The sequence below is a fragment of the Sphaerodactylus townsendi genome, linkage group LG09 (genome assembly GCF_021028975.2).
Source record: "Sphaerodactylus townsendi isolate TG3544 linkage group LG09, MPM_Stown_v2.3, whole genome shotgun sequence".
Taxonomy (NCBI): Eukaryota; Metazoa; Chordata; class Lepidosauria; order Squamata; family Sphaerodactylidae; genus Sphaerodactylus; species Sphaerodactylus townsendi.
The window spans coordinates 85,984,217-86,471,803 of NC_059433.1; the positions used below are offsets into that span (position 1 = coordinate 85,984,217).

The following is a 487,587-nucleotide window of genomic DNA, read 5'->3' on the forward strand; positions in this document are numbered from 1 at the left end:
CTACTACTATTACTACTACTACTACTACTACAACTGGTGCCTAACTCCAGAGGTTTGATCCAAAGGGCCACACACTGACAAGTAAGCAAGTTTCCCCATTTCCCTTGCTCATGGCCAGGAGCTGCATCAATGATGCCGTTCCCATACCTGAGCCCAGCAGCAGTGTGGTCGAGCAGTGGTAGCAAGAGCTGTGGCCTCCCGCCACTGTGGCCTCCAGCTCACAAAGTGTATGGGAAGTGCTCCAGGAGAGCTGCTTGTGGAGGGCACCAAGTTTTCAGCTCTGCACTCGTCTGAAAGCTTATTCCTTTGCCAGGCTCCCCTCTGGACAGGCCTTTTCTGGGGTGGGTGAGAAGTGAAGCCCCTCCATTCTAAGTCTACAAGGTTGCCACACAACCTTCAAACTCATTCTCTTGCAGGAATAGAGCCATGTGCAGCAGCTGCTATGTCGAAGCAGGTCAGGTGAGTGTGGTTTGGGTGGCTGCTGCCTGTGCCTTGGGGAATTGTGGCAGAGTTCTACCCCACGGGCCACAAAGTGAAGTCCCTGTCGGCCTGTGACATACATGGGTGTGCCTTGCAAGGCACTCCTGGCTTCCTGTTGCCACTACACACATCTCTGTTTTGCTTTCCTGCAGGTGAGAATTCAACAGGGGGACTTCTGAGTGTGGCTAGTTTTGTCACACACAGACATAGACACACCCTGTCAGTCTGCTTTCCCAGCCCGCCTCCTGGAGTGGAGCACTGCACCAGCCAGCCCTTCCAAGTTCCACCTGTAGACAAATGCCAAGGCTAGGGATGGCTCAGTCCCTCTCCCCATGGCCCCAGGGAACTGGCAACTTGAGTCATCAGACTAAGGGGAGATGCTGAACAGTGCAATCCATGGGAGTTCCGCAGGGCCTGTAAGACTGTTGTTCCACCGGGCCTTTGGGAGGGGCTGGCCGCTGATGTGCGCCCCCCCCCCTTCTTGTTCTCCTTAACATCTTGGTTCCCTTGACATCTATGGGGCCCATTGTTCCCCCTCTTGGGAGGGTTTTTATGAGGGTTTTAATGTTGGACGTCGCCAATTTTGTATCACTGTATTTTAATGGGGTTTTAATTTGTGATTAATGGAGCTTATATTATTTATATTTGTAACTGTTTATGTGTTCCACTTGTTTTGTCATTTAAGATGTGCTCCGCCCAGAGCCCTTCGGGGGAGGGGCAGCATATAAATTAAATAATAAATAAATAATAGGGTGAGCAAAGTAAAATACCCGCTGCTCTCTCCATCCCTGACAATTCCAGATGCTCCTTGGAAGCGACTTTCCCTGTTTAAGAAGAGGCCTCAGGGTAACAATGCCTGCATCTGTATGACATGTCTAGTTTGGCTCTTAAACCTGCTTTTTGGGAAGAAGGACACGATGTCATCAATGAGGCATAATAACCAAGTAAATTTATTGAAAACCAGGGAGCAAGTTAATAAAGAATGAAGACACACACGTACACATTGTGTTTCCGTCTTTCCCCCTCTTCACTGGAAATAAAATGCAGAATGTGTGCGTGTAACACCCAATCTATGTTCTGTCTTTCCCTGATCCTGGACCTGTCTTGTTCCTTCTGGGGGGCCTGAGGCTATAAATTACTCCAGGTTTTCCCACTGTCTTGCACAAAAAGGCCCTGTTCTTGGTTAATCCTGAGGCTGCCCCATAATCAGAATAATGAATAATTATTATGTCATGCGAGTCTGGTTTATTGCATGTTTTTATATGTCGTTTATGCTTGTGAAACTAATGTACTGTGTGTTCTCTAGAGTCTGGCTATGATTTCTTTTTTGAAAGCACAACCCAACATTTATTATATTTCCTTCAACCAGTAAGAAGCAAAATAGATGTTGCCCTTCAGAAAGATAGGTTTCAGTGGCGGGGGTGGGGGGAGGAAATTATATTATTTATTTTGAAAGAGTTATACTCAACAAATACCAATATGCTGTTGGGGAAAACTATCTCTGATGCTAAAGGAATGAAAGATTTAGTGCAGGTATAAGGTAGGGTTCCCAGCCTCCTAGGAGGTGGCTGGAGATGTCCAGAGTTCCAACCGACCTCCAGGTAAAACAGATCATCTCACCTGGAGAAAAATGCTGTTTTGGAATGTGGACTCTATGGCATTACACCAGGGGTCTGCAACCTGCGGCTCTCCAGGTGTTCATGGACTACAAATCCCATCAGCCCCTGCCATGCTGGCAGGGGCTGATGGGATTTGTAGTCTATGTACAACTGGAGAGCCGCAGGTTGCAGACCTTTGCATTACACCCACTGAGGCCTCTTGCCTCTTGTCATGGCCTAGCTGAGCTTAGTTATGCCAGGGAACCCTAAGAACTCCTCAAATGAGAAGTTAGACGCTGGCATCACACTCTTTCCTCAGCCAGCAGTAGAGGCACCAGAGGAGAACAAGACAGACAGCGCAGGACCCGACTCAGAACTGCAGCCAGGCACAAGGACAGAAGCCCCTCAGCCCCACAGAACCAGACCAGGTCCAGGGAACCTGACACTGGTGTGCCCCCCCCCCCCCCCCGACTTCTCCTGAGCCCCACAAGCAGCGCATAAGAAGGATGCACAGTGACTTACATAAGAGGAGATGCAGTGCTTGCTTTGCTGCTCAGACCTCAGCTATGACAGAGAGTGCTCACAGAAGCAGGTCCGATGCATGAGATAGGTGCACAGCATTTCTGGCTGTCAGGTGGTTGCCTAGCTTAAAAGAGGCCAAAGGAAGAGCTGCCCTGTGGTCGCAACGTCTCTACTAAGTGCCGGCACTACTGACCTTGCTGTGTTGAATGCTGATTTTCCCAGCCTGGACTCGGTTGGTGCTTTTGCTTTTGCTTGTGGTTTCCTGACTTCAGTTTCTGTATGTTGGCTCACCCCTTTTGGCTGAAAATCTAAAAGTTTGGAGTGTGGGTGCTGACTCTGGCTGTGCTCTGTCCTTGGAGTGTGTGTGCCTCATTCAAATTAAAGAGTTTTCCACTGAAATATCAAGAAGGTTGGTAAGAAAGCTCCTTCAGGCTTTCCTTCTTTCCAGGAGGTATGAGGAGGGAGATATTTCTTTTGACTCTACCTCCTCTGAATGTTCTATTGGGGTGGTCTTCACCACCCTCTCTCAAAGTTCTAAAAGTGCCTGCAGCCCCCAAAAGGTTTAGGATCCCACTGTAAAGAATCAGATGAGGTCTGGATTTCACTGGAGCAACTTCTGTTCTCTCAAGGAGCTCTCCGGGGTGCTGCAAAACCTGACCTGAACCTGCTGCCAGGAAACAACCTATTAGAACTTTTCCTTTGCCTTCCCCCTTGGATCTTTTCCTGTGCTCCACAGACACTTTAGCCTGGCTAGAACAGGACAGAGGTAGGGTTAGTCTGGAAGTCTCCTCAGAAAATACAGTTTCCTGCAAGACATATCTATCCCTCTTTGAAGCTCAGCAGGAAGCTAACTCTAGCTATGAACCCACATTTATTTTTATTCTAGCTTGCTCTTGGAAATGTAAAACCACTGACATATGTACAAAGGAATGAGAAAAAAAACCCTCCCAGTTTGAAGTGGTGTTTTTGTACTTCAGCTGTTAAGAGTGTTAATATGTTTATTGCAATACTTCACTGTCAGATGTTCCAGCTTCAGTAATGTCTTATCTATCCTTTGAGAAAGCCACTTTTTAATGCTGGAGAATGCACAGAATTATTGTCACAGAAGGAGGCATTCGTCGAAATATGATTTGACATTTGTGATTCCATGACTGAAGTCTCCATTCAATACCAGTTGAATACCCGGCCTCTCTTCTTTTTCAGGTCATTAAGGGACTGGTCTCCTTTTCCTTTCATTCTCACACCCACAGGTTGATGCATATAATATTGTGCTTAATGACAATTTGCTCTTTTAATGCGGAATTTAGTCTGTCCCATGTGCCAGAGAGGAATGTTCAAGGCCTGACTAGTCCTACGACTTGTGCCAGTCATAACAAAGGGTGTAACCAGCCGAATATGGGAAAGAGGTTTCCTGCTTGGCACATACCTTCAGAAGAAAGTCAGGAAATTTCATCCCCAGCTAGAGCCAGTGGAAGGTTCCTAAATTTGAGTGGCTTTAGTCTTTTCAGCAAGTTCTCAGATGTGAACAGGCAAGTCTCTAGCATGACAAGATGTTTTAAACCAGGTGTAGACAGACAAAAGGGCTGACAGATCTACTCCCTTTTTTTGCCAGAGCTCTGGGGTTTACCAACTGCAGCCAGCTGCAAATAGAGTCTCTTCCCTAGGAGCCAGAGCCATTCACAACTATCTGCTGTGCCAAGTAAGCTGCACTCATAGGTATCTGCTGTGTGTGGTCTGTACACATGTCAACTTGACACAAGTCTTGCAGGAATTAGCCTGTTGCCCAAAGTGGACTTCCACAAAATAGCCAAGAATGAGAAAACAACTTCTCCATTGCTGTCTCTTTCTCCTGTCCTAGCAAGAGCTGCACACTCAGATTTAACATCCAGATGGAAAGGAATATGCCCCCAAACCTGGACTTCAACTGCTAGGCTCTAATTTAAAGGTATTTTTGGCAAAGTCATGGGGTTCCATTACAGGGTTGGAATGAAGAAGGTGGTATGGGGTTTTCCCACCAGCTAGACCACTGGTGACAAGGGGAGAAGAGGATCTCCTTTGACTTGCCAAAGACTATGCTGGGGATTATGACTTCTACATGGAGGAAAGATATGTGGCACGGGAATATGGTAAGGAAAGGGATTAGGTAAGATTGAGTGAAAATGCTGGCTAGAGCCAGCCCAAGTTAGCAGAATAATTACAGAAAGTTTCTCAAGATAAACCAGGGTGCAAGCAAGCAGAAAGAGAAATATTAAAGTGCACAGCGATAAAAATTATACTAAAGAGCCAGTGGAAACTTGTCCCCAATTCCAGCACTCACACAGTGTTAACCCACTGTGCAATCTATGTCTGGGAAAGTAAAGGATTAAACAATGGAGAAGGAACAATAAAAAGACATGGTGGAAGATATTAACACATTTGTTTCTGCATCTATGATGGAGTTTGGGATAGCTTACAGCATTCCGAGTTCAAATGTTTTGAGTGGACCTCAGATCTATACTAACCTGAAGATTAATGTTTCCAGGAGGGGTAACTTGGTAAGGAGGCTAAGAAAGAATCTAAGCAGAGTTCAGGCCATGTCAAAGAAAAGTCCAGAAAGTAAAGAATGTGTAGCAGGACAGGACAGAAGAAGGAAGAGAATTTTAACTAGCAAGTACACAGAAATGATTCTAAGACTTGAGTGCACATTGGGATAATAGAGGTGGCTCTCGTTTTGAGGGTGGTGAATAATAGCAAGAAATGTTTTATTTTCTTGGAGCTGGAGTTGGAAGGAGGGTTTGAGGTATGTCCCTGAACTGGCTGAGATAGTAGTAAGGGGAAGACTGGTCATTAGGGAGGGATTTTCAAAGTGGGCAGTTTTCCAAATAAGACAGAGTTAGCGCATTGTCACAATCACCTTCTTATTAGTCTCGGAGGTGTTGCATGACTTCAGTTTATTTTGTTGCGACAGACTAACAGGTCTTCCACTTCTGGAATAATATCTGCCTTGGATTCTTTAAATGGTAACCATAACAGCAGAATAATGGACGAAGCAACAGTGAACTTACATAAAGTAGTTAGCACCTTGTTGCCCTGCTCTGCAGTTTGCAGCTATTAGTAGAGGAATCTTACATTGCATTTAGGAGGAAAAGAACCTTCAAGGAGACACTAATCACATTATTAGAACACATTAAGTGAAGGAACATCGATATCTTGTAATGATGAGAGGTGTGATAAACTATTGTGGTACTGAAGAAGAAGACACTAAAAGGGCAACTTAAAAGATGGAATCAGGGCACACTCACAAATGTTGCAGAATTTATTAGTCAAGGGAAAAAACTAAACTAAAGGTAGCGGGATACAGGTTTATCATGATGAATCAGTTTTATGATTAATTTTGTGAAGAACGATACAGAAAAGATTTCTCCATCCGAATACCTCCAGAACCTGCCTCACCCAAATGATGATAAATGCACATTACAGGTTTCCCAGTCCTCCCTTGGTTCATGCCTTCAAATATGTTTTGTGCCAGGTACGCACAAGCCTTGTCGGGCCCATGGCCATGGTGCACAAGGGGCTTAAATCCCTCCTCCCGCATCATATTCTGGAACAGAACGGGCCCTGGGGGTGCTGTTTGCCCTACTGGGCAAACCTAGATGTACCCAACCCAGGTATGTGGAACCCCCGGTGGGGAAAAATAGCAGGCCCCAGGTTGGGCAAACAGTGCAGACATAAGCCTTCTTCCAGCGTGTAATGGTCCAGATTTGAATTGGGCCATGCAGGCCTGGAATTAAATTTCTAGTGCAGAATTCACAATGCATGGTTGATGGCATGGGCCTGGGGGAGACCCAGGGGAAAACATAGTGTGTAGTTAGGCTTCCTGAAGTGGAAACAGTAAGCATTTTCCCCCAGAATTTATATACCAGAATCTGCCAGGAGAAATCAGACTATCTATCAAGGTCAGAATTGTGTACTCTGACAGTGCCTTTCCAGGGCCTCAGGTGGAAATATTCCACATTACCTGCTACTTAAACCATTAAAATGGAGATGTCAGGAATTGAACCTGGGACCTTCTAGATTCAAAGCAGATACTCTGCCACTGAGCCTTCACCCTTTCCCAATTAACTTACAGAAGAGGTGGCAATGGCCACTACCTTGTATGATTTTTAAAAAAAATTAGACATGTTTGGAGGAGAGGTCTATCCATGGATTTTAGCCAAGATACCTAAATGGCACATTCATGTTCAAAGATTCTGCAACTCTGGAAGCAAACATTTTTGGGATAGCTATCACCTTTATTTTGACACCCTGGAACACAGAATGCTGGATTTCAATCTGAGCCAGGAAGACAGGACAGAAATCAAAACACACCAACTTACAACATCACCTGCCGCACACTTTCACTGGAATCCAGTCCTTTACTTCTAGCCAAGCGGTAGATATAGAACAGTTTCATCAGACATAGTAAACTCAGGGGGACTCTGGAGATTTATAATGCTGAAGTGCATACAAAACATGTAAAGTGTGAAATGATCCATGCTTTTGAAAAGGAATGAATGACATTGCTCAGGCTACCAGAAGGCAGAGCAGGAACTTGTGTCTAACATGATGACAGTCGTCGAAAATTTCCAAAAGCTACTATCTTTCGCAGCTAACAGAAGTTCAGCCACAGTAATAGCTGTTGTGTTGTGAGAGCAGAACACACAGTTCAATGCTTAACTAGAAAACGATGCCTAAACCAAAGAAATGCCTACAGTATCCAAGGAAACGGAGGGCCTAACTATGTGTTATACTGATTTTAGGTCTGTTACAGGTCCATTACAGATCTTGTCAAGCAGACATTTGCTGTGAGTTTCTGGTCCAGAGTTGCATTCTTAGGGATATTAGGGCCTAATTGGGATCTGGAATTGTGGGCTGTGGAGAGTTGGAGCTTAAATCTTTCCCTCAACACCTTTTCCCCCTCTCCCAAACTCACTGCACCTCAGGTTAGAAAATCTCCATGGTTTCTGAAATCTCTGAAAGTGTGTCTCTTCCTCTTCCTCTTCCTCCACAGGAAAAGCAAAGGGAAACATCACACATTTTGCTTTCTTTGGGTTTTCTCATTCCTCCCTGCCTTCCCCAGCCCACCCAGCAGCAGCTTCTCCCGCTCTTCCAGTCATCATTTCTGAAGGATCAAAAGGGCTGTTTTGTTTTGTATGATCAGGGTCTGGAGTGATAGACCCTGAAATGGACATAAAAGTGATAGACCCTGAAATGGACATAAAACTTACATGGTCAAGTGAATTAATGCTGGACCAAAGATGGCACAGATGGAGGTCACACAGAGAGAACAAGGAAGCAAGGGGTGGGCAAAATGGCAGATCGGCTTGGCTAGGGACATTTGCAGCAGGGGAGTCTCGGGGGTAAATAAAACAGTGCAGGAAAAACCCTCTGCAAAGCAAACAGTCCCAGGATAAGCAGAGTATGCATAAAGAGCTCTAGTCTGCAAGACACTAGCAATATGTTTGCCTCTTGCCCCTACAGTCATGTTTCCGTTTTGTTTTTTGGTGGAAGCTGTAATCTCTGCCTCTGTTCCCCCTATCCACAGTTAGCAGCATCCACAAAGTCTAGCAAATCGGCTGGCAGGCTAATAAGGATGCAGTGCTGCAGCATGAGAGAGAACAGCAAACAAGTGGGAGTTGAGACTCAAGAAAACCTTCTCTAAATCACAGGGGTAGTGCAGCATTTGGTAGAAAGTGAAACACTGTGCATAGAAGTGCCTATTGGAATTATCTCTGGCAGATACCTAATTCTACTAGCTGGAATAGGCCTCTATCAGATTATTTTCTGATTCACTTCTCTCCCCTTGCCACCCTTTCCCCACACAGCTATGAAACTCAGATAGTGAAGTGCCTCAATGACGGTCACTTGTGAAGGTCATTGGGCATTACCTTATCCTTCTTTCCGGAGATATCTGGGATTGAACCTGGATCTTTCTGTATGCAAAATGGACACTCTGCCCACCAGTGTCCCACCTCAAATGCTCTGCAGTGGATACTTCTCCAAGAAGGATATACTTTTCAATTAACAGATGCAACTGAGCGATGACCCTCCTTTGACACTAGTATTTTGGCTTGACAGGCAGTTTCCATAATCGCCGCTTTGCTTCTGCCAACCCTTTCTCCCATTGGGTCTGATTATTTAGTGGTGACATGTTTGTGATGACCTTTTGGGTTCAAATTGCCTGCAATTAGTCACAGGCGGGCTTTGCTAGCTGGGCCTGCGCCATGCCTGCTGCCAAGACAGTAAATGTTTGAATCCAATTTTACTTTAAAGCTGGCCTAGATTTCAACCCCCTGCTGGGAAATAATTGCATTTCAATAGACCGTGTGATTTCTGCATAGAAGTGTGTGAGCCCATTTCATACCTGGCTTTGGAGTGTATCATCCCGAATCTCAAATTTAAGGCAGTCTCTAGCTGACAAACATGTTGGGCGAATAAACATCTGTTGCTGGTTTAAACATTGTTACATATTTATTTACTTAGAATATTTATTTAGAATACAAGCTGTTCCATTTAAAAAAAACATGGCAGGCTGATAATGCTTTCTAGCCTCTCTTCTCAGGGTGGTTGATAATACTTCTGTAGCAAAATCAAGATTGAGCCTCTTTTCTTATTCTTCTTGTTCTGTCTCTTTTATTGCTTAGTTTTAACTCATAGGTCTGTGGAGTTCTGGCAGAGTTTTAATTTGGATTATCTCTAGAAAGCTCTGAAAAATTGATCCAAAAGGTAGGCGTAGGCAAGTTTTCTGTACATTTCACATCTAACATACTGCAAAGTTTTCTCCCTGGTGTGTGAATACCTGTTCTTAAGGCTTAGGCATATCTTGACCTGTAATTTTAGCTATTGTAATGGTTAGACTATTGCAAACAGGAGAGACTTCATATACATGAACCATTCCATCATTGGCCAGCCACTCTGCAGAAGAGCAGAGGTGTGGTCCTTCCCATTGGTTTACCTGGTCCTGCAGCAACCTACCTGCCTCTCATCACACAGATAAACAGCAAGAGAACACATTCTGAAATACCATTCCCTGGTCAACCTTCCTCCTACTTAAACTTAATACTGGATAGATGGCTTTAACAACTGTGGCCAAAATGGGTATCACTGTAAAACAGAAGGCTACAACTTGACCATCAATGATGGAATGGTGCAGATAAATTTGGAATATTATCCCACCCTCTCATCTTAAAAGCCCTAAAACCAGTACAAAAAAATATCATCAAAACAATTTACAATGATGTAAATATTTTTTAAAAATAGTTAAAACACTGGGGGGAGGGGAGAGAAGGAATACAGAGGGAATACCAAATGAAACAAAAAAGTATTTACCTGCGGGTGAAAGATGGGCATCTGAAGGGCACGCATGCATGCACGCACACACACAGAAGAAATTCGTATATAGGGAGAAGAGAGAAAGAGAGAATAGATATACATTTGTAGATATTTATTTATTTATTTATTTCATTCCATTTTTAAACTGCCCTCCCCCGGTTAATAAAAATAACCTGTTATAAGTGGGAAAGAAAAAATAATCAAGTTTGTAAATATATATTATTCACTGAATACTGAAATATGAAAGGTAAAGACAATGTACAATCTTATGTATTACTTTCCCTGATACAAATAAAATTGTATAATTATATATTGGATAGTTTGTGATGTTTCTGATTTATTGTAATGTCCTGTAGAAGAAGAAGAAGAAGAAGAAGAAGAAGAAGAAGAAGAAGAAGAAGAAGAAGAAGAAGAAGAAGAAGAAGAAGAAGAAGAGTTGTATTTATATCCCCCCTTTCTCTCCTGTAAGGAGACTCAAAGGGGCTTACAAACTCCTTTCCCTTCCCCCCTCACAACAAACACCCTGTGACGTAGGTGGGGCTGAGAGAGCTCCAAAGAACTAGCCCAAGGTCACCCAGCTGGCATGTGTTGGAGTGCACAAGCTGATCTAGTTCACCAGATAAGTTTCCACAGCTTAAGTGGCACAGCTGGGAATCAAACCCGGTTTCTCCAGATTAGAGTGCACCTGTTCTTAACCACTACACCACGCTGGCTTTGTGTAGGTTTTCTAACAGAAAGCAGTAATAAGCTCAGAGCAGTAAGCTGCAGTCCTGCAGTCAAAGTGCTGCTTGTGACCTGAGTTCAATCCTGATGGAGGTCAGGTTCAAGTAGTCAGCTCAAGGTTGACCCTGCCTGCCATCCTTCCAAGGTGGGTAAAATGAGTACCCAGCTTGCTGGGCGTAAAATGTAGATGATTGGGGAAGACAATGGCAAACCACCCTGTAAACAGTCTGCTTAGTAAATGTGGGGATGTGACATCACCCCATGGGTCAGTAATGACCTAGTGTTTACACAAGGGACTACCTTACCTTCACCTTAATAAACTCCCAGAGAAAGACAGGGGAAGTGGTGAAGCCTCTCAAATTACATATCTACAGAAAAAGTAGGAAAGGAACGGTAGTGTAAGTTCAGGCTGTACCAGAAAAAGTAGTTGTGATGACGATCACAAGACAGATCAAAGCACTGTATTGAAGGAGAGAAAAACAGAATGGGGCAAAGAGAAGGATGTGAGGAGGAGACACTACAGCCGGAAAAGGGCCCCTCCACCACCTCGCAGGGCCCCCTGTAAAGCAGAGAGAAGGGTGTTGTTTAAACCCCTTCCTCTTGTCTTCTGTTTTCCTCTACAGTGCGAAATCACCGAATTAGAATTTATCAGTAGGTTTAATTATATCAACTAGGGCACAGAGAGATGATATTTCTCACCCTCTGCAGATGTTTTGTGAGCTTAACATAAGCTATGGAGGCTCTGTTATCGATAGCAGCTGTCGTGAATGATGGCTGTGGCTTATTGGGTATAATGTTCAGTTTTCCAGTGGAATGCCACAAACTGTACCTCTTGCATATCATAGTCTTTTAACTCTGCCATTCATATTCTTTGTTTCATTCCCATCTGTATGTATTAACGTTGGAGGGAATAGGCTCAGGGCAACAAAAGCTTATGCCACAATAAATGTGTCTCAGGATATAAGGCAGGGGTGTCCAACTCTGGCGCTTCAGGTGTTCATGGACTACAATTCCCATCAGCCCCTTCTGGCATGGCCAATTGGACACTCTTTATATAAGGTCCCATTTTGTTTTTGGTCTTGTCAAGCAAGTGAAGGCCATAGAGTAAGCACATGAGCTTCCCAGTTGAACTAGAAAAATGACTCTTTCTTGGGCTCATTCCACACATGCAGAATAATGCACTTTCAAACTGCTTTCAGTGCTCTTTGAAGCTGTGCAGAATAGCAAAATCCCCTTGCAAACAGTTGTGAAAGTGGTTTGAAAACGCATTATTTTGCGTGTGCGGAAGGGGCCTTGCAAGTTGGTCATCATTTGCATATCCAAGAGGTGGGAATGCAGCTTCTTTGCTCAAGGGCTGATTCAGAGTCAATTCATACATGCCAAATGCATTATTCGGTATCACTTTGCTCAATTATGTGTAGCTGAATGTATGAATTGCCTCGAACATGTAAAAAACTGAAGGCAAATGGCTGTCTTTCCTAACCTGACTCTGAAGGGGCCAAAGTTTATTGTGAGGCTGCAGTATCTTAAAACTGCATGAAGAAATGTGTAAGGCTTCCATTGCACACTAAAAGGAAGGCTCTTTGCTGTTTGAACAGACCCTTTTGAAGATCATCAACTATACTGTCAGATCTGTCACAGCCCATTCTTGGACCTTATCAGTTCTGACTGAGCTAGTGCAACAACTCGCCAGTGCCAGTTAGGAACGCCTGCCCGCTCCTGACCTTTCATAGGCTTTATACGACATAACTTTTTAGGAAGGGCCTTTTTGTAAACTGAGGTGCTGCTTTTAATATTATTTTATCTGTGTTTTATTGTTGTCCTTTACTGGTTTAAAATATTTTAATTATAATTAATTGACATCCTAAGAAATCTTTCCTGGTCGACCTAATTGAATTGGCCTGGGGAGGATTCTGAGTAGATCTCCTTAAGATGGTATCGTGAGGGCCAAGCTACATGTTACATGGGTTCAATATGAGGCTGCCAGTGCCATTATTCAGAATAATTTGACCATAAAAAAAAATCTGTGGAGGTCTGATTATGAGTGGACCCATGGCACAGGAGAACTAGGCACGCTTCCCCACCCCCCACCCCCACCCCCCATGCATGCCTTTTCAAGTACCAAAACAATCAAGAGGTGGCTTCACTTGAAAAGCTGCAGGGGGGACAAGATTGCCTCCCTCTCCTGACTGTTTTTATTTATTAATGTATCTATCTATTTATTTATTTCTGTTTACAGGCTGATCGTTCCCTTGCAGGCTCAGGGCAGCTTCCAGCATGACTATACTAAAATAAGATTAAAATAATATATCAGTACAGTTTAAAACTCGCCAGTTATATTGTCCAGACAGCTTTAAAACTAACAAGTTAAAATCCAATAATTTCCCTATCTTACATAATGGAAAAGGGAGGAGACAAGGGAAGAGGGAACCCACTAGATGGGAAACCGCTGTGTGCCTCAACCATAGGCCTGGGGGAACAGCTCCTCTTGCTGATCAGGATCAGGCCCTTGCAGTATTTTTAAATGACTAAATTCTTCTATAAACTGGCATCAGCAGCCACAGGTCAAACCCAGAGGTGGGATCCAGCAGGTTCTCACAGGTTCCCGAGAGTAGGTTACTAATTATTTGTGTGTGCCGAGAGTGGGTTACTAATTGGTGATTTTGCCACATGATTTTTGCCTTAGTTATGCCCCTCCTCTCAGCAGTAGTGCACAGAACTTGAAGCAGTCTAGCAGGAGGTGCATTCATTTCCTGCCCAAGGACCGGCGCAGTGGCTACGTCCTTGCCACAGCCCTGCCCAGGAATGCCCCGCCCCGGAATGCCCGGCCATGCCCCCATCGTGCCCTGCCCAGCCCCATTGGCGCTATGCCACAGTTTGAATCCCACCACCATGGGAACCTGTTACTAAAATTTTTGGATCCCACCACTGGTCAAACCCATGGCCACTGTAATAACTCCAACTCTGAGTCTTTTTGATAAAAGTTGTAAACGAGAGAATGGGCATATTTTTAAAGTGTCAATAGCCTAGCATGAACATGAGGATTAAAAAAAAAACTCCAAACCCTCACCCTTATCAACATTCAGTTGTCATGAGCCTGGCTTATGTTCAGAGCGCTGGAATGTGTAGCCAAGTTCACCTTACCATGGTGCCCACAAATGGCATGGGGCCCACCAATGTGTTTTGTGGTACCCATTTGCTTCTGTGACAAAGCATCTCTACAGCAAAGAACCAGTTCTGGCTCTTCTCCATCACACACTGGAACAGGAGGTGCTTCAGGAGAACACTCGAGACAACACCTTTGTCTCCGCAGGGCACAGCAGCCTGTTCTCCATTATTTTGTGATTACCCCACTACCTCATGGCATTCATTTTGTGACTGCTTCCCATCGGCAGCCATTTTGAAATGGGACCCACTCCCTGTTTTCAACATTCCAAAAGCGCCCAAAGCAGAGGTGGAATCCAGCAGGTTCTCACAGGTTCCTGAGAGTAGGTTACTAATTATTTGTGTGTGCCAAGAGGGGGTTACTAATTGGTGATTTTGCCACGTGATTTTTGCCTTAGTTACGCCCCTCATCTCAGCAGTAGCACGCAGAACTTGAAGCAGTCCAGCAGGAGGTGCACCCTGCGTGGCAGCCTGCGCCTGGGTGCATTCGTTTCCCGCCCAAGGACCGGCACAGCAGCTGCGTCCTTGCCACAGCCCCGCCCAGGAATGCCCATCCCCTGGAATGCCTGGCCATGCCCCCATCATGCCCTGCCCAGCCCCATTGGCGCTACGCCACAGTTTGAATCCCACCACCATGGGAACCTGTTACTAAAATTTTTGGATCCCACCACTGGCCCAAAGGGCTGGGGACCACACGTGAAGCCCAGTGCTGTCTACTCTGGAAGTAGCTTATCCCAACCAGAGGCTTCTCTCTACCCTGTTTCCTGGGATTCTTTCAGCTAGAGACACCAGGGACTCAACCTGGGTCCCTTTGTATGCAAGATATGTGGTCTGTTATTGATTCACAGCCTCTCCCCTTCAAACCTGAAGGTTAACAATGGAACTGGCACAAGAGAGAACTGGATGATAGAAGAAAACGGCATACCTTGTCATGCCGCATTTGCCTGTTGGGCATCTGCCCTGGCAAATTATGTTCCATCCCTGTAAATGCTGTGAAATTACTTCAGTGTGAAAAAGTGATTTATAAGCCATCAAGTTTCATTATATTTTATTGGATTCTAGGATTTTGCCCTGCTTGTCTCAGGCAATCACAAAGTAGGAGGTCTGATTTCAGACCCATGTAGCTGACTGGCGTTGCATACTGAATAGGGAGACAGGGGTCATATGCACAGTATATTAGATTTTAAAAAACAATTTGCTATTCAACCAATTTCCCTCCGTGTTAATGATTTTTAGGCCTCCCCCACACCAACTGTAAATACGTAATTATTGCATGATAAGTAGGAATTTTAATGGATTCTGCAATTCCTTTAGATCCCTGTGGTACTGAATTCCTCTACCAAGCAAGGTACTTACTTACCTATAATAAACATCCAGAAATTTTATGAAAACAGTGTTGGAATTATCCTTAAGGAGTAGTCCATGATGTGAAACACATAGGATTTATTTCAAAAAATACATGATTCTTCATCCACAACCCTTTGGATGTTTTTCTCCTTTCCCCTTTGTGTATTAGTGCAGCGGTCATATCTGAAGGGTTTAGGTTTTCTCCTCAAGGACTTTAGAAAGATGGAGATGTTGCATCATCAGACATACAAACTAGTCTTTCCTTACATAAAAGCAAGGCCTCAGAATCAGAACAATATGAGTGTAAACCTGCAATAGGAACAGAAATTTCCCTGTCCTCCTGCAGCCCTCTGCCTCCTTTCTGACAAGGGTTAGAGGAACTTAGAAATAACATTGTGTGTAAAGTAATGGTCTAGGGCAGGGGTAGGGAACCTGCGGCTCTCCAGATGTTCAGGAACTACAATTCCCATCAGCCCCTACCAGCATGGCCAATTGGCCATGCTGGTAGCTGATGAAATTAATGATTCCTAATTTATCTGACGCGATCCTGGTCTAGGGCAGTGGTTCTCAACCTTCCTAATGCCGCGACCCTTTAATACAGTTCCTCATGTTGTGGTGACCCCCAACCATAAAATTATTTGTGTCTCAGTTCCTAAGACCACCGGAAATATGTGTTTTCCGATGGTGTTAGGTGACCCCTGTGAAAGGGTCGTTCAACCCTCAAAGGGGTCGCGACCCACAGGTTGAGAACCGCTGGTCTAGGGTTTGGGAAATTTCTAGAGATTTGGTGGTGGAGTCTTGGCAGGGTGGGCTTTGGGAAGGAGGTGAGACCTCCTCAGGGTATAATGCCATACAGTCCTGCCCCCAAAAGCAGTCCTTTTCTCTAGGGGAACCTGATCTCTGTAGTCTGGAAATCACTGGCAATTCTGGGAGTTTTCCAGGCCACACCTGGAGACTGGTAACTCCAACAGTGGGAGAGGGTCCCAATAAAAAAACTGCCCCTGTCTTCTGGCAGGAGGTTTAGATCTGGGGTGTCCAGCTCTGGTGCTTCAGATGCTCGTGGACTACAATTTCCATCAGCCCCTGCTGGCATGGCAGCAGGGGCTGATGGGAATTGTAGTCCATGAACATCTGAAGCGCCAGAGCTGGACACTCCTGGTTTAGATCCAAAACAAAATTTGCAGCACTGTCTGAGCTATTATGTATTGTATGAATTACTATCTTATTTCAGTCCTCACTATAAATGACCTTTGTGGGGCTGGAACAAGTGGAGGGGGGAACAATAAAGATCCAGATGCAGTCAGAATCTCCTTTCCTTACAAGGTGAATAACTCTGATATGCACTGGTACAAGCAGACTGCTGTTTTAGCAATTCTGGCCACACAGTCCAGACAAACAGGGTCCACCAGCTGACTCTGGTCTGCTAGTTTGCATGACCAATTGACAGTACAGAAGGTGCAGTCTGTGGAAGGGAGCCAGTTTCCCTTTCTCCAGGGCTGTCTCCCATAGTATGTAATTACATGACATAATGAGTGTTTAATTATCATTAAGTCCAAGTAAGGAAGTATAGGTATTGCAGTTCTCTAAAGGGACCGGGGTGCCTGAAAACGGTTCTTAGTTTCTGGAGGTCTACAGTGACTGTCAAATTGGCTTCAAGTAAGTTTGAACTTGCTTAAACAGTGTTGTGAACATGTGAGTTGCATGCTACAGTATCACAGAGAGAGCTCAGGAAGGCATCTGAACATTTCCACAGGGATCTCTGGCCGCTGCCTGCTACCGGTAACAAGATTGTGAAAAATGATGAACTGTCCATTACAGGCATCAGGTATTGTCTTCTGAACAAAGGTCAGATTTCTACTGGTGACTCTCCTGAGCAAAATGTACTGGAAACACAGGATACATTATCAGAGGTTATAAAGAAAGTAGCTTGAATGCATCTCTGTACATATGAAGGGAATGTTTTACATATTATCCAGGCTCCTTATCCAACCACTTTTTAATTGTGTTGCAGGAGAATGGGCAACTCATTCAGCACCAGAGGCTATGCTGAAGATGTATGAGGGGGCTTGGCCTAATTAGATTGATTTGCATAACATTTACATGTTAGTTTCAAGGGAGGGAAAGGGAATGGAGGTCCATACGCTATGAGTAAGTACCAATATACAGCTATGGCTGAAGTACTATGCAGACTTATTTGTGAACAAGCGCCATTTAATGCAATGGGACTTGCTTTAAATAGGATCAGGATTTTAAAAACGAACAAACCTTTTAACAGAAGTAATTAAGAGCTTACTTTCCACTTATTCAATTGAAACCACAGGAAAGTTTTGCTTACAAATGCGACTAGTACGTTTTAGGAAATAGTTTTTGCATATAAAAAACAGGGCAATTTCCTTCTCATTTAGAAATGTCCAAATTCCTTTCAATTCTTATATTTGTGGTTAGAAAAAAAGAATTCTATAAATGTTATATTATTAAAAAAAATACAAGTCACTACAGTTTCCAAAAATGTGGAAGAGTGTGACTGTCTTCAAAATCCAGTATCTTGATCTAGCTTTCTTGCCCCCCACCCACATTATGTTTCAGAATATATATTTGGAAAGTCTTCATATTACTAGTCAACTAGTCTCAAGTTATTCAAATTGAGGTGGGGGTTTTTGGGGGGAGGGAAGGATAAGCCCAGAGGAGGATAAACCTATTTAAATGTCTGCCAGCCCTCAGCTGATGGGCGGGACTTGAACATTCATCAAAAAGCATTACCATTTGAGTCCAGTTGGGCTCTAACCTTTGCAGGAGCAGCAATGTTCTTCCTTGGAGCTAATATATGCTGATGCTCTTGGCAAACATGGTGAGCATGAAGGCATCCAACCCAAGAAATTGTGGAAAGTCCAGAGTCCACACCTTTTTTGATAAGGGAAGCAAAAAATAATGCCTAGAGGGCACTCACATGATTTACACTCTGTCTCTCTCTCTCTCTGTCTCTCTGTCTCTCAGCCTGTGCCTTCCCAGCCACTTTAAAAGTAAATTATATGTAACCTTAACATAGCAGCAGAAGCAGGAAGTATCCCAAGCTTATTTGCCTTGAGTGGATGACAAAACTACCGGCTCAGTCTCAAAACAACATTAGCCATCTCTTTGCTGCTGTGAAAACAAGCTGTAAGCTAGGAAAACTCTGCAAAACCGAGGATACTTTTGAGTGGATGTCCTCAGAACGACAGGAAAACCAGCGTTTTCAAAGTGAACAGAAGGATAACTGAACCTGCCAGATCAGAATTGGGAGCGCTGTATTTGTTCATGATAATTGGCATGCTGACATTGCAGAAATCCAGAAACAGCAGATTGCTGCATTGTCTTTATAAATGCCAGCGCCTTAAACAACTTGGCTAGCCGTGGTTAAAAAGACAGAATCCTAGATTAAGCAGGCAGATGTAAAATTGGAGAAAAGACCCATTGACTGTGGCTGCCCAGTGGTTTTTGTAAAAGATAACACTTGCTGCAATAGCCAGGTCTATACCAGCCTCCATAGAAAAAAAGATTTCGTTAGATCCACAGCATCATTCATTATTGAACTCTTGACTTGGCAACCCTCAGGCGAGATGCTGAAATGCTGACACTATCGCAAACATTCTCAAGAGCTGGGCTCACACTACTGCAACGGCAACAGCAGCTACCGCTGCTGTGCGAGGGACACTGAAGAGGAACAAGAAAGGCTATAGTGGAGGGAAATGCTTAAAGATCATTCTCTAAGATCTGGAAAATGGCCTAGCATGCTGTTCCATGCTTCAGTAAACAACATAAACATTCTCCCCCAGTGGAGGGAGAGGCAGCAAGTTGCAAAGCAGCATCCACATCTGCAAAAGCCTCTAGGTGACTGTAGCAGTCTAACTAACAGCTGCAGGCATCTGTGAAGACCCCCTGGGCCATCTTGACAGCATCACAGGCCCCTGGCAAAGCACTGTGTGAGATATATACACATATATGCATATATGACTGCAGAGGCGGACGCCAATATCCACTTGATATAAAATTTGACATCAATATTGTTCGTTATCTTTAGTAAAAAATGTGCTAAATATGCATTTTCCAACACCAAATATTTATAGTTTAGTGTGGTATGTACGTATGTACATATGTACGTATGTATGTATGTACTTATTTACTTATTTACTTACTTGTTTACTTGTTTACTTATTGACAGCAAGTGACAACATACATAGATTAGCGTGGCGCCCCTATGCTTGTTGGGGGCCCCGGGCAACTGCCTACCATGCCCTTACGTTAAGATGGCCCTGGATGAACCTCCTCCAGTTCCTTCATTCCCACCCATCTTATCAATGCAGAAAAGAACCATGAAGTCCTGGTGGTTTGCTATGATTCACATGTTTCTCTCTGCTGCCAGAAGAAGCAAAGCACTGGTGAGGGTAGGGAGTGACAGAGCAAGTGAGGCTCTGACCAGTTGATGACAAAGCCACAGGGCTGCTGCCATTCTCTGGTCCTTCTTCCCTCTTCACAATGGCTTGCATCCAGCGATGAGCAAACAGAAACACAAATGAGCTTAATACAATTTTGGTTATGAAAGATCTTGTGCAACAATTAGCGCTTTCCTCCCTACATATTACAGTGCCCCCCAATTGGTCGCACAAGATCTTACACAAATAGAAATGCAAGTGGCGATATAAGTATGACTTAGAGCAGTGGTTCTCAACCTGGGGGTCGGGACCCTTTTGGTGGTCAAACAACCCTTTCACAGGGGTCGCCTAAGACTCTCTGCATCAGTGTTCTCCATCTGTAAAATGGATAAATGTTCGGGTTGGGGGTCACCACAACATGAGGAACTGTATTAAAGGGTTGCGGCATTAGGAAGGTTGAGAACCACTGACTTAGAGTAAGCAGCTAGCGCAGTCTTTTTCTTTCATTTCAATCTGTGTGTTACATGGAACAGGAGGGGAAAGTCAAGGAACAGCCACACTGTCCATGATGGAAGCCACCCAGACTTGCAGACACAACTCATCTTGGTTGAGGTAAGCTGTGCATGACTGGAAGTCGCAGTAGCCTGGCTAGGACATGCCCCACCCAGACTTGCAGACACAACTCATCTTGGTTGAGGTAAGCTGTGCATGACTGGAAGTCGCAGTAGCCTGGCTAGGACATGCCCCAAATGGGCAGGGCAGGACAGCAGACTCTAGGTCAGGGGTCTGCAACCTGCAGCTCTCAAGATGTTCATGGACTACAAATCCCATCAACTCCTGCCAGCATGGCCACTTGGCCATGCTTGGCCATGCTGGCAGGGGCTGATGGGAATTGAAGTCCATGAACATTTGGAGAAACGCAGGTTGCAGACCCCTCACCTAGGTTAAGTAATCAAATTTGGCAGCCTGTTGGAGCCAGCCACATCTTCAAACCCTGCGAAGGAGGAGGGATCAACCCAGGAGGCAGCTGAGACAGGGGCAGAGGCGTAGCTCGGGAAAATGTAGCCCAGTGCAAAATCTGAGTTTTCTGCCACCCTCCCCCACCACGACCAAACAACGTTTTTTTGAAGTCAGTGTATGGACTTGGGGGGAAGGAGGAGGGGTGTGGGGGGCAATTTTCCACCCCCATGTGACTAAATGGCTGCAGCCCAGGGACATTTGACCCCCTATGTCCCCCTGGTAAAGGGGTAGAGGGAAGGAGCCAACTGGGGGGGGGGATTGTAAGAGTGGCCTATTTAAGGAGAATCTGCAGCAGGCCAGGAAGGATGGAGTATCCTTGCTCAGTCAGTATGTCAGGAGGAGAAGGAGAAGCCAGTGGTGTCTCTGCTGAGGTTGTCAAAGACTTCACAAGGAAGGTGGGAAAGGCACAGAGAGAGGAAGATGCATTTTCCAGCAGAAGATGCAGAATAGATGCATCCAGCAGAAAGATGCAGAAGAAGAGAAAGGGCATCGATGTGGTGAGGCGGGGCTGTAGTTCAGCAGCAGGAGACGGTCCTAGATTCAATCCCCAGCATCTTCAGTTAAACAGAGCAGGAAGAAGGTGATTTGAAAGACATTTATCCAAGACCTGTGGGGATTGCTGCAGATCAGAGTAGACAACACAGAGCAGACAGTGTCAACCTTGAGAGATGAATGGTCTGACTCAGTAGAAGGACATTTGATATGTTCAAGTGCTTGAAGCAACAGGACGTCTTCAGGTGGCTGCAAATGGTGGAGCTGGAGAAGCAGAAGTCACAAGAAGAACAGTCTGGAATTCTGCTCCCAGTTATTCAGTTTTTGGATATGCAAGGTCAGAGTTGCCAACTCTGGGCTGGGAAATTCCGGGAGATGAGCGGGTGGAGCCTTGGGAAGGTGAGCTTTGGGAAGGGGAACAACTTCACTGGCATATAATGCCACAGAGTCCATTCTCCAAAGCAGCCATTTTCTCCAGGGAAACTGATCTATAAGATTTGGGGATTAGATGTAAAACTAGCAGTTTTACTGGCATGGTAAAACTGGGCTAGAAAACAGGTGGCAACTGTTTTCTGGCCAGGGTGGCCAGGGTGGGGGAGAGGAGAGAGCAAACTCTGTTGGCTTGATCCTCTGCACTCTGGAAACAAAGGCCCCTTCTGCACAAGCAAAATAATGCGTTTTCAAACCACTTTCACAACTGTTTGCAAGTGGATTTTGCCATTCCGCACAGCTTCAAAGAGCACTGAAAGCAGTTTGAAAGTGCATTATTCTGCATGTACGGAACGAGCCAAAGGTTCCATCTAGCTGTTCCAGAGGTGAAAAAGGAGACCTCTGATTCCACAAAAGAACTATGCTGAGATCACAAAATCTACATGGACAGAAAGCACGTATGCAGGGGCTATTGTAAGGAAGGAAATGAGGTCAGGTGGAGCGAGAAATCTGGCTGGGGCCAACCCGGAGCTCTGATTCCTAGGGCTGGTAGACATTTAGATCATCACTGTGATTACCAGTCACCTTCTGCTAGCACTAGATTGTAGAACCAAAGGCAAAGTTCAGCGCCTCTGCCTCAAATCAATCCTCCATTGATTACGTTTGCTGACATCATTGTAATTGAAAAGGAGACAAACACACTCACTATCAGAAACAAAGGACTAATTGGCTGCAAAGATTAGAGTGGACCCACTTGAGAAATGGAGTAACATTCTAGGGGGGCCCAAGGAAAATATATTCTCATAAGTGTTAGGCGTGGGCTCTGCTGTAAGGAAACTTCTGTTTCAGAAATGTGAGTTTAGGAAGATGCATAACATTTCACATTTTTGGGACATTCCAGTACCGCAGTACTTTGTGGAACATGCAAAACGGGAATGGAACAGAAAATTCTGCGTTTTCTTGAAACCTAACCAACGTAATACCTCTGCACAGCCGGCAAGAAGAGAAGATGCAAAGAGGTTTCTCGAGTGGTTATGTGGCTGCGCTCCCCAACTTGGCATTGTTTTTCCAAGCTGATCAACACAACAAACTTGCTTTTTTTAAAAAAATTAAAGACAGTGTGAAAATTGGCTTTTTCTTAAATGCAGAAGACCATTCTGTTCCTCTACCAGTGCTACCACACAGATCACAAACCTCATCCACCCTTTCCTGGGAAAGATCATTTTGACTGCCTGCAAATGCAAGGCAAACACAGCTCACAAATGGTCTTTAAAAGAAAAGGAAATGAGCACCTCAGTGACTGCTAGGTCAGTGAAGGTGAACCTTTTCGAGACCAAGTGCCCAAATTGCAACCCCAAATCCACTTATTAATCACAAAGTGCTGACACAGCAATTTAACCTGAATACTGAGGTTTTAGTTTAGGAAAAAATGGTTGGCTCCGAGGTGTGCGTTACTTGGGAGTAAGCTTGGTGGTAGTCGGTGGCTTTGCTTTGAAGCAACCATGCAACTCTTCCAACGGGTGAATCACGACCCTAGGAGGGTTTACTCAGAAGCAACCCCCATTGCCAGTAACAGAGGCACCTGTTGGTAATACTTTACTTCTTCGCATGAAAATCAGTGGGGTTTAACAGCGCTTAACAGGGTTACCTACACTGCTTCCCCAAAACTAGATCTTAGGTTTAAAGCTAATAATCGAGCCCAGCGGCCCAGGCCAACCTAGATGTGGGGGAGGGGGCAACTCTGCACATGCCCACAGAGAGGGCTCTGAGTGCCACCTCTGCCACCTGTGCCATAGGTTCGCCACCACTGTGCTAGGTGGTACTACTATCAAAGGAAAGTGGGGAGAGAAGTGGGGCTGAAGAAAGAAAAAACTGAGGGGGCTCTGGAGTCAGCTGCTACTGCTGTACAAGAAGATCTGAGTGCTGGTTCAGCCTTGCTCACTACAGACTGCTGGTTGGCTTACTGGTTTCCTATGCTCCGCCTCCTCCTCCTAAGAGATTCAGTGTGAGTCGGCTGGGCACCAGGGGAAGAGGAATGGCCGCCATAAGTCTACAAGAGCCTGCAACTTATTCCTGCAGGCTTTGCAACTCTCAGGCTGGGAAACACTGTTCTAGGTCCCACAGGGTGTTCCACATCTCAATAGTTCCATCGCACGACAGGTAGCCCAACTGTTTTGAAGCATCCCTAGATCCTGACATTGATCTGGCAACCAGAGCCAGGAGATGAGTTGCTGATGTCTGTATTTGCAGTGCCAGCTTCTCAGGCGAAGCAATATTAGACCGTCCAGCCAGGCAGAATTAACTTCACCATCTTCATTATCCCTGTTGCAAATGCCTCCTCTGACAACAGAAGCGACAGCAACGTCTGCTGGTCAGTTCATGCTAACTTGATTTACATTGGAGAACTCCAGAGTCTACAATGTTCCCTTGGCCCAGGTCGATGCCTTGATGGGTGTGAAAATGGACACCACTGCCACTCGTTCATCATGCGTACTCAATTAGCCTTGGCAAGTTGCTTAATGGGAGCCAGACCTTTTTTCAGCGGCAGAATTCTGCCTTAAATCATGGCAGGAAATATTTAAAGGAGGCAGGGACGTAGGTATAGATTTTTTAGGGGGGGTTCGGGGTGGGGCCACACCCCCACCCGCCCCTAGGGCGTGGCCACGCCTCCCCAAGCCCCGCCCCCAGCCTAGCGCTTATAAAAGCAGCTCTCCAAGGCCAGGGACGGCAGATTCCCCCACCCTGCCCTCCCCTGCCCCCCACCAGCTGGGCTCCCAGCCGGCAGCTGGCAGTTCCTTCTGCCCTCCCCTCTGGGAAGAGGCGTGGAGGGAAAATGGAGCCCGGTGCAAAATCTGAGTCCCCCCCCACCCTGCCCCCCGGGCAACCACTGTGATGCTAGAATCCACCCCCAAACAGCATCACTTTCAATGGTGTTTAAACTAGAGAGCCCAAATTCTCCTTTTAAATCCACCTTAAAGGGAGAATCTGGGGTCCCCAGTTAAATAACATTGAAAGTGATGCTGTTTAAAGAGTGGATTATCCCCCACCGTGAAACAGCATCACTTTCAATGTGGCGTAGTGGTTAAGAGTAGGTGCTTTCTAATTTGGAGGAACTGGGTTTGATTCCCTGCTCTGCTGCCTGAGCTGTGGAGGCTTATCTGGGGAATTCAGATTAGCCTGTGCACTCCCACACATGCCAGTTGGGTGACCTTGAACTAGTCACAGCTTTTTGGAGCTCTCTCAGCCCCACCCACCTCACAGGGTGTTTGTTGTGAGGGGGGAAGGGCAAGGAGATTGTAAGCCCCTTTGAGTCTCCTACAGGAAAGAAAGGGGGGATATAAATCCAAACTCTTCTTCTTCTTCTTCTAAACTGAGGACCTCAGATTCTCCCTTTAAATCCATGCCGAAGGGGTGGATTTAAAAGGAAATTTAGGGGGTGCCTGCTGTCAGGGGTGCAATTGTTAAGCTACCAGCACCAAACTTTTAGGGTATCTTTAGGAGACTCTCCTAATGATACCACCCAGTTTTGGTGAAGTTTGGTTCAGGGAGTCCAAAGTTATGGACCCTCAAAGGTGTAGCCCCATCTCCTATTACCTCCCATTGGAAACAATGGGGGATGGGGCACCCCCTTTGGGAGTCCATAGCTTTGGACCCCCTGGACCAAACTTCACAAAACCTGGATGGTATCAGTAAGGGATACTCCTGATGATACCACCCAGGTTTGGTGAAATTTAGTTCAGGGTGTCCAAAGTTATGGACCCTCAAAGGTGTAGCCCCCATCTTCTATTAGCTCCCATTGGAAACAATGGAGGATGGGGGCACCCCCTTTGAGAGTCCATAACTTTGAACCCCCTGAACCAAACCTCACCAAACCTGGGTAGTATCATCAGAAGAGTCTACCAAACAATCCCTGAAAGTTTGGTGCTGCTAGCCCAAACAATGCGCCACCTACAGGCCAAAAACAAAAAAACACTTAAAATGTTTTAAAAACCCACAAACGGGTGGGCGGAGCTTCGGACATGAATGGGGGGGGGGTTCAAACCTGAGGAAACCCCCCCCCCTTACCTACGTGCTGGAAAGGAGGGTTTTCTGGGCAAAGGGGTCGGGGTCGCTTTAGATATTTGTAGTATTCAGACCACTTGCATTTGAGGCTTTCTACCGAGGAAGTTTCAAGGCAGTGTGCTGTAGCAGTTATAGTGGTAAACTAGAGTTCGAGGGGTCCAGGTTCAGATCTCCCCTCAGCCATGGAAACTTGTGGCATTACTTTGGGCCTGTCACTATAGCAGCCTAATCTACCTCAGAGAGTTGTTTATCATGAGGATAAAACAGAGAAGGGGAGAATGATGTCATAGGCTTCTTCAAAGTCTTCATGGAGGAGAAAAGTGGAGTATGAATATCTGAATGCATAAATAATGCCTAAGAGGTGGAAAGACCTCTGCTGAAGAGTCTGAAGCTTAATTGTCAGGCATCACTTCTTATCAGCCTTTCCTTGCCCTGGAATACAAACTCACCTGAGCCATCTTTAGCCCCAGTCTTGCAGTGTTCCAACAGAAGGATATAGCTTCTGTCAGGCCAGTCAGTTTGTCCTGCTTAGAGCCACTTAACTCAGCCTGGAATTTAGTTTGTCATCCTTCTGGTTTGTGTATCCCGCCACTCCCAGAATCCTGCTCTCCCTTTCATTTTGCAACTCTACCCACATCTTCGGTTATCCTGACATGTTGCCAGTCAGTCTTGCTTGACTTAAGAATATATAAAGCAACTTTTTAAAATAGGTTATCTGGCTCTGTCCTCTGCACTGATCTCTTTCCCCAACATGAATGACCCCATGCTCCCAAGCAAAGTGCATGCCCGAACCTACAGCACAGTGGATCCCTTTACATAATGCGTGTGCCTCCTGATGGTGTTCAAGAGTGGTGGAAATTCACCCATTAGGCCCTGATAATAATAAGAAATATGGGACATCATAAGAGGACTATTCCTTTGTTAGCCTATTGTTATTGAGGAGACAGTGGCAACCTATGGAAATGCATGAACAATAGCAAAGTCTCAGTGACTGTTTGCTCATGTTATACTGTGCCCCACCTTTTGGCAATGTGGGATGGTGTAGTATAGCCTGATCTCATCAGATCTCGGAAGCTGGGCTAGGTCACTACTTGGAAGGGAGATCTCCAAGGAAGATTCTGCAGAGGCAGGCAATGGCAAATCATCTCTGCTTCAGCACTTGCCTTGAAAATCCCACCAGGAGTCACTATAAATCAGCTGTGAGTTGATGGCACTTTTCACACACCCACACATACCCTTTCTCCTCAATAGGGAACCAAAGTAGTTCACATCACTCTCTTCTCCATTTTATCCTCACAACAACACTGTGAGGTAGGTTAGGCTGAGTGAGTGTGATGGGCCCAAGATCACCCAGCAAGCTTCTGTGGCACTAGTGGTGATTCGAACCTGGGTCTCCCAGATACTAGCCTGACACTCTTAACTACCACACCACACCGGTTTATTACGTAATGAGCATTATTTAGGGCATTTGCTAGTTTAATTCTGCAGACCCACTTTTGTTTAAGAAACAAGAAAAGGCTGCAATTCTGTGTAATTCATTCAGAAGTAACCCCTTCTGGGCCAATTTCTGAGCAAACCACCCCGCTTGACAACAGGATATAAATATCTAAACTCCTGCCCACCTGCCCTCCACTACGAAGGCAGCGCTTGGCCATGCCAAATGCCCTATTTATCCTACTTTTTTGTAGATAGAGAAGAATTTGATATGAAAACATGAAGGGCCACAATGAATTGTGATGCAAGAATCACTTTGGTTATGCTCCCACAGGAGAAAGTTTTGCAACAGCAGAAGTTCCTCATGATGTAACCTAATTATAACCGTCCTTTAAGAGTTTCTTTCCCATAAGAACTTAATGTCTGCGGATAAAAATAGCACTTCAAATCTGCAGAATAACTCTGGGATAATATCCATTTTCAGTGTTTAAATTTCTCTCCTTCACAAAGAAAAGTCATTGTTTCTATGCTGCACCTTTTCTGCGGCTCTCCTTCCCACCATTCCCAATGCTCACAGCCTTCTCTTGCCTTCTGTGGGACAAGACAGGCAAAACCCCATTTGCTTCAGACAATGGGGAAGGGGTCAGAGAGGATGCACAGCACTTGCATTATGTGCAGAAGGCCCCATGTTCTATCCCCTTGGATGTAGCCAAGTCTAATGTGCAAAGGAACTGAGATGAAGACCCAGCAGGGGGCGGGCAAGTGGTCAGCTAGAGAGAGCTGTAAAGTTAGTCACCCCTCTGTCCTTTTGTGCCACCTCTCAAGTCTAATATCCTGCTTCTTCTCAGAAGTTAGTTGCAGACGCTCTTCCTAGGTAGCAGCATGCTATTTTCCCCCCTTTCCTATTCTAAATGCAGTTCCTAATACACAGTTACCTTTTATCCTTTTAATTAGTGTATTAGCCACTTCTTTGTGCGGTCATCATTCCCAGCATCTCCCCTTAAGAGAATCTCTAACAGGAATTAGAAAAGGCAGTTTCCCAGCTAAGGTTTTTAGACAATCTGTATCAGTTAAGTCCGTGTAGTTACATTGGCATCTAACAGCAAAATTAAGTGGAAGTCCAGGGACACCTTAAAAAATAACAAATTATTCCAGCTTAAGCTTTCATAAGTATGGAAGTTTATGGAGGAATGCATTTTGTTAGGTGCCAGGGTGCTGCTGGACTCCTGCTTTATTGTACCAGTTAAAAAAGATAGCACTGAGATAGAAGGACCAATAGTTTGACCAGATGTTAGGCAGGTGCATCTGGACGATGGTATGTGATGGTGGGGAGCATAGTCACATCCTCTGCTGTAGTGCAGTTAAAGAGACAGGGCAGTTCTATGATCTGCAGCCTTAGCATAAATAAACTCACCATTGAATCAAGATTAGAGGCTATAAGATTTCATGTATGTAACCACTTTACTTTGACATGTAATATCCTTTCCTAAGGATTCTAGGATAAAGGGGACTAATTTTTTCTCCATTTTCTGTAAGCTTCCTTTTCACTGCTGAGACATGGAATGCAGAGATCTTATTTTTAATCTGGGCTGTGACTGTGGGGAAAGCTCATTTGCTTATCTTGAATGAAATCTCTCACGGCCTCACTTTAAATCCTTCAGAATTGTTCAGCCAGAAGCAAACCCGGGATGTGGGTGAAAACTGGAAGGTTACAGTCTCTCATTCTCTCTGGCTTTAAAATCTACCCAACAAACCAAATTGATAATTGCCCAGCTGTTCTGCTCAGAGGTTCTGAAAGACTTAAATGTCACATTTTCCAAAGGGGACTCGCTCGGAAGAAGAAATCTGTGTAGGATTTCAAGTCAATGAAATTGCAGGTTTTTTGCAGGCTGATAGCAGAATTTCACTAGCTGGCAACACATGCTCCTACCTGGGGCAGTTTGTTACAATAATTCATATTACTGCTGCCTCCAAGGGAAGCTAATGGTTATCATGCATGGGCTGGGGGTTCTTACAGGATGGCCTTTATATGCTTATACCAGAACAAAGCAGGGTGAAAGTAATCCCTGGGAGGCAGGGCCCCAAAGGATGCATTTCTTACATATAGGTAAGATGTAGGAACTTGAGTATGAGGAAATAGATCACCATACTCTAGTCCCACCCTTTCCGAGTCTATGGGCACCTTTGGAATTTGGACATGGAGTAGTAGATGCAGCCACAAAATGGCTGCCCCAGGAGGTGGAGCCACATACACAGAGGAAACCCAAGTGTAGGAGAGTTAAATAAAACAGACAGTATGGTGGCAGCTGCCACTCAAACAATGTTATTTTCATTTGCATAGCCAATCAGCTCTAACCAGAACTCCTGTTGAGTGAAAGTTCCCCCCCACATCCGCCAGTGGCACGTGCACCTTGACAAGAGTGCTCTTGCTGTGAGTGGAAGCCTCCACATGTTACTCTATGTAGATGGAAATATTGGGTTGGACTTATGCAGGCTTTCAGCTGGTGAAAAAAATGACATCCAGAACAGTTATGCTAGTATCCTAGGCAAAAAATGTGTGGAAAGAAGCTGTTCTAAGGAGTGGAATTGAGTGATAGGGAGTGAAAAAGCTGGCTGGATCCAACCCATTAAATGTTCAGAATAGGAACACAATAGAAGGGTGTATTAAGACACAACAACAAACCTCAGTTTGCTATTACAGGTGCCTTGGAAGTTCCCTTTCACTGCATCCTATTGGCTTTGAGCATAAAGGGCCTTGAGTAAAGAGGATCTCCATGTGCAAACAAACCTGAGAATACCAGTTCTAGGAGGAAACCTTGGCAGAAGGCCTCAGCCTTTATACCCTGTTATGAGCCCTTCATGACAACTTTTTTTTTTTTTAGAACAAGCCAGCTGGATCAGACCAAAGTCCATCTAGTCCAGCTCTCTGCTACTCGCAGTGGCCCACCAGGTGCCTTTGGGAGCTCACATGTAGGATGTGAACGCAATGGCCTTCTGCAGCTGTTGCTCCCAATCACCTGGTCTGTTAAGGCATTTGCAATCTCAGATCAAAGAGGATCAAGATTGGTAGCCATAAATCGACTTCTCCTCCATAAATCTGTCCAAGCCCCTTTTAAAGCTATCCAGGTTAGTGGCCATCACCACCTCCTGTGGCAGCATATTCCAAACACCAATCACACGTTGCGTGAAGAAGTGTTTCCTTTATTAGTCCTAATTCCTCCCCAGCATTTTGTACAATGAATGCCCCCTGGTTCTAGTATTGTGAGAAAGAGAGAAAAATTTCTCTCTGTCAACATTTTCTACCCCATGCATAATTTTATAGACTTCAATCATATCCCCTTAGTCCAGCCTCCTCTCCAAACTAAAGAGTCCCCAAACAGCTGCAGCCTTACTCTTCCCTCATAGGGAAGGTGCTCCAGTCCCTCAATCACCCTTGTTGCCCTTCTCTGCACTTTTTCTATCTCCTCAATATCCTTTTTGAGGTGCGGTGACCAGAACTGGACATAGTACTCCAAGTGCGATTCGCATCTGCTGCTTTATATAAAGGCAGGCCGACAATCTTTTGCAGTTTTATTCTCAATTCTCTTTCCCTAATGATCCCCAGCATAGAGTTTGCCTTTTTCACAGCTGCCATGCATTGAGTTGACATTCCCATGGAACTATCAACTAAGACGCCTAAATCCCTTTCCTGGTCTGTGACTAATAGCACTGACCCCTGTAAGCTGATGTATGTGAAGTTTGGATTTTTTTGCCCCTATTGTGCATCACTTTACATTTTGCTACATTGAACTGCATTTGCCATTTCTGAGCCCACTCCCCTAATTTATCAAGGTCCGCTTGGAGCTCTTCGCAATCCTTTGTGGTTCTCACCACCCTACATAATTTGGTATCATCTGCAAACTTGGCCACCACGCTACCCACCCCCCTACTTCCAGGTCATTTTATGAATAAGTTAAAAAGAGCACTGGTCCCAAAACTGGATCCTTTGGGGACAATTCACTCTACATCTCTCCATTGTGAGAACTTCCCATTTTACACCCACTCTTTGTTTCCCTGTTTCTCAACCAGTTTTAATCCATAGGAGGACTTCCCCTCTTATTCCCTCTTCATTGCTGAGTTTTTTCTCAACAGTCTCTTGGTGAGGAACTTTGTCAAAAGCCTTTTGGAAATCCAAGTAGAGACAATGTCCACCGGGTTCACCCCCTGTCCACATGCCTGTTTACGCACCCTCAAAGAACTCTGAAGTAAGAGTTTGTGCAAGACAGGATTTTGCTCCTCTACCAAAAGCCATGCTGACTCCCTTTCTCAGCAGGTCTCTTGCTTTTCTACATGTTTTATAATTTTATCTTTAATGATAGATTCCTATCACTAATTTACCAGGAACAGATGTCCAAAACTGCACTGGCCTGTAATTTCTCGGGTCCCCCCTAGATCCTTTCTTTAAAGATTGGTGTGACATTGGCCATCTTCCAGTCTTCAGGGATGGAGCCTGATTCCAGAGGGATAAGTTGCATATTTAAAGTGAGAAGATCAGCAATTTCATTAGCTTGAGCTCTTTAAGAACTCTTGGGTGAATGCTGAAATCTGGGCCAGGGGATTTGGTAACATTTAGTTTATCAATGGCTGCCAGAACTCTCTTCCTTTTGTCTACCACTATCTTCGCTTAGTTCCTCCAGATTCGGCCTCCCTAAGAAGCTTCTTCTTCTTCTTGGTTCCAGGTGCAGGAATGTTCCTCACCTCCTCTTGGGTGAAGACAGATGCAAAGAATTCGATTCAGCTTCTCTGCAATCTCCCTGCCATCTTTAGCACACCCTTTGTTCGCTTTGTCATCCTAACGGGCCTACCGCTTCCCTTTGCTGGCTTCCCTGCTTTTTTTGATGTACTTGAAGAACTGTTTGTTGCTGGTCTTGATAGTATTACAAAGCGGCTACATGTCGTTCCTCATATAATCCTTTTTGCCTTGCCTCCCTTTACAGCTAACTCTTCTGCTTCTCTTTTGCCACCATTTGTGTTCCCTCTCCATATTCTTCTCATCATCAGTCAAACTGGACTTCCATTTTCTAAAAGACATTTTCTTTTTTTCTGATAATTTCCTCAACCTCTTGTTAACCATGGTGGCATTCTTTTGGACTGGGTGCTGCCTTTTCTAACCTGTGGAACTACCCATTCCCAGCTGAGCTTTTATTACTGTGTTTTTAAAATAAACTCCAAGCATCCTGGACAGTTTTGACTCTCTTGATTTTCTCCTTTCAGCTTCCTGCGCACTATCCATCCCTCATCTTTTGAGAAATTTCCGCTTTCTGAGAAGGCAGATGTAACTACATTAGTAGTTGCCACTTGTTCAAGCATGCTGAGATACTCGAATCTGACAGCATTGTGGTCACTGTTCCCTATCGGCTCACCAACAACACTGACTTCCTGCAATCTTTCAGGTCCTGGGTCCCACATATGAGAATTAGATCTAGGATCACTCCTCTCCCCTAGTTTAGGTTCCACAACCATCTGCCTCTAAACCACAGTCATTTAGCATATCCAGGGAATGCTCTCTCCTCTTACTATGACCTGAACACATGCATTTTTTCCAGTTTATATGGGGATAGATTAAAATCACCCATTACCACTACATTTTTTTTTTGTTTTTGCTTTGTTGGCCTCTCTAATTTTCTTTTTCCATCTCAGAATCCTCTTGTTCACTTTGGTCCAGGGGGACGATAATATATTCCTAATATTAAACTGTCCTTCACCCCTGGTATTGATAATATCCATGGACAGTGATTCTGTAGGGGAACCAGCTCCCTTTGCATTGTCTATTTTATGTGATACTATGCTCTCTTTTGATGTAAAGAGGCAACTCCACCCCCAATAGCTCTTATCCTACCTATAGAGGCCACCTGTAGCCTGGTATAACAGCATCCCACTGGTTCTCCTCATTCCACCATGTCTCTGTAATGCCCACTATATCAAAGTCCTCCTTCAAAACTCTGTACTCTAGTTCCCCCATTTTAGGTCGAATGCTTCTACTATTAGCATAGAGACACCTGTATACCCTGTCTCTGTCCTTAACCTGGGATTTATGTGCTTTACCCTCAAGTCTTTTGTAGACACCTTACATCCCTTGTCATCACATGCACATTGCTATGTTCCTCAGCTTGTATGTGGTTGGATTTAGAAAAACCCTCCCTCTCTTCAATTCGTCTGCATCCCCATAGATACTGTATTCCGAACCGAAGTCACCTCAGCTCCTGTCGGCTTTCCCCCAGTGATCAGTTTAAAAGCTGTTCTGCCACCTTTTTAATGTTGAGCGCCAGCAGCCTGGTTCCTCTTTGGTTAAGATGAAGCCCGTCCTGTTTGTACAGGCCTACCTTGTCCCAAAAGGTTCCCCAGTTCCTGACAAATCTGAAACCCTCTGCCTTACACCACCTTCTCATCCACGCATTGAGACCCTGTATCTCCGCTGGTTGGCCACTGAGTGAAACAAGATGCTGGACTAGAAAAACCCCTGGTCTGGTCCTGCAGGACTCTTCTTATGTCCAACATAAGCCACGGCCCCTCCCAGCTTGAAAACCTATGCCCAAATAAATCTGTGTAGCCTGTAAGGTGCCACAAGACACTGGCATACTCTCTCTCTCTCTCAATATTTATATATATATATATACACACAGACACACACACACACACATTATGCAAGAGAAACATGTTTTGTTTAGCCCCCTGGCCTACACATTGTTGTAGCTTGATCTTCAGTTTTGTATAAGTTGGGTATCAGCTGCAGTCCGTGCTTAATTAGCTCCTGACATCTTTTTCTTCCCTTCTTCACATTCCATTCCACTCTTGCCCCAATATCAGAAACTTTTATGAATGAAATGCACAGGATACTTATTGTAAGAAACATTTTACAGACATTAAATTTCCAGAGACACTGTTTTCTGAGCCTCCGGTGTGTTGTGCTGTGTGGTGTATGAGTGTGTGATTTCTCCCCTCCCCCCCCCCCACCACATCGCATTGTATATTTTTTAGACAAGGAGTTTCTTTGATGACGAAGCACATGGATCGAGCTGGAAAAGTTGCCAGCCTCTCAAACCTCCAACGTGTGAGAAATGCTTCTCAATAGCAGTATTGAGAAGCATCAGCTGGCCAGCAAGTGAACACGTCTGCCAGAACAACCTGCGGCTGTCTGTCTTGATTAGAAACTACTTATGCCATGAAATGGCTTTGTGCAAGCTGCCCAGCCACGTGCCACCACTTGGCAAGCAGGCAGCCCAAACAGTGGCACACAATGTCTGTGGTTCAAGACGGTGCTACTGCCCTCAACACTTCAGCTACTGCAATAGTCACTTCACATTTTAGCAAGTTTGTCATTATTGCTTGGATCTGTTGCTTTTTTAAGTCTATGCAGACAACTCAGTTTTAAAGCAATAGTGGCTCAGCTCTAAATGAAGGAAGGCGGGATGGACAAAATTAAGCTACCTACAGTCCAATCCTATGCAGAGTGTCTCCAGTTTTAAGCTTTCCAGTGTGTTTAGACTGGAATAACTTTGAATTGGTTTTCACTGTTCATCAGCTGTACCTGTTGAATCTACAACATGGCATTTCATATGCTGCAAGAGTTGGTTTCAGAGTGCTTTGTGGGTACTGCTGCTCTGACCCTTGGCATCTTACCTAAGAGGTTCCCCGAGGTTCCATCTTGTCCCCCCTTGAAGACTGCCCTGAAAATACAATTAGTATATAATGCTAAACCTGGAGTGCTGACTGGACTTGGTCACAGGGACCATATCATTCCAGTCTTGCTCCAACTACATCAGCTCTGGATTTGCTACTATTGACCCTTAAAGCCCAATTACACCAGTTGCCTGGAACTTGGGGTGGGTGCCAAGAGCAAAAGGGGACATATCAAAAATCTGCATACAGGTATCTCTGAGTTAGAAGGGGACTTTTTCTTCATTCGCATTGTAGTTTCTCACATAGCCCTTGACAGTGGGATTCACAAACATGGTGGCCATAGCTGGTTGTGCAGGAGCGTAGATCATTCTTCTCCCAATAAATAAAGTATGGAAACACTATTTGCCTTATAAATGTTGTCTATAGTGGTTGAAATACGATATGATGGAACCAGGTATAAATCCCCATTCAACCTTTTCTTTTTGCTATCAACTCACAAATCTGTAGAGTTTTCAGAGCAAGAGTGGTTTCAGAGCGGGTGGTTTCTAATGCCTGCCTCTGCATAGCACCACCAGCATCCCTTGGTGGTCTCCCATCAAAATACTAACCATGGCCAACCTTGCCTAGCTTCCAAAATCTGATGAGACCAGGTCATCCCAGGCTATCTCCAGGTCAGGCCACAGAGTTGCCAAACTGGGCTTTGGAAATTTCTGGAGATTTCGAAGTAGTGCCTGTGGAGGGAGGAGTCTGGGGAGGAAGTTCAGCAGGGATGTGGTATCACAGAACCTGCCCTCTGAAGCTGTCATTTGCTTCAGGGGAGAAAAAGTGGGTTCCTGATAAACAATAAATATATTTCATCAATATTTGTATTGGCATTTAATTGTTGCTAATCTGCTTCAGAAGCCATTTTAAAGCTGAAAAGCAAATTAAAAACCTAACAATATGGATTCCTCTATTTCTGTAAAAACTGACCATCGCTAACTATGGATCTCAACCCTTCACTGAATGTTCTTGTAGCAGTTTTTGAGTGGTTCTCTGAACACCTCATGTCTTCTCCTTATTCAAGAGAGGAACAAAATTCAAGTACTTTACTATCAACTCATTAGGCACAGCCTGAAAACTTAACAGCATGAATATCAAAGGCTACCAAATAGTTTCCAGTCTCTGTATATCCAGGTGAATGTCTGGACCCTGTCATGTTTAAATACAATTCCTGTGAGATGTACTTCATGAAAGAGTACATAGGTAAGTTTTCCCACAAGACTCTTTCAATGCCCCTTAGGGTCGCCGAACTTGAAACAAAAGTAAAGCCTTTTTTGATGCACTCTTCACTCAAACAGGCATTTGATGATTTTTTGGCTGAGAAGTGCTTCTTCTCATTGACTGCTGTTGTTCACACACTCCATGCACAATCCCTCAAGGACTTAGCTAAATTCTGTTAATACACTGCAGCCTCTTTCTGACTGTCTACAGTTTCTGAGTTGTACTTTGTGTACGTCTTAGAAACAAAGCAGAACAAGAAGAGTGACCTGAAAGGCTCTGTCAAGTAGGGGGAAAGGCAGTACGTTAAAAGCTCAGAATGTAGAATTCCTCACCTTCCCTTCCTGGCAGACCCCTTGAGCAGCTTCGCTTTTATTTTATTTTAATTTATATTTGCATTTATACCCTGCCCTCCCCAACAGGGCTCAGGGCGGCAAACAACAACAAAATGTCAGACTTAAGACAATAATAAAACCATTAAAACCATTAAAACAGTGATACATGGCGTCAAAACTCACTTCAACTACTACTACTATCCATGGGAGGCCAATGATGGTACCTGCCAGGCCGGCTGGGCTAGGTGGAAAAGTCTGGCGGAAAAGCTCCGTCTTCCAGGCCCTGTGGAACTCAAATGTTCCGCCAAGTCCCACAGAGCCCTGATCTCAGCAGGGAGCTTATCCCACCAGCTTTGCTGGCAACTATTTCATTTATATGGCTACCCCAGCCCATTTTGCCTCACCAGTTATCTGAACTTCTCCACACGAGGCCCATGAAAAACTAGGAATGCAAAGTCAGGTTACCCCTAAAAACATTTTGGTCTGGCCTTCAGAAAACAGAGCAGATACAATACCTATTGGAAAGATATCAGCCCCTGCAGAAGGCAAATAAGTCTTTTCTCAAAGAGTAACAACTTTCTTTTTGAACCCCTTCAGATGTGGATATTTTAAGGACATAGATAATCTTAAGTGTGCCATATTGTTAATAATTTTTTAAAATTCCGACAAACAGAGCTTGGTCCCAAGGCCAGTTGCACCGGGGATGGACTTCCAAAACCAGGGCACCGCCGCAGAAAAGGCTCTGCCTTTGGATAACTACCAGATGCACTTGCCAAGAGAACTTAAAGAAAGGTCTCAGAAGATCAGAGTTTGTCGGCAAGTCTATGGGAGAGAATACGGTCCAAATAGCTGGGTCTCATATTGTTCAGATAAACGTAATAAGGTAAAATCATCAGTTTGATTCATACAGAAAGGAAGACAATGAAGATCTTTCAGGGTTGAAGTGATGTGGTTACCCATGCAAGCCTCATAAAACAGCCTCAGGATGTTGTATTTTGGACCAAATGAATTTTCCAAATACTTTGGAAGGGAAGCACCACATATAACCAATTGCAGTGATCTAGAATTAGAGTTACAATGGTACAGGTTGCAGATGGGAATAACTGTAGTAACACACATTTCCTTTCACTTCAAGAAACATGTTTATATGCCTGTGGCTAAAATAAAGTACCTCTAAGCTGCTGATTCAGCTTGTTTCCTGAACACTGAGACCCCCAAAACAGCTGGCTAACCAATTCTGAAGAATGCAGAGGAATTCTGATATGAGTGGTTTAATATTTTATCAAGGTACCCTTCTTTGGGGAATGCTATGTGCTTACAGCTCAAACTAACTTCATTTAAAAATCCAATCACGTGGAATGGTCGTTAAGAAGCCAGGCAAAAAATTTACCATTCATAAATACCACATAATAATTCTCCAAAGGTTTCCCCCCAATCCACAGTTCATACAATGGATTGTTCCCTGAATTAAATTTCTGCTAACAAAAGGGAGTGCCTCACTCCTACCTCTCCGCTGCAGTCCAAAATAACTCCTGCGTGTTTCTGGCAAATGGAAGATATCTCCAGGCACAGCCCAGGTGGAAACTGACAAAAATCCCCTCATCCTATTAGCAAACATTTATGGCAAGATCCAGGCCACTGCTACACTTCAACATTTCAACTGCACTATCTAGGTAGGCAATCATTTCTCTCTCAAATTGATTTGATTATTTCAGCAAATTAGATCTTTCACTTGTACAAGAGACTGGGAAAAGAAGAGGAAAATGAGACATTCCTTTTTTTGAGTGAGAGAGGAGGTAACCCACATTTGGTATAGGAGAAGATTGAATTTGCAATTTATCTGTTCAGGATTTAGCCTGTCTTGTTTATTACTGCTATATTTAACAAACCTCTCTCTCTCTCTCTTTCTGTGTGTGGTGTATCCCTTATTTTCACAACATCCTATGAAGTAAACTACACTGTGAGACAGCAACTAGCCAAAGTTCACCCAGTAAGGCTTGAGAGTCGGCAGGGATTTGTATGCAAGTCCAGCACTGTAGCCCAGTGATCCCTTTCCTTTGAAAATAAAATCAAACACAGCAGCCATTGTGGTGGTGCTCACTGATGGAAAGTGACATGAAGTTACAGCTGATTCCTAACAACCTTGTAGGTCTTTCAAGGAAAGAGACAGAGATTGCCTGGACTTCCTACCCAAGTACTAACCAGGGAAAGCTTTCTTAGCTTCCAAGATCTGATGAGATCATGGTAGCTTGGGTCATCCAGGTAAGGGCACTGCCTGAAACAATTCCTCAAAAATTCCAAAAAGCACCCACAGTTGGGGTGGGAAGCTGGGACCTTCTATCATCTATGGTGGACCTGCAAAAAAGCAAAAACATTTTGGTCTGAAATACATGCAAATATAGAAAAAATAATAGGTAGAAAATTTAAGAAACATCCGTTAATTTATTTGTTAAGCCCTACAATGGTAGAAATTGATATTGGAAAAACAAATATGCATTTAATGTTTCATTTGACCATAGCGGCACGTCTAGTATACGCCAAGCACTGGAAAACAGAAGTACTCCCGACAACGGAAGAATGGAAGACGAAAATACAGCATTTATTTGTTATGGACAAACAAGCTCATCAAATTGCACTTTTACCAGCAGAGAAATATAGAACCAACTGGCAGCTTTGGATAAAACATATATCAGAAGTAAATGACATTAAATTGCTTCCGGTTGAATATTAACTGATTGTCATACAAGTTTTTTTTTTATGTTACTGAATGTTATATGACGTAACCAATATACAGGTGAATAATAAGACTAGAAGGAGTATAATATAAGTTGAAATTGGTTAACGGAAAGTTGATATATATAGTTTAGAAGGAATGAAACTTAAGATAGAGTAACATTTAGTATTATTTAGTTAGCTTAATATATATATATAGAAATAGAGGAAAAGGCAGGCTACGACCTGCTCCTGAAGGTGAAGTCACAATGAATTAAGCTAGAAATAGATAAATATAATACCGGTCTTTCCTAACTCTCCAAATATTTCTCTTCCACTTGAGTCTTGGTTTTCATTATATTTTGATATGATAAACATAAAGTAAAGAAATTTAGACTTTACACGTACAAGACAAGAAATCATAAAATTATTTCGATGGTTGTAACTGAGGCTTTTTAAATCTTCTTTTTTGTATCTATTGTATCTATTGATTTTCTGTAACTTTGCCAAAAAATTCTAATAAAGAATATTTTAAAAAAAATATTCCAAAAAGCACCCACAGTTGGGGATCCATGCCCAACCAAAACACCACATGGATCTTTAGGTGGGTTTGGGCCAGAGGGAATTATGAACATCTTATTATGATGTTTGGTCTACTTTTCCCTTACCATCTTTAGCCAATCTATTTAGATCCTGAGCTCTAAGGTTTTTGTTTTGTTTTGCTGCCAAGTTGCAACCAACTTATGCCATCCCGGTAGGGTTTTCAAGGCAACAGATGTTCAGAGGTGGTTTGCCATTGCCTGGCTCTGTAAAGTGATTTGGGTAGTCCTTGGTGGTCTTCCATCCAAATACCAACCAGGGCTGACCCCACTTAGCTTCCAAGATTTGATGAGATTGGGCCAGCCTCAGTTATCTTGGTTCCATTCACTTCTGCCTTCTCTTGTTCTAAGCAGAATATATTTAGGTTTTTAGGTCTGAATTACAGCATTCTGGTGTCCTTCATTTTCATTATATTCATTTATTTAGGATATCTCTTCACCACTTTTTCAGAGTACTGCTTCAGGCAGCTTACAATTATAAACACACTGTAATAATACAAAAACAAGCCATTAAAAACAAACTACTGGACATACACAGTATAAGATTATCTATAAAACAGAAGCAGACCATTTTTAAAAGCTAGTGAGATAAAATCACTGATTAGAATTAATCACTGATTAATTGTCAAGCTGCCAAAACACTGAAATGCTTCGCTAAAATGTTCCAATACAAATTATATTTTTCTATGCATACCATTTTCTCTCCGTGACCTACCTAAGTGCTGCTTCATACGCAACGGCAGTGTGAAAACCTCATGCCCAAGGATCTCAGAACATTTTTGTTTGCTGAGTACATAGACAAATGCATAGGCACCAAAACAGCCACGTGCATTTTAAAAATCAAACATTATATTCCATACACAAATATCATACTCAAATTTATGCTTTGTATTTTGTAACAGGCCAGCATAGCCCTGCACGGGTCACATCAGCCATGAATGGCATTTGTAAATGCCCAACTCCACTGGGTCTTTAAAAGGTTAAAGGAGCAGGAGAACCCAAGGGAATGGTCCACTGAGAAGCGTCTTCTCCCATTCCTAGTGAAAGCTTCTTCCTTGGAGTTATTCTAGGTGGTCCTGAAGTTCATCACAACTGATGCTAGTGGAGAGAAGTCAAATATGAATTCTTGTGTCGATCCGTGAGAGGAAGCACACGGAAATGTGTTGCCAATTTAAAACTGGAAGCCAGACCATCCCCCACCCGACAAATAAAAGACTTTGCTATCACTGATTTAGCTTACAATGGTTTAGCACAAACAACAAATGCTCTTTGAGCTTCCTCGTTCCCTTGGAATCAACTGTCTGATTTGAACCTTGTCCTTTGCCGACTCCTTAACTCTGTCACATTGTTACTTGCATAAATAGCTTACATATGTGAGAACTTATTGGCTATAAAGCATTATGAAATCCCTTTAAACCTGATGGTACAAACACAATGCCACAGACTCCAATCCACACCCATTACTACAGACCCTTCTCAACAGTTCTTTCAAAATACAATTTGTGTAATGGAACAATCCGTAATAGCACAGTATTTTACTGCCCTTTATTTGCTATGTAATAGCATATCAGAAGACAAGCTAACATGTTTATTCATCCTGGGAAATTTATTTTATTCATTTATTTTTGGATTATTTTACCCCACCCATCCCCGATTTTAAAACAATAAAATTAAAAATAAACATTTCACTGAGAAATCAAACTTCAACTGGTTGTGGTGGGTTTTCCAGGCTGTGTGGCCGTGGTCTGGTAGATCTTGTCCCTAACGTTTCGCCTGCATCTGTGGCTGGCATCTTCAGAGTTGTATCATAGATAAAAGTCTGTTTCACACTGTGTCTAGTGAGAAGGGAAAGTTTAGTGGGGTATATTGTCCATGTCCCAGGGCGGGGAACCAATCAGTAACTTCAACTGTTTGACAGATAACATTCATGGCCAATACAGGTCAACATCCAGCACAGACTAAAGCACACTGAACCCCAAATATTTTCAATGGGACCTAAATGTGCAAAAAAGAGCACTGGACTGAGGCCGCTGTCTTTTCTATTGGCTGGTTAATTTCTCTTCCCTGCACAGTTCTGTTTATTTTGAATGGCATAAGGATTTCAAATTCTTCTAAGTTGTGAATAAGTACTGATATCAGGAGGAGGTATTTGAGATGTTTCTGAGGATATTCTTAGACTAATGGACATCAAAATTGGCAAGTGATCATTTTCAGTTCGATCACACAACATCCAAAATATATTTTCCAAGGGCCACTGAAGTCATCATATAGTCCACCACACCACAACTGCGTGGGGAGATATTGGTTAATTGTCCTTGTTGGTCTCGGTGAGTAGATTCATTCAGTATATGTAAGTTGAAGTTGGCACAAAGCTCTGTCAACCCCCACCCCAAGTTTATTAATGACATGATATTTGGATTGCCTAGGGCAGGGAGGTGGTCTTGTTGGCACCAGAGGACAGGACTTGCAATAATGGGTATAAATTACAGGGAGAAAGGTTCCAAGTGGACATCAGGAGGAAAAAATTACAGAAAGAGTTGTGCAGCAGTAGAATCAGTTGCCTAGAGAGGTGGTGAGGTCTCTTTGGCCAACTTCAAACAGTGGTTGGACAAACACTTGTCTGAGATGCGAACCTATGGCACTCCAGATGTTCCAATTGGCCATGCTGGCAGGGGCTGATGGGAATTGTAGTCCATGAACATCTGGAGCACCATAGGTTGGCCACCCCTGTGAGTCTAGGCAGATCCTGCATTGAGCAGCAGGTTGCACTAGATGGCCTGTATGGCCCCTTCCAAATCTTATGATTCTATGATTTTAGACGCAAGGCTATCTTGGAAAATGCAACAATTCCAGCATGAAGCCATGTTAAAAAAAAAATAGCATGGGGCTCTTCAACTTTTTCAGTACAATCCCATGTGCTTCTGATATATTCAACTAGACCTCCTTCCAAGTAAGCATGCACATCCTTAAACTTTTTCACATTATTCATGTGAATGCATGTGGTGCCATTTCTATGCCTTCTGTAGATGATTAATCCACTTGCAAACACTTGAAACATGTCTTTATATTTACATAATTACTTTAAAGTAAAACATATTGTTTCTACATGCACCACAATAAAATAGCCCAACAGGTTACACAATACATGGTCAATGTCGATGTACTGAAATAACATGAAACCCAAAAACATTTATCCACAAAAATAACTTTTGGTTGAAGAAGGATCCTTTGCAGTGGCCTGAGAAGATAAGACGCTGGATATTTGTCAATCTTTATTTAAAAACAGTCACTGGTGAAGGTTAGTCTGAACTGGGAGCAGGAGGACTTAATCCTTTCATATCGCTTCACTGACAGAAATCTAGTCTCTCTCCAAACTGCTGTTAACGCTAGGGGGAAAGGTGTGTCGCTTGGTTATTTTTCCCCCTACGGGGGTTATAACAGTTGCACCTGAAGAACTTTCAAATTTGAGTAAAATGCAACTTCCGTGCTTTTTCTGGTTTGCCTACTTACTGAAATATTTCTACATCATCTTTCTTCACTCAACAAACATAGAGTCATTTTGGAAAAGGGGAACAGGCACACGATTCAAATGTCATCTTTGCATTTTGCCCACATCATGGCAGTCTTAATTGCTTGCCATTACATGCACCAATCTAATCATCTTGCAGCATGAATCTCCATATTTTGAATGGTATGAACTCTTTGGTTGCCATGATTTACCACACCCACTTGGGGAAGAGAAAGGACACACAGACTACATTTATCTGATTGTTTCCAAATATGATTGTTATGCATATGATAATGATGCCCCCTGAATACATTATCACAGCTACTGAGCAAAGTCAGAAAGCATTTATTGCTGACACAAAGTCTGTGTGGGGGTACTTGAACTACTGGCACAGGAGCCTGCTCATAAATCAGCCAAGTTGAATGTGCATATCTACATTACTTGGTCAGACAGGGCTTACCAACCTTTTTTTTAATGAGAGTTACTTCTGAGTAATGAAAAATATCCCAAGCTACTGGCATGCTACCAAGTTTTCTTCTGTCCTAGAAACAGAATATGGATGAGGAAAAGCACCAGAAATGAAGACATCATCTAACAGAACAGAGTAAATTCCTGAATTTGCAGTGGCAACACAGCACCATCCTGCAGCCCCTCCCCAATTTGTTTACCTTAGCCTGCTCAGGCAGTCATTTAATCTCCTCTTTGTCATCAGAGGGGGTTTTCCCCCTTAAAATCAGTAACTGACATACTGCTGCAAATGGAACCTAATGCTACAGAGATATGTCAATTACCTCTTTGTTTTGAAAAGCCCGAGGAAGCTGGGGCAAGGAGAATGGAGGCAATGTGGGCAGACCTGCAAAAATCTGCACCCTCTCATTCACACTGAACACACAGCAATATTGACTTTGATCTTCCCCCCCCCCCCCCCAAAAATCATATCAAACTGTGACTGGCAAAAAGCAAAAAAGGGGTTGACCTGTAAAGTAAACTATTATGAAAATTACATATGTGGATTAAAAAAAAGAAAAAAGCTCCAGTATAATCTTGTAACTTCACTGGACAAACCTGTTTTTCCTTCTGATCTGAAGTTCTGCACATTATAACAGAAAAAGTAGATTTCCAATGTGTGTACATATTTATTTATTTATTCATTCAATCAATTTAATATACCGCCCACCCCCGAAGGACTCTAGGTGGTGTACAATATACATAATAAAAACTTAACAGATAAAATCAATAACCACGTGCTACAACCATAAATAACAAAAACAAATACCAATTTCCAAACTATAAAATTGTCAGATGGCAGAATCGCAGTTCAAACTGCAATCCATATGAGACTGATAAGACTAGGCTCTATAACTTCTCCGCAGCTTCAGAGTTTTCTCCTTTTTCCATATATTGAAAATGTCCAGTTTACAGGTAAAGGAAATTATGTGTTGGTCTGGAATATCACTGTGCTTATGACTTTCTTGGTTGTAAAAAAAAAGCTCATGTTGAAAGAACTGATGAAGTGGCAGTGCCATTAATTTTCAATAAGTGGCCCATAAAGATCAATATTCACTTTAGCAAGCAGTACTTGCAATACACCTTTAATCAGACAACCATTCCAAAACTGCCTATGATGGTACTTCTTTTAGCCATTTCCTGTCAAATCTTTTTCACAATCTGAATTGCAGGTGGTATAAGCTTACCTGACTCTTCTCTGTAGGGTTGTCATACCACCTTGCCAACATCGCTGTCATAAATCAACAGACACTCTCTTTGAAAGGTTTCAACTTAATCGCTAGAAAATGTGATAAAAAATTTTTTTTCATGCAGCCTGCTGTTATTTATACTAACTGGGTCTTGAGTCTTTTCCCCCTACAAGGTGTGAGATCTTTGCTTTCTGTGCTTTAGTCAGAGTCCACCATTTTGACTACTATGAGCAAAGTCCATTTGCTATTTTCATACGACATCCTATATCAGTGGTGGTGAACCTTTGGCACTCCAGATGTTATGGACTACAATTCCCATCAGCCCCTACAATTGGCCATGCTGGCAGGGGCTGATGGGAATTGTAGTCCATAACATCTGGAGTGCCAAAGGTTCGCCACCATGGTCCTATATAAACTATTAATTCAGCAAAAGTTCCCCTTACATATAACTTAACAGTGTCAGTGTTTCAGGCGAAGCCATTTCCTTGAACATGCTGTGAGCATTTTGTGTGATGTTTCATTTCCAGAGGCACTGTGTCTCCAAAACTCATAATTTTGTTAGGAACATTTATATTCCAGCTCTCCAGCCAGGTAACTCCTACCGTGTTTCCCCGAAACTAAGCCCTATCATGATTTTTCAGGCTTTTTGGAGGAGGCTTAAAATATAATGCCTACTCCAAAAATAAGCCCTACCGGTCATTACAGATCAGGATGGTGTGATCCAGCAGGGTGCTCCAGGCCAATGAGGATGCATCACACGTGACAGGGAAGCAACGGGACTGCCAAGAGCCCGCCTTAATGAATTGTGAAGGTATCATATTTCCCCTAAAATAAGCCCTAATGCATCTTTTGGTGCAAAAATTATTATAAGACTCTGTCTTATTTTCATGGAAACACGGTATTGTTTGGATGTACACTGTCTTGTCTATATTGAAAGCTATAGTTTTAACAATCATAAACAGTTATGACCCTTTAAGGCCAGTGAGGTCGTATTTCATCAAATCTGCACCCACAAAAATACATTTCTTATTGAACATAGGTCTGACAATTCCCACAATGGTTTTATTTATTTATTTATTTATTTTTTCGATTTATTATACCGCCCCATCCCCGTAGGGCTCTGGTGTTTGATGGTGTTAACTTCCTCTTCTCCCTCAGTTGGGCTGTACAATACAGTCAAACCTCCATTTTCACTGCTAATCTGTCCGGCGACAGGCAACAAAACCCGAAAATGGCGTACTCCAAGGTACGCCGTTTGCGCATGCACAACACCAATGGTGCACCAGAGATATTCAAAAGTCGCCTCGAAAGCTGAGGCGACCGCCGATCTCCAAGGCAACCAAATGGCCGGGGGCGACCAGTGAAGACCAAAACCGTCGCTCTCCTAGAGCAACAAAGACCGAGGTTTGACTGTATATATTTTTGTATTGTTTCATTTTCTTTGAATAATTGTTAATTCCCTTACCATCGTGGCTTTGTAAAAGTTAATATTTTTTAAATATCTGATTGGCAACACAATGATGCTTTACATTACCTCTCTTAGTATTAATTGAGAGCCTGGACCTTAACACAGGACAAGCGTGTATATACAATTTGTTTCTCACACTGCCATTCCTCAAAGCAGATTCACTGACCAGCTTGACGCCTTTTGGTGCCTTAGCCTTTGGTATCAGAAGATTATAACACCAAAAAAGCAATATAAAAATGAGACATTAACAGCATGTATTTTAAATATTTGCTGAAAGCACTAAAAGACAAAGTAGTAACAATGTTTTAAAAGAATGCTTGAAGTACTATTTAAATATAGATTGGGTCAGTAGAAGTAGCTACAACCTTCAATTTGCAAGGCCTGAGCAAGGCTGTTAATGATAGGACATTTTGGAGATCACTGGGTTACTGTAAGGTGGAAACAACTTGAGGGCATATAACACAGCTTTCGCAGTCATGCTCCTACCGTGTTTCCCCGAATATAAGACAGTGTCTTATATTAATTTTTGCTCCCTAAGATGCGCTATGTCTTATTTTCAGGGATGTCTTATTTTTCTGTGTTCTGTTCGTCGGGCATGCTTCCAATCAAAAACTTTGCTATGTCTTACTTTTGGGGGATGCCTTATATTTCGCACTTCAGCAAAACCTCTACTACGTCTTATTTTTCGGGGATGTCTTATATTAGGGGAAACAGGGTATCCATCCTGCCAACCTTGTAGGGTGGCCTAGGAATGCAGTGCCAAGATGAATGCCATCCTCTGCATTTGCTTAGCAGCCCTTATAAGGACAGGAAAACCTGCCCGGACTTGCCCTCACCAACATGACTTGCCTCACCTCTTCCTAAAGAGATTAGGAAGAGACAATAGCTTTCAGCCTACAAAGCAGTTCCCAACTCTAGCCCTGACTCACATGTCTCCATGAGACAAAGAATATACTAACAAGGACTTCTTCAAGAGTTCCTGCCAAACATCTTCCTAAATACTAATCATCTTGTAGTTTCTGACTCTTCCTAGATACTAATCACATCTTCTAGTTTCTAACTAACCTCTCCCGATCACCTTCATTTACATTGGCTTTGTCAAGAAGTTGTAATTGAAGCAACTTCACTCCAAAAAGCTAACTATCTCCCGGCACTCCCTGATTTAGAACATTAAGCCAAGTGCCAAACCATTAAGTTTAACAATCCACCACTTAAGTTAAGTGTCCCACTCTTGTCTTCCCTCTGGAAGGAGAGAGCCTCCTTCGTCCTGGGAGATTAGGGTCACTTAACATACCCTGAAGGTCCATTTCTCACTATACTTACCCCCCTTCCCAGCATTCAAGGTTCAGTGTTTTGTGGACTGTCTTTGGTCAAGTCATACTTTTCTGTTCGGTATTTCCCCAAACAACTCTTTGTCTGGCTGTCCCCAAAGCATTGCCTTTCTTCCTCTACCGGAGCTCAGCACGAGTCACTAGATTCTGCTCATTGAAACAATCCTCTTCTAGATCAGGTAATTATTGCCTTTATGACCTCAAAATCCCTTGCTTTTCCAAATCTTTACTCTCAACACTATCTATATCCTAGGACTGTGTGGATTCTCTGATTTGTGTGTGTGTACATTTATCATTTTCACCTTTTTAACAAAATTGTTAAACTTTACTCTGTTAACCCTGCAAATTTCTTGCAGAAACCCATCTCCATAAACTTTGGCAACAAAGCTCTCAAGCTTACCAGCCCTTTGCTCAGTTAGATCTGTCCTTGCTAACTCCCCCACTCTAAAAGGGCTAGACCCCATCATTTTGGATAACAATGATCTGGAGAACCACCTGCTCCCCTGTGATCCTTGCAACAAAATAAAAATAGTAAACTGGCTGTTCAGGTTTTTCAGACTGTGTGGTAGTTTTTGCTCCTAATGTTTTGTCTGGATCTATGGCTGGCATCTTCAGAGGCATGTCACAGAGAGATGTATTTCTCTGAGGCATAGTGTGCAGTAAAATATAAAACACTGTAAATTAAAACCCAGCATTAAAAACAAGGAGCATCTTAAAATGAATTTAACGTTTTTTCATGCTAGAAGCACACTATAAAAATGGCCTTAAAAGATTTCCTAATAAAACCCCTAGATAAACAGAACTGTTTTGACCTGGTGCTTGAGAGAGAGAGTAGACAAGGCACCAACAGACCCTCAAACAGAAAGACATCCCACAGGCAACATACCACTACTGAAAAAGCTCTGGGTTAGCCATCTGCCTCATATCTTTAGGCCAGGATCCAGCAGCACCTTCCAGGTGCAATGCAATCCCTGGTTGTTTGGTAAGCCATCTTGGAAACAGAGGAAGAAAAGCCAAGTATAAACCTTAATTCACTGAATCCGGCTGTGAAAGCCTTCAACAATACATTAGTTCATTTATTTACTTAATAATCCATCTTTATTGTTGAGACCTAAGGGGAATTACCGGACTAGAAAACAATCCAATATAGACCAGACATACAATGAAAGTGAATCACACAATGAAACCAGCAGATCAATACAGACCACTCAACTGGATTTCACAATGCCTAACATTCTCACAAGCAAGGAATAATCAGCCCCCTATTTCAATCCTAGTGGGGCTTCCAATCACAAGCTGGGCCCTTTCCTTTAAGAATATTACCTACAACCCCCTCAGCTGAAAGACTTGAAAGGAGCCGGCCTGGGAACTTCCTCCGTGGCCTTGAATGACTGAGACTTGGCTCAAGGCCCTGAAGGGCTGGAACCTGGAGAGGATATTTGAATTGTGCTCCCGGGCGCTTGGGACTGAGGGGCGCCGAGGCGGGTTTTCTTTTGCTTGCTGGTTAAACTTGGGAGGGCGGGGGGGTGCACCTTCACCTACAAGGCGATGCGGAAGGAGAGAACCGTGGACGCCCCTGGCCTTCTGCTGGACCTGGGGCGGAAGCATCGGGGCGGCGCGCAGCCGCTCCCTTCCAACAGCCTCGCAGCCAGCGCGCCTCTCGCGCATGCGCGAGATAACACGCTCTGCAGTAGTGGGCGGGTGGGCGCGCGCTCCCCTAGTCGGAAGGGCGAGAGAAACAGTGGGACTGGGCGTGTCCGGGATACGGCACGAGCGCCAGCGCGCGCCTGCCCTGCCGTGCTTTCCCTGCGGCGGTTGGTGCAGCCTTAGCCTTGGTGGGTCCAGGGGGGATGGGCGGGCGGGGAGAGTGTAGGCGCAAGCGCGTGCCCGCGCGCGGTTGCTATGGTGCCGCTTGACGTCACGGGCTCTGTGTTGCCCGTGCGTTGCGACGCGGTGATTGGCGGAGACCCCGTGTGTGGCGCTGGGGTGAGCCAGAGCGAGGCTGCAGCGGAGTGAGCCGCGATAGAGGCACAGTCCGCGCCGGTCACCCGCCTGGAGACACCCGCACCGTCGACCCTGCAGGTAACGGCCTCCCGCTGGCCCGGGGTCCCTTCCCGGGAGAGCCTCCGCGGGCCGGGGCGCCTTGGAGAGCGGGTGGCGGCGGCAGGCGGAGGTTGGAAGGGGAAGAAGGAGCGGCGGCGGCGGCGTCGAAGCGGTTGCTCGCCGCCCTCCCCCTCCCTTCCGAGGGCAGCAGAAGGGCGGCTCCCGGCCCCGCGCTGGACGAGGCGGCCTGGTGAGAAGCGCCATTCATTCCCCTCGCTGAGGCTCCGTCCTGCTCCTCGCCCCCTCCGACACACACAGGTGCGGCCGGCCCCACCTGCCCACTCCGCTCCCGCGCTCGTGGGGAGGGAGGGAGGGAGGCTGGCTGAGGGGGGAGGAAGGAAGGACGGACGGAAGCGGGGGGAGGGGGCGAGCTGGGCAAGGCGGCGGTGTGTGTGTGTGTGGGGGGGTGTCTTTCTCTCTTTTCCTCTCCGGCAGGTGACGCGCCCTGGTGGCGCCCCTTGTGCCGCGGACGGGGGAGGGTGAGTCGCGGGGGCCGCATCTCGCGCTGAGGGAGGAAGGAAGATGGAGGCGGGGGGGGGAGGTGGAGGAAGAGAGGAAGGTTCCTCTTAAAAAGGCGACGCCGCTACCTGTGCGGCAGACACGGCGGGGGGAGGAAATGCAGCCGCCGACCTTCAACTTCTCCACTAACCCCCTCCTCCCCCGGCCCCATAGAATTCGCCCTCCAAATAGATCTCCGGGGGAAGCAGCAGCAGCAGGAGGAGGAGGAGGGCTTAAAAGGAACGCTGCCATGTGAGAGAGGGAGGGGCGCCATGTTGGGGAGTAGGATGGCTTTTCCGCGCCCCCCCCCCCCGCACCACCACCACCACCACCACCTTCCTCCCCTTCCCCGCTTTCCGTCTCGCCTCGGCGGTGGCCTCGCGGGTCTCCTCCTCCTCCTCGCCCGGTTGCGGGGCCAGCTGGCGCTCAGGGTGTGGCTTCCCGCCAGGGAGCGGCGCATCTGAACCGGGGCGAGCCGCCGCATTGGGGGACCGGAGGGGGCCGCTTTAAAGGGCCGAGGGGGAGGAGAAGGGGGACGGATGAAAAAATGTGGGTCGGGGGGCGCTGCGGCTGAGGCTCCCTCGGGGCGGTGACCGCGCCGCAGCCGCCGCAGGGCAAGGCGCGGGCGGGCGAGGCAGGTGGGCGGGCGGGCGTGCCTTGGCTCTCTCCCCGCAGCGAAGCGCCTCCGCCGCCCGGGCTTCCCCCTTTCCTTCGGGGGCGGGGACGCTGAGATACTGCATCCCCCTCCCGGGGCGGAGGTGAAAGCAGGGGGGGGGGGTATATGAACGCGCACTGAAGTGGGCTGGGCTCTGACACGAATCCGCCATGACAAAGAGCCCAGACGGAGGCGCTTCGTGTCTCGGGAGCCGGGCGGGCAGATGAGGCGGTGGCGGCGCTGGGAGGGGCAAAGGCGAGAGAGAGAGAGAGTCTGGCCTGGCTTGTCCTTTTCTCTTTCTTTCCGCCCTGCTTTGCTTTCGCCCACACGTTATCGGCCTCGGGCTCGTACCCGGGCCCCTCTTTGCCCGGCCGTCTTCATAGCCGTGTGCCAGCTGCGGCAACACACCCGGGGCTGCCCGTGCCAGAGTGCAGCAGCACCATTTTACACCATCAATTTCCTACTGTACAGGAAGACCATTTTCTTGTATTGCACACCAATCGCCTCCACCCAGTCTAAAAAACAAAACCAGGAACACTACCTGCAGACCTTCAAATGTTTTTTTTTCCTTACAAATCTGGTGGCATTAAATTGCTAAGCAATTTTAGTTTCTGCTTTTATTTTTGCAGGGTGAACGCTTCCCAGACATGTGTTGCATTATTGATGAGTGATTTGAAGCTATAGCTGCTTTTTGAAATGTTTCCTGGTATATCGTCAGAATGGAGTGCCTTATAAAGCAGATTTAATGCAAGTGCTTCTAAAATTGCACCTTGGCACTTAACTCGTTCGGCGAATGTCAGTTTCTATTGAAATTGGTGAGACTTACACCATCACCTTTAACACGTGTTCTTGTGGAGTAAGCCTTCTCAGTATAGTTATGAAGAAGTTGAATCGTCAGGTTAGATGAGAGAAATGGAAATTTTTTGAAAGAATAAGGGGTGACTTGTGGTAACACAATACGCTTTTCTGAAACAACATTTTAAAACATTGTGAAATTTCCAAAATACCTTAGTTTCTCAAAATAGTCATGCCCTGATCACTAATCACTTGAAACGAAGGACTCAGAACAGCTCTAAACAACAGCCCAACAACAGCCCAACAAAGTGTGGTTGATTTATTGTGGTCCAAATCCACAACAGATGTAGAAAAGGGTTTCAGTCCTGCACGCATCTTGGGCGGAATTCTACTAAAATTAGTGGTCTTTGCTCCCAAGTAAACGAGTGTGTAGTTCTGCACAGAGGTACCCCTTACCTTGCTAACAGACAGCTAAATTGCAAATTACTTAGGACAGATGCCTGAGTAATATCTTACTATTTTTCATTCTCCAGAGAAATCAGCATGGATAAAAACGAGCTGGTGCAGAAAGCCAAACTGGCTGAGCAGGCTGAAAGATATGATGACATGGCAGCCTGCATGAAGTCTGTGACTGAGCAAGGAGCAGAATTGTCCAACGAGGAGAGGAATCTTCTCTCTGTCGCTTACAAAAATGTTGTAGGAGCACGTAGGTCATCTTGGAGGGTTGTCTCCAGTATTGAACAAAAGACGGAAGGTGCTGAGAAAAAGCAGCAGATGGCTCGAGAATACAGAGAGAAAATTGAGACTGAACTAAGGGACATCTGCAATGATGTGCTGGTGAGAACTGAGTAACCTTTTTCATTATTGTTTAGGGGTACACAAGACTGTGGAATCGTTGGCACATTGCGATAATCAAATAGGTGTCGGTACAGAATACAAGTAACCTGGAAAATGAAATAACAAGCTGACCTCTCAAACTTTTTACTTGTATCTCTCCTTATATAGCAGAGATTTTCTATCCCTGATATATTTTTAACTGTGAGTTCCGTATTTGATCCCATTAATTTGTTGCAAGAGGTCTTTTATGACCAGTTAGTGGTTGGAAGGGACAAAAAACTCCCAGCGTAATTTTCTCGCTATCTGCTTACTCTAGATTCTGGAGGGTGCTGGCACGTACTTTGTGAGGTTGTAGGTTTCACTATAAAAAAAACTGGCCCCTCCCTGGATAAGATGATGTAATGTTAGCTATGACTCACCCATGCAGAACATGCTGGGAGAGAGAGGAGGTAGCATTGCCAGGGGCCAACCTTGAGCAAAAGTTGCTGTGGCTTGAAACTGCTAAAGTAAGCACTCTAGATAGTTATACTGTAACTTTGCTATATATGTTTTTTAATACACCAGATCACACTTAAAAAAGAAAACCTTTTTTTCACGCAGTAACACAGGCTCCTTTTTCTTTCTAAATCGCTTTAACATGTTGCCCTCTGGCTGCACCAGTAAACTTATTGCTAGTGTTTTCTATTCTTGGATGATATAGCCTATTGGTAGTAACAGTTGTCTTCCAACAAGACCTTTCAATACCTGTCCTGTCTAAGGCTTTCGGTCAAATGATATTAGCTTAATTCCCTTGTGATTTTTAGTACAGAACTGTACAAATACATGCTTAAACTCATTTGATTTGAGCATGGAACATGGTTATATAAAGGACTTTAAACAGTGTTAAGCAGATGCTTTAGTTCAGACTAGCAAGCCACCGTGGCCTTGTCATTGAGAGCCAGGAAGCACATTTTAAGAAGTTTGATGCAGACTGTTGCTTCTTTATGCTCTTGTGGCCAGCTCAACTTACTCAGGTTTTGCCCTTGATGCTGTGGTGTTCTTAGGTGGAGCACTCTTTTTCTTCTCGTACAAGTGAAATTCCCTTCATGTTTCACTTAGGTGGGAGAAAATAAGAAGATCAGGGGTATTAAAGGCTTCCCCTAACAGTCTTGGTGATCACAGCTTTGTTACTTGTTCTCTTTGACAATTAAGCCTATTCTTATTTGCAAGGATATGAATGGGAAGTCTTCAACCCACTGCCTACTCTTCCATCCATTGCTGACACCATTACACCATTTACTTTTCCAAGCCTGGCATTTATTCCTGCTTACCTTGCTCTAGGTTTATGCACACACACACCCCCATCACTTTCACTGTAGCAATAATCGGCAAGTGCATCACTTCCTGCATGAGAAAATGACAGCTGTTCACTAATAATTGAAGGAAGTAATCATCTGAAATAAAAGGCACCATTGAAATGCAGAAGAAACTGGACCTGGTGGTTTGATTTATCTGTCTCACTAGAGCTCACAGTAGATTGGATGTTGTTCCCAGCTGGTGTATCTGGCCATTGACCAGAGCCACAGCCTGTTAATTTCAATAGTTGATGGACACTATATGCCTTCAGACTATACTGGTTGACAGGTTCAGTCTCTCCATTCATGCAGATTATAGTAGCTTTAGGCACATAGGCCCTACATAAGGAGCTGATTCATGTTATTTGAGCCTCAGGACAAGTACAGATTTTGCTGAAATCTTCCTGAAGTTGCAGGGTTTGGGAAGTTGGGTGAAGATAGGATGGACTGATCTAAACTATCATGGTAAACGAATAAATTTCCTGGCCATATCCATACTAATAGGTTGCTATAACAACTCACACACATCAGTTAGTAACTAAATAGGAAGAACACATAATCCCAAAACCTGAATTTTACAGTTTCCATATTTCTGTACTACAGGGTGATATCTGCTTAGGTTTACAAAACTCATGAAATGGTTGGTGTTCCTGTTTTTTGTTGTCTACATGCACTTGGAGTATCATTTCAACAAGATGGGCACAGTCCATTGTAGACCTGGTGTGTCTTGGCCTGTTGACAAAGATGCTTAACTGTTTGCTGGATTATGACCTCCATCTAAACTTTCCAAAAGGTGGCGGTTATTATGAAAATAGTCAATTGAATCCAGAGATGGCTTTCCATCTGTGTGTGGGTAAATTTTTGCATTATCATTTTCACTGTATGTTTGCGTTTTGCTGTCTACAGTTGGTGAGTTTGCTCTCAAGTTCAGGTTTCATTTTAAATCATTATTTTTAGAGACATTTAACTTTTAGAATTAAGATTAGATTATCACTTTTTGTTCTGGCATTATGAGAACAAGTCATGTACCATTCAAAACAAGGAGTGTAAAGCCTACCAGGAAATCAAGGCTTTTGGTCTTTCATGTTAGAAGTGTTTCCTTTTGGTAGTTGGATGTTGCAGTCAATCAAAGACTTGATCAAGTATTTGAAAGAATGATCTTTATTAGAACAGAAGAAATACAGAAATGTTGGATGCTTGTTCTAACTCTGAAAAACTTATTTACTGTGAAACAGTGCATTTAAAATGTATTGAATTGTAATGACTGAAAACCGTGGAGAAGTGACTTTAAAGCTGGGTAATAGCAACTTTTTGGGGGGAGGGAGAGAAATTGCAGGGCAGTTCTTTATCAGAGTGTAGTCCCCCATAGAAACTTTACAAAGCAGACAGATCACATGAAGAGATCCGTTCTCAGGTTTCTGCATAAAATAAGGTCGAATCATAGGAAATCCTAGGTGGCTTCTCCTGAGTGCTAGTGTTCCTGTTTGAAGATGTGGGCTCATGCTTGTACTCATTAACTGATAAAATGCAATGGTAAACTGCTACCAATTTCAGTTTTCTTCTTTTGGAAACTGAGGATTAATATCCTATATCAGATACAACATAAAGTTGCCCACCCTTTCCAAATACAGCTGTTAACTTGAATGAATGTAATTTTGTGTGATCTAGTCTTTTGAACCATTCTTAAAATTCGGAGGATTCTGTGGCATTGTACCAGTACTTGGGACTTCTGGGTACCAATTTCAAAAAAATTTTGCTGGTACTATTCATTTTCACTTGTAGTGTTCACTAAAATGTGCTGGAAAGCTTCTAATGTTTCCATTTAGATGGAATCGCAGTAGGGAAGATGAGAAATGTGTTCAGGCAGAATACTGTTCTGCCTATGGCCCAGCTTGGGCTTTTGGCTACTTGAAATCAACTATTTTAAGAGACTTGGTTCCAGACTACCTTTTCCGTTCCCACGCACCACTTCTTTCAGCAGAACCTGGGGAACAACATGAGGATGAAATCAGGGGTCTGCAGCAGGATGTGGGAATTGGGGGAAATTTCCTCATTAATATAATTAATAGAGGAACCGGGTTTGATTCTCCACTCTGCCGCCTGAGCTGTGGAGGCTTATCTGGGGGCTTCACAAGCTCCAGGGATCTGTTGCTCTCCGATAACAGGAATTCCCATCAGCCCCTACCAGCATGGCCAATTGGCCATGCTGGCAGAGGCTGATGGGAATTGTAGTTCCTGAACATCTGGAGAGCCGCAGGTTCCCTACCCCTGGATTAGCCCGTACACTCCCACACACGCCAGCTGGGTGACCTTGGGCTAGTCACAGCTTCTCGGAGGTTCTCCTCCCTCAGCCTCTGGCACTCCAGCACTCTACAGGGTGTTTGTTGTGAGGAGGGAAGGGCAAGGAGATTGTAAGCTCCTTTGAGTATCCTACAGGAGAGAAAGGGGGAATATAAATCCAAACTCTTCTTCTCTTCTTAGATCCAACCTCAAGTTCATGCTTTTTATCAATTGTGAGTCTTAAAGAGACTTATGTTTGGGATTTCTATGTAAAATAGCTCTTGAATTTTATATGCGATTTACTCACGTTAGTTCCATTTTAGTTGTAGACTTATCGATGCAGTTTAAATACCAAAGTATCAAACATATAGCACTCCTTACTTTTAGTATTCGCTGCCTTTGCTTCAAGTCATATTGGTTGTTCTGTGCTATCAAAAGTCAAGGAAATAAAAATGAAGGCCCACTAATTACAAAATTATAATATTTAGTATAAATTAAAGCCATCAATACATGTTAAGGGCCCATAACAGCCTACATTTTTATTGTATTGACCTTTTGTGTATTTAATTCTATTGCTGTCGTTTTATTCTCCTCCTTTGTTTGTGGTTTGTGTTGTCTACATAAGCTAACTTGAAATGTGTAAAATGCTTGGTTTGGGGCAGGGGGTGCCAGTACTCATCTGAGCTTGTACCAATTTCCACTGATTCCCCCTCAGGACTTGGGAGAACCCTGGGAAAAAAGTGCCAGTAGAAGTGAATATCATCACACAAAAAAAGGCTTGCTTAAAATAGCGATCTAGGAAGGACTAGACTACAGGTGTCAGACTCGTGGCCCTCCAGATGTTATGGACTATAGTTCCCATCGGGAACTGTAGTCCATAACATCTGGAGGGCCACGAGTTTGACACCTATGGACTAGAAAACGCAATAGAGAAAATACAGAATGACACAGCATGGATGCTTAACTACTCCGCATACACAATTTTAAAACTTTGGAAATAGATTGCGAGGTCACCATAAGTCAGCTGTGACTTGATAGCCAAAAAAAAAATAGTACTGTTGTAGAAGATAAGAGCCAAGCAAGCCAAATTGCTAGTAAATCTGTGAATTTATCCCCTGTGTGTTCAGGGATGGGGGTAAAGTTCATGACAGGGTTATGTGAAGGGTTTTATTCTGAACCCTGAACTATTTTCCTACCACAGCAGTCTCCCCCTCCATGCACACATTTTAATTTGCCTCTATTGCCTGTTTGTCAAGCAGTATGAGGGTTAAAATCAGCCCATATTGCTCCTTCTTATTGATCAAAACCACTCCAGAGGTCAGTTCACAGATCTCCTGGTGCCTAATTTGTCCATTTGCTGAAAAAATCTTCCATATTGAGACCTTAAATTCATTAGAATGGTAATGTTGCTTTACCATACCAACATATTGGTGTAGATAGTCAGCATTATTTGTTTTATATATGCTTACATTGTTCTGTTCATTTTATTCTCACAACATCCATGTGAAGAAAGTTAGTATGAATTGTGTGTGTATGAATTGGCTTGATGTGCTACTGATGTTTGCTTAAATGGGTAGTCCACAGGACATGTTTGTTCAGATAATAGAATATCACAACTCATTTGAACTAATGAGACATGTTCCTTAAATTAGACACAATTACTTGCTTGAGTGTCCTTTTCTAATACTGAGAGAGAATAGCAAGAATCTAAATTTGTGGTCCACAGAATATTGTTCTATATAGGAAAAGCTTTTGATCAAATCTTAATTTGAAATTCTGCCTTGGTTGCTTTGCAAGATATTCAGTGCTAAAAACAACCACTTTTTAAAAAAATGAATAAATTATTGCAAAGTTACACGTGCACCTGATTAAACTGTTCCAGACTATTCTGCAACACAGCATCTCTTAAAAATTGGAACAATTTCTCACTTGTTCAGTGTTTGTCAGAAAAGCATTGCTATGGCAAGAAATACTGTTCATTGGGTATTGCTGAAAAGCAGTTGTCCAACTGTCCTACTTCCTACTATCTAATCCTCTGAAGATGCCAGCCACAGATGCAGGCGAAACGTCAGGAGAGAATGCTGCCCGGAAGCCACACAGCACCCCAGTTGTCCAACTAGTCAGATTAACTTCTGTCTTGCCATATTTGCACAAATTGGGTCATTTGTGTAACAGCCATTGCCAAAGTTCAAGCAGAGATTGTGCACTGTGCTGGGAGAGGCAGTATAGTATAGCGGTGAGAGGTTACTGCTAGGTTACTATTTAGGTGACCCAGGTTAGAATTCACATTCTGCTGTGAAAGCTTGCTTAGATGACCTGGGGCCAGTCACTTGCAGCATCACAGTTAGTATAAAATGAAGTAAAGAAGAATGATGAAGTCACTTTGTACCCCCATTTTTTTGGAGGGGGGATAAATTGATATCCTTTGGTTTAAAGACATAATTGTTAGTTTTAGCAAAAAACTGGGTTATTTTGATGTCGTTTAGCAGGGGAGATAACCTTTAAAGAACAAGTTCATGCATTTTTATCCTTGGTGTTATTACAGTTAATGAGCAATTTATCTCTTTGGGACAAGTGAAGTGTTCTAATTTGTCAAAAGGGACATACAGAGCATTAACATTGCAGCTCATTTTCAATAGTATAATTACTGAAATCCCTAGATAATGTCTTTTAATGCATTGTTAGCATCTGTATGTGGAAAACTGAATGTTAAAAAGATTGGCTAAAATTTTTAGGCAGATTCTTCCAGTTCCAATCAATTGAAGATGATGAAGAAACCTTATAGGAAGCAGCTTGTTGGGAAAGTCTGCTTCAGTCACCTGCAAAATTGTATCTGTTGTGGGTGTTGGGGGGGGGGTGACCCTCCAGTATCATAGTTACTGGATCCTAGCTGCCTTCGAAAATCAAGGATATAATTTGATAATTATCTAGGTTGTTTTCTAAATTGATCTACACTGGTTCCTATAGCCTGTTTTTTGACACAACTCAGGGTTGACCTTTAAAGCCCTGTATGGTTTGGCGCCAACATTTCTGAAAGACTTCAAGGTTACCTGACCATTGCCATCATATTCCAAGGCCCTGCTTTCAAGTACCCCCACCTTCTGTGATTAGGCAGGTGGTAACTCAGGAAAAGGTCATCTTGATTATGGCAACCAAGCGCTCAATTCTCTATGGCCGTCTTCTGCCCACAAGTGAAGACTTGTTTTTTAAGTTGGATTCCCTCAGTGCTCCTTCCTTCCTGCCCAGTGTTTTAACTGTTTTTGGTGTGTATTTTATCTTTGGTTTTAATCACTTGTGTTTGGCTAAAGACTTTAGCTCTTGTTTATTTTTGCAGAATAAATCAGTATTGATTGAGGGAATAAAATGGTGCTAGGAAGGGGGAAACCATGCTGTCATAAGTAAGCCTGTGATTGAGAAGTTTCCAGAATAGAATGAAAAGGTAGTTTAGGACAAGGCTAAGAGTCCACGTTAGCTAGAAAAGAAGCTGAAGCTGCACATAAGAAAAGATTCTGGATAACTTTTGAATGCCAGCAGAAGAAATGAACGTGCTAATATGAGAGTGCCTCCTTCCACCATTTTGGATAATATACTGCCAGTGGAAATGTGAGAATGGCACGTAGCTCTGTGTCTGTCATTATTAGATCAGTGTGATTTTTAGGATATGACCTGAAGTATGTTTTTGGTCTTAAAGTGTTTCATATTGTGTTCTCTCATAGTGTAGGCATCATTATAAATGGAAAGTGTATTAGTAAAAATATATTGACCTTTATTCATATGCTGAAAGCAGAAGGGAATTGTGTAAATTGGCACATTTATCTCAACAGGAGAAAGCTAGTAAGAATCGAGTCATATTCTTTTATGTTTCATGTTTTCAGTTTGATTTCTGTATCAATAAAGCACATTGTAGAATAGGGGTCAGCAGCTTTTTATAACTATTGAGCCAAATTGTGACAGAGCAAGTGATCAACAAAGAGCCTGTATAAGATGACCTATTTACATATCTGAGAATATGCAGCTTAACCCTGGATATTGAGTGTCCTTTATTAAGAAGTGTCCCACAAGAAGTCTCAATAACTTACTGGAGCACCTTGGGTAGGTATTTTGGCATAGTGGTACGAACCTGCATGTGGCTCACACTTGGATTATTGCGGTTATTCACCTTTATTCTTTTCTTTTCTGTGAGGGAAATCATCTCCTAGAGGCTCTTTAGTCCCACAGTAGTCTTCGCATCCCATTCCTTTCCCATTCGTGTTATTATACTATTCTCCCTCCTCCAATCTGCAGTAACTTCACTTACTTCATTTAAAAAGCCATAGGTTGCAGTCCTCTGTCATTAGGCTTGCCAGCGTGGGAAATTCCTAGAGATTTGAGGATGGCAGTTAGGGGACAGGAGGGAGCTGGGATGAAATGCCGTAGAATCCTCCCTCTAAAGCTGCCCTTTTCTCAATGGGAACTGACCTCTCTTGTCTAGAGATGTCATAATTTCAAGGGGATCTCTGGGCCCCACCTGGAAATTGACAGCCCTGCCTCATTATGGAAATGTCATGTGCTGAAGTCACTGAGATGTTTGGGAGGCAGCGTGGCTTATTGGACAGCTGTGAACAAATTGCTGACAGTTTTTTGATCACAGGAAAGTGACCCATCAATTGAATCCACAGTAAGAGTTCCCATGTTCGTATCTAGACTCAAGAAAAGTCTAACAGGGGTAGTAAGTCTGCTGAGATTTCAATGGGATTTCCAGCATACAGTGAATGGCCCCTTTATTTTAAAATATTTATATTTTTCCCTGCCTTTTAAGGTACAAGAAGAGGTTGATCAAATCTCCATATTTTGTATTTTAATTATTTAACAGCATAAAAATCAAATAGGTTCAAAAATATTTCCACAAACATCTTGTATCAGAATAAAGCAATAAGGTTGGAGCCTGTTGGCTTTTCACTGGCTTTTGCGTTTGTGTGTTTTGTGTCTGTGTTATGACCACTAAGATGCTGGAGATGGATTGTAGGACCTGCATGGAAACAAACCACATGGAACAGAAAATGCAGTGAAGGTAGAAATTTGCTAAGATGAATAGAAAAGTTCATAGGATATTACCCTTTCTGTACATCATCAAATGAATCTTGTCTTCAAAGAAAGGTTTTATACAGTATCTAAATATTTTTGTAGTAATTGTGAAAGTTGGCTCCAGAGAGTGGATGCTGATACAGGGGAGGCTTTGCGTGGTTTGGTAGTTAAAAGCATTGGACTCCAATCTGGAGAACTGGGTTTGATTCTCCCACTCTTCCACAAGAGTATCAGCGCTTATCTGGTGAATTTCTTTTGTTTCCCACCCCTACATATGAACCCTGCTGGGTGACCTTGGGCTAGTCAGTCCTTCAGTCAGTCTCAGCCCCACCTACCTCACCAGTCGTCTGTTGTGGGAAGAAGGGAAGGAGTTTGTAACCTGCTTTGAGACTCCTTACAGGAGAGAAAGGCAGGGTATACGTCGAAATTCTTCTTGTTCTTTGTTCTAGCTTTGTTGACTTCACCTTGACAAGGAGGCATGTCAGTAGCATCTGCTTGGTCCTGTTCCTGGTTCCCCCTCAATCTGCCGGGTATAGGGAGCTCAGTATATGTATGTCTGTAACCACCTCCATGCTTCTTCACTCCTGCAGTTGTCTTCCACGGCTACTTTGGGTGTTGATGGAAGACATACAGGCTAAGGGGTCTCAGTGTGCTCAGTTGTGCAGGTAAATTAGAGTGCTGTCCAGAGGTAGTAAGTGCTGATCTGCCACTGTAGGGCCACACAAGAATTTTCTAAGTTCTGGTTCAGCGGTTATTCAACTTCTACAGAACCCTTTTCAGTGAATAAAGTTTTCACAGGAAAGTCTGTAGAAGCATGTGGGTGTTCTCTGAACTAGATTAGCTTGTCCACTCCCAACACTTGCCAGCTGGGTGACCTTGGGGTAGTCACAGTTCTTTAGAGCTCTCTCAGCCCCACCTACCTCACAGGGTGTTTGTTCTGAGTGGGGAAGGGAAAGGAGTTTGTAAGCCCCTTTGAGTTTCCTTACAGGAGAGAAAGGGGAAATATAAGTCCAACTGTTTTTCTTCTCTCTAATAGATTTTAAAGATACTATGTATAGTTAGACAGAATGTGTGGTACCAGTTAAGTATTCCATCATTCCATCATGACTCTTCGTGTCTTTCATTTTTGTTTTACTGTGTAAATCCGATTGTATCATTTGCTACATTCTCATTCTGCCTAAACACCTCTTTATTGCACTAGACCAGAGTTTCAAAAGATCAGTGTAGCCTAGACCACATCAGTTTATATTTGTATAATTAATAGATATAATGAGCGAAGTTGCCTTCCAAAATCTTTGGGCAGGGGAGTAGGGGCAAACTTGTTATTTGCATAGTATTGAGGATTTGCTGTGTCATCTGCACATTCTACTACTCATCTTCACTTGCTGAAAAATTGTCTTTTTGTGCTGTTGCCTGTAATTATTTGGTGCAGGTTGCTCAATTTGTTTGCTGTTTTCCTGCAAGGTGGGTGGCAGGCAATTAGAGATAGGGCTTTTCTGGTGGTGACAGCTAACATGTGGAATGCCTGTCTCCTTGAGGCTCACCTGGCACCTACATTGTTTTCTTTTAGGGACTAGGCCAGAATGTCTCTGTTCCCCCAGCCTTTTAATTAAGTAGTTGGGTTTTCCCCCCTCAAAAAATGGTTTTCAGCCTAGAAACTATTTTAAGCTATCTGTGGTTGGTTCTAATAATTTATGTTTTTATGCTGGGCTGAGGCATTTTATCACCGGATTGTAATTAATATATTTTCAGTGTTTTTATTTTATTTTGCAAGCTTCACACAGTTCCTGGAGAAGGTGGCATAAAATGTTCTAGACAATCAATCTACAACTACCTGAAAAGAAAAGAAAAGCTATACTAGCTTTGGAAGAGAATGTGATTTGAATAGGATTTGATTTCTTCAACAAAATTTATGATTAGCTCTTTAGTGATGGTTGATCATATCGAAAGGCTTAATTGGAGTTGCTGGCACCAGGTTTCATACAGGAAAATGATCAATTTAGTGTATTTGGTAGCAGTGGTCCTTTTAGCATCTTTTGTGCCAAGCGTTCAAACTGCTTTTTAAATTCTACTCACCAGTTCTTTCCTTCCGAGAAGAGGATTTGAGTTCTGGCAGGCATGCATGTGTGCTTCCAGATTGGCTTATATAAGAATTGTGCATCAGTCCACTTGCAAATGAATAGTGAAAGAATAATAATATTCAAGCTGTCTAACTCTTATTTCAGTGATCAGGGGCTAGATTGAGGTTCCTGGCCTTTTTGAGCCTGTGGGCACCGTTGACATTTTGAGAAACGATGGGGAACATTCCTTCCCCCCCCCCCCCGCAAAAAAAGTCTGCCCCTGGAGGAGGAGCCAAATAAAATATCTCCCTCATGATACATCTTAGGAAGGAGAAAATGCTGAATGGGAGTGGAACCCCACACTGACAAAAGAAAATCCAGGTGTTTATAAGTCCTAATTCCTCAGTGGAAATGCCTTTCATTTGAGAGAGTGCAACCAATAACAAGACCTGTCTTACCATGTCATTCCCCACTTTCTAGAGAACTCAGTGGGCTGGTGGGTGCCACATTAGGGAGGGAACCTTGGGCTTGGTATGAATGCTAAAATTAATGCTGATAGGGGAGAATAGGGGTAGGGAACTCCAGCCTCCAGATAAGCCTGGAACTCCAATTTCCCATCAGTTTTCCGTCAGCATGGCCAATTGGCCATGCTGGTAGGGGCTGATGGGAATTGTAGTTCCTGAACATCTGGAGAGCCGCAGGTTCCCTACCCCTGGGCTAGAAAGTTGGGGAATACATGCTAATAGCCAGATGTTTCTAATAGCCAGATGTTGCATTATAATTGTGCCTCTTTATCGTAAAACTTAAAGTCATTTTGATGGCTTTATGTAATTGACATGATGGAAGCAAGCTGATCATGCTAAAAGTAAATGAATTCTTGAGTGCTTCCATAACTGTATTACCTTGCACAAGGCTTGATCTACCACACCAGGATTTGAAATTAGAAACCCTCAGATGTTTCCAGATGTTCAGAATTGGGGACACTCCCCATCAGCCTCTGTCAGCATGGCCAATTGGCCATGCTGGTAGGGGCTGATGGGAATTGTAGTTCCTGAACATCTGGAGAGCCGCAGGTTCCCTACCCCTGATCTACACTGAATTTTCCGTCAGGATCAGAGCTTTCCAGCCTCTCTCCTCCCATTGATCTTTGTGAAATGCTTCTCCCGGGGGACTGGGGACTCTGAAGAGTAAGATGAGGGCAGTGTCCAACAAGAAAGGAGAAAGTTGGTGTAAATTGCCAGTGTAGTATGGATCCAACCCATGGAGGATGCAAGGGTGCTAGAGGTCCTTCAGACATTGCCTTAGCTACTTGAGAAGCATTATTCTGGGTGAGGTTTCTCTGTAGCTGGAATAATGTGTTCAGCCATCCCAGTTACTTTGAGCCTTATTCATTGCATAAGTCCTAAAAACAGAATTAATACCTCACTGGAAAGGGAGGGGGTGCTGATTCTGTGATCATTTCCAGCCCATGTGATTGTTTAATTTCATCATTACTCAGCGTGTCCAGGAAACAGCTCATGAAAAAGCAGCTGAGTATTTCTTAAAGAGCCCCTGACTAAGTTTTTTTTTAAAAGGATTAGTGCTTAGCTACAACAACAGGAATGGGGGGATTGAATTATCTTCTAAAAGCTAGATAGTCACACTGTGGGCAGCTACTTAAAGTCAGTGGGGTGATGGGATGAAACATCAAGGGGTTCATAATACTTAACCGCCTAATAAATCTGATACTAGAATGACTGGCACCTAAATGGGTGGACTTATAGAAAGACTTCTAAATAGAATAAGCTGGGGAGGAATTTAAGAGGCTAGAATTCAGGAAGTATTCTTGTACATGTCATATTCAATGTTCCTCAAAAGTATCCCCACCCCCCCACCCCAAAAAAACTGTTGTCACTAGTGGAGTGGTTCTGTTCCTTTGATTCTAAGACAATTCTGAACATCACTCTGTAACAAGCCATAGTATTTTAGGACTGTAAAAAGCACATGAAGTTTTATTTCCTGTCCTTGCTTAATGGCTTACTCTACAGCATCTAAAACAGTAGCATAGAATTGGGTTGCAAAAAATAGGCATTCGTTTGCATTTATGCTAAAACACATGTAAAAGAAATATACTTTTGTCTTGGTTGTAAAGGATGTGATTGTGGTTGACCTTAGTGGTGCAATCATGTGTGTAAATAGCTATTTGTACATTAAAAATTATTTGTGAAGAAGCAGGGAAACTACAGAATTTGGTTTTGAGTTCTTCAAGCTACAAATGTTTAGCTTGAACAAGTATGAATGGCAGGCAGCTAGTGTAAAAAATGTAGGATTTTGTTGCAAGGTTTTATTTACAGCTTTCAGAAACAAAAGCCAACCGAAATAACAGCTGCCTCCTTTTTGTCTAAAAAGTTCAAGATACTATAAACTGTAGGAATGATTTCTTAGGGTATTGTTGATTGGAAATTTTCCCTGGAATATAATATACTACATTGACCTTATGCTGACAGGTGTAAATTCTCTATTGTCAACGTATATAGCATACTGACTGCTCTTTATTTTCAATTTTAGTCTCTTTTGGAAAAGTTCTTGATTCTGAATGCTTCGCAAGCAGAAAGCAAAGTTTTCTATTTGAAAATGAAAGGAGATTACTACCGTTACTTGGCTGAGGTTGCTGCTGGCGATGACAAGAAAGGTACAGTGCATTGGTTTCTTATTATCAGACTTGTAGTGAATACATGTAGAATGGAGTAATTAAGTGTGGAGGGAGGGAATGATTCTGGAATGCTGCGTTATGGATCAGTGACAGAAAACTGCTTAAATTTTGTAGCCCTATTTGCTGCTTTAAAAGCACTGTTACCAAGAGTAAGTTCTCATTTGCATATGACTAAGCATAGTCCTCTTTTGAAAACTACTATGCATAACTGAGCTGTAACAATTCAGCAAAACTTTTTGAAATATTTCATACACTATTGTGGTATGTTCCAGCCACATAGGATTATCCTTTATTGCTTGCAAAAAGCTCGTTTTATTGTTGGACAGAATGATGTGTGTTAGCGTTTGAAAAATACCCTTTTATCAGGTAGTATAATTGGTGAAGGGAACCTATGTGGAACTGTGGGGCCCTTATCTCCTTGTGAACTATTGGAGCCTTGTTGGTGCTCCAGTGACAGGAATGTGCTCAGAATATAGATTCCAGCCTTCCCACTGCTTTGGAAGGTGTGTGAATGAGGCTTGTTTTCAGCATGGTCCAGATACACTGCAAGAAATGCTAGTGATAAGATAGAAGCCTCCCTTCTTCCCCATCTCATTTCTTATGCTAAAAGGAATTACTAGCTCAGGGGTCTGCAACCTGCGGCTCTCCAGATGTTCATGGACTACAATTCCCATCAGCCCCTACCAGCATGGCCAATTTGCCATGCTGGCAGGGGCTGATGGGAATTGTAGTCCATGAACATCCGGAGAGCCGCAGATTGCAGACCCCTGTACTAACTTAAAACTTTCACTCAGCTTGATGGGTAACTACACTGACAGTAAGTAAGGAACTGTTCTCTCAACACTGAGTATTTTCGCTCAGAAACCCTAATACAGACCTGGGCATTATACGGCCCGCGGGCCACATCCGGGCCGCCGGATGACCCTGACTGGCCCCCCTGCCGTGCTGGGGAGCAAGGCGCCTTTGAAAGCCCCGCACAAGCCGGTTGCCTTGACTGTCGGCTTCTGCGGGGCTTTCAAAAGCGCCTCACCCCCCTGCCTTTTGGCCCGGCCCTCCACAATATTTTCTGTTTCTTATGCGGCCCCATGGAAAAAATAATTGCCCACCCCTGCCCTAATATGTTCTGCCACGCTCACACAGAGCTTTAACTCTCTCTCTGACACTCCCAGTCCTTTAACTCTGAAATCTTGTCACCTTCTGCCCTCTCTGGCACCTTCTACCAGTCCAGCAAAGTCCTGCCCTCTCTGACACCTCCCACATGCACACTCATCAACCAATCATATCTCTCTCTCATCCCCCTCTCACCCCCCCTTCTCTCTCCTGCTCAGCTCTCAATTTAAAGTCACACACACATATTAAAATCATTACACTGCCATTTCCCTGTACTCCCCTGATCTTCCTACATATGACTACATTGGGAGGTTAAAGTTCTAGAAGAGGATGATGTTAGAATAGTATTAATCAGATAGAATTGTAAGTAGCACCATTTGCAGTTTCTCTTTACTTCTAGCTGATATCCTGCAAAGAATGCTCTTTGCTTTCACTTAGAGATAACACCTGTATATAGGCTGGACTGCTTTCTGCCAATGGTTAAATCTCTTCCATACAAATAATTCTCACCACACAAAAACCTAACATGCCCGTAAGTAGACTTTTTGCCTAGATTAGTCCATAGTTTGTAGCTTTCCTTGCACACCTTTCAGGTGTAAAGGAGCAATCAAAAATGTGAGCCTTTTTGCTCTCTAAAACAGCAGTGAAGCTGTAATCAATATGTTGATCAGCAGAGTGCTATGCTCCCCATAGTCCTGTGAAGTACATAGTGGTTTGGGGAGGGGGGGGGGACGCAACTGGGTCCCTTTTGTAAAAGCAGCTACCCATTTTCTCTAGAGAACACAACTACTAGGTCTTGAGTAAAGGAAGGAGGGTTGTGAAACCATTACAGTCTTTTCCAGGCGGTGGGAGGTGCCCTGTGCCCATGAACTTTGAGATGCTGTGGGTACCCATCTCCTTATGATAAAGCTTGAGCTATGATGCATCTCTCCTCCAGCCCCATCTCCTTTGCCGTTACAAGAATTAAGTTTAGGTTCATAGTGGGGCATGTAACTAGCATCCTGAGGTAGCATCATAAAAGTATTGAGTAGACAAAAGATGTTCTCCCGGCCCGTCCTGTAATTTTCTTTCATTTTTTTGCGGGGGAGGGGAATCGGCAGTGCTGTGCAAATGTAGCCTTTCATTCATGTCATCAGGACAGTGATTTTCTGAGACGTGTTACAACATATTTTACGTTGATGTGCTGGGAACTGAATCAGAATCCTGTTCTCCAGTGTGGGTGTGAAGGACAGACAAGGTGGGGCAGTTTCCTCAACATCTCCGTTCACTCCTGTTTGAGAATGTTTGAAATTATTTACTCATGGGTATGTTGCTGTTGCATGTTTACACTGATGGGATGCATGAAACTTGGCTCTGGTGGATGAAAGAATCCTGGCAGAGCTGGACACACCTAATATTTCCCCATCATGCCCCCAACTCCACCTCTTTTTTTCCCCTGGCAAAACTTCATAATTTATGCTGGTATGGCAGTTGTACAGAATCAACAATAACATAACGGATTACTTGTTCTAGCAACACCCAGCTGTGTAAGGATCACTAGCAAAATCTGTTAAAGCCAAATATGGTTCTTACAGTCACAGCCAATTTTAGCCTTAATGGTGTGTTTGTGTTATGCCTTTAAAGAACATAATTACTGTCTTAGAAAAAGGCTAATGTAAATGGGCCAAGGTTTGACCTTGGCTCCAATAAGGGTAAATCATCCCTTTTCCATCAACTAGTACTTTTGGGTTTCAGTTCTCCAGATGTCCAACTTAATGTTTTAAAAAACAACAACTTAAAAGATTATGCTGTCTAAAGGGATACCCAAATGTATGATCAGAGCCACCTTGTTGTCAGGGTGTAGAAATACAACTCGCTGTCCTGGTTTATCTATCAGTACCAGCTTAGAAAAGGAGTTCTAGGAAGCCAGGCTCAGGAAATATCATTTGCTGATTTACCACAAGTGAGTTGCCAACTGTTCCGAGTACTGTTGCAGTATTCTAATTCTATTTGAAATCAATATGTTTGCTTTTTAAAAACAAAAGGTAGTTGTGACCTCTATTATTCTGTTCACAAACAGAACACTCTCATTTATTGGCTGTGACAGTTGGTAAGCATTATACTATAACAAAACATCATTACTACCACTACTTCCCATCTGTCCCCATTTTGTCACCCTTGGAATACTTATTTAGTACTTTGTGCTCTCTGTGCGTCCCACTGAGCTTTGCCCCTGCACAGAGTTTCAGTTTTGAAAGTTGGTGCTTAGGCACAAAAACACAGAACATTGAAAACAGTAGCATCAAATCATTATCAAAGTCTGCCAGTTCTATAGTTCAGGTAAACTGCACCCTTATTGTACAATTCAAATTGAATTGTATTTTTAAAAGGCCCATTTTAAGCAACAGACAAAAATCTGCTGGGGATGATGCTATGCAAATCACCTGGAGGGAAGATGTTCTAGAACGGGGTCCCCAACATTTTCTTGCCTGTGAAATTCTGACGCGGCAGTGTAGGTGCAGCAACAAACCAGCTCTTGCAGGGAGCAGAGCAGCCACAAAAGGTTGTCATACCTTTACTTCAGTCATACAGTGAAGATTCCTGTGCTGTGCTGGCTCTCCTGGTGCCAAAGCAACATTTTTTGAAGCCTACATAGCCAATCAGATCTCCACTAGCCATTCAGAAATCTTGTTAGGCAAAAACCCTACTTGCCCCCACCCACTTCTAAAAACACTCGGTGGACAACCACAGGCACCACTTGGGGCACCCCGGTTATAGAGACAAGGACCCTTCCTGTGATCTCCCACTATGCCTCTGACAGTGTGGGTACATGGAGATACTGCTTAGTTTTCTCAGGCCAATCTGTATGTAAAGTAATTTTCAGGTCACAATCAGCATGTTGTTGGTTGCAGAAACTTAATTGGCTACCTATATCAAGGGTATAAAATTGCAGTAGCGTGCTCTTTGAGACTGGTATCAACCAACAGCTTGAGCATTATATTTTTCCAGAGGTTTTAGCCTCCAAACACATTTCAAAAGTAGCTCCACATACTGTAGTTTAGTCTGAATATCAACAAGGTATGAATAACCATAGGCAGAACTAATTAAAGAGCGGGTTCAGAATAACGCAAGGGTGGTCCTCATCTTGGTTTGTTGCACTTAGCTCCGACTTCTTCAACCTATATATGCAATTAGGAAATTTTTTTGCTGTGATTTCTTGCTTTGCTCTTTGTTACAGTGAATTCACCGGTTGGGAAAGGTCCCTGTGAGTGATTCACAATCCCCTTGTATTTTTACCATTGTGAACAATTTTAGTGTAGTTGGCGAACTTCAGTACCTCACTAATCACCTTGTTGCTCTGACCATTTATCCTAAAACAGATCCCTTGCGGCCCCCAGTACTCAATTTCCTCCACTGCAGAAAGCACCTGTTTTTCCCATCTTCTGCCTCCTATCCTAACCAGTTAAGTTGGTTGTACTGATGATTTTAACCGTGTGCTCCCTTTTTGGCTTACCATACTACTGTCTTGTGTTTCTTTTGCCAGAATTCACGCTTCCTTAGGTCCCCCTACTTGTGTTAGGTTTCTGTTTGGAAAGGAGGTCATATTGTTTCACCCTTTCCGACCAGCTAGAATGTATTATTATGGTGTGAAGTAATATTAAAGCATCCTGAAGAGATATGAGCTTAACTTTAACAAATCTAATCCCTTCACCTTTGTGGGTACTACTTTTGAAATTTAATGTTACAGCAGACATTCGAGGTACATGTTTCGTGACTTTGATAACCCCATGATTACTGTTGTCTTGTGGTTCAAACACTTTCATCTCCTGTACCAAATTTCAGGTATCACTCAGGGTGATTTCCCCCTGCCACCTGTCAGAACTGCAGTTAAGTGTTCTCAGGCACAGTGTTCGTGTTTAAAAATATCCTCTGTCATGATTTGAGCATTTACACAATCTGTGTAAGGATAACTGGAAGTCTTCCCTGCTGCCCATTATTACAACATGGTCTATTTTAGTAGCCTCTCTGATTTCTTGCTCCACCCTTGGATGACTCTCAGTTTTGGTCATGATTGGTGCAGTCCAAGCACTTAAGGTTTTTTTTTCCGGGCCTGGTGTTTCCACAAATACCAGTTGTGTGTGGGAGTGAGTTCCTCTTAAGTATTCTAGTTTTACTTTGTCCGTTTTTGAAGTAGAGACCACCACTAGCACAGCCTTCCCTATCCTTCTTGTACGGTTAATAACAGTGGGTTAGTGTATCCCACTGACTTTCCCCCATTCTGTCAGGTTTCAGATATGACTACCACAGGTTTCCTTTTTTAAATACCCTTTAATACCCTGTAAATTTCGTTGTGCGTGCACAATGACAATAAATGCTTATGTTATGTTATGTTTCCACCGAAAGACCTAAGTGCACTCAGTAGGGGTTTGACGGAATTTGCTGTTAAAAATAGTCCCTTGTTGTTTGGGACAAGGGAGGTTTGGAGAGGGCTTGGGAGGATTGATGCTGGACCCAGCAAGGTGGCAGCAGCTTGTCAGCACTGTCCCACCAGGCCCGGCTTGGTGTTTGGGACGAGGGAGGGTTGGAGGGGGCTTGGGAGGGCTGGTGCCAGGCCCAGCAGGGCATCGGCTTGTCCCACTGGCCCAGCTTCATGTTTAAGGTGGGGGAGATCACTTAATCTTTTCACTCATCTGATTGCCCTCTGCTAAGATCCCCCTCTCATCAACTCTAACCCCCACTTCCTTTTCCCATCAATTGTTCTACTTGAGTTAATATTTAAATATAAATGGGTAGCACTCACCATCACCTCACTCAGATTCTTAACTCCTCTGACTCCTAATACTTTCTGGCTGGAGCTGACACTTCACTGCTGGGACACTCTTTTGATCATATGCTGCCCCCGGCCCTGCCAGCAGAGCATCTTTTACCTCTGTCTGTTCTTTAAGGGATTCCTGAAAGGCCTGTGGTATAATGCTACTTGAGAAGTATAAGGCCAGGTCCTTTTCAACCCACTGATCTTCAGAGATGGGAATACCAAGAAGCCTATTTAGCTTTTGGTAATCTCTGGTGTCTTCAGGCAGAAGCTACCAAAAGGGTGTGCAGATGAGTGGCAACCTCCCCAGTCCTAATGGTTCATCAAGATACAATTTTAACCCTTCTATTGTTTGAAACATTTCTGCCCCGATGGCATATGTCTTTTGAGCTGTAGAGGTTTCTGGTAGAGGAGGATTTATACTACTCCCATCTTTTTCTGGTAGAGGAGGATTTATACTACTCCCATCTTTTTTTCTGTGAAATGGCTGTACGTTGTTGTCAGTTTTTTGGCAGGGTGTAATTGTTGAACCTTCTTTAAGATGGGCTCTTGTTGGGTTTGAACCTGAAAGCTGGCTATGTACTAGAAATTGGTTGTTCGTGAATACCGTTGATTGTATCTTACCAGTTCAGTTAGCCAAGTGTGGAAGAAGGAGGACCAGCTTCTCTACCCTGAGGAAGGCAGCATGCTTAGCTGAGTGTCAGGTGCAGACCATTAATGATTGTAAAAAAAAAAATTGAAATTGTAATTTACTTATCCAATGAAAGTTTCAGATTTAATGTCAGTGTTCAGTTCAGAATAACTTTTGCTGTCTTAATTTTGCTTTCAGTATTTGTAAGAATGCATATACTCTTGTGTATGTACACATAATATACTCTCGGGGGATGTTTCTTACAGCTTCGAAAACACCTTTTCCCAAAGTTTTGTTGATTTTGTCTCTACGAATTGATCCGTGTTTCACATATTACAGTCCACAATTGCTAATTTACTGTTGCTGTTTCTTGATTTTCAAGGGATAGTGGACCAGTCGCAGCAGGCGTATCAAGAAGCCTTTGAAATCAGCAAAAAAGAGATGCAGCCAACACATCCTATCAGATTAGGCCTGGCTCTAAACTTCTCTGTGTTCTACTACGAGATCCTGAATTCTCCAGAGAAAGCCTGTTCCCTTGCAAAGACTGTAAGTTGCGACTCTGATTATTACATTAATATACAAACAGTGTAAGTTTTTATGAGTCTAAATGTACTGTTTTTAATCATAGGCTTTTGATGAAGCCATTGCTGAACTTGATACGTTAAGCGAAGAGTCATACAAAGACAGCACGCTAATAATGCAGTTACTGAGAGACAATTTGACAGTAAGTATGTGACTGACTCGTGCTTGGGCAAAACAGTGATTATATGAGTGATTCTAGTTGGTGTTCCTTATTGGCTAGGTACTTTGGTCCTAATTTATTGGCCAGCCATGGGTTAAACAAAAAAATTAATGGAATTAAATATGTAAATATTGGATTTGCATCATTCATCTGTGTGGCGGAGGTGGAAAGTGCCACCCAGCTGCATCCAATTTAGGATGACCCCTTAAGGGTTTTCAAGGCTAGATGCATTCAGAGGTGGTTTGCCATTGCCTGCCTCTGCATAGCAATTCTGTGCTTTCTTGGTGGTCTTCCATCCAAGCACTAACCAGGGCTGATCCTGGTTAGTTTCTGAGAACTCACCAGATTGGGCTAGCCTGGGCCATCCAGGTCAGCTGTGTACCCTTTGCAATAACTCCTTATCTCAAAATTGCATAGCTTTCTTGGAGACTGTTGAGATGTATGCTTGATTATTCACATTAGCTCTAAACTTGAAGTTGTAATTGATAACACATGGTGGTTTTTTCTTCAACAGTTGTGGACATCGGATACCCAGGGAGATGAAGCTGAAGCAGGAGAAGGAGGGGAGAATTAACCAGCCTTCCAATTTTGTCTGCCTCATTCTAAAATTTACACAGTAGACCATTTGTCATCCATGCTGTCCCACAAATAGTTTTTTGTTTACGATTTATGACAGGTTTATGTTACTTCTATTTGGATTTCTATATTTCCCATGTGGTTTTATGTTTAATATTAGGGGAATAGAGCCAGTTAACATTTGGGGAATTTTTGTTCATCCAAGGTGGCCAATATAGGGATGTGGAATTTTTATAAAAGTTTTACATGTTTGGCATAGTACTCTTGGTACTTTGTGGCTTCCCACAAAAGCCAACATTAAACAGCTTCCTATGTTGAGCAAAGAGAAAACTGCTTGCCTATTGGTCTGTCACAGTGGATAAAAAGGGATGATTGGTTGCAGCCACTCAGGTGCAATGAATGTGGGTACTTCAAAGCTGGAACACATAGCAGAAGACAATATTGTCCCATGGATATTGCATGTCAATCATGTGAAATCTGTGGAAACTATGGTCCAAGTATACATCTTTGATTGCAGCTGAAAAGTGTTCCTTAAGGTGGTTTGCTAACCCAATGATTTTTCTTTAGGGAAGGGCAGAAACGGTTCACATTCCATTACTTGTAAAGTTACCTGCTGTTGCTTTCATTATTTTTGCTACACAATTTATTTGTATTTAAATGGTTTAGGCAACCTAAGAACAAATGTACAAGTAAAGATGCAGTAAAAATGAAATGCTTGATATCCATAATTTACACTGTATATCGAGCACAGCAGTAAAACAAAAACCCATGTATTTAACTTTTTTAGGGTTTTGCTTTTGTGATTTTTTTTGATACTTTGCCTAACATGCATGTGCTGTAAAAATAGTTAACAGGGAAATAACTTGAGATGATGGCTAGCTTTGTTTAATGTCTCCTGAAAAATTTTCATGAACAATCTAAGCATAACTGTTAAGAACATGTGTATTAAGTTGATGTAAGTGGAATAAAAGTTTTATGAATGGACTTTTCAACTACTTTCTCGGTAGCTTTCATGTACATCTGGAGTTCTCTTCAGGGTACCACAGCTTTTTTTTTTCTTTTTTAAGCCAACTGTGTCAGGCTTTGCGTTCAACTCTCTGCATCTAGGCTTGTATCAGTTTAATTCTGGTGTCTGAAATTGTCTGTATCCTTCTCCTTCTGAAGTTTTTTTGGTAAGAACATTTACCTGGTTTGAGAGTCAGCCTGCTGTCTTCTTAACTGCGATAGCAAGGGCTGGAGAAGTACTGACAAACAGCTGAGAGAAGCAGATATAATTGTTTGCTGAATCTGAAATCCATCCCGTCCCCCGATCTTTCATATTGGCCACCACACTGATTTGTTACTTATTTATATTCCAGCAATCAGCACTAAAAAGGGCATGAACCACCATATTTCCTGTTAAGCCTATATACAAAAAGTTCAAATGAGCCACAGCCAGGCCAGCTGCTCCATGCATACACCCACCGTTTGGTGTACATTTTGGTAGTACACTGCAGATTTGGAGCGCTTCATTCTGAAAAAACAGTGTAAATGTCTCCGTGGTCGCTACAGGGACACATACAAGCTTCAATTCACCATGAATTTCTGCTGACAGAAAGGATCCCTGTCTGAGAAGTACAACATCTTTTCTTTTTCCTCCTACTGCATCCCCAGATGCCCTCCAGTGGTGCTTTTGGGGAGCAGGCAACCAGGAACAGCATGAGGTGGGAACTGACTAGAAATCACTCAACCGCGGCTCGCCCCCCCCCCCCTTTGTCTTTAGAAATCCCATGGTGGATCCTACCCATAGTTGCCTTTGATTATATATCTCCCACTAAAGTGTGTGCTTCAATTCCTTGCCAAAGCCACTGTCAAATTGACCTAAATAGACCACCTACTTCTTGTACTTGCTGGCTTTCAGGAAGATTCTTCCTTGACCTTTCTATTGATTTAAGTATTCGATTATTTCTCTTGTAACTGCAAATTTAGCCTGTAATAAACTTCCAAAACTTCCAATTACACTGCATATTGAGCACAGCAGTTAAACAAAAACCCATGTATTTAACTTTTTTGGGGTTTTGCTTTTGTGGTTTTTTGATACTTTGCCTAACATGCATATTTGATGTAAAAACAGTTAACAGGGAAATAACTTGAGATGATGGCTAGCTTTATTTAATGTTGTTCTTTAGGACTAAAACAATATGGAATTGGGTGATACAGATTTCTTACAGGTACATTTGTCAATCAGCTCAAGTTATCTAGCTTTCATGTGTCTCAAATTATACTTAAAGGTGGGCACGCAAGCAAAATCCAGATTAGATCCATTTTTGGGAAACAGTCACCTTCATAGGAAAAAATAGGCAAAAAATTGATATATTGCAACACTAATATAAACATGACTATGTCTACTGTTATCAAGCAAGAGGATTTAAAAGTGATCTTGCAGAGATTTGTGCCACATTTTCCCAGTTTCTACTTAACCTCACATTCTGAGGATCTAAAATATCAAATAACTGTTCTTATGCACTTATCTGAATTAATCTTTAACTACTGAATTTTGGGCTAGCCACCAGAGGTGCTTTAATCACTGTGCTACTTGTATCACCATTCACAAGTAGTTGGATACTCTACTGGGATTGCTGAAGGTCCAGCTACTTTTGAGTTTTCTGTAAATTTGTCAACAGCTTCTGTTGTTGAGGTTGAGCATCTCCCCAATAGCAAGTTGAAAACTTCACAGAACACAGATCCAAACTATTGAAGAAGATGAAACCTGTGGCCAAAAGTTTTCAAGGGCACAATAACAAACAATGAAGTAGAAGTCACAGCCAGTGAAACCTGGTTATAAGCCAGCAGTAAAGTGTCACTACTATACTGGGTTTCATTAATTTTAAAAAATCACAACCGAGGCATGGAAGATATTTCTTCCCCACTTGACATAGGTGTAAACAACTTTGGAGTACTTTGTTTTGGTTGCTACATGACAGAAGGTGGAAAGAATTTCAAGTCCAGGAACAAAAGTTATTGAAAGTCAGGTGTCAGAATAGTCGCAGACCAGTATAAACCAGCAAAAGGTAAAAGAAAGCAAAATGCACTTTGCTTTCTTTGCACTTAAAAGAAAGCAAAATGCTTAAAGCTAAAAAGAATAGGCACAAGTGGACAATGAAATAGGCTTAGATTTGAAATTTACAGTTACAGCACTTCAACTATAAATTTCAAGTCTAAGCCTATTTTATGGCACGGACTATGCAGCAGTGTATTTCAGATGCTACTGCACAGAACCTAGCAACATTGTAATATTAGAATTAGTATCTGAGCAGCATAGGCGCAGAAGATTGTCCTATGTGCCCAGGCAATCTACCCAGCACCAGTGAGGTAAGACGAGTACATACATTTTTATAGTAAACTGGAGACGCACATGTTCTATTGTTTCTACATGTCCAGATTTACAAAGACATTGTCTACTTCAAGTTTAGTTATGTATGTCATAGGAGAGGTAATATACTTATTGGAATCACTAGAAATAAAAGTTGAAGATACGGCTGCATCCGATTGATGCTCTAAGTCTACCACATGCTGTTTAATGGCCTCTTTGGCCTGTTCATAACCCCTCCTGACATCAGCAGATCATGTTGTCCTGGGTTTAAATGGTATCTGCAATTACTACCTGATAAAAATATTGACAAACCTGAAAGACAATAGTAGGCCTGTGATTCTGGGAAATGAAGTAAACATTCTCCCACTGAGTGGGGGACATTTTGTGTGGGTGTTTCTCACCATCCAATCAGGGAGGCACAAAATTGCTTTTTTCTCTTTCCTGTTCGTGATGACACCACCCGTACTCAGTTCGGAAAAACCCAATGCTGACTTACAATCCACTCATAACGGTGACAAGGATTTCCTCCCTGACACAGAGTCGGGCAAGAAGGTCTTCCCTCTTCCTCAGTTTTTTTGAGTGCCACCTGAAAGCTGAGTGGGAGAAACCTATGTCTAGTGGACAGTTCCCAACTCTGGTTAAGAAATTATACAACTTACCTACTTACGTGATAATATCTTAAAGGTGTCATTAATAGATGCTGTAGTCTGACAGCTCTCCAGTCTTCAGGCCTCCTCTCTGAGGGATGGCAAGGGCAACCTCAGGGACAGTCTGGACCGGAGAGCGGTCTTGACCCTGCACAAGGCTCATGAAGCCATAGCAATGTCAATCCACACCACTGTCACAGATTCTGTGGTGTCCAGAGCAGCCATAGTGTGGCCTTCAAAGTGCTTCAATTGCTTCCTTAAATAAACAATGACAGGGCTGGATTAGTGAAAACAAAAGGATGCTTTTAAAAAAGGGACCAGGAGGGCTCTGGCTTTTCCCTAGTTTTGTGTTGATAAGCTCAGGCTGTGCCTGTTAGATGTCTTAAATCTTACCTGAACATGAAATAACCTAAAGGATGTTGTTTCCTCTAGCAATAAATTTAAGACCTAGCTTAGGAGATGCAATTCTGGACATTAGCCTACTTGTGTTGCCGAGTCCCATGTGATTCTTACAACAGCATCATGCCAGAAGGTCGTATTGCAGTGGAAAAATGGTTGTGACTCCACTTAACAGTGATAACTCAAGCAGCTGCTGCTGCATTTATCCTAGCGATAAATAAGACAAAGCTACTTTGTGTGATCATTCTGTATATATCCTCTGAAATTCCAATCTCCATTTACAAACAAATTTGCAGTGGATCTATTTCAATTTGCCTTTGAAGGTAGAAGTGCAATAGTTAAATGACAGCTGATGTTTTATCCATCCAGGAAAAAGGACTGAAGGCAGGATGTACTGTTTGCGCATCTCATTTCTGAGGTACATGTAAAATCCTGGCTATGACACTTTTTAGGAATGTAGGTACAAAGTGTTCTTCCCAAATGTTTGTATATCTTTAGGAATGAGTTCTGTTCCAATTCATAGAATCTTTCTGTTTATCCATTTAGAATGTCTAGATCAGTGATGGCAAACCTTTTAGAGACTGCATGCCAGGGGCAGAGCGAGGGGAAACTGCGCCCAGGGCACACATACACCCTGCGCCCCTGCCACACCCCCATCCACCCCCATCCTGCCCTGGAATGCCCCAAAACACCCCTGCCATGGCCCCGCAGGGGCGCACACCCAGTGTGTCATACACCCCTCGTCCCCTTGGCACTATGCCACTGCCAAGTGCCCAAACAGGCAACAGCATTCATGCCCACAAAGAGGGCTTTCTTGAGTGCCACCCTCTCTGGCATCACCGCTGCGGTTATATGTGGCTTTGCCACCATCTGGTCTATAGATAGGTACTACCATCTACTCACAGCTACAGCCGTGAGAATATTGTGTTGATGGCCCATATCAGACATATATGGCAGCAACCAGCCAATGCAGCCGGAGAATGTCATCATGGCTCCCTGACTTCACCTCCTCTCCCCTGCCCCCACAGAACACAACCAGGGAAGAACTGAAGAAAGCATAGCACCCTACGCTATAGGGTGTGTGTGTCCTCAAGTCACAGTTGGCAATCCTGTAGGGTTTTCAAGGAAAGAGACTTCAGTGGTGTTTGGCCATTGCCAGTTTCAGCATGGGCTGAGAGTTGAGAGGACTGTGATTGGTCCAAAGTCATCTAACAAGTTTAATGTGGAGGAGGGGAAATTGACCCCAGTTCTCCCAATTAGAGTCCATTGCTCTTATCCTCTACACCAGCGGTTCTCAACCTGTGGATTGCGACTCCTTTGGGGGTCAAACAACTCTTTCACAGGGGTCACCTAAGACTCTCTGCATCAGTGTTCTCCATCTGTAAAATGGATAAATGTTAGGGTTGGGGGTCACCACAACATGAATAACTGTATTAAAGGGTCGCAGCATTAGGAAGGTTGAGAACCACTGCTCTACATAATGCTGCTATAGAGAGGGCTATGGAATACACAGCAGCCTGGTCACTGAATTCCTTGGACCTCTGCCTCTGGGAGTCCAGATGTGCATGGGTTCAAATCTCACCATGGGGAAAGTTAAGAGAAAGGCACACTCATCTTTCAGCCTGCAACAAGCAAATTTGCATATTACAATAGAATGTGGCATTCACAGTTCACACGCTGCAGCGCATTCCTGTTAACAGTTTCCCATAGGTTCACAGGGAAGGAACCTATCAAGGGCATTGGGCAATCTCTATCGGACCTAGCGTTAAACCAGCCATATATGGCTGAACAGGAAGGGCTAGAGAAAGCACGGGTTTAGTATGTGTAGAGTCTCCAGTTCGTCCTGCGTGGATTAGCCACCAAAACCTTAAAGGGAGCACTAGCACGTGTGGTTTTGCACTCTCCAAGCAAATTGTATGGTATCTGCTCTTGACTGGATCTCTTAGTTCTTTCCCCTCTAATAATCTCTGCCGTGTTCACTGGGTTCTTTACTGCTGCCTGCTCAGACATCCCAGCAACCCTGATGTTCAATCTCTTATCCCTTCCCACTGCACTGTGTAATAAACCAGTAGTGATCAAGATGGTAACCCACCCCCTGCATCTCTCAGGCAGAGGGTCTTTCACATCATCCAACCACCTGATCTTTTTAACTAGGGATTGCTAGGGATTGAAGCTGAAACTTTCTGCATATCAAGCAGATGCTCCACCACTGAGCTGTAGCCTCACCCATGATGGGTACAACTGTGCTGCTCAAAAACTTCAGTTTGTAGCAGTGGAGCAAGGGAAGTTGAGGCCCATACCAGAGTTATTAGATGCACATCTTGTCACTGTAGCTATAATATAGTCTCACTGTAATGCCAACACAGCAGGCGGCTGGCATTCCATTGCGAATGGGATCTATCCTTGTCTCTATTCCTGTTGGAGTTCTGCCTGGAAAGAACTACTACTGCCCCATCCTCTGTCTCCTCACCCAAGAGTATCCCCGGGGATCTCTGTTTGTGAGGAGGCAGGTGGGCAAACCCCCACTGTCATCTAGAGTAGGTTATGTACCTACATACGTGTTGTGCTGTCAAAGCTGACTTATGGTTTTCAAGGTGAGGGAGAGGGGTTCGATGCAAGGGAAGAGGGGGGAGGGGGAGGGGTGGCATGCAAGGGAGGGAAGGGGAGGGGCACAGTTTGGTTTGGTCAGTCATAACAATGGCTGTAGTGGTTGGCAATTACTCCAAAATTTCATTGTGCTCCCTTTTTCTTACTCTGCTGTTAAGGGTAACCCTGGTGCAACATGGTATAGACATCACGGGGATGTCCCAACAGAATAGATCCAGAGGATCCACCTTTTGCGCTGAGTGTGCTTACTCTGTACCTTGTAGTAACTTAGTCTGTACCATTTCTAGTAATGAGGCGTGTCTCATTCAGGCTCGGCTGCTCACTACTGTTTAACAGCAGCCATATCACAAAAGCCAGTGTGGTGATTTTAATTTCAGATTTAGAAGACCCAGGTTTGAATCACCGCCTGGCTGTGGAAGCTCTCTGAATGACTTTGGGTCAATTGTACCTCCTCAGCTGAACTTTCCTCACAGGATTATTTTGAGGATAAAATGGAGGAGAGGAGAATGATGTCAGCTTCTTTGGGTCCCCACTGTGGAGAAAGGCAGGGTATAAATGAAATAAATAAAAATAGCTGAAGATGGGTAGCACGTAAAAAGGTCGGTTGGTTGGTCAGTAGGAGAGAAGGAAGCAGGCAAAATTGCTAGTAGGTTGGATAGAGGAAATAGTGTGAGGAAGATGAGTTGCCCCCTGCAAGTTCCCCACTACACAAGTTGTCCTGGTACAGCAACTGGAACTCATCTTAGGTCAAGACTTCGATGAACAACAGTTACAGGTAAGTGAAGCTTTGTTTTTTCATAGGCAGAGGCTGCCTGGAGGGAAAATTTAACATGGGGGGAGGGGCAAAAAAGGTTAAGTTGGTTAGAGTGTTGGAAAGTGAGAAGAAAACAAAAAAAGGGGGAGAGGCTATGGTGTCTTTCAGGGAAAAGAGGGGAAATGAGACATCAGTCCTTGCAGCAGCACCCCCCCTTTAAAATATATATAATCGCTCCTACTGCTTTCTTAGCACATCTGAACAAGTAAGATGGTACAGAATTTGACATGAATGCGCCTTTAAATTTAATGCTAAGGGGTGACTAACCCTGCTAAAAGTCTTATGAGCTATTTGGTCAAAAAAACTAGCAAATGCTCACTTCTGTTCTTGAACTGCAAATAGTAGCTGGTGTTCAGTGCCTTCCAGCAATTAGGATTACATAATTGTTCCTTAGCAGCTCTGAGCAATAGTGAGTTGTGATATTTCCATCAAGCCTAACAGACGTTTCTATTCGGTAACTCGGCAAGACTTGTCCAGTCCCTACATGGGCTTTGGAAACTATTAGCTCCAAGTGAAACAAAGGAAGACGAGAGGCTGCTGCAGATAAGTTTTCCTAAATTCCACACTGTATTGCCCGAGCTGCATTTCATTCATCTTCTTGACTGTACAGGCACTGAGGTTTGTATATCCTTTCATACAAAGAACTAGGCTGCACAAACCACAGGTCATCTGGTAAAGCTATTCCTAGAATGTATCACTTTATCCTGCAGGTACATAAATGAATGTACCTCTGGATTTTTAAAAACATCTACACATGGTCAGAGAGGATTCTAGTCTTATCTTCCTAATGTCAGTTGTCAACATGTGGATTTTTATTACAAGAGAGCAACCAAAACAAAGATTCATGTGTGGTCTGAAATGGTGTAGTCCAAAAACAGCTGCTTCACTGTCTGTTCTTTGCTACCTCTTTCTTTGCCCAGAATAGTTGCATCCCTGTATGACTCCTCACCCACAAACTTTCCAATTTATTTACTTTTCCTCCTGCTTAAGAGCTATGCTGCAACTTGGTTGCTTAGACAGGGAGGGGAAGATGCCTTGTGCTAGCTCCACTCTTATTTAGAAATATGTGATTCCATTTAAGACTTAATTCCTTGATACACTAGTTGGACGGACGGACAGACAGACAGACAGACAGACAGACGACGACAAAGATGGCAGGCAGGCAGGCAGGCAGGCAGGCAACGATGATGATGATGACAGACAGACAGACAGACGACGACGACAGATGGATGGATGTTCCTGAAGAGAATGAATGTTTCCTGAATGGGCAAGTCCTTTGCAAGGCTGGGGTTTCATGCCAGGAGGAAGAAATAGTGCTCAGGGTTTTGTTTTGTTTTAAAGTTCCAGTAGCTGTCCAGGAACCTGTTGCAAGCCTGCAGAAGTTCTTCTTACTTTCCAGAGGAAAAACTGCGGTAGTCTGTGGCAGCAAAAGTATTTTAGAGGGGGAGTTGTGTTAATATGCCACTGCAAAAATGAAACAGAAGTCTAGGGGTACCTTAAAGACTAACAAAATCTATTCCTACACAAGCTTTCTTGAGTCAGACCTTAGTTCTTTAGCTGCATATGGAATGCATAATCATGTTATGTATGTGCATGTGTGTTAAGAGCTGAAAACTTATGGCAACTATATGAATTAAATAAATAATGCTAATATTACAGAGCCACTGTACATCTTCAATGCTCGGTCTTCCAAAGGAAATCCTATCCAATAGAGATGCTGCTTTCTGGGACTTGGTGCTGTTTGAAGAGCTGAGTGTTGAGTAACAATGTGAAAAGGAGTGGAGAATTTCCAGGTGTAGCTGTTACTAGGCATGTCAGCAGAGTGAAAACTAGACCAAGCTAACCTGGGGAGAAGGTGTCCAATTGAATCTGTAATGTTGCTACACACATTAAATGACAATATTCGACAATCATAAGCATAAGCATAAGCATTTTATTGTCATTGTGCACGCACAACGAAATTTACAGCAGCATTCCTCGATGCACACAATTTCAGACTCATACATCATCATCCTCCACCCATCCCTACACAGCCCCAAATACATCAATATGAAGCAGCGGAGTTTAGCATAGCCACAGCTCTAGAGTAGAAGCTGTCTCTAAACCTCTTTGTCCTAGTTCTGAGGGCCCTGTATCGTCTGCCAGATGGTAGCAGTTTAAAAAGAGAGTGTGCTGGATGAGACGGGTCCCTCAGAATATTTTGGGCTTTATTTAGGCTTCGGGCATTATAGATTTCTTCCAAGGAGGGGAGAGGGCAGCCTGAGCAACTTTGTGCAGTGGTGATCACCCTTTGAGCTTCTTTTCCTATTCGGGCCATACTGTGCAACTGGAGAACCATACACAGATGCAGTAGGTTAGGACACTCTCTATAGCACAGCGGTAAAAGGACACCAGGAGTTTTCCATCCAGTTGCTGCTTCCTTAAAAGTCTCAGATAGTACAGTCTTTGCTGGGCTTTCTTAACCACCGCGGCAGTCTGTACTCCCCAGGTCAAATCCTCTTTAATCATAACGCCCAGAAATTTAAAACTAGCCACCCGCTCCACTTGATCTCCATTTATAGTCAAGGGCTGAATTTCTGAGCTATTCCTTCTATAGTCCACTATGAGCTCCTTTGTCTTGTTAGTGTTAAGAACCAGGTTATTTTCCCTGCACCATGAGAGCAGTCGGTCCACTTCATTCCAATAGGCAGACTCATCCCCTCCAGAGATGAGCCCCACCACCGTTGTGTCATCAGCAAATCAAAGAGAATGATAATATTTGAGATTAAAAACAGACTGCATTTAGGTCTGCCTTTGATATTAAGCCATAAACATGAACCTATGTTGCTGGGTTTGTGCCATGTGTAGACCTTGTTCCTCTTCCCTTCTTGTGTGGGTAATCTCCTGTATGCATAAATATAGACCAGGGGTAGGGAACCTGCGGCTCTCCAGATGTTCAGGAACTACAATTCTCATCAGCCCCTACCAGCATGGCCAATTGGCCATGCTGACAGAGGCTGATGGGAATTGTAGTTCCTGAACATCTGGAGAGCCGCAGGTTCCCTACCCCTGATATAGACACACATGCTAACTAGAGATCCAATACAATCCTAAACAGAGTTATACCTCATTAAGCCTATGGATTTGGTGGTGGAAAGTGCCAACAAGTCACAACTGACTTATGGTGACCCCCATAGCGTTTTCAAGGTAAGAGATGTTCAGAGGTGGTTTGTCATTGCCTGCCTCTGCATAGCAACCCTGGAATTCTTTGGCAAATGTCCATCCAAGTTCTAACAAGGGCCGGCCCTACTTAGCTTCCAAGATCTGACAAGATCAAGCTAGCTCAGGCTGTCTAGGACAGGTTGAGCTGCCCATGGATTTAGAAGGGGGTGGCCATCCTATGGCACTCCAGATGTTAATAGACTAAAATTCCCATCAGCCCCTGCCAGCATGGCCAATTGGCCATGCTGGCAGGGGCTGATGGGAATTGTAATCCATGAACATCTGGAGTGCCATAGGTTGGCCACCCCGATATAATTGTTTCCGATTGCACGATTAGCCCCTCCCCTTCTAAATGTTTATTTAGAACTGAGGAGGGGCTAACACCATTTATATTTATACATCTGTATTTATATATCACAAATAACCAGAGTTATAATGCAGTCCCAAAACTTAAGATAAGGAAGGGCCTGTAAGACGGACCTGTTTCACCAGGCATTTGGACAGCCTGGTTAGTATACCGCTATCTTGCCATCTGGCTTCCCGTGGGCTCAAGGATGGGGAAGGAATTGATGCCATCTGATGTTACTTGGTTCCTGGTTTTATTAAGTGGGTATTGAGCTGGTTTTATATTGTGTTTTAACATTATATTTATTTTTGCTGTTGTTCACCGCCCTGAGCCCTCCAAGGAAGGGCAGTCTATAAGCTCAATAAATTATAAAAATAATTTTTTAAAAAGATGTCTTCAGTGGGCTTAGGAGTGAATAAATCTTTTGAGGATCGGGCTGTTTAGGGAAGAAGCAAGTAATTCACAAGAGCCTTGATCATGCATATCCCTGTTTGAATCCTCACTAAGAGTGATGTCTGGATGCAGTGTGTGAGATTAAGACGTTCATTCTCTCCTTTCACCTTTACTCTTCAGTGTGTCTTCATCCCATCTCCCACAATCTGATCTGCTGAAGGAATGTGGTTGCCTTCCCCTTTGTCTTTCTAAACAAAACGGGACCAATGAGTCACACCTGAACTGGATCCAACCAGCACCTTTGAATAAATTCCATCGCTTGGAAGAAACAAGATGTGAATTTAAGTATGTTCTTGACAATCTTGGGTTATTGAAGAACATTATGAATAATTTTCCCAAGGTTTTTGACTCGCGCTCAAGAGTCAATTCGATTAACATCACTTTTTCATGATAGTAAGAAAGCATTTAGAGTTGTCAAGCAAATCGCTCTCTGTTTCTTTTCTCCAGAAATCTTTGCAGCTCTCTACATGTCATTTTGACAAAAGAAGTGTGTGTGTGGTGTTGTTTTTTATACCAACTGGTAAGAAGCCTTCGTTCAAATTTTTATAATTATATTTATTTCCACACATAATGGAGCAGAGAAGCTTTTTGGTTCTGCGTAGCCTTTTAGTATTTCCTGCCCCAAATCCAGTACTAAATTAAAGCCACTCAGATAGAATCTAACACTGTTTTCAGCTTTGCCCCCCTACCGCTGTGGAACTATTAGCATTTCCATTTCTGGGCACTGATGTGTGCGATTCAGCCGCTTGTAACCTTCCCGCTCCCAAATTTTCACAGTTCTGCATAGTTTTAGGCTCATGGCTCCCATTAAAGAAAATCAATAGGAGCAAGAAAATAACAGCACCCACAACCTTCCTTGGATATGGGAAACCCAGCTGGGGCAGGAGCGGGCGGGAAGATAAACAAGAAATTCTCCCTACCCCACTAAAACCAGAGTTGCCCTGACATCTCATTCTTTTATCCCTTAAGTCATCTTTTTTTTTGGTAATTTGTACTTCCTCTACATCATCTTCTGATACAACCATCAGCATAGAGTTGCCAAATTCCAGGTGGGACCTGGAGGTTTCATAGAGTTAGAACTCACATTCAGGCCACAGAGATGTGTGTGTTCCTCTTGAGAAAATGGCAGCTTTGGAGGGTGGACGCTATGGCATTATATCCTACTGAGGTCCAACCTCTTCCCAAACCCAGCCCCTCCGTAGGCTCCAGCTTCAAATCTCCAGGAAGTTCTTAACCTGGGGCAGGCAACCTTACATCACCAAAGGGTATATAGCTCATAGTCATCCAGATCTGGCTGTCCCTTCCTTCTAGCCCATAGGTGTCAAACTCGCGGCCCTCCAGATGTTGTGGACTACAGTTCCCATCATCCCCTGCCAGCATCATGCTGGCATGGGATGATGGGAACTGTAGTTCATAACATCTGGAGGGCTGCGAGTTTGACACCTGTGCAGTCTAGCCCACCCACTTTCCCCTTTCTGAACCAAATGCGGATCTCAAGATCTTTTTTGACCAAAATGTTGAGGACATGTCTCTTATCTTTGAGGTGGACTTCATATTCTCTCTTTCCCTGTGGGATGAGACAAACAATTTGCACAATATGGCTCTCAGGGTTTATTGGGGGGGGGGGGGGCAGATTGTCAAATCTGTCATGAAAAGTCCTCCTTCTCCTCTGTAACTTGGCCATAAACTCAAGACAGCCAGAGGCAGCTTCATTGCTGCCCAAAGTTCTAAAAAGTGAGGCTATACAAACAAGGTGGGAAGAGCAGTATCAATATTATCAGATACTGAATAGCTGCACAAGTTTATGTTGCATCTTTTCCCTTTTAAAAAAAAAATAAGGTCTGGTGTAGTAGTTAAGAGTGGATGAGCTCTAATCTGGAGAACCCAGGTTGATTTCCCATTCCTCCACATGAAGCCTGCTGGGTGTCCTTGGGCTAGTCCCAATTCTCCCTGAACTCTCTCAGTTCCACCTACCTCACAAGGTGTCTGTTGTGGGGAGAGGAAGGGAAAGAGTCTTTTAAGCCGCACTGAGACTCCTGATGGTTGAGAAAAGCAGAGTATGAATCCAAACTCTTCTTCTTCAAAGAAGGGGTGATGCCAAAGGGACAACATGGTCTAAGAGGAAGGGAAAAAATTCCAGAGCAATAATACCTGCAGGTGGGGTTCCCTCCTCCATGTCTGCAGAACCAACCTGTGCAGCTGTTTTAAAGTTATTAGGTCCTTCTTAATAGTCAGACCTGTGGGTTAAGAAGGTGAGCCACAACCTTCTTTTGTGCTGTTTTATCACTGTCCAATCAGCTTCTTCCCCCACCCTCCCCGCTCTTGCAAATGCATCCCTGAAACTGGGTGACCAGTATCTCAGGAAGGAAATTATGGTCCAAGACATCCTGTTTGTGATACAACCCTGCTTTCACTTCCAAACTGTTCTTTTAGAAGCATTACTGTTCCCTCTTTCCCCATCTACTTCAGCCTTGGTCATCATGCCTTTACTACATGTAAACATGTGTTGTGTGTGTGTGTGTGTGTGTGTGTGTGTGTGTGTGTGTGTGTGTGTGTGTGTGTGTGTGTGTGTGTGTGTGTGTGTGTGTGTGTGTGTGTGTGTGTGTGTGTGTGAGAGAGAGAGAGAGAGAGAGAGAGAGAGAGAGAGAGAGAGAGAGAGAGAGAGAGAGAGAGAGAGTAGATTAGGTTGAAGGATGGTAACCTTCGGCAATTGAGTACTTAAACATTTCTCAGTGGATTGAAGATTTGTGCACACATCTCTTTAGGTCCAAGTACTGGATCGCTCTATCCATTAAACAGCACTGCCTCTAAAGAAAGCCATTCAAGAGTCTGGCCTTGTTTGACTGAAAGGAAAGTAGATGTTGGGAGCTGGGGTTGGCAGCTCCAGGTTGGGAAATCCTGGAGATTTTGGGGGTGCAGCCAGGGGAGAGTGGGGAGGGGAGGGATTTCAATGGGGTATAATGCCATCAAGCCCACCCTCCAAATTGGCCATTATCTCCAAGTGAACTGATTTCTGCAACCTGTAGATCAGCGGTAATAGCAGGAGGTCTCCAGCCATCACCTGGCAATTGGCAACTCTTAGGAGATGAGACCCTGCAAACAGCATAGGGTTCAAATTCAGAGGCAGGGGGAGTGCTTTAACTCTTTCCCACTTGACTGATGGAAAGCAAGCCTCCTCCCTCTACTGCCCTGTCTTTTTCCATGCCTTCTCCCGCACCCCCATAACAGAGTGGCCCTATGTTTGTCAGATTGTGGGGAGGTCACTTTGGATCAGTTAAACCATCCGAGGGGACAGAATGACCCCCCTCGTCCTCCTCCCAGGAAAGCCTGAGCAGAATGGCCCTGGTAGCTGGGACAGGCTTATAAAGAACAGCAGCCCAGTGTATCGGGCCTAGGAGGTACCCCTTGGTACAGCTGCCGGTGCCAGTCTCTTCTTCTGGAGCTGGGAAGGGAGCAGACACCAGCCAGGCACTCTGCTGCCCTCGGCTTCTGCTGGGCAGGACAGAGCCTACAGACAGTGCAGCAAGCCGCCAAGCCCAACATTATTTTTCATTATTTTAAATGCATAAATTAAATAGGGTAACAGGATGAAGAAGTCTTCTCTGTCCAGAAGCTACATACTTTAAAAATAAGCATTTTTCATGCAAGAAGAAGAGATTTGTGACTTCAAAGGACTATTATCTAAATCACCTTCACCGCAAACAAACAATTAAGAAGAATACACAGGAATATCCTCTACCACATCAGCATTGTCCAGCCAATATAAAAATAAATATTTTCTTCATTATATTAATCAAGGACCATCAAGTTGCAACCAACTTCTAAGGAGTCAATTATGTGATTTTTTTTTCAAGGCAACAGACTAAAAGGGGTGGTTTTCCATCACCTGCCCCTTCATGGAAACCCCAGTCTTCTTTGGTGGTCTCCCATCCAAGTGCTAACCAGGAATAATCATACTTAGCTTCCAAACTCAGGCTAGTCTGGGTGTTTCAGGTTATCTCTTTCATTAGGGACATAAATATATGCTATAAAAACCCTTCACAACAATAGGAACCTGTTGGCCTTGTTCACCTATCATTATAAGCAATTATTACTATCACTAATATAGTGGAACCTCGGTTTTCATTGGTAATCTGTCCGAAAAGAATTGATGAAAACCAAAACCAATGAAAACCGAGGCAAACTTTTCCATAGGAATCAATGTAAATCCAATTAATCCGTTCTAGGCACTCCAAAAGCATACCAAAAACACATTTTTGGTGAATAAGCATAGTGTTTAATGCTGAAAACAGTAACAAATAATAACACTAGGACCAGCTTCAGAGCTAGTGGACCAATGTCGCACCAGAAAGCTGTCCAAAGAGGTCTGTTTCTGATGCCTCTTTAAGATTTGTCTAAAGACATTGACATTAAACAAGTTGCAGACATGGCCTGCAACAGCTTTGTCTGGGTGATTTTTCTCCACAAACCCATGCACTTTACTGCAAATCAGAGGTGAAATCCAACCAGTTCTCAGTGGTTACTAATTTTTTCTGAGTGCCGAGAAGGGGTTACTAAAGCAACCGTCCTGCCCAATAGGGACTGGAGGTGCGTCTGTGCGGCAGCGCCACTGTTTGAATCCCACCACCATCGGAACCTGTTATTAAAATTTTTGGATCCCACAACTGCTGCAAATTGATGAAAACCAAGGCAAATCGATGAAAACCGAGACAAATTTTTCACTGAAAAAATCGATGAAAGTCGAAACCGATGAAAACCAAAGGCAATGAAAACTGAGGTTCCACTGTATATACCCCCTTCTAATCTGCAAAGTGCTTTATGTTTCTGGCTTTGTTATATAAGAGGATAGGGAAGGCTGGCTGAGTTCTCACTCTGCAGCGCAAAATATTTTCTCTCTCATTCTTCTCTGAAGATGCACACATGAACACACACAACTTCTTTACACCTAGACCCTCCATTTATTGAGGTCAGCATTGTCTGCTCAGATTGGCAGTGGCTCTCCAAGTCTTTCACACCACTTGCTACTTTGCCCGTTAAACTGGAGGTCTGGTGTAGTGGTTTGAACCTGGGAACTTCTGCATGCAAAGCCAAGCCTCTTCCACTGAGCCATAGCCCTTCCCCAAATAATACTCGGCTGAGGAAGAATTTGGAAAGCTGCTTCCAACATTGTAAAAACCACTTGGCCTGAATAAGGTAGCACCTGGTTGTTCCAGGAGAGCGTTAAATTCTGCAATAAGGATGCATACACATCCAGCGTCTTTGTGAGCAGGAGGCTTAAAAGGATCATGGGAGGTTTTTGTGGGCTGAAAGCAAGACAATCCCGTCATGGCTTCTGCCGCTCTTTTGCATTTCATAGATGCAGGTGGCTTTAAAAGGAGCAAGGAGTTACTACAGTGTAGGTCATGGGGTAGACAGTGTCTCTAGACTGCCTGGGGGGCAGAAAAGGACCCAGAAATTGACTACAGATAAACGTTCACAGGATGTCCCAGGACAGGTTCGAAACATTTTCACAAAAAGCTCCTTTTGTGTTGCCTTGTTTTGTAATGTAGCTTTAAATTCTCCACTGGCTAGAATGCACACTTTGATTTTTTAAAAATAGTTTTCTTCCACTCACCATTCCATAGCTATAGTTCACATATGTACAGAAACATTAAGAGAAAAAATCAAAGACACTTAAAGCAGTGTGCATGAACATTTTTAACTTGCAAATACCAAAGGCTTTGGGAGACCTGGGGCTCCACCTTCACATGATGTAACCTACAAGTCTTTCCCAAATCACTTATCTTCTCTTGTTTATTTAAACCGAAGATGATAAAATGCCGGAAACAGTTCTTAGTTTCTTAGCTTTCTAGACATACCGTCTGAGAAAAGAAACTGATAAAAGAACAATTACTGGTGTTAAGAAGAATGGAAATATTACTCACTCAGAAAAGAAGATACAAGAACCTTTTTTCTCAGAGCTGTATAGAATGATGTAAAGATCCAAATGATTATACTGCCAAGATTCCCATTGAGAAATTTACAGAACACAGACATATATAATTTACAGAACACAGAGATGGAAACATAAGGATCTAGGAATTGTCAAGGGCCACTAAGGATTTGAAGAAAAGCAGCAGGACTCGATGGCTTAACTCCAGAATATTATAAATGCTTGGAAGAAAAACTAATTCTACCCTTATAAGAAATGATGAATGAACTTTGTCTTAATGGTAATCCCTCCTGCCCCACCAATCATGGCAAGAAGCACATGTAACATTAATTTGTAAAGAAGGAAATGACCCAGGACGACCACAACCATATAGACCAATATCACTGTTAAATGAAGACATATGCTAATAACCTCTTCTAAAAAAAATTCCTTGCAATCATGAGGAGTCATGAGGACTAGAAACTAAATTACAGGCAGACACTAACATGTTTACTGTTTTATCCAGAGTCCCTTGTGCAGTAATTCCAAAATGTATGCTGCCAAATACTGCTGATGTACCCACAGAAATAAAGTAAGGCTCCCTTGAGCCTCAAATATCAGCTCACTGAGCTTACCTGTTGCCTCTCTGCATGATTTCCTGCTCAGGTTTGTCTTCTTTCCAGTTAGTTTCCTTTTAGGGCAGCTCATTCTATAGCATGTCTCCTATGAGTGTACATTTTTTAAAAATGTATCGCTGAACCATGTCTTCCGTCTGGGAAATCTTACCTCACTGCTTGCTTTATATGTGTATGTGTATGTGTATGTATAGTGAGGTTCTAAAGTCATGTGCTCAGATATTTCTTAAAACTAGTATGGAAAAGAAAGCCATACCAGTGACTTAATGACTCTGAGAAGCAGCTAACTTTGGCAGATAGTCAAGAAAAATATGAGTCCAATAAAAGGGCGGAGGGGAATGCCATCTGTCTAGAGAGCATTTAAAAATGCAACTCAAACTCTTTGGACCTTATAAAAGCCAGCATGAAGAGAAGAAAAGGGGGATGCCTGTGGATAGGTGCTTTGCAGACCTGGCATTAAACAAGGGATGTGCGCCAAATTAATAAAATAAAATGTGCAGAGAAGATCCTCCTTCCCCTGCAAAAAGAAGTCTTTCCCATTCTTGAGCCAAACGTAGGTGAAACTTGATTTCCAGCGTTCATATTGACCTTTTCATGTCCGAAGGATTGCACACTGAACTATGTCGTCCTTGAAGATTCCCCTACGGGACTGGGAACCAGAAAACAGTCTGAGAATTCCAGGAATGACAACATTTTATTTTGCTGATTTTCCTTTGTGTGAATCAGTTCTGAATTAGAGGGCTGCCCTCTGCTGGTGGAGAGGAGGAAGAATGAACTCAGGGGAGGTACCCTACATCTGGCAAGCCTGTCAAGGTGTTTTGTTTTTCAATCCCCCCTCTCCCATCTGCATCCTCACAGAAAATTAGAGTCAAAGACTGGGCTTGCTTTACATAAACTCAGGGACTTCCTCTTAATAGATCTTGGCAATATGCATTTCATCTCTCACAGACTTCTTTCACCCTCCCCTTTCTCTCTCTCTCTCTGTCACTTTTATGGTCAAGTCAGTGGCAGATCTCCCATGGCAACCCCAGAGTTTTCTGCAAGAGATTTCAGAGGTGATTTGGCTACTGTTCGCTCCCTGTATCATAACCCTATATTCTCTGGAGGCCTCTCATCCACACTAGCCAGGACTGACCCTGTTAGCTTCTGAGATCTGAATGGAAAGATTATGGAAGACAGCGACATTTGGGTTTGTGCCTCAAGATGGCCTTCTCCATCACCACTCTGGAAAATGTAAAGTTGAGTCAATGAAAGGCGTTCCTCAATATAGAATGAAAGGCATCACCCAGCAGAGTGACCACAGTTGTAAGAGCTGAGGTTCCGGAAATATTGCATCAGTATATTGTAATTGCAGACACTTGATGCCATGTTGCAGTTTGACACAGAAAACATACATTAGAGCTAGACTACACCCATAGGAACAAATGCAGGTCACCACAATGTGAGTCAGACAAAATGTATTCCACATCACAAATAGAAGTATCATCCCAATGCCTCAGGCAGAGCTCTTTCCCAGCTGGGAGATACTAGGGCATAATTCCATATGTGGTACTTATGGATGCCAGGGCGCCTGCTGATGTGTTTCCTGGTGCCTGCCTGCTTCTTCCCCAAAGCAAGGAGCTTCCATGATGTCCTTCACCTCACTATTGTTCAAAAAGACCTTAGGAGGCATCGCTATTTGGAAATATCTGCCTTCATCATTACAAGAGGCTTGGCTTGGCACCTAACTACTTACAGTTGGGCCCAGCCCCCTTGGAAGCCATTGTGCTGTAACCTCCAATTGTTCTCAATCAGTTCTTGAAATTCCAAAAGTGTCCACAGGTACAACAAGGTTCAGAACCCCTGTACTAAGGACTGACAAAGAAGAATAGATGGCTTTTATACCCTGCTTTTCTCTACCTTCAAGGATTCCCAGAACAGCTTCCAATCCCCTTCCCTTCCCACAACAGATACCTTGTGAGGTAGGTGGGGCTGAGAGAATTTGAAGAGAACTGTGACTGGGCCAAGGTCTCCCAGCAGGCTTCTTGTGGAGGAGTGGGGAATCAACCTCAGTTCTCCAGATTAGAGTCTGCCACTTGTGTGGAGAGGGGAATCAAACCCAGCACTTCAGATTAAAGTCCACCTCTCTTAACCACTTCACCACACTGGCTTTCTTGAATGTAGAATCTCCCACTATCACCCAGTTAATTTGGGAGGACATATGCTGACCCCACAGTAGCTAAGATATTGGCTACATCAAGCCCTCAAGCAACCAAACTCAAGAATGTTGGAGAATATAAGAAGAGCTTTGCTGGACGGGCTGTGACTCCATAGCTGAGCATCTGCTTGGTATGCAGAAGGTCCCAGGTTCAGTTCCCGGCATCGGCAGTTAAAAGAACCAGACAGTAGGTAATGTGAAAGGTCTTTGCCTGAGGCCTTGGAGAGCAATTATCAGTCTGAGTAGACACTACTGACATTGATGGACCATCGGTCTGCCTCAGTATAAGGCAGGTTCATGTGTGGATCAGACAGGGATGGACTGGGATGGGAAAACAGCCCAGAAGTAGGCAGAACCAAGGGGCCCCAGCAGCATCGCATTGGTTGCTCAGCCAACCAAACCTCATTTTAATTTTGTTGTCAGAGTGGCTGTTCCACGCCAAGCAACCTCTGTCAAGCTACCAGCCCCATAAGGGCTACTTGGATCAGCTTGCTGTTGGCTGCCAGTGGCTTTCCCAGGATATTAAAGGGACAGTCCACCCTTGGAAGCAGACCAAGACCCCACACAGTCCAGCATTCAGTTTTAAACAGTGGCCATCCAGATGCTTTTGTGAAGCCTTCAGCGGGTCCGGAAGGCAACAGCCCTTTCCCACTATGCCCCCCACTCTCCAAACTAGTATTTAGAAGTCGATTTTGACTGCAATATTCCATTTAGCTATCATGGGCAATAGTAGACATTGATCAATTGATCAATCTGTGAATCTGTCCAGTCACCTTGGATGGCTCAGGCTAGCCTGATTTTTTTTAATATACAGAAAATATTTATTAAGAAATTAATACAAGGGCCAGGAAAGTTGGTACAGCTACTTTAAAAAAAAGTCCAACCAAAAAATCTATCAGAACCACTAATACCAACATTCCCATTCATACAAACACTGCACAATGAACAAAAAAATTGAACAATTTCTATGACCTAAAGCCTAAAACATTTTCCAGGGTCGCTATACAGAATCAGACAATGGCAAACCACTTCTGATTGTCTCTTGCCTTGAAAACCCTATGGAGTGGCCATGGGTTGGCCATGACTTGATGGCACTTTCCACTAATAATTAGTGGGCATCGTTACAGTTTGAGAGAGGGAATTCTATAAATTAATTATGCATGGCATGACCAAGTGTTTTCTTTTGTGTGTCCTGAATGTATTGCCAGTTGGTTTAGCTGCACAGCCCTGAATTCTAGTCTAATAAACAGTAAACTTAAAAAAACACCTCTCTCCCTACTTTCTCCACAGCAATCGGGCAGTGCAAAGAGACAAAAGAATTACACTTGCCCAGTTTCACTTTCTCTCTCCTTGACAACCTTAATTTCACCCTGAAGTTCAGTCTCCTTTTGTCATGACTTACCGGTAAATAAATGCTTTACCTCTTATACTGGGTGCTTGTGGAATTAGTACATTTCCTCTCCTTTACTCACCATCATGATTTTTTTGCATAACATTTGCTCAAAAAACCAAGTGGGGATTCTCCTATTTCAGTGATGGGCAGCCTTTTGAGCTTGGTGTGTCAAAATTCGCCAAAAGCCTGAGCATAACTTGGGTGGTGTGTCGCTTCGAGAAAAAAACCATAATTTCACGATATTTATAGTTTAAATAACAAAAATGTATAATTGTAATATATAACTGTATTTAATAAACCAAAAACTAATTATTTAACTTACCTGCTTAGTGACTTCTTTGTTCATCTGTCAGTCGGTTTCTTTTGTTGGTCTTGATATTATTTAACAGTTCCAAAAGATTTCCCCTGGCTTCTGATGTGCAGGGTGAGAGATTCTCAACAATGCCCGACACACCTTGCAGTCAAGGAGCATGATGGGGTCTCCTTCTCGTGTATCAATCTGCCTGTCACTTATCATCGTCATCCAAGGCTAGACGGGCCAGGCTTGGAAAGGGATGCTGAGGTTTGGGAACTGCTTCTCCACAAAGGATCTCCTGGCACTTATTTATTTATTTCTTCATTTTTTATACCGCCCTATCCCCGCCTCGTCGCTCTCGCAGCCTCTCTGACCTCTGCCCCCTTCCACCCTTTTATCCCTTCGCCCCTGCACCCTCCCCTGGCCCTGGTGCAGCTGGCGCGCCTGGCCCCCGCAGCCCCAGCTGAGCAACGCCGCGCTAAACAGTGGAGCCGCCAGAGCGCTCCTCGGCCCCCCTGGGGCTTTCCCCGCGCCTTCCGGGTTCACGGGGACTCCTTCCAGCAGGACGTCGGCCCGCACTAGGGCTCTCGTTTCAGGGGGGGAAGCCCTGTCGCCATGGAGAATCCCTGGGGCCACTGGCTGCAGTCCGGCCGCCGGCAGCAGTCTGAGCACCGGCAGCAGTCCGGGCTGGGCCGAGACCGGACAGTATGCGGCCCCATACTTCTCTGCACGAGGCCGCATGCGGCCACGTGTCAGTGAAAATGGCTACGCGTGTCAGTGCTGACACGCGTGTCATAGGTTTGCCATCACTGTCCTATTTCATATTTATTGCAAAAGAACTTCCTTATAACTTGCCACCATTGAGCTGAAGAAACATGTGCTCATATGTTTCAGCATGGAAAGAAAGCATGTTTGCTTTTAGCAAAATTCTTGGAACTGGAAACGCCTCAGAGATCGTCAGAGAACAGGGTGTCCAAGCTCAACAAGCCACGGAGTGCTATCAAGAACGCACGATATCAGTTTCAAGGAGGTGGCACTCCCTTCGGAAAGCCACATGTTCGTCCTTTATCTTGCTGGCACAGATCTCAGGCCTTTGAACTTTCACAATACATTCCAGCATATGGCAGAACACAGAGAATAGTTAAGAAAGCAGGAGAAAAGAGGAAAGGCCCCCCCGGTTGTAGTAATTCTCAAGAGATGACCAATTTACCACAGGAAGTACCCAGATTATTGGAGGAAAGGCCCATTTTGTTCAATCCTTAAGCTCTAGTAATAATATTTGGCATATATACAGCACTTTCAGATGTTCTTATTTATCCTCTTCTTATAACCTGCAAGGTAGGTCACTATGTATTACCTCCATATTTCAGATGGGGATCTGAGGGTTAAAGTGACCTATCCACATATGATACACAGCTCCGTCATCTCCCCAGGAGGATTAGAGGATTTTTTAAGCATTGAAGTCTCTAAACTGTATCTACTAATTTACAGTACCCCCTGTCCTGTACTCCCCCCAGGCCACTGGAAGTCAGTCCAGCCAAAAAGAAATGATGACGCTTCCAAAGCATCAAGTATAGACTTGGGCAAATCTCCAAAATGAGGGCCACCCTTGATTGCAAAAGCACCATATTCCATCAATATTTAGAAAGACAATATGAAGGTGCTTTTATCTAGAAACCCTAGTAAGACACAGAGGAGAAATGAGCATCTTTAGGATCATGGTTGTACTGTTTTAAAGGACTTATTATAACCCACATTTTAGATGTTGCCAGAAAGATACAGTGAATAAGAACAGGCTATGCTTTATTGGTATGATGTGCTACCAGTATGTAGAGAACATCTTGTACTAATTTTAATTTCCACACAGGCATCAAGGATAGTCCAATATTGAACATAGTAGTCTAGCCCAGAAACTACCATCAGAGGCATGTATAATGGCCCTTCAGTCTCCAAGCAAAGACAGCCCAGATTCAACAGGCCGTTTGCTTGCTGAAACAGCTCTACTGAAGAATACTTAATGTTAGCAGATTAGAAGATCAAGCCCTATCATACCTTGAACACCCTCGTAAGGAACTGACAAATCAGGTTAAACTGTCAGATCTATATTTATCCTTTAAAATGACAAATTATTATTTGGGAAGATATACCAAATAAACATTGCATTACTGTGGTGGTTATAAGAGAAGAATTTCTAAAAATATTCGCCAGTTCATAGAATCATAGAGTTGGAAAAGACCATAAGGGCCATCAAGTCCAACCCTCTGCTATGCAAGAATAGTCAAAACACCCTTGACAAATGGCCATCCAGCCTCAGATTAAAAACCTCCAAAGGAGGAGACCCCACTACACTCTGAGGAAGTGTATTCCACTGTTGAACAGCCCTGTCAGGAAGTTCCTCCTAATGTTTAGATGGAATCTCTTTTCCTGTACCTTGAATCTTACTCCTTGTCCTAGTCTCTGGAGCAGCAGAAAACAAGCTTGCTCCCTCTTCAACATGACATCCCTTCAAATATTTAAACATGGCTATCATGTCACCCCTTAACCTTCTCTTTGCCAAATTAAACATGCCCAGCTCCCTAAGTCTCTCCTCATAGGGCATGAATTCCAGACCTTTTACCATTTTGGTGGCCCTCCTCTGGACCTGTTCCAGCTTGTCAATATTCTCCTTGAATTGCAGTGCCCAGAACTGAACACAGTATTACAGGTGAGGTCTGAGAACAGAGAGGTACTATTACGTCCCTTGATCTAGACACTATACTCCTATTGATGCACTCCAGAATTGCATTGGCACATCACATTGCTGACTCATGTTCAACTTGTGGTTTACTAAGACTCCCAGATCCCTTTCACATATAGTGTTGTCAAGCCAGGTGTCACCCATCCTATATCTGTGCATTTCATTTTTTTCTGCCTAAGTGGGGTATCTTACATTTCTCTGTGGAAATCTATCTTGTTAGCTTTGGCCCACCCCTCTAAACTGTTCAAGTCATTTTGAATCCTGACTCTGTCCTCTGGGGTATTAGTTACTCCTCTTAATTTGGTATCATCTGCAAATTTGATTAGCATGCCCTCTTTTTCATCATCCAAATCATTGATAAAAATATTGAATAGCACTGGGCCCAAAACCGAACCCTGTGGCACCCCACTAGTCACTTCTCTCCAGGATGAAGATGAGCCATCAATGAGCACTCTTTGGGTTCGGTCAGTCAACCAATTGCAAATCCATCTAACAGTAGCATTGTCCAGTCCAGTCCAGTGAGTAATATTCCCAACAGCAGTAGTACAGTGGAAAATAAAACAAATACAGCATTTTGGAAACAAACAAAAAATCTGTTATACATTCTGTGTGGTCTGTTTTTCCTCTACCAGACCTTTGCAATGTTTCATTTCTGGCTACTCCCCTCCCTCTACCGCCCATGCCACAGCCTCAATTCAAACTGGAACTCTGAGGCTATTTTTAATAGGAAAAACCATGGAGTCCAGTCCTAAAGGAATGTGAAATTAAGTGAAATCAGATTTATGGAATTATGGCTTACTAATCAGTCACAGCAGATGGTACTGCTATGTTCATCTAGGGGAAAGATATGAAACGGCAGCACTTGGTGCCAATCAGAATACAGCTTTGCTCTATGCTACCATTGCTCTCTTAGTAGGCAAAACAGGTAAAAGCAATCCCATGTGATGCACAGAATAAAGTTATCACATGGCAGCCTGGTCCTTTGAAGCTTTCATCACATGTTAAATCAATATGAGACGGTAATAGTGAACAGTTGACCAATAGCACTCCATTCACCAGTGGGGCTTGCCAAGGGTGTAGATTTAGGCCTTCAAGGTTCTTAATTCCTTATTTCCATCAATGCCAGTCACCCAAAATGGCCCACTAGTACAAGCTTTCTTCTCTACGCAGTGGTGTAGTGGTTAAGAGCAGGTGTACTCTAATCTGGAGGAACCGGGTTTGATTCCTTGCTCTGCCACCTGAGTTACGGAGGCTTATCTGGGGAATTCAGATTAGCCTGTACACTCCAAGACACGCCAGCCAGGTGATCTTGGGCTAGTCACAGTTCTTCTGAGCTCTCTCAGCCCCACCTACCTCACAGGGTGTTTGTTGTGAGGGGAGAAAGGAATGGAGTTTGTAAGCCCCTTTGAGTCTCCTATAGGAGAGAAGAGGGGATATAAATCCAACTCTTCTTCTTCTTCTATCATGAGCCAGCTCTGTAACAAAAAATAAAAACATTGGTTTTGAAGTACAGGCCAAAGAGCTGATCATTAACAGTGCAATCCTAAATAGTTCTAAACCCACTGAATTCTGTGGTCATAGAAGGGCATAACTCTGCTTAGGACTGGGTTGCTACAGGGTAGGAAACCGGATGACTCCAAGAACCTTTTATTCTATGTCTTAATGTTATCTATAAAAGATTGCAGGCTGTTTCTGCCCAAGGCTAAAGAATAAACAGACCCTCAGGCATGCTATTCACAAGGTCCATCTTAGCTGGTGATAGCAGAGAAGGATTGGAGAGAAGATGGGAGGCAGAGTGGAATTGGGGAGGAAATAACAGTGTGCACATCTGTGCGTTTTTATACATGCATATGCAAGGATTATGCGTGGGTGGATTGGCTATTTAATTTACAGGGAAAGTTCCCATTGGGTCACTGTCCTGGTGGAACAAGAGCAGCCAGGAGCAAGCAGAGTCAAAACCCAATAGCTCTGCCAGTGCTGAAGGGTCCGCTGAGTTCACATCTGTGAAGACACCAACTATTGGCAACAGTTTACCTGTTAGCTGTTCAGCAAGGGACCAACCTCAAGCTGGCATTGTAGGGGCTGCTAAGCACGGACCTGGCCAACTCACCACTTTGAGTTGGCCAGGTCCATGCTTAGCAGTTCCTACAATGCCAGCTTGAGGTTGGGGCCTGTTCAGCCTGGCTCACACCTGGCCCACTTTAACCTCCCAGCCTGCCAATGCATGCCCTTCTCTTTACTTGCACATTGGTGGGTGTAGGAGGCAAGGTCATTCATAACCCATGGGTTATTGCAGTTAGATCCTATTATGTAATCTCTGTATTGCTTAATGTGTCACATGCTGTGCTTCAGCTTGTTCTGGTGGTTCTAGACTTCTAAAATCCTAATGCCTTAGTCACTGAACGTCCCATTTTGTTGACTGTGCTGACTCACTACGTGTAATCCTCCCTGAGTCCCGGTGAGAAAGGCTGAGTTTTTTTCACTTCAAGTTATTTTACTTACGGTAATAACTTAAGTAAAAATAAATAATAAAAACAAAACTCTAAGAATTCACTGTTAACAGGCTAAAGATTGCCCATGATAGAACGGTGATGAGTGTTCCCCTAAATCCACTGTGAAGAAAAACTGCTTCATGGCTCAGCAAGTTCCAGGAATATCCAGACATAATTGTTGTTAGTGACAAGAAGCAGCACTGCTTTTTACAAGAAGCAGGACTGCTTTTTTCAAATAATATAACCCAGGGTAAAATGCAGATACCCCTGGCTAGCCTTTGCCTATAAATATTCCATGTTCTAACTTCCCCTGAAGTCTCAACAAGAAATTAGTTGTGCTGCCAAAAAAAAATGTAAATAGACATGATATGATATGATAGCAAGTCTTTATTGGCATAGACAACAATACAGCAATAGTAAAAGACTGATTTAAAAATAAATAAATAAATAAATATACAGTACTGGAAATAAATGTTAAGTGAAAGGAAATCTACTGGCATTCAATAATTTCCAGGAGAAAGTCTGTCATTATCAAACAGAGAGAAGGATCAGGATTGACCAGCAAGAAGTGTAATCTACCGGTAAATAAATCGGGGAGATCTGGTAAGTGTAAAGGAGTAAGATTCACATACTTGGATCTGATTTCCTTTAATTTGGGACAGTATAATAATTGGTGGGCCAGAGATAATTGGTGGGCCAGAGAGCCAGCATTACACGGGCACAATCTTTTAAACTTTTCTTGCTTGTTAAATCTGCCATGCAATAAGACGGAAAGCATAACATTATGGCTCTCCTTTGAGTAGGGTTTATTAAGCCGTACAGGTAGTGTGCCAAGTGGCCCTGTTCAAATGGAATAGAAAAATACAGGAGGGAGCATGTTTTCTTGGCTGCAGTGATTAGGGTAGAGAACTCTCTATCCAATAGTTGACCTTTTAATTTTGCATAAGCTTCTGGCAGATTTAACAAGCAAGAAAAGTCTAAAATATTTTATTGTGCCTGTGTAATGCTGGCTCTGTTGACTCTCTGGCCCACCAACAAGGAGAAATGGATTCAAGGTGTAAAAAAAGAGATTTCACCTAAACATTAGGAAGAACTTCCTGATGGTAAGAGCTTTTGACAGTGGAATACACTGTCTTGGAGTGTGGCCAGAGGGTTGGGCTGGGGGGCAGCACCCCACGCCCCCTCCATGCAGGCAAGCCTGAGCCCCACCCCTGAGCCCCACCCCCTGGTCTGCTTGGAGGTCAGGGGCATGGGGGCACAGTCCTATCCCAAGCCCTGCCCTTTAGCAGGCCCTGTCTTGCCTTGGACTGTCTTTTCCAGTTATGGGGATCATTTCAACAACATACCCATGAGCCTTTGATAAATATGCAAATTACCTAATGATCACCATAACTGGAAAAGATAGTCCAAGGCAGAACTGGGCCTGCTAAAAAAAAGGACCTCCTTGCAGACCAGGGGGCGGGGCTCAGGGGCATGGAGCCGCCCCCAAGCCCCACCCCTTGCCTCCGTGCAGGCAAGCAAGAGCTTTTCAAAGCCGGCTGACACGGGGGCGTTACCACATATGCAAGGGGGGGGCCTGGAAAAGGAGTTGACTCAGGCCGCCATTTCCTACCCATATGCCTCTGCTGTCCACTGACAGGTTTCTTGTGCACACACCCCCAGGATTGTATTGTTAGTTTTTAATTTCATGAACAGAAAATGGGCACTAAAAAAACTATAATGCTAATTAGTTCAAAATAATAGTTGAGCTGGATCCGGTCAGCTTGTTCAGTTGACCTGCCAAAGCTATAGCTAGCTAATTTTGGTTTTATTTAAATGGTAGTTTTGGAGTATTGTGTTCTGATTGTATTTCCTGTAATGTAGTGAGCCACTCTGGGCTTTTTCAGGGGTAAAAGTAGGGAACATTCTAACCCAACTTGAATCCTCCCTGCAGGCCAAACAGCCTTCTGCTAATTAAACCGGTTCTTGTGGAATGTTCCTTGAGCTGAAGGAAAGCACCAGACTTGACTCAGCCACGATGTTACACTAAACTAATCTGATGTAGAGGTTATAGACTTCCTCTGATGCAAGAAGCTCTGTGAGATCTAAAAGATGTTGCCATTAGCAGAATTAATTCTTGAAATCCAACTCATTGTCACTTGTACCTCTTCCCATCATCCTGAGTTGCTGGAGGCATCACCACCAACACAAGGCTTCACCACAGTTTCTACCTGCAACTACTTCCAAGTCAATCTAAGATAATCTCTTTGAACATGACCCAGACTTGGGTATCTGTAGGTTGTCAACTGATACTTGTTAGCATCTTACTTTAACCTTTTGCCCTGGTTTTCTCTCTTCTGAAAAAGCAGCACAACAACCTATTTGAACTGGGATTGGGAGGCACCATTCTGCGGTGGTTCCAGTCCTACCTGGAGGATAGATTTCAGAAGGTGATACTGGGGGACTGCTGGTCAGAGCCCTGGCTTTTGGTCTACAGGGTCCTACAAGGATCCATCCTGTCCCCCATGCTTTTTAGCATCTACAAGGATCTACAGGATGAGATCATCTGGAGATCTGGGATGGACTGTCACCAATATGCGGATGGCACTCAGCTTTATCTTGTACTTCCAGCAGATCCCAGAGAGGCCGTAGAAACCCTGAACCTGTGCCTGGAGGCAATTTTAGACTGGACGTGGGCTAATAAACTAAATTTTAATACCCAGCACGACAGACGTTCTACTGGTGGGTGGAAGGTCTGACTAAACCTTATCTAAGATGTCACCTGGATGGACTCCCCTTAAAAGAAGAGGTTTATAGTCTGGAGGTGCTGTTGAACCCAGGCCTACTGCTAGATAAGCAGGTCCAGCGGTGGTCAGGAACAGTGACGAAGGGAGAGGGAACTGCGCCCGGGTTTACCAGTTTTTACCAGCTTTGACTGGTAAGCAAGCTGCATCCTTTTTGAGGTAAAAAAGATCTGGCCACTGAGGCATACATCCTTGTGACGTCTAGTTTAATGCCCTTGAAAATGTTGGGAACCTTCAACTGGCATTGGAGGATGCTGACCAGAGTGGGTCATAAGTACCATATTACTCCATCTTCACCACCTATGCTGGCTTCCAATTTATTTCCAGGCACAATTTGAGGTGCTGGTCTTGATCTTCAAAGCCCTATATGGTTGGGACCAACATATCTGAGGTAGGTAGGTAGGTAGGTAGGTAGGTAGGTAGGTAGGTAGGTAGGTAGGTAGGTAGGTAGGTAGGTAGGTAGGTAGGTAGGTAGGTAGGTAGGTAGGTAGGTAGGTAGGTAGGTAGGGAAACAAACAAACTTTGACCTGGGTGCTAAGGAGCTAACTGAACCTAGGAAAAGGATCTGTTTTGCTCGCTGCAGGGCACAGCATGGCAAAGTTACAAACCAGGATGAAAAGTCCCTGGTCACTGTTTCTTTTCTATCTTTCTTGGCAGTGTATGCTCCATATCAGAAGGCTGCAGTTCTACAAATAAGCACAACTCTATTAAAACCAGTAGATCCTACTCACTTTTATCATCAACTCACTACTGAGCTTTGGCAATCCACCTTCCCTTCTCAGTTGCAGACCCACACCTGCAATGTAAGGATAATCTTACAGACCTGCCTTAATGTGTTCAACAAATAATTATCGAGGAATCTAACAAGAAGCACTCGAATCCTCAAAAAGTGCTGGAATGACTTTCCAAGTAGGATTATTATCCTATCAACTGAGGGTGATTTTATTTTAGCTTTGCCTCAAGACTGAGATGGTGCTCAGCACTTTAAATCCTGTCCTATACTATATGATGACATTTTTTCCACTTTCCGTACTCTGCAATCCACCTTGAGTCTAAATGAGAAAGGCTTGCTATAAATACGCTAAGTAAATAGATTAAATAAACTTGCAAACTGCAGCAGCGATATATGAACAATTATTAACAGGAAGACATATGCAAGTTGACATGGCTGAGTTATTCAGTGTCTTTGCCATCTTTGAATCTAGACTTAAAAAAAACCCTGACAGACACCAAAAAGGCAAAGGGCACTTTATCTACAGGACAAATATCTTCTTTCCTCTGTCCCGTACTTCACTGGGAAGAAATAGAACTCCTCTCTTGTTTCATCACACAGAAACAGCAGGGATGTTTCCATCTGCTTGGCAAAGGTTTGGATCTAATGAGACCAAATATGGGGGGGAAGGGGATCTCATGGCCAAAATGGTCAGGTGAGGAAAAGTGAGACACCCGAATGAGCGCCCTAGTTTTCAGACATGCTGTGAATTGAAAATGTTTAAGACTACTCAAAATTAGGCCACATTTTCAAGAACCCATTTTAAATAGACTACCATTACAATAGCTTTGAGTAGAAGAAGTGGATATCTCTAAGGCGAAAAAGAAACGGGTACCAAACAGACACTGCTCGGAGCTGTTCACGTTCTGAGATTGAAACCAATTCACGTCTGTTGATTTCTGCAGGACTGATTTATGTGAATCCACAAACTTTGGCTAAATAGGTTTATGAATCAGGTGATTATTATTATTTGGATTTATTCCCCGCCTTAGGTCTTTACTATATCCTTTACTATATATATTCTTTACTATGCCTTGGGTCTTTACTATATTCTTTACTATAGTCTCAGGGCGGGTTACAATAAAACCACAATAAAATTTCATACAATACAAAGAATTCTAAATTCTAAGAGTCCCATCAACCACCCCCAAAACAGGGGGGGAGTGTGCAGGGCACCTTAAGCCCCACCCCCATCCCAGAGGGTGGGATCAGCCAAATGCCCAGATAAACAACTCAGTCTTTGTCAGGTGCCAGAACTCCAGGAGAACACCAGATTCTCCAACAGCTGGTAAGTTATCTTAGCACTGACACTGAAGCCACTCACTTTCCAGTGCAAAATCATGATTGGATTCTGTGGATTCGTGCCACAAGCAGTGACAGTAGGGTTGCTGACCTCCAAGTGAGGCCTGGAGATCTCCCAGAATTACAACTGACCACTAAACTACAGAGATCAGCTCTCACGAATAAAAATGGCCGCTGTGGAAGGTGATCTGTCTGGCATTATACCCCATTAAATTCCCTTCCCTTTCCAAACTTTCCTTGCCAGGCTCTGCCCACCAAATATCCAGGAATTTCCCAACTTGGGGCTGGCAACCACAAGTGGGCCTTTCCTTAGGCACGAGAAGCCTATACTCTGAAGGTAAGAGGCTGCAAACTTCTTGCATCTGAGAAAGGCTCTTTGTGCCCAAGGAGAGCAGAAGAGAACAGACTGGCTGGATCCAATCCTCCATTTTCAGATGTTAATTCTACACCATTTTTCTGAGAAAGCATTGTGCACATGAGGGCAGGGGCGTAACGAGACAAACTGTAGCCCTGGGCAAAACCTGAGTTGGATGTCCCCCCCCCCCCCCAATGGGCGGCCACTCCACCACAACCAAAAAATTTTTTTGCACCATGACATTGGTGCCTGCAGGGGGTGCATTTTTAAACATATCAGCACCAAAATTTCAGCGTATCATCAGGGGACTGCTCTTTTGCTACCTCCCAAGTTTAGTGAGGTTTGGCTCAAGGAGTCCAAAGTTATGGACTCCCAAAGGGGGTGCCCCATCCCCCATTGTTTCCAATGGGAGCTAATAGGACATGGGGGCTACAGTTTTGAGGGACCAATGAGGGCCAGCGAGTGTCACGAGTGGCTTAAAAGAACAGAGAAGCCATCGCTAGCTGCTTGCCTTGTGGAACGGCCTGCCTAAGGAGATCAAGGGAGGCTTCTGCACTGCTGTCATTCTGAAGGATGTGAGAACAGTCAGGTCCAAGAGGCAGGGCTGTTAACCTACAGAAAGTGCCTCAGGATGTCCTGGAACTGCAACCCATCTCCAGATAACAGAGATCAATTTGTCTGGGTGGCCTTTACGATATGACACCCTGCTGAGATCTGTGGTACTTGGAGATCGGTTGCAGTCCCACAAGATCTCCAGCCACCATATGGAGGTTAGCAAAGCTCTTGGGGGTAGCTAGAGATCTCCTGAGACTGCAACTGATCTCCAAATAACAGAGATCCATTCACCCGGAGAAATGGCTGCTTTGGAAGGTGGACCCTATGCATAGCACCACACTCCCTTGAAGTCCCTCCCCTCCTCAGGCTCCACCACCAAAATATCCAAGTATTTCCAGCCTAGAGCTGGCAGCCCTATTGGCAACCTTATTAGCCAGGAATGGACACCATGTGTTTACTTAGTTTTTATGGGAATCCAGATAACACTGTTGCCTTTACAGTACATTCCAGTGACTTCCATATTGGCCTCCCATTGTTTTTCAGGCCTGATTTGTGGAGATTTTTTTTTAAAAGCTTAAAATGCAACAGCAGCTGCAGCCCTTCACTGGAAAGGATCTATTGAGGCTTCCAAGGGCCACTTTCCTTTCAAATTTTCTGACTTCATATTTCTGTATGCACTCAGCCTAATCACTTCCTGTGCACTCACAGGTGCTGCGGCACTTTACTCTTATTGCACAGGAAGAGCCTTTAATTAGTATTTTTGTTGCAATTTTGTAGTAATTCAATTCTAGCTCCTGGCTCACAGTTCTTTAAGTACACTATGGCTGATTCCATTGATTAACCAGCCCATGAGAACAGTGACAGGAGGCTACTGACAACAATAATTTTTGCACCCCCCCCTCCCCCGGTAGTACACCCAGCCTTAGATTATATCCTTGAAGGCCACTGCTGTGGCTGGGACCCAAGGCAAATTCCTCCATCTTTTAGCCATTCCCTCAGCCTGTGCCCATTAAATAGGAGAGGAATAAGAAAGAAGCTGTATAGCAGCTTACTTGTGGTGCTTCCAGATAACTAAAGTTTAGTGCACCTGACAGAAGACATCAGTAATGTAGTTTTAACTCAACATAATTAACTGGTTTGGTTATTGATTGGAACTGCCCTAAGCCACAGGAAGGAAAGACTGCAGTTGTATACTTGTAGTTGATATTAGAGTGGCATTCCTTACATTTTTTTTAATTTGATTTTTGGTATACCTGTTTAAAAGGCTTGGCTACCACTTGCTAAGGCAAAATCTTGTTCCAACCAGCTTTATTTTTTACTTCCCATGCAAGAAAATGAATTGTGTGAATGAAATATGCACACTCATTTCCTGCAAAATAACCAACGTTCAGTTGTACTTCATTGTTCAGCCTCTGTTGAACTTTGGAAATTTAACAGAAATTTTAATCCTGAATCATTGAAGATACATCTTGCTTTCACCATGTAGCAGGAAGCAGGAGAAGGGTGCATGACCGGAAGAATGTTGGGCTCTATTCGTGGTGAAAATGACAACACCATGATCAGGCACCATCTGAATCCTAACCTTAACCCTGGTTTGGTGCCATGATGTTTGGTGCCATGATGTCTCATTGAGGGGTATGGAAGTGCCACTAACAAGCTGTGTTTGGTCAAGCATTAAGCAGTGATAGTTAGTCTCAAAAACATATTTTGGCTTCGGCTTTCAGGCAGATTTTCATCTGACCCAAAATGTCTCCTCTCCAGTCCCAGAGGTCTTGCTTGGGGCAATTCACTAGTGAATCAGTCCCACTTTATTACAAGTTTGCAAAGGGCAGAACCCTAGCATTAAAAACAGGTACTGAGGCCAAAACATGATGAAATTCAAGATGTGTTGAATACAGGGTGCACTCAAGTTCTTCTGTCAGTGAGAAACGTTGTTAGGATCCAAGTAGTTGTTAAGTTAGCCTGAGATTACACAAGGGATAAATCATTGACTAAACTGCATAATGGAGCAACTCTTCTATTCAGGAACTTAGATTCCACCAATACATTTCAGAAATAAAGCATGAATAGAAAATCTCTTCAGGCACTTGAATACATAAAAGCTGGCTTCTGGCAGCTCAGGCCCTCAGCCCATCTATTAGCCTATCCTTTTACTAGCAGGGTGCTCCACTATCTCAATCAGAGGCCTTTCCCAGCCCTGCTATATGAAATCCTTTACCAAAAATGTCAGGGATGAACCTGGGACCTTCCATGTGGAATATGCTCCACAAATGTGCTATGACATCTTCACACTGACGGTAGTATCTTCTCCATGTGTCCCCCTGCTTCTCCTTGACTGTTGGCACTCCATCTTCTTTTCATTGGTGCATTCATATTCCTGTTTAAAACTCCCCTTTTCACTCTGGCATTCTCAAAACTGACCTCCCTCCACTCCATTGTCCCTGTTTCTGGACCTAGAAGAAGAAGAGTTTGGATTTATATCCCCCCCCTTTTCTCTCCTGTTGGAGACTCAAAGGGGCTTACAATCTCCTTGCCCTTCCCCCCCCCACAACAAACACCCTGTGAGGTGGATGGGGCTGAGAGAGCTCCGTGAAGCTGTGACTAGCCCAAGGTCACCCAGCTGGCATGTGTGGGAGTGCGCAGGCTAATCTGAATTCCCCAGATAAGCCTCCACAACTCAAGCAGCAGAGATAGGAATCAAACCCGGTTCCTCCAGATCAGAGTGCACCTGCTCTTAGCCACTGCTCTTAGCCACTACGCCACTGCTGCTCCTAGTCTCTGAAGACTACTTTAGCAGAATGGTTTTAGTGCCTCATAAATGAAGGGGCACTTTTCCCCAGACTTGCAGCTCTGTCAGGAAACTGGGGCAAAAAGTTGTTAGTCAAACTGGGCACCAGGTTCTTGGGCTCCAGCCTGTCAGAATATTGTCCCTCCAGCCAAACAGGTAGAATGTTTTCCCTTCAGGTGATAAATGGCCCTCCCTATCAGGTGAGGTGAAACTTTCCCATGCTCCACCAATCTCTGGGACGGCACTTCAGCCTTCCATTGCCATAAATGTCACAGCATATCTTTTCCATCTTCCCCTCATCTGCAACAGCAAGTTTTATTTGGTTCTTCATACAGAGGCTAGTTACTTTAGGAACTTGAGAATATACCTACTTGAATAATAAATACTGCCGAGGCTATTCAATGCAAGAAGGCAGTTATGCTCATAATGACTTGTAAATCTTTTAACCTACATCTGATTTCTGGCGAGCTGTTGCCTTCATTACAATGACTGCATCTTACTCTATTATCAACCTTTGACTGTACCCTTACTCCTCAGGGTGAAATAACCTCTACAGGCTTCCTTGTTTTATCCAACCCAAGAATTTACCCAGCAGCAAAAGCTGTCAAGTTACCATACCTCAAAGAGGAGAGTTCCCTCTCCCAGCCTTACTTTTTCACCAAAACGCTTCTACAGTTGCCATCACAGGAGGATGCTGGGCAATATTTACATATGTAGTCTGCCTCAAATAATCAAATCATCTCTTTAAGGCACTTAATCGACCACTCACCCCTAAATTATTCTATAAACTCTCCCCTCTTAGACTGAGCATGAGATTAATCCCTAGAAGTCTATCTTGGAAATCTTATATCCAGAAAGAGTTCATCCTTCTTTTGATAATATGATTGGCACATAGCCAAAGGAGGCTTTTGTATGAATTTATTTATTTATTTATATTTCAAACTTATAGGCCGCCTCTTCCCCAAGGGGCTCGAGGCGGCTTCCAACATGGCTGTTCTACGACAGCAACTCCAACAACATGAATCAACACATTTAAAATCCAGCAGCAATCATATACAATTTAAACAATAACAGTAAACCAATAAAACGGTAAAAACGGGCGCCCGATCCCAAGGCTAAAAGGGAGAAATAAGTAATAGAAGAGAGGAAAGGGGAGCGGGCGTGGCCCCAGGTGGGGAATCCCCAACAGTGGAGCCCGACCCGAAATAACAAAGAAGAGGATGGAGAATGGCAGCCCTCAGTTTTGAATTCCCTGATGTTTCAGTGGGGGCAGTAAAACCGACTGGCTGGCCTCTCCAAAGGCCCGGTGGAATAGCTCTATTTTGCAGGCCCTCGCCCGGAACTCCACTCAAAGCAGTCCACGCGAGGGCCCGAATCTGATGGAGGTAGAGCATTCCACCAGGGCAGGGGAGTCAGGAGCCGTAAAGGCCCTGGCCCGAATTGAAGGCCAGCCGCGTAATACGTCAGCGAGGAACTAGGGGTCACCAGCAGTTCTGCCACCGCTGAACGCGTGAGTGGCTCCTGCACGTTGGGACATAAGGGGTGATCGCGGTCCCAGTGGTGCATGAGGGCCCCATGCCGCGTAAAGGCCTTAAAGGTTATTACCAACACCTTGAAGGCGCATCCGGGAACTCCACCTGGGGAGCCAGTGCAGGTGGCATAGCTTACAGTGGGTTATATGATCTAAATAATCACCACCTGCGCCGGAAGCCGTGCGCTGCATTCTGGACCAGCTTCAGCTTCCGGATCAATCGCCGAAGGGAAGGCCAGCGTAAAAAGCGAGTTACAATGCTGAAATCCTAATACCTCGAAGGTGACTGTCGCGCATGGATCCACCGGTGGCCAGGTCGGGCCGGGAGAGATAAGGGAGCCAACCCACCGCCCAGCGCCACAAGCGCGGAGATAGAAAAACGCAACCCTGGGTTTACATGGGCCACCTGGCTCTCCATTTGTCAAAGGCAGAGTCCAGAAGCGGACCCCACAGGCTGCGAGCCAGCAGGGATGTCGGGGCCAGAATGACTCCCTTTACTAGAATAGTGGCGGCTGGAAATCCCTTCGGTCTCTCCCCCCAGCCTAGCCAGAGGGACCTCCGGCTCTTTGTTGCTGGTTAAGCTCTTTAACGCTACTCTGCCTCAATCCAACCAGCCGCACCGACTCCAAGCAATGCTGTAGAGCCGCAGGGGCAGAATTAGGTACGTCCCCCTCTCCATCAACCCAGAATGGAAGCTGGGTGTCATCCGCATATTGGTGACAGACTGCAGCCCAAAGCTCCGCACCAGCCAGAGCAAGGGGTCGCATGTAAGATATTAAAATAAGAGGCCCGGGGGAAAGTTAAGGCTCCTGGGGAACCCCACAGCTAAGTGGAGCCCTTTGGGAAGCCTTAAATCCCACGCACCACACCTGCAAGGACCCCGACCCTGAAGGAACGTAGGCAATCCATTTGAAGCTGACAAGTGCCCCGCGACTCCAGAGAGCTGCCAGGCGGTGTGCTGCTGGATCAAAAGGTGGTCGGTCGACCACATCAAGCACGCTTCGCTGTGAGGGTCAAGTATTAACACCAAGCAGCGCCGACCCGCCTTGGTCTAGCTGCACGCGGAGCATATCTGTGATGGCGATGAGGACGGGAGTCTCCGTCCCATGCCCAGCACTGGAAACCCGGACTGGAAGGGATCGAGCACCGATCGTCCTCCAGGAAACCCTGGAAGCTGCTCCAACACCACTCTCTCAATTACCTTCCTTCCTAGGAATGACAAGTTCGAAACAGGGACGGTAGAATGTGGCCAGATCGCCAGGATCTAAAGATGAGTCTTTTTTAAGAGTGGGCGGACCACTTGCACTCCCTTCAACCCACTCCGGAAACACTCCTTGCTCAAGGGAGCCAGTTGACTATATTCAACAGGTGGGGTCGTAACTCCTCCTCGGCAAGCTTTTGTATCAGCCAGGAGGGGCACGGATCCAGAAGGGACAGGTAAGTAGGTCTAACAGCAGCTAGGGCCCCTGTCAACATCGGACTTGCAGAGTAGGGAAAACCGGTCCAAGGTTTGGACCCAACGACGTGGCGAAGGAGCCTCGAGTTCCTTTACTGCTTATCCAATTGTGGTCGGAAGGTCCCAGCCGGAGGGGACGCGACTTTATCTGGGCGTAAAAGCTCTGGAATGCCTCCTTTACAGCCAATAGCCAATTGAGATTTTTTGTGGAGCCCCTCCACCAAAGAAGGTGAGGGATCCAGAGACAACTGGGGCCGAAATAACTGTGCCGGGCGGAGCTAGCAGATCGCGAGGGAGGACGAGAAATGGAGGCATTTCTTCGCCCTCCGTGGTCAGCTTTAACTCATAGAGCTTTCCTATAAGCGTCCTATAAGTTGTTCGCGCCGCATTACGTGCGTGAGACTTCCTCACTTTTAACACTCGCTCTAGCCGTCCTACGAGTTCCATATTTCATTTGGCGCAGCTCCCTCAGTATACCAAGGAGCCTTCGCCCATTGAAACGCCGAAACAGAGGGCGCCTAGAGCAATTTCCTCGATGCGCATGTCGGCAAAGCCTGGGAATTCCAGTCTGACACCTGCTCATCGAGGGTGCCAGTGGAGAGCTCAGGGTCCCGCCAGAGCAGCATTCCAGGAACCTGTCAGGTTCCATAGAATCTTAAACGGGCATGACAGAAATAAAGTCCGTCGGGCCTGAAGACAGGGTTGGGACGGCGGGTCCACCCGAACCTTCAGGGCAAAATGGTCGGACCATGGCACTCTGCTAACAGAGGATACGACCATATTCACTCCTGCCCCAAAGACCAGATCCAAAGTGTGACCAGCTTCGTGAGTGGCGTCGGTGTTTAGGAGGGAGAGTCCTAGCGTCGCCATGGATGACACCAGGTCCACTGCCGCTGAACAAGAGGCGGCGTCCACATGGACGCTGCTAGAAGTCCCCCCCCAAAACAATAGAAGTCGGGGAATCATAGCACTTGCAGAGTCTACCTCGAAGTAAAATGCACCATATTTGTTTTAGTTATTCAACCAGGAAAGTATTGAGATTGCAGCCAAAGAGTTTAATGTCATTACTATTATTAATTATCCTAAAATTTTACTCAATATTTAACAGCTTCTGAACACACAAAGAAAAATATTGACCAACTAGATATTCAGTTACATGTTAAGCAAAAGAGTAAAAAAATTAAATATCCTTCTCTCCCCCCAACTTCAATCTAGTTTATCCAAAATATGAAATTCTGCTGAGTACATAAACCTGAAATCAACGTTCCTCTCTGGGCAGTGTCCTGCCTTCATGTTCCTTTCACCAGCCCACTTAGCAAATACTTTATGATCCACACATAGTTCTCCAAAGGAAAGCCCTCTTTATTCCTATTCAGATCACTACCCTCTACTTGCTAGAGTCTAATTTCTTCTATCTCCAGACTCTTCCGTGGTTCCACTGAATGTGTGATCATCAATGATGATACAGGTTTTTTGCCTCACCCAAGCCAACCATTAAATATAATTTATCTTGTAAAAGCTAACTATAAACACTCTCTGGAGAGAGAGTTTCAGATTAACCTCTGCACATCAACAGAGTGCAAATTAAAAAATTTCCCTCCTGAAACCTGGAATTTTACATAGGCTACCTCGGCCATGATGCTACTTCATCACACCGTGACATTCAGATTCCATGCTTTTGACTCCTTACTTACTTGTGTCTGTAAGGACTTACGGCATTACTGGTACCCAACATTCTCTTCATTCCCACTTGCTAAATCACTTTAAAAACAGCTAACAGCTTATTATTTCCCTTCTGTTAATTTTCTGAGAACTAAATTGCTAGTTGCCATGGAGAAATGTCATTCCCCCAGTAGCAGAGAAGGGTTGGCTACAGTGTGAAAAATTTGGGGAGCTGTGAGCTACTGTATTGAACAGCATCTTTGTGGATACAAAAAAATTATTTAACCATTCCATTCAACCAACCAGAATAAAAAGGGAAATCCTTGCTTTAAACATGAAGCAGGGGGTCTCAGACAAAAGCTAACAAGTTGCCTTCATGTCCAATGCAGCCTCCCTTTCTCTTGCCTATTGCTGCAGCACCAACTCCAGATGGAGCGAAACAGACATTTGAACACATGAAGCTGCCTTATACAGAATCAAGGTCAGTATCGTCTCCTCAGGCGGGCAGAAGCTTTCCAGGGTCTCAGGCAGAAGTCTTTCATATCATATATTCTTTTATTAGGGCCTTTGGCATGGCAAAGACAACAAGGAGAATCAGGACAGAAGACTCCACGCAATAGGCCAGATCAGCCCCCATTCCTCATAACGATAGGACAATCAACAGATAAGCTCCTGGCACCAAAAAGGACAAAAACAACTTTGGGAAAAACACCAGCATTGCAAAAAAAAAGCTCCATATTAGGTCCAATTAGTTTGAAAGAGAGTAGATGGTACCTTGGTCCCTCAAAAGTGAAGTCCACAGAAGGGCACAAAAATGCATTTACTCAACAAAACCCAACAGATAACCCTTCCTCAGAGGAACTGTGCCAATTTACAGAGCACAGACAAGGAAAGTCAAAATAGAATGTTGTGCGTTGAGCATTTGTGCAAAATAAAGGCCAATGGGTTCCAGCTATATGACTGTAACCAGTGGTGAGGTTAAAATAATTTAACAACCAGTTCCGGTGGTGGGATTAAAATAATTTAACAACTGGTTGTTTATAAGCACCATTTTAACAACCGGTTCTGCCGAAGTGGCGCAAACCTGCTGAATCCCACCACTGACTATAACTGACTCAAAAGCCTTGCTTACACAATATACTCAGGAAAGCAGTGCAGTGTTGGAACTGCACACTCATATGTAATGGCAACTGGAAAGTCACAAGAACTGTCTTTTACCACAATAAGCGGTATCTTGGAGACATGGCAAATAAATGAACATAGTAATTTGCTCCTGGTCAGGACTGCCTATTGAAAATGCAGAAAGGACACCAAGGTGCTGCACTTGGTGACAACAATAAGTTCCCTTATCTTCTGTGCCTTTTCTTTGCCTTTTGGGAGTTTCCATTTTGCTGTTCCACAGAATATGATGTACAAAATAGATCCCAAGGTCCAGCCGTGTGACTGACATTTAAAGAAAATGTGAGCTATATTTTGCTTACTGTTGAACCTCTCCTTACAATCCCTGACACAGCAAGTCGCACACCAGCAAGCCTTTCGTTCTTTGGGTCCCTAAGGAAATCAAGGGCTTCTGATCAGCATCTTCACACACTACAAGCCAGGTCTGTTGTGATGATTTGCCATTTGTTGTTGTACACCGCCCAGAGCCCTTTGGGGGTTGGGCGATCTATAAAATCTAATAAATACATAAAACAAGATCCTGAGAGAAAACTTATCAAATATATATATATATGAAGTGTAAATAAGAGTTCTGCATGAAATCACACATCATATTAAGAAACTGGAAAGTTGTGAGGTAACTCTGAGCCACTGTCGGAGGCAACAGAAATCGCTGAACAAGAGGACAGCCGGGGAGGTATCTGAAAGAAGAGTGCCACAGAAACAGGGAGGAGTTAGGAAGGGTCAGCTGAGGAAGATTAGGGTTCTCCTCAAGGGCAGATAAAGATAAGGATACTCCCCTGGTATCTTTATCCCAGCATCTTCAGTGGGCGTTCCTGACCAGCAGCAAATAAGGAGGTTAATCTGTCTGCCATGTTCGCAAGATACAGGACAAGCCAGTGAAGGAAGTCTCCAGAGCCACACAAGCAAAGCTCTGCAAGTGTTGATTTGGCACAAGGACAGATTACTTTATCTGCATTTTGTTCAGGAAAACTAGCGTAGGAGTTGCCACTTCTCTTAGTCACAGTAACATTAAAGGAAGGTAGACCCATATAACAAACGTCCACATTTGATTCTTGTTCTGCATTGATCTCAGTGGCTGACTATCCTACACCTACCAGAAGTATTAGTTATCCAAGTGTGTGTGTGAATGTGCATGTACAGACACTTATATATATTTAAGGATAAACAGTATGGGAAAACGAGATACTAGATAAGAATACAGAAAATCCTGATGAGGTTGGGAAAATGCCATCACATTGCAGTCAACATGGCAACCCTGCAGAGTTTTCAAGACAAGAAATGTTCAGAGGTGGCTTGCCATTACCTGCTTCAGCGCAATGACCCAGGACATCCTTGGTGGTCTCCCATCTAAATACTAACCAGGGCTGACCCTGGTTAGCTTCTGAGATCTGATGAGATCAGGCTAGCCTAGGCCCATGGTGGCGAACCTTTGGCACTCCAGATGTTATGGACTACAATTCCCATCAGCCCCTGCCAGCATGAGATCCAATTAGCCTGGCAGGAGATGTCAGTCCATAACATCTGAGTCTCAAAGAACTCCGCTCCTATAACTATCCAAGTTAGGGTATGCAAGATCTCCTTTTAATACAGAATAGCTGAGAGCGATTTCCTACATCATTGTTCTGGATATCTGCAGTATGATGATTGTTAGTCATACTAACTAGTTGCCACGTCTCCCTCCTACTTCATTTCACTGAATTGAAAAAAATATTTCTTCCCTCCTGCTTTGAACTGAGGGCTGAAAGTTCCCCACTCCCTCCCCACCAATTCTCTCTCTCTCTTCTTCACATGTCAAGGTTGCGTTCAATCAGAGCTAAGTTTTTTTTACAGTGAAGGTCAGTAAATGGATTATTGCTCCTCAAAATACAATATACTTACAATAAATATGTAAAGCATCAAACACAAAATAATTACATCACTAAAAAACCCTAAACAATATACTCCAAAATGTTAATGCAACAGCAAACAAATCAGTCAATAAATCAGATTAATTTTTGATACTGTGGTTGGTTGCACACACAGTCTTCGCTCCAGTCTGGTATCCAAACTGTATTGGGCATTAGGATTCCCTAACAGTCCTCTTTCTGGGCTTTTCATTGCTTTTGTCAAATCCTGGCCAAAGCTGGTTTGATATGTGTTAAAAGAGAGAGATCACAATCAAAACATTTTTACACAGTATGTGGATGGGAAGCTGTACATTTTTGAAGGCCTCTCCACACTGGCTCAGTTTTCTGGTCTCAGCCCCCCAAAGCCACTGCCCCACCCCCCTGCAGCACCAAGAGCTTTTTTTCAGCCATCATTTCATCAAAGGCTTTCTTGTTACTTCCCAACAGGTGCCACTTTAGGCAGAGATCGAAAGGGACACACTGACAGTATTCAGACAACTATATCACAACTATACAAACAGTGAGCCATAGACAAGCACTATAGAGAAGGCAGAGCTCTGGCCAATTATGAATCTTCAATAAAGAAGGGAATACTGAGCAAGGCCTTATCCCATGATCTCAAAGTGTGAAGCAGAATGACAAATTATCTTTGATAAAGAAGACTGACATACTTTTAGGTATACAACAAGGGTTGGTCAGGGCTTTCCTCTGCACTGCTCACACATACTTCATGAATGAGTAGAATCAATGAATTATAGAGCTGGAAGAAACCATCAGGTATATTCCACTGCTCAATGCAGGATCAGCCTAGAGCATCCCAGACAAGTGTTTCACCAACTGGTACTTAAATACTGTCAGTGAGAGGGACTAGGTCAGGGGTCTGCAATCTGGGGCTCTCCAGATGTTCATGGACTACAATTCCCATCAGTCCCTGCCAGAATCGCCAATTGGTAGTCCATGAATATCTGGAGAGCCGCAGGTTGCAGACCCCTGGACTAGGTAGATGATTCCACAGTTCCACCTATGTAGATGATTCCACAGTTCCACAATACTTACTGTAAAAATTCTTCTCCTAATATCCAGTCAGAACCTTTCTACCCTTAATATAAACCCATTATTGTGAGTCCTATCTTCTGCTGCCAACAAGAACAGCTTCCTGCTCTCCTCTAAGTGACAATTCTGTCCCCCTCAACCTCCTCATCTTCAGACTGAACAGTCCCAAGTCCCTCAGCCTTTCCTCATAAGGTTTCGTCTCCAGGCCCCTGATTGTCCTCATCACTGTGCTTTAGAGTCACTCCATTCTACTTGCATCCTTTTTGAAGTGAGGCCTCCAGAACTGTACACAGTACTCCAGGTGAATGTTTCGCACTTCCATCTTTTTAATCAAACAGGGATAAGTTATAATTAAATCATATACAGGTATCCCTGTGGTCTCTTTCGTGGCTCCTGCTAGACTCTTGAGGATCAAGCAATAAAGTAACTATTTGAGCAATAATCATCTCAAGTTTGTAAAAGAGCTTATCTTTTGGGAAAAAACCTACTCTTATTCTCTCTTTATTAATTTCAATTCATGCTGCAATACTAAGGTATTTTCCTGGGGTAAACTCCATTGAATAACATGGGACTTCCTTCCAAATAGACCTGTTTAGGATTGTTCCTCAGTGACACAGACAAACAGTTGCAGGAAATCAGAAAAGTCCAAACTGCCTTCTGAACCTCTCAATCAATAGTCCTAAGACCACCTTGATCTCTATGCATTCCCCATTACTATACCTACAACAGAGCATCAGCTTAAAAGAGCTTCATGAATATGCTCAGTCTGACATCCTGATCATAAAAACCCACTCACAGAAATAAGTCCTGTTGATTTTTGTGAATTCATTAATAAGCATTCACTTAAGAACTCCCATGAAGGGATCCACCTGCAAAACATGGCACCACATAGACATTCTAGGAGAGTTCTGCAAGGAGACAGTGGACCTCACACATTTGAGCAGTTTTTCTGCTCAATCTCTCAGTTCCCCACCTCTCTGCTGCTCCCACCCTTCACAGCTTTTGTCTATGCAGGTCCCATGATCCCCGGAATAATCCTTTTTGTGGACAAGAGGTGCCCTTATCCTTTTGATAGCAGAAAACCTGACAGAATCCAACTATTACCTTGCAAAATTCACACAACCCTTCTTCTAGGGAGAAAGTTACTTTGCCTTTAGTATACAACCTTAAACTTGGTAAACACAAGTCCTTTTACTTGAAGCAGTGGCATAACCTTGTAAGGCTGCTGGCACACCTCACAGTGCAAAGCCATGTACGCAACAACAGCAGCAATTGTGCAAACAGTGGCACAAAGGGGAACTCTGTATGAGCAAGATTTCAGAACTATTCTCAGCCAGTTAGGAACCCTCCAAACATTATCGTGGAGCAATGAGAACACACAAGTGCATGAAATCTCTCACACTACTGAAATCTGATACTACATGTATGCATATGACAGAGAACTAAAAATATTAAGACTGAGACCGCACAATTAATCCTTTCACAATAGGCAAAGAAGTTAACTGCCAAATGCAATAACTCCCAGGATGCCTAACTTCCTCAAATCCCCTCAATTCAGAAGCATGATCTGGCTGATTTACCAGAGGAACCAGTTATTTCTCTGTTTACCCTGGAATGCCATTTGAGTAGCTTGCCTTGACAATAACTCTTAATTGCATCTGGGCTAAATTGCCCTTGAGCAGTGAAGGAAGCAATCAACCCTCAAAGAACCTCAAGAGACTAGGCCAATGGGAAAAACAAATCAAAGCAACAAGGCAGGATTCTAGCAGCCTCTCCGACGGCTGCGACCACAAGCTGGAATAGTACAAGGCAAAGTTTAAACCACAGGTAAATGAGAAAAGAGTGAAAAACTAAACACATGAAGCCGCTTTATCCTGATTCAGACTTTTTGTCCTGCCAGCTCAGTCAGGCCTCCCACTGGAAGTAGATTTCAAGGTCTGGTCCATGGATCATTCCCAGCCCTGAGAACAGGGATCCATTTACCCAAAGTTGCCAGCATCTGTTCTTGAGAACGTCCTGCATGAAAAGCACATGCCTTGCCACTAAGCTATCCCACTCTCACCTCTGGACAAACAGTGGGCTCTTGCCATTAAAAACATGCCACTTCGAGATGCCCCAGAACTCCTGGTTCTGGGGGAAATTTGTTATGTGCTTGTACTTCTGCAACAAATTCTTTTAGACAGGAATTTACATTAATAACGAAACGTCAGGAGAGAATGCTGCTAGAACACGGCCATACAGCCCGGAAACCACACAGCACCCAAATTTACATTAAGCTTCATTCCGAGATTATCAGAAAATGCAGCATTTCTAACCGGCATGAATATTTTACAATCTGTACATTTTGTGTAACAAAGAAAAGAACAAGAAGTTATAGATTGGCCTTTCCTTCTTCCCCTTCTCAGAATGGCATATTACTTACCAGAAAGTATGCATGGTGCATTATATTTCAGTTTGTTTGGAACATTATGTATTTGCTATGGTGGGGGGGAGATGAAGGGACAAACTCTTCAAATTCCAAAACGAACTACAGTTTAAAAGTAAAATTCTATGCATTTATTTAGATAATGTTAAAGACTGCAAGCACCGAAGACAGCACAATTTTTTAAACTGTAAATTTAAAGAACTGGTTTCCTTTTACAAACACTGCCAGAATAAGGTCAAAGTAGGCTAGGAATCACCCCATTGTTACAGACAACATTGTGGAGGCATTTGATTCTAGATCTGTCATATGAAAACAACAGGTAGCTTAATCTCAGTTGACTTGTTACCCTGTATTCATGTATTGCGAGATGAGACTTGTTTCGCACACAGATAAGATGAATGCTTTTCTGTTGGCTCTGCCCTTGCTTCTTAATCCCAGTTTTGGTGAATGGGCCCTGGGCCAGGGTCCACCTCTGTCCATTGCCAAATTTGTGCAGAAACCCACTCGTCTCCTCTCCTTTCTATGTCTGGCATGTATAGTCCTGCACGCTTCATTTTTATCACAGAGCAAATCTTAGTTTCCACTTTGCTTGTAAGAATTAATGAGAAGGGTAAACAAAACTGGAATACTTAAGTAACCCATATGCTGTGTGTGTGGAATGTGCAGTCAAACTGCTTCCAACTTATGGCAACCCTATGAATTAATGACCTTCAAAATATCCCATCGTTAGCAGCGTTGCTCAGGCCTTGCTAGCTGAAGACTGCGGGTTGCTTTATTATCTCTCCACCTCCTCATCCCCACCCACACCCAAAGCAAGTCACTGATCGTCAGTTAGACATGCTGAATATCCTACCTCTGAGAAAAAGCCTTGACGTACTAACCTTTACCTCTTCTTGTTAGACTGCTAAACAGAAGATTCCAGGATCTTCAGAAAAATACCAATAAAGATATTGTAAAGACTCAGTAACTGAAAATATACCCGTATCTTTCAACAAAAGAAAGATAAAGAGGACAAGCTACCTTCTTAGTGGCCAATACCACTTGAGAGACTAGACTGCCCGAGAATTTGTTGAAGATTTTAAGATTATTGGCCCAAAGAGAAAAACAAACTTATTTGCAGTGACAATTCCCTGGTACCTTGGGGCTCCTACTCAGAACATTACTACCACAGGTTACACCAACACCTCCTCTCCCTCCTCCGTTAGGTGCCTATGGTTTAAAAGGCAACCACTCTGCGCACGCACCCTCAAAAAGCTCATTGTCGTAAATCCCCGCGAATTCCCATCCCCAGCATGGTTTATCGAAAACCCTTGCCCTTAACGGCGGATGCATTTGCGCATGCGCCTATAACAAAGCCCTGGCTTAAAGCACAGCGAGACAGCTAAAAGTTCCCGGGCGTTTTCCTACTCCTCAGTTTCCCCTCCCGCTCGTGACTCTTGTCCTTTAAGCCTTCCACGACGCATGCGCCATCTATTGCCCAACCCTGAGTTTTTGCGTCGCTGCGTAAAGTATAGCGTCAGTGGCTGCCCACGCGCGGGATTGCTCCGCCCCCTTTCTCGTCTGAGGTTGCGCGTGCGCGTCGGGGCTTTCCAGTGCGTGGCGTGCAGTACGGAGGCGGCGGCTGGGGGCGGGGCGGCTATATATAGTGCGCGGCCGGGGCGGTGGCCTCCCCCTTGTCCCCCGGCCGCTGACGGTGCTGTGTGTGCAGTGCGTGTGCTCCGGCCTTCCCGGACGCACCAGCTCCGCCGCACCATTTATTACTAAAAAAAAAACACCTTTAAAAATCCAAAAAAAATCTTAAAACCCGAAAAACAATTATTAAAAAAATCCCTCTCCTTCTTTTCCTCCCCGTCTGAAACCGGCCGGTTTGGTATAAAATAACCCGGTGAAGCGAAGCGAAGTCCCGGACCCGGCGCAGCCAAGAGGAGACCCGCCCGAAGCAGCAGCAGGAACAACCGCAGCAGGAAAAGCCGCCAGCAGCAGCAGCCCCTTCCCACCCTCTCTCCGCCGGCAGCCGCGAGCGCTCGAGCGACCCGGAGCCGCCAACCGTCGCCCAACCGCCGCCGCGGAGCCGTTAAGTTCAGAACCCGCCGCGGCCTCCTTGGCGCTCGCGAGCCTGCCCTGCCGCCTGGACCCCCCTCCCCGCCCCCCGGCCAGCATGAACCCCAGCGCCCCCAGCTACCCGATGGCCTCGCTGTACGTGGGGGACCTGCACCCCGATGTCACCGAGGCCATGCTCTACGAGAAGTTCAGCCCCGCCGGGCCCATCCTCTCCATCCGCGTCTGCAGGGACATGATCACCCGGCGCTCGCTCGGCTACGCCTATGTCAACTTCCAGCAGCCCGCCGACGGTGAGAGGAACCGGGGAGGAAAGGGCGGCCCAGAGGTGTAGGGTGGGGGGGCTGACTGCCCCTCCCCGGCACACGGGGAGGCAGAAACACGTGGAAGGGCTGGGAGAAATGCGGCGGGGGGAGAGAGAAACAATATGGGGGGGAGAGGAAATGTGATGCCTACTTCCAGTGTGTGTAAGCGCGGGCGGGAAGGCAGAAGTGTCTTTTTAACCCCCCCCTCCTCCTCCCGGGTGCCGCTTCCTGTTCCTGGAGCCATGTTCTTGCTCCTCTGCGAGGCCTGCTGCACATCTCCACCCCCACCCCACCCCGCGCGCGTTCCCGAAGCATCCATTTTCTAGAGCCCGTGGCAGTCCCGGGCCTGCTCCTGCCGCCACCGTGTTGCAACCTCTCTCGGCTGCTCCTCCCTCTTCCAGAAATGGACGCTTCACATGCGGGAAATTAGTGGCCGAGGAGAGGCGCGGGGGCGATTCGAGGGAGTTTCGCGGGCGGGGGGAGTGGGGAAACACGCGAGGCCTCGTGGCGGGGAGGTGCCTCCTCCACGCGGTCCAGACGCCACCGCGGGCCTCTTGAGCCGAGAGAGGCCTGCCTTGCTGCCTTCCGTCCCGCGCGGGGCCCAGCTTGTTTTGTCGGGACCGGCGCGGCCTTCCGACGCCCTCGGCCCTTAAGGGCGTGCGGAGGCGCTCTTGTCTGCCGGCTCCCGGTGTCGGGCGCGAGGAGGAACGAGTCGGGCGGAAATGCCAACCTAATAAGCGCCTTAAATGGCAGCGGAGAAGTGGGGCGCCAGCGAGGCTCATGTGCCCTGGGAGCCTAAAGGGAGGGACTAAATAAGGGGGAGTAGTTGTTAAATTGAGGTCCTTGTCCTCAGCGGGTGGGTCATGATTTATAGTGTCCTTGTTGGTAGTGTAAGAACTTTCTAAACAGTTTTAGACAAATAGGGTGGTATGTGATGGGGAAGAGCCAAATAGGACTCCTTTAATCTCTGAGAGTAGCATCATTAGTTTTATAATAAGTGGTTTACAGTTCACTGTAGGGAAACAGGACTTTGGGAGAATTCTCCCAATTCTCCCCTCTACTGACGGAGAGAGCTGTGTGTTGCTGGTCCACATTGCTGTCAGTAGGTACTGATTAAATGGTAGATGAGCACCTGTCAATCAAGAAGCAGAAACTGGAGCGGAAAAGGAGTTTACTTTTTCCCAAACCCTGCAACCCGTCTTTCCTTAAGGAAGCCTGGATGGAATTTTGACCTATAGGAATTTTTTTAAGTAAAAACAGTGTCAGAGTCAATTTAACCAGTCCAGATTGTTTTCATTAAATCATTGCTGTATTTCAGTGGGCACATCATTTCTGTACATTCGCCTGGTGCAAGCAAGACACCATTGTGACTTTAACTCTGAAGCATTGGAAGCAGCTTTTCAGTTTTCACAGAGCTCTTTCCCATTTTGATATCGAAAGGAGAAATATGGAAGAAAGTGGTACTTTGATTGTGCCCTATGTACTTAGCAGGAATAAGCTCATTGAGATACACATTACCCCTGAATAACCATTCAGGATTATGGGTTTAGATTTGAAGTGTATAGCATCTTCTGTGTTAAGCATACTTCTGTTTTTCTTCTACCAAGCTTACCTTTAGTAGTAAATGTTTAGATAGCGGTTAATAACTAAATTACCTTCTTGAAAAGAACCACTCATAAACTAAATATCGTGTCTGAATGTATTTATTTTTACTATGACTGACTTTAACCTGTTTAACCTGGCAACCTTGAAGTTTGGGAGCATATGATAAGCTTTTTTTACTTCTTAGGTACAAAACCATTTATTATACATAGAAATGAAAACACGTGTCATTTTACATTTCCTGGTACAATTCGCCATTAAAAACAACTGTTGGGAATTTTTTAAATAAGGATTACAGGACTCTCAGTGATTGGGATTTCTGAGGTCATAGTAAAATTATATAACCATACTTTGAAGGGAATAACTTTTTGGCACTGTTCCAAAGAGTTCTACATATTATACTTTTTCACAACTTGTTTCATTATTTTGCAATTTAGGAGTTAAATATTCCAGTGGTAAAAGTATGAAACCCATATGTACAGCAGCATTACCAGTAGGAACACAGGAAGAAACTACCCTCATTTTCTTCTTTTTACACGGGCAGTTCCATTTTACCATATTCCTACTTGAATTACCAATTTAGTATGTGTGCTCAGCTCTCTGCCAGTGTTCTTTAAAAGGATAGAAGCTTTTGACAGGTCACTAAAATTGGCAGCATTCTGTCAAGCTTTTTCAGCCTGTACATTCATCTGACAGGGCTTCTTGAGGAGTTTGCTACTCAGACTGTCTTCCAGAAAGTAGTTGATAATGCAAACGTGATTTACAGAATAAAATCTGTTCAGTACACAGTGCTATAGAGTATGTATTTTGGCTGCTTGCTTGAGATAGAGTACAGGTATGGAACAGCAATGTAGATAACTTTGAAAATACCACCAACAGGTCCAATAGAATGTGTTATATTCCCATAAGCTTTCAAGAAGTCCACTTTGCCTTGGGATGGAAGACTCTAATGGCTGTGGCTTATTGTTAGGTTCTCCTCCAGTCTTAATAGAGGCAGCATCTAAGACTGTCCTAGAAACTGCTGCTGTCCGGAGCTGCCCCTAGGTCAAATGGAAAGATGGAGGACCTTGTCCAATTCTGCAGGACCCCCTCTCACAAAGCATTCCCCAAAGAGCCCTGCCAATGGCAAAGAACAGCTTACTGGTGATCCCTGGCCAGAAGGCTGTCTGGTTGTCCTCAACCAGGACCTGAACTGTTTTGGCTCTGGCCCCAGCTCCGTCAAGTGAGACACGGGCTCTGTGGACTTACTACAATTTCTTAGGGCCTGTAAGATGCCGTTGTTCTGCCATGCCTATGGTCAAGGTCTGCATCAGTGTCCAAACAGTTGGCCTCCCTCCCCCACTTTTCTCCCTCATCTTCCCCCTCCATGCATGGTGTATGAGGGATTACTGTTTATTATTCAAATCGTCAACATGGTTTTATCCCCCATGATTTCTCACCCTTTTTTCATGTACTGTCAAAGGTTTTCATAGTCAGAATCATCTGGTTGCTGTGGATTTTATGGGATGTGTGACTGTGGTCTGATAGTTTGCACCTAACATTTTGCTCACATTTACAGCTGGCATCTTCAGAGAGACATCACAGTAAGATGTTTTTCTCTGTGCCATGGAGAGAAACATTTTACCGTGACCTGCCTCTGAAGATGTCAGCCATGCATGCAGGCAAAACATGAGCAAAAGCTACACAGACCACAGCCACACAACCGAGAAAACCCACAGCAGCCAGCCCTTCCTTCAGTCACCACCACCACCCCCCACTCAACCAGCTCAGGGAGCAGGACCCCAGCATTCTAGACCTCCAGAACCTCTTGATGACTGCCTCCTTACTGTGAGCACGAGCTTGCCTAGGAAATCTCTGGCAGAGATGAACAGATGCCCTTTTTCACAGCCAGGGATGGAGGAGTCAGTTTGCCCCTCCCTTACTTTGCCTTTGGTAATGTGGTTGAGAGCAGGACATGGTATTAGTGGAGTACAGAAATTAGTAGGTGTTTAATAAATTACAGGTGTTTAATAAAAGCATTATAGATGTCAAATTATAGGTGTTTAATAAAAGCATCATACACATGGCAGCAAGGCTAAACAAGGTGGAAACTAAAAGTGCAATCCATCTTGTCCTAACTATGCTTGGAATAGGCATAATTCTCAACAGTACAAGCCCTCAGAAGTTTTAACTACCATGGCTGCTTTCAGATGACCATTCTAAACAGGATGTCATCTATTATTGGCCTGTTTTCAGGTAAAACGATACAGAGGCAGGTGTTTCATACAGCTCATTTCACTTCACTTATGAGCCCTCTCTAAAGTGCTCTGGCTATTTCAAACAGTTCCACACACCCTCCCCCTACTTGCTGTATTACCAGTAGTGGAGTGCTTTGGATTGCTATGGGGCTATAGGACTAAAGCACACATCTATGAACATTTTAAAGCGCAGGAAAAAAACTTGCCATGGAAAAGGGAGGGGGGACAGCACTCCAGACATTTAATCAGGGAACTGGAGCAATTCAGAAATACAAGAAAAAACAGAATAAAGCATTTTTAATAATAAAGGCTGAGCTGCAGGTTGTCAGTGGGACACAAGCAGCTTTGTCCGGAAAGGTAAAAATCCATTAATCAGGAGGCAAAATAGTTGTGACTGAAGTGATACAAAAAATCTGTTAGCAACCTGCTGCTAAAATGGATTACAAGGGCAGCTTGAAAGGAACAATTGAGACTAAGGTTCCAACATCTTCCTATTATGTGGCTATATGTGATCAAAATGGAGTTGAGAGGATTCCAGTTGGTATGAGCCCAGAGATGTGAGCAGTACAAGAGAGCCTGTCAGGAGAGAATTTCCCTTTGGGGCTCAGAGAACTTCTATGACCATCCCTTAGTTTTCAGCTCTTTTCAGATTTCTAAAATCCCAACCCTATTGCTTTTTATTGAATGCTGTTGCACCTTGTATCTCGGGGAGAAAGGTAGATTATAAATAATGTAAATAAATGTTTATCTCTTCCTGTTTGAAAGGGAAAGGTGACCTGACTATCCTTTGATTCCCCCTCCCTCTCTAGTATGGGTGCAATCCCCCCCCCCTTTTGATCTTCCATGGGCAGAAACTGGTTGTCTTTATCCGAGAGTCATTTTACATTCTCCTAGTTTGTTCTTATTGTCTTAGCCCTGAATGATTGACTTTGATTTCTTACACTGATCCTCCAAGATTGACTAATTACAGTGAAATTTAAGGGGAGATTGTGCACTGAAGGGCCATTTTTCACATAGTCCCAACATCTAGAATAGCGTTTGAATTTTATGCACTTCAGAAAACCAGAAAAGCTTGAATTCTGTATGGAATGACAAGAAAAATTTTCTTAACTGAGAGGCTATCAAAAGTTACATTTGCTTTGTCTTGAAGTTTTAAGTAATTAACCCTAATTAATTTGGGTTTTTTTTGCAGCTGAGCGAGCTTTAGATACTATGAATTTTGATGTCATTAAAGGCAAGCCAGTGCGTATCATGTGGTCCCAGCGCGATCCATCTCTGCGTAAAAGTGGTGTTGGAAACATCTTCATTAAAAACTTGGACAAATCGATTGATAATAAAGCTTTGTATGACACATTTTCTGCTTTTGGAAATATCCTCTCTTGTAAGGTGAGCTGGGCAAGATGCAAAATGTTGGTGTAGTATCATGGTTAAGATTATTACATTGTGATGGTCTCATGAGTCATAATATTCTTTGTAGGTTGTGTGTGATGAAAATGGATCCAAAGGCTATGGATTTGTACACTTTGAGACGCAAGAAGCTGCAGAAAGAGCAATTGAAAAAATGAATGGAATGTTGCTTAATGATCGCAAAGTGTGAGTACATAAATTTTTTCCTTGGGAGTCTTTAAAACACTGTGCTGAAATTCAACATGGAAATGCATATTAGTAAAATCTGTAAGTTAGTGTAGCTCACTGGAAATATATGGCCAAAATACTTAATTTCGTATGAACCAAATGACAGTGCCATCATTCAAACAGTGATAGCAGAGAAGCTTAGTCCCTTAGAAAGTTTGGCTTGCATGGAATCTGCAAGAACATTCAACTGTTCATTTGTGTTCCAACAGTTTGCGTACACGGCCAGTTGTGTATGAGTTCTCATTCTGCTTTGCCTCACCTTCCGACCCCCTTCTACTCTTCGCTATGTTTCCATACATAAAATTTACATTTCACAGTGAGTGACTTATGGATGTGAGGCTTCTTCCTCTGCCCCTTATAGCTGTTTCGCTTTGTCTGCCCTATTCAAACATTTCTGTGTGTCTGGATTGATAGCAGTTTGGAGATAGCTTAGTACTTTCGTTTTCCTAAATGAAGAAGTACTGCAGTGAGCTGTTGAAGTTCCTTACTTGCCGAGTCAGCCCACATGCAGGCAGCTGGAGCATACTTTGAAAATTTCAGACAGTTCTGCTTTATAAGGTGATTTCTTGAGAAGATTGAAGACATCTAAGCAGCTGTTCATCTTGTTTCTGTAACTAGATTTGTTGGACGGTTTAAATCTCGTAAAGAACGTGAAGCAGAACTTGGAGCTCGTGCTAAGGAGTTCACAAACGTTTACATCAAGAATTTTGGAGAAGACATGGATGATGAGAGACTCAAGGAACTCTTTGGCAAGTTTGGTAATATCATTCTTTTCTTATCATAACTGAATTTTTATTACGCTTATGCGTTTTGTGCTGCCTTTTCAGTGAACATGTCACTAAACATTCTTGCTTTTGCGTCTACATAATGTAGTGCTCTGTTTCCGCTCCACAGAGTTATTGAACTTGTGGCTCATGCATAGGAATAGACAATGTGCCAAGTGCTTGTGGGATATAGTGCTCCCAAACAAAAAAGGACAAGCTAACAAAGCAGTTTTTTAAAATAAATTAAAAGTTCAGATCTGTTATCCTGAAATAGCCAAGGTGGTTTAATGTAGGGCAATATATGTAATGCACCAAGAAGAATGTAGTAAAGCTAATATTAACTGCAAGCATTTTGTTGATGATGTTATACAGTAATAGCCAAAATGTAAATTACTGACTCTTCAGTATGCAGTGTAAGTGGCATTCAGGATGCAAAACAGGCTATGTAATTCACAGAAATGTTCAGTGATGCATACCAGATTCTTACATAAGACATCTTAAATGTCAAGCTAGTATTTATTTGTTTGTTTTATATCTTGCTCTCTCCCCCAACAAAGCAGGGCTCAGAGCGGCTTCCAACAAGGTGAAATATACTTAGTGCATACAAAATAAAAACAATACATCATAACTGAATATAGAATAATAATGAAACCAAATTTAAAATCCAATTTTCGTCAAGCTGCTGTAATACCAGCTGTACAGCCAACCCAGTGTTGCAGGCCAGGGCAGTCTTCAAATAGAGAACATTCCACTTTGAGGAAAAAATTATTGGGGTGGGGGGAGGAGGAGAAAAGCCACAGTTATTAACCGTAGCAAGAGAGGGGAGCAAATGTGCTACATACTAAGGCGGCAGCCACAGTCTCAAGAAGGCAGAAGTTGAGCCACCCAACAAAAAGAGGAAATGTTGCCATAAACCACAGTAATCACTTAATTCTAGAGAAACAGTTTTCTAAATTGGCATTCCCTTAGTTTCACATGACGTTGTCAATCTGTAAGCAATTGTGCTTTGTTGTACAGGGAATATCTTAAATTCATAGGATTGGATCATAAGATCCCTTCTGCCAGCACCAAAGGGCACTTCTGATCATTCTAGAAGTCTTGTTAGTTCTCCCTGCCGGCACCCCACACTCTTCCTGAAAGTCCACCAGACCATCAAGAGTTGGATTATTTTAGGGGCAACTCTAGGAAAAGGCAGGTGGGATGGGTTGTGTCTGTGATTGCTACTTCAGTTCTTTAGGATCCAACCCATGGAAACTGTGTATGTAACAAATCTTGTGTGTTGTTTAGGGCCTGCCTTAAGTGTGAAAGTTATGACTGATGAGAGTGGGAAATCCAAAGGCTTTGGTTTTGTTAGTTTTGAAAGACATGAGGATGCTCAAAAAGTAAGTGCATGCTTTCTGTTAACTTTGAACAGTGTTGTAATGTCACTTTCAGGTTAAGTATTTTGTAAGATTTCTTTATCTTTTGCATGGAACATATGAAAATAGCTTACATGCCTAAATCCGAACTTCACAATTAATACCTTTACTTAGTCATCTAATTACCAGAGTGAATATTTATATATTTTTCAAGTTTCGATGCACATTGGCGGAGGTTTATGTTTTGTATGTGACACCTCTTGTACCTGGAGTGTGGAAGCAGACTGGCTTAGCCTGCAGTACATAAAGTCTGGATTTTTGGTTCTTTCTTTTTTCTTAGTATCTTGAATGCTATGCTTTTCTTGTGAAACATGACAAATGTCGTGAAATTAATGACAGCAAACAGTTTAAATTATCCTTTTTGTTATTAAGGCTGTAGATGAGATGAATGGAAAGGAACTGAATGGAAAACAGATATATGTTGGCCGTGCTCAGAAAAAGGTAGAAAGACAAACAGAGCTGAAGCGTAAATTCGAACAAATGAAGCAGGACAGAATCACCAGATATCAGGTAAAACTTCAACTGAGCAAAATGTTTTAACTGTAGATCTTATGTTCTCCAAGCAGTACATGTACTCTGTTTAATTTTTCAGGGAGTTAACCTTTATGTGAAAAATCTAGATGATGGAATTGATGATGAGCGCCTTCGCAAAGAATTTTCTCCATTTGGCACAATCACTAGCGCAAAGGTAACAGTTTTCAACAGCTCTTGTGATATGAAAGCAGTCATTTTCAGCCCAGAATGACTTTGTAGCACTTCTGAAGAATCAGAATCCTTTAATGGCATTTAAAACCAACAGAAAGATCTAGTTAGACCTTTTTTGCACAAAAACAACATCAAATTAGACAAACGGTCCAATACTGCATTGTTCAGAAGATGTCATTTTACTTTTAAGTTCAGGATATTATATGTGGGATCTTTATGCATCAGAACCATGGTCAAAAAGAGAGATACCAAAGGTGTTATAATCTCATTCTTATCAGCCTAGAGAATTTGGATGAGAGATCTATCTGAACTTCTGAAAACTAGTTTATGCTTTCAAAGAATTGCTAATTTTTGAGCAATGTATATACAAACAATTATTTACACATGGTCACAATTGGTATCTCATCAGCAATCTGCTTGCTCCTTTTGGCCTGCTGCAGCTTGGCTCACTGCCTGAACTAAGTCACAGAAAGAGTCAGTTCTGTGGAGAAAACCTTTAATTGCTTTGGATTGCTTTGGACCATAACAGAATTGGGTAGAATGCCACCAGCAGAGAAGGTCCAGTTTCTGGTTTTTCTCTGTGTGGTACTGGAAGATATGGTCCCTGGTATAGCTGGGTGTGTCTATGTATGTATGAGAAAGAAAGAAAAATGTTGGCTTCTCCTACCTGGCTTGTTGCTTCCCCCTGTCCTTTGATTCCCCCCACCCCCCAAAGGACACAGGATGGAGCTGTCTTGAAGGGCTGCCCCTGTTTGTATAGCTTGATTTGTAGCCATGCATCCCAATTTGGCATGGGACCATTAGTATCCTTGGCAAGCAGGATCTTCCATCAGGGCAAAAGTGGCAGCTAGCAGATACTTCACTTCCTCTTCCCATTGCACTAAAACTGGCATCTCCTGCAGTGCACCTGGGATTTGATTCCCCAATCCAACAAATAAACTTGAGTTACTGTAGAATGGGAGTTACCCCCATTCATAAAACACCCAACTGTCATACTGGATTCTAGATTGTCATTTTTTGAAAAGCTGTTGACTGTCTTTTTTTTCTGAAACTTAGTGAGATTAACACACCAACTCATGGTTGGTAGATATTATAGGTCAGATCCAAAGATCCCTTTGGAATAGAAAGCAGTTCACTCACACAAGGTTCACAGTTTACATAGACTGTACACTTGAGCTATACCCTTCTCTACTTGAAGTCTCCTGTCACTCAAGAGCAGCTTTTTGGGTAGAATAGTTGTGTAAGTGGAATGGAAGTCACAGTTCTTGGAGTCCATTGCCATATTTGGTGCAATAGTTGCCCCACCTAACTGCCCCATGCCATGAAAAAACCCCGGTCAATCTGCTTTGACACCTGGTGGGCAAAATAGCTACATTTTGGGCATTTCCCCACTTTCCACGACCAGCGCGTCATTTCTGGCGCGCGCCCAGGCTTCCCCAAGTCTTCAAAAGGCACCATTTGGAAGAGCACCAGGAATAACGCGTGCTGAGGGGGCTGTGTTGTCGCGCCCCTGTAGTGGGGAGTGCCGGGGGACCCCGCGCTACTTGCCTACAGTAGCGTGCAGCTACTGGTAAGTGGGAAAACACCCATTGATCCCTGCCATCTGGATTGCTTCCAGCAGAGGCAAGACACTGACACTTGACTCCAATACTGTGGAAAGTTTACAGTCTTGCACTGTTCAATAACATTTAAAAAATATTTGGATGTACTTGTTTCTGTGTTTGTTCATCTAAGGCTGTGTTTTCTTTTTGGCAGGTCATGATGGAAGGGGGCCGAAGTAAAGGATTTGGGTTTGTCTGCTTTTCCTCACCAGAAGAAGCAACCAAAGCCGTTACAGAAATGAATGGTAGGATTGTGGCCACCAAACCACTCTACGTAGCCTTAGCCCAACGTAAGGAAGAACGCCAAGCTCATCTTACCAACCAGTACATGCAGAGAATGGCAAGCGTAAGAGCAGTGCCCAATCCTGTCATCAACCCTTACCAGCCAGCACCTCCTTCAGGTTACTTCATGGCAGCTATTCCACAGGTATGGCTGACTTCCTTAGTGTTTTTGAATGGGTAGAATTTAGTACAGCTGGAATGACGAAATAGTTAATGACTTTTGTGTGAAATGTATATTGCCTAAATTTTGGATATGACCAATGTGATCATTTTATCAAACAAGCCTTTTAATGGTTGATTGATGTAAACTAATATTGATTTTCTGCTTTGAATAGACTCAGAATCGTGCTGCATACTATCCTACCAGCCAACTTGCTCAACTCAGACCAAGCCCTCGCTGGACTGCTCAGGGTGCCAGACCTCATCGTAAGTGGCTTTTTTTCTTAAGGGCACCAGGATTTGCATTGTGTCTGTTTGGCTCAGTGAAATTTGCTCTGTTGGTTACCATGATCTATCTTCAATGCAGCTTTCCAGAACATGACAGGTGCCATCCGCCCTGCAGCTCCCAGGCCACCATTCAGTACCATGAGGCCAGCTTCATCACAGGTTCCAAGAGTCATGTCAACACAGCGTGTTGGTAAGTTCGTTGGGAGTTCAATAAATGCATTTATTGCAGGGCAGTTAATGCAGGCTGCTCAAATTGTGTTTATAGATTTGAACTCACAGTGTTTGAACTGAATATATTCCTTAAACTAGAGGATATAATGAAGTCTACAGATGTGCAGTCCCATTTAGCCTAAAATTTATTTTTTCAGCTAACACATCAACACAAACAATGGGTCCACGTCCAGCTGCAGCAGCAGCTGCAGCTACTCCAGCTGTGCGCACCGTTCCACAGTACAAGTATGCTGCAGGTGTTCGCAATCCTCAGCAACACCTTAATACTCAACCTCAGGTTGCTATGCAGCAGGTAAATATAATTACTCCAAAATTTGTTGGGGAAAGTTTCAAAGCCTTAACTGATCCTGTGCAGGGTTAGCTGTGCCTAACCACATTTAAATGAATAGGGTTAAATGTTCCTGACTTGGATCGGTTCAGGCTTCATGTCCAGTTTTGCTGGGGTTTATCCTGTATCTGTTCTGAGCTGCTGCAAGTGCTTGTCTTGTTGGCCATGTGCTTTTGTTAATAAAGAGATCTGTAGAAGATAATGTGGACTAGGGCCAGTTTACTAGATAGATCCCCTGCTCAGAAGAAGCAGCAGCTTACCAAGTGACCTTGGTCCAACCATACTCTCAGCCTAACCTAATTCACAGACTTGTTCAGATAAAGGGGGAGGGAAGGGTGAACGATATATTTAGGCTGTCTTTCAAGTAGCTTATTGGGGGGATTACTAATTATAGTGATCTAACTAATTATAGTAAGATCAGTTGATTGCTTTTTAATGTGCAGGCATTCTTGCTTGCTAGGGTTCAGATTAGCAGACCATGCCAAGATATTCTCTGAGAACTAATTAAATCTTGTTAAATGTTTCATATTGTAGCCTGCTGTCCATGTGCAAGGTCAGGAACCTTTGACTGCTTCCATGTTGGCTGCTGCCCCTCCACAAGAACAAAAGCAGATGCTGGGTAAGTGAAGCCCTCATTTGCGGGGAGTAAGAACTTTGACTGTAGGGCACCCAGACCCTGGAGACGAATTGGATCCCGCAGTGAAACGCTCAAGTATATTGCCAATGCTCCACCTGCTTTATTTTTTTACAAAAATTAGGATGTTTGAAAATGTTGATTGTGGCTACTGCAGATATTGTTGCCCTAAATTGTGAGTGTGCAGATGACAGAGACTGTGTAAAAGCTAGAAAAATTACTGTATGGATATTAGGTAGAAAAAGGAAGGCATATGTGTGTGTGCATCATTAAGTCACAGCTGACCTGGTGACCCTGTAGGGTTTTCAAGGCAAGAGAGATGGTTTGCCATTTTCTGTCTCTGTGTCACAACCTGGTGTCCTTTGGAGGTTACCCATCCAAGTACTAACTGGAACTGACCCTGCTTAGCTTCTGAGATCAGGCTACCTTGGAACTATCTGGGTCTCAGATAAGTGGAAAGCATTTCAGAAGATATATACTCTTAAGTGTATATGCTTTTATATGAGGCCAGTGCCTTGTGTTAGTAGCATCAGCCATATTCAGAAAGCTTCAAAGTATGCAGCATATGTTTATCATACAGTGTTATTAATTTTTTGTAACTTTCCAACTGCTTTCTAGGAGAACGGCTGTTCCCTCTTATTCAAGCCATGCATCCTACTCTGGCGGGTAAAATCACTGGTATGCTGTTAGAGATTGACAACTCCGAGCTCCTCCACATGCTGGAGTCTCCTGAATCTCTTCGGTCGAAAGTAAGTTCAAGTTTGATACCTAGACTTCCATGTTAAGTGCCAGTTGCTTTTGAACTAGCTGACTTCTTACCAAAAATTGTTTTTATAACTAGGTTGATGAAGCTGTGGCCGTACTACCCAAGAGCTCCCATCCAAAGCGTTTTTCAAAGGGGAAAGGTTTCAGAAAGCCAGTTAAACAATCCAGCAAATTAAGTTCCAAGTGTCTAATGTAAGTATCATGGAGAATAGCTTTTGAAAGTGTCTTGGTTGGGGATGGTGGAACCTTACAACATAAGGGTTACAGGCCATGTCAGCTTGATAGTTGAAGTGCCCATACTGGTGGAGCGCGTGTTATCAGCTGGTACTTTTTACTATATTCTGCCTCAGAAAAAAATGTTAGGGTTGCATATTAATCTGCAACATGCCAGACCTTTGTTGTAGAATGCTCTGTGTAGGTGCTAGTGGCCCCATCCATTTGACCATAAAAACACATTTTGGTATACATGCTCTTTTATCTAAATATATTCCAGTAATGCAAAAATAATGGTTTTGACAGGCAGTGTGTAGAAATGAATGATAATACTCATATTCGTTCAGGACTATAATATGGAAACATGCCATTTTTTCAGTCATTGCTCCTCAACTGTACTAATATCTTTTTCTGAGACAGAGTATAGGAATTTATGGGGCATCACAAAGAGCAATAGTCCTACATATATTTAATAGTGGGCAAAGTTAAACTCCCGCTGTTTTTTTACTGAGTTTACTACTAAAAATTCCACACAACTACAAATGACTTCTGTTTAACAATGTAGCATGACATCTTGGCAGACAGTAGAATGATTCTTCACTTTAGATTTGAGATCACACTGAACTCCCCTAGAATTTTTTAAAAATATGCTTCTATCATTTACTCACAGCCGAACCTTTGTCCCTGAGCTGTTTACAATAAAATCTATAAAACACAATCTTATTAAGGACAACCACTGTAATATTTCAAGGAAAAAAATTACCAGTTGGGTTAGTGTCATAGATACACAATGGCATACTTGAGGAATTCTTTTTAAAATATCAAAAACAGGCAGCAAATATCACAAAAAGCAAAATTTTGAATAATGTCATCCTGAAGGTATACAGTGGGTCTAAAAACACACAACAGAGCTATAAAATTACTTCAGGAGAAAACAAAGAATGCCTTAATCTGGTGCTGAAGACTTGGCAGCCTATGGTTAGAAATAGGCATTCCACAATTCGGCACCACATTCTTGTCGCTTTGCAACCCACTTCAGAAAATCAGTGCATATGGAGCTGGACATCTGAAGAGGACCTGTGTTGGTGGACAGGCTCCCAGGAGCAGATGGTCCTTAGGGTATCTTGGTCCTAAGCCATTTACATCTTTAAAGGTGATAATTAGCATTTTGAATTGGGCCCAGAAGCAAATTGGCAGCTAGGGCATCTCTTCCAGGATTGGTGAGATAATTTCTAGTGTCAGTTGCTGTGCATTTTATACTAATTGAAGCTTCCAGACCATCTGCATAACCCTACTCTCCCCCCCCCCCCCAACACCCCCAGAGCACATTACAGTAATCTAACCTAGATGTACTCAGAACTGGCCTAATCCTGCCTCTCAAGAAAGGTGCATTCTGAATCAGTTGCTTCATTTATGCTAAAAATAAGTAACATTTTGGCTTATATCCATGGGGGCCTTACCACAGCTGGGGAGGTTTCTGCCCATTGAGCGCAGCCTTCTGACCTTTCACTTCCTGCTGCTTGAAATGCTGTCCCTGGGGGGCCCTTATCCATCCAGTGAAGTATTTTGGAAGGCATTTTGATCAGCCACAGGGTGGCAGTGGTGAAAAAGTTGTGCTCTACTGGCATACTTCTGCCCACAGAAAACTTCCAGTGACCTCATATCATATTTTGTCAAATCTGGCAAAATGAAATATAGCTCTCTGATGCATGCTTATGTAATAATGTACTTATTGGATGCAAAAATATACCCAGTCCTATTATGGTGCTAAGCCAAAAGAAATTTTACATTGCCCCCAGCCAAGAATTCAACTTCAGGAAAATCTGCAAAATATAATTCAGATGCACCCTTTTTGAAATACAAAAATATATTTCCACATTAACACATGAATTTTTCTTACAGATGATTCGGGACTACGCACTATAACTTCGCTTCACCGAAGAAAAAAATCTAAACATGGAAAAATTATTAAATATTGAGAAAAACATTGCAAAAATATAAAATGAAACAAAAAAAGGAAAGGAAACTTTGAACCTTATGTACACAAAAAGTACCAGGACTGGCAAAACTGTTAGTCCTAGATTACCTATTGATTTAAAATACAAAAAAAATAGCAAAAGTTGAAAAAAACAAATTAATGTTTTATAAACCCGGGGAAAAGAATTTTCCAGCACAGTACAAAAAATTTAAAGCATTCCTTTCTTTAATTTTGTAATTTACTGTGGGGGAAAAAAGCTCAGAATATCACTACTGTTATAGTTGACAGTACAAAATGATAGCTGAACACAGAACCATAATTTGGATTATAAAATTCTTGCTTTAATAAAGGAATTCCTTAAACCTTACTGACTTTTGCATTTTTTTCTTGGTGTGTGTTTTCAGTAAAAGAAATAAAAGAGCTAGAATACCATATACTATAGAAATTCAGTTTCAAGAGCTATTAACCACCACACATTCCACCACCTATTAATGGAGTATTTGTGGGCTTAGCAAAGAAATGAAGTTGGAACATCTGGATTTTATCTTTAAGGCTTAAAATTCTTGTGAGCTCCCATTTGGAGGCTTAAGTGAATCCTACATTATTATCTAGAATGCTGGAAATGCTTAAAGGTTTGCAGACCACCGGAGGAGGGCAATCTAGCCAATTCCTCTCTGTTCCTTGGACTTCCCTTCTGCACGGGCGAGGAATGCTGGTTCCAGCCTGAGTAGAACATTGTTTGGAGGATATATACTTTTGAGGCACAGCCTTCACTGCGAAAACGGTGCAGTGCTGCTCTTCCCCTCCCAATGTATTCAAACCTTGCGCAAGGGGACCCGAGGTTTTTTTGGAATCATAGCCAAGCACATCCAGGAGTGCCGAGTGGAAGGCAGCACCCTGGGTAGAAACCAGCGCATTCCCTCACGCTTCAACCCCAAAGACTCCCTCCTTGCACCTCCTCCCTGGCTTCCCGTTGGTTGCTCTGTGGAGACCAGGGGACATGCTTCCTGGCCTCCGTCCCTGCAGTCGGCACTCTGGCCATGTGGGTGTGTCCCCTGGCCTCCACAGAGTGACGGAAACCAAGAGGAGGTTAAGGAGGCATTTGTGGGACTGCGTGGCCGTGCAGAGCCTACTCCACCAGCTGCGCAGCCAGCGGGGCCATTCGGGGCTTGCATCGGCATGAACCATGCCGATGCTGTTCTGCCCGTGCAGAAGCAGCCTTAGTCTCCTGACTTTGACAGTCTCCAGTCCCCCAAGGTGTCAAAAAGATCAGCTAAGGGAAGGAGTGATCCATTTTGAAATGGAAATAAAATACAAGGTGCTGGTTGATTGGAGTCAATAATGCAAAGCTAGACTTCATTCTATTTCATGGTCACAGTTCTTACCAAAAAGTTTGCTTTAAAAGTGCTGAGCTTGCAACTCAAAACAGATTTTTTGTAAATTCACAGCAGACTTAAAGGCTGCATAAAAATGAGCAGAGGTATTTAACCAGATGGGTTGGCAACAATCAGTAACTGAACAGTATATGTGGGGTTTGTTGCGTGGCGTAGTTGTCATAGAGCTATGGATGGAAAGGAGAGCTGGTAAGGGGACAGCAGCTGAGTACACGAGATCTAAAGCCAGCTTTTTAAAAATAACTGCTTACAGTCTGTTGTTCCTTGGCTCCCACAAGAGCTGATGCCAGCATTCGGCAGTTTAGTCTTCCTTCCTTTTTAGAAAGAATCTGACCAGCTAACATGAGTTTTGCTCTGATTTCTTTGGGCATGTTAAAAACTGACTTCTGTATTTTTAGAATGAAATTCCACATTCCCTTGAACATGGGTCAGTAACATAGTAAAAGTTGAATCCTGTTGATGCACCCAGAAAGTTCACCTTAGGCAGCAACTGTGTCTGCCCTGGCTTCAAGTGCTACCACATTTCTGTATTATTATATAGATTAGCCCTTAGTGCCCAGGCACAAACTATAGCTTTTGGAAGACAAAAAGGCAGGCATTTATGTGGTTTGCCCCAACAGAATGTAAGTTGGATGATAGGCACAGTATGGCAAATTTGTACAGAACTCATTTCAGTAAGGTACGGTTTACAACTGGAAGAAGTACATTATCATTAGGTTTTCAAAGTGGCAGAAATTCACTTTTAATCTCTTAAATATTTTTGACAATCTCATGGAACACAGCTGTAAAGCAACTGGTAGCTAAAGAGCTGCAGCAAGGTTCAGCAGCACGCCACTCATAATTGCAGTTTTGGGGTATCTTCCTTTTGTTTGGGGCTTGGATACATAACCCTTACTACCTTTCTAATCTGTAAGTTTCAAGCTTGAGCCTCGTGGTGGCAAACTTCACTTTCCTTCAAGTTCTTCTCAATACAGAAGCTCCTGGGTGGCTTGTTTTGCCCTCAGTACAATGAAACATTACAGTTCGCCTAGGTCTGGCCAGAGTTGCTTGGTGTGAACACTACTGTCCAGTTGATATTTGGAGTTCTTGGGACATAACCAAAAATCCTGTGGGTGCCTGCATGTGGCCTGCATCTTCCACAGTATCATTCAAAGGAAAGTCGCTTTTTTCTTAGGCCAGTTCTAAATTTGTCTTTGCCTGGCTTCCAGATTACAGCTAAACAATGTACATGGTTTGCCGCCCATCCTACAGTGGATTGGAGATCCCATGGAAATCCATGCAAAGTCTCTTCCTTCCATGACTGAGAAAGACATGTGGCAGAGAGAAGTTCTCTTCCACAAGAGCTGCCAATCCAGCCCTCTAAATAGCTGCTGAACTCTTAGTACATTAACCTTAATTCTTTACATCTGGGATACTCTTGTCTTGTAACCATTGCTGGATAAAATATTTCCACAGAAGAATAGAAGGAATCTCTGTTTTGAGTTTATGGTATCAAGAGTTGATCAAGGCTCCCTTTGCATGGATTGCAGGTGTTGGCATACCACTGAGAGGTCCAGTAATCCCAAAAACAGGTTTCCAAGTGACGGTCGACTTCAATGAAAATGCCAGTGAGAAACACTGCCTTTCTTCAACGTGTTCTGGTTTGACACTTCTGTAGATCTGCTGTTGTGGCTAGTTATGTTCATTGTACAGAACTTTGTGGGGCTTACCAGAATGGGTAGGCTTTTTTCACCCCACACTTGCTTTACTGTACCTATTATATGTGGGGGACTCAGGTCTGATTTAAATGTGATGCAGGTGAAACAAAACGTGTCCTTGTGGACTACACAGGCCTGGAATCTTGTGTTGCTTTGGAACATTAGGCATGCATTGCTATACACGATCAGGTAATTTTACATCAAATGTTCTTCCCCAGTGGGGACCCCAAGCAAATTTATATTGCTCTCTCTTCCATCTTATAGTCACAGCAAACCCGGGAGATCAGTTAAGCCAAAAGAGTGAGTGGTCTGGTGGATCCTGAATGGTAGCTCATTCCTCCATGCTGATTTGTACAGCTAATAGTCCAGTTAAAATTAGATTCTGGACCTACGAACAGTTGCACAGATAAATAATTTATCTTGCTGATGTTACATTTAAATCACATCTCTATCCTGCTGGTTTCCTTCGCTGTAAAAAACTGAGCAGTTTTTAAAAAATCTGAAGTTGAAATGTAATTTGAATTTTGGCCAGCTTTAGTTTCTTTGGTGTTTTGGTGTCTCAGTCCCTGCCCCTCCTCCATATATAGTATTAGGTATGGAGAGTTAACTGGATTTGAAATCACAGTTTTGTGCTATGATTCTGGCTGTTGTCAATTCTGCTGTTGTCAATAAGCAGATGAATGGAGGGGGCAGTAAAGGAGGGAGAATTATCCTATTGAAGGCACAGCAGCCCTGTAGGAAATGGCGGCACTCTTAGATCAGGTGGTATTTCAGTAAATCAAACCTACCTGTTCATACATCAGCCCTAATGCAGTATTCCTCTTCCACTATATTCAAAGAGCATTGTGCAGCAAGAATTCGCTGTGCCAGCCCATCTTCCTTTGTTCCCTTCCCCTGCCAGGGTGCAAGAGAGCAGCAGCAAGCAAAGAATGACGAATCCTGCTTTGCTTCCAGTTCAGCTCTTGCTTTTAAGCCAGCTGATCTGGCTTGGCAGAGAGTTCAAATAAGCGGCTGTTTCAAGAGCAGCGCTTGGACTGGCTGCAATCCACGCATGGCCTGCATGATAGATTTTTGGAAAAGAACCATAGATGAAAGGAAATTAGCAGCTAGCATTTGTGGATGATTTTGTGAAGTGCTTCAAAATAGGCAGACCAGAGGCAAAGCTACAAGGGGGTCAGGGAGTGGGGGGAGGGGGGCAAAAATTCAGGTTTGTGTCTTTTGTATTTTTAGTGGGTTTTTTCAGTTTTTGGCCTGCAGGGAGCGCAGTTTTTAGGCTAGCAGCACCAAAGTCTCAGGATATCTTTAGGAGGCTCTCCTGATGATACCACCCAGGTTTGGTAAGGTTTGGTTCAGGGGGTCCAAAGTTATCGACTCCCAAAGGGGTGCCCCATCCCCCATTGTTTCCAATGGGAGCTAATAGGAGATGGGGGCTACACCTTTGAGGGTCCATAACTTTGGACCCCCTGAACCAAACTTTACCAAACCTGGGTGGTATCATCAGGAGAGTCTCCTAAATATACCCTGAAATTTTGGTGCTGCTAGCCTAAAAGCTGCGCCCCCTGCATGCCAAAAAAGCTTAAAAAATTACAAAAAACACAAACGTACATGGCCCCCCCCACAAAACTCAGGTTTTGCACCTGGCTCCATTTTCCCTAGCTACGCCTCTGAGGCAGGCTCTGGAGCAAATTTCTTGGAAGCAGCGTAGTGATGAAGAAAAGGGTTAACAGGAAAGAAACTTGCTGAGGGGGCACAAAGACAAAAATGAAATTTAGATACGTAAAGGTCTAGCAAATCACAGGCTTGCATTTGGTTAAAGGAAAAACATTTGAGAAAGGCACTTTGTTTTTGTTGAGTCACTCAAAATAGGGAGTGGCTTGTGAACAATCACAAAAGGGAAATTCTGTACCCACCTTTAAGGAGCTCTTTGTGTTGAAATGTTCTTTCTATACATCACTTGCCATTATCAGGAACTTGCTGTATTTTCTTCTGCACATGCCTTCAATAAGGATTTTCAAAGGAGGGTGATGTCACCATCTACTTTGTCACAACACCCCCTCTTTTTTAGAAATGGCACTAATATATTGACATTGCTACAGCATGGTAACAATATGGTTAGCAGGTTCTCTGAACCCCCAGTATTTGTTTTTACAAATATGTCTTTTCTTTGGGGTGGGGGGAGGGAGTGGTTTGATCACTATTAAGGTAAAATGGTTTCAAAAGCAGGGAGGGGGACAAAGTGAAAACTGAAGGCACAAGAATGTGTGTGGCAATCAGGGGCTAAACCAAACCAGAATGTGGCCAGAACCGATGAAAAAATCACACGGAGAAAGGATGTGAGTGGGAAATTGAACTTGAGTCTCCCTGATCTATATCATATAGGCTTTTAGAAATGTTGTGTGGAAATATAAAGACATCCACCTGCCACCACTGAAGAGTTGCTGGGTAGCTGGTAGGTGATAGAAGCCAAAAGAAGAAGACTTTGGATTTATACCCCACCTATCTCTCCAGTAAGGAGACTCAAGGTGACTTACAAACTCCTTTCCCTCCACTCCCCATCCTAGACACCTTGTGAGGTAGATGGGGCTGAGAGAGTTCTGAATGAACTGTGACTAGCCCAAGGTCACCCAGCAGGAATGTCGGAGCGCGGAAACACATCTGGTTGGCCTTGTTACAAGATTTGTGCATAATCCTGATCTGTTTTCGTTTCATTTTACTAATGGCAGCAATTTTTATCCACTCTGTTGGCTCACTTTTGGGTAATAAGCACTGTGGTTAGCGTTTTTTTAAAACAGCTATTCATTGTTCAAGAGCCCTTCCTAAGTGAAATATTTGATGGGTTTGTCAAGAGGCTGGTGTGGCGGAGGTCAGTTGTTTTAAAGAGGGCAAGGCTGGGCTTGAGTCAGAGAGTCTGGGGAACGAGATGTGTTCCTGCCTGCCGACATTACCTTTCTATCCAAATGCAAACAGTGAGATATGCTTGAGAGACAAGAATGAAAATGCTGCTGCAGCTGAAGTTAAGCATAAGCATAAGCATTTTATTGTCATTGTGAACGCACAACGAAATTTACAGCAGCATTCCTCGATGCACACAATTTCAGACTCACACCCCATCCTCACTTTCCCCTTCCTCCACCCATCCCTACACAGCCCCAAACACATCAACACAACCCAGGCTATGGGTGAGAGGCTGTGTCATTAACATCCAGGAAATGGTTAAATCAGGATCATCAACATCTTGTAGTTCAAACCAGAAAAGTATCAAGAAAAAATTCTCTTTTTTGTTCATTATCCTATTTCTTTCTGTAGAGAAACACCATATTTTTCCATAATCTCACATTATATGGTTATTTTATATCTCAAAGAGGACCTGCCACCAGGGCCGAATTAAGTCCCACTGATGTCATAAAGACAGTCCAACCTTGGTGACCCAGCCCTTCCATTTGCAAGATCCATAATTCAGCTTATGTGCAGGCCAGTCTGGCCAGATTTCACAATTTATATTCATAATATTGCCAGTTTCTTAATTCATTTATTTAACGCTTTATAACAAAAAGCAATTTATTTGCTTATATACCAGTAACTAGGGCTGGGCAGTAGAAAAATGCAATTTTCCAATAATTCATATTTTAAACGGCGCAAGGGAACAAATGTAAATAAAAATGTTAAAACTCATAATTTCCAGAGTTTCAAGTTAGAACATTTTTCTGAACCTTGTGAAAGAAAAATTGTGCTACAATGTATTTTTTTTTGCTGACATGGCACAAATATCTGTAAGATATACATTTATACAACAGAGGCCTTTATTGTGGGACCCTTGTTCATCTGAAATTGAACTGACTTTTTTTTTGTGGTGGTGGTGCCACTTTTTCACATCCCCTGTTTTAGCCACAGTAAATTTTTATTGTAATGGTGGTGCCCCCTTTCCCCTTGGCACCCTAAGCATGTGCTTAACGGTTAATCCAGGGCTGCCTGCCACATGAGTCTATCATTATTACAATCTGTCTCATCCTTCCTCCGAGAAGTTCACGGAGGGGCTTTTATGGTTCTTCCTTCCTTCATGTTATCCTAAAAACCTTGTGAGTTAGGTTACACTGAGACTTTGACTGGTCCAGGGGCGGAGGGAGAGGAAACTGTGCCCAGGGCACGACCTGCGTGCACCCCGCCTCCAGCCCGCCCCTGCCCTGATCCGATCTGCCCATGCCAGCTGGATCTGGGGGTGATTTTCCAGCCCCAGGTGATACCAATGGCACATGCCCAGGGCACGGTGCCCCCACCCCCACCCCGCTGCAGCTTCGCCACTGGACTGGCCAAAGATACCCACTAAACTTTTTCAACAGATGTGTGGAGATTTTAACATAGGTTCCTTCACCCAGTACATTACTCAAACCGTTATACCACATGGGCTTTCTGATGAAGTGGATTTACCTTGTGCTAGAATAAACTTTATTTTCCAGATGCTCCTCTTTATATTCACTTGGAAGACTATACCAGTGGATTCGGAGCTGGAATAAAAGCCCATTGCCAAGAATAATGTTTGCCCATGGAAAATTTACTTAGTGAGGACAGAGATGAATATTACAAACCCCTAAAGATAAAATTATAAAATGATCAACGAAAAAGCCAGAGCCTTCTTGTGCTGTGTGTGGGGAGAGATTACATCCTGCATTGTCAAATCATAGCATCTCCTGTTCAACATAAATAGATCAAAAACACTTGTAGGGGACCTGGGAAAAGCCCAGAAAATGTAGAACGCATTGGAGTACTCTCCAAGGCCATTTGAGGCTGTTTTTTGAAACTCTTGTATGTGGGTGTGATATGTAAATACTAGAGCTCTCCCAAAGATGCCACCTTCACTGTAAAGTTGCTAATTGTCTCAATCAAAACATATAGCAATTGGGTCTATGAAGAAATAGGAGCCTCTGACAAACTATAATTGTATCTTTGGAAGAAAACTTGAATGTCTTTTGATGTTCATCTATTAGATTTTTTTTTCTTGAAGGGATTGTTAAAAGGTAAATGTAGTACTTTATGAGGGTGATTTTTCAGGAACCAAAAAAAAAGGGCAAATGCAAAAACAAGAAATGAAAAAGAAACCAATTAAAATGTTGGAGAGGGGGATAAGGATTTGTAGGGCTCTCCATGTCAACCTGGGACACTTGACATCCTATACTTGAGAGCGAAAGAGCAGCGATGCCAGATCAGATTAATGGTCCATCTACTCCAGAAGTGCCCAATCAGATGGCAAAGGTAAGCCTACTAGCAGAGGACAGCCCTCACCTGCTGAATGTTCTCTGCCCTCTCATCCTCTGCCCTCTCACCATCAAAGGCCATCATAGTTCACAGTCAACCTATCCTCCATGAATCTCTTTTAAAACTATTTAAGCAGTGGTCACCTCTTATTTACCTGGAAGTAAGTTTGAGTTGAAAGCAAGTAAACATAGACTCTAGTTGCATATGAGATTTCCTAACTCTAGCTGATGTTTGCCAAGCCCACCTTCTGGAGACACAGGAAGCAATCCCAAACCCATCTGCTTTAAAGCTAGTCCCATCTTATTCAGTAGGGCTTACTCCTAAGAAAGTATTCTTAGGACTGCAGCTCAGATTCTGTTCTCTCCCATTAGAAGGATGCCCCACTCATTCCAGTGAGGAGTGCGCTTGGCCAAAAGTCACTTCCTGCGAGCAAACATTTTATTTCGACACTTATACCCCACCCCAAAGCAGTTTACATCACAGTTATCCCAATTTCTATTTAAAAAACACAACAGCGGATTAAGTTGAGAGTGAGGCCCCTGATCCATGTGAGACCCCTTACCATGGAGTACAGGTGATGGCGAACTCATGGTACGCTGGTGCCCGAGTAGTGGCACTTCAAGAGCTCCTCTCTCCTGGAGGGGCACGCACACACAGAGTTTGTCTTGAAATCACCCCCCCCCCACACACACACACACACATCTAGGCTGGCCTGGGCCGCTGGACTTGATGTGCTTGCACCTCAGCGAGCAGAGTGGACTCGGCTGGTGGGCCTGTGCCTGTGCTCCAGGTGGCTGCTACCCGGGGGGTGGGGGGTGCAAGGCAGCAGAGATGCTAGAGAGGCACAGAGTGGCAGATGTGGGACTTGCTGGAGGCTACAGCAGGCTGGCCCCGCTCGAGGGGGTTATTCAGGTTAAATTGCCGTGTTGGCACTTTGCAATAAATAAGTGGGTTTTGGGTTGCAATTTGGGCACTCGGTCTCGAAAAGGTTCGCCATCACTGCCATAGTATAATAATGATGATTGGAATTCAGGTCTCCCTGAAACACTAGATCCCAGGAGTTTTCAGGCAATAGCAGCTGAAATGTCTTATGTCCGCTTTGTATTATTATGTGCTAGCTAGTCGCTTCTGACTTACAGCAACCCTATAAATTAATGACCTCCAAAATGTCCTGTCCTTAACAGTCCATGTACAGTGGACACCCTAAAAAAATAAAGCACCAAAGGGGGTGGGGATAAAGCAGGGATTTTTACTGACTGTTTGAATGCTGAAGAAATGTTTTGTATTTCCCTCGGATAGCTGTTACAGCATCCCTTGCAAACAAGGGGGGAAAGGTGGCATCTTTCCCCCCTTGTTTGCTAGGCTGCTATGCCTGTAACAGCTACCCGAGGGAAATACAAAACATTTCGTCAGCATTCAACAGTCTGTAAAAAGGATAGGTCATTTTGGAGGTCATTAATTTATAGGGTTGGCATGTCTGGATAGTGAGGTTGCTAAGTAAGAAACACCATATTTTATCCCTACAAGACATTGCTAAGTGTATTATTAAATATATGTGTATTAGAAAAACAATAACAAACGGCTGATACACCCTTCGCAACGAAACCACTTAGGTTTAGGGGAGTAGGAGGAAGTGCCAGCCCAGGACTTATTTTTCAACGTTCTTAAATGGGGTGTGCCAGTGAGGAACCACAAAGACCTGGGGATTTCCCCTACTAGGGCCCCTCCCGCACACACAGAATAACGCACTTTCAATCCACTTTGCAGCTGGATTTAACTGTGCGGAAGAGTAAAATCCACTTGCCAACAATGGTGAAAGTGGGGTGAACGTGCATTATTCTGCATGTGCAGAAGGGACCTAGGAGCAGCTCCTGCCTGACCTTTTATCCAAAGCATGTGGCCGCTTGCTTGAAGAATGCTGGAAAAAGACCCTTCCGCACATGCAGAATAATGCACTTTCAATCCACTTTCACAATTGTTTGCAAATGGATTTTACTATTCCGCACTGTAAAATCCAGCCGCCAAGTGCATTGGAAGTGGATTGGAAGTGCATTATTCTGCATGTGCGGAAGGGGCTCTTGACCGGCTAGAGCCGTAGCCTTCCCCTCCCCATGCTGATGGGATGGCTTGTGATAGCCAGCAATCAGGTCTACTCAGAAGTAAATCCCGCTAAGTTTACTTCCCTGGCAAGCCGCATGCATAGGGTTGTGGCTTTATGTCGGCTGTAGCGAGGACTTATTCGGCCACCTCAAGATCCAAGGTCTGCTCCTTTCCGGCGAAGGCACTTCCAAGCAAAAGGGCGGAGACAGCCGCGTCTCGCCCTTTCCATCACGTGCGGAAAGCAAATCCTCCCGCGGCAGCCGCGCTCCATTTGCACGAGCCGAGCGGCGGGGCTGGGGCTGCTTCTCCCCACTCCAGGCACCATGAAGATGCATTTCAGCATCCCCCTTTCAGAAGACCTGCTGGAGAAGTTTGGGGGCCGCTACGTGGTGAAGTAGCTTCCTCTTACATAGCGGTGCTGGAGGCGCTTCCCGGCCGTGGCTGTGGGGCTGGCGGGGATAACTCACAGAGCGAGAAATGTCCGGCTGGGTGGGGGGAACTCCGTGGGGGGGGGGGGGGCGCTGTGCTTATCTTCAACAAGAGACTGACCGGGTTGAGGAGCGAAGACTTTAATGCAGCAAGTTTGGCATTACCCCGTTTGGTTGAGAGAGTGCTAAAAATGTGACGGGGTAATTTAATTATGCCCTTAATGCGCATTAAGAACTGGATGGCATCCTCCTTGAGGGGTTGTTTGTGTGGCGGAGCGAGGGTCCAAAGTGGGTTTGTGAGGGAAGAATGGTGAGGTGGGCATCTGATGTCGCCCCAGAGTCGCCACAGGCAGGGTCAAGAGTTTGGATGTGTTCATACGGGGGGGGGGGGGGGAATCAGTGTGACCGGAGAGCTCTGAGCTTTTTGACAGACATGGAGAGGCTCAAGGGTGACCTCTGTATGGCTGCAGCCTCTATGCCACGGGTCTGCAACCTTCGGCTCTCCAGATGTTCATGGACTGGTGGCAGGGGCTGATGGGATTTGCAGTCCATGAACATCTGGAGAGCCACAGGTTGCAGACTCCTGCTCTATGCAGTTGTTGGCTCTCCAGAATAACTGGGGTGTGGGACGGGGTGCTGGACTAGCTGGACCACTGGTCTGATCCAGCTGGACTCTTCTTGTGACTTGTGGGAGAGAAAGCTGAGGAAGGCGAGGAAAGGCTGAGTGTCAGTGGAACTGTGTACTGGTGGACTGGGGGTTATTTTCTGTGAGGGGGGGAGAAAATGAGTTGTGTTTAAGTATGGAGAAAGGGCTGAAACTTAAGGCGGGATATGGGAGAAAGGAACCTGGGGCTGTTGTCTGGCTGGAGAGAAGAAAATGTATGTATGGAGAGAATGCTGCTAGAACACGGCCATACAGCCCAGAAACCACACAACCCCACCCCGTGATTCCGGCTGTGAAAGCCTTCAACAATACACAGAAAATGTATGTGTCTGTCAAAAAGCAGATGTGGGAATTAGATGCTATTGAGCTGCACTTTTAGGAGTATTTTCATGTAGCTGGGAAAACTCAAGGCTCTTTTCGTAGAAGAAAGAGTGATTTTATATATATATATTAAGTGGCCCGTTACAATGGTGGAAATAATTGGCATGTGTTCTGGAGGTGCGTGAATTTGAAATAATAGAATAGGGGGTGGAAAGTACTGTCAAATCCCCACCAATTTATGGCAATCCCAGAAGGTTTTCAAGGCAACAGACATTCAGAGGCGATCTGCCGTTGGTTGCATCTGTGGAGTGATCCTGAAATTTTTCGGTGGTCTCCCATCCAAATACAGACCGGGGCTGACCCTGCGTACTGACCTGATACTTGAGGAGATCCAACTAGGCTACGTCATCCATTTGTTTTACAAAAAAGAAGTAATAGGTATCATTTACAATAAGAGTTATTTGCTGTTTTGGGGTGACACAGAAGGGATGAGCATACTGGGAAATACATACTGGGAAATACAGGAAATGTTTGATGGGGACTCAGGCTTGGACAAAGAGAGTGGGAGATTCTACAACGCGTGTGTGTGTGTTGTGTTAGGAGTTTTTGTCAAGGAGTAGGGTCCCCCGGTATTAGGATTTGCCTGACCTGTAGAAAACAGTTAAAGAATCTATAGTAGGGAAGGGCTGAATATAAGTGGAAGAAAGTCACAAGTTTCTACAAGTCTCATGAGAGGAATTAACTCAGAGACTTATGTATTTTCAGCTGTACTCTGTGTATTTGGAAGGATTTCTTTTCTGCAAAGTACGTTACAGTCAGTTACACCACTGGAATGAGCAGGTAAGATGTTCCAGTTCATTACTGTGTTTTCCCTTTTGCTTATTATTCCTCCCCCTTGTCAGTTTCTGCCACAGACCCTTTTGGGGGATATGTATTTTATGTGGAAAGAGCATATTCTGTAATACTCATTGGTTACATATGGAGTCCCCTTAAATATTTTGAAGACAAATACGGATGCCTCTTCCCAGTTTAAGTTAAAAGGCTGACTGTGTATTTTGGAGCAGTTGACTTTCTTCCAAGTTTTGCATATGAGTAATGAATTGGCTACATTTACTATTGTGTAAACTTTCTGCATGTAAGAAGAAACTGATAAAAATTATGTTCACACTTTGTATCTTTATGGAAGGTTTCCTTGAGAACATTTTTTCTGAATTGGAGAGTTCTCTGTGTGTTCTTTCTGTTTGTGAAGGTCAAGAACAGTTTGTGTCAGGCTGGGCACATGGAAACTTAAGAACAAAACGGGCACTATATCTAACATCAGTGGAGATTCTGTCTGACGAGGAACATCTATTGACGTCCCTGTAGCCATGTCTGTTTGAGCTGGTGTGATGTAGTGAATGGAATCTGGGAAGTAAAGATAAGTTGTGCTGTCACGTCATAGCCAACTTATGATTAGGTTTGCCATTAGTTTCCTAGGTTCAAATCGCTACTCTGCTAGGGAAGCTGACTGAGTCATGTGGTTACAGGTTAACCAACTTCACAGGATTGTTGTGAGAATAAAACGGAGGAGAGGAGAACAATCTAAACTGCTTTGGCAGAGTATACATGAAATAACCTTCTTTGGAAAAAAAACCTTCTTTGGAGGTTTTTAAACAGAGGCTGGATGAGCAAATTTCGGGAGTGCTTTGATTGTGTGTTCCTGCATTGCAGGGGGTTGGACTTGATGATCCTTGGGGTCTCTTCCAACTTAGTGATTCTATGATTCTAAATAAGTCTGCATTATTGCCTACTTACGTTGCATCCTTAAATTGTTCAACAGTCATTCCCTCTAGTTTGAATAGGCAGGGAGAGAGCAAAGAATTTCTATCTGAGGATCCTCAAGATCTAAAGTTTGACAATAAATCAAGGGGGGGGGAAGAGGAAGAAATACATTTCATAGTTGAAGAAGATTCATGATGATACATGGGGAATAACGCTAACTACTCAGAAGTGATTTTAGTAATTTGGGATTGGAGCCAGCTGCCTTCCCACTGGTGAAAAAGTGGAGGAAGTCATTCCCTTTAATCACCAAAAGGACAGTACTGAGAATTATGAAATGTGTGTTGGTAAAAGACATGTGGGATGGGAGTGTGCTGTAGCAAGGAGAATGATAGGAAAAGCTGTCTGGATCCAACCCATACTGTATTCATCAGAATAGTTCTCCTGTATCAGATCAGTTCTTGAGTCCCAGCAGTTGGGCAGTAGTTGTCCCTGGGAAGGGCAATAATAATACAATGATGACAGGTGTTGTCATTTAATCTGTGGAAATGCAGATGAATGGAACAGTTTGTTCATCCTTGATGCTGCTTCCATTTCCACAAACTCCTGTTGATCTAATGTCTGTTAGCTGAAGTGATTACATTGTTGACTCTGTGTTCACACCACTTCTATGTTTTTGACCAAATGAAATCCATAGGCTCTTGTGCATTCTGGATAGTGCTAATGTCTTTGGAGGTAATTTTCCTCAGGGTTGCAAAGAATAAATGTCTTCCTATCTGTTTATATTATTTGGTGTCTTAGTGATGCTTACACCAACACCAAAATACATTGTTACCAGTCTAGATTTATTAAACTGTCTTTTCAGTTAAGACAGGTCTTTGGGAGAGGTATTCCTTCATTTCCTCCAAAGTTTTACCTTGCAATGACGCAATCAATGGCGGATGAAAGGAGAGCTCAGCTGGAACAGTATCTACAGAATGGTACAGCAAATCTGTTTTGTTTTTCTAAGAAATAAACAATAACTTATAATGACACATAATGCAACTGTTAACTTCCAAAGTTTCGGACCTTTGGAATGCCTAAAAATGTCTCCTTCATTCCCTTGAGCAGAATAAGTCAGTCCCCAAACTGATACTTCCTTACACTAGAGTGCTGACTTATAGAAGTTATGTTCCTAATATAGTAGATGTCTTCACTGAATGAGGATTCCACAATACATTTCTACAGACAATGGGGGCCATGCCAACGAAGTGGCTTTCCAAAAGATCAGTGTAACAAATTACAATCAAATTTACTTATTCCATATCTGGATTATCCAGAAATATCAATTTCCCTGCTCCGCAAATATTACCTGTTGCTATTTGAAGCATGTTTTCCTTTATTATATAGAAAGCCTTACATGTTTCTTCATAGGAGTATTTATCACAGATTTTATAAGAACATAATTTTACTTAGTCTTTTTGGGAGACTCCCTCAAAAAAGAACTAATATTATCTTCTGCACTTTTCATGGAGATATAGTGGATTATCTTTTAAAAAAGAGAGAGACAGAAAGAGATTCCTTTCTGTTGATAGTCAGACTTGACTTTTGTATTTTTGCTTTTCAGTGTCTAGTGATTCAAGTGTTACGAACAGTGATGTCTTCATTAGTTTCTTTAGGAAATTACAGTTGGTGAGTGTAATTGTTTTTATGGTAACTTGCTTTGTAAAAGCCGTTGTCTTTGGCTCTTGAAGGTGTTCTGCATCTTGATTTATATAGTACTGTAGTAGCTTTGCACCTCTAAGCAGAATATGAAATGCTAGCTCTTTCCCTGCAAGATTCAGAATCAGCTTATTATTATAAAGCAAGGGATTCACTGGACTAATTTGTCCACTGTACTGCATAAGTTGCCAAAGTCCAGTGCTGAAAAAACTTGTTTTTGATTTGACTCTTGATCCCATATGGTGATGGGAAGTGCCATGAAATCCCAGCCAACTTATGACAAACCTGTATGGTTTTCAAGGCAAGATGCCTTGGATCAGTTCATTCATTCTCTGTCCATCTACATCTATCCACCCACAGTGGCCAGGCTCTGGTACACTACTGCAGCCATCTTGCTCAGAGAACACTTTTTAATTTTTTTAACTTTTAATTTTATTTGAGAGGAAATTTAAACATTTCAGATTTTTCAGCAAACCTTAGGAGTCCCCCAAGTTGGCCAAAAAGTCTGTTTAGCATCTGTGGCCCTGATCCACATATTTAGTTATTCACAAATGAGGGCCACACGTCATTAATAAATATATAAAGCACCTCCCATACAGGTGCTATACAAAACAGAAAAGCTCAGAGAGGATCTGCCCTGAGAGGGCCCAGTAATTATCCTCATTCTAGGCATCAGCTTTCCTGAACGTTTCTGTTTTTGAGCCACCTTGGCATAAGGTGTATTATTTACTTACACAATAACAAAAGGTCCTTTTGTTTCCTGTGATCCGTAAGTGATTCCCTGAGAACATTCTAATAACTTGTCTTAAAAGATTGTATGATTATTGGACTCTGGCATGAAGTAAACAGCTTTGACTTATGTCAGGACATGGAACAGCAAAGTGCGTTGACGTGAAAAAGTCAGCATCTCTTTTGCTTGTAATGGTGGTGACAGCTGTAGTCTGGGTTGTATCTCTAGAGTGTTGCAACTTGAATGTTCAAACTCCATTTCTTTATCTTCTGTCACAGATAGCTTTGTGAGTTGGGAGTGGTAAGAGGGTGGGCATGTCAAAGCTATGCACGGCTGGGAACACAACTGCAAAGTGTAAATGTGATTACTGTCTTGATACTCAGTGCAGTGAATTAAAATGATACCCTTGTTTGCTTGTGAACTTTTAACTCTAGCCTTTTGTCAAAATGGCACCCAAGACAAGACTTATAAATTACAAACTTTACAGCAAACAAATCATGATACAAACAAAACAGGGATACCAAGGACATTGAAATTAACTCAGTTTTACAATGTTAATTTCCTCATGTGACCAGTGTAGCAGTTAATTAGCCTGCTGAATAGCTGTCTCCCCAAAGTCTTTCCCCATATTTTTGGCTCTGAAATTTCAGTTGACCTCCAGTTCTGTTATGTGCACAATTAGCATGCCTTACATCACATGTCTCAGGACCAGCTGATGTGCCAACATGAAACACAGTACCAATAAGGTAGTATAAATCTCTGCAAATCTTTCTTTCAGTAAAAGTTGGTTTCTGCAAAAACTATAAGATCTATATAAACATCAAGTTCCCACTTGATTTCATTTGTGATAAGCTTTCTCTTTGAGTTATTGTGAAGGCTAGGAAACACACTAAAAATTAAACTTCTATATTAGATGTAGGAAATTGGTCAGTTGTAATATACCAAGATTATAACTGGCATGTGTAATATATTTATATTTTGCTTATCTTACTGAATCAGGAGTTTATGGATTGTTATGTGAAGTGCTTATATTACTGACCTCTATGACTGAGATATATCATAGGCATAAGAGCTTGATATTGGGTTTACTGTAAGCAAAATAATACATCTTTATCAATATACCATAAAACCAGCAGTATTACATTATCAGTATACATTATAAATAGTACAAACAAGCCAGAGATGTAACAGCAATATAAAACAAACATTAAGTAACCTAGGCCGTTTCTGACGGCCCCCTCGCGCCCCCACGCCGGCAGGAGTTCCGTCGGCGTGGGGGCTCGCTATCGCATGCAAGCGCAACGCAGCAGGCAACGGGGAGGCTCCATGGAGCAGCTTACTCTCGCCTCCCACCGGGCAGCCGCAGTCTCGCTTCACGCTGCCCTCCGATCCCTGGAGGTCGGAGGACAGTGTGGGCGGGGCTGCGACGCCCCGCAGGCGACGAGGAAGACACAGTAAGTGGGGCGGGGGAGGGAGAAAGCGTCTTCCCGGCGGCGCGGTTCGCACCGCGCCGCAGGGAAGACAATCCCTCCCCAACAACAACCCTTTAAAGGGTTGTTGTTTAGGGCGGCTTGACGCCGCCCTGGGGGGAGGGAAGAGGCGTCAGGTCTGTGCGAACGGCAGCCTGGGGGCGCCTGGGGGCGCCTGTGCGAACGGCGGCCTGGGGGCGCCTTTTTTGGCGCCCCCAGGCTGTCGTAAACGGGCCGTGCAGATACGGCCCTAAAGAAAACTGTAAACCATAAATCAGAAAAAAATCAAAACTGCTTAGTTATTCTGGGTTAAAATAAATGTTTTGGCCTGTTGCATAAAATACAGACATTTGGTGCGCCTCACAGAAAATGGCATTTCTCAGGAAGGTTTCCCCACTGAATAAGTCTGTCTCTGGTTCCATCTTACTTGTTTATTATCACCACCGTAGCTCTGAAGTGGTTTTTACTTTCAGCTGTAAGGACAACAAAAATATGTGTTCCTGTCTTGGTTTCCCCCCCCTCCCCATTTCTTGCAGGATACATTTAAAATCCAACCTGAACAAGCCTTTCTAGATGTTTACCTTGCTGATGGGAGACATCTGAGAATGGATATTCAAACATCAGATACTGCTGAAAGAGTGCTAGAGGTAGGTAGCTATTCAAATAGATACAAGAGTATTTCCTATGAAATGTTTATCATTTTCGCTGAATGGCCCTACTGACCTGTGAGTGCTATTCTGCTTTGGGTCCTCTGAGAGGTCAGGGCATTCAGTGGCTGTCCTGGGTATCTGTCCAGTGGACTTCCAAGTGGACCTCCTGACTTCAAAAGGGGTTTTTCACTTATCTCTGGGTATCTGCTTTGTCACCAGCCTGGTTATTTAGAGTATCTAGAGGGCCGACATTCCTATCAATGTCTGTGTTGCTGTTTAGAGGCTATACCTCACACCCACATCTCTTGCTGCACTTCAGTTAAGTACTTTAAGGACAATATATCTCTGGGGTTCTGGCAGTCCACTGACTGACCATTTCCCTTTCCTGGTGCCCTTTTAGTTACATGTTTGAGAGGGGAGTATCACAGTTACAAAGAACAAATTCCCAGCATTCAGAGTAATAACAAATGTGTGTTTTTTTAATGTGCACACAATAATCTGCACGGCAATGGATTGAGCAAGAATATAACATAAAGGTGAATACCGACTGTCAAGGTTCCTGCTGGTGCGTGGGCTCTCTTTCTGAACCAGACACTTCACACAGATTATGTAGTAAAAATGTTTTTAAGTAAGGAACAGTTCAAAGGCACTGATATTGGCAGGTGCAGATAGTATAAAATAGAAACTGAAAAACCACTGTTGCTAGCGTAGCAAAAAAGAGTCCCAGTATAATCCAGTTAGAAAAGTCCATTCTTGCGTAGCCTTGGTTTCATGAAGCAAGTGGTTTTAAGTCAGGAACTAAGTTCAAGAAGTGCTAAGGCAAAAGTCAAAGCAAGGACTCATGTAACAGCATAACAGGATAGCCGGAAAAGGATACCTCTAATACACCATATTAAAACTATGTAGAAAAGGACTCTACCCCATGTGGTACTTGCTGAACCAGTGGGGTTACTGCACTAATTAAACCATAGCAAAAGCTATTATCTCAAAGGTTCCCAGGTGGAAACAGTTACAGAAACCAAAAGGAATGCTATTCCAGTTAACTTGTTTAACCGTTTTTGTGACCTTGATAGGTGAAAGCCAGTTTCTTTCACAGCTATGTTTGGTTAAAAAAAAAATGAAACAGACAGACAAGACATTTAAGGTTCAAAATGCATACAAAATGGCTACCCTTATGTCAGCTCAATAATATAATAAATTAAAACACACTTTCTTTACACAGACAGTTCTCTGATTCTCTTCTAAGCATACCCTGACTGTTGTTATTCTAGTAATCTGTTTACTCTTAAAGTTGCATCATTCTATCCATTACCTTGAATCTTTGGACCATCCTTACATCTCTATCTTCTCTTAGTTGTCAGATTCCTGCTAGGGTGTGAAATGGCACCTTGAGGGTTCTCTGTGACCTAAATGAATTTGCATAACCGAATTTCATGTATTGAATGTCTCTGAGGATCCTTGCCAGGATGGGGGATGCTTCAGAGCAATTAATCTCTCTGTGTTTCCTGTCCTTGTGCCAACAGAGAAACTTCTTGGAATGAATGTCGGAAGTTGGCAGATCCAAAACTCCTAAAAGTGTGGTGTAACCCAAAGGGGAGAACATTTCTCCACAGTCATCATCCTAAAATAGAGCATGCTTGAGGCAGTATTTGTTATATTATTTCAAATATCTTAAGGATTTGTTGGGGCGGGCGGGGGCAAGGTGACAGGGAAACAATTGTACCAGCTTAATAAGATACTTCTTAACACTCAGTGGCAGTACCTGGAGCTTAATTGCTATGATAGCTGTGTTAATCAACTGCAGCCAGATCAAGGAAGACTCTTGTGAAACCTAAAAGCCTGAACATTTTATTGTGACATGAGCTTTTATGAGCCAGGGCCTATTTTGTCAAATTCAGAAGAACTGGTGCAGTCAAGGCCATAAAATCAATGAGTTGACTGTGACTCTGAACACTTATATGTAGTGCCGAAGAATTCAGTGAAACTTGAAAGTTTTCATCATGTTCATTAGGTAAAAAAAAAATCTGTTTCATCTTTTGAAATGTTTGTAGGAAACATCAAATATTTATTGAATTTTTCTGTTTAGCCTATAAGCTATTTTGTAGTAATGAATTGTCTAGCTGCTTTATTTTCCACAGTCTATGGGAGAAGTTCCTCTCTCTTTTTTTCTTCCACAGGTCATGTCCTACAAGATTGAGCTCTCAAAAAAACTAGTAGGGTATTTCAGCTTATTTCTTATTCAGGATCAAAATGACGGAAAGTTTTCTGGTAAGAAGTATATTGTACACTATGCTAGATACCCTTCCCATTTATTAAACCTCAACTAAAGTGATAACTTTTTACCACATATATATATATCCTGCCTTTCTGCCCTCAGAAGGGCCACCAAGGCAGCTAACAGTTTAAAATATAATAAAATCACTTCTTAAAACCACTAAAACCAACCCCCAAAACCAACACATCATTAAAACAATTAAAAAATTCATGAAAGTAACATTTTGGCTTGGTTTTGGTGGTCTAATTTAACTGTTGCTTGCTGTGAACTCTGAAATAGACCAACAAGGGAAATCTTTGGTTACATGATATAATCTAAATGTGTTTGCCTTCAGTAATTCCCCCTGACCTGAATGGCCTAGGCTAGCCTGATCTTGTCAGATCTCAGAAGCTAAGTAGGATTGTCTCTGGTTAGTATTTGGATGGGAAACCAACAAGGAAATCCAGGGTTGCTATGCAGAGGCAGGCAATGACAAACCACCTCTGAACATTTCTTGCCTTTAAAACCCTAGGGGTCATCATAAGTTGCCTGAAACTTGATGGCACTTTCTACCACCAGTGTAGCCCTTGGAGATGTTTACTGTAAGGACCTTTAACTTCTTGTGGCGCAAATTCTTAGTTGACTTCCCTCCTCCTAACGCTAAGATCTTAGTAATCAGCCTTATTAGGGGAAGTTTTCAATAATACATCTAATTCACATTAAATAGTTTGAGGAGTAACCAGCTGAGTTATTTGTGCCTCCTGCTTACAATCGTCAAATCTCAAAGGGAGCTGTGATCTTGAAAGCTCATCATCTCCAAAATTTTGTTGCTGATCTCTAAGGTGTTACTGGCCTCAAATCTAGCTGTTCTACAGTAGATCGACATCGTTAGCCACTACAACTATATCTCTTATGTAACTTCTGATCCATTCCCAATTACATCCTTCTCAATTTTCTTCTTAGGAAAGCAATAATACAACAGAGTATGAAATCACTGGTTTGAGTTCTATCAGAATATACATTCTGCTGGGCTGCATTGTAAAAATGGGTGGATGATTCCTTGCTAAGGACATGTAACCAAGAAGACATGGATTTGCTTGAAGTGGAGTGGAGAAGAGAAATGCATAAATAAAAATATAAAAGTAGACCTAGAGAAAATGTGTGAATGAGCGTGAAGTACATTGTATAATATTTTGGTTCCACATAAAAGCAGTTTTTAGAACTTGAGTATGATCCTGCTGGTTACAGCTTGTTGCCAGATAAAGATAGGAAGAGAGAGGCAGTTAACTCAAGAGCCAGATTCATTCATAATAGTTCACAAAGCGAGCAGCAGATGAAGCAGCCAATGGAATCTTCCAAGGATACGGTCTTCTGCACAGAAGGAGAGAGGAAGGAACCTGTAGGTATTTCCATGTCCTAGTACACCATGTGGGCAGCCACAGACAAGATGAACACACAGGATTGTGTACCTAACACTTGTACTAGTGTAGCAAGTGGTTTGCTAACCCCTGACCCTCCCCCCAGAGACATTAGCTAACAAACAGGCTTCAGAACCTGTTCCTCAGTTGGGGAGATTCTGTGTAGGATGCTGTGTATATTTTGGCAGGCCATCTCTTCATGTTTTCTGTGGTTTACTGCAGCCATTTCCTCATATCATGAAGGCCTTATTCTTTGTCTTGCTAGTGTCAGACAAACTAAGCGGCAACTTCTTCTGTGCTGTTCTATCTGGCTGAAAAGTTGATGGATTTTTGTTTCATAAAATGACTCCATTTTTACCCTGTTGACTGAGACCTAGCCCATCTACCAAGATCAGCATTCCTCACTGTGAGCAGGCTGCAAAATGATGCACACATCAGATTGTAACCTAGAGAAGTGATTTATGTATAATCAGGACTCTATTTAAACCAGGAGAGATTTTGGGTAGACAGTTCTGTGGTCTTTCTTCCTCCTTGAGCCTTCCACAAGACTGTGTTGTCTCAGTACTGTAACCTTTGCTCAATGTAGACTAGACTTCTGGAAGTTCCTTAAAATGTTCTTGCTAATCTAACACTTGATATTCAGACACACGGTCAACTTTGTATAAGAACTACCTTTCTTGAATGTCAGTGGCTATATTGTAACTTCACAAGATCTGAACTTGAACCATGACTGGCATGAACACCCCTTGCTTCTCTTCTTGCCTGTTCCCTTCACTCTGCTATGTTTTGAGTATTTAGATATGGCATAATTTCAGTAGTCCTGCTTCCAAGTAAACAGGTTTAGGATCTGACTGTAAGTCCCACTGAGTTGAGTGTGTCTGACTTTTGGTGCTGCTTAAGACCTCAGTACTGTTGTATAGCTAGAGTGACTGTGTGCAGCAGCTTCACAGAAGAACAAAGAAAGTGCAGGATATAATTTTCTGAAGAATGGCAACTTTCATTAAAAATGCCTAGGTGTGGATGTTTGGAAGTCTGGGGTGATATCTCTGAAACCACAAGGGTAGGTAAATACAATTTGTGGAGATTGGAAATGAGGCTTCAGGCCCTTACCCTACACGACTAACAAAAAAAGAATAGATTGTGCAGAATACTAAATATTTGCAAAATAAAATATACAAAATAAAAGACCCCCAGCAAGTTTGCATGGAGTTCAGCTTTGCTTGATGCAGTGCTTGGATTGTTTGGGTGCAGAATTTTTAGCAATGGGTAAATGTTCATTTTAATATATTCAAAAGGATCTCCTCAAGCAGCATTTCACAAATTTTGTGTCTTTTCCCCCGCCTCTCCATAGTGTTGAAAAAGCTGGCCGAATTTGAACTTCCCTATGTGAGTCTTCAGAGTGTGAAAGAGTCTCCTTGTAAGATTGCGATCAGAAAGTGGTGAGCAGGAAACTAAAGCAAGATTAGCAAAATAAATAAATGTGACAAATAGAGTGGAAATCTTTACAGATTTTTGGAATCAGATATGGCTTGAGTTCTGACAAATTCAGCTCTTTTTTTACTTATGGGTTCTGGTGATTCTTTTCTACCTATCTTTTTGAGATGTTTGTGCTATTGTGAAACTAATGGGTCAAATTTGAAGACTCTTTACCTCTAAGTAAGAGAGGAAGGCTCTCATTTAGCAGGAGAGAGGTTTCTGAATCAACACATAATTTGTATTATCTTTGTACGTGTTACTGGATCAACAGCTTTGTGTAAATTTTCAAATGTTGGCAGGTATATGGACCCTTCCCTTGATAAAATACTTATGGACTGTAGAACTTCTGTGAACTTACTTTATATACAGGTAAGATCAAAAAGGTAACACTTTTTGTTTCTAAGAAATAATTGTACTGTATCTTATTGTTCCACTTATCAGAGTTTGAAGCCTTTGCAAAGGTGTACTCTCTCAGGCAGCCATCTTCCTCTTGAACTATATGAATAAAGAAAGGTATAAATATTAAAATATGAGGGCTCGCTCTAAAATGGAAAGACCCAGACAGATGGTCAACAGAGTCCAGTAGGCGAGGGTGTGTCTGATGTAAGTCTGGGTCCCCAAAATACCAGTAGACCTCCTGTTATGTGTCCTTGAGGAGGTCACTCTCTGTAGCCTCAACTGGAACTAAAGAGAGCAGCCCCCTGAAGCACTGAGGAGAGGAGATGGAATATAAGTGAAGTAGATAGGTAAAGGTTTAGGACTGACAGCATCTGCAGTGGCCTGTAATGCTAACATTCTTCTTTAAAGCTGTAAACAGAAACAGACTGTATTGTTGTTCTCATCTCTATTCAACAATGGACTCATATACATGGTGACTCCTGCAGCTGTCATTGGAAGCCAGTAGCCAATAAATTGATTGTGGAAGCCATCTTAGTTGCAGTAATTCAGACATTTCCACAAACATCTGGATATCTTGCTGAAATCTAGCTCTATTGTGGGGCCGTGTTGTGACTTCAGGGAATAGGATAATCTACTGCCATAACTGTTTACCATTGGGCAAGTACTTGAACCCTTTACTTTGATTGCAGTGACTGGCTTCTCTGTCGTAGCATTATCATTTCTGTTCCCTTGCTGCTACACTACTTTGGGAAGAGTCTGATCCCCTTACACAGCAACCAGACTGAGGCACCTGCTGGCCAAGGCCTACAATATCATGGAGTTTGGTTGCTTGGTTCCATTAAATGAGAAGAATATAATGTGGACCATGATAGGCAGTGGCAATATAGCTTTCTTTTAATTAAAAAATCATTTAAAGGCACTGCAAGAAACCGAGAGAAAGTGGATCGTGCCCACTGCTGGACAGATGCAGAAACTTCAGGTGCTCCAAAAAGCCCTAAACAAAATTAAGGTAAGCTAATTTTTTCAAGTAGCAACCATGATCAATACAATAAACATATTGTGAAAGTACTACTACTAATGAAGGTTGCATATCTTCTACAAGTTTTATTACGAAACACCTTCATATTATGCTCTTCCAAATACTTTATAGCTGAAACTGACTCAATAATAAACAATGCCCAACAGTTAAAACTGTTATGCCTGAAATGTGAACTAAAGTGATTAATGCTGCTATTTAACATTGGTTTAATAGCAAGGTTAGAAAGGTTTTGGCAGTAGAAACAGAAAGTATTGAAGGCACTAAGGTACAGGCAATGATCGATATAGTAAACTGCATCATCTATATAGTGCTGTTTACTAAAGCGACCTCTATTTCAATTACACAATTATTGAAAATCGTGCAAGGTTTTGGGGAGAGCAGAGTGAAAGGATAAAAATATACTCTACAGATTTTGTACTTTGACACAATTTAAATTTTAAAACATAACATATAGGATAAAATTTACAAATGTTAAAAAGGCATTCTTTTGAAAAATCTTATCCTCTACAGCCCACACTTAATTAATGTGTATTGTGAGTAATAAAGTACACAGTTGTGGGAGTGGCTTGTTCTGTTTTTTGAAGTGGATTTTGTCTGTGGGATTGTTAGTCATGATTAAGGAGAGAAATCCAGCCCGGTGCCCAAACTGTCCACAATTATGTAAAGAGTAGCCCCACCTGCAATTGCCTCTATAACTATCTTAATGCTTTTCATGAAAGACCTAGCTGGGACTCACCTTGTGTTTGAATGAATACTTCTTCTCTCTTCCTTTCTCACATGTATGGGGCAGGAGTTGGGAGGATCCTTTCTCCCTGTCGCTTCCTGCATTGTATGTTGCAATGAGGATTTTGTTGGCAAGGTAGATCTGCTTTTATGTAACCTCAGTATACTCCTTGCCTTTATGCTCTTGCTACTAGAGTAGGAAGGCATGGCAAAAAGGCAGGTGTGGAGCTGATCCAGAGGACAAGCAAAAGTCCAAAACACTGGGTCCAAATCTCCCCTTCCTTGTTCTTGTGGTAGACAGACTCAGAAGTTTTTCACAGGCAACAAGAAAAAAACAGCAGCAGCAGGGCAGAGATCATCTGGGAAACTGTCCCTACCAAAGAAAGTACTTAATTTGCATAGTAGTGCCTTTGGACCCACTGAAGTCTATTGAGAAGCCTTTTATTAACACGATGCCCTTTTGATCTTCCTCGTGCAGTAATTGTGAAGGTGCTTCAGGAACTGGGTTGCTAACTCCAAATTGGGAAATTTCTGGCGATTTTGGGGTAAAGTCTGGGGAAGGCAGTGTTTGGGGACAGGAAGGACCTCAAAGAGGTGATAATGAAACAGCTGTTTCTCCAGGTGAACTGATCCCTGTTGCCTGGAGACCATTTGTGATTCTGAGAGACTTCCAGGCCCAGGGATGCCAGGTCTTCCACTGTGGCAGTGGGAGAAAAATGTGGGGACAGGGGCAATTGCTGACTCTAGTAATGTGATTAGGTCACTTCCAATAGGATCAGAAGTGATGACATCATATCCTGAAGATGCTGTAACATTCAGCCAAAATTCTATTGTTAAACCGCTCACTGGCGAGTCTCCTACTTTTTGCCAGCCTCATGCTGGCAACCTATCCTGGTGAGGATGTAATGTAAAACCTAATGCTTAGGTCTGGAGAAAAAGTATCCTACCTCCTTGTAATAAAGGTATAATGCAAGTCATTCATTTCTCAACACGTTAATCATTCACATTTTACACTGACATTTAGAAGGGACTAGCAGGAGAATGTCTGCATTGTTCGAATGTCAGTGTGGGATGTGCCCCCCCCCCCCCCCAGTTACCAGCAGCCACATAGATTGGCTCAGATTGTGTTGATAACAGTAGAATCCTTAGCTTGTAGTCTCTTGCTTTTTTGGTAGCTCTTTCTCTGTACTGTGTTGTAAGAACACAAGAGCCCTGCTGGATCAGACCAGTGGTCTCACACACTGGCCAGTAGTAGGGATGCCGGATCCCACCCACCACCCAGCCACTGTGGGGGATGGGGGTAGGATTGCCTGATCTAGGTTCAAGGATGTAGGCAAGGGGATGGTTCTTGGGTTCAACCCCCCATTACATGTCCGAAGCTCCACCCCCCCACCCCCGTTTATGGTTTTTAAAAATTTGTTAGTGTTTTTTGGTTTTTGGCCTGCAGGGGCCACAGTTTTTAGGTTAGCAGCACCAAAAATTCAGGGATTTGTTGGGAGACTGTCCTGATGATACCACCCAGGTTTGGTGAGGTTTGGTTCAGGGGGTCCAAAGTTATGGACTCCCATAAGGGATGCCCCATCCCCTATTGTTTCCAATGGGAGCTAATAGAAGATGGGGGCTACACCTTTGAGGGTCCATAACATTGGACTCCCTGAACCAAACTTCACCAAAACTGGGTGGTATCATCAGGAGAGTCTCCTGAACATGCCCTGAAAGTTTGGTGCTGCTAGCTTAACAATTGCACCCCTGACAGCAGGCACCCTCCAAATTTCCCCAGATTTTCCTTTTAAATCCCCCCCCCCTTTGGCATGGATTTAAAGGGAGAATCTGAGGTCCTTAGTTTAAACACTGAAAGTGATTCTGTTTCAGGGTGGGGGTTAATCAACCCCAAACCAGCATCACTTTCAATGTTGTTTCAACTGGGGACCCCAGATTCTCTATTTAAGGTGGATTTAATAGGAGAATCTGGGCGCTCTAGTTTAAATGAAAGTGGTGCTGTTTGGGGGTGGATTCCAGCATCACAGCACTGCCCATGCGGGGAGGCAAAACTCAGATTTTGCACCAGGCTCCATTTTCCCTAGCTACACCTCTGCCCGGAAGGGAGGGCAGAAGGGGCTGCTGGCTGGGAGTTCAGCCGGTGGGGGAGAGCAGGGCAGGGGAGTCTGCCATCCCTGGCCTTGGAGAGCTGCTTTTATAAGCACTGAGCCCGGAAGTGGAGCTTGAGGAGGCATGGCCATGCCCCCAGGAGTGGGTGGGGCATGGCCCCACCCCCTGAACCCCCCCATTAAAAATCTATACCTACATCACTGTCTAGGTTGGGAATCTCCTGGAGATATGGGGTTGGAGTCTGTGAGAACTGGGTCACAATGCCATAGAGTTCACTCTCTGAAGGATCCATTTTCTCTCACTAGATTAGCTGTATTTCCCAGGGTTCCCCAGGTCCCACCTGGAGGCTGGCAATCCTACCAACCAGTTTTTCTGGAGGGCCAAAAAAACAAGGCATAGAGGCCAAAACCTTCCCATGATATCTTGCATAACATCCTAATCTCTGCCAGTTTTTAGAGCTGATTCGGGAGGTCCAGCACTATGGATACATGCAACTGGACCCTTGCTCCTGTGACTATCCAGAAGTAGGCTGCACTGCTGCTATTCACATAGGAAATAATGAGCTTAGCTGCCAAATAAAGTTGCCTAGCGACCAGATCAAAGAGGTCAACTTCAAGATCAACAGGGTGAGGTGCTGGCAAGTCACTTTCCTAGTAAGTACCGTAGGAAAGAATTTGCATCTTTAACAATTTTAATTAGCATTGTTTCATTGTTCTGACCCCTCCCCCCAGCAATATATTGTGTATTGGAGAATCTCTACATGCAAGTTCTTTTCATGGAGGAAGTTTCCTTCATGATTGTGCCATATGGTGGCCTAGCATACACAATTTATACAATAGGAAATGGCTTTTATATAGGATTTCTGGAATATAAAATCAAACATTGTTTAAAGATTGAATGGGTTGCCAATTATACTGGCTAGCAGTTGAATTCCCGATCATGTTCCAGGTTTTGGTGTTAATCATTATGGCCTTGAACGTGCTGGGTTTTCATATCTTCGAGACCACAGTAAGAAGGCTGTTTCTTTGAATGTCACTTTCCATTTTATAAGCCTTGGTACTTGGCTGTTTGGTGCAACCAGATTATTTGCTAGACCAATGGATTTCACACAACAAAATACAGTTACATATTGTGAAGGTTTCTTGGCCTCTTCATCTTAAAACAGTTCTAAGTAAACTCAAAGAGTCTTTGAATTAGTCCTCCAGCAAGACTGTCTTACCTTGTTTTCTTTTAACTGCTCAGGGATCTCTTTCAGGCCAAGGGCTTGACCAGGTCTTGGAGTTCAGGTTCGAATACAATGATTCTGACAGGTGGAGATGGATTGTCTTTAACACAAAACAGGTTTGTCTTGGTGCATTTAAACAAAGGAGTCAGGAAGGCTGTCTATGCTGTTTGAGTGCAAATGTGCATCTTGGTGCCTGAAGCTTTTTAAAAAGTAATGTGTGTGGGGGGGGGGATTTGGAGCAGAGAAGCAGCCATTGTGGCCATTCATAACCATTTCCACACTTCTTTCAGTCTCCCCCACTACAGAGTTCAAATTAGTGTGTACCCCCATTTTTCATGTGGGCATGAGAAAAGAGCAGAAAAGCTGCAGGCAACGCTGAATACCCTCTGCAAGGTCTCTGTGCCAGGCTCTTATCCTCCTGGAGCTGCTTCTCCTACAGTTACACAGCACTGGGTTCTAATACATATGCTTACAAGTAATGTTCCTTATCTGGTTCAGCTGAAGAGATAGCTGCTAGTCATCAGAGGCGTAGCTATAAGGGGCCAGGGGGATTGCACCGTGTACTGGGGGCGTGCCAGTGGGGGCGGAAAATTGCCCCCGACCCCTTGCCTCACCCGGCCTGCCCCTGCCCCACCAGCGTGGCTCATTTTCAGCCCTCAGAAAAAGGCAAGTGGGGGAGCAGGGGGGCTGCGGAGGGGCGGCGCCTGGGCACCATTTTCTCCCCCTACGCCCCTGCTAGTCATCTATGGGTGGTGGGTGTCAAAACATGCAAAAAAGCTGGATCTGTAATGAATCTCCCTATCAGCTTTTGAAACTGAATTATAGCTGCACAGGGAAGAGAGAGAATTGTTTGATCCACCCTGACGTGGTTTCCTTAACTAAAACAGATCCATTTCCCCAAATACTGTTGCAGTTCCTTAAAGAAAGGTTTCCCTTCTTTTTATGTTTTTTTTTAAAAGAAGTAATACCAGTTTTATTTGTGAAAGTATGTTTAAGAACAGAAGAAGTGCCCTGTGGCTGCTTACAAGAGCTGATTAATATCACCAGGGACGGGTTTTTTTAAAAAAATGTAGCAAGTCTAACATAGCAATTCAGTAAAAGCAGTCTCTGTCTGTCTGTCTGTCTGTCTCTCTCTCTCTCTGGCAATGTGTGTTCCTGTATGAATTTTTGTGAGGCAGCTCACGGCTTCAGATACAATAGGAGAATTTCTGCATAGCAGCTCTCCTCTGTCAGGCTTTTGCGGCTGTGAATATAGACACAGCTTCAAAGCATCCCTAGAGCAGGCACATTTCATATACCAGACCCCCATGACCACCATCCCCCCACCACCACCACTGGAGGACTTTGGGGGTGTTTCTTAATTGGCTATGGCAATATTACTGGCTAAGAAAATAAGCAAAGAGGAAATTTCAACATGCAAGGGACAGAGGAAGCAAAAAAGATGTTGATGCGGGGGGGGGGGGGCAGGAAAATTGTGTACTTTGCTGTCTACACAACATCCAACCTACACTGATGGTGATTGGTTAGAAAGAAAAACTCATGTCAGAGCAGGGGAAAATGAAAGCTGGAAAGTGTATAATGAAGCTGGAAGGTGTATTATGCACCACAATGCCTCCTGGATTTGCTAAATAAAATAACTGCACTTGGATATCTAAGCCAGACCTATGTAGAACAGCCAAAGTAAAAATACGACTTTTATCTCTTTTTTAGGCATTTCTCCTCAGCAGTTGTTTTAAAAAGATCATATCGGAGCAGCTGACAATGACAGCCAAAAGCGATCAAGATAAGGTAAGTGAAGCTCAACTTGATGATCCTGCTTGTTTACCCATTCACTTTTGGTTAGTGGTGTGACCCTTCCCCCACAGCCCTCAGGAGATGATTATGCATCTTGTTTGTGCCATTGAATCCCATTATTTTGTGTGGGCAGACAGCTACTGCATCTTTAGGGGTCAGAGAGGAGAAGGCGGCTTGCTTAGCAATGTTTTGGCTTCAATCCTATGCACACTCACTTAGGTGTAAGTCTCATTTGCCTCAGTGAGTAAATATGTGTTAAGATGGAAGCTGAGGAACAGGGGGCAGAGAAAACAGCTATTTTCTCAAAGTCACCCACCATGTTCTCTTCTGCCCAAACCAAAACCTGTCTTACAAACTGCCCTAGATTCACCCTCTCTTTTGAAAATGCCACATTTTGGTGGTAAAAGGAATAACTCTGATTCAGATAGCTTTAACCATCATGTGCCCAAAAGTAATTTCATCTGCCACTTCTCTGCTACCTACAGGTTCTAGATTGATAATATAACAAACAGTGCAATCCTGGGGTGTGTGGGTGAAATGGTTCTAGGTGTGGTGTGATCCCTGTGTAAATACTACTTAACGAAGTGTAAGCATCTATGCCAGTGCCGTGGCACTTCCATTGGCATCTGGGAGCCGCATGGCTGCACAAAAACCAGGTGCCAGTGCTGCTATGTCACCAGCACTCCTCTAGGGGCCGAGACGGCCTTAGTCATCTTCCTGAGCCCTTGCAGCCCCTTACACCAGCAAAATGGGTGGCGCAGCCCACCCTTGGAAGATGTTCCCTGTTTTCTAGCTGAGCATGGCGCTGCAAACATCTTTGGAGGTGGAGGGGCTTCGCCCTACCTGGCCACTGCTCATCTACCCCCTTCCTCTGGGTTTGGCTGCACATCTGCTATTTACAGGGCAGAAAATAAAGGATTCCTTAACATTTGGACAAATTCAACTGTGTGGTGTAGTGGGGATGTGAGAGACCCAGGTTTGAATACCCACTCTGTCATTGAAGCTTGCTTGGTGACCATGGGGCAGTTGCACATTCTCAGACCGATCTAACTTCCAGGGTTGTTGTGGGGATGTAGTGGGTGAGAGAACGATATAAGCCTCCTTGGGTTCTCATTTAGGAAGAAGATAGATGTAAGTAAATAAATAAACCCGTGTCAACAATCCTTAGCATCAGAAGAAGCAAAGAAGGCAGAATCAGACTGGTCATGCTGTAGTACAGTGGAACTTCAGTTTTCATTGGTAATCCGTCCGGGAAACCGCAGCAAAAACCGAAACCGACGAAAACCGAGGCTTCCACTAGCAAGCTATGCAAATGCATGGGTCGCCGGTTTTTGTTGCGAAAAAAGCATGCGCTGACAAGAACCGAAGAAACCGATGAAAACTGAGTCAAATTTTTCGCGGAGAGAACTGTTGAAAACTGAAACCGACGAAAACCGACGACAATGAAAACCGAGGTTCCGCTGTATAGGTGAAGCATAGGGGTTAGGATGTCTGTCTTGGACCTGAGAGAACAAGATTCAGACCCCTGCTTTTGAACCAGGTTTGAATCACACCGAGTTGGTGTTGAGGACGAGGTGGAAGAAGTAAAGAACAATGTGGTAAGTTGTTTTGGGGGCCACAATAGGGAGAAAAGCAGGGTGTAAATTTTGAAATGTATCTAATTCTACATACAACCTTTACGGAGGAAAAGATTGAGTTGCCTGATGGTTGCCCATATATTTCCATTTGACTTCGTTTGTATAGAAGTGATTTTTATTTCTAACAATCTCCTCTAGCACATGGAGTTGCTGGAACCAGGTCAAGCTAAGAAGCAAAGCAGTCATCCAACCCAGGTTTGTGAGTAAAGTTGTGTGGATGGGGTAGAGAAAAGGGGAGTTTGGATGAGGGTAGGAAAGGAGATGGTTCCTGGTAAGCGATTCTAAAGGCCTTCTGGGCAGCTTTGAGCCACTGGTGTAATCTCACCTGACTGTGAGCCCCATCCAGAGGGTGGAGCCAAATCTGCCTGTGGGAAGCGCAGAGTTGCTCCAACAGATTTGCCCTCCCCAAGACACTTACCCTGGCGGAGGGGCGATTCCTCCATTGTGTGGCCACCACGGTCCTCCCTAGTGCTGGAGTGTGGCTCTGGATGTGACACCAGCATCCCAGCACCACTGCTGCCATATCAGCACCATGGCCTGCCACCTCCCATTTGGATGGGGCTGCCCTAGAATAGGATTGTTCAAATGAAGTTTTATGGGAATGCTACTGACAAGCATCAGAACAGGGTGGACTTAGGGCAAGAGCGAATATAGCTGCTCAGCTAACCAGTAAGCCTGGGATTCAAGTCTTGCCTCTTGGTAGGGCCGTGGGTAAGCCATTCATACTCTCTCTACTTAATTTGCAGTATGGGAATAGCAACTCAGACCTGTATTACACAGTGCAGTCTTAAATAGATTTATATCCTTCTAAGCCCATTGACTTCAGTAGACTTGGAACGGTGATTCTCTGCTTAGTTGAACCACTGTAGAGCATTCAAAAATATTAGGTAAGGTTTGATAGCTACCTTGGGTAAGATTCTGCTGCTTGTGAGGTCACAATCCAGTTCCTGGAACTTTGTGGCTGTGATATCTGAAGAGTTGGACCCCCTGAAAATTAGCATCCTTGCTGGATCTGTAGAACCTGCCCTTTCACACTTCCTGCTACAGAATGTCACCATAGCTGGTGGTACGCTGCAGCATACGTAAGTTATTATGTGCTTCTGCATTAATCCTTATGATTGGGCTGCAAAAAGTTGATTCGTATGTTTTCTACGATATCAGTGATGATTTTAGTTATTCTTCTTTTGCATTTTCGCTCTTTTGGTTTACTTATCATCCCAATATGTTTTGGTTCCACACAGCTATTTCATTCTGGTTTTATGCCAAGAAAAAGGCTGTCTGACAGATCAAGTGAGGAAGACTGTGTGTTTGAGGAGATAAGAGAAGAAGACTTGTGATCAGCACTGTGAAACTGGCGTCTCTTCTTTTCGTTTGTTAAATAAGGAGCAGCCCATAAATGTGTGTCACACGTTTTGGTTGTCAGCAGTGCTCTTTGTTTCCAGAGAGAGAGAGAGAGAGAACATTTTTAGTTTTGGTAATTCAAAACATCATTTAGACCCTCCTGGGAACCATAAGTTGCTACAACTTGAAAGAGAAATGTTAATATTTTGTACATACACGTAGTTTTATTTTAAAAGTACCCTGGGCTTTACAAATGGACACATCATTTGTCATGAATCAAAGTAACATTTTTAAAAAAATGTTTTCCAAAAATATCAGGAGTGCAGCTACAGCAGCATTCTCTGCAGTTCCATTCCAAACTATGAAAACTACTGAACTAAAGATTTCCACATTTCTTTCTAGAACCTGTTACATGCAGATTTTCATCTGATATGCCTTTGAGCTCTGTTCCCCTTCCCCCAATCTTGGTGCTAATTGCAATAAATTATTTACTGGAATACTGGAAATGTTTTCCTAGTTTTTATTATTGCAGTACAATATGGTCTTGGTCTGTAGCGGTTGTGTGTAATAATATTATAAATGCATTAATTATAGTTCTATTAAAGAATTTCAAATATGGTCTCAATTTTTCTTATAACAAACTGCTCACTATGTGACATTAAGACAGGGAGAAAATGTAAGGAGTGAATTGCTGAGAATGTCAAGATGAACAATAAGCATTTCTTCAAATATGGCAGGAAATTGGCCAGACAGGGCATTGGTTGACAAAGGAGAGACAGGATTGCTTACAGAAAGCTGAGAGACTGAATTAATTCATTACATCTGTCATCACAACAGAAAATGTGGGCATGTATCCATGCCAGAGCCACTGTTTCGGGGGAAGGATAACTAACAAACAGAAGTGATGAAAGATGATGTTCTAGAACTATTAGACAAAGTCTCCAGGTCTAAATGGCATTTGAAGAACTTTCATTCCTAGGAGCAGCAGGATGGGTGTATCAGGGTATAAGTTGGGGATTTGGTTGGCTGTTGGTTGCAAATGCAGATGTTAGAGTGCAACATCTGGGGTAGGGTGTAGTAATGCACTGCTGACCCAGCAGCACCGTGGTAGAACGTTGGGACGCCAACGGACCTACGGCCTTCTGGTCGCACCGCACCCCCACTCCTCATCCCCCTATGAGTCACGGGTCATGAACTGTCTGGCTCAGTCACCGGGCGCAGGGACAATGGTCTTGCCCTCAGGTGAGGATTAGGCTCAGACGCTTACGCTCCTCTCCGCACGTAGCCAGGTGAGATCATGCATCACATGATGATCTCCAGGTCTCCCGGTCTCCCGCTCATCTCCCTACCCACCTCCTTTACACGCCCACAATGAAACCCTAATAAAAGGTGCCAGAGACCAGCACAGGGCAGAGTTGTCAGGATCACGAAATCCCGCGCTTCCTGTTGCTGACGCTCTCCACCAGATGAAACCTCCTCCGCGTCTCGCCTATTCCTTAGCGACGACCCTGCGGGGATGACTACAGTAGGGATCTCATTGCAATCATTTGGGCAGATCATCACACTCCAATAGTGTTGGCAGAGAAAGCTGGGTTCTGCCATCAAGTGGATCAATGATGAAGGGACTAGTTTTCCTCCCCGCTGTGCGCTGGACACCAGCATGCATTCTGAGGGTGTACTGCATCTCTTCTCCTTGCACATCGAAGAGGTTGAAAACTCTGGGCTGGCCCAAGAGCAATTGCTTTGCCCATCCAACACAACATACGTTTTTGCAGCCTTCTCTGGATGACCCACTGGGAAAACTCTGGCCAAACATGCTTGATGACAGGTCCTGTAGCCGTTTTCTGTGCCACAGGCCTGAGTGTAATGTACAGCCATGCTCTTATCAGGAGCCACTGTAACTGCCTTTTCTGCCTGCATCTCTGCTGGAGCTTTCGCCGCAGCAGCGCTTGAAGTGAAGAGCTGTGGTTGGGTAGAGTCTGGGTGCATGGCTGTAGAGCAGGGGTCCCTACAAACCTTCAGACCCGGGGGGCCCAGCAGCCTCTGTGGCCCTCTGAAGGCATTTATCTGGCCCGTCAGGCATGGTGGCGATGGCTCCATTCATGTGCAGTGGGGGCTCGAGGGAGAGGAGGAACCGGCCCCAACGGCTGTTGATTGCAGTTACATGATGGCACCCCCTAATCTCCATGAATTTTCTGACCCAGAGTTGGAAACCTTACATGTGGCAACGCTTGCGTCCGCCTACTTTCCCTGCTCAGTTACTCCATGGTGTTGCTCTCAGGCTTTGCAGTGTTCACTTCCACTCCCATTGGCATCAAGCCCAGGTCTGGCCGAATCGCTTCAGCTGGCTGCTAGAGGAAAGGAAAGAACCCAGGAAGATACGTGAGCCTGGGTTAGATGGAGTGTTTCATTGGGAAAGTTCTGCTTTTTTTTACAGGGGAAGGTATTCCACAGCCTCCCCAACAATATTTGGAGCCCACCCTGTACTTGACATATTTTGGTCACTGTTCTAAAAATAGACCATGACAGAAAGGCTGAAAGGTGAAATCAAACATTTTACAATCATTTGTGCATAGGAATTTGTTCATAGTTTTTTTTAGTCCGGCCCTCCAACAGTCTGAGGGACAGTGAACTGGCCCCCTGTTTAAAAAGTTTGGGGACCCCTGCTGTAGAGTATCTATTACTGCTGCACTCTCTACACTTGATGCTGGCCTGGCAGTCCTTAGCCAAGTGATTGTTGGCCTTGCAACACCTGAAGCAGACTTTGTATTCCTTTAACATGGGCCTTTCGCTCTTCCGGTGGTTTACCTCTGAACCCTCTACACTTGTCCATAGAGTGCGGCTTCTTGTGCAGTGGACCTGACTCCATCGCCCTTCTTGGTTTGGGCTTGGTCACAGCATCCAACTTGTCCAACTGCCTCACTGAGGCCACTGGCTTAGACTTGGCTTCCTGCACAGGTTGCTTCTCCTCATGATGATAACAATAAAGCTCAACTAGCTTGGTTTGCGGGTCATTAATTACTTTTTTACAGGAGCCACGTGGCTTGGTGGTTAAGTGCTTGCACTGCCACTCACATGGTCAGGAGTTTGAGCCCCCTGTGGGTCAGATATCCTGGCAGCTGGCTCATGGTCAGCTCAGCCATCCATCCATTTCTTGGTCAGAGCAGCAGTTTAGAGCTCGTGTATCTAATCTGGAGGAACCAGGTTTGATTCTCCGCTCTGCTGCCTGAGCTGTGGAGGCTTATCTGGGCAATTCAGATTAGCCTGTGCACTCCCACACTTGCCAGCTGGGTGACCTTGGGCTATTCACAGCTTTCCGGAGCTCTCTCAGCCCCACCCCCCTCACAGGGTGTTTGTTGTGAGGGGGGAAGGGCAAGGAGATTGTAAGCCCCTTTGAGTCTCCTACAGGAGAGAAAGGGGGGATATAAATCCAAACTCCTCCTCCTCTTCGTCTTCTAAATGAGTACCTAGCTCATAGCTAGGGGGTAAAGAATAGCCGGGAAAAGCAATGGCAAACGACCCCACCAAAAAACGGTTTGCCTATGAAATCACTGCTTGCAGTGGTACCCCAGGGTCGAACACGACTGAAGGGGAAACTTTACCTTTTAATTACTTTTGCCGCATGTGCTATGAAGCCGAAGAGGAACAAGAAGGGAGGATAGACTTGATACTGCTTCTCTTTGCACTCGTACACTTCCAGGCCCCACTTCTCGCACAGAAGGGGCGGAAGCTTTTTGATGATGTCTTTGTTTGCCATGAACTGGTTGAGGAACGCAAGCCTAGCTCCAGATTGTCCTTAGCTTCCTCTAGTTCTGACAGGAGGTCTGCTAAGTGCCGTAGTTTACGATGATCGTTCATGATTGGTTTGGGAAAGTTCTTGAGCCTCTTGATCTCAGAAGGTGTGCCACAGTGATCCCACCTCTGCCTTTGATGCAAACGAAGAAGCAAACGAAGAATCCTGCAGAGACACGAGACATCACCACCATCACATTTTAATCAGCAGTCGAGCGGCACCTGCAGCCGCCGGCCACTAAGTGGCGCTCACGTGCAAGCCTCCGACGGAAAGAGCGCTTTCTAGGGATTATTTGCGCAATTTCCTGGGCAGGGTGCTACAAAGAACCCCAAGGAGCTACAAAGTTCCGATTTCGCAAACAAAACTCCGGTTCTAGATAGAGGTTCCTGGATTCATCTTGCGGGTGAAAGAGGCGGGTCTACCTACGAATCAATGCATTGCTAAATCTAAAAAAAGTAGTGGGTACTAGGTAGCGGGGAACCTTTTGAATGCACCTCTTGCAAACACTCGTGCCTTTAATGTTCCCCCTTCCCTCGCAACAAGAAGCTAAATACAAGTTGCAGTTTTCGTTTTTTACTTTGCAAGGTTAACTCTTTGTAGGCTCCGCCATCTCCCCCCCCCCCACTTTCCCCAGCGTCCCCAACGATTTAAATAAACAAAGCCCCCGCCTCCTGTGCTCCAAATGAGACCGAAGCGTCGTTCAAACAGCCTCTCGGGAGCTCCACTCCTGCGCAGCCACGCAAGGAAGGGATCTTCCCATTGCATCCCGCAAGTAAGAACCGGAAGTGAAAGTTGTCGCGAGCGCGCGCCTTTTGCGGGTCTCTTTGGGCCGAGCGAGGCCTGCTGGCAGAAGGCTGCTGGTGTCGCTGCCACCCACCCGGGAGGAATCGGAGGAGGCTTGGCTGCGGCTGCTGCGGCCTCTGCGGGGCCAAGGTCGGCTTTCGGGGCTGGGGGAGGCTCCCTACAGGGAAGGTGGGGGGAAGGGTTGCTTCCTCTGTAGGGAGCAAAGGTGTTTGCGGGTGCTGGTTGGGGGCAGGGGGGAGGAATCTCTGCATTAGAGAACCAGAAGGCGTTTTCTGCTTAGGAAATGGGGGCCTGCTATTTTTCCGTCTGGCAGGCCGAAATCCAGCAGGTGAAGCTTCCACTCCCTTCTGCCGTCACTGTATTTCCTGACAGAGAGGATCTGGACCAGGGGTAGGGAACCTGCGGCTCGAGAGCCGCATGCGGCTCTTCTGCCCTTGCACTGTGGCTCCACGAGCCGGGCCACCGGCCCCATCCTTGCCAGCCCTGCAGGCAGCAGGGCCGCGGGCTTCCCCTCTCACCTGCCCCGTTGGAGCGGGGCGGGTGCTTTCCCAGCGGCCGGCGAGGCCGAGCCGCCGGCTTCATCCTTGCCCACCCTGCAGGCAGCAGGGCAGGCACATCCATGCGCTTCTCAGAATGAGCGGAGTAAAAGTTTAAAAAAACACTATATATATAGTGTTATCTTTATTTCAAATGTCAAAAATTATTTGCGGCTCCAAGTGTTTTCTTTTCCCATGGAAAACGGGTCCAAATGGCTCTTTGAGTGTTAAAGGTTCCCTACCCCTGATCTGGACGAACTTGTTGGAATTCTGTTTGCTGCAGGGCGGTGGGGATATGCAGAGATGTAGGTGCTCTAGTCCCACTTGGGAGGGGCGTGGCCTGGATATGAGGTGGCTTGGCCAGATGTGCTTTGCCTGCTCTTTTTCCCAGGCTTGACCAGATGTGCTTTGCAGGTTCTCATTTTTTATCTGTAGTCACATGGCCAGGGAGGGGTAGAAGGCAGCTGATGCTGTGTGTCAATCGTACCTCTGCCTTTTTTTTCTTATATCTCCTCCCTCCAGACAGCTCTGATGCTATTGAATTAGATCATTTTAAGCTGCTCAAAGGACACCTTTGTGTGAAGCAGCAAATGTCTGGTTTTCGGTGGATCTGGACAGAGATCTAAGAGAAGTAGCTACCACTGTCATTACTCCTACCACTTTAACACTTGCACTGTAGTAATTTCTTCTCCAAGGAACTTCGCTGTCCAATTAGTTAAATTTTCTCCTGAAATACAAAACCAGGCTAAAAAATGGATGAATACGTCTGTCTCTGTGGGCAACAATTCAGGATCAATTTGTATTATTTACTTGACCCAAAGTAACTGTTATACTGCTTTCAGAAACAGAAATCCTGAGTAAAATTTGTGAACGTATGTGAAATGCCGTCAAGCCGCAGCCAACTTATGGCAATCCTGGAGGGTTTTCAAGGCAAGAGACTTCAGAGGTGGTTTGCCATTCCCTGCCTCTACATAGCACCCCTTGACTTCCTTGGTGGGCTCCCATCCAATACTTACCAGGCCCAACCCTGCTTAGACTGTAGGCTCTGGTTAGCTTGGGAGGAAGGATTTGCTGGGGAGAGCTTTACCTTTTTGCAGGTGCTGCTTACCTGCTTCCCTGGCCTTGGAACTCCGCAGCTGGGATGGGCCTTCAGGCTGGACTCTTTCTAACTGGCTCAATTCACATGTGGGGGTGGGGATTTGCTGCAACATATTGTTTGTTTGGCGCCTTTTCACCAGAACTGTCTTCTCCTGCCTTTCTCCTGTCGTCAATAAAATCCTTGAACCCATCAAGTGAGTTATTGTTTGAAAGGGGAAACTGACACCACTCAGGCCAGCAAAATTTGATACACTTTTATCTTGTGGTCTGGCCATTTGTTTTGAGGCTGCAGTGAAATGGTTGCAGCAGAGCCAGCCGAAGTTAAATCCAGCGATGACAAGCATCCTGTAGAGACTTGGGAGGGAATGGTCACCTCCCAACTCTTGGAGGGGTGCAATTAACACCTCTGCTGATGGTCAGGAGTTTGGGTGTGATACCTGATACCTCTCTGTTCATGGAGGCTCAAGTCAACTGGCATTTAACCTTCTCCTCAGGCCAGGTTTCTGGCCCCTCTACCTGACGTTCCATGACCTAGCTACAGTGATCCATGCAATGGTCACCTCCGGGTGAGGCTACTGTAACTTGCTCTACACTGGGCTGCCTTTGAGACTGACCCGGAAACGCCAGCTGCATTAGAGTACCGAGTCAGGTTCAAAGTTTTGGTTCTACCCTTTGAAGATCTAAGTGGTCTAGGATTTCCTTTCCAAATACACCCCAAGAGAGCACCTCGTTCTATGGATAAAACTTGTTGCTGGTCCCTGGCCCAAAAAGTGTCCTGCTGTCCTCTGTCAGGGTGTTTTCAGCTTGGCCCAGGCCTAGTGGAACGCTCTGTCCAATGAGACCAGTTGAGATGCAGTTCCACAGGGCTTGTAAGATGGAGCTATTCCACCAGGCCTATGATTGAGGGCAGCAACGGTAACTCCCAACAGAGCTGATTTCCCTCCACCCTGTCCCTTGCCTTACCCTATTCCTTTGTCCTTTCCCCCTTCCTTTCCCCCTTGGTCAGATCATTTTAGTGCCTGAGGTTGTCACACCAGGAATTTGATTGTATTTGAATTTTATGTATCTCTGTAAGCTGTCCTGAGCCCATAAGGAAAAGGGCAGCCTATAAACAAAAAAACCCAAATAAATAAGGGGAGAAAATGCTGCAGGGAAGAAGTTACTTACTCTTTGGGAAAGGGTGGGATAAAAGTATGATAAATAAATAAAATAAATTCAGGAACAGACTACTCCAGAAAAGCGGGGGGGGGGGGGGGTGCAGTTTCACCCCTGGGCACAAAGGCTCCATAATTATGCTTTTGAAGACTGGTGTTGTTGTTTTTAATAGAGAAAAGAAGTTTTAACATCAGATGTAAAAATATTAATATCAGATCTGAAATCTGATGTTGCCACTGACCTGGGAGGTACCAAGAAAGGCTTGGATGTTGTGGGCACTTTGAGGCCAAGGTCAGCTTTGGGAGCTGGGTAGAGGGTCCCTAGGGGGAGGGGTGTGTGTGTGTGTGCGCACGTGCATCATTTGTAGGAAGCCAGGAGGTGTGTTTGCTGCCTTGTTCAGAAAGAGTGTGCCATTGGAACAAGTTTAACAGTTCCATGAACTGAGCTGTTCACCTACAGGGAGTCAGACTGGACATTTTCCTTATGCGTGCTTATGATGTTGCAATTCGGGTATAGGACTAGGGTCTGGGACAGCGGTTCTCAACCTGTGGGTTGCGACCCCTTTGGGGGTCGAACGATCCTTTCACAGGGGTCGCCTAAGACTCTCTGCATCAGTGTTCTCCATCTGCAAAATGGATAAATGTTAGGGTTGGGGGTCACCACAAGATGAGGAACTGTATTAAAGGGTCACAGCATTAGGAAGGTTGAGAACCACTGGTCTGGGAGATCCAGTTCAGATCTACTCTCTGCTATGGAAGCCTGCTGGGTGACCTAGGGTCAGTCACTCTCTCTTAGCCTTTTATATCTCACAAGATTGAATGGACGGGAGAGGATGATGCTATAATCTCATTTGGACAGGGGGCCAAAGCAGGATATAAATATCTAAATAAATACATTCACTTAAATGCAAGTTTTGAAGTGACTTCTAAATCCTTGTTTGCAGCCATGCCTGTATGGTAAAATGTACATCTTTCTAGATTGGGGTCCTGTGAACTATGAGAGACGCAGTGTGGTTTAGTGATAGGGAGTTTCAGCCTAGTATCTAGAAGACCTGGGTTCAAATCCATGCTCGTGCCTTGGCAGCTTGCTGGGTGACTTTGGGCCAGTCATGTTTTCTCACCCTAACCTACCTCACAGGGTAGTTGTGAGGATAATATAGAGGAGAGGAGAATGAGGTAAGCCATTTTGGGCCACCACTGGGGAGAAAGATAGAGGATAAATGAATTAAATAAAGAATTGGAAACTGTGCAAAGGACAGATAAAGCCTGATAAATTCTGCTACAGTTTTTCTTGAGAGGTAGGCCAAGAAGCTTGATTTGTTTTGGGATCTCCAGCCCTGCAGTATCTCGAATATATCAAACTGGCATTTTGTAGGCATTGTGGTCCTAAGTGTAAGTTAATGGAAATAATAAGTGTTTTGGTCCTGGGCTTTAACTTAACCGTTCTCTCATTTTAAGACTGCCTGGAAGCTGCTAGTACTCTAGAGGGTGCAAGTGAGCTAGGAAAAGTCCCCTTTTGGTTTAAGCCGCTTCAGTCAATGTATGACTTGTAAATAGCACCCTCAGAATATCCTCAAATCTCATAGCTCTCTGCTGAGATCAGGCATACAACAGTCTAAGTGTACACTGGGCTGCATAAATCCCACTGACTCAGTGGGTCTGTGAAGCAGCAGAGCAGTGAGCAAGATTGCAGCCATTCAAAACTTTAAAAGCAATAATAAACTTACAGGTCTTTATCTTGTTCCTGGTGATGTTTGCAGTAGGGCAGGGGTGTGTGCGTGTGCGTGCGTGCATGCCAGAGGCGTAGCAAATGGGAAAGCATCAGGTGCACCAGTGTGTCCTCTGCCCCGGAACACCCCCGCCACATCCCAACAGGGGCACACGCCTAGTGTGTCCCCCCCTCCCGTTCCCTTGGAGCTACGTCTCTGGTATGTGCTGTAATTGAGGATGGGCTTTAAATAGCAGCTTGAATGCCAAAAACAATGAACGAAGCAGAATTTGCAAAAGGACCTCTGTCACTTCCCCCTTGAACTGTGGGCATCAAGTCCCATCAAATCGCAGTCACCTTATGGCAACATGTCTGCTTGACGTGCTGAAGGTATGAGGTTCAACCCCAGGCAGTCAACCCCTCCAGTTTAAAAGAGCTTGAGACTCTGGAAAGTCACTGCCAGTCTGAGTAGATGGTCCTGACTTTGATGGACCAAGGGCCTTCTTCAGTGTAAGGCCACTTAATGTTTTTGAGTCAGGCTGAGGCCTGGCAGACATCAAGCAGGCCCTGGAGGGGAAGGGGGAGGGGTCAGTGGAACCAGGCAAAATGCTTTCGGTTTTCGATGGATAGGCCTCCACAATGAGGCGTCTTTATCTATGTCTTTTGACCTTGGCCATTCTGGCATTCCTGCCTTCCTCACTTTCTAAACCGGATTGTATTACGTATTATGGATTGTATTGCGTAGGAGGGAGGGGGGTGGAGGCTTGGGTCTCATATACTGGGGTGCTTTCTGATTCCTGCCAGAATCAGCTTTTTACTTTCAGCCTATGTGCCTTTTCCATAACAAAGGAGCAGCAGTGGCGTAGGAGGTTAAGAGCTCGTGTATCTAATCTGGAGGAACCGGGTTTGATTCCCAGCTCTTCCACTTGAGCTGTGGAGGCTTATCTGGGGAATTCAGATTAGCCTGTACACTCCCACACACGCCAGCTGGGTGACCTTGGGCTAGTCACAGCTTCTCGGAGATCTCTCAGCCCCACCTACCTCACAGGGTGTTTGTTGTGAGGGGGGAAGGGCAAGGAGATTGTAAGCCCCTTTGAGTCTCCTGCAGGAGAGAAAGGGGGGATATAAATCCAAAACTCTTCTTCTTCTTCTTAATGGTATAGAGCCTGATTTGGATATTGATCTGAGGTTTGACAATTTGTGACTTGCTTTATTTTAAAATCCCTGTCTGGCTTTCTCTCAATACAGTATCAAAGATCCTGTTGACAAATATAAATGGTCAATTAAAATACAATAAAATCCATTAATAAAACCCCTAGGACACCATTATAATACAACCTGAAGAGGAGCTCATACCTGAATCTGATTTTATGGTATTTTTAGAATGCTTCTTTGTGGGCTAATACCATGCTTGCAGTTTTTAGCCTCATTTCATCCTTTTTCGTATGTTATTTGCCTTTAAGGTGTCTTCTTTCATGTTTGTGTCTCCCAAAAGACTTCTTGACTCTGAGGCAAGTTATTAAATCTGGGGAAAGTGGGACACTGATTCCCCAGGAGTAAATTTCAGTCAATTAGTGGGGGGAAATTTGTTGGTGATTCTCATTGGTCTTTGTGGAAAGCCACAGTCCGGCAGTTATGCCTCCATAGTTCCCAAGAAGAATCAACCGGTAGCTCTATGGGAAATGGCTACCAAAACATGATCCCCTGCATAATTAGTCACTTGCCTGTGGTGAACAATAAATGCTTCCAGGTGAACAAGAATGGCTGTCTCTTGCTACTTTAAAACGCTCTTTCTCCCAGTGTTTGCGCCATATATTTGCGTGCTTGCGTCAGTGATTTGACACTCAAAAGAGTGATGGGCATACTGTTCTGTCCTTATTTGCAGACTCTGTTCCTGTTTCATCAAAGAAAATTATTAGGAAAGCTGATGTTTATTTTGTGCAAATGGAAAAAAAGTACAGCAAACAGAAGGATTCCAGAAATTTATAGTAAGCCTGTTGGGGCTGTTGTGTGCAGAAAGGATGATCTTTTCCTAAGTGGCTCGTCACCTTTGCTGGCTTGCTGAAATTCAAATGTAAATAAGGAACAGATAGATGAGAAAGGAAATCCCATTAAGGGTGGCTTTATTTTTAGCACATATAAGAACATCTGATTTGCATACCTGTATCTGTCACCCTGAGGCAGCCTACAGCAAATGCTTCCTCCTTTGATAGCTGAAAAAAAAAATCTTTCCTCTCTTCCTAGTCCATGCATAGGCTGGAGTGAAGCTTCCTAATCCATGCATAGGCTGGAGTGAAGCCCCAAGGGAGTGGGTTCTCAGGAAGCATCTCTCAACCATCTGCCATTCATAGTAATGTCCTGAATCTGCCATCAAAACGAGGAGTGCTGCAGATCCTCGCACTAACAGACTGAGGACAAAAGAAGTGTCCCCTCTTTGGAAAAGAAGTAGGCTGTTTCCTTGCAGGGCGTTTTCCCTGAACGGAGAACAGCATGCTTCTGAATTTGATGGGAGCTTCCACACAACATTGTGAGCACAACTTGTAAACCTCCCAGGACTTTCTCTTTTGAGCAGGGATAAAGGAAATCCTCTGGCTCAAAGGAGGCACAGTGGACAGAATGCTTGCGTGGACTCTGTCCCTATGTTCTACTGCCAGTGCAGGAGTGGCTGTGAAGTGCAGCTCCATATTTTTCCCAATTTAGGCCTCTAATGGACTTGTTTTCTTTTCTCAGCTGAGCCACACTGTATCTTTACAGACTGGCTCAGCTGCAGGGATCTGCAGGGCACGATTCTCATGGTTTCGTTTGGTTTGGTTTATTAGACTTGTATACCGTCCTCCCCCAAAGGGCTCAAAAACCATTATATCAATGAAGACGGAATAAACATAGCATTATAACAAGACATTCTAAACTTCAATGAATATAACATTTTAAACATAAGATTATAACAAGAAAAGCATCAACATTATGACATCATAACAACACATAATTTCATAACATCATATAACAGAAGCAACATTAATTATAACAACATCATAGATTATATAAAGCAACTATGTTCACGACAACAAATATCACTAGCAGCATAATCAAACATAATAAAGTAGATGACAACTTTCTTTTTCCAGTATCATACTACAAAACAACACAATAAACCAAGAGCTAACTCCTAATTGACTACAGCTATGTTAGCACAAAAGCCCAGCTTAATAACGAATCTAAATACAAACACATACCAGTGAGCTAAATCTACACCTAAGCTAAACTAAACTAACTCCACCTAACACTAGCTGACTGAGCAATGATACAATAAACACTACCGAAATAACAACATCATTGGGAGGGGAAAACCCTGTACAACCTCACTAACTACATTCAACACCCCCCCACCCCCAACAAAGAAATAACACCTCAAGGCCAAACAGTCCATATAAGTGTAAGGAACCCTCGAGCTTCAGGGGATGGGTGCCGGATCTTAAGGACCCACTCTTTTTTCTTTCCCCCTCAGGAGGGTCTAAGAGGGACTTTGCGGGCATTACTGTATCATGTATTAATTTGCTGCATTTTAAATATGTTATTTAGTGATTAATTTATATATTGTTTTTATGCCTATTGTATTTGAATTTTGTGTTGTCCGCCGCCCAGAGCCCTTCGGGGGTTGGGCGGGATATAAATTTGAAAAATATAAATAAATAAGTAAGTAAGTAAGTAAGTAGTTGTGTCCAAGAGGGGTGCCGGGCCCATTAAAAGTTGTTTCGTCCATTCACATTCAGTCCGGCTAAGGGCCACAGCCACCATATTCTCCCTGGGACACACCCAATCTTAATTGCTGAATAAGGAACTCTCACGCGGACTGTGGGGGCCCCTGCCACTGGCCCCCAATGCCATCTGGGGGCCTCTGGCGCTAAACAAGAGCACCCCGCCCCAGCCCTCTCACCACTGGTGGGGTACCATTGTTGTTGCTGCTGCCATTGCCCAGAGGTCTGCATCTTCATTCGGGTCCAATCGGTTAGTTCTTGTTGCTGGGGGGTCTCTGCCACCAACTCCTCAAGTTGTTGTTGTTGCTGGGGAGTTTCTGCCACCGACTCCCCGGACCAGGCCCGCCCAAGAATCTTGGGGGGGGGGGCTCCCAGCTCATTACAACGACGCCCGCACCTCAAGGTAGTAAGAGGTAAAAGCAAAGGAGATAAGGACAAGCCGCACAGCTCCATTCTCCTGCGTTCTAAAGTTCCACAGTTCTGTTCTCCGTTTACTTGATAAAAAAGTCCAGGATAAAGTTCAGAAACATCCAGAATGCAGAGGTAATGAAAAATTGAAATTTAACCATTCCCTGGGTCCTAAAAAGCTAATGAGATATAACTAGTTTCCAGAGCTCCGTTCCCACTCCGGGCGCCATCTTCACATCAGTGCTTTAGCATGGGGATGATACATGTGGTTGCCATTCCTGCCCACTCCTGTGCCTTTTGCTTCTGCTAATACGGTAGGGGTATGTTTGTCCACATCCCTGTCAAAGCGGCCTGAGAGGGTAACGTGGACCCTCACAAATAGTACCATCCAATTTGGATCTCTGTTTCGTGTGACAGTGTGTTTGTTCATATTCAGAAATGTGTCGGCTCCAACTGCTGATGCTGTCTTAACTGACTTTGGTTCACCATTTGCTTTCCTTTCATTTGTCACCAACAGGCTTTGTAATCCTTTCAGCTAAAGAGCAGCCATGTCCTACATTTTCGTCAACGATTCCTCACAGACAAACGTGCCTCTGCTACAAGCCTGCATTGATGGAGATTTTAACTATTCGAAGAGGCTGCTAGAGAGTGGCTTTGACCCAAATATCCGTGACAGTCGGGGCCGGACGGGTCTCCACCTGGCCGCAGCCAGAGGCAACGTCGACATCTGTCAACTACTGCACAAATTTGGTGCTGATCTTCTGGCTACCGATTACCAGGGTAACACAGCTCTTCACCTCTGTGGGCACGTGGATACCATTCAGTTCCTCGTCTCCAATGGACTCAAAATAGACATCTGGTAAGTTTACCGTTCTCATGGTTTTTAGTTTCTTGCTTTTTAAGGTTGAATGGTAACTTGTTGCTTGATAGCATGACTGCAGTAGAAAAAAATGAGAACAGTTGCAGAAGGTCGCTTGCAAGTTCTTGGAGATGCTCCCATTTATTCTGAAGTAGCATTTAAAAGTCAGGCAACAGCAGAAATGCAATGACATTCTGGCCTCCTGCCTGGCTGGCTGGTAAGCAGCAGAGAAGTCTTCTGGAATTGCTGGGTTTTGTTTTGTTTTTTGGTGCTTTATTTATATTTATTTATTTTATTTATTGAATTTCTAAACCGCCCTCCCCCTAGGGGCTTAGGGCGGTGGACGACAGTGATAAAAACAGCTTAAAAACACAACATAAAACAACTAAGTAGCAATAATAAAACCAGGAACCGTATAGCGTCAGATGGCATTTCATCCCTCCCCCCTCCCTTTATGCCCATGGGAGGCCAGATGAAATGGCAGCGATGTATTTAACCAGGCTGGCCAAACGCCTGGCGGAACAGGTCCGTCTTACAGGCCCTGCGGAAACTCTGCATCTCCCATGGAAGCCTGTTCCACCAGGTGGGGGCCAGGGCTGTAAAAGCCCTGGCCCTTGTAGAGGCCAGCCTGATAGCTTTAGGGCCAGGAATCACCAAGAGGTCCTCCTCCAATGAACAGCCTCGATGACTGTAACACAGAGCATCATCTGTGGTGGTGCCTGCTGGATTAGACTAGTGGTGCATCTGGTCCAGCGTCCTCTCTCACCCAGTGGCTGACCAACTGCCCCGGCAGGCCAAACAGAGTATCAAAGCTGACGCTTTTCCCTGATGTTGCCTCCCAGCTCTGGTATTCAAGGATTGTTTCCTCAATGTGGGTGGTTTCATTGAATCGCTGTGAATCATCATGAATCCTCCATGAATCTAACCCCCTTTTGAAGCTCCCTATGCTTGTGACCGTAACTACCTCCAGTGATAGTTTAATGCAACTTGTATTACAAGTCACATACGTACAACTTGTATTACAAGTCATATGGTTAATGTCTATTACAGCAAAGCCAGTTCCCAGTAATTTCTGCCCCAAGCATAAACGTTGTCTGTGCAGGCTGAAGGTACTAAGTGATTGTCCCTATCGCAAGTGTTGGTGGCCCAACAGAACATTCATCCAATGGTGATAGGTTCTAGTCCCCTTGTGTGGTGATGGGTTGGTTCCTGAGGATCTGCTCCACTAATGGCAGTGCTTTCTTAGAGTGCAAAAAGCCCTTAGTGGAGCAGATCCATCAGGATCTGTAAAATCTCTGGACTGACAGAAGGTACTGCTGTTCCAGCTCTGACACCAACCTCTGATTGGAAATGGAGAGACCTCTCTTAAGTAGTGTATGATGTGGCTCTATCATAGTTATTCCTTTATAAAGGAAAAAGAAAACCCTGCCGGTTCTTTTTCCATTTCAGTGCATAAAAATGCTATTTTCCAATGACTGACCTACCTTCTCCCTTCCCTGGTTCTTGTGACTCAACCTTTCTCTGAAATATTGTATATTCATTCTTCCCGGCTTGTAGCATCTGTTATTTGCCAGTGCTTAGACAAAAGCACTTAGTGTGCTGAATAAATACTGTTTGACAAACACCATTAACAATTATTTGGGAATGGCTTCGTGTTTGAACTATCTGCTCAAATATCCTAACCTAAATGATTGGTGCCTGTACTGTTTTGTTTTTTTTCCTTTAAAAGAAAAAAAAGAGTTGGTCTGTGATTTGTGACTAAAAGGATGAAGCACTAATGTGTTCAAATATGTGAAAATAAATGAATATTCTTGCAACTTACAGTCACAACAAACTAGCTTTTTTAACCATGTTCATTATTCATTGCCTGGATCCCTTGCCAATATTTCAATGAAAGGGAAAATAGAATAGAAGCATCGCTTGACATATTTTCATGAATGCCTGTAAATCTACAATAATTGAGGAGTGAGTTAAATTCCCCACTGCCCAGAGACCTTCCCAGATCACTTCTGTGTCGTGGTTGAAACACTTGCAGGCTGCTTTCCATGTGATTCAACTAAATAATTGGGAGGCTGTTTTTGCTGGGGTTGCACAGTACCGGTGGATGCTGGGACTTGTTACTGTAAGCACAATTAGGTGCAACCACATGGAAAGTGGTATTCAGCTGTTACAATCCTTTGCTCACATAGGAAGTGACCCTAATAGTTGTTGACTAAGAGGGCCCCACTTTAAGAGACTATCCTGCAACCTCAGATGTTCCAGAAACATGCTATTAAGACAATGATAAGAACATCCTTCTGGATCAAATTACAGCAATCCATCTATAGTGATCTAGTTCATACAGTGGCCAGTCAGCTGCCTGGGAGAGCCAAAACACAGGATGTAGAGCTTTAGGCCTTCCCCTGATGTTGCCTCTAGCATTGGTATTCGAAGGCTTACTGCCTTTAAATACAAAGGTACTCTTTTGTCACCATGAACAGTAGCCGTTGATGGATCTCTCCTTGTCGGGATATCTTATCCAAAGACATCCTGGTAAGGGGAAGAGACCCAAAACACAAGAACACTTAGAAGAAGTGTTTGGGTTTATACCCCCCTTTTTCTCCTGTAAGGAGACTCAAAGGGATTTACAATCTCCTTTCTCTTCCCCCCTCACAACAAACACCCTGTGAGGTAGGTGTGGCTAAGAGAGCTCTGAAGAACTGTGACTAGCCCAAGGTCACCCAGCTAGCATGTGTTGGAGTGCACAAGCTAATCTAGTTCCCCAGATAAACCTCCACAGCTCAAGTGGCAGAGTGGGGAACCAAACCTGGTTCTCCAGATTAGAGTGTACCTTCTCTTAACCACTATGCCACTGCTTCTCCTTATTGAACCCTTATTGAATCCATAAACCCCAGGAAGATAGTTCCTGTCACCAGCCCTTTTGTCTGTCTGCAACAGCCAGAAGCTGAAAGGCAAACTTCCAGCCTTCCCGGGAGTATAAACAAGAGTCAGCCCTGCAAGGTAGACCACTTGCATTGTGAGTTCCCCCAAAACCTGGTAGTATTTAGCCAAGAGGGTCAGGACTGGATTAGATTGAAGTTACCTGAAGACAAAAGCATCTCAAAATATTATTAAAGTAAATTTATTAAAATTGTGCAAGAATACAAAAAAGAGAACATTAACACCAAGGAATAGAATAAAACTTGACCCCAAAGAGGACTAACTAAACAGTAAAACAGTATTGGTTCAAAAGCAGAAGTCAAAGCATGAAGCCACCCAAATCCCAGCTGTATCCTTCAGCTGCTTAGAGACCACTCCATCCTGAGCCAAGTCGAAGGTGTCAGGCAACCATAGTTTCAGGCAGACAGAGGACACTTGTCAAGTTACAGAATCTAGGAACTTGTAGCAAAGTACCAAAGAAGCATATATTGCTAGGCTGGGTAGCCATACTTTACGGCAAAAAGATTTTCTGTGCTCAGGGGCCTTTTGACCAAATTGATGCCTGATGATCTAAGACAATTATGTACCCAGTCGCTGATCAGGTACATAAGGGTCAGGTTGAGATAACAAGGCAGGATTTACTCTACTACAGCCACAAACCCTCTCTTCTCAAGATGACACTGCAATAATTTCATCAGCTTGCTTGGAACAAGATTCTCTGACCTTGAAGACCTAGCGAGTGAGCATAGGACTATACTTTAATTTCCAGTACCTGGCTCTTATCAATCGTGAAAGGTCAAAACTCTGATATTCTTGCTAACACACAATACATTTGAATTCCTTTCTATTGTTTTATAATAAACCTTTGTAGGAACAAAAATTGTGAGTGGAACTTTCTTGCCACTCCCCCATTAATCTGTCTAATTGCCTTTTAAAGCAATTTATGTTCATGGCCTTCACTACAGGCGTGGTCAACATATTCCAGAATCGAATTAGTCATTGAATAAACAAGTGCATATTTTTGTCCATCCTTAGTTGCCCATCAACTTCACTGCCCCCCCCCCCCCAAATTCTAGCATTTTGGGAGAGGCAGAAAAATGGGTTTCTTTTTGCCCCATGTGTAACTTTAAAAACTTGAACAGGCACTGATTTAAAGCCCTGTTAACTCAGGCACTTTAAGTAAAAATTTTAGGGTCGGGTTCAGACAAGCCCTCCAAAGAGGTGGCGTCGGTGTCTTCTGCAGATCTTCCATCCTGTCTGTGTCTCCCCCCTTGTCCCTAAGGAACATGCAACAGGAAGGAGGAGATTGGAGAGATCTGTTCTGAAAACCAAGCTCAGAGTTTCTTGATCCACCCACAAAAAATTAGTCTGTAAACTGACCTTTTTTCTACACCTGCCCTCGCTTCAAGCCTAAACACTTATGGGAGCACTCATTTTACTCTCTGTGGGTCCTAATGCAGCAATCACCAAGGTGCGACTCCGCTGGTCCTGGCAAAGCGAAGAGGGGTCAATAAGGATGTGATCCGATTGCTGGAGTCCTTGGAGGAGCAGGAGGTGAAAGGATTCAACCGAGGAACGCACTCAAAGCTGGAAACCATGCAGACAGCCGAAAGTGAGAGGTATTGCCAAATTAGTAGTGTGTGTTTTGATACCAGCGACTGGTTTAGCATATGGGAGCAAATTACCATTTCTGGAGCTTGTTCTGCATATTGGAGAAAGGGCAAGGCTTCTCATAAAACAGGTAGTTTCTGTATTCACTAGTTAATGCTTGAACATTCATCCTCAAGGTGACTTTTAGAGGCAAAACTAGACTGTCTGTGACCAACAGATTTGGGTAGTTAGCCACAAGCGCACAGGCCTAGTTGTCTGCAGAGGCAGTAGATTGGTCTCCGGACCATAAGTCTTCAGACTGCAGGTGGGGGCTTACATGGTTAAGTGCAACCCCCTTTCAAACAAATAATAAACAATGTGGTACATGTGATGGTGCTATAGAAAACAAGGCCTTGGTGGAAAGATTCTAGCCTAGCATTTTCCTTGTACAGGATTCTCTTCAGCATGTTCTTCCCTACACCACAGGTCTAAACACCAGGACAAAAATGTAGTTCTTTAGGTTTCCTTTGTCTTTTTTTGTGACTCTCCAATTACTAATAGAGTTGAATGAATGTAAAATTATGGTTTTCTTTACCCACATTTGGAGAAATGCCAGCTCCTGCTTTTTGGTTATAAGTTTCCTCAGTTCTAATGGCTTCATTTGCAGTTTATTAGTCATTCAACTAATGCAACATGTGATGTTTTAAAGAGGATTTTCTTTTCTTTAAAGAGGTTTAGAAAAAAAAAGCTTCACGTGCAGCAACCTTTTCCGTAATTCACTTTGTGACTTGGCAGCTACATAAGCAACCCCGCCCCATGTCCCTTGTAAACTGGTTTAAGCATTATCATCCTCAGCAGAACTTCCTATGACAATAATCGACATGTGTTTAGCATACATTTATATTTTGTTTGCTTTGTGGCTGAGTGAGGTGTGTGTGATAGATTCAGAGCATGGCCATTAGGGTCCCGGTTTCTTGCTTCTATTCGTCCCATCAAATTAATTGCTGCTCACTCTGCCAGGCAGAATTTCAGAAGAAACAGACAAACTTGCCTCAACCTAATAGCCGGGGTGCAGAGCTGCTAGCTTGGATTTCTAGCGACATTTATGTTGCAGTGTATTTCTTGCAGACGTTTTAATTCTCTGAATATTTTCTGCTTGTGTACATAGCCTCTGAAAGACCCATAGTTAGCAGCTGACCACTGTGCTGGTAGCAGCCTTTCACAAAAATGCAGGCTGTTTTTCTTAGCAGCAGAAAAAATAACATCTGGGATTTGTATCCCTTCCAACTCCTTCCAAAATAGCCAGCATTTAGACACTTACTACCATTTCAGTGCATTTGGTTGCAATGGAAAGTGTTGCAGGTGGTGTCTGGGGGTGGGGGAGCTTTTTTATGGCTTCAACAAAACAGGCCTAGTTTGTTTACAGTCACCAGGTGACATTTTCCATTTAGATTACATGGTGCCTTTCTTTAACCTCTGTGAAGGTTATAGATTAACTTAGCAACACTTAATTGGTGGAAATTCCTCTTGTGCACCAGCAGATACTGTCCAAAGGCTCCATAGGTGTAGCTGGGGCGAGATAAACGAATCCCTGAGTAATAGCAAACCAGGAAGCTGTGCCAAGTAGGAGATGGTTTAAAAACAAAAAGTACTCTTTGCACATGTTATTCCTCTTGTTCTGGCAGTTTAATTCTCTGTTGAATGCTGAACCATGGTGACAAGATGCAGACTTCGAGCCCTTGCTGACATTTCATGATGCTTCCATTAATTAAAAAAAACAACAACAACAGTCAATCATAAGGAAAAATATTATCCCTGTTCTGTGCAGTTGTTCAGATAGACAGAAACATGTACCTGCCTTCCAGTGGTCTGGCCAGCACATGCCAAGTAGGGTTGTGTCAGATACTGTAATTCAGGATGACCAACCCTGGTCCTCCAGATGTTCATGTACTACAATTCCCATCAGTCCCTGCCAGGTGGTGCTGGGGCCAGGGTTGGACGCCCCTGCAGTCTAATTCACATGACTGTGGCATAAAGGTGATGCAAGTATTGTCCCCCACTCCAAATATCTTCCTGTGGAAGCTGATGTGTTCCCTTCTCTGTTCCTTCTCAACTGCCCTTTTGGGTGGTCCTTTTCCTCCTGTGGCTCGTGTGGTGCGCATGACGGTGTTTTAGATCAGATTTGACTGTGTGGGATTCTCACCAGTTTAGTGGGGGTGAACCAATTTTTTGCCCTGAATATATGACATTGCTTTATCGTGAGTTAGATTGCTTATTGATCTAGACCAGTATGGTCTGTCCTGGCTGGTAGAAGTTATTTGGGCTCCGAAGCAGAGAAGTCAGTCCCAGAGGAGGTTACCAGAAATCCTTTAACAAGAGATGGCAGGAACTGAGCTCAACCTTCTGTGTGAAAAGCCCTGCCACAGAGCCAGCGAGGTGCCACAGTTAAGAACTGGGGATTCCAGTCTGGAGAACCGGGTTTGAGTCCCCGCTCCTCCACTCCAATCTGGTGTACTGGGTTTGTTTCTCCGCTTCTGCACATGAAGCCTGTTGGGTGACCTTGGGCTAGTCACAGTTCCCTCAGAACTTTCTCAGCCCCCACATGCCTCACAAGGTATCTGTTGGGGGAGAGGGAAAGGGAAGGAGTTTGTAAGTCTCTTTGAGACTCCTTGAAGGTAGAGAAAAGTGGGATATAAAATCCAACCCTTCTTCTCATCTTCCTTCCCTCACACAACCTTTTCAAAAATACCCTGTGGCTCAGGCTGGCCACAAGCAAGCGGCCCGTAGCTCACCAGACGGCGCAGGATGCACAGAAAAAGCTAGTCCATAATTTCTCAGGCAGACCTGTGTGCATGGCTTCCTCAGCCACTGAACTGCGTGCAGGGAGCAAAAGTGCCGAAACTCTTCAGGAACATTACACACACACACTTCTGTTCTGCTTGAGTCTTGGCGCTAAGACACTTGCACTAACTGACAAGCATTAAAAAATTGACTTTTCACGGTGGCTTTATTTTTCCCCCTCAAAAGAAGCCTGTGGAGTAGATTAGCGAAGAGGTAGGGATTTCTCCAAGGCCACCTGCTGTGCTTCAGGGCTGAGAGCCTCTTCATAGAGCAATTGTGTTTACCATCTCCACATTGGTGTTCCCAGCTGCAGACCCACCAACGGTAAAGGACAAGTGGATGTGTGTGTGTGTTGTCTGCCATGCAGCTGTGGATTTCTGGGCAGCTGTGGTCAATCTGGTGCCGGGGTGCGTTGCTTAAGTGTCTTTAGGGCTTGCCTTTTCAGTATAAGAAATGTTTTAATGGCATCTGGAATGTTTTGGCACAACAATAAACGGAAACGATGTGATGTGTTTTGTCGCAGAGCACACCACTGGAACACTGTTGCAGTGCAGTCAGTCTGATTTCCACAGAGGATGGGGATCTCTCGTTTTGTGACGTGAACCAGGGGTCCAGCCAGCCTTTTTGATTCAGTCCTGCCTTATTCCCCTCCCTGCCCTATCTCCCTCATCCTACATTCGTTTTTCACTAGCTGAAAAACTGACTGGATTCAACCCCAGTCTTCCACATTCACACACAACTCTGGCTATTGTGTCTTTTTCATCTCTCTTGCTTGCAGCAGAATTATTGCAGTACATCAGGACTAGTCTGTGTGTTTTTATGGGGGGCGGGGGGAATATTTGATTTATCATGTCACCCTGTGTTTTCCTCTGTGTGTGGTGAAGTGCTGTCAAGTTGCTTCCTACTTACAATGGCCCTATGAATTAATGTCCTTCAAAACGTCCTATCATTAACAGTCTTGCAGACTGAGGGCTGTAGGTTCCTTTACAGAGTCAATCCATCATGTTGAGCTTTCCTCTTCTCCGGCTGCCTTCAGCTTTTCCTAGACTTATCATCTTTCCGAGTGACTCTTGTCTTCTCACAATGTGACCAAAATATGGCAACCTCAGTTTAGTCATTTCAGCTTCTAGGGCAAGTTGAGGCTTGCTTTCATCTAGAACAGGGTTAACACTCAAAGAGGTTTAACAGGTTTAACACTCAAAGAGCCATTTGGACCCGTTTTCCACAGGAAAAGAAAACACTTGGAGCCGCAAATAATTTTTGACATTTAAAATAAAGATAACACTGTATATATTGGTTTTTTTTTACTTTTTACTCCACTCATTCTGAGAAGCGCATGGATGCGCCCGCCCTGCTGCCTGCAGGGCAGGCAAGGATGAAGCCGGCGGCTCAGCTCGTGAAGCCGCAGTGCAAAGGCAGAAGAGCCGCATGCGGCTCTCGAGCCTCAGGTTCCCTACCCCTGATCTAGAACTCACTGGTTTTTCTTTTTGGCAGTCCGCGATATCCACCAAACTCTCCTCCAACACTAAATTTCAAAAGAATCCACTTTCTTCCTGTCAGCTTTCTTCACTGTCCGACTTTCACACCCAGACGTAATAACAGGGAATACTATGGCATGAACTAACTTGATCTTGGTCCTTTTCTAGTGCGATGGAAAGCCACTCGCTGCTCAACCCAAACCTGCAGCAGGGCGAAGGAGTTCTGTCCAGCTTCCGAACAACATGGCAGGAGTTTGTGGAGGACCTCGGCTTCTGGCGGGTGCTGCTCCTCATTGTTGTGATCGCCTTGCTGTCCCTGGGGATTGCCTACTACGTTAGCGGAGTGCTTCCTTTTGTAGAGAACCAACCCGAACTGGTGCATTAGTGGGGTTTGCCAACAAACAGCATCTTCACTGTTATTCTTAGCATCTTGTTTGTTTGTGTTTTTCTCCAGTGCAAGCAGTGGCTGCTGTATGTACCGCTGACATTTACATCTCTGTGTTTAGAAACCCTTTTGGAAGATGGTATGTTAATTTTGACAGCACGGCACCAAATTTTGAGTCATTCCTAAGCCCCCTAAGCCAGTCTCTGCCAATATAATGGTGTAGAGGGCTGCAAATAACTGTATCTGGATTCAGCACTGAGCCATCCAGTATTTTTCACCTTAAATTTCTCTTAAAATGTCACCAGTCTTTGTTTTCAGTGCAAGAAAACTGCATAATCTTTATCCAAGATGATTTGACAACATTAACAAATCTTGTGAAATGAATGTGCTTTAATGTTTGCCAAAGGAAACATCTGTTATCATTTGTCTTTTAAATTCAGGGTATTTTTTTTTGTTTTTTTTTATTAGGGAAGCATTTCTTACCAGTTGACAAAAAGCAGTCTAACAATCTGGATTTCAGGGTGGGAGGGAGCAGTGCTCTGCAAAGGACATCTGGGGAACGAGTTGGTCATTCAGGTATTCAGTATGAGCTGGGAAAGAAGGCTTTATCCTAACCAATTTCCATTAAAAGGCATAATGATGAAAAGGTTCAGATAACACTTAAAAGCCACATAATAAGAATGCATCAAAGAGGTTGGATCCTGTAGCAGTTTCCTCCTGGTACTGGAGAAAAGCACTGCCCCGGCCAAAATAGAAATTCAAGATCCACCTCAGTGTCGTAACAAGTTCATATGTGAAATCGCAGAGGGAAGAAACTGAAATCTTCCACAGAGCTGCTGCTGTTAAAGTCTCTTTAACCATCCCAGCATTGCCATCTTCCAATCCCACATCATCCATCATGGAGCCAGGAGTGGCTTCAGGCCTCCTTAACTGCCTCTGGGTCTACAGCAGCTATTAAATGCCTCGGTGGCTGGGCCCAGAGCAGCTCTTTATCGCTCCTCCAGGACAGAGGAGGTAAGTCCATAGTCTAGGAGGGAAGGCCGTTGTCTATGTTAGGTTTTAGTTTCAGATTTCCCTCCAAATCTGGGGGATCCCTAAGTTTGCAGACACATCTATTTACTGTATGAGGCTAATCCATGGATTTAGAGGTCCACAGGTTGGCTTTTAAATATATTAGATATATAGAGGATACCTGTTGGGTAGCTTACCTTGGACATTTTCAGTGCACATGAGGATCAATCAAACAAAGGTTTTCTCCTGCATAGAATTCTGTGCATTTTGTGGGTGCACAAGCAGTGCCCTCCCCCCCCCCCCCAAAAAAAATGTGTGTCCTGGCAATCATTGTGGCTTTTACAACTGCAGCTTGGGTGAACCAAATAGCTAGACATTTTTTGAACCATGAAAATTGAATCTGATAACTGGTGAAAGTACCCTAGTCTAGTGATGTGTTCTTCTTTGTTTTTTTCTGATAACTGTCTGGAAAATATTGGGGGTGGGGGTATTCTGTAGGCTTCTGTTTTAAACATTTTTGGCTCTGTGTGAAAAGGTTGGTTTTTCAGCCAACTGCTTTTGAAACAATTAGCTGGTTCCCCATGCATTCTCTGAAAATGGAAGTTAAGTATGTTCAGGTACCTGTTGGTTTCGAGCAAAAATCCTACCTGGGCTTAAATTCTCCACCATAGTTTGCTGGAGTTAAAAGTGGCTTGGATCATTTCCAGATAGCTACTGGATCCCATAGAGGATTTCCGTGGGTCGGATTTCACTCTTTAACCATCCCAGCATTGCCGTCTTCCAATCCCACGTCTTGATTTGAGAGTAGAAATTGGGCAGCAGGGAAGTCCCTCTATTGGAAACAGCCTGCCCCTGATACAAGAAATATTGGTCATTTTATCTATTTGGCAGTATCCAGTTGCCTGCCACTAGATGGAAATCCCTTCCATCCATGGAAATCTCTGGTGAATCTAAGCTAATGTGCACAATATCAGCGCCCCCAAAACAGGTTGCTGGTTAACTTCTTAGAACAGGTAATGTGTGTTACAAACACACTTTAAAAATTTGGGAATAATACGCTAATTAAATTAATGTATTCCCTGGTAGGCAGTGAATCCTTTCTTTAAGCAAATATGTATTTTGTACCTTCCATTTTGTGCTGCTGTTTATAACTTTGAATTACATTCTTAGCATGCATAGATGCGTCTAATAAATCTGTATCAACTAGCTATGCGTACTTGTCTCTTTTGTGTATAGTTTTAGACCAGGAAAGTTTTGCAGGGCTGTTTGTGTGGCTTGGAATCCTTTTCTTGCCCTGGCCAATTTGGAATATGCATTTCAGAAGGAAAGGCCATATCTCTTATACGGATGGTTATTTTGAACTTTTATGAGGGTCTTTTATTAGGCAGGGGTTTACTACTTGAAAGCATGCAGAAATTAATATTACAGGTTTCATTCTGGAGGAGTCTATAGCACTTCCTGAATGTCTATATACACTGCATGCCATTAAAATGAGACTTATCTGCCCTGCATTGTGGACAAGAGATATTTGATCCAGATATATCATGCAAATCATAGGGGTCTTTTAATATCCAGAGTGAATATTTGTCACTCGTTGAGGGGTAGATTTTGGCTTTTCTGGGTAGCTGCACAAGTTGCACAGCCTTGTTTGCAAAAAAAAACCCCAACTTTTAGTGGGGAAGAATAGGGCAGCTAATTGTTTGGCCTGTGGATTGATAAAGCATGGTTTTCTTGCCACAGATCAGTAGGTGGACAATTTGTCTCTCTGTTACCTGTGGCAGGTGCATGGCCTTTTGTGAGCCTTTTGGCTCTTTGAGTTGGTTCTGATTGCCCCAAGTTTGAGGGTGTCTTATTTGCTTCCTGTATAGTCTGCCTTCCCACTGAGCCTTGAAGAGGATTGCAACAACTCAAAGACAATGCAGTAACAATAGAATACGTGCAAACTGTATTGACGTATTGCAAAATTAAAGAATCTCCCAGTCATCTCTTCAAAAGCATCATTGAACTGCCTGGTAGTCAAGTTCTGCTAATTTTGTGATCGGATGTTTCAAAATTGATTAAAAACATATGCCTTCTACAGCGTGGTTCTCTCTATAGTTGAGGATGAGCTAGTTTGCCACGATGAATACGAGCACAACCTTTTCAACTCAGGCGTGCATCTTTCTGAGTAACAGAAGCCTGCATTTCCTTAAGTCAGCTACCAAAAGTCCTATACAGACATCATTTAACCTTTCCAAAAAAAATTGTGCTTGATAAATGGGGAGGGACGGGCATACCTTGCTGCAACAGACAGGTCAATTTCTTCCTTTCTCGGAGGCAGCCAATGAGAGCTGCCGGAATGTGGAGGAAGTTTGGGAGTTGACCACAGGCTATTGGGAAGAATTCCAGTCAGCCTGGAAAAACAATTCCGAGTCTGTGGAGGAAGCAGCCTACATTATCCCAGACATCTGAGAACTGTTACTTCGTAATTAGTAATTGCTGGAGTAATTTAGGTTCATAAGCTCAAATACTAGGTACAATATATTGCTATTTTTGAGTCATACCATGTTATTGAAGTCCAAACCCTGTTGACTGGGTGACTGGTATTTCAGGGAAAATACCATACACACACACCCAACCTTGATGGCCATGGCCTGTCAATTTAATTAACTGTATGGTGTCAGCGAATAAAGGGTAAAGTATCGGGTTCCCTGAGTCTAGTAGCCCTGTGTGGTAGCTGGATAAGGGGTGGATAATAAAAAGAGCTGGGTTACTCTTTCTGGAGATATCTTTGTTGTAGGAATCCCAGCCCTGACCATTGTGCACCGAGGATTAATGTAACTGGCGAGCCTTCCTCTGGCCTCAGTCAGAGAAGGATGGGGGGCTGGTGTTTTTTGTATTTTCAGTGTTTTTTCAGTTGTTGGCTAGCAGGGGGTGCAGTTTTTAGGCTAGCAGCACCAGAATTTCAGGGTAGGAGACTCTCCTGATGATACCACCCAGGTTTGGTAAAGTTTGGTTCAGGGGGTCCAACGTTATGGACCCTCAAAGGTGTAGCCCCCATCTCCTATTAGCTCCCATTGGAAACAATGGGGGATGGGGCACCCCCTTTGGGAGTCCATAACTTTGGATGCTCTGAACCAAACCTCACCAAACCTGGGTGGTATCATCAGGAGAGTCTCTTAAAGATAAGCTGAAATTTTGGTGCTGCTAGCCTAAAAACTGCACTCCCTGCAAGCCAACAACTGAATTTTTGTGCCCCCCAGGCACATGCCCAGTGTAGCGTGCACTCCTGGTCCCCTTGTAGCTTTGCCTCTGTGGGTACCTCCCTAATCATCTGTTTTATAACTCTGCTCTCTTATTAGCTGGGAGTCAGAGTTGGTCTCTTCCTTGGCTTCCTTGTACAAACTAACTTGACAGAGATGTGGCCCAGCCTGCGAGGGACCAACAGCACCCCCTGTGCAATTTCTGCTTCTTTCCTTTCCCACTCCCAGTGTGAAGCTTTCCAACAGCTGATTGTCAGACATCTGGCTGTCAAAGGGCCAGCTGCCAATGAGTGCCTGAGTCTTAAAGGGCCAGCTGACATTGACCAGCTGGCTGGTGGGCTGTTGGCTGCTGGCCTCCAACCTGTAGGTGGTTGAGCAGAAGAGAGCTTAGTGTTGCCTCTACCACCACCCTCAACACCTGGGAAAGAAGACCGCATGTTTGGAAAGAGGTCGGGATTTTCGACCAATTAGGAGGTGAGACAGCTGACAACTAGGGACTACCACTACCTTTACTTGCCAGTGTACCTAAACCTGTGTGAAGAGAGTTAAAGAGAGATTAATGTTAATAAGGCTGTGAGGGGGATTCAAACTGGCCTTTTTTTAAACCGCCTGCCACAGATTTTTGAGAGAAGGTAGTGACAAATAGCAGCATAGCTGTAGTGACAAATAGCAGCATAGCTGGAATCAGTTGCTTAGAACAGTATTAAGCCTGGATTGTGCTCCCTGCCTAAGCAGAGGTGAAGTATTCCCTCCAACCACCATTCTTGCATGTCTCTAATTAAGGTTTTAAAAGAGTATTTGTTACTATGGCAACTAAGAATTATGCAACTCTGAATACATACATTATGCTGGTAGAGGGCTTTAATGTTGTTCCATAGAAACAGGAAGGACAAAGAGATTGTTGGTTTCTGCCCTTGTAAGTGGACTTGAGGTTCTACGGCTATTTTTGTTTCCCCGGAGAAGCTTGCGCAGTTTTGTGATTTTTAATGCCATTTGGTGAGGTCATTGCTGCATATGAGATTCTTGAGAAAGGACTGTGGTAAGCCACGTGGCTTGTACATTATCACAACAGTTTTCAGGGGAAATAGAAGACTTATTGCCTCCTATTCTATTAACATCGTAGCAAATTTTATACCACATGTACTTACTGTAGAGAGGCTTCAAGGGGACAGAACTGGCACCTTTTGACACATCAAGGGAGATGCAGGCCGTAGCTGGAAGAGAGGCAACCTGTCTCTCATCTTTAGCTTTAGCTATTTAAAAAAAAACAGATGAGGAAATCGATCACTGTAAGTACCTAATGTTGCTTTCTGAATAAAAGCAAAGACTCTCCTCTAAATCTGAAGAAAGTTCATGAGAAGTTCACAAGCACATCATTCAGATATACTGTCTCAAAATGTGGAGGTTCCAATCTTCACTGTTTTTATCATAGCAACTGATTGGTCTCTCCCACTGGCAAGTCTTCGATCCTTTTTAACAAATCCTCAGAAATAGTGGTTTTGGGCTAGGACTCATTCTGTGCTGTTCCTAAAGGTTTGCTCACTGGGTGGGGGGAGGTGATTGGGGGGAGGGGTACAGCAGCCCACAGTGAAAGGAAGGAGGCTGCAAAGTTCGCTTCTGCAAGTGCCATTCTGCTTGCACTAAATACAATCCAAGCCAATATTTAATGGAATTGCCAGCTTACCTAATGTATGAAAACCTTTGTAGGAATGCAACTGATTCCATTTCATGGAATGCCAGTTAATCCACTCTAGTTACGCTTAGCAGTATCTGGCTTGGTTTGGCTTTTTTTTTACATAAAGAGCAACACTATTCAGTCAAAGCCGAAGCACTTTTAAATCCTGTAGATTTCAATAGAAGAGTTTCACATATGTTTAATGGTCCCATTGAAATCCATTTGACATAAACATGCCTCCGTTCAGCTGCATAACATGCTAAACACTTTCTTACTACAGTAATCAAGTTATTGAAGAACCATGGGCTCAGCTAGCAGAACAAAGGTGACTTAAAGGTTGTCGCTTTCCCTGTTTTCAAGGAAAAGCAGGGAATGTCTGCCTTTGTTTTAGGCTTGCAGAAATGAACTCCCACTCGAAGTGAAAGGGGCCAGTACTAGTCTTCTCTCTGGGAGTTATGGCTTTGTAGACAGTATGCTACGCGCCACTGTTTTGCTGTACGAAGGCTGTTTTGTGCGCACACTTTGTCCTTGTACAGCTCCCTTTGACACGATTTCTTCTGTGCTGACATGTCTGCAGCTTATCAGTGAGAAATGTTTTCAGAACACAAAAGGGGGAATGCAGATGGCAGCTGCTTAGAGCCTGGCAAACCTTGCAAGGTGGGCGCCTGTGTTGGGAGAAAGAAGCAACCAAAAGGGGAGAGGATCCTGCAAAGCACACGCTGCTGCCTATGTTGTTGTTGAGATTAATATTATTAAGGCTTCTTGGTCATTCCGATCTCATTCCTCAAAGAACTCCTAATCCTTTTTCCCATTTATGGTGCTTGGTATGGGTCCCTGGAAAGGCAGATGGATAGCTGTGTTTTTTCACAGGAGGCCTGGTTTTTGAGTTAGAAGAAAGTCTAGCTGGAACCAAAAGTGTGGTGGCTTCTTCAAACATTTCTCCTTTAGAAGCAGCCAATACTGGCAAGCTGATATTACCACCAACCCTCTGGTTATATTCTTGAATTTGTCTGTTAGGAGTCTTGTTCCCATATTGTATGAATTACACAGCCTGGAGTCAATAACTCTCTTTATTTAAAAAATGGACTTTTGCCCCAAATAAGTATGTGAGGAGCATGAATTACCACTAGAGGTACTACTGTAATTAGCAGTACTACCGTGTTTCCCCGAAAATAAGACAGTGTCTTATACTAATTTTTGCTCCCAAAGATGCACTATGTCTTATTTTCAGGGAATGTCTTATTTTTCTGTGTTCTGTTTGTCAGGCATGCTTCCAAACAAAAACTTTGCTTCGTGTTACTTTCGGGGATGCCATATATTTCGCACTTCAGCAAAACCTCTACTACATCTTATTTTCAGGGGATGTCTTATATTCGGGGAAACAGGGTAATTGCTGAGGAATTGTGAGGGTAGCGACTGGGAGTCTTCACAATTTTCACTATGCCAGCATGTTAATAAGTCCTACAAAGGTAGGAGGTAGGTTGAGGGTGGCCATTGGGGTACTTTACCAACCCCTAAGTTGCCAGTTGATTCTGTAATATCTGTCCCCTTGCTGACTTTTCTTATACATTTTAAATTTTGGAGGTATGGGGGAAAACATTATGAACGTAGGCTAGCAAAGGATATTGGTTGCACAGAAAAGAGTTGTGCCTTCGGTTTTTCAGAATAAATTTGATCCTGTGACTCATTTAGGCTAACACCCTCAAAGCAGATGGCAGAAAGACTGCATGTCTCTTTTAGAGAGGAACCTGTGTTTCCCTCCAGCGTGTTCACCCCTCCAGTCAGGCTCTTCATTGGGTTATTTGAGGCCACACCCTCTCATGGTTACCCTGACCTAAATGGTCCAGGCAAGCCTAACCTCATCAGTAAATGGAAGCTAAGAAGTTCAGTATTTGGATGGGAGGCCACTAAGCAAGTCCAGGGTCACTAAGCAGAGGCAAACCACATTGGAATGACTCTTGTCTTGAAGACCCTATGTGGTCACCATATGTTGGCTGCAGCTTGACAGCATTTTCCACACTCATGGTCTCGCTTTCAAGTAGCTGAGAAAAATTAGAAGGATGGTTGGGGCAGCTTATAAAGGAGGTGACAGACATTTCATAAGAGATGTGTGATGCTATTATGGAGATCTGGGGCTTGAATCAGCAGGAGCTTCAGTTGCTGAGTCTGAGGACTAGACTGTGTGTCACCTGCTTGTATGTATAAGTGCTGGGATATGGTTACAAGACACGTGACTGATCCAGCAACCTTGCTGATCTAAGCTGGCCTGGCCTCCTCTGACTTTTGCATAAGCTACTTACAATTTCATAATTGAAGAATGGTGGGATAATGATGCAATTATAAATAGGTCTCAGAGCTCTGTTTAGGCACTGAAGGCAATAGGGCTGTTCAGACCCCTGTTCTCGTTAGCAGTACAGCACCCCGGTCCTCTGTTTTTGTCTTGTCTATGAACAAAAAATGCCTATTTTTTTCTCATTCGGTTTTGTTGCATCAGTTCATGGTTGGATTCCTGGCTGCAGGGGCCCTGGGCAGGTGAATTCATGCTCCAGACCTGATCCATAACACCAAAATAATATTGAACATGTAGCAGATATCTTCAAATTTGAAAGGAATCTTACAATATCAGCTAGTAAGAAATCTTTATTTGCATCAGTAGACCCAGGATTGTCATGTTTTGTAAACCTCTATGGTGGAGATTGATTTAGGGATCATCAGTTATTTTTGCAGAACATCAGTCACCCTGGCTGCTCTGAAAGATTATTAATTATTGCAGTATAACAATCTAATCCACAGTCACATCTTACTTGCTTGCAGACTCGAGTCTAAGGGTATTCCCACAAATACGTTTTCTCACTCCCAAAACTACTCTATCAAATGATTGCCCATTCACAATTGAAGTCAGGGTTGTCCTATGACTTCACATCACAGCCACAACATTTTTCAACAGAACTGTTTACTATGATTCATAACATGGAGCTAAGATACAATCTGATCTATGTGCATATACAGCCACAAATGTTAAATCATGCTAATGGAATAAAGCCTGCACCGCAAGAAAGTGAAGTGCTAGAAACCAGAGACATTTCATGTAACAAAGCAGAAGCAGAGCCAGGGCAGGAAACGAGTTATCAAGTTCTTGAGAAATGTTTTACTTTCCCAGAATTCTAGGTGTGATTTCACTGGAACTTTATATTTGGGTACATCATATTCTGAGACAGAGATCACTATGATCTCATACATATAAGGGTTATTCTTCACACTTGTAACGTCTGGTTCACTCACTTCTTATTCACGATCCAGATTATGTTTGTTGCAGCCATTGCTTCTAGCCATCATTTGCAGCAATATGTGTATTACAAAGTACGATATCAGTGCAGTATACCTGGTGTGGACTACTGTGCAGGGCAGCCAGTAGCGGAGAAGAGGAGGTTAACATTCCAGGGGGCTGATCACCCTGTGAAACCATTCCAGCCAAATATCTCAGGTAAAGCCGCATCCACGTATGGATGGATACTGCATTCTCGGTAGCCAACAGCAGTCATTCACAACTAGTTTTTGTCCCATCCGCCCTCCCAGGAGCACAGTTTCCCTTCATCATTTTGTCCTCACAGCAACCCTGTTTGAAAGGCTTACTTCCAAACCTGCAGCCCTTAAAAAAAAAAAAAAGTCTTCCTCCCATAGATTCGCCCTTTGTCTTCCAAACTGCCTCCCACACAACCTCATCTCTCAGAGAAACCATTCAACTGCCACTTTTGCATATGGCCTTGTTGACTAGAACTGAGCTCTATGAATCAGCCTGCGGTCTGCAAACAGTGCCTTACCACTCTAAAAGGTGAAGGATTTTGAGACTCATAATCAGAAATCCAAGTGGATTCTCACTGGATAGATTTATTGCAGGAGTCGCGTTTAACTGATATTTTAGATGTTAAATCCAAATGGCAAAAATCCAGCCCAGGACAGGTCAAAGAACTGGGAAAATGTACTTTCAGCCTGAGCTGCTGCTAGGACGATAGATTCAAAACATTAAAATCTATAAATAAAATATCTCTATGTATGCAATTTTCATTTTTAATGCTAATGTATTTTTTTCAGTTCTGAGTTCCCCTTCCAGATGTTGGATTTGAAATCCTGCCATATTCAGGCAGAGACAACTGATACGTACATTCTGCATTTTCTTTTCTCTCATCCTATGTCTCGCTTAGACAGTATCTTAGGACTTAACCACGAGTCAAAAGATCAGGAAAGATACTTCATGACCCAGTCCCACATTCTACTACACATGGTAAAAAGTGGTTATGGGCAGATTCAAGATTTTCTAAGAACCTAGAAGTAGCCATGTTGGATTAGAATAATCCAACAGCATCCTTCTAACATCATCTAATCGATGCAAATAGGAAGTCAACATCTAGGACCCAAAGACAACAGCTTCCACTTGCTAACTGCATCCCAAAATCTGATAATCATGAGCATTATGCCTCTAAATCCAGAAGTCCTCATTTAATTATAATAGCTAGTAGCAAATGATAGACCTGTCCTTCATCAATTTGTCCAACCTATTGTATAGTGGTCTTCAACATATCTTGTGGCAGTGAGTTTTACAGATCAACAATCTCTTGTACACAGCAGTACCACTGCCAGTTCAATTCTGTCAGTTGTGGTACTTCTGTCCCCTTTTTTATTCTACCCTTTCTCCAAGAGGAATGGAGGAAATACACATTTCTGCCTTCCTCCATTTTATCATTGCAACACTCTGAAACAGGTTAGGTTGAAAGAGTGAATGGTCCAAAATCACCCAACAAGATTCATGGCAGAGTAGGGATTTGAACCTGGCTATCTCAGGTCCTGGTCCAGTGCTTCATCCACTACACCACACGGGTTCTTTCCAGATTGGCAGAGGTGGGATCCAGCAGGTTCTCACAGGTTCCTGAGAGTAGGTTACTAATTATTTGTGTGTGCCGAGAGGGGGTTACTAATTGGTGATTTTGCCACGTGATTTTTGCCTTAGTTACGCCCCTCCTCTCAGCAGTAGCACGCAGAACTTGAAGCAGTCTAGCAGGAGGTGCACCAGCGTGCGTGTCAGCCTGTGCCTGCGTGCATTTGTTTCCCGCCCAAGGACCGGCGCAGCAGCTGCATCCTTGCCACAGCCCCGCCCAGGAATGCCTCGCCCCTGGAATGCCTGGCCACGCCCCCGTCGTGCCCCGCCCAGCTCCATTGGCGCTACACCACAGTTTGAATCCCACCACCATGGGAACCTGTTACTAAAAATTTTGGATCCCACCACTGCGACATTGGTATAGCATCCTCCTAGCAAAATAACCAACTAAAACAGTGGTTTAGCATTTCAGAAGAAGACAGCAGGACCATCCGATATGTTGGGCCAGACACCAGAGCAAGGGAAAGCAAAGCAGGCCAAGGCTGGACATCCTTTTGAGACTTCCCTGGAAGGAGCAGAACCTTAGAGGCTTGGAAAGGCATATAAGCCTTCACTGCCCAGTTTAGAGAGAGGGAGGCTCTTAGGATCTTCCAGCACTGGGATTCATGCTTTTCCCCTTGCAGTTTGCTAGTCATGGTCTATGATAAATAAAGGAGATAGCTCAAGGATTATTGAAATTTTACAACATTCAACTATTAATGGAGTCCATCGCTCTTTTATAAGCTGTTCAATTCTTTTTAAAATGTCAGCCATTTAAAATATTTCTTCTGTTTTTTTCTCTTTCCTTTTTTTTAAAAAAAAATCTCTTTCTTTTCTTTCTTCTATTTTCTCTTTGGCTGTATGCCGAGGGTTTATGGAATGTCTTGGTAAAGGCTGTGTTTACAGAGTCAGCATGTTTGAATATTTTTTGGTGCATTTATGTATTTGACTGCTGTTCAACTATCTTGTCAAGAATAAGAAGTGTCAGGAAACTGAGGAAAAATTGTCAGCCAGCAAATGCCCACCAGCTCCTCTTTGGCTCAGCTCCTCCTTAACAGGAGTTGTACGCGTATGTTAAGATTCTTGACAACTCTTGCTCTGCTGGAGACTCTGTTTTATTTTCATTTGAACTGTATCCTCTAGTTCCTCTCCTGCTCCACACACACACGCACAATCCTTCTATGTTAAATAAACTCTTCACTGTGGATTTATTGCTCTGTGCCATGCCATTATGGACCTCCCAGGCAGTTCTGATCCTGTACATCTGGCTGTTGAGAGGGGGAAACTGGTTTACATCGCAGGGACTGACTATATACTAGATACCCGCTCCCTGACCTGGATATCCCATTCTAGCCTGATCTCATCAGAAGCTAGGCTGAGTTGGCCATAGTCAGAGTTTGGATGGGAGACCTCCCAGGAATACCAAGGTTGCAACGTAGAGGCAGGCAATGGCAAATCACCTCTGAATGTCTCTTGCCTGCCTTGAAAACCTTGCAGGATTGCAACTTGATGGCAAAAAAAGAGAGAGTCCCCCCTAAGGGTGGGGGCAGCATCACTGCATATTTCTCTTCCCTTTTCAGATAGACACCCCAACCCACGTCTTCTGACATTTCTTCCAAATGCTCATATTCCAAGATGGCACCCGGAGCAGGCTGATAGTTCGGAGCTCCAGTGGTTAGTATTTTTTAGGATCTAGAAGGGGTTAGGAGTGTGTGTTTTTTCACTTCTTTGAGTTTTGTCTTAGTACTCTGTTACTAGTACCTTCTTTTCCAATTAGACTGAGTTAAAAATGGATCAGTTTACTACGCGTTTGTGTTCATTGGCAGTCTGCTTGCGCCTTTGTTCCAGCAAGCAGCGTCTCGATAAACAACGTTCTTTTGAGCCGTGCTTTTGAGATCCCTGGGCATATTGGATGCAGGGGGTCAGTAGCAGAGGCCTCCTGAGCAACACCCGACTGAGATCCCCAGACAACAACTGACGGGGCGGGCCCGAGTGGTGCTGTTGATTTACGGGCAGTGCTGGCAGCCCGCCGGCAACAAGGACGCCAAGGTGGGGTGCTTTTGCAGCAATTCTGGAGGTTCCCGAGCAGTGGTGGAGGTCGGTGACAGGACCCCCCCCCCACAACGCATAAGGGACTCTTACTTGGCAGTCGAGGCTGGGCGTACCCAGCAGAAGCATGCCGACAATGGTGGGGGCTTGTGGCAGGGCCCCCCATACAATGTGCAGGAGACTCTCACTCCCACTCAGCAGCTGGGACCCCCACTTCCACTCGATAGACTTTTACTCAGTAGTTGAGGCTGGGCGTTGCCCAGCAGAAGCATGACAGCGGAGGAGTGGACACTGTTCTCTGGTTAGCTACTAGGTCCGTGGTGGCGAACCTTTGGCACTCCAGATGTTATGGACTACAATTCCCATCAGCCCCTGCCAGCATGGCCAATTGGCCATGCTGGCAGGGGCTGATGGGAATTGTAGTCCATAACATCTGGAGTGCCAAAGGTTCGCCACCACTGTACTAGGTATAATGGGATGTTTTCCCCTCTCGTTAGGATTATAGTATTAAGGCTGCTTTAGGTAGTTTAGTAATTTAGGTAGTGAAATTGTTATGCTGTTGGCAATTTTGTAGGTAGCGTTAGATATAGGAGTGATGACATGCTGTTTAGATTAGTTATTGGCTTTAGTTTACTATGCTGACAGTGCAGTGAATTGTACAGATGTTTAGTCCTAGGTTGTGTTCTATAAATTGATTATAGAATAGAATAGAAAGTCGCCATCTGAAGTTTACTCACATTATTAGTCATGAGGTTATATCTACTGTTATTTTCATTGTTTGATGTTATATTATTATGTTTATGATGTTATAATCTGTTATTTTGCTGTTGTGCTGTTATCATGCTGTTATGTTATGATGCTATTGCATTTAATGTGTGACTCAATTCTCACCTTTAAAATAGAGAGGGTGGGACACACAAATAATCTCCCAAACAATTGCAGAGACTGGAGCTTTATCACCCCTTCCCTTCCACATTGTGTGCTTTTGCTAGCAGAAAAGGGCTGTTGATGCAGTATGTTCATCTTACTGTTGTTCCATGCATCTGCCTAGGACCGTGGTGGCGAACCTAAGGCACTCCAGATGTTCATGAACTACAATTCTCATCAGCCATGCTAGCAGGGGCTGATGGGAATTGTAGTCCATGAACATCTGGAGTGCCATAAGTTCGCCACCATTGGCCGAGGACATATCGAACCAGCAGTAAGACAAATAGGCCCCCACAGCCTTTTTCTGCTAATGAAAGCATGCAGCATGGAAGCGAGGGAATGATGAAGCCCCTCCTTTCTCTGCCCATGCTCAGGAGATTAAAGGTGAGCATTGGGTCACATGTGAAATTAGACATGAGTTGGGTTGTAGTTTTTATCCGTTTCAGAAGAAAGGTCTGAGAAGACACGATCCAATGCCCACGTTGGGTGTAATGGGAGAAGGGCGATGTTGGGCACAGTGGAACCAAATTAAAGGCAGTTCAGGGACCAAAGGGCAAAGAGCCCTTGTTTGGGATTATTAGATGTAAAAAAAAATTGACTCTTTAGCTAAAGAGAGCCAGTCTTCCTGGACAAAGCAGAGTGCCATTCTTGGAAAGAGCAGTACAGTGGAACATGGCTTGAATGAGTCAGAGCCAGGGAGAGTCTAGTTCTTGATTAAGTTTTAGGCAGAGTTGATGAATTTACAACTCAGGGCATTCCAGTTCATAATAAGGTTTGACTGTTTTCCGGTAGTAGGACAGGAAAAATTATGATTAAATCAGCTAGGGAAGAAAGAAATCAGGGAGGCTAATTGTGTTAAGGCTGAGTAGCAATTGCATACCCTTTGTAAGAAGGAGGACAGGTGTGGTTTTTCCACTGCAACTTTTTGGTATCCAGATTGAAATGGCAGAGGCTTCGGGAAAGGTGTTATTTGCTGCATGCATACTGGATCAGGGAGTGAGGGGGAGAGGAATGTGGCAAGCAGAGGAACCCTCCACTAGTATCGAAGTCCAGAATTAAGATTAGGCATCCATTTTAGTGTGAAATGTCTGACACTAATAAAGATGGGACTGGTGTGGCCCTGGACCCCCTATCTTGCCATGTGCTTTCATGTCAACAGTATTGGGGACCCCTCATCTAGTCAGTCTCTATAAGCATATCCAAGCTGCTAGAAGTGGTGGCAGGCTCAACCACAGCTCCAGTCCTATATTAAATAATGCTCATAGTCATAGCTAACACCCATTTTGTGACACCATTTTCACCCAAACCTAGAATCAGCTGCAAAGGTCCCTTTCTTTTTATATAAATAAACGAACAAAATTCTTGTGATACCTTAAAGACTAACAAACAGAAGTTTGGAGGGGGAGTGGGGCTAGAAACCACTTTGTCTGATCCAGGCATTGTATATGCATGCCACCGTGCTCTTTTCCATGAAACTTATGCTATAATAAAAATAGATCAGTCTAGGAGGTAGCGCAACACTCCTTTTTTATTTTTGCAGCAGTGGACAGAAGCTACTGTTTCTCTGCAATCTCTACCTGACTAACAACAGCAGAGATTTGCCTTGTAAGCAGAGTATTTGCCAAGGCATTAAATGGGATAGTTGGTAAATTCCGGAGGGGTCAATAGTGATAGTCTGTTGTAGTAGAGCCAAAAAGGAGTCTTGTGACAGTTATAATGGGCAGCTATGCATTTAAAGCTGGAATATGTTTTATTTATTTTAAGAAGGATAATAAACTGTTAATGATTTGGGAAAATACTTTTTGAAGATGGGAAAAAAAACCCCACCAAATACTGGCAGGTGGACATGGAATGAACACGGTTAGAAAGCCGAAACTTCAAGCAAAGTAAAATGTTAGTGTTTCAAATGGAGAGAAAGAGACATGAATAAAACTCCCCAGTTGCCACATATCTATTTATTTCTTGCCAATAAACAGCTCTAGATCATAAGTCATGAATTATAAATGCTAAATTGAATGCAAAACTGGCCAGTCCTGGGATGCAACTGTGCCAGCCATTTTGATTTGCTGGCAAGGGCCGGTCAGCCTCTGCAGAAAAACAGAACTCAGATCTCTTGTGTTTTCCTCAGTCCAGGAGAAGGCGGAGAGCCAGCTGCTACCTCACTATGTTCTTGTGACAGAAGTGTCATTTGGATAGTTTTTGCCCACATGTCAATTGTTCTTCAAGAGTAGTCACATATCAGATAATTATGAGTTATTAAAAATATTATCTGCAAATTTTCTTAGAATATACAGTGATATTAATGGGGGTTTTTGGTAGGCGTTTTGACCTCCTTGGTGGAACAGATGGACAGACAGAAGGTTGCACCCAACCAGCTCACCAGTGAAAAAAAGAGTAGGGCGTCCCCTTTGACCACCAAAAAGGCTGTGATGGAAGTTATAATGAGAAGTTGGGAAGATCTTTCAGGTTTAACAAAGAACTGATCCCAATAAGGATGCCAGTCTCCAGGTGGGACCTGGGATCCCCTGGAATCATACCTCATCTCCAGATTCCAGAGATCCGTTCCCTTGCAGAAAATAGATGCTTTGGAGCATAGGTGTCAAACTCGCGGCCCTCCAGATGTTATGGACTACAGTTCCCATCATCCCCTGCCAGCATGGCAGGGGATGATGGGAACTGTAGTCCATAACATCTGGAGGGCCACGAGTTTGACACCTGTGCTTTGGAGGGTGGCCTCTATGATATTGTTTCCCACTGAAGTCCCTTCCTCCCCAGTCTCAACCCCCAAATCTCCAGGACTTTCCTAACCTACCCATTCCAACTCTGCCCCTTCCCCAACCCCTGTTGCTGGCCGGGGGGTTGTGGACCTGGCAACCCTAGATCCCAGCTGCTTGTGAAAGAACTGATTTATTACAGATAATACAATTTGGTCCTGAAAGCCCTGACTGCAACGACTCAAGCAGCTATTTTAGCAATAGCTCATCAGCTTCAGTTTTCCACATCATCAGGAGGCAGGTGGCCTCTCCTTCATCATTTAATGTGTTCTTAATTGCGTTATCCTGGGTAACTCTTTACCACATCAGGAATCATGGAGCCTGCATGGCCAAAAAGTATGTGCAATGGGAGCTGTAGTAGAAAGGAAAAACAGGAGAGATTGAGTAGGAAAGCTGGCTGGGTCAAGAGGAGACAAACAGGGACTAGGTGGAGATAGAAATAATAGTTTGCCACTCTCAGATATATCAGCGAGGCATCAAGGTTTCATCAACTTTGAGGAACAGTATTGTTGATTTTTACTTTATGTAACATGCTGTGTCTCCAAGCTGTGTTTTTCATCAAAACAGGTTGTCCAACAATACTTGTGTCTCGTTCTATTTGGGCTCAACCTAAAATTAGTTTTATGTAACCACCTTCATGCATCACAGCCTGCCTTTTGATGTTGTTTTCCCCCCTGAAAGGGATGAGATAGTAATTATCGGATCAATATCATTTTCAATGTTCAGGTAGCAGTTCTTTTAATAGCACCTTCTTTGGCCATGCAAGACCTCAGATCAATCACACTTGCCCTGAAACGAAATTTCCTTCTGCTTTTGACTAACAGGAATCAATTGAGAACTGCAGTTGTGGAATCTAGTGATGGATCTAGTTATCAAAAATTTTCCTCAGCGTCTGCCTCTGCATATGCTGGTGTTGAATATTCATTGAAAAAATCCAGAATATTTGATTTCAATATTGGATAAGTTACATTAGCTCCTATTCAGGGATCTGAAGGGATCTTTATTATCTTTAGTGTTATGTGAATTTGTGAGGGGGGAGGGTCTAGTGACCCCACCCTCCCTTGCAGTCACAAGTGTACTGGCCAGGTCATTCACTCCCCCATGGTTCTGCCAAGCCCCCAGTGGGGTCATGGGGAACTATGGCCCTTTCCCCACTTACCTTAAGCCGCGAGCTACTCTCCTCAAGTAGCGCGGGGTCCCCTGGCACTCCCCACTACAGGGGCGGCGACAACACAGCCGCCCCGACGCTGCCGCTCTTGCGCCCCCTCAGCGCACGGCATCCCTGGCGCTCCTCAAAACGGCGCCTTTTGATGACCCCACGTGGGGACGCCCAGGCATGCGCCAGAGATGACGCACGCTGAGAGTAGCGCGCAGCAAAGGGCAGCAAAGGTAAGTGGGGAAACGCCCTACATATCACTTCTGAGTTTTACCAGTAGTGACATAGTTCTGCAGGCAGCATCATCCCCCATGTCCTCACCCACAGAGGGTGGGCTCCATGGCATTACACTATGCTGGGGTCCCTCTCCCCCCCAAACTAGCACTGCCGCTTCATCAACCTTTGCTCTTCCAGGTTATGAAGGCAGCATTGCTGGTTCCACATGTCCCTCCTCACTCCCCACTGCGTAAGAGGGAGAACCATCCCTGTAAGAGGTCCTTGTCCTGGGTTAGTGCTGGCTGCCTTTTCCCGTGCTGCTGACTAGATGTGCAGCCTCAAGAGAGTCCTGACATTGACCTGCCAATCAGCTGAGTAATGGAAGGTTTCCAACCTGCAGATGGGGCATGGAGTTCTCCTGAAATGACAGGTGATCTACAGATTACAGGGATCAGTTCCCTTGGAAGAAGTGGCAGCTTCAGGGAGTAGACTCTCTGGCATCATCCCCAGTAAGCTCCCTCCCCATTCACCCTTCCCAGGGTTTACCTCCAAATCCTCAGGGATTTTCCATAGAGGTGGCAATCCTAGATAGCCTGAAAGTGGCCTGGTTCTAAGTCAACTGGCCCATGCTGTCTCCTCTCCCTCTTCTTGGCAGCCGCTGTCAGTCTGGGCCCAAGGTGGGATCTTCACACCTTAACACATAGCCTCATGATACAAGGTACTTGAAGCCACAGGTATCTTTGGGGTTCAGGGGCAGGGAAGCTCAGTTTGCATAGTTCAGATCTGCAAAATTGAAATAGGAAAACACAATTTTACTTTGTAGGTTTTCCAGGAAGTGTGTGCTAAGAAGGTTTTGTTTGATTTTTATGTTTGTTTGTTTGTTTAGGGATTCTGCTTTTATAGATTGATGTTGTCTGGCATGGAGTCCTTCCTTGACATAAAGAAATAAAATGTTACATGTAGTTTAGTGAGTTTTAAATGAGTTTTTAAAAAGTAGTTGCAGGTGCTGGGGCAGCAGTTTAAAATTAGTGAAAGTCAGGGTGGAAGGGGAAGAGATTTTTAAACATTCAACTTCTGGCCCTTTCCGCAGTGTTATGCAATTTCACTAGGACTATTTCAATGGGAATGAGGTATAAGATGGGAAAGGGTTAAAATTATTATCGTCCTCTGTCACTAGATCAATACTTCTTTGCTCTGTTTGGCTTATCCCCAATAACTAATTGGCCTTCCTTGGTTTTGATATTAGAATAAGAAGAAGAGTTTGGATTTATATCCCCCCTTTCTCTCCCGCAGGAGACTCAAAGGGGCTTATAATCTCCTTGCCCTTCCCCCCTCACAACAAACACCCTGTGAGGTGGGTGGGGCTGAGAGAGTTCAGAAGAGCTGTGACTAGCCCAAGGTCACCCAGCTGACGTGTGTTGGAGTGTACAGCAGAGGTGGGATCCAGCAGGTTCTCACAGGTTCCCGAGAGCGGGTTACTAATTATTTGTGTGTGCCGAGAGGGGGTTACTAATTGGGTCTGCTTTTCCGTTAGAAATTCCATTAGGTCCAAAAATCATAAAGTCCTGTTGTTTCCTATGTGGCTGGTTAGCGAAGGTAGAAAACGGGATAATTCTCCCTGTTGGGCTGTTTTAAAAACATGTTTTACAAATATGGTAAAGTTCCTTGTTTAAGGAAAGTATCCTTCTTTTGATTTCTAGAAACAAAATTAAGTATTTGAAAGTATTAAGTATTTGACAGGCAGTCCGTTAGAGGAGAAGTAGTTGTTTCTGTTGGCAGTAGACAATGGGACTTGCTATAATGAGTTTAAATTATGGACAGAAAGATACCAGCTGGAAATTAGGAACTTTTTTTTTACAGTAAGAGTTTTTTACAGTAACAGAAACTATTAATGCCCTGCCCCCGGAATGCCCAGCCACGCCCCCGTCGTGCCCCGCCCAGCCCCATTGGCACTACACCACTGTTTGAATCCCACCACCATGGGAACCTGTTGCTAAATTTTTTGGATCCTGCCACTGGTGTACAGGCTAATCTGAATTCCCCAGATAAGCCTCCACAGCTCAGGCGGCAGAGCAGAGAATCAAACCCAGTTCCTCCAGATTAGATACACAAGCTCTTAACCTCCTACGCCACTGCTATTAGAAGTTTATATGTTTTTACTGAATCATATACAATGAATCAACTGTGTACTTTATTTTTAAAATTTTAATGCTGAAATATGTTAGTGTTTGCCAGTTGATGCTTTGGAGACCTTATTTGGGTGGAATGGCGGCATAGAACTGTTTTAAATAAATAAATATATACATATTTTCCATGAATTAGAGCAGGGACAATGAAGAGGCATTATGATGACTGAATGAAAACCATTTGACTACTCATTCAAACACATGGACTTTATGTACTGTAAATTGTCAGAACCTGTCAAAAAGACATGTGAAGATGAGCAAAATCTACATGACAGGTATGTCCACCCCTAGACAGGTGTCGTGTGCATAATCAGTGTCGAGTGCAACAAACCCATTACGGGGAGAGGGGGTTGCATACCCTCCAAACGCTCTGGCACCTACCCGTGGGGGCATGTGTACCCCAGGTTGGGAACCACTGGTCTATACCTGGCTACACTAATAATGACCAAATTGTGCCTTCCTTGTCACATATGAAGGCACAACACCAGTCTCAGCCTCCTCATTAGCTAGTACATGGGAGGGGCTATGGCTCAGTGGTAGGACATCTGCTTGCCATGCAGAAAGTATCAGATTCAGTCCTCCCCAGCATCTCCAGTTGAAAGGACCAGATAGCAGGTGATGCAAAAGACCTCTACTTGAGACCCCGGAGAGCTGCTGCCAATCTCAGTAAACAGTAATAATCTGGATCATGGATCTGATTCAGCGTAAGGGAGCGTCATGGGCGTTCAGGTCAAATGTATGTAAGAGCCAAGTATCCAACAGCCATCAAAAAGCCACTGAAGAGGCTTTGTCAAGCTGTTCACTAAGAAAACATCCTTAACTTAAACAAAAGCCTAAAGAAAAGGTCAGCTCCCGATGCAAGAGCCAGAACTATATTATTAGGGAAGATCCCGAGTGATGTGGAGAAAGGTCAGCGGCGGCACATTCCGTGCCAGGAGTCTGTGCAGCAAACAACAGAGCCTCAGTGCCCTGCATTGCCCTTTAGTGTGTATGAGCTGAATTCCTGGAACCTTTTGAGGGTTTCTGCGCATTTCCTAGGATTTGCTAAATATGGGAGAGATAGTTCTGGGGTGGTATCTGCAGCATCACTTTCAGAGTATAACAGTCCCAGTGAAATATGCAAAAGCTCTGCTTCTAGAGAACCATGGCATCGTGCCACATTTTGCATTTTCCACAAACCTTGCATGAACTCTCACTTCCCTCTGAACTGAGCCAGCGGATTTTAACACTGCAAGAGCCTCTGGTCTTAGCATAAATGATTAAAATTCAAGGAATCATGAAACAGTTGGCAAAACAACAGGTCACATGTAGGACCTGTGATCTCCTAGCAACTTCAAAAGGAAGTTCCCCAACTCTTTTCTAGGCGTTAAGATGTGGGAAACACAGTGTGCCGGTCTAGCTAGTATTTCCCAGATACAATCTCAGGCACAAGAACCATTTGTGGGTCATGGAAACCTTTGAGCTGGAAGAACAGACTGTTTGCAGCAAGGGCTAAGGGAGTTATCCATAAAAAAAACTGCATTGCACATGGCATTGGTTGGGCAGAGTTTTCAGCAAAAGAGAACCCAAAGGTAACTTTAAAAGGGTACTTCCTCCAGGAAGAGGGAGAATCGGCTACAATGAAGGGGCTGCTAAGGCACTAACGTTGAATGTGCTGCCTGTTCCATCAAGTGTTCCTTTTGGTCTAGCCATCTTCACAGTAATTGTCATAGTCTGGTTCAGAGGTGGGATCCAGCAGGTTCTCACAGGTTCCTGAGAGTAGGTTACTAATTATTTGTGTGTGCCGAGAGGGGGTTACTAATTGGTGATTTTGCCATGTGATTTTTGCCTTAGTTACACCCCTCCTCTGAGCAGTAGCACGCAGAACTTGAAGCAGTCTAGCAGGAGGTGCACGGGCGTGCGTGGTAGCCTGAGCCTGCGTGCATTCGTTTCCCACCCAAGGACTGGTGCAGCAGCTGCGTCCTTGCCACAGCCCCGCCCCTGAATGCGCCGCCCCTGAATGCCCAGCCACACCCCCATCGTGCCTCGCCCAGCCCCATTGGCGCTACGCCACAGTTTGAATCCCACCACCATGGGAACCTGTTACTAAAATTTTTGGATCCCACCACTGATCTGGTTGGCTTGTGGATATTGGACTTGCTACATATCACCATGCTTAATATTGGCAGACCATTCTATCTGAATGCACCCTGTTTAAGAATAAAATAAAAGCACTGCTCACTCTGACCAATCAGCCATCTAGTCCAGCATTCTCTTTCTCACAGTGGCCAGCCAGTTGCTCCCATATAAGCAGGGCATAGAGGTTTTCTTGAGATCTTTCCCATAACTTTGGAGCACAGCAAGTTTGGGAAAGATCAGGGGAAAGCCAAAGAAATCCCAGGGCGTGTGCATAAATGAACCATTATGCCATGGGCAAGGAAGAAAATAACCCAATTCCCAACAGCGTTGCACACAGGGCAAACAATCTGTGCAGAAAGCACTGGTACCTTAGGATGTTTAATTTGGATATTTAACTGCATTTTGGAGATGATATGCAATAGAGTTGAATAGCAGTGGAATTTAATATTATTTATGATTATGAGTCGGGATGGCTGTGTGGGTCCTGAGCAGGTGAACTGACCAGTCCAGTCAGATATAAACACAATTGGGCTGGAAATGGCATGAGGCCATTGATATGCAGGCTGCCGGGGGCGGGAGGGGGGGCCTTGGGAGGACATAATTTGGGGGCCCAAGTCAGTTCTAGGGTCCTAAAGCCAGCTAAATGACTTTCCAATTATTTTACTTTTGATGCAGGCACTAGAGATGCAAAAAAGTTTGAGTACAATCAAAGGCATGCTGATTATCAGCTAGATGCATCTTTCTGCGAGACTAAAGCAAAATAGTGGTGTGCTGCAGCAAGGTAAAACATTTCTCTCTGTGTTCCTTAATTTCTCTTTTCCTCTAGCTAATTTTTTTTCTTGTCTCTCTCCCCCTACTCCAGTGATGGCGAACCTATGGCACGCACAGGGCACGCACAGAGGCATCATGTGGGGGGGAAATCGGCCACCCCCCCACCTCTAGGCTGGCCTGGGCCGCTGGGCTCGATTATTAGCATTAAACCTAAGACCTAGTTTTGGGGAAGCAGCATAGGTAACCCTGTTAAGCGCTGTTAAACCCCACTGATTTTCATGCAAAGAACTAAAACACGATCCTTTACCTGGGAGTAAGCTCAGTTGCTGGCAATGGGCTTTCTTCTGAGCAAACCCTCCTAGGGTCATGATTCACCCGTTGGAAGAGTTGCACAGTTGCTTCAAAGCAAAGCCAACAACTACCACCAAGCTTACTCCCGAGTAATGCACGCCTCGGAGCCAACTGTTTTTCCAAAACTAAACCTCAGTATTCAGGTTAAATTCCCGTGTTGGCACTTTGCGATAAATAAGTGGGTTTTGGGTTGCAGTTTGGGCACTCGGTCTCAAAAAGGTTTGCCATCACTGCCCTACTCCATTTATTTTTGAGACTTGGTCTCAGCTTCTTCTCATCCCTATCATGCTTGGCAACAGAATTAATAATAATATAGTAGCAAATCTTTATTAATATTATGAACAGAAGAGGGGGGAGGTAATATTTCCCATGATCTAACAAAGTAGTAAAAGGATGCTTCCCTTCTCCATCCTTTGCATGTGTGATGATGGAACACTTATGTGTTTTAGTGGCTGTTCATATGGAAGAGGAGTTAGAGTTCCCAGTTCATGTACTGGGTTGTTATCATTATTGTTGTGTTGCTATGCTCTGGAGGTCTCCCATCCAAATACTAGCCAGGGTCCTGGATCCCAAAGCTGCACTGTGTTCTATTCCCAATTTTATCTGAACAACAACCCTGTGATGTTGGTCTGGCAGAAAGTGCGTCACTCGGTAACTTCCCATGGTGGACTGGGGATTTGAATAGAGACATGACAGGTTCTTGAAAGCTCTCTTTGTACAAGTTGTCTATCATGAACAGAGGCATATCGGGGGGAATGGTACCCGGGGACAACACCTGTTCTGGGCGCCCTGCCCCCTGCAGCTTGGGGGCAGGAGTGGCTCGGGTGGGCACCACAGCAGCAGCAGGCTGGCAGTGCCCCCGAACCCAGTGGTGGAATCCAAAAATTTTAATAACAGGTTCCGATGGTGGTGGGATTCAAACAGTGGCGCCGCCCCACAAATGCACCTCCAGTCCCTATTGGGCAGGGAGGTTAGTTTAGTAACCCCTTCTTGGCACTCAGAAAAAATTAGTAACCACTTCTAGAGAAGTGGTGAGAATTGGTTGGATCCCACCTCTGCCCGAACCCCTCCCCCTAGGGCTTGGGGAGGGAAGGTGGCAGCTTAGATGGGCGTCGCAGCAGCAGACCGGCTCCTGGTGGCAGACTGGCTCTCTATTTAGGCGACTCTCTCGCACCGACCCAGCTCTTCCAAGCCACGGTGTCACTGCCAAGGATAAATTAACCATTTCCCAAAGTTTTCATTGTGATTTTGCATGACAAAAAATACCATAGTAAAGCCTTTTATTTGATAAATATTACCTTTTCCAAATTAAGAATCACTTTTACTTCAGTATTGTTTCAGACCTTGCTGACAACTTATTTAGCTGGTCATTATCCACAAATGCTGCGTTATTATATATGTGGAAAGTATGTGCCCAAGGATGTAATATATTTTCTTCTGTCCATTATATATTAAGCCAAGGGTTAATTTTTCAACAAATGGCTATTAGACAGTAGGACTCTTATGGATGTAGAAAAACTGGTTAAACTCGTCTCTGATACAGACCCTTTATCTACAATGTTGCATGTTTTCATGTAGCTGCTAAAAAGATAAGGGCTAAATATGCTGAAATTAAGCAAGGCTTAAACATATAATGTTTGTAGTGAGTTCTGGATGATTCTGAAATTTGAAATTTTTACATTTACTGTAATAAGGTATTATTTGTTATCGTATTTTTAAGCCAATTTTAAGCATTTAATTTAATTTGTATTTAAATTAGATTGATGTATTCTGGAGTGAGAAATTATAAAGACCTATAGCCATATACAATAAAACTGACTGACAATAGTCAAGAAATGCCTCATTCAGTTTGCAGATTCTATTATAAGAAATACACATTCAAAGCCTGAGTGGCAAAATCGGGAAAATCTGCCAATTTTTACAGATGTTTGAATCTATGCAGGTGGAACATGACAATGGACAGAGATCATAAGAGAGGATCAAAATCTCATTGAAGGTAAAGAGTTAAGTTTAAAATGAGAAGAACAAGTTTTTTTCTTAGCCACTCTGTTTATTATATCCCTATAAAACCATCCCACTCTTCTGAAGATTTATCTGCACCCTTTTAATTGACGTTGGAGAATTTTCCATTGTGTTTAAGAATGTTTTTAATAAGCAGTTAACAGTGTAATAATGTAAGAATGCTAGGCTACCTTCCTATGTCTTGAGAAATTAGACACCCATTTCATGCTCTCTTAGTCTGTTCTTCACTAAGGATTGTTTATCCTACAAAAATCTTGGCCAAAGATTGTCAAAAGAGCATTCTGTCCTGGAATGGTTCTTATCTGTTGTTTAATTCAGAGGGTCAAGCGAATGGTCTGAAAAGGAATCCATGTTCCAGCTCTGTTTGTCTTCAGCTTTTGACGCAAAATTGAGTCTCTCTTGTGTATTTAAATAAACATTCGTGGCGGATTTCAGCTATTATTTATTTCTGAACTGGTAAAAATGGTACAGAATGACTTTCCTGATTTAGTTTCATGTGAAAAAATAATTTGCATGAAACAGTTCTACAGTCTCTCTCTCTCTCAAGGCAAAACACTTCCCATGACTCTAGAAGGAATAATTTAAGACCGGCATTCTCTCAAACACTGATATATTTTGTATTGTCGAAGGCTTTCACGGCCAGATTCAACTGGTTGTTGTGGGTTTTCCGGGCTGTGTGGCCATGGTCTGGTAGATCAAAATCAAAAACTGATATATTTTATTCTTTTGTTTGTTTGTTTTTGCTTTTAATTCAGGCGAGGAGCTGCTAGAGGCAAACAGGTCAGGTTGCGAAGTAATTGTGTGAGGGCTTCAACCGTTTCAGAAGTCATATATGAGACCCAGGGCAGATTTGTCATTCCACCATTCTAAACTTTTACAACTTCTTATGAGGAAGAAATATCAACCTGGCAAGCATAGGCTATGTACTTCTGGTGCCTGCTGGCTTTTGGACTTTTGGGAATACATCTAAAGGGTCTTGAATGATCTGGAGTTTCCTGGATGAAAAGGAAAACAGAAATACGGAGATACAGATCACACACTGCCAACTGATTAACTAGCAAAGCATTGAACTCAAACCGGGCATAAGTCACAGGTACATAACAATTGTATATTCTTGGCTTATTTATTATTTATTTATTAACCAGGAACTGCCTGAGTTGGCTTACATAATGAAAACATAGTCTATTAAGTATTATAAATTAAAATCCAGAGTTTTGTTTTAAATAGCTGGAGCATAACACTGATCCTGGAACAGCTTTAAATAACAGTCTAAAAGCACACTATGAAATGGTGTTTAAAAATCAACCCTTTAATTAAAGTCTGATGCAAATTTTTTATGTTTCTGAGCTCTTTGGTAACTTCTCCTTTTTACAGTACAGGGAGCAATCTCTCCTTTTCCTTGCAAGTGGAACTTGTCCAGACTCATGAAAAATTAGGCTAGGGTTAGAAGTCAGCTTTTTTGTGTGGGTGTAGTGATTAAGAGCAGGTGGATTTTAATCTGGAGAACCGGGTTTGATTCTCCACTCCTCTGCCTGAGCGGTAGAGGCTTATCTGGTGAACCAGATGTGTTTCTGCACTCCTACATTCCTGCTGGGTGACCTTGGGCTAGTCACAGTTCTTTGGAACTCTCTCAGCTCCACCTACCTCACAAGGTGTCTGTTGTGGGGACAGGAAGGGAAAGGAGCTTATAAGCCACATTGAGTGGCTTACAGGAGAGAAAGGTGAAGTATAAGTCCAAATTCCTCCTCCTCCTCCTCCTCCTCCTCTTCTTCTGTAATTGCCATAAGATGACACATGACTTGGAACTGCCCAATATTTTATTGTGTCATAGCTGACCTCTTAATCAAGTCATAGCTGACGTCTTAATATTTTGTAATGGCCTGCCCTCTAAAATAGCCAGTTTGTGGTGCCCCCCATTACCATTTCCCAAAGCTCCAAAAGTGCCTGCAGGCTCAACTACATTGGGTACTCTTGATGAGTAAGATTGAGCTGTTAGCCCTAACTTCAACTGGATTTTCTTCAAAATGACCTTTAAAAAAACAGCCCTTACACCCTTAAAGAGGCTATTCTCACCATTATGAGATGCATAGCTTAAAAGTGAAGTTGAAGCATTGCAAAAAAATTTTTAGGTGTGGTTCTGTTTAAACACATCTAGGCAGCATGTGATGGACCAAAATATTCTGATGTGTAAGCCAGAAAACCTCCAGGCAATACCAAAAAAATTATACATTTCATAATTGATAAATGATAACTGAATGTTACTCCCCAAATCTACTACAGAAAGGGTTAGCAGTCACACAGCTGTTTGTATTTTTCTTAAGGCAAGCAGTCTCCTTATTCATATAAGCCAGCTTCATGTGCCATATTGAAAAGACCAGAGGGCAAATCATTCAGGTCTGCCTGCAGAAGGGACCATAGTTTTGTCTGCCTTGTTCTTCCCTTCAATGTTCTCCAGCAGCATTGCAGAAGGGAACGTTATAGCTGGAGCTGCTTGCAGAACTAGGAGAGGAGCAGCCCAAACCCACCAATGGACATCCAGTGCTGAGCCGCCCTTCCCTCTGAAAAGACAGCAGCTGTGGTGGGAATATCAAAACACTTCAGTGCTAGGGGTGAAAATTTGACAGTGTTGTGTCCCCCTCCCCAGTAGCACTGCAGAGAGGAAGAGCAGCAGTTTGGCCTCAGATCATTCCTAGAAAGAGCAAAGAGAAACATAGAATCAGTAATGGGTCGCTGCAACAGATCTCATTTAAAGCTTAACACACTTGGAATGTGCTAGCACATTTGTGACTGAAAGAACATTATCATCATCATCAACGTCATCGTTGTTGTTGTTGTAGATTTCACAGCTGCCAGTTCTTTAGCTGGCTGTTGGCCATTACAATTCAAGCCTCACCCAGAAGCCTAGGAAGTTGTAATGTATCGGCGTAGTATTCTTATTCTTATTCTTATTTATTTATTTATTTATTATTGTAGATTTCATAGCTGCCAGATCTTTAGCTGGTTGTTGGCCTTCATTACTACTACTACTACTACTACTACTACTACTACTACTACTACTACTACTACTACTACTTTATTATTATTATTGTTGTTGTTGTTGTTATTATTATTATTATTATTATTATTATTAATTCGATTTGATAGGCCGCTCTACCCTCGAAGGGACATTAACACAGATGCCTTATTCCCTTCCCTTATGAAATTACATGGAAATAACAAACATCACACTCAGACCTGGTAATAAAGTATTTCACAAGCATAAATATACACATTTGGAAATCAAAATCAAGGTCTTGTGCATTCTGTTGATACATACAGTCATAATCATAAAGTCCAAGATCAAAGCAAAGTCCTTTGTATTCTGTTAAACATAGAAAAGGTTCAGGATCAACAACAGTATCCAGAACAGAACTTGTTTTGTTGCAGCTTCTTCAGAAGTCTTTTCTGCCTTGTCCAGGTAAGATAGACTGATGACTACCATCCTTGATTATACATGAAGTCTATGGCTTCTAGCATGGCTTCTTTACCATTCCTTTCCCCACATTGGCATCAGCTACACTTAACTGTTGCTATTGATACTTTAAAGGACTTATGTTCGAAGAGCTAGTATAGAAATTGGGACAACACTGACCTATCCTTTTAATGGAATGGCAGAGAATATCTGTCCATGGTGCCAGAATTCCCAGCACCCTCATTCTTGATTGCATGCTCTAAGTTTGTGCATTATGCTGCTATGCGCCTTATCTTCTGATGTCCTAAACGGGGTAGTTATACTGGGGACGAGCTTCAGAGTTATAGGCTGTTTCACAGCTTCATAGAGTAGATGGCAGTCAATTCCATATTTTGTTGAGTTCAGTGGAAATATCCTTGGCTAACACCACCACATATTTATTTCAAAAATTAATGATGTTCCCATCCAGACAAGAACTCCAGGTAGCTTGTGATCAAATCATTTAAAAAACCTTCCATAGTTTTTCCCCAGAAAAAAACATTTATAAATTCAAACACAGTACCAAAACTGAGATTTAAAAATTGATAACTTTAGAAATGGACCGGGGGGTGGGGGTGGGGAGGGGGGCGAGAAAAAAGCTTTCAGCACCGGAACATACACAGACTGTTTTAGAAGGATTGCTTTGACTAAAAGAGGGTGTGTTTCAGAATGAAACAACAGAGCAGAAATCTGGCTGCAGGCTAAATTGGCTGCTGTTGAAGAGGCATGTTAAAATAGACATTTTTTTCTAGCAAGGCTGAAAAAACGAGCTTGTGATCTTGCACTTGCAGGATTGGGAGCAGGGCCAAAAAAACTCCTTTAAAAAAGGATGCGTCACAGATCATTTATGCTGCAGGGGGGAAAGGAATGCAGACTTCCCTGCCTCACAAAGGACGGGCAGGATTAACTGAACCCAGATCACACCATAACCAAATAAACATTCAGAGGAGCTACATCAAGCCTGCACAATTTGTGACACACCGTCATGTCTGCTGCCCACCAGCCATGCAGTGTAGGAGGCCAGATTCATGATGAATTTCTTAAAGTCTTGGGCAGTCAGTAAGACTCAGGCATTTATTATGTCTACCTTATAGGACTGACGGTCTTTCTTTGGTTTGCCAATCAGTTTGCTGCATGGGCCAGGCTCCTAAATAAACCTGATGCACTTAGCCCTTTTAGATTATATGCTACCATTTATCTTCGTATATATTTTGAGTTATATTTTTGATTAGGCATTTAGAATATGTTTGTATATATTATAAAATTTTCATTTGGTTTATAGAATGGTGATCTGGGGGTATAGATCCCCCTTCATCAGTGTATATAAAACTATTGAAGACCTTTATTGGAAGGTCTAATATATTTCAGTAAGTATCCACTTATCCCCATTCACATTTTAAATATAAATTTTATTTTGGATTTATTTGTTGCCTTTAATTTTTTATATTTTCATTCTTATTATCCACAGGATTTGTATACAACTATCCTTGCTGAAATAAGAGATTTTCAGTGATGTTGATAAGATTTTATGTTTGTGTGAGAGTTTGACCTCTGATGAAGACTTATTTTGGTCGAAACATGTTAGGTCCTTGTGTGAGTGCAACGTGCAAGCATTTAAATGATTTATATCACTTTTTCATTTAGTTTTTCATGACTATAGATTATTTTTAACTTAAAGATTGGGAGCACTGTGCAATTAATATTGATCATATAATTTATTCTGTTTTTTCCCTAGCTTGTCAGGTTGAGGGTTTCCCCTTTTTTTGTACATTTGCATTCGGCTAGAATGCAGATTGTCCAAATTTTAAAGCCTCAGTGATATTTTTTTGTTTCGCTTTTGTGCAATACCGATATAACTGAAACCTTGCAAACAGGATATTTGGGAGGTGTACCACAAATATAGTTTACTCTGGAAGGGGAAGGAGAGTTGGAGGCAAGGGGGCTGGGATTTTGAGAGGGGGTGCTTGAGTCAGTGGGGATTATCTGTGGGGTGTGCAGAAAGGAACTTGCATGGGCAGAAATGAGACAGCTGGATTATATGGGAGGACATTCAAAATAATCTAAAAATAATTTGATAGCAGGGCAAGTGAAAACAAACCATCAGCCTCTGAGACTGGAGTGAGTGATTACAAAATCAGAGCCTGAAGTGGCTCCAAAACACACTGGAAAAGAGGCTCAAATTTGTTTGTACTTATCAAATTTGTCTTCTCTCTGTAAACGGTTCCCCCCACCCACCCCCCCGCCCTTCACTGACAAATCGACCTTTTGCAGCAGCCACTCTTGAACTGCTGGAATATACTGAGATTTCTATTTCACCAGAAACAATCTCTTAGCAACTGGAGTAGTTCTGGAAACAAATCCCCCAATCTTTTCTGGTTTGAAGGTCCATAACACTGGCATGTTGCCTGAAATCCAAAGTAGTTGATGAGGAATGGTGTAAATGGCTCTTGAAAAGTTAGCATCTTGCAATCTTGCTCCAAAGCTGAACAGTCACCTTAATTTTCTACTAATTATTGTTGATTATTATATCACACAATTGATATTTTCTGTAATCACATGGTGATGGTTCTGGAATCCTGTTGTGGTTCTACAGTCTGGCAAGTAGGTGGGCTTGAATTCATTGCTGTAAGAGTGTGCTGCTGCGGTGTAGGATAGTGTATGGCACAATTCCACAGAAGGACAGAAAAGTCACTGAATGGGTTATTGGTAACAGAAAACAGTTTCCAAAGAGTCTCAGCCTTGAGCTAAAAAAGGAATCAAAAGCCTGGGTGTGATCCTGGAGTCTTCCCTATTGATGGAGGCACAGGTCGCACAAAGAGCCAAAGTGGATTTTTTTCCATCTTCACCAGGCTAAACAGTTGGCCCTCTATCTATCGCACAGTGATCTCGCCACAGAGATCCATGCAATGGTCTCCTTCAGGCTAGATTACTGTAACTCGCTCTATGCTGGCCTGTCCTTGAGACTGCTCTAGAAACAACAAATGGCACAGAACACAGCGGCTAGAGTACTCACCAGAACTTCAATGAGAGAACATATAAGACCTGTTCTCTACTGACTACACTGATTACCAGTCGAATTCTAGATCGTTTTTAAGGTGTTGGTATTAACCTTTAAGGCCTTGAGTGGTCTCGGACCGTGGTCCCTTCGGAACCACATTTTCCCATACTGCCCACTGAGGCCCCTTTGGTCCTCCAAAGTCAATCTTCTGGTGACCCCAGCCCCAGGGTTATATGGCTGACGTTGCCCAGACTTTATGGTCCTGACCCCTACATGGTGGAACTCATTGCCAGCGGACATCAGGGCTCTGCAAGATCTCCAGCAATTTCACAGAGCATGCAAAACTGAGGTATTCCAACATGCCCACAGCTGAAGCTGCTATGGACCCCTCTGAACTAGGTTGGCCCCAGAGCTACACCCCTCAGCCCACCCAAATTAAGACTTATAAAATCAGGCAGAATTTGGATTTAGGTGGGCATATGATCTGAAATTCTAATCAGGGTTTTTAGGAAATGTTTTAATTGTTATTATTTAAGATATTGTTTTATGACTGTAGTTTAAAAGGTATGTTAGCCATCCTGAGCCGGGGAGGGTGGGATATTTAATCAATCAATCAATCAATCAATCAATCAATCAATCAATCAATTAGTTAATTAACAGTACCTGGCAGCTGGCCACCTGTTCCTTGTATGAATAATGTTTTTGAACTAAAATGACTATTTATGGCACATTATTGACAAAATAAATTGTCCTCAGTGAGTAGGCTTCCCAAACAAATTCCCACAACAAATCAGATTTGCCAGTCAGTAAAAATCGATTTATACAGGAACGTTTTCAAAGACCATCTGTCAACATCTGCCTTGCTAAACAACCTGAAGAGCCTAACCATCAGAGCAGTCATGAATATGAGTCCCAACAGTAGGAAATCTGGCAGGGAGAATCTTCCTGTTGAGAAGTTTAATCTGGAAACTTTTCAGAAGAATCTGATGAAGTACAGCTGAGTTTTAGGCAAACACCCAATTTCCCTGTTGGAAAACCAATCATATTTTAGGACAAGCACAGGCTGCATGTAAGTCTGTTAATTTTTCCTGTTCTGCTGTAGGGTTATCACCAGTGGTGGGATTCAACTAATTTAACAACCGGTTCCGGTGGTGGGATTCAAATAATTTAACAACTGGTTGTTTACAAGCACCATTTTAACAACCGGTTCTGCCGGTGCGAACCAGCTGAATCCCACTATTGGTTATCACTCTGGATTGGGAAACACCTGGAGATCTGGGGCATCCTGTGAAGGGTACCATTTGGGACAGAGAGAGACTTCATTGGGGTATAATGCCATAGAGTTCATGTAGGGATACACTGCTGACCCAGCAGCACCGTAAGTAGAGCGCTGGCACACCGGCGCTCCTATGGCCTTCTGGTCGCACCGCTCCCCCACCCCTCATCCCCCGATGAGTCACGGGTCATGAACTACCTGGCTCACAACCACCGGGTGTCCCAGACAAAGGGACAATGGTCTTGCCCCCAGGTGAGGATTAGGCCCAGACGCTGATGCTCCTCTCCGCACGTAGCAGCCAGGTGAGATCATGCATCACATGATGATCTCTCAGTCTCCCGCTCTCCCGCTCTCCCGGAATTCCCCCCGTTCCGCCCTTCTACACGCCCCCGTTAGAATCATAATAAAAGGTGCCAGGAACCAGCACGCGGCAGAGTCGCTAGGAACACGGACACCCGCGCTCCCGCTGCTGGCACTCTCCACCAGATGTTATCACCGCGTCTCGTCTCGTTCTTGCGCTGACCTCGCGGTCACGACTACAAGTTCACATTGCAAAGAATTCATTTCTTCCAGGGGAAGTAATCTCAGCAGTATGGAGATCAAAAGTAGTTCAGGAAGGTCTTCAGGCCACACTGGGATGTTGGCAACTCTATCTGCTTGTATATTTGTAAATAAATAGGCAGGACCAAATTCTACAGGTCCCCCATCTTCACAAGGAAGCTGGTCCTGTACATAGATGCTTCATCCCAGCACCAAGAGCCTCTTTTTCAAGTTTCACTCTCTTTTTTCCCATATGTTGTGAACAGTGGTGGGATCCAAAAATTTTAGTAACAGGTTCCCATGGTGGTGGGATTCAAACTGTGGCGTAGCACCAATGGAGCTGGGCGGGGCAAGATGGGGCATGGCCGGGCATTCCGGGGCGGGGCATTGCTGGGCGGGGCTATGGCAAGGACGCAGCCGCTGCGCCAGTCCTTGGGCGGGAAACGAATGCACGCAGGTGCAGGCTGCCACTCACACCGGTGCACCTCCTGCTAGACTGCTTCAAGTTCTGCGCGCTACTGCTGAGTGGAGGAGGGGTGTAACTAAGGCAAAAATCACGTGGCAAAATCACCAATTAGTAACCTCCTCTCAGCACACACAAATAATTAGTAACCTACTCTCAGGAACCTGTGAGAACCTGCTGGATCCCACCGCTGGTTGTGAATGGACACATCACCAAGTTATGCACTGGGACACTTTCTATCAAAATGTTAATGGTTTCATTTTATTTTTTCACTAATAGATACATTGGTTTTCTCCAGCCTGTTCAGTTAGATGTCATGTCAAGCTGGAGCCTGGATATGTTTTTAAAAGACATGTTAAAAATACTCTATTGTTGCTGGGCAACTATGAAGAATATTAAGCTGTTCAATTGAACTGAATACAATCATAAAATTGGAAAGCCAGGTGCTTGCCCTCTGCAGAGCAACAGTAGACTGATGGTCCCTTCCACACATGCAGAATAATGCAGTTTCAATCCACTTCCACAATTGTTTGCAAGTGGATTTTGCTATTCTGCACAGTAAAATCCAGTTGCAAAGTTCATTGGAAATGGATTGAAAGTGCATTATTCTGCATGTGTGGAAGGGGCCTGATATTCAACATCAGTTCTAAAATATGTAATTGTGGATTTGTTTGAAAGAGAGGTAGTGCTAATAACTCAAACAATTCTTGCAGAAATATGTAAACTTCTTGTGGCTGTAAAACAGAGTTAAGAAGGATGATATTATGGATTTTGTTTGCTTAATCTATAAATATTGTGAAGGGCAAGGCGCAAGACTTGCACTCAAATGCCCCACTGCACAGTGGTCCATTACACTAATTCACATTTTGTGCTAAACTTGACACATCCTGTGGCCCACTGAGCATTTTTCATGCAATGCAGGGAGAATATACACAGGATCAAAGGGCTGGGATAAAACATAGTGGGTGGAAAGGGAAAGAATAGCAAGGTAACTAAGATTCATTACCTAACCTAAAACCATGAGCACTCTGCTTTGCGTTCTCTCTTGCACTGAAAGAAATTGAAATCACACTAATGAAACCCTAATTTTCTGTAGATAAAAGGTAAATGTGGTTGCTTCTTTTGTGGGTCTTTTGCTCCTTCCTAGCTCTCAAACATTTTTGTTTTGTTTTAAGAACCACGTGCCATCTTCTTCCAGTCATCTTCCTTCTTTCTGATTTCCCTGGTTTCCCCTGGTTTGCTCCTGTGTTTCCGTAACCTGCCTTGTTCCAATTTCCTGGAAATATCAGAGTCAAAGCAGGATTTCACCATGTGGGTGGAAAAATATAGATTTTCAGACTTCCCCACTCATCCCAGTAATACTCTCTCTCCCTGTCTCATCACACCTGCCATCTCTCTACCCAATGGGCAGGATTTTTACCATTTAAAAAAACCTATAGTGTATTGATGTATCTACTACCAATTTTGTAAGACAGCAAAAAGTCCCTACAAGCAGTAGAAAATGGTGAGATGCGGGAAGAAAAGAAGGAATAATTTGTTGGGATTTTGCAAGTGCCTGTCACAACTCAATTATAAAAGTGTTAACTGTTTGTATGTAAACAAGTTGCTGAAGTCACTGTTTATGACCTGATCTATTGGTTAGTTATTGGTCAGTGAGGTAGTCATTGCTTACATGTCACTGAGCACATACATCTGAAGTTATAAAGTTAACTCTGTTTCTTTGTTTGAGCAGACACGACACCAGAGAGGAGACATGAGGTAGATGACATCATGTGAGACAGCAGATAGGTACCAAGATGTAACCAAATGTACAGTAATGTAGATGTGTAACAGGAAAGAAAGGATTTCTTATTCTATCTCCATGTAGCCCTCCCTTTATAGTTAGTAAACTCATATATAAAAAGCAACTGAGAATCTGTCTCTTCTGTTCTAGTCTGCTATCTCCAACATAATTATCCTGTATAGATGCTCCATTATTGCTACAAACGTTTCTGCAGCAGCAATGAATTAACAGCCAGGAATCTTTACTATATGGAAGTAGCCAATGAGGATAAATTATGTAAAGTTGGCATACCGGTAATAGCGTGTACATCTTCATTCTGCTTCTGACAATCAAAGAAAACTGCAACAAATACACCGTACACATTGGCCTTTGACAAGTTACTGAGGTTGCTCCTGGCTTTAAAGATTTCTTTTGTCATTCTTTTTTAAATTTCATTTATACCATGTTTTCCTTCCCAGTGGGGACTGTGGAGACGAACCAGAATGTCTATAAATTGTATTTGATTAAGGAATATGGAAATTCATATGAACCAAAGATATGAAGAATCAAAATGGGTGCTTCTGTATAAGTGACTAGAAGCCTGCATGTTTGCAGCAGGTCAAAGGAATGTTAGAAGTTTGTCAGTGATTATGCAGGCAAGCAAAGATAACATCTTTAAGATCTTGTCACTAAAGGCCAACGTGACAGCAGACATATACATTTTATAACTGTTGTTTGGTTAGAACTAGCTATAGAATGTGATTAGTTAAATTAAAAAGTGTTTTTCTATATATGTTAAATGAACACAGAAATGATAATGAGAGATTAACATGTATTTGTATTTCACTATAATTCTATAATTGATAGAATCATTGTATAATCTGTTAAAATCATGTTTTAACATTTCAAACTGGGAATTGAAGGGAAGTTTTATGATCCTAAAGAATGCTGCATACCTTAAGGACATATCTCTCTCTGGGAGTAAACTTAGAAAAACAAGTTATTCTTGAAGGCAGAAGTTAGTTTTATTGCTGCCCTTTGCAGAGAGGGGCATGAGCTAACAGCATGCAGTGTTTGAATAACAGAAGGAATGTAACACGTAGAATACCGGCTGTCTTTAATGTGACAAGGAGACAGATCTATCCAATGGGATGTTAAGGTTCATGCTCATAGCATGTGAAAGAGGTATGGATCATGTACGTGAAACTTAAGGGGATGAACTGTATGACGTCTGTATTTCTGTATCTATAAAGACTGAGGTCTTTCATATGGTGGGCGTGTCTCTCTTTCGAGAGCACCCAAAAGGGAGAGTTCACCTTCTGTAACTTTCTAAATTTTGTGTCTATAAAAATTGGTTCTTTTGTATGAAATGGGGGTGGCTCTTACTAAAGGGGACACCCTGGTCAGATACTTATGCTGTCCAGTAAACTTATCTTCTGTTTCAAAACTGCTTCTTGGGTGTTTTCTAACTTAGTCTTAAACTAATTCAGCTGTATAGGACCAGAGACGCGGTCCTGGCCCCACAGGACCCAGAGTGGTTTACAACATTCTCCCCTGTCCATGTTATTTTCACAACAACCCTGTGAAGGTTAGGCTGACAGTATGTGATTGGCTGAAGGTCATCCAGCAAGCTTCTATGGCAGAGTAGGGATTTGAACTTGGTTCATGCTGGCTCTAACTTAGATATTTTCAGACCTGTGTTTACAATCACAAGTGTCAGAATTTTGTTTTCTAAAAATAAAATCTGAGATTCTCATAAGGTTAAATTTTGAACCCAGTCCCAAATTCTGCATTTGTTTTCTGCATTTTTATAAACTCACAGATTACATGAAGCAGTGTTACTGTTGCATTCACAGCAAATAGCGAACAGCTCCCAACTCATTTTAGGCCTAAAGCAAATTCCTATTGTATCTGTCAACTGAAATACAAAAATGCAAATTCTATGATTTGCACATCTCTTTGGTCTATCATTAGCAACTTTGATGAGTCTGAGTGGGTGGATGAACTCTTATGAGACTCTAGTACTTGAAGAACGATTCACAGTTACATTCCACCACAGACTAGAGTCACTTGCAAGGTGCCCAGACCTGTTCTGCAGACTGGAAAGAACATTTGCAATTGACTTGGAGCATCCTGGCAGGCGGGGACTGGGGAAACACCTGAGTCCAGACCTCATGGCATCTTCACAACATGTGCCTATAAGAGAGTGGCAAGGATGACGCAGGCACACGGAATGCTGTGAACAAAAGAATGAAAAGCGTAATCAACGGGAACCTCTGGAGATCTATAAACAGTCATTTTAAAAGCTGATGACATGGTTTATTTAATTGTATCTTTATCCTTCTTCTTCACAACATGAAGCTGCTTACTAATTAAGAAACCAACAAGGGATAAGATCATAATTACAATATACAAAGATGTATAAACAATAAAAAATTCAATAAACCAACCCCAAATAAATGCTTTACAAATGTAAATAAACTCACAATTCCTCAGCAATGTACATATCTATCTTACCCTTTCGCCAAATAGGTTGGAGTGGAATACATCAGTTTCCTCTCCTCTGTTTTACCCTCACAACAACCCTGTGAGGTGGGTTATGTAGATACATGTGAAGGTCACTCACCCATAAGCTTCATGGCAAAGTGGGGGTTTGAACCTGGTTTCTTCCTGATCCTAGTCTGGCACTTTAACTCGACCACTGTGCTGCCTTTCTAGAGTGTAACATCCAAATCTTCACAATCCAGAATCAGCATTTGACAAAATTTCTTATGCAGTTTTCACAAACCAAAGGCCAGCTGGAATTATACCACTAGCTCCCTCAATATCACTAGAGAAGGTGCCCTACATAGCTCCCAGCAAGGTATTCCATTAAGTGGAGACAGCCACAGTGAGTGCCATAGCTCTAGCAGAAGACAGACATCCTAGAACAGAAAGAATCACTAGAAAGTGGAATTGCATGGAACTTACCCAGCACATGGCTGTGTGTCAGGAGAAACAGCCTTTCAGTATACAGGTCCCAGCCCTCTTTATAAGAACCAGCACCTTGAATGAGCTCAGGGACAAGGTGAAAGTCAGGACAACTGCCATCAGAATGGTGTTATATGGGCATACCAACCTTCACAACCCAAGAGGTGTTCCATTTCACACCAGCTACAGCTTTTGTGTTACCTAAAGCATCAAGGGCAGCGCCACATACAGCATGCTACTGTAGTCTATCTGAAGCTGTTCAGATGTTATGTCAGTTCTGCCGCAGATCTATTACCAGCTTTAAGCTGGACAAGTGATAGTATTACAGAAATATTGTTTCAACATGTAGCTGGGTTTGCAATAGTACTATTATTATCCTTTTATATGGCCACACCTTCCCTTCTTAGAAAACAGAAGGAAAAGGAGCTGGTAAGGCCTGTGGCTGTGCCCCCCAGAGAAAACCCCAGGAAAACTGAATTTTTAAAAGAATGCCCAGCCAAATCTTTTGTGCTCCCCCACTTTCTCAGGGCCTGTGGCTGCCATCCTTAAAATATATAGAGAGGTGCATCAGATTGTGTAGTGACCTCGTCCTGGTCTCATTTGAAAGTGCTGGGTAGTTTCCAGACCAGCTCCTTTTGTAGCACAGGAAATATATCTTTGTGTGTCGTCGTTTGAGGAAAAAGAAATAAGAAAAACTTCTCTGTGTAGATGGGATAGGTATAGAGGAGTTTCCTTATTTCCATGCTTATGAGGTATGTTACAACAGATAGGACATTCCAGAATATCCAGATTCCACAGAGAAGATCAATATAGCAGTCAGACATCAAGCTCCAGTTCTCTTGATCACTTACAACTGAATCCCTTCATTACCACAACAGACCAGATGTGGAAGATGATACGGCAGCTGCTACCTGGCACTTCTTTTTGTTATATGGATCTTCCTGTCAGACCAGTGTTTTCAAACTGAGTTTTGGAATAGCCTGAAGTTCTTTGGATGTTTATCTAGACGTAGAGAACCTGAGCAATGTGAACAGGTTTTTCTGAAAGACTCTTGAACTGCCACTTCCAGCCTTCCCTTAAGACATGCAGACGCTGAAGCACTAGGTGTGTCATACTGGTGAAGCACTGGTGGCTCCAAACTGGTGGTACATGCCACCACTGGGACACAGAAGTAGCCTAGAGCTTTTTAATAACAAGCACCATGAATTTATTCTCCTTGGTTCCCATATCCACTTGCGATGTGGTGTGCTGCTGCCTGCCATGGATTATCCATCTGTGATCTTTGACCATACTAACAAACTATCACTGTTGGTGTTTCCCTAAATCCCCCAAATCCCTTTGTTCCTGCTGTGCTTCCTCTGCTGCTTCCTGCTGAGCCCAGCTCTGTCTGGTGTAGCCATTAGTGTCTCCCAGTAACACTACTGCAATGTTTACATCCTTGAAACTCACTGTCAATGATAAGTATAATGGCAAATGTATAGGTAGACATGTAAATGACCTCCTTGGAAAAAGTGGGTTTCTTGTTTCTATCAGGGTGGGAACCAGATTCCTTCAGAGCAGAGGCATAGCAAGGGGGGAAAGCGCCCAGTGCACTGGTGCATCCTCCACTCCCCGCCCCACCCCAGAACAACCCCGCCCCGCCCCAGATTGCCCCCACCACACCACACCACGCCCTCACCATGCCCCCACAGGGGTGTGCGCCTGATGCGTCATGCACCCCCCGTCCCCTTGGAGCTATGCCTCTGCTTCAGAGTGGGATAGATGGGAATGTGATATGACATGTCCCAGAGCAGCCATGAGGCTCTCAGAAGCCTACCACAACTGAGCATGCATTGCAGAACATTCTCCAAGTCATCCTCAATGTTCTGACACAATTCTGCAAATGCTCCAGGCAGAAGGTTTAAAAGTCACTGGTCAGTTCTGCACAGCACAATAATAACAACAGGTTGCAGCTGTTATTTTTTAATCCAGGTCCGTTTTTTTCCTTGCATGGGTGCCCGTTTTCCGTGAAGGAATCAAGTTGAAGTTAGGGGAAATAATTCATTTTCTTTCTGCCCTTCACACAAACCTGCTACTTCTTAATTTTTTTTCAACGCATGGGTGCAATCATTTGAATCCATAGAGCCATCCTGTTTTTCCCTGCATTCTGACTGGCTGTTCCTGTTTGGCCGCAGCTCCATTGATTGCTTCCAGCTTCCTGTGTCTCCTGCGTTTTGATTGATCTCCTCATCTACATATTTTGAACATCCCCCCAAAAGTTAATAAAGGAAATACGTTCCTGTACAAATATGGGTGAAATGGCGCCCACAATCACTGCCCTGGGGAGAAAACGTGCTTGGGGGACCTTTGGGAAATGGCGGACAATGAGAGAATCAGCCCACAGCATTCACAAAATGGTGGGCAGCAAAACAAGTCACACAGTTATGGCAGCCAGAAGCTCGGCAGAAACAAAACTGAAATGAGGTAAGGAAGGTGGGGAAATGGGCAGCCAGCAGGAAAAATAAAGCGTTTCAGCGGTAACGCTGTTAATTTAGGAGTGGGTTCGGCGGGTTTTCGTTGAGAGTTTGGCGATTTTTTTGAAGAGCCGGGTTGAGGGAAATATGGTTGAGGGAAGTACTTCCCCAAAACGGATTGTTTTCCTTCCTCAGCCCATTATATTTCTACCATGCAGAGTCTACCACTGTGTTGACATTTTTGGTGGTGGAAAGTGCCATCAAATCACAGCCAATTTAGAGTTTTCAATGCAAGCAATGAACGGGAGTTCTTTGCAATTGCCTGCTGGACTTCTTTAGTGGCCTCTCATCCGCGTACTAACCAGGACTGATCCTACTTGTTGTTCAAGATTTGAGATTCTGGCTAATCTGGACCATCCAGGTCAAGGAGTGGAAACATTTTGGGTTTGCATGGAAGACAACCACTCTTTTATAACATTCCTGCATATACACAAAGCACACTATCCCCCTTCCATCCACTTGCAAACATGAGCCTGATCATCCTGCATGTTTCAACAGGAGATGAGCACAGATGCTTCCCTTTCCATGTTTCATTATTCCCAATGCTAGTGAGGCCACAAATGACACAGTGTCCCTTGGCTTTGCTTCCTGTTGTTTACTATCCTTTTAACAATCCCTTGTCTCAAAGGCTTCACATGGTGGAAGAGTCAGCATTTTATTGTACATAACCAAGAGACTGCATGGGGGTGGTAATTTTGCAGGCTTATTTGATCAATGAATGGTATGCACAATTGTTTGTTCAATGGGGTCAAAAAGGTAGAATTTAGCAACAAGGAATTCTGGGAGCTTTTTGCTTGCAGGGTGGCCTCTTTGAATCTGGTACTTAGAGAGATAAGGAGAAATTGGCCTTGTCTAGCGACAGGCTAATGAAATTCCGGTTGTCTCCAATCTGTTTCTCAGTGTGAGCAGACCTCCCAGAACAGCAGCCACAGAAGCAGCTCCTAAGGAGAAAGACAGAATTGAGTCTTCTAAAAGACAAATAGGAAGCCGGAAACATGGGAAGCACAGACACAAAAGATATATCACAGGCTGGTTTACTGGTCTCTCTCTCTCTCGCAGTGAAATCTCTTCCATAGAGAATTGTCAATGCTCACCTAATTCAATGCCCAGCAATCTTTGTGGTGTTTTTTGTCCATTATTTATTGTCCATTATTTTCTTGCTGGAATTCAAGACAGATTACACAGAATACATCAATAGTAGAAATCTGGAACAAACAGAAGTGAAGCAAAGCACAAGTATTAACATGATATGATAAATAAATGTTAAAAGTACATAGTAGAAACCTACTTAGAGACCCTGCGAACTAGACACACTGGTATTGTCTACAGTCCTGACTCTTTCCCCAAGCTTTCTGAACCATATTGTTGTTCTACAGCTCTATTTCCTGTTCAAAAAACCTTCTTGAATAATTCAGTTTTATGTAGTTTGCAGAAAGCCAGGAGGGTGGGCGCCTTCATCACACAGACCAGGGAGCCACAACAAACAACCTATTCAGAGCCCTATTTTAAGCTACAATATAAAAACAAGCCATCAAAAACGCAAGATTAGACATAAGATAAAACATAATATAAACTAGGAGGACCGGTCACCCTCTCTTGTGGAGTTACACAGGATAGAAGGTAAGTTTTTTTAAAAAAGGACGTGCCTGAAAGTGGCACCTCCCACCCGGGGCCGTTGGCATGGCTGCGGGTGCAACACGGTGTTTTCAGAAAAAAACTTGCTAGCTTAGCAAGTTTCAAAAACACTGGTTGGGGGAAATAGCACAGTGCAGCCTCGTTTCAGGGGCGCAAGCCGTGCTAAGTTTTTCCCCAAACCGGTGTTTTTACCATGCTTGTACCACTGTTATTGGCCGTGTGAAAAGGGCCTATAGTTTAACATAAAGTTTCTGGTGATTCTGAGAACAACCTTTGTCTCTGTGTTTTACCATAGAGCTTCCGGTGATTCACTTCCTGTATCAACTTCAGGTTAGTACACAAGGCTGTATTTTTTTAAAAAATACAGCCTTGTGTACTAACCAGAAGTTGATACAGGAAGTGATGTGATGCTGTGCCTCCCTGTGATGCTGTGCCTCCCAACTCCCCTGCTAATTGCCAGGCATTACCTAGCATCCAAAGTTGTTTAGACTATTTTTACCCAAGTATGCCTTCTTCAGGATGGGGTCTCACAAATTCCTCTTTCAAAGCAATCAGAACTATACTCTTCCACAGAGAAGCATTTATTCCTGCCTGAACCCAGTCAACCAACCCAGTCCAGCATCATACTATTAGCCATGAGGGGGTAAGGGTTACTTCTTGACAAAGTGGGTCACACACATCAAAGCATCTTGTCCATTTTATCAGGCCTCACCAACTGAAAGTCCACCTTGCAACTCAGACTAGGCTGCACTCTAATAACATCCTGAGACGGAACCATTCAAATTGTGTCTGTCATGATGGATGCGAGCAATTTTATCTGCAGAATGCAATGCAAAGGACTCACATGGGGTCTTTTGGATCACTGTGGCCAAATCCCACTTTTTGAGGAATGCAGTGGCATAACTAGGCAAACTGGAGCCCTGGGCAAAACCTGAGTTTGATGCCCCCCTAGGTGCGTGCCCAGTGCAACGCGCACCCCCCGGCCCCCTTGTAGCTACGCCCAGTGGCACATCTAGGCAAACTGGAGTTTGGTGTCCCCCATAGGCAGCCGTCCTCCCCCACCGTGACCAAGCAATGATTTTTTTACACCAGGTTGTTTCAAAGTCACCATCACATTATAGAACATGCCCCAACTCACAAATCTGAACACAGCAATAGGCCATGCCACACAGCAGAAATACTTTTTAAAAAAATTTTCAAAATGCTTTCAAAATGTTTTATTACTGCTGTGAAAACATTTTATGATGTTGTATTCGGTCCCTCCAATTGGGGGAAACAGCATCACTTTCAATGTTATTTAAACTGAGAACCACAGATTCTCCTTTTAAGGTGGATTTAAAAGGAGAATCTGGGCTCCCTAGTTTAAACAAATGATGCTAGAATCCACCCCCAAACAGCATCACTTTCAATGGTGTTTAAACTAGAGAGCCCAGATTCTCCTTTTAAATCTACCTTAAAGGGAGAATCTGGGGTTCCCAGTTTAAACAACATTGAAAGTGATGCTACTTTGGGGTTGATTCTCCCCCACCCTAAAACAGCATCACTTGCAATGTTTAAACTGGGGACCTCAGATTCTCCCTTTAAACCCATGCCAAAGGGGGGGGGGGGAGAGATTTAAAAGGAAAATCTGGGGAAATTTGGGAGGTGCCTGCTGTCAGGGGTGCAATTGTTAAGCTAGCAGCACCAAACTTTCAGGGTATCTTTAGGAGACTCTCCTAATGATACCACCCAGGTTTGGTGAAGTTTGGTTCAGGGGGTCCAAAGTTATGGATCCTCAAAAGTGTAGCCCCCGACTTCTATTAGCTCCCATTGGAAACAATGGGTGATGGGGCACCCCCTTTGGAAGTCCATAGCTTTGTACCCCCTGGACCAAACTTCACAAAACCTGGGTGCTACCAGTAAGAGACTCTCCTGATGATACCTCCCAGGTTTGGTGAAGTTTGGTTCAGGGGTCCAAAGTTATCGACCCTCAAAGGTGTAGCCCCCATCTCCTATTAGCTCCCATTGGAAACAATGGGGGATGGGGCATCCCCTTTGGGAGTCCATAACTTTGGACTCCCTAAACCAAACCTCACCAAACCTGGGTGATAGCATCAGGAGTCTCCCAAAACATCCCTGAAATTTTGGTGCTGCTAGCCTACAACTGCGCCCCCTGCAGGCCAAAAACAGAAAACCCACTAAAATACCAAAAAACCCCACAAACGAACCCTGTATTTTTGGCGCCCACCACAAGGTGGCGCCCTGGGCAACTGCCCACTTTGCCCAGTGGGCATTATGCCCCTGGAGGAATGGCAAACCAGACATAGCTGGTTTGTGTAGTGGAGATAATATGCCCCTAAGGCTTGTCATTCAGATAGATTTGCCAACTCTTTTTCTTTTCTGGCATATCTTTCCCAACACTTTAGCAGAGAGAAGGTGCAGGAAATCCTTCACTTGCTCAATAGCTGTCTGCCTTGTCAGGAAAAGAATCTGAGTCACAGAAAGTATTATTTACTCAGCTCGATGCCCTGTGCCGGCTAGACTTGCCAGGCTGTTTGAGATCAAAGCTGTGAGCTAAACAGCTCCATTACAAGTAGCAGTCAAGAGGTGATGCATTGCTAGGGAATGGAGACCCTGGTCACTGCAGTCTTTGTTAAAGCATTATCCTCACAATGAACACAGGCAGGATGCTTCAGTCTCCATGGGGCAATGCAATTGACAAAGCATCAGCCCAAGGACTGACTGCTGGCTTCTCACTACAACCAGAGTGGTCCCCAGGGAGGAAGTGCCTGTTTTTACCTGGAAAGGATGCTAGCAGCCATGATACAGATTGGGACAAAAAGTTGTGGATCAAGCTGCTTGAAGGATCAGTGAGAGGAGGGTGGCATGGTATAAGGCCAATCTCATCAGATCTTGGAGGCTAAACAGGGTTGGAACTTGGAAGGGACCCCACCAAGGAAGACTCTGCAGAGGAAGGCAATGGCAAACCACCTCTGCTTCTCACTTGCCTTGAAAGCCCCTTGCTGGGTTTCAGTTTTGGTTGCAACTTCACAACACCTACCTATGTAAAGGACCATCTGCCTTGATTGGCCAATACAAAAATAAATCATGAGTTCTGAAATCTATCTGATAGTGATATAGTATTTTTGATATGTGTGAATATGTATAGAGTAACACAAAAGGGAAAAGATACATCCATCCCCCAAGAAAGTAGCAATTTAAGGGCCAAATTAGACAAAACAGTGGGAGATACAGCTGCTCAGTGTTGTTTAAATGGAAATAACAGCTGTGGGGAACATGGATTTAGACTGGAGTTTTGAAGAAAGGTTTAACTCGACCACCCCTGCCCAGTTCGGCCACTTAAAACTGACCCCACCCCATCACCCAGCAGTGCTGTAATTAGCAATGAAGTGGGAAAAGGTCAGGAAAAGAGAAGGTTCCTGTCTTTCCAAGGCTAATCGCAGCTTGGGAAGGCATGCTTTTGACTGGAGAAACTCTGCAGGCAGGAGAAGATCTAACACACACACACACACACACCAATAATGCTGATCTGACTTTGGGAATTCTCACACTTCTTCTTTTTCCACTAAAAATGGCAGAGAAAGAGACAAAGAAGAGAAGGGAAAGGCAAAATTATAGGCAGATGCAGGTATGCATACCCAGGGGTGAGGACTGCATAGGTATCATTTTTTCCAGCAGGGTGGTACTATGGCTAGAATATATGGAATATGGCGATGAGAAGTCCTTGTTGAAATCTCTGCTTAGCTATAATAAGTGGTAAAAAGGGCTTAAATTTACACTAAGTTCAAGTCTTAAAGTAAATGTTTATAAAATGATGTACTGTTGGTTCTTGTTGCTGGAGAAATTTTAATATATGACATCAGCAGCAAAACTTCATCTATACTTACAATAGAGAATGACATGAAGTTATTGGAACTGGTGGAGATGGCTAAACTTATTTCTTGGTTTAGATAAAATAACTTATTTAAATTCATTGATAATTTAAAACCCCTAATAGACTTTTCTTGTGTAAAACACGCACAAAAATGAATTGATTAGTGGGCTTGAGGAATCGAAGAACTAGAAAATAGATATAATAGAGAAAAGTGCAATGCTTATTAGTAATAATAATTAAGAGTTAATTTTACAATTGTAACTAGAGAGCAACTAGTAAACTTTCATGTGTGCTTATATCTGGTGCAGATGAAATTAGGAGCCTTTCCTTTCTCCCCATTATGTGTACCTTTTGTGTTTCTCTTTTTGTTTGATCTTTGCATGTCTTAACAAAAAAGTTCAAGAAAAAAATGAAATCTCTGTTTAGCTATGATACTGTCTCACTTACCTCACAGCGTTATTGTAAGGCTTAAATGTTTATTTCCTCTAAGATCAAAACTGGCAAATGATTACAGGTACAGACTGGGACAATGCTCACCTGGTGCTGTACCTAGCCAAGTCTTTGGTCTTTCAAGACAAAGGAGTAAGATGTGATTGATTAGTTTAATGAAAATAATCTTTCACTTATGTGTCCAATATTCTTCCATGCCTCCTTGGGAATGAGCTTTCTGAGATTCTCATCAGACATGGAAGTAAAAATATGTATAACCCTTTCACACATTTTGATTTTTGAGCATATGAGTTACTGGCAAAATAATTCCCCTGGTTTAGAGTCAGATACAAGAAGCAGCTTTCAAAAGCCCTCATAGAATAGTCCTGCAGACTGGAGACTGGCTGTGGTATCCCGCTGAGCAGAGAATTTTTCGTTACCAGCATGAAACCAGATATATTGGGGAAGAAGGAAGTGATAAAAGTAAGGAATTTTGACACAGAGGATTAAATTAGCTCTCTCTCCCTTTTCCCTCTCTCTTTCACTATATAGCAGTCACACTACAGTCATTATATCTGCCTTCAGCCCTGAGATGACCAGAAGAAATGTGTGCATATAAATATTCTGTACAAATCAATGAACACATGTCAACAGCCAAGTTCTTAGGGATGTTCTGAACTCCTCCTGAGTTGAACAACTCTCAAGTCAGCAGTAGATAAAATGGGAGAAGCACTAGACTTCTAAATACCAGATGCCCCAAGCCCCTAACATGTATCAGGAGAGACATATGTCTTGGACATAACAGGGTACTGGAGAGATGACCTCTTGGCTGGATCCAACAAAACTGTTCTTAATGTAATGTGGGAGGGTCTCAAGAAGCACTTCTCATATTGGTAGAAACAAATCTTAGAAACCAAACAAATGTTTACTCCTGCTTGCCTACACAGTGAGAAACTGCAGCCAATCCCTGAAATTCCCTTCTGTGCGTACACTTGCAATGTACATAGTGGTAAATGCACTGAGTCATGCACGCATTTAAGCAATCTATATTAACTACAGAGAGCTGCATATTTCCTAGTTGAGCATGGTTACAAAAGCAAACAAACAAAAACTCAAGCAGGTTTTCCAGGTAAAAATAAGGAAGAATAGCATGGTATTTGCAAAGGGATGCCTTGCTTAACTATAATTTAGAATGATTTGATGGAGTCACCAGGCATGCTAATTGGGGTAATTGAAATCATTTACGTTCGAGTTTTCAAAAAGTTTCTGACTCAAAACTCTTAAGGAAATTTAGCAATACTGGCACAGGAAACCCACTGATGACTATACATATCTACAGAACTCCAGCCACCATTCAGAATGCACCACATTGTATGTGGCCCTCACTACATATGACCACATTTGTTCAGGTTTCTCTGACAGACCTGAAGGATTTACTCCAGTCATTCTTAAAACCAAAATACCTACAATTCACGCACCCCCCCCCCCAGAGGCGTTCCTCCCATTGGGCAAAGTGGGCAGTTGCCCTGGGCGCAGCCCTGTGGGGGGCGCAGGTTTGTTTGTGGGATTTTTTGTATTTTCAGTGTTTTTCCATTTTTGGCCTGCAGAGGGTGCAGTTTTTAGGCTAGCAGCACCAAAATTGCAGAGATGTTTTGGGAGACCCTCCTGATGCTATCACCCAGGTTTGGTGAGGTTTGGTTCAGGGAGTCCAAAGTTATGGACTCCCAAAGGGGGTGCCCCATCCCCCATTGTTTCCAATGGGAGCTAATAGGAGATGAGGCTACACCTTTGAGGGTCGATAACTTTGGACCTCCTGAACCAAACTTCACCAAATCTGTGAGGTATCATCAGGAGAATCTTTTACTGATACCACCCAGGTTTTGTGAAGTTTGGTCCAGGGGGTCCAAAGCTATGGACTCCCAAAGGGGGTGCCCCATCATCCATTGTTTCCAAGGGAGCTAACAGAAGATGGGGGCTACACCTTTGAGGGTCCATAACTTTGGACCCCCTGAACCAAACTTCACCAAACCTAGGTGGTATCATTAGGGGAGTCTCCTAAAGATACCCTGAAAGTTTGGTGCTGCTAGCTTAACAATTGCACCCATGACAGCAGGCACCCCCCAAATTTCCCCAGATTTTCCTTTTAAATCTCTCTCCCCCCCCTTTTGGCATGGGTTTAAAGGGAGAATCTGAGGTCCCCAGTTTAAACATTGCAAGTGATGCTGTTTTAGGGTGGGGGAGGATCAACCCCAAAGTAGCATCACTTCCAATGTTGTTTAAACTGGGAACCCCAGATTCTCCCTTTAAGGTGGATTTAAAAGGAGAATCTGGGCTCTCTAGTTTAAACACCATTGAAAGTGATGCTGTTTGGGGGTGGATTCCAGCATCACTAGTTTAAACTAGGGAGCCCAGATTCTTCTTTGAAACAATGAAAGTGATGCTGTTTCCCCCAATTGGGGGTACTGGGGCAGACATTTAATGCTAGACTATTGTACTGTATTTTTAATGGGGTCGGGCTTATTTTTATTAGAGCTGTATTTAATTTATATTTACTGAATTTTAACTTATTATTGTGCTCTATTATGTATTGTTCACTGCCCTGAGCCCTTCGGGGGAGGGCGGTTTATAAGCCCAATAAATAAATAAATAAATAAATAAATAAATAAATAAATAAATAACACCATAAAAATTTTTCATAGCAGTAATAAAACATTTTGAAAGCATTTTGAAAAAAATTTCAAAAATTATTTCTGTTGTGTGGCATGGCTTATTGCTGTGCTCAGATCTGTGAGTTGGGGCATGTTCTATAATGTGATGGTGACTTTGAAACAACCTGGTGTAAAAATCATTGCTTGGTCACGGTGGGGGAGGGTGCTGCCCATGGGGGGCGCCAAACTCCAGTTTGCCTAGATACACCACTGGGCGTAGCTACAAGGGGAGGTGCACGTTGCATTGGGCACGTGCCTGGGGGGCATCAAACTCAGGTTTTCGCCCAGGGCTCCAGTTTGCCTAGTTACGCCACTGCCCCCCCCCAGTGCTTCCCTTCACCCTGGGAGGGGAAGGTGGGGGGTGGCAAGAAGGGGCACTGGGATGGGAAGGTGGGTGGATGGCAGGGGTACTGTGAGATATGAAGAGTGAGGTCAAGGATACCATGATGTCGAAAAGGCTGGGAAACACTGCTCTAGATGATGCTGGGTGATACGCTACTCCTCACTTAGTCTATAACAGCTGCTTACCAACAACAATGGGCTACCCAACAGAGACATCAGCCTGAAGACCAGGATTAGTATACAAATTGCTGTGTTCAACTTCAAACACACCACTGTATCTCCAATACCTTGTGGGTACTCAGACCACACTAAAATAATTAGAGGCTCATTTACTCCCTCGTCCTCCAATGTGACCCTGCAGTCATCTGCCCATGGCTGATTTTCCACGCCGAAATTGCCCCTTTGTTGGCACGGGGATTGCCTCAATGCAATCGGGAGTTTTGCACAGCCCCTGGTGCTGCAGCATGTCTGCCACGTTTCTGCCCCAGAGTTACCCCATGGGAATGGTTTTGCTCCACAAATTTCCTGAACCGCAAAGGTTGAGGTCCTTTTGAAATGCCCTTTTGTTGCTCTGGAGGCTCCCACCGGCATGCAAAGAGCTTGCAGTGCTTTTGCGGTGCTTATGGGAAAGCCCCGGGCTTGTGGGGAAACATTCGGAGCTTCCCGTACCGGGCCTGACTCAAGCGAAGGACAGCGTCAGGCAGCAGTGGGAAACTACAAGCAGGGTGAGAAGCCCACGGAGCATTTAGAAAGTGCAAAATCAGCCCATGTTGTGCTTTGGCTGTCTATGAAGGGCAAGTAGATCAGTCTTGATTTTTAAAAAGGCTATATGAACACAAATCTGGCATTTAAAAAAATTGCAGCATTCAGAAAACAGTAAAAATTAATACATAAATACTCGAGCCTTCTTTTTTGTTTTGGCTGAAACACAACAAGGCAGCTCTCTTGAAGATGGTAGATTTTTCACAACAATCATATATGCTTCTAAGCTCCTGAGAAACACTTCCGCACTCTCCAGCTGAGTCATCTCTTGCTGCTTTATTTGAAAAGGGAATTTGTTTTCAAAATGAGCAGACTGCATCCCAGCAACAAAGACCAGTTGGACTGCCAGCCTAGGTCTGCCAGGAAGGCAGAGTAGAATGTCTCCATTGTCCTGTCAGTCAAGGAAAGGTTTCCCCTTTAACCTGCAAGGGGAGCTTCTGATGTCTGGGTGTTACATACTTCAGAGGAGAGTCACTGTTTTGCTGATAGCTGAAAGGCGAAGAGGCTGTGGTGCCTTTTCAAGAGAAAAAGTAACCAAAAGTGAATGGATTTGATCTCAGCCAAGGAGCAGTGCCCTAATACTGGAAAGAAAAGTGACCATTGTAATGCAAAACTATAACACGGAGAGGGCTACCCATGTGTCAGAAACAAGTGGAAATGTAGTACTTAGGCTTTACTTATGCTGAGATCTTGCTGAAATTTCCTATATGCATGCATTCCTCCTCCTCCTCCCTGCAGCCTAAAATGCTTCTTGAAATGCTGCTGTTAGGAGACAGGAGATCCACAGAGACAAGAGAAAATCACGGGCACATATTATCTGCGCCTGCAGGTTTGTCTAGTGGGATCCAGTTCACAGGACATACACTGTTTTGTGATATCTTCATTGTCCTAATGTGCTATTCCATAATATTTCTTTTTGGAGAATGTATCTCAGGTAGGGTTACCTGACAGGGGTGGTCAACCTATGGTGCTCCAGATGTTCATGGACCACAATTCCCATCAGCCCCTGCCAGCATGACCATGAACATCTGGAGCACCATATGTTGGCCACTCCTAGGTTACCAGTTCTGTGCTGGGAAATTCCTGGAGATCTGGGGATGGAGCCCTGGGAGTAACCTCAGCAGATATACAGCTAATACAATGATTGCTATTTTTTCCTAGGGGAACTGAACCCTGTGAAATCGATATCAATTGCAATTCCAGGAGAGCTCCACACCCCACCTGGAGGTTGGCAGCTACAGGATGTTCAAAGTGCTTCTGTAACCTTGTGTTTTATTTCAGTAAATGACACGGCAATTTCACAGAATAAGGAAGTAATGTAATCTCCATATTGTGGATGGAAGGAGGCTGAGGTAATAATGGCTGTTCAAAGTTTATGGCTGCAATGACATTTTAAATGGGGACTTCCTGTTTCATACTCTTCTGGCCAAACCACACATGTTGAGAATCCCTAATAGAGTTGCCAACTCTAGCTTAGGAAAATCCTGCAAATTTGGAGGTGGTGTCTGGGGAGGCTGAAGAAGATGGTTGAGCATAGTGTGCCACAGCAGTGGGGAGCAAACCAGGCTGACTGATCTCAGCAGCACTACAAGCCAGTGTTGCAAGGAGCATTTAGCTCAGACTTGGTCCATCCCATCAATGATGGTTGTCATCTTAGTCATTGACTCCAAGCAGCAGTGGTGCAGGAGGAGGCAACACAACATCCATCATTGATGTCTCTAGTTAAATCTGAGTCAGGTTGTCCCTGTTGTTCTGGCAAAGCCAAGGGGGCTTGGTCCTGCTTGCTCCTGATTGTCAGCAGCCTTGCAGGGCAGTGGCCCACTGGACACTTGCCCTGTGAGTTAAACAGCCAGTCAGTCCTCTCTGGTGTCACAAGATCCAAGCAAAGAGCAGTTCTGTCCTTTTTGGGATCCTCCAAGCATGAGAATCCAGCTGTGCAGCCCACCCTTCTCCATTAACCCAGCTTTGACAGCTAGATGGATGGGGGAAATGCAGAGGTGTAGCTCCAAGGAAATGGGGGGCGCGACGCACCAGGTGCCGCTCCTGCAGGAGCGTGGTGAGGGCGTTCCGGGGTGGGGCGTTCCAGGTATTCTGGGGTGGGGGCGGTCGGGGGCATGGCAGGGGCGGAGGATGCACCAGTGCACCGGGCGCTTTCCCCCCTCGCTGTGTCCCTGGGGAAATGTGCATTTTATGCCCATTTGAAGCCAGTGTTGATGATCAACTTACCATATCTGCACTCCAGCATCTGCACCTTAAAGTGTGAAGATTGTTGGAAAATATCAGTATCTTCCGAAAACACTCTTCTCAGACAATACGATGAATGGCATACACAATTGCAATCTGGTAGTTCCAAAATTACTCACCATCAGAAAAGCCCAAAGGCAACTATATAAAAGTATGACACACCCCCTTTGCATGCATATTTTATCTCTGTCTGGAACAAGCTAATTTATTATTAACTTCCTTGTTATTGACAACAGAGATAGGCAGAAATCACAATTTCTTCACTGGGAAGAAAAGGTCTTGGGCCCATTCTGGACAGCAAATGTATAATGGGTTGCAGTCAGGATAAAGTAACCCATTTTCCTGTTCACATGCATTCATGCAGGCAGCAATTGGAGCCCACAGAAACAATCCAGATTGCTGTTGCGTCTTCGCACAGAGACCCGACTCTTTTCATTTACTTCCCACTGATGTGTAGCTACGCAGGTATGCATAAATAGATGCCCACAGCCATGCTGATGTCTCATGATACGACCATCTGCACCTGCATAGCTATGCAGATATAATCAGTGAAATAAAAGAAAAAGGGAAACAGAGGCAAATAAAGCACCTCCTTCTCAGCCATTCGCTCATGAGCGGCTGGCTGCAACCCAGGATTTTTGAAAAGACTCATTAATAGTGCGATTCTCAAAAAACTCAAGTTTGGGGGAAATAATATGGGGCAGATTCATTTTAGGGGAAATATCTGTGCAAAGCCCCCCCCCCCAAAAAACCAGTTTTTAAAACCATCCTACACCTTTGTTTATTGGCTCATGCGGAATGAGCCTTGGTTCTGAAAGCAGGTTGTTTGTGCCATAAGCTCTTAATGCAGTGGTTCTTTCTTCTTTACGAGGCTGCATCTGGTGATTGAGAGGCATTCCTAATGTGACAGGTTTGTCACTCTTTATGTTGACAGAGAAGGTTTTTAGTACACTTTCACTCTTGTGCAAGATATACATTGTAACCAGTCTGGCATATGTAATGGATCTTTCCTTTCTCTTTCATCTTGATCTTTATGGCTTGACACGTTGGTAGATAACTAGGCTGACCCTGGTGGATTACTCCAGAGGGAATACAGGATGTATCCGTTGGCGGTAAACAAGCCAGGTGGCTGTATCTTCTCCTATCACCAATCTTGGGGCACCTAAGCACCAAAACAACCCTTTTCACACATTCTCTGGGAAAACGGGAGGGGGGACCTTTGGGGAATAAAGGGGCCTAGCAAAGCCAGGTTTGGCAGAACTGGCTTTCTCAAGCTGGGTGTTTTGTTGCCTTTCAATAAATCCTACTAATCAAGAATCCAGAGCCTGTTCATTGTCTAAGGACCCCGAGATCTAACACAGCCTCATACATGTTCACTCAGCACCACTGCCTTAGTAAGATGCGCTCTGTCATCTACCACACATTGCTGATATCTCGAAGAAGAACAAACGTGCCCTGCTGGATGAGACTGAATGGTCCATCTGGAGCAGCATCCAGTTTTATACAGTGGCCAACCAGTTGCCCTGAAGGGCCCGCAAACAAGGCAAACCAAAAGTTTCCATTCTTGAAAACCTCACTGATAGGAAGAGCTTGAGGGCAAATCAAAGTTTGTGGCTTATTGTGCAGGACAGGAGCAGTTGCTTCCTCATAAGAAGCAGAATCAACCAGTTCTTCATGTAGGAAGACGCATCCATCCATGGTCCATGACATACCATGGATCAGAGACTGCACATCAGTCATTAGGTTGTTAACAAGCACTGGTTGATTTGTTGGAATTTACAGCCTTGCATGCAGTAGCAGCAAGGAATTCTGGGAGATCTCTACAGACATTCTAAAGGCGACAGTTGGAAAACAGTTGCTCCCTGGCTGCTGCGGAGGAAAGATGTGTTCTGTTTAACCAAAAAGTCTCTGACTGAAATGTTTAATACTGTAGACTATGCTTGAGATTGTAACCAAACTATGAACTGTGAATGTATCTGCATATAAATGATACTTTGTGTATATAGTCTGTTTCTCTCTCTGTTTAAGTAAAGCTCTCTTATGTTTAATGATTTAATGCTGATCATAGAAGTACTTCCCTTCTATTTCCCTGAACTCCATTTCCAAATACTTTTGTGTATAAAAAGCCTATCAGAGCCAGCATGGTTAAAAGCAGGTGGATTCTAATCTGGACAAACAGGTTTGATTCCTCACTCCTCCACATGAGTGGCAGAGGCTTATCTGGTGAACCAGATGTGTTTCCACACTTTTACATTCCTGCTGGGTGATTATGGGCTAGTCACTGTTCTCTCTGAACTCTCTCAGTCCCACCTACCTCACAAGGTGTGTGGTGTGGGGAGAGGAAGAGAAAGGAGCTTGTAAGCCATCTTGAGTCTCCTTACAGGCAAGAAAGGTGGGATATAAATCCAAACTCCCTCCTTCTCCTCCTCCTCAGATCTTATAGGCATGCACTTGTGAATGTTCACAATGAACTCCCCCCCCCCTTTTTTTTATAACACAGCTCTGGGGAGCTATATCTTCAGCACTGTGCAACTGTATAAACTTTCTTTCAACAAGTGCTCTTTGCTTCTTCCTCCTACGAACAGAGTGCAAAGAGGAAGACCTGCCCTTTGCATCCTATCTCAATCAAAGACTCATCTGTCTTTTTCTTCCTACACCAGGCTGAGGTCAAATTAGAATAGATACAGCAAGACCCTTTCTGATAAGGTTGCCGGAACACTGCAGCTACATGACAGAGAAGATAATTAACTGAAAAGATCACATTAACATTGTAGGTCAAGAAGAAGAGGCTTCAAAAACTGTCATCAAAATGTATGCAGGCAATGAAGACCCAGCCGGCTGAGTGGAAATGTGACTGTCACTCAAGGAACAGGCATTATTGTTGGGTATATATGTATATTAACAGAGTGGAACAGAAGAGATAGATTCTCAGTTGCTTTTTATAAATGAGTTTACTAACTATAAAGGGAGGGTAACATGGAGATAAAACAAGAAATCCTTTCTTTCCTGTTACATTTCTGTACATTTGATTACATCTTGCTACCTATCTGCTGTCTCACATGATGTCGTCTACCTCCTGTCTCCTCTCTGGTGTCCTGTCTGCTCAAAGAAACAGAGTTAACTCTATAACTTCAAATGTATGTGCTCACTAACTTGTAAGCAATGACTACTTCACTGACCAATAGCTAACCAATAGATCAGGTCATAAACAGGGACTTCAGCAACTTATTAACATACAGACAGTTAACCTTTTTATAACTGAGTTGTGACAGGCACTTGCAAAATCCCAACAGTTATCATCTATACAGCAACAGCACTGTTGTTTGACTTTGCCTACTGGCTGAAACCCTTCAGACAGACGCACTATCAAATTGCCTACTTCCTTTCTTTTGCTTCCTGTCAGTAATGATGGATTTTAATAGTTGTTTTGAGACATTTATTTACTACCTTTATACCTTGGCTCTCTCCCCAGCAGTGACCCTAAAGTGGTTTACATCATTCTCCTCTCTTCCATTTTTTTTTTAAATATTTTTATTGATATTTCGGAATTATTACAGATTTATATTGTATACTTTATATACATCCTCCATATCATTTTTCCCCCTTTCTCCCCCCTCCCTCCTTCTTCTTCTCTTCTTTAGATGCGCAGCAGCAGGTCCATTCTTTTCAATCTTCTTGTCCATTTTTCTTCTGTAATTCCAATTTCGTTTAGCCAGTCTTTGAATTCCATCCAAATCTCCTTCATATCCTTTTGTTTTTCTTGCCATATTTGATTTCTTGACATTGTGTCGAAAATTTCTAATTGTATTTGCTCCCATACATATTCCAACCATTTCTGCATTGTCCAGATTTTTTTGTCCTTCCACCCCAATGCTATTACTGCATGGACCTCAGCCTCTTAAATCATGAATTTGAAAAGTTTCTCTTTTTTCTTTGTTCTATTATAGTATAATCCACTATATATACCTATAAATAGTAAATCTATATTTATCTTTATTTTTACCTTTACATATTTTTTTTCTATGTATTTTAATCACATTTTCTCCCACATATTTTTTTTTTACTTCTATACATTTCGTTCTAGCCACATATGGGTATATATTGCATTTTTTCTCCACAATGCCAACACATTTTCGGACTGAGCCCACTTATCATATATGCCATAACTGTTTCGATTGAAGTTCTATACCATTTTAATATTAATTTCTTCTCTAGTTCTGCATATTTATCTATTTTTTATTTTTATTCCCATATTGTCTATAATCCTTTTTAATAAAGGTCTATGTCTTTTCACTCCATCTTGTTGCCCATTTTTCCAATTTATGATTCTTATCATGAATTCTTGATCTTCTATCATGTTTTTTGTATATAACTCCTAATATTTGTCCTTTCTTTTCCTCATATATTTTTTATACAACTTTTCATTATACAATCTTCCTCCATCCTGGAGGCTTTTATCTTTTCCCAAATCCCTCTTAATAGTAACCAGTTTTCTTTACCTCCTTTTTCTATAAAATTTGGAAACGGTATTAATTCTCCTCTTTCATTGTACAGTTGTGCTACCTTGTATATTCCTTGTCTGTGTAGAGATCTTATTGTTTGTGCTCCTTCCTGTCCAACCATGCTCGCGAGTGGTGCAGCACCCAGTAGCCCTGGCATCCATTTTCCCTTCCATTTCTCCCAGATTTCCATTAACACCTTTCTAGGGCCTTTTAATTTTTGTCTTTCTATTTTTTGAACAACTTGAATATATTCCAAAGCTACCCGTGTTCAAGTTTATTTCATTTTCGAACTTCATCCATCTGTCTCTTTTATCTATTTGAATTCCCATCAAACTTTTTATTTGAAATGCCTCGTAATATTCCTGTAATTTTGGGAGCCCCCAGCCCATTAGTTTTTTAGACATATAGACTATTTTATTCATCACTCTTGGTTTCTTTTGATTAAATGCCCATAGTTTAATTTTCTTATCCCATTCTTCAAATTGTTTTCTTAATCTCCAACGGCAAAGTCACGAAATAGATAGAAGAGTTTTGGCATTATACACATTTTTAATACCACAATTCTCCTAGAAATAGATAGATTCTTCCCTTGCCACTCCTTTAATTGCTTCGTTATTTTTCCATATTACTTCGTAATTGTATTTAAACATCTTCTCCTTCTTATTTGTTAATGTTATACCTAAATATTTAATCTTCTTCTTCACCATTTCTTTTCCTAGTAGTTTTTTTTCTATATTTATTCCCAGGATTTCAGATTTCTCCATATTAACCACCAAACCAGAATGCTTTTGAAAGTCTTCTAATATTATTTTTAATTCTTTTAAAGTTTCTACAGGGTTAGTTGTTATTAGTAATAAATCATCTGCAAATAAGTTTAATCTTATTTCTTCTTTATTGATTTTATAGCCTTTGATCCTACCATTATTTCTAATTCTATCCACTAGGTATTCCATTGCTACTACAAATAATGATGGAGAAAGCGGACATCCTTGTTTCACCCCTCTTTCTATCCTAATTTCTTCCGACCATCCATTATTTATCATAATCTTTGCTTTATTGTTTTTATATAATTCTTTTAATATTTCTCTCTTCCATTTTTTATCCTGACAACAACTTTGTGGAGCAGGTTAGGATGAGAGCGTGTGACTGGGCCAAGGTCACCCAGACAGTTTCCATGGCCCAGTCGGGATTTGAACCCGGGCCTTCCAGATCCTAGTTTGATTCTCCAGCCACTACACCACTACTTCAGACCTACTGAAGTTGTTTGAGGCCAAGCCAAGAAAGAAATATTGGACTCCGGATTTTCCAGGAATAGAATGACGAGCCTTCCTTTTAAAAGCCTGTCTGTGAATGCAGTGGATACTGAGGGGGCAAAAATGACCGTACCACTTCAAATGAACAGTGGGAGAATTCAAATTTTAATTTTCCCTCAGGTAAAGACTCCTTGAAAATTAAAAACAAAAACCATAGTGCTATTCTAACCTTTTGCATGTTGTGCTCGTTTTCCATTGACCGAATAATTAATGCAGGGGAATTTTGAAAAAAAGGGCCCCTCCTCTGTACTTTGAAGGGGTGCAGTTCATTGTAGTAGAACAGCCTTCTGCCATCTCACCTTATCATTTTGCTACGTGCAAAAGACTGGCAATTTCCAGGTGGGGCCTGGAATTCCCCTGCAATTACCAGTGAGCTCTGAACTACATCAGTTCCTCAGATATTAGCTTCTCCTCAAATTCTCCCCTCTATAAGCACCTTCCCCAAATCTCCAGGAATTTCCCATGCTGCAAATGACAGCCCCTGTCAAACATGTGTCGTTCCAGCAAGTAGCATGTGATTTTTCATCCTTTCTTATGTCTTGTTTATTTATTTATATGTATTTTTGTATCATCCAATACCCAAGGGACTCAGGGCAGGTTTCAACATAAGACTCATAAAACTGTTGTCTCTGTGAGGCCCTGGACATTACCTTGCATGAATGGAAAACTACAACAGAAACTTGTAAACATTCTTGGCCCCGGTTTCTTGGCTCCTGGTGCAGGACCATCCAGGACTTGTTCAAGGGTTTTTCAGCACCCTAAGCAAAATACAAGTTTGGTGCTTCCCCTCTCCTTGCCGTCTACGGAAACCTTAGGCATCTATAACAACCTTTTCCTCATGAGTCAATCTCACTTTGCTGGAGGATATATGGGGCAAAAGCAAACATGCGGATCCAGCAGCACTCCAAAGGAAACAATAGTCCCTGTTGAGTATGCAAGATTTATGCAACTGGCTGTGACAGGCAGGATAGGTTCCGCCTCTCCCTAAGCACGACCAATAGGAATTGACGGCATGTTAGAGACAGAGAATTGGAAGAGAGGAGTTGGAAGCTGGCAGCTGGGGAGTTGAAAGAGAAAATAAGTTGGCTGATTGAGGTCAATTATACACTGCTGATCTGCCCAGCAGTGAGGGAACATTTCCTTCGGGGCAGAGATTTCTGTACTGATGCAGTCTGTATTATGGTGCCACAGATCTCAAAAGTCCCACAGTTAATGACAGTGGTCCCCCCCCCCCCGCCACAATGTTTTCCCCTCACTTCAGGGTTTCTGTTCCTTTTGGTCCCCCCCCCCCCTTCCCCACTCCTCACATGCATTTCTGGGGTTTTTGTGGAAAGCATAAAAATAGTAGCACAGAAACATCAATATAACATTTAAAGGGCTTTAAAAACAAAGCTGGCAATCTTATGATGACCGGGAGCGACCTGAATGTGGGAGCCGGCAAACCACACAGCAAACAGTGGGGCACCTCCTCGCGTGTAAACAGAGAAACATGAGGAGACATTAGAACCCCACCGTGGAGTGAAGAGCCATGAGGAAAACACTCCGTGCATAATAGGCCTGAGTGAAGCTGAGCTGAAGCTAGTTGACCAAAAAGAATCAATTTGTAACATAAGATCCAAGATACCAGAACAGAGGAACTGTTCAAAAATTCAGTTGGAAATGAAACATAACATCTATCTTACTGTCTTCAATGTTAGGTTCATATTATAAATAAAAATCAACTCCTTGTTTTATTTAACCCTGTGGTCTTTGTGTGTCAGCGAAAGAAACACACACACACACACACACACATATTAACATCTCAGTCCCTCTGTGAACAGACAGACAGGCAGAGAGATATTATATGTATAAATAGTGACAGTGTGTGAATGGAACACTGTTTGAGCCCCAACTCCCAAAACTTTGTGTGAGTGAGGGGTTATTAATAAAGGGGGTGGGCTACCCTTCCTGCAGATGTCTCTGCGAGTGAGAGAAAAGACATGAGATGTGAACTGGTCATGGCTCTCTTGAGATTTTAAAAGAGAGGAGAAGGTAGAGACTGACCTAAATAGGTAGTGCCTGACCTATTTGTAACCCAGAACCTGAGCAAGAGAGAGAGAGGGGTCACTGAGGGTAGTAGGTACTCTTTATGAGTGGAGAAGAGGCATCACACTGGCCAACCCATGTGGAGAAGGTATTTTTGTACTTGCCAGAAGCAGAGAATCATACCGCAGGGTTCAGACTTTGTGCAGCTGTGTGTACGTGAAGAGAAAATCCAATCTGTCCCTGGTTTGTACAGTACTTGACAAAGCAAGACCCTGCATTAGAGGATCGATTGGCTACAGCTAAACTTGATCTAACAATCTGAGTTCCTGATTGTAAACAGCACTTTGTATGGAGAGGTATATGCTGTAAATTTATCTTCTCTTTTCCTAGACCTTTTTGGTGCAGCACATCAAACAAATGGGCTAAATGACAAATGTCCTCAAATTTAAAAAGATTTCAAGAATGCATTTTAATGAACATTCACTGGGAAGCAACAACCTGGGATCATAACTGATATCCCACAGTTTGATAGCACAAAAGGCTGAACAGCTTTTATTCAGTCTCTGAGTTTTCTCCAAAACACTGATATAAATTACTGTTGGTAAGGGCAAGCAGCATTTATTGCATGGAAGGCAGCCACACATCTAATCAAGCATTTACAAAGTGTCAGCAAACAATCTCGTAGTCATTGTTGGAGATTTGTGTTTGTGACCAGCTAAAGAGCTTAAGGAGGGGGGGGGGGAGGGAGACACCCATGACTGCACTTGTCCACTTTGTTGATTTAGAGCATACAAAGCAGATTGGACAGGAGTCAAAATCACTACCCTTTTTGTTTGCCTGCTTTTAAAAGATCAGTTCAATTGGTTTCGCATAGGCTTATGAAGCATTCAAGTGATGTACATAGTAAATATAAAACAAAACTCTAAATAGTTGTTACAAAAAACCCCCCACCTTTTTGGCTACCCTGAAAAATGCTTTCTTTTGCAATGTACCAGTTATCTGGCCCTAGGTTTTTTAGAGAAAGCAGAATCGATTCCGTGACATCAGATTTGGCAACTTTTGCTTCTGGTTTCTGTCCCACACCTTTAAGAGTGACTTGTTGTATAGGCATTAGCAGACAGTAAATGCACAATGGGCTTGCAAAACTTTTCCCTCTGAGTCCTACCTACCAAGGCTGCTGTTAAAGGCCCCAAAGCAGGCCAGGCTAGTTTTTCTGGCTAACTGACAACCCTGTATGTAACAGTGCAGTGTGCTGACCTTCTTCCCCATGCTTTCAAAGCAGTCTAGCACCTAGTCGTGAAGCAGAAGATATTTCTGCATTATTTCACTGTACCAAGAAAAGCGTTACTTGAACTGCTTCCAAGTAAGGGTTTTTCCTCACACAAATATGCAGGAAGTCCCTGGTGTTCAGGGGAATGATGACTTGATGTCATGCGTCTTCTGAGCATGACTCATGGCATTTTTAGGGTTTTTCCTTCTTTGAGGAAGAGGAAAATAAAACCTTTTCTCGATGTATTGTTGAAGGCTTTCACAGCCAGAATCAACTGGCTGTTGTGGGTTTTCTGGGCTGTGTGGCCATGGTCTGGTAGTTTTTGTTTCTAATGTTTTCCACCCAGCCATAGATGCAGGCAAAACATTAGGAGCAAAACCTACCAAACCATGGCCACATAGCCCAGAAAACCCACAACAGCCAAACCATTTTTCTTTCCAGTGCAAGGGGGGGGGGGGGGGCTGCATGTGGATCATCCATCATGGGCAGGGGGGAATTAAGCCTCACTTTCAGAATTGGGCAACCAACCTCCTTGCCACTGTAGTCCTTTAAAGGGCTTTTTTTTTCTTTGCTGAATACACTGCAGTGTCACAGGGAAACAGCAAGTGAAACCGGGGGTGGGGCGGTCTGGCCAATGGGAGATCCAGTGCAACTGCCCTCCCATCTGAAGTTTTGTGCAGTCATGGTTGGGTGAAGGGGAGGAGCAGGGGTTTGGGTGGCAGCAGCAATGAACATTCAGGGAAAGTGTGTGCATGGATGCTGTTTACACACTGTCCTGTGCTTTTCACTGCTGCCACCATGTTGGGGTACATTTTCATACCCCATCTAGAACTAGCCTTGTTTGACTTGTTTGTATCATACTTTTAGTAAAGGCACAGGTACACATCCAAAATGGTAAAGTGAGAACAGTGTGGGCAGGACCTTTGAAAATGCGGATTTTCTCATCCAGATGACTGGGGGTGGGGGTGGGGGCTTCTGTATTCAAATTTTGTTAGTACTTAAAACACTTATAAAAAGCAAAGAAAAGAAAAAGATCAAAAACTGATCTTGGTATGTTTGTGTAACCTCCTTCTGTGGGTTCTGTGGGGCAGAACCTGGAATGAGTTGCAAAGAACCAAATTTAAACAACAAAATGGTTTACTTTTCTTTACAATTAACACTTTTAAAACATCAACATTTAACGTTACAATTCAAGGTCCTGTTCAGGTTGCATTTCAAGTCCTTCTATTTACAGTCTACTGATATTGCCAAGTCCAAATCTTCTTTGCAAGTTGGCTGGCTCCTGAAGACTCCAAGGGCTTGATGAACAGGTTGCAACATGATGAAGGTCTCCAGGAGAACTCTCACCCATTACAACCACAAAAGAAAACCCTGAAACAATAAACTCCAACATTTACAACACAGCAAAACAACAACTACCTTCCCAGTAGTTCCCAACAATATTGCAAATTACCTTAACAAGGTGTTAAGGGCTTATAGAAATCAAGGTCCGAGTCTGGTACCCTTGCCTTCTCCAAAGAGCTCTGAGTTCTGCAGCATTCTGCTTCCCTTCAGACTCCACCCCTTTCTGGGTCAACCCATTCTGGGCCAACCCATGGGGGCATGGGGGTTACATTCTCCCACACTAAAATTCTGTCGTCCCGACAGTAATTACAATGCAACTCTTGAAATCATTGCACAATGATTTCCCCAGAGATTCCTGTACTTGGAGGAACCACATTTGGTGCATCTGAATGCAGAACATTGTCTTTCCCTTGCAAGGATTTCCAACTGTTCCAAACTTAGCTGCACTGGAAGTTTGCAAAACTTTCCAGCAAATGTTGCAATTCAACCAATTAGTTTGCAGAAGGGATGGGGGGTTGCAACTGGAATCCCTTCCTTCATGCAACTGCCAAACAGAATCATGTGCTTCAAATTCACATAGCAACATCTCTTGAACTTACATCACATAACAAAACAGTTATATGGGGATCAAACCCCAACTTGCTGCACATTTCCATTGCAAGCAATTTATATTTGCAATCTCACTTCCAAGCCCCACGCTGGTTGGGCGCCATTTGTAACCTCCTTCTGTGGGTTCTGTGGGGCAGAACCTGGAATGAGTTGCAAAGAACCAAATTTAAACAACAAAATGGTTTACTTTTCTTTACAATTAACACTTTTAAAACATCAACATTTAACGTTACAATTCAAGGTCCTGTTCAGGTTGCATTTCAAGTCCTTCTATTTACAGTCTACTGATATTGCCAAGTCCAAATCTTCTTTGCAAGTTGGCTGGCTCCTGAAGACTCCAAGGGCTTGATGAACAGGTTGCAACATGATGAAGGTCTCCAGGAGAACTCTCACCCATTACAACCACAAAAGAAAACCCTGAAACAATAAACTCCAACATTTACAACACAGCAAAACAACAACTACCTTCCCAGTAGTTCCCAACAATATTGCAAATTACCTTAACAAGGTGTTAAGGGCTTATAGAAATCAAGGTCCGAGTCTGGTACCCTTGTCTTCTCCAAAGAGCTCTGAGTTCTGCAGCATTCTGCTTCCCTTCAGACTCCACCCCTTTCTGGGTCAACCCATTCTGGGCCAACCCATGGGGGCATGGGGGTTACATTTGGACAGCATTCATTCCAGGAGGGCTGTGGTAAATAAAGCAAAAACATAAACCAGGTTTCTGAAAGACCATATCAAAGACAGAGGGAATCTGGAAAATGGACAAGTAGAAGATGATGTCGTGTGAATGCTTCATTTTGTAAACAAAGGTGTTTGTTAAAGGTGTTAAAGCAACTCCATGTGGGCACACAAATATGAGCTCTATTTCTTTTTCAAACATGAGTCATCCATGACAGGAGAGGTAGAACACACATAAAATTAGCAGGCTGCAGTCACACAAACATGAAAAATACACAACCTGCCTGTCTGACCCACTCATAGCGCTGAGGGGGTAGGAGGGCGGCAGAATCGGGGTGGCTGCGTTGCCGCCGTGGGCATGGTGGGGAGCGCTGCAGGACCACGGATTATTTGGAATGAGTATCCCGCAACAAATGGTGAGTGGGGAATCGACCCTAGACTATCAGTTGCCAGCCCACCCCAACCTCATACTTGGCAGAAGGAAACATGGAAGTCCCCAATTGGCCTGCTGAGATCAAGTGTTTCAAGCCATCTTCTATTAACTTCCTTGTGTTTTTGTTCCAGAAAATAAAAGACGACTGTAAATGTAAAATATTTATAACAATAAATAATTCAGCAATTAAACCCTAAATGTTCTTCAGTCGCACTTCACAGTATTTCAGCACAACAATCAGAGAGCCAGGTTACATCATAGGCAAATTAGCTGGAAGATTCCCTTGCTGGAAATACAATTGCAGGAGAAGGAATTAAACATTTGAATAGGACCATTTTCTTTGACATGCTGGTTTTGTTATGTGCAGGAGCCTTCGGACATATGGGTTGATGATCTGGCCAGCTTTTTCTCTCAGTCCCGCGCAGTTTCCCTCTTTAGCACAGCGCCTATCTCACATGAGTTTTGTTCCAAGACCCCCTGCATAGCATTTTTGGGTGGCCAAAGGGTCAAAGATTGCATCTTTTTCAGTGGTTCGAAATCTGGTTAGAGTCAACCCTCTGCATCTCACTATAGTCCAGAAACAGATAATCTGAAATTCCTCACTGCATGTGTAACCTCAGCTTGTGGGTTCTGTGGGGCAGTACTTGGAATGAGTTGCAACAACAATTTTTAAACAACAAAATGGTTTACTTTTCTTTACAATTAACACTTTTAAAACATCAACATTTAACGTTACAATTCAAGGTCCTGTTCAGGTTGCATTTCAAGTCCTTCTATTTACAGTCTACTGATATTGCCAAGTCCAAATTCTTCTTTGCAAGTTGGCTGGCTCCTGAAGACTCCAAGGGCTTGATGAACAGGTTGCAACATGATGAAGGTCTCCAGGAGAACTCTCACCCATTACAACCACAAAAGAAACCCTGAAACAATAAACTCCTACATTTACAACATAGCAAAAACAAACAACTACCTTCCCAGTAGTTCCCAACAATATTGCAATTACCTTAACAAGGTGTTAAGGGCTTATAGAAATCAAGGTCCGAGTCTGGTAGCCTTGTCTTTTCCAAAGAGCTCTTTCAGCCTTTCTGCTGCTCTGAGTCTCCACCTCCTTACTGGGTCAACCCATTCTGGGCCAACCCATTCTGGGCATGGGGGTTACACATGTTTCAGCTCTGACTGGAGCACTGACAGAATCCCAGTAAGAAGAAGAAGAGTTTGGATTTATACCCCACCTTTCTCTCCTGTAAGGAGACTCAACGTGGCTTACAAGCTCCTTTCCCTTCCTCTCCCCACAACAGACACCTTGTGAGGTAGGTGGAGCTGAGAGAGTTCCAAAGAACTGTGACTAACCCAAGGTCACCCAGCAGGAATGTAGGAGTGCGGAAACACACATCTGGTTCACCAGATAAGCCTTTGCCGCTCAGCTGGAGGAGTAGGAAATCAAGCCCGGTTCTCCAGATTAGAATCCACCTGCTTTTAACCACTACACCACGCTGGCTCTCACCAACTGGGTAGGGATTGGCTACGCACAAGGAGGCCAGATCTCCTGCTTTGGTGGGTGACCTCCCATATCTCCTCAGCTCTCTTTGCCATCATTGAGTGTGGTGGTAGAAATTCCTGGGGAAAGGGAATTGGTTAATCAGCATTGCCAGTGTCCAGAGTTAGGCAGGTAGCTATGGTAGAAGAAAGGGGATGTAGCCAGTGGTGGGATTCAGCAGGTTCACACCACTTAGAATCAGTTGTTAAAATGGTAACAACCAGTTGTTAAATTATTTGAATCCCACCACCAAAACCGGTTATTAAATTATTTGAATCCCACCACTGGATGTGGCCACTGGATACAGCCCAAGGTCAAGCTCAAATAATTCCAAGTCCAAAGCATCAAAATAGGAGAGGGCAAACCCAAAAGGCGCGGTCCAGTCCAGTCCTGAAGAGTCAGGTTTGCAGAGTCGAACACACAGCATGGCTACAAAGGCCGGCAGGCAAGCAACACATTGCAGCTACTCTCATGCTCAAAACAACTTTTGGTTTCAGCTTACTGCCAATTTTTTTCACTTCAGCAACCTAATAAGCAGCATCTAACTATCCTTGGCTAGAAGAGGCAGTCTGTACTGTTGAATAAAAACCCTTTCAGAATTGGATTTATGCAAGTTCACATATTATGTTAATGGCATAGCTACCAGGCACATTATTCTCTTCTTAGATTTAGTGGCTGTTGTCACCCATTATCACAAATCTGCCCTTGGATGGATTATTAAATAAGTAGTATGTGATTAGGAAAACATGTGGTTTCCATGTGTTTGTTTGCACATCTGAGCTGATTTAGAACTTGGACATAACCACTCCAGGGTCCATTTCCTCCGAAGTGTCAACAGAAAACTTAAAATAATATAGGAACTGAATGTAGGCATGGACCCAGAAAAGGAGAAACATGAACAGTGGATGGAAAGTCCCAACAGAAATGGATGTCTTAAGAGGAAAGTACAGGCTATCTGCACTTGTATGTATTGAGCCCCACTTTTTAAAAATTAAAAGTATCATCAGGAAGCTGTGATTTTGTGTAGGAAGATTATGAGTGCATTCACACACATGCATGGTCATGATTAACTCTTTCTCTGCTGGCCATTTTTCTGCTAAAAGATCAGCCTCCACAATATGTTTTCAGATACATATTGTGTGTCTTGTTTTAACAGTCTCCAAGTACGACATTTCAGAGGTACCAGTGTCTGAACAGTGACTTCTGAACAGTGCCCATGTTCTCTTCCTGAACACAAGTTGCTTTCATATATGTCAAGTTTTATTTAGTCAATTTTTATCTCAGTGTGAGCTGTTCTAGGTCCCCATTGAAAAGGAAAGCAAGGTATTAATAAAATAAATTAATAAATAATCTCTAATGTAGTTTTTGCTGATTGAAAACAACATCCTCCTCCTATTACTCCAGGAGGCAGGAAAAAGACAACCAAAGCCCCTGTCTTTTTTTCTGCTCCAAAGTTACTAATAGAATTGGGAAGGAGGTTATTCTCTATTGGCATAACTGACTTTGATGAGGGGTAAAATCCATACAAGGTCTTGTGTGGATGCAGTTTGCCTTTAGAGAAATAATCAGGAAGATCCTTTCATGGATCTACACGGTTTAGCCTAGAGAACTACTACTTCATGATAATCAAAGTCCCTGATAAGTATACTTACTACACATGCATCTCTAACATTGTGGATAGCTTATGAAACACATGTACGTTCCTCTTATATGGCAAAGAGAACTATGTTGGGACACATTTAAAAATGCCTCCGTAGCTTTCTCATCTCTCCTTTTTTTAACATGGTGTTGCTATATGTGTTCTGTGAAAAAGGATACCCTCTTTCATTTCCAGCTCCAGAAGGTGACATGAAGGGGCAAATGACAGGGACTGTGATGCCAATAGGGGGCATTTGGAGGCGGCCTGAAAACAGGAGGCTGAAAACAGAAGGCGGGTGAACAGGAAAATCCTCAATCTTTATCGCCATCGGGTCTTTCCATACCATTTCCCCCACATTATGACCTGACTACTAACAACAGGGCAACTGACAGCTTATACCGTAGGTATATTTAAACACTTTCATCTTAATTCCACTCCCTTTGGCACTAGCCGTGGAACGGTCACCAATAGAGGAGAATGGAACCTTTAAAAAAATGACCAGGATAAAATAGGCAATGTCTCTGAAATGCTACATGACAAGTTTACCATGGTTTAGAGATTAGATAAATGCAATTGGCTGCCAGCCAATTAACTCATATTGAGGGTTCCACTTCTGACATACTACTGGTAGCAGTGAAGAACTGACTACCATCCATTGAGTGGGTCATGCACATACAATCTTTGTTCCTAATAAATATGCTTGAAAATCATTATTGGCTGAGAACACACCCTGTGTTACCAAATCATTGGCTTTCATGATCTACATTTTCCTTCAAGACAAGCAGCTACACAAGAACAACAACAGCATTTATTGAGGAGGGATGAAAGTACCAGGAACTCTGAAACGAGAGAAGGAAGCAAAGAAGAATACCGTAGTCAACTAAAATAACATTTTAAAATGACTGTAATCAAACCCTTCTTCAAAAGTTCAGCTGCCATTAGGATGAAGCACAATTTCAGCCATTTAGCTGCCTCTGCACTAGAAAGAAGCAATTCTGAAAACAGTTGTGATAGCAAAAATAAACTATTTAGATGTATGAACATATTTCAAGCGTGTAATTCTTCAACACAAATCATTTCCCTGCAGTATCTGTTTTTACCCCACAAATGCATTGTTTTCCGTGATTGCTGAGTGCTTTTGGAAAGGGAGGGAACATTTTATTGGTCTAGGTTTATAGTTGGCATTTAAGTTTAAATTAGACCTGTAATGTGAACATGGTTTATTGTACTTATTTTTGGAACATTTTACTGTTGGTGTGTGAGTGATTTTTATAGAGGAAGTTCACACAGCAATTAATAGAGGAGGCTTGGGCCAAATACATATTTCTTCTCACTATGCACCAAGAACTCAGAAAATCTACTGTCATGCCCCATGTGACTATTATTTTGAGTACTCTGCTAGGAAGCTGTTATCACAGGGAACATTTGTTTAAACAAATTTTGAAAACAGATTTATGCAGCCGTGAAGATCTATTTTATCTGGGTGATGACATTGCTTTTACATTGCTTTTTTTACCTCAGTATTTTCCATCAGACTTTTCAGCCTTTCCCTAGCTTTAATATATGGCCCAGAAATGATTTTTAATTATACTTGTTCCATTCCAAGCATTTCTGTTCTGAATATGGAAACATATCCTGCATCCACAAGTATGATCATCACAAGAACGGAGCAAAATCTTCATAGCAATTTCTATGTGTCGGTCACTGATCGATAGTTCTTTAAACCAAAGTTTCTCATACTTTTTGAACTGAGATCCACTTCTACACTTACTATACTTTTGGGGACCCACTTTCAAAGTATCTTCTTGTTACCCCCACCCCAACATAAATTGCAGGAAATTCATATCAGTTAACAATGAAAACATTTATGTTTCGTGTTTATTTTTTTCATACTTAGTAAAGATTGTCGAAGGCTTTCACGGCCGGAATCACTGGGGGGTTGTGGGGTTTCCAGGCTGTATGGCCGTGTTCCAGTAGCATTTTCTCCTGACATTTCTGCCTGCATCTGTGACTGGCATTCTCTGAAGATGCCAGCCACAGATGCAGCTGAAACGTCAGGAGAAAATGCTACTGGAGCATGGCCATACAGCCCGGAAATCCCACAACACCTTAGTAAAGATTACTGAGCAGTGTTCTGTGTTTGGTGGTTGTTCACAAATTATGCAAAGGCAAAGCCAAATTTGCCAGCAAGAGATACAGAATCTCTTCGCCTAGTTCACCTCATTCTTTCCTATCACATCAATAAATGCAGAACCCCTAACTGAAAACAAAGACCTCCCCCACATCCAGCAGAACCATTTCAAGTCAGAAAGGCATAAGCACTCTCTTCCCTCATGCCGCACTGCCAATCTGAATTGGGGCCAGCATGTGTCTGGGAATTGAAGCAGTCAGATATGCGGACCCACCCATGGAGAACCCAAGGGAACATGTAACAAGGAATGAGGCCTGCTTCTAGATAGAATGATGGGATCCCTTGGAATAAAGGTGCCCTGGCCCACAACCTAGCTTGTTTGCACAGCCAAGTAATCTGCCAGTGATATTTTACAAGATTTTTGTAAAAAAAAAACAAACCAACCCCAAACCTCCACAATAAACAGTCCAAATCCTGTTTGTTTTGATAATGACCTCAAGTTCATTTAAAATTGCCAACTGCCAGGTGGGAACTGAAGATCTCCTGGAATTACAGCTGATCTTCAAACTATAGAGATCAGTCCCCCTTGAGAAAATGTCTACTTTGGAAGGTGGCCTCTATGACATTATATTCTGCTGAAGTCTTTCTACTTCCTGAACTTTATGCACCACACCAAATTTCTAGGAATTTCCCAAGCTGGAGCTCTTAACTCTAAATTCATTAGCTTAAGTATTCTGACTGTTGCCATCCTACCTGGTGGGAACAGAATAAGGAATAAGGAGGTATCTCAAAATAAAAACTAACTAAACTAGAGGAACAACTGTTAAGACCTTTTTCTCTAAGACCTTGGGAACCCTCATAAATACACTTGTGTTTTAAGAGCGACAATGTCAATTATGTGTGGAAAGGTCATATGCATATCATAACCACATTGCTGTTCTTGTAAACTGTTTTTAGAAAAATATATTTTTAGATTCAGCTCTATACGTTGAAACACTTAGGGATGGGGTCCTCTTGGAGCAGTACCCTTTTAGCCACAGTTCTATTGGCTTTATTATTTAATTACTAAATTTTATTTATTATGTATTGGTTGTCTTTTGGGAAACTCAAAGCAGCTTGCTTTGAAACTTATAGGGTGGCCCTCATTTAGAACAGGAAGCCGAGCCATCACATGGAACCCCTGGAGCTTAGGAGAAGAAGAAGAAGAGTTGGATTTATATCCCCCCTTTCTCTCCTATAGGAGACACAAAGGGGCTTACAAACTTCTTCCCCTTCCCTGCTCACAACAAACACCCTATGAGGTAGGTGGGACTGAGAGAGCTCAGAAGAACTGTGACTTGCCCAAGGTCACCCAGCTGGCACGTGTTGGAGTGTACAGGCTAATCTGAATTCCCCAGATAAGCCTCCACAGCTCAGGCGGCAGAGCGGGGAATCAAACCTGGTTCCTCCAGTTTAGAGTACACCTGCTCTTAACTACTACGCCACTGCAGAGCAAGGCTCAGAAATAAATTGACTAGGGTTGCCAGTTCAGGGTTGGGAAATACCTGGAGATTCTGGGGGTGGAGCCTGGGGAGGGTGGGGTTTAAAGAGGGGACTTCAATGGAATAGAATGCCATATAGCCCACCTTCCAAAGCAGCCATTTTCCCCAGGGAACTCATCTCTACCGCCTGGAGATCAGTTGCCATATCTTTAACCAAGATCTGGAGATTAGCAATCCTAGATCTAACATGATGTCATTTCTACTTCCCATATTTCTTATTCTGGCAATCATGACAGGCTATGCTCTAGGATTCATCCAAAACTCCATGGTTTGGGGCAAATGATAAAGTGTCTCAACCCCGCCCTTCCCCCGCCCACACTCCTGGATGTGATGATATCACTTTCAGGTCATGCTAGAGTTATACTTTCTGGGGTTGCTTTGTAATGGAAGCATGAAAATACACCCATGCCTCTGAGGTAACAAGTGGCATGATGGTAGTCTTCAAGAATGCATTCACATGCCCCCTCCTCACACTGCTCACTGCTGCCACAACCCCTACCAGTCCCCCCCACTTTCCCTCCATTGCATCTGCATAAAAGCACAGGTGTGAGGGACATTATACTGGTCCTGTGCAGCCCAGCCACACACTGTCTCCTCCCTTCCCTTTCCCCAGTTGATCTGTGCTGTAAAACTGTAGCCTGGAGCCTTTTAAAGGGCTGAAGAAGGGAGGAGGGGAATGCAGAGTTTAGCTCCACCGTCTCCCCAAGTCAGGCTGCAGATCCACATGGGTGCTCCATCTGCATCCACCCCTGGTTTCTCCTTTGAATTGGATCAAAGGCAGTTTTCCTTTGACTGGATTTGAAGGAGAAACCCCCAGGAGGCCCCTGAGTTGTGCTCAGACTAACAATGAGACATGGGCACCGGGCCATTTTTTGTCATTAGGTACTGTACCATATAGTGTAATTAACTGGGCCTCAGTTTCATCATCACATTCTTCATCACACCAGTCTTAAATGCCATGGCTTAGCAACAGATCGGTGCATGCCTGACACGCAGTCATTCATGATTTGGTACAGATTATGAGGGTTCTGAGTCCTGACCTGCAGCCCCCTACGGGACAGATCAACTTTTCAAGCAGGTGCAGGCACTACTTAACAGCACTAATCCATGTTTGCAGTAAAAGCTGTTCTGGAGGACAGTCAAAACTGCCACCGCCTTGGCCCTATTGCTTCCTGTACATAGAACTCTTCCCCACCTCTGGATTTGATTGTTCTTCATGCTTCAAATCACATCCCTGTTGCCAAATTTATTGATATGTTCGGTGACATCTCCCCATTTCTCCTTTTGTGCTATTGTTAATAAGAATAGATCCTTCTTTAATATTGGAGTTTATTTTGGCATTTCTTCAACATGGAAGTTATCAGTTTAAAATGCATTTAAATGGGAAAACACAGCTGATGCATGTGTGTGGGGGGTGTGTGTGTGTGTTATATATTATCATACCCTCCTGCCCAACAGCGTGGCTCCAAGCCCCATCATCCACCGTTGAGCCTGGCCATAGGGGCAGCAGTATCTGGGAGTCACTGTGAGCCCAGAGTGCCTCCCGACATCTACTACCACCGTGGTTGGTCTGGGAGTGGCTCCCAACATCCACTGACCTTGGGCCTGGAGCAACTCCCAATGTCTGTCACAGAATCATGGTAAGTGTGCTGTCTACAAGTGTGCAGAAAATGTTTTTTTTATTCTGAAGAAAATTTAAATCCCTCAATCTATTTTCAAGATTTGAAAATTTTCTGCAAACCTGGCCGTCCCTCACATTTCCAGTAAAATTTGTTTAGTGTTGAAGTGGCCCAACTCTATGGATTTAGATATCCACATATGGGGGCTGCACATCACAATTAGATATATAGATATATTCAAATGGGGCCTGTGAGACATGGGAATTCCATCTTCTTCCTAGGAATACCAATCTCCTGGAGATATCCCACTATTACAATTAACAAGTGATCAATACTGTATGAATTTTATGTTGTACACCACCCGGAGCCCTTCGGGAATCGGACGGTATAGAAATTTAAGAAATAAATAAATAAAATAAATAAACCTCCGAATGACCAAGATCAGTTCCTCTGGAGAAAATATACAACTATGACACATCCAAAAACTGTACACCATCAGCTTATTTCTATGATCCAACTTATCTATAAGATACATGGAGGTCAGGGGCACAGTTCGATGGTGGTCCCTCCTCTCTCTCCCTCCTCTTATGCGCTGCTGCAAAACCCAAAGACTGCAGCCTTAATTTACTCCGGCTTAAGGAACAGAATTTCAAGGGAAGGAAGCTGATGCTACACTGACTTGCAGCCTAATCTCAACACTTTGTTTCAGCTATTGCAGTGCAGCTATTGAGCAGCATCCCCCAAGAACCTGTCTTTACAGACCTTCGCCTCCCTACATTGATTCTTGACTGATTTTGATGTTGGGGTTTGAAGACAGCTTCTGTCAAGCACACAGGGGGAAGCTGTTTTGGGTTTAATGGGAAGTTATAGCACTCTAGATAAATGAACTTTCATTGCCCACACTGATGAGTTTTGGAAGCAGGTGAAGCGCAGAAAGCACAGGTGTTGCAGATGTTGATGTATTAGCAGCACCCAGCAAAGGCTTGGACTTCAAGGCTGCACACTGGAAAGACAATAGCATGTTCTGGTTACAGAGTTCCTTTGAAGGGCGTGGGTAAAATGTGGAGTGCTAGGTGGTTATACTGTACCATAGTTTGAGTGACAGGGGCTAATCACAAGACCTTTCAGTGGGATTATTTCAGACTGTCTTGGCTTTCAATTTTTAATCAGCCAGTTTCATTTTAGCACATAGTGACTGGTTATGTGAACAGGCTTGCCAGACGCCAGCCCATCAGCCCATCCATAATTAGGGTGCCAAGTCCAGGTTGAGAAATTCCTGGGGACTGGGGGGTAGAGCCTGGCGAGGAACCTAAGCAGGGTATAATACCACAGAATCCATCCTCCAAGCCAGCCATTCTCTCTTGGGAGCTGATCTGTGTCATCTGGAGATCAGTTGTAATTTGGGAGATCTCCAGGCTTCACCTGGAGGTCAGTAATCCTAAATCACATAATCTTGAGCTTCAGTGGTGGGGAGTTTTATAGATTTTCCAAATTGTCTGTTCCTCAAATTGTCTGCTCCTCATGTGAGATTGGGGTGCTCTTTGCTGCTCAATGGACAAAGGACTAAACCTGAGATCTGAATTTCACTGGCAAGGTGGAGGACAGGGGGAGACGGATTAACAGCTCATCCCCAAAGAGAGAAATATGTACCATTAGAAGAGAAGAAGAGTTTGGATTTATATCCCACCTTTCTCTCCTGTAAGGAGACTCAGGATGGTTTACAATCTCCTTTTTCCTTCCTCTCCCCACAACAGGCACCTTGTGAGGTAGACGAGGCTGAGAGAGTTGCAAAGAACTGTGACTAGCCCAAGGTCACTCAGCAGGAATGTAGGAGTGTGGAAACACATCTGGTTCACCAGATAAGCCTCTGCCACTCAGTTGGAGGAGTGGGGAATCAAATCCAGTTCTTCAGATTAGAATCCACCTGCTCACTACACCACGCTGGCCCCATTAAACACTCATCTCCTTGACTGTGAATCAAATACCCAGGAAGGTACTCTGAGTGTGTGAAAAGCTCATTTTATAAAGGGAAGGACACAGAAAAATCAAAAAATAGAAAAAATCATATGAATCTATGTTCACAATTCATTACAATACTGAGCGCATATAATCAGTTATTGTAGTCATCCCCGCAGGGTCGTCGCTAAGGAATAGGCGAGACGCGGAGGAGGTTTCATCTGGTGGAGAGCGTCAGCAACAGGAAGCGCGGGATTTCGTGATCCTGACAACTCTGCCCTGTGCTGATCTCTGGCACCTTTTATTAGGGTTTCATTGTGGGCGTGTAAAGGAGGTGGGTAGGGAGATGAGCGGGAGACCGGGAGACCTGGAGATCATCATGTGATGCATGATCTCACCTGGCTACGTGCGGAGAGGAGCGTAAGTGTCTGAGCCTAATCCTCACCTGGGGGCAAGACCATTGTCCCTGCGCCCGGTGACTGAGCCAGACAGTTCATGACCCGTGACTCATAGGGGGATGAGGAGTGGGGGTGCGGTGCGACCAGAAGGCCGTAGGTCCGTTGGCGTCCCAACGTTCTACCACGGTGCTGCTGGGTCAGCAGTGCATTACTACATCTCCTCCTTTTTTACATTTTAGAAGGGGGACCGAAATGCTAAGGGGTGATTTAAAGGGACGCTTGTCTCCTCCGCCGTCTGGTCAAGCTGACCGAGCTGCTTGTGTAACATTAGAACTTGGTTGCGGGGTAAGGGAAATTCGAGGGGCTTCTTACATAGGTTACAGGCAATATTAGACATACATTGAACGAAACAAGATCCGATAACGAGGCATACAATTAAACCAATGCAGAGCTGTACAATAGCACTCAACCATCCTCCCGGCAGCCAGCTCCAGAGGGCTGACCACCAATGGGCAAAACATCATACTTCAGATTAGATACAACTTCCAGCAATTCGCGCACTTTCATATGAATCAATTGGGAATTATCAGAGAGATTAAAGCAACATATATCACGTACATTCTCACAACCTTGGTGATGCAACAACAATAAGTAATCAATAGCTGGCACGATTATCTAAGATCGCTTGACGAAGTTCCTGCTGCTTTCGGAGGCCAGGGCATCCAGAGCGGTGGAGGTAGAGTTGATAGACTTCGCAAGGGCACAGGCCAGAACGGCCGATAGTCTTAGTGTTACATGAAACAAGTCCGGGGACTCCCACAAGGAGTCGCAAGGAACATACTCCGCCTTTGGCTAGAGCCGCTGCGCCGCTCGGCAAAGGGGGTCGAGGGGAGGGGCGGAGCGGCACCGGTGCTTGGGCTCCCGAGGTGAAGCCTGATGCAAAACAATGGTGAGACGGCAGTAGAGAGTCCCGGCAGGCAGATAGGCGGGAATGCAACAACAGCGAATACGATAACTTCTAAAATTAAGGCATGCAGTAACTTCAATAATCAGTCGGGTCATAGTACTCAACAATTCCATTGGAGGTCGGCTCCAATGGGCATAAAGGGCAAGGCATCAGACATTGCGTTGGCAACAATATATACAAAGACATGCATGTCTTGTATATAGGCGACATCATATAAATGAAAACAATAATCATAGCTAAACAGTACATAGGCTAGATGTAAAGAAGGAAGGCAACCCGTGGTTGCATAATTGTCCAATGCATGGCTCTTGCTGTTTGACTACCAAAGCTACAGAAGCGATGGCGTTAGAGTCCATGGGTTTCTCAAGAGCGTAGGAGAGCTACTGATAGTCTTTAGCATTGCAGGTTCAGTGACTCTCACGAGCAAGGTTGTGAGAGAAGGCGTGTTCCGACAATTATTCAAGCGGCTGAAAACAGCGGAGAGTTCCAAGGGTTAATCTATCAGGAATGTTCCTGGCTGCAATTCCAAGTTTCAGCCAGGGGGCGGCAGAGAGGGAGAGAGAATGGCGGCTGTAGATGAGGAGCAGCAGCACGCGGCATCAACCTCTGAGCCACAGCTGGCCCAGGCTGCCGTTCCCCCCAGGGGGGTGGCCCCAGCGGGGGCTGTGATCCTTGTGGAAGAATGGGTGTGCTGGCTCCAGAGAGATCCCTCCCATCTCGGCCCAGGCTGAGGCAATCGGGCCCTCTCGACAGGGCTGCTGGGTTGGATCCTTCCAGGGAGGCCCGCTCCATTTCGGATGGGGCTGGCCTGGCATGGCGAGCTGGACTCCTGTATGGAAGAGAAAAACAAGCAACGCTTTTCCCCTAGGGGTTTTGCGCGCTGGCTGGGTTAGTAGATGACAATAGAGGACCTGAGCCCTGAGTGGGGGCGGGCAATTTTTTGAATGATTGATAGAGAACGATACTTTGGATATGGTCTGCTGGATGAGACCTTGATTGGGTCGATGGGGGGGGGACTACTCCCTTTCTTTCGTTTGTTTTGGCCAAGCTTTCGTTAGGCGCAGTTGGCCCATTCCGACAACGATCACTTGCAACATATCAAAGGCGTTAAGAGATACAAGGCAGGGAATTGCCGAAGGCTTAGGAGAAGGGAGAGGTCACAACCAGGTCGACAACTTAAACAATTCACAATTATAGTCATATCGTAATATAGCATTCATAGGAAAGATTTAGAGAAAGATGCAAAGAGAACAGTTCCTGGGCTTGAGGTTTGATCACACGAGCAATTTGAGAGGGGTTTGCAAGAAAAAACCTTTTGTCAGATCCCAGATCTAGAGGTGGGGTGCGTCAGCCCATGAGAGAGAAGGAGGGTGTGCAGAAAAGAAGGCGGGGGGGGGAAAGGGTTTGGAAGTCAGCTCTACCTTCCCCTCCTGTAAGGAGACTTTGGCCGGTTTGAGCTCGCTTCCTACCTTCACAGCGGAGGCTGTGTAAGATAGGTGTGGCTGAGAGACCCCCCTTGGCACTGTGACTAGCCAGGGAGCGCTCAGCAGAGAATGTGGGAGCATGAAAATGATTTGACTTCATATGTAACTTGCGCCACGCCAATGTGGCAGTGTAGGCTCAGATGGACGAAGGAAAAGGTTCTCAAGGAAAGGTTGAAGAAGAAGAGTTTTGAGGGTTTAAACTAAGATGGAGGCTGACCCGAAGCAGGTCCCATCGGCCTCCTAGGAGCATGCACGAAGCTGCGTCCTGTTTAAGGTTGATGCTGTAATGGGCGAAGCCTTTCAAGGCATTGGCACACATAATCAGAAGGAGAAAAACTTTAATTGAAGCACAAGAGCATAGCTTAGAAGCAATGGAAAAATCCCTCTTATGAGGGGAGAACCTTAGGGGTCTCTTGAAAGGGGGGCAAGACATACAGGACATACATAGGCATACAGAGCACATATAAAGTAACAAGGAGGATTACAACTCTGATTTGAGATCTTGCTCTCTCTGAGGTACTGACGATTTTGCTGCCACTGGGAGCTTTGAGCTTAGGGCTTTGCACAGGCTCAGAGGCTATGAGATCTGGTTTGAACCTTACAGCTGGAGAGGGCCAAGGGGGCTTCTTCTTCACGAAGGACTTTTGGCTTAAGGCCATTGTGTGAGCATCTTCCCCTTTCCATGCCTCATTGTCCTGTAGATTGGCTATGGGGCATTCTGAGGAGGGTTCAAAACGGCAGTCCTCTTCCGTCAGCATTTCTTTCTGTTGCAATTCAGTGACTGTGGACTCTGCAGAGATTTTGAAATGCGTGCCATTCTGGGGGCACTGGCGGAGGCATGGTGACTTTGGAAGTAGAAGGGGTTAGCAGAGCAGGAAGTATAGACGTAGGGGGGGGAGCAAGCTGGCAAGACCAGCCCCATGGTCTCCGTGGGGATGGGATCACTATACTGAGCTGGGGCAGCAAAGATCTCATGGGGGAGCTCCGGGGGAAGGGTTTGAGGTGCGGATCTTGGTTCCGCGCTGGGGAGATGCCCGTGCGCGGTCCGCCCCAGCGGGCAGTGGGCGCGCCCGGTCTTAGACTTTCCTGGGGGGTCTTCGCCCTCTGGGGAGAGACCCTCCTCCGTCAGGGTTGTAGGCCCCCCCGCCGGGCAGCCTACAATTCCTCGAAATGTCCTGGCTTGCCGCAATTGAGACACTCGTCTCGGGGCTGTCTCATGGCAGCGGAGAGGGCGGCGGCTAGAAGGCTGGCTTGATGGGCGAAAGACCCGATATCCTGGCAAGCTTTGAGCATGTCGGCCAGCCCGGGGTTCCTTCCTAGGCCGGTGATCGCTTTGCGGCCCTCAGCGGGGGCGTTCTCCTTGACACGGCGCGTAATGAGGTCGCCCTGGGCCGCCTCGTTGTCAACCTGCCTCTAGAGGCCCGCCTGGAGCCTGTTCACAAACGCTGCATAGGGCTCTTGAGGCTTCTGCCGGGTGCTAGAAAAGCTTTGGGTTGGCTGTCCGGTATTGGGGACTTTCAAAAACGCCTTGTAGGTGCATTCAGAGGCGACCGTAAGGGTGGCCACCGGCAGGGCGACTTGTGCATTGGGGCTAGCGAAAGCTTCGCAGCCATAAAGCTGCGCGGTGGTGTAGGCGCCGCCAGAGGCTGCTCCTCTGCTTATGCACTGCTGGCGGTACTCGCTTTCCCAGATCACATACTGCGCGGGGTTTAAAAGCATGCGAAAGGCGGTTTTCCAGTCCTCGGAACCATTAGGTGAAAGTTCCTGGCGACTGCTTCCAACATGCCTCTCACATAGGGGCTGGTGATTCCCTCACGATCCCGCATTGCTTTGCGGAGCTCAGTGAGGATATTATAGCTTAACGAGTGGTACTCGACAACCCGCCGAACAATGCCATCCTCCCCTCGGTATCTGTGAAATGGGCCGGGGCACAATGCGAGAATATCGCGGCATCGCTCTTCCGGTCAGGGTTTCTTTCTTTTGCAGATCGTGGCTAATACGCTCTGCAGTTTTGAAACCAGCGCCATTACGATGGCCGGAGGTGCAGTGGCTTGGAGAAAATGAAGGCGGAGCAAGGGGAGGGGGCGGCTGGGCAGCGGGAGAATTTGAAATGGTGCCCGGAGGAGCAAGGGGCAGAAGGAGGACAGGCGTCCAATTTAGTGGATAGAGAAAATTCCGGGGTTGAAATTGAAGGTGAAAGATCGAAAGGAGGGCGGCCTACAGCAAGGGAGCCATAGGTCTGCAGGCTGATGGCGACATAACATTGTCTCCACGTCAGTAGCAGCGACAGCGGCGCGCGAGGCTCTGTGCGAAGAGTGCGCCCGATGTTTTCCCAGTCCTTAAGATTCAATGTCCCCCCCTCTGGGTACCATGGACACTGAGCTTCAATCTCCTCAACCACTTTGCGCAGCTCCCTTCTCTTTACGGTGACCCTGCCGCATTTCGCTAGCGCTTTCAGTTCGTCAACGTGCTTGTCATAAGCCCTGCTGTTGCAAGCTCCCATACCCTCCGGTGTTCCGTCGGACGAGAGAGTGTACTAGGACGCGAGTCTCTGGATGCTCGATCCAGAGGACAGGCGATACCGAAACAGTGGTCCCTGGATGCGCCGATCCAGCGGACTTCGGTACCGCGGCCCCTTTCCCAGGCGGCGGTGAGCAGGGTGGAGGTTGAGGATTCCGGGTTTCTGGCACCAGCTTGTAGTCATCCCCGCAGGGTAGGCGCTAAGGAATAGGCGAGACGCGGAGGAGGTTTCATCTGGTGGAGAGCGTGAGCAACAGGAAGCAAGGGATTTCGTGATCCTGACAACTCTGCCCTGTGCTGATCTCTGGCACCTTTTATTAGGGTTTCATTGTGGGCGTGTAAAGGAGGTGGGTAGGGAGATGAGCGGGAGACCGGGAGACCTGGAGATCATCATGTGATGCATGATCTCACCTGGCTACGTGCGGAGAGGAGCGTAAGCGTCTGAGCCTAATCCTCACCTGGGGGCAAGACCATTGTCCCTGCGCCCGGTGACTGAGCCAGACAGTTCATGACCCGTGACTCATAGGGGGATGAGGAGTGGGGGTGCGGTGCGACCAGAAGGCCGTAGGTCCGTTGGCGTCCCAACGTTCTACCACGGTGCTGCTGGGTCAGCAGTGCATTACTACAAGTTATAATGTTTTCCTGATGACAGGGTTATGGTTCAGGATCTGACCAGATTGCCAGTCAGCCACTTCTGCAGTTCAAAAGCTGACTTCTTATCCATGAACTTTCTGCCTTCGCTCAAGATATCTGTCCATTTACCAGCCTGTTTGGACTCTGGTCCTTCCTTGATATGCCAATAAAGTAATAATTCAAATCAATTATCCTATCAAATATCTCTCCACCATTAGCCCCTCCACTTTAGCTTGGCAACACCCAGATTCAAAGAAACATAAATGCTCCTCAACAAACTCCTTCCCCAACTATGTGTAAGCATGCAAAAATCTGAGATTCCCTTCCCCACAGTTTCTGCATCCTATTATCAAACACTTGTTTCAGACAGGATGTCTGTGAGGGCCTCTGCCAACACATGAAGTGGTATTCAAGAGGCTGACTTTTTTTTGTATTCAGGGCTTCAGATAAGTAGACACAATAATATGAAGTGAACTGTTATATTTAGACCTGGTGTAGATGGCAAGTTCTAGAGCTTCTCTTCTATAATCAGCACATTACTTTCTGTCAAAGCTGTAAGAAGCTTGAACCTACCACATGCATGATTATACTGAGATCTCCTATTATAAATACAAGCATTAAATTATAAATTTCAACTCGGTGGAACACAAATTACTTACAGGTCATTGCAAGCCCTCTAAGAGAGGCTTGTTGTTTCTCAGGAAAAGTTGCTACTCACAGTCCCAAATAGTGCAACTAGATTTGAGTCCAGTAGCACCTTAGAGACCAACAAGGTTCTTGGGGCACAAGCTTTCAAGAATTGCTCCCTGTTCTACTGCAGACCAACAAGGATACCTTCTTAAACTAGTCACAAATAGTGTATTCTTCTATACACAAATGTCTGTACATGAGACGTATTCAGTGCATAGATTCTCCAATGCACGTGGCATGAGTTTCCTCAAGTGCCATCACTTAACCTTCAGGGGTTTCCTGTTTGGCTGCTGAACAGGGATTCTCTCTGTGAATGCTTCTAGTTCAGCGTCTGTACATAAACTACAGGACAACAATAGTGAGATGACACAAAGAGGCCTGACGAAAGGATTTACACCTGATGAGAGATGCAAGTTAAAATGCCAATCAAAAGAACAGCTCTATTTCAGCAAAGCAGCCACTCAGCAGAGTGGCTCAGACAAACACATTCAGAGGACTAAGTGCAACCGGTTTTTCTACTTGTGAAACAGGGAGGAAGGGACCTTCTTTGGCCACCAAAAAGGATACTTTTGGAATTGTGAACCTGCAATGACAAGATCCGTGTGCAATGGAGGGAAATTGGCTGCGATTGAGCAGAAAAGCTTAAGAATTCGGTTAAGTGGAACTTGTCCAGACTCATGAAAAATTAGGCTAGGGTTAGAAGTCAGCTTTTTTGTGTGGATGTAGTGGTTAACAGCAGGTGGATTCTAATCTGGAGAACCGGGTTTGATTCCCCATTCCTCCATTTGAGTGGCAGAGGCTTATCTGGTGAACCAGATGTGTTTCCGCTCTCCTGAATTCCTGTTGGGTGACCTTGCGCTAGTCACAGTTCTTCTGAGCTCTCTCAGCCCCGCCTACCTCACAAGGTGTCTGTTGTGAGAAGAAGAAGGGAAAGGAACTTGTAAGCCAACTTGAGTCTCCCTACAGGAGAGAAAGGTGGGGTATAAATCCAAACACTTCTTCTCTTCTTATGTTTATTTATATAAATATGTTCATGCATTATGATTTTTTTTGCCTTTTAATTGATAATTATGGTGAGTTTCCCTTCATGTCTGCCATCTCCCCTACTCCTGTCTCCACTTTTGGAGCTGTAGACATTGTGTTAGATCCAGACTAAATTTTCTAGTAGTGAGACGTCCTGCCTTCCCCTCTCACTGCAGCCCATCTCTACAAAATGCTACTCCCAGAGGAAAGGGGCCCATGAGGAATGACATGAGGAGGATCTACAGCAGAAAGTGGGAATTGGTGGAAAGTGACAACTTGGTCTGGCTCTAACCCACATACTGGAAGAACAGAGTTGTGTTCAATAAAGCAGCCAACAGTGGATTTTCCATGTGGGGTCCATTTTGGATTTCCAAAAATGCCTGGAATTGTGGTATCCTGGCAGATAAAAGCCAGGAAGACTACAGGCTTGCAGTGTGAAGGGTGCGTGTTAGGGTTGCCAGGTCCCCCAGGTCACTGGCCAAAGATGGGGGCAAGTGTTGCCAGATACAGGTTGGGAAGCTCCTGAAGATTTGGCGATGAAGGCTGAAAAGGACAGGGATATCAATGGGGTATAAGGTCATAGATTTCACCCTCCAAAGCATCCATTTAGTAAATTTTCCTGGATATGTGTACTTATTTTTTTAAGTGCTTTCATTTCTTCATTGTGTGAATTGGGGGGAAATGAACAATCATATTTGCTGCAAAGATTAGGAGTGCTTAAAGATCGTCCTTTCCCCAAGGTTAAGCATCCATTCAAGAATGAGGAAGTAATTGGACAATCAACCTTATTTTTTTAAGGCAATAACAGGATTTAAAGAAAGAGTAACCCTCAGATACCAGAATCATCCTTAGGTCTGGAGCTACAATTACATTTAAAGTTTTAAAAAATCACCACCAATTAGGTAAAAAAAAAAGGTGGAAAAACAATACAGAAAAAAATGCAATACCATGATGCTATTTGGATGATCTATAAAAACAGAGTGAAGAAATCATGTCAACTACAGATTAAATTCCTAGCATGGAACAGCCCTGCAGGAACAAATATATCTACTTTTAAAAGCAAGATGCATTTAAGTGTCAACTTTAAATGCTGAATAATGGCAAGCAATTATAGATTATCTGGAATGTAATCAAGACCATGTTAACACTGGAAGAACATAACAATATTGTTTCACTAAAAGTACTTCAGCAATTAAACCTGTTTCTCTGCTTTTACATTTTCATGGAGATAGGGTCCACAAAACAGTTCAGAAGTACTTTGAATTGCTACTATTACTTCAGGACAGTATTCTGGATCCTTTATAATGAGCAGTTCAGTTGCACTGCAATAACCTGAGATCAACATTTCACCTGAAGGAATAATTGAGAAGCAGGGGGTGGAGGAAAATCACCCCCTTTATTTAATTTCATTCTATGTCAGCAAAATAGGGATTCTGAAAATCAGCTGTAGGCTGGTGTGCACATGACTAAATGTTGCTATAACCTCCAAGCCAATTTCCTCTGCTGTGCTACAGGAAAATGTACTGTTTCTATGACATCATAATATGACATCAAAACAACATCCTCAAATGCCTATTAAAAAACCCTCTCATTTCTCAGGCAGTTTGATATAGAGGTTGGAAAGCCATCCTTCTGTTCAAATCAATGTTTAAATACAAATTGTTTAAATACAAATTGCCTTGGTTTTATTATCTATACCCCCATAACAGTAGAATTGTGAATTAATTCACCATTTCCTGGCCCTTGTTTGTTCTAGAATGTTCTGCTTGGGTCCTAGTGCTTACCTAGTTCTGTCCCCAAGGCTGCCCTTGAAAAGTGTTTGGATAACTTTAATTGGTACAGGAATGCTTCAGCCAAATTGTTTGTATGGTTTGTATGGACCATATCACTCCACTCTTGGACAACCAACACTGGCTTCCAATTTGTTTCAGGGCACAATTCAATGTACCAGTATTGACCTTCAAAGACTATGTGGTTTGAGACTAATGTATCTGAAATACTGCCTAATGATCCCTAATGAACCCCTCCACTGACCACTACTGTCATCTTTGCAGGTCCTACTTTGAGTGCCCCCACATTCTGAGATTAGGCCTGTGGCTACCTGGGAGAGAGCCTTCTTGGGCATGGCACCACAGCTCTGGAACTCTTGTCTGTCTCCACGTCTGTTGCTGCCTTCTGCCAGAAGGTGAACACTTTTTTGCTTCATTGGACATTCTGTTAGTGATCCCTGTTTCTTAACCAATGTTTTTATGGGTTGTATGTATTTTATCTATTCTGTATATATTTGAACTGTTTTTTTAACTTTTAAAAAAGTTGTTTTAAATGATGTATGTTTTATTATAATGGTTTTATCATGTGATTTTATAATGTATCTGTAAGCAGTGGACTCTAATCTGGAAAACCAGGTTTGATTCCCTGCTCCTCCACATGAAGCTTGCTGGGTGACCTTGGGACAGTCACAGTTATCTCACAACTCTCTCAGCCCACAAGAAGGAAGGCAATGGCAAACCACCTCTGAATGTCCCCTGCCTTGAAAACCCAAGGGGCTGCCATAAGTCAGATGTGGCTTAAAGGCTCTGTCCATCACCACCATCTTTTAAATTGTTGGCTGCCTCGAAGGCCCTTGTTAGGGCTGAAAGGTGCGATAGAAGTTTTGTAAATAAATAAATAATGAATACCGTAGTAGAAACTGTTTTAGTACTCCTATACTAAGAGTCATTAGGAAGTCCTGAAATAATCTGAGCCAGACATGACCAGTTGCTTCTCAACTTTCCTTAATTTAGACAACCCCCCTGCATTGATTTTAAGAATTCTTAGAAAGTGAGATACATGGAAAAGACCATTGCGATCCATATAAAGGCATGAGGCTACATTGTGGCCTCTATTTCCACTACCCACTGTGGGAGAATGTGTGCTCCCAACCATTGTTTCCGCTCAATTATATACAGCTGTATCTGAATTGGGATTCCTCCATATAACCAAAAAGGTTTTCTTTAATACATAACTTTTTTTGCAAACATACAAATATAATTAACATAACATATAACTAGGATATTCTAATGATATTCCCCCCAAAAGTGACTATTTAAATTAATGTCATGGTGGGCATTTTTTTCAAGTTTACCCGAACCTATTCTTAATAGCCATCTTTGTCAGTCACTGATCACCATTTAAGTTACAGATCACCATTTATGTTATGCATATGGTCTGTCCTTCTGGTGAGTGTGGCTTTTGCGGTAGGATAACAAGTGCAATCCTATGCAGAGTTACTGCAGTCTAAGCCCATTCAAAATGAACAAGCTTAGACTGGAGTAACTTTCTTCAGGGTTGCATTGAAAATGATGCAGAGGCATTTCTAAGAGTACAACATTACCATATGGATATGCATGCCTAAGGCAGGGTCACAGCGTGATGTCACTCTTAAGATCCGGGAAATACAAAAAGCAATCTGCAGCCTGACCCTACCTATGTGTTGTCAGAAAGATATCCTGCTGTGCTTAACTGGACTTTCAACTTATGTGCATAAGATCAGCCTATTATTTCTTTAGCTGGAAGATTTATAGTCTCAGTTGGATCCAACCAGCTTTTCCAGTCCTCTTTCTTTAATAGATTCGTTCCCAAAGGGGACATAGATAAAAAAAAATGAAAGACTAGAATATGGAATAAAACTGAATTCAATAATAAAAATAGAAGCAGTATTATCACAGGTAACAGGCATCCACAAGGATTCATCTGGCATCTAAAGGACTGTGAGGGGGACAAAGAAACTTGGGAAGGGGCATTCTATAACTGCAGTGCCATCACAGAGAAGACCCTGTTCCTAGTGGGTAAATATTTAACTGTCAAAGTTGAGGGTTTCCTAAAGCCACACTTCAGAATATATACAAGCTTATTTGGGAGCAGGCAGTTCTGGTCTGAAGCCATTTAGAGCTTTTTAGCTGAAAATTACCACTTTGAATTATGGATGGAAACAAATTGCAATAATTTGAGGTCTTTCAGCATCAGCAAAACCTGATCATCCCATATAATAACCTCCCTGCTGGTTTTCAAATCAGCTGAAGTTTGAACATTTTTCATAAGCAATCCCACTCCGAGACCACCAGTGATATTTGCATACACATAAACAAGGATAAAAACAACCACAGCCTACAAAACTGACTTTTAAGGGGAAGTGAAAGCCATATAAATATATTCTTTACAATCAACTACATCTGTCAATAGCACATCTGTCCTGTTTGGGTTGATCTTCAGTTTATTAGCCCTCATTCAACTCATTTCTGACTCTAGATTAGAATACCACTCAAGATATCCATAGTCACACCTGGAAAAAGATTGATGCCATCCTATACTATACCCCTGGACAACCTTACCTAGTTGTTTCATGTTTCAGTGGACAGGACTGAACATGTATTTAAATGTTACATTGAATTGCTGAAATGTTTTATAATTTTGTTAAATTTAAAATGGTGTTTTTAGAAATGTTTATCACCTTGGGAACCCTGACTTGCATAGAAAAGTGATATATAGAAATGCTGGAAAGTGATATAGAAATGTTTTTAAAAAATAAATAATCCTAAAAGATTATCCTGGATACTTCTAAGAAGAATCCTAAGCAGGTCTGTTTAGAAGTAAGTCCCATTATATCCAACTGGAGAGTGTTCTTAGGATTGCAACCATAGCCAACGGTATTAAAAAAAGTAAATGGTATTTAAACCTATAAAAATATCCAGTATTAATCAATAAATCAACAACCCACCCCTGTCTCTGTCCTGGCGAAGATCATTAACAACTAGTTTCAATCCCAAAATCAAACTGCAAGTCCCCAAACAAGATTTGTTCTTGATTCTTTGTTTCATAGATCATTCTGATGAGCACAGAGGTAGTTTCAAAACTTTTATCCTTAGTTCTCTGTGTTGATAGTTCAGACTTTAATTTGTAAGTGGAAGTTTCCCACAACATCTGAGATAACTGAGAAAATATTTTTAGTTGTAAAAGGTAAAAAATTAAGGAAGGTTTTAAAAAATAACTTCTGGTGGCATAATGTGTGCGTGGTTGAGGGTGTTAAGTGGTATGGTTAGCCCATCTGCTTATTTTGATATTTTTGCTGGAACCAGAAGGTGACTGGTTTGAAGTCGCCCTCCTCTGGAGCCTTACAGACCATGGGTCTATTTGATACATTAGTATGTTCTACTTGCTTGGGAGTGTCTGAATCAATGGTTCTCAACCTTCCTAATGCCGCGACCCTTTAATACAGTTCCTCACGTTGTGGTGACCCCCAACCCTAACATTTATCCATTTTACAGATGGAGAACACTGATGCAGAGAGTCTTAGGCGACCCCTGTGAAAGGGTCATTTGACCCCCAAAGGGGTCCTGACCCCCAGGTTGAGAACCACTGGTCTAAGTGGGGAAAAAATCTACCTTTAAAAATGCAGAACTCTTTTCAGAAAAGTGTTTCTTGGCTTTTCCAGAAGTTGTAACCTCTAGTTTATATAGGGTAGAATTCAGTGACAAAGCGTTTCCTGGACTTTCCTCCATCAGGCTATTGATAGAGGCTGACAGGTTCCATATGGATGTTTGCTCTTCTGTGACTCCTAGAGGAGTGGTCATTTCCCAGCAACCACAGAGCGTCACTGAACATTCACACCCACATTGCTGCAGTATTTCCTAAATGTGTATTGGGACAGTCTTTTTTTGGAAGATTGTGCATTTAGAATGGGAAGGTCTGGATTTTTTTCTCTCCCTCCTCCCACAGCTGTCCAGTGGTGAACCTTGGTCTGATAGTCTAACTACTTCAGCACATTGGCTGTCACTGATTAACCCCTATGCAGCATTTTTTTCTGGTCTGCCATCCTTCTTGGTGTCTAGATTCCCCCCCCCCCCAGTAGTAATTGAGAGGCTACCAACTGCTAATTGCAGCCTGAAGTGGTACAACCCAGACCAATTTAAATGTATTCAGCTACCCCTATATTTCTTGTTTGTTGAAAGATAGGACATGTATTCATAATTCAACATAATTCAACACTCTACAAGGAAATATACACATTATCGAATCGTTTTATTAAAAACAGGTTCTCCAGGGGTTTTTCCCTCCCTCCCTGGATAGGCAGTTGTGGTTGCGGGACAGGCAGAGCTGCAACAGGTGAAGCTCCCTGGATAACACCTACCGAATTCCAGCTTCTTGCTCAGCACACAGGATCCCGGGGAAAGGGGCGGGAGAGAGACAAAGTTGATCACCGTAGTGACACCTGTGTCATCACATTAGCCAGTTAAAAGTATTTCCATTTTCAGCTGACTGAGGCACGCTGGAAAATGTTAAGCCAAGCGGGGACGAATTAAAAAGAAAAGCACAGGTAACTTAGTCTAAAACCGCCCCGCTCTCCCCCTCACACACCTCCAGGGCTTCGCTGCCCGCCCGCCCGCCGAGCCGGACACCGGGTTCAACTAGCAGACGGCCCCGCCTCGACTGTGATCTCAGCGCGGGAGGAGGAAACCTCCTCGGCCGGGCAAAGCCCAGCCCCAGCCCAACCCTGCCTGCCTGCCTGCCTGGGGCCTGGTCGCGTCTTCGCCCTTCCCCCGCCTGCCCGCCTCACTCACTCGCTCGCTCGCTTTCTTTCTTTTTCCCCTCAGAAGGGACATCCTGCGCGGCGCCGGGAGCAGCCGGGCTGGTTGGCGGAGCTCTGCGGAGTTGAAGGTAGCGGAGAAGGGGCCGGGGAGGGACGGTTGGGGCGCCGGGGAGGCCTCGGAGCTGCCTGACGGGCTGAGGTGGAACTGAGCGCAGGTCGCCGGCGGCGAAGCGGGGGTGCGGTGGGGGAGCTCGGCGGGAGAAGCTCCCGAGGCGGCGGCTGAGGTGGAGGGAGGGCCCCTCGGAGCGCCCTGCCCGCCACCGCTGAGGGGCTCAGGCTGCGGCTGCTCCTCACATTGCTGGAGGGTGAAGTCATCGCCGTGGCCATTGTCTCCCCTCAGCTCTCCGGCTGGGCCGCTAGAGGGGGAGCCCGGCGACGACGAGCCGCGGGGGCGCTCCTGCCGTTCAGCTCTACGGAACCGCCCGCTGGATTTCCCCCGGGCCGTTCCGGGAGAGTCTGGAAATGCGCGCCCCCTTTTTTGACCGGGGGTTTCTGCTTCCACCCCCCCCCCCTCAAATCGGTGGGGACAGACCCCAAGCCTCTCCCCCTCGCAGCTCTTTCTGAGGAGGGAGAGGGGGGAGACACCTAACGCTTTTATCCGGCCTCTTTCGTTGCTCTCACACAGCCCCTGTTATTGCACCCCTCTCTTGCAAAAAGGAGAGGCTGACATGTGGAAAATGTAAACGAAAACTTCCACAAAGAAAGGGAGGATGAAGTAAGTCGTGACTGGGGAAAAAAATATGCGAGTCTTCCTATGGCTCTAAGAGCAGCCATAAGGAACATAAACAACCCGGACTGAAAGGAAGTCCAGTCCCACTCCCAGGAGAAGGAGGGTAGGAACTTTCCATCTCCGGCACACTTTCGCTTTGCAGTAATCTCTTTTCAAATCTGCTTCCTCTCGAGTGGGCTTCTTCCCTTCCCAATTGCATATTTTAGCCTCAATCCCCGCCTTCTGGAGAGTTTGGGAAGGATAGCTGTAAATGTAACCTTCGGACAGCTGCTTTCCTAGGGACAGGTAGTAACTTTTTTAAGTTTCCTTGAGTTGCATAGTACTTCCGTGGAAGGAATGTTTTTAAAAAATAACCACAACCTAGTCGTCCATATGGGTGTCCACCGGATTTTGCCGTGCTGTTACCTAGTTTCATTAATTATCTGATTCGTTGGTTTTTTGGTCCTGATCGAACACGGGCTCACATTTTCAGGGCAAAAACAAGAGACATTTCAAAGTTAACGTTTATACACAGGTAAACAGTCTGGAACGATAGTCTGTTGAAATATAATTAAGCAGAAGTCCAAAGTCATTTTAAAGGGTAACGTTTACTTCTGCTTAAACTGTCATGAGTCAGAGGTAGCACCTGATGAAGTGGTCTCTGACTCATGAAAACTTATGCTGGAATACATTTTTGTCAAAGTGCTGTGTAATAGTATTTTCAAGAACCTTAGATTTAACAGGAAGCATCTATACTTAACTACATGAAGTAAGGTGAATTTTCCCATTTGTATTTTATTATCGGACAGACTTGGCTGTTCTGCTAAAGGGTTTTGCATAGGTTTTTCAAGTAGAAACCAAAATAAAGGGTGTGCCTTAATTTACTGCAATGGAATACTTTTTTTTCCAATTATGGTTGAAAATTGGTGGGGAATCCCTTTGATTGACAGTGTTTTAACTTTGCAATTCAATTATTTCCACATAGCAGACACTGCAGTGTTTGCTGCTGTTGAACTTTTTGTAGGCTTTGTGCTTGCTGTCAGTGCTTTAACATAAAGTGACTAAAAGACAATGTTGTATAAAAATCAGAGGGTATTACTGTAGGAAATTGTATGATTGAATGTTGTGCCTTATTTTATTTCTTGTTCAGATCTTTGTAAACATATTATTTTAAAATATTGTTATAATTGTAAGTGGATGATCTGATATTGTAGATCTAGCATTTACAGTTCCATTAACCAATTATAATTTAGTATTTATAATAATATAGGACAAAATGTTTTCTTTCACCTCCTTTATTAAGTTTGTCTCAGCGAATGTAGCCATATTTCAGAGATCCAGACTATTATGAGTTTGAAACTGATTGAAATCAGCTATTATAAATACTGGTTCAACTTTTTGTAAAACTTGACATTTTGGGTAATACTATAGTTGTGGCCCAAGAAAATGTGCATATTTTTATATATGAACCTCAGAATTAAGAATGCAAAACTTCAATTTAGTTTTTTTGTGTTGAGTGGGTCAAAGAGTCTATAAAAAGATGTACTGAAAAATGCTTGATATAAGGATAGCTTTTTCGTAAACATTTTCATCTGTTAAAAAGGATGTATATTCTAGGACTTACTGTTTTTAATTATTTGTATGTGACTGTTATCTGCCTGTTTATGAAATGTCTTACTGTTGTATGAATTGGCAGTTGGTTTCATCATTCAGCCTAAAAAGTTTTTTGTGTGTGTGTAACTTGCAAGCCAGGAAAAAACCTTGAAGGTGATTTTTTGAGTTTATGGGAAGAGTATTAACACGCATCTTTACCTGTATTTTAAAGGGGGGTCTGGTTTTTATTCAATCAGTAGTAGGAAATAAAAGGAGAGGGATAGATTTGTTGCTCTCAAGTGATAATTTATTGGGTTATAAGTCACAGCCAAAGCAGTGACTCATTTTGTGAGACATAAGAACTCTGTGATGAGAACTAAAGCCAAATCTCCGTAGTTTTCAGTCCCATCATTCTGTTCCTCATATCCTTATACATTCTTACTGCAATCCCCAGGATTTTTTCCTTGTCCTAAAAGAGACAAAAATTATAAAATAGAGTGCTATTTCAGTTTGGCCTAGTCCTGGGTACAATTGAATTAAATTTATTATCAAATCAACCATAATTATAATAATGTACCCCTTCTTCCCTGACAGGTTAATCATTTGACCTTAATAGAGGCAGATATTTCCAACCAAATGGGGCTGGAATAAAATGCTTGGTCAATCAGTTTGTGTATGCCTTGAGAGAGGTGAATATTAATGGTTTACTTGAACAAAAATTTTCTGTCAGAAAGGCAAACATGTCCATTTCCAAAAAAATGGATCACTGGATTTGGAAATCATGACATTTTAGAAACAGAGGAGTGTGTAAACCAGACCTAAGTCTGGGTTACTTGGCTCTAGGTGTACAATTTTTTAAAGTTACAGAATGCGTTCTAATTGGTGTTTTGTTATTGTTAAACCATACATTTACTTCTAAGAATGTGGGAAGGAAATGATGTAAAAGGGATTTGGTTCAATGGTTGTTCAAGATTTTTCTTCTGGCTTTGCTTACTAACTGGCTAGATTTTGGGACTTTGGAATGATCCCCTCTCCTTCCCCATGTATCTGTTATATTTATATAATTTATATATATTTGGCACTTTCAAAGAGCTGTCCCAAAGTGGACTATGGAGAAAGTCTTGTGTGTCCTATGCATTTGCAATCACAAACTTTGAAGTCATGGCTCATATCAAAAATACAAGTGACTTTTGTTTAGTATTTAGAGGATTGTTTTTATGGTTTGTGCTGATGTATTCATAAACAGCTAATCAGAATTTCCCCTGTATTTTAGGTGCAAGTTTCTATTTTCATCTTAACTAGCAGAAGCTGTAACTGATTAATTCAGCTGATGGCTGTCTCAGAAGACTGAACATGGTATTTGAAGTTCCTCTGTTGAAAATGTATTCCTGAGCAGCACATGGAAGTAGACTTCCTCCAAGAAGGTAATGACGAGTTCCATTGCAGTAGTAGGAACTGTTTAAATATTAATTCATACACTCTTTGTTTTCTCTGGTAAAATAGAAGAACAGAATAAAATGTCAAACTTCTTTTTTGGTTGCATCTTGAGAGGTGTGATTCTTTTCTTTTTTTAGTTTAAATTATGACCAGCAGTTTTTATCTTTTGCATGCTTTGTTTTCTGTGCCTTTATGAGTTAGCAAGTGGCTGTATGGCTACATTCAGACATTGCAAACAAACTTGGGGTTTGCTTGTATCAAGCCTAAACCTGATCTATTTGGGGTCTTTTCCCCCATGCTACATCCACTGCTGTTGTTGAAGAGTTCCTGGCCTCATTATGCCATTGCAATTCAGGCACTTCACCAAAGCAGAATTTATTTCATCAACATAAACCTTGATTTATAATCCTTGGGAAGCAACAAATACAGTGTAAGTTGTCTACTTTTTCGTGTTGGTGCAAACTGGAGTTAGATTAGAGATTTTCTAAACAGGGAAATCTTCAGTCATGATATGAAATGACGGAGGGGGGATGTGATCCTAGAAAAAATGGGTTCATGCATGTCACAAAAAACCTTGTTCGTGATATCTGATTAGACCCTAATACTGACCACTGTTTTATCTCCTCTGACTGGTGGAGGTCTCCAGGATTTAGTAATAGGAAGTTGGTCTTTCTCGGTGTTTGCTGTGTAGGATCCTTTAACAGCAGTTGGTAGGGACTGATAACTTTAAACTTCACAGAGGAAAAAAAATCATGTATTTGTAAGTTACTTAGTTCAGATTGTCAATTTTTACTACTCACCCAGGATCCCTGTTAGAGAAAAAAATACCACAAATGACCATATTAAAGAATAGCTGTGATTGGTTGTTGTGCTGCATCATATTAGAATAATAATTACTTGAAGGCCATAATCTCACTGCCCTGACTTTTACAGACAAACTTTGAGGATCCATACAACAATATTATGCAAATAGAGATCAGGAGTGAACAAAATGTTTGTGGAACAACTAGCTTTTCAACATGCAAGCTGGGATACGTGCATGTGCAGGGCTATGTGTGATTAGTCAGTCTGACCTGGCACAATTTTTTTTCATGGCTGCCATACATAGAAACTTTGCCCTAACATGAAGCAAAACCAGTGTACTACGTCTTCCACAAATAAAACTATTATTTGGGCACACACATATTCAGTAGCCTGTGTTTTGTCTTATGGTAGTCCCTGGTCCTGCTTAGGGGATGAATGGTCTGTAATTAATATCTATTTCTCTGTGTGTTTGTGTAAATACAGGATTTATTAATACTGTAACAAATTGACCAGTGAAATAGCCAGCGTGGTGTAGTAGTTAAGAGTAGTCAATTTCTAATCTCGTGAACCAGGTTGGTTTCCCCATTCCTACCATGAAGCCTCTTGGTGACCTTGGGCGAGGCCCAGTTCTCTGAGAACTCTCAACCCCACCTAGAAGAGTAACACAAAGAGTTTAGGTTTATATCCTGCCTTTCTCTCGTGTAAGGATACTCCAGGTGGCTTACAAACTTCTTTCCCTTCCTCTCCCTACAACAGACACCTTTGTGAGGTAGGTAGGAAGAGGAAGGGAAAGGTATTGTGGAGCGAGGAAGTGAAAGAGTTTGTAAACTACTTTGAGGCTCCTTATGGTTGAGAAAAGCAGGGTATAAATCCAAACTCTTCCATTCTTCTAATCCCCAAAAGGATCACTGGGCAACTTCTAGGACACCCTTCTTCATATAGTCCCTAAGTATCATTCAGTGTTTTAACAAACTCACAATGATCCTTTCTTTGTTGCCATGTTACAGGGGGTAGTGGGTGTGTTGATGGTAGAAATGATAGTATAGTAGATCTGCATGAGAAAGTTAACTTTGGGTGTATTCACACATGTTAAATAATGCTCTTTCAATCCACTTTTGCTATCATTTTCAAGTGGATGTTGCTGTTTCATACAGCAAAATCCAGTTGCCAAGTGCACTGAAAGAAGATTGAAAGAGCAGTATTCGGCATGTGTACAAGTGCTCTTTGAATAGGGGGAGAAACAGGCAAACCTTGTAGCAGGACAATCACTCTGTTGCTTCCTTCTGATTCAGAAATAATATGTGTATAGTTGTTCAGCTACTATCCATATTTCTGCATTGCAGGGAGTTGACTGGATGGCCCTTGGGGTCTGTACCAACTCTATGATTCTGTGATTCTGCCTATTTTCTTTCCTTTGCCATTCAAGGCTAGCCATGTCTCAGCTCAGCCAGCATGAAGCTGACTGGGAGTTATGCTGTAACATCTGTTCCTGTTGACCGAATGTCGTGATGTAAGGCAAAGGTGGGAGCCCCCTGCCTGGTGCCATCTGGCAGCCCTCCATGAACTGAATTCTGCCTGTGGGCCACTAGTCCTACTCTGTTAATACTGCTGATACACAAAATGTGTTGTTCAAAAATAAACCCAAAGTCCATTATGCACTCTTTAAATCTTTTAAAAAGAGGCTTGTGCATTCATTTGTTAGAAGCTGAATGCTCTGTCTTGTCACTTGGCTTAAATAATAGACTTATTTGTTTTTAACTGTTTTAAAAGGGTATTCAGGTAAATTTTTAAAAAGGATGAAATATCCCAACAGTCTGAATGGTTTCATTGTATAGCCCACCTCTCCAGGAGCTGCTATATAAACATTATACTGATGTCAGTGACCTGTTTGTGTACCTCCCCTGCACAAGGTAGATCATAGCAGTCATTCAGCAGTATTCAGTAGAAGAAGAAGAGGAGGAGTTTGGATTTATATCCCCCCTTTCTCTCCTGTAGGAGACTCAAAGGGGCTTACAATCTCCTTGCCCTTCCCCCCACCACAGCAAACACCCTGTGAGGTGGGTGGGGCTGAGAGAGCTCCAAAGAACTGTGACTAGCCCAAGGTCACCCAGCTGGCGTGTGTGGGAGTGTACAGGCTAATCTGAAGTCCCCAGATAAACCTCCACAGCTCAAGCGACAGAGCGAGGAATTAAACCTGGTTCCTCCAGATTAGAATGCACCTGCTGTTAACCACTACGCCACTGCTGCTTGGATCAGCTGTTTCGATCAGGATAGTGGTTAAGGCAGGGGTGTCCAACTCTGGCTCTTCAGATGTTCATGGACTACAATTCTCATCAGCCCCTGCTGGCATGGCCAGCAGTTGGACAACTCTGGGTTAAGGTGTCAGACTCAGACCTGGGAGACCCCGGTTCACATCCCCACTCGTTCCAAGGAAGTTTGCTGGGTGATCCTGGGCCTGCCACTCACTCTCATCCCTGATCCTGGCTAATATTTGGATGAGAGATCTCCAAGCAATACCAGGGTTATGACAGAGAGGCAGGCAATGGCAAACTACCTCTAGAGGTCTCTTGCCTTGAAAACCCTATGCGGTTTCCATATGTCAGCTGTGCATTTATGGCAAAAACAGGGAGTCAATTCTAGGCCTACATCCTTTACCTTTACAAGATATTCTTCTCAATGAAGATATCAAAACTGTTCTTGAATAACAACGACAGATTCCCCTACAGGTATTAATAGGGGAAGCCTATACTCTGCGTTTTTCCTTGTACATTCTTGCATGTGGATCATCCCAAAAAAATATCCGTGCAGAGTTTAGTTTCAGAACTCTTATCTGTGAAAAGCTGCATATATTCATACAGAGCTGCCTCTTGAATCTGTAACTTAAATCTGTGTCCTGTCTTTTCACCCAGGATTAAATTATCACCTCTTCTGTTTTGTCCTCAATAACCCTGTGAAGTAGATTGGCTCAAGGGTACCCAGAAATGTTTATAGCACAATGGAGATTTGAACCTGGGTCTCCCAGATTTTAGCCTGAATGTTGCCTCACATTGTTAATAGATGTAGTCATGGCTTAATAGAGGTTTTTCTAAGAACTCTGGTTCATGTAATATACACAGCTGCTTCCTTTATGCTTCAGAACTTCCTTCCTCCAGTTCTCTGAAGAGAGATCCTCATCAACAAAATTGATACAAGCCTCTGGGAAGTGGCAAACAGCTCAGCTGATCGTACCTAACTTTTCTGTACATTTCCGTAGTGAAAATTCTTGGATGTCTGCTGATTTATTCAAATATCAAAGGAACTACTCTACCAGATTCTTGTGACTTTTAATAGCAATAACTTGACTGATTTCTTCCTTGATAACAGTCAGTATTGTGGCCACCTTGATACTGGCCCTCTGAGTATTTAGGATCTCTGAGGAAGTAGGTTTTCTTTAAAATGAAAGCTCTTGTCCTATCTCTCCATTAGCTTTGTGCATTTTTGAGGATAAACTTGGCTGTGCCCTGGAGTTTGCTGCAGATAGAAGCTTTGCTTTTATATCATTGCTCAGTAAAAACTGCTGACGTCAATAGAGGAACTTTGATTGCAAAATTTGATACATCTTGCAAAATTTGATACAGTTCGGATAAATTGCTACCTCCTGTCTTTGTATATCATTCTTTTAATACAGGAAAACATTACAATAGTTCTTGTTTTAATTCTTTCCTAGCCCAGCATATCGGACAGGCATAATTGTTTTATAAACATGGTTTACTTTGAATGAAATTAATCTTTTTCATAAAAGGACAAAATACTGAACAGCTTTCTTTCCGCAAATGATTTTTTAGACTGTTAGGTATCAATGCAGCTAATACGTTTGTCCTACACTGCTGATCTCTGGTTGGCAACTTTCTCTTCATGTAAAATGTGATAAAGGAAAAAAGAGGATGACACAGTGGATTAAAGTCTCAGAACAATGATTTCCAAAATAGTTTAGAATGGCTGTCCTTGCCCTCCTTTGCTCCTTGGATAAAGTATCTGTTTCCCAAATCAAAGAGGCCATCTGTGTTTTCCAGCTCATTGGAACAACCGCCTCACTGTTTTCACATATTGAACATGAGATGTTATTGTGTTTATATGTTTGAAGGTATGCTGGAGGTTTGTTTGGGTTCTCATGTAAATAAAATTGAAGCAATATAATAATGCCCAGGAAGCATCCGTGAGTATCTTATGCATCATGGGAAAGGGGGGATAATAGGTGTTGAAGGAAGGATGGAACATTGGTTGGCCAAAGAAGCAGCAATTGCAATAGCACAATTCCAGGGTCACTCTGAGGTTTTTGAGATAGAATACTTTATGGCAGCTCTCATGAATGAGAGATGAGCTGAGACATCTCTGGCCTCCTTTACTCCCACCCCACCTCTCCATTAAGAATGACACCTTCCTGATTTGAAACCATGTTCAGTTTGTCATATCAGAGTTAAGAAATACGAGATTGATTTGTTTCCCTTATTATATAGAGAAGAGAACAAGCCATATTTTGTTGAAGGCTTTCACGGCTGGATTCAACTGGTTCTGGTAGGTTTTCTGGGCTGTGTGGCAGTGGTCTGGACCACCAGACCATGGCCACACAGCCCGGAAAACCCACCAGAACAAGCCATATTTTGCTGCTTTATTCAGTTTGAGTATCCTGACAAAATAGCGGTTTGCGTCAAACCAAGGAGTCTTCAATTTTCAGGCATGAGGGGATGGAGCCTGTTGGCCCAAAGATGTCTTGATTTGTTTTCCGCATGTACAAACTAATGTTTGTTCTTGGTCAAAGCAGCCAAAATGTTGTAGAATAAATTAGTGGAATTTAATTGCATCTCAGATTTAAGACTGTTCTTTTCAGAGGATGGTTTGATTCCCAGTTGTGATTCGTGCAAATGCCAAAGACAAAATGCATGTTTTATTAGCACTAATGTGAAGCGAAACAACTGTGTAGATGCATTAAAGCACTTCTGAAGTAAGCATTTGATGTCATTGTTGTAGAGACTTACTTTCCTCTCCAAAAGTATTATAAATGTTGCCAAATTGCCAAGGACACTGAAAAACAGTTCTCTGTCTTGAGAGAAAGTTCTAATTTCTTCTCCTGGAACCCCCTTTTCCTGTTCACACTGCACTGAGATTTGGCTGCTGAACTTTCTAGTGCGGCTACGATAGTGGCATATTCCGCAAATGGAGACCTTGACTGATACATAACACTGTAGAAAAAAATTGTGTACAGAGAAATTGACTTTTAAATTTTATCATGATAGTTTTAGAGGGACTATACAAGCAGGAAACTTACAAGGGCTTGTGGGAGCCATCTGATTTCCCCTTCCCCAAAAGGCCATAGCTCTCCCCTTTTCTTGTTTCCTTCTTTTTCTGCAAACCTGGGCCTTTTCCCAGGCTTGTGGAAAGATCCATCTTTTCCATCCATGGCTTCAATCTTCAGACGTTAAATATCCGCATATTTGACCGGTTGAGATTTAGATACGTTGTTGTTACTTGTTGCCTTTAACATAATGGGATACACCAAAATACACCAAAGAGCTCATTTGCAGGCCTACCAGGTGATTAACAGTTTTTTTGTCAGCTTGATGGTTTAAGGTGGTTTGTGACTTGGAAGCACCTGAGTTCAACCCTGGCTAATGATGTTAATTTGGCTCACACCTGGGATATTTTTGTGTGGTTATTTGTTGTCAAAATCTTTCCAACTTGTAGGCCAGGCTAAGAGGTGTCACAAGGACTTGCTTATCTTTTCTGTGTAGATGATGACAGGGCTCTTAGGGTATCAGAGCTCCTGCTCATGCTCATGATCCATGCTAATCCATGGAAGAACCTTGGCTTGCAAGCAAAAGCTGCCAGGTTCAGTCCTCAGCACCTCTCTTAAGACAGTCAGGTGGTCGGTGAAAGACCTCAGCCTGAGGTTCCAGAGAGTGGCCACCTGTTTGCAAAGACAATAAATAATTACCTTTATGGACCAATGGTACAATGTAGTATAAGGCAGCTTCATGTGTATTCATGTTTTGTAACCCAGATTATTTTAATAACACTGGGGAACGATCTTCATTTGAAGTTAAGCACAGGACGGTCATTTCTGTTGACATGGTTATGTGTGTTATGCTTTTGACACAGATGACCAGTGCATTTTTATGTAGTGGCTGGAAATATGGAGTTGGTATTGGAGGAGTGGCCCTTCTTTGGTTTCTTTGCATAATCAGACAGGAGTTTCTGCTGTAGTAACAGAATCAGTGGACCTCGATATCTTGTGGAGTTCCCTAAGGTTCCATTTTGTCATCTGTACTCCTCAGTATTTGTATGATTGTTTGGAGCTTTGAGGTTGGATGCCATCATTATGCACATGACATCCAGTAAAATATAGAGTTATCTGAACATCCAGATGTGCCCTGATTATGTACCAGTGTTGAGACTGCGGTCATGCAGTAAGGTAGAGCAAGCAGAATCTGAATCCAAACAAGACAGAGGTGTTGTTGTTTGGGAAGACTCCCATACACATTTTACTATTGCTTTCTATGAAATTTATTAGGGCATGGATCTGGAGTAAAGTAGATATTAAGTACTTCAGCCATCTCTATCTCCTTGTCAGTGTCTCTCTTTCAGAATTAAATGATGGAGTTGGCATATCAGCAATATTTTTGCTTCTCCCCTAACTTCTCCCATGAATTGTGAGTTATTTCTTTCTTCTTAACATATCAGCTAACCACAGGGCATCAGAAATAACAAAGCATACCAAACATCTTTCCAAGTTTAATCTGCATGAACAAAAAGGCCTGATCTTTCCCTTTGTTTCTTCCAAGGTCAGTAATTTATTAATTGGCATATCTACTTGTTTCATGCTCTAGCATTCTTTTTTTGGGGGGTGGGGGGTGTAGTACAGATAAACATGACAATATCGTATGCTTCTGTATCTAGTTTAAAGTATAGTGATATGTACATGTCTAACAAGGTACAGAAAATTGGTGAGGGGAAGAAGGAAGAATGAGCACTTTGATGTCTGATCATATAATTGGATGGTTTCTAGATATAACAGTTGCACAGTCTAGGGAAGGCAGAGCAGAAAGTATGACAGACTTAAATGAGAAGAATACAACAAAAGTCCAGTGGCACCTTTAAGACTAACAACATTTCTTGCAATGTGAACTTTGGTGAATTACAGCTGACTAGTTCCTGTATTAATTAAAGGTAACATCTACATGGCTTAATAGACTAACATTCAGGTAAAAATGGACAAAAAGCAAGATATATTTCAGATTTTTTTAAACCTACAGACTGTAGAACGACCTTCAACAGTCCTTAAGTGGGGATATAAAGAATAATAACTAAAAATGAATTCCATACGTTTTCCTCATGTCGCAGACTATAGAACCAGCTTGGTGAAGAATCTTTGATAAGAACTGCCTTCTGCAGAAGTTAATAGGTTTCATTTTTGATCATACAGATGGTGGATTTGTCACTTGCCAAGCTTGTCTGCCACAAAGCAATTTTTGATCTGACAATTTGACTATGATTTGCTTTTTCTATGTTAAATGTATGACATACGATACAACATATTAAAGAGAGATTGTGTAGCATCGCTCTGTATTCTTGATGTATTCTTGGTTTTAACAAAATCTGGGAGGCAGTAAACCCCACCAACCTTCTAACTGGAAAAATATTTCCTTGTCAAATGTTTGGCAACGGTATGCATGCAAGTAGCAAATTATGATAAAGACAATGTTTGTATGATTAAGGAACCAACTGAGTTAGGCTAAGATGTCTTTTGTTGGCATAACTTTGATGAATGTGTTGGTGGTCTGCCAGTAGAACATTTGGTCATTGAGTCATGCTTTTGTTTTTACCACCAGAGAAGTGCATTAATAGGCACGAAATATGTGCTTTTGTGTTTTGTCTTTTGTGCTGAAGTACTTTACAGAATGCAGGAAGAGCATCTACTTAGTACTTTATTTGTGGTGACATTAATACAGGAATAGTTATTCTGAGCTACTGTTACACCAAAGTAAGAATATTAAATACTTAAGTTAAATCTTGATAGCTGATTAAAAAAACAGATATCCAGAACAACTAATTGCTATCATATTGTAAAATTGTGATTTCTGACTTTGTGCTGTTTTGCATATGCTCACTCCTTCTTTTTATTGTCTTATTGTCATGTCACTTTCTTATCTGAGATGCTTGAACATAGATTTGTCATATTTTAAAAGGCATTCCTTCTCAAAATGCATCTTTTCTGTCAAGCCTGTGATTTGCTTGATTGTTAATCATCATCCCACAATGAAGCCCAAGGACATGTAATTGCATTTTTCCATATTTATTTCTTGATCACTGTTCTACCTACTCCCCCCCAAATTGTCTAAACTTAGAATGCAGGGTCTTCAGGGCAGGGGCTTGCCTGTTTTGTTTATAACTGGACCACTTCATTATTTTATAAACAGTATTATTACAAGAAGGCAAAGGGAGGGGGAGATACTAGGTTGGTCTGAACATTCTTTAGATGCAAAAATCCCAGGTTTTTCTTTCATTCCCCTCTTCCTGACCTTGTAAAAATGTATTCCTAGAGATTCAGGACCAATGCAGCCTGAAACTTTGGAAGCCACAGTAGGGTTGAATAAAGGAGAAAATTGTGTTCTCCCTTTTCTATCAGAGCAGTGGCCGCAACAAATGAGGCAATTTTGTCCTCTTGCCATTGGCAGCCTTCTAACCTGAATGGCTGTTAATCCCCGTGGGCCCTGCAGTCTTTGGAATAGACTTTTTGGGACTGGAAAGCATTGCTGGGGAGAGGGGAACATGGGAAAGATCCCTGTATCAGATCCTTCAGCTGACAGCCCTGTGGCCTGGACCTGAAGAACTAAAGCTGAGCTCTGCACACAGAACAGAAGCATCTTGCAAAAATGCAAGGGCCATGCTGGCAGGGGCTGATGGGAATTGTATTCCATGAACATCTGGAGCGCCAGAGTTGGACACCCCTAATGTATCCTAATAACAAAATTCTAATAAAATCCTACTTATTCTGGATAAATCCGTAGGGACCTATCTCTTTGCCTTGTCAGCTGTTTAGTGGCAGTGGTGAGAAATTTCTGATTGCTTATACAGTATTTGTCTGTGTAATTAACTAATTTTGATCCACTTCTGTTCGTTTCCCACAGAGTACTTGCCTCCATTTTTATGTATAACAATTGGAGATGGCCATTTATAGTGCTGCCATGATAAAGGAATTACTCCTTTTTCAATGCTAAATCAGATGCTTTCCAATGCATGTGTTTTAACTTTGAGAGTTATTACTGTAGTCTGAGCCATTTCCTGTTTTTCAGCTATTCCCCTGCCAAAAGCAGAAACCAGCTATTTTCCAGCCATTTTTAAGAACTTTGAAAGTAGTAATAAAGGGCTACTAATTGTGAAAAAAATAATTTCTAAAGATTTTTTCCAGAATTCAAATGCAACATAAAAGGAGACATGGGAAATCTGAGGCACCATGAAAATAGAATAAAAGAGATAACTGAATTTTTCAAGTAATTTTGTAATACCTTCGTGCTTTGTTTGTCATTTGAACATTGGGGTGCTGTTTGGTTTCCGGGCTGTATGGCCGTGTTCTAGCAGCATTCTCTCGTGATGTTTCGCCTGCATCTGTGGCTGGCATCTTCAGAGGATCTTATCCGTAGGGACCTATCTCTTTGCCATACAGCCCAGAAACCACACAGCACCCCAGTGATTCCAGCTGTGAAAGCCTTCGACAATACATTTGAACATTGTTCCTTAAATGTGTGGTATTTTAACAACTAGTGCTGCCCACCCACTCACTTCTCTGGCACCAGTAATCTGTTCTATAGAAGAATGTACAAAGTTGGTGGCATGCAGGCATGCACTTACCTGTGACACCATATGGGATGAGATGGTAATTGTTTACTAGCACTGAAAAAGAATCTGACATCTGACCTCTTCCTGAAGTATTGCTTATGAAAAATGTAAAAATAACGCAGCATTTTAAAATACTGTGGGTAAATTATTAACTTGTCATATGGTGAGCCTATTTCATATCTGTTTCAGCCCTAAGGTTATTATTGTGTTCTATTTTTAAAACTTGGGAATTGTCTGTAAATTGATAGCAGTTGAGTAATAGTGGCTAAAAGTTTATTTTGATTTAAAAACTCAAAGGACAACAGGGAAAGGTAGAGGTGTTGATTAAATGTCTGCACAAGAGCTCTGCCAGACTTCCTGGAATTCACAGCTGGATGAAAATAAGAATATATCTACATTAACAAAACAACTTGCCTGTAACTTACTCAGTTGGTTTAATCAGGTACCCTTTCATATTCATTATCTAGTTGAATTACTGAAAAGATTTTCCATTTATACATTAAGCAGACCTCAATGAATGATTTACAAATGTTTTAAGGAAATCAGCATGTGTGAAGGCAAGTCTCTTTTACTAGTTGCACATACTTGAGATTGTCATTGTTTAAAACATGTGGTTTCAAAAGGCAGACTTTACATATTGCTTTCACATAGTTAAGACCTGTGATGCGGAGTGGTAAGCTGCAGTTCTGCCCTCAAAACCCTGGCCCTTTCTGCACGGGCACTGAGGGGGGGCGCCTCCCCATGGGACCGTTTGCATGGACGGTCCCACTGGAAGCGCCTATGGCGGCTTAGCCTTCACACAGGCTGCGCTGCTCCCAAATGCTCCTTACCTCCGATCGCCTTCTTTCGCGTTGTGGAAGCCAGGGGACACGCCCCCCTTGCCAAAGCGACGGCGCTGGAGAATGAGGCCAGTGGGCATGTCTCCTGGCCTGCACAACACGACAGAAGGTGACTGGAGGTAAGGAGTGTTTGGGAGGGCTGGGAGAGAAACGCCGGCTTCCACCCGGTGCTGTTCGCAGGGCACCAAATGGAAGCCGGTGTTTCCAAAATGCCTCACTCCCTGAGCGAGATTCAAAAACACCGTTTTGGCGGGAGCCAGGCGCCGCTGCAGCAATTTGGCAACGGCACCTGTGCGAGCAGCCCACGCCAAAACGCTGTTTTACTGGCCTGCTGCCGCTGCTTTTGGCCCATGCGGAAAGGGCCCCTGCTCATGACCTGAGGTTTTTTTGGCTTAACATTGACTCAGACTTCCATCCTTCCAAGGTCGGTGAAATGACTACTCAGCTTCCTTGGGTGGGGCTAAGTGTAGATGGCTGGGTAAGGCCATGCCGAAAGTAGCCTGCCTAGTAAACCCCACGGTGTGACATCACCTTATGGGTCAGCAGTAGGTCTGGTGCTTGCACAGGGGACTGGCCTTACCTTTTTCACATAATTAAAGCAAGAAGGCCTTAAAGTCGTGCATTATTTATACATATTTTCATATCTTCCATAAGTTTTGAGAAATGGAACATTAGCACTGTTTGTAATTTTAACATCACGGCACTGTCTAAAATTGAGAAACCAGGTCTTAACAGCCGCTTCACTAGGATATCTTCTCATTTCTGTTTTTTTTCTACTCTTTACTAATAATTCTCAGCTAAGTTTTCTTAACACATCATTTGAAAAGTATATCCATTTGGATGGCTGTATTTTATTTTTCTTCAGGAGTTTGCTTGTTAGCTGTTTTTCCATTGCTATTTAAAGCAGTTTTTCATTTAATGCCAATAGTTCTGAAGGCTGCTACTGTGGCATGCTTTTACCCCCTTACTGGAAGTGACTGCTAAATAACAAATGAATCTCTTCTTCTTGTAAGACAGGCTTGCAGTAACTTTTAAACACCAATAATTCAGGTCCTGCCAAGACCTTAAAAGCTGTTAGGTCCTTGCCATCTTTTTGGAAATGTGAGGAGAGTTCAGATTAATAGAAAATGAAGGGACTGACTGCTCCCTTGCTGACTCCATGCTTTTTTAAAAAAAACCTTGGAAATAAATATGAAGGTCTGAACTGTAAATTTTGCAAAAGACGTGAGTTTCAAGGACTCTGGGCACAGACACATTTAAGAAGAGTCTGTTTAAGGGCAGGAAAGTTAAAATGGGCTTGTCATATAGCAAGATTTCATTTTACTAAAAGGAGATGTAGTAACATCAGCATGGAAGAACTGGAAATGAAACCTTTTTTTTTCTAACTGTTAGCAATTACTTCAGTGGTGTACATGTTCAATGCCACCCACACTACTCATCTAGGAAGAATGATCAGTAAAGATATTCCTGAATTTTTAGGTATAAGAATAAAGTTTGTTTTGACTCCAAAAGTGTAATTTCCTTTATTTGATGCTCCTTTCTAAAACTCTGCACTGGCTTCCAACAAGCATTTTGCCAAAATAAATGAGCTAATTATAAGTAACTGAAAATGAGGCCTCAGATCCACAAAGTACATATAAGGTAATCAGCCAGAGAATCCAAAGCTTTGCTTGGTGTCTTCTGGAGGTAGTTTTTCAGCAGTTGTTTGCTTTTATTTTATTTTATTTTATTGCTTGGTGTCTTCTGGAGGTAGTTTTTCAGCAACAGTTTGTTTTTATTAGGGCAGAGCCTGATTCTCTGATATTAAAAATAACTTTCAGGAAAGCCAGAATATTGTGCTTCTTTGCAACTGATTCTCTGCGGCATTGGTGGGAAACTGTTGGCTTTGAGGTGGTGTTTGTGCTAACTAGGAAGCCTTGTTTTTCAAAGAAAAAAGGGAGTGAAACAGCAGTTGATTGAGGTTGTAAACAGATAACTCTGAAGTTCATTTACCTGAATGCCACGTATTTAGGGGATACATTGCGAGTGAAAGTTGTCACACTGTGTTGTGGGTTGTGCTACAAACTTTTTCTCCTTTGGTACCATGTTGAAAAAGACCTCCCCACAGAGGTACACTTTGTGGGTAGAATGTTTGCAAAATCCCTCTCTAATCCCGTCCCCATTGACATATGCATAGTTTAATTTAATGTTGTTCAGTTTGTGTGGGGATGGGGTGGAGTAGCTCTACCTTAAAAAAGAAAGAAGTCTGGAGCTTGACTAGGGCCCCTTCTGCACATGCAGAATAATTCACTCTCAGTCCACTTTCAGTGCACTTTGCAGATGTGTGGAATAGCAAAATCGACATGCAAACAATTGTGAAAGTGGATTGAAAGTGCATTATTCTGCATGTGCGGAAGGGGCCTAAGTGCCACTTCATAAACTGGATTATATTAATCTAAGGCTGGTATAAGGCCATGTATAGATGTTTCACACCCCTTCAGCAGGCTTGGGCTTCTCCTGCCTTAGAAAGTGGAGAGCGAGTTGTTTGTTTCAAGAGGCCTCACACTCATTTGGCAACAGAAACAAGAAGTTATCCAGATCACTGCAGGATAGATGGAGCTGCCAGCTCCGGGTTGGGAAATACCAGAAAATTTTGAGGGTGAAGACTGGGAAGGGAAGGGTTTGTGGAGGGAATGGGCTTCCATCAATGGGATATAAAGCCATAGAGTCCATCTCCCAGTGCGACCATTTTCTCCAGGTGAATCTGTCTCTGTCACTGTCAGTTTTCCCGTTCAGACAATAACTCACTTGATGGGTTCAAGGATTTTATTGAAAGACAGTTCTGGTGAAAAGGTGCCAAAGCCGTTGATAATACGTTGCAGCAAATCCCCATCTCCACATGTGAACCAAGTCAGTTAGGAAAAGTCCAGCCTGAAGGCTCATCCCAGCCACCGAGCTCCAAGGCCAGGGAAACAGACAAAGCAGCACCTGCAAATGCTAAAGCTCTCCCCAGCAATTCTCCCCTCCCAGCAGTGGCATCCTGACAGTTACCTGGAGATCAATTGTAATAGTGGGAGATTTTTGACTACTACCTGGAGGTTGACAGCAGGAGAATTTTAGAAAGGTGACCCTTCACATCCTTAAACCAGTGCTTATCAATAGTATGTGAGGCTTGCACTTGTATGTGGCTTCCCTGCAGATGTCTTTTCTCACTCGCATTGATAAACACTGTCGGTTGTTCTCCCCATCATGCCTTGAGCCTGGTTTGGAGGATCAGAGCGGCACACCAAGAGTTCTTGCAAAATACCACATCTCTGTTCCCCCATGACCTGCAGGGAGAACAAAGGTCTCATTGAAAGGGAAAACTGGTAAAAAAATTAGGTAGGATGCTACTGAAGTTGCAGGACAGCTGGAGCAGGTGGAGGGGCCATTTCAGTAGTCAGGATCCAGATGGGTGGTCACCAAGTTGGAATGTTTTTGTTCTTATTTTTCATTAGTTAACATTCTTCATACAAAACCAACATATTACCGTATATACCGGCGTATAAGATGACTGGGCATATAAGACGACCCCCCCACTTTTCCAGTTAAAATATAGAGTTTGGGATATACTCGCCATATAAGAGTACCAGGCATATAAGACGACCCCACACTTTACAGATGATTTCCCAGGGTTCAAAAGTAGTCTTATATGCCAGTATATACAGTAATTGGTTCTTCACCGCTCATGGAGTATCACTGGCTGGGTGACAGATGCTTTGTTTCAAGGGTCCTCAGTCCAACTCTTTTTCAAAATGTTGTTCTTCTGACCGTTTTAAGATTGGTGTGCATCAAAATCCAATTAGCAGCAGCATTTGTATCCTTAGTGGTGATCTCTTAGTGGTCATGTTGATCCTGATTTCCTAAAGGAGCTCCAAACCATTTTTTGGGGAAAACAGATTGGGGAAAACAGTTTGAGTCCAGTGACACTTTTAAAACCAACAATGTTTTATTCTTCGTATAGGCTTACTTATATATGCACACTTCTACAGATATCTCTTAAGCTGGAGGCATCTCTATAGTTTCTGCCTCAGACCATCCTAGTTTTTTTGTTGATGAATGATAGCATAGTTTGGTTAAAAATCTGTCACTTTTTTAGAGCAAGATGACCTTTTGAGGTCTTAAACATAGAAAGGCTTAGCTAGTAACCACAAAAACATAATTGTCTTTGTGTTAGAATAACTGTGGGAAGGGTATTCAACTGTCTAAGCGGGTGCCTCAGCAGAAAACCCCAACTAAAGTAGTTGCTCATCTTTCTTTTTAGAAAAAAGACGTTCGGCATCTGTTGAACCAAAGAATTTTGCTCAAGCGCTGACAACATTCTTGGTACTACTTGGTCTTTGATAGCCACTCCTACAGCTTTCTATTAGTCATTAAGAGCCTCAGATCTCTTTTAATGAGCCCACACACATGCACCCTCTCCTTCCTGGCCTTAAGCATGGCTCATCATTTTTGATGATAACTGCAAGCATGCTACCAGTCAGACTTTGCCATTTTTTTGAGTAGCTAATTTACTGTAGATTTAAACTGTAGCTCTTGAAGTTTAGAAGGAGAGCATAGAGGGAGTGAATGGATTCATTTTAGATTTTTGTTTTGAATGAAAATTGAATTAATTCTTTGCTTTGTTGCTAGTGTCAAGCATCACATCTGGTCTGATGGATCCATAGATTAATTTGCACTCTGTACACAGTTTAATAAGTCTACAGCTACTTCTTGTTACATTGGGTTTTAGATCTGTTCTGTAAAAAAAAAATTCCTCTGTAACCTGGAACATATGTCAACTTGGAAGATCACTTCATATATCTTTATGCATCACTTCATGTATCTTAATGGAGTCATGTTATGGTAGCCTTTATGGGGGCTAGTTTCCCATTTTAAAGAATTATTTGGTTTGGATCTGCACTGTATAATCCACCTTGAGTCTCATTGAGAAAGCCAGTTATAAGCTAAGTAAATAAATATCAGTTGATCATTGTGTTTGTAGAGGTTTGGTTCATCAACCTTTTTGTAAATGTGAAGCACGCGTAAAACTTTGTCGGCTTTGCAGAAATATAGAAATTAAATTATTGATTTTGCACAGCATATTAACAAGCTGTCTGGAAGCTTTTGCTCTCCTTTAAATAATTTCTGTTCCTGCATGAGCTGTGATTGGAAAGCTACTGTAGTCTTCATGATGGGTAGTGTTGTGTACTTATTTTGTTTGTACTTTCATGATGTAGTGGTTAAGAGTGGCAGAACCTAATCTGGAGAACTGAGTGTGATTCCCCACTCTCACACATGAAGCCTGCTGGGTTTAATTGGCCCAGTCACAGTTCTCTCAGAACTCTCTCTGCCCCACCTACCTCACAGGGTGTCAGTTGTGGGGAGGGGAAGGGAAGGCAATGGCAAACCTCCTTGAGACTCCTTAAAGGTAGAGAAAAGTGGGTTATAAAAACCAACTTTTCTTCTACCTTGCCTTCCTCCCCAGTGGGGATCTAAGGCAGCTTACATCATTTTCCTGTCCCCCCTTTTATCCTCACAATGACCCTGGATAGGTTAGCCTCATTGTGTGACTGGCCCAAGGTAACCCAGAAGAGTTCCATGGCACAGTGGGGATTTGAGCTTGTGCTCCCCAACCCTGTAACCGCCTCACCACTCTGGTACAGACTCCTCCTCTTCATCTCTTAGTGGTGGTTGCCTATAGAGAGAAACTTTAGTTCCTTTCTGGGTTCAAAGTTGAAATATACGATAGGTTCAAGAAGCATGGCACTTCAGAAGGATTACCTCCTAGTTTGGTCATTTCAGAAAATTGAGGTAATGGGGAATTCCACTTTTTCTGACTCGGTCTGCCCACCGAGTCTTCCCTCCCCTAATGGAGCTCCAAACCATTTTTCTCATCTCTAATCCAGCTTCTTCATTTTATGTCTTTCATCTCATACAGTGTGCAAACCTTCCTCTTGATCGCTTTATAGAAAGTTTTCTGAACAAACTTTATTTATACCTTGATTGTCTCACTGAGATACAAGGCTGAGTGCAGAAGGGGAGGGCGGGGGGGGGGGAAGTAATCATACAATATAGGACATGAAAGTTACCAGTTGAATCCTTACATTGTCCTGCCTGTCCTCAGGATCATGGCACTTGAATATTCAGTGTTATATGTCATCACCCAGCCAACTGAATATATCATATTTCCTGTGTGACAGAGATGATCTGAAGCTATATGGCCTCCTGACGCCTGCGAGTATTTTTTTTAAAAGCTCCTGACAGTTTGTCAAACGTATTTGTTTAAAACATTTATAAACCTGCTTTTCTCCCAGAAAGCAAGGACCCAAGGTGGTAATAATAAAAACAAAAGTTCATAAAAACGTTTATATTCAGCAATAGCATTTTTAGTAAGTTCAAGCAGTTGACAATTCAAAGCCAGTGTATTACAAGCACTCATTCAGATCAGTCACAAAAAGTTCACATTTTTATTGCCTTTTGGAACTGCAGAAGAGATTTGGATCGTCTGATGTTCCCTGTAGTGGCTACTGCAGAAGTACAAGAATGGAATCGCTGTTTTTTTAATTAGATTTCCACCCTGTTCTTTCCCAGCACAGGCCAGGCTTACAAAAAATACAATACATTAATCAACAATGTAAAAACAGACCTTAAGGTCAGGGTGCATGTATAATTTTTAAACATTTAATTAACTTCAGTGGTGCCTTAATGGTGATTTCCTCATTTTGCCAGATTAAGAATATGTGGAAGAGAACATCATCCTTTAATAGGGAGTGGAAAAAGGAGTGGAAGGAAAGGGGGCACTAGAACAGGAAGGGGACCCATCTGCTGTAAAACCAGGGGTTACTGTTGTTTGTGTAAACATGGCAAATCAGCTCTCTCCAAAAAGGGGGAGAGTTTACCAAATGCAGCTGGTAAAAGGATCACCATAACTGCCTGTTTCTCTAATAATGGAGCTGACTCTGGGAAGACCCTAGAGCTCTTCAGCATCTGTCAGAGAAAGTTGAACCATGTCCAACATGGGGAGTAAAATGCAGGTACCCTATTGACCAGCCTCACCTCTGTCTTATCAGGATTCAGTTTCTGTTTATTTTATTTTAGCCACTTGACCAAACATGTTCTGTGTTCTTCTGGAAGTGCTTTAATCTACTTTCTGATTGCCATTTATGCAAGGATAAGCAGTACATTTTATTCTTTGGAAGCCAGAAATTGTAGGTGGAAAATGACACGTTTTGGAAAAATGTCCATATTTTTAGAACTTTTCTTTACTGGAAAAGGGTATTTTAGTTCAGCGGTTCCCAGCTTTTTTGGTATGGTGTCCCACACGTCCAAATTTATTTGGTATGATGATCTACTTAAAACAGTTTACATACAATCGATAAAACTGCAAGGGCATGAGACCCGCTCTCACAGACTTTGCAACCCACTTTTGGGTTGGGCCGGTAAACCACAGACTTAATAATACCATGCTAATTGTACCTGTTAGATTTATTTTGCCAGTAGCCTTGGTCTTGTTCCTGTATACTAGGTCTGCTGTTCTTAGTACAATCCATTAGGTTTTACAGGGCCTGTAAGATGAAGCTGTTCCACAGGCCCATGGCTGATCTCCTTTCCCATCCTCCCTCCTCTTTACCCTCCCACCCCCACCCCAGTAGATTTGAACGTGTTGATATGGGAGGTATTGGCTATGTTTGATACCCTTGATTTTAACGCACCAAGATTTTGGGATTGTGGAAATTTATATTAGTTTTTGTGGGGTTTTATTGTATTATGATGTCCACGATGGGCAGCTTTCTCATTCTAAGCTGCCCCAAGGCCATTTGGGGAAGGGCGGCCTAGAAGACAAATAAATATTGATCAGTAGATTAATCACCTTTTAGTTTGCACATCCTCCAGGATGTCAGACACCTGGCATTATAGTAGGTAAGTTATTTTAAGTTTTATTGTCATAAACCAGTTAACTGGTTCTTGATATATGCTTTAGTTGTATAGTTCTAGCTTTTTGTCTTTCACATTTTTTCTTAGTGATTCAACGTTTTTGAAATAGGATTAAAATGTCTTTCACCATACAGCAGATAGTGCCTTTTTTCTCTTTTCCTCTTCAGTGGGAATGCTTAGATCGTTTGATTGCATCCTACTTAACTGAGCTGCACATGCACACCAGTAACCCTGGCTGTTATCCCAGAGGCTTCAGAAGCAGCACTGCAATGAAGTGCAGAGAGGTCTGGCTTTGCTGAAAAAGGAAAATATCCTTGCGCTTCCTTTGTATTCCTATAAATGGGCTCTCTGGATCACCGCCACTGTATTGTGTTTTTGTGCTGACCTCATTTTGTATTATTGTTTCAATATGGCGAACTTTTTATTCCGTTGTTCAAGATAAACTTTCTATAGTGTTCTAGGAATGGACTGTAAATACTGAGCCAGGATGGAGCAGGGTAGTTGTTTTTAGTGGTTGGTTTGAAATATTTCATTTATTTCTTTATTTCTGCAATTTATACCCTACCCTATACCATAGACTCAGGGCAGCTAACAAATGGGGATGAAACCCCGTTGAAACAAAGTTAAAATCAGAATAAAAACATAGTGAAAACAATACATAAAACCCTTTAAATCCCCATTAAAAATCCCCCCTCCCCCCGTGGCTGGCATCAGTGAGAGGGTCTCAGGGGGTCAACCACTAAGGGTGACTGAGAAATGAAGGTTTGTGTTCCAAAGTCAATGGTGAGGTTACAGCTAGGAGTAGGGTCTTGGACAGCTGACTTCATTTCTCATCCGCTATAGCCATTCTATGTGGAGGGAGGTTCTGAGCACTGTTCAACCTGGTCAGTAAGGATTGGCCCCTTTGACTTTTCTTTTAAAACCCCCAAAGACATTTGAATGTATCATTTCCAATACATTTTTTTGTTTAAATTACAGTGCCTAAAAGCCAGGTGATAAACTGATTTAAAAATGTTTAGCAATACATTTTACTTTTTTGTGAAGGCTGGTATTCCAACTTCATCAGTAAGCTTAATCCTAAATGAAAGTCATGAAAAAGGTATTTGAAAACAAAAAAACTGAAATTTCATAAAAGCCAGTAAAAGATCACATTAAGGTATTTTCCTAATTTTGTGATTAATGACAAGCCAAGAATAATCCTAATAGAATGGTATTCACTGTAATTTTTGCAACGTACTGATTTTACTTCCCACCATTCCCAAATTATAGTTGCCTGGTGGTGGTCAAATGAAATGAAATAATTACATACAGATTGATTATGACAGCCTTTGAGGTGTTGTAAAACACAGATTTTTTTTTTAAACAATTGCATAAACAGAAATGCTTGTGTTGCTTTTAACTTACGGGCATGTGCTTTCTCACATTCTGTATAACTTAGGATAAGTAGAATGTCTGTATACGAAACAAACCAGTCTTCATATTATTTCCATTGCAAGGAGCAGCCAAATCACCTCAGGCTTGAAAAAAGATGCCAGCTAAAATGTAGGTCAGTAGGTTTTAAAAAATTCTATTAGATTACATTTCTCTGCTTGAAATGAAAACTCGGTGGAAAAGTTCTAGGTAATAGTTCAGTTTTTAAATTGGAAGACAGTTTTCAGAAATTGACATCTTAATTACTAAATGTAGAGGTCACATTGTCTGAAAATCATTTGTAGTTCAGAAAATGAAATTGTGCCATGGGCTGTCTCTGCCATCCTCGTTATTCATCCCTCATTCATGGATTCCCACCTTCATTTTTTAATTTTGCTCACAATATTGCTTGCTGTGGTTTTTAAGTATGGTTAAGAAGTTTCCTTTTCTAGTATTTTTGCTATTGTGCAGGAATTGTTACTGAAGATCTGAGCTTTGCCATGTTCCATGTGATAGAACTTTCAGGAAAAGTTCCTGTCATGGATTTAATAACAAGTCTTGGCATTTATTTCTGGAACACTTAACATATATTATCTTTAGCACTCCTTACAGCAGCCTATAAGAAAGGTTGCTGTTAATTTCATGTTGCACATGGGAATGCTGAGGTTGAAAGACAGTGATTTGCTAAATGCCATCTAAAATTTGGTGCCAGAAAGATTTGCACTTTGGATTCTCAGTTCATCCTTTGTACTTTGACCCCTACAATGCACCTATTGATTTTTACTGCAATTGACAATAAATTGAAGATGTTACTGGCTGTTTGTGCTTGATTTTCAGTATGAATCCTGAACAGACTGTTCACCTCTCTATTCCCTAAAATTACCAGCTTAAAAAAAAGAAGGTTTATTTATATTGTTTGATGGATTTTGGAAATAGATTGTTTTGCCTACTTTGAATACTCTGAAAACTTTTGTGGGATGCTTTAAATAACTTAGAAATTGTGCTTTTACTTGTCCCCCTCTCCTGAAACATTGGTTTGCAGCATGTGCATTTTGCCAGGGATCTTGATCCCACTATATACATCAACTGAAATGTAAAAGAAGAGTCTCCTGCTCTGATATCAGCTTGCAAATTGTATGGTGGAAACTACTGTCAAGTTGCAGTCAACTTATGGCAACCCAGTAGGGTTTTCAGAACAATAGAGAACAGAGATGGTTTGTTATTTGCCTGCCTCTGTAGCAACCCTGGACTTCCTTGGTGGTCTCCCATCCAAATACTTATCAAGGCTGAACACGCTTAGCTTCCAAGATATGATGCAATTGGGCTGGCCTGGGCCATTTAGGTCAGCTATGCAAAATGAATTTGAGACAAAGAACGTAGGGCTGAGGTGACGAGGAAGCAGTAATGTGAATAAAAGACCTTTGAAAATTGCAAACAGTTTGGGTCTTTTTTTCGTGCTAACCTGTTGCTTATTCTCCCCTTCCCCACCCCCTTTTCCTAATTTAGACTCTCTGTGAAAAAATTCCTGGAGTTACATGTTGGGAAGAGATTTCTGCATGAACAAGTCTGACCATGCACAATACAATTTAAACCTTCCAGAATGACTTAAGTGTGCTGCTGCTTAATACTTCATCATTGAAATGGCTAAAGTCGCGTGCATTCTTTGAATCCTTTTCTGATGAATGTTTTAGCCATGAGTTTACATCGGCAAATGGGATCTGATAGAGACCTGCAATCTTCTGCCTCCTCCGTCAGCTTGCCTTCAATCAAAAAGGCACCAAAGAAGAGAAGAATTTCACTGGGATCTCTCTTTCGAAGAAAAAGGGATACAAAACGCAAATCCAGGGATCTCAATGGAGGCGTTGACGGGATTGCAAGTATTGAAAGTATACACTCAGAAATTTGTGCGGATAAAAACTCTGTGTTCTCCACATATGCATCTTCTGACAATGGAACAACTATTAGCAGCAAACAAAGTGGAGACTTCATGGAGTGTCCCTTGTGCCTTTTGCGACACTCAAAGGAGAGGTTTCCAGAAATAATGACTTGCCATCACAGGTCTTGTGTGGATTGTTTACGTCAATATCTCCGGATAGAAATCTCTGAGAGCAGAGTGAATATCAGCTGTCCAGAGTGCTCGGAACGATTTAATCCCCATGATATTCGTTTGATATTAAATGATGACATCTTGATGGAAAAATATGAAGAATTTATGCTTAGACGCTGGCTTGTTGCAGACCCTGATTGTAGGTGGTGTCCTGCTCCTGATTGTGGGTAAGTGTGTGTGCTTGCGTGTGTTTTCTTCCTCAAATAAGTTTGCAACCAAACAACAGCTTTACATCCCCCGAACTTGCTACCTAAAATTTATCTTGATTCTGTCTCTCTTAGTAGTAAATATTATTTTACTTTGTTTCCAGTCACTGTAATTCTTTTAGCTGTTTTAATATTGGCATTTGAATAGTTTTGATATCCCTTAGAAATGGTTTTTTTCTCCTCTGAACCAAGGAGGACAGTTTCCTGCCTCTCCAGCAAGCTGGTGGGAAACACCTATACTCAGGAGATGTCCTCCTGTTCAGGGGAGAACACCTGCCATTGGGTGCCAGCAGGAGCTCTGGGTGAGATCTGAGAACAACTTGCTACTGCTTAATACTAGGATAATTTTGTCTAAGCTTTAAATGCTTTGTTGAAATATTAAACATCTCGTGAATGTTGTTATTAAGCCAAAACAGTTTTATGATTTCCTACCTTGTCTGTGCAGTTTACTTTAATCTTCAGCAAGATTAAGCTTCATGTTACAAGATTGTCACTTGTGTGTTCTACCCTGTGGTAGTGCCTGTACATCACATCTGTATCACAGAACCCATTCAACTGAATACTTCCTGTTTTAAAAGTTCAGAGTTAAGTTGCTAGCTTGAAGAACCACACATCGCATTGACAAATTGTGTGTGGATAGAGATGGTGCTTGGTGAGGGACAACTTGAGGATGTTTTGGGAACAGTATTTGAATGGAGTGGATACAAGTGACATGAAGATGAAATAAAGACCAGTTTGGCACAGAAGAAAAGGAGAAGAAGCTTAATGAGGATAAATTTGTGACTGGCTAAAATAATTATCTTGTAGATAAACAAGATGCTTTGTTGGGGTGCTGTGTAGTTTCCGGGCTGTATGGCCGTGTTCTAGCAGCATTCTCTCCTAACGTTTCACCTGCACCAGGAGAGAATGCTGCTAGAACACATCAAAATTACAGTAGCGGACATGGGAAGTGGGCCAGGCAGCCTTTAAGGAATTGGTTACTATTTACCACGCTGTAAACAATGTCTGCCTAGTAAATGTCATGTTATGACACCACCCCATGGGTCAGTAATGACCTAGTGCTTGTATAGCAGACTACTTTTACTACTGCAGAATATTACCAGCCAGAACGAAGGTTGTTTTCTGGAAAGAACTTGCAAAATGTTTGTTGCATGCAGATTAACTGTAAATCCTTTTAAATGTAATCAAGTCTAAATGGATTCCAGCTTGCTAGACAAAGAAAACCTCTTCAGAGAATACAGGCATTATATTGTTAACATTTGTCTGTATACAAGACATGATTGACAATCAGCAAAACTCACTACCAACAGCATCATTCGCATCTTGAAAACACTGAACTCTAATAACATACTCTCATTAGATTCATTGTAGCATACGAATTATTGCCAAAAATTCTTTGCATTAACAAGTCTGTTACACTCACTCTCTGGACACAGTGTGTAACAGACTTCCCTCTGTGATACACCTCTGAAGATGCCAGCCACAGATGCAGGCGAAACGTTAGGAACAAGATCTACCAGACCACGGCCACACAGCCCGGAAAACCCACAACAACCAGTTGAGGAAACAATCTGGGGTTAACAACTTAATTTCACAGTCAACCCCCTATCTTCTATAAGAGAACAAATGTTGTGTCTCTATTCCCCTGGCTGATTTCCAGTCACATCTGTACTATGTCAGTTGGATACAGTATTCTCCTCTGCCTCTTGATGTCAAGCAGGGATATGCAATTAAAGCTGTCATCGCACTCCAGTTAGTGTTCTTTACAATGACACACTCTATCTGAGCCTGGGTCTTAAATTGCTACCTATCCTGAGAGTGGGCTTCAGGCCTGTGCACTCATCCTGTGCCATGGGAGAAAGTAAGGAGGGCAACCAGGAGATCCTAACTTGTATGAATGCGTGATTTCCTGGGGGAGGGGCATGTACGGGCCTGTATGCAGTTATAGTGGGATTTCCTGGCTTAGTTATTAATGCCTGTCTACAACGGGGGGATAGTTTGGGGAAGTTCTGATTAGTTTAGTCATTATTAGAATGCTATTATAACATTTGTAGAAGCAACACACATGCACAGGTTTTCTCTGTTTTTTTGTTATTGATTTGTGTTCTTTCCTTTCAAGCAATTGAGTTTAAGGCTGACTCCTTGCGATTTGCCTTACATGCCTTTTCAGAAAGTATCCACCTACAGGCTGCTCTTCTCTGAGCTTTCTTGTTTTGTGTACACTTAGTCATTTGTGTATCTCCTGAGACCACCTGAGAGGTGGGTTTTCTGGGTCAGTTTTTGTGACTTGTTACAGCTATTGACCTTGTGAATACAATATATAATTTATATAATTGGAAACAGACACAGCAAGGTAATGTAAGGTTAGGATATGCTTCCCATGGTATTTGAAATGGAATGTGCTGTTGGCCTTTTGTTGATTTTCAGTGTTGCAGTTGTTAAACGGTACATGAGACTCAAAAATAATTAATAAAAATAAAATCTTAGGGATATTCTCTTACGTAGCATTATTAGTATCTTGCTACTTTTTACTTCAGAAATCAAGAAATACATAATGAGCAGTATTTATATATTTTCGATTTAAAAATGAACTATTTTCATTGGCAATGTCCAGTACTGAGAATAATGACTCTTCCTCTTATTCCTTGCCTGTTCTTTAACTTTCAAGGTACGCCGTGATTGCTTTTGGCTGTGCAAGCTGTCCTAAAATTACATGTGGGCGTGATGGCTGTGGAACGGAGTTCTGCTACCACTGTAAACAGATTTGGCATCCAAACCAGACCTGTGATGCTGCTCGCCAGGAGAGGGCTCAGAGTCTGCGTCTGCGAACAATTCGTTCCTCGTCCATTAGCTACAGTCAAGAGTCTGGAGCAGCAAGTAATTATCTAAATTTTTGTTGTTGTTGTTGTCAAGTTGTAACCCCAATGTATGGCAATCCTGTAGGGTTTTCAAGGCAAGAAACAAACAGTTGCAGTTTGCCACTGTCTGTTTCTGTATAGCAACCCTAATATTTCTGTATAGCAACCCTAATAGTTAAGCTTCCAAGATCTGATGCTATCCATATCTAGCCAATCTAGATACTAAATAATGTAAAGGCTAGGTGTCTTCAAAATCTTGGACTGGCCTACTCAGATTACTGGTGCTGTAAGCCAGAGAGAAATAAGTCAAATCATTGTTTGCATAACATTGATGAGAGGTTTCTCTGTTAAAAAAATGAGATGTTCTGATACAGAATGATGATCAGATACAGAATGACTTTAATGGGAATATAGAAGACAACACAGTGGTGTGTGGTGTTCTGTCTGTCCCTAGAACTCTCAGTTTAAACCTTCCGGAATGGACCATTGTCCCGAGGCAGTGGCCAACGCCTTCGCTGCTGCCTGGGACTCCCCCTGAACAGTTGACATCCTGCCTGCCTTGCTTCATGCTCCACCACCTGGCCAGGCCCCCTTCACGCTCCCCACCTTTGGGCTTATCCTGGGGGCCCTGGGGTGGTATCAGTGGCCGAGGCACTTGCTAGAGAGACTGGAGCAACGAAACGCTGCAGGGAGGGGTTGTCCAGCATCGGCACGGGAGAGGCAGTGGTGGCAAGGGACAAGAAGGCTGGGAAGCAGCCAAATGGCGTGCTGACTTCCCGCACCTTGGGGCACTGTACTCCTGACAGTGACTCAGGGGAGAAGGCCAGGAGGAAAGTGGCAGCGGTGCATCTTAGCAGAAGGGCTGGCTTCCTCTCTCCCTGGCCCAGCTGGGCAACACAGGAGAGGGCCAAGGGCTCCAGGCTTCAGCATCTGAGGCCTGCAGAGGGTTGGGGTCAGCAGCAGGACTAGTTGGAGGAGGGCCAGGGGAAGACAGGGCAGTGTTGGGGTCAGTGCTGAATTTACCTATAGGGCCTCTGTTCATCTAAATCTGACACTGGTTGTGGCCCAGTCACACACCTAGAGGGAGAGCTAGATATAAGATCAGGGTAGGGGGTTACAGCATTGTGAGGGGGTGTGGAGCAAACCCCTATAAGAATGGAAGGGCTCGAGGAAGCCGGAGATGAAACTGGTGCTTGAATCCTTATTGAGCTGGGGAATCATTGCACTGGGAGTGACGAGGCTTCCTCGGACTCCACTTCTCAAGCAAGAGGGAACTGGAGCCTGACCCTCCACTCAACCTGGATCTTGCCCAAGGGGAGGCGCTTACAACCATAGTGTTTATTTAGATATGGGGTGTTAAACTTCTGGACTGGATTACAGTTATTGGATTATGGCAACATTATGGCACAACCTAACCCCTATCCATTTTTATATGAGCAGAAAACACTTCTGCATGGGGAGAGGTGGTAATTTTTAGTTCTGTCTGCTTCATATACTCCTCCCCCAGCTATTTAACTCACTCCTTTGCTTTCTGAAGCTGTTTTTGCTGTGAAAAGGCAGATTTGCCAGTTTAGTGATATTGTGCATGATGTATAATTGGCCTCTGAGTTGTAGGAGCACTGGGGGGATGACAGAGTTGACAAAACAAGACTCTTCTTTGGTAAATGCATTTATCTCTGATGTTAACATATGTATTCCTCTGTTCTGTGTAGAGCAGGGGTGTCGAACTCTGGCACCCCAGATGTTCATGGACTACAATTCTCATCACTCCCTGCCAATTGGCCATGCTGGCAAGTGTCTATGCTGGTGGGAGTCGTAGTCCATGAACATCTGTGGCCCAGAGTTGGACACCCATGATGTAGAGGAAAAATGAGTCTCAAGTTGTGAGATATGAGCATGTTGGGGGTTTGTGTGTGTATGTGTGGCCTGTGTGAAAATCTGCATGGTTGTAAGATGTTAATGAGGATATTTAAAGCAGACAATATTTAGGCCTTGATTCTACACTATTTTGAAGTTAGTAGGAACTTCATGTAGGAATATATGAAGGGCTTCAATTCCATATCGTGGTTCTTTGAAATCAGCGCTGCACTTAATGCTCAGAAATGTTTCCTGACCATATTTAGTTTCCTGTTGTTTGGACTCAGAAGCAATATGACCATTATGATTCTGTCTTGTTTGTGTTTTTTGCAAACCCCCACAGCTGATGACATAAAGCCATGCCCGCGCTGTGCAGCTTATATAATAAAGATGAACGATGGAAGCTGTAATCACATGACCTGTGCTGTCTGCGGCTGTGAATTCTGTTGGCTGTGTATGAAGGAGATTTCAGACTTGCATTATTTAAGGTATGTATGAGAAATGTTAAGTTATCAGAAGTGTATTTGATTCTTTATCCTAGTCTGACATGAATTCTGTTACTGTCCCCTGTTAAATCTGTCTTAAAATGACTTAATAAAAGAAAGAACTTTCTGAGATTAGACAAGGAAGGGACCTTTCAAGGAAAATGTGAAGCCTCCTTAGAAGCCTGCATTTACTATTGGAAGTGCCTTTTGGGTGAAGAGTTGTGCATGTGTCTATGCTAGTTTATCACACTTCAGGGAGAACATTAAAGTAATTTGGGAAGCCACAGGGGTTATTTTGTTATAGAACATGGACAAATTCACTTCCTGTAATAAGCTGCAAGGGAATCCATCTCAGCAGTCCCCTTCCTTGTAATGGATCTTGGCCACTTGGAAGACTTCCTCACTATCATTGAATAGAATCAGGTTTGAAATCACTCGTTCAGCTTTTTGTGGTGCCTGGCAGTGTTAAGACACAGTGAAACATTCTCCCTTCTCTCTTCTGGCTTCATTTTATTTTGGGTCATGGAGCACATGGTGGATATATGTAATCTCCTTCTGTGATGGACAAGGATCTGTCCTGGCCCAGAGGGAAAATCAGCCCTAAGATGAGCCCATTGAGGTGCTGTTCCAGCATCCAGTCACCTTTGAAAAGGGGGATGAGCAGAGACGAGGGAATGGAGTTTTGTCTCAGAGAGAGAGAGAGAGAGAGAGAGCAGTGACAGCTCAGGTCTGGTTCAGGAAAGAGTGAAAGGTATCTGTGCCTAGTAGTGTGGCGGAGTGGTTTACCTCTGTTTCTAGGAGGGAGAGAAGAGAGTGCTCAATTGTTAGGCCTGCCTGTAGTGAGAAGCAGACCTTGTGTTATTTAGTCTGACTGTGGGCAAGGGAACGCTGGTGTGGGTGGAATCTTGACAGAGAGTCTCAGAGAGATGATCCAACCTAGTGGCTCATCAGTAAAACTCAGTTTGTTATGACTAGTCTCTGAAGTCATAACCAGTTTCAATGTTTGTGCCTCAGCCAAGTTTCTGCTTTATCTACTACCTGGAGAGCTGTGCTGCTGCTTTGCTCCTTTAAAACTAACCTGAAAATAAATAAATCTTTCTTAGTTTTGTTTATATAGTAGCCCAGCCTCAGCGATCTTAATAATCTTCTTGTGTACCACAAAAATTTATCTCACAGCAGTGAAACCAAAGCCTATACATTCACTACCTGTAGAACGTCTGGAAACTGAAGGGAAGGTTTATAGTTCCGAATCTCAGGAGGTTCTGTGTGTCCCTTCAATAGGGGAAAAAGACTTCTCACAACTTCCTATTTTTCCCTTTATTCTGTGTTTTTATGTCCCAGAGGAACACAACCCTACTTTTACAATGCTTATCTTGATTATGTTTCAGAAAAGACCATCTCTCTTCTTTCCTCCCCCATAGAGGCTTATTTCTCCATATTTGGCACCCTCATTATGTGCCTGAGTGGTTGAAAATAAACAACTCCTCCTACTCATTTTTGCTTTTACCATTGAAAGGCATGACACAGTCTAATATGGGCAAAATGCACTGTGCCTCTTGCCCGTTCCCCACCCCAGTGTAACTAGTAGTTGTAACTTGTAGTTACTTAGTGTAACTTGTAGTTACTTAGATTCAAGTTAAAGCTTCTGGGTTTTTTGGAAAGGATTTATTTTCAATTACCTACTTACTTTGTCTGTTAGAATGTTTGATTTACACTGCTGATTCCTTAGGACTGCAATCCTTTTGTTTGTCTTACTTCTGGAATGTTTCTTCCTCTAGCCCATCAGGCTGTACATTCTGGGGGAAAAAACCGTGGAGTCGGAAGAAAAAAATCCTGTGGCAGCTGGGGACGCTTGTGGGTGCACCTGTAGGAATTGCCTTAATAGCTGGTATTGCTATTCCAGCTATGATAATTGGAATCCCCGTATATGTGGGACGCAAGGTAAGGTGGCTGTGCTTGCAGAACTAAGGTTAATTTGTGGCATAATTAAAGGCATATTTGCGCAATTATTTTGTGTTTAATATTGGGTAAGCCTCTCCCCACTCCCCCACCCACCCCAGTTCCAGTTTGGCCTGTTTGATCTTTCCTAACTTCATACAGCCACAGTACATTACTACATTACTACTGTTTTCTCTCTGTTGCTGCCAGGAGAGACGAAACATTAGAATGCAACAGCCAGGTTTTTTGAGAAGAACTACCAGAGGGAGCTTATTGTATCAGCCCTGAAGAATCTGGTCGTCTTATTTTTTTAGTTTCCAAGTGTAATTCAAAGTGCAGGATTTGACTTCAAGCTATGAATGACATGTTTTGATTATCATTCTAAAGCAGGAGTGTCCAACTCTGGTTCTTCAGATGTTCATTGACTACAATTCCCATCAGCCCCTGCTGGCATGGCCAATTGGGAATTGTAGTCCATGAACATCTGAAGCACCCCTGATCTAAAGGGATGCTTTTACACATCTCTTGCCCCACCCATCCTCTTGTGATCTAAGATCATATGAGGAATCTCTCTTAGGGTGCCAACTTAGGTGAGAGATTGTGGTATCATCCAGGATCCTTCTTGGCTAAGGTTCCAGATTTTTAGACTTTCCTAGACAAGGAGACCCTTCTCTCCAACTCACTGCTGTTCTTTTGAATCCTGTTCTGATGAGCCTTCCAATTTGAGGTTATCCAGAAATGAGCTTTTAAAAATAGAGAAAGTTGGTTTTATAAGTCTCACTGTTTGTTCTTGCTATTTTGTTTACGTGACTTTTCTTGTGTTGTGGTAGTTTTATTTTGTATTAACCCTTTTGGCAGCATTGCTGTGAAATTAGGTGGTGAAGAGGGCAAAAAACCCAAGCCTCAAAATATTCAACAGTTCATGCCATACTGTCATCTGCTTCCCTTGCTGAACCACAGAGGCAGCGTGGTGTAGTGGTTAAGAGCAGTGGACTCTAATCTGGAGAACCGGGTTTGATTCCCTGCTCCTACACATGAAGCCTGATAGGAGACCTTGGAATAGTCACCAGTCTCTCACACTTAGACTTGTAGTAGAAAAAAGCGGAGTATGAATCCAACTTTTCTTCTACTGTTCTTGAACCATCATTTGTTTTCAGTCACATTCTGTCTTCTGTTTGTTGGGATACTCTGTTTATGTAATGCAACCACTGAAGCAGAAAGAATGCCTTAGTATTCTTGGTACTGCCAGTGCAATCATCAAGAACAGTTTCAAGTGTTTCATCCTTGAAAATGATTGGCATATTTGTAGATCTTTGTGTGGTGCAGGAAGTTAGTTACCCCAAAAGTTCGGCCTTTTGCTGAAGCTTTTTTGTTAACTTGGTGACTGTAGCTTTATGGCTGGCCTACAACATGGCCTTTGCCTGGTAGATTTATGGTCTCAGCAAAAGAATGATAGTTTGGAAAACAATAATAACACTGAGAGGGATGGGGTAGGGTTAACATCAAGATCACAGTTTTTATGTCAGTAGTTGTACATGATAAAATTGAATAAATAAAGAAATAATAAGCAACCGGAGAGAGTGACATAACTGTTGCAGATAGCTATTAAAATTTCCATGTTAAAACAGAGAAGGGACCCCCCTAGTTTCTTGAGCCCGTGGGCACTTCTGGAATTTTGAGAAACAAAATGGCTGCCATGGGAGGCACATATTAGCGAGGCTGTCACAAAATGCAAGGGAGGTTCAAGCCAAGAGTCCTCCTGTGATGGGAATATTGTTTCTGAATGGGTGGTTCCTTCAGATCTTGCTTCCAATGAGTTTGAGAAAGGCCAGGACTGGCTGTTTGCTGTAGGGAGGAAGTGCTTTTGGAAAGAAGCAACAGGTGACCTGAAACTGGCTGGCACCACTGTGCCTACTGGCCAGGCTGCAGATCAGAGAAATAGAGGTTTCCCAGATCAAAGGAAAACCTACGTACACAACTGATGAAGTAACTGGACCCTTTCTAAGAGGACTTTTCCAAAGTCTAGGGCAGGGGTAGGGAACCTGCGGCTCTCCAGATGTTCAGGAACTACAATTCCCATCAGCCTCTGTCAGCATGGCCAATTGGCCATGCTGGTAGGGGCTGATGGAATTGTAGTTCCCGGAACATCTGGAGAGCCGCAGGTTCCTACCCCGGGTCTAGGGTGGGGACAAAGATATTTTAAAACACATTGGTTTTAAAATGTTACAGCTTGTACATGGTAAAACTCTGTTGTGTCTTACTTTAGGGGCCGCTTATGCAGGGTCGGCCTCCCAGCTCGCCTTCTTAACGCCGGCGAGAGTTTCTGGCCAAGGCGCATGGATTGCCCGCCTGCACGGAAGCGCGAAAGCAGGCGGGCAGGGGAGGTCGGTAGAAGGCAGGCGGCTCCAAGACGGAGTCAGGCCTGATTTTCACCGCACGCCAGCGTATGGCGCCGGGGTAGCCCGCTTCACGACGCCGCCCCTCCGACCCCCCGGAGGTCGGAGGACAGGTATGGCTGCTACTCAGCAGACGCACGAAGGACAATGGCCAAGTGGGAGGGAGGGGAATAGTTCTGCGGCGGTTCGCACTCAAGTTGCCGTAGGGAAGACGCCCTTCCCAACAACAAACTCTGTTGAAGGGAAGAAAGGTTTAGGGCGGCCTGGAGGTCAGCCTCGCGGGAGGGGAAGCTGATTGTCGCTGCCGCGCTTTGCAGCAGTGGCGCCTGGTGTAACTGGCGGCCTGGGCGTATGCTTTTACCGCCCCCAGGCCATCGTATTTGGGCCGTGCATAAACGGCCTTAGTTTTGCAACATGCTAAGTGTGATGAGTAACATGTCCTGAAATATCTTCCTTTTTCTTTTCCTTCAGATTCACAATCGCTATGAAGGCAAGGATGTTTCAAAGCATAAGAGGAACTTGGCCATTGCAGGTGGTGTAACCTTGTCTGTAATAGTTTCACCGGTTGTAGCTGCAGTAACTGTAGGTAAGTAAGGAAGCTTATGAAGAAAAATCTGGAAAACCTTTTATTGTGAATTAAAACCATTCACAGCACTTCTGCTGTAAAAGTGGGGCATGAAGAATGGCTGTTAATTATGATGTTACTAGACCAGACCAGTACTAGACTAGTTCCTCTGGCAAGGAACCCAGTATCAAGATATATGAATCATTTTAACAAAAGAAGCTGCAGCATAATTGCCTCTCCAGTCTTCCTCAGTTATTTCTTTCTAAAAGCTTTTGTAGATTCCTCTTGGAAAACCAGAACCCTAGTTTAAGGGTTCACAGTCACTTATAGAGTTAGATGTATACACCAGCATTTTGCATCCCATTGGCATAGTGATCCTGGTGGAAGAATCAGATCATAGACATCATGGAATTATATGCAAACCTGTTTCTTCCATTGAAACGAATGGGGAAACCATTAGAAGTGGAAACTTTCTGGGCCTAGAGATACTGTTGTACCAGAAGGTGCTGGCAGGGATGGAGCAAATTCCTTTTGTATTTTTGGTATGAATTCTGTATTTCTTTTTCAAAGTCTTCCATCATGCCCCTCTTGTACAATGATTACAAAAAAATATGGAATGGTTTATTTAAAAGAAATATGGAAAGTGTCCCCAGTCCTTACAGACTGTAGTAACCTACATTTTTCCTTGCAGGTATAGGTGTCCCTATTATGTTGGCCTACGTGTATGGAGTAGTTCCTATCTCCCTCTGTCGAAGTGGAGGCTGTGGTGTATCTGCCGGCAATGGAAAGGGTGTCAGAATAGAATTTGACGATGAAAACGATATAACTGTTGGTGGAACACATGCAGCAGCAGGTGAGGAATGTTTCTTTTGGATGGGGTGACTGTAGCATTCAGTTCCAGACTTGTCCGTGATATGGGGATAGCCAAAGTGCAGAACATTTGCAATAATAATGCGATGCTTGCACTATCTATGAACTGCACTGTTTCTGTTGGAGGTAACATCTTCTCTTTCATTGTGTGCCCAAGTGACTCTCTTCTATCCCTGAGAAGGTGGCTGAATCCATTTGAGTTTTTGAAAATTAACAGTTTTGACTGGAAGGCTGCTTCTAGGGCTCCCTTTTTTCAAAGGTACCCCAAATCTCTGTAAATACTGGGATTTTTTAGGTAACCTTGAGGAGAATAAACTATAGGATAGATGGAAAATTTCACTGCAAGCTAGCATAGCCATGGCTGGTATGATTTTTCCAAGAGCTAAGCTTACCTCTACATTAGAGAAAATTGAATAGAATATTTTCTTCCTGTGAGCTTGAAGCAACGCTCTTAATTTTTTTTTAAAAAAAATGCAGATAGCACGTCAGTAGCAGAGGCCCGTCAGAACCCCAGCATAGGGGAAGGAAGCGTGGCTGGGTTGACTGGGAGCCTGAGTGCGAGCGGCAGCCACATGGACCGAATAGGAGCCTTTCATCTCGAGATGACAACCCTTGTCAGTGAAGCCAGCCACCTTATGGCTCTTTGCTGGAGCCTAGGCATCATCAGGAAGCTTATCAGGAAGTACAATGGTCAACTGCTTCAACAGGTACAGAAACCCTTGAAACATCATTTCTTGTTCTGTGTATGGCTTCAGTTAGCATTTGGCATTTGCAGCTGCTTGTTCTTTCTGGGTACGATTAAAATGCCTCCTGAGAAAGGGGGTCGGGGCTTGGTTTTGAAACAGGTTGGGATGTGTCCAGAGCAAAAGAAGGCTACCCCCAACCCAAGGAGATTTGAGTAAATCATCGACCAGTCTCAGATTGTCATTGATTAGGTGTGGTGGCTTGGCAATTGCAGGATTTACTGCATGAAGAAGATGGTGTGCATCCTTTCCAGTCTGGTTTCAAGGCTGGTATTGGGTCTTGGTTTCTCTTGTGGATGACATGCTGGGGAGATGGATGGAAGGAGCACCACAGACCTCTTGGATATAAATTCAACTCTTGTTATTCTTATTTATTGTAGTGTATCCTTGCATGCCAGTTGCTTGTTGGGTGGGGGGGGGCACCAGCAGGGAGGAACTTTGGTGCCATACTTGTGGGCCTTGCAGGGCATCGTATTGACCACTGTGGAAGGCAAGATAGGCTAGATGGAGCATTAGTCTAATCCAACAGGGTTTATATGTGCTGAACTAATGGAGAAGTATTGCTTTAATTTATTACATTTGAAGATTAATTTTTGTGACTAACAAAACAGGAGTAACAGGAGAACCTGCCATTAGAAATTGACAAAAATCTATCAGTTGTAGGAAATTGGATGGTCAGTGAAACAATTCAAGAGTGATATCCAAATGCATAATTACTGAAAATAATATTAAGTTTTTTCCCCAAGGTTGGAAGTCCAAGCAGATGTGCAGAAGGAGAGATGTAGTCTGAGTGGAGAATCGGGCACTGTTAGTTTAGGAACAGTTAGTGACAATGCTAGCACCAAAGCAATGGCTGGATCCATTCTCAATTCCTACATGCCATTGGACAGGTAAGACTGCAATAGCGAAAGGGTGTGTGTGTGTGTCGGGGAGGGCGGGGATCTAGCTGAACTCTAGTAATTTGGGGGCCAGTGAGAATCACTGGGGGATGATGGGAAAATGCTGTTCTTTCCATCCCCCCCAAAAACCCTCTAGAAGCTCTTAAGAACCACCTCCTTCCATTTGTTTTCACTGTTACTTGCAACTGCTTCAAGAGCAACAAGCATATTTGCAGTTCTTTTTAATTTGTGGTTCTTTTTAATTTACAAACTATGATATTCCCCTCATTTGCCATTTTACTGCACTAACATTCGTCCAGTAGTCAACTTCACATCTGTTACTTTGCATTGATAGATCTTCGTTATGGTCAAGTTTGCAAATAGCCACTTGCCAGGCTGCTTATGACAAGTAACAACTGTTCACACCTAGGCAAGATTGGGAAGCCCATGCTCAATGTCAGCACCTACAAGAGTGGTCATTTTCCAGGACCCAGAGACTAGATAGCACCGCCATGTTGTTTCCATTAATGTACACAAGTGTCTTCTATTGATGTGCTGTCCAGCAACTCTCTTCCATTCCTCTGCCATTTTTGCAGTGCATCCAGTGAGTGGTGAGGAGCTGGGAGGGGTCATAGCTAGAGGGGTCATTGCATCTGTGGAGGCAGCAGCAGAAGAGGAGTTCGTCAATCTGGCCTAGCACCATTGCTCTGCCTTGGCTCATGTAGATTCTACTACTGGCCTAGAATGATGTAGAGCCAGATAGCCTGCCATTATACTCCGTTCAGCATAAAGAATGAAGTGCAGTCCTGTGTCCTTAGGCGTAAGTGGAGCAGTGGAAACAAATAGGGTCTGAGAATCAGATGGCGCTCGCTGACAGCCTGTAACGACATTACCTGCACTGGTAAATATTGATTTTTGTAAAAAGATCATTTATCTTGCCCTGGACAGCTATTAGCAAGACTTCCCTTTTCGTAAAGTTGCGCCCACCATTTTGTCTCCTGTGGCAGGTGCAGCTATAGAAAAAGGGAAAGTCTTGCTAATAGCCATCTAGGCTATTTACAAAGATCGCTGTTTACCAGTGTAGGAATAATGGTTGTGACACAAGTGGCACTTAAATACAATTCTCCTACGCTAACAGAAAATCGGAAAGGGGGGGAGGGAAGGGGCAGCAAGCATCAGGACCCAAGGAGCATTCAACATAAAGAAGAACCAGGAAGATCTGGCAGATTCTTCCACACATCTTCTTGGTTGTTTCTGTGAAAAGGGTATGACACTGGGAGGACTACCAGCAGCAGCAGCAGCAGCAGCAGCAGCAGCAGCAGCAGCAGCAGCAGCAGAATTTGGCCATTGCATTTCTGTGTGAAGAGGTTCTTTTCTTCCCATGCTGATGGTGTGGAGGGGGCAGGGTGAGGAATGTACCTGTTGTCCAGTGGCTTGGCCCAGCATTCCCTTCCATTTTACATATACATACAGTCACCCACAACACTCATTGGGGAGGGGGGAATTGAACTCACCAGCCCGCCTGCCTTACTCACACAGCAGTGGAGACGGCAGCAACAACTTTCACTTCTCTTCAGCTGCCTGTAGCAGTGGCCCCTCTTGGTTTTCCTCACCCACTTGGCATGATGATGGCAGCAGCTCCACTCCCTAAGAACTGCCTGAGGGCAGTAGAGGTTGTCATACCAGTTACGGTCAGAAAAAGATGCATTCCAGCCAAGTGTGGCTTGAGAAGTCAGCAGTTTGTGCTCCTTTTTCGACACCATCTGTTAGTTTTGTTCTAAACTGCTTTGATCATCTTTGCAATTAGCCAAGACCAATTCATAACTTTCATTTTTCTTCACCCCCCCCCCCAATTCTGTCTAGAGAGGGCAGCAGCATGGAGGTGCAAGTAGACATCGAATCAAAGCCCATGAAGTTCAGACACCACAGTGGAAGCAGCAGTGTTGAGGATGGTGGGACCGCGTGCCATGGTAATTCTGGTTGTTCGTCAACCTGCTTGTCGGAAAGCAAATCTAGCACCACCAAGTGGTGCAAAGATGCAACAGCAGGGAAAAAATGTAAAGGTAAACTAAGAAAAAAAGGTAGCATGAAGATAAATGAGACCCGAGAGGACATGGATGCTCAGTTATTGGAACAACGAAGCACAAACTCCAGTGAATTTGACTCTCCTTCTCTCAGTGACAGTATCCCTTCTGTAGCTGATTCCCACTCCAGTCATTTTTCTGAGTTTAGTTGCTCTGATATGGAGAGTATGAAAACTTCATGTAGCCACGGCTCCAGTGATTACCATACTCGCTTTACTACCGTTTGCATTCTTCCAGAGGTCGAAAATGACCGCTTAGAAAACTCTCCACACCAAAGTGGCAATCCTTTGACTCCGGGTTCCGCCATTCTAACTCAGAGGTTTCATTGTGCTGAGTTGGTTACATTGCTGAAGAATGTGTTTATAACGGGACTTCCAGCAATGCAGACATGGGTACTAGTGAAACACTGAAAGAAACAAACAACAATCATTCACAGCATGCTGTGGAGTTAAACACTGCAATTCAGACTGAGATTTAAACCTGTTAAATGCTGCAGAAGTTTATGTACCACTAATGAACCCTTGCCTGGTAGCTGGCCGGGTAATTTTTTCATGTGGCCAGCAGAAGCAAGACTTCAATGCAATGTACATTTTATATGTCTCCACAAAGATGGAGTGTTTTGTGTGGAACTTGGTTTCAGAGCTATGTGAAGTGACATGAAGGTTTTAACAAGTGCATTACAATGTGGATCTTTTTATGACTTCTCAAGCAACTTGCTACCGAAGATCTGTGTTAATGTACTTGGAGGCGAATGATAACTAGCTAGCATTTATCAAAGAAGTTACTGTTTCTTAGAATGTTCATGTAACACGTCTCCCAGTGGACTTTCAGGAGCACAGCTGTGATTTAACATCATGCTATAGTGAATAGTACATACCTGAAGGAGCTGCAGCAGCCATGCCAAATAAGTTTTAGTAATAATCAATTTTGCCTTCTACCTGGGAAAAGATGTAACTATTATTATTTGCATTGGAGCAAACTGTCTGTCTGAAGTGGAATGTAATCTGTTAATGCTGAGACACAATCTTTGAGCAAGGTTATGGCATTTATCATAACTTTAAATAAAAAAATGGTACTTGATGTATGGTAGGTAGCAAGGTGACGTCTCCTTATCAGAAGAGCAGGGGGAATGAATTATATTTGCAACTGACAGCAGCAGATAAGGCAATGATATGCTGTATAAAGTTTTGTAAGACTTAAATCATTTTAATTTGTAATCATTGTAGAGAAGCTGATACAGTCACCATTTACCAGGGGACATCAGTTATGCTGTTTAATTCTCGGTGCCTTTGGAGAAGACTGGGGGTCTTAAAGTGCCTGGTCTGTTGATCATTTCACGGTCCAGTTTTCCAGAATGTCCTCCTCTTGGCCACCTCTTTGGAATCTGGAGGAAAACTACAGAAAATCAACTGACTATGGTAGATTAATGGGTATCATAATACTGAAATATTAGCCTACCAAAGACTCACTCAGGCTTTTCACAGATAACTTTTTCTCACCTCCCTTTGCAAGTCACATGCACAGAAATAAAGCACAGTGCAGAGCTTGCACAAACACAGCAGATGGGCTTAAAAAAAATCACTGGCTTTTGCGGGTGGGGGGGCTTCTCCCTCCTCTTGCTTATGGAAGATGTTCAGCTGAATGAAGCTAGCTCAGGCGCCTGCACTGTTAGATGCCTGCTATACAATTCATAATGAAGCGTGCCCTCTCCCCTTTTCCAAGAGAAAGAGAGAGGCGGATCTTCACATAACAGTCTCCAATATTGTTTGTAGCATTTTGTACGCTATAGCCATTATGAAAGCAATACTGAAAAGTTTTTTTGATTTTTGTATAGAACTTGCCAGAGCTGCAGTGCTTTTCTTTCCTTCACCAGTTCTCAATCTAAGCTTATAACACTAGTGCCAGAGATGTTATTTGATAATACTTGTTACAATATTTGTATATTTGCTGTTTCATTTTGCTCAATGACGTGTGTAAACTGCATACCTGAAATAAATGTCTGAGTAATATTTGACATACCCTTTGTCTATTGAAGGAAGAGCTCAATTGATTGTACAAGTAATTCTCAGAGGCTTTCATTATCCCAAGTTTTGCTGTCTGCTGGTCCATTCTTGATTAGGTCTCAACCAACGAGCCAGCGTGCAGTGTAGGGCTAAGAGTACATGCACTCCCAATCTGGAAAACCGGTTTGATTCCCCACTCTGCCACTTGAGCTGTGGAAGCTTATCTGGTGAACTAGATTAGCTTGTGCACTCCAACACATGCCAGCTATGTAAGTGACTCTTTGGGCTAGTCAAGGTTGTTCAGCTCTTCTTGTGCCCCACCCACCTCACAGGGTGTTTGTTGGTGGGGGGAGGGAGGGAAAGGAGTTTGGGGTGTTGTGTGGTTTCCGGGCTGTATGGCCGTGTTCTAGTAGCATTTTCTCCTGATGTTTCTCCTGCATCTGTGGCTGGCATCTTCAGAGAATCATTATGATGCTACTGAAAGGACTGGTTGTAGTGGGGTTTCCGGGCTGTGTGGCCGTGGTCTAGTAGACATTGTTCCTCAATGTTCTCTGCTTCTGGTATCTTGTATTGGTATCTTCAGAGGTGTATCAGAGAGAGAAGTCTGTTACACACTGTTGAATCTAGCCGTGAAAGCCTTTGACAATACTACTGAAAGGAGTTTGTAACAGGACAGAAAAGGGAGATATAAATCCAATACTACTTCTTAAAACACCCTTTTCAAAGGATGATACTTCAAAAAAATAATTTTAACTATTATTAAACTATTTCCTACTGTTCCTGACTTCTTTTTCTGCCAGACTAGTCTTCCATAAAGTTGGTTTCATTAAGTAAAAATACTCTAAAATGTATAAGTGCTGGAGTACTCAGGAGTTTGTGGTGGTGCCGGAAGCATGAACAACTTAAAAATCCCAAGCCGCTTGTAAAGCCCCTGTGCAGCCAGAAGAGCTGGTTGCACACTTTCAGTTTTGGTCTGAAGCCCACACCAGTCCAAGGGGACTTTCACAGGCTGAAAGGTCAAAGCTGACTTTAGTCAGTTCCACCCTTGGAAACACCCCCGGAACGCTCCCGCCACCTTCCGCGAGGGCTCCTGTTCAAGATGAGTGCTGTCACAGCAGCAGCTTCTGTATTTAGGCCCCACAGAGCTGCACAGCACCCTTCCCACTGGCTTTAGTGCCTCTCCCACCAGTGTATTTGCCCCTTGTGCCAGCATGTGAGGGTGTGCCACCTCCACAGCCCCCCCCCCCTCAATTGCACTATATAATAGATTAATGGCATATGGTGAGCGATGTTGCTAAATTACACCTGCCCTTTTGGACAATTTGACTAATAAAACCTGTCCTCTAGGTTTTCCAGTTTCAATTAAAATAACGTGTCATGTAGGTCTGCTCTGAGGCTTCCATGACACATCTGTTGTTTATATGGTCTAATGTATGGAATTCTATCCTTAAGCATTTGTCACTAGAATTACTCTTATTGATTATTGTGAGGATGATGAAATGGGAGTGTGAAATATTGTGTATGTAAACGGTAAACCAGTCTTCATAGGAAGCCTCCCGGCCCTTGAATGGAATGTTTGCCATTAAGTGCACGGAACACCTGGATAGTAGCCCAAAAATGTGGTATGAAAAAATAAATTTTGAAAATAGAAATCTATTAAGGCATGAAAATATAGGGCCTTTTAGAAAAGTTGACAGCTGTAGTAGGATGATCGCTGCACTATTTACAGAGGGCTGTTTGTTCATTAAAACATTTATACCTTGCTTTTACTTATGGTTCAAGGCAGCTTGCGAATGTACAGCAAATGTAAGCCAACACTAAAACGATAACATTGTACAGTATTTTTCATCTTTTTAAATTTATCATTTTTTTACATTTTTGCAAAAAAAACCCTTGTATTTTTAATTGGTACAAATACTACCTACAAATGCTTTAAGTCCCGCCAAGTAAACGTGTTGTGATTAATAAAATTATCGGAGAAAAGAAGTACCACTAAGAAATGTTACATTGACTGGTGGCCAAAAGCAAGGTACGCTGTTTCTAACATTTTAGAAATTCCTACTTTTTGCTTTTCTGTGTATTGCTAATGTATTATTCCTCTGTCAGATATTTCAGGAAGTATTCAAGAATCCATTAGGTTCTACAGCAGTTCTCTGAGGTTTTCCAGATGGATCTCTTCCCATCAGGCCCCCTGGGACAGCATGGCTGTGGCAGGGGCTGATGGGAATTGTAGTCCATGAACATCTGGAGAGACGCAGGTTGCAGAGTCCTCCTCAAATTTGAATCAAGTGAATATTGTTTGAGTGGTTTTGCTTGTGAAAACATGCATTCTAGAATGGGAATGATCCTGATTAATGGGATGGGAAGGCATCTGCAGTGAATTCAGGGTGGACATCACGCAGGGCATAATGAATAAGAAACATGCTGCCACAGCATGTAGCTACTGACTTGGACCCCTTTTGAAAGGACATTGTACAAGTTCACTGCTGATATACCTACCCACGGCTATTAGCCATGCTATCTAACTTCCAGAGAGAAACTGCCACATACTGAGGCGCAGCTGGTGAAGGCTGTTACCTTCCTGCCCTTTAGACACCCAGGGAAAAGCTGTTGGACCCTGTTGCCAATAAGATACTCAGCAATTCTGGTCTGATTAGCAGGGCTTTTCCTGTAAATCACCTGTTATCAAAATGGTTCGATGAACTATGATAGCGTATCAAAGGGCCTCTCTCCACAAGCTTGCATAAAGTATAGAGGTCAATTTTATTTTGAACAGTCTCTGATGTTATTTGCTCACTCATGCCTTTATGTGACTACAGGTCTACAGCTAGGAAAGAAGCCACTACCACAGCAGAAAACTGACCAGCCATCTTCGGACTCCACCCCCACCTAACTGCCAAGTAGTTGTGGATTTGCCTTTGAAGCACCCTGTGCTTGAGCTTCTTTCTGGCAATGATGAAAGCTCAGCATTTCCCTTGCCTGTTTTTCAGAATTACACCATTAAAACTGCAATTATGGAAATACCCTTCGGAAATGGTAGAGAAGTGTGATCTGGGGTTTATTTGCACTGCTCTTTAGAACCTCACAGCTTCCTTGGAATATTCCTCATTTAATTTCAACACTTTCCCTTCTGTCTCTAAAATCATTGACTGGATAAAACGATGACTGGATTACACCTTAATGGAGAGCACAGCTGCTCCTTTGGGGTATTTCACCAAGGGAGTTGGTCTGGATGTCTCCTTGAGACAGCAGCATCCATGGTGGTTTAGAAAAGGGTTTGAAGCAGGTATAAAGCAAGATGGAGTCTGGGACACTTGAATTTTCTTGTACCTCAGATGTAACATCTGGACATTGAACTGCCCCCCCCCCCTCCCCATAGCAACTTTGCTCTGCTTCCACATTATCCTCTCAACAAAACTGTGGGGAAAGTTGACTGTGAAACAGTGACTAAACCCAACATCACACAGTGAGATGTCAGGGAAAGGTGGTAATTCAACTGAGGATGTCCCAGATCCTAGCACACCACTAACTGCTAAATATCAAGCAGCTGTTTCCAAGATTTTTCTTTTTTAGTGTTCAAGCCCAATGCATATTTTTTGATGAATCAAGCAGCTACTTACTATTATTTTTATTGTTGAAGAGCTCAGGCTAGTCACACTGCCTTCACTATTCCCTGGGACATGTGTGAAGCTGCTCAAAGCTGGTCCACCTCCAGGTGAGGCCTAGAGATACTCCAGAATTACAACTGGACTCAAGACTCGAGCTCAGTTCTCTAGTAGACTCCCTGGTATCACATCCACACTGAGCACCCTCCCCAAGAATCCTTCTCAAAGCTCTAGGAATGTCCCACCCTTCCATCTCTCTGATAAATGATCTGTCCTGTGGACCATACATTTGCCACATGTGTCTGTATAACATTAATTCCTGCACTTAATGCAGCAATTTTGCAACATAAAACACTATTTTGTCTCTTCAGGAGGAGATTTTAAAAATCTCGGGGCCACAGCCTAGATGCTAATTGCAGGTAGCTTTTCTCACAGTAGACATTATTACGGTATCTGACCTGCTGCTGCTCCTGATCAATGTAACAAGTTGTAGCAGGGCTGATGTTTTATTGAGCAAGTGTATATCTGCTGGTGCTCTCCTGGTGATTAATATTTCTTGCTTCATTTTATCCATACATCAGCAGCCATTCTCACAAACCATATTAGTCATGTGGCTTTTTCACTTTAAGGAGCCTTTCCAAAAAGAGAGCATGTGCCTTCATTTTTCTTCTTTCATTTTGTATTTTCTTCCCTCTTGACTAGGAGGCAACAAGCTTTACTACTAGGTGACCAAGTCTTAGGGCCAGTACAAAGTCATTGTATAAATAACCCTATTTGAACACTTTCACAACAGCATTTGAAGGTTTTTGTTTTTTAAAGCATTTTTATAGAACATTCTCCAGACTGGTCTGTTTTTAAGTGATCAGCATTCTCAGCCATTGACAGAGTTATACAGCCAACAAGACAGGATGCCTAGAAGGAAAACGCCGAACCGATTGGACTACTGTTCGTTGCTGCTAAGCCACATCAGGCTTAACTTGAAGTTTAATGATATCAGGATCGTGCAATTGATCTGTAGTGAGACAGGATAGTCCAAAAAGGGTGACTTCATATGGGGAGTAAGTATTGTCTAAATGTCTGTAATCCCACAGTCTGCATTTCTGGCACTAGGCTGGCCTAGGAAATTGGCTCTTCACATTGTCATCTGGAGAGCAGCTGTAATTCTGGGTGATCCCCAGCTCCCACCTTGAGGTTGGCAACCATAGTTCACCTGGAGAAAATGACTGCTTTGGAAGGTTAACGCTATGGCATTATACTCAGCTGAGGTCTCTGCCCTCCCCAAACCACATCCTCCTCAGACTCCACCACAAAATCCAGGAATTTCCAACTTGTAGCTGGCAACACCAGCTATTGTCAAAGACCAAGAGGCCTGGAAAGGAACCTACCCCCCTTCCTTTTTACTCACAGAAACACTCCCTAGAATGCTCTGGTTGCTAAGTAATGGTTACTGCGGGAACTGGTTGCTTAAAGTTACAGGGGATCTTTTAATCATTTTTTATTTTTTAAACCCTCCAATGTATTTTTTAAGATTTTATATTTTTCTGCAAACCTAGCGTCTTTTTCAGGTTTGTGGAAAGCATTCTCTTGCTTGTTCACAGGTCCAGTCACTGGATTTGAATATCTTCAGATCTGGCTGACTTTGCCTTTAGTATATAGATTCCTAGTCCTACTGTATTATCTATTCAGTGTTCTATATGGTGCGATTATAATTTTTTCTAACAGTGTACTCTGTAATCCACCTTTTTTTAAGGATAGGCATTTAATTTGACTGTTCATAACTGTAAATCATTAACTATGAAGAATAAATATTTTGTGTACAGTGTGACAAACAGCAGACAGGAACGTAACGGTAGCATTGGGTTTGTATAAGGAAATAGCAACGTGATAAGCAAAAAAGCACTTCCACATGATCAAACGTGAGCAGCTGAAGCACAGGTGAACAGTCTGTTAAATGTACATCAGTGATCAGAACTAATGAAGACTTTGACCCCTTCCGCACAAGCAAAATAATGTGTTTTCAAACCACTTTCACAACTGTTTGCAAGTGGATTTTGCTATTCCACACAGCTTCAAAGAGCACTGAAAGCAGTTTGAAAGTGCATTATTCTGCATGTGTGGAATGAGCCTTTGAGCTGAACTGACATGTGCCAGAACATCCCAAAATGAGTTAATTTAATACACTGACAAAACTATATAAAATTGACTAAACAATGTATTAGGCAACTCACCAAAGGAACTTTCCCAAACTAATGAATAATGCACATAATATGCCACATATCTTTATTTTTAAATAAGAAAAGAACTACAAATAGGTAAGCTCTTAACTTAAATAAAACATAACATTTTTATTCTTATTTGTTAAAGAAAAAATAGCCACTGATAAATTATACCACCTTCAAAATTGTGCAAATACCTGAGCAACTCCTGCCATAATACAATGTGATATGCACACTAATAAATTACTATTTTCCAGTTTGTTTTAAAATGTTCTATTGCTTCAAAACATTTAACTACACAGAGTCTGTTCTGCTTCTTAACGCCACTGTTCACCAGAACTGCACAGGCAGCAGAAAAGGATCTTTGTACAACTAAAATAGACTTTTCATGTAGCTGGCTGTAGCACAGGCCCAACTATCAACCATTACCCAACAGTAGTGTACTGCTAAAGGTATCCCATGTCCCTGGGTCATTGCCGCCAAGTCCCACCCCCCTCCTGGCGTCCCTGCAGGCCGGCTCCTGCCCTCCCCAGGCCCTAAGGGGTGGGGCTCATCAGCCGTGGCATCTGCCTGGGCCACCTACTGCAGCACCCCACCCTCCCTGCCAGCCAGCTCTTACCCACCCCAGGGCCTGGGGAGAGCAGAAGCCGGTTTGCAGGGAGGCCAGGGTGCTGCCATGAGCAGCCCAGGTGGGCACTGCAGCACAGACTAGTCCAGGAATCAACCTGCCACCATGGCACCCATCCAAGCTGCCTCCCCCCTGAGCCTTGCCCTCCCCCAGCCTCCCTGCTGGCTCCTGTAAGTGGGGTGGGTGGAGAGCTGGGGGGGGGCATGGGGAGGTGATCATGCCTCCGGGCACCATTTAGGCCTGGTACACTACTGTTCCCCAAAAGGCTGATGTAGCTATACATATTCAGACCTCTCAAACACATTACTGCATATATTTCAGTTAGCAGTACTGATACAAGATAAGAATAAAGGAGTCAGTGTTGTCCTGTAAAGATGACCTAGTAGTGTACCCAACATGGGCTGGATGTGAGTGATCACATCAATGCACTGGTGACAGACAGAAGAGGGTGGATTCGTCTGCACCATAGCTAGATGCACACAGTAATCATGTGACCTGTCAAGAAACAAAAAGTGAAGCCTAGGTGCACAATGCCCTGGGACTGGGTTTTCACAGAAGTTATCAGTAAAATTAAAACAACACCGAATGCTCATTCATGCCGATGGGGCTTCTCCAAGAGAATTTTTCCCACAGAATTGCATATTAAAAGTGGTTTCTGAGAAGCAACTTTTTCTGAAGGTTCTTCTGTATCATAAGAACAAAGCTGTGTGACCAAAAACATATTATTAAACAAGTGGCCATATATGGCCTCCTCAATACATTTTAATGTAGTTGAGAATATTGTGATTATTAGATCAGTGTATGCATAGGAGCTACATTGTTAAGGGCTGTTCACTTCACTGGGAATGGAATCATCTCCTGCACCATCCTGATGTTCACATGCTCCTTCCCTCAAATAAACTCAGGTTCTTATCTATTCAATCATTCATTTTTCCTCACTGTGAATGACAGCCCATAAAGTATAAAAACATGCACGTGTACTCTGTAAGATAAAAATAAATGCTACCATAACAGATTTTCAATGTGCATGAACTGTACAAAAAAAATTGCAGCACACTCAGCCGTCCAAGTGAAACTGACTTTACCCCATGCAGATCTGCATAGTTTATATGCCCATCCTACAGGCATCGTGGGAATGCATGCAAGAGGCGGTTCCGAAACGAAGTCGTTTTAAAGTTCAAAGTCTCTTTTAAGGCTCTCCAGATCGTGTAAAGAAAACTGTTCATTTTGCTCTCTGGAAAGAGATTCAAACAGCTGCTGAACCTGCTCCACGGCGTTCTTGTTAAGAAGTCTCAGCACCAGCTGAAAAGGAAACAAGAAATATTTTTGTGATGTCGGCACTTATCAATAGCATTTTTTAGTAACTGCTAGCATTCACAAGTATTTCTTTAACTTTTTACTGATAACATCTTCAGAAAGACGTCCCACTGAAGAAATAGTTGCTCACCTTAAACCTTTCAGCTTTGCTCAGGTAGAGGAGGTGCTGATAAACCCGCCCAGCATCTTGGCAAAACGTGTCAGATTGCAGGGCTTGGATAAGTAATAGGAAATTGTCTCCTTCAAGTTTGTTGCTTAGCAGCATTGGCAAATCTTTGGGTTCAATAAGTGTTAAGAGTTCTGCACAGGCAGTGATGTCTCTACTGGCATTCACAGCATTTATCATCTGGCCAAACTCATAGGCATTTGACGGCTTAGAAATTATCAGCTTTTCTGGGGTTTTCAGTGGCACTGTAGTTTCAAGCTCTCCCTTTTTTGACCTGTGGTTGTTAACTGCAGTGTTCTGTGAAGCACAGGTCTGGATTTCCTCTTCTTCACACTCGTCCACCTTCACCGGGAACAACCACAAATCCATTGTTAGATACATGTATGCAACACTGAACATTTCATAACAGTGAACATCATCTGTGAGAATTTGTCCTGCACAATCCCTAATGAAAGGACTGTGTAAGAAGGCACAGTAGGAAACTGGGCCCCGATTTAATACTACGCGGGGAGCCACAGAGGAAGAAACACTACTCACTGCATAGGGCCTTACACTCAGCACCCACCCTGTCCTACAGCTGATCAGGGATTCTACTCTCAACTTCCATCATGTACCAAGAACTTCCTGCCCAATAACAGGCACAAAAACATTCTGCTGAAATTCTTTCTCTGGACCAAGTCCAGGCTCTCTATTTTCCCATTCCATCAGTAGATTCTATACTTAGATGTATGTGAACCTAGTCAAGCCTATGTATACATATTGTGTGTAAAGATCCAACCACAGAAATGTCTCAAGTTACTCCATGGTTTTATTTCCTTTGGGCTGATTCACATTGCTACTCAGCCATGACATAACTTAAGATGTTACCATAATTTGGGGTGCCCTATTTGGAGATTTTGGCCATAAATACCATATTGTTCCAGAGCATATCCAGAGAAGATTGACTTTTACCAGTCCAAATGCAGGAGCCTGGATACCATATGAAACATTATATATAGAATGGGATAGTAAATAAGCTGATACTTCAGTACTGTAACAATACCAAAAAAGATTTTCTTAATAGAGCACTAAATTCAGAAGTTCTGCCAGGCGTCTGCAACCAGGCATCTGCAACCAACTGGCCATGCTGGCAGGGGCTGATGGGAATTGTAGTCCATGAACATCTGGAGAGCCGGAGGTTGCAGACCCCTCCACCAAGATGCAGGTTGCTGAATTTATAACTCTGCACTGATTTGTCCAAAAGGGATCCCTGAAGTACCACATCAACAACTCCCAGATCTGGCAACTTGGAAGCTGAGTAAGTTGTCAAATAGAATTTGGCATCTATTATCCCAGTTCAGAGTACTTTAAAAAACTTCAGCGTAGTGAGGTTTTCAGAGCCAGGCAGGTTTAAAACAAAACAAAAGCAAGGAATACCTCTTGGATTTCAATTTTTTTCCTCTGCTTTTGCTGGCTGTTGTCTGTACCTTCTTTCTTCATTTTAAGCAGCTGGGTTGTTTCCTGTAGCTCCTTCTTTGCTTCATCAATATTTGGATCTTTTAGAAGAACTTTATTCAGATCATCAATACTAGCTTTGTAGTTCTGAAAGTTAGAAAATCGTTGGTCATCAAAAATTGAATGAGTTGGAAATCTCACTGTCTTCAAAAATACGCAGAGAACTGTGTGAAAGCAGGACTTTGGTGCTAAGAACTGGGACTGAGATGACTTCTTTAATGCATCTCTCCTGATTAACAGTGCTGAACTTGTGATATGATCCTGCAAGGAAATTCCTGCATTTTTAGAAATCCATTAGAGTGGGGCGAGATGGAACTCCTTCCCAGGCATCAGGCTGTCAGGAACAAAACAATGCCTATTGGTCTCCTCTGCAAGGACCCTGAAATCCTATAAAGATATGGTACACAGCTCAGGTCCCTGGGACACATGGAGGGTGGTTTACTGAGCATCCTCACAGTACCTGCCTGGGAATGCAGCAGAATGGAAAGTGAAACACAACAAAGGCTGGAGCAGCTGTTTACACAGAGACAGGATTCAGCAGGGATCCAGTGCAGAACACAGAGCAGCCATATGATTTTTACTCCCTCAGCTCTTCTCCTGACTGACATTAAGTACATGGTAAAAACAGATAATTCTGAATATTATTTCATGTGGGAAGCGTAGCCTATATCTAGTGCTGAACTTGCCCCCATGCAGACCGACACAGAGAACAGGGCCAGGTCAGATATGGGGTTTTCTGCTGCAGGCCCTGTTCCAAATTTTGCACAAAAATTCAACCTATCTGTGGTTATATCCAACATAATGGAGCGCTCCCTTACAGGGTGGCTTGGGGAGGATGGAAGAACAGCAGCTGTTGCTGCCACCTAAGCCGGATGGGCAAGCAAGAAAGAGAGCTGGAGTCATTGTTGCATGTGTCAGCAGGCAGGAGGGGGCCACGGGAGCTGCCACAAATGCCAGAGGGCAGACAGGAGGAGGGGAGAGCAGGCAAAGCAGGCCAACAGGGAAAGGGGAGTTGAAATTCCCCTCCCACCACCAAGGGGCTCATTGAGGGCTGCTCTGCAGATGAGTGGCATGTCTGATGAGTGCGTGGGAAGAGAGAGAGACACACACAAAAATGGATTTACCCCAGGGTTAGCTACAGATGCCTTGCATTGCTCGGGTAATGTGAAGACGCACTCTTTATCAACTTGCACTGTTGAGGACAGGCAGGGAATCTGGTCCAGCAAGACAAAAAATGCCTCAGGAAGCCCCATCTTCTCCCTCCTTCCCTCCCTCCCACAAGGCTGTGGCTTTATTCACCATCAGTGTCAACACTGCAGTAGGCAAATGTGACTGGTTAAACAGCACTGTGGGATCTCACTCACTAGAAGACCCTGGACTTGCTGCAATCACGTAATTATAAAATAAAATAGCACCCTAGCAGAAAAAGAAAGGCGGAATACAACTGCTGTAATTTGGTATAAATGCATTTGGTTTGGGGTTTTTTTTTGGGGGGGGGGTACTTGTTTTTCAAGCAATACCTCAGATCAGGACTATGTGAAATCTCAGCAATCACGTTCACAAGCACATGCTGAAGATGTTGTCCAAAATAGCCTACTTCCAATTTTTCTCTCAAATGACTACCAGGTATCACAAGAAAGTAGTCTGGGATGAAGACTAGCGAGACACAAGTCTTTCCTCACCAAGCCCTTTGCAGGGCCTCCAGTCTGGGGTGGCTGTCTTAACTCCCACTTTCTTTTCTACTTGGCATGGCTTCTCATGAACTCCAGGTTCTTGCTGCCAAACTCCCTCTTCAAAAGCAGCCAGTCCGGTTAATCTCCCAGCTACAGTTTCCTCCCACCATGGCCCCGACCCTTTTTCTTCCAGCTTCTGTGAGGCTTCGAAGACTTCTGGGAGAATTTGCAGGTGTCACAGGGCCTGTTAACCACTTCTGGTCTTGCCACTTAGTGACACCTTTTTTGAACACCTACATTTGGAGTGCTCATCTGCTGTCAGAGCTCTTTGCCATATGGAGGACGGGGCAGGTGGTTAACTGCTTCTGCCGACCCTGATATTCCCCAACTGACCCACTTGGTTGGCATCCAAACCCCATGTTGGGTACTTTCAAACCACCATTAACTTTCAAGCAAAGGAACATAACCCTCATCAGTAAATTGCACTTAATGTTTATGATTTGTATCTTCAAGTAACAGGGACATAACCCTCATCAGTAAATTGTACTTAATGTTTATGATTAAGGTTTCTCATATTGCTCTTACATCCCATACCCTGTATTATTGCTATTAAACTGAACACCTGCAAGTTAATGGCTGTGGTCTTTCCTTACCTGTAGTCCTTTGTATGCTACAGCCCTCCTATACAAAGCTTTTATGTTGGAGTCATCCAGGCTAAGAACATAATCACAGTCCTTTCTGGCCTCTTCGTACCGAGACAGCTTCAAGTAACAGAGGGCTCTAAGACAGAATAGTCAAAAACAGAGCTGCATAAGAACACAGACACTTGCAGGATCCTAAAACAGACTCTCCCACTGCCTTTTTGTGCATATGAGGTCATGCTAATTTGATCCCCACAGAGGATCTTAAATGGGATCAATCAGCCCCATTGTTCAACGGAATGGGGAAAAACCTACAGGGGCATAGACCTCTGCTGCGGAAGAAATCATTTATCTTTTCATACCCCACTATGAAGTAGCTCTTGCTCACAACCAACAGTAGTCTTAAATATAATTTGCAGGCTCCAATTATTATTTTTTTAAACAAGACAGGATAGCATGCAAAGCAGGCATAGTTGCAGATCCCAACTTACCTGTTAGTGTAGATGGTACATTCCTCAGGATTTAATTCCATACATTCATTGTACTTTGACAATGCTTCTTCATATTTACCCTTCTTCACAAGTTCATTCCCTTTATTCTTAAGAGTTTTGAACATCTCTCCTGCTTTTTTACCTGTTCCCCAAAATGGATAAAAGGGATTAACTATCAGCAACCTGGCACAGAAAATAAATTCTTGCACTGCTTCTGTAGCTTTGAGAAAGCAAGAACGAAATTCCAGGAGTAGATGTCTTTTCATTCCTTGGAGAATCTTTCTTCACACGGTCACATTTTTGAATAGAACAATCCATACAATGAATTGCATTAGCAGTGGACATGCAAATAGTTTTCTACTGTAAGCCAAGATTAAAACTGGAAACTGGGGATCTTACTTAGTGGAATATGAAAAATATTTTATCACTACACTGTTTAGTTCCAAATAACATATATGACCCATTCAAGGGTTTCTCTGTACACAATGAAGTTAACCTAATTTTTACTACTGAATGAAGCTCCCTGGTTTCTGCTAGCGATCTCCAGAAAGTCTCCTGACTTTTGCAATGGCTTTTAGAGGAACAGGGGGTTACAAGCAGTTCCAGAGGATGGAATGCTTAAATATTCCATGGCACATGCACACATACTCAAGAAATTGCATGGAAACACCTCTGCAGATAATGTCCAATATCCCACCTTTCTCCAGAAAGCGGACCCAAAGTGGTTTCCTCTATATTGTTTTCCTCTATATTTTATTCTCACAACAATCCTTGTGAAATAGATTAGATTGAGAGAGTGCAGCCGGCCTAAGGCTACCCAGTGATTCCCACGGCAGAGTCAGGATTCAAATGCCCGATCCTAATCTGGCACTCTAACCACTATGAACCATGGTTCTCTTTCAGCCCAATCCAGAGGCCCTGATGGTCATGGAACGCATTGCGGTGCCACCCCACCACCTCCACAGGGTTTTCTGGCAGCATGGGGAGAAAGAAAAAGCCCCAAACCCCACCACCACCAGAAAGCCCTTCTGCCGGCCACCCCTGAACTGAAGGGCTGAACGGACTCACAAGAATGGTGTAAGTCCAGGCCCAGGCCCATGGTGCAACTAGCCACAAACCTGGGGTGGAAACGCTCAGGAAAGCCCCTGCCCACCCCTCCCCATGCCAGCACCAGATTGGGATGTCAGCACAGCTCCGCAACAGCCCAGACTTTAGGGTTTCACCACTGCAGAGCTGAGGGGAGGCCGGCAGCTGGCCTAGGTACCCCTGTGCTGGCGGAGGGGACAAACATGGCAGTTTAGCCCACACTGCCTCTGCAAATGGTTCGGCCCCATCTGGATTAGGCCATTAATATTATTTATATTAATAATGAGCCTAAATCATTTTTAAAGAAATAGTTTGTCTGCCATGCTACTGAAATACTCATAGATTCATTAAACATACTAGAAATCTGTGGTTTTTGATCTTCGTGCTTAGTAGTCGATTTGTACTGGTTTGTCTGTGACACAAAGTTTTCTCCATCCCACTGGTGTAACTGAGCCGAAACAGGAACAACTGGTATCGGGGACAGCTTCTCTCTCCAACTTGCACCATCTTGGTCTATTAACGTTCTTGTTATCCTAGAAAGAAAAACACGTTTTTCCAAAGGAATGAATCACATCTTTTAAAATATCCTCAATCAATTATTTATGTCATCATTCTCAAAGAAGACAAATTAAAATAACAAGGCTTAATTTAAAACAGCAGTTCCGAGTTTTTAAAGGCCTGTTATGGCCCTTTATTAAATGCCTATCCCATTCGTCAAAAAAAAAAGGTCACATTTACACTCTTACAGCTGATTACGCACACAGAGGATTTTCTGTGGTGGCTGCGCTGCAGGTGCGAATGTTCCTCAATTTGCATTTGCAGCAGAGATTCCACACATCACGGGGTAATCCATTTTTTGACCATTGTTAGCTATGGTTTCCCTTTCGTATCAGATGTGGATTATATCACACAAATGTTGCTGTCAGGCTAATGTTGTGGTACTCTGCCCTCCATTTTATTTTTAGGGCACAAGTGTAGTGCCTAAGAATCATGTAATACTATGCTTAAAAAAAAACACAGTACTGCTTCAAAATATGGTAATACTTCAATCCTTTGGTACTGCTAATTTCTGGAATGGATTAGGTGTTCCACTGAGGTCATCTGCCCTGAAACAACTAACTGCTCTCCTAAATTGTTTGGGAGAAATCTTTAAATGCTAATTAAGAGAGTAAAGAAAAACACGTGCTGCTTATATGTACTACAATGTTGTCCTTCCCCCTTCCCCCCCCCCCCATAGAAAAATCTCAATTTGTTGGCATCAAGAATGATACCAGGGCATTTCGCTGTAAATGCAGTGAAATGGGATGATGGAGATATTTCTTTTAATTAAAAAATAAGGCGTAAGTTCTTTTCCAGGCATGTGAAAAAGATCATCCGAACAATGCTGTGATAAAAAATATATTTTCTTCCAAGTTTTTTTTTTAAACATAGTTTTCCAGTCCAGCAAAGTGCACAAAGGCCAAACTGAATTTTGTATCTCTTCAGGTCTGGTGCTGGTGCACTGGTGCACTCTGAATGCCAACGTGGAAGAACTCTGAGGAGGATTAGGGCTGGCACGGTCAAGTGACCTTTATTCCAGCTTCCAACATGTTGACAACTAATTCCATGATTATGACCAAGCTATAGGACCGTGGTGGCGAACCTTTGGCACTCCAGATGTTACGGACTACAATTCCCATCAGCCCCTGCCAGCATGGCCAATGGGAAACCGTGCTGGCAGGGGCTGATAAACGTAGTCCGTAACATCTGAGGCCAAAGGCTCACACAGCTATCTGGAGATGCCCTACTAGGGATTACTACTACTTTTTAGTAATTCAGCTGTCATAATAAAGGATGGAGAGGTGTGGGCCTGAACCCCAAGTCAGTATAACCCAGCAAATTCCTGAGTGCTACTGAGAATCATCATTCCTAGGTGACCACACCTAACAAGGCTATGGAGACTATAAAGAAGGAAAAGGAAGCCGCAGTACGGAGCTTCACCAGAGACCAGAAGGTGTTATAGGACCGGGATCGGGGGCAAAGCTATTGTAGGAAGAAATATAAGAAATGCTGCCTCTGTTCATTTCATTAGCTGTTTTTGATGAAACCACATTCATTTAAACAAGATATCTTGCCTCTGTGATATAGTTTCAGGGGGTAGTCCTGTTGTTCTGCACCAAAAGAGCTAGATTTGAGTATTATATCTGATGAAAGAGTTTTAAACTCTTGAAACACCTTGAACACCTTAGTTGATGTCTAAGATGCTACTGAACTCAAATCTTGCTCTTGCCTCTGAGTTTTCTTGATCATCAAAGTCCGTTAAAAGATGCTACTGGACTCAAATCTAGCTCTTGCCCCTGAGTTTTCTTGATCATGAAAATCCCTTGGGCAAGCCAGTGCTGCTGGGGTTACTCTTCCCATCTCAGGTCAATATTATCCTCTCCCATCCAAGTCTGGATGTAAATAGTAACTAAAGTCAGTGCTACATCTGAAGCAACATTTTTAAAAAATTAAACACAGCACTAAATCATAGTTTGAAGTTTGGGTCAGAAGGAAGTTTGCAAGTGTGGTCTGGGCTATAATTAGCCACGTTTAAATTGTGTGCCTTTTCAAACTGAAGTACATTCCTGCCTGGTGAGCTGCCACCAGAAAAAAGGCAGGGCATAGAAAGAAGGCAGAAGGAAGGAGACAGTGCCCTGAGGAAGCTGGAGCGGCAGGCTTGTTCTTTTCTCTTGGGACAGATGAAGAGGGCTGTTGCTGCTGAACAAACTAGGGCTCATTCCGCACATGCAGAATAATGCACTTTCAAACTGCTTTCAGTGCTCTTTGAAGATGTGCGGAATGGCAAAATCCACTTGCAAACAGTTGTGAAAGTGGTTTGAAAACGCATTATTTTGTGTGTGCGGAAGGGGCCTAGGATTTCTGCACTCAGGTTTCATGACAAACCATAGTGAGGGCAAATTGTACCTAATGAGCCAGGCACGTGGCTGAGAATCCCAATTCAGCACCAAGCAGCAAACCAGTTTGTTCGGTAAACTGCATTCAATGCTTAATCCAAGCATGATGTTTAAACACTACTTTTCTCTCCAGTGGTGACCCCAAGCAGCTTACAGTACTCTGCTCCTGCATTTTATCTTAACAGTCACCTTGTGTGGTAGGCTATAATGAGCTTACTGAACTAGGGAGGAACTAGAGCAGAGGTGTCAAGTATGCAATTTAGTTTGGAGAGGAGGCGGCTGAGGGGGGATATGATTGAAGTCTACAAAATTATGCATGGGGTAGAAAATGTTGACAGAGAGAAATTTTTCTCTCTTTCTCACAATACTAGAACCAGGGAGGCATTCATTGAAAATGCTGGGGGGAAGAATTAGGACTAATAAAAGGAAACACTTCTTCACGCAAGGTGTGATTGGTGTTTGGAATATGCTGCCACAGGAGGTGGTGATGGCCACTAACCTGGATAGCTTTAAAAGGGGCTTGGATAGCTTTATGGAGGATAGCCTGATTTATGTCTACCAATCTTGATCCTCTTTGATCTGAGATTGCAAATGTCTTTAACAGACCAGGTGATCCGGGAGCAACAGCCTAGAAGGCCAAGTGCGTTCACATCCCACATGTGAAGCTCCCAAAGGCACCCAGTGGAGCCACTGCGAAGTAGCAGCAGAGAGCTGGACTAGATGCACTTTGGTCTGATCCAGTTGGCTTGTTCTTATGTTCTTATAAGCTCTTATGTGGTCGAGGGGCTGCAATTCTGGTCCCTTGAGGGGGCTTGTTAGGCCCACAAGCCAGCTGAGGCAAATGCCTTCCCCCCCACCTCCCAATCGAGCCTGGCGAGCCCAGTGGGAGAAAGGGGGGTTGCTTCAGCTGGCTCACAGACTTGATAAGCCCTCTCGACAGCTACCCCACCCTGCTCCAGGCTCACTAGTCCAGGACCCCTAGGAGGAGTGCTGTTCTGGGGCCAACCGAGGCAGCCCACCCCCTCAAGTCACTTTTATGTCATATCTGGCTCTAAAAACGAATGAGTTTGTCAGCCCAAGAGTCTCACAATATCAGTGGTTCATCATGACATTGGAATGCAGCCATGTCACAACAACAGGTCTCTATTTACTGGTTACCTAGTGAAAGGAAATACAGCTATGATATTCTGAAGAATCTCTTGCACAGTATTCCACCTTAATGCATTGTTTCCAATGTACAGTAAGGTTTCTGCTTTGGAAAACCTTTCAGGGAAGAAGCAACTATGCTTCCAATCTGTTACAAGACAGCTCCAAGTTCATCTCATAAGGCATTGGCAGAGTTTTTGTTTTAGGTATACAAAATCCAAATTCAGGATTTAACTAATCACACTTAATTGTGCTCTATGGAAAACATTTTAAGCACCGATTTGACACATTTCCAAGACGGGCCAATGCTTTTTGTCACAGATTCAGTTTTCCAGTCACCTGAGATTATTATTTTCCTCATGCTCCAGGACCTGAAGAACATTACTACTTCAGTTTAGTCTAGATTTCAGTAGCACACCTGCATTCACTTCCTAACTCTTATGAGTACATGCCTTGATTCCGGATTCAAGTAAATGTGGGATTTCTCAGTTATAAATTATTATTTATCCACACAGTGAAGAAAATGTACAGTTCCAAGTCCAATCTCTCCTGAGGTATAGGCACAAAGTGGATCCTCAGTTGATCACAAAGAGTTGAATCCAGCCAGCTCTTCAACTGGTGAAAATAGGTCAAGGGGATCCCCTCTGCCCACTTAAAAAGGCCTTGCTGAGGATCACGAGATATGGTTGGACACAAGCCATGTAGGATGGGGGCTCTGGTAAGGAGGAGAAGCAGGTGAGACTGAATTTTTTAAGTTGGCTGGCTCCAACCCAAAGAGAAACCCAACTTGTATAATCTGAATACCATCTGAAACCCATATAAGAACTTTGCACAATCTCATATGGAGTAATTACAAGAATATATTGAATACAGGAGGATCAAAAGAGAACCACACTATATTTTCCTCACAAGATCAACCGTGTAAAACTTCTTAGTCAACTCGCAATAGAGTTGCCAATATCCAGTGATGGCTGGAGATATCCCCCTATTACAGGGGTAGGGAACCTGCTGACTCTCGAGATGTTCAAAGCCTGAACTACAATTCTATCAGTTTCTACCAGCATGGCTTTCACTGGCCATGCTGACAGAGGCTGATGGGAATTGTAGTTCCTGAACATCTGGAGAGCCGCAGGTTCCCTACCCCTGCCCTATTACAACTGAACTCCAGGCGAGAGATCAGTTCACTTGGAGAAACTGGATGCTTTAGATTAGAAGGTAGACTCTTTGGCATAATACCCCACCGAAGTCCCCCTTCCCCAAACTCTCCTCATCTCCGCCTCCAACCCAAAATCTCTAGGGATTTCCCAACCCAGAGCTGGCAACCCTAATCACCAACTGAGGCCACAGACTCAGTAGTACAACTCCGCTAAATCTCAAACACAGAATTGCCCTGGAGGGTACAATATTGAACACCAATTCCGTAATCTTTTTCTAAGAAGACAAGAGTTGGACAGAGATATGTCACAGGCCAGATAATCAACCAAAAAGCTTTCTTTTTCTACAGTGCAGGTCGATACAGCAGCAGCCAACCACCCTTTACCCACTCCAAGTATTAGCCAAGCAATGCCATCCGAGTCAGTTTAATTTAATTTAGTAAGGAAGAAACCACATCAGTCACCCCAACTCATATGATTCATTTAAACATACGTTAGTGGAGTAACACTTGGTGATGCATGAGTCATCACAAAGATATTGAAATTCCCCATTCATTTTGCATTGCTGGGATGATTTCACCAGAAGGGTTTACAGGAATTTGGTCATGATACTACAGGAAACCAACTCTCATCAGCCCCTAAAAGAAGATTTTTCCCGAGCCCCAGGATTCATATACTTCAGTTCTGTTCCACATACTTCAGAAACAAATACTTTGCAAGCTGAAAATGAATTACCAGAAAGGAGGAAGAAGAAGCGGCTGAAACAAGGAGATCGATTGTCAGGAAGGAAGCAGGAATAAGCAGTGAAGCAAAAAGCATAAAAAAGGCCTAGAGAGGGGGGGAAAGGTCAAAGTATTTAGAATTTAACAAACAAAAGCAACCTTAAAGTACTGAGCAAGCAAGCAAGCAAGCAAGCAGAAGACAAATTTGAAAGTGTCTGTATGCAAGCATACAATCAAAAGCACCAAAAGTGTGTGTGCCGTGTTATACTCTGTCTCACAAAAAGAACCAAGAGCAGTCAGTAGTGGTGAGGTGGAAGTGCATGCTTCCACAGTAGAAAATAGTCCCAAAGGACTATGAGCAGGCGGGAGATCAAAAGGTGAGCTGGGAGAGGAGGCAGGCAGGCCCGGCTTGGTGTTTGGGGGTGGGGGGGTGGGAGGGGAGGACTTTGGAGGGCTGGTGCTGGGTCTGGCAGGGCAGCCACCGCTGTCCCACCAGATCCGGCTTGGTGTTTGGGGAGCTGGGAGGGCGGGCTTGGGAGACCTGATGACTGGTCTGACAGGACAGCCACTGCTCCCCACTGGGCCCAGCTTCGTGTTTGGGGCAGGGGGATGGTTGGAGGGAGAGGGAGTGGCGGCAGATAAATCCACAATTCTACTTATTTCTTTTGGTGAGACAGAGTATAGTTTCAGGCTATTTCACGTGACAGAAGTTACCTGATTCCATATGATGTGGCAAAACTCAGATACAAGGTATCCCTTCTCATAACAAATGTTAAAGAAAAATGTTGTCCATTTACTTTAATATCTTAAGGCATCATGCACTTTTCAAAAAGCAACGGGCATCAATACTGCATGTCTCTCTAATAATCAAACCAACCAGACCAACACTTCATGAGACTTTTAAAACACAAAAGATAATCTTTGACTCCAAAGGAGGAAAAAATGCTTAAAGAAGAGGTTTGGGAGGAAGTTCTCCACCAGCGAACTTACTGTTGGTCAATGTCTGAGGGAGCATCTGTTGTTTCAGAATTCTGCTAAGAAAGTTGGTCTAAGAAGGTAGACCTTGATAGGACCCACAGAATTACAGAATTGGAAAGGGCCATACAGGTCATCTAATCCAACCCCCTCCCCTGCTCAATGCAGGGTCAGCCTAGAGCCATGGTGGCGAACCTATGGCACTCCAGATGTTCATGGACTACAATTCCCATCAGCCCTTGAATTGTAGTCCATGAACATCTGGAGTGCCATAGGTTCGCCACCACTGGCCTAGAGAATCCCTGACAAACTGCTGTTGAAGAGTGCCAGTGAGGGGGAGTTTACGATCTCTCGAGGCAGCCGATGCTACTGTTGAACTACTTCCACTGTAAAAAACAAACAAACGCTGCCCAGTAAAACACTCTTGGGATTTAGTCAACTGTTAATACAAACTAGTTACGCTTCAAACGCTCAGAGACTTAACCTACATTGGGTTAAAGCAAAATTATGGGGTTGGATCCCAAACATACCCTTCTGTTCAAAGTGCTTTTGGATCTAACATACCAGTAAAACTCTAGAATTTGGTTTTAAAAAATGGCACATCTGTTTGAGTATATTAGCCACAGTTCTGCATAGCTTGCTACAATGCTGCAAGTTAAAAAGTCAGTACATGGCAGCAAAATGCACAAATGATTGTATATTAGGTTATGTATGTCACAATGTGATAAACATCCGGTAAAACTGAAGTGGAGCATATGTGGTTTGTTCCCAAAGTCTAAAGCACAACTCAAACCTCAAATGTAAGTTTCTCATAAAAGTCCTAAAATTTTTCAAATCTGTGGTTACATTTTACAAAATTTAAAGTGTACATTAAAATAGATGTAGATTGAAATAGGTTGAAGATCAAGAAGCTGCTTGTGGAATTCATATATAATCATCACACACGACAGAAATTAAACACCGTGGCAGCAGGGAGTGAGTTCCATCTGATGAGAACCAATTACATAGTTTGAAAACTGTGCTGATTTTATAAACAAACATTTTCCCTCAGATTTTTTTGAAACCACTTAACTAGTATAACCAGTTTAAACAGAGTAATCTGCAGGAGTCCCAGCGAGAAAAGCAGATTATAAATAACAACAGAAGCAGGAGACTAAATAGCATCAACTTTTTCAATGGACAGCACGCATTAAATTCAGATGCACAGGGGAATTATTTTGATGTGATGGTTCACTAAAATATTAGCTGAGGGTACCAATATGTTGTAGTTGTTAGCATGTCTGGCTAGGATCAGGGAGACCTGGATTCAAGTCTCTGCTTGGCCATGGAAGCTCACTCTGGGCCTAACCTACTTCACAGGGTTTTTGTTGTGAGAATAAAATGGAGGTGGGGAAAATGATGCTTTACCCTGCTTGGGGTCCACACTGCGGAGGAAAGTGGGATGAAAACATCTGAATTAACCAATTTAGGGCCCAACGGTAATAGAAGACTTTCATGACTGGCAAGGGAGCACATTACGCATCTATTTACTCTTCAGGACCAGCAGCACTTTAAATGGCATGGCCAATAACTGACAGCCTGTCTTGAACCCTCATCTCACAATACATTAGAGATCAGCTTATTTGGAGATTAAAGCTATATCAAAAACAACGTTCATAGCCTCATTAGGCCCAAAGCTTCTGGCCCCTTCATAAACTTACACCAGAGGGACAGGGGCCACTTCCACACTAGGGACACAAATAGATGTTGTGTGGCAGCAGTGGCCAAAGCATTCAACATTGGCAGTAATAAACAGCAAAAAGAAAGCTTAAATTTAAGACAAATGGGTTGGATCCTAACTATCACCAGAAAAAAGAAATGGATTTTTGCCATGCCCCCCTCCACTCTTGCTGTCTTTTTCAACTTCCAGAAAGTACATTCCTGGGGATGACAGATCAGCTCCAGAATAGATTGACAGCAGAGCTCCAGAATAGGCAGGAAAGGCAATTTTGCCACCTTCCCCCTCTCCACTGTAGCCCCCTCTCAAGCCTGTTAGTTCATGCTAGTCTCACAGCCCTAAGAATTCTGGGGATCAGATGGAATCACTGCGGGGGAGGGAATACAGTAAAGATCCACACTTCTGCTGGTGCCAGGCAAGATCCAACCCAGCATCTGGAAATAGTCCAGGAAACAGGTCTTTCCTGCTACATGTAGCTGAGATTTCTCTCCTGGGTTACTGAAAGCGATTTGCTCTACAAAAGCATACTTAGTCATTCAACACCTCACCTGCTCTGTGATTTTGACGATTGCTGCCTGGATTATGCAGACTGATTTCTGGGGTAGTTAGTGAGACTTTGTTGCTGCCACTAACCAGAAAGTTTGCTCATATGATCTGTTGTCTTGTCTAACATTCTGAATTAGGAGGCCTCATAACAAACAGTATCTTGATGTGTGATGATAGTGGAAAGTGCCGTCAAGTCACCACTGATTTATGGTGACCTCGCAAGGTTTCAAGGCAAGTGACACTCAAAGGTGGTTTGCCATAACCTGCCTCTGCATGGGCTGAGAGAGTTTTCAGACAGCTGTGATGGGCCCAAGGTCACCCAGCAGGCTTTATGTGGGGGAGTGGGAAATTGAATCCAGTTCTCTAGATTAGAGTCACCACTTTTAAACCATTACACCACGCTGGTTCCCACTGATATAAGGATTAGAAACTCAGTAAGGAAGCAACTCCCCCAAAATATTGCTACCAAATTCCAACCAATTAGAAATTCTTATGTAAACAGCAGTGATCAAGTGTGAACTTGGGTGTTCTACTATTAATGGTAACGTAATTTCCCTACCACAGCCAGACAGCTCTGACATGGCAGTGAAGTGAAATCAAAACAATTATTCCTGGTACAACTAATCTTATACCAGTTTCACCCTCAGCTAGCCTTATTCTTGAATAAAGTACTTCGAAGAAATGTAAAAGGCTCAAGAGCAGGCCCAGCACCTTGAAAAAAAATTTCTATGTTAAAGGAATGCATGGGAGTTTTGCAATAACAAACAGAACAACTATATAAGCAACCACTTCTACTGTCAGTAGTTATTTATTTGTTTAGTATATATTTGTTTAGTGCCAACCAAATGCTAGAAATTGTTCATATACAGATATTACATGCCCTCTACCCCAAGTATCTTAACCATAAACAATGAAAATGAAGAGTCAAATTATTTTATTCTATGAATAATCTACAAATTATTTGCACAAGGAATAAATATTTAGATGCAGACGAGCGTGGCAATCACTGAAATGGTGCATCACAACACATCATGTCACATTACTGACTTATATTAAGTTTAGAAATACTTACCTGTTAACACTGTCATTTGCTGCCTGGATCCCACTATCTATTTGCAATAACGTCTTGTAATCCACATATGCCTGCCTGTACCGTTCCATGGACTCGTAGGCCATTGCTCGACGCAGAAGGGGTTTGAGAGAGTACGGGTGAAGTTCCAGGGCTCTGAAGAAAAAATGGCCAGAATTGATTAGAAGAACAAAGCTGAAGAAGGCAGCAGCACCAGAAAATATGTCGATCCCACTAGCTTACATATAAACATGCACGTAAACATGTAAGCGTGTATGCATCTCAGATTTTTATCATGGATCTATTTGAAAAAATAAAACCAAAGGGGGAAAATGGAATTGATTTTTTCACGTGGACTATTATTATTACATGCTTCTTGTCCCCAGGCAGTGTTCTAAAAAGCCAATTAATCAGACAGCCAAGGAACAGATTTAAGCCAAGTGATACTTAGTAACAGCGGAGTACCACAGAGGATTAATGCTTATTCTGCTTAAGCACTACTTGTGAATGTACTTTTAGTACAGTTATATTTGCGGAGTGTTCAGTACATATGAAAATATACTCAGCTGATAATGGCCATCCGCTCTCTCTTTGCAATCTACCTCAACTGCAAACCATTTAAAGGAAGTAGGGCTGTTGTGAAGTTAAAAGGGAGGACAGGAGAACAGTCTAAGTCACTTTGAGTCCCCATTGGAAAAAAGATGGGGTACAAATTAATGACAGAGGCTGATTCCGCATGGACCAAAAACAGTGGTGTGAAAATGATGTGAAAATGGTGTGAAAGGGTTTAAAACAGTGTAAAAGGGTTTATACCGTTTTCACACTGTTTTCACACTGCTGTTTTTGACCCATGTGGAATCAGCCAGAGTTTTTAAGTATTCTAGTAGAAAGAAAATGAAAACCAGATTGTTTCAATATGCAAAAAAGATTAATGAACAGCTCACTCTCTAAAGTAGGGGTGGCCAACCCATGGTGCTCCAGATGTTGATGGACTACAATTCCCATCAGCCCCTGCCCCATGCTGGCAGTAACTAATCACATTTTCAACGAAGTTCGCAACCTTTTTTAGGTTTACAGTCTGCCCCATCCTGAAAGCATGGGACATGTAATGCTAGCAAAAATCTGAAGAACAGAATGCTATCATTATTCCATGCAAATCCCCGCCCCCAAACACACACACCCTTTCCTGATTTAGTCCTGAGTCCTACAAGCCAACCCAAACACTTGGATCTTATTTCCAAAGAATATTAGACTACTTGTTCATTCAATGTGATGAAATGTTCTTTGTAATTAAAAAACCAGGTACCGGTAGCTTTCTAAATCAAAACAGAAGTTGCCCCCTCTCACACAAACCCACCCATGGCTATTTTGAATTTGTAGTCCTCTGGGACCAAACTAACAACATAGTTGTCTAAGACAACTAGGATACTTGAAAAGTCACAAGGAGTCACCACCTAATTATGGAGACCTAATTATGAAGACTGTTTATGAAGAGAACAAAGAAACAACTTCACCTGAAAAACATTCAGATGATGCTTCAGTGTTGTAACATACTAATTCTAAGGCTCTGAAAATTTACCAACCAGTCATTTTTACAATTAGGAAAACAACATCTGCAAAGCTATGGATTTACTGTGTATTTCAAACTTCTGAAGTTCAGCTCAGATTCCAGTTAAGAACAATTAACAGAAGACATTTTTGAAGAGCCAGTAACACTGAAAGCAGCACATTCTAGAGAGAAAGGGCTGAAGGTATTACTATGCCCGACATTGCATCACAATTAGATACCAAAGTTTGGCTCAGTTTCTGGGAAGGACTGCAATGTAACTTTGAAATCATGTTGCAATTATTATGCAACTAACTTGTAAATATTCCGGATCTCACACAATTCTAGGTTCCGCTATCAAAGGAAAGCTTATGCAAAAATACCCATAAAGACTGGTCACTGGTTACATAAAGAACCTACATAAATTTTACATTCTGTAAACGGAAGAACTATGAACTGTTCTCCTCCTCTCCTTACCCAGGAAGTGATTTGCAACATATTCTTACAAATCTTCCAAGCTATTTAACAAAAAAACCCACAGTGAAAATACTACTATAATTATGAAGGACGATACAGCCCTGCAAAAAGGATGCTATTTACCTGTTACAGTCCTGGATGCAGTCAGCACAGTTGCCTTCTTTTAGGTAACATGCTGCTCTATTTGAATACAAAATACTTATGTCCTCTGGACTCGGCATTCCTAAAATCATACAAAATTAAAATGAGAGTTGACTATCAAGGTCAAGTTTTATTAGGCTTTTTTAAAAGCATCCCTTGGGTTCCAAGTTGCACTGCAGTAATGCGGTTCTGCTGATGAAGCAAAGCTTCAAGGACCTTTTGTGTCATCCAGCAATCTATAAATACACTCTATTATTTCAATATGCAACCATATTGATATGAGATTTACACAAGACAACAGTTTTATTTCAACAACGTATATGAAATAATTTTTCCCAACTATGTTCATTCCATGGAGTCTGGAGAGAATATATACACACAAATTATCCCTTAAAGTTATCATAAAATTGCTCTTAAGGATTTAGGACTCACCTGAATTACTGGCATTTTCAATGGCCTCTGAATATTTGAGAATAGCCTCTCCAAACTGCCCATTCTTAAACAACGCATTTCCTTCAGCTTTCAGTGCTGCAGCAGGAAGGGGCAGAGTGGAACTCCTTTCTCCTGCTGAGGAAGATTTTACATCCCTTGGCACAGCATTACTGTTTTCACTTTTATTTTTACCACTGTTTAGAAAGCCATTTACTTCACTTCCACGATCATGCAAAACTTTAGGTGTCCTTTGTTCAGGTGTGCCCTTTTTAATACTGTTTTCAGAAGGATCTCTGTTTTTCTGTGCTTCCTTGTATTCTGATTTACAGCCATCTCCTTTGCCCGGGAACTTCTTGTGCGTATTCCCCATTTCAGTCTTCTCACTTGTGATCTGTCCTCCCTTTGGCACAGCAGTTTCTATAAGGAAGTTAATCGGCTAGGTTAGAGTCTGCATCATCAGAAGGAACTATTGTAGAAACAAAAGAGGGGGGACTAAAATAATCTATCAGCAGATTCTTAAGATTCTCTAGCTTAATGAAACTAGTTTACCCCCAAACAATTGTGCATTCTCAGTAGCCAAGAATAAATTACGAAGTATAAACAATTTGGCACATCCTGAATGTAATGTTGTCAAATCAGTTTCCCCTTTTAATAATTTACTGTGTCCTGTTCTAAATGGTATACTAAGCTCCTTGAATTTAACCTGTTAAATGCTGAATGTTTAATTGAAAGGTCTAACTCATTAACTTGCTGTAAAGCAGCAAATAATAACTACATGCCAAGCTAGATTAAATGTTAACAATTATCGGTATAAAAATATTGAAAAATATTTTGAAACACCTACCATATTGTAAAATGGTACACATGAGCACAGACTTTTTAAAATCTGTTGTGTTACTGTCCACTGAACAACTTGTTTTTGAAAATCATGGTGGGTGGGGATTCAAACCTGGGTCTCCCAAATAGTCCAACACTCAATATTAATTATTGGACTAACCAATAACTTTCAAGCACATAAAATTGATATTCTTCATCTATAACAATACCCATTTTAAAAGTTGTCAGGACTACTTCAGAGTAAGCAATCTGAAAGTCAGAGTTTTAAGTGCTACATTAGCAAGACATCAAATGTATAGCAAATAAACAGTGCGTGGTTTGTCTCAGTTAAGCCTCTATCAGAATAGAAAGTAAAAATTCTAGAGAAAAGAAAACGAAATCTTGAAAAAAAAGAGTAAAAGGAAACAGTGCCACTTTAGAAATAACAAATTCCACTGAATATCCTGATTTTAGAACCATGTTTTACTTCTTTTAAACCATAACTTTTATTTTTAAAAAAACAAATAAAAGAACCCAATCAAAAGGGGCATTTTCCTACCATATTTTCCATGTTAGAAGCTGTCCCACAGTAACCCCAAATTGTTATTTAAGCTTATCTTCAATAAGGTGCTTGGGACTTGGGAAAACTTTTTACGCAAAAAAACTGGGGGTGTGAGAAAGGAGATTGCCTATACAAATAGCAAACTGTGTTTATTATGGATAAAAATTATGGATTAGAATCTACAAGCTCCAAGGCAAGCATTCCACTCTTTCACCTTCCCCCTAGCCCCTGCGATTACCCCCTGGCCCCCAAATAGCTGATGCTGAGAGTCAGGAACCCTTGAGGATATAGGAAGATTATTGTGAAGAATGGGAGTCAGATAAAATCACCCCTCCTCCTCCTCCTCCTCCTCAAAAAGCCAAACACTTACTCCACTATACATCCTCTGCTAACAGAAATGTGGGAAGATTTCACCCTATCAGATGTTTACTGCAGCCCTTTAACACCTAGCATTCTGTGCAGAAAAGGTGTTCCATGACTCTCAGCATCAGCTTCTCAGTGATCACAGAGCGGAAGAAAATAACAGCTCTCTTGTTCTTGTAGGATGTGTGTTTATTAATAAGTATTTTAAACTTTGTATTAACCGCTGTTTTAATGGGGATTTAGTAATTTATTTATATTGGAATCTAATTGTTTAGTTTTTGATTGTATTTAGCTGTATTATGATTTAACTTTGTTGTACACCGCCCAGAGCCCTTCGGGGATAGGGCGGTATATAAAACTGAACAATAAATAAATGCATAAAGTATCCTAAACAGTAAGAGGAAGAAAGCCTGATGAATAGTACAAGATTTAAAGACATGTTCTCAAAGTTCCAGTCAATGAGAATAATATAACGACATCCCTGCTGGATCAGACTAGTGGTCCATCTAGTCCAATATCCTGTCTCACAACTGTCCAAACTGTTACTTTGGAGTGCCAACAACAATAGGTCATCGATGTCAAGGTCTTCCCCTGATGTTGCCTCCTAGCACTGTATTCAGATTTGTATTTGTAATACAGCACTGATTTGTAATACAGCACTGTATTACAGTCTCTGAATGTTGAGGTTCCATTTAGTCACTATGACAAGTATCTGCTGATAGACCTATCCTCCATGAATCTGTCACATCCCATTTTAAAGCCATCTATGCCTTGGGCCACCACAAAATTGTCTGGCAGCAAATTCCAAATTTTAATCACTCGTTGAGTAAAGAAGTATGACCTTTTCCCCATCCTGATTCTATTGCCCATCAACTTTAGCAGATGCCCTTGAGTTCCAATGTTTTGGGTGAGGGAGAAAAAGTTTTCTCCGTCCACCATGTCTATCCCATGAATAATTTTATAAACTTCTATCATGTCTCCACTTAGTCATCTATTTCTAAACTGAAAAGTCCAAGAGTCTTCAGCCTTTCCTCATATGACAGATGCTTTCATCATATTGAGTCATGGCAGATTCAGGATCCAAAGAAAGTAATTAAAAGTTAATATTACTTCTATCTCCACTTCCGTTTTCGTGGTCTACAGCATTTTCCCCTTGTTCATCAACACCTTCCGATTCTTCTATGTCTTCAATAAGAATTATTTTTCCTTTGCTCTGTGTCTGAGATAGGGGTTCTTTCAAATTCTTCTCAATATCTGAGAGATTTTTCTGCAGCACAAGAAAATATTTTTGGTAAAAATGAAATGTACAAAGGATTGGATTCAAAAATTTCTGTCCACTCACTGAAGTGTCTCTCTGAGGCAAGGAGCCGATTGCCAGTATAAGGTATTTTGCTCTGGCACATTAAGTAAATTACAACTGTAGAAGACTCTACCATTAGCAAAAGGTACTAAATGGCTTTATTCAGGATGGTAAACTTCTTCCTAGAATGGTAAAGAATTCTACAGGTATCACCTCTTTCCAGAGCAGGCAGCAGAGTGGTATATGAGCTTCAACTGTGAGTGAAAAGTGATACATATTTTGGGGGAACGTCCTATCTTTTTGTACTCTGATAGGTTCTAAATTGGATCTAAGAACAGAGGCAAAAATCTTGGTTCATAATGTCATTGTTTAAATCTATTCTGCACTCGGAATATTGTATGCACTGTTTTCTGCCCCATGTCATTATCAAGAACTGGAGAGGCCACAGGAGAATAATAAACTGCTATGAATGCACTCTCTTCTGAAAGAAGGCTTAGGTTTACAATAATTCTACTGTAAGAAAATTTTAAATAAAGTTAAAATTATTTTTAGATTCTGACTGATCAAAAGATCAAAAAACCTGTTAAGCCTGGAAGCAGAGGTGTAGTTCCAAGGGGGTGGGGGTGCATGTGATGCACTGGGCGTGCGCCCGTGGGGGTGTGGCGGGGGCGTTCTGTGGCGGAACAGGGGTGGAGGACACACTGGCGTACCAGGCGCTTTCCCCCCTTGCTACGCCTCTGCCTGGAAGCATTACTATATAGTCACTTTCCCTGTTCTGTTTACTTCTGTCAGTTCTACAAAGATCTTTGAGTCTTTAGTTATGAGTAAAAAGATACTTATTGATTTTTAATCAAAATAAGATGCCCTGTTTGCTTTAATAGTCAATGGAAACTATTTGATTTCCAATAAGAGGATTTACTTTAAGGTTGAAATTCAAAATCTACTAAATCTAAACAGTTCTACCACAATTAATGGAATTACTTAAAAGTTAGTTGGCTGTTGTGCACAGTACCCTTAAGAGTCAATTTAGTACACTCGAAGTGAAAGTGAGGCCCTTATGACTATAACTGCAACCTATACCTGAACAATAAATACAAACACAACAGTTTGACGCTACAACCATGAAGTGAAGTACTGATGCTTACCCTTGCGGTAGCATTTTTGGGCTCAGTCTGTAATACTCTTTGCAAATCTTCTGCAGCTGCACTATAATTCTGTAGATTCTTGTATACAGTGGCACGGCGCATAAGAGCTGCAGATAAAGAAAAGGTGCATTAATGTAGCTATGATGTTTTAAGATAACTAGTACACAATACATATAGTACATAATAAAATAGAAACCCATACAATAGAAATGCAAAATAGTTTTTATTATCATTAATTAGAATTAGCTACTTCAACAAGGAGAAGCTGGCAACTTTATCTGACACAAGGGTCCAAAAAAATTGCAACATCTAGCTAAGAGAATGGCGGCGTGCTGAAAAATAGATCACTAAAATATATGCAACTATAGCTGCAAAAATGTGTATAGTATGTTATTTTTGAGAAATGAATGAATGATGCAGACGAAGACTTGAGGTTTTTGTTAAATGTCTTACAACATCATCCATCCGGGGGGTGGGAGGAGAGACGACGGGTGTGGGGGGGAGAGTATGTATGCACAGTAAGAGAAGAGGAACGAGATCAAGCTTCTCTTTCTGGTAATAAACATAATTTACTTTCTTTCTCTTCCTGATGAGAAGGTATTGTCTGGATATATCAGAACTCAGAAAGGTCCACACTTGCCAAGACGGTTGGAACCTCCATGCACACTAGGTCTTTTTCTGTAACTGGAGGGCTGCTCTCGACCGAGAGTTTTCCTCCATCATTTCATGGCTTGGTTGTTAAGAGGAGTGTGTTTTTGAAGTGAATGTAGGTGAGTAGTGGAGAACATAAGTGCCCATTGGTACAACACACACACTAGAGACTGCCACAAGTTTCCTTCAGCAGCAAGGACAGGCGTGAAACCATTAGCAAGAATATTTAATCAGTTATTTCATGAACAAATTGTTCCCCCTGTAATGGAAGGAGAACAAATACAACTGGGCCCAGCTGTTCCACAGTACTTTTGATCTTTTGGTATTCTCAAGACAAGAGATGTTACATGGCTTTAGCCAACGGCTAATAAAACAGGGTATATTCCATAAAGATCTGAAGCTGAAGAACTTTGTCAGTTACGTTCCACTCATTTTAAATGAATCCTGCCAGCACTACGTCTTCAGAAATAATTACTTCATTTCACCTTTTATATTTCCAGGGTCCATTTTTAATGCAGCCTCACAATCCTGAAGAGCAGCTTGCCAATTCTGAAGTTTTATTTCTGCCTGAGCTTTGTTATTGTACGCAGCCACACTGGGGCAAGCATTGATGCTCCTACAAAACACAAACCGATTAGGTAACCTGAAATTAGCACAGCAAGCTTACATTTCAAAGACCATTGAGGGGCTAACTGTACAGAATACGGGACGATGTATAAATGAACCCCATACTTTTCATTATTGAAGAAAAGCAACTTTGGAATTGGGGAGTTTGGAACACCAAATAAACATATGATTTCTTCATTCTTTCACTAATTTCTCTCCCAACAATCCGTCCAACTCGCAAACTGCTTTCCCTTCCTGCGAAGTTACAGAATGTGTCTTTTTCATTGCCAACACACATTTTGAATCAGCTAGGTTTGGAAAGGAGGAACCAAGGGGAGTGATAAACACAACTCCCACTATTTCTACGCTCCAGTTTCCTACATCCTCCTCTTCCAGCTGCTTTTCTTTTAAGCACATGCACTAAAAAGAAGGCACGTGGAGCTGTCCCACTTTTGTACGGCATATAGTTAGCCACCAATATGCATCAAAAGAGAGCAGTTAGTAAGGCAATTTCAAACACATGCCTGAAGTATATTTGGAAAAGATCTCTACATTTTAAAAATACTGGCTCTGTGCTAAAATAAACAAACAAAAGTACACAGAAGTTTGGAGGATGATAATCCAAACTACAGTTTTTGAGGAAGAGGGGTGGGGATCTCTGTCAATCTCAATATGCTCAAAGCTGTATTTGAATTGATTTCATTTTGTCCTCAATATCCTGAAACTCGTCTCTGCACATTTTACTGTAATTACACCCTTCTTCTAGAATTGCTAGTGTACGTTTATAATTTCTTTCTTGATGTATTTGGGTACAGAAACACCCTCATGCATCCTGGCACATATGATTCAGTCTGCTGAACAGGCAGGGCGCAACCTTGGGGAAGTATCGTGGAATAAATAAATACTGGCAGGGAGCAGCTTCTGCCAAAAGCAGACAAAATTAACAAGGGTTACCATCCTAAGAACTGCCTGGGAGGAAGGCCCACTAAATGGGGACTTACTTCCAAGTAAATCAGCGTAGGCTTGTTCTCAAGGGCTGATTATACACAGGTGCTGAAGGGAGATTCTCTTTGGGGCAAAGCTTTTGGTACGGATGCCTCCCCCCTCACTCACTATGTGGCAGATTCCATCATCTCCACTGTTTGTGAGAGTGGGAAAATAGTGACCTTTCCCCCTGCTTCTCAGGGAAGATGAAACAAATGGCCCTGCATTATTCTTTGCTTTGGTTTTTTGTTGCACCCTGCCTCTCCTGCTCTACTTCCACCATCCCTGATGATTGGAAGGGCTTTTAAAAAGTTTACCGTATTTTAACTTCAAATATTTGTACCATATTAGATATATTGAAACAATGATAGATCTAATACACGAATATTGAAATACCAAGGAATAACAAAATAACAAGCCTCTCTCTCCTCCACCACGTAGCAGTAGGAAGTATGTGAGTGTGTATGGAGAGGGATAGAGAATATCAGTTCTAGGACATGGTCCCCTTCAGCAGTGTCTGGCTCAGGGAACTGATTTGCTTCTGTCATTGGGGGGTGGGATTATTTTTGGAAAGGGGCTACAATATTGCTATGACAGCAATATTGCTATGTATTGCAATAACAGCAATATCAATATAACAGTAATTTAAACAGCTTTAAAGAGAAATCTTGCTACTGTGTCCATTTGACAGTGAATTGATGGGTGAAGTTAAGAGAACCAGGAAAAGTAGACCCCCAGCAGAAAGTGGAGTGTCTCCTCATGTGTAAACTAAGAAACGTGAGTAGACCCCACTGCAATCTCACTGTGCCACGAAGAGCCCCGAGGTAAGCGTTCCATGCATAATGGCCCAAGGTGTCCCAAGAGCCAACTGGTGACAGGACAAAAGAACTGGTGTTGAATTTGGCAAATCCAGATTCTAGTCCTTGTTCAGCAAATGATGAACACTATATAGCCTCTATATAACCTCTATATAGCCACTATATAACACTCTTTAAGTCCTGTAAGACCTTAGAAGAGAGGGAGGGGGAAGTAACCATTCTTTTTTTTTAACTACAGCCAGGATTTTTAACACAAGACTTTACTAGTAGACATATATACACTTAAACTTCTACCAGATGCCTTGTCTTCAGACTAGAACTGTATGTGTGTATGTATGTTATTTGCCATCAAGTCACAGCTGATTTATGGTGACCTCATATGGTTTTCAAGGCTGTGAAAGTAGAGGACATTTGGAGGTGGTTTGCCATTGCCTGCCTCCATGTCATGACCCTGGTATTTCTTGAAGATCTCCCATCCAAATACTTGCCAGGCTCAATCCTGCTTAACTTCTGAGTTCTGACAAGATCAGGCTATAGGTCAGAATAAATCATATTGCTCCGAGCTTCTGAGAGACAGTTGTTTATATAAAACCTTTATCTAACATACCTTACAAGGCTGTTGTCAAACCAACTGCACAATTTAAAAAAAATGCTTACTGAATAAACGGTTGTACAGCTATGACAGCACGAATCTATTCAGATATTTTCAAAATACTTTTTAAATTAACTCCCTAGAAAAATACTTTTCAAATCATAATTTTAAAGCTGCAGATCAATGTTCCCGGCTCAGACAGATCACTGCTTTTGCTGTGCCGAAGTATTACTTACCATGGCTGTAATCCTGCACACAATTAGACTGGTTAAATTCCACTGCAGTAAACAGCTTGCATGCAGGATTGCAACCTACACTCATAGCCTTGAAACGACTAAGCAGCTTGTAAATTAAGGGATTGAGAAGCTCAAAGGTTGTTTGAGAGCACTGAGCTCCACTGGTGCAAAAAGAGCTCCCAACTCTGAAATGGAACACCATTTTGAAAATCAATTTCCTCCACTGGTTCAATACTTCAAGAAAAATAGTAAATATAAACACAGATGGAAATTAAAGGCTCAGACTCACCGGCTGTAATAGGCGACTGCTTCTTCATAGTCTCCAGTGACAAATGCTTCATTGCCTTTCTCTTTTTCACGATTAGCAATGAAATTCTTTTCCTTTCTGGTCTTACCTAGAAATAGCCATTAAAATATTAAGAGAACAAAATGTGCTAGCCAGACCAAAACATTTAGACATGAGACATTGCTGGTGCCATTCTGTTTGGAGGTTCCCACAGAGGGAGAGCTGAAATAGCATTCCCCGCCGCGCTGGCATGGGCTTCTTTCCTCCTTTGCTCTACTGCACGCAGCCAGCCCGAGCATCAAGCAAGAGGCCAGACCTCAGTCACAGAAAACATGCTTTGCTTACAGAAAGATACCAGTTCTGTCTCTGGCATCACTTGCTTAAAGCATTCCAACAGCAAGGCTGGTAAATACCCCTGGCCTGACACCTTAGAAAGCTGCCACCAGCCAATGTAGCCAAGAGAAGGGCAAGACAGACCAATGGTCTGACTCAGTACAAGGTCGCTTGATATGTTCATCTCACTTAGCAATAAGCTGATTGCTTTATATATGTTTTTGCTTTCTTATTAAGGATATTCTGTTTTACAGAGGGTGTTTAAAATAAATCTCACTGAAAAATGTTGTTTGCTAGTTGTATCACTAAGGCTCATTCCGCACATGCAGAATAATGCACTTTCAAACTGCTTTCAGTGCTCTTTGAAGCTGTGCGGAATAGCAAAATCCACTTGCAAGCAGTTGTGAAAGTGGTTTGAAAACGCATTATTTTGCGTGTGCGGAAGGGGCCTAAATGTTTTTAGCTTTCCTAGAACATAAGAACATAAGAACAAGCCAGCTGGATCAGACCAGAGTCCATCTAGTCCAGCTCTCTGCTACTCGCAGTGGCCCACCAGGTGCCTTTGGGAGTTCACATGTAGGATGTGAAAGCAATGGCCTTCTGTGGCTGTTGCTCCCGAGCACCTGGACTGTTAAGGCATTTGCAATCTCAGATCAAAGAGGATCAAGATTGGTAGCCATAAATCGACTTCTCCTCCATAAATCTGTCCAAGCCCCTTTTAAAGCTATCCAGGTTAGTGGCCATCACCACCTCCTGTGGCAGCATATTCCAAACACCAATCACCACGTTGCGTGAAGAAGTGTTTCCTTTCATTAGTTCCTGAATTCTTCCCCAGCATTTTCAATGAATGCCCCTGGTTCTAGTATTGTGAGAAAGAGAGAAAAATTTCTCTCTGTCAACATTTTCTACCCCATGCATAATTTTATAGACTTCAATCATATCCCCCCTCAGACGTCTCCTCTCCAAACTAAAGAGTCCCAAACGCTGCAGCCTTTCCTCATAAGGAAGGTGCTGCAGTCCCTCAATCATCCTCGTCGCCCTTCTCTGCACTTTTTCTATCTCTTCTTCATATCTATCTTTTTGGGATGTGGCTTACCAGAACTGAACTACAGTACTCCAAGTCGCGGTCAGCACTCCACAGCTTTATATATAAGGGCATGACAATCTTTGCAGTTTTATTCTCAATTCCTTTCCTAATTATCCCCAGCATAGAGTTTGCCTTTTTCACAGCTGCCATACATTGAGTTGACATTCCCATGGAACTATCAACTAAGACGCCCAAATCCCTTTCCTGGTCTGTGACTGATAGCACTGACCCCTGTAGCATGTATGTGAAGTTTGGATTTTTTGCCCCTATGTGCATCACTTTGCATTTTGCTACATTGAACTGCATTTGCCATTTCTTAGCCCACTCACCTAATTTATCAAGGTCCGCTTGGAGCTCCTCGCAATCCTTTGTGGTTCTCACCACTAGAAACTTAAAACATACTCAACAAAAGACACATTTTCATATCTCTGTTCATTGTATGGTGGCAAAAGATAATGAAACTGAATATTTGGCTCAGAAAGCAGCCAAACAATGGCCCCCATCCTTCCTCCTGCAGCCCCCTCCACTTCCGAAACAGTGTTCCTCATGGCTCCTTGGGAACAGGTGAGGGACTCCAGCAACAAGGGGCGGGGGGAGGGGGGGGGAGAGGATCAGCAGAACTTCTAGTCTACCTTCCCCTCACACAAGTGAAACTGAATTTTTGCAGTTTCAAATCCAAGCCACTGGATTTATATAGAAGATACTGACAGTGCAACTCAAGAAGTAAAATACAGGTAGCCAATTTTGTACATAAGTTGTATTATTGTATAGGGTCACCAATCCATCCTATTTCTTGAAACATGAATCCTTCTCATTCTTAATGCGAGACAACAAATGGTGACTACAGTACCAGCAATGAAATCCAGATGGAGACAAAACAGTCATGGCACAGTCATGCTGCCTTTAAGAGGCTTGCTGTGTTCCAATACCAACCCAATGACGACACTCCCCCTACCTCAGTGAAAGTGGTGTTGCAGAACAATAGGTTGTGTCACCTTTTTGCCAGCATATATTTGTGCAGGCAAGTGGGGCATTCCTGGGCTGAAAGAGCTCAGGAAGCCAACTAACGCCAAATGCCTCCTTTGATGCCAGAGCAAACTGCTGTGCCAGAGCTGCACCCCTGCAACAGCTGCACTGGTGCTGCTTCTTGACACTAAGGCTCATTCCGCACATGCAGAATAATGCACTTTCAAACTGCTTTCAGTGCTCTTTGAAGCTGTGCGGAATAGCAAAATCCACTTGCAAACAATTGTGAAAGTGGTTTGAAAACGCATTATTTTGCGTGTGCAGAAGAGGCCTAACATATGTCTTCTGGTGCCAGGGTCATGCCGCATATACTGATACCAGGGTTACGCTGCTTCCTCAGTCCTTCTCCCCCTCAGTCCCCTCCCCCCCAGCATGAATTGTACTGTAAGCGATCATTCACAGGTACCTGTTATGTCTATGTCAGTTTTTGGTAAGCATCTGTTAACACCATAGCTGGCTTCAGACTTCTGTTCTTCATAGCATTTATCAATTTTGGAGCACTCCTTCTCAACATCAAACCTAAAATTGAAAAAAAAATTACTCAAGTTGTCATAACAAGATCTCACTAGAATGCAGTTTAAAGGTACAAACAAACCTACATGCAAACGCCATGCAGAGATCAAAGACGTCCTAGTTGGGAACAAACTGCAGTAAGTTATAACAGCAGAATTTGACAAAATGGGATTTGTTTTCTTGCCTTCAAAGCAGTAACTTAATCCTAATTTAGAACCCTGCTTTGAAAAAAAGACAGCAAACTGCAGTTTGCCATTTTGCCTTTAAGAGGCTGCTGTGTTCCGCTACCAACCCAATGACAACACTCTCCCTACCTCTGTGAAAGTGCTGTATGCAGAACAATTCAATTGACTTCAATCTATGCTTTGCAAGCAAAAGTTTATCCTGCCTTCCTCCAAGGAGTTCAATGTGGCACACATCCTACCTTTTATCCTCACAACAACCACATGAAGAGAGTCCACTGAAAAATGTGGACATTCAGGAAGAATAGGGATTTATTTGGGGGAACCCAGATTTCTTCATGAGATCTGAATGCTTTACTAACAGGCTAAAGCATTATCCTATATAGAGTTTCTCTACACCTACTGAAATCAACACACAAGAGTACTTCTTCATAGGACTATAGTTTACCTTTACATGTATATCAAACCTTATGTGCACTAGAAAACATTCCTGCTGCAAACATCAGCACAGAGGTGGTTTGAGAAATAAGAGAAAACTTGAACAATCCACTGGAGAGCAACAGTTGGCAAACAGCACTGTGCAGAAGCCTGGGGGAAACCCAGTGCAGTTGGGAGTCCAAGCTGCAGCTAAACCACCTCATGGAAGCAGTTATTCAGTTAGGGAAATACCATCACTTTATAAGGGAGTTTGTAGCTAATTCAAGAGAGCCAGGATTACACTCAAACTTTTTTCACAATAGATACATAACTCTGGATCCTGCAAGCACTCTGCCTGTTCAGGATTAGTATGTTAGTATCATCAGGGTGATGTTCAACAGCTGAAAGAGTGATTTCTTATCCTAAGACCATAGATTTGATGTGCTCTGTAAGCTTGGTTCCACAGTGGCAACTAAAACATATTAAACGGGGAACTGGGCTTTAAATATAAATCAAAAATGTAAACCTTATGATGCCTATTTTTTTTGCTATATGAAAGGAATATTATAGCAGAACAATATATACATCTTTTTAAAAACTATTTGCATAATCAAATAAGTATACAACTGAATTTTAAAAATTAGTTAATTGTATCTGATGTACTTGTCCCACTCGCTGTAGTCCCTTGGCATATTTTTCTTCATTTTTCTCTTTTCTGAAGCTTTACCCTATAATAAAGAGATAGTTTCTGTTTATACAAATATTTTAAACATTAAAAATCTTGAAAAAGAAGCTCCTACAATTTGATCCACAACTTAAGTTCCAAAAGGACAGGGAAGAAGACGTTATAGAGTGGGATCCTATGGTCAACAAGATCACCGGGATCATAATTGGTTTCAACTGTGTACAGACACGCAAGATTTCAGCAATAAGCTCATGGTAGAACAGCACTCACTGGGTTTCTTCTGAATACTGGGCTCAGGGGGAGAGTGTTCTTTTAGTTTACAGTCTGACTGGCAGACTTTTATATCAATCACGAAGTTATTTCCCTGCTTCCCAAAATTGTACTGTACACAATGTTGATTGGCTGGCCCATTATGTCAGTCACAGGGGCACTCCCCACTTTGAGGAGATTTAATAGTGCGAAAAAATAGATAATCCCATGCAGCACTTAGGAACAAAGAAGGCAATGGTCTAATCAGAATCAATAAAAGTATCGTGGCAAGGGAAAAAACAAAAGCTCCTGCAACCACTCCTTTTTCTATGGACCTCTGTATTACACTGCATTCCTATGAATTCTACTGAAATTCAGCAGAACGTTGAGAGTCACTGTATGGGGAGGGGTGGTATATAAGAATGATAGATAGATAGATAGATAGATAGATAGATAGATAGATAGATAGATAGATAGATAGATAGATAGATAGATAGATAGATAGATAGATAGATAGATAGATAGATAGATAGATAGATAGATAGATAGATAGATAGATAGATAGATAGATAGATAGATGTAACACCAGAATGAATTCATTTGTAGATTAACATTGTATCAAATATTACAATAGGAAAAATCATAGCAAAGATAAATACTGCAAACATCAAGTGACTATTAGGCAGAATAAAATTCACATATATGTACTGAACAGGGAGTTCAGGAACAGAGGGACACCTGGCTAATAGGCCCACAGCTATCTGAATGACGAACTGGTGGCATGTTTTCTAGGTTCTCTAGGAATACTTCAGTTGTAGAATGTCGCATTTTATATTCTTCTTCTTTCATTTTTGTAATCCAGTCCTGAAACACACAGACAATATTACTATGTTGAAAATCTGACATCTAAAAAATATTTAGTTTTGACAATTGAATTTATATTTTTTTCTTAGTTCTTACACATTAAACACATAGATGATTTTTATTTCCATTTCCAAGAACTTAACGTTTCTTCCTCCAACAGCTCCATCTAGAGGGGAGGAGGTCAAACTGCCCTACAGATACAGTGCAGCATTGTGCCAGCGGATTTGCCCTTGCCAGGGTACTCACCCTGGTGGAGAGCCAGAATATCAGCAGGCGAATGCCACAGCCCTCCAGGACACAGTGCTGGGTGATGTGTCAGCATGCCTGGGCTGCCACTGGCCCCATTGGTACAGCGGAGGCATGCCAGAGGCATTCCTGGAGTAGAGCCGACTATAGTCACCTTTCACGCCATGAGCCAGCACCCCAGACTTACACCACCCTTTCCATAAAGGGTTTTCAGGCGGCAGGGAGATCTTTGTTTTTTCTGCCTTCCCACGCCACCAGAAAGCTCTCTGGAGGTGCAACTCTCCAGCCACCTTGGGCTTTGGATGGGGCTGCAACTAAACTATTTGATCTATATAGCATTTTTAACATTTATGGGCCAAAGTGATGATTTAACACAAACTTTACAGTAAATTTCACCTGCAATGATCCAAGAAAAATGTAACAACAAAGGAGTAGTTAGATGAAAAATCAATTCTAACAACACACTGTTAAAAATAATAAAGTTAATTGATCTGCCCCATCATGACACGGGCAGCCCTCTCCAGAGTGGCACTGGGGATGGCACTGCTGCCATGCTGCTTCCAGAGAGCTTTCTGGAGCCTCCAGAGAGCTTTCCAGCAGTGTGGGGAGGCAGGGAAAATGAGGGGAAAAAACTTGCACCGAAGCCCTCACTGGCTTTACTCCTGAGAACGTCGCCCAGAAAGCCCCAAGCTGCTCCGGCATCCTCCTGAACGGCAACACAACTCGGAATCCCAGCCACCCTTCCAGGCTGGGTGCCGCCAAGGTTTATGGCGCCCACCCATCTCTCAGTTTGCCCATCCTGCTAAAGCATTTGCCAAATGTGCTGGGGGGATGTGCAAACTAGCAAGTGTCAACTTGCGCCAGCTCCATTTACCCATTCACCCCTGCCCTTTGGATTGGGATGTTAAGAACCCAGTTTATGTCACAATGAAATGAAACATTCATGCAAACTACATTAACTTCATTTTCCTGGATCTACTACAAAGTTCTGTTAGTCACCAACAGTGCAATCCTAAAATGAGTTACACCCTTTTAAGTCAGTTGACTTCAACGGATTTAGAAGAATGCAACTCATTTTAGGATTTCACTGTAAGGGAATGATCCAGTTTATGCCCCACATGAGATGGTATTAACAAGAGTGAAACAAGGCTGCACTGTTTTAATAATAAATTTTAAGTATGTTGTAAAATGCCTTGAGAGTTTTGAGCTATAAAGCAACATAGAAATACAGTAAAGAAAGGCTTCTGCACAGAGAGCGGAGGTAAAAAACAGATCGATCAGGGCACCTAACAAGGTACTAAAAACAATCATTTTAACGTAATACAGAATGCAACTATAAAGTACCTTAATTTCATCATTTATTTCTTCCCATTCCTCAGTAGTAAAATCAGAAGCTGTAGCTGGTGGTTTCTCCCTTCGTAGAGCTCTGCTGTTTGGAGCCAAAGATTCAATCCGTTTTTCACAAAATAAAGTAAGATCAGGATAACAGCCTTCCTCACCGGACCTTGAAATAAAGACATGTCACGCTGCATGATATAAGCCTGTGAATATCAGCATTTCACTTTTTTCAAAGTATAAATAGCTATACCCACCTGCACTCACCACTTACATTCTGAAAATATAATCTATTAACAATATTAACTGGAAAACTTTTCTCCCATAATATTTATTTCGCTTTCAACTATTGTTGTTTGATTGCTGAAAAAGATATACAGTAATTAGACAATAGCTGGTATGACTACAGTTTTTGGAATTGTTCTTAATCTTTCTTCCTTCTAAGTACAACTAACTTTTTGGTTTGTTCACTGCCAATGAACAAAATCTCTTACCAACTTAAACCAGTTTACAAAAGTTATCAGTGTACCTGTTCTCTATGTAGTTTAGAACCTGAAGAGATGCAAGTATTCATTTTAATTTACGAATATTACTGCTGTATCCTAGTCACACGACTGAATAATTGTTGCTGTTAACTGAAAACTGTCACCATCTTAACAACCACTGTATGGCAACAACTATGAAATGAGTGGTGATCATCTGGCTTCCAAAGTCCAAAACATGTATATCATCTACATGTAAATCCCCTTGGTCCACGTTAACCAAAATAATTTGATTTTTTTTAAGTTTACCGTAATATCCTGAGAATCTTTTCCAAATGTTTAATATCGGTACATTTTTCAATGAATTTGTAGTCTAGATGATCAATGGGAATTTGATATGTTTTTGTTGTTCCTTGGTCCAGTAAAGATGAAACCTCCTCGGCACTCATTACTAGAAGTGTGAAATATAATTTTTATCAGATTTTTCCAATGTTACTGAAATATGCTATTTATTTTAAGTCACCCAGGACCCAAAGCAGGTACTACTAACAATATAAAAAGCATTAAATATTAAAACAAACATAAAACACAATAATATCACATTAAATACCAGTCTAAAAAACACTTTATGCCCCACTAGCAGGACGTTCCTTCTTTGCCTGGGCTGCCCCAAAACTCCCCAGAATATTTCTGTTTCACAGCTTTCAGAAAGCCAGGAGCTTCCCTCATCTTTTATCAAGGTTGTTTACAAGCATTAGGCAACTAGTGGACCCAAGCTGCTGTATTGTTAGACATACTATAACGATAGACTTTGCTGGGGAGCGGCTATATATGGCAACATGCAGGGAAAGATGATCCTTCAGCCAGCAGACCCAGTGAAAAATGTTGTGTCTTTTTAACAGAGTTTAAAAGTAGCCGGTGCAGAAACTTTTCATGGCATTGAGTTAAACGGCATCACCAGTAAATAACAACTCAGGACATTTTTTCCAGGCTTGCCCGCAACACTAAATAGAAATAGGAAGGATATATTCTCCCCCATCAACTGGCCAGCATAAGCTTCAATCAGGACAGCCAAGAGGCTTTCAGGCTAGAAACTGGATTGATTGATTATTTCAGTCTCATACAAACATGCCTAGAGTTGAGCAGCCATCACTATTGAATCATTTGAATCTTTAGGATGAAGCTTTAGTTAAACAATTGGAAGGATTTCTGTTGGAAAACAGCATTAAATAGAGAAACATAACGTAGTATGTAATCTTATCTGTTTATTTAGATATTTATACCCCACTTCTGTCCTTAACTAAGACCCCAAGTGAATTACAAAATCATTCTTCCTTCCTCTAATTTATCCTCACACCAATAAGCCAGTGAGGTATGCTAAACCAAAAGAGAATTACTACCGGTAGTATTAGGTCACCAGGAAGACTTCTGCAGCAGTGTGGAGGACTGGAACTGGGTTTCCCTGACATAATCATGGCATAATGCTGGTTCTTAGAACTGTGCTGAAAACTTTAATAGCAGTATCAAGATAAATGCCCTCTTCAGGTTAAAATAAGGCACAGCAGGGAAATTTCTACCGTTAGCAACTATTGATAGGTACTCTAGTCCTGGAGATCTCAGAAGGCATTGGAGAACAGGCCCAGACTCACCAATTTCCACAAAACTGTGGTTACTGGCTTGCTTTGCTTTTCACTACATGCAACAAGCCCCAAGAGGACATTTCAAAAGCTTCCATCTTTGTTCAGCTCTAGACTCTCAAAGCCCCTTCTAAACCCTGCCCCCAAGGTCAAGATGGATCCCAACAATAGGCAAGAACTGTGGTTAACTGCAGAAGCTCCATCCATCAGCACGCCCTGCTTCAGCCACTCTCAGCAGCTAGTTTCCCTGCATCCCTTCTCTTGAACAGGAGGGGATGGATTCAGCCTCCTTTCAATACAATCTCCTTTCACTCAAAAGACAAATGTGAGGGGAAAGAAAAGTATATGAGGAAGCAGAGACATAAACACACTGAACTGCATTTAAGGAATCAGCTTTACCATCATCTGGTAGCCTCAAACACACCAAATTCACATTCCCCACTCCACCTCACTGTCTCTGACACAACACAGCAGCCAAGACGTTGGTCCTCATTTCAAATCTTCCTTCTGTTGTGGTCATGCTGCTATTTCACCCCCATTTCCCATGTGCAATATCAGGCACTGACATCCATTACTTGTTTGTTGTAAGGATTACAAAATAACAGGAATTATGGGAAAGGGAAACAATTCAGTATACCCAACAATATCCCCCTTTTGGATTTAAACTCTCAAGGACCAAGTTACACACACACACACACACACACCCCACCAACTCTTAACATTCTACTTCCTTGGGACATTATTCAGGCCTCATTAAGATATTTTTGATGTGTAGCAGGTTCCTTATCTTTAAAATTCAATGTTTATGCATAACTGGAGAGCTTCCCCCGCCCCTATGTAAAAAACCCTGTGGGTAAATAACTTGGTCTTGTAGCTTTCAAGACTGGCAAGACCCATTCCAGTTTACTACAACCATACTAATGTGAGAGTACAATGTTAGAAACAGTATTAGAAAAAGGGGAAACTGTCACTTTATGGTGTATCTTTTCGACAGCATGACTTGTGGATGGCTGACAACAGTTCTGTTGTGCACTGGAGGATCTGCACAGGTTTCTATGAACTGTAATCTTCACCAATTCGATTTCTAATACTGTCAGTGTTTATCTGAAGTATATGATAGTGATCGCTTGCTGTTTGATGTGTATTTTGTGTTTTTGTGGACTTACTGAAGACCTGCCAAATAAGGCAGAATTTATCTTTTCAAGAACTGTAAGTTACTTTCTCCCACTCTTAAAAGAAAAATTTCAGTATTTGTGACTGATTAAAATTTTATGATCAACGTCTGACGAAATGTCAAAATATCACCTGCTGACTAAGTGTTTCACATAAATGATTGCAATGATGCTTACAACTTCAGATAGGTCCTGTTGCAAATGGGGAGGCTAACAGATAGCACTTATCTGAGAATACCCAATGATGTTTGTTTGGCAAGTAAGCAGCTGGAAAATATTGTAGTTAGCGCCACTAACTTAATGGGGACTTTGCAGGTGAGTACATGCAGATATGCACCTCGTTGGGAGACCCCTCTTACCCTCCCCCAACCAAGCAATAGTTTTTTTCTGAAGAAAACATGGAGATTTCTGAAAAAAGATGAAAAGAGATTTCTGGAAAACATTGCAGTTAGTGCCACTAACTTAGTGGGGACTTTGCAGGTGTGTACGTGCAGATATGCACCTTGTTGGGAGACCCCCTCTTTACCCCCCCCCCCAAGCAATAGTTTTTTTTCTGAAGAAAACAATGAAAGAGATTTCTGAAACAAGAGGAGTTTTTTTTTTGGGGGGGGGGTTAAGGGTAAAATCAATTATGTTTATTAGCGGTTGGGAACTTTCCTTTCCCCAACTTTCTGCACCAGCCTGTACTGGCTTATTTCAAAAGGAGGAGGGGCGCGTGCTGAAAAAAAGAGAGCGGTTTAAGAGAAAGGTCGGGACGAAACGGATTTGAGAGGACTGGAAACAGTGAAAGCACCGTCTGGGCCTCACCTTCGTTTGCTCCGTCCGGCTCGTGGCAGCAGCAGCAGCAGCAGCGTCGGTTTCTCCGGCACGGAGTCGATGGGGGAGGCGGCGACCTGCTGCCTGCACCTGAAGCCCGACTTTGCAACGGGTTTCCATGGGAACGCGTGGCGCGGGCACATGCGCAGTCCTTCCGAACTCTAGCAAAAGTTCCCACCCCAAATATGAAGGTAGAGGAACCCTTTCTTTCTTGGTGTTTTTTGCAGTTTTCTCCCCTGCATACCCGGCCTCGTGGCGCTGTGTTCATTATCAGCTCGGTGTACGAAAAGTTTGGAGCGCTTTCATAGCGAAACAGCGACACTATCTACTAGTGCTAATGTAACCCATTCCGTGCCATTTTAGTATTTGTGCTTTGTTTGGATATTAGGGCCCAGGGGATAAGAGCTCAATGAGGATGTACAATTGTTAAACTTGCTTACAAACTGAGGAGGGTTTACCAACTGCAGGAGCCCCACGCTCCTCAGTTGATTTGGCCTGCAATAGGTGAAGGCAGGTGCAAAGCTCAATTGACAGAATTGCTTAATTTTTTTTTCAGGCCCAAGTTGAAGACCTGCAGCAGCTAGACCCTATGCAGAAGAACAGATGGGATAAAGAAGCCCTGCATTATTGTTTGGACTTTCTTGCTTTTCTTTATTTACTGTGTACTGTTAGTAGTTATAACAGTTTAGAGTGCTTTTCCTAAAAGGCACTGAAGATTTTGTATAATTGAGTTGTGCTGTGTATATATATATGTGTGTGTCTTCACTATTATTTATCCCTAAATGATAGAAATATGTTGTGTTTTAATTAAAGGTTTGTTCATTTGTTTGAGCAAGCTACAGGGTGCTGTCATTATATTAACCGTTCTTAGGTCTCCACTGGAGATTGATGGGGCCAAGGATAAGTAGGTTACACTAGCATTTCCTCTGGTTACACTGTTGTAAAATATTTCCCTTGTACCCAGCTTCCCCCTCTCACCCTAGGATTTTTTTACATGTCCCATACAGCCTGCAAGAGCCTTTCTATTTCCCAACTATTTGTGACATAAAAATGACACTCTTGTGTCCACATCAGCTGAAGCGCACTTAAAAGTGGCTAAGGAGCAGGTATGTAGGAGACAAGTGTCATGACATTGGACCAAGTCCTTGGATCAGGCAAACCCAAAACCTGCACTTGCAAGGGCCCCAATTCACCTCAGGAGTCACGTCAAACTGCGTGCTGGGGGTGGGGAAGGTGTCGTGTCATGCCTCTACATAGGGTCAATCTTGACACACTAACACCTATCTTCAGAAGCAGGCACAGAAGCCGCTTGCTTAAATAGGGCAGTGCTCCAACCATTTGCCAGACCTGTGCAAGACTATTACCAACAGTTTGGGAGGTAATTAATTCATAAAGTTGCTGAAAGCGACTTGACAGCACTTTACACACAGATTTCACTACTAAAGAAGACAGGAAATTAAATATTTCAATAAAACTTTATTATGACTATAATTTACACTAACAGGATGAACACATATGCTTTGCCATAATAAATGTGAAATCAAATGAAAAATCAAAGTACACAGAGAGAAACCAGAAGCATCTTCTTCACCGGGCATCAAACACAACCACTGTGGAAGAGTTAAAGAAAAAAAGTTGGAAAGCATGTTAAAAAGTTTGAACCTGTTCTAACATACTTGAGGAACAATACTCAGGCATAGATACACAAAGCAGATATAGCTGTGCATATGGAAAATGATAAGAACAGGAGCCCATTCCTTTACCTGTGTAACTGTTTGCCAATGCAATGTATATATGTGTGTGTGTGTGTGTGTCCCATACACTTACTCAGCTATTACTCTCCTCTCTGTGTTATGGTCAGGTGGGGAAGGGCTGATTTCCTTTTCCAGGTACTACATAGCTGGCTAATACATCTTTTGTTCTTATACCAAGGAAGATGAACAAGAAAATTCAACTTCTTGTAAAAAAGCCTCCTCTGTATATAAATGTGATTGATTTCAAGGGTGAGTTAAGCATGTTTCATACACAGTCTTATAATAAAGCATTTTATTGCCAACTCTGAGATCCAGTTTATACATTAAAAAGATAAAAGGTACAGGTGCAAGCACCTGGCCATTACTGACCCACAGGGTGATGTCACATCATGACATTTACTATACACTGTTCCACATAAAGATGACAGTAGATTGTATATTTCTCTGCCACAGAACAAAGCATACCAGACCTTCTTTGTTGAAGAATGCTCCAACAAGGTCGTAGTGCCTTCCTAGCCCTACTCTCCACATCTTTTTGAAAGTAAAAATACACTTTGGCCTAAATGCTCTTGTATCTAAGTACCATGTTCAATAATGCACAAAACAATAGTTTTGACAAAGGCAGTGTGTAAAAATGAACAATAATTCTCATATTTGAGATTATATAACAATGTGGAAGCATACAACTTTCTCAGCTGCTGTACCTCAACTAACCAAACTATCATCTTTATGCAAAACAGACTATAGTAGACAGTTTACTGGTGGTTTGCCACTGCCTCCCCTAGTCAGCTACACTTTACTTCTGCAAGCTGGTACTATTTTTACTAACCTTGCAAGGATGGAAGGCAGAGTCAACATTGAGCCAGCTACCTGTTGGGATCGAACTCAGATCAAGACCAGAGCTTTGACTGCAGCTTACTATTCTGTGCCATGGGGTTCCGAGTTTGCACATTACAATTTATATCTGCCTAATCTATATATTTAGGGGGACCACGTTCACATAAGCATCCTTCTAAAAACTAGAATCTCTGTAAATCATAAATTATGAAATGGCTTCCAGCATTAGAGTAAGACTGTTGCAGCAATACAATCACATTACAGAACAGAGCAGATGGTCAAATCAATGTGTTAGAATGAAGATGGCCATTTTAAAGGATACATCTTTTTGTTCTTTTCTTGTACATTATTCTGTAACCACACTCTCTGCATCGGATAGGATCTCTGGCTTTTATTTCATTTTCTGTGTGACATTCTGAAAGAAAGAAACATCAGTACTTTGCTAGACCAACGTAAGAAGAAATATAGGAAAATCCAGTTTAATCAAGGACAAAACTATGGTGAAATAATGAAGTCCTTTATGTTACGTTATTCTCCCATTTGTGAGATTGTACTAACTATTAAGGATAGTTAAAAAATCAAAAGAAAATGTATCACAGCTCAAAATATTCTCTTGCTTATTCTGACACTATTTCATCAGTTGGGATTTTTCAAAGTATGATTGCAACCCCCGAAGGCTTTTCTTATAAATTGATTTAAACATTTATACCATGCCTTTCCACACAGTTCAAGGTGGCTTACAGTAGTAATTAGAAACAGTTAAAAAAAACAAAATAAAGGCCAAATCTTCCTCCACTCTAAAAGATTCCTGCCACTCTAACTTGCTCAAAAGTCCTGGCAAACAAGCATGCCTTGAAGTGCCTTCTGAAGATCTTAAAGAATAAGGCTTATCCCTCCAAACGGAAGCCATGATGGAAAAGGCCTGGGCTCTGGTCAGTGCCAGATGGGCCTTCCGAACTGGTGGGATAGCCAACAGATGGCTGTCTAACAGATGAAGTCAGCACACAGGGACACATGGAAGGAGGTAGCTCTTCAAATATGTGGGTTTCAGGTCATGAAGAGCTTTGAAGGGCAAAACCAGTACCTTGAATTGAACTCAGAAACAGACTAGCAGCCAATGTAGGCAACATATTCCCAGCAGCTAGCCCCTAAAAATAATTGGCTGTCACATTTCAGACCAGTTGTAGTCTCTGGGTTGTCTTGAAAGGAAACCCAATGTGAATTGCAGTCATCCAGCCACAAGGTTACCGACACATGGATTAGCAATTAAGCTCTATTGAATAAAATGAGGCTGACTTCTGAGTAGATGTGTTTATCCAAACTCAGCATCTTGACTGGTTAATCACTGAGGTATGTTTCCAAAATTGTCACAATTCACAAATGTAAAAGAAATTACATTTCACTGATACCATAAAGTACAATAAACACAATTAGCAAGTAAACACCGCCTATTGCAGCTACCAGTGATTTTACCAGAATTATGCAAAGGGCTTACCTCCACAGATGTATATCATGGGCTGCTGCTTGGGAGGAGGCACGTCTGTCTGGGTATCCATCTTCTGCTAGTAAAGCAAGAGGCAGAACATCCACATTAGTTACAGTTTTAACATGAAAGCTTTCCTCATAATTCTGACCGCTGATAAAGAAGGGGGGGGGGGGGAGAAACAACCCAGAAAAGACTGTGCAGGTTCTATTGGGTAGTGGGAGTACGGTAGGTAATGCAAGGTGACGACGGAAAGAGAGAACAATCAATACAAGCAGTAGCGAACCTTCCTCCAATACTAGTCCAAGCCTCACGCCTCGCGTAAAGATCTAAAAAGGCTCAATCCTAACAAAGACGAGACAATTTGGAAATTGCTAACCGGCTCTAGATACGAACCAGAATACAAACTATTCCTCCTTAGCAGAAACAGTTTTCCTACAACAGATTAATTAACCAGCGGCTACAAAACTGCGTTAGCAGAGCGTGTAAATCCCCATTCTCTGTGGCGCAGTCTGATGATGTCAGCACAGGCTCCCAAAACAGCCAATCACCTTTCGTGGAGCTAGTTTAAGACCATCAGGGATGTCTAGATTTAATTCCGCCGCCTCCATTCATACAATAATCAGAATATATTTGTTTTAGTTTCATAAACAAAAACTCAGAGGAGGGTGTTGAAGCCAATGGTGCTTAGCGGCATCTTTAGAAAAGACTTGTTCAAATACTGATTTACTGTTACTGAGTGATTTCTAATGTTTACTTCACAGTAATCATTTTACAGTATTAGAATGCCGATATTATACGTGTCTATATATAACAGATATAGTTTTCAAAATATTAGGATGTTAAGAATCCCGAAAACCAGACTAGCAATTTTTCAACGCTGCCAGTTCAGAAACTGATTGGCTGAGTGGTTTACTCCTCCAACTCAGTTTGCTAAATAAACCCATATATGAACGTCCTAGTTTTAAGCTGCGTATTTACATAAATTTACTTGTGAGTTAATTGACAGGCAGAACTAGATGCAAGAACGTAGTTTAATTTGGAATTCATTAGCATTTATCACCGAAACCTGCACTAGGGCTCAAAGTTCCTATTTCATGCATTAGTTTGGGGTGGGTTTTTTAAAAGACTTTTAGATAAATAAGTTTGATGTGCAGTGTGCATCTCCCCTCCCACCCCCGTGAATACACAATCAGTCACAACAAATCTAGGACAAAAAGTTATAAAGGTTAGGAGAGACAGCATTCAATCATGGTCATTCTTTGTATTCTGGATCACCTAAAACAGTTCGTGGTTAGACTGCGGCACTAGAACTTTTGAGACTCGGATTCAAATCCCCCCACTTATTAACCTTGGGCCAATTACACTCTCAGCCTAATTTACCTCGCAGGATTGTTGTGAACATAAAATAGGGGAGGATCACCTGATCTTCCTATAGGAAGGATAGGATAACAATGTACTAAGTAAGTGACAACAATTAAACAGTGATCCAGCGCACCTGAGGGGATTCAATCCGGTATTAAGTCCACTGAAGTCTCTGCATAGCCATTAGCGTTCCACGTTCTTTATCAACATCATTGTTTTTACAACGTATTATAAGATTAGATGGTATTGTTAACCTCAAATTATGGACGGGGAGAAGGTACTGAACAACCCAACACAGACAGGACAAAATTTTGAAGCAGGGACTTTCCTAGCTCTTCTTCTTCGGGTAGGATGTGTATTTTTACCCAAAGCCGGGTGGAATGGGAATTCTAGTGCACTACTACAACAACGGCGAGTTATGGAATGAGGGCGGGAATCACTTTTTCGGATTAACAACTAAGTATAATGTGAGGCGCATTCAATTTAAAAAAGAGTTGGGAATATAGTATTTCTGCCATGCATCTTGGACGCAGCCTGCAGAGATGACCAGAAGCATTAAAAAAAGAGAGAGACCTCAGCAAGCGAAGGTGGGATACAGAGTGATGATAGAAATTGTATGTTGGAAATAACTAGGAAAAGGCTTTCTTTTAAACAGCCCCAGTCGCGTGCTAAGAACCGACAAAGCTTTAGGAGAGCCAGGCAGGGAGCTATTCCAAGGCTCTCGACTGAGGGGGTTCTCCTTTCCCTCCCGCCGCCTCCGTTGCCCTGGGCTCCTCTCCTAGGAAGTCGCGCCGAAGCAGCAGGAGGCGAAGCCACAGCAGTTGGGAATGGCGGGTAGTTTAAAACCGAGCGAGGGAAGCCTTCAAGCAGGCGCACGCGGGCAGCCGCTGCTAGGTCGGGGGAGGTGGCGCTGCCTCTTCACTAGGGCAACGCTTTGGGGCTGAGACGAGACGGGAACCCTGCTTGCAGCTGCTGCCTCTGCCGCCTTTTCCTCCTCTTTCTCTAGGTAGAGAGCAGCACCCCACTTTTCTCTCTTAGAGCTTGCCCTCAGTTCTCTTCAGTTTTTAGAGTGGGTTGAAATTCATCCCCCTTCCCCTTTTAAATCTAGACTTATTTGCTTCTCTGTAGCAAATTTACTTCCTCCCCCATGTTTGGATGCAGTCCCTTTTCATTACTCCTCCCCCGGCTTTTAGGAGAATTTGGGGGGGATGGTCAAGCTGCTTCTATATTTCAATCAAGGTGACTGAACCCCTCAAGGACTGATTAAGTTCATCCTACTAAAACTGGGGTATTCTTGATGAATTAAGAGACTAAGGTTTATATAAGCGTATTGTTGACTGTATTCTCAAAGTAGCTAAACAATGCTCTAATGTATGTTATTGGATTTCTTACATCCTGGGTGTCCTCCCTGCATTTTACCCCTATTCTCTAGGTTAAAGGGGGCACTTTGATTTTAGCTGTGTGGAAAACCTCATGTGAAGCATCTCCTAGCCTTCAAATTAAACAGGTAAGTAGAATTATGCCAGTCTTCCGGATGGAATAAATGTAGCTACAACCAGCACCTGTGTATCATCAGCTCAGACTGGAGGGGAGTAATTGAGAGTAGCTGTATCTGCCCTTAAAAGCTGAGGGAAAACTTTACATATTTACATTAGGAAAGACTGGTTTCCTCTTAATTCAAAACAAATACAGGCAAAGACATATAGTTTAAAAGCGGGAGGGTTAAAACTTGTTTCAGGGTAAGCAGTTTTGGAAGGCACATGTATGTTCTTAGCAAGTTACTACCTAAAGCAGACCATCTCCTTTAAAAAGATCACATTCCCAAACATATATTCTTGTTTCTTAAAATGCACTCTATAATGTTTTCTATTAGTGTCGAAATTAGACTCTAATATACAAATTTATTTAAATGAGAAAGAAAGGCTGAGGACTGTATTCTTAAATTTTATTTTCTGAGGAATTGTGAGAAATTAGGCAGTTATGTCTCTTTCTTGTTTATTCCTGGCAGTATCATATGTTCCAACCCTAGTGATTCTTCCAGTACTTTTAATTCAGTTGCTGAATTGAGCAACCAGGTAGGTGTGATTCTCATACTTACGCATCTTTTTGTCTAACCACTCTGCTATGCTGTCCAGCTCAATCCAGCAGGGTGAAAGGAGTCAGGAAAAAAGATCCATGAGGTAGTTTTCAAAGGACAGAGGAAATATTCAGGCTGCAGTCTGGCAAAATAAAGTCACTGAAACATAATTGTAGCAGTTAATTCTCTAACGTAATGATGCATTGTGTACAGTTCTTCATTTCCCCCCCTGAATTTGCTGCTAATCATTTTCAATTTTTGATCTTGAGATCTGTTTTGTGAATAACTTTGCTTTTCTATATAACCCATGGCTATATAAAATGTCTTTAAAGTTTAAAAAGACGCTGTAGCTTTTATTCAGAGGAAGGACTGATAATTTCAGTTCTTTGCTGTACTTCAGAAAGTTAGAACTTCAGAATAGGAACAGCGTGTGTGTGTGTGTGTGTGTAAAGTGCTGTCAAATAACAGCCAACAGGGTAGCCCTGTAAGGTTTTCAAAGCAAGAGATGTTCAGAGGTGGTTTGTTATTGCCTTCCTCTGAACAGCAACCCTGAAATTCCTTGGTGGTCTCCCATCCAAATACTAACCAGAGTCGACAGAGTATATCAAGTAAAAAGTAAAAGCAAATAACATTTTCTTTCCTTTCTGCTCCCCATCCCATGTGTATAGAATAGTCGTCATATGTTTTGATGGCAATATGTGTCTCTCTGTGCGTTTTGTTATTGGAAAATACAGCATGCAAATGGTTTAATAACCATGATGAATCTTTCCTTATGAAACATGATAGGGCAGAGGTAAGAATGAACTCCCTTACTTAGTCCAGCACATTCTATTGGTGTCATTAAGTGAAATCCAGATAAGATGGAAGTGATGCTGGCTGGAAGGCCGCTGTTTTGAATGGGATGTTCTTCTTACTGTTGATGGTCTGCAGTTTTCACCAAATCTGTTAAGAGCTTGCAAGGCTTGATGGATTACTGGAGAAACAGGTGTCTACGGCAGCTTTTTCCCAGCTACATCTATGTAGGAAACTGGTTCCCTGTTAGCAGAGGCGTATCTAGGGAAAATGTAGCCCAGTACAAAATCTGAGTTTAGCCCAGTACAAAATCTGAGTTTTCAGGGAGCCCCCCCACCACCATCACGACCAAACAACTTTTTTTGCATCAGGTCAAAAAAGAGAGGGAGAAGGGAGGGGAAGGAGAAGGGGTGTGGGGGGGAGAATTTTTCACACCCCACATGACTAAATGACCACAGCCTGGGGACATTTGACCCCATATGTCCCCTTGGGCGTACACCACTGCCAGTTAGCAGAAGTCTGATCTAGCCATGCTACTCCATACGTTTAGGACTAGATTACTGTAACATACTCTATTTGGGAATTCCCTTGAAGACAATCCAGAAGCTCCAGCTGGTGAAAAATGTGGCAGCTTATTTGTTATCCAGGGCTAGATGGGACCATGCTACTCCTATTCTGAGGTCCTTCGCTGGCTGCCAATTAGTTCCTATGTTCAATTCCAGGTGTCGATACCCACTTTTAAAGCCCTTCATGATCTGGGGCCCATACATTTGAAAGTCTGTCTCCCTGTTCATATTGCCATGTGTCAGCTCCATTCTGCTCACCAAGGTGTATTATCAGTTCCACTGTGGAAGGCATGTTTTTCCATGGTCCAGACTTGGACTTTTTCAGTGACTGCCCCATGTGTCTGGAACAGACTGCTGGAAGAGGTCAGGGGGGCCTTCCTGACTTGCCAGAGACAATGCAAAACAGAGGTGGATTATACACTGGTGCTCTGCGTGCAGCAAGGGAATGTTTCCTTCGCAGCAGAAATTTCTGTACAGATGCACTTACACTTATGGCTGTGAAGCACTGTTGCTAAGAATGGCTGATAAGCACTGTTGATCCCAGAAACCCCATTGTTAGCGAGAGAGAGAACCCCCCAACGTTTCCTCTCGCTTTGGGGTTTTGCTCTTTCCAGGTCACCCCCCCCCCAAAGCCAAGAGTTAAGATTGCTTTTTTTTGGGGGGGGGTAGCCCTTTAAATGTAGTGTTGATATTCCTTATATCAATTTGGTACAGGCTGTTACCATATTTTTTTTTTAGGGAAATGCTGGCTGAATACCTGCACAGAGTGGGGAACCCCCCCAACTCCTTGCATGGGTTGACAGCAGCATGTCCCTAAAAAACCAAAAAGAATGATAGCAGCCCGCACAATATTGATATAAGAAATGTAATGGGCAAAAAACCTCCCACATTGCAATCTTCATTCTTGGCTTGGGCAGGGGAATGATCTGGAATTAGAGGCAGGCTAGCCAGGCAGTGGGGCACCTCCTTGCATGTAAGCGCGGAAATGTAAGGAGACCCCGTTGTGGAGGGGCAAGAAGCAGAGTGGGCAGCACTCCATGCATTGTGAGTCAGAGTGGTTCCAGAAAGCTTTGAATATAGCCTGAACCTGTTGATTGAAGTAGTTGTTTTTAGTCTTGCTTTTAATGTTTGTTTTATTAATCTGTCCTGAATTGTTTAAACGTTGATGTTACCTTTCTCGGATGCCTTGTGGAAAGATGGTATATAACTATTAAACATAAACAAATTAATTAATTTTTGCTAACTGGTTGCTGTTCTGTGATTGACAGAATGCTTCTTTATTCTGCACATGCAGCCAGTCAGCAAGATCCCCTAACAGTACTCAGTGATGACATAATCTCAAGGTTTCAAAGTTATGAATGCAACTTTCAATGCTTATCTTACACATGTTGTAATGTCAGCTGTTTCTGTTCCTCAGCATCTTGAGCAATGCCCACACAGTTGTGGAAAGCTTTTTATTTAACTGCAGTCTTCTTGTAAAGTCACCAGGGTAAGTATAAAATATTACTTTTTGTTAAAGCTTACTACAGATGCTGGCTAGGGTTTAAAGACTTGTTCAACTAATTCTGTTATATCATGTGACCATCCACCCCCCCACCCAATCTTTATTATTTCTACCACCTCCCATCCATCAGTGTTGAATGGTAAACTGCTTTTGAAATGAGTGGGAATTTCAAAAACTATATGTGATTTGACACTGTTTCATTTTTGTGTGTAAAAACTTCCTTTGACTTGCAAACTTAAAGCAGGCTGGATTGATTTAAATCACATAGAAAATATGAATTTGAAAGCAAATTTCCCCTTTTGACATTCATATGGAAGAGAGGGAAATGAAGTTATACACTGCTTTGGGAACCCCATTGAAGAGAAAAGCAGGATATAAATATCTTAAGTAAACACATGTTTTAAACAAGTATGCTGTTATTATATAGAACCCTCAACCGATTTAGAGGCATAATTCAAAATCTTTAATCATATGTCACATGTGCTGTTTGTGGTGCAGCATTTTATCTGCTTAGAGAGAAAACATTGTTGTGAATGGCTGCTAAGCAAGCTTGTTTAGTTAAAGGCTCAGGCTGCCATTATATGCATGTTTATTTCAAAGCAAATCCTGAAATAGGGCACATTTCTGGCAAAACATGCATACAACTGGTCTATAAATATTCAGAGGTTTTGGATGTTGGTAATTACAGAAGCCCCTACCTTATGAGACAGACATTTAATTTCTGTTTGTTTGATAGAATCACAATCTGAGAACTATATTATTGGACCTTGTCTAGTTGGGGAGCATAAAAGCAGAGCTTAATGGATGACCCTAATAAGACACCTTGAATCTTTGGAGCAGTGATGACTTGCTGGTCACTTGCTTCAGTCAAAGCCCACAGTAATAAGCGCATAACTGTATAATTTATGCATAACTTCAGAATATTGTCTCAAGATTCCTTTTCATACATGAAAAATAACTTTTTAGTGTGTGAGAGAGAGAAGTACAGTCTTTAATTTGTCTGCATTCATTTTTCATTTTATTTTAGGTTACTGAAATTTGTGTGTGGAGGAGATAGAATTTTATATATTTTTAGCCATTTTGGCCTAAAGTAGCTCTTTGGATAATGATCACTGTAAACCTGTTCCATCCAATCTGCTAAGAATATTGTAATTTGATTACTCCTGTCTCTTAATAAGTGAAACTGAAATCTTTTGTGCTTTATAGGTCCTTTACTATTCAACTAGAGAGCAGTTTAAAACAACAAACAACAACATTCTAGTTTGTGCATTTCAGTATCGCCTCCTACTGTTAGAAAAGCTAACCCTTGTGGCCTTTTGCTGCATGAAGAAGCACTGCCTACTCTTTTTCCTTAACAGTATACTGCTTTCAGACAAAATGGGGCTGTTCGAAGAGTAAAAAGCAAAACTTGTATGGCATTCAGGGGTGGGGGACCTCACTTTTCTTTGAATGTGCATGATTAGTAAAAGAGGCATGCGGCTACAACTCTGGCTTCCTTATTTACCCATGTAAATAACACGGGCCGCATCCCAAAGATGTGGCTGGCGTCTATAGTTGTCCCAATCTACAAAAAGGGTGATATTACTAATCCTTCAAACTATCGTCCTATAAGCCTATTATCTGTAATTGGCAAACTATATGCAAAACTACTCCTTAGGAGAGTGGAAGATTGGGTCAAGCAAGCAGAAGTAATAGGACCGGAGCAAATCGGATTCACTAAAAATAAATCAACACTGGATCATGTAACAGTTTTAGCACACTTAGCTAGCAAAAGTATAACTCATAATAACCGTAAACTGTTTGCAGCCTTCCTGGATTTAAAAGGGGCATTTGACTCCATATCTAGAGCCCTACTGTGGAGAAAATTGACGGCGTTACACATGGACCCCAGACTACTGTTTCTTATAAAACAGCTACACACTTGCACTAGCTGCAGAATAAGAGCCGCAACAAAAGGACCGCTCACAGAAAATATCATCACAACCAGAGGGGTCAAACAAGGCTGTACATTGGCCCCCACTTTGTTCAATATATTCCTTAGTGATCTAGTGCCAACCCTCCAGAAGGCCAATGGGCATGTTCCCAAACTAAGCACTAAACACGTGCCCGCGTTACTGTATGCTGACGACACCGTTCTTCTTTCCCACACTAAAGTTGGTCTCACTCGTCTCTTAAATTGCTGTGCTGAATATTGTAAGAGGAACGAACTGGTAATTAACTATGAAAAAACCAAAATAATGGTCTTCGCTAGAAGACCCCCTAGTCATACATGGACCATCAATAACAGACCCATAGAACAAGTTAACCAGTTCAAATATTTGGGCATAACTCTTACTAGCAACCTTAATTGGGCGAGGTACATGGGAAATTATGCTCGCTGCAGCTAACCAACAGTGCCCTAGCAATTCAAAGCGTTTCTTTTTCACTGTGGGCCACCAGTATATACCATCCGCATTGAAGGTGTTCCAATGCTAAATGCGGCTCTCAGCTCTCCTATGGAGCACCTATTTGGATCCAGAGCTATAAACAAAAATATAAACACAGCCCAGTCCCGTTTCTTCACACAAAATTATGGGCTTACCAAATTGTGCTTCATATGCACGCAGCCTATGTTTTAGAACTTCGAGACAGAAAATATCATAATATACGATGGCCTGGCTGAGAACTGTCAGATGCCAGCTACGCATTATCCACTATTTGCAGGATCACTCCAGTTTGTTACACCTCATGCTTTCCGACTATACAAATTCTGGGTGGCTGAAACTAGTTGAGGGAAAAATCAACACTCTTAGCTTTTTTTTTCATTAGAGTCGTTAGTCCCTCTTTCCCTATCAGAAACTTATATGGCTGCTTGAAAACTAAGCTAATAGAACAAGAGTGTCGGGATATGATAACAGCTGCTAGGGAAGCGTGTTCCCCAACCCTGCTTATTCCAATTGAACAGGGACACATGGCCAATTATTTACAGTGGATCGCAAGCCTAAATTAAGAAGAGCTTTAACTGCTGGCCAGATTCAATCTAATGCCTTCTATGCTGCTCTATGGCAGATATCCAACAAATTGATAAACAGAGGAGGCTATGTCCATGTGTATGGGTCAGGTGGAACCTTTCGATCATACCCTCTTTTCATTATGTAAGGTTTGCAAAAATCAGAATGTCACAATCTGCACTTATCCCATTTCTGTATAACAATCTAACTGATGCTCTTAAGATACCTGTACTTTTGAACAACATGGATCACAGTGTGTGTGAGAATGTAGCAAAATTTCTACTAACAATAATGAGACGTGAAAGTCTAGGTGAATACCAACCAATGTCTATGTACTATGACCACATATAGCCAGCAGGAGTTTTTCTAGCTTCTGTCCGTATCCGATGGCGTTTAAATTGAGTTAGCTTAGCTGAAGGGAATGTCCTATAGTTACAGAAGGACCATGTATATATTTTAGTATTTAGTATTTTAGTACCAGTGTCTATAATTGTGAGCAATAATGGGCAAATTTTGTATGCTGATTTTGTATGTTTATTTTATGCCAATAAAGGCTTGTGACTTGACTGAAACTTCAAAAGAGGCATGCAATACTGAACAACGGCGACAGAAGTACTTAATGTTGTATACTTATGCAGTGTGAGCCCATATGAATGCAAGTACATCTAAAAGCACACTCTGCAAGTTTAATTCCCTCAACTTTCTATCTCCACATGCCTTTCTACCAAAATACTTCTCTTTCCAACAATGGAGGAGGAGGAGGAGGAGCTTGGATTTATATCCCCCCTTTCTCTCCTTTAGGAGACTCAAAGGGGCTTACAATCTCCTTGCCCTTCCCCCCTCACAACAAATGCCCTGTGAGGTAGGTGGGGCTGAGAGAGCTTCGAGAAGCTTTGACTAGCCCAAGGTCACCCAGCTGGTGCGCGTGGGAGTGTACAGGCTAATCTGAATTCCCCAGATAAGCCTCCACATCTCAGGCAGCAGAGCTGGGAATCAAACCCGGTTCCTCCAGATTAGATACATGAGCTCTTAACCTCCTACGCCACTGCTGCTCTAAGCAGTGAAACCCTAAGCAGAGTTGCACCTTTCTAAGGCCACTTACGTCAATCAGTTTTTAGGAGAGTTTAATTCTGTTCAGGATTGTTCTGTATTGTGTGATGTTATATTTTTACAGAAAGGTAACAATGATAAAGCATAACCAGAATGGCATCTTGTCAGGAACATGGTTAAATGTTTATCATGCAACTCCTTGAAATGCGCATGACTGTTCAAGAACTGACTAAACTGTGCTGAGTGGGGGAGTTAGTAGGGACTTGACTTTGTATGCTTGAAGTTCTGATTTGTAACCTACGTTGAGCCACAAAGAAATGTAGAATATAAATACCAATAATAACCTCCGAAAGAACCTTTCTATAAACATAGAATTACTGCATTCCTGAAGTAAATAAACTATTACGATTAAATTTTAACATAAAATGCTGTATTTATTTTACAGAACATAGCAAGCCCAACACACAAGATGTCAGAAAAACACTCGGTACTATCTAATATTCTTAAAAGAGGCAGGCTGATCTCTCCTGGCAACAGTACAAGACATTGCAGCTTTAAAGATTCTTGCTGTCCTTCCATATTTCATGACAGTGGGTATAATGAATCGTTAAAAGACCCCAGCTTTGACTTCGCCAATGCTGAACATAAGAGAGAACAGAGTGAAATAGGTCCATCTGAGCATTCCAAATATTCACATTCCAGTTTATGCACTTCAGTATTGTCTCCTACTGAGCATGAAAATGTTATCGTTTTATCAGAACGAAGAGATGCTGGTCCACGTATGGACTCCTATGAAACGCCCAAGGTTGCTAAAAAAGACCTGTCACTCCGCAGAAGACTGCTTGTGTCCAAAGCAGCTTCTGTTAGTGCTGTGGGATGGTCTGAGAGACAAGCTTGTTTGGAGAGCAACAGGAAAAAAATATCTGTACCTCACTTCCTTAGTTTTGATGAAAGAGTTTCAAAATCTGCTTTGGATTCTCCAAGGCCACTGAACTACAAGCCTTTGGCAACCAGTACTTTAAAAATTGAAGATCCTTCTCCTAGCTGTCAGAAACTAAGGCATGTGTTTTCACAGCAGAGGACTTCCACAATCGATGAAACAAAACCTCAGGGCAGCCTGTTGTCAGAACCAGCCTGTTTATCTCCAATCCAGACAAACTCTTCCACAAACTCTTTTGTTGCAAACACACCTAGTAGCTTTGCTGACAGTGCTCTTACTAGTTTTAACCGTCAAAGCACTTATGCAGAGTTAGTTAGGACTCCTCAGTGTCCGTTGCCTGAGACCAGCATCGATGGATTTGTTACACCCATCAATAGGCTTATAGAAGGCTTTCATTTTAATACATCTGAGATTAACATTTCCTCAGCTAAAACACTAAGTGACTCGGACCTCTTAACGTCTGATAGCAGCAGCTGTAATTCGCTTGGTTTTGATAAATTAGAAGATTCCTTGACAGATCAAGAGGGATCTTTCCAAGAACTACTTCAAAAACGTAATGAATCACCAGTTGTTCCAAACTCCAGAAAGAAGGTAAGAATAAGAAAGCTGCAGCGTTCAAGAAGACTATCCACTCTTTCAGAATGTGGATCACAATCGGAAAAAGAGGAAGACGGTGCTCTTGCTAATTCAAAATGCAAACAGGAAACAGCAGACGTCTCTATCCGTGAAGATCGCAAATTAATTTTTAATGAGGACAAATACATGGTTTTGAATCTTGGAGACCTAACAAGAACCCCTGCTTTGCAAATGATTCACGAAGTTTTTACGCAAGGTAGAAGTAAAAATACAGAGCGAAACGACCTGTCTAGGAACATAGATGGAACTGACGTGACTGTTTTGAAGTGTATCGTTGCCAGGCTCATTGGCAAGAAAATGGGCCTTGAAAAACTAGACATATTAACAGAATTAAGAGAGAGAGACTTAAAACATGTTCTTGGTATGATTTTAGGTGTCGTGACTGTGGAAGGCCTATGCAGGTAAGAGAGAAAGCAGGTTATAAGTAATCTCTCATTTCTGCCCTCACCCACCCCACGTTGATTCAAACAAACGGAAACTCAGTATATTGGTTGTCTTAATTTAACTGTTTTCAAACTGACGTGTTTGTAAGCTAGGTTTGGGAATTCAGCAATGATGACAACAATATTGTATTGTCATGAACTGAAAGGTGAAGTATGACCAAGGTTGTATGAGAAACTGCTAGCACTAGCTCTTAAAAAGTTTATGAATGTTGGTTGGCAGATGGTGGGGCATCATTCAAAAGTGGCTATGTTAGCAGATGCAGGTTCCCATTCTTTGCTGGGGCCTGGTACTGCAAAAGTATTTTCAGTGCTGCAGCTGATGTAGGCTTGCAAGTGGGACCAAAGTAGTCCCGCACCTTGAACTGTGACATATATGTTTAAACAGCAGCTGATGGTAGTTCTTTGTTTCAGTATGTGGGAAGTAAGCAGAAACTGGCGAGAAATTGTTGTACAAGATAAGCAAGCAAATCGGCGAAGGAAGGTATACATAAAGCAGTTGAGAACAGAAGCTAAGGTAACAAACCCTTGCGTGAGCAGTTATTGAATGGGGTGCTGAAGAGATGGAATAAAGCTCCAGATTTACAGTGGAAAGTTTCCATCAGATAATGAATGTGTCTTGCTGTATAGGTGCGCTTATTGATTGAAACATAGTCTCTTGAGAGTCTAGCTATACCAGGGGTCTGCAACCTGTGGCTCTCCAGATGTTCATGGGCTACAATTGGCCATGCTGGCAGGTCTGGTGGGATTTGTAGTCCATGAACATCTGGAGAACCGCAGGTTGCAGAACCCTGAGCTATATTCACATTTATATTAAAATTGTTGATATTTTTGATTCAATGTAACCAGATGTTACCTTGTTCCCTTCATTTCTTTTACTTGACATGTGTCTTCCCAAAGGTCCTTACTGAGTACTCCCTCCATAATATGATGAACATCAGAAGTGGCAAGCAGGCCTCCCTGAAATGACCAGTACAGAACAACTCCTGTAATATGCAGCCTTACAGGGGCATTTGGTCTGAACACAGTTAACACAGCCTGTTAAGCCCCCAAAAGACCAAAATGTTCAGCATCAGCTTCAGATTAGAATAACAGGAAATCCAGCCACAGATCTGTTAATAGGGAAGAGAAGAATTGAATTAGAAATAAAGTTTTTGTTTAAAGAATTATCCCATGTAGCATTTTTCCTGAAGACTATTGCTCTTCTTCCTTGTGTTATTCGCCCCAATAAGAAAAACATGTGGATATTCCCCATATGCAAAATAGAATCTCCATCCCCTCAAAAATCTTCTGTATTGTGCTGTGGTTCCATGGCAGATGTTCACATTCTTCTGTTATTGCTCACATGGTCTGTATAAAGTTTATGGATAAGAGGAAGATTTATATAGAAAGTTTAAAGGACATGGCTGACATAAAATAGCACGCTGAACCTTAAGTAGATTTTGGAAATAAAGTAGCTTGTGATGTTGACAACTTTACAGAGATGCACACCAGATGCTGAAGATGCTGCCACAAGGCTTTTGTTGGCCAGATTTGCATTAAGACCCGTCCAGGCTCAAGCAAAATCTGCAGTATTACCGATGGCATCCTCTTGGATTGAATTTTTTACACCTGTGGGATGCAGTCCTCTTCATCAATCAGCTAGTAAGCAGGAAGCATATGTAAAGGTAGGAATATGCAACCAGCAGCTTAAACAAATAAAATGTTGCAGAGCACTGCGAAGAAATGTTGAGCAATTAATTTTAGTGGGATATAAATGAGAACAGTAGCATTCAATGTGCTAGAGTGCCACGATTCCCAGCAGCCCCTGATAGCATGGCCAATTGGCCCTGTTGGCATGGGCTGATGGAAATTGTAGTCCATGAGCACCTGAAGGGCCTGAGTTTGATACCTGTGTGCTAGACCTTCACCAATGTCAAACAGTTGCCTCAAGATTTTTTTTTCTTCTGCACAAGTTTTCTTGATTATTTCTTCTTACTGGGTTGGGCCCAGATCAACCTTTCTTTAACGGAATGGAACTTTTCTGCCATCCCTTTTGCAGGTATCCATAAAATGTGGTTCTGGGTGATGGGAGACCTTGAGGAATGATGTGAAGGGCAGACTGCGGCAGAAGGAGAACTGGCAGCAATTGCTTATTTAGTCAGGAAGCCAATCCATTGATTTTTATTATAAAAATATATCTTGTTCATTCCATTGCAAATCTCTAAAAGTACAACGTGGGGTTGAGAAATACAAGCTGTAAAATTCATGCAGGACCAGATCCTAAATCTTGTCTGTTCTTCTGCTATAGGTTGCCAAAACTCTCTTGAGCGATGAAGCCTTAAAACCGTGCCCTAGGTGTCAGTGCCCAGCTAAATACCAGCCCTTAAAGAAACGTGGACTCTGCAGCCGAGAAGATTGTGCATTTGACTTCTGCATTTCATGTCTGTGTGCTTTCCACGGATCAAAAGATTGTTATAGTTTATCTGCTAAACGGCAAAATAGAAAAAATGCTCTTCCGGGAAGTGCCGAAAGCAAAAGAAACCTAAAACGTCTCTAAACAGACTGGAATCAATGGAATGTCTTCCCCGACCCCATCCCCAAATCTGTATGGTAGCTTTTTAACAATTATGCATTTTGAAAGTATTAAGTTATTGTATCCATAGATCAAGCAGATAATTTCCCATATAAAATATCCTAAAATGACTTTTGATACATTTTTTGAAAAAAGTGAAAAAATTTTAAACGTTGCCTCGTGTTTGTCACTTTGCTAGATGCACTTAGTGATATTTCAATAAAGTACTTTCAATATAATTTCTTTGCATATTACTATCCTATTTGGGAATTTTTAATTACACATCTTGCCTCACTGGCAAAGATGCTATGGTACCTTTTAATACTTTTGAAAATACTTTAAAACTTAGTTTAACTGTAATGCATGTTATGTGATTCAAGTTTAAACATTTTTTATTAGAAAATAAGTTTAAACGTTTTTATTAGAAAATAAAATAATAAACTTACACCTGCACAATGGTAAAAACACAATCACACAGACAATTTCAAGAGTCCTAGGATTTAGAAAGAGATGAGGGGATAGGTTTGGAATAGAATAGGTCATTGTGGAAAGGAGTGATAGCTACCTGTCTTGTAGAGGAGTAGGTCCAGAAGAAGACTCCAATGCCCACGTTGAATTCCAAGAAGCGGGTAGAGCCCTGGCACACAGTGCAACTGAACCAAAAGGTGGTCCAGACACACTGGGCAAAGATTGCAGTGAAGGCAGCCAAGCTATAGGAAATTTTAGCCCTCTAGCAGTATTAAGAGACCTAATCTTCCTGAAACAAAGCAAGTTCTCCGGAAAGGGTCAACGCGAAGGATGTTGGATTAATGGCTCAGCCAGAGAGCGTTCAGTGATTAATTAGATTCAGGGTGGAACAGAAGCATAGCTCCAAGGGGGCTGGTGGTGGTGCACCGGGCATGCACCCCTGTGGGAGTGTGGCAAGGGCGTTCTGGGGGCATGACGGGGACGGAGGATGCACCAGTGCACTGGGCACTTCCCCCCCTTGCTATGCCTCTGGGGTGGAATGGATGAAATCACAATTTCAGGGGTTATTGCAATTCAAACTGTTCCCAAAGCAGGAAAAGGAGTGATATGATTAGAGAGGTAATAATAGCTGTCAGGAAGCCTTGATTGTGCCAGTCTGGCTGGCATTTAGCATAGCTTTTGTAAGCAAGGGAGCAGGTAAGCTGATTCCAAGAACAGTGGCTGTTTCTCAGGGCTTGGCCATTGTTGTCCAGATAGCATTAGGAAAGGTGCAGCTGGCTACTATACATTCCAATGAGGGACTTGACCAAACTGATCCTTCTCCTATAGGCAACACAGTACAGGGCTCTGGAGATGGCATCATTTTTGCCTGAATTGGAGACATGGTAAAACACTGCTTCCTAAAAACAGCTCGTCACCATCCTACCACAGGTCAGTCTGGTAACAATGTGTCTTGACTACTGCACCATACTGGCAATGCTAAGGCACAAAGGAACAGTTAAATTATCACACCTGTATGTCTCCTCTGTGCAAAATATAACAATTTTATTTCCTGGGATGTTCATACATAGGCAATAAAGCAAATAATGTATGATATAATCAAGAGTACCATTAAAGTATATTACATGTTTATTTACCATCTAGGTGTGCCGGCTGAAAATAAAACAGACAAAAAGTTACGTTTTGAAAGGTGTACAGGGTTAGATTTTATTATCTGAGTAACCTTTTAAATATATTGTCTCTTTAATCAGTTTTGTATTATAGGCAGGTGATGGACCAACAGATTACAATGAGACCTGGGCATGATTCACTCACACTGTCTTACCCCAAGCAATGTGCTGTAGCAGCAGATGGTTTATGGTAGGTTGTCATGTGCAGTACAATATCTCATCTAGTGCAAAAATGAGGCTTTAGGCAGCTGGTCTTTTACTAGACTAAAGGTCTCTTTTCATTCATATCATAAAATAGGCTCTTGTCTACAATTTGGCAGGCAGGAGCCCTTGGGTGAGGGCTACAACACTGGAGAATTTCATCCCAGATGGATGAAAAGGAGGAATAGAGGACAAAAAGCCAAAAACATGTCATACCTTCCATTGATCCTAGAATGCAGAGGCCTCTTCTTACCTGGAATTTTGGAGGAAGGCTTCTTTCGGGTGAAAATAAAAGGAGAGCCTTGCAGCACCTTAAATGACACATTTATGGCTATGCAGACTTCCTTAGGATTGAGGCCACTTTGTCAGCTGCATGAAGTGATTGCTCCATCAGTAAGTTTTTCTCTAAAGAGAAAGGAAAGACAAATGGTTAATGATGGGTTTTAGAGGCTGTAAATGGTTTTCTTTCTCACCCGCTGTGACAGAAAAGTAAATTACCAGCAATATTATTACAACTCGGAGAAGAGAAAGGGGACTAGAGCAGCATTGTGTGCTGTAAGGCTAATTTCATGCTTGCAGTAATAAAGTTACTCTACTAGAATTTGTATTTCTTGTGTGAGGAATTCAGTTCTTGAAAATTTTGAGTTAGGGAATGTGGGGAGTCTATTACCATTGAAATGACTACCAAACTGGTTAACAATTGGAATATATGAGACTAATATTACAAAATTCAAATATTTTTTATCAAACAACCTGAGCCAAAATTAAATTTTGATTGTTCACATTCTTGCAGGTGTTGGGAAACAATATCCGCTATCCCATCGCAATAGCATTCTGTCTGCTGGGTCCCTTCTTTTAAACTTTGTGTTGAAACTTACAAAAAAAACCACCCTTTTGTTCAGGCTTTAAGTTCCTCCAGTGTCTGTAAGATTGTTCAAGGGGACCCACTTTGGCAACACTACATTTCTACAGCTTTAGATGCATTGATATTTCACATAAAAACTCTCTCGGATGCTCCTGCACTAGGGAACTCCAGTGTCCGTTCTAAGAACCTAAACCATTTTGTTTTCCTTTTGTTTCCAAAATAATGCTAATTAGTATTTGCACAATTTATAACTAGTCAACAGAAAATAGCAAGCAAAATAATTCAACACAGCATTGTAAAAGTGGTTGTTGTGGGTTTTCCGGGCTGTGTCGCCATGGTCCAGCCACAGATGCAGGTGAAACGTTAGGAACAAGATCTACCAGGCCATGGCCACATAGCCCGGAAAACCCACAACAACCAGTTGAATCTGGCCGTGAAAGCCTTCAACAGTACATCTGTATAAGCTTTTATTTATGCTCCATCTTTCTCAAGGCAGCATTCACACGGCTCCCAGAAGGTCTTCAATCCAGAGATTTGCCACACTCCAGACTGCTTAGGTTCAGCCAGGTAGTTGTTGCATGTGCCTCTGTCAGTAGTATCCACGGCTTCCCATTGAAAGGAAAAACCTGTAAAACGTGTAAAGGATTCTTAGTAGAGCGTCCTTTTGTTTTCTGCGAAGCTAAGAATTCTCTATAGAACTTTATTCTTGCACCCAGCTGGGTGGAAACATCTAGTATACTTCATACTTTTGTTTTATTGAATTTCCCTAGTACAGCAGCTGTCATCATCCTTGATCTGTTTAAGGTGCAGGAAGCTGAAAGGGCTCAAGACTTTCTAATCCCCTTTTAGCCGACAGGAACAGGAGAGCTCACTGAAGACTGCCCAAGTAATAAATTATATCTGCATCTAGTATGGAACTCCACAGGGATGCTTGTAACTCTAAGTGACAGAGTATGGTAACGTTGCTGGAAAGCATTTTGTCAGGCTGGCTTTATTCCAACAGTATGCTAGTTAAGCTTCCGGGTGCTGGACTGTTCAATGAATTTATTCAAGGTATTTGCGTTGGAGACAGAAGGAATGATAAGAAATCAAATGTGAGAGCAATCAATTTATTTTGTATTATTTAGCTAATTTACACACACAGCCCTTCTTGTACAAACTCAATGCAGACTGCAGAAAAAACGAAATAAACTGCAGTAGGAGTACGGTAACAGAACTTGGCACAATGTGCAAACAACTGAGCAAGCAAACTTTAAAGCATGAACATACCATAATACAGAAAGTAGGTTAAAAAGTAGATGGTACAGTAAAAGGTTACATACAAAAACATGGCAGTAGACTACAAATGTATCCCTTATAAAGTGATCTCCTGTGCTGTTCCATTCTATAATCCCATTATTCAAATTCCTTCCTGAACGCTTCTGTGAAATTAGAAGCCTCAAGGCCTTTCTGATGTCCTTTATGGGCCATTGCAAATCTTACCCTTTGCAGGGTGGTACCTTCAAAAGGTCTTGGTCACCTGAGTGAAGATGTTACAAGGGGGGTGGGGGTGGGGGGAACACCTCTGTGATACACCTCTAAAGATGCCAGGCACAGATGCAGGCAAAACATTAGAAACAAGATCCACCAGACCACGGCCACGCAGCCTGGAAAACCCTTACAGATGATAGTTTGCCTGCTTCTGATTCCCAGAGAAAGTTGACATGGGAGTTGAACATATCCCTGTGTCTCATGCAAACACAAAATCTGAAACGACATTGATCAGAAGTATCAAACTGATTTGTTAAAAGAGCCAGATATGACATAAATGTGACTTGGTTGGGTCGGGCCCAGAGAGCGGGGTGGTTGCCTCAGTTGCCCCCACAATGGCACTGATGTGGTACCTGGGCTGGTGAGCCCACAGCGGGGTGAGGTGGCTGCCTTGAAGGGCTTATCAGGCCCATGAGCCAGCTAAGACAACCCCACCCCTCACTCCAGGGTTGCTTCACCTGGCTTACGGGCCTGATAAGCCCCCTCAAGGAGCCGAATGTTTGACACCCTTCACATAGATTTTAATTTGGATTACAGTATGCATTATGCATGAAGTCAACTTCAGTGCTTACAAGATGCATACAAAAGAAGGCTTACCAGTAATACTAGGTATGTTAAAATACACAATGGAAAGGCCCATGCCCTTGTTCCAGAAGCAGTCAAAGTTTTCAATTCAAAAATAGAAGCTCAGTTACTATATGGTGTTCCCATTTGGTTGAATGCAGTGGATGACTCTTTGAATATGGTTCAATCAAAATTTTTTTGTAAAATCATGGGCCTTCCAAATTGCGTATGTTATGCGGCTCTCTGCTTAGAACTGGGCCAAGATTCATTGGTCTACAGGGCTTGGTTGAGGGCCTTTAAATTTTGGCTGCACTTGCATTATACACATAATAAGCACTCTCTGGTTCACCTAATACTATCAGATACCCAGAGTAATTCATGGTTCTCACTGATAGAGAGGAAGATCGAATCAATTGGTATACCCCCTGACTCCCTTCTACCTTTAACTTGTTCAGAATCGTATAAATTATTAAAACAAAAATTGTTGGTGAGAGAATGGAACTATTTAACTCTGGCAGCGAGGAAAACTTGTTCACCTTTACATCTATCAATCCCTTTACAACATAACAGAATGGCCTCCTATCTGTATCATCTGACCAATCCAGACCAGAGAAGAGTTTTTTCACTCGCTCGCTTCAATGTTTTCCCTTCTGCCATACTATGAAGTAGATATAACAATCTAGAAATGTGCAAAAGGGTGTGTTCATGTGATGCAAATCAATTAGAAACATTAATTCAGCAATTATTCCGTTGTCCTAAATCGCCAAGTATTAGAGTCAAATACTCTAGGTTGCTTTCTATGATACCTAGCGAGCTGGATGAACTAAGCAGACTATTGTTCTTATTAAATAATTCTGATGCTACATTCTATAAAATGGCTGCGAATTTTCTGCTGGAAATATCCCATAAGCAACAGTATGTATGAATCAACTTCATTTGTTATATGTTGCAAGCTTGTATTTTGATGCTATTTAGATGTGATTTTATACTGTTTATGCCAAATAAAGGCTAAATGAATGAATGAAAATGAAAATACACAATGAAAAAAAATTAATAGCAAATGCCAGGGTTTGGGAGGCACAGGGAACATGCCAGAGAGAAAAAATCCTCTCCAAAAATCCTCTATCACAGCATAGAAATGTCTTGGTTCCAACTGCTTGTGCTTTTCCATGGCTAGAATGAAATTAATTACAGGAGAGTCTATGACATATAGACCAAAGTGATATAAACCAGACAACTCCAACGCCCACGCTTTCCCTCTGAGTACTTTAAGCTGCTGCCAGATGATCTGGTGAGAAACTGAGGGCATTCTTTCATTGTTGTATTTGGATCTTCAGGGAAACTCTGTGCTGAGAGGCATGTAGGAGGGTCTGGAGCAGAGGTACAAACATCTTCTGTTCCCAGGGTGTTTGACATTTCGTAGCTTTACTGTTCGCATTGTTCATTGAGGCATTCTGCATTTCACCACTAGAGGACACTAAGGATTCATCTTCAGAAACAACTCTGGAATCTATTTTGTAATTTTTATGTTCTGCTTGCAGGCTATGCAGTATACTTGCGGAGCATAAAGTGATCATTCGCCAGCCTTGCCTACCGGCTACAGCAAAAGCCCATTTAATGTTGAGGACATGTTTCATTTGACTAACAGTAGCAACCGAAGGCCCCGAGAAGTTTGGGTTTATTTCAGTGATCTTCAGAGCTATCCCAACCAACTCACCTATTGCAGGTGCTGCAGTATAAGTTGGGCTTGAATATTCAACACGAATTAGAAAGAATTTCTCCAGCGTTTGGAGATGTCAATACATTTGTTTGAAGGGGACAAATCCTTGCTTTGTATGATACAGGGCCTGAGCGCGAGGGAAAGAGAGGGAGAGGGTGGCCAAAATGCGCCCCCCCCCCATGTGACCCAGGCGAATGGCACCTGGGTTGTTTGCCCCCTCTGGCCTCCCCTAGATATGCTATTGTCGGCATCTTCCTTGTGATGATGGAATAATCAAGATTAGATCTACCCATGGATGCTCATGGACGGGATTTCAGAAATATTTGGAACCAGGAAAATGCTGCTGCTGCTACTAGGACAACAAGTAGAAGTGGTTAATGGGTAACTCAACATGATTGCCCAGAGACTATGTTGTACTTGGCTTGACCATACTGTGATTTTCTTTCAAAGTAAGCCGTTGAACTCTTTAGAAGGGGGGGGGGGGACAGGATATGTGTATTGTTAATACATTTGCAGACTAAAAGAATAGTTTCTACTTGGCTTGATTTTTAATCTTCTGACTGATTTAAATAGAGCCAGAGACCAAGACATTTGGAGGTTTAAGTATTTGGATCAGTTTCTGTGAATCTCACCCATAGAGCTGGAGAAAATGTTGGCGAGATTTTGAGTGGGACCTTTTCCTTGCAAAAACAGGATGCCAGATAGCCTCCATTAAAAAAAATAGTCAAACAGTGTTTATGGCAATTTAAAATAGCTAAATTCTAGTGTAGTAGCTCAGTAGGGGCCAACAAGATTTTAATGATATAAACTTTGTGAATCAAAGATGCTTTAATCAGATACAAGAATTGAGACCCCTGAGATTACATTCCTACTTGTATCTGACTCTCAGGTTATACACCAATATTGTGTGAGTGTACTTTAATCTAGCTCTTTTACTACAGACTAACATATCTGTTTTCTTAAATTTTCATAGCATAAATTAAGCAGAAGAACTCACAGATTATCTGATCCTTGTACAATAGTAGAGATAGAACTCTCCGGGGCACACCAACTCACTCCCATTTACTCTGGATCAGTGGATCTGATTGGAGTAATGACCACTGGCTAGTTTTGATCTCAGAACAGAAGAAAACTTTTACCTTACTGATTAGTCCTGATCTTGTTTACAAACAGTAGCAGCAACTCTAGAACTTGAAGCCCATTTCCCTGCCAAGATCGACAGCCATTTTTAAAACCAGATTAACACTGTCAAAAAGCTGTTCGCCTATACAGGGGTGAGAATGGGACAAACCTTTCCCCAATATATCCGTCACCACAGCAGCATTATGTGTTATTGCTACTTGGGACACATCACAATTGGGCCTGCATGTACTGAATAAACAACAACCGTGTCACCTCCTCAGCAGACATCAAGGCAGCCTGCATGCACGAGGGGATAACTGCAACAAGTGTGAGCAAAGCCCCAGCGGGAACTCGCGTCACCAAAGCTGCCTTCTTTGCAGAGAAGCTTGCAAAAACGTTTCGACGATTCCGCAATAGAAACCCGGGGCTGCAGAGGGCGCCGCCGATTCTGGCAAGGGAAGAGAAAGATCTCGCGCCCCCTAGAGGCTGGAAAAGTCACGAAGACTTGCCAACTAACAAGCTTGTCGGCTGCGATAACGTTTCTCAAGAGGATTCTTCCCCAGTTAACTCACTGTTTTGGGGGGAAGGCTTTTGCGTGCCCAGAATTTGTAAGCCAAGCCGAGGGAACCTCCTCAGTAGTCAAGAAGAAGACAAATGGTCATTCCTGGAGTCAGGGAAGCTTGTTCTCGTGCATCGTCTGCAGCAGCTCCATAGCAACCCAGCTTTGCTGTGAGACCGCACGAAACTGACCCGCGCCAAGTTTGCAGCAGTTCTCAAAGCCCCAGGCTTTGGGGTTCCCCTCCCCCTCTGCAACCTCTCCACCCGGCTCCCAACGGAGGAAGCTGCTTTGGGCTGCGCTGAGGAAAATGCGTCTTTAACTCAGTGTTTGGGGGCGAAGTGTGTGTTATTGCTACTCGCGACACATCACAATTGGGCAAGTACAGATTCCCCAGAAGCAGAGCGTGCATCCTCACCATGCAAGAGAAGAGGCTGACCACCGGTATGTACCGAGACGGCGGAGAACTGAAGAGGATCGCATGCCCTTGGCCCTCCCTCGGTCGTCCTGGGGGGAATCCCAAGGGCAGAGAGAGGAAAGGATGTTGCCTTGCTCAAAAATCGCCCAGCAAAATCCCGCCATCCTAACTAAGGCCCCTTCCGCACATCCAGAATAGTGCACTTTCAATGCACTTTGCAACTATGCGGAATAGCAAAATCCACTTGCAAACAATTGTGAAAGTGGATTGAAAGTGCGTTATTCTGCATGTGCACAAAGGGTCATAGAGTTGTGTTGGTGCTGCTCAGTGATAGACCATGTGCCCTGCACCAAATAAGCCAAACGCCACTTGGTCTCACACTTTCTTGTATTATATGGACCCCAAGGTGGACCAGACCTCCATATCTTCTTAGCCACAGTTGCAACTTGCTGGCTCTTCGCCTAGAGCTGTCCCTGACTTCTCTAGCTTGTAAGAATCCTAGCTGGCCACTGAGGCTTGGTTTACATTTTCTGGAGAACGACGAAGTAGGTGTAATGGCATACCACTTCAGACTCCCAAGTGGAAGGGTCTCTTTGATACACCTGGGTTTAAAAAATTTTGATGCTAAAAAATCCTTGCAAGCAAAGAAAGTAGGTGGAACGTTTATCCTAGGTATCCTAGGTTCTGTTCCACAGAAAGAGCCCTTCGGGGATGAGGCAGCTTATAAATTGAATGATAAATAAATAAAAAGTAAAATAAAGATGATAGTATGGTCATTCGAGGTGCAGCAATAGAGAAAATTGTATTTTTTTCCATTAGAATATAGTCCTGAATGAATATGAAAACTATCGTTCATTTTTATGCGCTACCTTTGTCAGAACCATTATTTTGTGCATTATTGAACATGGTACTTTGATACAAGAGCATTTATTCCAAAATGTATTTTTACTTTCAAATGTATTTTTTACTTTCCAAAATGTATTTTACTTTCAAATAGGTAGGCACTAGGACTCAGGAGGAGCATTCGACAACAAAGAAGGTCCGGCATGCTTTTTTCTGTGGTGGAGAAATATTCAACCATACTTTTTTCCTTCTGTGGATCAGACTGTAGTGCCATTGACTCATTTAGCATGCTTTTATTCAACCCTCCTCCAAGGAGCAAATGGTGGCATTTGAATGTTGTCTTCCTCCATTTTGTTCTCACAATAACCTTATTTAGGTAGGCTAGGTTGAGAGATAGTGATCAACTAAAAGCTACTTAGAAACTTGATCTGATGCGGATTTGAATGCTGGTGTTCCACAACTAGCCCAATACTTTAATAATTTTTTCTGTGTTAAAGGACTACTCAAAATCATATAACTGATCATATGAAACCTGATTTGGTACAGTTCATCCCCCCCCCGCCCCCCGACCTCTCCCTCTGCCACCTTAGTGTCTTGTGTGTATGAACCAGGCCTCATCAGTCATCATTAACATGCCACTGGTTTGACTAGCGAAAAGTGTTTCATGTGTTCATAAGTGATACAGAGAATGGCTTTCTGAGCTGAAATAAATGCTTGTGAACTTCCCCTTGATGATAGCACAAGATACAAAAGCAGGAGAAAGAAACCTTTCATTGTTAGGTCATTTCCACCAGGAATGCTTATAGTGGTTTTTGAAATTTCTTCGCCTTTAATTTGAACAGAAAACCCACACTGATGAGAAAATACATTTAGTTTAGATTTGTTCTATTGTCCTTTCTGTGCCTCATTGACAATGTTTGCGCGTGTGTGCAAATAGTGCGAGAGACTAAAAGGTACTTTGGGTGAAGTGACAAAACACTATTTAATTGTAAATATATTTGAGCCTTTTTGATTTTTGCATTATATGAATACAAGCAATATAATAATAATAATTTATTAAACTTGATAGACGTCTCAACCCCTGAAGGGCTCTGAGCAGAGGTGGGATCCAGCAGGTTCTCACAGTGGGTTACTAACTATTTGTGTCGAGAGGGGGTTACTAATTGGGTCCGCTTTTCCATCTCCATGTCCTCGCCTCCCCGAGAGGCATACTGCCTTTGAACGTGAAGGTTCCATATAGCAATTGCGATTAATAATGTAACTCCCTGAACTGGGTTAATCCCTTTCAGGTCCTGCAGTTCATTGATTCTCAGCCTTTCGTACCTTTGATCTCACCAGTCTCTATCAAAGAACCTGTGTGTTTCACCATTGCTGTGTTCAGATTTGTGAGTTGGGGCATTTTCTATAATGTGATGATGATTTAGAAATGACCCGGTGCAAAACAATTTGGGGGGGGGGTCGTGGCTGCCCGGGGGGGGGCATCCAACTCAGGTTTTGCCCAGGGCTCAGGTACGCCTCTGCCCCCTTTGCTGAGGGGGGGGCTGGTGAGGGAACCTGTTAATAAAATTTTTGGATCTCACCACTGGCTCTGAGCGGTGTACAAGGCCATCTCGGCAATAAAACAACAGTAGACATAAATAACATTAAAAACCCGTAAATTCCTATAGCAGCGTAAAACAAATCCAATTAAATTACACTATATATCTGAGCCTTTTAACTAGAGATATCCAGGATTGAACCTGGGACTTGATACATGCAAAGCAGATGCTCTTCCTCTGAGCCATGGCCTCTCCCTAGGCTGTGATTTTGGTGGGTGGGAAGTAGCTCTGGAAGAAAGGTCTAGATGAACACATGTGCTGCAGCCCTGATCCAAATCCCTTTCTTCAACATGCACTCATACGATGCGGCCTGGATCCAAATCACTCCCACGTGGCTACATTTTAAGACTGAAATATATGTCAGAAGATCCAATCAAGTGCTGTTTTAGTCGTTTATTTAACATAGATGGCAAACCATCAAATCCATTAAAACAGAATTTTAATATCATCTGTAATAATCCAGTTAAACAAAACATGTAAACAAGACACATAAACAAATTATGTTTGGCCCTAATAAATCATGGACTGAAACTGACAGGAAGCAAAAAGGCTTTAGCAGTGACGCTTTTATCTTGAGATGTCCTCTCAATAGAGTTCTGCTTTGTTTACTGTCATTTAGCAAACCAGTAAAACAGTCACTCTTTGGCACATATATATTTTTATTGTTTTGTGTTCTGTGAACAGGCTCTTGTTTTTTGAATGCTTATTCTTAAGAATGATGATTCATCTCAAGATAAAAACATCAAGACTAGCAACAAACAGTTCTTCAAGTACATCAAAAGCAGGAAGCCAGCTAGGGAAGCGGTAGGCCCGTTAGATGGTGAAGGAACAAAAGGTTTGCTAAAAGATGACAGGGAGATTGCAGAGAAGCTGAATGAATTCTTTGGATCTGTCTTCACCCAAGAGGAGGTGAGGAAAATTCCTGCACCTGAACCAAGCTTCTTAGGAGGTGAATCCAAGGAACTAGCGAAGATAGTGGTAGACAAGGAAGAAGTTCTGGCAGCCATTGATAAACTAAATGCTACCAAATCCCCTGGCCCAGATTGCATTCATCCAAGAGTTCTTAAAGAGCTCAAGCATGAAATTGCTGACGTTCTCACATTAATATGCAACTTATCCCTGAAATCAGGCTCCATCCCTGAAGACTGGAAGATGGCCAATGTCACACCAATCTTTAAGAAAGGGTCTAGGGGGGGACCCAGGAAATTACAGGCCAGTCAGTTTGACATCTGTTCCTGGTAAATTAGTAGAATCTATCATTAAAGATAAAATTATTAAACATGTAGAAAAGCAAGACCTGCTGAGAAAGAGTCAGCATGGCTTTTGTAGAGGCAAATCCTGTCTTACAAACTTACTAGAGTTCTTTGAGGGTGTAAACAGACATGTGGATAAGGGGGAACCAGTGGACATTGTATACTTGGATTTCCAAAAGGCTTTTGACAAAGTTCCTCACCAGAGACTGTTGAGAAAACTCAGCAATGAAGGAATAAGAGGGGGAAGCAATGAAGGAATAAGAGGGGAAGTCCTCCTATGGATTAAAAACTGGTTGAGGAACAGGAATGGAAAGTTCTCACAATGGAGAGATGTCGGGAGTGGTGTCCCCCAAGGATCCGTATTGGGACCAGTGCTCTTTAACTTATTCATAAATGACCTGGAAGTAGGGGTGGGTAGTGTGGTGGCCAAGTTTGCAGATGATACCAAATTATGTAGGGTGGTGAGAACCACAAAGGATTGCGAAGAGCTCCAGGCGGACCTTGATAAATTAGGTGAGTGGGCTAAGAAATGGCAAATGCAGTTCAATGTAGCAAAATGTAAAGTGATGCACATAGGGGCAAAAAATCCAAACTTCACATACACGCTACAAGGGTCAGTGCTATCAGTCACAGACCAGGAAAGGGATTTGGGCGTCTTAGTTGATAGTTCCATGGGAATGTCAACTCAATGCATGGCAGCTGTGAAAAAGGCAAACTCTATGCTGGGGATAATTAGGAAAGGAGTTGATAATAAAACTGCAAGGATTGTCATGCCCTTATATAAAGCAGTGGTGCGACCGCACTTGGAGTACTGTGTTCAGTTCTGGTCGCCACATCTCAAAAAGGATATCGAAGAGATAGAAAAAGTACAGAGAAGGGCAATGAGGATGATTGAAGGATTGGAGCACCTTCCTTATGAGGAGAGGCTGCAGCGTTTGGGACTCTTTAGTTTGGAGAGGAGGCGGCTGAGGGGGGATATGATTGAAGTCTATAAAATTATGCATGGGGTAGAAAATGTTGACAGAGAGAAATTTTTCTCTCTTTCTCACAATACTAGAACCAGGGGGCATTAATTGAAAATGCTGGGGGGAAGAATTAGGACTAATAAAAGGAAACACTTCTTCACGCAACGTGTGATTGGTGTTTGGAATATGCTGCCACAGGAGGTGGTGATGGCCACTAACCTGGATAGCTTTAAAAAGGGTTTGGACAGATTTATGGAGGAGAAGTCAATCTATGGCTACCAATCTTGATCCTCCTTGATCTCAGATTGCAAATGCCTTAGCAGACCAGGTGCTCAGGAGCAGCAGCAGCAGAAGGCCATTGCTTTCACATCCTGCATGTGAGCTCCCAAAGGCACCTGGTGGGCCACTGCGAGTAGCAGAATGCTGGACTAGATAGACTCTGGTCTGATCCAGCAGGCTAGTTCTTATGTTCTTATGTTCTAACTGATGATCTTTGTGATCAACATTTTTATATTTTTATTGTTATACATTACTTTGATATATATAATATTGCTGATGAAATACATGATAAATAGGAAATGATTAAGCTGAATAATTTTTCATGGTTTTATTTTTTGTCTGTTTCAGTGCCTCCCTGTATCAGAGCAAATGAGTTTGTAAGTAACCTGTTTTTTTTTACTGTCTTCAAAAGGAGGGGGCAAAAATTGAAAACCTTCTTCAGTAAAAAGTATGATTGACAGTTGTGTGTCTATTTAATTTGTTCTTCATTTTTAATCTATTTTTTCATTTTCTACTTTAAAAAAAATAAAGGCTCCTTTCACAACAAGGATATGAATTAGACAGACACAGAAAGTGATAGGGACTGTTTGTAGCTGTGTGTAATTTAAATATAAGAACACACTTTGTCTCTGTACAAGGTGTAGTCTTACAAGGGACCAAGAAAGGACAAATGTCATAATACTTTACCCTTTGCTCCACTAGCAGAAAACAGTGTCCATATCATCACCTTTTCCTGCTTCCTTGTTTTCTTCCCACCCACCAACTGACCTACCTTTTATCTGCTCCCTATTTTTAGCTAGTTTTATCATTTATCTGAATAGGCTGAGCGAGAAGTCTGTCATGTCCATTTTTAGGCAAACTCTTTATTTCACAGTATGGTGGCATCTAGTTACCAGAACAGGGAGAGCTGCAAATGGTGCCATTTTTTGAACCATGTTTTGTGGGTCATGTTTGGGAGGGGAGGGTACAGTTGTGGGGAGGTTATATTGTGGGGAGGTTCAGGGTACAGTTATATTATGGGGAGGTTCAGGGTACAGTTGATGATTTACAAAAAAAGGGGGTGCCACAAATTGGTCACCCTTATTATGAAAAAGTGGTATTCTTGTTCAACCACATGACAGGGATTTGTGTTTTCTGACCTCCAGGAGGAGTATCTAGCAACTGATGACATCCTTGTAGACTTCTTTAATGAATTCTTGAGCCTTCCAGTAAGTATTTTCATCCAAACTCTTCTTCAAGTGCTTATTCTGAATTTTAAGAAAATAAAATTGATTTGCAAGATTGTACAGGTTAAGATTGTGGCAGCGATGTCCTTAAAAAGTAGAATAGATCATTTTGTGCACCCATTCCAGCTTTCCTCCACATTGCTGTGGATGCGAAGCCACACATCTGAGGTATTTGCCCTTGGCACTCACAGAAAACAAAATCCAGTGTTGACTATGTGAGATAAATTATCTCATACAGAAAACCCCAGAGGATTTTTAGGCTGAGAGTATAATGCAGCACTCCATGCCAAAGCACCAAAATGAAGTGTCTGCTGAGAAATCCTGATCTCATCATAATTTGATTTTCTCAGGAGAATTTTCTGTCCTCAACACTACTACAGCAATGCGAACATTTTCTATTTCCAGTTTGTCTCTGCCGTTGCTCGCACAAATTATTCAGTAAGAATGTGACACCCCTGTTATAAACACTATTACAATTTTGGCTTTTAATTTTTTGTTTGTGCTTGAGCTGCTGTTGCCTAGAAACAGGACCCAGGTGTACACATCAGTATGTAGGCAAGAGGTTAAAGAGTAGAATGTGACTCGGTTTTACCAACTTCAGGAAACGGGGATGAAGAATTGTTTCTCTTTTGATTTATAAAACATAATTCAGCTAGTGTACACTGAGGTTGGAACAAGACGTTATGGAAGCCTCCGGGATGCCGCCAAAAACAGCAGTCCTGCATCTCCTCCTTTTCTTCTCCCTAGTGATGTTTAGTAATACCAGATGTTTGACATTATGTTACTGTCCTGCATATCTACTTGCCCCACAAAACAAGGGTTTTCGTTTGAGCCACTCTTTAGCTTTGAACTCATCTTTGTTGAGTTGAACAAACTCATCTTTGTTCTACCCCTTCCTCCAAGTCATTCATATTGGTTTACCTGGTTCCCATCCCTCCTTTTTTCTCTCGGGACAGTTGTGCGAGGTAGATTAAGCAGAAGGGTAGAAACTGGCCTCAGGTCTTCCGGTGAGCTTCACCACACACACACTTTATATATCAGTTTTTTTGCAGCCCGTGAAAGAGAATCAGCTTGCAGAAGTAGACTGCTACCTACAAAACTTTATGCCAGTATATACTGGGTTATCTTTAAAGTGCTGCAAGATACCTTTTTGATCCCTGCTAGATGAATAAAATATGTTATCCAGGATGCATTCTTACCTTTTTCAATGTAAAGATGACGGGAGATTTGAGAATTCATCTGCCATTTCCTGGACTGTTTTTGTTCCCAGAATGCCTCCCTCAAAAGGATTCTCATGTGCAGCCATGGGCGTTTACATTGCTGCCAGCAGAGATTTCTCTTGTTTCCCCTCATGAGCTATGCTTTTGACTTTGGCTACTCAGGTCACCTTTTGGTGAAAAGGAGAGATACATGGAGAGCAATCCTAAGAATGTTTTCTTGGGATTGTTTCAAGGGGGTCGCCATGTTCTTCTGCAGAAGAAGAGCAAGATTTAAGTCCAGTATCCCTTTAAAACCAACAAGATCTGCAGGGCATAAGCTTTCAAGAGTCTGAGCTCCCTTTGTTAGATACATCTTGTTGGTTACTAGACTTGAATCTTGCATTTCTTGGGGTTAAGTCCCAACTGAGTAACGATCCTGAGTAGCTCTGTTTAGGATTTCTCTTTTGGAATCATTCCCCTGCCCTGATCCTCAAATCTGGGATTAGCGCTTTGACTCCAATCATTAGTTCAGCAATCCATGTGCAGTGAGTGCTCTGGGACGCTGACTGGATGTGACCTTTCCCCTACTGCCCCACCATGTCCTATTTGTATGTGTGAGGCCCAATTTAGAAGGGTGACCTACAAACAGAAGCTAGTTGGACTGCGGTGTGTGTCTTCCATTAACGTGAATAATCACACTAGAGTCGTCATTGGTTTCCATTCCGTTCCTGTATTTACCTAGCAAATGACTGGTGGTCAAGCATTCAGAATGACAATACAATTTATATTTAAAACATTGTTATTGGCATCTGTTTTACTGTATTAAGGGAGCCAGATGTTTTCAATTTAGCTAATTGGAATGCCTATTGGAAAATGGTTCCTAGGGCTCCATTGCTAGGGGCTGAATTAAAAATAGATACAAGTGATTAATTAATGTTATCCTTGGTTAGTTTTCTGTGTAAATATTATAGAGCTGAAATATTCTGGTGTTGGTTCAAATAGTTCCAGGTTTTGGAATTTACGTGCTTCATTTGCATGTTCATATAAGCTAGCAAGGGTTCAGTGATTTGGAATTAGAACCTCGTTCTGTACACATTTAAATCTGTACATGTTGCTGAAGCCGTTTTTTAAAGTCAAGAAAAACATCAGTATTAAATGTATGTGAACCGTGCATTTATTAAGTTAAAAGGACTACTCTGTCAGCATATCTTACACTCTAGTACCTCATCTTAGTGGAGCATGATATGAATCAGAAACAATTTTGCAATTCTTACTGGCACAAATGGTACAAATAGTGAACATACAGAGTTTCAGGAATTATGGAGACTGTTATTGTTGAAAGGGAGGAATAAGACAGTTAGTTGTTCACTTTTTTGAGATTTTTTACGTGGAGCTCATCGGGTGACAAGTCACTCCCTTTCTGACAAGCCTACTTCACAAGGCTGTTGTGACGATCAAATGGGAATACCATTGCATGGATCTTCTGGAACCTTTCATTGACAGATGGATTTCTGCCTGCTGTGTGACTTTTTGCCTCCCTGTTTCCACGGATTCCCAACATTCCCCCTCAAATGCTGCTTCTAGACTTCCAGGGGCAGCATTTCTCAGGACATCTTGGTAGTTGTGGGAGGCAAGGAAGTTGCTCTCTGTGGGTGCAAATCCTTCTGCCCAGAGAAGAACTGCAGGTGACCCAACCGAAGTCCTCCTGAGCGCCTAATGAATAAGTACAAGACAGAACTGATGGAATTTAATTGGCAGGCTGTGAAATAAGTATTGTGTGCATGTGTGAATCTGTACAAGTAGTGTTGGAGGTTAGAGGGCAAATTGCAGGCATGAATGCATGAAACCAGTGGCGAAGCCACCAGGGGACATGGGGGCGTGATGTACCGGGTGCACCATTTCTAGTCACGTGGGGGGTGGAAACCCCCCTCCCCCACGGCGCCCCCCGCCCGCCCCCCCACGGTGCACCACCCCACTTACTTTTAGGAGTGGAGCAGGCCGGAAGCCTGCCTGCATTGCCTGGGCCTGGTGGGAACTACATTTTCCAGGGGCTCCTGAGAAATGTAATTCCCACCAGACAACGCAGGCAGGCTTCTGGCCTTCTTCTTCGGCCTGCTCCTTTCCTAAAAGTAAGTGGGGTGGGGTGGGGTGCCGCGGGGGGGTGGGGAGCCAGAGTGTGCACCGGGCGCACTCTGGGCTAGCTACGCCTCTGCATGAAACTGCCTTATATTGACTCAGACCCTCAAATTCAATACAGTCTATTCAGATTGGCAGCCTCTTTCCAGGGTCTCCGGTAGAGATCTTTCCCATCACCTCTTCTTTGACCCTTTTAATTGGAGATGCCCGAGATTGAACCTGGGTCTATTTGCCTATGAAGCTAATGCTCGACTACTGAGCCATGGCCTCTCCCCAAGTTCCTGCATTGAGAGTTATACTGAAGATCTGGCAAGTTTAAAAACAAAGCATTCAATTTTGGAAAATTAGGGGGAAAAAACAGCTTTATGGTACTGATGCAAAAGACGTAACTACGGACACCACTTCCTATTGGCAGGAGCTTTGACTCGCAAAAGTTTATACCCCCAACATCTAATTGGTCTCTAAGGTACTCCTGGGCTCAAACCTAGCCTTCCCCATAGAAAGTGTTGCATCAGATTGATTGGAGTATGAAAGTGAAATTCAGACTTATGGACCAATTCCTGAAATAGCTAAACATGCTACAACAAAGCATATAATAGTAACTGATCTTCCTCTTTTAAACCTTTTGACAGATCTTTGCAGAGCCAATTAAATTTAATCCTGATTATGGAATTTTTGAAATTGTTAGTGATGATCCTCAGCATTTAGAAGATCAGCTGAAAAAGATGCTGAGAGAACAGAAACCTCGGAATCCCATTTATGATGTTACAAGACCAAAATCACCCACCCCACCTTCTAAAGATACGAGCCCTCCCTCTCCAGACTTAAATTTTGACCTAACTTATGTAACAAAGGTAAGAGTATGTTTTGCAAGTGTTGTCGCCGTAGTTCTCCCGTATTTAAGTATCATTCTCATGGTGTAATATTTTGGACATTAGCAATACCAGAACTGAATCTAATAGTAAGCAGAATTTCAAAGTTTCGTTGATTAATTGATTACAAATTTTTAGTGAAGGATACAGATGACTCCAATTAATTGGGCAGGATATTTAAAGACACACACTGTCTTAGAGGAGACATAAATCCTTCATTCTCTCTACTAAAAATATATATTTTTAAATCAGAACAGTCATTTTATTCATAGGTTTATGGAAGCAGATTTAATTGGTTAGAACTCATTATTTGGCCAATAATTCTTTAACAGAACAACAACCCTAATAAAAAGTTTAACCAAAGCTGGATCCTGTGAAGCACAAGTGCAACAGTGCTTACAGATGTGGAATTTTTTTCTGCCTTTCCCTCAGCACCCTCCTGATACTTCCACAGCTGGAGGCAGAAGCATACCAGGGGTAAATGGCGCCTGGAGACAAATTGTCTCCAGGACGCCCCCCCAGGCTCTGCCCCCACTACCCTAGCTCTGCCCCTGATGCCCCAGGGTCCACCCCCACTGCCTTTGATCCCGCCCATGTCACCATGGACATGGGCAAGGTCTAGGGTGCCCCCCTCCCACAGACTCTCCCTGCCGGTTGGGCTCCCAGCCAGCAGCCTTTAGTCTCTTCTGACCTCCCCTCCGGGCAGGCCAGAAGAGACTGCAGTCCCGGCCTCGGAGACCTTCTTTTATAAGCACTGAGGCCAGGGGGTGGGGCTTGGGGAGCAGGAAGGGGTGGGACTCCCCGGCCTCAGTGCTTATAAAAGAAAGTCTCCGAGGCCAGGACTGCAGTCTCTTCTGACCTGCCCGGAGGGGAGGTTAGAAGAGACTGCAGGCTGCCGGCTGGGAGCACAGCCGACAGGGCAGGAAGGAAGGGAGGGGGGAGTCCAGGGTGGGGTTGAGGGCACTTGGAGGCAGCAGGAAGTCCTGTTGCCTGGTCGTTTTTTGTGTGCCTGCCTTGGACGGGGTTGAGGCACGGGAAAACGACAAGACAGCAGGACTTCCTGGTCATGTGGGGCCGATTTTGCGCCCTCCACTGACCAGAAGAGTGGCGCCCAAGGGTACCCCTTGTCCCTAGGCAGATACGCCACTGGCTGGAGGCTGTAGGACCTGTATGAATACAGAGTCATTTAGCCTAGGATGGCTGCAGAGAGGGAAAAGGGCTAAGTGATAACATATCACCCTCTATCTTCATCTTCTTCCATCAGTGCTTTTTTGGACAAAAGAGACATTGCAGGTACAAGAGTGAGGTGATTTCCTTTGGTTTCCCTCATAACAGCATGCCCCCAGCACATGACCTTCTTGCGCACCTGCAGTCCTGCAATCTGAAATGTGATTCACCTGAATTTAACAAGTATTACAGATATTTGTTCACATCTGCCCCAATGTTTGACAAACTAAAGAAGCATTCTTCAGTCTTTTCCATTATCATGATATGAAGAAGGCTATTGCATCAGAACTGTGTTTCATCTCTGTATTGTGCAATTCATGGCCAATGTAGCTTTCCTTTATTCTGGTGCACAAAATGAAGCTTACCCCCTGTACTCTGCAAGGCGTTAATGGGCAGAAAGAAAAACGCTTCCCATACAGTGTTATAGAATGAAGATTGCTGAGTAATGGTGTTTTTTGGATTGCACCCCAGCTTGTGGGAACAATTTCTTGCCATTTGTGGATGTTGGGCTTTCTCTGCAGCTGTCTCCATTGCCACTGCCTCTTCTCCAGTATGCCTCTTTGCTAGCAAATGGCAAAGAAGCTTTCTTGAGGGCTAACTCCCCTGCTCCTTCCAATTCTCCTTCCGGCCTCTGGAGAATATTGGCTGTGCTTTAGCTGGAGCAGATAATGCACTTTACCTTCTTTTTTCATCAGGCCTCTTCAAAACCAGGGCATGCACCTATAGGACTTTTCAAAGCTCCAAAGATTGCTAGGTCAGCCAAAAGGATAACTGAGCTCTCCAAAAGGAAGAAATTGTATGAGAATTTAGCAGGCTCTGTAGGGCATGAGTGGACTGCTTCACTGGTTTTAAAGGAGCGTCACAGAACAAGGAAGTGAGGTCACACCAGCTGTCAAGGTAGTGAGGTGGAGCAGAGGCAGGGATGGGTAAGGTGAAGATAGTGCCTTAGATTCAGGTTTAATGAGACAAACATTCTTGAGATGCCAATCTGCTCAGCTAATCTGATTAGACCAATATTCATTTCTTATTGTTCCAGGAAAAAGGAAGAGATTACGTCCCTAGGCCAGCCGCTCTCAATTTTTTGACCCTGAAGGAACCCTTGAAATATTTTTCAGGCCTTGGGGAACCCCTACGCTCTTAGGCTCAAATATAGGCCAGAAACGATAAAATTATTATATTCTTTTCACTAACAGTCATCTTTTAAATTTAAAAAATAAAGAATGAAACTTACCTCTTTAATGTGAAGCCTCTGTTTGTTTTTTTGCTGCACAAAAACTTGGTTTTGGGCTGAACCTGAGATAAGCACACATCGATATCATCTTTAACTGAAATTTCTTTCTTTTGCTTTTGTTGTTGAACAACAAAAACCTTGCTCACACACTTGAGAAGTTGAAACTGTAGCAAAATGTCCAATGCCTCCCTATGAATGGCAGGATACTCTTCCTTCATAGAAATCCAGAACTATTTATACTGTATGTTCCGTATGCCAATAAAGGCTTATTGAAAATTGAAATCCAGAATTTGTCCATGGGCAGATCAGTGAATCTCATCTGGAGTGTATGATCAGACTGCAGCTCACAAAGTTCTTCGACTTCCTTCAAAGTACAGTTCTCAGGCCGAGCAGAAGATGCAGGGAAAGGATCCCTCACCTACTCATATATTTTTGTTGAAAGGGAGGGAAAGTCTGATCAATTTTGTTTTGCAGTACTTGTAGGTGGATTACAATTGGGCTTGACACTTTCTGGCATCCTTCCCCACTCTCAAGCTGTTGGTATTTTGCAAGAGTCTGTCACACTTAAAAGGGTTAACTGTGTGCATTCTAATTAGTTACTGAGGTCATAGCCTTATGGCCAGTCTATTGATTAAGCTATTGGTCAGTTAACCCCAGCATTGCTTATGTGGAATTAGTCATGTAGACAGAAAGTTATAAAGTCTGTTTCTTTGTTTGAGCACATTGCAAGATAGGCACCATGTGAGACTACAAGGTGCAAGCATGTAACCGAGTTAGTACTAGAACAGAAAGCTGTTCTTATTTTCTTTCCATGTAACCCTTCCTAAATAGTTAGTAAACTTATCTTTGTAATCAACAACTGTGAGTTTGTCTCTTCTGTCCCACTCTGCTAATTAAGAATTGATAACACAAGCCCAAGCAGAAGTGAAAACATTTCTGTATTTTGTGGATAACATGAGTTATCCAAACATTCAATTTTCTTTAAAATTCAAGAATCTTGCCATGTGAAGACAAAACATTTTCTCCAGTGCCTTTCAGAGACAAGTTCAGTTGGTTCAGCTGGTTCATGAAAGATGTCCGCTGAGTATGCTAGTTTTTACAGCCATTCTCCATCTTCAAAGCACTCAGTAAAAAGTGGAAATCTGTTTTTCTCAAAAATAATCTTGCAAGTCTGACTTTAGCTCCAACACCCTGTTGAGAACTCTTCCTCTGCTGACCCACCATATTTCTCTGTGTTAACAGGAGACTTGTGCATTCTCTGTGCAAGTTGTCCCACAGTTTTTAAAAAACATTCTAAAGTGTGAACTGGTCTTTGTTTGATAACATTAAGCATTTTTGTAGCATCGTCCAGAACTTCTTTCATTTCATCTGCAAGAATTTTTGACACCCACACCTCTCTGTGAAAAAAGCAGCGTGTTGTGACACTATTAAGACTTTCTTTTCTTACAAGAGAAACGAAACCTCTCATGGAGCCAACCACCAAAGAAGCACCCCTTGGTACAAAATGTTTTGTTCTAAAAAGTATTGGGAATAATATAGGGCAGAACTGCTAGGAACTCCACATGTAATATAAAGCAAAGCATAAAACACCACTATTATTGAAATACAGAGTGAATAATTTTAAAACAGAGAGAGGGTGTGGTTCGTCTACCTAGAATGCAGATGGTCCCAGGTTCAATCCCTGCTATATCCAGTTAACAAGACCAGGCATTAGGGAATGTGAAAGAACTTAGCCACTGCAGTTTAAGCAGGATATTGACAAGCTGGAAGGGGTCCAGAGGAGGACAACAAAAACGGTAAAAGGTCTGGAGTCCATGCCCTACAAGGAGAGTCTTAGGGAGCTGGGGATGTTTAGTCTGGAGAAGCAAAGGTTAAGGGGGGACAGGTAGCTATGTTTAAATATTTGAAGGGGTGCTGTGTCGAAGAGGAAGCAAGCTTATTTTCAGCTGCCTCAGAGACTAGGGCCCCTTCCGCACACGCAAAATAATGCATTTTCAAACTACTTTCACAACTGTTTGCAAGTGGATTTTGCTATTCCGCACAGCTTCAAAGAGCACTGAAAACAGTTTGAAAGTGCATTATTCTACATGTGCGGAATGAGCCTTGGACACAGAGTAAGAGATTCCACCTAAACATTAGGAAGAACTTTCTGACTGGCAGGGCTGTTCGACAGTGGAATTCACTGCCTCGGAGAGTGGTGGAGCCTCCTTTGGAGGTTTATAAACAGAGGCTGGATGAACATATGTCGAGAGGGCTTTGATTGTGTGTCCCTGCATTACAGGAGGTTGGACTTTATGGCCTTTGGAGTCTCTTCCAACTCTATGATTCTATGGTTCTATGACTCTGGAGAGTATCTGGTGGTCTGAATATACAATACTGACTTTGATGGGCCAGTGGTCTGGTTCAGTTTAGGGCAGCTTCATGTGTATAAGGCAATACAAACAGGTGCCAAAAGAAAAATGTGGCACTGTGTGTGACCTAGAACACCTTCAAAGCTTCTTTTTGCTGCATAGGAGATGGGAAGGGGCTGTAATGGGAAGCTGTAATGGATTCTTTTTCATTACTGATTCCCTGAATGACTTCCAAGGAGCCCCATCATTCCTGGAAACACAAATTAAAAACCTCTGTTTCATACTTCAAGTAAATTTATTTGTTAACTTATGTGGTAAATAGAAGTCAAAGACAATTTTAGATTTTCTTTTCACAGTGTCTGGATCGAGAGCAGGCCATTCGATGGATTAAAAATGAACGGTTTCCAGCATTTCTGGAAAGTGATTGTTACTTTGAATACAGGTAACTGCAGAACTGTGAATGCTAAAAATAAATTAATTTCAGACTTCTTTTTTTGCCCCGCTCACATCATTTAAATGACTTCTGCAAATAATCACATAATCACAATGAAACTGATGTTATTTTTGTACTCTGTAATTTTTAAGGCAATAATAATTTACTGCCTATACATGACGTTCCATGTTTAATCATAGCTGAACTATATTAGTATGCATGTGTTTAATGAATTAACCTTTCCCACAGTATTCCCATGAGACATTATTTTACCAAAGCCAATCAGTATGCCTGTGTCTCTTTCTTAAAACCAGGGTTGCAATTTTTAGTTGTTTGAAGAAAAGGAAAAGGGCTGTAAAGGGAAGGAAGGCTGAAGGCGGGGAGACAGGCATAGAAATTGGGCAAGATTGAAGGGAAAGTTTGGCTGGGTGCAACCCAAATAATCTATTCAAACCTCGGTTTCAGTTCTCTGTTAAGAGTGAACTCTACAGGACAAGGGTTGGGGGACTGTACAAGAGAAGGAAGAGAGAGCCCATGGTCTCTCATCTAAGAGTGTGTGGTTTTCCCTTCTCAGACCTTATCTAGGGCCGTTTCCACACGGGCATTTAATGGCGGCCTGGAGACAGCAAAAACGCCGTCTCCAGGCCACCATTTGCACAGGGGGCGCAGCTGCATCGCAGCCGCGCCACCCTTGCGGTGCCCTTGCGCCGCGAAGCCGGCGTTTCCCCAGAGCGCCCAGGAAAGGCGCTCTTGTTGAGGCGCCACCACCGAGCTGCTGCCGAGCGAGCGGCAAAGCGGCTTCCAGCCTTCCACCCGGCACTTACATCCCCGGGCCTCCGGCGCAGCGTTGCCGAGGAATGCCTGGGGACACGCTTCGCCCTGTGGCGCTGGAGCAGGCGTTCACTTGAGCCAGGGGCATGTCCCCAAACCTCGGCGATGCGCGAGCCGGGGACTATGGCTCGGCGAGGCGCCAGCGCTCAGCGGCGCCCGGCTGCCTGGCTTCTTTCCAGGACCGTCCGTCGCGAGGGCCGGTCCCCAGCGTCGTCGGCTCGGTGGTCCGGAGAAGCGCCGACCCGGCCCGGCTTCCATTAATTACGTCGCGGAAGCTTGGCCTAAGAGAGTGGTTTTCCCTTCTCAGACCTTAGTTAAGAGATATAGTAGTGTAACTTCTGCACTAGTTCTAAGAGGTGGTGTTTTTTGTTTTGCATAAGAGGATTTTAATTGCTTTGGTTCAAATCAAGTGGTTAATACTAGGGTCAAACCTATACTGGTTGCAATGCAGATTTGAGTTCTGTTCTTCTTTGTATCCTACATTAATAACATTAGCATGAATTTTTTAAAAAATAAAGATCCGTTTATTTTTTTTTCACCCAACTATAGGTTAGCTAAACTTGTATCGCAAGTGGAGTGGAGCAAAACTGGCATCAATTTTCTTATAGACAAAACACATTATCCTTGGTTCACAAAAGGCGGACCACCAACTGAAAGCTCTGCAGAAGGAGAAAATGACTTAATTATGAAAGAATTCTTCGTCTCTCTTGGTCAGGTAAAATAAGCGTAGGTGTTTGAGAGTGCAGAAGTATATTCATGTGGAATGAGATCTCTGTCTTTTCTTCTGCCATATTGTTGTGCTTTGAAACAGTTGCAGAACAGTTTGAATTTTTGGGAGTAGCTTTTGCTGTCTGAGGGTGGACCTATTCTGTGCGAAACCCTTTCCCAATAATACATACCACTCTATTTGTTGGGGTAATAAATTGGCCATATCCATTTTATTGAGCAGAAGCGTGAGGCTAAGCATGGGTCTGGATCTGGTCATGTGGGTAATGTGCTGAAGCTCTGCAGGGTGGGCGCTCCGTGCCCGAGCTTCACTCTTCTGCGGGGCTCTGCCTCCTGGCAAGAGGTGTTCCCCCTTTGACCCTGTTTGGCAGGGCGGACACCTCTTGCTGTTGTCGCCTTTCCCAAGGGGAATGCCTAGCTCCCTTCCCCTTGCCCTTCCAGATCAATACCCATGCGCTAAGCCACCAGTGAATCAGGCTATGACAAAAAAAGCATGCATTAATACATAAGAAAATTAGGGAGGGTGGGGCGGGCAAGTCAGCTGGTGAGCACATGGCCAAGACAAAGGAGGGCGAGCTCTTTTAAGCCTTGCTTCGCCCCTCCTTTCCTCTGGTGACACTATCCCTCGCCAGGCATGGCTCTCCTTCCCTTTCCGTCCTTGCTTGCGCGGCATCTGCTGGTTTCGCCTTCCCCACCCCGAGCAGCAACCGTGGCCCGGGTTAATTCCCAGCCGTCTTTCCCAGTGCCAGGAATCAATTATGGAGGGAAATAACTGTGGAGCCTTTTCTTGTCAAGCAGCTATTAAAGGAAGGAGAGGCTCCCTGTCAAATGGTGCCTACACCTGGAATATAGGCATGGGTTTAGAAATGTTTATCACTGGATGCAGCCGTACAGGTAAGAGGATGAATTTTCATGACATTCACAAGGTATGGAATTATGGGATTACACAGAGACTATTGAAGGGTCTTTTCAGATAATATCCATTCAATTGAACTTTTTACATACTGTGAAAGGAAGATCAAGTTGCATGTTTGCACTTCCCTTCTGCCTCCCCCTTATCATACATACAGTGTAACATCTGAATTGGAGGAAATTTCAGTGTAGGATCTACCTAAGGATGTGATAGCAGGGTTTGAACTTCAGGGTCAAGTACATCCTACTTTCAAATCATTTCATTGGGTTGGACCCAACCAGTTCTTCCACTGATGAAAAATGGAGGACCACATAAAATAGGTTAAGCTAAGGATCATGGGACCAATGTGGACAAAAAGTATATGGAGCAGGTGTAGTAAGAAGAGGGAGTTGGACAGTGTTGAATGAAAAACTGACTGGGTCCCAGTTCATGCATTACACTTTATATATGATGGCTGGGTATGAAATGAAGCAGATAAACCTGAGGGCTTATTGGTGGTTCACCGAGGCTCTGGAAATAAGCATCATTTAAACGGGCATGCTACTATATCATATATACTCGGTACATATTCTTTCCTGAACAGTTGTGGAAACAAGTCAGTATCATTTCCAATATGATGGTAGAAGGTGCCATCAAATAGCAGTCAACAAACATCAACCCCGTAAGGTTTTCCAGGCAAGAGAGGAACAAAGGAGTTTTGCCATTGCCTACATCTGTGCAGCAATCCTGGACTTCTTTGGTGGTCTTCCATCAAACACTGATCAGGGATGACACTTCTTAGCTTACGAGATCTGATGAGATTAAGCTAGCCTGGGCCATGCAGGTCAGGGCCCCATTACCAGTGTCCCTATGTGTGAGTAGCATATCTGCACACCTAGTTATGCAAATTGCAAATACAGCAAGTTCTTACAGTGGAAATGCCTGCATTTTACAAGTCATTTCCCCCTAAGTGGCAAATTTCCCGATGGAATGTAGAGCATATGAAAAGGATAAGAAATAGCCTCAGTTCATTTAGAAACGTAATTGTATTTGATTTGTATCTCTGGAGTTAACGTTATTGCAAATGCCTTCTAGACAGCAGTACCCTCATTACATTCAAAGGAGACCGAAAGAAGCTCCATCAAAGAAGATCATGAGTTCTTCAGTGTAGAAATCCTTCGTGCAGTTAATTGGCTTGAACTCCGCAGGATGGAGTTCAGTTTAATTATTTAAATGATACTGTATTCATTTGACTTAATTAGTATATCCTAGAGACTAAACAGGGCAGAATGGAAAATGCAAGACTTCTGAAGGAAGCCACAGCCCTGCGTCTTACCCCCCGGTAACATCTAGTAACCCAACATTTGTGATAAGGTGTCATGTTGTGAGTTTCTCTGTCCCCAAAAGAAGCTGCCAGTGAAGTGGAACATTGGACCTCAGTGATGCCACGGTATACATCTTGTGAATAGACATTTTTGTCGAGAGATGGACGAGATGTGGGCTGCTGCTTTGTTGCTGAAGAACATACGTATTCTGCAACATTCTAACTTAGGGATTCCCAAAAATGGATGGTACCCTGGGGACAGTGGAAACCTCAAGAGTGGCGGTGAAAAATTTGGGGGGCAGTAGTGGGGCGGTGAGAAACTTTCGGGCAGTAGTTGGACAGTGCAGGGATTTGTGAAATACATACAAGTGTTTTGAGTTTGCAATAGACCTAATACCAAGGAAGAGGTCTGTGTTCATATGTGTGGGAGGGGGCACTAGGGTGTGGCCTGGGAGCCATGGGGGTGGCAGCCAGAAAAAGTTGGGAACCAGTGTTCCAGCTGTAGCCATGTTCTTATATGGTACAGGAAATACCTGTGTGAAATATTCATTTAGGAGATTTATATTCTGCTTCTCCAGAACTGTGCTTGAGACTGCAGACAATGAAAGCAATATATTATCCATTGAAAAGCAAATAAGCAATTTGAACAAGACAAATAATTTTAAAAAATCAGTGCAGCATACTGCTTCTATACTGAGCACATAGATTCAAATTGGTTCTGCCTGTTGTAAGTAGCAGCAGTGGACTACTGATGATTGATTTTTGTATCGCTTAGGAGGAATGTAGTGAATTGACATTGCACTGTGTTACTGAAGTTAAGCTGTCATTTTGTGGCAAGCTCCGCCTCCCTTGGCAGCCATTTTGTTGCTCTGCCCACCATGCTGTTTCAGAATTTTATATGTATATACAAGTTCAAAAATGTTGGGGACCCCTGTTCCAAAGCAATATTGTGCAAAGTCCTCTTCAAATCCAGAACCTCAACAAGAACATGAGCAAAAGCTTCAACTGTAAAAAACTTAAATGGCTGGATATTTCTTTTAATAGGCCACCGTCACCCAGACAAAGGACTGGTTTACCCTAGCCAAGCAAAGTCAGAACATGATTACTACGGATTCCATTACTCGGCCTGTGGCATCTTCCCGCGTTCATTTTTCTTTGCAGCCTCCAAGGTCTTCCTCATATTTAGGTAATCTCAACAACATGACTTCAGTGTCCACCAACATATGCTGCCAAACTACTGCTGTCTCTCCTTCCTCTCTCTCATGCCCCAGGGAGCAGAAGTGGAAACATACACGGGCATCATAGTACCCTTGTATGTCCATAGTGAGAATCAGATGTGACTAGTGGGGGCAGTTAGAAGGGCTACCTGTTCAGTTCAGTACTTGAAATGTATTGCAATAAAAGTTACATGTGGTTACACACAGTGTATAACAGACGTCCCTCTGTGATACACTTCTGAAGATTCCAGACACAGATGCAGGCGAAACGTTAGGAACAAGATCTACCAGACCACGGCCACACAGCCCGGAAAACCCACAACAAGTTGAATTCATCCGTGAAAGCCTTCAAAAATACAAAAGTTACGTGTGTTTGGGAGCTCTGCGGGGAGCAAATTTAACAAGGTCTGAAATGTCACCAAATCAGTATTGAAATTACTCTCTGTAAGAGTGGTTATATTATTCTTGTTATGTGCTCTGAGCCTTTGGATATGGATGGGTTGAAAGTATGAAATATGTAATACCTATCATTTAATTGTTCCCCTTCCCCCAACATATCAAGGCTTAATATAGTACCAGAAAGCTATTTCCAGTCATAGATATTTCCAGTCATAGATATGGCATTTGGGAAAGCATTAACACCATTTTTCCTACTGCCACCCGCAGCCCATGATATCGATCCCTTCCCCTGGTCCTTTGTGGCTCAGTTTTACAGGTCATTATATACCTAGGCCATCTGATATGGTTGATGTGTGCACTGACACAGAGTAGGGGGGCACCAAGATAGATACTAATAGTTTATGTCTTTGTTTCCCAAATCTTTAACTTTATATTTAATTTAATTTAGATTTCAAGCCTCATCCAGATTCTTCTACAATCCTTAGTGGACATATGCATACCATTTATGGTGGTCATTTAGGTAAGTGGTATTTATAGCAAAGAGCTTTTTTTTTTTTTTTGGACATTTGGTATATGGGAGTGGAAAGGTTTCATTCACTGTGCTTCTCAGGTGTCTGGGATTTCCAGGGGCAGCCAACTACAATATTAGTTTCCTCTCTCTTTGTAAATATACTGGATGAGTTTGTTGGGAATAGGTAAATAAACAGAGAAATACTAGGGTTCCAAATAAAATTGCATCTAGCATGATACTGCTAAGCTGTTTCAGACCATGAGAAATGTAGTAATTTTTGTACAAACAAGCTACTTACACATGGATTCTGTTATTTTTTTCTCTCTTTTTCCACACACATACTGCAAAAGCTGTTTGTTTCAGCCCTAACCTGGGCAGGTGGGTAGTTCCCAAGGTGGTGCCCAAATTCCGGTGGCTTGGAGGAAGGACCAGTCATTGAAAACCTTTAATAAGGACTCTATGGCCTTTTATACATTCAAGTGTTGCTTACCCCGAGGCTATTTGCTCTTCAGTGAGGTTTTCCTGCACTTTTTTCATTTACACTTGAGGAGGTATCCTGCTTATTCCTTCTGAGCCAAGCTGCAATGCCGCCGCCCCCCCCCCCCCCGCTTCTTGGTTGTTTTTGCACTTGGGGAGGTTACCTGCCCCACTTTTTTGCCATTTCAATGGTCTATACCGTGATGGCGAACCTATGGCACGGGTGCCAGAGGTGGCACTCAGAGCCCTCTCTGTGGGCATGCACAAACAGAGTTGCCCCCCCCCCCCATACATCTAGGCTGGCCTGGGCCGCTGGCCTCGATTATTAGCATTAAACCTAAGACCTAGTTTTGGGGAAGCAGTGTAGGTAACCCTGTTAAGTGCTGTTAAACCCCACTGATTTTCATGCAAAGAACTAAAGTGCGATCCTTTACCTGGGAGTAAGCTCGGTTGCTGGCAATGGGACTTGCTTTTGAGCAAACCCTCCTAGGGTTGTGATTCACCCATGGGAAGAGTTGCACGGTTGCTTCAAAGCCGACTACCACCAAGCTTACTCCCGAGTAACGCACACCTCGGAGCCAACCGTTTTTCTAAACTAAAACCTCAGTAATCAGGTTAAATTGCTGTGTTGGCACTTTGCAATAAGTAAGTGGGTTTGGGGTTGCAATTTGGGCACTCAGTCTCGAAAAGGTTCGCCATCACTGGTCTATACACAGGATCAGCAGTGGCGTAGTGGTTAAGAGCAGGTGTACTCTAATCTGGAGGAACTGGGTTTGATTCCCCGCTCTGCCGCCTGAGCTGTGGGGGCTTATCTGGGGAATTCAGGTTAGCCTGTACACTCCAACACACGTCAGCTGGGTGACCTTGGGCTAGTCACAGCTCTTCTGAGTTCTCTCAGCTCCACCTACCTCACAGGGTGTTTGTTGTGAGAGGGGAAGGTAAAGAAGTTTGTAAGCCCCCTTGAGTCTCCTATAGAAAGGGGGGATATAAATCCAACTCTTCTTCTTATACTCCTGTGTTAGAATTTTTTAAAAATTGGGGAAAAGTCAATTGAATTTTTTTTAAAAGACGCCCCACTAGTCCTCCTGAAATGCCAGCATGAAGAGTCAGTAGAATTGCATCTTTGTGGCCAGTGGAAGGCCGGAAGGAATGAGAAAACCCACAGGAAGCTGAATGTGTACTGGTCTCCTTCACTCTCCCTGTGAAGGGAGACAAAAAGTTGCACTTGGGTTTTGGAAATTGCCCAGAGTCTGAGCTGAGAGCATGAGGAGTTCTGCAGACTGGGGAATGTGTGCGTAACTGAGAATCCAACCCAAGGGGAATGTACACTGAATGCAAAGGAGATCACTTGTATGTAAAAGGCCTATTGCTCAGTTATAAACATTTTGCATAACTAGGGAGCCTGTATCTTGCAGGATTGCAGATCACTGATCTTGTTTGGTTTTCATGCAGAACTATATTCCAAGCTAAAGGATCACTACTCTTCCATGGCAGTTTTTGACAAGGCAATGGCCCGGGACATAGATGAAGGCAACTCATTGTCACTTCCGGAGACAAGGTCACGCGCCATGCTAAGAGCATACCTAGGGCAGGACTGGACCAGTACTATTCAGGGGCAAGATAATGCAGCCTTGCAAAGAGCGGAAAACGTTGTTGTCTTTCAGACACTGGATGACTTCTCACTGGCCTTCAGTAAGTTCGTAGTGAAAAGCTCTGTTGCAGTGCTCAGTAGGGAGCTGCCCGATGCCAGGCCATCAGATATAGATTTCCGTAGAGTGACCAAAGTGTTTATACAAGAGATAGCAGACAATCAGCCCTGCACGGAGCCACCCCTGGAGAAAACTGTGCTGGGGGATACTTTAGAAGGTAAGGAAAGCGACACAAGCATCAGTTTAAAGCCTGAAAAAGATAACTCGGAAACCAGGGCTTCGTGGTGCCTTGGTCACAAGACCTATGACATTGGCAGCAGACATGAATTTGAAAGGTTCAAGAAGTTCATCACTGGAACTGTGGGAGAAAGATATTGGTTGCTCTGGATAGACATCGAAAGGCTGAAAGTTCTTAAGGATCCCATGAGGCAGAAAAGGTATGTCTTGTTTCTGTTACTTATGAGCAAACAAATGGGTTATCTAATGAAGCTATAGGATCGGGTAAGCGAACAGTTATACTTGTAAAGCATCATTTATCCTTAAGTTCAAGGCAGTTTACCAAGGGTGGGGTATATGTGTACACTGTCCAGCCCTTCACCCACACCTTTACACCATTCATCCTCAGTGAGCTATTGTCTCTTACAGAGTAAATCTAGCCCTGCCCCTTCCATGCTTCCAACCCAACACAGCCTCCATATTCTGAGGAAAGCTGCATTCAGTGTCAGGGTAAGGAAAGGGGCAGTAACAAGCCAAGGGACTGACCTTTTTTGCCCTAAATTAAAAAGTGGGCAGGGGTCTGCAACCTGTGGCTCTCCAGATGTTCATGGACTACAATTCCCATCAGCCCTTGCCAGCATGGCCAATTAGTCCCTGAACATCTGGAGAGCCACAGGTTGCAGACTAGTGAGACGGAATCATTAACAACCCTCCTCATAATTATGGTTAACGGCCCAATCCCAGGTGGAATCCACTTATGGAGGCGGTGTGAGTCTGCACTGATGCAATTGCCCTTTAAGCAGACACCGGCATGAGGGTGGAGCCGACATTAGTCAGTTTCCACCCCAAGTTTGTAGCTAGTTGCAATATGGCCTGGGCCCTGGATTTACACCACCTTTTGGGGGTCCATTAAGCCCTATAGAGTGCTTTCTGGTGGTGAGGTGTTTTTCAAAACTTTTTCTTTCTCCCTGCACCACTGGCCAGCCTCTGGAGGTGACAGGGCAGCACCGCAGTGGCGCCATCCCTGACCATCGGGGGTTCTGGGTTGTACTGTAAGTGTATTTACAATGCCATCCTAAGCAGAATTTCACACTTCTAAGTCCACTGAAATCAATAGGTTTAGGAATGAGTTACTCTGTTTAGGATGGCTCTGTAGAAGACTTTGCAGAATTAACTAAAATATTTACAAGAATTGTACCTTTGTCAAAGTTAGATTTTTTAAGGGCAGGTATTCACCAAAGTACCATCTCTTCTTCCGCTACTACTCTTCATTGGTGTACAGTTTAGCACCTATGGACAGCAAAAGTATTGCTGGTGATCAGACACCTCATCTAAGTGTATAGTAAGATGTAGTTTTCTCAGAGATACTTCTCATCTCATAACCTGTGGTTTAACATTCATAAGGCTTGACTTATATTCTGAGAAAACAACTATTCTACCTTCTTCTGTCGTAAGGAATTAAATTTGATAATGTTGTTTGCCAATTACCATTTCTTGATTTGTTGGGATGAATCCTTCTGAATTACTAACCTATGTGTGTATGTGCATGTTCTGTGTATATGTTTTCCTTCATTCAAGACAGCTTGATAGAATGAAAAAAATCTACTTTGTCAGCAATGGAGATCATTACCTTACCTCTGAGGTTTTGTTTAAACTAAATCTACTGGATGGAGATCAGTGGCACATAAATAACTTAAAATGTGTCCAATCTGAAGTACTGAAACCCTTGCTTCTCTACTGGTAAGAGAATGAAATAGGAATAAGTTTAACCACCCAATCCAGAGTGGGGAGGCCAAAAGGAGATGGGGAGGTGGCAGAGTCCAACACCAGCAGAAATGCCCTCCCTGGGGCGCTTACCCCGGTGGAGGGGCAAATCCATTTGCAGACAACCACCACACCCTCCTGGGATGCCCCAATGCAGAGGTGTAGCAGGGACTTTCTGGAGGCGTGGCCAGGGTGGAGCCAATCTTAGTCAGCTTCCACCTTGGCATCTACTCCAGGACCGCAGTGGGCCAGGCCCTTTTGGGTGGCGTTCAGCCCAACAGAGGGCTTTTCGGCAGCAGAGAGTCTCTTTTTTGGTTTTTTGCCTCTCCACAGTGCCAAAAAGTGCTCTGGAGGCTGCAGGGTGGCTCCGCAAGGACACCGTCCCCGCCCGCCCTGGGGTTCTGGATTGGGCTGCCCATCTGTTTTCCGTCCTCTTAACAGAAACTGCAGTGAGCGGGAGGGAGAAAAAGAGATTTATGGTGCTGTCTTAAGAATTTGTTGATTGCTGATTAAACATCTAAAATTAAGTCCCACAACTCATATGCTAATACACCATTGCCAACTGTGGTATTTTTGTGGATTTATTAATCTGCTTATTTATTTTACTTACTTCAGTTATAGTTTGCCCTTCTTCCCAGTGGGGGCCCAGAGCTGCTTATGTCACTGTCCTTTCCGCCATTTTTGTCCTCACGCCAACCTCATGAGGTACATTAGGCTGAAGCTGTGTGACGGGCCCAAGATACCAAGCAAGCTTCCACGGCAGAGTGGCAATTCAGACCAAGGTCTCCCAGATCCTAATTTGACACTCTAACCACTAGAGCACACTAGTGATCTATGCTTTTTTGTTAACTAGTGAAAAAGGGTCCTGAAATTTTGCAGGTATTGCACAGATGTTTTGGAAGCTGGTGCAGACACAGGTGCTAATGTTTAGGATTGCTGTCTGTCTTCCGTGTGTGATGTTGGAGGTGGAAACAAATAAAATAAAATGTGTAAACATGACAGTGTTATTTGCTGTTTTATCTCATACTTTATTTACCCCAAAGGGAAATTTAATTCTCGCCCACATATGTCATCAAGAAAAACATTCACATACAATTACAGGTGTGTACCTTTTTGTGTGTAGCTTTTAGGGTGTTTTCTCCCTTTTCGATTAATGTGGGACATCAGTCACTTTGGATTTGTTAAACACACACACTGGTATATAATAGATTCCTCAAGACAATACCAGCACCACTGGGTTGGAGCCAATAACTATCTGTTTCTAAATTTGAGTCTTGTAACAAATTAAAGACCGAAAATGATTGTTGGAGAATAAGCTTTGAATCTGAAAATATTGTTGGTCTGTAATGTTCTACTGTACTCAAATCTAACTCTTCTACCACAGACCAACATGGTTATACTCTGGGGTTGTCTGGTCCCCCAGTCTACCAGTGGGGGGATGGGGAGTAGGGTTGCAAGATCTGGATTGGGAAACTTCTGGACATTTGGGGATTAACGTTTCCATCTGCGGGAGAAAGACTCTGTGTAGTAGCATCACTGGATCCAAACCTTTGTCCTAACTGCAGACAAGGAAAAAGAACTTCACTGATGGAAGGAAAAGTTCCAACAGACAAAGCCAATGAAGAGCAATTGCTTTTATGTTTTAATGTTAAATCACTTTGAACTGGAAAGCCAAAAGGAAGAACACCAGTTTTTATAATAACAAATAAGATTACAATTAGTGAATATTCCCACTTGTGAACTGTTGAAGGCTTTCATCCCCAGAATGAACTGGGTTGATTCTCTCTTACTCTGCCACAGAGAGAAACACATCTTACCGTGACATTCTTCAGAAGAGGCCAGCCATAGATGGGGGCAAAATGTTAGGAGGAAAAACTACCAGAGCATGGCCTAAAAAACCCACAACACCCAATCTCAGTTGTCCTCTGTAAAAGTAATTGAGGTTCTGAAAGTCTGGCTTATACATGGTTTATATTCAGTGAACATTATGACTGAGTGTGGATTTGAACCCAGGTGTTTTCCACACTCTGCTGCTAGCACAACCGCAAGTCTGAAAACAAATAATACCTTTATCTGAGACAGTAAATGCCAATGTACAGGGCTGACATTGTCATGAAATCATGCGCCATTCCTCTTCATTTGGCACATTCCAAAATAGAGATTCCTTTTTCCTGTCTCCAACTTCCTTCTTCTTTGCAAATTTCTTTAAAGTTGCCAACCAGAAAAGAAGGCCTGTCTTTTGTTTGTTTTTTGCTTTCAGCCAGTAGCTAGGAGTACAGATGTAAAGTTGGGTGTGTTCTCCACCCAGTCAGTCCTTTTTTTTAAATGCAGCAAATCTTAGTTTTGCATTTTACCCTGCTGAAAACCTCTTTGACCCACCAATGGACCTGTCCAAATCTATCGGGCTCCTTCCCCTGATTAACCAAAATTTGCCTCTGGGTTCATCATTGGGCCTGCTCTGGACTCTGCCCCAAGTCCTGCATGGGTAGCAGATCCCCCTCCCCCCCCCCAAGAATTGACAACCCTATGAAAAGCGTGGCCTCATTTGAAACATCTTCTAAATACCGATTGCCTGAAAGTCTAAAACATTTGGTAAGCTCCCTCTTCCAATTATTGAATTATTTCCTTTTGCACTTCAGTTTCCCTGGTACCTTTGCCTGTTGCAGCAGTGAACAGAACTATGCTCCAAGACTAGCCGTCTCAGAGAGGCACAAAAGGCTGTGTTGTTTTGTTATTCAATTGCAAAATCTGCTCCTGACCTCTTTTTCTTGCATGTCCTGCTCTCCCCAGGGGTCCTAGATTTTGTGTCACTCATACACATGCCATAGAGGCTGCCAGCGCTAAGCTGAAGATCTGGCACTCTCGGCAGCAGAAGCCACGGCTGGATGTGGATCCTTTCCCACAAATGGTCTCCCTATTGCCCCTGCGAGCTAAATCGTGCATGCCAAGAATGTCCCACCAACAGGTATTATTGCTATTGCCATTGTGGTTATGGTTTATGGACATGTCATCAACATAGATGGCGACTGACAGAGTAAGTGGCAGAACTTGGCTGACTAAACTGAGCTCTGACAGCAGAAAGGCAGGTCAAGTGATTACATGGGGAGTATAAGATTTAAAAGGTGGGAAGGGAGCTAACCAAGAACAGAGCTAAATATTGAGGTCAGAGCAGCAAAAGCACCTTGCTGGTCAACAGGAGGTGGGAGGAGCCTTCAAGTACACACCTGCATTGGCAGTCTGAAATCATACAGTCCAGAGCGGACTGTCACATGTGCCTTTTCTGTATATTAGAATTGGTCATTAGATGGAGCTCCTGTTCTTGTGAGTAATCGCTTTGGCAGAGCTGCATGTTTTGGCAGGTGCCCTCCTCATCAAATGCGACAAAGCGGCGTTGCTCAAAGCTGTTGCATGACACAGAGCTCGGCAGATGTTATGGCAGTGCAAGGGGTGACTCATTGAGGCACCACCTATTTGTTTGTGGTCTCCCACAAAGTTTGCTACATTGGCACAAACCTACAGTTGCAATGGCAAATCATCTCTGAATGTCTCTTGCCTCGAAAACCCCATGGGGTTGCCCTGTTGGCTTTGACTTGACAGCACTTTCCACCACCAGCTGCAATACTGAAGTGTGTTTTTTTTTTAAAATTTGGATAGATATAAAGGAAACTATTGACTGTTTATGATATATGTTGGGCATGGTGGAACAAAAATTATTTCTGTGATGTTCTCTGCTCCCTTTTTTTTCTTAGAAAAGCACAATCAGGTCACTGTCTCCTTTGACAAAGGCAGTTATGCCTAGTACTTTTTACCAAAAGCCCACTAGATTATTATCAGCAGTCTTGCCCCGGAGTCAAAGTGCTGTCAGAGAGGATTGTGATGCCTGGAGCCGGTTAACAGTTGTTAGCCCAAAGAGGTAAATACTAAAATCTTTACATAGAAAACAGTATCTTCCTTTTAAGGGAGATGAGCCAGTTTCCCAGCACTCTGCTTTCCTGCCATAAATACCGCTGAGACAGAAGAGTGTGGATATATACAACGATAAAAGCTAGGTTTGGTTCTTTTGTTGCTTTAAAATTTTAAGTTGGGTTCTTTGATATGGCAATTGAAGCTAGTTCAATTGGCCATGCTGGCAGGGGCTGATGGGAATTGTAGTCTATGAACATCTGGAGTGCCATAGGTTCGCCACCACGGTCTTAAGTCATGTGCCTATTTATTTTGGTTGGGATCATAATCTTGTCGTCTGGGCACTTTTGTAATATTTTGCATATCCTCCAGCTATTCTGCAGCATCTTTTGAACATGGTTCTTCTTTTGGATCCAGGCCAGCCACAGCGTGCGACAACATGACTCGTCTGACCACAGTTCCTGACAAAACTGACTATCTGAAGCCCCAGTTGAATAGAAAATACACTTATGCAGAAGTAATCCCTGTGAGTACTATTTGAACTTCTTGGACCCGCTGAAAATGGTTTGATGGTCCTAGTGTTTGTGGTTCTGTGCTACACCCCTGTGTAAAGGTGGGGCTTGCCTCTTTCACAGGCTTGCCTTCAGTAGTCATTTTTGAGCCCAAATTGTTGATGAAATTAAATCTGGCCATGTTAGGGGAGGGAGGGCCAACTTTACTATTCTTGATAGCTACTCTGTTCTCCAGATAGTAGTTTTGGACATGTAATATGCTTTCCACTTTCTCAGATGGCAAGCAATTCAAGGAGCGGTATTTTCTGTACTTTGCTTGTTTTGGTTAAGGGAGACTTATGGTGTTTTTGTAGTATTTGCTTTCTTTACAGATATGGTGGTAGAGCACAGATTAAAACAACAGTCTTGCAGGGCCGCCTCATACCAGATTATTAACAAATAGGGGAATCCTGTACTCTAAGGCGCTTCTGCCAACTCATAGCTCTGTCCTGGCTGGAGCTGCCAGGCAGAGGTATCAGGTTACAGCAGGGAGCTGAGTTCAGTCCGAGAGTCAGGTTTCAGTGTCAGAAGTCCAGTCCAAGGGGTCAGAATGCACAGAATCCACTAGTCAGAGGAAGCGCTGCAGCAGTCATGAGCTTTGTTGTGTCCAGGCCAGGATATTCTGTGAACCTGCTTGATATAGGCTCTTCCAACATGTTAGGCTTCATCCTGTGAAGGTTGCTTCTCTGAGCTAGCAGGCATGTGCTTCTTCGTTTCACGCAGCAACTCCCTCTGTCTCTGCCTTTGCTTACCGGTGGGCTCAGGTGAGCTAGGTGCTTGAGTCTCTACAGCTGGAGCAGGACTGGATGCATGGCCTGCTTCTGCAGGCACTTCTGGCTCTAGTTGTTGTTCACCCTGTAAAGCCAAGGCCAGTCCTTGTTGGTTCCCAACCTGGTCTGGGCTTACTGGGCTCTGCTCATCCCCTGAAGACTCATTGCTCTCCAGGGGATGGCCTATGAAAGGCTGTTTGTCTGCCTCTCTTTCTTTGTCTCAATCTCACACATGCACATATACCCTGCCCCCATCCTGGACCCAAGAATTTTGATACCTTAGGCAAACTATGGCTTTGCAACATCCCCCCCCAAACATACATAAACACCATTCAGTATGGAGAAAGCATTGGCTTTCTTGGCTCCCGCATCACACTGCTGACTCATATTTAGTTTATGGTCTACTAAGACTCCCAGATCTCTTTCGCATGTAGTGTTGTCAAGCCAGGTGTCACTCATCCTATTATCTGTGCATTTCATTTTTTTCTGCCTATGTGTAGTATCTTACATTTATCTCTGTTGAAACTCATTTTGTTTGTTTTGGCCCAGCTGTCTAATCTGTCTAGGTCATTTGTGCCTATGAACATGTTGATGTGGGTTAGCCTCTCTTTCATCTAACAATCTTGCAAAGATATCACGTGATAGTATGTGTGGGTAATCTTTGGAATGGCGGATAAGGACTTGGGAGCCCCCAGGTTCAACCACTTGGCCACTGAGGGACCACGGGCCAGTCATTCTCTGTCAGCCAAACACATAGAGTTGCTATAAGAATTATACAGGGAAAGCCACGAATATTGCCCTGAGCTGGTCAAAGGAAAGGTAGGGTAAAAATGCGCTAGGTTGATATGTTGCATTTGACCTCCGAGCTACCGTGTTTCCCCGAATATAAGACAGTGTCTTATATTAATTTTTGCTCCCAAAGATGCGCTATGTCTTATTTTCAGGGGATGTCTTATTTTTCTGTGTTCTGTTCGTCGGGCATGCGTCCAAACAAAAACTTTGCTATGTCTTACTTTCGGGGGATGCCTTATATTTCGCACTTCAGCAAAACCTCTACTATGTCTTATTTTTAGGGGATGTCTTATATTCGGGGAAACAGGGTATTTCTTTTTATGCGAGAGAAGTAACAACAGTTTAAATCTAAGATTCAACAAAATGGAATATTTTGCATTATGCAGGGCAAAATGTCCCCAGATATTTGTGAACTGGGGAGTTCCAAAATGGAAAGAATGCTGCAATGCCTTAACACAGAAAACCGGGCTGGTTATGTCTTCACAGAATTCTGTGAGAAATCTGAAAATAAGGTATGAGGTTTTTCTTACCAAGTAAGGTATGGTTTACACTGGTACTTTCCTTTCCTTTTGTCATAGGAGTTTGTCACCTTCATGCTATTTTAATCATGTTGGAGAAGGTGAATTAGATAAGGTAAATTACTCATCCCCAAAACTTGGTGCCCATGGGATCCATGGCTCCTGCCAGTGCTTCCCCTGGTGCTCCCTAAGCTTTTTAGAAAGTGGGCGGGGCCATTGTTATTGGCTGTCCTCATTCGAAGGAAAGAGTTTGCCACAGCTGCAGTAGGAGCCATTTTAAGTTTTTGCCTGTGGCAGCAATTCCTGTCAAAATTCCAAAGGTGCCCACTGGCGATTCAGTGAGAAGCACTGCAGGGACCTGATTCAGACTGGGCCTGTGCTTGGGCTGCAAAACATTTTGCCAAGGGGAAGGCAGGAGCCCCTTTTTAACTTGTGCACCACAGTTCCAACTAGAGTTGAGTCCCCGTGATGGTGCTAGACTGAATTGCCATGGGGAACTCACAGCTGGCATTCTGCAGTTGGGTCATGTGTTAAACATAATATGCTGTTGGGTTCTCATTTTCGACCAAGCAAGTTGCAACACAGTTGTCTGTTACCACCTGTACCATCAATGGTTATAAGAAAACCAAGCCCCTAGGGGGCATCAACACCTTTCCTGTTGCACTTGCCTAAGCAATCACTTGAGTGATTTGCCTGGAAAACTGGATCTGAATGTTGATGAAAAAGAATTGATTGGAATAGGAAGGTTTAGTAACTAGAATGTATCCTGTGTATCTTGGAGAAAAACAGACCTGTATAAAGCCCTAAAAGTGATCTGAGATTGCAGATGCCTTAGCAGATCAGGTGCTCGGGAACAGCAGGCCATTGCTTTCACATCCTGCATGTGAGCTCCCAAAGGCACCTGGTGGGCCATTGCGAGTAGTAGAAAAAGATGCAATTATTCCACCAGCTAGTAAAGTCCTTAGAAATCTGTGTGAAATGTGATTGCATAAGTGTCATTGGTATCTATTGCCATGCTAGGACTCTGGTACCAGTGCTTTCAAGGAAATTGAAACAACTAGTCTCAAGTTGGTGGGTCGAATTCCTTGTCAGTTTCCTCTCCCCACCCCACTCCAAATTTAAGAATTGTACTCTACTTGCTGCTGAGAGAAAGCTACTTGTGTATGAAGGGGTGGAGGTTATATTCATTTTCAGAGACAATACCTCTGACCTTATCAGATTAAAAATACAAAGAAACCATCAGCATTTAAATAAGGGTCATCTTTTTTTCAAAGGGACTTCTTTGGATTTTTGGGCAACACAACTGCATTCCTTCTCTGAAATCAACCAGGAGGAGTTTCACAGTGGGATGCATATGGCAAAAACAGGATGAAATGATTAATCACTTGGAGTCTTTGTTCAGAACTATTGCAGAAGATTCTGTTTTTGGGATGGGCTGAATGTGAAAGAGATGACTTGCCTTCCTGGCATTTCAGTTACTAAGCTGAAAATAGGTCTCACTGATTTAAATGGATCCTCCTTCCTAGTTCGCCAACTAAGCTGCCACCTGGAGTGCCATCTTGGCAAATGGTAGCATATGGGAGAAGGTGGTCCCCATGACTTGGGTAAATCATCTCCTCCCAGACGCAGGCTGCTGCCACCTGGGCCCTGGTAGGTTGCGGGGTGCCTCTGCACCCCACCTGGGAGCCAGTGGGAGCACCACAAGGAGGGAGCAATTGGATGGCAATATGAGTTGGCCCTGCAGAAAGGTCATATTCATCATAACTTGAAAATTCCATGTTTAAGATTTAACTTCAAAACTTCTATGTGGGTCTCATTGTGGAATTAGCTAATTTGATTGTAGAAGCATCACTGGGGAGTTCAGCTCTTCCAAATCCAAATCCAAAAACCTTTATTAGGCATAAAACCAGTGCCAAGAATTTCAAATACAATAGAAAGATCATTATTGCGTCGCTGTCAATTCTGTCCTGATACAACTGTAACACTTTCTCATATTCTGCTCCATTGTTCAAAGTTCAGCTCTTCACTTCCTTTCTGTTTTCTGATGTAAATCGTAGCCATCCATCCAGAAGATGCTTTTAGCTCCACTGGGGACAAAGGACAGGTTCTTTGTTCCCATTTTTGTTTCCTATGGAATTCAAAGCAGCTTCAGAGGGCAACTTGGATCACTTTACATCTAGCTACATTAAGATCAAGAAGTAAGAATTCCTCCAGCTAATATGCTGAATTGCTAAAAAAATCTCCCTAGAATTCCACACAATGTTCTGTCTTAATGGTAAAAGTGGACATTTGCCTTGCCTTTGAGTGGCTGAAAACGTCTTCCTTGAGTGCCTGAACCTCATGCCCCAACACTTGTTTTGAATTTCAAAATAAAATCTCTTGATTTTTGGAAGGGAGATTCTGAACTGATGGGGTTCAAGAAGTGCTGTATCCCTCTGGAAGTATTTAGTTCTGTGCAGCTGCACCAAGCTGTAGTGAGGGATGGTTAAGAGAAGTGTAATAAAAAAGTAACAATAAGTCAGGATGAAAACATTTGATGACCTTAGCAATTGGTGAAAAAAATGCTGTCCCAACACAGTGTAAATTTTAGTTGTGCCTTACGAACCACTGGCTTAATTCCATCCAAGTGTGGTTAATCTTCACATGCTAACAATTTTAATAGCCAATTACATGTAAAAGGATACTATAAAAGATACAGAATGCATTACAGTGGCAGCATACTGTCTTTCTGCCAACACAGAACACGTGAGTCAAGCTATTTTAAATGAAGTGTGATTTACAGTGACCCCCAAGGAGCTGAGTAATCACACTGGAAATGCAAGCTTTTTAAAAAAATAACCCCTGAAAACTATGTAGCTGTAACTTTTCTTCTCATCTGCAGTTGTGGAAGAACAGCGCGTACTTTTGGTTTGACCTGCAGGACTATCATCAACTTTTTTACCAAGAAACCCTTCATCCGTACAAATTATGCAAGCAAGCCCAAGTAAGTCATAAATAAGTCCTATTACAAGATACTTTAACTCCAAGGAAAATTGCTTCGGGGAATGTGATCAACAAAATAAACTTTAAATGGTTTCCATGGTGTAAGAGAGATGATCTAATCCAGGGGTGGCCAACCTATGGCGCTCCAGATGTTCATGGACTACAATTCCCATCAGCCCCTGCCAGTGTGGGGCTGATGGGAATTGCAGACCATGAACGTATGGCATGCCATAGGTTGGCCACCCCTGATCTAAGCAGTCACCAGGCATGTTTTTCCCTTGAATCTCTTTTTCAGTTTCAGTCATTTCATTTCCTCACTCACACGGCATTTTACATAGTGCAAAAAGGACTCCTTTGTTGCCTGTGCCTTTTGCAATTTGGAACAAGCATCCTCTTATTTTTTTTATATCAATAACCTTTTATTTAAATGGAGTGGTGGAATCACTACTTCTTATAAGTTATATTTTTCCAGCCTGTAACAAAAATCTTGTGCAGTCAGTAAAAATTATGCATCTTGTCCTACTCCAGAAGGCTGATTAGTTCAAAAACAGGAACCAAATAGATTGACATTTCTAAGGTGGAATTTTGACCTTCCTTATGTTACGTAACAGGACCAGGAACATGGCAAATGCCCAAGTAAAATACTGGCTTGTAGACTGAAAGGCAGAAGATGAGATATATGAAATGTCATGAATCGTTTCATGAATGTTCAAAGATATGAATTAAAACGTTGTAGTGTTTGTTAATAACCCTGCACAAACCTTTTGAGGTCTTCTTAGCATTGATTTACCCTTTACAAAGGCCTTATGGTTCCCCATGAGTCTGCTCCAGTCCTTTCAATTAGACCCATGTTGGGAATTCTATACTCCAAACTTAATTCTCTGTGGTACACAGGCCTAATTCAAATTAGAATCACAGTGTACTATGAGAAGGGATTAAGTTTTTCCCTTCCACAATATTTTCCTGACCTGCAATGGGCCAGAGGATCTTCTTTTTTTCCCAACTGGAGACATTTATGTATAGTCAATCACGACATATAACTTTCCCTATCAGGGAAAATAGTTGCTCCCTGGGGCCATTTCAGGTTGGGAAAACAGTGTATGTGTGTGGGTAAGTGGGAGGGAATAACATGTGGCATAGTTCCAATTCAAACTGGGCTCCCACACACCTGGGAATTTAGTTGTGAGCATGGTACTCTCAGCACATGTCTGGGGAATGGGTTGGACATGCATGGAATGCAAGGACTTCGTAATATACAAATCAGCCCTTACACAGGTGATAGATACAGTTCCTTTGGAGCTCATTTTTCCCATCTTGGAAACATTGCCCATTCATTGCACCAGATGACTGTGAGGAAGAAAGGAAATGCAAATAGGACAGGCAAATAGAAAGGATTATTGAAAACATTATGGATGGAGCACTTTCCTTGGGGCTTTTCGCCATGCAGTGGGATCATAGTGTGGTCTCCTCGTGTTTCTCTGTTTACATGTGAGGAGGCACCCCACTGCCTGTTGCACAACTTGCCTGCCCCCACTTCTGGGTCATTCCCGGTCCTTGCAAGATTGCTGCCTTTGTTTTTGAAGCCATTTAATTTTTAAATATAGATATTACAGTGTAATATCAATATTTCCTGTTTATAGCGATATTTTTGGTCTTTTTCACCAAAGCTGACCTTCAATCCATCAAAAATGCCTACAAGGAGTGGAGGGTGGGAGTCAGGAAGGAGTGGAAACCCAAAAGTGAGGGGAAACATCAGGATTTCTCGGGATCAAATGTGTTGTAATGCGGAGCGAGTCTGCAATGAAATCTTTGCCCCTCAGGAAATGTACCCTCGCGGGGCAGAGTGTCAGTGTATAATTGGCCAGTGAAAAGCAGCATGACCAAGGAACTTTTCTGAGACTGAGTGCAAAGAATATATGTTGATTCAGTTCTAAGGGCCAGATTTGAAATGTTGTCTACTTGTCAACGCATCAATATTTCTACAGGGAATAGTCTGTGAAGTGTCCTTATCGTGACTCTCCTTGATCATGAGACTAACCCTATTATAGTTGATTGTGATTCCTACGAGTCTCTACCTAGATACCACTCTAGGGACTGCTGGGACGTGCAGTCCTAAAGACCCCGCTGTTTGTTTGTTTGTTTTTGGATTTATATCCCGCCCAATCCGTGAAGGGCTCTGTTCAGAGGCATAGATACAAGGGGGCCGGGGGGTGCACGTTGTACCGGACTCCCAAAGGGGGTGCCCCCATCCCCCATTGTTTCCAATGGGAGCTAATAGGAGATGGGGGCTACACCTTTGAGAGTGCATAACTTTGGACCCCCTGAACCAAACTTCACCAAGCCTGGGTGGGGCTGAGAGAGCTCCAAAGAACTGTGACTAGCCCAAGGTCACCCAGCTGGCATGTGTTGGAGTGCACAAACGAATCTGGTTCCCCAGATAAGATTCCACAGCTCAAGTGGCAGAGCTGGGAATCAAACCCGGTTCTCCAGATTAGAGTTCACCTGCTCTTAACCACTACACCACACTGGCTCTTGTGTTAACCTTTTTAACCTCTAAAAAAGGTTAAGGAGAAACCTTTTTTCTAGTTCTGCTCTCCCCCACCCCCGCCCACGACTAGTCTTCAGAGATGTTACCTCTGAACATGGAGATTCCATTTAGCTTTTATCGCTGTTGAGAGGCCTGTCCTTCATTTGCTTGTACAGACTCTTTAAAAAGTTACATAAACAAGATATATCATAAGTAGTACATGAACTATTAGTACAACTTCAATACTAATTAAAATTGACCAAGTTGGGGCCTGTTCCTGAAAACAAAAGCTGTTTGCCCATGGCTTGTGTTAGGACACTCAGTGGAGATCGTGGGGTATTTGCACACAGTTACAGTGCAGTAGTCTTACCAAGATCAGTGCAACCATCTACATATATATGTAGGCTGTGACTTTTCTAAGTCTTTTCTCCCTTTTTAATCTTATTTCCAGGCTGAGCCTGGTGGTGACAGCAGAGCATTGCCCAAGGAGTATAAGTAGGAAATTGCAAAAAATGATATCTGCCCAATCATTAAAACCAAATACATCAAAATGCACTATGTGAAACTATTCCATTAGCATAACTAACAACCGAAAATGTAACATAGCAAATCAACACATGTGCAGTAAATTTTGAAAACGTTCCTGAGGGTTTTTTAAAATAGCCACACAGATTTTTTTTAATTCATTGGAACGTGGCTGAGATGCAAGTTGCATCTGATAAAGGGAGATGTTATGTTCATTGTGCTTTTCTGAATTCTACATTCACCTTTGGCACAAAAAGTAGCGGTCATATTCTGATTACAGAGCAGACAAGGAGATTCTTGCAGCTGTTGTTGTTACTCTGTTAATATGCTCACCATGTAATGAAAAACTCTGTGACTGTTACGGCTTTCTGATTCCACCACAGAACACAGAATTAAATAACCTGGGATGTTCTAGTTTAACTTCTTGAAAAAAAAAGCAATTTTCTAGTCTCTGACTGTTGGTGAAGGAGCACTTGAAAATATATGGGCCAGGTCTGTTTCAAATCTCAAAAGCCAGAGGAGTAGATGAGTACAGTTTTCAATAGTTAAGAGACGTAGTCTCCTTGTGTGCTGATCCTCATACTGTTATTCCCTCTAACTATAAGAAGCTGAATGAATTATGCATAACGAGCACACATATATACATTTGCTGAACGAATCTAAAGTGTGCAAGTTGCAGAATTCCGTGGATCTGTTGACTACTTCAGGGTGCTTTTTGTAACAAAGAGTATCGGCAACCGTAATATAAGTTACTCTCCTGTTCTCGAAGCTAAGAATTTCAGGGGCAGCACTTCTGGGTTTCATTTTCTTTCAGTGTGAGAGTGTACTGGAGTCAAATGTCACCTATGAAATAGTGCTTTACTTACAAATATACAAGCAGAAGGTAAGTGGAAGGAAACCGGTACTCATTCAAGGCAGAGGATCCCCTACAACCTGGGCCCACCACTAATGTAGAAACCAGCTACCTGGGTAACAAAAGAATGGTTGGGTAACTGTAACAATATGCTACTGTTTACGCTGGGACCTTTAAACTGGAAACCTTGAGTCTTGGAGATTACATGGGCCCCTCATATTTTTTCTTTGAAGTGGTTACTGCTTCGTCAAAGCCCTTTGCAATCATTACAATTGCAGTGAGTGAGTTGGTGCTCTGTGGGCAGAATGTGCCTTGATATGCTTTACTGCCGAATTATAGGATTTTGGACATATTTTCCAGCTTTCCAGGGGTAGTTCACTCAATGGCTGCTTCAAACCGTGGGTTAAGGGCCAAGTGTCCTTTGACTCACGCCAAAAACCTCCAGCTCCGCCCAAGTTTTTATACAAATAAATAGGAAGGAGACTGAAACTTACCTAAATGTTATGGAGGTGGCAAGATGTTTCCTAAACCTGCTTCCCTCCCTCTTGTTATTTTGCACAAATATAGATGTGAAGAAGTCCTGTGTAAGCTCCCATGGGGACTTACTTGGGAGAACATCATGGTGGATTGTATCCAACATCTTTTCTTCATCCCGTTTTTGCTGATTGTATGACTGAAAAAAAAGAATAATTCAATGTGATTACACTTAAACATTTCTAATTTCTTAGGTATTTCTGTTACAACGATGACATGCTAAAGAAACAACAATACATTCTGGAGGGATATCACTGTGTGCATTGTGAAAGGAATGCATTTGATTATTCTGCTCTAAATACATATGCTGAAGTATAAAATAAATTGAAAAAGGAAAACAACAAACACATGCAGCTACTGGTTACGGGGGAAGTGAAAAAATGTTATAAGAAAAATGCTGCTATTATGACAGAGACAGATTAGATAGGAAAAGCTACCTTGTTTCTGCATGCGCAAATTAAATTGCTAAAGAACAATACCGACAATTTAAGTAGCATATGTAGCATGTATAATTTAACTTTCTCATGACTAAACATGTGTTTTCACTCTGTTCCACTGAATTCAGTAACACTTAATGGTGAACAATACTTTCTGTTATTTTGGAGTTAGAAATCACAGACTTAAGGACCATTTCTGGCTTTACTGAGCAAGAAAATGTTGATTTATCCAACTAGAATCAGGATTTAGTGCCTGCATATTAACTGGGTTTGGGATAGGGGAGGGGTTCGATTTACTATCTCCAGATTTTGCCTTTTAAAATTATATAAAGATGCAGACCCTGAGCAGAGTCCACATCTGGAGTTTGCTTCAGGCCCATCTCTAACTTTAATACATTTTATATTATAGCAAAATATATAAAGGTAATATAGGGAAAGACATTCTTCTTTTACTGAAGGAAAGAAATTGCTGAATAAATGAAAGTCTGATACACTTGAGCTATAATATACATCGTTACTTTTATTTGACCTTTCCAGCAATTTATAGACAGATGAAAGTTTCTTTTTATGTAATGGACAGTATTATACTTTAATTCTTTGGAGCACTGTTGTATACAGGGTCATTTAGGAGCTTTGCTAGTCCCTCAGACATGTGGAATGTACAGATAAGGACATGAAGCAACATTTAATACAGAAAGTGGGTAACTGTCTTTCCTTTGAAAACTGCACTGGGAATTTTTGTCATTGTGTGTTTTAAAGTCATATTTGTAGCAGTGAAGGTATCAGGATTTTATTGAGACTAGAAAGGGGTATGATTTTTGTTCCTTGTAGCAGCCGCATGGCGTAGTGGTTAAGTGCTTGCACTGCCACTCACACGGTCAGGAGTTCGAGCCCCCTGTGGGTCAGATATCCTGGAAGCTGGCTCATGGTCAACTCAACCATCCATCCATTCCTTGGTTGGTAAATGAGTACTTAGCACATAGCCAGGGGGTAAAGAATAGCTGGGGAAAGCAATGGCAAACTGCCCCCAAAAACGGCTTGCCTATGAAATCACTACTTGCAGTAGTACCCCAGGGTCGAACACAACTGAAGGGGAAACTCTACCTTTACTTTACTTTTGTTCCTTGTGTGTATGTTCACTTCACATCCATGTCTATTGACAGGTCTTGATACATTTCGTAGAGTCTCAAATCACTGTGGACCAAAGTTGATAGTGGTATAAAAGACGTACATCATGCTTGTAGCACCCCGCTCCACCTCTCTTAAAAGCTCTTGTCGTCTGCACTGTGTTAAAACAGAAGGGCTGAGAGTACTTGCCAGAGTTTGATGAGATCCTGTAGACTTTAAAGAAATAATTTGTATGTACGTCTGCTAAAAGAGTATGCAGAAGAGATGATTTAATGTGTCACTTTTATGCCATAGTGGGGGTGCTCAGTGTATGACAGGGTATGGGGGCTACATTCAGATCCTGGACACCCATCATGCACCATTTCTCCTTGTGCTAAGAGAAGGTGGTGAACACAACCCTAAATTAAAGGAGTGCTGTCAAATCACAACTGACTTATGGTGAACCTTCATGGGAAAGGCAAGAGACAAGCCAAGGTGGTTTGACTTTTGCCTTCCTCTGCATAGCAAATCTGGTCTTCCTTGGTGGTCTCTTGTCCAAGAATGGTCCACAGCCAAACTTCCAAACTCTGACAAGTTTGGGTTAATCTGGGGTATTCAACTGGAATATCCAACCTGTGTGATTACGTTTTTGTGCCGTAATGGTAAAAGTATTCATTTATTAGGTTATTGATAGCTTACATTTCTCCCTAGTGGGAGACCCAAGGTAACTTCCAACATTCTCTTTTCTTTCTTTCTGCCGTTCCAGTATGCTAAAGTGGTAGAGGATAGCTGGGAGTTATAGATAAATTTATTGCCCCCACCTTTTAGATATGGAAGAAGATAAAAATGGCACTGTAGTAGAGGCCCCTCACTTTAGTTTAAACAGGTTCAGTGAGAGACTTAATATCACTTTCCACCACCCAGTCCTGGCTCTAACGGATCAATGAAAATGGTCCAGCTGTTTGGAGAAGTAGCTTGCCCTCACAGCACCTAGTAAAATATTCAGTGCAGTCATCATCACCCAAAGCAGCCCCTCCATGAGATTGTGCCATTGGCCATCATTGTCAACCTGGATGCCCCTGAAGATTCCCCTTTCAAATCAAGAGTACATTCCAGAAGTCCTGGCATTATAGAATGCCCCATCCAATTGTGTTACTGTTGTATTCCCAGCTATTCTTTAGTTGTGGCCTAAAAAGCTCTCAGGTAGTTTCCAAATCCACATTAAAGAGAAGTGTGACTTTTTTTGGTTCAAACAGTCAATTTAAACTCAACTTGTTTGGTGCGCTAATCCAGTTGTATTGAATGTGTGGAATAGTGGGTTGGTGAGGGCCTGCTTTGTGCTACTGGGGCATGTGAGTTAAGTGCTATCAAGTGGCTTCCAACTCATGGTGACCCTATGAATCAGTGTTCTCTAATCGGTCCTATCGTCAACAGGGTTGCTCAGATTTTGCCAGAGGCATAGCTGGGCCAAACTGCACCCGGTGCGCAGTGTGTTTTTTCTGCCCCCCATGGCCCACCTGCAGTGCCCCCTCCCGCAGCACACACACAGCCCCCCTTCTCACACTTGTGAGCCCCAAGGTCTCCTGGGAACTGTAGTTCCTCAGGCAGTTTTTAGCCTGAACTGTAAATAGGCCGCTTTTTTCAGCCTCAAAAAGTACTAAAAAAAGAAAAGGAACATAGGTAAGTGTGGGAAGGGGGGCGGTGTGTGTGTGTGTGTGTGTGTGTGTGTGTGTGTGCGCGTGCCGCAGGGGGCGCAGGGAAAAGGGGGAGGGGCCGGGGGGGGCCCTGTCCCCTTGGCGCTCCGCCACTGGGTTTTGCAAACTGAGGTCTGTGGTTTTCCTTATAGAATATAATCCATCTCATACTGGGCCTTCCTTTTTTCCCTGCTGCCTTCAAATTTTGCTAGCATTTTTGTCCTTTGCAGTGATTCTTGTCTTCTTATAACGTGACCAAAGTGTGATAGCCTCAGTTCAGTCATTTTAACTTCTAGGAAGAGTTACGTTTTGATTTGATCTACATCCCACTTGTTTGTTCTTTTGGCAGCACCGCTGCATAGAAATGGAGAAGAAAGTGTTTGAATTCAGTAGCGTTTCAAGCAACTTCCGTATGACTATTGTAGTGTAAGAGAATGTTGCCGCCTGCAAAGAGCCGTCAAGCCAGACACTGTTCTATAGGAGACCAAAGCTGAACGGGTGTGCAAACGCCTGCTGCTTTCCCAGTGTGTAAAACAAGAAGATGATATCTGAGCCACTAAAAACACACTTTGGTGAGAGAACATTTCCAGCAAGGAAAACCTTTTTTTTCTCCCTTTCATCCTTCCCTATTCTCAGGGCTTATGTGTTGGTTTATGAGCCATTGGAGGGCAATCCGTTTAGCTTTGAAGTTGCCTTGCTCAGCCTGAATAAAATGGCTAATCCTTTAATAAGAAAAGCAGTTTTTAAGAGCTGTTGTATTGATTAATATCTGGCCTGTTGTTTAGTAGCCTAGCTTCTTGCATGTAAAAACTTGGATTGCATTAAAATGTGATGTAACCTTAGCCTTATTAGTATTTAGGATCCTTCCATATAAATTCTAAGGTTTGGTACCATTCCGTGCCTAATTACAGCTATAGCTGTTCAATTTCAGTTTACTTTACAATCTGTTAGGACAGCTAGGAGATGTCATACATTTGATCCAGTATGATTCCTTTTAGCTTTGTCGCGATTGAATTCACTGTCACCTCTGTACAAAGCTTATCTGCAGTGGCGTAGATGCAATGGGAACATAAGGGGACAAACGCCCTGGGCGTGCCCAATTGAGTCACAGGGGGTGGGGCGGAAAATCGCCCCCACACTTCGGGTCAAGAGGCAGGCCTTGGTCTGCCCCTTAGGCAGCAGATGACCCAGCTGCAGCATGGAGCAGCCAGGCACCATCCAGGCAGGGCCCTTGGCCTGTCGGCTGGCTTGACCACTGCCCAAGGGGCGGGTCGAGGCCTGCCTTGGCAGTGCCTGGCTGCTCCGCGCCGCAGCCAGCTCGTCAGGCAGTTTTCTTGTGCCACGCCCACCCCCTCTGCCCAGCCAAACCGACTGCATCGTGAGAGTTGACCACGGCTGCTTGGCCAGCCAGAGGGAGTGGTCACGGCACAGTCAGATCTCATGCCTGGGCAGTCCTCTCACGGGAGCCAGGTCTGACTGGCTAGGGTAAGTGGGGCATGGGAGGGGGGGCGCGGAGGGGCCCAGAGGTGGACAGAAAACTCAGACTCCGCCCCGGGCTCAAGTTTACCTAGCTACCCCACTGTTTATGTGCAAGCAAGGTATGTACGTGTAGGCTTTGTTGATGAATCAGATGAATGTGACAATGACAGTGACCTCACTAACCTTTCTATTAAAGAGTTATTTTGTTCATTGTTTGAAACCAACCTGGTTCCCATGCATTTAACTAAGTGGGGCCTGGGGATTTCCCAGTATTGCAGCTGATCTCTAGAATACAAAGTTCGGTTCCCTGGAGAAAATGGCTAAGTTGGAGGGCGGATACTATTGCATGATGCTCTACTGAGGTCCAGTGGCCTAGCGCCAAGGGGGCAGTGGGCGCGCGATGCACCGGGCGCGTGTCAGTGCGGGGGCGTGGCATGGCAGGGGTGCAGTTCCCCCTCGCTCCACCCCTGCTGAGGTCCCTCCCCTTCCCAAACTCCATTCTTCCAGGCTCCACCCCCAAATTTCCAGAAATTTTCCTACCTGTAGTTGGAAATCCTGTGTCAATATGTGTAGCAGAATGACTGATAAATTGAGATTATAGGGTTGACTGTTTTTTTAGCTTAACGTAGTCAAGATTAGATTAAGACGTAGTCTTAACATTAGATTTTATTCTTCTGTCTCTCATAACTTCCTTCCTTCCTCCTTCCTTCCGTGAACAGGACTTTGATCTCTCTAATGGGACCCAATTCTAAACTTCAATAATGACATAACTTGCAAAGCAGCTATTAAAACACACCACTGTGCCACCTCAGAAAGCAAGCACTTTTTAATGCTTCAGTGTATGAAAAAACTCTTTGGAAGTTACAAAAAAATCCATAAGACAGCAGGCAGATTCTACCTGACCCTGGTTGTTAGTGTTTCCCTTCTTGCAGTCTAAAGTGGTGCAATCAGTGACGTAGGTATAGATTTTTTATGAGGTGGGTTCGGTGATTGAGGGCTTTCCGGCTGTTCCATTCCATTCACTGTTTCAAGCAAGTTGGACATGTAATGGGAGGGGTTTGAACTCGAGAACCCTCCCCCCCCTTTACCTACATCCCTGGGTGCAGTCTACTCTGTTACTTTCATGTTCCCCCACCTCATTCCTGCTTCACTCTGCTGTGTGGGATGTTCACCAGGCTTAGATGGACTGATGGTGTCCATTTAAAAAAACCCACATTTGAATGATGTGTAGTAAAAATTCTGTCTATGGAAAGGCTCATTTTTCACATCAGCCCTTTTTGCTGCAGTCCTCAAGCTATGACCATTGATGTGTGAAACAGCTTTAAGGATCATCTGAAGAAGAAAACAGACATTTTAAGAAGCAGGGTGTGTGTATTCCTGTAAGAATAGAAAACTAGAGCTGATATGGCACAAAAGTGCATTCCTCTCCCCTGCTTTGCTGTATATATTCTTTGTGGAACAGATAACTAAGTAGTTGTTTGCTTCTCTTCCACTTATCCAGTTCCTTTATGCCACTTATATTGCTCCTTCTGCCACTATGGATATTGGACTACATCAGCTTAAGAAACATGAGATTTATCGGAAAATTGAGCCACCATTTGAGGATCTTTTTGACCCAGCCGAAGAATATATCCTCAGCCTTCTTTTGGTTCCTTGGATGAAGATGCTAGAACAAGACAGAGCTACATATGAAAAGGTAATCAAATAGTAGATGGTACCAAGTAAGAAAGGAATAGGTGTGAATTCTCCATCCGTCCTCTTGAGGTGTCAGTTGGTTTGAGGTGTCAAATAATTGCATTTGAAATCCCTGAATGTCTCTGTTGATACACCCCAAGTTTGCACTAGCCCTTTTTGCTGCTGCATCATACTGGGTGCCTCCTGTTTAGCTTACAGTCTACCCATATGCCAAGATCTTGTTCACATACACTGTTAACAAGAAGTAAATCCCCCATCCAATATGTAGAATCCTAGAATAATAGAAATGTGTGTTTCACATTTTTATTACCCAGATGTAGAACTTTGGACTTGTCCTTGTTGAATTACATCTTGTTTCCCTCCACCCAGTGTGTTCAGATCTCATTGAATTACCTCTTTGTCTTCTGGTGTATTTGCTGCTCCAATTTGGTGTCATCTGCAAATTTATTGAGTAGTCCCTTTACCCCCTCATCCAGATCATGTATAAAAATAGTGAAACATACCGGGCCCAGAATCAAGCCCTGCGGTACCCTTCCCTCCATTCAGATGAAATGCCATTGAGAACTATACTCTTTTAGTGTAGTTCTCCAACCAGTTCCCTACCTACCTAACTGTCCTATAGTCCAGTGCACAGTGCTCCAGTTTACCAATCAGAACATCATGGGGAACCTGTCAAAAGCTTCACTGAAATCCAAGTAAACAACATCGACAGCATTCTCTTGATCCAGTAAAGTTGTCACCTGATCAAAGAAGGAAATGAGATTGGTCTGGCAAGACCTCTTGGGGATAAATCCATGTTGACTTCCTTGGATCACCAGGTGATCTTTCAGATTCTTGCAGTTAGATCCCTTTCAAATCCACTCCAGTATATACCCTGGGACAGAGGTCAGACTGACTGTGGTCTGTAGTTTCCTAAGTCAGCCTACCTGGGCCATCATTTATTGTAGGGGAGGGATGGGAGACAAAAAGCCATCCAGTGCATGATTGGAGGCATCGTTGATTTAAGTATGTAACTGCTTAAAAAGACAACATTTAGCTTCCAGTGGAGTTTAATTTATTTTTAGTTTATTTATTTTCACATTTTTATCCTGCCCAATTCCCCACAGGGCTCAGGGTGGCGTACAACCACTTAGAAATAGAATACATTTAAAACAACAATAAAATAGTTAAATCCAATAAAATACAATTTAGTATAGTAGCCAGCAACCTAGTAAAAGATGGCACCAAATACTCTTGCCCTCGGGAGGCCAACTGTGATGGAATCTAGCCCGGCTGCTGTCAAGGGCTGTGATCAGACTGAAGCCTGCAGGAGCACGATCAAGACCAGATGAGGACCTTCCTGGATATCCACCTTCCCCAAGTTAAAAAAAAACAACTCACTTGGAAGAGTGCTTTGTGTCACGGGAGGTGTTCCTTCTGTTAGAGAAACATGCCTCCATTACTGAAACAAATCAGAAGAATCCAGGCCTTTTCTTAACTGCGTAGTATAACATGAAACATAGAAAGCAGCTGTATGGATGTATGTCTTGGCAAAGGCTAAAGAAGTGATAGACAGGATGAGGATGTTTGGTTGCCTTTGTAAAATTAACAGGGCTTAGGTCAAGAAGAGAGGGAAGGAGACAGAGGAGCCAGGAATCCCAAGAAGCGGAAAAGCTAAACTTTGACTACATATGTGAATATTTTATCTTTGCCGTGCAGAAGGCGGCAATGGCAAACCACCTCTGCCCATCTCTTGCCTTGAAAACCCCAGGGTCCTGGGGTTGCCTTGAGTCAGTATTGACTTGACAACGCACAGTTTGTTGTTGTTGTTATTTCTTCATTTTAACCCCAAACAGCTGTGGAAGGCCAAAATCTAGATTGGGAAGGGCTGGGCAAAGATTATTTCTTTTTCCGCAGGTCAATTTTTTCTTAACAAAATCATTGCAGAAGGATACAGAGAGCTGCTAGAAGGGACAGTCTTGGTAAGAAAAGTCCTGGGAGGTAAAAATATAACCTCTCCGAACCCACTGCTTAAACTTTTAAGACAGGTTGCTCCTGAAAAGCTGATTCAAATGGAAAGTGTCTTGGGACTGAGTATCACCTGTAGGACTGCAAACAATTGTTAGAGGCTGACCCCCCTCATGTCTGTGGTGCTGCTTCTGTCCAGAGTTATTCTCAGTCATTTGGGTTTTAATTCTTGGCTGCTGTGCATTAAGTTCCATCCGCCATTCCTGTTAAGGTGAAGTGAATCTTCCCAGCACCGTGTAGATGAGTAACGTCTGCTCTAGTTGGGTGCTGAATTCAAGTTTATTCCAGTATTTTCAAAAATGTTAGGTATTCATGGGGCATATAGGGGCATTTACAGATAATTCTAAAGAAGGGGTTTATCTGACTGTTGTGGGTTTTCCGGGCTGTGTGTTTGTGGTTTTAACACCTAAAATTTTGCTTGCGTCTGTGGCTGGTATCTTTAGATCAGGGGTAGGGAACCTGCGGCTCTCCAGATGTTCAGGAACTACAATTCCCATCAGCCCCTACCAGCATGGCCAATTGGCCATGCTGACAGAGGCTGATGGGAATTGTAGTTCCTGAACATCTGGAGAGCCGCAGGTTCCCTACCCCTGCTTTAGATGTATACCACAGTAAGACGTTTTGCTTTCAGAAACACATCTTACTTTGACATGACTCTGAAGATGCCAGCCATAGATGTGGGCGAAACATTAGGAGCTAAAACAACTGGACCATGACCACAAAGGCAGAAAACCCACAACAGCCAGTTGATTCTAGCTGTGACAGCCTTCAACAAGGATTTTATTCTTAATGTTGTATTTGTACTACTTGATCCAGTAACCTTGCTAAAATTAAGGAAGGTTGGATGTTATCCATACCTGGATGGAAGGTTTCTTGGGACCTTTACATATGTAATCTTGAACTCCATGGAAAAAAGGCATGATACAAATGTAAAAATAAGTATATTCTACTGCAGTTGATTCATATGGATAGACTGATGGATACATGGGCAGATGGATGAATAGAAAGATAGTTAGATAGAGTCCTACTTCAGAGGGGAGCAACAGTGAGGTTCCTAATTTTTATGCACAGACAGTGCTAAAAGAATAATTCAGCACTACCTCTGGGTGTGAGGGTGGCATACAGGCTCAAGAAAGGAAGTAAATGATAAAATGCAAACAGAGAAAAATCCCATACTTCATTGTGAGAGTCATACTATTCAGGGTTGCTGTCTGTTCTGAGATCTTGCAAGACATTATATGGAAACTTGGATGGATTACTGAGGAGATGCAGGTCAGTTTGACAAACACTGCAAAATTAAAAAAACCCTTTTTAATTAGTGATAAGCATGTTCTTTTCACTGAGGTTAGAGTCAGGAGCATTGCCCCTCTACTTTCTTTTATTTAACCTCAAACTTAAGACATTTATTTGGGTAAGTTTATATTAAATTAATAGAGTTTCCTGCTGAACGCAGGTCTTTTATCTGTTCTTCAGTTTCTGCTAAGCCTTTGTATCTTCGCAACATTCCCTTTTTCTGTTGTACATGACCCCCGTCCTCTTGAATTGAAGAGTCTTTTCCATCCTGAGAGGAAATTTTAGTTCAGCCTCTTCAGCGGTTCTTCTTGAATCATCTGCTCCAGGGATGCAACTTCCAGAGATATGCCTTCTAAACATCTGTCTTGTTGTTGGCAAACGTCTTTCTTTTCTACCCACTGTCACTGGCAATCTGCCGCTCTTACCCCCTTCATCTTTCTTCCTATAATGTGTACTGTGTGAATGACATAAGATATTATTTTTATTAGGTGGAGCTGGTGGAAGAAACTCGACAGCTGGACTCAGTGTACTTTAGAAAGCTGCAGGCTTTGCATGAGGAGAGCATTTCCAAGAAGGATGAGGTAAGACAAGCACCTATTAACAAAAACAAATTCTTTTTCTTTCTCTCCCTCTTGCCTTGCACACCAGGAAGTTAACACTTCTGTGTCTTAACATTGACAAAATGTTGAGGGATTTGTAGACCTTTACAGACCACTGCTCAGCATCACTGGTTTTTAAATGGCAGTCATGAAGGCCCAATTCAAACAAACTATGGCATAAAAGCTACTTGAAGGCTGAGGTGAGCCTTTAATGCAAAGCCTGGTATAAAGAGGGGAGAACACATTCTGCCTGCTTATTAAAGAGGTTCATGGGGGACTATTTTATTGTGAGGCATAAGAAGCTAAGAGGATCCCTGCTAGATCAGACCAATACTCTACGTATAGTCCAGTGTCCTGTTTCTTGTAGTGGCCAACCAGATCCCCCTGGAGAGGATAGGGCATAGGGGCCAAGTTGTTGCCCACTCCAGTAACTGGTATTTTGAACATGGAGATTTGATTCAGTCAACATAGCTAATAGCTATGTAGACTAATTGCTGGAGAGCCGGCGTGGTGTAGTGGTTAAGAGCGGTGGACTCTAATCTGGTGAACCAGGTTTGTTCTCCCCCTCTCCTCCACATGAAGCCTGCTGGGTGATCTTGGGCTAGTCACAATTCTCTATGAACTCTCTCTGCCCTACCTACCTCACAAGGTGTCTGTTGTGGGGAGTGTCAGGGAGGGTGATTGTAAGCTGCTTTGAACCTCCTTGTGCTTTTTCTGTTGGATTGGTTGTGCTTGATTGATTTGTTGGAAGTGAACAACTTTGCACTGTCTCTTAACCTCAGACTTCAGAGTGGGACTTAGACTTGATAGTCAGAGAGACAGAGAGGTCAAGACACCGGACATCCTTTCTCTACTGCTCTGACACTATCCCTTTAAAGCACAGGTGTCAAACTCACAGCCCTCCAGATGTTATGGACTACAGTTCCCATAATTCCCTGCCAGCATGGCAGGGGATGATGGGAACTGTAGTCCATAACATCTGGAGGGCCACAAGTTTGACACCTGTGCAAGTTTAAAGTATAGATTGCTACTTTCAGAGAATCTTTCTTCTGCATTTTATATCCTCTCTCCACGCCACCTCTCCATCTTGCTCCCATGAGAATAGGACACAAGTATCTCTCTCCATTCTATTAGTTGAACTAGCTTAGAAAACTATATTTGTCCTATCTAGAAATTGAGTTCTTACAATCAATGATTGAAAGTGATGATGTAGTTGACTCTCCCCACCCCTCCCAAAGATGGGGCTAGACCAGCGTTTTTCAACCTGTGGGTCACGACCACTTTGGGGGTCGAACGACTCTTTCACAGGGGTCACCTAAGACTCTCTGCATGAGTGTTCTCCATCTGTAAAATGGATAAATGTTAGGGTTGGGGGTCACCACAACATGAGGAACTGTATTAAACGGCTGCAGCATTAGGAAGGTTGAGAAACACTGGGCTAGACCTAAAGATCTTTTGATAGTTATATTATGATCTATCTCAGGGACCCGAGTTTTGATTTTAACACATTTTCTCTCCTGTTCATTTGCCATCTTTCCCCCCTCAAAGAGCTGTGCATCTGCCGCTCTTGGCAAAGTGTTCCACGTTCCAGATCTTAGCACGTGTGACTTCCTTTAAGTTTGGACATGAAAGACAGTTTTGTAAAAGATTAGACGGTGCCAGCAGAATGTAGGAAGAAGATGTACTTAAGAAAAGGTTTACTCATTTTCTCTAGATTGCCCTGTACAATTCTTTCATCAGGAATCGGCTGTTGGCAAGAAGGTCTCGATTCCTCTTGATTCTGCTAAAACCACAGAGCTTCCAAGTGAAGCCCCTGGCGAAGTTGTGTTCTGCCGCCTTGCTGACTTGATACGCAACAAAATGGATTTGGAGCAGTTCCGACTCTTCCTCACACAGCACTCAGCAAGGTATTTCCTCTGCGTTCGCCAGGGCCTTGCCACGTTTTGCCAAGAAGAGTTTGTGTTACTGATATTTCTGTCTCACCATATATTTTTTTATTTCAGAGCAAAATGGATGCATTGAATCAGGGCTTGCTTTCTTTTACCAGCAAGGGTCTCCCTGCTGTTTCGCATTATTGGCTAATGGGTCTCAACAGCAGGGAAGGAATGTCACACTAACACAGATGTGTGCCCCGCTCCAGGGTCCCGCTTATCTAGAGCTTCAGAGCACACATGGATCATTTTCCCCTCCCTTCTGGCCTGTCCACTAAGTAGATTCCATTCCCATTAATGGAAGTGGCACTAGATATTGCACTTTCCAGGCTGGAAATATAAGAGGGCTTTTGGACCAAGACATTCTACTGTCCCAAACAGCTGTGTCATTTAATCCGAAAAGCCCTTCTTTGCACCCTACTTTCTACTACTTTCTCTTGTACGCTGCAGTTGCCACACAGACCACAGTATATAGGAGCTTTGAGACCATGTGCTGGGGTCATGTGCTTCTTCTGTGTCCCTTGACCCCCCCCCCTTGTACTGAAGAGTGAATGTCACCCTTTGCGAATGTCACTCCACAAACTGCTTGTTCACTTGGTTGAGCACCGATAGAGCTTTGTATACTTTTACTTTTGTATAGCCTTTTATAAAGCTTTATTGGTGTAAACAGTGGGAAGTAATGTGAGTTAAGGACTGATCCTTGCCCCACTGATGCCGGGAAGTAATGACAGATCCTTGTCCCAAGGAGCTTACAATATCAATTCACATGGGAGGGGTGTACGTGAGTCGAGATGACAGCCATGGGATTGTACCTAAGGATTTATGGAATCGAAGTAGCTACATGGAAGGGTCTTCTTCTCAGCCTCAGCATTTATAACGTAAGGCACTATATAGGAAGGATCCCCGGTAGTTGGTTTTAAGGAACCCTTCCTATTATTTCAGTTGTTTTGTTCTTCGCTGCCACCAATATAAATTAAAGCCCACAAAAACTGACTTTAAACGGTCACTACCCTGACTGGGGAAAACAGACACACAGACAAAAATAATAATAACTGGAACGGATTGTCTTGAACAAAAACTTAAAATGTTTATTGCTGGCTTAACAAAGGCTTCTCAGGTAAACTGGAGAGGATATAAGCGTATTGGTTTCAGAGAAAGTTTGTTTAAGCTTAACGGTTGCAGAGTAAGTTTGTTTCTTAAGCTTAACGGTTGCAGGCACTTCACTTAAGTTACAAAATGGACACTTGCAGGTGTCACTTTACTTCAGATTGTACTTCAGGAAAAGAAAGATGTTTCTTAAGAGATTTTCTTTCATAAGATGTTACAGCAAAGATGTTTCTTTGGAGGTTTCACACTCCCTCATAAAATAAAAACTTCAGTCCGCTGTACCTCACCACAAAATAAAACACCCAGTCTACACCCTGTGGGATTCAGGCATAACAGCCTCCCTCTCCCACAATCCCAAAATCTGGCTTCTCTGCCACTGGAACTGGGCCTCCCAAGACTGGTGTTCACTGTATTGGAGGACAGACCTATAGACTTTTAGAGGTTTCCCTCACAAACACCTGAGGGCAGACACTCTCCTCCAAATCTCAGGGTTTTAGATGACTTAAATAGCTTCCTCAGCTATTACTAAGCCACAGCAGTGAGAGATCTGGCGGATTCTCCTCACGCTGCTACAAAAAGTACCCGAGGGCACACAAGCTCACACAGTGCCAAAAAGTCCAAAGACTCAAAGCAAGAACCAAGATTCAAGAACCCCTCAGCACTCTCGCTGACAGTATTTATAGTATCTGCGTTTTTTCTCTGGCCAATCAGGGCTGGCCAGGGCTTAACTCTTTCAGGGGCAGCTCCACTTTGTAACCTGAATGCAGGATAAATGCATTCGTCACAGCATTCATTCCGGAAATATAATGGGACGTGAGTGTCTCCTTATGGGCAATTAAAGGCCAGTGGACATATTACAGCTGCAGAGGCCTCTTTAATTCATTCCAGGTGATATCTGTTTCCATCCATCAGTGTGCATCTGTTTGCCACGTGGATCAGGTTACTTTCACCTCGAGACTGCATTCTGTCCTCCGAACTGCTGCAAGAGTGTGGCAAAAAAACACCCAACCTATGTGGTGAATTGCTTGCTGTGCACTAACAGCTCCCCAGGTGATCGTGGCTGTTTGTCTTGGTCAAAACCTTAATTGGTTCAAAATGGCAACATAAAAGTTTCTCCTTGACTCTTTGCAGCACTGACCTGATGTGCTGGATGGACATCGAGCAGTTCAGAAGGATGCTCCACAGGGACAAAAAACAAAGAGAAGAAAAATCTAAGGAGATTAAAAATAAATACCTACATAGAAAGTATTTTTTTGGTCCTGACAGTCCAGCTACCAAAGAAGAGCAAGAGCAGGTCAGTAGTTGCTGTGATGCATTACTTTAAAGCTCACTGAGAGATCTGTGTTAGCCAGATGCTGGTTGGTGCGTCATGTGTACTGTGTTTTCCAGTTGGAGCTGCTTTATGCGGAGTTACATTATCGGTTTATCTAGCTCAGTACTGCTCACTGTGACTTGATGGCTATCCAGGGGTCTTACACCTGTTCTGATTTGGCAAGTCACACATCGGGAAGACATGTTTTGGGACCCTCTGGCACACACGGGCCCAATTCAGATAATGTAACACAGAGAGAGGGTGTTTAAACTCCGCTCCCCACAATTAAGCCTTCCCAGCCTGGAGATCTCTGGGGAGCCAGTGTTTGCCCCATTGGGGAAACATCTGTGCCCTGGTAGATCAGCACAGGTTTCTTCAACAAGACAAATAGCAACTCCTTGGGATCAGTTCAGGTCAGGAAATTGTGTGGAATGAGATTTAAGCACCCTTTCTCTTCATGCTGTGGTTTTGATCAGAATCAGGGCCAGGTCCGCCGGTGAGGCACAGAACTCCAGAATAAGTTTCTGTAAGATGTGAATTAACTCTAAGATCCAGCGTGATGTTATGGTTAAGAGCAGGTGGACTGTGATCTGCAGAACCGGGTTTGATTTCCCGCTCTTCTACATGAGCGGTGGACTCTTATCAGATTTGTTTCTCCACTACTACACATGAAGCTTGATGGGTGACCTTGGGCTTGTCACAGTTCATTTGGGTGACCTTGGGATTGTCACAGTGCATTCTGAGCCCCACCTACCTCACAAGGTGTCTGTTGTGGGGAGAGGAAGGGAAAGGAGTCTGTAAGCCCCTTTGAGTCTCCTTACAGGAGAGAATGGGGGCGGGGTATAAATCCAAGATTCTTCTTTTTCATCCTTTGTATCAAAATGCCCGGGACTGAGGCCTTCTGCATGCCACTGCATCGTATATCCTTCCTCTTTACATAATTTATTTTTATCTGTGAAATAACCACCGTGGTAAAACCTTTCCACGATGCAATGCCATGGCCAGTCTCAGCACACCTTAAGGTAAGACAGTTTCCTGGGCCCAGGGCTTCTAGTGAACCCCACTTTCATTGACTCCACCCAATCACTTCCCTGCCACCTGCCTGCATGCCTTCCCCATCTGTTTGATTGAAGTGCTGCACCACCTGTGGGCCCAGCTGCTCAGTGTCATTGTGCACAGGCTTGCCGGTGGTACACCTGGTAGCCAGGGAAGCAGCACTTTTAGCTGCATGCCCCAACCCATTGCTGGGGAGGGGGAGTGCAGGTGGGGAGGGCTGTTGACCTTAAGAGGTGAGGTTTGCAAGTGGGAGAAGGATGTTCAGAACATGTTTCTGTAAGATGTGAATTAACTCTAAGATCCAGCGTGATGTAGTGGTTAAGAGCAGGTGGACTGTGATGTGGAGATGGGGGCCAAGCAAGTGGGAGGTGGAAAGGCAGGTGTGGGGTGTGTGTGTGTAACACCACCTAGATTTGGTTCTAGGCTTGGGGGGGGCTTTTTGCGTGGGACCCCCCACAACCTAGAACCAGATCTAGGTGGTGCTACAGAGTTGTAGTTGTATGTGAATATTATAGCCATGTTCCAGAAAAGCCTGGAATTCCTCAGAAACTTACCTGCTCATGAGACGATTTTTACATCTGGACAATATTAAAAGACTGCTCGTCCATCACAACATTCCATTGTAATGCACAGTTGTCACAAAGTATCGGGTTGCATTTTAGGGTACCATCATTGATTGTGCTGTGGAACCCAAAGGTCCCTTGTGTGAACTGAAAAGAACCCTAGTCCAGGGATTCGGTGGCAAACAGACAGAGGTTCCTTAGCTGACACATCAGTTAAGAAACGGTTCTCTTTAGTTTGAAAACTATTGACTTAAACTTTTGTTTAGTCAGTCATTTGAAATCTTCGTTTAGTGTTATTTCTCCAAAACTGGTTAGACTGATCTTTTAGTTGGAGAGGTCTGTTCTGCTGCAGCCAAAGCAATATTTCACACTTGGTTAATGGGGAAGATTGGCTGGGTCCCCTGTCCCTGGAGTTCTGTAAAATTCCTTGACATATAACTGGCCTCCTCTTGCAACTGATGCTATTTAAAGTGCCAGTGGGAGGTTTAATTCATAAGCATTATCTCTGATGTGGTTAATATCACCTGCTGCTCTGTGGGGAGACCTTGGTAAGGCATATCCAAAAGGTGAAATTGCAGTGGGGAAATAATCGTGCAATGACTTTAACCACATCCAAAATAAATGGGGAAATTGGGCTTCATATTTATGGCCTTGAGTCAGGGGACTCTAAGAAAATCCTCACCAAAATAGTGTGAGGAAACTGCCAAGACATTCCCTGTTGCCTGATGAGTTACATCTCTTAGCCAAGATGTACAATCAATTTAATTAATTTTTAAAAAATAAAAAATATATAAAATACAGCCCATAAAGAAACCAAAACTTCTTTTGAGCGCCTTCTATTTCTTTCTGAAGAAAAAAATCACCAACCAAAAAGTTATTCCATTATATATCTTCACTACTGTGACATAACCTATGACCAGCGTGAGCTGTTATTTTTGAAACAGTTTCAAAAACGTGAACCATTGCAAGGTGGTGAATCCATTTTTCAAGGTACATATGGAGTCGGAAGCTTGGGAGACTGCTCATAATCTTTGGGGGTGGGGGCGGCAGGGGTTAGCCCCAAAGTTTATCCAGCCCTCTGGTGTGTTTGCATTCTTTAGATAATGAAATCAGGTGGAGGCTGGGGAAGCGTGATCCATGAGCAAGTTTCTCCTTTGATCCTGGTCGAGGTCCAAAAGTACGCCCGGATAAGACTAGAGAAAAAGTGGTTGCCGCTGTTTCTGAGAAGCGAAGAATTTGGGCCACGGACAACAATGAAGGTAATTTAGTGATGACTTAGGCATTTGGGGGTCTAATTCACTGCCACCCACCTCCTGTCCTTCTGGTATCCCTGTTAGCCACTTGAGACTTAAGCAGCAGAAGAAGTCTGATTTCACATCTGGCACATTTCCTGGAGTGGGAGGCTGGGGATGAGGAGAACTTCATCGTAGCTGCAGCGTTCCACCCTCCATACACAGCCGCTCCCTCTACGGTGCACGCAAATGAATTCCAGACCCCCCTAGAAGCTGAAAGTTGCTGAGTAGTCAGGAAGAAAATGAACCCAAAGAAAATGAACCGGGTTCCCCAACACTCTGCCTTGTCTATTTCTCACACTGCCTGCTCCACAATTTCTCCCATCTGGATCTGTCGATTCAGTTAGAAATGGTTCTGAGTTCTTCTTCATCCACACGACAGCTAAGCAGGCAAAGTCAGAGGCTGGCTACGAACCAGGCCCTTGTCTGGCTATACGAAAGAATTATTATTTGCTGTGCGGCACACTGAGTCTTCTGGGTGGGAAGTGCTTTGAGCCTGGTGCCACATCAGAGAGGAAAAACTGGTGAGTTTGCAGAGTCTTCAGTTCACTGATTTTTATGGCAGTGGAACTGGGAGAAAATGGGCTGTTCACAGGCTGCCAAAGGAAGGAACAATAAAATCCTGTTTTGTTTTTTAAGATTTCTTTTAGATTTCTTGTCCCTGAAAGCACCTGTATGTTTTCTAAACTTGACAGGGAATTTAAATGAAGAATCGGCACTAGAGGCAAGTTAGCCCCACTGCTCTCAGCAACATCCCCTCGCCCCCGTGGCAGCATTTAATTTTTTTTTAAACCAAGGGGAATTCCTGACCATGAATTTCCTGTGTATTCTTTAGTTCGAGAGTGAAAGTGACCCAACTGAGATATTTCAGGAAGCAAGGCCCAATGTGTTTTTGCCACACTCCTTCATGTTTTAAGGTCAACAGTGCTGGAGCTGTGACCACCCAGACCTTATACTTCTTGAACTTTGGTGGAAATAGTAATATCCTTTCCTGGGGAGAAAACAATCAATCCAAACTTTGTGAAGTACATCTGGCTGAAGAGCAAAATAGCCCACCACTGTACGTAACAATGCTGAGCATTCAAACGCAGAGATTTGTGTTTTGCTTTGAGCATATTAAAAATAACCATACTACTTTTCCCCCCATTTAGCCGCACCTACGAGATGCTGCAGAAGATATCTTAATTCAGAGACGCAAAAAGAAAACAGAAACGTGGAAGGCAAGCTGTGTTTGTTATACTTTTATCTCCTGTTCTGAGCTGAGCTAGGTGATCCAGCCCTTTTGCAAACTTCTGGTTGCTCTAAGAGTGGTCTTCATCAGTGCCAGGCAAACAAGGGCAGACATTATTATTTACATAATTCAATAAATCAGAAAATCAGATGATTATAAGTAGGAAAACCAATTTAATGCACCCGCTGTGAGTTCCTCCAGACAGATCAATTCTTTTTGAGCCATTTTAGGTGCAGGTGCCAGGGCTTCGTGTGTTTTGTGTAACTCCAGAAATTAATCTATAAGAAGCTTTGCTTTAATTTTTAAAAACAAAACTTTTTAGTCCTTACAGACATGACAGTGAACTTGAAGTAGATTGACAATATCTTGTGAAAACTTCAGAGAGGATGTCAGTAGTTTTCCAGTAGGCCTCACTTCCTGCATATTCCTGTGACTATCAGGAAGTCAATACCTAAGCAAATATAGGCAAATGTACTTGTTTTGCATGCTTTTACTGAGGTCATCCTTTGGCTGCTATTGCTTGTTGTGTTCTAAATTAGTCAACCTTTAGTTTAACTTCAGGCTTCCATGGAACAGGTGAGCACAGGGTAGGATGCAGCGTGTAAGAACTCTTCCCGCAGCTTCCATGTGGACGTTAGCTAGAGCAACTGGCATCCTGGAGAGGGTCAGCACGAGCAGACAAGGACTGTTACAAAAAACTCCCATGCAACTTCCTGTTCCTTATCGTAGAATCATAGAGTTGGAAGAGACCCCAAGGGCCATCAAGTCCAACCCTCTGCCATTCAAGAACATACAATCAAAGCACTCCTGACATATGTTCATCCAGCCTCTGTTTAAAAACCTCCAAAGACGGTTTTGCACTTTCTGTTGGTTCAGAAATAGCATAGCGGGGGACACATGAAGGTGCCTTATTCTGAACTACACCATTGTCCTATCCAGGTCAGTCTTGTCTACTCTTGACTGGCAGCTGCTGTCCAGTGTCTCATGTAGAGGTCTTTCATATGGCCTACTACCCAGTCCTTTTAAGTGAAGATGCCTGGGTTTGAACTGGTGACCTTCTATATTCTAAGCAGATGCAGTACCACTCACCCATAGCCCTTCCCTCAAGAGAGATGACATCTGAATGTTCTCTAATCTTTGGACAGACCGGTGTTCACTAAGGGGGCTTGCAACTTATTCAATGCTTTTAAAAATACTACTCATATCTATTGTCAGAAAACATTTCAAAACACATTTTCTGTCTATCATCTCTGTCTACCTATCCAATATTCCGTCTGAAGACAGGTTTTGGGGAACAACAGGTAGTGCTGGTAATATTGATAGGAGGATGGAAGAAATAAAATAGGTTAGGAGAAAATGGCCAGCATTGTCACCTGTTGAGTAATACTCTGCAGAAGCTGGGCTGTCCTGATTGATCAGTCTGTGCCTATTCTTACTGCCTTAAAGTGGGTAGAGGGACCATAACGGTTTCATCCTTCCAAATAATGATAGTTGCTAAATTAATTGTCCTTTACTCACGTGTGTTCATTCCTGGTCCTCATTTTCCCTGCACTGCTGTCAGTGTTTCAGGAATGTGATGAGTTGAAAGATGTGGTTTAGGAGCAAATATTCAAGATCACATACTTCTGCTCCAGAATAACCACCCACCTTTGCTTCTGTACAGCACAAACACTATACAGACACTATGTAAAGGTTTCAGTGGTGTTGATGGTAAAGTAACCTTGAGTGCATTCCACAGCCCGGGCGATGGGCCAGTTTCATCGGCGGAGACTTTATCTTTGCGCGGGAGATGAGGACTCCGTTCCCATGGGAAGCAGGAAGGGGGATGGGGTGAATAGAGTTATAACCTGTGCTTCTGGCGGGAAGTGCCATTCCTGCTTTCACTCGTGTACTTGAGCTTTCTAAGATGTCTGAATAAAGCGGTCTTTTCTTTAAGCCAAAGAGCCTTTTATTTCTGCTTCTATGGAATTCCTTACATTGTGGCAGGAATCGTTAATCCATCTATTTTACTAGTGCAGTGGACCTCTAGTGTCTCGACATGGAGAGGTTAGGAATGTTTACTGCGGAAGGTGCTTGGTAACCCCCCCAAAGAGGGTCTCCGACCTTTCCCTTCTGGATCTGGAGGAACCCGTGCAAGTGGTGGAAGAAGCGGGCCTCGCTGGTGAAAGCTCTTTTTCCCACGTCCCTCGTGATCAGCACGCAGTCCTTCCTTTACTCAAGGTTCAGGAGCGAGGGGGGGCGTGGCGGCGACCATGGGGACTTGTACATGGTCGCTTTGGGGCGCTGTCTATGGATCGAAGCGCCTGTGGATCGAGATCTCTACCCGTTTTTAGGTGTGGATTACAAACCTCAGGATGCAACCTGTCATGGAGGAGGGCACGGGCCTGACCACGCTTTCATAGCGGCAACCCAGGAATCCATTGAAGCGGTTTTCCTGGACTCGTGTTATTTTGGTGATGCTCCCAAAGAACCACCGTGGCATCAGCACTGGGAGCCCGTCCAAAAGGACACCGGGACTAAATTCCTGGGATTGGGAGGGTGTCCGTACTGTTTTCCAATCGGTTGACCCCTGACCCCGGGTCAGCGGCCAGCACCTGAGGTGCCTCGAGGGAAGCCACCGGGGGCTCACGGTGTCTCCGATGTCTCTAAGCTTCCAGACTGAACGAAGAGTCCGAGGAAAGCCTGCACTCCCAGCCGGATCTGTTCCCTCTCCCGCATCGAAGGAGACCTGGGATGAGGAAGTGGAAGGCGACTGCCGAGATGCCCAAGAAGCATGGACCCGCCGATGAACGCTTCAGCTATGGGAGGAGGAAGCGGGCACAGTTGCAACAAGAGCCCAGCGAAAACCTGCAGAAGGGACCGGGAGCGGCTTAACGCAAAGAAGTCCAGAGAAGCTTCGAGAGGATTGGACCCGTGCCAAAGATGCGCTCAACGACAATATGCCCAGGAATCTGTCCAGTCCATGATAAAGTCCTGGAACACTCCAGAGCTGGATTTACAACGGCAGCGTGGCGTTCAGGCCCTGCACGCATAAAAGTGAACTCACTGCAAAGCTTTTAAAGCGGAGACGAACTATGGCTAAATTGGAAGCGAGAAAAAAGCTGCTCTGCATGCGCACCAGGATGCATTGACCGCAAGGAGAGTGGAGCTGGCTGCGTTGGAGAGGAGCTAAGGAGGCAGCAGACCAGGAAGCCCCAAGTTGGAGTTCTATGCTGTTACTGGATAAGCAATGCCGGGCGCCAGGAGGGCCACGTACCTGGAGTCCCTGCCACCCAAACGCCAGCGTCACCTTGCCAGCGCCCCGATTCCGGCCCCCCCGTACAACAGCGCTGGCGCCTGCCCAACCTGCTCAACCCGGCGCCACCGCCAGCCCCAGCGGCGCCAAGGAGCCGTGGAGCGGGGTTACTATAGGCCCCCGATACTCAGCCCGTTTTGATGGGACCGCTTCAAACTTCCCTACTTCATTTTGCAACTCAATGCCACGCTTGGAAGACTATGATGATTTATACCCGGTCTGGTAGCGAAAAATCACGCGGGACATCGGCTCCCAGTCCTGGATGGGGCAGCAGCCGACTGGTTCGTGACTTTCTTTTGGATTTGCAAGATGAAGACTCTCACCGGCCAGTGCCGCATTCCTCCAAGCCTTAAGAGCGCTCTTCCAAGATCCAGAAGCGCCCGAGAATGGAAGCTATCCAGCACTTTCATCAAAACTATCCAGCAAGGCAACCGCCCGTTTTGCCAGAATTTGCCCGTGAATTTCGTGCGGCGCTGCTGCTCGACGCCCCTTCCTCCTGTGAGTGGCCTGAAACGCATGAAATCGCGGAATACTTCTCTAGGATGCTGTGGACGGCAAGAGCTTCACGTGAAGCGGTGTTTTTTAATTCGGGTTCCTGCGTACTATTGCAGATTGGATCCAGTTGGGATCCCAGGTGGGCGATCTCGTTTGGAAGTCACGGCTTGCCGTGCCGGAGGCCCAGCGCGCCAAAACCGCCCGCCACTGGGCGTTTCACCAAGCCAAGCTTCCAGTCCGCCCCTACCGAAAACCACCTCCTGAGCGCTGTCGCCGACTGGGGATTGTGTCTTTACTCGCGGAGGAGGCCAGGTCGTATCTAGCCGCCAACTGTCCTGAAACAAAAACCAATCGCTTCCAGCTACGCGCACTCCATCTGCCAAGCCACCCACGCCAGATCCGGGGCCGCCCTCCGACTGGCCAGACTCGTCTAAAGCGATCATCGGTTAGCGCGACTCCAGAGGAGGAAGCAGCCTGTTTGCCTTTCTTCAGCCCCGCATGGACATGGGCCCGACTCCGGACGCGGTGAGTGAAGGCAGCGCTCCCATTACTGTCCAAGCGTTTCTGGCCAACCCCGCTAAACACACTTTCGCGATATAGCCTGCGGCCCTTGTGGATTCTGGCTGCTCCCCATTGCTTAATGCGGCCCCAGGTGGCAGAGGAGCTAGGTCTGGACCAAATTCCCCTGGCTAAGCCCATACCATTCCCTACACCCAAATGGGCGGCCAGCCCTCGGGAACCGTAAGGACCGGCCCAGTTCAAACAACACAGCCGGTTCTCCTCCGTTGCGCCGACCATTGGGGAGAAAATTAGTTTTATTTTGGCGCCAGTGTGCTGAACACTCCATAGTTTTGGGCATGCCATGGATTCCATTGTTACATGAACCAAAGTTCATTTGGAAAGAACGGATCTTAGAATTCACACTGACCCTCCCTGCGGTGAACATTACTATGAATCTGGGAAACCCAACTTCTCCTGACACACCCCTCCCTGGTTTTTCTTCAGTGATTGCTCCTCGATTCTATTGGCATCCCACCCATGCGTATCATGATCTAGCCAGAGTTTTCAGGAGCAAGAATGCGATCAGTTGCCACCCCACAGAGACACTGACTGCAAAATCGCTTATACAACCAGGGGCGCAACTGCCCAAAGGTAGAATCTACCGCGATGAAGGTCCTCAATGAGGAGGAAGGAACTTCGTTGCCTTCTTGGACGTTAAGAACCTCGCATTTCAGCGGGTTCATATCGGCGGGCCACCAAACACTGGCACACGCTGCTCCACGTTTTGTTTGTAAAAAGAAAGATGGTTCTTTACGGCTTTGCACAGATTATCGAGGTCTTCAATGCGGTCTCCCCTGTCCAATAAATATCCTTTGCCTTTGATCAAGGACCTTTTAGATGCACTTTTCGGCAAAGGGCGCATTTTTACTAAATTGGACTTGAGAGAAGCTTACTACAGGGTCAGAATTGCTGAAGGCTATGAACACTTGACTAGCGCTTTTAACACAAAGTTTGGACAGTTTGAATAATTCTGATAATGCCATTCGGGTTATAGTGGGGCCCCGGAGGCTTTTATGGCCCTTTTATCAACCCGAAGTTCTCCATGATTTATTGTACAAGGGAGTTGTGGTATACTCTTAGATGACGTTTTAATTTCACTCACAAACCATAGAAGAGCATGAAACATTGGTTCGGGAGGGTATTGAAACGCTTGCTTTCGACAACTCTCTCTTTGCCAAACTCTCCAAATGCTGTTTTCACCCAGACCTCCATTGACTATTTGGGTTACCGGATCTGCGCCCGGAGGGCTTGAAAAATGGATCCTGCTAAAATTGACGCCCAGTCCTCCAATGGCCTGCTATTCCCCACCAACCCGCCAAGAACTCCAATCTTTTCTTGGTTTTGCTAATTTCTATCGTGACTTTATACCCCAATGGTCGCTGAACTGACTCTCCCTCTCACAGACCTCTTACGCACTAAAGGTAAAGATCCACTGTCCGCCAAGCCCGGGGCCCCTCAACTTTCCTGGTCTGAAGAGTGTCAAACAGCCTTTCAACTCTTAAAGTCTGCTTTTACCACCGTAACCTATCCTAAAGCACCCTGACCCCAGATCTCCCGTTTGTGGTTCACGTGGATGCCTCGGACCAAAAGCACTTGGGGCAGCCCTGTTGCCGAGAAAAATAAAGATGGTAAGCTGATTCCGTCGTAGCTTATTTGTCTAAGAAATTCTCTGGTGCTGAACTCAACTGGACTGTAGGGGATAAACAGACTGCGGCCATCAAATTAGCACTCTCCACTCGGCGCCACTCGCTGGAGGGCTAAACACCCCTTTCAGGTTTGGTCGGATCCACAAAAAAAGCCTGGCAGCTCTTTCCACCCCCCCTCAAGATGTCCGCCGAAAACAACTCCGTTGGGCAATGATTTCTTTTCTCGTTCTCTCTTTTACAGTCCATTTTTTTCCCGGGAGAAACCAATAAACTGGCTGACCAGCGGCTTCTCGCGCCTACCTCGAGGGAGGGGGGTGGAGCTGCCTTACGAGACATTCCACGCACTGTTCTCTCCCCTCCCAGTTGGGGCTGGCTGTCACCCGATCTCAAAGCGTCCACCTCCTCCTCCACCCCCCATCTCCTAGTCTTCGTCTCTCCTTTCTCTGCGGGAACTTCGAGGAGGCCGGGGCTGCACTCCAGCCTCCAGCTGAAGAAAGTGACTCCCAATTGCGTTTGGAGAATGGAGTTTGGCCGGAGGGGGGAATGTTGATGCACGTGCCTCCCCCCCTCATAAAGCAGGTTCTTGAAGCCTGCCACGATGCCAGCTTCGGCTGGACATTTTGGCTTTCTGAAAACTCTGCATTTGGCCGCCCGGCAGTTCTGGTAGTAATGCGCATGAGATATTAGGGCATATATTAAGGGCTGCTGGGGTTTTGTGCAGAAGCCAAAACCATCGGGGGGAAAGCCCCATGGGCTGTTGGAAACCTCTCTCGGTGGCCTCCCATAGCAGGAAGTCATCTCCATGGATTTTATTACAGATTTGCCCGAAAGTCATGGCAACCGCGGTTTTGTGGGTGGTGGTGGACTTATTTTTCTAAAACAAGCCCATTTTTTATTCCATGTGCTTCCATCCCCTCCGGCTCCTAAAGTTATGCGGCTGTTCATTCAACATGTTGCCCGTCTCCATTCCGCTCCCGTTAAAGGTGGTCTCCGACCAGCGGCCCCCAATTCATTTCAAGAAGAAGTTCTGGAAACGTTTTTAGGGTTGTTGGGAGGCCGCCCCGGTGATCGCCGCCCCCTACCGCGTTCAAAGTGGCGGTGAGGCGGAGAGAACGAACTTCAGAACCCTAAGAGCAGTATTTCGCGTTATTGCATAGCTACCGCAAGACAATTAGTGCGAGCTTATTCCGTTTGCGAATGCATGGCCTATAACAATCGCGGTTCATAGCGAGTACAAAGCCCCCCTTTGAAATTGTGTCTGAGTCGCTCCTTCCCGCCGTTGCACCACAACTACCAGCGACAGCTTTGGACCCCTCAGAGTTTCCAACAATGGATTGCGTCCCTAGCTTGAGGGGTGGAAATGCGGTCCAGAGCCATGCCCACAACAGGCTAAGGACTCCCAAAAGCTGCAAAGCGGATAAACATCGCTTCAGATTTCCCTCTGCGTGTGGAAGCAGGTGTATTTGTCTACCAAAAATCTCAGAGAGGCGTGCATAAATTTTCCAGACTTGGCAAAAGAGTCGTGGGACCTTTTCAGATTACTAAAGTGATTAATGATGTCACTGCCCGATTGCATCTGCCTAACCCTCTTAGTAACAGTCAACCTGTCTGCCATTCCAGCCTGCTCAAGGCGGCTCCCGCTTCCGATGCAACGCGACTCCCGCCCGAGAGGCCCCCACCGACCTTATTATTGTCCAATTGGCCCGCAAGCACTCTGAAATTAATGGCTATCCTGGACTCTCGCTTTAATCGTAAACGCTTGCAATATTTAGTCTCTTAGGTGGGATATTCCTCTGGGTATAATCCAATGGGTTTATTCCGAAAATATTGACGCCCTTACCCTTATTTCTTCTGCTTTCCCACCGCGCCTTTCCGCCAAACCTGAGAGGGAGGGGTCTTCTTTAAGGGAGGCAGAGTGTAAAGGTTTCAGTGGTGTTGATGGTAAAGTAACAGCAGGTGCATTCCACATCCCGGGTGATGGGCCAGTTTCATCGGCGGAGACTTTATCTTTGCGCGGGAGATGAGGACTCCGTTCCCATGGGAAGCAGGAAGGGGGATGGGGTGAATAGAGTTATAACCTGTGCTTCTGGCGGGAAGTGCCATTCCTGCCACTGCGTGTACTTGAGCTTTCTAAGATGTCTGAATAAACGGTCTTTTTCGCCAAAGAGCCTTTTATTTCTGCTTCTATGGAATTCCTTACACACTACTTTGTACATGCGCGCGCACACAGGAGCATATTACGCATGGCTTCCATGCTGCTACTGCTGGCAAACCGGGCCACAGGGAGTCAAGCAAAGAGGAGGAGGAGGAGGAGGCATTGCAGCTAGCACTTTGACTCTCTTGCCCCCTGCTTGACTCCCTGATTTACCACTCCCTGCCACATAACATGCAGTGGCGATCTCTTGCTAATGTCTGCAATTAATAGGCTTCGCTTCAGTACCTTCTAAGGTAAAGGTGAACAGTGAGCAGGCCAGTTTTGGGCCCAGTCTGCCATTCCGTATGTTCTGGGCTGCCAGCCAAGCTGCAGTGTGTGTATCCGAGAGTTCTTCCCTGGGCCAGAGGGCAGCTGGGCTCCAGGCCCCACAGCCAAAACCATCAAGGCTCAGCTTTTCATGGAAGTTAATTGCTCACTGCTGCTGCAAGGGAAAGGATGAATGTGATATCCATGTTGCACTTCTAGCTGTCCTTTTCATGCAGTCGATTTCTTGGGACAAGCTGTGTGCTCCATCTGGAAGATAATTTATGACGGAGCACAGATTAAACTCAGTCACTAACGAAGAATCTGTACTATGCAGCAAAATGGGCAAGCTTCAACCTATCTCACTGGATCTGTTTCATTTAGAGCTGCAATCTAATGGGGAGATTGTATCTTTAAAGCTCTGTAGCATGGCATTGCAGGAGGGTTGGGTTTTTGGGGGGGGCGGGGAATGTCTGTCTTGCTCCATTCTCAAAGAACAGTGCACCCTTTATAAGACACGTTGCACACATTTATGCCAGGGATGGGGAATATTAGAGGGGATTGGGTGTCTGTGCACCATATTGCCGTTATCAGTGCCAGGAGCCAGATGAGATGAGAGTTATTTGTCAGCTGAGGGCTGGATTGGCAAGGGCAGACAAAGATACAACTTCAGTAGAAGCGGCAAAGGAGCAGGCTGAAAGAAAGCAGGGCTGGAAGAGTGAACAGACAAGTCTTGGTTGGGGGCGGGGGTGTGGAGACAAGATGCCGGGTGTTCCATGATTGAAGCCACTGTTCTAATTTTTTTAACGTAGTTGTTGGGCGTGTGAGCTCCAGTTCTTCTTGGTCCTGTGCTGATGGGGGCTTAAACCTTCTCCCCTGCCTCATTTTATTAAGTTGAAATGATTCCCCCTCCCCCAGTGTATTGTTTGTCATTCTAGGGAAATTTATCAGTACAGATGTATGGGATTGCTGCTTTTCCTTGCTGAAAGAATGGTGTGGTGCAGGTGGTCAGGAGCTGGAGTGTGGCCAGACAAGCCAGAGTCAAGGCAGGCAGCATGTGAGGCATAGTCAAAACCAGTCCAGGATCAGGGCAGGCAGCAAGCAAAGGCGTGGTCAAGGCAGTCCAAAGTCAAGGCATGGGCAGGAGGGCTGAGAGGTCAGAGGAGGACTAGGCATATGGAGCTTACCAAGAAGTACGCTTGTTGCACCAAGCCCAAAGCAGGGTTTATGTAGAAAGTCCTGGCCAATGAGGCTGGGGTCCTGCAAGAGCTCAATCTTCCTCAGATGCTTCCATCTGGCAGAGACTGCTGCCATCCCTTGCAGCAATTCAAGCACTTATTCTTTGACTCTGTAGCTGCAGCCTCTGTCTTTGCCTCCTTTGAGCAGCTGGCTGGTTACTTGGCTGAAGGCTCTCCCAGCTGCATGGCAGCAGGCTCTGTCTGAGGTTGGAAGGAAGGGCTTGGGACAGGCTGCATTTCCTCGTGAGGAGCCAGCTCTCAATGCTCAGTGTCTTCAAGCTCTACATTAGCGTCCTCAGTGCCCAGGGGCTGGCTCATGACAAATGGCTTTCCTTCCTTTGTGATGTGACATATATACTCTTAGTGGATTCAGCCATGGTGTGATACAGGAACACTCACCTTCACCAGCACCCAATTGCTACTCCAGAGTAAAGCCCAGCAGGGGTCCAGCAGCGCTCCCCACTTGCAAGGGCGGCAACCATGCAGCCGCCCCGACGCTGCCGCTCTTGCACCACCTCAGCGCGCGTCATTCCTGGCGCTGAAAAAACTGCACCTTTTGATGACCCCGCGCGCGGGGTTGTGGAGAACCCCGAGAGCACGCCAGGAATGACGCGCACTGAGGGAGCGCGAGAGCGGCGCGCAGCAGAAGGTGAGTGGGGAAAGCCCCAAGTAGAAAATCAACCAGGTTTCCCCAGAATTCAGATGCAGAGACTGGGGAAGGTTTATAAAATTCCACCCACAGGCAAAGCAATATCTTTTTCTCTCCCACACATTCAGTTATACTTTTTCTGTTGTTGTTGACAGGCCACAGCTGACTTGTGGACTTATGGTTCTTTCTTTATTTCTCACACCCAGAACACCCATTTTTAAATTTATTCAGCAATATAGTAAAACACTGGCTGAATAGGTAGAGGAATCAGCCTGCCATATGCAGTGCTATATCTGTTATGTACTGTAAGAGCTTTGTTATCCAGTACTTGCTTATCCAGAATGTTTGGTTAACTGGCATAATCCAGAGGGCAAGCTCCTCCCCGTCAGCCACCAGACTCCTGTGACTCCAGACATGTGCATATGCCCCTCTTCCAGTGTGGTATAATGGTTTAAGAGTGGTGGATTCAAATCTGGAGAACAGAGTTTGCTTCCCCACTCCTCCACATGAAGCCTGCAGGGTGACCTTGGGCCAGTCATAGTTCTCTCAGAACTCTCACAGCTCACAAGGTGTCTCTTGTGGGGGAGGGGGGAAGGCAATTATAAACCAATCTGAGACTCCTTTTGGTAGGGAAAAGTGGGGTATAAAACCAATTCTCCAGCTGGCCAGCTTGAAACCTTTGGCTCTGGCTGAGAACTTGTGCTGCTAGCTGACGATATCCTTAGATTCCTCTTTTCCGGTCAGCATGCCTCAAACTGTTAGGAGTAAACTCAGCCAGAGGGACTCACGGACAGTGGCCTGCTTGTCTGCCCTTTGTGTGGATAACTTGTGCTGACTTTATAGAAAACTGAACCACTTACCCCGTGCCAGTATAAGCCAATCAAGAACGCCATCCAAAACACGATTCTCAAAAGAAAAGCAAGATTCTCCCCTCTCATCTAATATTACTTGAAAGTCAAAGGTGCCGTCTCAAGCTTTTCATCTTAGCTTGGGAATAACAGAAGAGTGGTAAGTGTTTGTCATGGAACTCTCCCCGTGTTATTCTTGAGCACTTGGGTGACATATCAGGAAATAGTCTATTGCTTTACATTTATGACATGGCCAAATGCTGATGTTTAAACTGTCAGGTTGATTTTTACAGAGGTGACTGTTTCTCTTGGCACAAATCTGTAAACCAAATGACATTCCTGCTCTATCTGTATTTGTTTCTTTGCAACTCTTCCTTGATCTTTGCTTTTTTGGCATTATCCTGCTATTTTATTTGGTACTACCCAATGGCCAGTTCTATAAGTTGTACCAGCAGGTGTGGCATTTTTTTAAAAAGAACTTTTTGAAAGGTTTTGGCTCAAGAGACTTCCTGTGGAAGATTGAAGCAGTAGCATTTTGCTCCCAGTAGCATTTTGCTATCCTGAAGATGTTCTACGAATAGCTGAGGTTGAAGGAAACAGCAATTGCATCTGTTATTGGCATTATTAGTATTATCTTCATTTAAAGCCCTTCTTTCTCACCATGGCTTACAAAATAGGTGTTCAGGTATGTGTTCAAAGGTTAAGATGCAGCTCTAAGTTTCACAATGCAAAGAGCTGCTGATGGTGCTTGTGTTAAGTGTCGTCAGGTCACTTTTTGATTTATGGTGACCCTGTGAATTAATGTCCCATCATTAACAGCCTTGCTCAGTTCTTACAAACTGAAGGCTGTGACTTCCTTTATAGAGTCAATCTATCTCATGTTGGGTCCCCCTTTTCTTCTGCTGCCTTCTACTTTTACTAGCATTATTATCTTTTCCAGTAACTCTTGTCTTCTCATAATGTGACCAAAGTATAATAGCCTCTGTTAAGTCATCTTAGCGTCTAGGGTGTGTTCACGCATGGTTTGATCTAGAATCTACTTATTTGCTTTTTAGTTTCTTCCACAGTGGTGTATTTACCTGGGGATGAGGGGTACCCTCTGTTCCCGGGCATCACTAACCTGGTCACGTGGGGGCGTAAAATCGTTCCCCCCACGTGATCAGGAAGAAGATGGCAAGGCAGCAGGAAGTCCTGCTGCCTCGTCTTCTGGTGCCCTCAACCTTGCCCATGTCGTCATCAACATGGGCAGGATCAAGGGCACCCCCCTGCTGCCCCGCCTTTGCTCCCAGCTTGGCAGCCAGCAGTCCCTTCTGCCCTCCCCTCTGGGGAGGCAGAAAAGACTGCCGTCTATCGGCCTCCGGCACTTGCTTTTATAGCACTAAGGCCGGGGGTGGGGCTTAGGGGGGACGTGTCCACACCGCCAGGGCGACATGGGAGCATGGCCACGCCCTTCCTAAGCCCCGCCCCTGCCTTAGTGCTATAAAAGCAAGTGCCTTTGTGATATAAAAGCAAGTGCCAGAGGCTGATAGACGGAAGTTTTTTCTGCCTCCCCGGAGGGGAGGGCAGAAGGAACTGCTGGCTGCCAAGTCGGGAGCAAAGGGGGGGGGCTTGGGGAGGCGTGGCCATGCCCCAGAGCAACGTGGGTGTGGCCACACCCCCTAAGCCCCATCCCAATAGACGTCTGCCTCCTCTGCCTTCCTGGAGGAAAGGGCAGAAGGGACTGCCGGCTCCCTGGGAGCTAGGAGCAAAGGGGTGGGTAGCGGTGGGGGGTGGAGCCCCCCCAAGGGCGGGCGCCCAGAGACAGGGTGCCATTTCCCCTCAGTATGCCTCTGCTCTTCCAACACCATGTTTCAAAGGAATGTACTTTCTTCCCATCAGCTTTCTTTATTGTCTAACTTTCAGACCTGTACATAGAAATGAGAAATACTATAGTAGGAATTCTCTAAGTTTCACAGCGCAAACCACTGCTGATGGTCTCCTCTGTAATGATGGCTTGGGCTTTTAGGGTCTGTGTTCCACATAGTCACTTGACCAGGAACAAGAGACACTCAGGGCCTTCATTGGTAAGAATCAAATTGTTTATTAAAGGACAATGCTGGACGAACGGAGTTGGGGAATTAAATCCATTTTGTTCAAGAGAGCAGACCAAACTCATTGCAGGATACCTTAGGGCCACACTGACATAATGCATGCTCTTTTTTCCCTTTTCTTTTGCATACATTTATTGTTGTTTCCTTTGATTCCTTCTACTCATTCACACCTACTTTCCATACTCTCAGCATGAAGATCCTTTACATGTTTTGATGCCATTATTAGTATTTTTTAATTATTATTGGCAGAACTTTGTTCCAGAAACTTTTCAGCTTCCGTTGATGATCATGGCAATGGATTTCAAAGTGGCTTTTGTGAGCAAGATTGCTGTCAAAGCGAGTTTTGGACTTCTAAGCTTGCCTGGCCCCTTCCTTTCTACAAGAGCTCAAGCTGATCTTCTCCCCCTACTGTTCCAAACACACACACCCCTCGCAAGAACCCTTTTGCCATAATCAACAGCAATGCCTGTTTGCATACTTATTCTAAGGAGTCATATGTTCTAAATCATTGCTAGTCGTTTCCTTTCCCCCTTTGTCCCTTCCAAAAGAATCTGCCCAAATCAAACAAGAGAGTGGGAGAGGGGAAAATGGTTGCCAAGTTCTATTGTGTCCATGTAATAAACTACTGAAAGTCGGGGTCAAGGCACAGATAAGCATCAGGCAGTTCAGCCTAATGAATGCTTTCGTTATTGCTTTTGGTAATGGAGTTTACTCAGTGTGCTTTTTTCTTGCTCCCCTCTTTTTTTGACAGCATGTGGACAATAAGTGGGTCTCTTCCTCTAAGGAAATAATTACTTTCCGCAAAGCCTTGCTGAATCCAATCACATCCTTTCAGTTCCGACGCTTTGTGTCTCTGAAAGGAGATTTACTGGAAAACGGAGTGATCTTCTGGCAAGAGGTGCAGAAGTATAAGGTACATCAACTATCTGAGACCAGAAAATGATGTGGCCTCTCACAGACTGAGACACTTTTATGTAGAATGACTGTGGACCTCTGGGATCCCTGATAGAGAAGTGGAGGGATGGTGGGGTCAAGGAGTGATGGTGCAGGAAAAGAGATTTCACCTAAACATTAGGAAGAACTTCCTGATAGCAAGAGATATTCAACTCCCTGGGAGTGTTGTGGAGTCTTCTTCATTGGAGGTTCTCAGACAGAGGCTTGAGTGCCATTTATCAGGAGTGCTTTGCTATTCCTGCATTGTGGGGGGGTTGGACTTGATGGCCCTTGTGGTCTCTTCCAACTCTATGACTCCATGAAGCGTCACTCCTTTTTCTTAGTAAAGACTGTTCTTCAAGCAGTGCTGAGAAAGCAGGTCTGTGCAAGCCTGAGGCCTCAGCTAATGTTCACAACTTGTGCACTGAGATCTTCCTACATCCTTAACACTGCACACAACTGTGCCAAAGATCTTGTATTCTTCTGTGTTGACAAATTGTGTGATTCTTAAATGAGGGCCAGCCAGCTGTACTGAACATGGAGCCCATGTTTGGTTGACCACAAACATTTGTTGTTGGGAGATCACTGCATAGCATCAGTTCGCGAGCCAGCAATGAAATTTTGAGGCTCAAAAAGATAGTAAGTATGCGAACAAGAAGGAAACAGGGCAGGGGAGAGAAGGGGATAGGGAGAGAAAGACTAGCAGAACTAGGGGAATATAGAACCAGGAGGGAAACAGAATGAGGGAAGGGAGAGAATGGGAATAGAGAGAAAAGGCAGCAGAATGAGGGGAATGGAGAAAACAAGGAGGGAAACAGATGGGGGAAAGGGAGAGAAAAGGTGAGCCATGGGAAAATTGCTGCTGCCGCCGCCCCTCACAGGGTCTTTTTCAAAGCCAGAGCCCGTCTCCCTAGAAGCCACAGAGGGAGCTGTCCAGGGGAGTCTGAAGAGGCTTCACAGCCACGCTGCAGTGCTCTTGGGGAGGGAGGCAAGCGATGGTGGGCGGGCGAGTGAGTGATTGTGGGTAGCGGCACAGGCGAGTGTTCGAATGGGGCAGGCAAGGAGCAGCAGTGGCAGTGGGTGAGCAGGGCGAGTTGCTGTGGCAGGCAGGTGAGCAAGCAGGGTGGGCAAGGTGGCGGCAGGCAGGTGAGTGGCAAGGGCGGGTGGGCAGCCAAATGTGCCCCCCACATGACTCAGGCAAGTGGCGCCTGGGTCAAATGTCCCCCCTGCTCCCGCAAGGTACACCATTGTGTGATGCTTGAGATGGTCAACACTGAGGCACAAAATATAGAGTGTTAAGTATGGCTAAGCTATATTTCTGGACAATCCTAAAGGTTGAAGTGTAAACAGTGGCTGAACAGGGTGTGTAATAAGGTATAATTCAGAGGGATCTGACATCTTAAAACCTAGTGATATTTTCGAATGCCAGAGCTGAGAGCTCGCTTTGTTAAATGCCTCCCCTCTTTGTTATAGAAGGGAAATAAAAGAGCTTTCTTCTCTACGTGCCAGCTATGACTTTATATAAATTCCCTTTGTATTGCACTTTCCCCTTTTCAGGACATGTGCCATTCCCATTGTGATGATGACACTCTCCAAAATAAGATAACAACCATCATCAAGTGCTTCATTACTTCTACCATTCCACCGGCTCTGCAGATTGACATTCCTGAAGAACAGGCTCAGAAGATAGTCGAGCAGAGGAAAGAGCTGGGTCCTTATGTGTTCAGAGAAGCACAGGTTACAAGAATGCACACACCGAGTTGGGTTGTGGGGTGTTGAACCTGACTATTAGAACAGACCACTGGAGTTGTGGGTTTAGATTTGAACCCACGATTTTGTGTAGATACAAAGTTAAGTCTTGAATTGACCACGGTCAGATTTCTAAATGGTAAAAAATCACTAATTTAAACATGAAGAATGGAATTTAAAGAGCCTTGTCCAGATTTTCTACCTGTGCACCAGAGTTTTTTCCTATATTCTCACCTTTGGTTGGTATTTGCAAGAGTCTGTCCCAACAATTTACTCTCACCCAACAGTAACATTGTTTCAAAAGTAATCCTGAGGTAAAAATCCTTAAAAGGTTCAAAATAAATCCTGTTGTCATAAATGGGATTCACTGGAACAATCACATGAACATGCCTTGTACTGAGCCAGACCACTAGTCCATCAAGGTCAATTTTTGCCGACTCAGGGCCTTTCCCCACTTATCTTCTGCTGCGCGCTACTTGGGCCAAGTAGCGCGGGGTCCCGAGGCACTCCCCACTACAGAAGCTGGCCGACAAGCGCAGCGTAGCCTTTCTGCAGCTCACTGGCGCCCCTCAGCAGCCAGCGTTGCATTCATCCTGCAAAACGGCAGCCTTTTGATGACCACCATGCAAAGAGTGCGGGGTGGTGGGAGAGCCAGTTGTGCAGCACCAAAGAAATGGCCAGCGCTGAGTGAGGTTGCCTTGGCGCAGCGAATGATGGGTAGAAGGAAAAGTGGGGAAACGGCCTCAGTGTGGCTTCAAGGATCTCAGGACTGGCTGCAATCAGAGTATCTTGCAGTCATGCACAGTACCAGCTATCCCCTGCATTGTCTTCTAACAGATCCTGGAAGCCACATTGAGTAGGCAAAAATTGACCTTGATGGCCCAGTGGTTTTTCTCATTATTTACTGCCTGGTCCATTTATCTGGAGATGTGGGGGGTTGAACCTGGACCCTTCTGCATTCAAGTCAGATACTCTGCTACTGAGCCACAGACCTTTCCTAAAATCCTGCTGCATGTTTTGCTTAAGAAAAAAAAAGCTTCTAAAAAGGCAAAATCTATGTTTTTATTATTGTATTTAGTTATTTAGGAAAGCAATTTGGGGTTGTTGTTGTTTAAGAAGAAAGGGCTTTTAAAATGTGGTTTGGCCAGATTTCTCACCGGCAAAAAACACATGCTGTTGAGAAGAATGTGCAAGACTGGACTAAACTGTTGGAAGACGATGCAGGGGATAGCTGGTACTGTGCATGACTGCGAGATACCCTGATCGCTGCCTGTTTTGTTCCCATGCAGCACTGCAATGTAAGACTTCCTCCTTCTTTTTCTGTCTGCTCCAGATGACTATTTTCGCTCTTCTGTTTAAATTTTGGCCCAAATTTTGCGAGTTCCGAAGCAATTTGGTGGACGAAGATGTTTTGGCTCTTCTGGAAACCCAAAGAAAAATGGAGAAGCAGAGAAAAGCAGGTATAGAAGAGGTGAGCAAAAGAGAGCAGCCACATAAACCATTTCAGGCAAACTGGACAAGAATCTCTGATACGGCTCTGATGTGTTTGCCCACTGAAAATAGACATTCGAGATAGCTTGTTTTCATCTGTTTCGTTTCATTTATTAAGCTTCGCTTCAGTCCCCTTAGGAGCTTGCAGCAGATAAACAAGCTTTAATATAAAACATACATGGAAATGCATTGTCACAGGATTTCACGGCCAGAATCACTGGGGTGCTTTGTGGTTTCCGGGCTGTATGGCTGTGTTCTAGTAGCATTTTCTCCTGACGTTTCACCTGCATCCGTGGCTGGCATCTTCACAACACCCCATACATGAAAATGTTGCTGAAATCTAACATGCAGGCTAAAAGAACCCAAAGGAAGAACTCTTCTCAGAAAATGCTTAATATTTAGTGCGTCTGTAGAGAAAATGGAGTTCTGTACATGCAGAAAGGTGTTTCCACATGTAATTCATCTATCCTGGTAATTCATCTATTTATTAATAAAGAGGGTGCCCCCGTAGGCTGGGAGCTCAGCTTGGAAAACAGGGGAAGCAGAATAAAGCCAACATGGTGTAATGATTGGAGGGCCAAATTAGGACCAAGGAGATCCAGCTTCTAATTCCCTTGAAACTTTCTGAATGACCTCGAGCCTCTCATTCTTTCCCTGCCTAGCCCCTTCACTTTGAGGTTAAATTAGGCAGGAAGATTCTTGTGTGCCACCCTCAATTTCTTGGAGGAAGGAAGGATGAAAAGGTAATAAGTGAATATGACAGGTAACTTTCTAAAGCAGCTGCAGAGCAAAGTGGAACAGACTCTGAGGACACAGCTTCTGCTGTCTTTGAGGCTTGTATCTTGCCTGGATGTAATTTTCAGCCTCTCACCAAAACCAGGCACTGTAGTTTCTGGTGCTGTTTTGTAGCTTTTAAAGAAAAACAATGCAAGTCTTACCCTTAGATTTTAGGAATTTTCAGGGCCAGGAGTGCTATGGCTGAGGGGCAGCTGCCTCTGAATCCATCCAAGTCCCCCAGAATGGCTCAGATGGTGTTAATGACCCTTGGCTGATCATTGATGAAAGAAGGAAGTATAAAGTAATACAGCAAAGATCTTTAGAAACGTGGCATCCCATTTTCTTTCCTTTATCTCCAAGCCACAGCATTTAATCAAAAAATTTATTTTTCACTTTTAGGCTATAAGGAAAAAATCTGTCGCATCTGTGAAGTCCTTTTCTACCGCTGACGGCAAAACTAAAAGTGATCTTTCGTCTACACCAAGCTTTACAGGATATGGCCGACAGGTAAATAAGCACTGATCATATAAAGGTGATTGTTTCTATAGCAGGGGGTAGATCCTCTTCCTTGATGCTGCTATGTCACTATTCCTCAAACCAGCACTGATACATACCAGGACACACACACACTCTCTCTCTGTCTCTGTCTCTGTCTCTCTCTCTCTCTCTCTCTCTCTGTGTGTGTGTGTGTGTGTGTGTGGTATGTAGCTCATTCCTCTCTTCATTCTTCATACAGAAGAATAGTCCTACATAAATTTCACATAGACTTCACATAGTCCTACATAAATTAGTGAAGTGATGCACTTGCATAGACAAGATTATGGACCATTTCTGTTTTAGGCAATTTCAATCTTGGAATGCAGGTAATTTTATTGAAACCTAACAGTGCAATCCTGAACAGATGTGTGTGTATGTGTGTGTTAAATACTGTCAGTTCACTTCCGGCTATGAATTAATGACCTCTAAAACATCCTATCATTAACCGTCTTGCTCAGGTCTTGCAAACTGAGAGTTGTGTGTCCGAGCTTGGTGCTTTCAACAGCTTTGTAGAAGAAACCTCACTGCTTCTTCTGAGCTGCCTTCAGGCTTGCCCTTAAAAGGCTGTCCTGGGGGAGGGACAGCCCCAGTTTCTCCGATTCCATTGGCCACTGGATCACGGCTTCTGAGTTGCCCTGCCCCTGGGCGAATGGAGGGGCTCAGCGTAAGACCTCCTCCTTTGCTCCTTTTCACAGGAACCTTCAAATACCAATTTGGTCAACCTGGCCTTGCCCAAGAAAGCTGCAGTTTGCCATTCCTGCCCTTGGTCTACCCTCCATTGTGTTTTGGATGGGATGTTGTGACCATGGCCTGCCTTCCCTGCCTCCACCTCCCCAACCAATGCCTGCTCCCGCCTAGTCTCTGCAGAGCTTACTTCCACATGTAGTTTCCCTGAAGCCACTCCATTCTCCCAGCCACCATCTGCTATTGTCCCATGTTTTGTGGCTGTCCCCGGGTCCTTTGTGGAGTAGGAGGTTAAGAGCTTGTATATCTAATCTGGAGGAACTGGGTTTGATTCTCCGCTCTGCCGCCTGAGCTGTGGAGGCTTATCTGGGGAATTCAGATTAGCCTGTGCACTCCCACACACGGCAGCTGGGTGACCTTGGGCTAGTCACAGCTTCTCAGAGCTCTCTCAGCCCCACCTACCTCACAGGGTGTTTGTTGTGAGGGGGGAAGGGCAAGGAGGTTGTAAGCCCCTTTTGAGTCTCCTACAGGAGAGAAAGGGGGGATATAAATCCAAACTCTTCTTCTTCTTAACTGTCAGACTCATACATAGTAATGGGGGATACTACCGTATGAATGATTGTGATCTTGATCACCAGCAAAACATCCTTACACTTAAGAATCTTTTCTAGTTCCTTCATGGCTGCCCTTCCCAGTTTCAGTCTCCTTCTGATTTCTTGGTTGTGGTTCCCTTCTGGTTTATGATGGATCCAAGGATCAGAAAATCCTGAATAATTTCAGTGCCTACATCCATAGAAGTCAGTATAATTGTTCTGGCATTTTTTCCTGATTCCCGATACCATTCTGGTACATTCTTACATTTCCTGGGTTTTTTCCAGCTTTTTTCTCCTATCTTTCTCATACCTGCTTTACTGAAAAGTTTTGTGAAAGATTGCAGTAAAGCCTGGATGGATGCTGTGCTTGTGTGGGAAAGTTTAGATTTTCTTGGCAGCCATTTTCCCTGACCTTGTCCCCACAGTGACCATTTTCTCTCCCCACAATGGGAAGGGGAGACTTTTTGGTTTGTTTTAAAATTGTCAATTGAGTATCAGTATATCATTGTACCTGCCATGGCTCCTCCTGCTGTAGATGACAGCTCATCCGAGGAAGAGTTAACTGAGCCTCACAGAGAGATTCGAGCTGAATCAGCAGAGCCTGAACCAGCACAGGCTTCTGGCTTAGAGCTAATTAGCAGAGCTAAGGAATATTCTAGCACAGGGGTCTGCAACCTGCAGCTCTCCAGATGTTCATGGACTACAATTCCCATCAGCCCCTGCCGCCACGGCCAATTGTAGTCCATGAACATCTGGAGAGCCGCAGGTTGCAGACCCCTGTTCTAGCAGCTCTGAGTCTCCAGATGTAAGTCAGCGTTGCAGACAGAGATTGAGAGTGGCCATAAAGGAGAGGCCTGCTCAGCAAGACTGCAGGCTAGGCATTGCAGGAACACTCCCAGGCAAGTAGCTCTGGAGAATAAAAGGCCTTTGGCAGTAACTGCAGTTGTGGTTTCAAAGTGGGTTCTACCTGACCTTGCCTGCACACCGTTGCTGTCTCCAGACCCTGACTGACCACGGGCCGACTTCTTGACCTTGATTCTTGGATTCTCCTTGTTACTGCATACATTCCTGGCTTTTGACTCCTGGCCTGACTGACATCTCTCTGGACTCTCCTGTGGACTTGGTATCTTTGGACTGTATTCCTTGCTGCACTGACAGCAGCCCAGTACCGGCTCTGAGCCTCCTCAGTACTGCATGTTGCTGTGGCAGCACACCAGCCTGGGCCAGGCTGCACAGTACCATTATAACAGAGGCAGCATGGCATAGGGGCTAAAAGTGGTGGAGAACTGGGTTTGATTCTCTGCTCCTCCATGTGAAGCCTAATAGGGGACCTTGGGCCACTCACAGTTCTCTGAGAACTCTGCCAGCCTTTACAGAGGCAGGCAATGGCAAACCACCTTTGAATGTCTTTTGCTTTGAAAAGCCTACATCTCCATAAGTCAGCTTTGACTTGATGGCTCTCTCTTTCACACACACACTCACATCACTATAAAAATATATGTAACAAGTCTCTAGCGCCTTCAGTTGCAAATATATAAGGTGGAAAGGTATATTTCTGCAATGCAAAAGGCTAGACACTTACTGTTTTTAAAAAGGAAAACTGAGAGTCCAGAGAACAATTTACACACATTGTTATAAGAGCATGTTGACATAAGGATATTCAATTGCTGATGTTTAAAACAATTTAAAAAGCCCCAGTGGCTAAGAGAGAGAGGTTGACAGGAGTCGGGAAGTGGCACAGAAACTTGCTACGTGGAATCCCCGTTACTGCTGCTCTGTACTGGCAGCAGCATCAGAGAAACCCCCAAAACCTACTCCTCTGTGCAAGCCCCCATAATAATCTTCTTTTACAGCTTCAGGTCCCTTGAAGAACTGCTTCAATGTTGACATTGTTTACTAACGAAGCCTCCTGCAGACTCTCCCCCAGCAAAAAACAAATGAACAAACAAACAGATCACAGAGATTAATACTTTTGCTGTTTAATTTTTAGCCATTTTCCTGGTCATATTCAAAGTACATGGAAGCTCTCCAGCAGGAAAGAGTACTTCTGAAGATTCAGGAGGATCTAGAGAAGAAATCGTTAGCATCATCACTGTATACAGGCAAGTTTTTCATCCTATTCTGTGGCTGGAGAGATGTGGTTTTGGATCCAGTTACTGCTCATTTTCTTGCAAATGGACAAAGCACCATCGAGATACCCCCACTTTTATCCTGTCTCATTTACTTAGGTTGTATACAGACATACATAATTTCAGCAGCTAGTTCACTGTTTATTGTATGTCAGACACACATAAAGTCTGCCTCTGAGGACTAAATTTGGGAGAACATGTTCTTCTACCTTAGAAGACGGGATGCATAACAACAGACATCCTGTATTTTGCTTTCCCCTGCCATTCAAGGCCTAATAAGCAGTTTGGGAGTACTAGTTTGATCAGCTTTCCAATTTTAGGAATTACTATTTTTGAACAAGGCCACAAAATTAGGAATATGCATATGGATATATGCATATAGTCCAACATTTAACCCCAAAAAATCACATGGAAAAAGATTTCAAATTCTGCATTTTTTTGTAAATGCCAGAAATGAGCTTTCACAAGAATATTGAAAAACATCTACAATGGAAGCTAAATGGATATATAGATTGCACAGCTGTTCCAAATAGTGATTAAATATAGATATGGACATGTTCAGTTTTCTAAAATAATTATGTTACAACATTATTTTGTGACCACTAGGTATGAAATCTTTAGTCTTCATTCATGATCCATACTTGACCTAAGAACAGAAGAAAACAAAATATTAGTAGATGGTATAGGTAATACCTACCTTTAATTACTTTCAGGTGTAAATTAACAGCTGCACCTAATTAGCAAAGTTACTGGCTGGCCACCATCTTCTTTCCTGTGCTGAACACATTCCACATTACCACTGCCATATTTAGGTTGGACCAACCCAGGGGGTGAGCCCTTGGTGCTACTTGCCTAGGGCCCCCAGGCTGCCCCTTTGCAAAGCCACCACCACTTGGAGGGCTTGTCTACCTGGCTGCCATGGAGACCAGATCTACCAGTACTTCTTAATTGTGTGTAACTAGCCCTTTGGAGAGCTGGTCTACCCATTGTATTGTCGAAGGCTTTCATGGGTGGAATCACTGGGGTGTTGTGTGGTTTCTGGGCTATATGGCCGTGTTGTAGTAGCATTTTCTCCTGAGGTTTCACCTGCATCTGTGGCTGGCATCTTCAGAGGATCTGATGATAGTAAAGCAAGTGGAGTATGTATACCTGTGGAATGTCTAGGGTGGAAGAAAGAACCACTTACCTGTTAACAAGTGTAAAGGGTGCATTTAGCATGCTTGATTTGCATATGTTGGGTGGGATCCACCCATTTAGCAAGTGACTAACCATGAAGATAGCATAATCAATTAGTGAGGGCATCTGCATTGTAGTAGCCTGGCCTTTTGATCCCATTGATTGCTTACTGCCTAGAGTGGTGGGTGGTGTTCTGGTTGGTGTTCACTAGCCCTTTGACTGCTTACTGCCTAGAGACTTCCTTTGTCTGGGTGGTGTTCATTAGTCGCTGTCTTGATTCTAGTGTTTTTCAGTACTGGTAGCCAAATTTTGTTCATTTTCATGGTTTCTTCCTTTCTATTGAAATTGTCCACGTGCTCGTGGATTTCAGTGGCTTCTCTGTATAGTCTGACATAGTAGTTGTCAGAATGGTCCAGAATTTCTGTGTTTTCAAATAATATTCTGTGCCCAGCTTGATTTATCACGTGTTCTGCTATTGCCGGTTTTTCCGGCTGAATTAGTCTGCAGTGCTTTTCATGTTTGATTCGTGTCTGGGAGCTGCGTTTGGTGGTCCCGATGTGGACTTGTCCACAACTGCACATGTACGTGGTAGACTCCTGCAGTGACCCTAGTAGCTACGAGCTGTTTTGCCTTGTTCCAGTTGATGGGTTAAGAAGGATATGTAAGGCCGTTTCTGCACGGCCCATTTATGACGGCCTGGAGGTGCCAAAAAAGGCACCCCCAGGCCGCCGTTTGCACAGGCTCTTCTTCCCTCCCCCCAGGGCGGTGTCAAGCCGCCCTAAACAACAACCCTTTAAAGGGTTGTTGTTGGGGAGGGAGCGTCTTCCCTGCGGCGCGGTGCGAACCACGCCGCCAGGAAGACGCTGTCTCCCGTCTCCGCCCCACTCACTGTGTCCTCCTCGTCGCCTGCGGGGCGTCGCAGCCCCGCCCACACTGTCCTCCGACCTCCAGGGGTTGGAGGGCAGCGTGGGCAGAATACGACGACCCACTGGCGAAGCGTGAAATAATTGAAGGCGAGAAAAAAACTGAAGCGACTCGTCGCGAGCCGCCTACCCAGTCTGCCGGCCTCCCTTAAGCCTGCTGTCGCGAAAAACTTAGCGTCGCGAGCAGGCCTTCCCGCCATGCGCTGACGGCCCAGAACTCCTGCCGGCGTGGTGGCGCCTCCTGGCCGTGCAGAAACGGCCTATGTGTTTGCCTCCTAGTAGCAAACAGCAGAAAGCACAACTACTGCTGTTTACTGTGCTCTACTTTCCCTGTGCCCCTAGTAGCTGCAGTGCAGAACTGCATTAGAAGTGAAATAAATTGAGATTCATCCTGAATGCAGTATGACACTGGTTTCAGGGTTCCTATAACTGACTTGGGCCCAGGAGTTTTGTTCCCTCCAGTTCCCCCCTCTTGGTGGCCCTGAGTTTGAGCCCAAATCTACACCAATGTAGCTTGGTGATCTGATGTACTGGCCTGATATCTGTGTGTGAGAGAAGCTGGTCCTTATTTTAAGATGAGGAATGAGGTGGGATGGAAGCAAAACAAAATCAGCTTTGTAATCCTTGTCTAACCACTGTGCAGTACTGCTTCCCAGATATCACTGTCAGTTATAATCCATATAATTTGTTGGGCTGACCATGCAAGTGTGAAGGATCTCCTAAAACTTCAGCCTGCAAAGTTTTGGTCGTTTCTGTAAATCTTAGATTTGTGTGTTTGTTTGGAAATCCAGGTGTGCCATCCGTATTCAGTCTGAAGAGTTTTCATCCAGTGGTACCAGAAAAACGGGCTGCCTCAGCTACCTTCACCTCTGCTTTTGTGAAGCAACGCAGTTTTCACTGAGACCCCGCAAGTATGTCCCAAAAAGATTTAATTTGTTTCAGTTTGTTGTTTTTCCATTACATCACCCAGTTTCTTAGTAATCTGTGTTTTCCTATTGCAAACAAATTTCCTTGGGGTATTGCTGATATTGTTACTCAGTACTCAATCCAGAACTGGAACCCAATCTGAATTGTTTCCACATGGATGCTTTGCACTGCCTTGGCTTACTTACTCTAGCATTGTTTTGCGGGGCATCTGCAAGATGTCATCTTCTATTCCTCTTTTCCCTGTATTTCCTTCTTCTTTGCAGCAAAGTTTCGTAAAACTGGTATAATTGTTTTGGAAAGATTGCAGTCAAAGTGCCTTTGGATGCCACGTGGATAGGATAGTGTGCATTGTTGTAGGTCCCATCCACATAGGTGACATTATCATTACCTCTGGTACTACGGCACGCACCCCTCCCCCAGTTGGAAGGATTGGGTGGGACTTTTTAAAAATCAATGATTGACAGTTTGCTGTTGCATTACAACATAATACTGTATAATCTACTAGCCCTTGTTTTGTGGAATTGTAAGATGAAAGCGGCATGCTCTGCATTTCCTCTTATAACTTTGCAATAAAATTTTCTAGAGAGTTATTTTTTTTAAATGGAAGCTGGGAACTAATAGATCATCCAATAGATCATTATAATGCTATAGCTATCAAGCGAGTCCCAGGTTGTTGTTTTTTTTTAAAAAAACCAAAGCTTTGGAGGGGGATGAGGAGAGAACTGTCAGGGAAACTGTTGTGTAGATGCTATTGAGAGAGGTACATGTGGAAGAAACCTGGGTACAAAATACATGCCTAATACCTTAATTATATGCTTTCTGCTAGTTTGGTAGACTAATAAGTTTGATGCCTTGGTCACAGTCTGATCTTCTTGTGTATAAATCTGACCAGATGTGTTTGCTGGCTGGCAATGGAAGGCCAGCTTTACTCTAGCCTGTCCACTACATGCTCTGTGCATTTGGCTTCATTCTTTTGAGGTTTTGGCTGCAGTATGGAAACACCACTTTTTCTGGGCTTGGTTCCTTTCTCTCTCTTGCTTTGCCAAAGTCCACTTTCACAAGAGTAACTGATGTGTGAAACAGCAAAATCCACTTGCAAACTATTATTAAAGTGCATTGAAAGTGGATTGAAAATTCATTCTTCAGCATATGTGAAAAAAAATATCTTATGCTCTTATTACTGACTGATTGGTGTTATCATATTTTGTAATCCACTTACTGGTTGAAAGGTGTTTTTTTTTTACTTACTTGTAATCTGCCCTGAGTCCCAGTGAGAAAGGGAGACTATAAATGAATATAACAACAACAACAAAACTTTCTTTTTCAGGTCTTAATGTGATGAAGGAATGTGATGAAGAAATGATGAATTTGCAGCAGCTTGTGGGAGCAATCTACAGTAGAAATAAATGAATACTGGCAACAAACTATTATGTTTTCTACAGAGACATTTCCCAGCAGGGCCAGAAGCAGAGAAGTACCTACTCCATTTCATTCGGTGCTGGTTAAAGTGATCTTTTGCATCTGTGAATGAGGAGTTCTGCAGATCTTGTTGTAATATGAGTGAAGGGTGGGTGGGTGGGGTCCAGATGGAAGTATTTGCTAGTGTGACTGAGCTGCTGGGATCTCCCACTGTTTGGGAATGGTGTTGCCGAAGGATCCCTGGGCATCTGTTCTTGCTTTCTGAGATAGAAAACACCTTCTCTTGTTTTCTGGCATATTGAAGCAGGAGGAGTGCTGAGGCAGTGCGAAAGCAGTTCATAAATGGAGGCCATCCTGAGGC

At 43.4% G+C, this 487,587-nt stretch overlaps 10 protein-coding genes and 1 long non-coding RNA gene across 25 annotated transcripts; 8 read left to right on the forward strand and 3 right to left on the reverse strand.

Moving 5' to 3' along the window:
- The first annotated feature begins 49,525 nt into the window (after positions 1-49,525).
- On the forward strand, positions 49,526-74,753 carry YWHAZ (tyrosine 3-monooxygenase/tryptophan 5-monooxygenase activation protein zeta). 3 transcript variants are annotated; one of them, XM_048507456.1, is made up of 6 exons: positions 49,526-49,682; positions 52,185-52,488; positions 65,774-65,897; positions 72,834-72,997; positions 73,080-73,175; positions 73,708-74,753. In XM_048507456.1, exons 2-6 carry the CDS (start codon positions 52,195-52,197, stop codon positions 73,765-73,767), a joined length of 738 nt encoding a protein of 245 aa, XP_048363413.1. In that variant the 5' UTR covers positions 49,526-49,682; positions 52,185-52,194; the 3' UTR covers positions 73,768-74,753. The 3 variants fall into 3 exon arrangements, with proteins under 3 accessions (XP_048363413.1, XP_048363415.1, XP_048363414.1); XM_048507458.1 differs by lacking the exon at positions 49,526-49,682 and adding an exon at positions 49,718-49,961; XM_048507457.1 differs by lacking the exon at positions 49,526-49,682 and adding an exon at positions 49,719-49,893.
- A 47,896-nt stretch (positions 74,754-122,649) lies between these two features.
- PABPC1 (poly(A) binding protein cytoplasmic 1) lies at positions 122,650-136,134 on the forward strand (the record flags this gene model as incomplete). The annotated part of the gene is made up of 14 exons (XM_048508603.1): positions 122,650-123,349; positions 128,393-128,586; positions 128,678-128,793; positions 129,454-129,593; positions 130,887-130,981; positions 131,390-131,527; positions 131,610-131,705; positions 133,478-133,750; positions 133,941-134,031; positions 134,132-134,242; positions 134,421-134,575; positions 135,146-135,230; positions 135,864-135,994; positions 136,087-136,134. Coding segments are annotated over exons 1-14 (1,866 nt in total), but the record flags the coding sequence as incomplete, so codon positions are not given.
- Positions 136,135-136,153: 19 nt separating this feature from the next.
- LOC125439372 lies at positions 136,154-138,343 on the forward strand. The gene is made up of 2 exons (XR_007245528.1): positions 136,154-136,202; positions 138,126-138,343. It is a non-coding gene; the product is annotated as an uncharacterized LOC125439372 (long non-coding RNA).
- Positions 138,344-148,828: 10,485 nt separating this feature from the next.
- On the forward strand, positions 148,829-172,280 carry SNX31 (sorting nexin 31). Of its 5 annotated transcripts, none has more exons than XM_048508326.1 (14): positions 148,829-149,036; positions 150,821-150,895; positions 152,679-152,793; positions 153,420-153,484; positions 156,250-156,360; positions 158,541-158,631; positions 161,387-161,474; positions 161,811-161,880; positions 162,827-162,919; positions 166,231-166,434; positions 167,024-167,122; positions 168,717-168,794; positions 170,576-170,632; positions 171,679-172,280. In XM_048508326.1, exons 3-14 carry the CDS (start codon positions 152,736-152,738, stop codon positions 171,772-171,774), a joined length of 1,110 nt encoding a protein of 369 aa, XP_048364283.1. In that variant the 5' UTR covers positions 148,829-149,036; positions 150,821-150,895; positions 152,679-152,735; the 3' UTR covers positions 171,775-172,280. The 5 variants fall into 5 exon arrangements, with proteins under 5 accessions (XP_048364283.1, XP_048364282.1, XP_048364281.1 ...); XM_048508324.1 differs by having other exon boundaries at positions 148,838-149,031; positions 166,231-166,407; XM_048508323.1 differs by having other exon boundaries at positions 148,840-149,031.
- A 3,967-nt stretch (positions 172,281-176,247) lies between these two features.
- ANKRD46 (ankyrin repeat domain 46) lies at positions 176,248-197,323 on the forward strand. 2 transcript variants are annotated; one of them, XM_048508012.1, is made up of 4 exons: positions 176,248-176,343; positions 185,552-185,893; positions 190,273-190,431; positions 194,890-197,323. In XM_048508012.1, exons 2-4 carry the CDS (start codon positions 185,583-185,585, stop codon positions 195,104-195,106), a joined length of 687 nt encoding a protein of 228 aa, XP_048363969.1. In that variant the 5' UTR covers positions 176,248-176,343; positions 185,552-185,582; the 3' UTR covers positions 195,107-197,323. The 2 variants fall into 2 exon arrangements, with proteins under 2 accessions (XP_048363969.1, XP_048363967.1); XM_048508010.1 differs by lacking the exon at positions 176,248-176,343 and adding an exon at positions 176,369-176,504.
- Positions 197,324-260,138: 62,815 nt separating this feature from the next.
- LOC125439506 lies at positions 260,139-300,794 on the reverse strand. Its single transcript, XM_048508604.1, has 5 exons — positions 300,706-300,794; positions 299,888-299,970; positions 289,999-290,007; positions 285,427-285,915; positions 260,139-260,271 (listed from the first exon to the last, which is right to left on the reverse strand). Exons 1-5 carry the CDS (start codon positions 300,792-300,794, stop codon positions 260,258-260,260), a joined length of 684 nt encoding a protein of 227 aa, XP_048364561.1. The 3' UTR covers positions 260,139-260,257.
- On the forward strand, positions 285,304-329,060 carry RNF19A (ring finger protein 19A, RBR E3 ubiquitin protein ligase). The gene is given in 13 exon segments (XM_048507772.1): positions 285,304-285,527; positions 289,035-289,185; positions 311,566-312,333; positions 315,041-315,249; positions 317,431-317,575; positions 319,351-319,513; positions 322,378-322,492; positions 323,163-323,324; positions 323,819-323,985; positions 323,987-324,048; positions 324,831-324,974; positions 326,826-327,382; positions 327,385-329,060. Coding segments are annotated over 11 exon segments (2,460 nt in total). The 5' UTR covers positions 285,304-285,527; positions 289,035-289,185; positions 311,566-311,737; the 3' UTR covers positions 327,525-329,060.
- Positions 329,061-334,917: 5,857 nt separating this feature from the next.
- SPAG1 (sperm associated antigen 1) lies at positions 334,918-374,726 on the reverse strand. The gene is made up of 19 exons (XM_048508211.1): positions 374,622-374,726; positions 371,315-371,456; positions 370,533-370,692; positions 368,817-368,942; positions 367,808-367,872; positions 366,439-366,551; positions 363,590-363,695; positions 360,550-360,680; positions 359,414-359,520; positions 358,079-358,235; positions 355,228-355,644; positions 354,778-354,877; positions 352,635-352,787; positions 342,724-342,899; positions 341,281-341,422; positions 340,802-340,928; positions 338,398-338,562; positions 336,946-337,323; positions 334,918-336,800 (listed from the first exon to the last, which is right to left on the reverse strand). Exons 2-19 carry the CDS (start codon positions 371,452-371,454, stop codon positions 336,669-336,671), a joined length of 2,895 nt encoding a protein of 964 aa, XP_048364168.1. The 5' UTR covers positions 371,455-371,456; positions 374,622-374,726; the 3' UTR covers positions 334,918-336,668.
- A 1,365-nt stretch (positions 374,727-376,091) lies between these two features.
- Positions 376,092-379,222, reverse strand: POLR2K (RNA polymerase II, I and III subunit K). Of its 8 annotated transcripts, none has more exons than XM_048507189.1 (4): positions 379,084-379,222; positions 378,717-378,783; positions 377,544-377,636; positions 376,092-376,240 (listed from the first exon to the last, which is right to left on the reverse strand). In XM_048507189.1, exons 2-4 carry the CDS (start codon positions 378,775-378,777, stop codon positions 376,218-376,220), a joined length of 177 nt encoding a protein of 58 aa, XP_048363146.1. In that variant the 5' UTR covers positions 378,778-378,783; positions 379,084-379,222; the 3' UTR covers positions 376,092-376,217. The 8 variants fall into 8 exon arrangements, with proteins under 8 accessions (XP_048363146.1, XP_048363147.1, XP_048363144.1 ...); XM_048507190.1 differs by having other exon boundaries at positions 378,717-378,780; positions 379,101-379,216; XM_048507187.1 differs by having other exon boundaries at positions 379,101-379,216.
- A 1,740-nt stretch (positions 379,223-380,962) lies between these two features.
- Positions 380,963-393,770, forward strand: FBXO43 (F-box protein 43). Its single transcript, XM_048508290.1, has 8 exons — positions 380,963-381,075; positions 381,502-381,576; positions 382,078-382,144; positions 384,922-384,993; positions 389,494-391,025; positions 391,479-391,581; positions 392,546-392,731; positions 393,355-393,770. Exons 5-8 carry the CDS (start codon positions 389,518-389,520, stop codon positions 393,601-393,603), a joined length of 2,046 nt encoding a protein of 681 aa, XP_048364247.1. The 5' UTR covers positions 380,963-381,075; positions 381,502-381,576; positions 382,078-382,144; positions 384,922-384,993; positions 389,494-389,517; the 3' UTR covers positions 393,604-393,770.
- An 8,462-nt stretch (positions 393,771-402,232) lies between these two features.
- Positions 402,233-487,225, forward strand: RGS22 (regulator of G protein signaling 22). Its single transcript, XM_048508194.1, has 28 exons — positions 402,233-402,257; positions 407,518-407,546; positions 408,315-408,377; positions 412,363-412,584; positions 417,768-417,853; positions 419,225-419,390; positions 422,662-422,803; positions 423,682-423,753; positions 425,674-426,307; positions 427,665-427,826; positions 430,641-430,815; positions 431,600-431,763; positions 432,171-432,279; positions 434,253-434,378; positions 437,266-437,367; positions 448,024-448,218; positions 452,006-452,098; positions 453,857-454,023; positions 456,286-456,448; positions 459,186-459,344; positions 460,529-460,597; positions 474,640-474,801; positions 476,379-476,558; positions 477,904-478,058; positions 479,246-479,345; positions 482,643-482,754; positions 485,672-485,791; positions 487,135-487,225. The coding sequence occupies exons 1-27, from the start codon at positions 402,233-402,235 to the stop codon at positions 485,779-485,781; spliced, it is 3,942 nt and encodes a 1,313-aa protein (XP_048364151.1). The 3' UTR covers positions 485,782-485,791; positions 487,135-487,225.
- Positions 487,226-487,587: the final 362 nt, after the last annotated feature.

Coding starts and splice junctions, on each gene's coding strand:
- RGS22 (XM_048508194.1), top strand. CDS start 402,233: ATGCAAGAGAAGAGGCTGACCACCG. Junction 454,024..456,285: donor CTCACACAGCACTCAGCAAG/GTATTTCCTCTG, acceptor GACTCTTTGCAG/CACTGACCTGATGTGCTGGA. Junction 476,559..477,903: donor ATGTGTTCAGAGAAGCACAG/GTTACAAGAATG, acceptor TGTCTGCTCCAG/ATGACTATTTTCGCTCTTCT.
- LOC125439506 (XM_048508604.1), bottom strand. CDS start 300,794: ATGCCCACTGGCCTCATTCTCCAGCGCCGTCGCTTTGGCAAGGGGGGC. Junction 299,971..300,705: donor GCGAAAGAAGGCGATCGGAG/GTAAGGAGCATT, acceptor ATTTTTCATAAG/CAATACTTCAGGAAGAGGTC.
- SNX31 (XM_048508323.1), top strand. CDS start 148,966: ATGAAGATGCATTTCAGCATCCCCCTTTCAGAAGACCTGCTGGAGAAG. Junction 167,123..168,716: donor TTGTCTTTAACACAAAACAG/GTTTGTCTTGGT, acceptor TCTCTTTTTTAG/GCATTTCTCCTCAGCAGTTG. Junction 168,795..170,575: donor CCAAAAGCGATCAAGATAAG/GTAAGTGAAGCT, acceptor AATCTCCTCTAG/CACATGGAGTTGCTGGAACC.
- YWHAZ (XM_048507456.1), top strand. CDS start 52,195: ATGGATAAAAACGAGCTGGTGCAGAAAGCCAAACTGGCTGAGCAGGCT. Junction 65,898..72,833: donor TGCTGGCGATGACAAGAAAG/GTACAGTGCATT, acceptor TTGATTTTCAAG/GGATAGTGGACCAGTCGCAG. Junction 72,998..73,079: donor CCTGTTCCCTTGCAAAGACT/GTAAGTTGCGAC, acceptor TTTTAATCATAG/GCTTTTGATGAAGCCATTGC.
- ANKRD46 (XM_048508012.1), top strand. CDS start 185,583: ATGTCCTACATTTTCGTCAACGATTCCTCACAGACAAACGTGCCTCTG. Junction 185,894..190,272: donor GGACTCAAAATAGACATCTG/GTAAGTTTACCG, acceptor GTCCTAATGCAG/CAATCACCAAGGTGCGACTC. Junction 190,432..194,889: donor CAGACAGCCGAAAGTGAGAG/GTATTGCCAAAT, acceptor GTCCTTTTCTAG/TGCGATGGAAAGCCACTCGC.
- POLR2K (XM_048507189.1), bottom strand. CDS start 378,777: ATGGATACCCAGACAGACGTGCCTCCTCCCAAGCAGCAGCCCATGATA. Junction 377,637..378,716: donor CATGATATACATCTGTGGAG/GTAAGCCCTTTG, acceptor TCTTTCTTTCAG/AATGTCACACAGAAAATGAA. Junction 376,241..377,543: donor CAAGAAAAGAACAAAAAGAT/GTATCCTTTAAA, acceptor ACTCTTCCACAG/TGGTTGTGTTTGATGCCCGG.
- SPAG1 (XM_048508211.1), bottom strand. CDS start 371,454: ATGAGTGCCGAGGAGGTTTCATCTTTACTGGACCAAGGAACAACAAAA. Junction 363,696..366,438: donor AACTGACATAGACATAACAG/GTACCTGTGAAT, acceptor GGCTATTTCTAG/GTAAGACCAGAAAGGAAAAG. Junction 342,900..352,634: donor GCAAATGACAGTGTTAACAG/GTAAGTATTTCT, acceptor TTTTCTTTCTAG/GATAACAAGAACGTTAATAG.
- FBXO43 (XM_048508290.1), top strand. CDS start 389,518: ATGTCAGAAAAACACTCGGTACTATCTAATATTCTTAAAAGAGGCAGG. Junction 391,582..392,545: donor AGTTGAGAACAGAAGCTAAG/GTAACAAACCCT, acceptor ACAACTTTACAG/AGATGCACACCAGATGCTGA. Junction 392,732..393,354: donor AGCAGGAAGCATATGTAAAG/GTAGGAATATGC, acceptor CTTCTGCTATAG/GTTGCCAAAACTCTCTTGAG.